At 44.5% G+C, this 576,716-nt stretch overlaps 10 protein-coding genes, 1 non-coding gene and 2 pseudogenes across 19 annotated transcripts; 9 read left to right on the top strand and 4 right to left on the bottom strand.

The window, feature by feature from the left end:
• The first annotated feature begins 46,113 nt into the window (after positions 1-46,113).
• On the top strand, positions 46,114-46,376 carry LOC121157805 (annotated as a pseudogene).
• A 71,082-nt stretch (positions 46,377-117,458) lies between these two features.
• On the top strand, positions 117,459-271,316 carry GNAO1 (G protein subunit alpha o1). 2 transcript variants are annotated; one of them, XM_040982685.1, is made up of 9 exons: positions 117,459-117,579; positions 117,799-117,841; positions 204,599-204,740; positions 246,426-246,586; positions 252,039-252,167; positions 253,836-253,965; positions 266,718-266,871; positions 269,907-270,122; positions 270,980-271,316. In XM_040982685.1, the coding sequence occupies exons 1-8, from the start codon at positions 117,462-117,464 to the stop codon at positions 270,092-270,094; spliced, it is 1,065 nt and encodes a 354-aa protein (XP_040838619.1). In that variant the 5' UTR covers positions 117,459-117,461; the 3' UTR covers positions 270,095-270,122; positions 270,980-271,316. The 2 variants fall into 2 exon arrangements, with proteins under 2 accessions (XP_040838619.1, XP_040838618.1); XM_040982684.1 differs by lacking the exons at positions 266,718-266,871; positions 269,907-270,122; positions 270,980-271,316 and adding exons at positions 257,824-257,977; positions 259,823-260,252.
• LOC121158138 lies at positions 166,724-166,858 on the top strand. The gene has a single exon (XR_005884155.1). It is a non-coding gene; the product is annotated as a small nucleolar RNA SNORA16B/SNORA16A family (small nucleolar RNA).
• A 2,627-nt stretch (positions 271,317-273,943) lies between the features above and the next one.
• Positions 273,944-314,911, bottom strand: AMFR (autocrine motility factor receptor). 2 transcript variants are annotated; one of them, XM_040982682.1, is made up of 14 exons: positions 314,443-314,911; positions 307,047-307,139; positions 300,732-300,896; positions 299,622-299,774; positions 297,003-297,043; positions 296,694-296,826; positions 293,260-293,393; positions 292,349-292,459; positions 287,357-287,547; positions 285,031-285,134; positions 281,452-281,586; positions 279,177-279,260; positions 276,001-276,185; positions 273,944-275,294 (listed from the first exon to the last, which is right to left on the bottom strand). In XM_040982682.1, the coding sequence occupies exons 1-14, from the start codon at positions 314,695-314,697 to the stop codon at positions 275,147-275,149; spliced, it is 1,932 nt and encodes a 643-aa protein (XP_040838616.1). In that variant the 5' UTR covers positions 314,698-314,911; the 3' UTR covers positions 273,944-275,146. The 2 variants fall into 2 exon arrangements, with proteins under 2 accessions (XP_040838616.1, XP_040838617.1); XM_040982683.1 differs by having other exon boundaries at positions 314,447-314,469.
• A 7,445-nt stretch (positions 314,912-322,356) lies between these two features.
• NUDT21 (nudix hydrolase 21) lies at positions 322,357-335,850 on the bottom strand. The gene is made up of 7 exons (XM_040982681.1): positions 335,573-335,850; positions 332,303-332,503; positions 331,083-331,146; positions 327,108-327,197; positions 324,937-325,012; positions 324,186-324,300; positions 322,357-322,678 (listed from the first exon to the last, which is right to left on the bottom strand). Exons 1-7 carry the CDS (start codon positions 335,686-335,688, stop codon positions 322,657-322,659), a joined length of 684 nt encoding a protein of 227 aa, XP_040838615.1. The 5' UTR covers positions 335,689-335,850; the 3' UTR covers positions 322,357-322,656.
• Positions 335,851-336,063: 213 nt separating this feature from the next.
• OGFOD1 (2-oxoglutarate and iron dependent oxygenase domain containing 1) lies at positions 336,064-359,791 on the top strand. Of its 3 annotated transcripts, XM_040982677.1 has the most exons (13): positions 336,064-336,256; positions 338,070-338,215; positions 341,720-341,766; positions 345,496-345,596; positions 349,488-349,604; positions 350,124-350,215; positions 350,465-350,593; positions 350,885-350,998; positions 353,287-353,366; positions 354,013-354,329; positions 357,907-358,029; positions 358,550-358,608; positions 359,436-359,791. In XM_040982677.1, exons 1-13 carry the CDS (start codon positions 336,103-336,105, stop codon positions 359,595-359,597), a joined length of 1,641 nt encoding a protein of 546 aa, XP_040838611.1. In that variant the 5' UTR covers positions 336,064-336,102; the 3' UTR covers positions 359,598-359,791. The 3 variants fall into 3 exon arrangements, with proteins under 3 accessions (XP_040838611.1, XP_040838613.1, XP_040838612.1); XM_040982679.1 differs by lacking the exon at positions 350,465-350,593; XM_040982678.1 differs by lacking the exon at positions 350,885-350,998.
• Positions 359,792-365,087: 5,296 nt separating this feature from the next.
• Positions 365,088-387,397, bottom strand: BBS2 (Bardet-Biedl syndrome 2). The gene is made up of 17 exons (XM_040982676.1): positions 387,169-387,397; positions 383,590-383,817; positions 381,784-381,909; positions 381,458-381,520; positions 380,634-380,711; positions 376,159-376,263; positions 375,991-376,077; positions 373,136-373,271; positions 371,820-371,959; positions 370,856-371,000; positions 370,600-370,771; positions 369,860-369,989; positions 368,630-368,761; positions 368,052-368,189; positions 366,980-367,092; positions 365,978-366,126; positions 365,088-365,324 (listed from the first exon to the last, which is right to left on the bottom strand). Exons 1-17 carry the CDS (start codon positions 387,283-387,285, stop codon positions 365,218-365,220), a joined length of 2,166 nt encoding a protein of 721 aa, XP_040838610.1. The 5' UTR covers positions 387,286-387,397; the 3' UTR covers positions 365,088-365,217.
• Positions 387,398-412,822: 25,425 nt separating this feature from the next.
• LOC121157749 (metallothionein-4) lies at positions 412,823-418,432 on the top strand. 2 transcript variants are annotated; one of them, XR_005884101.1, is made up of 3 exons: positions 412,823-412,834; positions 413,905-413,908; positions 418,181-418,269. XR_005884101.1 is itself a non-coding variant. In XM_040982120.1 (3 exons), the coding sequence occupies exons 1-3, from the start codon at positions 416,568-416,570 to the stop codon at positions 418,270-418,272; spliced, it is 189 nt and encodes a 62-aa protein (XP_040838054.1). In that variant the 3' UTR covers positions 418,273-418,432. The 2 variants fall into 2 exon arrangements, 1 of the variants encoding a protein (XP_040838054.1); XM_040982120.1 differs by lacking the exons at positions 412,823-412,834; positions 413,905-413,908 and adding exons at positions 416,568-416,598; positions 417,641-417,706 and having other exon boundaries at positions 418,181-418,432.
• Positions 418,433-444,767: 26,335 nt separating this feature from the next.
• Positions 444,768-445,606, top strand: LOC121157747 (metallothionein-2-like). Of its 3 annotated transcripts, none has more exons than XM_040982119.1 (3): positions 444,768-444,900; positions 445,124-445,195; positions 445,385-445,606. In XM_040982119.1, exons 1-3 carry the CDS (start codon positions 444,879-444,881, stop codon positions 445,474-445,476), a joined length of 186 nt encoding a protein of 61 aa, XP_040838053.1. In that variant the 5' UTR covers positions 444,768-444,878; the 3' UTR covers positions 445,477-445,606. The 3 variants fall into 3 exon arrangements, with proteins under 3 accessions (XP_040838053.1, XP_040838052.1, XP_040838051.1); XM_040982118.1 differs by having other exon boundaries at positions 444,768-444,910; positions 445,134-445,195; XM_040982117.1 differs by having other exon boundaries at positions 444,768-444,914; positions 445,135-445,195.
• Positions 445,607-457,325: 11,719 nt separating this feature from the next.
• On the top strand, positions 457,326-458,720 carry LOC121158069 (metallothionein-2-like). 2 transcript variants are annotated; one of them, XM_040982674.1, is made up of 3 exons: positions 457,326-457,775; positions 458,168-458,251; positions 458,458-458,720. In XM_040982674.1, the coding sequence occupies exons 1-3, from the start codon at positions 457,748-457,750 to the stop codon at positions 458,547-458,549; spliced, it is 204 nt and encodes a 67-aa protein (XP_040838608.1). In that variant the 5' UTR covers positions 457,326-457,747; the 3' UTR covers positions 458,550-458,720. The 2 variants fall into 2 exon arrangements, with proteins under 2 accessions (XP_040838608.1, XP_040838607.1); XM_040982673.1 differs by having other exon boundaries at positions 457,603-457,775; positions 458,186-458,251.
• A 3,865-nt stretch (positions 458,721-462,585) lies between these two features.
• Positions 462,586-463,931, top strand: LOC121158070 (metallothionein-2). The gene is made up of 3 exons (XM_040982675.1): positions 462,586-462,720; positions 463,026-463,091; positions 463,759-463,931. Exons 1-3 carry the CDS (start codon positions 462,693-462,695, stop codon positions 463,848-463,850), a joined length of 186 nt encoding a protein of 61 aa, XP_040838609.1. The 5' UTR covers positions 462,586-462,692; the 3' UTR covers positions 463,851-463,931.
• Positions 463,932-484,816: 20,885 nt separating this feature from the next.
• NUP93 (nucleoporin 93) lies at positions 484,817-576,308 on the top strand. Its single transcript, XM_040982671.1, has 22 exons — positions 484,817-484,882; positions 496,409-496,601; positions 502,714-502,831; positions 543,395-543,457; positions 547,831-547,959; positions 557,492-557,566; positions 560,375-560,464; positions 561,953-562,092; positions 563,819-563,951; positions 565,633-565,790; positions 567,000-567,165; positions 567,422-567,515; positions 568,225-568,416; positions 569,089-569,215; positions 569,332-569,404; positions 569,675-569,719; positions 571,110-571,226; positions 571,898-572,016; positions 572,863-572,980; positions 573,730-573,813; positions 575,120-575,248; positions 576,043-576,308. Exons 2-22 carry the CDS (start codon positions 496,423-496,425, stop codon positions 576,151-576,153), a joined length of 2,460 nt encoding a protein of 819 aa, XP_040838605.1. The 5' UTR covers positions 484,817-484,882; positions 496,409-496,422; the 3' UTR covers positions 576,154-576,308.
• Positions 501,110-501,313, bottom strand: LOC121158068 (annotated as a pseudogene).
• Positions 576,309-576,716: the final 408 nt, after the last annotated feature.

The following is a 576,716-nucleotide window of genomic DNA, read 5'->3' as shown; positions in this document are numbered from 1 at the left end:
CCCTGGTTAAGGCCAGATTTCTAGATGCTACCTGATTTCAATTGTAGGGAAATGCCTTCACATCCTAAAAGCTACTGAGTTTCAGCAAAATAGGAATTACTGCCTCTTAGATGAGACCTATGTTAGCGGACAAATGGGATGTGGCCCTACCAGAAAGGGGAAGTTCCACAGGAGACTCTTGAATGTGCTTTTTTTTTGGTCTTCATTCCCTAACAGCTATAAGCAATAAACTTGATCACTTAAAATGGACTTGAGATCCAAGTTGGCTTTCAGCCTGCCCTTCAACAGTCCAACAGTCATCCATGGCAAGAAAGCATCCTGCCAATGTCCTTTCTCCATCTTCACATATTGAATTGAACATCTGAGCCCAAGAGTTCACCATGTCTTCTCCATTTCCGATCACAGGGTTCAAATGTCCTGTTTCTTGATAATGTATTTTGAAATCTGTTTTCTTTCTTCTCCAAGGGAATTGTGTAAAATGTCCATTTCCTCAAATCAAAGCAGTTCTAAAAGAATTAGCCCATTTGTTGATTTATTAAAAATAACAGTATAATAAGTGAAAAGATGGTTTAGACTCTGCAGGAGGCAATTAATTCTTCACAAGATTTTAATTTACAAAGCACAGAATCCTGTGTGACAGAGCAATAATGTGCTTCTGCATTTTGCAACTGAAACAATAAAAGCTACCTTGTCACCCAAAAGAACCACACAATCATACTCTTTGTTGCTAGAGGTTTGATCATTTCTTTGGTGGCTATTCTAAGTATGCCTGGGTGTAGCCAGGAATACTGAATAGTCAAATCCAGTGGCTCTACCTGATGCTTGTTAAATGGAAAGAACCAGAGATGCCAGGTTTTTCCATCTGAGTTCTATACAAAGACTGTCACCAAACATCAAAAGAGCAGGTTCTAGTCCTAGCTCTGCTGCTGCCTCTGCTGGGACCAGAGCCAGGTACTTTCTCTTCCAGCTATGAATTTCTTCATTTGTAAAATTACACCTTTGGCTTAAAATTAGATTGCTCTTGAAACCAAGCTAGGAGCCACGTGGTGAGGGATTTTTTAATGATTGATTGATTCATTCATGCCCCAAATGCCCACAACATTTGGTTCATTTGCTCTCCCATGTGGGTAGCAGAACCCAGGTGCTGGGGCCATCATTATCTGTCTTCTCAAGCACATCAGAACGCTTCTCAGAAAGCTGGATCAGAACTGGAATAGCCACCAATGGAACTGGTGCTCTGATGTGGGGCACTGGAGTCACAAGCACTAGCTTACCTTGCTCCCCCTGTGAGTTCTTCTTAAAGTCAAATATAGTCATTCTTAAGAACCATCCTTTACCTTGAGGCCATGTCTTTTCTGACATCATAGATAATGCTGAAACTTCACTTTAAAATTTTTTATAGTACTGTAAATAAGTGATAAAGTCTATTTTGTTTTTATTATTTTTATTGGCAAAATAAAAGTTGGAAATAAAACAGTAATTCCAGTTTTCAAAATATATTTTGAAGTATACTACTCTACAAAATTTAAAGGAGTAGAAACTACTGGGATGAATGACTTCTAAGCTCCCTTTGTGCTCACATTCTCACTGTGTCTGATTATCTACCAATGTTAAGTCCATCACCACCCTTACTAAGAAAAAAACAGTAATCCATTATCAATTTATCAGATGTCTTCAGCTAAAACTGCTCCTAGATTCACATGGCAGCTTTCATTGAATATGGAATCCTCAGCCAAACCAAATAAATACAACTGGATTCTAACAACATCTCCCAAGTGTGGGCACTTTTAACACTTTCCAGGTAGCAAATAAAATATGCAACAAAGAAGGACACCAACTGTCTTTGATATCCACATGCATGTCTGTGTGACACAATTACTTTAAGGAACTTTTATTCATTAAGATTCCTATGTTATAATCATATAAACTTTAGGTCCCAAGGAGTTGCTACCCCCAAAGCTTCCCAGATAAGACTATAAATCAGTCTACTATTGGTAAGCCTCTGACTGGTACTTAAGACATCACAAGTAGCTGTTGCACTTCCCAAGCTGAGGATCTCAGGAAGGCTCACTGCTTTTTCCTGACACAAGACTCACATCTGAAATGTCAAATTGCAGGAGTTAATCATTTCTGCATAGCATCCTCCGCTGAAATATTGGCCAGAATATCACGCAACTTCTGTCATCTGAGGCATCACTGAATTTGTGGAATTGGAGGAGTGGTGGGTGGGTAATACTGAAAGAAGGAAGGAAAACAGTGCCAGAATTGTCTGAGCACTCCTTTTCCCTGTCTAGCCCTGGATAATCACCTATTTTGATCTGCTTTTCAGGAGTGGTAACCATGACCTAGACCATCCACACACCACTCATGGACCTCCAAGTCCCAGGCCACTGGCCATGAAAGTTCCAAGTGGTATCTCAGTGATGTCATTCATATTAGACCTACTGCTCTGTCTACCTAGAAGTAAAATGTTCAGTAAAGCTTCAGTTGTCCTACAAATCACATTTTTATCACCACAAGCTTCTCTTTAAGTTGCTTAAAACTTTATTTGCCATGTTCCTAAGCAAAGCCCACAGGAGTTGGAAATCTTCATTAAATTACATTCAGCATCTAAAAGCTTTTGCATGAATGAAGCAGTTGAGATAAGATCTAAGATACAACGGATTAGAGATAAATGAAAGTAAAGAATTGCATCCAGAGCACATTTGTGTTTATGCTTTCAAATTCCACGAACTCTGCATGAAAGCAGCTAGGGCTACACTAACACTATGAAAGGAATTACTATACCCAAAAGGCCTCCAACCCAAAGCAATAGACCAATAGGTCTTCCCTTTTTTGCCCAACTTCTTGGCCTGAATTAGGGCATGGTCATTTAGAGAAGGGAGTAATAGACTGGAGGACAGTAAACTCACTTTTGAGATGATTAGTATAGAACACATTCACTCATTCTAAAAATTGATATAGCAAGAATATTTATTGAGCCTTATTTCATAAAAGTAACTATTTCAATGACTTTAAATGTATCAATTCATTTACTCCTCAAAAGAATCCTTTAAGATAGGTGCCATAACTTTCTTAATTAATCTAATTAATTTGAGAGACTGAAAAGGTTAGGGGAAACAATGTGCTCCCATTTACTGGAAACCAAATGAACCAGGTATTCACAGCAGCCCCAGATTGAACCAGAGTGAGCAGGAAACTCAATCCAGGGCTCCCATGTGAGTGGCAGGGACCCAACTGCTTGAACCAATCCTGTTGCCTCCCAAAGTCTGTTTTACCAAGAAGCTGGATTCAGAAGCCTGGACTGGATACAAAACACAGGCATTCTGATATGGGACATGGGAGTTTTTAATCAGTATCTCAACTTCAAGGCTAAACATCTACCTCTATTAAATATTTAATTAAGGATGTATGTAAAAGAGTGACGCAGAGAGAGAGTGCGTGTCAGAGAGATCTTCCATTCCCTAGTTCATTCCACAAGTGCATACAATAGCCAGGACTTGGGAAAATCAAAGCTGGGAGCCAGGAACTCCACCTAGGTCTCTCACATGGACAACAAGAACCCAAGCACTTTGAACATCTGCTGCCTTACAGGTGTATTAACAGGAAGCTGAATTAGAAGCAGAGCAGCCAGGAACTTAATCAGCCCTCTGATATGGAATGCAGGCAACTCAAGTGGCATCTTAACATGCTTATGTATAATATTCATTCATTAGCTACATTTTAGAGAGAGAGAGAGAGAGAGAGAGAGAGAGAGAGACAAAGAGGAAGGAAGGAAGGAAGGAAGGAAGGAAGGAAGAAAGAAAGAAAGGAAGAAAGGAACTGTGACATAGTTGGCTAAGGTACTTGCACACAAGCACAAACCTATCAGCCTGCAAAACTAGACAGTAGGGCCCCAAGAACACATGTCCCATTCTGAGCGAGACAGTTGGGAATAAAATAGGGAACAGAAGTCAGAGTTTCAGGATAGGGAAGAGTTAGATTTAAGTCTAGGACAGAGGAAGAATAGTGGTAAAAGGTGAATCCCCCTGGCCTTGAATATGTCTTTTCCTCTCTCCATCTGTAAGATATGAGGATGCTCTAAGCATTTGCTGAGAAAGTCTTAGCTTAAAAAGAATAATAAACATAGAACAGTGGACTAAGCTATGGAACACAGTGGGTGGAGTTTCTGTAAACAAGATGAAGATTTAAAGAAGAGAAGCAATCCCTAAAAAGCACAGAAATATTTGTTCTGTCCTCCGTAATCTAGAGACTCACACAAAGTATTTTCTCCATAATCTAGGGGTCGTGTGCATAATCCACAAGAGAGGGCCCAGAGGAAAACAGAGATATGACTCTCCCCAGTGAATCTTCCTTTAAACTATGAACCCACTATCCAGATAAAATAAAAACATAAAAATAACAAAGAGACATCTGGAAGCTCAAGACAAGGATTTTGCTGGCCGTTTCAGTTGTACATGTTCCAAACAGCCAACAGCATCAAATATTCATCCCCATCTAAAAGCAACTCTGCCAAGGCATCAGAAAAGTGTATTTGATAAATACCTAAACATCTGCATAGTAGCCTTTCCTGAAGTATGAGAGCCAGAGAGAGCAGTGCCAGAGCTCAAAGTGACAGTATAACTAGCTCAAGCAGATGAAAGGACAAAGATGACCAAAAAACATTCACCCCACCAGGTCTGCCACCAAGTGGGGTGAGTTGGTACGAGGAGAACCTTGGCAATGAGTCTCTTATTTACAACAACTGCCTTGATTCAAAACAAAATATGTTGGTCTCTCTATCTTGCTCCAAGGTCAGAAATGAACTTCTTGTTCCATCTTTATCCCAGTCAAAAGACCTGATTCTAGGCCACTCTTCTGGGCTTGGCAAAGAACAGCCAACACCCTTTGCACTTCTGTAGATTAACTTGGATCTGTTCCCATGACAGTAATCAGTGTAGGACTCAATGCTCTTGGCTGAGCATTCTCTACAGCTCCCAGTGACACTACCACAATGTCCTCCCTCTCTTCCCTTTTCTCACCCTCTTTCTTTCTTGCTTTCTTTCTCTTTCTCTTTGTTTCTCCCTTGCTTCCTTCATTTCCACTCTCCCACAGAGCTATGATGTATTTCTTTAAAACAAATCTATCTGAAATAGTCTGGCATTCTTCACAAAGGCAAGCATAGTGCTGACTCAAGAATTCCACTCCTAAGTATATGTATACCCAAGGAACTGAAAATATATGTCCACATTAAAATGTGCATATGAATATTCATAGAAGCATTATTCCACTACAGCAGCAAAGTGCCTGGGTTCAAATTCCAGCTCCATTTTGAATTCCGGCATTTTTCTAATGTCCTATGGTTAGCAGATGATGACTAAAGTACTTGGGTCCCTGCCACCTATGTAGAAGAACTGGATTAGTTTGAGTTACTAGCTTCTACTTGGCTAAGCACTGGTCTTTATTGGGACTTAAGGAATGAACCAATGAACAGAATATTTTCTCTCTCTTCCTCTCTCTCTGATCCAAATAACCAAATAAAAATTTTTAAAAAACCAAAAACCCATGTTGAGTTATATATTTTATATAGATACATCATATTATATATGAATCACATCTCAATAAAGCTAATTTAAAGAGAGTGTTTACTTAATTGTGTGATGTTGTCAGACTAAGCCTGCTATAACAGGTTTATGGGTTTAGCAGCTCAGAAGTTCAAGAGCATATGGCAGGCCCGGCGCGGTGGCGCAAGTGGTTGAGGTCCTCTCCTTACACGCCCGGGATCCCATATGGGCGCCGATTCTATCCCGGCAGCCCTGCTTCCCTTCCAGCTCCCTGCCTGTGGCCCAGGAAGGAGGCAGTCGAGGGCGGCCCAAAGCTTTGGGACCCTGCACCCACATGGGAGACCCGGAAGAGTCTCCTGGCTTCAGATCGGCATAGTATCGGCTGTTGCGCTCACTTGGGGAGTGAATCATCGGACGGAAGATCTTCCTCTCTGTCTCTCCTCTCTGTATATCTGCCTTTCCAATAAAACATAATAAAAATAAATCTTTAAAAAAAAAAGAGCATATGGCAAGGACGTTTGTGTCTTATCATCACATGATGAAAGGAGGAAGGATAGGATAGGATAGGATAGGATACGATAGGATAGGATAGGATAGGATAGGTAGGATAGGATAGGAAAAGAAAGACCAATTCAAACAAAATTTATTCTAACAGTTTTGGAGGTCAGAAGTCCAAAGCACACAATTGCTAGGACTGTTTCTTTCTGCAACTTTCAGGGGAGAATCTATTGCTTGCATTTGGTATCTTCCAGAGGTCGCCCATCTTTCTTGGCTGATCGTGGCCTAATCCAATCTCTGCTTCCAAGATAATCCCATCATCTCAAGAGCCTTAATTTAATTACATTTGCAAAGTACCTTGCTATGTAATGTTCACAGGTTTGGGAGATTATGACATGGATACTTTCAGAGGTCATATTCAACCTGCTATATTCATCTTTATCATCATTGGTCTGTAGAGGGATAAAGCAAGTTTCCCCAGGAATGATACTTTGAAAAAGACCATGTGAATAGAATCTCATAGGGAAGAGAGAAAGAAAAGCATACCATTGATCAGTGAGGATTAAAATACTCAATTAGATTTATAGTTAAGCATCACTTATGAGTTCACATATGAGTGCGGGTCTTTTCTATGGAAACTAATTTCTCCGATGCCTGATCTCTATTTCTCAAAGTTTATATTGTATAATAGATAGAAACATATACGTCAGTAAAGCTGAGAATATACTACTTAGTGCTTTCTGCTTGGAAAAGTTGCTCAGCATGAGCTGTGATCAGGAAAACCTTATTTAAATAGGGGTTATTTAGTTTTCTCATTCAAGTGAGAGAAGAGGAGGGCTAAGCAGGAAGAAGATTCAGAAGATAAAGAAAGCTCATCAAAGGCAATTCAGTGGAAATCCTACACAGGGAATTACAGTAGAGCTGTGGGATTGAACGTGGAGAGAGACTGGAAGGGTGAGCATTAGAATCCCAGTAAAATTGTAGTAGGGTAACAACTAAAAACGAATGGCCATTTGAAAGAATGATAGGTTAGAAAAAAGTTAGGGTTGGAATTTTATTTTGTTTTAGAGGAAAGAAATATCATACAAGCAATTGATTGAAGAACTGTTGTTATTTATAAACTGAAACTTGCAAAAGTTTCTGATTTGTTCTCGGGATAAGGAAGGTGGCTAAGAATACTGCTCCAGGGTTAGTCCTGAGACCACCCCTCCACCACTCATCTGTCCCCCAATGAATGAAAGAAGATTGTATCCTGGGCTCGGCGCGGTGGCGCAAGTGGTTAAGGTCCTCGCCTTGCACGCCCGGGATCCCATATGGGCACCGGTTCTAATCCCGGCAGCCCCGCTTCCCTTCCAGCTCCTTGCCTGTGGCCCGAGAAAGCAGTCGAGGACGGCCCAAGGGAGACCCGGAAGAAGCTTCTGGCTCCTGGTTTCATATCGGCTCAGCTATGGTCATTGGGGCCACTTGGGGAATGAACCAGTGGATGGAAGATCTTTCTCTCCATCTCCCCTTGTCTCTGTAATTTTGACTTTCCAATAAAAATTTTAAAAGTAAGTCTTGGAAAAAAAAGAAGAAGATAATGCTGTCAATAGCATAAAGATTGAACAAGAGGAAATATATGTTGGAAAAAGTAGTTTGGATATGGTTATAAAGATTATCTTTTACTTATAATGGGGTTCCATCTCTCCCCACTCCACAAATCACAAGTTGACAGTGTCCTAATCAAACAACCTAGCTTAACACCACAGCATACTAGAGTTCTTCCTTGTGACTGAAAAGCTGACTTGGAGCTACAGCTTACTGCCCCTGCCAAACATCAAAAAAGAGTAACAGATTGAGTGCCAGTACCCAGGAAAAGCTATTCATTTTACAATTTCTATTCAATGTGTTGCTATCACCCTTCATCAAGTCAAAAGAAAAATCATGGTAAGTTGAGAACTATCTATAATTTATTCAGGCAGTGAAAAGATCAAGGACAAAAGCAGCTGAAAACAAAGATGTCTTAACTGTTCTTCCATTGAGAGCACTTTGAGTCTGAAAAATAACTCAATGAAAACTCATCAATGGACATTGCTTGATGATTTGATTCAGCTGTGTTGAGTTATCAATTTCTAACATTTCTCCATCAGATTGCAAGAGTGTTTATCTTCTACCTTTAATCCAAGGCAGAATGATTTTTGCTAGAAAAAGAATCTAATGAATAATTATGGGCCCCAGGGTAGTCACACAGCAAGAATCATAATATAGAGTCTAAGGGCATGACTCAATTCATTTGTTTCTTCCTTGATAGCCTTCCCACACAAATATCAAGCCCCTTTATTATTTACAGTCTTAGTCATGCTATAGCACTAATTATATTGTTCTTCTAAACTGTGTCTTCACTGTTCTGTGCCTACAGTCTCATCAGGTAACTGGGATTTCTCAATTACACTCACTCCAGATTGGTTGGATACATTGTGTAAACGTAATAAAAATTATGAGAATTTTGCACGTAGGTTTTTTCTAATTATTCTTCCTGTATCATAAAGTCAAATGTAATTTACTAATTTCTCCTAAGAGACAATTATTGGGAAGTAGGTTTAGTAGCCAAAGTGCAGTGTCATGAGAAACAGTAACAACATACCACTGAAATTCTCCCCAGAGAATGCAGTCAGGCTGCTATAGTGTCTCAAACCAGTTGTTTAATTCACTAACTACTCTTCAGTTGTGTGATAGAAGAGATACTTAAAAATAAAAGACGGATGCCCTCTTAATTTCTTACACTTTTGTAAATGTGTTGAGATACAGTTTTCATCTCAGAAAGAATAGAAACTTCAGAGACGGGCTCAAATCCTAACCACACCATTTGCATTATCTGTCAGATACTGAAGCCACTGAAAATCATTAGTGAGCATGCAAAACGGTTATAATGACAATTTTCATTTCCCCACGGTTCTTTGGATCAAATAAGATTAAGCAGATATAAACATTTAATAAATAATATTATGCATAGACACATTATAAATGGCTTCCAGAAAATCTATGAACTTTAATTCCCAATTTATCCTTTAAATCCAATCATACTGACTGTTGTCAAGAAAAAGTCTTCTTAACATAGTCAATCCACTCTAGACTGACTGCAGCATGCATTCATCCTTTGTTGGTAGATGAAGAAAGTCCTATACATACTATTTTTTCCTTATTTTTTTGTATTGGGAATCAGGGCATTGACCTGATTCCTTTCTCTCTCTCTCTCCCCCGCCCCCTCTCTTTTTTCTTTCAGACAAAACTTTAAAATGTTTTACAATGAAAAGGTACCCGAGACATATCCCATATAGGCATCTTTATTCACTATCCTTTAGTGCCTACTAAGTACCAAGCAATTGCTACACCATAAGAAAAAGCAATTAACCCAATCAAGTTGTTTCCTCAAAGGTACTTATAGCCTTATACATGCAACAGACATGTGAACAAAATATTAAAACATTGAATGATAAGCACTATGCAGATTTGTATGATAGGACATGATGAAAAGGAATGATAGATGGAATATAGCTACTCCTATAGAAGATGAAAACACCAATAACTTGGACAGTGATACTTTAAAGTAATGAATTTCCTGTCATTGAGATATTCAAGTATCAACTGCCCAGTCATTGAACAAACAAAATGCAAAGAGAACAGAAGCCTTCAGTGGATGAATTTGATAAATCTTAAGACCATTCCACCTCCAGATCAATGTATCTTTTTAAATTAATAAATTAATTAACTTTCATCTTATTTGAAAGGCAGTAAGAGATAAAAACAAAGCCAAGAGATCTTCTATCCACTGACTGATTCATTGTCCTAAATGTCTGCAACAGCCAGGGCTATACCAGGCAGAAGACAGGATCCAGGAACTCAATATAGGTCTCTTATGTGGGTAGCAGGAAACTATACTTGAGCCATCATCTGTTACTCCTTAGGGTGCACATAATCAGGAAGTTGGGTTGGAAACAGAGGATCCAGGACTTGTACCAGGCACTTCACCTTGACTGCCGATATATTCATCTCTACAACACCTCTTGTGCCATGTATCCTAGTACGACATCTCTTGCAAGAACAGATCCGGTGTTTCACACGCCCACAACTTGATAATCACAAAATAGGGTGTTGCAGTGAGATACTGGTGACACCTTAAAGATTGAATGACTGGCTTATACGATAATGAGCCCAAAAATGGATAATAATATTGTTCACTAAAGGGATTAAGAGTATTGATCTGCTTTATCAGGTCTGTTGGAAGAGTTACCTGACAATTATAAATAACTTCACAATGAAGGAGAAAAAAAAAGGTAGCACATTTGAAAGTCATATTGTCCTCTTTAGGATGGCTTTCCCTACTGGGATATAAGTGGTTACCTTAACACCATGGCCACTAACACAAGCTTGGGGCCCAGCACAATGGCTCAGTATCTAAATCCTCATCATGTATACACCAGGATCCCATATAGGCACCAATTTGTTCTGGCTGCTCTGCTTCCCTTCCAGCTCCCTGTTTGTGGCCTGGAAATGCAGTTGAGGATGGCCCAAAGCCTTGGGAACCTGCTGCTGCATGGGAGACCCACAAGGAGCCCTTGGTTACTGGCTTTGGATCAGCTCAGCTCTGGCCATTGCAGCTACTTGGGGTATGAACCAGCACACAGAAATCTTACTCTTTGTATCTCCTTCTCTCCAATAAAAATAAACAAATCATTAAAAAAAGAAAAGCTACCTGATAGCTTCTTTCATTTGTGTACACACTGTGCATTCTATTCTTTAATTCAACCATAAGGTAAAGACTTGTTTTCTTTTAAGAAAGGAAAGATGCAGTAAGAAAGCATTTGACGTTTAGCTTCCTGATGAGAAGCAGGAACAGGGTAAAAATATTGGGATGGTTTTAGGAACTCCAACTAGGGGCAACACTCTTGTCTGTGACCACAAAATTCTTGGCTGGAAGATTCATCCTTAGAACAATCAGAAATGGCCTGGAGCGGCTCCATCAGGTGAGGGCTATAGAGAGGCCACTGATGTAGGAATTCTGAACTGTAGTTCTCCTTAGCTTTTTCTCATCAACTACCACAGTCAGTGCATAGGAGAAGGATCCTCTAAGTGGTTTCCAGAGTGTCATTACTATGGTCACATTGGTTTCAGAATAGGTATTTTAAAAAGCTGATTGACCAATGTTCTGGTGTGTTTATGTGTACATCACGTGCTTACTCACAAGCAAGGAGTTTTTGATTTGTTTTTGCCAGGGCTTTGAGCTGAAACATTGATGAATGAATGAAATGATCTACTCAGGGGCACAATTTGAGTGTAGCAGAACCAAGATGGTCCTAGATATTTTACACCAAGCCCAGAGCTTCTACTGCTCTACCATCCTGTCCTGCATAGCCACACTTCAGTCCAATCACAAACCCTGAAGAAAATTTTTTTGTCTATGGCTTTTTTCCCTTTGTTTTCTGAAATCTAACCAGCTAGGTTAAATAAGCCCTTGGCAAAAGCCAACCATTCAAGACAGGTTCCTATGCAGGGGGTTCTACTGACTGCTAGGAACAACTCACTATCCCAGATACCCTAAGGATGTCAGAGGGGACCCCCTAGAACCCTTCAGCTCAGAAAAGTGGTGGCATTCACCTTGGTATATTAAAGGCTTTCATTTCCTCCTCAGTTTCTCCATTTCTTCCTTCTCAAAGGCAATTTTATAGAAAAAGATTTAAAACTGCCAGGAAATTGAAATAAGATTACCTGGTTATTGATTCAAATTCTGGCACATCTGACTCACAGCAGTCTCACTTGTTACTGCCACCAATTCTGTGGGCTAAGGACAAATTCCAAGGAATTATGTTGTAACCAAGAAAACTCAAGAATTCCTCCTGCCTCCACATTCACCCCATGCAGAAAAAATGTATTATTTTCATTCCAGGAGAGGGCTCAATGTCATTTAATTGTGATTTCAGTAGGTTTCTACCCATTCTAAGATTTTGTTTAAACTATTATTTTTTTTCTTCTTTTTCCCCTGTAACTTAACATGAGATAACAAAAATCTCTGAATAGCCACAGAATGCCAAGAGCATGATTTATCCAGCAATTTGACAGATAAACACAGTAACAGTAGCCTCGCAAGTACTGTTATTTGGGATAAGATAGGAAATGTGTCACAGCAAAGAAATCCTATATTTTGTGTCATCTTCTGCATAGAGAAAGAATCAGGTTCTTTTGTAAGAAAAAAAGATGTTAAAAAGACAAAAAGGTAATAGTAATATTAGTCTGCTTGTGTACTAAAAAGTTTGGAATATAAGCATATGGATCTGAGTCTACTCAGTGTTTAGACTTCCTTTAGCAAATTCTTTATACTAGATTTTCATGGAAACTGAAGACTGCTAAGGAGCCAGAGAATCTCAGTATTTTCCTGGCAGATGTGCCCATTTCAGATTTCTCTGCTTTTAGTGATGTCATGTTTTTAGACACTAAAATGAAAAGCAATAAGAATCCATGCTCTGTTTTCTCCAAACTATTGCTAAGGTCAATGATGAGAGCCACCATTTATTGAGCTCTTGCTGTGTTTCAAGATATGTACTATTTTATATGTCTTATCTCACTTAACTCTCCAAGTAGCCCTGTGAGTTTGATATCTGCAACAATCAAGATATAGACTACAAAATGGAAACAACTTTAGGTCTTTTGAATAGAAAGAATTGAATACCAAGAATTAGTTACAGTTGTGAAAGAACTGAGAGATCAATCAGGAGACTGTGACACAACCCAAAGAGTAACAAAAATAGAAAATACTAGTAATCATGGGGTTGTAGAGACAATCAGAGGATATGTTTCCAGTGCCTAAAAGTTGCAGCCAACTGCTAGAATTACAATGAGAAATGTTTTTGGGAGCTGAGACTATAGAAATCTAGTGAGCACTGAAGCCACTGTGGGGACTGTAGTCCGCACACCACAAAAAGCAAAGACAAAGAGAGTGGAATGTCCTATCTTCTCTGCTTCCTCCATATTTTTTGTGAAGGCCTCCTATTAGTTGAACCTGCTTGGAGCTCAGAGGACAAAGAATCCTAGGAAATAAGTTTTACTATGATACAGAGGAGAACAGAGAACATATAAGCATGAACTTCAAAGAAAACCATCAGCATTACTTTCATGAAAGAGAAAACTAAGGCACAGAAAGAATTTTCTTAAAACAAACACCATTATGTTAAATGTTCATGCTATTAGCCACTTTAGAATATCATTCCTGGGCCCGGCGCGGTGGCGCAAGTGGTTAAAGGTCCTCGCCTCGCACGCCCGAGATCCCATATGGGCGCCGGTTCTAATCCCGGCAGCCCCGCTTCCCTTCCAGCTCCCTGCCTGTGGCCCGGGAAAGCAGTCGAGGACGGCCCAAAGCTTTGGGACCCTGCACCCGCGTGGGAGACCCGGAAGAGGCTCCTGGCTTCGGATCGGCATAGTATCGGCCCGTTGCGCTCACTTGGGGAGTGAATCATCGGAAGGAAGATCTTCCTCTCTGTCTCTCCTCTCTGTATATCCACCTTTCCAATGAAAAAATAATAAAAATAAATCTTTAAAAAAAAAAAAAAGAATATCATTCCTACGTATACCCTTTACCAAATGAAGGTCAGTTGATGACAAAAACATTTAGTTGAAGACGGGCGATCTGTCCAACTGAAATTTGTACATTTAAAGGAGCCTATACATATAGGCTATATACAAATTACACATAAATGTATAGTCACTCATGCCTTTAGTCATAAAGCTAGAGAAAGGACTATTTAGTTAATAACAATGTGGACCTAGGATTAGTGGGAGGCAAGACTGATATCAATACTTATCTTTTTCATATTTGCTGGAGAACTAGACTATGATTCCAGTGAGTTCGAGTGTCACAAACAAGTGATGGGAACATAGAGGTAAAAATTCCCAATTCTTCCTTAATGTTTCATCATGTGCCACCACCAAACTTATAAGAGGAATATGTCAGGGGAATGGTAGAAGTTTATCTTTTATTTTATCTTTTCTTTAAATTGGAGAAAAAAGATCATTTAGGTGATGGAAAATCTTGACAAACCTAGAGAATTGCTTTATCTGATAACCAGAGTAGATCCCACTTATAGGTGTGTTAGTCTGCTTTTACCATAACTAATATGCTCTGGAGAAATAACTTACTAAGGAAGGAAGTTGATTTGAATAACAGTTTTGGAGACAAACACTGGGTACAACCCCATTGGCTAACCACTAATGAGGGTGATGAACGATGGAATACATACAGAGGGAGGACCACATGTGAGTCAGGAAGCAGAGAGAAAAGGTCAACTTTCATGAAATCTCTGTTATGAGAACCGCCTACCAAGAACACATCCTTGTGGTCTAAAGAACTCCCCAAAGACCTACTTCCTGGATAACTCAATTAATCAAGCCTTTATCCTTACTCTATCAACCATTTAACATTCATCAATTAACACTGGACTTGGGAGACCAAAACTTTAACTCATGGTCTCTTGGGGAATATTTGAATTAATATCCAAAATTTAATAGCACTTCAGGAGAGTTCACTTAAAAAGCAAGAAATTTCAGAGCAAAAATTTTCAAGACTGACAATTAAGGAGAATTTTGGAATATATCATTCTATCTGTTTCCCTTTAATTTTATGTTCTATGTGTACACTCAGTCCTATTTACCTTAGTAGAAAGATCCTGAGAACATGTGGATGTTCTTCCTTCCTAAAGGCTCTTAAGTGACTTCCCTGTTAATAACAATGAAGACAGATATTCTTCTCCCACTGAAACCCTGAGAACACCCATCCAAGGAAAATGGTTTACGCTTCTTAAAGTCAAGGGATGGTTCTGACCAGCACCTGAACTTCAGCCCAAAATACAACTGACTTATGGGAAACTGGTGGGAATATAATCAGTGCATATTCTCTTACATCCCCCAGAAAACCCCCTACCAATATTTCTAGAACTACTAAAATTTTAAATAGCTTCACCATTGAAAGCAATACATATTTAACGACCAGCAAATCTTATCATCTACTTTCTCATCATTGATAAAAGACAAAATATATTTGAGGGATGAAGAGTAGTTTCTGATATATCCAGATTCTTGACAAAGGCAACAAAAGGGAGAAATCCCACATTGTATGATTTCCTTGAGTTTCCTCCAGAGTGGGTCCAGCTGAATGGAGTTTTAGAGTTTAAAAAAACAAATGCAGAATTATGAATAAAAGTTGGGTAAGAAAATACTTATTTATTTTCAGAATGATCTAACATTATGAAATAAAAAGCTGATAGATACCAAACCATTTAAAAACCTAAAATGTAATATTTTTGTTAATTAAATGCCTGACCTATAAAACTCTTAAAATGCTTCATAATATCTTTCCCTATATTTTTCACACTTTTCAATCATTGCCTCATAGAAAAATAGGTGTTGATACTTTCACGGAAATAAAAAGATAATTTATCTTTTTCTCTTACAAAAGTTGGTCAGCTAAATTTTGAATAGTTCAGAGAAACTTTCTAGTTTTGCAATTCACTTTTATACTAATGGGTCAATTTTTAGGACTGGTAAAATATGGATAAAGAGTCTTCTACCTATGAGCTAAGCTTTCAGGCATTTCAGGTTTATTCATGATACAACTAATCAAACATACTTTTTTTAAACCTTTTTAAAATACTATTATTTTGCTAATCTTTACATAGTTGAATAGGTCACAAAGGGTTAGAGCTACAGGAAAGTGGTTAAGACCATTGTTTCCATACTCTGTCTCTTTTTTTTCTGTATTTGAGGTAAAGGAGGAGATGAAGGGAGAAGCCCCACCCAGATTCCCACCGATCCCAGGGTACCTGAAATGGGGCATGCTCTGAGGGCACTGCTCAAATGGTTTTATTAGTTCAACAGTTCTGAATTGCTGCCATTCCAAGCATTATAAAATCTCTCCAGAATCCACCGGCTGACATAGTCCACCTTAGAGTCTCTATTTGCCCAGATTTTCACTGCCAACCAATGGCTGGGGTAGATGATCAATTTTAACTACACTTTAAAAAAGAGCAGGTACTCATCATTTGTTGGTGTCCTTATTTCTGTTACAAGTCACTTGGCCCAGTTACTGCAACATAATGAGATTAAGAAATGATGAATGCCAACTGAATACACTCTCTAATCCAAACTAAGGCATCCCAACTCAACTTCCCCTTAGATATTCCCTAAAGATCCCCATAGCCACTACAAAGCCACTTAAGACAATGGGACAATAACAGAGGAATAATAAGAGTAGCCAGTCTTTTGATGGCTCCCTGTCCTCCTCCATACCCAACCAAGCACAGCTATGGTATGGAGACAGTGCGTACCTTGAGCACTATGCATGGTGGTGGTGGTGGCTAGTCTCCCAGATTGCCAGCTAACTCCCTTTTCCCAGGCCCAAAATTATTCTTATAGCAGGTCCTTGGATTAAAGATAGAAATGCCCTCATACTATTAAGATAAAAATATGTCAAGCTGTTCTCCAGGCAACAGCATTTGAGGTAAAAGTAGGTTTTAAGATGGCCTAACTGGACAAGCCACTCTACCACCTTACAATCGCCCTTGCAAATCTTGCTGTTTACTGTGAATGTCTGGACCTCTCCCTTCTGGAGCCACCACACCAAGCACTGAGGTCCTACTCCACCCATCTACAATAACCACAGAGAACCCAACATGGTCCAGAACTCACCCACAAAAGCCATTCCTCCCTCTGATCTCTGAAGGATCTCTGGTTTTTATTTCTTTTTTTAAAAGTAATTACTTTTACATCAATTCATAGTTATACATGTCTTCGTTTCCCCCTTTTGTTGCTGTATTTGCCCTACACTGATGTTCCATAAGCATTTCCTGAGTAAGTGAATAAATATTTGGAGGCCCAGGAAGGGTGCTGAAATGTTGAGGGTGCCTAATGATGTTGTGTGTGATTTAGTGTAGTAGAGGCCTTAATAGGAAGAAGGAGAGGGTCCCTGCGCAAACCATGACATCTAGCAACACCTATAATCCTCCTGGTATTGCAAGCAATGGAGAAACAACTCAAATTGCCTTAAACATGAAGGGAATTGCTGGGTTTCAGGGCATGGAAAATACTGAAGTGGCTCACAGAAACTGAAACTTCAAGACAGGAAGTGAGAAACACTGAGGGTCCAGAAAATGACGTTCCTTTTCCCTCTTCTCCTCCCTCTCCTCCCCTCCCCATACCTGAATCATAAATGTATTCTCACATTACACCTCTCACTTCCTCCCTTTCTTCCTCCTCCTGTTCTCTTCTCTCCCCCTCTCACTCTCTCTCTCTCTGTCCCCTTCTCTCTCTCCTTTTCTCCACCCTCCCTCTCCCCATCTCATTTTTACCATGTCTTTAACAGTATTACCATTTCCATCAGCAGTATTTTCTGAAAATTTTTTCTCTCAGAAAAAAAAAAATACCTTGCAACTCCACATACAACTCTTGATACTTCAGATTTCCATATCCAATCAGGAAGTTCCATGGGAGATTCACATGTTGCTCTGGATCTGTATGTCTACCTAGAACAAGTTCCTGTTTCCAAAGGTCTAACACCATGCTCTGCCCATCTGTGTGAAGGAGGCCAGGCACCATGGTTGACAGCTACACCAAGGCCACGTGGAAGCAAAAAACACAGACATTTTCAACACCCACAAAGAGAGCCCTGGGAAAGAGCTCTCAGAAGGGATAGAAGAAAGGACTTGGAAATAACTTCTGGTAGGGTAATGATGCAATACCAGACACATTTTTTTTTTTCAGACAGTCAAAGAAGGGCTCTGAAAAAAAAGGTTCTGAACTTTGTCTCCTAGGACATTTTGTCTGAAATGCTCTTGACCCAGCAGCTACTTTGAACTCTTACTTCTGACAGTCAAACTCTCATCTGAAAGTTGAACTTCAAACGGCAACTCCACTTTTTCATAACAGTCTTGGATTAGTCTCTGAGAATTTCAGGGATATGTAAAAGGTTCCACCTGTTTTTGCCTGTCATGTGCCACTTGATTAGTAATCAAAGTAGCTGATTTGGAGTACTGGTTCAGTTTCTCATTTAGAAACTGGATATGCTGAAAGTACCAGTACTGTCTTCTTGGCAGGACAGGAGAGGAGAGTATTTCTTCTGAAAATCATGTGAGGGAATGTGCAAAAAGGTAAATTGCAGGCTATAAAGTGCCACCTACACTTAATTTACTATTTCTAAGTTACTAACCAACCTTTCCTTCAGTCTTTTTATTTTACTCTAACTAAACTTGTTTCATCAGCTTCTTCGGCCCCTCTTCTGGGCACACTCATTATGGCATAGTAGTTAAACCACTGGTTGGGAAGCTCACACCACAACTTCACCCTCAATTCCAACTTTTTCATACTGTGTATCCTGGAAAGCATCAGGTGATGGCTAAAGTGTCTGAGTCTCTGTCACCCATGCAAGGGACCCAGATTGGGTCCTAACTTGTGGCTTTTGGCTCCTGATTTTGCCTGGTCCAGTCCCAGCCACTGTGAGCATTTAGGAAGTAACCCAGGAAATAGGTCTTTCTGTCTCTCTTTTTTTTCTTTCTCACTCTGACTCAGATAAATAAATTTTGAAGACTATTTTAAAGTGAATGAATGGAAAAAGGCAGGAAGAAAAGGAGGAAGGAGGAAAGGAGAGAGGGAGGGAAGGAAAAGGAACAAGAAAATTATTTTTTCTGGTCATTTACTTAAATTAAAATTGATGTGCACATGTGGTCTGCCATGAAACCCTTTTTTGCATGAATTGGGTAATCTATAGATTGGTATCCTAGGTATCATTCTGCAGGAAAGACTTAGACCTTCTCCCATATTTCCCATTCAGTTCAACACTATTCTCTACTATTTCTGCAATACCCTCAATATGAATTCTCTCTGGTTCAATGATCTGGTGATTAACTATTATCTCTTGTTGGACCAATGGAGGAATTGCTGTCAGATGCTTCAACTGGAATAAAAAGATCTCTTTAGCCAGATCTTTGGCAATTTGTTTATGCTCTGTCTTATCCTCTCCCAACTTTGAGAACAGGTCGGTATCTCCAGTTACAGAGCTTTCCTGTGGTTCTTGGCTCACCCCTTCTCAGCTTTCCCTTCTACTAAAGCTCTCAACTTTCTACTTTCTGAAGATTTGGGGGTCTGATGTCATTTTTTTCTCAATTTTCCTTTATCATGTAGCTTTATGTCTTTGTCACCATTTTAGGGGGATTTGGAAAAGAGAGCAGAGATTACAGGGCATACTTAACCTGGTATGTTTTTTATGTATCTTTCATCTTCAAATTTCTTGTTTTAGCTAAAAGAATGATAAAAATATGTCATCTGCTTTTTATTGGTACTTAATGGGAACTTAAATCCAACTTAGTGTTGGTGCAATATGACCTGACAGCAAGGAAATAGCTATCTGGAGTCATGGCTGTCAGCCAGGGACCTGAAATGTCAATTCCCATACAAAACAAAGATTTAACCTGAAACTATATAGTTCACCTATAGTATAATAAGGAAGGCAAGAAAGCCAAAATCTAAAATGACCATCTTCAGATGGAATCTGCCATCTCCCTCAGGCAGCCTGCATAGGCTGAGGAAATAGAGAAATGAATATCTCACATCTCTACCTTGTGTACACACCTGACAATCTGCTTAAAATGCTCCTCACAATTGCTCCCCAAAGGTACTGGCCTAACTGCAGTGAGACAGAAGTCCCTTTTTAAATTTATTATTTTAACACATCCTTTTGAGGCAGTCATGTGTCTTCTGAATGGCTATACAGATTGTCTGCTTTGAAACACACACTCTTGCAGAGTGACCTGACACTCTGCTCTCTACACACCTTGTAGAAATTAAAAATGGTTAGGAATGATTTTTTTAGATGGAGAGAATAACTTAAGTCGAGACAGACAGAAGAGAACCCTGATATATTTCCTTGATGCAAAAGCAGAATACAAGTATCTTTCTAACGTAATGCGAATCTATGTACATTTAAAGTACTTATTTCCTGAAAGTAAGAGGAAGACTATTTCCATGGTACTTTTTTTCTTCTAACAACATCAAAACTCTTTTCTTTACTTTTCATTTCACAAAAGATAGCAAAGTACAAGATACAAATGTCTCGGTTTGTCCTGTGCCACAAGCCCATGGTAGCTGAGCTGTTATTTAAAGACATGAAAATGTGGATCCCTGGATAGACTTGAGTTGAGTACACTTCAAGAGCTAGGGCCAAAAAAAGATGGAAGATTTCATGCAAAGCTCTGTGGTGGCAGAACCAACCACATGTGTTCCTGCAGTCCTCCTGAGTTTCCTTCTGATGCTGGAGATTAAGATATGAAAGATGGCCTTTCTTAATTCTTTGTGGCATTCAAGATGTCTCAGTGAGGATGTAGTGGGTCCTCCAGCACAAAACTCTGGATTTTCCTGGGACTTTAAATAGGTGCTGTGTGCTGACAAATCCAGAGCCAAAGATCGGTACATCAACTCTGTGAAGGAGCTCAAAGGACAACTGAACAGACTTTCTGCCATGGATATGGTGACATGGCGATTTTCACAGTCTTGAAAGGCAAAGAAAAGATAATGCTTCATTGTTTTAAAGATAATGAAATGGTCATAGGAAACAATAAAGGCCTGTATACGCATTCCATCATCCAGCATGTTGGACTGCATAGTTTAATATATGCATGTTATATGTCCAGAATTCATCAGCAAAACCATTGGAAATTTGTCCTGAAAAAAGTATGATCTGTGCTCCACACAACAACAGCCCACCCACAGATTTTCAAACCTCCGTCTTGAATACAGAGGAGTTTTATAAACACAGACCATTTATAAACCCAGTATACTTCATGTAGGTGTCATTAGATATCTAAATAGGGTCAATCACTTAGCCTAGTGGTTAAGATACAAGTAAGCATGCAAGTAAATATCACATTAAAGTGTCTGGGTACAATTTCTGGCTCTAGCTCCAACTCCTGACTCCAGCTTTGTGTTAATGTAGAACCTTGAAGGCAGTGTTAGTGGCTCAAATAATTGATTCCTGCAATCCACATTGGAAATTTGGATTAAATTTCTGGCTCCCAGCTTTGGCCTCAGCTACTTCAAGCATTTGAACAGTGAGCCAGCATAAAGGAGCACTCTCACTCACTCATGCTCTCACTCATGTCTCTCATTTATAAATAAATCAATAAATACTCATATTTACACTGAGAGTGTATTATACAACAGATCTAAGTCTGAAACGCACTAAGACATATGAATTTGGGCATTCCAAAAGAAGTCATGCACAATTCAACTTTTGTTCTTCTTCATTATAATCAATCTCTAGCAATGCTCTCTGTGATATTCGATTTTCTTTCCCCATTTTTGTTTTTGTGAGGACAAAAGGATTTGAAAATAAGTATTTGAAATGATCTACATTTAGCCCGCTCTCCTGAAAGTAGAAATTTCTTTATTTCTCGTTTCAAATTCTCTATTATAAATATAGTTATATATAATTATATATAGTTGCCTTTCATAGTCAAACATAATGATACATTCCAAAAGGAATGAAAACGATTAATAATAATAATCTCTCAATGATTCCATTAAGCCTTTATATCACTTCGACCAGTCTTACTTAGTGTTTGATGATCTCTCCTAGTAAAAGTCCCAAATTCTGCTTAGCTTTGATTTCCTAAATCTGTACCTCATAGCCACATGCTGAAGTACTTTACAATTAAAACTGATAAGAACTCACTTCCTTAATCACTAGTTGCATATTGTTCAGAGCAGTTTTAATATACTATCTCATTTAATTCTCTTTAGATCACTTAGAGGTAGATACAGTAATATCCTCATTTTACAGATGAAGAAACTGAAACACAAGGGATTCGTTCACTTGCCTCAAGTTATGTAACTATGAAGGATTATAAACCAAGTAATCTATCTCTAGCAGCTACAGACTGAGATCCCACACTCTACTACACCATAAGACTATGAGTAATCCAATGAGCATGAGCAGTCTGCTCGGTTAAGCAGGAAATAAAGTAATGAATAGCTCTTCAATTTACTCACAAACTTTTCTTCAAGGTATAGGATGTCTTAGTTCACTGGAGCTTGTCTAACACATAGAGGGTTTGGGCTCAAAAACAACAAAATTTATTTCTCACAGTTAAGAAGGTTGGGAAATCCAAAAACCTAGATTCAGCCTGTGATGTGGGCCTACTCCCTAGAGAAAGTAGAGTCCTGCAGGTACCAACGGCCTCTTCTTTGTACTTGTCTCCCACTGGGACACTTACATTCTGTGCCCACAGCTGAGAGGGTAGTCCTCGTCATCTCTGAGTTGTATCAAAGTTTGTCTCAATAGTTTAAGGATGTACTTGATCAATTGTTTCATTGTATTCAATAATAATTCCTATGTTTTGCTGAGATGGTTGATAAATACTAGTCTCCTCACAGATAGTCACTTGTTCACATACTTTGCGTGATCTGAGCACAATTTCTCATTTTCTCAAAATAGACAGGCTGAGAATTTTCCAAATTTTTAAGTTCTGCTTTTCTTTGGATTAACATTTCCATCTTGAAATCATATATCTCTTCCCACATTTAACCATAAATAGGCAGAAGTCAGGCTTCTCCTTCAAAATTTTGCTTAGAAATTTCTTCATACAAATACCCAGTTTTCATTGGTCACAATTTGCACAAAGCATTAATAAATGAACATAATTCAGCTAAGTTCTGTGCCACTTATACCAAGCATATCCTTTCTTCCACTGTCCCTCCTGTCCATGTGAGACATTACAGAACGGCCTTTATCATCTCTCACCATATTTCTACCACCATTCTGTTTAGATCACTTTTGTATTTTCTTAAGAATTGAGTTTTTGGGCCCAGTGGCGTGGCCTAGCGGCTAAAGTCCTCACCTTGAACGCGCCGGGATCCCATATGGGCGCTGGTTCTAATCCCGGCAGCTCCACTTCCCACCCAGCTCCCGGCTTGTGGCCTGGGAAAGCAGTCGAGGACGGCCCAAAGCCTTGGGACCCTGCACCCACGTGGGAGACCCTGAAGAAGTTCCTGGATCCTGGCTTTGGACCGGCATAGCATTGGCTGTTGCGCTCTCTTGGGGAGTGAATCATTGGATGGAAGATCTTCCTCTCTGTCTCTCGTCCTCTCTGTATATCCGACTTTCCAATAAATAAATAAATCTTTAAAAAAAAAAAAAAAGAATCGAGTTTTTCCCCCTAAAACTTTCCCTTTTCCTTCTGATCCTTTACTGAAACCAAATGTAAAGGCTGCATCCAAGAAGTGTAGGCTTTTTCTAGCATACATTGAATAATTCTCAGCTCTACTCCTTACCCAATTCTAAATCTTCTACCACATTTTTAGGTATTTTGTAACCCCACCCCTGATAACCATTTTTATCTTGATGTTTTCAGGCTACTCTAAAAAAATTCCCTAAGTTAGGTGGCTTACAAATCACACAAATTTTCTGAAACCTAAGAACTCCAGTATCAAGATGTTGGCAGATCTGGTATCTGATGAGAAAACCTGCCTCCTGGCTCATTAATGATATTTTCTCATTTTGTTCTCATAATAGTGAAAAGAACAGTTCTCTCATGTTTCAAGTTTTTAAGGGCTCTATTCCTACTCATGAGAAATCTGCCATCATGACCTACTGACTTCCATGAAGTTCCACCTCCAGATGCAATCATTGAACATTAGGATTAATCAAACAAATTTCAGAGGGATACATTCAGTTCACAGCATACACGCATAGACTCAGGGAAAAAAGCACCAAAGCTTACTAGGTTCTTTCCCCCCATAGTGGTACTCTGATACTAGCCGTGCCAATAGCTTAGTACATCTTCACTTGGCATTCAGGTAAAATGTTTCTCTGGGTCACCTACACCCTTTTTGCATGTACAGTGCTTCCCACTCTTTCATTCCTACCTATTGCCCTTTGAAATTTGATTTGCACGTTGGATACTACGTTCTCAGCTGTGTGAATTTTGACAATCATTGCTTCTCTCTTCTCTCCCCACCACAATCCTCACATTCTCAGCCAGTCCACATGTCCTTGTGCTAATTGCCCTTTCCAAAGTTAACATTTCTAAATGGCAAGATAAGTTCAGAGTCATTTCAAAGAAAAATATACACCCTTGAGACATATCATGAAAATTTGGGTTTTTTTTTAAATCCATCTCCTCCTTAGCCGCCTATGGAAATGGTGAGCTCAACTGACGTCCTGTTGATTATTTTTCCCGGGGGAAGCCAATTTCAGTTCAGTTCCCACTGTTTCATAATATAAGAGCTCAACTTACATACTTCCAAGCAGAGAGATGGGCACTCAGTTTTGTTTTCTTCTTCCTTTAAGCAAAAGCTTCGATCTCAGTTTCAGGCTTAAACAGACTTAATACCAGTAAGCCCCATAAGCTCTGGCATGCCATAAATAGTCCTTTTCATCAGAAGCTGCAAATCACAATTCAACTGCAAAAACCAGAGCTATGTGAATAGCTGCTGCCCAAAGCGCTGAGCATGCTGCCTTGCATTTAGAAGCATTTAATAAAGATTTGTTGATGGACTGATTGATCTTGGTCTTCCAATGGAGGTATAGCCTGAATTTCTTAGATTTTTGTTAAGGGATTTGAACTAAGATATAGTTCAACACCCTATCACTCACCCCTGACATCCCAAAATCCCTTGGGTCCAGAATCTCAATGCCTACTTATAATGCATTGAATTCCAAAGCCTATATGGTGAGTGGAGGGCAGAAAAGACAGGAAAATCAATAAAACCCCCTAAACCATCAAGATCATGGAAATATGATAAATGAGGTCCTCACAGGTACCTAGAAGAACGAAGAAAACTTGAGAAGTGGAGTTTGAAGGTGGGACAGATCATAAAAATACACATATAATTCTATTAGGATAATTGAAAGCTTTGTGGTCAAGGATCCTTAACTCACCACTTGCAAACCCTTAGTGTCTTTGAGCCATGGTTTACTTACTAATCCAATCTGTAAACTCCATGAACATTAAAGAAACATACGTTATCCCTGGAGATGTCATCTAGAATGTAGAAAGGATCACTAATGTTTGAAACAATTAGCTTAGTAAAACAGTGGAAGAAATCAGGATATTCTTTTAACTTTATGAAAACCAGTAGCCCAGGGATATGAATTATGTTAAATCAGCTAACCAAAATATTCAATTAAATGGAATATTATATTCCCCAAACATGCCAAAGAGACTGCAGCTAACAGTAAAAATGAAAGTGCTGAAGAGAACTGAAACAAAGTAGGGAGACCAAGTGGTTAGCCCAGTGGTTGAGACACTCATGTCCCACACTGGAATACCTGGGTTTGCTTCCTGGTTCCTACTAATGCATACCCTAGAGGCAGAAGTGATTTTTTACATAAGTATGTTCTTCCTATCCAAGTGAACCACACTAATTGCAGCCCCAGCTAGCTCCCAGCCTCAGTCCAATAAGTCCCTATCATTGTGAGCACCTGGAGAATGACTTAGTAGAATGTTCTGTCTCTCTCTCACTCTCTCTCTCTCTAAATCTGCCCTTCAAATGAAAATAAGATAAATCTCAAAAAAATTTAATAAATAAAGAGAGTGAATTGAGACATTCATGCAGATTATAGGGTTTATTGTGGAGGTTTGTGTTGAGGTTCCCTCTGGGTTTCGGATCTAGATGAGCATTGGTGCTCATACCCCACACAGACATTTGGAAAGGGTGATGAGCCGTGAGGAGTCAGAGGCATGAAGATTCATGAACATTATGTTTACTCTAGTAGACTATTAGCTCCCCCGGACTGCAGACTCCTTTTACTCAAAATTATATTCTCAGGAACTAGTTCAATATATTACAGACAGAAAATGCTTTGTTACTCTTTGTTAATTAAATGGACAACTTGATGACTAAAATTCTTTTTTAATTTTAGACATGGGCAGTTTGAGATGCTTTAAAACATAGTAGAGAAGATGCTAGGCAAAAAGCTAGTTATAAGGAAGCAGCTCAGGGTAAAGAGGTGATGGAGCCTCCTGATCTATCATAACCAAAGGAGAATAACTAAATGAAGATTAACAAGTCCTGGATTCAGTCATTGAAGATTCCAGCACATAAAGGCAAGGCAATGGAAACTGCTCAAAGAAAAAAAAAAAAAAAGCAATCAAAGTCAGAGGAATGTTTCAAGAAGGAGAGAGAGGTCATTGGTGTCAATCACAAGCAAGATGAGAACTGAAGAATGTCCTTTGGGCTTAGCAACACTGAGGTCATCAGTGACCTTTGTGGGAGCTGTTTTTGTGGAGTGGTGGGTGGAAGCCAGATTGGAGGAGGTGGTGAGTGGGAGGTGATGAAATAACAACAAGGAGTAGAAACAAGTCCTAGGAAAAGATTAGTGGTGAAGAAGAGGAGATAATGTGGGGTAGGCACTGAACAAAGTCAGGAATGTTCTAGGCATACATGAGACATGACAACATCCTGAACAACTGGAATGGCAATTCTTGTGAACCCACCACAACATCTTCTAATGAATAGACACTCCAGGCTACTACCAGACATCAGGATATCAGGAAAGGAGTTGATTTCATTGGATGATGAGTTCAATTTTTTTTTTAAAGATTTATTTTTATTATTTTTTCATTGGAAAGGTGGATATACAGAGAGGAGAGACAGAGAGGAAGATCTTCCGTCCGATGATTCACTCCCCAAGTGAGCGCAACGGGCCGATACTATGCCGATCCGAAGCCAGGAGCCTCTTCTGGGTCTCCCACGTGGGTGCAGGGTCCCAAGGCTTTGGGCCGTCCTCGACTGCTTTCCCAGGCCACAGGCAGGGAGCTGGAAGGGAAGCGGGGCTGCCGGGATTAGAACCGGCGCCCATATGGGATCCCGGGCGTGCAAGGCGAGGACCTTTAACCACTTGCGCCACTGCACCGGGCCCATGAGTTCAATTTTTTTGGAGATATTTACTTTTAGAGGTGTGTGGAACAGATACAGAGAAATGTCTATATAAAGTAGTTGGAAATATAGATTTGGAACAATGCCATCAAACTAGAGCAATGGTTCAAATCCACCTTGCCATGTGTTTTCAGATGGCTAGTTTATAAGCCAAGAATGATTTTTACATTTTTAAGTTGTTGAATAAATTATAAACAAGAAGGGCCCAGCATGATGGCCCAATTGGCTAATCCTCCTCCAGGCAAGAACCATCATCCCATAAGGACATCAGTTTATGTCCCAGCTGCCCCACTTCCTGTCCAGTTCCCTGTTTGTGGCCTGGAAAAGCAGTGGAGGATGGACCAAAGCCTTGGGACCCTGCATCCGAGTAGGAGACCTGGAAGAAGCTCCTGGCCCCTGGCTTCAGATCAGCTTAGTTCTAGCTATTGTGGCCCCTGGGGTGTGAATCAGCAGATAGAACATCTTCCTCTCTGTATATCTGACTTTCCAGTAAAAATAAATACACTTTTAAAAAGAGTCTAATATTATATAAGAAGTAGCATATCTTTAGAAAATGGACTTAGTGGTCAAAGACATATATTACAATCCCTAAAACAATCACATGCTGAGGAAAAAAAGAAATAAAATTAAATGGTGATCAAAATTTAAAATAAATATAATTCATTTAAAAGTGAAAAATAATAGAATAAAAATATTCAATGATTTGAAGGAAAAGCACGCAAATAGAGAAAAAAAATTTAAAACTATTGAGATAAATAGCTTTATATTTAACAATTTCAATAATTATATTTCATGTAAATGGACTAAACATGGGAATAATATAGAAATTATCAGGACCTTTAAGAAATGAATTTTATAAATAAAAACAGAGTTTAAAGGCAAAGGTATGTAGAAATGATGCATCAGACAAATGCTGTAGATAACAGAGCTGCATTTCCATCAAAAAGTGTAGACTTCTAGGCAGCGGATATTACTGGAGTTACAGGGAGACATTTTGTAACAATAAAGCAGTCACTTTAGCAAAGAAAAAAAGTTATAACAAGTCTAAATAGGTATTCTCCTAATAGCAAAATTTTAAAATACATGAAATAAAAATTGACAGAGATGAAAGGAGAAACAGACAAATCTAAATTATAGTTGGAGTTTCGACACTCTTACAATAATTTAGAGGACAAGTAGACAGAAAATCAATAAAAATTTAGGTGGCTTTGAAATCGCTGTCAACTAACTTGAGTTAAATGGCCTTCACTCACCAGGTACAAAACATACATTCTTTTCACGTACATAAGAAACATTGAATAAGATAGACCAGCAATATGCTAGGCTAAATCTAGAAACCAAAACTATCAGGTTTCTAGGTGAAAACTTTAAAGAAAAACATTAACAATCTTGAAGTAGTTAGCAGCTTTATAGACAGAATTAAAAAGATGCTAATCATAAAAATAATTTAAATTAATAAATTGGATTGAAACATTAAAATTTGAGGGGCTGGGTTAAGACTTAACAGCCAAGACCTACATCTCATATCAGAGCACTTGGTTTCATATCTGGCTCCACTCCTCATTCCAGGTTCCAGTTAATGCAGACCCTAATGGATTTCTGCATTGGGAGACCTGGAACCAATGCATGGAAGCATTCTATCTCTTTTATCTCTCCCTCTTCCTCTCTAAAATAAGTAACTTTTATAAGTTATCAAAAAATTCCTCCTCTTCAAACACATAATTAAGAAACTAAAATGGCAAATCTGTGAGAAATATGTAAATATATGTATCTATCTAGTTATCATAGCTAGACTTGTAAGTCTTATAAGACAGGGCCTAAAAACAGAAAAACAACTAACAATAAGTCAATAGTTAGACAGACAAACAAAGGGCAGTCATTATGGTCTAGAGAGTTAAGAGGCATTCCATATGTGAGTGCTAACTTGAATCCTGGGTCTCCTGCTTCTAATATAGCATTTGGCAGGTGCATCTAGGAAGGCAGTTGAGCCTAGTACTTGGGTTCCTGCCACCCACATCAGAGGCTTTCATGGTTCTGGGCTCTTAGGTTTGATCTGACTCCATTTCAACTGCTGTAGGTATTTGGCAAATGAACCAGCAAATAAATAAAGTAACTTCAAGAAAAGGAAGGCAATAAGAAAAGTTAAATAAGTAAAGTTTCTGACACATTTTAGAAAATACATGTATGGTAAATACACATATGAAAACCTGTTCAACATCTTTAATCACTGAGGAAATTGAAATTAAAATCATAATGAGATATCACTGTCTAACCAGTAAAATTTAGAAGATAGAAGTAGGAAATGTTGGCGAGAATGTGGAGTAACTTTCCTACATCACAGGAGAGAGTGTAAAATGGAATAATCATTTTGAAAATTCAAGTTTCCATCTGAAACAAGGCTAAATATAAAATGACACTTCAAAGAGTTCACAAAAATTGAAATAAAAATAAATTTATATTGGTTCAAAAATGTTTAATTCATGGATATAATTTTTTTACAATATTCATTTTCTGTGGTCTTTCAGAGATCTCCATGTGTACTGATTTCAAAGAACTTCATGCCAAAATATGCTTATCTTTTAATCCTATTTTTTCCATGAATTTTTGAGGTACCCTTGCTCATTTATTATACAACCTAGAAATTTCTCTCCTATGTACTGACCCACAAATAATGAAAATACGTTTATAGAAGTCTGCATGTAAATATTTATAACTTTCATTTGTAACAGCCAACTTGGAAGTAATCCAAAGCCTATTGACAAGTGAATATATAAACAGTTGGGTATATCTATATAATGGGTTACTATTATCAACAAAAATAATAAACTATTGATCTGCAAAATATGGAGGAATCACTGAAACTATGCTGAACAAAAGGAACTTAGGCATCAGTCAGAGTACACGCGTGTTATTATCGGCTCCGTGCACCAAGTCCATCGCTGCAGGACAGCGACATGAGGCTCAGATTCAGAGGTCCATAACCTTACTTCAAAGCCTGGCTCTGTTGGCAGAAATAAAAAAAAATAAATAAAGACCCTTAGCTTCCTCACTTGTACATAGTAATAATTCTGAACTTGTAAGTTTATGGAGTGGATTACATGTGAAGTAAGTAAAGCATCTAGCACATGACAGATATAAATGGCAGATTCTATAATTAGTTCTAAGATTCATCAGATTCCTGGGCCTACTACTTATAGGTACTTCAAAAATTTCTTAGAAAATGAGATGAAAAGATAAGAATATTTTTTAGCAGAACTAATTATGCATATGCAATTTTTCATAAATTTTTCATAAATTTGAAGACCCCCTGGATCTCAATTTTTTACTAAAAAAACTGATCTTTTTTTCCATTTTCTCATTCCTCTTGGGTTTCAAGGTGAAGTTATGGCAATATTAGATAAGTGAAAAGAAAAAAAAATGAACATAAACACATAGGCATGTTAGTCATCAAACAAGCATCAATACGTATAAACATGATTTATATGATGCTATGTGTGGGCCACAGAAAGACAAAGTGAATCATTTTCACTAAATAACAATGGATCAGGGGTCCAATTATGGAAATTTTGACCAAGAGGCCCACAACTTGAAACTTCTCCATTGGGAAAAGGATGTCTTTTTAATTTGTAAATTGACAGGGAGTAGCCTATTTAGTGCAACATCTCTGTCATGAAGTGTCTTCCCTTGATGAAGGTGTCTGTGGCTCTCAGTAGTGATTCCTGGGAGACCACTGCTCTGCTCCAGAATCCCATCTCCAGCTAGAGGTATAGGTTCACACTAACTTCATACAGTTGCTCCTGCGTAAGGAAGATTATTTGCTCTCTGTAATGAAAGAGAGAGCATGCATTGAACATCTACTGTTTATTTGGCACAAGCATTCACTTATTCAACTCAGTGATTATTGAATTCCAGTAAGCAGTGGGTAATATATCAGGAAAGCATCAGCAGATGCCAGGGACACATGTTAGGGAGAGAGATGAGCAAGCAGATATTCACACTAAATATAGTGGGATTAAGGCAGAGTAAGTCCCTAACCCAGCCTTAGCAGAGATAAATTGCAAGGAATATTCCAGAAGCAGTGAGATCTAAGTGGAACACTAAAGTACCACTGACAAGTAAGTCAACAAGGTGAAGAGAAGGGGTGGAGACGGGGAAGAGGGCGATGGTACAGGACATGGGACATTCCAATTCAAAGGGCAAGCGCTGAAGTTTAGCATTAAGACAGAGAATACTTCATCACTGGTTTCTGAGCATGGACCCTTAAGGTTCTACAGGATCAAAAAAATCTTGGAAATGTAGCTGCTCAGGGATCTTTTGGGCTTCACTTTGCCCCCATCTTGTTCTAAACAGGTGATGCTGCTTTATGCCTGAGTTCCAGAGATGGGGTTAAATAACTGCATTTAGTCCCAGGCTTTCATTTGCTTATTTTAGTAGCACCTGGGAGAACACAGAGAGGCAAGGGAAGAGTGACGTGGATTCATCTTGCAGTCTCCTGCAGGAAATCAGTGACGCCAGCCAGCTGCTCCAGGCCCCTGCTGAGCTGCTTCTCCTCATCCCTCTCAGGGGAGGGCCAGCCTGCTGTGGCTGCCAGCTCTGGAAGACAAAGGGGACAAAGCTCTTGGCCAGCAGTGTGCTGACCTCCACCATATCCCCTCCTGAAGCACAGCGCTGCCTAGGGGGAAAGGGGACAGGAGAGGAATCTGTGGTGGAGGAAGTGTCTGGCAATCCTCTTTTCTCTAGAAATGGGATTGGAAAAGGGGTAATCGTCTAAATGGGCAGCCCTGATGAGTGGATAAGCATAACTCCCACTTTTATTATGGTGATGAGGTTGACTGAGTGAAGCCAGTGAGCAAGCCTAATCCCTTTCAGAGCTCCTGGATATAGCTATGCAGCCAGCAATCACCCCGCCCCTCCACAGGACTGCATTAGTCTGATGGGAAGAGGCCCTGAGCTCCAGACAGACTGCATTTCATAATGGCATTTAAAAGCAAGGATCCCAGGTCAGGCCAGACCCCACCAGGCCCAGGGCACTGCTGCCCAAACTCCCTCTTCACTTGCACTTTTTGTCTTACCTCCCCTCAAGCACTGCTGGACATAAGAAATTCAAATGCAAAGCCATTGTGTCAGGTAAGCTAAAAAAGATGTCCTGAAACCTTAGATTAAACTGGCTCAAGGAAATATGGTATCTTGGGAAAATCTGAATTCTAACCCCGTCAGTTGCATTATCTCTTGGGATCTCCTCATCTTCACCTGTATTAAATGGTTTTTAAGATCCAGGACTTTCCAACTCAACCAGATTTTCGATCCTTACTGATCAATTCCTTTGTGCTTAAATGATGATTTATCTTTAACCACCCTAATGAAATTATAATCCTCTACCTTATGAATGAACAGTCAATGGAAGACGTTGTACGTGTTAAAAGAGGTAGGGAAGGTATATACAAGAATACATATGGGGTGTAGAAAGAGAGGTAGGAAACAATGCCATCTGGAACTCAGCCTTTGGGTCAAAAATGGATGAGGTACAGGAAAATGGAATGCAGATTATAGAAGCTGGTTCTGCTTGATGAGATTCAGGCATGATTTTAAAAAAAAAAAAAAACCACTGTTGAGTATATTCACTGGGATCCTGATTGAGGTTTTGCCTTTATCCGTTCATTCATTTACTCAATCACTGATTAGCCAGGAGATCAGGAGATAGTGAAGTGCTGTACAATGCAGGCTAGATTTGGATTCAGTGCCAGCATTTACCAGTCTTATAATATAGAAAAAGGCATGTCACCATTCTGAGCCAGCAAAATGAGGGCTAGAGTCTGATGTGCACACTTCACAGACCAGGTTGGCACTGTGAAAAACTTCAGTGGGTTCCAGGCCCATAGAAGTCTACTTAAACTATTCTAGCCAAAACTGGGTAACACACAACTTGCACAGCAATAGCAGAGTCCTGCTAGTAATTACAACATGTCAAATTCAGGCCCAGATTAGAACATCGGGACCAGAAAGTCCACCCTAAACATAGTTCCCACAACACATCCCTGCTCATATACCAAGTCGCATCAGCTTAGAGCAGTAGATCTCAACACCACCCCATGGGCTGAATGTTTGTGTCTCCCCTGAATTCACAAGCTGAAATATCATCCCCAATGGTATGGTGTTTGCAAGTGGAGCCTTAGGTTATAATTTAGGTCATTAAGGGTGGAGCACTCACAAATGAGATTAGGGCCCTTAGAAGAACAGATTTTTGAGAGCTTGCTTCTTTTCCACTGCATGAGGATATGATAAGGGTTGGCCTACAACAGGGAAGAGGGGTCTCACTAGAACTTGGCCATCCTGGCCCTGCCTTTTGCCGCCATAATTGCAACAAATATGTGATTGTGGTTCTCTCAGTCACAGCCCAACTGGACTAAGACTCCTCCTACCTTCTATGGGCCAAACCTGAAGAGGGAAAAAATATAAGACCCAAGGATTTGTGACTCCACCATATTGTTCACTACTCCACCAACTCCAAAATCCCTTTCATTCTTCCCTTGTATATTGATTCAGCTCAAGCAAACTGAAAATGTTTAGATGCAACAGGAACTGTACTGGGCACTGAAAATTCAATAGAACAAAAACTCAAGGGGCAAATCCTAGCTGAGAAAACAGACATCAATGAAATAATTATAAAAATAAATATGGGTGTGATGTGTATTTAAACAAACCATGGTATCTGATAAGGACATGTACTGTTGAGGTACACACTATAGAAGGGTTGAAGCAGTCTTGGAGACCAGGAGGGCTGCTCTAAGAAATATTTGAGCTGATAATGTGAAAAATAAAATGGATGAATAGGCAACAGGGTTACCTAGTAGTGACCACAGAAGAGACAATTCCAGGGCTGGCATGGTAGCCCAGTGGCTAAAGTCTTCACCTCACATGTGCTGGGATCCCATATGGGCGCTGGTTCTAATTCCGGCACTCTGCTTCCCATCCAGCTCCCTGCTTGTGGCATGGCAAAGTAGTTCAGGACAGCCCCAAATCTTGGGATCCTGCACCCACATGAGAAACCTGGAAAAGTATCCTGGCTCTGGATTGGCTCAGCTCCAGCCATTATGGCAACTTGCGGAGTGAATCAGCAAACAAAAGATCTTCCTTTCTGTCTCTCCTCCTCTCCATATATGTTACTTTCCAATAAAAAGAAATAAATCTTAAAAAAAAAAAAGAAGAAGAGACAATTCCAGGCTCAGATATTTTGGGAATGGAACCTCTGCAGGGAGAGCCTGGAGCTATAAGCAAGCCAGTGCCACTCAAGACAGAGGCTGGGCTTTGGGTCATGATGGAGCTAGAGAAGTCATGTGGAACATTGGCAGCTGAGTTGAAGATCTGAATCTTTACCATAAGAAAAATGAGAAGGGATTAAGGGGGTTTTGCAGGAAAAGTAGGTAGTCTTGGGAGAATGTGAGATGATCAGATTTGCACTTTGAAAGTTATAGTGCCAGCTGCTATAAGCAGAAGGAGTTGGGTCTCAGAGTAGATGTTGGGACCAACTGAGGAGGGAATTTGATCCAATCCAAGTATACAAATGTGAACATACACTAAGACTAGGAGCTGAGAGTAGGCTGCCAGAATCAATGCTCATCCAGAAAGTGCCCACTTGGTCCCGACAGCATGGCCTAGCAGCTAAAGTCCTCACCTTGAATGCCCCGGGATCCCATATGGGCGCCGGTTCTAATCCCGGCAGCTCCACTTCCCATCCAGCTCCCTGCTTGTGGCCTGGGAAAACAGTCGAGAATGGCCCAATGCTTTGGGACCCTGTACCCGTGCGGAAAATCTGGAAGAGGTTCCTGGTTACCGGCTTTGGATTGGCGCAGTACCGGCCATTGCGTTCACTTGGGGAGTGAATCATGGGATGGAAGATCTTCCTCTCTGTCTCTTCTCCTCTCTGTATATCTGACTTTGTAATGAAAACAAAATAAATCTTAAAAAAAATAGAAAGTGCACACTCACAAAGCCCATGAACAATAATATGGGACAAGAGAACTACTGAGTATCTCTGTGCTGCCATTAAATCCCAAATAAGGTCTATTCTTCAGCATTTGCAGCCTGCCTCAAGACATATGTGCATGTATTATGTCCAATGTATTTATTGTTACAATGGAATCATTTAATTAACAGGTTGAGAAAGTACAGTAGTTAAGGTTGTCGGTAAAAGTCAAAGAGAAAAGCCAAGTGGCGAGGCTGAAACTTAAACCCAGGTATTTCAAGATCCAGTGCTTGACCTCCTTGCAGTAGCCTCAGCTTGGTCCCTTTTCCACCTATTCAAGCTTGCCAGCCCTGAGTCCTTTCCAAGAAAAGACAAAGCTTCTCAACAAACAGTAATGGCATTGATTATCCTGAGTCAGAGACAGGGGATTCTGAATAATATTTTTAAAATACTTGCTCAGTAGCACCCAACCCCTCACTCCTACCAACCCTAATCCCAAGAAAGAAAAGTACAGTAGGTATTGCATTAACACGAAGAGGTAAAGAATTCCCTGTGGATTTTTGCAATCTCATTTCCTTAGCTTGTCAAATGCCAGAAGAAATCCAGTCTGGCTGCACTGTTAGCTTGACTGTATCTTATTTTTGTAGTGTTTTGAGATTGCAACAGCCTCTTTTTTTCAACTGGGCAAGAACATATCACCTTTTAGCATCCTGGTGTATCACTCAAAAGGTTTTCCTTTTCTCCTTGGACTTCATAATACCCTATTCTCTTCTGTTATCAGAAGTCATGTTCTTTCTCCAAAGAGCATAAAATTTATTTTTAACACCATGCTTCAAGACATACGATCAAGTTTTTAATGGAAGATTTTACAGGATGTCAGGCAAAGCATAAAATACAAACTTACAGTTTACAGTTTTTACATTTATAATTCATATTTTCTTTACCCTTTTGCAACTAAGGAAGTTTGGATGAAAGGGGGTTTGTCTCTTTTTCTCAAGGACCCATATTTACTGCAGAGTTTCTCCACACCTCAGTTCACACATCTCTTATACCATAATTATTCCCATGGTAACCACTCATTACATCACAAACACAATGTGATAACAGAAGAAATCAGAGCTCCTGAGATCCCTATTTGACGTAAATGTCCCATATGTTAGGGGATCCAAGGCAGGAAACAAAGGACCATGTCTTGAGATTTTGGCAGAAAAACACTCTCGAAATCTACTCTTGTATTTTGGTGTCTATTGGATTTTGAAGCTTCTTACAACCCAGAAATCTGCAAATATGATGAAAGGTGCATGAAATTCTAAGATGGTACTATAGTACCTTTACCAAAATGTTAACTAATGGAAACAATAGATTCTAGCCTAAAGACATGGATCTCACAAGTATTTTTGAGGGTCAAAACATGTGCTCTTGAAACAGTTCCATAATTTTACATAAAACAATGTGTTCCTGGAAAGTCTCTTCCAATTTTCTTACCCTAAATAAATGATTTGCTCAAAGCCTTAAGTCACAGTTCACAACTATTACTAATATGAACAGCAGCCTAAAGAGTGCACATACATTACTTTATTGTAAGACAGAGGTACAACAGACACTTTTCATGGGCATTTTTCTCTGCAAATGGCGCCAGCTTTGGAACTTAAAATTCTATCCCAAAACTACTGCAATTCAGCATGGCTCTTAAAATATGGATTTCAAGTTGAAGACATCAAAGTAAATTATTTACTTAAACCACTGAAGTTTATCCCCCTCTGTTTTCTTTCACAAGATGCTATTGTAAATTCAGGCTGCTTTAATCTTTGTGATTGGAAAAAATAAATAAATAAATAAAACAGCAGCTCAAAGACAAACTGAATTCACAATCTGGGAGCTAGAAGAGAAGTAAACATTACCCAGAGAATACATCATTTTAATTACTGGTCTGAGATTTTTAATTTACATGTCTTTTAATTAGCTACAGAAGGGTGCACCTATTATTCTCTGAATACAAAATTTAAAAAGCAAACAGAAAATGGGGGAGGAAAGGCTTATTTAAGAGCCTATAAGGATTAATCTTTGCATTCTTCTCATTTTTCCCTGAGTTTATGGATAAAATTTGTAATGAAGAATTTAATCTTAGAGAAATACTATTTCTGATTTATAAACATAAACTGCTTCTGACCATTATAACAAACAGAATTTCAGAGGCATACTGCTTTACTACAGGGCTCTCCAGGATTCTGCATTAAGCAACATAAGTGTGTCTCCTTCTGAATCACAGAAAATCAAATGGCATGAATATAGTTGCTGAGGAAATGAGTGTGTGAGAGAGTAAGTGACAACTTCAGGGCTCTCTTCACTCATCTGCCTTTTGATGTCCTTAAATTTTTATTTGCATTTTAAAAGCATGTTTATTGCCTTCTTGTCCATCTTGCCCCATCAATTTCTGCCAGCAGAAAAAAAGATGAGCAAAATTAATTTTAATTGACTTTAATTTCAAATATGTGTCACACCAGATTTCAGGAAATAGAATCCTCACAGCAATTGTTGCAGAAGTTTCTAGAAGCCTTGCAATTTTTATAACTAGAGAAAGATGCCTGGTTAACTGATTTTCCAATAACTCCACAATAATACCCAGGGATAAAACACTTTTCATCATGAATGAAGAATCTTTTCATCAAGACTCAACCTCCTTACTTCAACCCCATCAGTTAGTCAACAGCTCATGCAAGTCTAATCGAGTTTCTACAATAAACAAAGAGATATACTGAATCCTTTGGAGATAAAAAAAAGAAAAGGTTAAATACTTCGTTTTTAAGGAATTTGTTAAGGAATTAGAAGACCTCTTCAGACAGATATCAATCATAATTTTTAGTCAATAGGGACTTTGAAAGTTAAAAGGAACAGGTAACCATTTCTGAATGGGGGGATCATTAAGGCTCTATAGAAATGATAGTAGCAAATTTGGGGAATTGAGCAAGAATCACTTAAGAGGAATAGTACAGGCAATGACCCAGAGCCAGAAGCCTGGGAAATATTTAGTGTAATGAACAGAAGTCTGGCTTTCTTAAGAATCGGCTGCAGCCAGGGTACAGAACAGAAATTTGATCTTGTAGGCTAAATCTATATAAGGGGTCTTCAAGAAGTTCATGAGATGTATACATTATATATAAAAAAAAACTATCCATAGATGAAAATTATTTTGCACAAAAATAAACATCTTTTTATTTCATTTTCCATGAATTTTCTGAATTGCCCTCTTATGATAAACCTATGATCACAGAATCCGAATAGGAGTCAGGAGAAGGAAAGCAACAGCAAAGATCTGTAACAAGAGTTTAAAAGGAGTTCACCACAGTCTAATATAGAGATAATATCATTCAGTTTCTCTGGCAAGAGCCAAGAAAGAAAAAGGAAAGGTCAATTATTAGACCACTAGGGCTGTGAGAACCTTTTCAACTTTGCACTTTGGGCCTGGAATAAGTTTAGTATGTTCCACAAATGTAGTAGCTTTCATTCCACAGCATTACTACTATGCTTCTGATACTTCTACCAACCATAACACACAAATATTAGAATGAACCAGCTGCTGCTTCTGGGGGTGTCCACAACCCTATTTCAATATATTATGTTAGGAGACACGTGTCAATCTCTAAATCCTCAGCTCTTCAGCAGAACTTAGGACATCTGACAAGGTCTTCCATCTCCAAAATAGTGACGGGAAGAGCTCTGGATCAAAAATTTAAAAAGTTGTCAAGAGAGCTAATCCTAGTCTGAATGTTAGTTTGAGGACCTCAATGAGTCTTCTTTTCTCTGAGTCCCAACTGCATTTGTAAAATGAGGAGACTGAACAAAATATTAGCCTTCATATCAAATGTCTGTCCAGATTCAAGTAGCTTGTAGTAGTGAGACTTTGGACCAGATCCTGTGTCTCTTGACTTACACAATACTGGGTGACATGAGCAGGAGATGCTAAAATGACAGCTAACATTCACTGAGTTGCTAGTGCATGCCAAAGTGCTATTTCTAATGTCTACCCTATATCTAATTAGCCCTCCTATCTGTAATCTGAGTTAGGTAAAATTTTCAAATAATGTACAGAGAGGAAACAAATACGGAATGATGAAATCATTTACCCATCACCATAGAATTAGTACATGTAGAGCCAGAATTGTAAGTCAGTCTATCTTGATTGTTACTTTCCACACTACAGAGCAGAGTAAGAAGAAAGAGTTAAGTGACAAAGGGACATGCAAGCTTAAAATAGAAAATATGGCAACCTTCCAGTGTGAATTCACAATGGAAATATATAAGCTTTCAGAAGAAATATTTGATCATCTGTGCTTGCCTACACACCTCCCCATTTTTCTCCCCACGTACGACCACATGAACAATCCATGGGGTATCATTTAAGATCCAGTAGTCTTAAATGTGGTCTGAATCAAGAATGGACAATGACTACATAGAAAATCAGGAGTCAGTGGCATCCTGGCTGACTCCTCTAGCTCATAACACAAGGAAAACCAAAACCACCACAGATTATTTTTACTACAGAATAAAACCCAAGAGGAGTCATCCTCTTGAACTCTCAAGGGAGCCACACTGACATCATTTCTTGGCATATACACAGGCTTACCTAGTAGAACACAACTTAGATTCACAGTTTTGCTAAGACATTATTTTAACGCATTAAATAAATGCAGCAAAATATCTTTAAGAAACTTATACCACATGACCTCTATACTTTATTTAAAAATCTATACTTCCATTCTAAAATTATTTTCACTATTTTTGAGTAGATTTTCCTATTTCTTTTTCTTTTTTTTAAGATTTATTTTTATTATTTTTTTTTATTAGAAAGGTGGATATACAGAGAGGAGAGACAGAGAGGAAGATCTTCCGTCCGATGATTCACTCCCCAAGTGAACGCAACGGCCGATGCTATGCTGATCCAAAGCCAGGAGCCTCTTCTGGGTCTCCCACGCGGGTGCAGGGTCCCAAAGCCTTGGGCCGTCCTCCACTGCTTTCCCAGGCCACAGGCAGGGAGCTGGAAGGGAAGCAGGGCTGCCGGGATAGAACCGGCGCCCATATGGGATCCCGGGCGTGCAAGGCGAGCACCTTAACCACTTGCGCCACTGCGCCGGGCCCAGATTTTCCTATTTCTAATAAAAAGGTTTTTGTGTGGTGAAAAGAACCATGGATAAAAATTGGTAACTTGTTTCTAGTCTAGCAGAGTCACCAACTGGCCACTTGACCTTGGGTGGTCACTTGATGAGTCAAAGCCTTGGTTCCATTCCACATCTATAGAGAGTGAATTCCTCTGTGAATCATTCAAGTACTATAATCTCTTGCATCATGAGTTTCGCTAGGTGGATCTGAACAAAACTTTGATTCATGGAGACTTAATCCAAATAAGAAATAAGAAGTGATGAATGCTCTTCTAAAAGAGGATTTAAGCTCTCATCAAAAACAAACAAACAAACAAAAAAACTGTACCTCTGTCTGGTTCTGGAAGGTTAGCTTGACACTAACTTGCTGCCAGGCTTGGGGGGCTACTCAATCTATCCACACAGCAGGGAGAGTGAAGCCTCCTTCCCTGGGGGGCTGTTTGCATGAAGCAAAGCACTGCAATCTTCAGTGACCTCCCTGGAGGGAAGGTTTGCCTCCTTCCCAGGGATAACTTCAGCAGCACAGAATGTAGTGTAGTATATAAAGAGTTGGACAGAAAAGTTTGATAGAACAGATATGGGCCTTTTTGGGTTAGGGACAGGAGCCTCCTCATTAAATTTTGTGATTCTGCCCCAAAAGGCTATGAATTTCCCCCCATAATTCAGAAAAAAATCTCTATCTATATCTATCTTATATATCTATCTATATATCTATATCTATATCTATATCTATATCTATATCTATATCTATATCTATATCTATATACAGTTGCAATCTTGATGCATAAATATACCTGGATGGTGTTTTCTCCCATACCCTTCCAGCCCTCTTGAAGCCTCTTGGATTCTTCTGATGCTGGTCTATGAGATCAAATTAGCTTTATTCAGAGTTTAATATTTCCATTGCATGGTGTCACACTTAACGACTTTAAAAGTAACTTTGCATCCCCTGTTGCCTAAGAATGGGCTATTTTATTTACTAGTGCACTTTCCCTAGATACAAAAACAGAGGATGAAGGGTCACCATTCAGTGCCCAAACTACCATCAGGTAATAAGGGAATCCAGTTCTTAACTAATAACATGCAAAGTTTATAAGGGCAGGTATTCTACAGTCATTATGTAGATCCAGCAACTAGAACAAATCCTGGCATACTGTAAATGCTCAAGGAAGATTAATGCAATAGATGGTCAGATAAATAAACTTTGACTCCAAAATTACAGGATTCTCTATCATTCTTTTGTCTGTATCAGTTGAATTCTGATTCTCATCAATCACTATGTAATAAAATGTCTTGTTCTCATCCCTTTCCCACATTTACCTGGTTCCATGGAACTGAATACAAATAGACTGGCTGCTTTATTTCCTGGTAAGATTATTTTTATTTTCAAGTTTATTTTTGAGTTGACAAATAAAAGGATATATATATATATATATGTATATATATATATATATTAGGTAAACAGGTTGTTATGAAATATGCAGACACTATAGAATTGTTAGAGCAAATTTAACGTAAGTTACTTCACAACATTCCATTTTATGTGGTTAGAATGCATAAAATTTACTGCTAGTCATTTTCAAGAGGACAATTTCTAGTTAACTAGTTTGATAAGATCAATTTTAAAATAACAGTAATTGTTGTCACTTGTTGAATGCTTGCTTACACTGATCACTATGCTAAGTACTTGAAAGTATCATCTCTTTTCTTCCATAAAACAATCCAAGGTGGTTATATTATTATTCCCATTTAAAATATGAGGAAATTGGGGCCCAGCATGGTAACCTAGTGGGTAATGACTTTACCTTGCATGCACCAGCATCCCATATGGCTGCAGATTTGTGTTCTAGTTGCTCTACTTCCCATTCAACTCTCTGCTTCTGGCCTGGTAAAGCAGTGGAGGATGGCCCAAAGCCTTGGGACCCTGTACCTGCGTGGAGACCTGGAAGAAGCCACTGGCTCCTGGCTTCAGATCTGCTCAGCTGTGGCCATTGTGACCACCTGGGGACTGAATCAACAGATAGAAGATCTTTCTGTCTCTCCTCTCTGTAAACCTTGCCAACAAAAAATAAATAATTGATTTTTTTTTTTTAAAAAGAGGAAACTGTGGCAGAGAAGCAATGTATTTTGTCCAAAGACGCCTACCTGGCTCATGGTTAGGCTGAGCTTCCAACTCAGGCAGTGCAGCAATGAGGTAATAGCTTTGGACTTTAGGCCTACTGAGCATTCACAGCAGATTTTGCAACTAGAGGAAAGGGTGCTTGGGTCTGTGGCCTTTAGAATCAGATGGAGAATTTTATGCTCCATCAACTACTGTGAGGACATGCTGGTTTCTTGTGTCACATTTTGTCTGAATCTGTCTGAAGAGTGTTCTTTAAAATGAAAGGATTATAAATAACGGCATTACGTGTACTCAAGGCCATGTGCCAATTTAGACGTGTAGGGAGAGATAACTCAGCCCAATTAGATAGTTACATATGTTTTCATCATTACAATGGCTACTAAAACCTACAAAGCTTGGCATACAATGGATGCTCAATAACTGCTTGCTAAATCAATGAGTAATTTATTGATAAATTGGTGAATTCATGACTTACTAGAAAAATTCGAGTTAAAACCATGTTTTTTACTAGATTATAAGAAGTCATTATCTTTCTAAAGCATATAGCTTCTGTAGTTACCACATGCCTGGCACTGGACTGGCAACTACAGAGGATACAGGGAAATTCTATTAGAGGCTCTACAATCAAGAACTAGAGCTGAAGTGAGAAAGTAAAGACCTGAAACAACCACATAAAATATAATCTGACTTTAAAGAACATTTAACACTCACTATCCTGTGTCTTACAATAATTAAATGTGTCCTTCTAGACTTTTTTGTACACATTTAAAATTATCTGATCTAGGTAAAATTGTCATGTTATTTTAAGGAAAGAAACATGAAGCACATGAAAGTTAAGAAATTTCTCCACACAAAATAAGTGTTGTACCAGGATTCAAAGCCAGTCACTATGCATGGTTTGTGTTCAGTTGTTAATAACAAGTTTTTAGAAGTAGACAACATAAAATATGGTTAAGCACTGCAAGTTTTGAGTTTAGAAATACACAAGGAGAAGATGCAAAGTGCATTCCAGGTTAAAAAGGTAGTATTATCTACAATTCTACAGAAGTAAAAACAAAATAAATGAAGAGAACAGCTCTATGTTAATAAAAGAAAAAGGGAAGTAAAAGGATATAAGAAGAATGACTTAAGTGGGAGAGTCCTCCGAAAAAATGGGTTGTCTTGAGGAAGCTGGAAGAACCCAGGCTCAAATTTCTTTCTTAAAAACAGGTTTTCGCATACAATTCTGCTTTCTAAATCAAAAAATAAGAGAAATGACAAGTACTTAACCATCAGAAAATCCAAAGATGAGTTCTTATCAAAGATAATATACTCCAAGTAAAAGTTTTGCTATTAAATATTGCTATAAAATAATAATATCACTAGGCGAGAGAAATATAAGTGGGATGAGGAATCTTTGTAGAAATGAACACAGAGGGCCCGGCATGGTGGCTCAAGTGGTAAAGGTCCTCTCCCTGCCTGTGGCCCGGGAAAGCAGTCGAGGACGGCCCAAGGCTTTTGGACCCTGCACCTGCGTGGGAGACCCGGAAGAGTCTCCTGGCTTTGGATCGGCATAGCATCTGCCGTTGGGGAGTGAATCTGCCGTTGGGGAGTGAATCATCAAATGGAAGATCTTCCTATCTGCCTCTCCTCTTGTATATCCGCCTTTCCAATAAAAAAATAATAAAATAAATCTTTTTTTAAAAAAGAAATGAACACAGAAACACATTTAAGACATCTTTATTAATGCAGTGACAGAAGGAAGGAGAAATTATAGTGATGTTTTGACAAACTTACTCAGCCAGGTGCTGTAACATTTATATGTAAATTTCAGTTAAAGGTCCTACAAGGACTTAGATATGTCTTCTCAACAGCAATAAAAGACAGTCTATCAAGACTTGGTTTTGATTGGACAGTGTATACTTTATTAACCAATGGCAACTGTTCTCCTGTTCTTCTGTATAAATTGCAAATGAGATAAATTAGAACAGGATCAAAGACAAGCATTTGAACTGAGCAGCATCTTTGAAGATGATTTGGTTGTATTGATATCAACCAAAAAGCTTTAAAATATGACAAAATAGATAGAAAGCAAGTGTATCCCTTTAAGAAACATATTTTCTGAGACCTATATAGATCTGAGGAAAAACATTTGGGATTATGAAAAATAGTTAGCAAGAGATTACACACATTACTGCATGCCACTTGTTTGAAATACCATTTATAATTTTGGCTAAAATCAGGCCTCTCTGTGTCTTGGCCACCCAACATAAAAGACTGACTGTGAACTTTACTGAGGACTTACCAACATATCAGCTGATGAAGATTTTTAATAATCATCCAACTTCCACATCAGACATTCTGAAATTTTCTGCAAGAGCCCACAGAAAACAAAAACCTTTGTTTTCATTTAGATTTCTCCTTTGACCTGCTCCAGCAAAGTTTCCTCTTTCTAAGGGCTTTTGATACATATGTGGCTCACAAGGATAGCAAGAAGTAGTCAATCTATGACAGGAAGGGGGGAAAATATGACACCTTTGCAGACTCTCACCAGATGCTCACTATACTGAGGGCTTAAGAGAACTAAGAGATTGTTGTTGCTGTGGAAACCATGCATGACTAAACGAACAACAAAATAAATAGTCCCTAACAGGTTTCAGAACTGTCGCCAGGAGACAACACTTCCTGTTACTGGGAAATGTGTACCCCACTGGATGTAGCTCTCATGCTAAGAAAAATAGCACTGAAAGCAGCAAACAGAATAATCCTTATGTACTTGATAAGCAAAATTGTCCAACCAAAGGACAGGGGTCATGTTTTTCCGCCTCTTTGCTGAAGTTAAAACAGGCACTTTTCAAATTCCCAGGTCATTCTGTGGCATGCTATTTAATTTTATCCTGCTATTGCTTGTCTTGAGCTTTTGCTTTAAGCAGATAAGACTTAGGAGATGAAGAGGGAAAGCAGAATGAAATACAAAAAAAGAAAAATGTAAAATTATCCATAGTACACAAATGAATCCTTCCCAGCCTTGAAGAAGGCACAACATGTTAGTCAAGTACATTAGCATGTTACCAACTGAAGTGGCTATTCAAATAATAAAGTATATCATTACCCAAAAACAAGAGGCAAACATATGCTTTAAAAAAGTATTCAGAAGTTTTGAGAGTTCCACATGAAAATAAAACTGTCTTGTCAATGGTTTTGATGTGACTCCCCAAATTTGCATACTGGAAATTTAATCCCTAGTGCAATAGTGATTGTGAGCCTTCTTAGAGGGCTCAGCCCTCAGAAAGAGAAACATTACTTGGAAATAGGTTAGTTTCTGTGAAAACAGATTTATGGTGAAAGGGACTCCTTTTCTCTCTGGGCCTTTCACACATGTTCTCCTGCCCTTCCTTCTTCCACCAGCAGATGACACAGCAAGAGAGTTCTTGGCAGATTCTGGCACCTCATGCTACCTTTCCAGCCTCCAGAAATGTAAGAAATAAATCTCTCTCTCTTTCCTTTCTCTCTCCTCTCTTTTTCTTCTCTCTTTGTTTTCGTCTCTCTCTCTCTCTCTCTCTTAATTAGCCTCTCTATGATGTTCTGTTATACCAACGTAAAACCATTTAAAATACTCTCTCCATCCACATCTCGTAAAGATATCCTATTCATATAACCCTGTAATGGTTTTGGAGAGTGAGAGGGAATTGTTAACTGCAGCTGTGGTAACACCAGTGACAGAGAAGATCAGGCTAGTTGGCCAACGAGTAGTAGCCACATATTCTACAAGTTATGCACCATGTAGTTAACAGGAATCCCTCTACCATCACTAACTGAGTTCCAGCTAGTCCCTGACCTGCCATGGCAGCAGCCTCGGGAGAAGCACAGGTGTGTGTTTCCTTTGGTTCTTCTGACTTGAAGATGGCTGCACAGTCAGCACAGAAAGTTTTACTATAAAGCATCACTAAGATGCCAGTAAATGACTGCTTTCCTAATATGTTGAAGAACAAACAATCCTTGCCAGTAAATAGTCAGGTTTGATGCAACAACAATAGAAGCTAGCCTGTGCCAGAAACAGAAGACTGGCCCAGCAGATGGACAGCAAACCCTCTGTCCAAGCAGCATTTAAAGTTAAGCAGAGCTTAAAGCAGTGCTTGGGTAAGAGTAACATTCAGGCACAGTAAGGCTAATCCCTAGCAGCCCTGGCCAGGGAAGCAACCAGAGGACAAGGCCTGACCATAACTCAGAAAAGCCAGTTCAGAGGAAGACTATATAGGAACATGCTATAAGGACCCTACCTAGGGGAAAGCAAGTTGTTGCATTGAGGTGGATGAGCCATAGTTCCCCAAATGGGCTTAATAAGAGGTGGTGGGGCACAGCGTGGTGAACTAGTGGCTAAAAGTCCTCACCTTGCATGTGCCAGAGTCCCTTATGGGTGTCAGTTCATGTCCTGGCTGCTCCACTTCCCATCTAGCGCCCTGCTTGTGGCCTGGGAAAGCAGATGAAAATGGCCCAAAGCCTTGAAACCCTGCGTCTGCATGGGAGAGCAAGAGGAAGTTTGTGGTTCATGGCCCCTGGCTTCGGAGCTGCTCAGTTCAGCCTGTTGTGGCCGCTTGGGAGTGAACCAGCGGATAGAGGATCTTTCCATCTCTCCTTCTCTCTATGGAATTGACTTTCCAGTAGAAATAAATAAATCTTACCCAAGAAAGGGGTGGGGGAGAAGAAGAGGTAGTAGCCAAGGTTTGGGACCTACTGGAAGAAGGGGCCTAAGGCATGGAGTTACAGATTGCAGTAGAATTAGTGGCAGAGATCAGGGTATTATAGTTAGAGAAGAGGGGATTTTGGAGGCAGAAACAGAGGCTATGGAACAGGGGGAGTGTCCTTATACACAGTTATTGAACAAGGAGCAGCCAGACAACTAGTTAGATACGCACGCACTGAAACCCAAAGGACACCTGGATGCTGAGTTGGATATCCTCCTGATGCATACAGATCCCAAGCCCAGGGACTGAAGCCTACTCTCCATCCTGTGAGAGACTCCTGCTAAAAGTCACATCTGTAAATAACTCTGAGATAACAGTTGAAAAGAAACCAAACTTCATGCATTTTATATGTATGGTTTTAAGAGCATAATATTTCCCACTATGTTTTTTATTCCTCCTACAATCCCCTACCCACTCTCTTCCTTTCCTTCTTTTTATTTTAATTTTACGATGACATTGTTTTGATTTGGCTTATAATCTCAAGGTTAGTCCTTCACTAAATAAAGAATTTACAAATAGTAAATAGAAAATTCACTATTTCTCAAGAGTATAAACAAGGGCTGTAAATAACAATCAAATCTCCAAATGTCAATCTTGTTCATATACATTACGTTTTTTGGTACTCTCTATATTAGTTACCACAAATCATGGTGCTGATTACATGTATGTAATCATTTGATGAAAGCTCATCATGCAGTATATAATTTTCTGAATGCACATTTTACTTTAGTAAGATGTTTTAAACCTCTTGTTTCTGTACTGCCGAGCTGAGATGAATTATAAAAATTGTTACAAAGACAACATATTTATCCCTATAAATACAAAAGTCAAAAGAGGTTTTGGATAACATTCATATTTTAAGTGCAGCAAATAAATAAAAGGTGTGGATGGTAGCTCTTGTGTGACCACTAACTAGCAGATGAATTTGTGCTTCTGTAGGCCTGAGTTTTCTCTCTTAATTAAAAAGGGTTGGTGAGTTACAGTCCCATGTCTTTTCTAGCTTCACTATTATATATTAGGTAAAAAGTCAAATGAAAAATGAGGATCTTTTGATGAATGTTGCTACAGAGTAACTTGCCACTTCCTGATTTATCTTTTTGTGTAACAAGAACTTAATGTAAGAAAAAGGCTAGCTAAAATGAGCAAAAAACCTGATTGAGTGATGGCCCTGACTCATGAGTAAGCCCTGTTAACCGCAAGAAAGCCTCAATCTAGTCACATAATTCTGGAGTCTCAGAAAAAGGAGAAATTATTGACTATTTCCCTCATTAAAGTCTGAAATCAGTAAGACTGAAATTAACCTCTTCCTGCTAAAACAACTGTCTAGAGTTTTTAACAGAATTAAGTTGTGTCAAAAGGCACATTTATTGAGCTCCTGCTGAATACAAAGCTTCCCAATAATTCCTGGGGTAAAAATGGCAATAAAAGCAGACAAGATGCTACGCTACTGGCCTCACAGGCTCTGGAGAAGAGGTAATACAGACAAATAAACAAGCAATGCAGAGGAGTATTACAAATAGAGAAATGGAAGGTGTAATAGGAGCAAACACAGGAAAGGCACATAATCCATTAGGAAAGATTTTGGAGCAAGTAATGCCTAAATAATGACCAGGAGGTCATTATTTTCACATGCCAGGAGGCAGTGAAATTTAGAAAATGTTCTAGTGAGACTACTGAGCTGTGACTCTCAAAGCTACTACTTAACAGCAGTGTGAGCCTGAGTAAGGCTCTTAAACCTATTAAGTCTCAGTCTTTTTATCTGTGAAATGAGATTAAAAACAACCAATGGGTTGTTAGAAAAATTCAATGGAAGAATCCATGCAAGTCCTACTTAGCACAGCACCTAACCACTGCTACTGTCATCACAGACAGTGAGGCAGAGGTGAGGAAAACAGGCAGTATTCCAGACAGAAAGCCCTTGTATAGTTCAGCCCAGAACAGACAGAGAATATGGCTTGAACATATTTTAGTGCACCTGGAAGGCAGGAGAGTAGGGGGTGGTGTACAGAGGTTAGGGTGGAAGGTCAGAACCAGAGGGCAAAACGGTCTCCATACTGTGTCAAGAGGTTTGCAGTTTATCATCCTGTAGAAATGATTCTGCACCTACTAGCTAGTGTCCTCTATAGGGGATAGGTCCCATCAGAATTCAGTAACTCTCTAACCTGCTAGGATTCCCTTTTTGTTGAATTCAAGGTGCTGGATACTCGAATAATTACAGCTAAATCAGTAGAGCCATTACCAAAATAATGTTATTCAACCTAGGAGACCAAGTTCAGAAAATTAACACAGTGTATCTTTTCAAGAGCCCTGAGTTACAATATCCACCAGGCCTCTCCTGAATCATTAAATTTGCTCTATTAGATATAGATAATTCCAGACAACTAGCCTTACTCTGGCCAGATTTTTTTTTATAGAAAGCAGATCTATTTTCTATCAAGGAAAAGCAAATGTAAACCAGAGGAATCATCCTTATGCCAAGAGACCTACTGTCTCTTTAAATCTGATCTCTAAGGGGGAACATTAATTAAGAATAAACCAAGGCTTAGTGAGATGAGTAAGTATTGGTATGAAGTCCATAAGGACTAAATGTAACCACTGACACAATTCAGCATTCATAAATAATGTTGAAGCACAAGTAAACAAGGCATCTCCATTGAATACAACTCTAAGTGCTTCTGGGTAGTTTATTGCCAAGGCTGCATAAACCATTCATAGCAAGAGTGTGCAGGAAAATGGCAGATGCAGTGTTAAGTGTATTTGGACTAGAGTAATCTAATCTTTCTTCTAAAAGAACGAACTACCAGTTAGAATTAGATAAAGACCCCTGGAGTTGTGTTGTAGTCCCTGTTAGGCTAACAGAAATAAAAGTTGTAGTATCATTACATAGGACACTGCAAGCAGAAAAGGAAGCAACCACCATTCTTCAGCCCTCTCAACCACATCCACTCCTGAAATGTTGTGTAGTTCTTTGCTGCACACAAAGAAATAGAAAGCAGAACCTGCTGGCTCTTTCACACACATGCTGCTTGCCCGCCAGACCCATTATAGTATTTCAGACACAGCATTAAGACTTAAACATCAGCAAAAAACACCAGTTTATCCTTTCATTTAAGATGTGTTTATTGCAAGCCAGCTAAATCCAAGGCACCATCCTAATAACTGGGAGCAATATCAAGAAGAATGAGATGGGTACACTGGGCACAAAGTAATAAAAGCCACATTGGGGAGCAGATTATATGTTATGGGATCATCCTGCACGTTTTAAAGATGTTACTGTTAATAAATCAAATATAAGATATACTTACTAATCTCATTCATTTAGAGACTTAATGTGTATTGTAATGATCATTGTGCCTTACTAACTGACAGTTTCATTGACACCCAGAACCAGCAGCTGATATTGATCAGCAGGTCACAGTGGCAACAGGAAGATGGGAAGTTTCTAACTAGAGATGCACTATGGAGCTTTTTTTTTTTTAAACAATAATAGACTTTAAGATGATAAACTTTTTTCTAATAGAGAAAGGTAGAAGGGAAAGTTCACTTGGCTTCTGAATGAGGTTTGTCATCGTTTTTACTACCTTTGTCCAAATGGTACTTGAGTTATGCCGCAGCTGTTACAAAGTACAAAAGCTATGCCCTAAAAGGAATAAAACTGAGACTCATTCTTAGGATGAAATCGTTGACATCCCCAACTCCTCCCAAGTCAGCTTAGAAAACCCACTATTTTAATGCCAGTAACACTGTCCTATTTCTTATTCAACTATAGAAGGTACACATTGGATTTATTTAGGAAATCAATTCTACTTACAGGATCTACCAACCCTCAACACTCAAGTTCAAATTGGAAGTCAGTAGTACATTTGAATGGCTTAAGAAACAAATATCTTTATGAGTGTAAAATTTCATGCCCTCTAAGCTTGATGTACTCCAAGGAAACCAAGTATAAAAAATAAATTACTTGTCTTAAGATACACGTATTCAGGAGGGGGAAGTTGGGAGGGAGATATATTTATTTGAAAAGCAGAGCTATACAGAAAGAAAGAAACAGAGAGAGACACAAAATCTTCCACCTGGTGGTTCACTCCCGAGGTAGTTGCAATTGTTGGGCCAGGCAGAAGCCAGCAACTGAACCCTAAAACCTCTTTAATTAATACAAAAAAGAAATGAGCTTGCTCCATTCTCCAACACTGCCTCTGTTATTTTCTTTTGGCTCTGTATATGCTGGCAATGGAGGGGCTTATTTATTCAGGAGTCTTTCATTTAATATAATGAGTTTAACAGAGACTCGAGTTTCTATATAATAAAATCATATTTCATGATGGGATAAACTTCTTTAAATCAAACATTTACAGAAAGTAAATTACAGAAATTTCAATTATGTGAAACTATTTAAATTATCAGCAATTAAGTGAATGGTGTAGTATCTATCTACTACTAAATGTACCAAAGTATATTGCAAGATGCTGTCTCAATATCAAAAACAGCTTAAAATATAACCCCTATTTTCTACTTTTCATATAGTTGGGAAGGTTATTAAATGTAAGAATGAAATATTAGAGCAGTACCAAGTTGTTTGCTAAATCCAGAGCACTTAGTGGATGGAAAAGAGTGAGTATAAATCTTGGACTTCATTTCAGAAGATTTGAAGTCATTGGAAAGCTACCATGGCTTCAGGAATTTCTACATTTTTGTTAAAATCACTTTGCAAGATAGGCTAGACTACAAAGAGTTTCAGTGGAAGTGTTACGTTTTGGTATTTTCAATTTATACTATGTGTACTTTAATTATAATATGATTTTTCTTAAATACTCACAAACTCTCCCAGCTAAGCCTTGAAGAAGATTGTTTTAAAAGAATGATTCTATTAATTCAGGAATGTTTATTTTCTTCAAATCAAATTTCAAAGGTTTTATTTCAAGAGTTCTTGAGTTGAATATTACCTTCTCTGTATCCTCTGAAATCTATAGCAGGAGCTACAGAGTTACAAATATATTCTGTGCCTAATAAATTGATAAAGATATTCTGGAAAACCAAGATTCCACTTTCTAGATGTCTCAGCAAACAACTGAACTTGTAACTGTAATTCCAACAAAATAGATATCCTAACTGTTAACCAAAGCAACTCCCAAACCTGAGTCTTGAAATGTCATACTTTAGGATTCTCAATTTTATTTTTCTCTGTCTATAAATATACAAGGTCCAGAAAGTGGCAACACTTAGAAAAGACATTAATTTTGAAGCTGACCATTCGAATTCACGCTGCAGAGGAAAAAAAGGAACATTTTGAGAATCACAAGGGAGATGCCTGTTGTTACTGCTTTAAATCAGTTTGAGCACACACTGCATGTTTAGTAAGTTCTTTGCTTGGTTTGTGATATTTTTTATAAGTAAACATAAAACTATAATCTTAAATGCACTATGAGAATCCAATAATTGTTTATAATTTATAATCGAGAGTCAGTTGTATCTCACAGCAATGAGTCTGAAAGCTGCACTGAGGATTACACACTACACACATTCACAATGTTAATGGGTGAAGGACTTCCCTTACTAAAGCAACAGAGCACCTGTGGTCATTTCTAAAGTGTATCCATGTCTTTTTTTATCCTTCTGGAGTTCCCATAAATATAAACCAAGACGACCAGGTTTAGAAAGCACAAGATCAATTCTTTCGTTGCTAACTTTAAAATTATATTGTACCCAAACTATCTAGCATCACACTCACACATACAAATTACAACATCATAGTAAAAATTCCTAAGTCTAATTACTATGCCCATATGAAGATCATAATGCACCCTGTACTTGATTATTCAAAGACTAATTTTCTAGGCCAGACACTTAAGCTTGTCTCTATTCTGTTGATTTACCGTTATTTGGTTATTTTAAGGTTCACTGCTCTTTCATACTCAGGAAAAAGAAATTAAAGAAGAGGAAACTCAACTCAGCAAAATTTAACTTTTCACATGCTCCACAAAAAATTATGGGATAGTGACTGGTATTGTGGAGCAAAAAGTTAAGCTGTCACTTGTAACAGTGGCATCCATAACCTAATCATTCATGTGACAGACCAGCATGGAGTTCCTTGCTCTTGGTTTTGTCCTGGCTCAGATCTGGCTGTTGCAACCATTTGGGAGTAAAACTGCACATAGCAGGAAGATCCCTCACTCTCTCACTCTCGCTCTTGTTCTTGCTCCTGTGATAGATTAATCAAATTTACGTAAAATAAGATTAATCAGAATTACATAAAATAAAATTTGACTTGATTTTTGACCTTTCTATCACTTCATTTTATTGACTTTGTCCCTCCATTCTTTCCTTGGCCTTTCTTCCCTTTTTCCTTGCTCCTGTCAACAGTAATTATACTTGTTTCCTAAATCATAGTTTTTTCACTTGATCTTAGCCAAAAGGCTGAGAGGCAATATAACAGTTCTTTTATTTTTTCCTCTTAAGTGGAATTCTCATGATATCCAGACCTTTCCAAGCACACTTTTAACTCCACTGGCTTTGCCAAATTAGACTGCCCCCAGAACTATATGCTAATACACTCCCCCATCATATATTAAGGTGTAAACTTGCAGTCCTACTGTCCTTTACCTCCTACCTAAAATCTTGCTGCTTTAGTACGAAAGTAGATATTTAAGATGATCCATTTCACATCCATATATCTCATCCCTAAGCCAGTATTTGCTATGATCCTTTGCAAATGACAAAATCCATGCCATTACAACACAAATCAAAACATTACTTTCTTCTGCCCTGTCTTCCTTTCCGTTGGTTGTTCACCAATGTCAAAACAGTATCGTGAGGCTTTGTGTGATAGCTCAATGGCTAAATCCTCACCTTGCAACCACCAGGATCTCATGAGTGCCAGTTCATGTCCCAGATGTTCCACTACCCATCCAGCTCCCTACTTATGGCCTGGAAAGCAGTGAAGAAAGCTCAAGGGCTTGGGACGCTGCACTCACTTAGAAGCAGCAGCTCCTGGCTCCTGACTTTGGATTGGCTCAGCTCTGCTCTGGCCATTGGGGCCATGTGGGAAGTGAACTAGCGGACAGAAGATCTTTTTCTCTATCTCTCCTTCCCTCCATAAATCTGATCTTAGTTTCCAATAAATATAAGTAAATCTTTAAAAAAAAAAGTTTCCTACAGATCAAGCTGGAAAATATCCAATCAAAATAATCAGACCAGCAGGGAGGAAGGTCCCAGGGAAGAACATGTCCATGCACAATATCCCCTAAACTCATGGGATTCATCATCCATTAAACAAGGAAAGCAAAATCTTTACAAGCTTGCAATCTTCTATCCAACATTAGAAGCCATGAGTTCCCAGACACAGCCCCTAGGAGAAGCATATTGACCAATTGCTTCCTTCCCTCTCTAACAAAGACTAAAAGATGTTCGACGGTTCTGGGATGAGTGAAGAGCAGAATAATTTCAGTTACAGCTCAAAGGTTTACATTTTATTATAGTATAGTTTTTTCTAGTCTGAGTTGTGTGATGTAATGTATTATATTATTTAATGATCCACATACTACAAATATGTGTTTATTCCTCAGTATCCACAGGGGATCAGTTCCAGGATCCCCTGTGAATATCAAAGTTTACAGATTCCTTAAGTACATTATATAAAATAGCATAAAATTGCACATAACTTACACACATTAAACTGTGTAATTTACATCATCCTTTGGTTGCTTATATTTGATACAATGTAGATGCTAAGTAAATAGCTGTACTCAATTGTTTAGAGAATAACAAGAAAGTCTCTTTTCAGTGCAGATAATATTTTTAAGATTTATTTTTATTGAAAGTCAAATTTACAGAAAGAAGAAGAGACAGAGAAAAAGATCTTCCATTTGCTGACTCACTCTCCAAGTGGCTGCAAAGGTCAGCGCTGATTTGATCCAAAGCTAGCAGCCAGGCACTTCTTTCAGGTCTCCCATGTAGGTGCAGGGTCCCAAAGCCCTGGTTTATCCTTCACTGCTTTCCCAGACCACAAACAATGAACTGGATGGGAAGTGGAGCAGCCAGGATACGAACCAGCACCGATATGGGATGCTGGTGCATGCAAAAGTGAGGACTTTAGCCACTAGGCTACCACGCCAGGCCCATGTAGATAATTTTTTTTTCAAATGTTTTGAACATGGAATTGGTTAAATCTACAAATGTGGAACCCGCAGATAAGAGAAATGACGGCTTATATCTATATCTAATAGATATGAAGTATTTTACAGCAACCCTGAAACTGATACTGCTAATATTTCTCGCATACAAGGAACAGGTTCAACCTGCCAGGAAACTGCAGAGCTAATTTCAAATGCAGTCAGCCTGACTCCATTCTCTAAGCTCATTCTACTGCACTATTTAATCATCTTAATTCCAGGATTTTTGCCTATTTTCTCATCTCATATCCTTATTTTTCTGATTCTGTTATGAGTCATTCTAAAGGGAAGCCCCATCTGTGTTCAGTGTCTCATTCCTGAGTAATTGATCAGCTTCCCATTGAAGACCTCTAATTCCACCTAGGCCCTACTATAGAGATTGTAGCTCCTGCCACCCAGGATTCTCCAACCTAGCCAGCATTCCCATTAACAAAACTCCTTTCCAGGTCACTTTTTGTAGATTATCATGTAAGAGCAAAGGGAGAGAAATTCAAAAATAAAAACTATAGAATCATAAATGGTTTAGGGGGAAGCTGGATCATTAAGAAATAGAAGCACAATGGCTCAACTGGCTAATCCTTCCTTTGCGAGCACTGGGAAACCATATGGGCGCCATCCCATGTCCCACTTGCTCCACTTCCCATCCAGCCCCCTGCTTATGGCCTGAGAAACCAGCAGAAGGTAACCCAAAGCCTTTACACCCTGCATCTGTAGGGGAGACCAGGAAGAAGCTCCTGGCTCCTGGCACTGTATCTGCTCAGCTCCAGCCATTTGAGTCATTTGAGAGTGAACTAGAAAAATATTTTATGATTTATTTATTTTTATTGGAAAGTCAGATATACAGAGAGGAGGAGAAACAGAAAGAAAGATCTTCCGTCTGCTGATTCACACCCCAAGTGCCTAATGGCCAGAGCTGAACCAATCCAAAGCAGGAGCCAGGAGCTTCTTCCAGGTTTCCCCTCAGGTGCAGGGTCCCAAAGCTTTGAGCCATTTTCAACTGCTTTCCCAGGCAACAGGCAGGGAGCTGGATGGAAATCGGAGACACCAGAGTTAGAACCTTAGAACCTGTGCCCAAAAGAAGAACAGTAAACTTCCTTCGGGACTAGGGAGAGGAGCTTTCCCTGGTCCTTGCCTGGTTCCGACTTTGGAATGACCATCAGGTTCGCTCCAGAAACCCCTCAAAACAAACAAACAAACAAACAAACAAACAAAAATCTAGAACAGAGAACAACGAGGAAGACTTGGAATCAGACAGGAAACAGTCAGTGGGGATGCACTTATAACTCACTGGGTGGGACACAAAGATCAGTTACTCCTCACTAGGGTATTGAAGATTTCTCTGCACACCCCTCCTAAAACTGTTCACCTAAACAGTTGACATATGCCTTGTTAGAGTTAGAGAGTTAGACTACCCGAAAAGCAGTCAGGTTCAGCAAAATCATGCTTCAACGCTATAAACTGCTAAATACTAAAATTAAAATAGACATGAGACAGCTGAGTAGTAATCTATAGCCATTTTAAGGTGTATATAAACTAATAAGTGAAATGTCAATGTAGAAGTCACAGGATGTGGTTCAGAACTTGCATTCTTTTTTTTTCTCTCTCTCTCTTGACATATTGGCTACTCAATACCATGTCAACTAATTCCATAACGTTATAAATTGTTACTGATGTAATATCGGGGCTTTTAATTGATTGGGATGATACTCTGCCGGCTCTGCCTTCAGACCAGAGATGACCTCCCCAAGAAACCGTTGAATTTACCTGGACAATAAGATGCTGGACTCTATGCTTGGTATACACTTGCAATGAAAGAATCTTGACTGAATTTGAAATGTTACAGCAACAAGGTGGAGGAATCCACCATGGGGGACAGGTTGGGGGAGGGGGAAATCCCAGTGCCTATAAACCTGTGTCACATAATACAATGTAATCAATAATAATAATAAAAAAAAGGAACCTGTGGGCCCGGCGCAGTGGCGCAAGTGGCTAAGTCCTCGCCTAGCACGCCCGGGATCCCATATGGGCGCCGGTTCTAATCCCGGCAGCCCCGCTTCCCTTCCAGCTCCCTGCCTGTGGCCTGGGAAAGCAGTCGAGGACGGACCAAAGCTTTGGGACCCTGCACCCGCGTGGGAGACCCGGAAGAGGCTCCTGGCTTCGGATCGGCATAGTATCGGCCCGTTGCGCTCACTTGGGGAGTGAATCATCGGACGGAAGATCTTCCTCTCTGTCTCTCCTCTCTGTATATCCGCCTTTCCAATGAAAAAATAATAAAAATAAATCTTAAAAAAAAAAAAAAAAAAAAAAAAAGGAACCTGTGCCCATATGCGATCCCAGCACATGCAAGGCGAGGACTTCAGCCACTAGGCTACTAGTACCGGCGCCCATATTGGATCCCAGTGTGCTCAAGGTGGGGTTTTTAGCCGCTAGGCCACCATGCCGGGCCCGCAGGGTCTTTTTATCTGTCTCTCCTCTCTGTACGTATACCTTTTCAATAAAAATAAATAAATCATTTTTAAAAAGAAAAGGAAATAAAGAAATAGAAGCAAGGGTTAAGATAAGCAGAAGGATGAGATGGCAATAACAAGAGGCTATGGTATAGTAACTACAGTGAAAATTGATACAGTAATTAAATTAAGCAAAATAAAATGTTAAATGTATTCCACAATGAAACAGGTAGATTTGCACACATGGAAGTATAATCCATGTCTAATCTTGGACAGAATGATTCAAAATCAACTTTCTCAATTGACTGGCATATTAAACTCAATCCCAAGAAGAATATCAACAAATTTTCCATAGAGCTAGAGAAGCTGAAACCAAATTTTAAGTACAAAAACAAATAAGAGAGAATAGACAAAAATATTGAAATGAAGAAATAATAAAGCCGGAGCGATGAGGCCTATGACTTGCTATTTACCCCATAGGCTAGATAAAAGTTTCAATGTGATTCAAAACCCAGTTGCAGGCATCAATTCAATGCTTGGGACAGTAGGCTATACCTCCATTTACAGTATCAGCATCCCAAATAGACACTGATTCAAGTCCCAGCTGCTCCGCTTCCAATCCAGATCTCTGCTTATGGCCTGGGAATGTGGTGGGCTCCTGCACCCACATGGAAGACTCAGAGAAAGCTTCTGGCTCCTGGCTTTGGGTCAGCCTAGCTCCAGCCCTTGCAGCCATTTGTGGAATGAGGCAGCAAATGGAAGATCTCTTTTGCTGTGCCTCACTCCCTCTGTAACTCCACATTTTAGGTAAAAATAAAATAAACATTTTTGTTACAAATTTGTAATGAAGGATCAATAAATTTTAATATAAAATGGAAAAGCAAGTGTGTATGAGGAAACAAAAAATATCTGAAGCAAAATTTAAGATTTTAACAAACCATGAGAATATATTACAATACATACCAGGGACAAGGGGTTAATTATCTCTAACATATAAAAGATTTTAAACATGAAGAGACCAAAAGCTCAAATGGATAACAGTAACAGAGAGACAAAACCAACACACACACACACACAGCATCTAACGTGTCCCTTAAACCTATGAAGAACAGTCAATCCCACTCACAATGAAAGGAGCACAATTTAAAACACTAAGATGTCATTTCTCATTTATTTGGAAAATTTGAGAGATGGTGACATATTATCTTGGCAAGACTGAAGAAATAAATGCATTGCTTATGCAAAGATATACTTACAGAATTCCTCTGCAGGAGAAATTGGCCATATCTAACAAGTCACATAAGCACACATCTTTTAACTCAGCAATATCACATTCAGAAATCTAACCTGAACATATACCTTTAGGAATATAAAAAACACACTTTCAAGATTATTCATTGAAGTATTATAATTTATTGAAGGCATTCCATATGCACATACATAAGAGAATAATTGAATAAGCACTCCTACACAGTGGCATTGTGCCTTCCTGCAGTATACTACTCTTTATACTACTCTTTATCAAGTAACAAAGAAATACAATAAATTACATGCCTGCTCATTTGTGCAAAAGACAGACAAAATAGTAACTAATCAGCATAGTCACTTCCTAGTTGTCAGTGATAAACAGGGTGGGTACTCATGAGAAAAGTAGTAAGAAGTAGTAAGAAGTCAGGAAACAACATTTCTCTGGATACACTTTTTTCCATAGCTCTGGTGCTTAAAAACACAGTAAAGTTGTATGGTAATATTCTGTTTGTAGATGATAATAAACTGGTTTCCCATTGTCAGGGAAAGTAGTTACCAATCAGCAATGGAGTAAGGTCATAGCAAATCCTATAGTGTCAAACTGGAAGCAACGGTATCACTAATCCATAGATTTATACACGCACAACACACATACAAATGGAAAGAAACAATTTTTCCATTTTGAATATAAATTCATTAGAAAGGGAGGGAGAGAGAGAAAAGAAAGTCTAACAGTGGTTCGTTTCCCCAAAGCATGTACCAGCTGGTCTACCATGGGCCAGGCCAAAGTTGGAAGCCAGAAACACAATCCAGGTCTCCCATGTGGGTGGAAGGGACCCAATTATTTGAACTATCACCACTGTCTCCCAGGGTGTGCATCATAAACAAGAATCTGGAGTCAGGAGCCAGAGCCAGGATTTGAACCCGGGTACTCTGATGTAGGACCCAGGTATCTTACCAGCACTTAACTTCAAGCTAACCATTCACCTTCAGACTTTTTTAAAAGTACATACATAATAAATATATATGAAATTTTTAGTTCTATCCACTGAAGACAGCTAAAAAAAAAAAAAAAACAACCCTGACAATTAGTAGCAGTCAGAATACCTAGAATCCAGTTCCTGAATTCTAACATTCTCTAACTAAAGGGACCAGGGTACTTTGGAGAAATAGTTGGATCTGGAGTTAACACAGGAAAAGTACAAGACGGGCAGGGAACATCTTGTAATTCAGAAAGTGTTTAAAACAATGAAGGACCTGTTGAAAAGGCACAGAAGCCAATTTGAAGGTGCTCTCCATAGCTAAAGTTCCTTGCAGTCAAAGCTGATAATCTGATTAAAAGGAAACAATAATAATAATGAATTGGAATGTATAGAACATAGTAAATATCTATAAGTCCACATTTATCTAAATAAGTAAATATAGAATAAGCCAGCCATTGAAAGATAAATATTGTATAATATTTCTGTTATGAACACCAAATTCATATAGTGAGAAAACAGCATGACAGTTGCCAGAGACTGAGGGGATGGAGACAGGGAAAGTTAATGTTTACTGGGATATTTGCATCTTCTCAAAGTATCTCTTCCAAACTTAGTATCAAGACAGAAATTATAACTTTTACTGAAGAAATGTGGCAACACTTAGATATGTGATCAAAGTTACTAACACCAAGAGTAAGGCACATTGACACACAGACACTGCCACAATGGATGACCTAAAATGAATCATGAAAAAACATTTTTAAAAATATAGGCAACATCCTAAAAAATAACTGGTCTATTTATTTTCAGAAAGATGAAGATACGTGCAGTCAACAAATCAATAAATAAATGTTTATCCTGAAGGAAATTAAAAAGACTCAGCAACTAAACGTAACACGTATTTCAGAATTAGATCAGTTCTTTATAAAGGACATGACTGGAATAATTAGGAAACTGTAATGGGATCTGAGGATTACATAGTGGGACTACACTGATGTCAATTTCCTGATTCAGGAGAACCTCTTGAGCAGGAATTACACACTTAGGTATTCTGAGGTAACAGAGTATCAGATCAACAACTTATTCTCAAATTGGAGAAAGTATTACACGTATCTAGCACAAAGAAATTTTACATAATTTCAAAGTTTAAATACTGTAATTACTTTATTATTTTAATAAGATGTAACAATTATTAAAAACATAAAGGCCTTTCAAGATAAAGGGCCAGAAAATGTGAGAAAGGGAGAAGCTCAACACAGATGGCCTGTAATTTTATAAGCAGAGACCAGAGGAAGGGACGCAGAAGCACCATCAGCAAAAATAATGGCTGAGAATGGAGGAGAATTTTCCAGGCTGATGAGTGAAGAAAGACATGAGCTCTTAGACTGAATGTTTACACCAACTGCTGAGAGAGGAAAGCAAAAATAAATCCACATCTAAGCATACCATCGTGAAAATTCAGAAGAGCAGGGATAAGGAGAAAATCCTAAATGCTACCAGGAAAGAAGACAGATTACCTACAAAGAAGCAGTCATTAGACTGAAAGCAGGCTTCTCATCACTGAATTGATGCCAGCAGCCAGTGGGGAAATAGCTTCCAAGTGATAAGGGAAAATAATGAGAATTGTACATGGAGCAAAATTTGTGTTTCTCCTACTGCAGTCGGTCATAAAAGGATATATGTCAGCAAAGAGAAAAATAAATGCAAATCTAGGAAGTAGGAGCCTAATTAGCAATGAACTTAACAAAATACATTTGTAAACCTATTTAAGTATCAGTTGTTACTAAAAAATAACCGTGCCTTTCTGAATGAATAAAGCTAAATTTTATATAACAATAAAGTAGCAAATTGAAGAAGAAATCTCTTGTTCCAAATGAGAACAGAGAATCTGGGAAGCAATAGACTTTAAATAAATAAAAAGCATAGTAGATATGAGAATAATGTAAATGAATTATGAAAAATAGATAATCAAAGATTAAAGGGAAAATAACAATGGAACTTATGAAAGATTTAGAACTGAATAACAATGAAAACACTTGTTTCTCAAAGTGCTCTTTCAAAACTTACAAGATCTGGCAATATAAACCCTGGTCCTTCCCTTCACCTGTATCCTTCAAAACATTCACTTGGAAACAAGGTTAAAAGAAAGATTTCCTTCATGTCTATCTTAAAAATATTGCAGGGATAATGGAGTAGCTTTTTATTCTTCCTATTTCATTATTATATAGGTCACTTGTCAGGGTCCTGACTCATTCCAGAGCCTTTAATGCACTTGTCCACTTTCCTCAGGACTCTAGTTTAATCTCTTGCTCCCCAGTAAAGGGTCCATTAAAAGCCAAGTTCGAACAATAAAAACAACATGGGGATCTGAGGCATCCCCCTACTTTCTTTTAAGTATATAATCTATTTTAGTACTTTTTTAAAAAAGAAAATACTCCACTCAGCACTTTGTTTTGGGAGGATTTTTGGAGATATCTATCTAACACTGTGTCCAAATCAAAATGTTATCCTTAGGCAAATTATTTTACATATATCTTAGCTTCTTCCTCCATATAGGTAAGATGATAATCTACCTTTTAAAAGAATTGTTGAAAATTAATGAGATACTGCCTACAAAAACCCTGGGAATAGTAACTACCAAATAAGTGCTGACTATTAGAATTAGCAATTGTAGTGGGAATTTGATGCCAATACAGAGAGAACAAAAACTCAATATTACAGAGCAATTTCATCTGAAACTGTAAATGGGAAATGCCTAAATTAAAGAAAAGTTAGACAAATAAAATTCAGTAGGGTGTAAAGGACTGTCAAATAGCCAGTTAAGTTTATCCCAGGATGTCAGCATATTTTCATATAAAAAAGAAAAGAAAGACAGATCAATCAATGTATCTGACAATACTAAAAGATTAAAGAAAGATTATACAAGGTCTTCCTAATAGATGCAGCAAAAGCGATAAACTTTAATTTTCATTTATCATACCTACTCTTAGCAAAGCAGGAGGTGAAGACAACATTCTTATCAAACAGCACAAGTATGAAACACCAATCACAAGCATCAGAAATAAAGATGAATATTTAGAAGTGCACTGAAACAAAGCAAACAAAAAACAGAAAGGAAGTCTTTTCTTACCAAGAATACTGAAAATAACACAGGTGTTCCTATGCCAGTGCTTATAATGAAAACATATTGAGAGATGCATATGCACTTTAGATTGGTCTAAATGCACAGTTTTAAAAAGTAAAATGTATTGCACCTGGAGCAGTAGCCTAGCGGCGACAGTCCTCACCTCGCACACGTCAGGATCCAAGATGGGCATCGGTTCTAATCCCAATAGCCCAGTTTCCCACCCTGCTCCCTGCTTGTGGCCTGGGAAAGCAGTCAAGGACAGTCCAAAGCCTTGGAATCCTGCACCCACATGGGAAACCCTGAAGAATTTCCTAGCTCCTGGCTCAGCTCTGGCCATTGTGATCATTTGGGGAGTGAATCAAAGAATGGAAGATCTTCCTCTTTATCTCTCCTCCTGTCAGTATATCTGACTTTCCAATAAAAATACAATAAACCTTTCTTTAAATAGTTAAATGTATTAGGAGAAATTAGTTTTAATAGTATATTTTATCTAGCCTAGTATATACAAATTATTATTTCCATGTATAATCAATACTGAAACTATTCATGTGATACTATTTTACATAAAATCATCAAAATCTGGGTGTATTTTACATTTACATCAGAACTCAAACTAAGTCCATTTCAGGTGCTCAATAGACTAATAAAAAGTTCTAAGATTCATATGTAATCACACTTTCCATTAGGTTAGTAAAAATTCACAAGTCTTCAAATTCCATGTATAGGTAACAAAATGGAAGGCTTTTAAACACTGAGAATAGAAGCACCCTACCATTTGGAGAATAGTATCCAATTGATTTGAAATGTGGATAACATTAATTTCTTTTTTTAAAAGATTTATTTTATTTAATAAATAAATCTGTAATCCTATATTTACAGCAGCACAATCTACAATAGCAAAGACATGGAAACAATCCAGATACCTGTCCAAAGAGGAGTGGTTAAAGAAACAGTGGTACATCTACTCCATGGAATATTAATCAGCTATTAAAAAGAATGAAATTTTATCATTTGCCACTAGATAGTTCCAATCAGAGACCAATATTCTCAGTAAAATAAGTCAATCCAAAAAGATAAATACCATATATTCTCTCTAATATAAGGGAACCATCATACAAATTGTAAGTTCCATAACCCGTTTCATATTGTTTTTTTTTATTTTGTCTTGTTTTTTGCTGCATCCCATGTGTTTTGATGTTTTTACTTTCATTTTTATTTCTTCCAAATACTTTATTTTCTCTTTTCAAGTTCAACACTGGCTCATGGATCGCAATGGTAACATCATTTACCCAAGAGGCTTTTGTGCTTACTTTTTTCACCCATGTGTTGGTTATTCAGTGGCTTTTTTTTTTTTACTCCGTTGTGCTGTAACTTTTTTTTAAACTTCATACCTGTTGTTAACTTTGTTTTGTGGCTTCTCACTTAAAGGAATGTATAGTGATGGAGTAATAGAGACTGCCATATCCAGATGTGAAGATACAATGCAACATGAATCCATACTTCCAAATCAAAGATGGACTCCCAATGGAACTGTTGGACATGCCTAGACATTGGGATGCTGGACTGTCTGACATTGTCTATACCAACAAATTCAGGGCACATTTAAACAACAAACTGATGGAATTATGACTCTTCATGAAGGATTATACTATTGTAATAATATGAGGTAAATCAATCAGGGGTGGAAATTTAGCGGGGTGGAGAATCTCAGACCCTATGGAACTGCGCCATAAAATTTTTAAAAAATAGAATGATATATATAATATAACAACATTTATAAAGATTTTACAAAATATATAAAAACAATCCTACATATGTTTTAAGCACATTCTGTATCCCGAAAAATATACAAAATTAACTGGATGGTTAAACGGCAAAACTATGCCTCTAGGACATAATTAAGGAGAAATGAAAATGATAAAAGAAAGGAATCCAAGCTTTAACAGCAAAGCATTACTCTTGATCTTAAAAAAAAAAGATCCTAAATTACACATAACAAATGTCATTTGAAAATTATGCTGTTAGGCCAGGTACAGTAGCCTGGCAGCTAAAGTCCTTGCCTTAAACACCCAGGGTTCCCTTATGAGTGGCAATTCATGCCCAGGTTATCCCACTTCCCCTCCAGCTCAGCTCACTGTAGTCTGGGAAAGCAGTTAAGGACAGCCCAAAGCCTTGGGACCCTGCACCTGCATGGGAGACCAGCTCAGCTCTGGCCGTTGCGGCCACTTGGGGAGTGAATCAGAAGATGGAAGATCTTTCTCTGTCTCTCCTTCTATCTGTAGATCTGATTCAATAAAAACAAATAAATCTTTTAAAAGGAGCACTGTATCAAGTCCTAGATGCTCCACTTCTGATCCAGCTTCCTGTGAATGTGCCTGGGGAAGCAGCAGAAGATGGCCCAATCACTTTAGCCCTTAAACTCATGTGGAAGATCTGGAAGCATGTGGTTCCTGGTTTCAATCTGGCCCAGCCCTGGCCTTTGTACCTATTTGGAGAGTAAAACAGTAGATGGAAGATCTGTGTGTGTGTGTGTGTGTGTGTGCGTGTGTGTGTGTGTGTGTGTGTGTGTAGTAAATCTGCCTATCAAAAAAATAGAATATTTTAAATATAAATATGAAAATTACAATAAAACCAAGAGACAATGAAAGGAAAGGGATTTTGATCATTTTGTGCTGTTGTGTTTTGATCCAAATTAAGATCACAATGTGTTTTCAATTTTGGAGTGCTAATTATGTTTGCCAATTGTGAGTCTTGCTTAATTAACTAGTCATGCAAATTTAACTTGAACAATTTTTGCACATCTAAATCATTACTATAGCAATTAAAAAGTCGATTTGATTAGCTCATTTCACAGTATAGAGCACAGCATACTATTATCAATTCCCTTTTACAATCTCATATTTGGGTACTGTTCAGAGAAAAACATATTTTGCATGTTTGGGGAAAAATTAAAAGTAAAAACAGGTAACAAGAACGGTAGTCAACCAGTAGGAAATAAACCCACAGTTATTGGCACCATAAAAATCAGTAAACACACATTGGAAATTGTAATAACACAAGTTCAGGGAGTGCTCCCAGGGGTGGAGAATATACCAGGAACATGAGTCTTTTGGTAAATTACAGTGTGGAGAAAACAATCATCAGAGATTTATGCGTCTTAGACCCAAAGGAGCCCAACTTGTCCCTGTCTGAAAGAGCAACCCTGACGCTAATAATCACTAACAAATACTGTGGTCAGAGAACTTGTGCAAAATGTAGCTCTCCCCAAAGGCCATTTCGTACTTTAACAAGCCCACTGTCAGAACACTGTATATTATTAGGCTGAAGCTTCCTCTTAATTACTAAATAAGGGTGATTCCTTTATGAACCACCTGTGGATGCTATAGCACATGTTTCTGTAAAGCAAAAAAAAAATTGATCCATAGAATTTAATATGTTTCCGTAACTCTACAATGCCAATGAGTAGAAAATTTAAGTATAAATACAGGATTTTAGTTTCCAGTTCAGAGGTATATGCCAACCAATCTTCCCATCCATTCACCTCATCACCAACTCTCCAGGCAAGATGATAACAAACAGTTAACAGATTATTGTAAACCCCTGGTGTTTTTAAGACACCACCAACTATTCAGAGAATAAGATGCTATTCCTCATCCCAAAAGCTTATAGCTTACACAGCTGGTTTGTCTAAAAGGTCACTAGCATCTCTAATAGAATCCAATTGTGGAATATTAAATAATATTTTATCTAAGAAGTGGATTCTTACTGGTGGATGAAAAACTGCTGAATGCTATCAGGTACTTTCTATATTTATGGAAAAGCAGAGACTCATGGGAAATACAAAGTCATGAGAATAAGAAATTAAGAAAGTGAAAAATGAGAGTTTTTTAATTAATTTTTTTAAGACTTATTTTATTTTTATTGGAAAGGCGGATATACAGAGAGAAGAGACAGGGAGGAAGATCTTCCATCCAATGATTCACTCCCCAGGCAGCCGCAACGGCTGGAGCTGAGCCAATCCGAAGCCAAGAGCCTCTTCTGGGTCTCCCACGCAGGTGCAGGGTCCCAAAGCTTTGGGTCGTCCTCGACTGCATTCCCAGGCCACAGACAGGGAGCTGGATGAAAAGCAGGGCTGCCGGGACTAGAACCGGCGCTCATATGGGATCCCGGCGTGTGCAAGGTGAGGACTTTGACCACTGTGCCATCATGCCAGGCCCAAAATGAGAGTTTCTTAAGGAGTCTCCATTTTCTGAACATTCTAGAGATTAAGGCATAGACTCAAACAAACGTAGCTTTGCTAGTCAGAAATCCTAATGTCTTAGATAATAAAATTTATTCATAAAAGACATCGTTTAGACTACACAGTTCCTTAACATTCTAATCCTTCAGTACCCTGATAAAAGAAAAATTAACTTCAAAAAATTTTCTATAAATTCATTTGCCCCACAAATCCTCAAATGTGGGTATATGCAAACATATGCATTTGCTATCCAATAAATAGCATTTCTCAGCAAAGACCTGTGTTAAAAACCAGATCTCTCCCACCTTCTCAGGGATCTCTGTTTACAATTATACACAAACACATCATTACCTTCAGTTTTCCATCTTTCTGGATTCCTCTCCAGCATAAATGAATAAACTCATGCTTCTGCCTCCAGCATTTTCTCAGGCAATAATGCTCTCTGCTTCTGCCTTCACCATCACTCTCCTAAAGGCAGTGTCTATTCTCACCATCTCCACTTCCTTGCCTTTCATTCACTCCTCAGCCCACTGCAAATCACCCAAGCCTCTGAGTTTGCCAAATCAATCAAGTAAAGACTTCCTGGCCTGTTTTAAAGGATCTCCCTGAATCTCTGGACACTGCTGATACCTGCCTTCTTGAAACTCTGCCCTCTAGATAACTCTTACTGTCCCTCCTCCTCTATCTCTCAACGGCCTCCTATTCCAATATCATCCTAAATATTTAAAGTGCAATGACTCTTCCTTATCTTCCTACATTTCCTTCTATTTTCGTTTCAGTAGATGTGTTCCTCTCAGCCAAAAACCTAGCATTCAAACTAATAAAATGTCATTTCATTTCCACTTTTAAGGTACCTCAACCCCTACTAATTTTATGATTTCATTTACTGCCTAGTCTCCTACTCTCAAATCTACTTTTCAAATTGCAACCAAGAGTGAGATTTCCTAGAAGCAAACCTATTCTAATCACTCATCTGCTTACTGCCCTACTGTAGTTGTCACCCATACTTGTGGATTCCTTTTTTCTTTTGTAAAACAGAGACAGAAAGATGGTCAGAGACCTCCCTTCTGCTGGTTCACTCTTTTTTAAAAAGACATTTATTTTATTTTTATTGGAAAGTCAGATATACAGAGGAGAGATAAAGAGGAACATCTTTTGCCTGTTGATTCACTCACCAAGCGGCCACAACAGCCAGAGCTGTGCAAATCCGAAGCCAGGAGCGAGGAAGCTCTTCTGGGTCTCCCATTCGGGTACAGGATTCCAAGGTTTTGGGCTGTCCTTGACTGTTTTCAGGCCACAAGCAGGCAGCTGGATGGGAAGCAAGGCTGCCGGGATTATAACTGGTGCCCATGGGGCCCGGCATGGTAGCCTAGCAGCTGAAGTCCTCACCTTGAATGTACCGGGATCCCATATGAGCGCCGGTTTTAATCCTGGAGGCCCTGCTTCCCATCCAGCTGCCTGCTTGTGGCCTAGGAAAACAGTCAAAAATGGCCCAGAGCCTTGGGACCCTGCACCTGCATGGGAGATCTGGAACAGGCTCCTGGTTCCTTGACTTCAGATCGGCTCAGCTCAGCCATTGCGGCTGCTTGGGACATCAATCAACGGACAAAGGATCTTCCATTCTGTCTCTCCTCCTCTCTGTATATCCAACTTTCCAATTAAAATAAAAAGTAAATCTTAAAAAAAAAAAAAACAACTGGTGTCCATATGGGATCCCAGTGGGTGCAAGGTGAGGACTTCAGCCACTAGGCTACCATAACAGATCCTGCTGGTTCACTCTTAAAATGTACTTATAACAATGAAGACTTGGCCAAGCAAAAGCTAGGTGCCAGGAACTCCATGTGGGTCACTCACATGGGTTGGCAGGGCCTCAAATACTTGAGTCATCTGCTACCTCCCAGAGTCCACAGTATCAGGCAGCTGCAATCAGGAATAGAGTCACGTCTCAAATCCTGGTATTCTGACACAATATGTAAGCATCACCAGCACCATCTCAACCACTGCACCAAACACCTGCCTCTGAGCTTTGGATTTGTGACTTCTTCCACATTGGGAAGAAAGTTTTGTACAGGTTATAAATTGAGTGGTACAGTATAATGTTAGAACTCAATACGTACTCTCAATGGATAATTGTTGAGAAGAATGAATTCTGACACTGAAGTCCACACCAAAGTGAAGACACTTATAATATATACAAATCTGAAGGTGAGTCATTCCTACATGAGTAGTGGTAGGAATGGAACCCCAGCTACTTGCCCAATTACTTCTATCAACACCTCCAAACCCCCAAGAGAATTATATGATAAAGTCCAAACATTCTAGCAATAGCTACAGACCCTTGATAAGCTGATTTCTGCCTATACTCTGACATGATTTCCAGCTGCAATCCATTTTCACCTTTCACTCAAATCTTGCCAAACTGAATATCCTCACTGCACATCCCATAGCATTGCACACATAGTTCTTTCTGCCTAGAATACTTTTTGCCTTCACAGCAGCAGAGAAAACTCCAATTTATTTCTCAAAGTCAAAGTCTTGGTAATCCCATAAGAGAATGATTCATACTCTGTGCCATAAATATAGCTTATAAATTCATGTATGTTTTTATAAGCCTTATTATACATAGTATTATTTTCTGTCCATAAGTTTACTTCCTCTACTGGACTATGGGAGCAAAAACTCTCTATAATTTATCCTTGTAACACGGGGCCTAGAAGAATGCCTAACACCCAGAAAGTACCCTATTTCTGTGCTTGCATAGTAACTGCAATCCTCTGGAACAAATGATTTCTTAATCTCATGTTCCTCTTAGCATATCCATTTTACATGTCACAGACCATCCCATGTTAAAAATTTGGCAAGCTTATAAGGTCTTTCCCCAGTATGGCTCTTTTGCTGCAGAACAAATTTGGATGTTTGTCAGAAGGCTTTCCCATAATCTCTGCATTGAAAAGGTCTTTCTGTGTTAGGAACTTGCTGGTGCCAAACAAGATGAGAGCTGTTAATGAAGATCTTCCCACATTCATTACATCCATAATGCATTTATCTAGTGTGTATTTTCTGGTGCTCAGCAAAGTTAAAAATACAAATGAAGATTTACCAGCACTGTATGCATTCTTAGGGCCTTTCTGTCTTATCACATAAGCATTCTGGGTAAAAGTATAATGAATGTTCAGAATGTAGGAGTCCCTTCAGTGACAGTTCTGCCCTTATTTTACACCACACTAGAGGAAGTTCACACTGTAGAAGTCTTCTGAGTACAACGAATGCAGGAAAGCCTTTAGCTAAAATTCTAACCTTATTAAGTGCTGTAAGGTTTACATTGGAAAAGGGCCTGAAGAAGGCAGGCAGGAAACCCTCCAGTTGAAGTCTTCACTTGTCAGCACCAGAGTTCACACTGAAGACAATCCTTATGAGTGCAACAAATGCAAAAAAGTTTTCCACTGTTAATCTAATCTTTCTAAGCACCAGAAAAGACATCCTGAAATGCAGCCATCTAAGTACAGGAGACACAAAAATGCCTTCAACCAAAATTCCAGTCTCATTCAGCAACAGAAAGGCCATGCTAGAGAAAGTTCTAGGAATATGGTCAGTGTGGAAAAGAACCTTGCTGGAGCTTTTTGCTTGTTGACGATTGTTGGGGGCACTGACCATTTCCTGCCCTGTGATTGGCCCTTTGCCCTGATTGGTGTGCCTTGGTTCTCTTTAAGTTGATTGGTCAAGTTTGACAGTTAAGCGGGGGGCTTGGCGGGGGAGGGGCTGGAGCGTAACGGATATAACGGTGATAACGGTCAACGGACAACGGTCACGACGGGACGGAGGAGCAGAATAAAAGCGCCTTGGAGACTCTCTCAAGTGTCGGGTGATTTCTTCCGCGGGACGGGAGGACCCCCGATACCTGGTGCCGTGACTCGGATAGAAAGAAGATAACTGGCGCTGTGAATCGATAGAAGTCAGCTGGTGAACGCCAGGAAGGTAAGCTGAGCAGATCGCTCAGGGAGCCGCTTAGAGCGGGGAATTAGTTTACAACTGAGCTTTTTGCTCAGGAAGCCGCAGCAGCGGGGGGCCCATTTAAGCTGAGGTTTCAGGTTACCTCAGGGAGCCGCTGATAGCAGCGGGGACGTGCACGTCAAGTTCGCGGATTAGCGACGAGCCAAGTTCGCAGGGTAGCGACGAGTCGAGTTAGCCAAGTTCGCAGGGTAGCGACGAGTCGAGTTAGTCAAGTTCGCAGGGTAGCGACGAGTCGAGTTAGTCAAGTTCGCGGGTAGCGACGAGTCGAGTTAGTCCAGTTTGCGGGTAGCGACCATTAAAGCTGGGTTTGCCGCCATTCAGGATCGCGGTTTGCCGCCATTCACGATCGTGGTTTGCTGCCATTCACGATCGTGGTTTGCCGCCATTCACGATCGTGGTTTACCGCCATTCACGATCGTGGTTTACCGCCATTCACGATCGCAGTTTACCGCCATTCAGGATTGCGATCTAGCGCCCATTCAAGTTCGCGGTTAACGATCAATTTCTCCATTTGACAATCGGTCAAGTTTGCAAGTTAGCGAAGATCAGCGGTGTTAGAAACATGGGCAATTTAATTTCTTCAACGCAGGAAGAAGCTTCCTTAAAAGGTGGAGATAGCAGTGAAGAATACTCAGACTCAGGCAGTCAGGCGGGGGCCTCTGGTGAGGATATTGATGAACTCGCGCAGAAACTAGAGACCGCTTCAATGCAATCAAAAAGGTCTATCTGGCAGCCGGCTCCCCCTCCGGGAGACCCCCCACTCACGCCAACTGCGCCGCCCTGGCAATGCCAGGAGCGAAAGGGAGATCGAGTATGTGCCCCCTCCCCTCGGGGTACAAGTTCATGGCGCGATTTTGCCGAGGCAGGCCAAGTGTTTCCAGTTACAGAGGATAGAACACAAAATCCCCCAGTTCGTTCCTGGGTCTCAATTGATTTCAAGTTAATTAAAGATTTGAAGACCGCTGTTGATTCCTATGGTGTTCATGCCCCCTTCACCCTCGCGGTGCTGGAACAGATAGCAAGCTCAGCATTGACTCCTGATGATTGGAAAAATTTAGCTAAAGCCACCCTGTCCCCTGGACAGTATTTGGTCTGGCGGTCAGCCTGCCGCGAGTTAGCATTAGACACTGCACGCCGTAATGCCCAAGCAGGCAATCCTGCATGGGACGTAGACGTACTCCTTGGGGAAGGTGCTCGAGCGGGACAGGAAAACCAAATAGATTACCCCGAGCCTGTTTATGCCCAGATAGCCACTATAGGGCGCAATGCTTGGAGGGCCCTTCATAGCAAAGGCGATCTGCGCTTTTCCATATCTAAAGTGATCCAAGGGCCTAATGAGCCCTATGCGGACTTTGTGAGCCGCCTCATGGAGGTTGCATCAAAATTGTTTTCTGATGTAGAACAAGCTATGCCATTAGTGAAGCAATTGGCCTATGAAAATGCTAATAAATGGTGTCGTGAAGCCATACGCCCTTGGAAGCATAAGGACTTGGATACATGGATTAAAATCTGTAGAGATGTGCATGATCAAGTTACAGCTGGAGTTATACAGGCAAGGGAACAGGCTAAAGTGATAATGAATGCTATGAAACAGGAGAAGGGGTTTAAAGGGCGGGATCAGATATGCTTCAGATGCGGTAAACCGGGGCACTTTAAAAGAGACTGCCGCCAAAGAGAGCCCACTCATCTTCCTCCTCAGCCTCGGCTATGCCCGAGATGTAGGAAAGGGAATCACTGGGCTAATGAGTGTCGCTCAGTGCGAGATATTTCTGGCCACCCCCTGGAAGGGAACTTTAAGCCAAAAAACGGGCAGAGGGGCCCAGCATCCCGGGGCCCCCACAGAGCATACGGGGTGCACCAGGAGCAGATAGAACAGACAACCAGGCAATACGCCGAGCCACGCCTGGAAGCGCAGGATTGGACCTCTGTGCCACCTCCCACATGGTATTAACCCCTGAGATGGGCCCACAGGCACTTGGTACTGATTTTCATGGACCACTTCCTAATGGCACAGTGGGATTGGTGTTTGGACGGAGTTCTAAGACCATGCAGGGCCTGATTGTTCACCCAGGAGTAATTGATTCTGATTATACTGGCATTGTCAAAGTTATGGTTTCTTCACCAAAGGGAATAACTGTTATAATTCCAGGAGAGCGTATTGCCCAACTGTTAGTCCTTCCTAGCTGTCATGAGAGTTGGCGGAGTCGCCATGCCACCCGTGGGGACAAAGGCTTTGGATCCTCCGGAGACGCCTTAGTTAATCTATCTGTCTCCCTCAAGGACCGACCATTGGCCACCCTTATGCTACGTGGCACCCCATTCGAAGGCCTTTTGGACACTGGGGCAGATGTCAGCATTATTAGGCAATCAGATTGGCCCAAAAAATGGCCCCTAAAGCAATCTAATCAAACCTTACGAGGCTTAGGAGTGGCTAGCCAACCACAACAGAGTGCATGTGTTATTTCCTGGGTGGACCACGAAGGTCACAAAGGGTCCTTTCAGCCTTATGTTTGTGCCATCCCTGTGACCCTATGGGGCCGGGAAGTCTTAAGTGCTATGGGACTTCGTCTTAGCAATGAGTCCTACCAAACAGGAAGCCAACAAGCATGGAATATCATAGAGAATATGGGTTATTCAGGAAAGGGTCTAGGTAAAGAAGAACAAGGAAGAATAGAACCAATCATGGTTAGACAACACCCAGGAAGGGCAGGGTTGGGTTTTCAGCTGGGGCCACTGCGAAACAACAGCCATTGAAGATTACGTGGATATCGAATGAGCCCATATGGGTGTCGCAGTGGCCCCTAACCTCTGAAAAGTTAATGGCTGCCCAGGAGTTAGTGTTAGAACAATTATCATTGGGACGTATAATGCCTTCAGTATCTCCATGGAACACACCTATCTTTGTTATTAAAAAGAAATCAGGGAAGTGGCGGCTTTTGCATGATCTTCGGGCTATAAATGCCACTATGCAACCTATGGGTGCAGTGCAACCTGGTATGCCTTTAGCCACCGTAGTGCCTAGAGAATGGTATCTTATTGTGATTGATATTAAGGATTGCTTTTTTTCTATACCTCTACATCCACAAGATTCAGAGCGTTTTGCCTTTACTTTGCCTTCTATTAATCATCAAGGCCCAGATCAGAGATACCAATGGGTTGCACTCCCACAAGGTATGATGAATAGTCCTACTATGTGTCAACTATATGTAGCTCAAGCACTGTGCCCTGTAAGACGAAAGTTTTCTCGGCTTTGCATATATCATTATATGGATGACATTCTTGTGGCAGGAAAGCAGAAAGAAGAAGTGCAGGCCGCCTTAGTGTGCTTGAAGCAAGAACTGGCACGGTGGAAATTGCACATTGCCCCTGAGAAGATTCAAGAGGGCCCCAATGTAAAATATCTGGGACTACAGATGACAGCCCGTCAGGTTGCCCCATTACAGGTTAAAATCAGAATGGATGGTTTAAAGACCCTTAACGATTTCCAGCAGGTATTGGGACATATTAATTGGATCAGACCATATCTTCGTATTACCACCAAAGATTTAGAGCCCCTGTTTTCTATACTTCATGGAAACCCCGCATTAGATTCACCCCGAGAGCTTACTTTGGAGGGACGCAAGGCCCTTGAATTGGTCCAGAGTAGACTCCAAGAAGCTCAGGTTGAGCGTTGTGATCCTTCACAACCATTGTCTGTTCTGATTATACCTGAAAGTATTCCTGCTGCGCTGCTATGGCAGGGGGGGCCTTTAGTCTGGATCTATTTACCCATGCAACCCTCCAAAGTGCTTGCCACCTTCCCTGAACTTATGGGCCAAGTGATTCTTAAAGCAGTGGAGAGAGCCCGAGAAGCCTTTGGTGTTTATCCTAGCTTATGTGTTACCCCTTATTCTAGAGAAATAGTTGCCAGTCTATGCCAAACGGTAGATATTTGGGCCATTTTGCTATCCTGCTTTTCTTTGCAATTTGATACGCATTATCCATCCCATCCATGGGTGCAGTTTTGCAAAGAAGTCCCATTGTGCTTTCCCAAGCCCCCAGTGTTATAAGACTGATAATGGACCTGCCTATGCAGCCAAAGCATTTGATAAATTTTGTTCTGAATTTGCAATTAAACACTCTACTGGCATCCCATATAATCCCACAGGCCAGGCTGTGGTAGAGCGTGCCGATGCAACTCTCAAAGCATTATTAATAAAACAAAAAGGGGGAGTAGGAGCCACCCTATATCCCAAAAGTCCTAAACATCAATTGGCTTTAGTTACTTATATTTTTAACTTTTTGATTCTGGATTTGGATGGCCATTCTGCTGCCGAACGCCACACTGTTGGCGCAGGCCCCTGCAAAGATTGGGTGATGTGGAAGGATGTTTTAACAAAACAATGGATGGGCCCGCATCCTGTCTTACGACGGACGCGAGGAGCGGTTTGTGTTTTTCCACAGGATTCTGATGGACCGGTGTGGGTGCCAGAACGTTTGACGCGAGTGATAAGAAAGCCGGAGCAAGATGAACCTGTGGACATGGTGGATGCTGACCAGCCTGATGTTCATTCAGATACCGAGAGGAGACAACCAGAATCTCCAGCTAAAACTGCACCATAAAAGGTGTGCAGCAAATATTGACTCACTGTCTAGGGCCTTGGAAATGGCCCCCAGAATGGACTGCTGTCAAAGTACTGTGACTCCTAGAAGAGTAGCACCTGATCTTGCTGTGACCAATTTATTTCCTACCTGTTCAAATTGTGCCTTTGTGGGGTATAACTATACATATGGTAACCTTGTTCAATCTGTTTCTGCTCAGTCTTGGAATGTCTGGGTACTTTGCACTAATAGGGGTGGGTGTTCAGATATATCAGCTTTTGCATTTATTGATAAGGTAGTGATAAGAAATTGTAATTATAGTAGTAATAGTTCTAGAATATGGGAAGAAAATGTTAAAGTTAATTGCAGTTGTTATGTTATCTATAATGCTATTTATGTATGTGTACAAGCTCCATTTATGTTTATTGTTTCCATGAGTGCTAATGTTACCCTTTTGAATTGCTCTGTAGTTAAGTGAGCCCTTAACCAGTGTTGGAATGGCTCTGGCACTGCGGTGCTGGTATGCATTCCACAACTTATTTCCATCATATGGGGACCTCCTGTGTGCTTAGTCTACCTGGAATGTGTGTCACTCCCTCTATTGTCACCAATGGTTCCCGAGCACTGAATTTGTCCAGAGAATTATCCGCTACGCTATCCCCTAGTGGAAGCTGGTCCATACGACAAAAGTAGAGATTGCCACAGTAAAGCAATGGACAAATTGCATACTAAAGGATCTTTCCTTTGCACACCAATGGGCTGGTATAGTAGCCATGGGCCTTATATCATTCTTTGGGGTCTGTGGATGCTTCATCCTTGAGCACAGCGTCAGCAGCAGTAACAGCAGCTGCTAGTGCAAGCTGTGCTTGCCCTTCACAGCAGATAATCCCTAAAAGTCTGGCTAGGCATGCTGGACCGGTAGCCAGAGACGGGTAAGTATCCGATATGGCTTCACCAACCTAAGACAGGTGCCACGTTCCTAGCCACGTGGTTAGCCCATGATGGGTAAGGGGAGCCTGAACTCGGAACACCTAAGACAGGCACGGTCCCTTGCTTAATAAAACAAGAAGGGGGAGCTGTTGGGGGCACTGACCATTTCCTGCCCTGTGATTGGCCCTTTGCCCTGATTGGTGTGCCTTGGTTCTCTTTAAGTTGATTGGTCAAGTTTGACAGTTAAGCGGGGGGCTTGGCGGGGGAGGGGCTGGAGCGTAACGGATATAACGGTGATAACGGTCAACGGACAACGGTCACGACGGGACGGAGGAGCAGAATAAAAGCGCCTTGGAGACTCTCTCAAGTGTCGGGTGATTTCTTCCGCGGGACGGGAGGACCCCCGATAGACGATAAAAAAAAAAACTCATTCACGCAAACACTTCCATAATAATCTTGTGAAGAAGCTGTTGACCAAAAACTGAACTTCATGTTTCATGATACTCCTGGGGAGTGTTAGATAGATGTGAAGCTTTCAAAAACTACATTACATTTTCTATCCTGTCCAATTCTTTTGTCAGATTATGTTGCCATTTCATCTCTACCAGCTGGTATACATTACAGTGTATGCCTCTCATACTTAAGGAAGTCAGAACCCTGTACTATCTCATATCCTGGAAGGAACTATGAGTGATGGGAACATTTTGGAGTTATCTCATTTCCCATCTTTCCTCTTCTCTCAAATGGCTTAGGCATTGCCCTGACCTAGCTTTCACCATTAAACTATTAACTGAAGTCTACTGAGACCTTCCAGAGATTTCCATTTTTCTTAGTCTTTGTTGAGTTACAAATACCTGCAATGCATTTGTCCAGTTTTCAAATCATCCAACCCTGGAATGTTCTGCCTCCAGAATGTGTGATAATAGTTCTATCTGGGGGACCACATCAGAGCACATAAGGTTAAGCCACAGCTTGTATAGCATTGGCATTCCATTTCTGAGCAATGATTTGAATCTCCGATTGCTCTGCCTCTGATCTAACTCTCTGTTGGTGTTTGATTCCATGATACCCACATGGGAGACCTAGATGAAGTTTTTAGCTCCTGGTTTTGGCCTGCCCCAGCTGCTGTGGCAAGTAAATCAGTAGATGGAAACTTTCTGACTCCTCTCTGTCATCCTGCTTTTCAAATAAAATAAAATAAAGTCTTTAAATTTGGCTAGTTCATCTTCCACCTTTCAAATATATTTAAAAAATTTTTTTTAAAAAATGACTAGCTAGGAGACAGTACAGTGGATCCACAGGTTAATCCTCCAACTGCTCTAACTGTAGGCACCAGCATCTCTCATATGAGTGCTATTTCTAGTACCAGCTGCTCCACTTCTAATCTATCTTCCTGTTTATGGCCTGGGAACGCAGCAGAGAATGGTCCACGACCTTGGGACCCTACAATCACATGGGAGACCTGAATGAAGCTCCTGCCTCCTGGCTTTGGATTGGCTCAGTTCCAGCCATTGCTGCCATTTGGGGGGTGAATCAGTGGCGAAAATATCTTTCTCTCTCTGTTTCTCCTTCTTTCTGTAATTGGCCTTTCAAATAAAAGTAAATAAATCCAGCCCAATGTGGTAGCCTAGTGGCTAAAGTCCTTGACTTCCACACTCATCAGGATCTCACAAGGATGCAATTCATGTCCCAGCTGCTCCACCTCCCTCCCAGCTCCCTTCTTGTGGCTGGGAAAGCAGTGGGGGATGGCCCAAAGCCTTGGGACTCCACATATGTACACGAGACCCAAACTCTCCTGGCTTCTGGCTTTGGATCAGCTCCTCTCTGGACATTGCAGCCACTTGGGGAGTGAACCAGCACATGGAAGATCTTTCTCTATGTCTTCACTCTGTGAATCTGACTTTCCAATGAAAAAAATGTTTTAAGTAAATAAATCTTAAAAAAAAAAAAACAGTAGCTATTCTTCTACTATCTATGCTCAGCATTAGCCTTGTGAATTCATGTTAGTCTTCTAAGATCCAACAGGTTATTATAACTGTCCTAAAAATTTCTACTGAAATAATGTCCTACATCTTTGACTTTACAGCAGGAAATAAGATAGCAAAGACCTATGGGGTCATACTTGTTCAATGTGGCTGAGGGTCAAAGAGACCAAGAACATGGTCTAATATAGGGATGATGAACATTTGGTCCACAGGATATGCAACCTATAAATCATTTTGTCTGATACTGCCAAAGAAACTCAAAATTCAATATGTCTATGCAGACTGGTTTTTTTAAAAGATTTATTATTTTATTATTTTTATTTGAAAGTCAGACACACAGAGAGGAAGAGAGACAGGAATATCTTCCATCCACTGATTCGCTCCTCAAGTGACCACCAACGGTTGGAGTTGCGCCAACCCGAAGCCAGGAGCTCAGAGCCTCTTCTGGGTCCCCCATATGGACACAGGGTCCCAATGCCCTGGGCCATCCTCAACCAATCCCTGCCCCCCACCAAGCCACAAGCAGGGAGCCAGAGGGGAAGCAGGGCCGCTGGGATTAGAACCGGTGCATACAAGGCAAGCACTTTAGCCACTAGGTTACTGTGCCGGGCACCAGACTGGTTTTTAATGTGATAATTTTGTGTGGTGTGTGAATGCTGTTACAGTTATCCAACAGTCCTTGGCAGAAAAAAATTTCCCATCTCTGCAAAAGGAGATGATCCCATCTGTCTTACTAAAGTCAGAAATAAGAGTATTAGATGATGATTAAAGATAAATTTGATGAAAAAAATTAACTCAAACTAGTCAATGAGACTTTTCCTAATTTTAAATTTCCAATTCTCTTCAGCTGGTCTCCAGAATCCGTTTTCTGCATCAATCATTGCTTAAGTTTTCTGTGACTCTAAAGTATGTTTGATCTCAATTGCAAACCAAGAAAATAAAATCCAATGTGTTGGGCTCTTGGTAGATGACTTTTGTCTTCTACTTTTGGAACAGCCTGCAGTTTTGTAGCAGAGAATCCTGTTCTTTTTACATATTACTATAGCAATAATTAATTTACCTATCACTTTTTAAACCAAAAGTATCTAGTACAACTCAGGACTTCTGTACAAACTGACCTAATGTACTTGATGTCCACTAGATGCCATTGTAAAATCTTAAGGTGCTCTCTAAATCATAAGAGACAGAAGAAATTAATCCCTGTGTCTTGTTTCAAATCCAAGTATATGGTTTTTTACTTTAACTTCCTGAAAAAATCATGTTGATCCACACAATGTCTTTGGAGCGTCTTTGTAGAATATTTCTTTATAACATCCGGTCCACCAATCTTGACCTATGATGAGAATCTTGCTCTAAATACAAGTTCTCAAAGCATGGTCTAGGGACCTGTGAAGAATCTAGAAAATTTGGAAGGCATTTTGTAATGTGAAATTGCATCTGTAATTAATATTAAAATATAATTTATCTTTCTATTCTCATTCAAATGCAATTTCTAGGTTTTTTTCAGATGCTATGTGGTATATGATATTGAAACAGTGTGAACGCAAAAGCACATAAGAAAATCTGGTTTTATTCTATTGCCATGTTTTTCACAATTTTTTTTTTGTTTTGGAAAGTACAGTGGGAAAATTTTTCTTAAAATATGTAAACTAGAGTGCTGGCATTGTGGCACATGAGGTGAAGCCACCATATGAAGCTCTGGCAACTCATGGTTGCCAGTTGGAGTCCTGGCTACTCCACTTTCTGTACAGCTCCCTGTTACTGTGCCTAGGAAAGCAGCCAGAGATATCATAAGTGCTTGGGCTCCTGTACTCATGTGAGGGGCCTCTGGCTTCTGGCTTTGGCTTGGTAATTACAGACATTTGGGGAGTGAAGCAGAAGATGCTCTCTCTGTGTCTCTTCCTTACTCTCTCTCTCTCTCTCTCTCTGTAACTCTCTCTGTAACTTACTTAAATAAGTAAGCAAATAAATAAATGCAATGTGAAAATTTGTGATTTATTGTGCTTCCAGAATCTAATGCTCCAATTTGTAAAATTCTAATCAATTATATCTTTAATTCCTTTTCCCCAATCCCTGTAATGCTCCCTTTCTACATCTAGAATGTCAATAAAACACGTGTTTATCTTTCTCAAACTGACATATTCAACATCATTTATGTTTCCCATCCTTGTGATTTTATGCTGCACTTTAGGTACTTCTCTCAAAATTTTTGGTTTGCTAATTCTTTTTAACAATTGAGTCTAATCTACTTCCTTTTATTGCATTCTAAAATTTTATTATTTTATTTTTGTTCGGACTTCTACTTTGTTTTTTGAAATAAGTCATGTCTTGTTTATATTTTTATTTATATCTTACTTCTCCTTACCATTTTCTCTTCTCTTAAAAATATAAAACTCGTTCTCTATTTAATCGCTCATTTATCTGACAATCCAATTACCAGAAGTCATTTTTTTCTGCTTACATTCAAGCATGGGAACATGTTTCTTCCTCTATGATATATCTTTTGATCATGATAGATCTTTTGATCTTTTGAGTGTATGTTCAATATTACCTTATATCCAAAGAAAATTTAGACAGGTTGGATCAAATACATAAGCTTATGGAGAGGATCTGCATTTGCTTGCTAGCTATCCAAGGCCATCCGTGGTTGTATGCAGCAGAATTCCTAACCTCTCAAGGGTGAGCCTCAGGTTACAAGTTCTTTCAAGGCTTGGATGCCCAGCTATACCAGACAATTTGTCTTATTATCTCCTTCAGCTGGCTTTTTTACTACCCCGTCTTATTATGGCAGTTGTAGGACATTGTGCTCCAATATTATGAAACTGTCTTGTTTCGCTTTCACAAATTGTTAGGCTCCAGGTCTTAAGACAGCTGTAAAACATCGAATATCTTGGTTACCTGAAACCACAAATGTGTCATGGCATTTGTAGTTTCAACATCTGCTTCCCCTTTTGGTTTTCAGCTTCTTATTCATTTTTGATTCCTGATTACTTTACTTTTTAAAGCTTAACACTACATATTTGCTAGATACTGTTTAAGATTTTAGGAGTCAGGGCCCAGTGCAATAGCCTAGTATCTAAAGTCCTCACCATGCAACTGCTGAGATCCCATATAGGCACTGGTTCATGTCCTGGCTGCTCCACTTCCCTTCCAGCTCCTTATCTGTGACCTGAGAAAACAGTCAAGGATGGCCCAAAGCCTTAGGATCATGCACTCATGTGGGAGACCCAGAAGAAGCTCCTGGCTCCTGGCTCCTGGCTTTGGATCGGCTCAGCTCCAGCCATTGTGGCTGCTTGGGGAGTGAATCAACAGATGGAAAATCTTCCTCTCTGTATCTCCTTCTCTGTGTATATCTGACTTTCCAATGAACATAAATAAAGTTTTAAAAACAAGTCTTGGGTGTCTTTTGGAGGAGGGCTTTTGTATTATTTAGTTTGTCTTACTGCACGAGAACTCCAATAAACACATTTCTTTTTGCTTAAAGGAATATTACTGGAGGTATTTGAGAATGAGTCGTTCTCTACATCTGTTCTGCAAGTCTTCTCTTCATCACCTGTTTATTATTTCTTACCCATCAATCATTAGTCCAAGTAACTTGGCTGTCCTCCGCTGACTTTACTAGTATTCTTGTTACCTAATGCTCTAAATATAACTTTATAGACTCAAATAGGTAGATTTCTTCTTCACAACTGTTCTGAGAAGGCACAGTTTATAGGGTACATGAAGGAGTTATATTTTAAATGCTATACCACTGCAGAGGGAAATAAAGGCTTGCTGAGAATTAAATGAGAAGCCAGGCCTATTGCTTTGGCTGTGTCACAGCTTGATCAGCAGGAAAGACTGATTTCAACATCTGAGCCAGGACGTAGCTTCTGGCTGGAGCTTGAATTTTCAATGAGCTGCTTAATTCCTAAGGACTAGTAGCTGAGTTAGGCATTTACACAGCTGGGAACATCTTCTGGCATGAGCCTAAAGGTTCTGTTTTGAACTTCTTCATTCCTTCATATGATGAACTCCTGGGAATGGCAGTGCACAGCAAGTAACTTAATTTCCCACTAGATTTAAGTGTACAAATATGACAGAACTCATGTAATTCTACCTAGTCCTTCACACGTTAGAATGCAGCTTTCTTTACTTCATTCCCCTGAAATAGGCTTCATATCAGCGTATGCTGAAAGCTTCACCAGATATCACCCTCAATTTGGACTAAAATTCTCACTATGTTGTGATGTGTACAAGAGCATGAGTTATTTGCTTAAGATATTTTTGTGGCATTTGGTTGCTTGGTACATTTGGGTTTGTTTTGTTTTGTTTTGTTTTGTTGCTTTTGTCTTTGGAAACAAGATCTTTTAGTAAAATGATTACTTCCCTTTTTTGTGTTTTTATTCCCATCAAAGTCCATAAGAGTTGACCTACTTCTTCAGAGGATGCTGACGCTGTAAATAGAAACAGCAATGACAGCCGTTTTTGAGACAATGTCATCTATTGACACCAAAGATTGAACCATTGACCCCCTCAAATATCTTTCATAATGATCTTCACTTTTTCTTGATGCCACAAGTCTACCCACTCTTTTCCCAATCCCCTAACACAAAAACATTTTAGAAACGGTGATCTTTTGGGGGCAGATTCATCATTAAATTCCACAGTCAACGAAATCACTATCCAGTGTGAGAAACTGGAGATGTAAACATAATTTGGATAATAAAAAAGTAGTGGAATTGTAATGACAGAAATGTCCACAGGAGTGATCAGGGTAGGAGAAGAATGCTGGCCTTTAGCAAAACTGAATCAGTATCTGTACATTTGAACTGTGCTTAACTTGCAAAAAGAGACTGTTAGTCGTATTTGTTATTATAATGCGACATCTAAAATGACACATTTATAGGTATGAGGGTTTATTTTGGCTCACAGTTTTGGGAGTTTATAGTCTAAAATTAGATGGGCCACAGGGATTAGGCTGCCTGGTAAGCCTAGGAGATGGTAAATGGAGAAGTGATCACATGGATACCCAGGAAACAATAGAGAGCAGTCAGGTATAATCTAAAGATTCTATAACCAATCTTCTTGTAAGACCTACCCTCCAGGGCCATGCCTCCAATAATCTAAGGATCTCCCGTTTAGATCCACTTCCTAAACACTACAATTAGATTACTTTTCACTCTCAATGCTATTCATTCATGACTAGAGTTTAAACTAGTCATAAACACAAATTTAAACATAAATTATTATGTTTTGTAAAGTTTAAACATAAATTATCCATTTATTGTTAGAGTTTAAATATCTGAATTAGTTTGAGAATAAATGTCCTGTTCAAATCATCCCGTAAAGTAACAAAATTGCAGCAGTCAATGATTTAATTTCCTAAATACGGACAAGGTATAGTGCAACTGGAAATCATAGCAGGGATAGAAAACAAATATGCTTACAAAAGAAGTTTACAATTTCAACTCTATGGACATACTGCTCTAAATCAGCATGAAATTGTTTCTAATTCCAGCACATAACTTCTGGTTGAAAAGATTTAAGACATATCTAAGTTTAAAAGAATGGGAGAATTTCTCCCAGGTTACAAGAGTCCATTCAGAACAGTGAGGCAAAGCAGCCACAGGACAGTTTGAGAAAGCAGTATCTAATCTAGAAGCTGGAAGCCCAGTCATCCTATGAGGTAGAAAATACCACTTAGGGCAGGAAAGAGAAGAGGAGCTGGAACTGTGAGACCTGCCCAGGAAGACAGGCCTTGAAGGGCTGCTCAGACTGTGTCAACTGTCTACCATCCACTAGGGAAACTCCACCCACCACCTCTGCAAAGCAGCAAAGCAATACTCACCTGCCTAAACACTGATGAGAGAAAATTCTCCCATAAAACAGCAAGTCATTCAGTTATCCTGGCTGAAAGAGCTACATAAGGGCATGCTTAAGGAGAAAAGGAAATTGAATCCAGAGGAAAGAATAAAGTATAAAAAACGAGTTGCCATTAGAAACTGGTAAAAATATCAGTTCAGCACAAACAATGATAATGCCGGGACCAGGGCAGTGGCTCAATGGCCTAATCTTGTACCTGCAAGTGTTGGCATCCCATATGGGCGCTGATTCTTGGCTGGCTTCTCCACTTCTGATCCAGCTCCCTGCTAATGGTCTAGGAAAGCAGGGGAGGATGACCCATGTCCTTGGGCCCCTGCACTCGGTGAAACCCAGAAAAAAACTCCTGGCTCCCAACTTCAGATGGGCTTAGCTCTGGCCATTGCTCCTACCTCCGGCTTCCTGCTTTATGCCTGGCTGGGGCTGTTGCAGGAATGTGATGGGGAATGAACAACTGAATGAAATCTCCCTCACTCTCTCTCAGTCTTTGTCTCTCTCTTGCTTGCACGCTTGCTCACTCTCACTCTTGCTCTCTTGCTCTCTCAACCTGTCTCTGCTTCTAAAAATAAACAACAAAAAAGCTAGAAAATTGATGGGAGCTCTAAGAAGTGAAGGAAGAAGAAATGGAGCTTCTGAAAATGAAAAGGATAAAAGCCAATGTGCTCATCAAAGAAAAATGTCAGATAAATACTTCACTAGCTGTACACAATGAGGACAAGCATAACATAAAAGATGAGAGTGCTACTCTGTGGACTGCCTTACATGATACTAAGATAAGAAGTTAAGTCCATTACATAAACATGCTAAACATAAACATAGTAGGATATCTCACTGAAACATCAACTCAGGTTTGAAAGCTGTCCTCATCGCCTGCATGAGAAACAAAAAAAGTCTGCACAGTTTATATACAAAAGGGCACTGAGATGAAATTAGTCTGCATCTAATAAAAAGTAATATGACTTTCTTGAGTTTAACAATTGTACCATTTAAATGTTGTAGCTGAGAGTCAGATGTGTTTCTCATGAAAATATTAATAAATGTGAATCAATAAAACGTTGAAATTTTATGAATAAATTCTAAAGCTGCTAGAAACACATGTATCAGTAGTTGATATCACTAATTTTTTTTCTTATTTATACTTAATTTATTTGACATGCAGAGAGGTAAGAGACAGAAAGAGAGCAAGACAGGCAGAGGAGTAACCATGCACAATGGCTGGAGTTGGAATAATGCTGGGGCCAAAGCCAGGAGCCAGGAATTCAATCCAACTCTCTCACGTGGGTAGCAAAAACACAATTATTCGAGCTATCACTGTTATTTCCAAGAGTCTTGGTGAAAAACTGAAGTCAGGAGACAAAGCCAAAAATTAAACCCAACTGCTCTAGTGTGGGATGTCAATGCTTAAGTACTGAACAACATTCTAGCTGCCACTAGTGTCCCAAGGTACCAAATATTATTATGCAAACTTTCACAAAGTGTCCATATAGAAACAGGAAAATTTCCCAAGCTTTAAAGAATATAGCATCCTCAAAAACTTACTGTCAATTCCTATTCATTGTTGTTTTTCAGCCCTAACAGCTTAACAGAATGCTGACTATGGCATAACCTCACAGGTTTGACCATATAAAAAAAAAAATCTCAACTTCCCAAATTTCTTTCAAGATTAGATGAGAAGCAAATGAGAGAAGCTTTGAACTAAGTGAAGTTCTTCAGGTGCAGATTGGAGTACTTTGCTTTGTTGTTGTGCTTTGCTAGATTAAACTTTTTTTTTTTTTCAGGAAAACAAACAGGAATTTAGTAGTTTTTAAAATTTCATTTTTAACAATTGGATACATTTGGCATTCAAAAGTCCTTAGGACATCTTACCACAATGAACTGGAGAGAAAACATAAAATCATCCTGAAACTGCATTTGGTCTGTTTAGTGAAGACCTAAGTTATATTACTGTAGCTGTTCATGATTTTGCTATGTGTTAGTTACTTTATTCTTTTAATCTTTATGTATCCCTAAAGATAAGCATTATTGACATTTTTTCTTAACAGCCTTCCAAGTACAAAAATATAAAATGATCTTGAGATTTATGGTATTTAAATAATGCTACCAAGAAGTTTTATAGAGAAACTCTGGAATAGATTAAACTTTTAGTTTAAAAAATTTTTTTAACTTTTATTGGAAAGTCAGATACATAGAGAGGAGAAGAAACAAAGAGGGAGACGTTCTGTCCATTGATTCACTTCCCAAGCTGCTGCAACAGCCAGAGCTGAGCCAAACTGAAGCCAGAAGCCAGGAGCCTCTTCCGAGTCTCCCATGCGGGCATAGGGTCCCAAGGCTTTGGGCTGTCCTTGGCTGCTTTCCTAGGCCAAGAGCAGGGAGCTGGATGGGAAGCGGGGCTGCCAGAATTAGAACCGAAACCCGTATGGATTCCTGGCACATGCAAAGTGAGGACTTTAACCACTAGGCTACTGCGCTGGGCAAACATTTAGTTGTAATTTTAATTTATTGTTTCATTTAGTTAAAAGGCTAAGGGTGGGGAAGAGAAAGAGATAAAGACAGAAAGAGATCTCCTGGCTCCTGGCTCACTCCCCAAATGCCCACAGCAGCAAGTACTGGGCCACACCAAGTAAGGGGCTGAGAAGTCAATCTAAGTCTTCCATATGAGTGGCAGGGACTCCAGCCATCATCTGTTGCTCATTAGCAGGAAGTGGGAATTGACAGCAAAGCTATGACTTGAACCCAAGTACTCCAGTGTGGGATGCAGATGTCTTAAGCAGTGCCTTAATGTGCTGTGTCAAACACCCATCTCTGAGCTCTTAAGTATACATACTCATTTGTTTCTAAACAAAGTCATCTTCCAGGCACATTACAGTTTTGGGTTGGATAAAAAGTGTTATTCAAAATGCCAGATACATAAAAATTCAGGTTACATTCTACCCACCAAAGACAGACATTTTAGCTGGTTTTCTCTCGGGTATCTTCATATTTCTAAACAAAGTGTTTAAACTGCTATATCTTGATTCACTGAATCTGAACACTAACAATTAACTTCCTAAAACATTTTGGTAAGTGAAAATTTACCTCATGTACATTCATCTTCCTCCCCTATTCTTCCAGCTTAAAAATATCTTATATTTCTTTTTTAATTAAAGTAATTTCAGGGTTTATATTGAGTGGACTTCTCAATATCATGCACTAATGAATTAACTGGCTGGCTACAATTATTTCTCCTTTTTAAAAAAATCAATAACTATTCCTCTTTGCAGTATGCTGGGATTTTTGTTGTCTCCAAAGCTAGGCCTTTCCATCTGTAATAGCAATTCAGTTCAACTGTATGTACAGTAAAACCAATCAGAAAATCATTTTTCTCCAGGAACCCTCCCTGCTTCCTTTCCAGTCTGAACTAATTGTTCTCCAGATCTCATGTAAAGCTGTCATTCTAGGGGTTTCCTTCCATATGATTTTGTCAATTCTCTTCTTGTGTCTTCCGCTTCTTAAATCCCATACCCACTTTTTGTCAGGTTAGTCCCTCACTGAGTTGGAGAGTATTCTCTCATGTAGTTTCTTGAGACAAATGGATGAGAAAAGAAGTTAGGGATTTCAACATTCAAAATGTACATTTTTACTTAACCCCCTTGTTATTAGGTTCCTCACTTTCTGACTTTCTTCCTTGATTTTTAACTTCTGATGTTCATAATAAGCTATAAAATAAAATTTGTTTCAGAAAAAGTAACTGTTAAAAGTTTATTTTATTTGTAAGAGTTAGGATATGTTGTAGAAAACAGAAAATCACAAAACTTGGCATATTCAGAATAAGGGGCTTTTACTAAAAGTCACATAGTAAGGAGGATGTTATTTATGATGTAAAGTATTTCCCAGTACACAGGGCAAAAGTTAAAGTCCTATCCAAGCTAGGAGAACTCATGTAGGGAAAAATATATAGCAAGACAGTAGAGACACAGTAAGAGTCTACCTCCTACTTACCATCTTAGGAGGTGATAGTAATTCACAGACACGGCTTAGAAACAGGGAGGGTATGCTTGTGCTCCGCTTCTCAGAGCATAGCCCCAGAAGCTGCCAGACAACAGAGGGTCAAGACAAACAGGGCTGAGATGACAGTGGGTCTGAAGAGAACTGTTAATCAGAATAAAAGGGCATCCCACAGCAGGGATGTCACTGCATTATACTAATGACTGGGGAATCTCGAGCATACCCAGCAGATGGTAATACATAACACCAAAAGAAGGAGGCCAGTTTAATGCTTCACTACAACCAGGGTCAGAATACAAGAACCAGGCACTCCATCCCAGTGACCCAAACCACTAGAAACCACCAAGGAACTTACATCATCCCAAGGACTCAGGGAGACAGCATGAGAGGACAGATGGAAAGTTTTTCTTCCTTAGAATCTGATTTCATTTGTATGCAATAATTTTAATCCAGAAGCAACTGTGCTATCACAGATTGAGAGTTACAATGCAGAAATTGTGCTAATGTTGAAACTGAATTCGTAGAAACAGGATAACATTTCTGTATATTCATCTTGCAGTGTATAAATCACAAACTGCTAACTAGTACTAGGGTTTGGTTTAGGGTTCAGCAAAATGACATGCTTCATTTACATCTGTGTCTCTAGTTCACAGTCTTAGGACATGTTTTTTTTTCTAACAGCTCTCTGCCTCTGAGCATGGGACTTCTAAGTTATTCCATGAAAGATGGAATGCAGTGATGGGACTGCACCCTCTTGCACTTCCCCTTCCAAGTTTTCCAATTCCTTCAATGTTCAACTCAAACTAAATCTGCTCTTTGAAATCCTCCCCACATACTCACCTTCCATGAGATTCAAAACTGTTTACTATTTGTTCTACAGTTTTCCACTTTGTATATATTGCCTTAATCTCTGTATTCCCGAGTTTAATAAAATAATAATAGACAGCAATCAAGCTGCATGGAAATCTGTTTGTTCAGAAACATTATGACCTTAGTATCTTACCCTCTTTAACCCTCCACCTGATAGTAAAAAAAATGCTTCAAAATGGAAAATTTAACTACACCTTTACTAATCTTAACACTTTTCAATGATTCCCTATTATTTACAAAACAAAGTCAAAATGACTGATGATAACATATAAGTCCCTCATAATCTGAGCCTTGTCTGCTATTTTACTATATCTCTAGCCTTCACTGATTACTTTACCCCACAATAGTCAGCATTTCAGTCTAAATAAACTATTGGGAATTTCTAAATACCCTGTGACCTCTATGTGCCCCGTGTTTCTGCACGTGTTTTATTATCAGTGAGGATACCATTACAGAAGACTCTAATTCATACTGGCTAATACAACAATGGAAATTTTAATAACATCATGTAACAGGAATGTGAAAAGCAAGGTGAGTTATCCAACAACTCAAAAATATTATCAAGAGCCCAAGGTATTTTTTAATCCCATTACATTTCCATCTTAGAAAATGTGCCATCTTCAGGTTGGCTGGTAGTCATAAGATTACTATGGTAGTTTTAAGTATCCCTTTTAAGCATAGCAATATTTTTTGCAGAAGGATGGGATATAGGACTTCCATATTTTCCTCTGAAGGCCCTGTAACATGTCTTGGAACTGCCCAGAAGATTTTTCTCATATTTTATTGTCATAATTTGTTCATATGCCTACTCTTAAGATAATCAAACAACGGGAATAGGTTACCATAGCTGGCTTAAACCAATCAGTACCTTCACTAAAAGGTAGGAATAGGAGTACTCTCCCTTGAGGAATCTAAGGGAGATAATATCTGAAAAAAAATCTCAGCTTTGCCAAAATAAGGTAATGAATGCAGCATCTGCCACACTACTACTGTCTACTGAGCAAACTCATTCTCACCCGTAAGTCTCAACTCAGAACACTTCTTCCAGGAAGTCTTCTCTGATATTAAGTAGGATTGAATGTGTCTTCCTTTGAGCCCCCACAATGCCAAGTTCATACTTCTACCATAACACACACACACACTCACACACACACACACAATTCTTCTACTCTTAGAAAAAGAGAAACCTTGAAAGAAATGTGTTATGTTCTATCAGTTTTTGAGTTTTAATTTTGTCGAAAGAGAGAAAGAACAAGGAAAGAAAGAAGGTGGAAAGGAAATGAAGGAGGGAGAGAGGAAAGAACTCCTTTAGCCTATACATTTGCAAAGCAGGCATTTTAAACAGTAGGGATATGTGGTTAGTACAGCAGTTATGATGCCACTTACATCAATATTCCATATAAGAATATCTGGCTTGGACACCCAGCTCTACCCCTAATTCCAGCCTAGGAATTCATACTCTGGGAAGCAAAAAATAATGGACCAAATACTTGAGCCCCTGCCTCCTCTAAAGGAGGCTCAGATTGAATTTCTGGCTCATGGCTTTCGTCCAACCTTAACTGATGTGGGCATCTGAGAAATAAACTAACACAGCAGCCACCAACATACACCTCACCTTTTACTTTTTAAATAACATCTTCTTACCCTTCACACACATTTCCAAGAATGATGTTTGTACGAGTATAATTATTCAAACAGTATGTTGATAGCTCACCTCAAGCTAAAAAAAGAAAAGACAGATTGCTGAATATATTAACCAGCCAGCCCAGTTACGTCTTGGTTTCCACTAAGAGACTGTGTAAAAGAAATTGCCAATAGCATCTCTTAAATTCTCAATTAACAGAACTCTATGGAGCTTTTCTACGACTGTCCAGAACCTTAGATCTGTGCTCTCTCTTTTAGCGACTTTTTCCAGACACTTTTGTCTCTCTGCCTCAATCTCATCAGTATTCTAGGCTTCGTTTCAGATCTGTCCTTCTGAGGTCTGCCTCCCTCCTCTTCCTAACACTTCTTTGTTGCTAAAAATAGGTGATGTCCCTTCGGAGCACAACCACTTGGCAAATCAGTTGGCTTTTATGCGTGTAGCTTTATATCAGTCTCTGAAACTGGGGAAAGGCTAGATTAAATAAAGGAAGAATCTCACCACCATCTCCTTCTTTCCATACACCACTACATTCCTCAAAGGAGTTCACAAAAGCCATGTAAAAATAGCAGAACCATATCCATCAAAAATGCACAAGCCAAAGGATACAAAATGAGAATTCTGCAGAATGCAAAATGTAAACAAAAAGAAACCTCAGAGGGCCACCACGAAAGATTTTGAGGAAGCAGTTAATTAAAGGACCAAGCCAAACCCAACAATCGGGAGCAGTTAGTGGTGATTTAACAAATACACCTCTCCAAGGAAAACTACAGCTTATAACATGGCCAATTTCCTTTAGATTATAATGAAGATTTTTCATGGACTTCTCTTATTTAGAGTGTGTATTATATGATCCTGTGAGCTGGGGTTCTGCCTGGACTAAATTTTTTGTATGTCCTGTAAAACTCTGCAATACTAATTCTTTAAAAAAAAAAAAGTCTCAATCTATTACCTAAATTTTCTTTTCATTCATTGAATAGTCAAATGTTTTTGAAGTGCTCTGTTTCCCTGCAAGTGAAAATTTTCTGTTAAGTACAATATCCAATCTTCCTTATAATGGGTTGCATAACTGCATGAGTATCAAGGCATGAACATGTTTGCATAATGTTATCACATATTTACCCACAATTCTGTATCTACATACTTGAAAATTAATATAGCACATATGAAACTATGAAACTCATCTCAGGAGTTGAATAGTCCTAATTTGTTCAAAGGAAAGTAGCAAAACTGCAGCATAAACTAAAATTACTAACAAGTCTAAATTTAAAGGCACTTCACCCTATTGTGACCAGTTAAATCTTATTAATCTACTGACAATTGTGTCAACTGGCTTGCAACTGCTATCTTCTGATTCATCTATCCTCACCTGAAAAATCATGGTATTTTCTGATTATTCTCTAGAGTTATGTCAAATTTCCTGCTTGTCATTTAATATTTCATATATATCTTTTGGGTCATGGTTTTCATTCCCTAATTTGTAGGACTCTAGTTAGCTGTCAAAAAAGATGCTTTAGGTGTATGAATAGCTCAGTGAATTATTTGAGCATGGACAAAGGGAGAGTGGGAACAGAATTTGAAGTGTTCTTTGTATAGATTGATATTATCACAGAATCACAGAATATAAAGAATATATCAATAGCTCAATGATATTATTGCTACTGGCTTATCTAGTTATTATAATATTTCCAGTGATGGGAACCTGAGAATCATCCTTAAGCATCCAGGTCATATATGTATCCATGGAGTTACTGCCATTCAAATATTCATCATAAACGCATTAGAACAGTTAATCCATAGTGACTAAACAATGAATCACTGACTCCTTTGAGAATCAAATGAAAATGATGGACCCTCTTCACAGAAAATTGCACATGCAAAAAATTATTTTTCTTAAAATTTCAGACAGCTCACGAAGTCTTCTGAAATCCCTCTAATTATGGACTTCCTGATAAAGAATTCTCATTACTCCATTGTACTAAGTAGAGAAATGGGAGAAATAAGCCATGGTTTCCTTCTTTAAGGAACTAACTTTCTAATGCAAATGCTTATGGAACAGTTAGTAGTAATATGACAGCATATGGCTAAAATAATCATATCCTGGTGGACAAGGAATTCTATTTTGGATTCTACATAGGGTAGAAGCCGTGGCATATAGTGACCATGTACTCACACTCTATAATGGAAACGACAGCCTTTAGTAGCGCTCTCTGAAGCATCACCTGATGGCGCACCACTAGGGGAGCAAAGGAAAGTGCTGGTCATGGTCTGGTACAAGATACTCAAGAAGTGCTTTGGATAAGCAAATCGCCTAATAAAATGCCTCCCTGATCCTCCAGAGAAGAAAGTAGAAAGAAACAGTAACATTATTTCATTACCTTTCAGGCTTCTTTAAGAATAGCATTCCAATCTATCACCTCATCACTTAATACAAAAAAGTCAAGGTATTTCTAAATCCAAACTAAAATTATGAGGAACTGCTGTTGGGGCACAATGATTTGAGCCTGCTTGCAATGCTGACATCCAATATTAGAGTGCAAATCTGAGACCTGATTGTTCTGCACTTCTAATCCAACTTCCTGCTAGTGAGCTAGGAAGGCAGTAAATGATAGTCCACGTGCTTGTGCCCTGGCACACATGTGGGAGACTTGGATGGAGCTCCTGGGTGCTTGCTGCAGTGGCCCCAGACCTGGCTAGTACAGCTATTTGAAGGAGTGAATTAGAAGAGGGAAAATTAAGATCGCATTTGATCTATATCTGCTTCTCTGTAATTCTGCCTTTCCAGCAATATATATATATACATACACATAATACACACACACATATATATACACATACATGTATATGTTTTTAAAAAGCATTCATGGTTATATGAACCAAACTATAATAGAATCCAGAAGGCTCTAAGTTCATATCTTAAGAGGAAGCACTATCATTGCTTAATAATGATATCTGCTAACAGAGTAATTAAACAACTTTAAGAAGTGATTAATTTTATTTGAAATACAGATGTTATCAGTTTCCTTTTTTTATTAAAAGATTGGAAAGGCAGACATACAAGGAGAAGGAGATACAGAGAGAAAAACCTTCTGTCCGAAGGTCCACTTCCCAAGTGGCTGCAATGGCTTGAGCTAAATTAATCTGAAACCAGAAGCCAGGAACTTCTTCTGGATCTCTCATATGGGTGCAGGATTCCAAGCTCTTCGGCCATCCTCTGCTTTCCCAGGCCACAAGCAGCAAGTTGGATGGGAAGTGGAGCAGCCAGGACTTAAACTAACCCCCATGTAGGATTCTGGTGCATGCAAGGTGAGGATTTAGCCACTAGGCTATTACACCAGGCCCTGCTACATGTTTCTTTTACAAAGATCTCCTTGGAGGTTTGGGAAGGGAACATCATCAAAAAGGCAATAGGAAATACAGCTAGCTCAAAATCATTTCTATTTGCTCTGTTAAACTGCTCTAATAAAACAATGTGTATTCTGTGGTTTTTTTTTCTTCTTTTTGGTTTTATTTATTTATTTATTTATTTATTTATTTATTTATTTATATTCTTATTTTATGATTCAGTTTCATATGCTCTGGGATTTTCCTTCCCTCCTCCCAAAGTCCCCTTCTACAAAGTGAGTCCCCCTATAATATTACAGTAGAACTGTCTTATATAAATAGTCATAAGTTCATCATTCTGCTATTTAAGTGTATCCTGACATTGTAGGTATGAAATGATGGCAGAGAGCCCAGCATCCTATTTTCAAGATATATTTAACAGTTTCATTGGGAGTCCATCTTTAATTTGGAAGTAGAGATGCACACTGCACTGTATAGTCACATCTGGTTATGACAGTCTCTATTACACAGTTACTATACATCCTGTTAAATGAAAAACTATTAAAACAAAATCAAACAGAGAAAGACAAATAGAAAATTTACAAAGCTGTGAAGTTAAATAACATGGGACTGAATGACCAATGTGTCACTAAAGAAATGAAAAAGAAAATCAAAAACCTTCTTGAAGCCTTTTTCTCTAGTACTACTTCTTATCTTTTTTTACCCATATTTCTTGAAAATTGGTGTTGGCGAGAGAGAGGAAAACAGAAACAGAGAGAGAGATCTTCCATCTGCTGGCTCACTCTCTAAATGGCCAAAATGGGCTTGTCTGAAGCTGGAAGCCAGGAGCTTCTTCCAGATCTTCCCCATGAGTACAGGGCTCCCAAGGCCTTGGTCATACTCTGCTATTTTCCCAGGCCATTAACAAGAAGCTAGATTGGAAGTGGAGCAGCCAAGACTCAAACTAGCAACCACATGAGATTCCAATGTTGCAGGCAGATTTGCTGTGCCACCATTCTGGGATAACAGTGAATGAATTCAGGTCCCAGATCTATTAGCCAATGATCTTACTAAAACCTCTTGGTCAATGTGAGCCTCAATCGTGTCACCAGTAAAATAGAAGCAATAAAATTTTCTTTGTTGTTCTCTATAGTTTAAACGAGGTCTGTATAAGATTATATACATGAAGATAACCTCTTAAAGTTCTCCAACAGTGTTAAAGCAATGTAGCTTCATTCAGAATAGATGTGCATCGGCAATGCTTCAGTCTACCTACATTTCTGTGTTATCAGAGTTTAGAAGTTAAATTGGAGTAGTGAGTGAAGGAGTCAAAACCACCACCATACGTCTAGTCACCCCTCAGTATCTGAAAGTGATATGTTCCAGAAGATTGGTTCCCTTGCTCCCTGACTGCACCTCCAACCATGGTACTAAAACCCACAGATGCTCGGATTCCTTATGTAAAATAGTGTAGTATTTGCATATAGTCTATAGATTTTGAGCACTGACTATATTTCTCCTATATTTCTGCTGCATCTCAGCCCAGCACTGTAGCAATCCTAACCAGATAAACAGCATGTTAGCTGTCCCTAATTTCATAAACATTCAAAACTATTTTGAGGAAAGGTGAGACACAATTAATTAGCTGTTCCAAAATCTAAGGGCAAAGTGAAAACGGCAACTGAACTCAGAGACTACAGGATTCTCAATTTCACATGTTATTCAATAGCCAATTGACAGCTGCATACTAGAATGTAACTGCATCCTTATATGACTTATGACAGAGTTGATAACCTAACTTGATAAGGGAGAAAATGGTCTTAATTTCTTAAATTAGCATATGTAGAGTCAGGCGAGTTCAGAGAAACAGCAATTCAGTAGCATAATCCTGAACAGATGGCTACTCTCTACATGCTATCCCTGAAGGGGATTTTTTTTTCAAGGTAAATAGAAACAAATGTTTCATTGCACTGTGTGTACCACAATACGGATCTCACAAGCATTTTCCAGCATTAATGAGAAATTTATTAATTATGTCTTGATAACAAGGACAAAAACAGTCTTATGAGTTAGTTTAAGGAATTCACCAACATTCCTAATTTCAAATATTCTTCATGTATTTAGTTACGTTTAAGATACTTGACATTTAAATCTACACACTGTATGTCCACTACCTCCACTTTATTTTGAACAATATTCACCCGCAAAGGTAGAATGTCTCTAAAATGTTCCTTAACATCCATAAGAAACAAGTGGGTTTATGAATATACTGTTCTTTGGATGACTCAGTTATTCAACAAACATATTTTAGAGATCAATACTGCTAAAACAACAAGAAAAATGACTTTCTTTTTGTTGCCTTTTTATTTTAAGAAATTTAAAAATACACAGAAAGATGCAAAGATATTCTCCATGGGTAGCAAAAGGGTAGAAACTCAATCCAGGTCTCTCACACGGGTGGGAGGAGACAGATTCCCAAATACTTGAATTGTCACTACTGCCTCCCAGGATCTCCATTAACAGAAGTTGGAATCAGAATCCAGGATATCAAATTCAAGCATAATAAGGGAGGTGCATATTTTAACCTCTAAGTCAAATGCTCATTTCACAGCAGTGGTTTCCTAAAAACAATTTTAGAGTCATTATTATTAATTTAATTATTTTGTCCATCTACATTTATTTTAACAAACTATAAATGAAGGATAACTATTTGAACATAACCTTTTCAGAGCCATTAAGTAACATTGGTACTTCCTCCAATTACATTCCTAATTTGTTTATTGTCTTCATGAATAATAAAACTCCTCTGAATTACCACAATAAAATCATCAACATCTCAACCAACAACTTTTGATTTCACTCTTAAGTGACACAGTTTTATCAGGTCGTATTCTAACTGAAGTGATTATTATGTCAATACTATCAATAATAATATTTGCATGAATAAATTATAATGTATTTTCACAATTTATATAATTTTGTAATTTAATGTAAAAATTATGAGTTTCAAAATTAAAAGTACTTATAATAAAACAGCTTTATCAGCAGGAATGTAATAATGTAGCTAGATATTTCACTTTTTAGAATACACATTAGAAGTGGGTATTTAATTCAGTACTTAAGATGCTGCTTAGGGGGGACCAGTGCAGTACCTTAACAGGTTAATTCTCTGCCTTTAGCACTAGCATCCTCTATGGGCACAAGTTCTAGTTCCATCTGCTCCATTTCTGATGCAGCTCCCTGCTTATGGACTGGGAAAGCAGCAAAGAATGCATCAAGTCCTTTGGCCTCTGCCGTCACGTGGGAGACCTGGAAGAAGCTCCTAGCCTCAGCTCAGCTCAGCTCTGGTCCTAGGGGCCTTTTGGGGAGAGAATTAGCAGATGGAATATCTCTATATAAATCTGCCCTTTCAATAAAATTAAATAAGTCTTTTTTTAAAAAAAAGAGAGATGCTGCTTGGGATGCTTACATCCCATGTCAGTTCCTGGTTCAAATCTCGGCCCTGTTTCCAGCCAATAGGCACTAAAAGGTAGTCAGTGACAGCTCAGATACATAGGTCCTTTCTACCCACACTGGAGACTGCAGTTCCAGGCTCCTGGCTTCAGCTTGGCCCAGTCCCAGCTGTGACAGACATTTGAGTGTAATCAGCAAAAAGGAAGTCTCTCTCTCTCTCTCTCTCTCTCTCTCTCTCTCTCTCTCTCTCTCTTTCTCTCAATATGTGCTCAGACTTTCAACTGAAAAACAATAAAGAATTAAATTTTAAAACTTTATAAGAATGGTATATGGTCAAGGAGAAGATTTAAAACAACTATGAAGGAAGTAAACAATAAATAAGTAAAGAAATAAAGCCAGATATCCTTCTGTGGACCAAGGACAATACCATATGCACTCTTTGAATAACACAATTAATTGAGGATTTATGGGAGACTGGCATACATTCGAAAAAGAGAAGATATTCTAGTAAAACAATGTGAGTAAAATATATTTGGCTACTAATTTTATCAGTAAAGATTACAGTCATGAAAAGAAACATGACAAATATACAGCATTAAGTTTCTTCAATAGATTGGGCACTCAAAAAGTAATCAAATCATATTTTAAAATATGGATACAGTACAGTTATTTTATTTTCCTTAGTGTAAACCCTAACAAAGTTCAGGAGAAGTAAGGCAAAGATACATGAAATATGCTCCACATATACAGAAGTTTAAAAACTAGCAGATGGGTTTTGTGACACAGTAGGCTAAGCCATTACTTGGGATACCCAAATCCTGTATCAGAGTCACTGGTTCAAGTCCCAGCTACTCCAACTCCTATCCAGTTACCTACTAATATGCCTGAAAAGCAAATGATGACGGCTCAAATGCTTGAGTCCATGACACCCATGTGAGACCCAGGTGTTGTTCCTGGTTCCTTGCTTTGGCCTGGTCCAGCCTAAGTGGTTGTGGTCATCTGGGGAATAAACCAATGATGGAAACTGGGTCTTTCTGTCTCCCTCTACCTCTGTCACTCTGGTTTTGAAATAAGCACATGTTTATATGTATTAGATCAAGCCACAGAAGAAATTTTAAAGATTAGAAACAAATGTGCAAATTAAGAAATTTAAAATGTAATTGCCAAAGGAAACTAAGAAGAATAATAATAATGAGCTCACTTTAAGATTTAATCCCATCCTGATTGTCAAATAAATGATATGCTGTCTAAGGAGAAGTAGCGCATTCTGTCTTGACCTAGTGAAGGTTTCTACAAAGCTCCACAGGGCAAAACCACCTCTGTAGTTTTTCTATGTTCTAAAGCTCTGAATCTGCTTCTTAAGAAACACACTAAATGCCAAATTGTGCATCTATAGTATATGCTTTATTGGAAATATAAATGCATGTGGCTTTCTACCAAAAACCTCAGCTGAATTAAGAGTCTCTGGGGTTTTCCTTCAGCAAAGGATTATGAGCTCCTTTTTATTTAGAATTTTTTCACTGGTGTTCCTGAGGAATCTTGAGCTGGATAATTTCCTGTTATTGGAATGTCACCTGTTCTGGTATCAGGGTAATGCCGGCCTCATAGAATGAGTAGTAAGGTAGTCTTCACCCGCTTTTGTAGAAGAATTTATGGTCCATGATATTATTTATTTAAAAGTTTAGAAGAATTTCCAAGGAAGACAATGAAATAGTGCAGGCCTGCTATTTTCTGCATGGGAAAATGCTTTTAACTTCAAATTTGATTTCTTTAATAAATATAGGATCTTTTATCAAATTTTTTCCTACAGTAAGTATTGGTAGTTAGAGTCTTTCAAAATGAATTTGTTCAATTCACATAATATTCTCTCAGTTATCCTTATTAATAAAAGCATATTCCACAGCAAAATTACTTCCTTCATTCTTGATATTGGCAAGTTGTGTTTTACCTCTTTTTCCTAATCAGTTTGGTTAATTGACCAACCATATTCATGCTCTTAAAAAAGCCAGCTTTGGTGCTCAGCACAGTAGCCTAGTAGCTAACATCCTCGCCCTATACACACTGGGATCCCATGTGGGCACCAGTTTGTGTCCTGGCTACTCCACTTCCCCTTGAGCCCCCTGCTTGTGGCCTGGAAAAGCAGATGAGGATGGCACAAATCTTTGGGAGGGATCAAGTGGAAGATCCAGAAGAAGTTCCTGGCTCCTGACTTCAAATTTGAATCAGATCAGCTCTGGCCATTGCGGCCACTTGGGGAGTGAACTAGCAGACAGAAAATGTTTCTGTCTCTCTTTCTCTCTGTAAATCTGACTTTCCAATTAAATAAATACATAAATCTTCAAAAAGCCAGCTTTTATTTGTTAAAGAGCAAATTTTTTTACTGTTTTCCTATTTTGTATTTCACTTATATCTATCCTGATATATTAGTAAACAAACTTTTTTATGATTTGAAATTTTAAAATATAACAGTGCATTTTATGGTCAACATGTGCTTGAAAACAATTTGCATTATGCTTCTGCAAGAAAACTGACAAATGTCATTATGGTAGTCTTGTTGATAATTGTTTTTAACATTTATACATATATACTTTTTTTCAAGATGGGAAGTAAGATTATATCCTTAAGATATAATTTAGTGACTCATACCATATAGGATTTATCACAAAATGTTACTGCCCAGTACATGTTTTGCACACAATTCATTAAGAATACGACATTCACATATGCAATTAAGAATTTGCAAATGTACAAAATTGTGGATAAAAACATTTATATATTTACTGTTTCCCTATTTACTTAACTTAGCTTTCACTGAGAAAGGATTATGAAAAGCCCAGTCATTAATTACACACTTAACCTTTAGTTCCTCTCAGCTTTGATTTCATGCATTTTTGAGGCTTAGCTACTGATACATAATTCTTATAAGCTATTTATTTTTTAAAGAATTTATTCCCTTACCATTATGAAAAAAAAGATCTCTTTTGCCCTAGTGATATTCTTTGCTCTGAAATCTACATGTTCTGATATTAACCACTCCAGATTTCTTTGGATCAGTGTTTGTGCAGTTTATCTTTTACTAATCCATTTTACTTCTAAACTTCGATATATTTCAAGTGTGTTTCATTTTACATATATATATACACACATATATATTTGAAAGGCAGAGTGACAGCAAAAAGAGAGATTGAGAGATCTAGTATCCATTGGTTCACTTCCAAATGACCACAATGGCTAGTGCTGGGATAGGCCGAAACCAGGAGCCTGAGACTACATCTGGGTCTCCATGCAGGTAGCAGTGACGCAACCACTCAGACCACCTTCTCCTGCTTTCCCAGGTGCATCATGGAGAAGCAGAAAGGCAAGAACTCCACTTGACACTTCACTAAGGTTTACCACCATCCCAGAAGGCAGCTTAACGCACTTCTCCACAGAGATGGTCTATTTTTATTTACAACTTTATTTTAGCTATGCTTGCTATACAGTATAGAATTAGGTCCAGATTTATTTAGCCCAATCTGATAATCTTTGAATTTTATTTGGAGTGTTTTTCTCTGTATATTAAAGATGATTACTAGTAAGATTAAAGCTAGCATTTTCTACTTATTTTCTACTCATTTTCTTTTTGTCCCAATTATTCTCTAACTTTTCTTTTTCTACCCTATTAAAATGTGGCAGTCTTTCTGGATTCTTTTTTAAAATTTCCATTTCAGATCCTTTGTTTACTATCTCTATATCTTGCCGTACTATTTTAGTAGTAGCTTTAAGGTTTATAGTATATATCTTCAGTTTACCACATTTAATTTCTAATGAGACTAAATTACTTTACTTAGAAATGTCTTAAATTACATGCTCCCATTTCTTCTTAGCTATCCTTTCTTCACATATTTTAATAATATACATGCTACAAAATCCACAATACAGCATTCTTATTTGGATTCAGACGGTCAACTCTCTTTTTAAAAGATTTAACTGATAAGAAAAAAAATCCAACATATTTCTCCATGGAGTGTTTTTCACATACATATATGTGGTGTTGAAATATACTTATACATATATTTCTGGTGTTCTTTACTCCTTTCTGTGGGTGATTTTTGGCAATTGGCGCCATTTTCCGTCTAAAGGGTTTCCCTTTGGAATCTCTAATAGCATAGGTTTGCCACTGATAAATACTTCCAGCTTTTATATTTCTGAGAAAATGATTTTACCTCAAATTTTTAAAGATATTTTCTCCAAGTACAGAATTCTAAGTTGGCAATTTCTTTTTCACACACAAAAAAAAAAGATTTAATCTTTATTTTCTGAATAATAACGTATCTATTTTCTGAATGGCTTTAATTTTTTTTATCACAAAATACCTGAGACAAGCTAGTTATGAAGAAGACGGTTTATTTAGCTCACAATTTTTGGAAGTTATCAGTCCAAACATCACTGAGGACCATTATGCTGTCTGCCACACCAGTTTGGTACTACAGCATTGGAGGCCATTATTCTGATGCATCCTCCTCCTTCCTCATTCTAGGCAACTGCTAATCTACTATGTATTTCTACATAAATTGAATTATATGATATCTTGTCTTTTTTTTTAATGTCATAATGATTTCAAAATCCTCCATGTCAGAGTAGGTTATCAGCATTTCATCCCTTTTTGTGATTGCAACATACCCCCATTTTATTTATCAAATCATTAACTGATAAATGTTTTTGAGCTATTTCCACTTTTAGCTATATGCTACCATGGAATAATTCTACTATGAAGATTGAAGTTTTAGAGTTCACATTTTTCATGTGCACATTTCATTTTTCTGGGGCATAGAACTGGGAGTGGAATCATAGGGTTGTTAAGGTATAAATAACTTATTTGAGCAGATACTGAACTCTCTCTAATAAAGTGTTAGAAGTGCTTTATAGTCTCCGGTCATACCACCCTGAATGCGCCCGGTCTCATCTCACCCCGGAAGCTAAGCAGGGTCGGGCCTGGTTAGCACTTGGATGGGAGATTTGCTTTCTATTCCCACCAGCAATAGATGAGAGACTCATCCTTCTCCGCATCCATTAACACCTAATGCCTATAATCTTTATTACAGCACTTCCAATAAATTTAAATGGATGTCTCGCTGTGTTGTGGATTTGAATTTCTCTAAAGACGTTGAGCATATTTTCACGACCTTCAATAGGTCATTTGTATCTTCTTCGAGAAATCGTCCATTCAGATCTTTCCTCCATTTAAAATTTGGTTGTGTTTTTACTATTCAATTATAAGAGTCCTTTACATACTCTGGATATATTATTTACAAATTCCTGAACAGATACATTATTTACAAATTCCTCTCTCACCTAAGGGTTGTCTGCTTACTTTCTTGATGGTGCCCGTAGTAAACATAAAAGTTTTTAATTTTCATGAAATCTAACACTTACTTTCATTTTGTTATTTTATCTAAAAACCTATTTCCAGAATATTAGAAGTATTTATTACTAAGCTTTTTATAAGAGCTTTGTAGTTTTCTAACATCCATGACTATGACACATTTTGATATAATTTGTCTTCAGTGTGATTTTCAACCTCAAACTATTTCTTCCTCTATTTTGTTTTTTTGGCACTTTGACAAAAATATAAAAACCTACTTCTTTATTCTGTTCGTTAATCTGTATGTCTCTACATACCTATTTGTGACAGTTATAAACTCTCTTAATCATAGTAGTTTTGTTGTACATTTCAAATTCAGTAAGTATAGGTCTTGCAGCTTTTATCTTTTTCAGGATTGTTTCAACTGTTCTGGATTTCATGCTTTTCCCCCACGAATTTTAGGAACAACTTCAAAATTTCTTTTGCTTTAATAAGAGAGGGCCCAGCACCATGGCCTAGTGGCTAAAGTCCTCGCCTTAAACGCGCTAGGATTCCATATGGGCGCCGGTTCTAACCCCTGCAGCTCCAATTCCCACCCAGCTCCTTGCTTGTGGCCTGGGAAAGCAGTTGAGGACGGTTCAAAGCCTTTGAACCCTGCACCCCCGTGGGAGACCTGGAAGAGCTCCTGGCCCCTGACTTCAGATTGGTGCAGCACTGGTCATTGCACTCACTTGGAGAGTGAATCATCAGACAGAAGATCCTCCTCTCTCTGTATATCTGACTTTGTAATGAAAATAAAAATGAATCTTTAAAAAATAAATAGATAAAATAAAAAAGAAAGAGAAAAAGAGACCCAAAGCCTTGGTACCCTACACCCATGTGGGAGACCTAGAAGAAGCTCCTGGCTCCTGGCTTCAGTTTGGTGTAGCTCCGGCCATTACAACCACTTGGGGAGTGAATAATCAGATGCAAGATCTTCCTCTCTGTCTTTCCTCTTCTCTGTATATCTAACTTTCCAATAAAATAAATGAATCTTTTTTAAAAAGGAATATATTGTGTTGGGCCTGGTGCAATAGCCTAGTGGCTGAATCCTTATCTTGCATGTACCGAGGTCCCATATGGGTGCTGGTTCTAATCCTGATGACTCCACTTCCCATCCAGCTCCCTGCCTGTGGCCCGGGAAAGCAGTCGAGGACGACCCAAAGCTTTGGGACCCTGCATCTGAGTGGGAGACCTGGAAGAAGCTCCTGGTTTCAGATCGGCTTAGCTTTGGTCATTGCAAACACTTGGGGAGTGAATCATCAGACTGAAGATCTTCCTCTCTTTCCTCCTCTCTGTAAATCTACCTTTCCAATATAAATAAATCTTTTAAAAATGCATACATTGTGAAATGGCTACATTGAACTAGATGAATGGATGTTTCCAAGCATAATTGGAGGATGGAGTGAGAACACTTTAAAATTTTCAAGTATAAAATACATTAAGTAACTACTGTCACCACACTGTATACCAAATCTCTTGTAGAAAAGTGATACTCCAAGATCAAGTGGGATTTATTCCAGGAATGAAGTCAGTTTATTGCCTAAAATAACATGCCATCTTAACAGAAGACAGGACAAAACACTTGATCTTCTCAACTGCTGAAAAAGCATGATTGAATTCTGTCACAGGTTGTTCTGCATCCAAGTCCACTTGGCCATAGTACACTCCTTTTATACGTTGCCATATTCGGTTTGTAGAAAATGTAGAGGACTTTTTCCAAATATACGCAAACAGGATATTTCTTTGAAGATTTCTTGTGATATCCTTGGTTTGGGGATTAGTTTTATACCAGTGTCAGGGATTAAATCAGAAATTGTTTCTCTCTGTTTTCTCACTTTCAGAAAGAATGGTGTTGATTATTTCACTCATATTTTATTGTAGTAAAATACACACAAAATTTATCTTCTTAATTATTTTAGCATTTAGTTTAGTGTTCACAATGTTGAACGATCATCATCATCCATTTCCTAACTCTGGTCATCTAGTCATTGTTTTATTGTGATAGAAAAATAAATTCTATTCCCGAACTCCTGGTAACCACCATCCCACATTCTGTCTTCAGAATTGAGACCACTCTGAATACTCCATGTAAGTGGAATTACATAATGTTTGCACCTTAGTGATTGGCTTGTTTTCCTTAGTATTATGTCTTCAAGGTTCATTCACACACATAATGTGTCAGAGGCAGAGAGACAGAGAAAGAGAGAATATTCCATCTACTGATTGATTCCCTAAATGGCCACAATGACCAGGACTGGGCAGGAACTTGGAGCTCCTTCAGGGCTCCCACTTGGGTACACAGCCCAAGGACCTGAGGCATCATCTGTTGCTTTCCCAGGCACATTAACAGGGAGCTAGATTGGGAATGGCGAGGACTCAAACCAGCTCCTTAATGGGATATTAGCCCACAAGTGAACGGTTAGCTTGCTATGCCACGGTGTCAGCCCCTTTTATGTCTTCTTGAGTCAGCTTTAGTAGTTTCTGCATTTCCTTTAATCATCTAAATTGGTGGCATTCAGAGTATTTACTTATACTTTTGAAAATTTTTCTAAGGTTGATAATTATATTTTCTCTTTCATTGTTGATGTTAACAATATGAATCCTTAGGGCCCAGGGCAGTAGCCTAGTGGCTAAAGTCCTTGCCTTGCATGGGCCGGGATCCCCTACGGGTGCCAGGTCTAAACCTGGCGGCCCAACTTTCCATCCAGCTCCCTGCTTGTGGCCTGGGAAAGCAGTTGAGGATGGTTCAAAGCCTTCGAAACCTGCACCCCCGTGGGAGACCCGGATGAAGCTACTGGCTCCTGGGTTCAGATCGGCGCAGCTCCAGCTGTTGTGGCTGCTTACAGAGTGAATCAATGGATGGAAGATTTTTCTCTCTGTCTCTCCTCTCTGTATATCTGACTTTGCAATAAAAATAAATAAATCTTAAAAAAAAATATGAATCCTTTTTATAAGGGTTTACTTATTTATTTGAAAGACAGGGAGAGAAGAGATAAAAAGAGAGATACTGCATCCATTGGTTCACTCCTCAGATGGCTGTAACAACCAGCTCTCCCAAGAAGGTGGCAAAGGCAAAATACGTAAGTCATTTTCCACTACTTTTCTCAGCCCATTAGCACTGAGCTAGATCAGAAGTAGAGTAACCAGGACTCCAACTAGCACCTAGAGCATAGCGCAAGCTTCCCAGGCAGTGGTTTTACCCACTGTGCCTGCTACAACACTAGCTCCAATAATCTGAAACCCTCTTTTTTTGGTCAATTCAGCTAAAATGTTTTCAATTTTGTTGATCTTTTCAAAGAACCAAGTTTAAGTTTCAATGATATTTTTTGTTGGTTTCTTATTCTTTATTTCTTCTCTATTCATGTTCATTTTCTGGATTTACATTTAGTTTGTTCTCTTCAAGTTTCTGCCAGAAGAAACTTGAAGAGAACAAACTAACACTAAAAAACACTTCAAAACGTTTTTCTTTTGAAATATACATATTTATGGATATAAATTTCTCTGACTAGGGTTAGCCTGCCTAGTGAGCTAAGTGGAAACAGCTAGAAAATTATTATTCAAACCAACTTACCATTCCCTATCTGAATTCTTTTTTAAAAGTAAGTCTAAAGATGCTGTCACAGCAGTTGTCATGGTTTTACTCAGTAATTACAATGATGGCAGCTAGATGTGAAACAGATTCCTAACCCAGCAGCTTCCGAAGGGAAGCAGAGGGCAGTTGCATTCCAGAGCGAGTTGTCATCCACAAGAAACTCTGGAATGTCAGTTTGTCCCTCGAAGGTAAATAACCCAGGAATTCTCTATGTAATTATGCTTTTCTTTAAAATGACAGTTTATAGGTCCAATGTTATGGCCTAGTGGGTGAAGCCACCACCTGCAGCACCAGCATCCTATATGGGCACTATTCAATTCCTGGGTGTTCCAACTTCAGTCCAGCTTTCTGCTAATGTGCCTGGGAAAGCAACTCAGGACAGCCCAAATGCTTGGGCCCCTGTACGCCATAGGAAACCCTGAGGAAACTCCTGGCTCCTGACTCTGGCTTGGCCCAGCCTCACCTATTACTGGAAAGTGAAGCAGCAGATAGTAAGTTAATCAATCTCTCTCTCTCTCTCTCTGTAACTGTATTTCAAATAAATTAATCCAGGAAAAAAGAAAAATTTTTTCCAGTGAGAGAAAAGTTTTAAATTTCTAAATGTACATTCAAGACCCAGACTAGAGATGTGAAGCAAATATGTTTCTTTGGTGTTAAGCTTCCCTGATTAGAGTCACGGTATCCGTTCTAACATAAGCTATACCCATAACACACCTTGTAGACTTTTTAAAAGCTTAATTCTAATTCACCATTTGATAAACCAAGTCTAACTCAGTTCCTTCATGCTAACAGCACATGTCCCTAAGACTGCAGAAATATTATGTTGAATTCCTTTATTCCCTCAGTGACACCCTTTTAGCAAAAAGTCAGGGAGGAATTAGTAATAACAAAGAATCCAAGGAACCTGTTACAATCAACGGCCGAGAAAGTCAGAAGGCCACACTGAATAGACCTAGCAGAGGTTGCAGAGACAAGCCAAACCTTGTCAAGTCCATCTGCCCCTTTAGTCATTCACCACTAGCTGGCTAACTCTTGGATCTATGTAACTCCCTTGGCTATCCTTTCATAACTCCCAAGGGTGTTCCCAAACTCATCCCAGTAACCCACAGAAATTCTCTCAAAATCAATTGGGTGTCAAGTCCGAGCCACTACGTGCCTGAAGTGCTGAAAGGAACACCAGGCAATCTGTAAAAACGTTTCAATATAGACTTTAAAAAGAAACCTAGTACTTCTAGGTGTGCTGTCACTTCTAAGTTGGAAAATCAAAGACAAGCAACACTCATTTCAAAATATTGGCTTGTCATGCTTACGAAGGTGTTATATCTAAAGTACATGTCGTAGTATGAAGGATTTCTTCTTGATGTAAAGGAAAGAAAAAGGGAACCCATCTGACAGCAGTCAGATGCTACCAGATTCAAGAACTGAATCATAGATTTGTAACAGGTTCTTGCTTTGCCTTCTGCTGAGGCTCTTATCATTTAACTTCCCCTCCTTTTAGTGTTCCCTATATTATTTCTCATGTCCTTCATCTACTCATTGCAAATTTAAATTTAGGGATGTAGAACATAGAGGGTTCCTAAAATTCAACTCCTTAATTAAGAAAACTGAGGTCTGGACAGTGAATCAAACCGTCAAAAGATATCTGAATAAAAACTAAAACGTCCCTCTTTAGTTCAGTGTTCTTTTGATTCTTGAAATTATTTCTTTAATTAAAAAAAACTCTTTATTATTTGTCCAAACCCTAGTGAGACTGAAGTTTATCAATATTTGCCTTTAATGGCTATATGTAATCTACTCCTAATTTCTGGTTACTACCTTTTTTTTTTTTAAGATTTATTTATTTTATTGCAAAGGAGGAGAGACAGAGATAAAGATCTTCCGTCCGATGATTCACTCCCCAAGTGGCTGCAATGGCCAGAGCTAAGCTGATCCAAAGCCAGGAGCCAAGAGTTTCTTTCAAGTCTCCCACTCAGGTGCAGGTTCCCAAGGCTTTGGGCGGTCCTTGACTGCCTCCCCAGGTCACAAGCAGGGAGCTGGATGGGAAGTGGGACTGCTGGGACGAGAACTTGGACCTATACGGGATTCTGGCATGTGCAAGGTGAGGACTTCAGTCACCAGGCTACTGTACCAGGCCCACTGGTTACTACTTTTATGGAAGAGGGGGTGCAATGAAATATGGGGAGAATGCTGGAAAATATATACTATAAAATAATGTATTTTTTTAGAGCTAGGAATAATTTATTGGGATAGATATATTGCCATTAGAAATTTCATGGTTAAAAGTCATTTCTGATTATCAATATTGTCCTACTAAAGGGTAGAAAGATTACTGGGTAAAATAGAAACACTGAAATATGAACAACAGGCATATGGTTCAGTTTAAATTACAATCTGCTTGGGATACATGCATGTTGTGGGCTCAGGAGTTGATTAGTGCTTGGTTGGGATGGGCAGGAATAGGAAGTGGGCTTGTAGCTAAAAACACCTAGACTAATTGGACTCATCTGTATCCAATTTCCTGGCTAAATTAGGACAAGGTGGGGAGGAGAGTATATGAGGGGAGGTGAAGGAGCAATAAAACAAGACTTCGCAGAGACTTTGCAGAGACTTCTACCATTATTGGTCTCCTGTTGGTGCTTCATCCCCAGACTGGCTCTGCTGGTCAGAGAACATGCACCTCATTATCAGAGGGCGTGGATTTGAGTCTTAGTTTCATGTCCAATTCCAGTTTCCTGTTAGTGAGAACCCTAGGTGACAGCAGGTGATGGCCAAATACTTGGGTTCCTGTTTCCATGTGCTAGACAGACTTTCAGGCTCTTCACTTAGGCCTGGCCCAGCCCAAAATTTTGCAGGTATTTGGATAGTAAATCAACAGTTGGAGGATCTCTCTCTGTGCGCTCATCTCTATCTTTCCAGCAAATAAAAATATATTTTAAAAAAAGAAAACTTTTTAAAAAGAGTCACATTGTTGACCTTTGGAGCTATTTAAAACAGCAGGTTAGATAACAATATTTGAAACTTGATCCTAGGAAAGTAGCATATGAGAGGCAGATAACTTCTTTGAATTCAAAAAATTGGGGTCATCATCTTAATTATATAACTTAGAAGCTGTCTGATCTTGGATAAATCATGTAAATAAAAATAGGAATACTGGCAATTTGAAAGAATTTGAAATTTGAGATACAGATTGCAGTTCAAATAATGTATGAGAGATTGTTTTCAAAGTATGCACCATGATGGCAGGGACCATGTGTGTTATATTCAACAATATATTCCCACTCCCTAATACAGTCTTTGGTGCATGGTAAACATGTAATAAATATTCATTAAATTCATGTATTAAATGAAGATAAAATAGAAAAACATTCTTATTATTTTTATTATATTTTTGCTGGGGAAATGTTTATGGAAGGATAAATCCAAGTATATGAGTAGAGGTAGGATGTAAAAAGAAAGAAAAAATGGCTGGTATCACTCTATTCCTTGAACAGAAGGGGCAGTGGTAGAATCAAAGAAAGATGATCAAAGTAACCAATCCCCAAACTGCTCCTTTTTCTTTCGCCCTCCTCCTCCAGCTCAAAGTTGATGTTGTATTAGAAGACTGTATTTGGGCATCTACCTCATTAATCTGAGTCACCATTAAACTATTACATTCAGTATTTTTATAGACATCTGTATATGCCTCTCTTGGGTCATCAGGAATAATGCTGTTTTTCATTTATATAATTTAACTAATCCAAAGTCCTTTTTTCTCCTTCTTTTAGCCCTTTTCATAAAGGCTACTGTGGCCTGAGGAAAAGACAGTGGACTAAAGAGACCACTTAAGAGAAATATCATTGCTGTTCTTTTCTTTTCACTTCAAGTTCTGAACTATTCCAGCTAAAAATCCTATGGGATAGATGTCTGGTTGAAAATGTGTCTTTCTTCAAATTGTCATTTTTTTTTCAATTTTGTTGATGTATTCCATCACACACATAAGAATTTCATAAGGATGCTTTTCTTTGACACAGAAGTCAGGGTTTTGTAGGCCTTTGGAGAACAGATAACACACATAAACATCAGCTCAACTAAAGAACCATGTTAGCCCACTGGAACACTAAGTTCTTGGTTCTGGGCAGGCTTTGGGAACACTCTAAACCACGTGTGAATTAAAGAATGCAGATGGGTCACAAAATTAAATCTGTCCAGTCTGGCCAAACAACCTCAATTCACTTCTAAATCTGAAATAATTAATAGTCTCCCCTTACCTCTCAACACATGTGTTACAGCCAATTCAAACTATTTTCAACTAGATTCAAATAAAATTCACCTAATTTTCTTTCTCTCAAAAACAGGAACAAGTAAAAAATAGTTCTTGCAATAAAGAGCAATGAGGTAACACTTTGGACCTTGAAGCTTTCAAAAGACTAATGAGATAATGTCTAAAATGTATTTGAGCTGCATGTGTGGAAGGCTCTATGTAGATAAAAATTTGATAAATGATGCAAGAACCCATCATATCAGACAATCTCCTGTCTGTTTGAGGACATAATAAGGTTTAAATAAATACCTTACAAATATGGACTTGCTAATCTTATCTGTCAATGCCAGTCCAGGTCATTTGAAAAGTGCTTTTACTCTCATCATAACAAATAAGAATCTGTGTTTTTGCAAATTTTCCAAGAGAATTCCAACAGCAGACCATGACTGCTAGGTAACATCTTCATATTAAGCCAAGCTTCCAACTTCAATTTCAGCTCAATATGAGCCTTACTATCAGCATGAAAGCACTAGCCCTGACCCTGCCAACTCTATGCAAGCCAAATGCATAGAGATCCTAACATCTTTTTAAATCAACTCAGATTTATTTTATTTATGCAAAAGGCAGAGTTATAGAAAAAGGGGAAGAGATAGAGACCTTCCATCTATTGGTTCACTCCCCAGATGGTTGCAGCCATTAGGGCTGGGTCAGGCTAAAACCAGAAGCCACGAAATTTATCTTGGTCTCCCATGTGGGTGCAGGGACCCATCTTCCATTGATTTTCCAAGCACTTTAGCTGGATTGGAAAAAGAGTAGCCAGGATTCAAACTAGTCGCAATATGGGATGCCACCATTGGCAGGTGGAGGTTTGACCCATCATATCACAATACCATGCTGGTCTCTTATTTATTTATTTATTTAGAAACATGGAGACAGAGGAAGTTGCTATTCATTAGTTCACTCAATGCCTTTATAGGATCTGGTCACTCTGACTAGGTATCTCACATGGATGGCACATCCACAAATATTTGACCAGCATCCAGACTCCATGTCAGACTACAGATTCAGAAATTCTAGAGATGGGACCCCAAAATTTGCATTTTAAAATTCTAATGCATAATAATGTTGAAGACCCACAGCTTTTACAAGTCTAAAAGATATGCCCAAAGTTTCTACCAGGGAAATGCTTGACTAGAAAGCTTGTTTTCAGGTACACACACACACACACACACACACACACACACACACACACACACACACAAAACCACAAATTGATCAGCATCTTCCTTCATTAACGTCAGATACTTGTAGTTATCAAAAAAAGAAGTAATATTTTACATAAGCCTATTTTCCAATTACATTTCCCACTAAATTTTAGTACTATCAATTCTGTAAGTTGTGAACTATGAATTCTATAACAGAAATATTATAAAATCAACATTTACAGGCATCTACTATTCTCCCTAAAATTGTCATTTAGTTTAGCTTCATGTAGCTCATAAACCATATTATTTCAACCTATTTTCATTCCATGACAGCAGTTATTAGAGATAATATCTTTTATTTTTTTTCTTTGACAGAAACACACACACACACACACACACACACACACACACACACACACATACGCAACAGTAAAAAGAGAGCAGGGTTCAGGAACATGTGCGGTATTTGCATTGTGAGAAAGTAAGCTACCAATAGAACCAATTGGCATAGATAGACCTTTTACAAGACCAACAGTTTGGATATAGAAAAATCACCTGCAAGAATAGCTATCAACACAAACTTCATGGGTCTGACTTGGCAGAAATAAGATGGATAATGGGTTGGCTTTATGGCATATCAGGTTAAGGCAACACTTGAAATGCCCTGCTCTTACCAGAAGACCTGGGACTGTGATCCAGCTTCCTGCTAGAATATCTGACAACAGCAGGTAACGGTCCAAGTACTTGGGTTCCTACCACTCACACAGGAGCCCTGGATGGAATTTTTGGCTCTTGACTACAGGCTGGTCCATTCCCAGTTGTTGTGGGACAACTCTCTCTTTTATCATTCTACCTTTCAAATAAATAAATGAGAAAAAAGCTGCATTTTAAACAAGCATCCCAACTGATTTAATGCATGGCTTTAAGAAAATGTTCTGGGAGTTTTAAGAATTTAAGATTCTAAGCTCTTACATCTAAACCTCCCTTCAAGTTTAACAATGATATATTCAACCGTACATATTGTCAATATATGCACATTTGGGGTCAGTGCTCAATTTGATAATCCTCTGCCTGCAACTGCCAGCATTCCATGTGGGCGCTGGGTCATTCCCTGCGGTTCCATTCCCATTCAGCACCCTGCGTATGGTCCGCAAAAGCAGTAAAGGATGGTCCAAAGCGTTGGGACCCTACACTCACGTGGGAGATCCAGGGAAGGCTCCTGCCTCCTGGTTCCTTGCTTCAGCTGTTGCAGTTGAAGCTCTGGCTGTTGCAGCCATTTGAAGAGTGAATAAATGGATGGAAGATATTTCTCTTTATCTCCTTCTCCCTGTATATCTGCCTTTTCAATGAAAAGAAATAAATCTTTAAATACATATATATCTATTTTTAATTAAAGAAACCATGTAAGGGAACAAATAGGGAAATTAATTTCACTTAATCAGAACCCACATTCTAATTTGTCAGAACTGGGAGCTGTGTTTCATCATGAATTACTGTCCTCCAGAAATGTAGTACAGAAGCAATTAAATGTAGGCCTTACCGTTGTTCCTTTTAGAGAGTATACAAAACGTTCTAATTGCCTACTTTTGAAATTGTAGCAAAGAGGACAGCTAAGGATGGGGTGAGAGTAACTCTCTGGTCTACAGTAAGAATCAGAAAAAAATATAATTTTGAGGATTATATGACAGAAAATCAAATACAATCTGTCCTTGGTCCATTCTCTCTACTCCTGAGGTTCGGACTGCCATTGCTTCATTCCCACAAGAACTAACTGTGGACACATTAAACACTTGTGTTTTCTAACTATTAATACTTCACACAAAACTGAACTAGTCTCATTCCTACTTCCTTTAGGGAAACCAGAATAAGACTGAGATCTAGGAGTGTAAGCCTTCTCGTGAGTCTGAAAAGCATACTTGTTCTCATAGAGTATGCAAATCTGTCAAAGGAGTACTTGCTGACTCCTGAGGTCTCTGTGACCTTAAAGCAAGTTCCAGATCTAAGCTATTCAGCGCTTCGGAGACTCATCTTGCTCAGCTGTGAAATGGGTACCCTGGTTGATCTGCATTCATCATCCAGGCTCTCCCCACTCAGCCATGCCTCCCACACCACAGCAGAGAACTCCAGTTTATGTAGCAGGATCACATGAGCTCATTTTTGTAAAAGTGCTCACTAAGCTGAAAAGCGCTGTACAAATGAAGCGGATTATTATTAGTCTTTTATGAAACACAACTTATAATGATGCAAAATGATCCAGAAAAAGAAAACAGGGTAGACAAACCTGAAATACAACATCTATAACACCTGGTAGGTGCTTACTAAGTCAGAGTAAGTAGAGAAATATACAAATGACAGGTTTGTGTTTCAACCATTCAGGGTCTAAGACCAAGGATTAAATATACCTAAACCACGCAAATCAGAATGCGCCCCAAGAGCCTAGGCTCTTAAAATAATTTAATATGAAAGTACTCTATGGCTTCATTTAAAACATAAACTGTGACCCACCAGCTGTAAGAAAATATTTTAATTCTTACCTCCTCAGTATTCCAAATACAATCTTAACAGATAGCAGGAGCTGGGTGAGGTTGCTCAGCTTTCCCCCCTGCATCCGATAGATTTGAATAATTGTCCTAGCAACCTGTACAAGAAATAATAAAAACCTATAGAATGCTGGGGAGTTAAGCATTATATGCTTGGGTTTTGAAAGGCTGATTCTGACAGACTCCTTGATTTGAAGGCAAACCAGATTTATCCCCTAAACCAACATCCTCTCTCAAACACACACACAAACACAGAGGAAGAAGGGAACTAGAAGGGTGGTACGGAAGTGGTTATGAAACTTTATGAAACAATTCCTTATGAGAGTCCTACGCCAGTTTCCTAGAATATGTAAAATATGGTTCAACTTTAAATGTTCAAATTACAGTGCATACATGTTTTTGACACAGTTATTTCCAGAACGAGGCAAATGGGGAAATAACTACATTTTATAATTTTTCTAGGGAAAATTACTCTCTTCTGGGTGGGCCTAAACGGCCTGACTTTTTTTTCCCCATGCAAATATTTTTATGCTGGGTAACATTTCCAAAACAGGAGTGGTTGATTTTTTTTCTTTTGTTGAAATGAAACAAACAAGTTTGCTTTCAGAGCCACAGAAATGCCCAACTGTTAGAAAGAAAACTGTTTTTCACTGGCTGCTTGCCGCTCCCATCCCCATGCAATCTTGTCTCTTGGCCCTCGTCTCTAGGAGGCCCCTGGGGCTGTCTGGTGGAACTGATTGTAAAACTATTTTGTGCAGAAAAAAAAAAACAAAACCTATTTCCGCAAACTCTGAGACCACCCAGAACATGCCAGCTCTTTGGCAAAAGTCTACCGATTTCCTCAGTATTTGGTCAGCCATATACTGAGTAACTGACCCGCGGGTCTCAGGGTCTTTGAGACAGGGAGAAAAAAAAATCTTCTAAAAGATGGAAAAAAATATTCTCTCTTCAAAACTCTACTCAGAATTAACTTTTTTTTTTTAATTTGGGGAGGGATAAGACACAAGAATCCAAAGTCCTCATCCAAGCTAAATTGTCCAACATTGCCAACACGTTGGAAAAATTAGGGAAGCATTTTGCTAGCAGCTCGGGTACCGAAGCTCCCCTGGAAGGGAGTGGCCCTCCCGCGCACACCGAGCCTGGCCCAAAGCCCAGGCGACACAGCCCTGGCCTTGTTTCTGCCTCAGCCTGCGGGGTTCCTCTTCTCACAATGTTCTCTCTCACCTGCTAGATACTCAATAAACGTGGATTCAAGGAGTAAAAACCGCAAGTCAGCCTCGGGACCCCACAGAGGCCAATCATGGGGTACACGGGTTTATTCGTGTCTTATCGCCTCACCTCTGCTGAAATAACTTGGCCTCGGCCGTTTCGGTCCCTAACTACTGAAGACAAGATGGAGAGCAAACCCGAGAGGGAAGACAGGTCGCGCCAGACGCAAACCGGGATCGGGATGGGGGGCCCACCTGACAGCCTCGCCCACACTCGGGCTCTCACTGAGCAGAAGGCCGGCGCAGCCGCCGCGCGGGGCCGGAGCCGGAGCGGGATGGGGCGCCACCGCGCGCAGCCCGCCGGCCCCAGGCCGCGCCCTCGCCGGGCCCGCCCGCGCCCACCCTGAGGGAGCCGCGAGCCCGACCCACGCTGGGGGAAGGGGAGGCCGCGCCACGCGCACGAGCGCGCCTGCGCGCCGCCGCCAGCTGAGGCGAGGCCCCGGGCGCGCGCCTCCCGTGGCCTCCCGGCCTCCGCCCCTCCCGCCCCCCCGGGTACCGGCGCGCGGCCCTGCTGACGTCAGCGGGCGGCTGGCGGAGCCGGGTGCGCAAGGCCGCCGGCGCACTCGCCGTTGCGCTCGCCCCCTCCCCCGCTCGGGCTCGCGCGCGCGTTCTCTCGCTCCTGCTCTCCCTTCATTTCCCCCCTCCCTCCCTGCCTTTCCTCTCTCTCTCTCTCTCTCTCAACCTCTCCCTCGAGCTCCCGACTGGCCGCGGCTCCCTCGCGCTCTCCCCCCTCTCCGGTAGGCTCCACCGAGCGATGCGAGCGCTGGAAGACAGCGACATCTTCTCCCGCTAGAGACTTGCCCCCCGCCCGGCCCCTGCCCAGCCCTGCCCAGCGCGCGGGGACCGGCGAAGTCGCCTCGGACGCACCGACGGCTGAGGACCGGCGATGCACATGCACTAGCAGCACCCCCTAACTCACTCCCTCCACATCCCGCGCCGCCGACACCGCCGCCTCCGCCAGACGCCTCCTCCGATAGCCGCGGCAGAAGGACCCACCCTGCCCCCCACCCCACCCTCCGCGGGTTCCAGCTGTGAATCCAGCTTTGACTCTTATTTTTTGGGGAGGGGGGTCGTGCACTAAGCCTCCGTGCCTGCACCCAGCGCCTCTTCTCCCGGTTCCGGAACCCGAGACCTTGGCCACCCTCATCTGGACACCCCACCACCACCACCACCACCACCACCACCACCGCCAGACCCACGCCAGGTGCCGCGAGTCTCGGCTGCCGGGATCTGGTTAGCAGCCTTTTTTTGGGGGGGGTGCTGGTTTCCTGACATTTTTGTTTCCAGCCCCCAGGAAAGAATACCGTGATTTTTTTCCCCCTTTGAGCCCAGGCTCTGCTCTCTGGGGGGGTGGGGGGCGCTCCAAGCAGGGGAGCCGTGCCAGCCGAGTCGAGCGGGCTGTGGCAGGGAAGGGGCCACCATGGGATGTACTCTGAGCGCAGAGGAGAGAGCCGCCCTCGAGCGGAGCAAGGCGATTGAGAAAAACCTCAAAGAGGATGGCATCAGCGCTGCCAAAGACGTGAAATTACTCCTGCTGGGTAAGAACCGAGGTTGCCACCCCCCGTCCCCTGACCCTGGCCACTCCACACCCCCTGCCACCAGCCCCCTGCTCCACCTTGCTCTGGCAGCCCTAGTCCCTGAGTTGGCCCCACCTTATGCACGGGGTTGCCCAGCCTTCGCATGCTTTCCTCGCCCCCTCCCCAAGTGCCTCCAAGCTGACACTCACCAGTGTCCCCCCCCAATCTGTGTCCCAACAGGGGCTGGAGAATCGGGGAAAAGCACCATTGTGAAGCAGATGAAGTAAGTCTCTGTGGTGTTGCCATTTGTACTTTTATTAAGAATAATTTTTAAAGATCGTTTTTATGACCTCATGCACTCCACATTGCACCCCAGGCCTGTTTTTTAATTCGTACACACACACACACACACCAGCACTTGACAGCCCTCCCCCTCTCTTACGTTGGTTCTGGGTCCTCCACCCCAACTCCTTGGGTGGGTGTTGGGGGGGAAGGGGAGCGCCTGTAGTTGTATGAATGACAGTGTCCGCCATATTGATCAGAACATCACACTGTTGGCATGATTAGCATCATTACTCCCGCCGGTGGCGTGTTCCGTGTGTCTGGCTGTCTCCATTCCCTCCTCCTCCTTTCATGCCCCTGCCCTGGAGATCCAGAATCTCGCTTCTCCCTGCTCTTTGCCCTGCATTGATTTTGAACTTGGAGGGGACCCAGCCCTAGACTGTGTGCAGGATAAAGTGTCTGCTGTTCATGGGTTTTTGGTGCTGAATTGGAGGTTGTGGTTTCTACTCCCCACCCACCCACCCAAAAAGCAGCCAGGGTTAGGGATGGGCCCCTAAGTGATGTGACTGGCATAGATGCATCCTGGCATAGGTGGGAGACTGGCTGTGGGACTAAAATGCTTGCCTCTTGCTGCCTGGGCCCCGTCTCTCCCCTCTTCCTTCCCTGCCTCTCCACGTTTGCTGCCCTGACTGGGGCAGCTTTCCTCCCCTGTGGCCCTTATCTGTGTATTTATTTACACTCTGCATAGGCCTGTCTTACATGTATTCTACCCATGATGCAGTTTTAAGGCCCCACTTGCTGCCACCACCCTCTGCCTTAGGTATCAATTTCCCCTTCTAATTAGCTGGGGGTGGATTTGAGTGATGGTTGAAAATTAAAGCAAAATGGGATATTCCTTCCCTTCCACACTTTCTCAATAAGGAGCCTCGCCCCTCCTTCCCACTGGCAGGCTCGCATCTTGCCCCATGCACGTAGCAGTACCTGGTGTGCTAACTGGCAGCTCTGCTTGGGGAGGGGATGGCCAGCAGGAAAGGGGTACCAGGCCTCCTGACCTGGCTGCTTCCGTTTGGCCTGATAGTTCTGGGTGGAGGAGTTCGTTAAGACCGTTTAGTGAGGATTCCACGTCGCTTTGCTGTGACACCTTCATGCACACACAGCTCCTAATTAGGGGTTGCTGTGCAGTAAACAAAAATGATTATTTTTCAACTTGACAAGATAGCCGAAGTAATTGCATCCCGTAGGAAAACAATAGAAAATAAAAACCCCTTTCGTGGGAAGGTGGGTGGGAAACGGAGTGTTCTGTTTGGGAACCAAGAAGCAAGAAATCTTGCATGTGTAACAGGCATGACAAGCGGGTTCCAGGCGGCGCCATGATGGTAGGGAGTAGTGGCTAGGAGGCAGCACCCCCCCATATGCTTCACATGTTCGTGTTTTGTTCGAAGGCTCCCTGGGGCTTTCTGTGCAGAGGCCCCCACGGCTTGCCGCACCCTTCTGAGCCACCGGTAATTTGGCCTGGGGCTTCTCCCGGAGCTCCTGCAGCCCTAATGGATGGGGAGGCGGAGCCTTGGGAATTGCTTTTTGCAACAAGGTGCATGTTGCATCTGCCTGGAGCCCTTGCGGTCGGTAAATGGAAGCCGAAGCACCCACTTTCTCCCAAGGGAAGATGTCTCCAAAGTTCAGAAGTCAGTAATCTGTAATAGCGTGGGGTTGGAGCCTGGTAGAAGCCCCAGCCACCCGAGCGGGGTGAGGTTTCAGGCGTTGCGAGTGGTGGACAGCGCCCAGCGGAGACCGGAAAAGTCGATGGGGCTCAATTCGGTCACATTCGGCTTAGCTCGGTGTGGTTGGGCACCTGGCTCGGAGGGACTCGGCAGTGTTCGGAGCCTAATCGGGGCTCTGACGGAGAGAGCCGAGTGGCTTTGGAAGAGACGAAGGCACTCGGAAATCCTTGCTGGAGCAGAGCAATGGAGGAAGGAGGGGGGACTGGCTAGAGTCGGCCAAAGCAACTCCTTCCTTACCTGCTTTTCCTTGAACATGCCCCATAAATTAGGTTGATTTAATAAGAAGTTTAAAAATATATGCTGAGTCCCCCCAAGGGTGCCTTGCCTTTTTTATTCAAAGAGAGCTGAGCTCTCTGAGGAGATAGGTGTGCCACTTTAGAACAAAAAATTCTAATTCTGTGCTGGGGCAGAAAAGTCTTAAATTAAGGCTGTATGTAGATTTGTCTGGAAAATCCTATGTCTTCGTATTTTGTTTCATTGTGTGTTAAGAGTGGGGGTAGGGAATGAAGTGTTGGTGTTTGAGACAGTTAAGTAAGGAATTGGAATATTTCTTTTGCACTAATCCCTGTACCAACTCTCACAGGACACCTTTTGGAAGTAAAATGTCTGGCAAAACAGATTGTATAAGTAAAACAATTAGTATTTTTTAAAGGGGTAACATATCATCCTACCTTAGGGAGTAGGCTTAGTTTGCTGAAGCAGGGGGGGTCAATCAGTTTTCTGACCCGTGGAAGTTTTACCGCAAGGGACCCTGGCATACTTGTTGTCCTGACACATTCATGAATGGCAGCCTTCCTTGTGAACCCTCCAGCTTGGCTTAAAATAAATCAGACCAGGGCATTGTGCCAGGCTGGATGCAGGACTTGTTTTATTAACCACAAAAAGTGGAATTGATGTCACAGTATCATAGTGACAAATTCTTTGGAGTTCTCCCTCGCAGGCAAGATCACCACTTGACTGAGAGACACTTGGAATCAGAATTATACTGTGGGTGAGGCCTAACCCCAAAATCTAGGAGGCACTTAGAGAAAGCAGTTTCAGACTTCCTGTGCTGTGCAATCAGTAACTCATCTATTGGGTCATGTGTGTGAGTCAATAAGAATGCTTGCAGATCTCAGCTGGACAGATGAAATTAGAAGGGTAGAGTCCTCCATGAACCGTGTCCTGTGAGAACCCGGTGGTTTCCCAGTGGGAGGTGAGGTTTCGTTCCCAGCTCTGCCTATTGGGCTGAGAAGAACATATGAACATTCAGACATGACTAGTTGCCTTGAATTCAGTGTTTCCAGAAGAGCAAAGAGCGTTCCGTTCAGCCTGTGTTTTCCTCAATGTTGTGGTGTGCTGGCTGGAAGGAATAGCCTCCATATATGCCTGTGGTGACTGAAAGGAAAAGAAGGCCTGGCTGGCAGATGCTGCTAGGATAAAGTGCTGGTACCCTCGTCAGCAGGGGAATCTTGCAGAGACCTTTGAAGTTGTTCTGTTCCTTACTTGCTGGAAGAGCAAAGTTGCTCGTGTTTAAAGGATGTCCCAGAAAATTTGAAAATGGTCATTTTCAAAGCCTGAATCCTAGTACCCGTGTTAAGACTTTCATTTAGACGTGGCTTCCTCGGTTTGTGAATGGGACTGTGAACTCGTATTTCTGGGCATCATGTCAGACAATCCAAAGCGTTTCAGTACTGAGAAATAAGCAGCGGTAATTGAGACAGTGCAAATATAATTTTCCACATACTGTGAGTAATCAGGAACTCCTTTTTTGGGGGTGGGTACCTGGCATTTTAAATAATTTTTGGTGGGAGATGTGACTTCATCTATTTTATAGCCTCATCATTTTGCAGTCAATCAGTGTGACTCTTAGTTATTGAAACTAATCAAAAAGTTTAAAGGAAGTGTCAATTTTGTTAATTACTATATCCTTACAAAGAAATCTCTTAAAGAATTGTATTTTATGAGGCATAGAATAAACAGAACATTTAAGTGGTTTCCCAGTTCTGAACAAATAGTGTCAGCTGCTTTGACTGCACCTAATAAAAATGTAGAATGAACTATGGGGTTGCTGTGGGCATCAGTTTGGCCTTATTTGATTTTTTAAAGTCTTTTGTAATGTCAAAGTCAGGTTGTTTCTCTCTGGAGCTTACTCAGATTTTTTTTTTTTTTTTTTGGTGGGGAGGAGTGAGAATTCAAAGGTGGTAATGAGGTGTGTCTTGCTAGATGGTAGGCTTTACATAAATGGACACACAATGTAGAGGACATTGGTTGTGCATTTACTTCCAAGCTATGTGTTCAGTGCTATTTTAAAATAACATTTCAGCAGTTTCCCAATGAACATATCAGTTTTCATACAGAATTTTCCAGGCCTCATAAGTGGGATGTATTTCTGAAGTAAGACCCCACTATTTCAGAGAGGGCAATCTTAAAAAGTCTCTTGGCTGTCCAAAAACAATAAAATAATGCATTATTATAAATAATAAAATGACATGAAATAAAATTTTATATGTATGTATATGTATATATATGGTAGTTTCTTCCTCCAAGCTGGCTCTGACCTTGTAATTAGGGCAATAACAGTTTGGTCTGAGTTTAGGACAAGTCTTAACTCTTCTAGCACAGTGCTGTTCAGCACCTTCCAGGTAGCTCTAGTGTTAATGAAAAGACAACTGGCAACTTGCTCAGAGCCATATAAAATGGCATGTTGCTCCGACATGCCCCTTGGGTCTCATGTTAAGATTCTCTTGAGAGCTGCTCTGCTAGATTTGTGAACTTGTTTCTGCCATCACCTCGTCCTGTAGCTGCTTTGCCTCCCTCTCTTCTGCCTGTCTCCATGTTTATTCAAATGGATGCACCTTGCTCACTGGAGACTGCGTGAGCGTGAACTGAATGTCAGATCACGTAGCACATGAGTTCTCTTCTGCTAATGGATGGAGCTCTCTCCCTCCTAACTGTTCACTGAGCTGAAAACACCAGCAGACATTCCTGCCAGAAGGGCAGCAAATAGTAGCCCACCCCATCTTTTTAGGAACTAGGTGTGGAATTCTTGAGCATTAATTACTCGTTCATTTCTGAGTTGAAACCTATATACCTTGCCACCAGTTAGATCCATGAATGAAGTTGCATGTGAGTTGACATGGCTGGAAAAGAATCCAGAACTTCCCTCTGTCTGGGGCTGGGTCACATTTGTAGCACTCATTGTCCAAGTGCCATCTTGAAGCCAGCCAGATTGTATTGTCTTCTTAGCATGCCACATCTGCCCAAGATAAGACAAAATTACTCATGTTTTTCAACTGTACATTACCCTAGCTTTGTTAACACTGGAGATTTAATATGATTCAAATAAGGTCCTATTTTTCTGACATGTGCTCAATCCCTTGAATGCAGGGAGTTGATTTCTTGTCTCCCAGTATTTTCAACTCGTTTCTAATGAAATCAGACCTTATTACCAGAGCACCTCGATCAGAAAGACAACAAACAGGCTGGCAGAGGGAAGGATTTCAGACTGGGATAAAGCATTTTTGGAAACAGTTAACAAAATTGATACTAGCAAAAAAAAAAACATTTTTCATTTTGAGAAACAGAAAAGTGTGTGTGTAAATGCATGTACTACAAGGGTTTAAAAACAGTAGGTGATGGAGCCTAGTGGTTAAGGTACCACTTGGGACTCCATTGGGAGTGGCTAGGTTTGAGCCCCCGCCTCACTGCTGATGCCTGCTGATTCCTGCTTCCTGCTGATATAAATTCTGTGAACAACAATGACTCAAGTCCTTGGGTCCTACCACCCACATGGGAAACCCAGATTTGGTTCCCAGCTCCTGGCTTCAGATTGATCCAGCATTACATATTGCAAACATTGGGGGCCCCAAAGATAAAAGATTTTACTTTTTCTTGCTTTCTCTTGCAAAGGAAAAAAACAAAAACAAAAAGCAAAGTGCGTGCCATGAGCAGGGCACTCCACTGTTACTGATTGCATCACATGAAAAGCTTGAAGGTGCCCAAATGAATTCCATTCTAAGAATTGGCTCAGATTTGAATCACATTTTTATTTATTTTTTCTCTTTTATTCACACACAATTTAGTATAAAGGAAAGTGTTAAAGAAATTAGTTGTTAATATGGGGAAGGGGAGGAAGGAGCAGTGACCTGTTAACTGATTTGGAAGAAACAGGTAGTTTCTTATTTAGAGAAGCAGCTCAGTGTACTTCTCTTCAGTTGAGAGTGGTTAAGAGTGTGGGCTCTGCAACCAGGCTGCCTCTGGATGTAGAACTTAGACAAGTTACTTAAGTTTGGTGCCTCCATTTCCCTCCTTATAAAATAACAAACATATCTCCCCAGTAGGGGTATTGTGAGCATGAAATGAGTTTGCCAGATGAAATGCACATTATAACAGTGTCTGAAATGTGGAAATCATTATACCAGTGTTAGCTCTAGTCTTTAATTCCTTTGAATGATTAGAGGGTATTCCCTTCTTGTGTAGAGTTCACTTGTTAAGTATGGAGTACTTAGCCACGCTGAGAGCCATGAAAGGGTGGGGGAATAGCTCCGCGGCTCATGTTCATGACTTTTCTTCCCCTTGTCTGCTGTGCAGCACCAGTTACGTAACAAACTGTGTTGTCATAACTGATGTGACATTTTTGATGGCGTCGCTGCTTCAACCCAAGGGGCTTGGGTGATGTTACAAAGACAAAGAGCACTGAGCTAGGAGTGCAGACCAGTAACTCTGCCTCTGACTTTGTTAAGGGCTCAGTTTTCTGAAATAATTAGAACATCGGTAATCAAGACTCCTTTTGTAAGCTGAAAGGTCAATGGAATTGGGAATCCCCTCTGTTTTTTGGGTGAACTTATAAATATAAAAGCACCTATGGTGATTCCATCTCGTGGAGGATTTGAGATTTCCCTGAAGGTTCTGTGAAGACCAAGGTAATTGCAGCAGATCCACCACAACCACTAAACTTTGTCAACCAAGAAAGTTGTAGTTCTGAGAGCATTTTGAGAAAACACATTAAGCCAAACTTTTTAAGCAGGCCTGGTTCTCAAGTGAATAAGGAGGAATTGAAAGTATCTGTCAGAAACAGAACATTTCTGGGAAGAGAGAGCCAAGGACATGTTAGAGAGAGAAGTGGTTTGTCTGTAGCTTTCAGGATACTCAGAAGTGGAGAGAGTACTGGCCCCGACCAGGCATGACTGCAGATTAAGGGCCTTGTCCAGGGTAAAGGTTCTAAGGTCCTGGAGTTTGGGAGATTGGCAGACTGGTAAAAAGGGAAGGAGCAGGGCATTTGTGTTTTAATTTTTACATACTGCCTGACTTGACTTTGGGCAGATCGTTTAGCCCTTCTGGTCCTCAGTTTGTCTCTTAAACAAGATACAGACTTTCACTTTAAAATGTCTTGTTCCTACTCAGAGTTTTCAGTTCTAAGATACAGTAAATGCAAAGAGAAACCTAGAAGCTAGAAATGCAGTAGGGGAATAATGGGAGTATTTACCACCCACAGGTTTTAAATGCTGAGCCATCTCTAGTTCTAATTTTCTTTACAAAGAAAAGGAGAAACATGCTTTTCATAGCACCATTTAAAGTTTAAGTAAAATAAAATTCTGCAAGTCTAATAGTCAGTGCCCTGAATTTGTCCTTTTACTCCCTTAGTTTGTCAGCCATCTTAGAAGCAAATGCTATGCCAGAAAAGGAAGAGGAAGATCATGCATAAGAATTAGACTTCATGGCCAAGAGTTTCTCTCAAATTCCCGGCCTATGTGTTAGCCAACAGCTAGTTTTTCTGTAAAACTTTGCCGGAGGGAGTAGTGTCACCATGCTTTAAAAGTGACTCTCTGTCACCTTCTCCATTTTATCCCCTGGACTCTGAAATTACTAAACATGTTACACCTTGTAAATTATTAGATGCTTATATGGCTTTGTCCCTTTCTAGCCTGGTGCCTCTTCTGCCTAAAGCAGAGATGTGGTGACATTTTTGTTCATAGTATAGCCCGAGTCCAATGTCAAGTGTAAAGGAGGTGCTTAATAAATATTAGTTAAAAGATAAACAAAATACACCAGGAATGCACCTACTCTTCTACGTAAGTCAAAAACCATTGAAAACTTTGGATGACCATGGAATGTGATTGTCATTTTTCATCTGTAGTCAATATCTTCATTTGTTTTTTCACATTAACTTGTGAGGAAATAAAGTTATTAGTTCCATCTTCCAACTGAGGAAGAGAGCTTCAGAGAAGTCAGATAGGAAGTTCGTTCTGTGATCCAGGCAAAGAAAGATCAAGAACAAAATTAAAGCAGTAGGAATGTGGATGGGTAAAGGAGACAGATGGAAGGGCTGTTTGGGCACTGGGATAATAGAACTTTAGTGATGATTAGTAGAAGAGGATTTGAGGAAGAGATGAGTTTTTGAAATTAGCCAGAAGTTGATTCATACTTCCTTGTTTTGGCCACCAGTGGGGTGGTATCCCCTGAAATGAAACAATGCAAGAGGTAGAAAGCGGACATGGGAAGGAAAATAATGGCTTCGTTTGGTCATGTTCATGATTCTTGTGGCTCATTCTAGTGAAGATCCCCAGTAGTTGGTTAGTTCTGTGCATCAGGAGATAGGACATACCTGGGGAGAAGAGTCCATTTGGAATTCCGTGATGCTTGTGAATAGTAAGAGCTGTGGAAGTGGGTGCCCTCCCCAGGCTGAGTGAGAAGGGAAGGGAAGGCAGAGGATGCACTCCTACCTGCCACCCCCCACCCTGCCCCAAGACAGTGGCCACAGAAAGTGAGAAAAATTTGGGAAGAAAAAGCTGTGATGAAAACTGAAAAGCAGTAACTTGAGAGATGGAAAAGAAGACTCCTTATGAAGGACTATACTATTGTAGCAATGTGGGGAGACTCTGTCGTGGGTTAGGAATTTGGGGGTGAGGGGCAGAAATCTCATTCTCTACAAAATTGTACCATAAAATTCAAAATAAAAAGTTAACAAATGGAAAAAAAGAAGACCCAAGGCAGAGTAATGTCATGAAAGGGAACAGAAGAATTTCAAGAAGTGGGTAGTTGAGTCAGATAGTGCAATACTCAGGGAAGACAGAGATATGGGTGTCCAATGAGTCTGGCAAGTTATTGATGACCTGGGCAGGAGTTGCTTCAATGGCACAGGGGTGAAAACCAGTCACAAAGAGAACTAAGTCATGCCCAGGATTGAGGAAGTATGTGGAGCCCAAAAATAGAGATTCATACCAAACCCTGACCCTCAAAGAATACAAGGTTGTAGAAGGAAGGGGAGGGAGGTGGGAGAAAAACATGGGGCCGAGTATTTAGCTAACATGGAGGGGCTTGTGTCACTGAGAGGCTGTCAAGAGCAAGCCTTGAGGAGGGAAAAGTAGAATCCCTCAAGGAGGGAGAGCTTGTTCTTGACATGAGTGTGCCTCTACTTCCCCAAGACTGACAGAAGGGCAGTAAGGGCAGGGAGTACACAGAGAAATACAGGGTTGAGGCAGAGGGAAAAGGAAGTTGAAGAAATTCCTGTCTTAGCCTTTTTTTTCTCTCTTTCTGAAGTGAAAAGAATAATTTAAAAGAATTTTTTTTGTTTATTTGCTAGAATACTAATACCTGGCATTCAAGCCACTCATTTATTGATCCAATACTGCAATAGCACTTAATGTGTGTTACACACTGTTTTAGGTGCTTGGAGGTTCAGTGGCAAACTAACCTATTCCCGTGGGTATCAGGCATTAACCTCATAACAAAATAGTTGAACACAGTATTTGCAGACTGCTAACATTTTCCTGGAGTTACACCTTTGGGGGAGGCCTTATACTGATTAGGGAAAGATTCACTTCCTTTTTCAGAGACTTGAATAAGTTGGAGGAGACAAACTAGGGTCATAATTGTACCCAAGAGATCATCGGAATTTAATTTGTATAGGGGCTTAGGATTACTCTGGGAGGAAGCAAGGTGTGAGAATTCAGAGTTCAGTGGATACCTGTGCTTTTATTCTGTCCAGCTTCACTCATTCCAGGCTCTTCCAGTGAGGCCATCTGTCACTGCCACACAACCCCCCAATCCCACCCTGCCCCGAAGCCAGGATATAGAAGGGGTACTTGACTCAAGTCTGGCTATTCACAAGATCACATTCTCCTGGCTACAGTGATTGGCCTGGGATTAGGTATGTGACTAAAGGCAGTCCAGTCATGGTGTCTCTTGGAATTTCATAGTCGAAAGAAGCTAACCTAACATGAGGGAGACTGAGCCTTTGAGAGTTTGAGGTACAGGGGAAAGGATGGTAAGAGGAGTGAAAGAAGCAGAGAAGAAGCCCAGAAGATATCTGATGAATACTGTTGGACTCTTTGACAGTTACATGAACCAATAAATCCCTCGTTTTGCACGAACTAATTTGAACTGAGATTTTGTTCCTCACAACCAAAATCATCTTGGAAAAAAAAATTGGTAAGACCATGCAGAAAGAACAAATATTTGTATTTTGAACTAATGCACAAAAGCAGAATTCAGACATACAGGAAATTCCTGGGGTAATGGACAGCCTCAGGTAACTGAAGAGTTGAAAGTATGTAGGAATATGAAGAGAAGGAACTGGAAAGGGAGAGCGGGGTTGAATTGTAGCGTCCCTGGTAATTTTACTGAGGAATATGAACTTTGAACACGGTATGATACCATGTTTGGGGATTCTGATGAAAGAAGACCAAAGGTGAAAGCTGAGAGATTTTTGTAATCTGAATTGGGACATTGGTAGGAAAATCAATGAGGAATTGGATGAGACCTAGTGTCTAGTTAAACATGAGGAGAAGAGAGTAGATGAGCTAAGTCCTGCCCGTTTGAAGTTGAGTGACAGAGTTTAGTCATGCCAAGAAATTAGGAAGAGGTTCAGGGAGAGAGGTAACAAAAGGAACATGGCAGATCACATCACAAGCATGTATTTCAGATCTTGACAGGATGGCTTTCTGGAAAGTGTTTATTTACAGTTTTTCTGGATGATCTGGTGTTTAGAAGGGAATTTGGGGCTAAAAGGATAATTGCGCTCAGCTGCCATGTGTGGTAGAACCAGGAGAGTGGATATGATGCCCATTGGGTAGGAGTACAGATGGACAGGAAGGGGGAAGGACTGGAGAAGGAGCCCACTGTTGGGATCTGCAGGTAGCTCCAACTGGCAGCAGGAAACTCAGAGCATCCTGCTACATTGGGAAACCCTAGGAGGAAACATGCTGTGAGTAGTCCTAGGTGACCAAAAAGTTTTTATTTCGTGGCATTTCCAATTTAGATAAGGACTAGGAAGATTTGCATTTGGTGATTGAAGTCATTATTGACCTTTGTAAGAGCAGTGTCTGTGGAGAGAGGTATAATAGCCAAACTGAAGAAAATCTTACGATACAATTAAGACTGGGCTGGGAGTCCCTAAATGTTCTGGTGACTCTGGTCAGGTTCCTTAAAATTAGGGAACTAGACTGAGAGATCTTTAAACTTCTGCTTAACTCTTGAGATCATAATTTAAGTCTTGCTGTCCAACACAGCAGATGTTCTTGTGGCAAAGGAATTTCACTCCTTCTACTGTAGCCACCCACAATTCACATGGCAAATTATAACAAAACTAAGCTTCCAGAACTCTAGTGCTAACTGATAAAGAAAACTAGGACATAAGCCTAAGGAATTGTGGACACTAGTGTGTGTTGCATACATGTGTTCTCCCCAGTGGAAGTCGGAACCCTGCAAAAATAGGAATATACCCTATAATACTGAGGGTTGGAGGCCAGCACTGTGTGCTTTACTTCTGTGGAAAGAGGGCACTGACAAAGGTTCTAGAATTCAAAGACAAAACAACCGCTAAGTGCCCCCTCTGGATGCATGATTATGGAAAAAGGAAGCTTTGTGAGTCTGAGCTACCTGTGTGAAAGCAGCAGCCAAGACAAGCAAAGAAGGGCTGAGGTGGGGGGCAGGTCCCTATGCCATAGCACATGGATAAACCTGAGAGCACCAGTGGACGAGGGCACTCTGTGGTCCCCTCTGTGTGTGGGGGGATGGGAGGTGGAAATGGGAAGGTAGAATGCCAGTGGAGGGAACCTGGTTTGGAATGGCAGCAACTTCTACCCTTTTATTTCTTGTGTGCTATATAGGATCTGTTTGGTCCTTGAATCTTGCCTTAATATTTCTATTACATGAACTTCCCCATTCCCTAACCTCTATGACTTTTGTCTATTCATGCTCCAGATACCAATGGAAGATCAGCCATTTAGGAATAGATCTCTTAATAAGATAGACAAGCTTCCTGCCTGCAAAGACTTTACACTTTTAGAGCAGAGTTAGTAAACAAAGCAGTGTGAACAGGAAGACTTCAGATAGTGGTGAATGTTCTGAAGGATGGAATCAGCATTCAGGAATGGAAAGTGGCTGGGGAGATGAGGAAGTCAGAAGGCAGCAGGTCATGAAAGATCTGAGGAAGAGGGAACAGCAGATACAAAGGTCCTGAGGCCAAAACAGCCAGCAGGCCACTGAGACTGGACCTTAAGGATGGGAAAACTGATAGGAATGAGGCTAAAGAAGCAGACAGGGGCCATGATATTATGAATAACATGGAAGTTGAAGCATGATAGCTTGACTTACCTTCTGTATTCTAAAGATCTTCCTGCATTCTGGAAAGGGCAAAACTACAAGAACAGAAATGATAGCCCTGGTTTCCAGGGGTTGGGGAAGAAGGATGGGGAGAGGGATTAACTACAAAGTGGTGCAAGGGAATTTTGATGGGTGATGAAAATATTCTCCCTCTTAATTGTGGCACTTACACAACTGTGTATGTTTATTAGAACTCATTAAACTGTAATCCTAGGAAAAAAGGTGAATTTTACTCTGAGTAAATTATACCTTAATAAAGCTGACTCATAAAATATGCATTTTTAAATCAAAAAAGAATTGCAGTTTGCCTTAGTAGAATCCTTCTGGCTGCTGTATAGGAGGTGGGTGACAGAGCGTAAGCGTGGAAGCAGAGGCCCATGGCACAGTCGAAGCAGTGTGTCTACACAGTGCCGCTCTTTCAGTGTGGTCTGCATTGCATGCTGCTCCTTGAATGTCCTTCAGTCAGCTTGTTGATGCCTAGTTTTTCTGTTTTCTTAGCTTTCTTTTACACCTGACTTGAAAACTTCATGTGAATAGAAACCATCTGTTTCTTTTGTGAGGCTCCACGGGGCTCCATGGGAGACACCTGTTATGTATTATTTTCCTTACATTTGATTAGTGTGTTAAGTATACAAGCAGCTTCTATATTCATTATCACCCTGGAGCCTTACAAAAGTCTTTTGTTGGGAACATTACCTTGCCCACATTTTATAGACGAAGAAACAGCTAGAAAGTCAGTATAGCAGCATGGAGAGATATGAACCTTGGAGACACTGACTTTGCGCTGTAGTGGCTCTCACTGTGATTTGGGAAATGTACTCACTCTCCTGAACCTCAGTTTCCTCATCATTCACAAGAGACTAAAAAATTAACTCAGTACAGACACACTGAAGATTGGATGAGGTGGTTGAACTTCGTTAAGTGACAGCTCTTACCATTTTGACTCTCAGAGGAAGATGATGTGGCCCCTGCGTAATTGCTCTAGCTCAGTTTTTTTAGTGTTGTCTCTCTTCCAGCACACCTCTCAATGCTTGTTATCTTGCTTGCTGCCAATTGATTGGTCCAGGGATAACTACTTTTTTCCCACTGCACATGTTTAAATACTGTTTATTATTCCACAAATATTTATTGAACACTGACCTTGTGCTCAACACTGCGTAGACACAGGATGTAATAGTGAGTCAAAATAGACATGAATAAGCACTGGAGCCAGATGAAAGGAGGATGCTGCTGGGGCCGGGGAGGCTTCTTAGAGGAGGTTGTATTGAAACTAATATTTTTTTTTAAGAAGCGTTTTTTTGTTGCAACGTAGGTTAGTACACTAGTCTTACATACTTTTAAAAAAAAAATTAAAACAGCAAGCACTCTAGAAGCCATTACTAATTTAAAAGGACATTGCGGGCCCAGCATAGTAGCCTGGCAGCTAAACTCCTTACTTTGGACAAACTGGGATCCCATATGGGCACCAGTTGTAATACTGGCAGTCCCACATCCCATCCAGCTCCCTGCTTGTGGCCTGGGAAAGCAGTCGAGGATGGCCCGAAGCTTTGGGACCCTGCACCTGCGTGGGAGACCCAGAAGAAGTTCCTGGCTCCTGGCTTCAGATCAGTGCAGCTCCAGCCGTTGCTGCTGCTTGGGGAGTGAATCATTGAACAGATGATCTTCCTCTGTCTCTCCTCCTCTCTGTAAACCTGACTTTCCAATAAAAATTAAAAAAAAAAAATTTAAGAAAAGACATTGCTAGCAGCCAAAAATGTCTCTAAATATCTATTCTTGATCACATCTCAACTTCCTCCTCACTTCCCACCCCATTAACTCCCATGGTGTGTCCTTATTTTTCTGTGGGCTTTACTACTTATGCATGTAGCCTCTAACCATATACTCGTGTTTTGCCTAAAATCATTCCATTATAGATCATAGGTCTTGTATCTTCCCTTCTACATTGGGTTTATAATATTCATCCAAGTTGTAATACATAGCTGTAGTTTATTTTCATGATCATGTAGTATTTGCTGGTGCTCATTTTATGAATTTTCTCTACAGCATTCATAAAATCTTGATATTTGATTTAACAAATCCCCCTCACCTCAGTCATCCTCTTAAAAGTGTTTTAGACGGTCTCAGCTCTTTGTGCTTATGTGCAAATATTAGAATCAGGGTTTTAACTTTTTGTTTGTTTCTATATTTGTATTTTAATTATTTGAAAAATTGAGAAGTGAGTAATGTCTTCCATCTGCTGATTCTCTCCCACAGATGCCTGCCACAACTGGGCTGGGCTAGCCCCAAGTCAGGAACTCAGTATGAGTCTCCTCTTGAGGGTGGTACAGATAGGCCCAAGTACTTGAATGTTACCTGCTTCCTCCTGGGGGTGGATTAGCACCCAGCACAGCTGGAACTCAAACCTCAGCATTCCAATATGAGATGCAGGTGGCACAAGTGGCATACTAACCATTGAGCCAACTGCCTGCCCTTGAAATCAGTTTTTGTGACATACATATGTGCACATACATACATTCCCAGTAAGATTTTGATCAGTCTTCCAGTCTGAGTAGACAGATCTTTATTTATTTTTTTGAATTAATTAATTTATTTCAAAGGCAGAATTAGAGACAGACGGGCAGATCTTCTTTCAATCGTTTCACTTCCCACTTATATCAGATGGCTGGTTTTGGACCAGACCAAAACCAGGAACCCAGAACTCCACCCAGGTCTCCCATACGGGTGACAAGGGTCCAAGTCCTTGAGCCATCTTTTGCTGTCTTCTTAGGCATATTAGCAGGGAGCTGGACGAGAAGTAGAACAGCTGGAATTCAAACCAATGCTCAAACATGGGATGCCAACACTCCAATTAGGATGCCAGTGTCACAAGCTGTGTCTTAACTCACTTGATCTCAATGCCAGCTTCAAAACTGGGATCTTTCAATCTTGACTCTTCCTTGGCCCAAGCGTTTGTTTGGGCCCCTCCCCCACATGGGAGACCCAGAGACAGTTGCTGGCTCCAGATTTCAGATTGGTATGTGAACCAATGGATGGAAGATCTCTCTCTGTAACTTTTTCAAAAAAAACTTTTGAATTTTTTTAAAAAGCCCTTTTGTAGAAAAAAAAATCTTTAAGCTTCCTTGTTGATGAGCATGTTATATTTCACTAAATTACCATAATTTCTCTTAAAAAAAATATATATATACCTCCTACAGGAATCTTTTTGCTAATTTATGGTAAGATTTGCTTTTATAGTTGCTTTCTTGTAATGAGAAGTTTTAGGGTCTCTGTAGAATTGAAAGGAGGGTGTGGAGATTTCCGAAATACCCTTTGCTCCCAAACATGCTCAACTTTCACCATCTTCAGCCTCTCTCAGCAGCAGCATAATTACCCGAAGTAGGCGGCTTGCTTTAGGGTTCACTGGGGCGTTCATTCTGAGTTTGAACAAATGTATAATGACATGCATCTGCCACTACAGTATCATATTGAGTATTTTCATTGCCCGAAACTTTCCCTGTGCCATACTTGTTCATACCTCTACATGAATCTGCTGCTTTTGACTATCCCCATAGCTTTTCCTTTTCCATTATGTCTTACAGTTAGAATCATTAAGCACATGGCCTTTTTAGATAGTCTCTCTCTTAGTAACACACATTGTAGGTTCCTCCTTACCTTTTCAAAGCTTGACATGCAGTTTCTCTTATTGTTGAGTATTCCATTGTCCTTACTGTAGCTTTTATACATTCACCTCCTGAAGGGCATCTTGGTTGCTTCCAGGTTTTAGTAATGATGAAGAAAGCTGCTGTAAACATTCATGTGCAGATTTTCTATGTGCACATAAGGTTTCAGCTCTCCAGGAGAAAAAAAAGTTTGCTTTCTAGATTGTATGGTAACAATATGTTTAAATTTTTAAGAAAACAACAAGCTGGCTTCCAAAGTGGCTGTTAGCATTTAGCATCCCACCTGCAACGAATGGGTGTTCCTGTTAGTGCACATCCCCACCAGCATCTGGGGTCGTCAGTGTTGTGGATCTCGGTCATTCTGATAGACGTGTGGTGGTATCTCATTGTTGCTCACTTGTATTTACCTGATGCCATCTGATGTAAAGCAGCTTCTCCTGTGGTTATTCACCACCTGTATTATCTCCCTTAGTTGTTTCTAAAGACTTTTGAACCACTTTTGAATCTGGTTGTTTGTGTTTTATTGTTGAGTTTTGTGAGTCCTTTGTACGTTTTGGTTAATAGTCCTCTCCATTATCGGGTGCATCTTCTGCAAAATATTTTCTTCTACTCTCATGGCTTTTCTTCTTATACTCTTTTTTTTTTTTTTTGCTTTTTAAATTGTATTTTGTATCTGTTGTTAGTATATAGAAATATTATTGTTTTGTGTGCAGATTTTTTTTTTTAGTTGTCAGCCTTGATTGTTGGTTGTATAGATTGTATTAGTTAATTTGTAGATTTCAAGCCTCAATAAGGGGAGCCCATAGCAGAAGAATGATTGTGTTCCTATTTCTCCTGAATTTCAAAATGGAAATATTCAGGAACGGTTGGAGGAAGCCAGGTGGGGAGAAAGAAATAACATTCATTGAACACTTGTTATTTAAGATGCTTAAGACATGTGATCCGCTTAACTCTCATTAGCAACAGATTACTGATACTCCTCTATTCTAAATGAAAAAAAAAAGCGAGATTCAGAGAGGTTATTAAAGAGAGACTTGTCCAGTGTCATACTTTGGCTCATCAGTGAAAGAGCATCCTAGGGTTGGAGAAGTCCTGTTGCTCTGTCAAGCATATACACGCCTTCTGCATTCAGAATTAGACACCTGCAGAACTCCTGGGCATCCATCCTTGATCATGCTGTCTCCCGGGGCCCCAGCCCTGTGCTGTCTTGAGGAAAATTGTACTAGCATCTCCAGACTCATTCAGGCCTGGATACTGTCAGTTCTGGGGTGTCTACTTAGAGTTCCTGTCTCCCTCTTTTTACCCTCAATTACCCTTTAGAATATTTTCCTCCCAGTGAAGGAAATAAGTTCACAACTTGTTGGGTTCTAGGAACCAAATTAGGAGCTGCCTTTGGAATGTTGCTTCAGTTCTGACTTGAAGCTGTAGTTGGGGTTTTATGACCCTGCTTTATTATACAGTGGCTTGGGGAGAATTTATGATGGCTATCCTCCTCAAACCCCCCCCCCCCCGCGTTGCTGGCCTGTGCTGCCAGCGCTCAGGGGGGAGGTTGCTGCTGCTGGCTGCTTGTTTGTGAACACGGCCCAGCAGTGCTCTATTCAGCCTGACAGCTTCCTACTCTGGAACACACAGCTCTTCACGGGGTGACTAAATTATGCAACTCCAGAGTTCGACAATGAGGAGGAATAGGGGAAAGAAAGGGACACAATGCAGTTTTCAGTCTGGCTCTGAAATGGGAGGAAGGTCTTTACCAACTGAGAAAAGCCAGGAAGTCCTGTCGCTGGAGTGCTTGGTGAGAGTGGACTTGACTGTTTAAGAATGTAAATGTTTCTTCAGATTCTGTTTATCAATGCATGGAGCATTTTAGCAACTAGGAGGGATATTTACAAAAGAAAGCAGTCACGGGCTGTTACTGAAAGTAATCATCTGCCATATAGGATGTGCAGCCTTTGTCCTGATGGCCTAAGTATCATTGTTTTACTATTGCTTGTGCTGAAGACTGGCACCCCTAATGGCAATGGATCATCAGGTTATTTGTCATCCTCTCCACGACCCCAAATGATCCTGATCCTGGAACACAGCCAACTCTGCTTATATATACTTTCTGAAACTTTCCTGTCCCCTCACTTGCTGTCATCTCTAGTGTCTTGCTGTTTTCACCTTCCCTCTCTGCAAGTATTATTCCCCTCCTCTCCCTCTGCTCTGCATCTGCAATGACCCAGAAAATTAAACGGCCAGGTTTGTCACAGCAGTGTGTAGCCCAAGGATAAATAAGATACAAGTGAAGACCTGAGGAACTCCTCTGGAAGTAGAGGGCACATGCACTAGTGCCCAGACTTCTCTGTGTTTCTTTCTGCTTACGACATGGGATTAAGTATTTTTAAAAATGAACTGAGGCCTGAGAAGTGCTATATAAATGTGATTGGTGGTAACAAGTACTGCTGCTCAGGGTTCCTCACTGTCTTTCCTGACTCCTGGCAGGATTTCAGCTCACAGTAATGCCAGTAGCTTCCAGATAAAGTTGATGTACTGTCAGTTGGTACAAAAGATGCTGAACTGGCTCTAGCAGCAGCAAGGCTGGTAAGAGAGATCTCTAGAGCACAGATACCTTGTGGCCCTTTCTATACAGTGACCTGGGCACATACAGCATGACTCTAACTGATAGCCACAGACATCCACAGCAGAGCTACCAAGCAGCAGACACTGTAGATGTCTCCGCTCCCCATGGGAGAATAAAGGCACACACCTAAGCCAAGTTGGACTCAATTGCTACTTTTGGTCAGGATCCATACTAGCAGTTGCTCCAGGGAAGAAAAGATATTCAGATGTTTGTAACCCTCACATGGAAGCATCTGAAACCATGTGGCCAGGGGCGGGGGCAGCGCAATGGCTTAATTGGTTAATCCTCTGGTTTGCAGTGCCTGCATCACATGTGGGTGCCGGTTCATGTCTCAGCTGCTCCACTTCCCATCCAGCTCCTTGCTTATGACCTGGTGAAGCAGTGAGGAATGGCCTGAAGTCTTGGGACCTTGCATCCACAAAGAGAGACCTGGAAGAAGGTCCTGGTTTTGAATTAACCTGCTTTCAGATTAAACCAGCTTCGGCTGTTGCAGCCATTTGGGGAGTGAATCAGCAAATGGGAGATCTTTGTCTCTCCTCTGTAAATTTGCCTTGGTATATCTTAAAAAGAAGGAAGAAAGGAAAGAAAGACAGACAGACCACATGGTTGAAAAGGTTTCCACCAATATTATTTACTTACTTTTTCCCTCAACATATGTTTATTGAACTCTTGCTGTTTATTGAGTTCTGTCTTATGTGTTTGGAAGTGAGCAAAAAGTAAGATCTCTGTCTGCATGGAGAATTCTCATATTTTGATGTTGGCCAGAGCAGTTTAAAAGAAAACATACACTCACACACAAGTAAAATATGTAACATTTCACATGATGGTAGATGCCACAGAGAAAAACAAACCAAGGAATGGGGGCAGGAATGAGGAGAGGATATTGCAGTTTTTAAAAGTGATCAGTGAAAAGATGAAATGGAAAAAGGATTTGGTAGCAGTGAGGGAGTCAGTCATGTGAATGTGGGGTAGGGAGGGGGGAGGAAGAATGTTCTAGGCTAGGAGTTAGAAATTTACCTGCTTTGTGTGGGAGGAACACAAGAGCTATGTGTGGCATGAATTAGCAGATGAGCTGGAAAAGGTAGTACCCATTAGGTCAGTGGTTATTTGGCATCATCAAGAAAGCACTATTAAAGACTTGCCTATGCCTTTGTCCTGAGAGCCCTTGTGGCTGGGTTACTTCTCCTCATAGCCAGTTGCTTGGGGCGGATATCTAGCGTGTGTGTACATTTGTACTCACGGTGGAGAATCGTTGAAGGGAAGGATCCCTTCCATGAATAGAGTTGGCTCATTCTGGCATAAAGTAGGCAGGATTGGCTAGTTACATGTGGTCAGTGTGCAGAAGATAAGCGCTAGAGAGTGTTGGGCTCTCTGTCCTGTCGCTCTTGCAGTGAAGGAGGTTCTTGTTGCTGGTTTCCCTTTGGCTCTGACTCTGCCATATCACTATTACCAGACTGGGTCCTGGGGCTTGTACAGAGACAAGGAACTGGCTTCCAGACCTCATTCAGCATTGTTGACCCAGGAGTGGCAAGCTTGGGATCAAGGTGTAGATCCTTGGGAGACAGAGCCACAAGGTAGTGTTCCTTAAGTGTAGCCCAAAAGTTGAAATGGTACGTATGAACACTTCAGTGAATATGCTTATTCTCATGTATTTTAGGACACAAAAAGGTCCCTATTGTGGGAAAAACCACGATTTTACAGATAATTACTGCTTACAATGAAATTACAGGACATTATTTTAAAAGGCAATAAAAATTATGCAGGTGGTACCAGCATGTTTGGGTAGGTAAGTGTTAGCTTCAAGTCCAGCCTCTACATGGAAGCAGTAATTTCTGACTGGAGATTCCTGCCTTCCCTGTAATGAAAAGAGTGTCATAAAAGAGCATGGTGCAGACACAGGAGCCATTTCTGTGTCTTAGCCCTAGATCCATGAGCTGTCATCATAATTCCCACTTCTTCCTAGTACTTGCCTACTGGGTATGTTTGTCCCCTTGCTTGTACCTACTCTGAACACCCTCCCTGCCAGTTGCTGCTTGGACTTTCCTGAGTCCAGACTCAGGGAATACCATCTCTGCTGTTTTCCAGAAATGCTATTTCTGCCCCTCAGCTACTTCACATGGTTTCTTTTTTACCTTCTGTATTGGTGCTACAACTCTCGTACTCTGAGGGCATAAGCATTAGCTCAGCCTGCCACATTGATCCTGAGCTATCTTCTGCTCTACTGAATGCAATGTCCCTGGCATCTACCCACACACCTGCCTCCATAACTGCTAGATGCCAAGGCGTGCTTCCTGTCCCGCTTCATCTGTAGATCTGGCTTCCAAGAGCCGGGTCAATTTTCATCAACTCCATGGGCTTTCCTCTGGGCACTTGCCCACTCTGATGTCTGCACTACCCCCGTTAGAGTTTTAGAGTTTTACATATGCTGTCACAGTCCCGCAGAGACAATCATTTTGTCCATGGGTGTTGTAGATACCTAGTATGAACGTATGCACTGTTGCCGTAACAGGATGGTCTTGCTCCCTGTGAGCCTAGCAGAGAGTTCTTAGCAACTATGTGTAGAGAAACAGTTTCAGCATAATGGTGAGGTGTGCCAGAGCTGGTGTCAGCCTTGCCTGCTTTGCATCCTGGCTGTGCTGCCTTTTGCTTTGACTTTCCAGTCTTAGCATATGTGCTGACAGAGTGAACATGCTTTGTGACTTTTGTGACCTAGGAAGGTTATGAAAGTATGAAAGTGTGTAGCCCAGTACTAGGAACATAAGAATTAATGTTTATGAGTGTTATTACTTGCCAATTGGCAAACATTGACATGTATAGGATTTGTTTTCTCATCTAGGATATAACTTCCTGTGGAGGGAATTCCAATTTGTATTCTTTTTCTACCATGTTAGCCAAATAGATCCATGGTGCACAGTGAGTATTCACGGTAAATTAACATCATAAATAGAGCAGCCCTTTTACACTGCTGTGAGTTTTCTCATAAATTGGCTAGTAGACATAGAAGTTTTTGCAAGCTGATATAAACTTCGGCATATATACTTGATATTTCCTATTTGTGTGTTTGGGTCCCCAGTGGGTTGAGCTTATCAAACCATAGCTCTTTATTGAATACATGCTGCACGTAAGGAGAGGACAGGATATACTCTCTCTCTTTGTCTCTCTCCATCCATCTCCTTTTCTCATAGCCTGCACTTGTATCTCTGCTCCATTTCCCTGCAGATCTTAGGGGGTTTTGACTGATTCCAACAAATGCTGGAGCCAGGTCTAAACAATAAAAGAATTTATGGTGAGGTTGTTATGTCAAACTGGCTCTTCGTTTTGCTTATTTCTACTGCCCAAGGCAACAACTCTTACACAAAGACTACCTTGATGTAAGCAGTGGTTAGACAGGTCATACTCATGCAAAACCCATTGAACTTTGCACACTTAACATTTATATGTTTTCGTGTATGTAAATTATATCTCAGTATTTTTAAAAAGTAATAGCTGTGCTTTTTGTTAAGCAAAGAAGGCCCAGAAGAATATAATTCTATAAGAAGTAGAAGGGGAACTTTATAGAGAGATATTTGGAGCCTCAACCAGCCTGGTTTTCCATATTTAACTACTGGTCTTTGGCCATCTGTGAACCTTCTTCCTCCTTCATGTTTTCACTTGTGAATGAAGACTTGGGAAGAGATGTCCTGAACTCCCCGACATATGAGTTCATAGCCACAACCTGTTTTTAAGCACAAACCAGCCTGCCATAATGAAGCACAGAGGTGTAGGCCCTATCTGTTACCTCAGGGTTTTTCCCCCCCTCTGAACCAATGATGAGGCCTGCCTTATCAGCATCTCGGTGTATGGTTGCTAAGAATATCAAATGAGATAATGGACAGGAAAGTTTTACAGAGTCATAAAATATAAGCTGTCAACAAAGTGTACCTGCAGTCCCAGCTTAATTCTACTCGTATCTGAGAGGCACGAGGCTTGGAGGGACAGTAAAGCCTGTAAATTCAGTGTGCAGCTCCAGAGGCAGATTGTCTGGGTTCATTCATCCTGACCCTGCCACTCACTTGTTGGATGGCCTTGGCCAGCTGTTTATCACTTGGTGCCTCAGTTTTCTCTTTGTAAAGTGGCAATAATGATGCCACTTATCCCATAGAACTGTACTAAGGATTAGATAAGTTAAATCCAGGTAAAGCACTTGACTCAGGACTCAGTTATGTAGCTAAGATTACCTTGGGCAAGACTCTGCTGGCTTGAGAGAGTGTATCTTTATTAAGCAGAAAGAGAAGAAAACAGAACAAATCCCATTTGAGTATAACTGTTAATGTTCTAGCTATATTCTCCATTACTTTTGGGTTTTGGGGTTGATTTTTTTTTCTTTTGCTAAATTCTGTTCTGAAATCTTTCATCTTTTGAGTTTGCCTAATAAATAAAGGCCCCCTGTGACATGTCCTTGCCTTCAGGAGTTTTGCTGCAACATCAGTTGTGAGCTCTCTGATTTACAATTCAGCAAAAAAAAAAAAGTGACAGACTGGGTATTCTTGTTCAATTCAAGGTGATTGCTGCATAGTCGTTTTTAACAGGACATCAGATTTAGCTAAATGTTTGCAGTGAGGTAGTATGCATATTAAATTCAGGATGCTGGCTATGTGTGCAGATTGCGCCTCTGCATCTTTCTATTGTGAGTCATGATTCTAAAAAATCACAGAGCTGACAAGTGCCTTCTGTACTGCTGAGAGGGGGCAAGAGACCCTTGTCATTAGCCAAGTGTTGATTCTGACTTCATCTAGCTTTATTGATAAAAAAAAAAGAAGTATACATTTATTAGAGAAACAGAGACACAGAGAGCTACCATGCACTGGTTCACCCTTTAAATACCCCTATTTCCCTCCACCTGAGACCAAAGCTGGGAGCCAGAAACTCAGTCCAGATCTCTCTCATGGATTCTAGGAGTCCAGTGACTTGAGCCCTCACTGCTGCCTCCCAGGGTCTGTGTTAGCAGGAAGTGGAAACAGGAACCAGAATCAGGTAGGAAACCCAGGTGCTCCAGGGTGGGGTTTGGGTGTCTTACCCATTAAGCCAAACTCACACCCCTCATCTTCTGAATATTTGTGAAACTTTGGGCTGCACTTGGGGGATAGATAGAAGTGGTAAAGGGCTTTTAGCAAGTGTTCTAGATGTGCTAAGATTATTTATCATCAGACCTTGCACTATGAAGTCAGTTGTCTAAGTTTACCTTCTTCAACTAGAGCCAAATGTGATCCCAAGAGCTTTCTTCGCAGCCTATGTGGTTCTGTTCCAGGGTTACCTTTCCCATTGTCCTAAATGTGAATGACACCCCCTAAGAATCTTATTCCTGAATGGCTTAAAACTAAATAGGCACAGGGGCAGGTGTTTGCACAGCATAACTCTTTCTAGGAGTTAGACACTGCTTGGGACACTCAAAACCTTTATTGGAGTACCTTGGTTTGAGTGCTGGCTCAGCATCTGATTCCAGCCTCCTGCTAATTCCTGCCTTGAGAAGCAGCTAATGATAGCCCAAACACTTGGGTCTCTGACATCAGTGTGAAAGACCCAGATGATTTTTGGCTCCTGGCTTCAGACTAGCTGACCCCTGTTTTGGTCATTTTGTGAGTCAGTGCGTAGAAGATATCTCTCTCTTTCTACCTTTCAAATGAATAAGTAGAAAGAAATGTGTAAAACTTAAATAGTAAGTGTAAGATATATATATGAATTGACAGTAATATGTGATAAAGTTCCATTAAGGACAGAAAGCATGTCATGTATATATTTGTACAAGGAAAAAGGCATTTTTCCACATGGAGGCAGAGAAAATACCAGACCACTCATCATCTACAGTCAGTTCTGTTGGGCTTTGCATTTTGATCCAAACACCCAAGTCTGTTTTTCTGATATTCTAGAAGTTGCCAAAAATAATTATGAAGTTGTGCCAGCCCTAAGTGGGTTAGGACATTCTCTGAAATGTCTCATAATGTGAACCTTTTTTATATTCTCCTTGCTCGTTAAGCACCATGCCCATGTGGCTCATACCTTCCTTACAAAGAATTGACTCACATCTGGATCTGAAATGTTTTTCTTGGTAGATGAGGACAGCCCCACTCCTAGTCTTGCTTTTCCCTGAGGAGTATGAGTTATAGGGAGGAAGCCCCTGAGCAGACAGTGTCACTGGAGAAAGCAAGAGTAGAGCATTAACATTGCTGTAGTAGGCTTGTCGAGAGAGATTTTCAGCAGATAACTCTCCCAAAAGAGATGATGAAACCTGGTAAACTGGGTGTCCTATCACAACATCTATCATAATATCTGGTTCTGTGCAGCAGTTCTTGAGAGAGCATTTTCTTTGCTTCCCTGAGATCTAGATAGCAACTTTCTGACTTCCTACTTCCCAATTCCCTCAGACCCAGTTCCCTCAGACAGGCTCAAGATTCTGCGTAAGCTGTCTTCTGCATCTCTCTCTCAAGTAATTTGCTAGTTGTCTTGCCTCTGACTATGGCTGAACCACATGGACACTCCTTCAATTTCTGTAATATCTCTTATTCATTTCCAAGCCTTTATCCATGCTGTACCTTAGTAACTGGGACCCTTTTAACCCTGCTTTTTGACTGGGCAAATTTTACTTATAGTCTAGGCCTCAGTGCAGGTGTCATTTCTCTCTGAATCCGTAGAGTGCTTGTTCAGTTGTACATTGAACCAACTGAACCGACTGACCTTTGCTTTACACTACTCCTTCTGTTATCTTTTAATTTGGAGTATGCACCCATAGTTTGTAAAATGTGAAAGACACCACTTTGAAGGAGTGTGCTCTGTTGGAGTAGTTCCTGCCTCTGCCTTCTCAGCTACAACTCTGAGCTGATCCATTACAGAGAGACTCTGAACCGAGGGATGACCATCTACATAAATGACTCAGTTGTTGATGGAGAAGCTGCTGCGCTTGATTGAGTGTGCTAGTGCCTGACTACAGTGCATCCCATTGGGTACTGGATTGAAAAACACTGAGCTAGGTCTCCTATTGTTAGCCTTCCTATTCTCTTACCTTCCTGGAGCTTCAGAGGCCTTTGGGCAGTGAATACTACTTATCCCTCCCTCTCATGCAAGACTGTAGCTCAGAGAGAAAGTTCTGTGTGGTTAAGAGGTATGCCAAGCTTGGAAAGCTCAGGCTCCACATCATATCCATTCTTGCATACACTTTGTTGTGACAGAAGGCTTCCTTAGTGTTCCTTGGTTTAATCAGATCATCATGATTGTAGGCCTTTCAGAAAACCTGAGCTCTTTAAACAGATTATTTGTAGTAGATATTAGGAGATACATCATTTTCCTGGCCTACGTCCCATTCCCCAATAAAGTCAAAGATATTCAAAAAGGAGATGTGGCTTTTCCTGGGCTACTCAGAGGTCAAGGCTTGAATTCCTATCTCTTGATCATTGTTCACTGACATGCTTTGCTTTCTGTGTGGCTTGTGGATGGCTCTGACCCCACCCCCATTCTCTGGAAGAAATTTTTTAAATTTCTGTTTATCTTCATCTAGTCGAATGGCAGAATGACACATAGTCAGAGATAGTCAGAAATCTTCTTTCCAATGGCTCACCCAATTCCCATCAACAGCCAGGACTGCACCAGACTAAAGCCAGGACCTCGTTCCACATCCTTCACATGAGTGGCAGGGACCCAAGTACTGTAGTCATCATGTACTGCCTTTCAGGATGCATTAACAGAAAATTGTATTGAAAGGAATATGCAGAAGTATGCAAGATCCCAGGCAGTACTTAACCAATTGCACCACAAGGCTTGCCCCTGGGAGAACTCTGCAACATTCATCCCACAAGCTAGTCCTAATGACACAAGTCTCTGGAGATCTGGAGATGTGTGCTAGGTATATTCTTTCCTAGAGCAGTAGATTCCCACCTTGTAGCTCCTGACAGTAGGGTAAGAATCTGGTTCCTTGGACTCTCCAGGGTCTGAAAACTTTAGTTCCTAGAGCTAGAGAAAGCTCTTGTCAATCCAATGTCTAAGAAAACAGATAAAAATGAGGAGACATCAACCTGCTGCTGAGGAGCAGAAGGAGAGAGTAGTAGTCCAAACCCACATGTGCAAGGGCAGCAGGTAAAGACAGTTACTAATAAAGCTCCTTCATACCAGGTGTTTTTGTGAAGTCTTCCTCAGTTCCTTGGACAGCTGTATAGATAGGTGTCTTTGACCTCTTTTTGTAGACCAAAGAGGTTGCAGGTAGACATGGGACAGGGACTCAAGTCTGTGAGTCCTGACTAGGGACCATCTCACTTCCTCCATGTGCTTCCTCCTGCTCTTAAAAAGATCACTTTGGAAGATGCTTTGAAAAATCATTTACCAAGAGCCTAATATGGCCAGGTTCCATGAGAACTTGCAGACTTCAGAGCAGAATAACTTGTGGCCTTTCCTGCTGTGACCACTCACAGCCTTCTGGAGAAGCTTAAGGCCTAAACCTGAAGATCTTGATGTCTTTTGGGTCTCAAATCCTTTTGAAAAACTGACAGAAGCTATGAAGAATTTCTTTATTAAAAAAAATACTGCTGTATTTTTTTCATTTGAAAAAGCAAATATTTTCATGTAGCTATTGCTGTGATTTGAATGTTCATGTTCCCTCTAAATTTCGTGTGGGGACTTAATCCCCAATGCAGCTGTATTAGGACGTGGGGCCTTTTGGGGTGATTTAGACCACGAGGACTCACCCTCAGGGATGGGATTAGTGCTTTTAATAAAATGGTTTGAAGGGCAAGTTCATCCCTTCTGTCCCTTTTTACCCTTCTGCCTTCTGCTATGGAAGGATGCAGGAAGAAGGCTCACACTCAAATAGCAGGACCTGACTCTTGGACTTCTCAACCTCCACAACTGAGAGAATATCAGCCTCTGTACATCACAAAAATCTCTGCCATTGTCCATACCTGTAATGTCAGGATATACTTAAATAGCAGAATGATAGACTTCTGTTTATGAAGTTCTACACTATTGTAATAATGTAAGGAAAATCAATGCAGATGGGAGGGGATTTGGGAAGGGGAGAGAAGAAATCCCAGGGCCTATGGAAATATATCATAAAATAATAAAATAAATAAATATTTTTTAAAAAGAAATAGAATTAACACCCTTACAAAGGGGCCACAGAAAACTGACACAGACCCTTATGCTTCCCACCGTTTACCATGGGAGGGGATGACCACACCAAGGCACAATCTTGGAGCAGATATGAAGTCTTCACCACAGACCCACTAGCTGGTGGCTTGACCATGAACCTCCTAACCTCCGGAACTAAAAAAAATATGTTTCTGTTATTTATAAATTAACTAGTTTCAGGTATTATTGTTGTACTGGTACAAATATGCCATTTACTCCATATCTATGCCCGCACACACATACATATATAATAAAATCGTGATTACTTTCACATAACAATGAATGTCATCTAGGCTGGTTTGATTGTTAAGTTTTCATTTCTGTAGTCACCTGTATTTTCCGGCTTTTAAAAAGAAACTGGAGCATTTTCAAAAAAAAAAGTATCTAGTTTCAGATATTTTGTAATGGCAACACAAATAGACAAAGGCACATTTGCAGTCTGGGGATCTGCCACAAGTGTTGATGGATTGCAGGTTAAGAAACCTTGAAAAAGAAGCGACTACACAGCCTTGTTATTTGAGAGCAGTCTGGGTGTGATTTTTGTGGTCATTGTCATCACTGTTTCAGCAGTCAAAGTTATTTGTGGGGAAGAGACGCAGGCAGAGATGGTGTGGCCAGAGCTAGCCATGGTGCTTAGAGAAAAGGTAGATAGAGATGGCCCAAATCACGGATGGCAAGGGGCCAGGTGGAATGTTTTGGGAAATGCAGGTGAAGAGCTGGGAATGAAGCACAGAAGTTTTGCAATGGGATTGAACAGAGAGCTCAACTTCAAAATGAACAGAAGCTTTACAAAGCCTTTATAAGGTCTTCCTAAATGATTCTGACAGTTAAGAGTGGCATGCCCCTGAGAGTCTATGATTATCTCGCAGGAGAGATCTTTATGGGAGCCTTATTAAGAACAGAGCATGTCAGTGGGAGGGAGGGAGGGAGGGAGTAGCAGTACGTTTACAGCTCTGGAGGGCAAATGAGGCAGCCTCCTTGATTTGCAAAGTTTTTTGTATTCCTTTGTCATTGTTTCTGCAGCAGACCCAGGAGGTTGGTAGAGAACCTTTTCCCACTGCCAACCCTGCTCCCTATAAACTTTAGGTGATTAGTGGCTGCCTGCCCAAAGGTATCCTTAAAATACAAACCTGGATAGATGCAGAGTTTGCCTTTCTACAACCAAGGTGATGCTGTCTTTTAGATCAGAATACCCCCCGCCCTAGACTCTGGAGCCCTCTAATCCATGTGGCAAGTTGCCTCCTCTGCACATAGAAGCCATGTACTAGTCATGTGTGCTCACCGAGTGCAGGAAATTCACTCAACCTCACTGACTGCCTTGATCTCACCTGGAAGCACAAGTTTCCACTTCAGATGTTGGAGAAAAGAAATGCAGAAGTGGAATGGGCCAAGGAGAAATGGGATTGAACAGAGAGATCCTCAGAATACGTTGAGTCCAATCCATTCACCTCACACATGGTGTAAGAACTGCCGAGGAAGGTGATACCAACATATCTCAGGTATTGATGTGGCAGGAGCATATTATCTCATGACATAACCCTGCATGTCCGTGTTCCTTCACCAAACTCTACGTATAGTATGGGCACTGGATCCCCAGTGCCCAGCTCTGAGATCTTCTAACTGTGCATCTCTGTTAGTTTCATAACTATTCCAAAGTGTCACCAATTTTGTGATTTAAATCACACAAATTTGTAACCATACAGTGGTTTTTTTGTTTGTTTATCATACCATTCTGCCGTAAGTCATAGGACAGATCTCACAAAACTAAAGCCAAGGTGTCTGTAGGCAGCTTTCCTTTCTGGAGTTTCTCACGGAGAAAGATACTTCTTGTTCTGTGATATCATTGGCAGGATTCAATTCTTGTGGTTTCAGGAGTCCCGCATTGCTCCTTGACTATGAGGGCTGTTTCAGAGGTAGCATTGTTCCTTGGCTTTCAGCTCCTTCCCTCCATCTTAAAAGCTAGTAGGAGTGAATCAATCCCTTCTCAGTTTCGCTTTTCTGATCCTTCTCTTGTTCTTCTCTCTTCTGTTTGCCCCAGCTAGGAAAGGGTTCCTACTTTTAAGGACTCATGTGATTAATTGGAGTCTACTGGGATAATCCAGGATAATCTCCTCATCGCATAACTGTAATGACATCAACATCCCTTTTGTCATTTAAGGTTCCAGAGATTAGGGTATAGAACTATTATTCTGTTCATCACAATGACCTAGAGAAATTGCTTGACTTCTGTGTTTTGGGAAGTGGGGAAGGTGATGGTGATCATCAGTGGTTTGTGAAGATTGAATCTGAAGCCCCCTGGTATTGCTCCTGGCACACTGGTAAAAACTTCATTGCTGTTAGCCCAAGCCTATTCTATGGTTGAAGAAACTGAGACTTAGAGATGTCAATTAGCTTGCCCAAGGAACAAAATTCAAAACTTAGGATTACATGTTATTCACCTCTTTCATCCTCCATAGTACCTATTACTGTGCCTGACCCAGAAAAGATGTCTAATGAATTAATGTTTCTTGAGAAGCAGAAAAGCTTGTGTGAGCACCATTATATCCAAAGAATGTCAGAAGTGGAAGGACTCTTAGAGGTCGCCAGTTTAAGCTTCTCATACTTGGGAATTGGTTTAATGGGAAGGGACCATCCTTGGGTGCTAGATAATGGCAGAGCCACAAAATGTAGCCAGTGCTTTCCTGGCCAGCATGTCTTTCTTTACGCCAGGCTGTATTCACTGGGATCTGTTGACTTTGTGCTTAAATCAAACGAGAGACCAGTCCAGTGGGAGAGATATTGACTGGCCCTGCCTCAGGTGCAGTCTTGATGAAAGGAGCTGACACAAATGAAAACCCCTTCCGCTTCATCCTCGGGGCAGCCTATGCAAGGCCTATCTGTAGATGCTTCTCAGGGTTCTGGAGATTTCATGGAGTAGTTCCCCATCCAGGTGTCTGCTGTCCTTTCATACCCGCATTAATCTCCTTCTGCTTTGACAGGAGACTGCATAGCATAGTCAGGGGACTTACTGCTTTATAGGATTTAGGACCAGTCATTCCCTGTCTGTAACCCATCTGGACACCATCAGGCTCCAAAATGATGATACTGGGTTTCATATCCCTTTCAGAGGGCTGATTTGACAGCGTGCATATCAGCCTTGGGGACACAGATGTGCTCTTACCCCAAGCATTCCCTGGCTCTGCTGAAGCTGAACACAGCTTGGCCACCAGTGAGATCCTTCTGGGCAGCTGGTAGTGTCCCCATCTCCATGGGAGCCAGCTAAGGCAGGCCAAGGGTGGTGCTCAGTTCTCTGGCCCCTGAAGCTGTGCCAGGCCACCCCTGACATAAGACAGCCACAGGAAAAGCCATTATGTCTCTGTAGAACAGGATGTGGCATTTATGCTGTTTCATTGGAACTAGGGCTTGTTGTTGTATCTTTTTGCTTGTAAAAGATTGAGTAAAATCTGAGCCAGCTTTTGGCAAGAAATGCCAAGTGTCATGATGCTGGAGCACTGGGCAGTTCTTGGAGGAATGGAATGTAAAGGTGATATCTAAAAGGGGAACTAGTATGTGTTCCTACTGAGTACCAGCCCCAGAATTTGGCACTTCTCTGCACTGCATACTTTGATTCATGCTAATCCCCAGAGGCAAATATGATTTGCTCAGTTTCACAGATGAGGAAATGAATGTTGGGAAATGTGACTGTCTCTGGTTACCCAGAGAGTGTTAGCAGGAATTATTTAGGCTCTAGTCAGTTAGGTCTGAGCTTAGTTCAGTTGCCCAGTCAACATCCAGGTATGCGTACCTGTCTGATGGGGTTGAAATCATCTTCTGCCTTCTAATGATAGCATAATAACGATAGCCCTGTTTGTCAGTAGAACAGTCAGTACTTCTTGCTCATGTGTCCTGTGTTCCTAGGTACCCCCTCAAAAATCTTTCATTCCACTTTTATGAAGACAAATAAATACTTTAACAACTAAATTGGGATCATTTAAATCGGAATCATTGCACACACTGAATAAGTGGGATAAATGAATAAATGGGACCATTGCACGCACTGAATACCATGAAGATAAAAAAAAAAATAAGGGAATGTGATGATGAGGAGCTGAGGAGCTGCTCAGACTAAGATGGTCAGGTGATCTGAAAGCAGAGTCCATTGAGGAGAAAGGAGCAGCCACATGAAGAAATATCTGGGCAAAGAACTTTTCTAGTGGGTGGAACAAGAATACAGAGTAGTGAGCTTGGAATGGTCTGGAGCCAGGAAGGCTGAAACACTGACTCATGGGAAGGGCCTCTAAGAACTTTTCCTCAGTGTATGAGCAGTTATTGGAAGGCATTAATTAGGAGACAGAAATGACTTTATCTACACTTTTAAAATTCACTCAGGTTGCTAAGTATAAGAAGAGCAAAGGAAGGGCAAGAAAGAAAGTAGAGAGATAAGAAATAAAATCATGATGTCTTTTAGCTGGGTGAGATACAGTGGTAACTGGCACCAGGTTTATGGTGGTGGACTCTGAGGAATGGTTGGAATCAGGCCACATGTGGAAGTTGAAGTCAGCAGGACCTAGTCATGATTAGGACAGTGGGAAGTTCTTGTTGGTAGTTTCTGTAGTGCCGTATTCCCACCATAGCTGATTTTAAGGAAATAATCGGACCAGTAAACATGCACACCATTGGCTGTCATGAGCCAGTCCCAGCATATCACTGGGGACAGGCTGTGGAAGGTAATGGAAGGATTGAAGGGTTTTCGAAGGTCTTTGGTCTGAGTATCATTGATGTCATCCATTGAGGTAGAGAAGACTAGAGGTGGGAGAAAGAGAATAGGAAAGTGGTGGGATAAAATGATTCTGTTCCAGCCATGTTCATTTTAGGTTGCAAAGTAGAGACTTATTCCCGAGTTCTGGGCATGTGTATATTCTCTCCATAAATGCTAATCCTTCCAGTAACTGAGTTTAATGGTTTCTTCTCCACTTACAGAACAATAAATGAGGATGAAAGGAGCTAAGGGATGTGATGAAAGTTAGACAGCCTGTAAGTGACAGAGCAGTGCTTGAAACTGGGTTTTATGCCGACCTTGAGCATGAGTGTTGTACTCCCTGCCGAAGTCTCATATCCTCAACTCTGCAGTACATTTTGGAGATTTTTCCAAGTGGACATTTTAGAAATGAATCTTTAGGAAAAAGAACCTACAAAACAGTTGCTCAAAGACCATAATCCTTGTGTAGGCTTTTTTCCCCTATCTTATTTTGGAGATGGAGGGAGGCAACAGACAGTTTTTGTTTGTTTCTTTTTGTTTTATTGTCTTGTGTAACATGTTGGGAAGGAAGAAAGGAAAGAAGAGAAAGAAAGGGGGAAGGAAAGTAACTGTGGAGAAAAACCTATAGTCCAGCAGCCACTCCCAGTCTTGTTTCTTTGCTGTCTGACTTCCTACCTACATTGCAAACGTTACTTGCTTGGCCAGGGGAGACATTGCACTGGTACTTGCTTTGCAGACTTTGTAGTCTCTGCAGGCTGGTTCTTGGCTTGCTGCTTTCACCTAAGGAAAGCCATGGATCATGGCTCCTACCATTGCCTCCAGGCCTGAGTCTCCTTCTGCTCCCTTCCTGACCAGCACCAGTTGCCAAAGGCATCCCTCTATATCAGAGGTAAAAAACTGTGGTCTTTCTTCCCCAGTCAGTACTGAAACACTCCCACTTCTTTCCCTGGTTGGATTATGTTGCTATGATGTAGCTTGAGGCATTGCTCTTCTCTTTCTACACCTTTTTGGTCTTCTTTCTGGTGATATGAATCAGTTTATGGTGTGCATAAGCATCACCTGGTAATGTGGAGCTGGGTGAAAGGCTGCTGTAAGGGAGTCTGAGATGAGCACACAGCCCACTGTGGTAGATCAGTCTGGCTCCCTTGCACCGAGAGGCCTCCATCTCTGCCTGGGCAGTGCTGGCCTTCGTTGCCTGAAATGGTTTAGCAGGATTGACAGGAATGTCTCACCCAGAGCTGGCATGACCAGGTGGCCTGGGCACTGCTCCAGGGCTGCTGGTACTGTCCAGAGCCAGGGAGGGAGGCCAGCCTGCCTCCGTCTGGACAGTTCATGTGTTCCAAATGCAGCCAGCAAGGAAGGTTCCCCAGGCCTAGAGTACACTGGGCTCGGTAGAGACAGATGTTTCCCTTCATGTACCTCTTCAGTAAAAGCTGTTTAAACTTATGCTCCCATACACACATATATACACATATATATCTTAGACTAAACATATTAAAATATATAAGACAGAAAAACATCAAAGTGATATTAGAGTAAATTCTTGTAGCAAGAAATGTAATTTTTATTTCTCCCTCTGTGTATTATGGTACTATAACCCCGGCTGCCCAGTGCCACTGCCTCCCCACCTTGAACCTGCTGATCTAGAGTTCCAGTACAGGAGAGAGCAGCAGAAGTAGAGAACTTGTTTCAAGTCACGGATCTGCTAACGCATTTGTGGTATGCTATGGGTACATCTCCTCACCTCACTAGCGCATTTCCTCTGGGTCAGCATAAATATTGTTAGGTCTGAAAACTGATCCTATGCAAACTAGAAACCTACTGGTATAGCCCTCTCATATCATAAAAAAATGATTCTTGTGATTAGTCACCCACTTACATTACATAATTTTTAAAGAGATAGTTATTTTTATTGGAAAGGTAGATTTATAAAGAGAGAGATCTTCCATCCAGTAGTCCACTCCTCATTTGGCTACGATGGCTGAAGCTGAGCTGATCTGAGCCAGGAGCTAGGAGCCTCCTCCAGGTCTGCCATGTAGGGACAGGGTCCCAAGGATTTGGGTCATCCCCCACTGCTTTCTCAGGCCATCAGCAGAGCTGGATTGGAACTGGAGCAGCTGAGACACAAACTGGCACCCATCTGGGATGCCAGCACTTGCAGGCAAAGGATTAGCCATTGCACCAGCCCCATACATAATATTGAAAAAAAAACTTTGAATAAACCACTACCCCCATTTTCCCTCAGGGACAGATTCTTCCTTGTGTGAACATCGTGTGCCCATCACCCATCTAGACAATATGCAGAGGCTAGTGGAGACTGGCTCAAGGCCTGACCCGTGCTCTGCAGTGGGATCTTGTGCCTGTTATTCCTGTGCAAACACAGCTTCCTAAAAGGAGACAAGGTGTTCACTTCCAAGCCCTGACCATCTGTTGTTTCTGGGTAATGACCGCACCTGGATGACTGGGGCCTTCAGCAAACAGTGTACTGACAAGTCCTCTGATAAGGGGTTACCTCTCAGGCAGATGTCACAGAACAGTACTGCCCTCAACTTCAATCAAAGTGTGCAAAGAGAGGGGGGCCCAGAGAACATGAAATATCCCCAAAGCTCTGGGAACAACCTTTACGGTCCTGTGTGGTGCATGAAATGAACCACTGGGACTCAGCCTGTAAGACTGGCGCCAGATGGCTGAGGGAGGGCCTCTTTTCAGGTTAATTCCTCAGTGACTGAGTCTTCAAGCAAACTCTCTAAAGTAGGGATAAACACTCTAGAATTTCCATTGACTCTCTCTCTCTCTCTCTTTTAAGATTTATATTTATTTGTATTGGAAAGGGAGATATACAGAGAGGAGGAAAGAGGGGAAGATTTTCCGTCGGATGATTCACTCCCCAAGCAGCCACAGCAGCTGGAGCTGAGCCAGTTTTTCTTCAGCTAGGAGCCAAGAGCCAGGAGCTTCTCCCACGCAGGTGCAGGGTCCCAAAGCTTTGGGCCATCCTCAACTGCATTCCCAGGCCACAGGCAAGGAGCTGAATAGGAAGCAGGACTCCCAGGATTAGAACCGGCGCCCATATGGGATCCCAGCATGTGCAAAGTGAGGACTTCAGCCATCAGGCTTCCATGCCAGGCTCCTGCATTGACTCTTAGATCGTTTCTTTATTGTTTGTGTCCTGGTTTGCCTTTTCCTCAAAACAGTCCCTGAATGTCAAGGTCAACTGTCAGCCCTTACCTTTTGCAGTTGGAGGCTAAGGCCTAGAGACAGAAAGAGAGATCCCACCACGTTGTAATCTGCTGGTCTGCAACTTCACTGCCCTGGGTTTTGCATTGGATGCTCTAGATGACTGTGTCAGGAAACAGCTGCGGCTTTCTTAGGTTATACTTCACTTATTTTTTCTTATCTGCTTAATCAGCTGGTCCTGCAGGCATCTCATACATACGTCAGGACCTAAAGGAGCGAAGATGTACAAATCAAAAACCAGCACAACACCATGTCCATGGCAGCGTGGCTTATTCCCTTTGTGAAAGACCTGGTTGGCGTATGTTCAGACCTATCCCCAGCCCTCTCTGGGGTCAGGGCAGGCCCTAGCTGACAGTTCTGCAATCTGAGTGGGAATCTTTGAGAGCCATTTGAAGGTAGGCTCAGAACAGACTCATTCTTATCCACAGTAAAGGATTTCTTCATTCAGATCTCTGCCCAAATGTTGAGGGGCCTTTTCCACCATGCACTGTTGAAAAGAGTCTAAAGTAACACCTTGCTGTCCCCATATTCCGTGTAATTCCTCTCTATTTAGCTCTTCCTCTATTGTATTTCCTGGTTCATTTTCTGTTTTCCTTTTCTAGAGTATTCATTCCCTCAGAGCTAAGTCTATTTGTATCCCAAATAACTGGCATGTTCTCTGTGAGCAAGGATTAGACAGGTAATGGGATTTTAGGGAAAAGCTAGAAAATCTCTGGGTCAAGAAAGTCAGCACTTCTTTCTGAACCACTTAATTAAATAGGCATGCACACTGTGTTTGAGTATAGAACTGCTTCGTGGCTCCTCTATGAGTCTAAGATGTTCAATTCTCCGGTAATCCAACCTGTGTTTTGCAAGGTTCCTCTGCTGCTTTGAGGCTCAGCGTGCTCCATGTCCAGCAGGACAAGGTCCTTGGTAAGCCTGGTCCCACGAGAAGGTGTGTCTCAGTTGCAGTGTCGTCCCCATAGCTACCCGCCTATACTTTCCAAGCTGGTTGGCATATCAGAGAGAGAGAGTGTGGGAGTTGGAAGCTCCCTCCCCCAACCTTCTGGTCCATTCCCACCGATTGCAGATGGACAAGAGAGAACTGATGCTGAAAGAGAGCAAAGAACCTACTTAGGAACACACAGCAAGATATTGGTAGAGAGCTGCTTATTAAATTTTCCTTTTTGGTTGCTGAACTTCTAATGTTCTCTCTCTTCTATAGCCTTTATTACTTAAAAAGAGAAAGAGAAGAATAAAAAGTAAAATAAAACAAAGCAAAAAAGATCCCACCTACTAACTAAGCAAGGTCCTCTTCATGATTGTTCTAATATGGCTGAACTTCTGAAGCCTCCTAGTGTTGACATCTTTGTTGGGAAAGTCTGCGTATCTTCAGCAATGTTCCCAGAAAGGAAAACAGTGTTTCTGGCTAGAGAGAGTGACTGTGAAGAGTCATGTAGTTCCCAGGTTCATAGTCCTTGGAATTCTGGTTTTGTGACCTTCTAACATGTATTTCATACCTTGTCCCCAAAATGCTGTAAGATCAGGTAAGTGGAGACAATCTTACGTAGTGTATTCTGGAGATTGTTGGAGAGATAATAGTGGACTGTAGCACAGTAAAGGCTCTGAGAAGTTGTGTGATTAAGAAAAGCCCCAGCTGCTCTTTTTGTGTAATTAAGAGTTTCCCTCACTTGTTTAATCTCAGCACTTTGTTTTCATTGGCATTCAACAGAGATAGTCTTCCTCCCACCACACACCAGCCAGGGCTGGGGGGCATAGAGGGATCCCTGCTTTTACTTCTATTTTGTGTAACCCTGGCTTGTCTTTAATACTAAAATATAGTGAAACACAATATGACCTCCAGGCCTCTTTAGAAGGGGTGGGGAGGAGCTGCCGTCCACCTAGCCTTTTACATCTCCCCCTTTGTGTCCTTGTGATTCCATTCTTTTATTGTTCTGTGAAAACCCACAGGCACTTTCCATTCCATAAGTACAGCAAAACACGTTCTCTACACAAACAGCTTTCAAGGCAGGCCAAAAAGAATTCACCATTAGGAAATCACATCTGTGCTGCTCACATAGCTTGCGAGGCTGTGTCTTTGCCCTGAGCAGAGTTGAATCCTGCCATCACCAGAAAGCATTCTTTAATCTGCTAGGTCTTCTCACCTATAAAATGGGGTTGCTCACAGTACCTGACTGTGGTGGTTCTGGGGATTACTTGAGATCTGTGTTTAGTGGTTAGAATAATGTCCAGTACGAGCACTTTCCAGTTACTGTTGTCATCATACAAAATGAGAGGTCTATATAGGAAGCACTACTGTTTATTCTAACCCTGCTTCCAATATCTAGAAAAGTGACCATCATAGCGTGATGCTTAGGAATGTTTGGTTGAATGTATGAGGGAGTGACAAAACAAATGGTATGTGAGTGTCTCTGTATAGAGAACAAGGCACAGAAGAGTCAACTTCCAATAGTAAGCACCAGTTTCAAAGTAAGCTGTTTCCAAAGACTTTTGCTTTCTCTTCTCTGCCCTTGTGTGTCTAAAGGAGAAGCTGGTACCAAGGAACATGTGGTTACAGTGTGAAATTCCAGAATGGAGCATGAGGCAGTTTTCTGGAAGGTGACAATACCATCTGAACATCCCGGGCGCTATGACTCCAAGGCGTGTATATTTTCTATTCCTGGTTAACACATACAAATCTTGTGTCTGCCTCAGCCAACAGCAGCCGGCATGAACAGCATTTATTTGTGGCGTCTCACATGAAAGAATCTGCATATCAGGTTGTTTCTAAAGGAGAAATAGTCTTAGCTGTCTTGGAGGGACCAAGAGCCCCTAGGTCATTGTAGTCTTCATCTCCCCCAAAGGCTGTGCTCTCCCTCTTCTGTGGGCTGGCACCCCAGAATGGCATGCAAACCTTTACCCTGCTGATGTTGACTTTCCCCTCTCATGAGGAAACATAACCAAGGCACTGAACCAAAATAAGCAAACCAGTTCTGGGCTTATCCAGCTCTGCCGAGAAGTGTGACACTGATTTGCTCCCAGCTTTTCTTTACCTTCAGTATCCTAAGCTCCCCTATACTGGGAGGCTGTCTGCCCCTTTCTGTGACAGTGGATTCACTTAAAACTCACACCTACATTGCTTATGTTCCTAAAGGAGCCACAGGTTAGTAAGAATCTGTTATGTTGAAGGAGTGTGAGTAGCCCTAGGGGTCTAGTCCTCCTGATCTGGGGAGGTCTTGCGGGGCAAATCCTCCTTCCCAAGGAAGGTCTGCCTGTTTCACCACTTATGGCTGAATAATCCAGTAGCAGCTAGTCTAGGGAGTGGCAGAGACCTGAGTTAGAATGTGTGCAACCAGCCATGCTCGTGGAGCTGGCCTGTGGTCCATTATGTCCTTAGCTTGCGGATGCTCATGGTTGATGTTTAAGTATATTTCAGACTGATTTCTGGGGAAGGGGCAAACAAAAATACTCCAGGCTTGGAGCTGAATACTCTTTCAGGAAATGTAGCTGGAAGGGGAGTTTGGCTGTGATTCAGTAGAGGCCTGCAGCTCGTCAAGCTCTCCCATGCACCCCCAGTAGCCATTTGGGGATATCTCGTTGAAAACTTGGTGGAATCCATGAACTGTTTCAAAGCTGACCCAGCTTTTCAGTCTCTGGATGTTTCCCCCAGTCCCTGGGTAGCTTATTACTGGTATCAGGAAATCTTGTATAAAAGTATGGGAATTCGTGAGGGAATGTGCTTCAGAATGAGACCTGCCCACTATTCCTTTCTCCTTGTACCCTTCTTCCAGTGACTACCCTTGGCATGCAGGAGGCTCTTTCCAACTCAAAGACTGCTAAAAAGGATACGTTCCAGCCAAAAAAGGTTGAGGAAACCAGTGTGTCTGTCTCTTGTTGGTCATTTGTCTGGATCAGAGAGCTTATTTCACTTGGTGGTAGACAGTGCATGGCCATCTGCAGGTACACTGTGCCTAGCTAGTTAATGTTTGACCACCAGTTTCCTGTGAAAATGTTATTCCTGTCTCACATGACAGCTCCTCCAATTGTTTCAGTATTTTGCCCCAAAACACCTGACCAGATAAAAATGCTTAGCAATAGTTCATAATTGCAAGAGGAGGAAGGGTATAAAGTTCATGTTCCCTGGGGAACTAAAGATTGAGAGAAATTATTTCTTCTAGCATTTGGTGCCCACAGAAAGACTTTAGGATTTCCCTCTGTTTGCAGGTGGTGTACTCCACTGAGATCATCAAGAAACTCAATATAGGATTAGAACCCAGCTTATTTATAGATGAGGAAGCTGATATGTACAGATACAAGGAGATAGGTGGAGTTAGAGGAACTGAAAGTAACTGAACACTAGACCATCCAAGAAACTGGTCACCACTCCTCATCCTCTGCTCAACTATCATTTCCCTTTGGCTCCTGACAGTTTCCCAGCCAACTCTCCTCAGAAAACTCAGTGATCACACTAGCCTAAAACTGAACTCTAGGACCTGGCGCAATGGCACAATGGCGCAATGCTTAAATCCTTGCCTTGCACACATGGGGATCCCATATGAGCACCAGTTTATGTCCTGGCTGCTTGACTTCCTATCCAACTCTGCGTATGGCACTGGGAAAGCAGTTCAAGATGGCCCAAAGCCTTAAGACCCTGCACATGGGAGACCCAGAAGAAACTTCTGGCTCTTCGCTTCTGATTGGCTCAGCTTTGGCCATTGCAGCCATTTGGGGAGTGAACCAATGGGTGGAAGAGACTGTAGCCTCTGCCATTGAAGCCTGGGACTAAGAGAGTAATGAAGCCACTTGCCTGCTGGATTAAGAAACATGACGGGAGCCTGGTGTGGTCACCTAGTGGCTAGAAAGTCCTTGCCTTACATGCATCAGGATCCCATCTCCAGGTCATGTCCCAGCTGTTCCACTTCCTTTCCACCTCCCTGCTTGTGGCCTGGGAAAGCAGTTGAGGATGGCCCAAAGCCTTGGGACCCTGCTCCTGAATAGGGAGACCCCGGAAGAGGTTCTTGTATCCTGATTTCGGATTGGCTGGGCTCTGGCCATTGCAACCACTTGGGGAGTGAACAAGCAGATTGAAGATCTTTGTCTCTCCTTCTCTCTGTAAATAAAATTAAAAAGAAATAAATCTTTAAAAAAGAAAAGAAACATGCCAGAAGATAAGACATTTATCTTACTTGCTTGAGATGTGTGTTTCTCATGGCTCTGTTTAGAATCAGAAAGGAAATGGAGTGGAGAAAGTTGGCAAAATAGGACATTTTATATATATGACCTGAATCTTTATCATTTGAAACTACCACAAAGGAGCCAAAGCTCTGCTGTGTTCACCTGAGACTCTTGGACATGGGGAAGCTAGGCATCAGTAGCAGGGGAATTCTTTGTCAGACTGTTTCCTCCTGGGTTCAGGCTGTCATATATGGTTTTATCTTTTAAGTAAAAAAGAAACAGTATTCTTTCATCATTGCTTTTCAGATCTTCCCTGAAGCTGGTGAACGGGTTGACTTTTCTTAGCAAATCCATATCAGTCTACTTTAGGGAAAAGAAATGAGGAGCTTGGGCAATTCTGTATGTAGATTAAATTGAAGAATCAGATTTAAAGGGTGACTTTCAAACTAGGATTTGCAAAATAAGATGTGTTGGAGAAAATACCCAGTCACTAGTCACCTTGCAGACAAACCTGACTCCCAGTCCAATGCTCTGTTTCACTGAACATCTTGCTACTTCTCTTCTGGAGTGACCTTTCCATGCTGGTCTGCAGCTTACCACAGAATACTGGCCTTGTGACAGTAGTTTCATATCAGCAATTTTGTTCTCAAACACATTGGTCATAGTTTGAAGGACATTTGGTCATTCTACAGAGTGAGACCCACCAATAGAGAAGTGTTACCACCATTAACTATTTTCAGAATCAAAGTGTAATATGAAAAAGGCAGTCCAGAAGTACCTTAACTGATGACAGTGTGCTGGACTATGTGGGTTTGTGCACTTTGATATTTCTATATGAGTTTAGGTAAGAGCACTGAGTTGATCTGTGCCTAAGTTATCTTGTCTACAATATAGGAATAATAGCAGGACCTGATTCATAACATTGTTGTGAAAGCTAAGTGGAGTACTGTACATAGAACACCTAACATATTCCTTGGCATTACAGTAAGCACTCAGTATTTTTCATCATAATCTTATTTTTTGTATTTAAAGCAACATATCTTACAGTTGTAGATTCTATCAGCCAAATTAAATTAATATGGCACCAGGAATTAGAAGAATCAAAGGAGTGAAGAGGGATGGCAGGTGTTGTGGGGTTTGTGTGGTCACGCAGGAGAGATGTAATAAGTACCTACATGTGCAAGAAATGAGCTGCTCATGGGGGTGAATAAGACAGCAGTGCTCTTATTTCATTTTATTAGTCCCTACCCTCTTGCAAGGAATACAAGCATGAAATGGGCAATTATTAGTATGGAGTATATAGAGTGTATTAGTATGTAGATATCTTGTGTCTGAGGAAATAGGAGAGAATGTACATTTTGTTAGTCACCTCACCATTCAATGAGCAGAACACAGCTATCTCCTTGGAAATCAGTCTGTTTAAATTTAACTCTAGGGGTAAAAACACAGCCGTTCCATTTCCAAACTGGAATTCTCCCCCCATGTGTTTTTGGGAAGCACAGATGCCTTGGCGTTTTCCCTCTAACAATAACAGAGATTGTTCACAATTATGAATGGTTTTGGTTGACTTCAGCTCCAACAAAAACCATGAATCATTTCATAACTTCTGAAATTGTAAAGAAATAACAAACACTCTGGCTGTAGAAAAAAATGGACGCATTATGAAGCACAAAATCATCTGAATTAAAATGTGAATTTTTTTGTTTGTTTGTTTAGCAGCTGCACATTGCAAGGGCAGCTGGCATTGGATAAAAAAGCCACGTTAGTGTATAGGTAGCTGAAGTATCACTTGTACAGTCTTGTTTGTGGAATCCAAAACTGGCCACCAGAAACCTCCTTTCCCCATTGATCTCAAAGCTTTGGGACCAAAAACTTTGTTCTATACATTTTACTGTATCGTAAAGAAGTAAAGGCAAAATTAATATATGGGCTGAGGCCCATGTGACAATGAGTGTCCTGCATGAATCCCATCACAGGCACCACAGACCCCTCTCTAGGAACCCTTCTTTTCAGCAGAAACTTTGGATCCTCTGGAAATCGGGCCACAGTCCTTCTAAAGGACTAACAGGGCCAGGCTCCCCGCACTTCTGTGACTGCCTCTGAGGTACCAGCAGAGCCTGGGATATGAACAAAGCTCCTTCTTGTGTCTCTAAATCTAGAAAAGTGCATTCCTCCAGGAAGGCTGTAAGTACACAGATATCTTGATTGCATTCTAACCTTTTCCACAGAGGCTCAGCCACGTTTGATGCTTCTGGACTGAATAGAGCAGGGGGACAAGCACATGACCACAGTCTGTGACCCTTCTTTCATGTAACAGTATAGCCATACAAGTTGTTGAAAAGACTCATTCGGTAAACAAGCTCAAGGAGCTTCCACTCCTGATGTTTCCACACCCGAGTATAAGGAACACATCAATAGACTCAGGCCAATTAGCAAGTTATACCATTCCCAAACACAGGTTTTTAGGGTTTCTTTTTTTAAATACAATGAATGCTTACTCATTAGATAATTAGGATACAAAGATTTTTTAATGGAAGAAAATAAACAGTGGGTCCCAGCACAATGGCTCAGTGGTTAAATCCTAGCCTTGTGTCTGTCAGGATCCCATAAGGGCACTGATTCATGTCCCAGTTGCTCCACTTCTCTTCCAGCTCCCTGCTTGTTGCATGGGAAACAGTGGAAGATGCCTCCAAAGTCTTGGGATCCTGCATCCACGTGGGAGACCTAGAAGAAGCTCCTGGCTTCGAATCAGCTCAAGTCTGGCCATTGCGACCAGTTGGGGAGTGAACCAGCAGATGAAAGATCTTTTTTTCTGCCTCTCCTTCTCTCTGTAAATCTGCCTTTCTAATAAAAATAAATAAATCTTTTAAAAAAGAAACACAAGCTACGTTCCCATTAATCAAAGAAAATGATGGTTAGTTTTCATGTATTTTCAGACCCTTTCTACTATATCATGTTTATGTGATTTTAAAGAAAAACTAATATCAAACTGAACGCATAATGTTGTGGCCCCACCTGATACTTGGAATATGCTCTAAACATTTCCCACATCAACAAATACAATTGCATGCCACTCACTTAGTATGCCCTGCAGACATCTGGGTGGATCTCATGAAAGGTTCTTTTTTTCCCCCCTTGTGTTTCTCTCTCTCTCCCTGCCATTAGAGACAGAGAATAGAGAACACACTTTACCACTGCATCACAGACTCACATCCTAGGCAATTTGCAAAGTTTATATTGGCCTGTTCCCAGATACTGCCTTAGACCCTGCCTGCTTTGAGCTGTAATTATCAGTCTGCCCAGCCTATCAGCTAATGCATTGCTGAGGTAGAGACTGGCTCTGTAAAATCTGCAGCCAGCTTCGACACCATGGAAACAGTGGGAAATTGCCTTAGTGCCACTCAGGAGCACTAAGTGGGTTGTCACAACAGAGAAAAAGAACTTGTGTTTTTCTAGAACTTTGATAATAAAGTGCTTTAATTACAAAAAAAAAAAAATAAATAAAAGAGCAGGTCAGCACATCTGTTCCTATCCTAGACTTCCTGCATTTTGTGGGGAAAGCGTCCAGGAACAAAGATGGTTCTAGGAACTCCCTGGACAGTTCCTGTTACCAGTTGCTAAGCCCACAGGAACCAGTAGGACACCACCAGAAAGGATATGTTTCCATTTTGAAACCCACATGCAGTGGTGCTGAGTATCATTTTCTTCATCATTTAATGAAGAATCATTTTAAAGATGAGTTCTTGAATGCTAATTATTCTGGAGGAAACTGTTAACAATTTCCTGTATCTAGAGCAGATTTCCAAATGCAGCAATCATTGCATGTAATCCAGCAGCTGGATCCTTGTAGGCATTGTTTGTTATCACCAGAGCCTTCCACCAGCCTTTTCCAAGGTGGATGAATAGGTCTGCCATTTACTAACTAAAGGTAGGAGCAGATAATACACAGCATCTCCTAGGTTGGACAACTGAACAAAGACTGTGGCAGTGTAAGGGATCATTGTATCTTCCTGTCTTCACAAAAGCCTCTTAGGTGAAGCTTTTGACCCAAAGAACAACTTCTACTTGCCTCCTGTGGCCACACGAGATGAATGGGTAAGTGGGCTGGAAAGTGAAGCAGCTGAAGCAGGAGGCCTCTTACAACTTCGAGAAATGCAAGGCAGGGACCCAGCTAGCTCCCAGTGTAATTCTACAGTGGAGATGGGACCTCTTCCTTAAGTATTAAAAGCCACAACAGAAGCCTCAGGGATGTGTCCTCAGTGAGTACAGAGTTCAAGAGTGGCCAGGGGAAGACTGGTGTAGCTGTCGTTCCCTGGTATCTCTGTCTGGTAATGGAAGTCATTTTGATGCCTTTGCAGAATCAAACTCAGTATGACAAACTCTTAATTTGGTACCTCTTCTGATTCTTTGTTTCCCTTGTCAAAGGTGAAAGAGGCAGATTATGAACATCAGTGCCTTCACAACTCCAGAGGGTAATGACTTTTCAGCACCTCCCTAAAATTATCTTTTTATTATTATTATTATTGCAAAGTTAGATATGCAGAGAGGAAGAGAGACAGGAAGATCTTCCGTCCAGTGATTCCCTCCCCAAGCAACCACAATGTCTAGAGCTGCACTGACCAAAGCCAGGAGCCTGGAGCCTCTTCCTTGTCTCTCACTCGGGTACAGAGTCCCAAAACTTTGGTCTGTCCTTGACAACTTTCCCAGGCCACAAGCAAGTAGCTAGATGGGAAGCAAGGCTGCTGGGATTAGTACCAGAGCTCATATGAGATTCCGGCACATGCAAGGTGAGGATTTTAGCTACTAGGCTGCGGTGCTGGGCCTGGTCAATTGATTCTTTTTTTTTTTTTTTTTAATTGGAAAGGCAGAGAGGAGGAGAGACAGAGAAGATCTTTCATATGATGGTTCACTCCCCAAGCAGCCCCAAAGCTGGAGCTGAACCAATCAGGAGCTAGGAGCTTCTTCCTGGTCTACCTCACAGGTGCAGGGTCCCAAGGCTTTGGGCCATCCTCAACTGCCTTCCCAGGCCACAAGCAAGGAACTGGATTGGAAATGGGGCAGCTGGGATTAGAACCAGCGCCCATATGGGATCCTGGCACGTTCAAGGTGAGGACTTTAACTGCTGTCACACTGGACCCCAGTCAATTGATTCTTAATGAGAATGCCAGGACCATTTGTTGAGGAAACAGTGGTCTTTTCTGCAATTGCTCTGGACCAGCTTGATTACTACCAGTTAAGGAGTGAAGTTGTACCCTTAGCTTACATCTTTCATCAAAATCAACTCAAAATAGGGCTGACTGTTGGGCTCAGTGGTTCAGATGCTGCTTGAGATACCTGCATTCTTTTTGGAGAGCCTGGGCTTGAGTCAGCTTCCAGCACCAGCTTCCTGCCAGTATGTATCTAGGGAGGCAGCAGGTGATGATTCAAATACTTGGATCCCTGTCAGCTACATGGGAGAACTACACTGACTGACTGTCTCCTGGTTTGGGCCTAGCATAGACCTGGTTATTGAAGAGTAAACCTTTTTGAGAAGGTTTAGAAGTGACTTTGGTGATGGCTGCACATCTGGGAGTGCTGTAAAAGGTTTGTGGAAGCATGGAATTAATATATTAGTTCGTTTTGGAGAAAAATACTTGAAATTCATGCATATAATGGTCTCCAAAAACATTCATGGAAATGCATGTGAAGAGAGAATACATGGATTTCAAAACATTTTTTTATCAAAATAAACTTACCTTTCAGTTAAGTTTTTATGAACTTTCTGAAGAATTTTTCTGGCTCTGAATGTGGTTTAAAAAAAACTGTTTAATTGCATTTTTTTAAACTTTAAATTATTTGAAAAGCAGAGAGAAAGAAAAAACTTTCATTTGCTGATTTGCTCTCAGAGTGCCTACTACAGCCTTAGGCTGGCCCAGGCAAAATGGGAGCCTAGAACCCAGTTCTATGAATTTTATACTTTAAATAGTGAGTTTTAGGATATGTGAATTATACTTTAATAAGGCTGTTTGATATTTGTTGAGTACCAGGTACAATGCTGGGCAGTTTGCCTGTTTAACTTGTCACCCAATGAGGTAAACCCTATTATATGACTATCCCCATTTTGTATAAGGAAGTGGAGGCAGAGTTGCCTACATAATTCTATTTGCTTTTGGCATACAGGGAAGTTAGACAGAATTAAGAGTTCTGTCTGTAGTAAAATAACTAGTGCACAGCATAGACAAAATTAAAGTCTGACTCCGGGCTATAGGCAAAGGAAAGGGTCCTATTCTTGGGCGGGCATAATCTGCTTAAATGGGTATAGATGAAACAGAAATCAGACTGAGAGACACTGTTTGCATGGCCAGCCATTGTTCTGTGAGACTCTGGTCAAAGCACAGCAGTATACCTGGGCTTTGTTTCCTCTTTCAAGCTGTGTCTTCTGGCAAAATGTCAGAGTGCCTAGCACTGGGTTTTTGTGCAGGAGCCTAATGCTGTTTGTTATCAGGCCTTGCATACTTGCAACACCATGGAGCATCTTGCTGTTGACTGAAACTCCATCCAACCCAGCAGTAACCCTGGTTACCTCAGCTAATGAAAAGCTTTCATAACGAGCTCCATCCTGACTGTCCTTAGTCTGAAGAAGATATTGGATGCCGTGTTGCTTGAGTTGTGGCATGTGGTGGCACAACTCAACTCTGCTGGGCCACTGTTTGAGGAAGGCTAACTTCAGGCCAGTGGCTTCCTCTGCTCTGTCAGACTGTGATTCTCCAAGGTCATTCGACCCTGCAGGACTTGCCTTCCCTCAAATTCTTTCGCTTCCTCTAGTTACTCCAGCACCAGCTTAGGAGGGGCTTTCTTTCTTGCCCAGAAATTGCCCAAGCCCTGGTGGGCAGTCAGTGGGAAAGCACCCACGCTTTCTAGAAAAGGGACAAGGCCATCAGTCTTTCTCTCAAAAGCTCGGAAGTGAACCATATTGAAAATAATCAGGGCACACATGGCACTGATGGCGCTTGGTTTCTCTGGGACTGGTTTTCCAAGTATTGTTTTATTAAAATGCTTTCCATTAAGTAAAGTAGTACCTTTAGGATCAGCCTACACTGGGATCTTGGACAGCAGAACCAAGAAAGAGCCCAAACAACATTCATGTATTTTATAGACAAGCCACCCCATTGGTTTGTTTATGCTCCATTGACCACAATTGGTCTTGGGAAGTATAGACTCCTGTAGGCTGTTACAGCCAAGCTGATCATTGGAATCACTTATCTGCTAGTAGCTATCGAGTGAGAGAACCACTTTTACTGTACGTATCCAGTAAACTCTCTGCATGGATTTGCCTTGAAATTCCAACCTTAAGATTCCATTTGAGGGTCCAGTATGGTGACCTAACAGCTAAAGTCCTCACCTTGCACACACCAGGATCCTATTTGGGTACCAGCTTATGTACTGGCTGCTTCACTTCCCATTCTCCTCCCTGCTTGTGACCTGGAAAGGCAGTGGAAGATGCCCCAAAGCCATGGGACCCGTCACCCACATGGGAGACATGGAGGTGGCTCCTAGTTCCTGGCTTCAGATTGACTCCGCTCAGCTGTTGGAGCTACTTGGGAATGAACCAGTGGGTGGAGGATCTTTCTGTCTCTCGTTCTCTCTATACATCTGCTATTCCAACAAAAAAAAATCTTTGGAAAGAAAGAGAAAGATTCCATTTGATTCAGCATGGCTAGCGTAGCACACAAGTCTTTTTAAAAATTTATTAATATAAAAAACCTTTCATACATATCATAGGTACAGTTCCAAGGAGACAACTACCCTGCCAGTCTCGTCTTAACCCTGTGTTCATCAATTTTGCAAAAACATAATTTTAATCCACTGATATTAATAGGCTTAATTCACCAACAATCATGAGATTCAATAAGTAGTAGAAGAGTTTATAGCCCTGACCTGTTAAAGAATGGTGATGCCCTAGAGCAGTCAAAAAAAAGTTTCCAGTGGCCCATATCGAAGCTGCAGCTGCTTCCACGTAGCAGCTGTGGTCAAAAAGGAGCCCAGAGTGACAGTTTTCGTTGACGGTCACTGTTCTGTTTGCTATAACTGATCTGCAACATTTCAGGAAAAGACACATCCCAGTCCCTGCAGGGCCTGGTACTGCCACAGCCCCAGAAATAAGGGAGCAGATAGAGATATTTAAGAAGGTAAAAGTTTTGTAAGTATGCGCACCAGTCATCCTAATGCAGAGACAGAAGATGTTTGGACCAGGTGGAAGGCTAGGGCCCCTAGATGGAAAGAAACATCACAGGGGTGCTGGACCTGAAAGGTTTTCTGGAGGAAGTGGCATTTGAGCCTGAGGAACAGATGAGATTTGGGAACTGATATGGTGTACTTTTCTCTGTGGAAACATTGCTCACTAAGAACAAAAAACATAGCAAAAGATATACGAAGTCTAGAGTTTTGAACTTTTTAATAATCGTTTTGTAAATTGAAAGGAAGGAAGACTTCAGGGCATTTTAAAGAGAGACTAATGGAAAGTTTGCATTTTTTTTGCCACTTCTCATTTTTCTGTTTCTTAATTTTTCATTAACAGTGAAAATAGGTCATAAACACAGTTCTAAGAATATAATGATCTTCCCTTCATCCCCATCCCTCCCTCCCTTTCTTTATTTTTAGATAACATAGATAACATATAAATGTATATATGTGTATGTACATATGTGTGTCTGTATATATATATATATATATACATATGTGTGTATGTATATATGTCAGGTTTAATTCTCCACCAAATAAAGAATTGAACAGATAAAAAAAGATTCTAGTTTAGCAGGAATATCTAATTACAGTGGTAAGGACTGTAAGTATTAATCAAATGGAAAGATGACTATTTCACAGTAAACTTTAATCACAGATCATTGAAACTATAGTAATGTTAATATTCTTAAGCACTGGCTTGACAAGGTATGAAAAAAGTAGACAAAAAAATTTTTCTAGCAATACCAATACACACAGGCATTTCTTTTTGCTTTTTGATTTTTTTTTCTGTTAATTTTAGCTAAAACACAAGGGCAGATTTGCAGTATTTATTTTTCTGTGTCCAGCTTATTTGACTCAACATGATGTCCTACATTTACATACGTTTTGAGACATATGATGGAATTTCATTTTTATAGCTGAATTATATTCCATTGTATGTGTGTATACACATACACGTATATCACCTTTTTTTACTCATTTATCCATTTATGGATACCTCCATTAATTCTATGTTTTGGCTGTATGAACCACACTATTATAAACTTGGTGGTACAGCTAGCTCTTTGATAGTGTGTTCGTATCTTTTGTGTATATGGCCAAAAGTAAGATTATTGGGTTAAATGCCATTTCTGCTTTGAATCTTTGAAGAAATCTCCATGCGATCTTCCATGGTGACTGCACTAATTTACATCCCTCCAGCAGTGTGTGTTTCCCCTTCTCCACATCCTCCCCAGCATTTGTTCTTTCTGTCTTGATTTTAGCCCTTCTGACTGAGTGGAGGAGGTATCTGTGCGGTTTTCATTTTCATTTCACTGGTGCCTAGTGATGTTGAGTATTTTTTTTCGTAATTTTTTGGGGTCTTCGTATTTCTCTTGAGAATGGTCTGTTGATATCCTTTAGCCATTTCTAACTGGATTGGTTGGCTTTTTGCTGTTGAGTTTCTTAAATTGCTGATATATTCTGGATAGTCTCTGTCCTATAGATAGCAAACAAATATTTTTTCCTATCCTATTGGATGCTCTTGACTCTATTGATTGTTGCCTTTGCTGCATAGAAGCTTCTGTTTGTTTTAGTTCTGCTTTTGTTGCTTGTGGCTTTGGAGATCTTATCCAAGAAGTTGTCACCTACATCAAGGTCTTGGAGGTATTTCCTCTAAGTAATCTAACAGCTTTATAGTCTTCAGTCTTAAATTTAGATCTTTTATCCATCTTGAGTTGGTTTTCTTTTATATAAGACAAAAGGTATGAATCTTATTTCATTAATCTACATACATACGTCCAATTTTACTAATATACCATTTGTTGAAGAGATTATCTTTACTTCATTGTATGGTCTGAACATTTTTGTCAAAAATCCGCTGTTTTTACCTGGATTAATTTCTGGGTTGCCTATTCTGTTCCATTGATCTATACGTCTGTTTTTATGCCAGCACTAGGCTGTTTTAATTACTGTGTCTTTGTTGACTTTGTGTATAGTTGACTTTGAAGCCTGGCATTGTAATGTCTCCAGGTTGCTTGCTTTTTCTCTCTCTCTACTCCCTTGCCCACCTCCTCAGGATCACTTTGGCTGTTCTGGGTCTTTTTGTGACTCTTAGAGTTGTTTTCTTCTTTTTTTCTAATATTTTTTGTTTTCATTTGAAAGGTAGACTTTACAAAGAGAGAGGAGTAAAGGTCTTCCATTCATTGGTTCGCTGCTCAAATGGGCTCAACAGCCAAAGCTGAGCTGATCCAAAGTTGGCAGCCAGGAGCTTCTTTCCATGTCTCACACAGGGGTGCAGGATCCCAAAGACTTTTTGCCATCCTTCACTGCCTTTCCAGCTAATGAGCAGAGAGCCAGATTGGAAGTGGAGCAGCTGGGATATGAACTTGTGCCAATATGGGATGCTGGTACCACCAGTGAAAGAATCAGCCTACTACACCACTGCACTGGCCCCAGATTGATTTTTTTCTAATTCTGTAAAGAATATCATTGGTATTTTGATATGGATTGCATTAAATGTATCGATTGTTTTAGGTAGTATAGATATTTTAATGATATTGATTCATCCCATCCAGAAGCAAGGAATATCTTTCCATTTTTGGTGTGTGCCCTTGCTGATTTCTTTGATCAATGTTTTGTAATTTTTGTTGCAGAGAGCTTTCACTTCTTTGGTTAAATTTATTACTAAATATTTGATTTTGCATGTGTAACTATTATGAATGGGATTTTTTTTTAATTTCTCTTTCAGCAAGTTCATCATCGGCATTATTAAAAAGCTGCTGTTTTTTGGTATGTTTATTTTGTAATCTGCAGTTTCACTGAATGAATTTATCAGCTCCAGCAGCTTTTCGGTGGAATGTTCAAAATTTTCTGCATGCAACATTGTATCATCTGCAAAAATGAATATTTTGAGGGGGAGGTTTATAATTTAGATTGGATGTCTTGGGTACAAGGTAGCAAGATTCAAATTTAGGTCCAACCATAGCAATTGTCCTGCCTACTGTCACCGAGCTCTCTGTAGGACTCTGGGTAAACCAAGTGAATGCCGGTTCCTCACAGCACGCCTGCCTTTGGGTGACTAGTACAGGCTGCAGGCTTGTCTGCTTGGCTGGTGGGAAAGTTTAGCTGGGTCTTGCAGAGACAACTCTGACACTCAAGCCCCTCCCTTCCATCCAACTGCTCAGGGCTTGGAAGGCCCTCTTGAATCAGTCATGATGCTTTCTTCACATTTAGACATGCCAGCTGTAATCACAAAAGGTATCCATGAGGAAACCTTTTCTGCAGGATGTTTGCGTTCATGGTAACACATCCAGGTGACAATCTGGAACATCAGGCCACAGCAACAGGATCCTGTTACAGTTACCTACCATCACCCATACCTGGAGAATATTTCTAGAGGCTCAAGGTACTCAAGTTTTGTATTTTCCAGCTAAATACAGCTCAAGAAGACTTCCCAGTTGGGTACTGAGAAGCTAGTCAGTGTGTTCATGAACCAAAGGTTCTCTTCCTCCTTTGGACTTCTTTTAAGGAAAAGTTCACAGCACCACTCTCTCTCTCCAGCACCTGCCATTTCTGTGTTCCCCCGCATTCTCCCTCCACACCTAGTAATCAGAACTTAGAAATCTCCTGCTTTCAGTTCTCCCCAGTCTGCCCCTTCTGTCTTCCCTACAACTCTCCTCTACAGCAGGCTTCTTATCTCTCTTGTTATCACATCATTCTCTTCAAAATGATTGTTTTTCAAGAGTCTCTGCTTAATTTGTTTGTTGACTAAAGGAATTCATAAAGCAGGCCTTTTATTATGTAACAATAATTATTAAAGTTTAAAAGAAATAAAATTTGCACATGTAAAAGAATTTTACATGTGCAACAAAAATAAGGCATTAAGAACAACATGCCCCCTTTGCCTAGTTAAGTATCCCCTGTGGCCCTCCACCAGAGAAACAGCCTCTTTAATTGCCCATCTTTGTTTTTCTCTTGCTAGTCCAACCCATCATCCACATGCCTGTGAAGGCATCTCTGCCCAGCTCAGCTCCCCTCCATTGCAATTGCTCCCTCCTTGACTAAGTGCAGATTGACAGCAGAGCCTGCAGGCTAGAGGTGGCCAACCCTGGCAGATTGTGCCCTCTGTCTGTTGTCTTACTGCCTTGAGTGCTTAGTTTCCCTTACCTGGAATAACCCCACCCACTTGTCCCATGTCTCTGCCTGTCACACCCACCCTTCCTGCTAGGCCAGAAAGTATCATCCTTTTTTTGAAGCTGCTCCTGATTTTTCCAGGCCTCTATGCTCCCTTCTCTGAGTCTCTTCAAAATATTACTGGTTTTCCTTTTGTCTTATAGCACATCCAGCCTCTTTCTGCCTTTTATTGGAGTAATTTACATTCACAGATCTTATATATTGTACAGATGCTTAATGAATAATTTGGGTTAGAATGAGTAGTCCTCCTGTAGTACCCAAGTCCTGTCTTCTTCCCTGAAATCTGGTGAAATCAGGTTTACATCCTTTCCTTATGGAGTCTCGGGCCTCTTCGGCTTGAGTGCTTTGATGAATGATACTGACTTGAGTGAGTATTTGCAAATGGTCTGCCCAGGACAGAAGATTGGACTCAATGCTTTTTGAGGCAAACTGTTGTTTGACATGCATCACTTCCTAGTAAATAATCCCACATCATGATACTTGGGATTGCAAATGAGGTATCATGTGAAGGAAAAGCAATTATGACCTTGGGTATGGTTTTTTTGTACTTACCCATTGAGGATCACAGCTCTCAGAGAGCCTTTTGTAAAGATTTGAAGCTTCTCTGTGGGCATCTTTAGGGATTAGAGGTTCTGAGAGACAATTTGCCTACCCAAGCTCAATTGTCAGAGCCTTTGATTAAAAGGCTGAGACAGGTGAGGGACTAAACCAACTGGGTCAAAGCAACCACTGGCATGTGTATAATCTAGGGCTAGGAATAGGCTCGTTTGGGGAGCTGTGAGAGTACACCCTTGCTGGGTTGGGGTTCCCATGGGAGAGTGTGGGGACAGAGTGGGGGCTGCGTTCTGATCTAGATATGGCTGCAATCTCCCTTGACACAAGTGTGGACTGGGTGCACCTAACCAGGCTAGATGCCAGCACCATCTGGTGCTCTGGAGAACCTGGGTAGATGTAGGAGGGACTAGGCTAAGTCTCTGACCCTACTGAGCCATGTGTGAGCAGTGTCTGGGTGTGGACAAGTCTTGGCTGGGCTGAAACATCCAACAGTAACAACTGGGATGGGTTGAAGGCCAGCAAGAAGGGCTGGCCCATGGAACCACCAGTACGTGTAAGATCTGTCTTCTTGATTCTCACTGACACGGATTGGCTTCCATTTCCACTCCTAGAAGAAGCTCCTGGCTCCCAGCTTCAGATCAGCTCAGCTCTGGTCACTGCCACCATTTGAGGAGTCAATCAGTGAATGCAAGACCTCTCACTCTTTTTCCTTCGCTATAAAAATATGCCTTTCAAATAAAAATAAATATAAATCTTTAAGAAAAAAAATTAACTCTGAATCTGATACGTATCTCACATGTTTTGTTTTAGCATCCCTTCATGTCTTTTAGTCATTGGCTAGCATAGATGTATCATTTAATCCTCTTAATATCCCTGTAAAGGAAGCTGAGTGGGAGATATTCTACTTATAGATGAGGAAAATGAGAGTCACAGAAATTAAATGATTTATGCAGGACTAGCCATAGGGAACTTGGCAGGTCTGGCCTCTAAACCCAGGACTTCTCCCAAGTGTCCTTGCCTTACTTTGCCAGTAAGACTGCCCACTACATTTATAACTCACTGTGAGTCTGCATGTGTATTTGATGGAAGAAGTTCTTAAAACTGTATAAATGAAGTCAGATTGAAGAGTCAGTTCAAGGAGTTGCCTCCACTTGACTGCTTACAACATATAAATAATAAGGTACAAAGCAGCATTAAGCTCAGTGATGTATATTAATAACAGTTGATTAACTTCTAAAGAACAGCAAAGTATTTTCTCCTCTGCTGAAATGGATCCTAGGAAGAGGGATTGTAGTGTCGAACCAAAGGTTAGGAAGTAAGAATTGGATTTTCCTCATAGCCTGCTTTGTAAACCAAAGCTTGCCTGTACAGGGAATGTCCCCCCATTCACCGCAGCCTTACTCTCCCTTTGCCAACACCCAAACCTTTATCAGAGAATAGTCCTGCCAATCATCTGATGAAATTTAATCATCTGCAAAGGTTGGGCTATTAAGCTTTTTCCCATTGAAGTCATACCTATTGCCAGATCCCATCTTCCTCTCATCATGAGCTCCAACTCCAGTTGATCGGCCAGCCTGCCATTTTTCCTGATAAACAGGTGGCTGCCGAGTGGACTTTGAAGCAGCCCTGTCAGGTTGCTGAACATTTTAAGTGCCTTTTTTGGAGCCCTGGCAGAACTAAAGGCTGCTGGCCAGGGGCACCAGCTGCCTTCTCTAGTCCTTTGAATCCCTGTCTTGATGTGGACAACAAACTAGACTTGTCCACTACGGGAACTGTAGAAGGAGCAATGGACAGAAATGATAAGAAATGTTAAGAAACCACTCTCCCACCCTTAAAGTAGGGGCACACCAAAAAGTGTACAGGTAATTCTACATCAAATGAGCTGCTGATGCCAGAAACTTTCCCATCATTCACTGAGAATGTATATCAAGAAATGTGCATTTGTCATTCACTGAGGACATATATACAGGTGCACCATAAATTGAAGTACTAAACTATATCTCCCTTTTATTGTTTTGCACAGTCACAGCAGTCATAGTAAAGGTGGGGCAGCCTCTGTGAATCCAGGTCTCCTGATTATAAGTTGCTAAAAATGGCCCCATAGGTGCCAGACTGCTGGACAGGACCCTCTGAGGCAGAATAAGATCAGTGAGGACTATGTGGCACTGGCTGGCCTCGGCAGCACCAACCCAGAAGGGAGTCCAGAAGAGGTGGGTACTCTGGGACCTTGGTGAGAACACAAGCTTCTGAGTCAATCAAAAATTCAGCACTGCCACCTGCTACCCAGGTGACCTCAAGCCAGTGAGTTCATCTCTCAGTCTTCATCATCTCTCATGTGATGGTGCCTTCCTCAGAAGTTTGTAATGATGCGGAGAGATGGTGTCTATAAGCCACTGAGTAGGTCACCTGGCACAGTGACTACTCAGTACATTCATATATTTAAGCTGTTCCCTTCTTCCATCCTGAATCAGGGGTTTGATCACCTGCCCCATTACCCTGTGTCTCAGGAGAATTGCCTTGGATATCAATTCTCTCTGAGGATCCATAGCCTCACTGAATTATAACCAAGAACAGCTCATTCCCAAACCTTCTTGAGATGGGTTCACTGATATCTTCCACATCCTCTCCTAACCTCAGCCCACTCCAACTATCCTGTCACACGGACAGTTGAGTAGGCCGTGTCCTCAGGAAACAGAGACATGACGCTCTGCTGCTGGGGCATATTCTGTCTTGCCATTCCACAGCTCTTGGGGTCAAACGAGAGATAGAGTCCATGTCACCCTGAGGAGGTGCCATTGCTGGAGCCAGCCTCTAAGACTGTAGTTAAAGTTGGGGCTGTTGCACTCACACACTTGCCTCCTGCCAGTAGTTCTGCTATCACACTGCCCTCGCCTAACCTCTGGGTGACTAAGCAGATAGCAGTAGCAGCAGCCATCCCTGAAGCCAAGTGTTTGAGCAGGGAACAGTCACATCCCTCTCTAAGCCCGTATCTAGCAAGATTCAGGTTCCAGTCAGCTCTCCCAGAAAGTCTCTCTAGAAGACCCTGGATTGGTGCCATGACCCATCATCCCTGTCTTACCACTTTGTTTTATCCAAAAGATTAGCAGGGAGGAAGCTTGGGGTATACAGGAAGACTACCTGGGTAGAGCCCCAGCACGGCTGCTAGCTGGACTGTGACCTTGAGCAAGTCACATCCTTCCCAGACTTGTGCCTTTTTGTCTGAAAGATTGGGTACACAAGCAATGCTTAGTTGCTTGACAAGCTTCTAAAGCAAACTGGAGGTGAATTTGAGATATAAAAACATTCTTTATAGCCCAGTGGGCTGGCAATGGCTACTCTTTCTATTCATTTGATGTTAGAGGTAAAGGAAGACAGTATCTCTGGATAGCCCTGTATTTTCAAGCCTGAGCTGGATACCGCCCTGCTAGACCTGCCTTCCGGGTTCAGCTCCCAGCCCATCTAGGATCTATGCAGACACAGGAGGTCAAGATCTCACCTCGGTGGATACATGCGTCTGTATCTTGTAGAAGCAAAGTGGAGATATGTAGGTGGTTGTGTGACATGAAAAGAATAATAGATTCGAGCTTACGCTTCCCCAGGCTGGGGGTGGGAGTAGAATGCCACCTCTTTGCAGTTGAACTTCCAATGCAAACACGAAACAATTTCGCTAAAGGGTAGGGCAAGAGGAAACAGTTCAGTTTTTGGAAATAAGTATAATCCATAATAAAGGCAACAGAACCAGTACGTAATGTTCTACTCTAGCAAAGTGATCCATGTTGATATGGGGATACATGTTAACAATTCTGAAACCAAAATGCATGTAAGATGTAACTGAAGAGGTGATAAGCTTTTGAGAGAAGAAAGTTTTTCAGCTTGTGCATAAAAAATGAGACAATCATTACTGCTTTGATTTTCAGCCACACCCTATCCAGTAAAAATATAGAATTACATATATAAATCTACAGTTTTTAGCAATTGCATGGGAAATTATGGCACAGAGGATTAAGCAGCCACTTACAATATCCATATCTTCTATTGCCAAGTGCATAGCTGAAGTCCCAGCTACTGCAGGCTTCTGATTCAGCTTCCTGTTATTATGCCAGGCAGGTACATAATGATCCAAGTGGTTGGGTTCCTGCCACTCATATGGGAAACCCAGATGGAATTCCAGGCTCCTGGTTTCCACCTGGCCTAGCTCAGGCTGTTGTACCCATCTGAGGGGTCAACCTGAAGAAAGATCTCTCTCTCTCCCTTTTCCTCTCTCATTCTGCCTTTCAAATAACAAGGAAAAAATATGTTTATTAATTTCAATGGTGTTTTAAGAGGATGTACCTGAAATATTACCATTTCCACATAATCAATAACATTTTCTCAATGATTATAGGAAAAAATAAAATGAAACAATTTCTTGAAATTCAAAATCAACTTTTATTAAATGCGAGTATTTGAGGGAAGTGGATACTTTTATTAATAACATTCAGTGTTCCCATTCAAGAACATGTCTTTTTTTTAATTATGATATTATTAACTCCAATAAAATGGTTTTTTGTATAGCACATCTTTTAAATATATGTGAATTTTGATGTAAAGTTTGATGATTTTCTGCAAGGGGTTCCTGCTTGGGAACTCAGGGAACGTGTCAACACACAATGCATGAACAGCACTGTACTCTCTCTCTCATTACCCTAACTTGAGAAACCAGTAGCCTGGCTTCCAAAACTACAGGTTATTTTGGCCTGTGCTTGTTGTCAGTAGACTCATACCCTATTTACTCATATGCTTGTCTTTCAATGTTCATGTTTGCCCATGCTGTTGGATATAGTTGTGGTTGTCTCTTCTTGTTATATAGTATTACTTTGTGTGAATAGAATGAATCCTCAGTTCTATTCATTCCTTCCTCCAAGGAATTGGTGGGAATTTAATGGCTTTTTGTTTTAGGTTATTATTAATAGCATTGCTAGGAACATTCTTATCCATAGCTTTTGATAAACGTATGCTCACATTTTTCTTGGATATGTGCCTAGGAATGGAACTGATAGGCAGTAAGGTGTTTATAATTTTCTTCTTAGTACTGTAATTTGTATATAATTTGTTCTAACATATTTATATTTTTTCTTACTGGTAGGATTTTTTTTAAGATTTTTTTTAATTAAAAAGGCAGATATACAGAGAGAAGGAGAGACAGAGAGAAAGATCTTCCATCCACTGCCTCACTCCCCAAATTGCTGCAATGGCTGGATCTGAGCCAGTCTGAACCCAGGAGCCAGGACCTTCTTCCTGATCTCCCACATGGATGCAGGGTCCCAAGGCTCTACTGCTTTCGCAGGTCATAAGAAGTATGGGAAGTGGAGCAGCCAGGACATGATCCAACTCACATATAGGATCCCAGTGTGTGCAAGGCAAGGATTTAGTCATTAAGCCATCGTGCTGGGCCCAGGAAATTTTCATCTTCAAATTCAGTAAATTCAAATTGATTTAATCTTTATATATATGTACAACTTGATATTTAGAAATATGTATTCCTTATGGTATGGCTAAATGAGCCCATTAACGTACCGATTTTAAATTTTTTACTGCTGGGAGCATGAGGGGGAAGATATTGACATTTACATATTTACTTTTACTTACTAATTGCGATTAACTTTTTTGATAAACATTTCTGAAAGATTTATTTATTTTTATTGCAAAGTCAGATATACAGAGAGGAGAGACAGAGAGGAAGATCTTCTGTCCAATGATTCATTCCCCAAGTGACTGCAATGGCTGGAACGGAGCCCATCCAAAGCCAGCAGCCAGGAGCTTTTTCTGGTTCTCCCACGTAGGTGCAGGGTCCTAAGGCTTCGACTGCCTTCACAGGCCACAAGTAGAGAGCTGGATGGGAAGTGGGGCCTGCCGGGGTTTGAACCAGCGCCCATATGGGATCCTGGTATGTGCAAGGTGAGACTTAAGCCACCAAGCCACTGCTCAGGGCCCTGATAAACATTTTTTTAAAAAAAAGATTTATTTATTTATTGGAAAGTCAGATATACAGAGAGGAGGAGAGACAGAGAGGAAGATCTTCCGTCTGATGATTCACTCCCCAAATGAGCGCAACGGTGCTGTGTCGATCCAAAGCCAGGATCCAGGAACTTCTTCAGGGTATCCCACACGGGTGCAGGGTCCCAAGGCTTTGGGCCGTCCTTGACTGCTTTCCCGGGCCACAAGCAGGGAGCTGGATGGGAAGTGGAACTGCTGAGATTAGAACCGGCGCCCATATGGGATCCTAGCATGTTCAAGGTGAGGACTTTAGCCGCTGGGCCACGTTGCCGGGCCCTGATAAACATTTTTTAAGTAAAGTCTCAGTCTTAGGTTTTCTGTATATTCCAAATACCATCAAATATTATTTATTTTTATACCATTGACACCATTTTTTGCTTTACTACATTTGTTTTAGATCATGATTGTAACAGTGATGAATGGTGCTTACTCTCATTCTTATCTAGGTTTAGATTTTAATTGAAATAATTTCAAAATGTCACTATATATAGTAAATTGCTATAGGCAAATTTTGATAGACTTTTATTATGTATGGATAATAAGCGTCTTAGATTGAATAGGTAGAATGATCTGAGTTTTACCCAGTACCTTTTTAGTACCTGTTGATGTGATGTGGCTTTCATACCTCACTTTGGGCCAGCTCACATTCCTGCTGTGAGCTAGTGTAGTCACTCATGAACAGGCTTGCCATAACATGTTCTCTTCTTTTGATACTTGACTAGATTCCATTTGATTATTTATTTAAAAGACGTGAGAGTATACTCTCATCCATTGGCCAGCTCCCCAGATGTCCACAACAGCTGGAGCTGGTTCAGGGCCAAGCTGAGACTGAAGCCAGAAGCTGGAAATCAAATCTAGTTCTGCTACATGGGTGGCAAGAGCCCAACTCCTTGAGTCATCATCGCTGTCTCCCAGGATCTGCATTAGCGGAAAGCTGAAGCCAGAGCCAAAGCCAGAGCCAGGAATTGAACCCAGGCTCCTCCATATGGGATTTGGGCATCCTAATGGCTAGGCTAAATGCCTGCCCCCATAAGTTGAAAACATAATTTTCCTATCAATTTTAATAACTGAAAATGATTTTATACGTACTTCAGCACACGTAGTTTCCTCTGCTTTCTGCTTTGATTGTAGTAATAGAAGTTATAGTAGCTTTATAGAATTGGTTGGAAAAGTGTGACCAAGAATCATAGAAATAATGGGAGAAATTCCCACCACTTAAAAGTTAGTTTGGTGCAGCAATTAAGACAGCACTCGGGCCCAAATTGAGTGCCATGCCTGGCTTCAACCTTGCCCAGCTCCAGTTGTTACAGGCAACTGGATGATGAAATAGCAAGTCTCTCTCTCTCTCCCTTTTCCTCCTCCCTCTCATTCTCTCTCTGCCTTCAAATAAATAGAAATATTTTTTAAGTTAAAATGCACTCTTGTCCGGCACCCTGGCCTAGTGGCTAAAGTCCTCACCTTGAATGCACCAGGATCCCATATGGGCGCCAGTTCTAATCCCTAGCAGCTCCACTTCCCATCCAGCTCCCTGCTTGTGGCCTGGGAAAACAGTCAACGATGGCCCAAAGCCTTGGGACCCTGCACCCATGTGGGATACCCTGAAGAAGTTCCTGGATCCTGGCTTTGGATCGGCATAGCACCAGTCATTGTGCTCATTTGGGGAGTGAATCATCGGACGGAAGATCTTCCTCTCTGTCTCTCCTCCTCTCTGTATATCTGACTTTCCAATAAAATAAATAAATCTTTTTAAAAAATGCACTCAGTATTTCTGGTTTTCCCAGCATTTTCAACTGTAGATGTTCAATCTGTTTTATACATTTTTTCTATTCTAACTTGAATGTCCAGATACTTATTATATGGAATAGCTTTTGGTAATTTTTGTTTGGCTTTGGAATTATCAGGTTTTAAGTTTGTGGCCTAGGACTGCATGTGATGTTCTTTTATGATTTTAGATATTTCATCTGCAGCCATGGTTAGGTCCTGTTTCTTTTGTATGATCTTTTAATGATTGCTTTTTCTCTTAATTAGCTTTATTAATGTTTGTTTTCCTTTTCTTTTTTTGCAATTATTTATACTTTCTACTCACCTAATTTTAATATTAAATTCAGCCTTTAATTTTATTAATTTACAATCATAGATTATTTTGGTTTACTCCTTTTGTAATTTCTTTTTGAATGCTAGATTTCCTTATTTTTTAGATATCTTCTTTAATGATAGAGGCTTTTCATTTTCTGTGAGCAAACTCATTAGCATAAAATGCCATCTAATTATAGATTGTTTTATAATTTTTCCCTGGATTTTCTCTTTAATCATGGACTCATGTAAGAGTGAGTTTCTTAATTTCTTAGTATTTTTCTTGTTATCTTTCTAAATTTCTAATTTTATTGATTTTGATCAAGGTTGTGTCTTTCCTTTAGAAAATGTATTTTTTCTGTGACTCAATACATGGTCAGTGCTTATAAATGATCCTGGTCGCAAAAAATAAAACGTTCTCTATTCAAGTAATATAATGCCCTATATATCATATATACAATATACATATATGTAACACAAATATTTATATATGTAATTATTTGGATTGTTATATATGTAGCCGTATAGTTGTGTAATATATTGCTATATGTAGGTATATATATAGCAATTCAAATAATTATTATTCATCTCTATTAATTAAATTTTGTCTGCAATGCCTATCGTTATCTGGGAGCAGCTTTTAACGCAGCAGTTGAAATATTGCTTGGAACACTTGTATCCCATATTGGAGTACCTGGGTTTGAGTCTTGCCTCTGCTTCCCATCCAGCCTCCTACAGGCACACACAGGAGAAAGGGTGGGGCGGAGGGAGGACCAGGATGGCTCAATGTACTTGAGTTCCTCTCACCCATGTAGGCTCCTGACTTCAGCCTCACCCAGGTGTTGCAGACATTTGATGAACCAGTGATACCTGTTTCTGAACCGAAAGACCTGTTACTCTCTTTGTCCCTGCCTGTTTTTACCTTTTACATAAAGTGAAAATAAATAACATATTTTTAAACACTTTAAAGGTAAATTCTTTTCTGATGTAGAAATCTGAAATGTCATACTAAAATTTTGTTTATTCCATCTCTCATAATATATGGTTTATGTAATTTGACACTTCTTGAGTTTGTGTTTGCTTGGCATTTGTTTGACTTTACTTTTTTTTTTTTTAGCATTTCTGTATACTTTTATTTAATTACTTTCCATACAAACATCATGTAACTGGGATTTGATTTTTCATTTTCTAACCCAATATGACATCTTCTGCTTTTAGGGATCAATTTAGTCCATTAACTGATACTTCATTTTATTCCTTCTGTTTTACAGGATATTTATAATATTGTTCCATCACTATTTCTTTCACACTGTTTGTGCTGGCTTGATGTAATCATGCTGCATTTTGTTTCTTCCTGATGTTAATTTTTTTTCTTCCTGATGTGAACTTGAAAGTACTCTGCTTTTCCATTTCATTAAAGGTTACATTCTTTCCTCATTAGTTCATAATCAAATACATATTGCTCTCTTGAGTAACTATTTCTCCTTCTAACATTCTTAGTTTTCTCTGTACTTCAGTGGCATGAAAGCTTTAAAATGACTACTATCCTGTGCTTAAGCTGAGACCTTGGAACACATTTGCTCCTTCCCTCCCTCTTCAGATTCCTTGATTTTGTAAGGATAATTTAATATTTTTAGTCTATAGTTGCCATTTCTCATAAAGTGTGTCCCTTTTGTCTGCTGAGTCCTGATTTAGCTGTTTCAGTCCTAGGGTGTCTACCGTCTTCCATGTAGACTTAGAATGGAAAGAGCAGATGTGTAAGCAAGTTCCCTTACTCATTGTGGTTTCCCAGCTTGTTCCTTTGCCCCGTGTTGATATTGCTCTGCTGGTACATTCATTGCTTTTTCTTTTAAGCATTTTCCACAGGTGAGCTGTAGCGGTGGTGAACTCTAATGGCAAAAAGGCCAAGATCTTTTTGCCCTGAAAAATGATAGACAAGCCACACGGGGACATGTCTATGAATGGTGTTCACTTCCTTTTCTACTTGTAGTATTTGAAATGGGAACTCCAATGGCAGTGTAATTTATTTTTGTCCCTGTTAAGTCATGCACTCTCTGTGTAGACGCCTGTAAGCTTTTGTGTTCATCCTCAAGTTGAGGGATTGTACCAAGCAAACCTATGTGTATGACTTTTCTTGTCATCCTTTTGGGGACTTTGTGAGCATTTTCAGTCTGCAAACTCAGGCCTTTCTCAGCTCAGGAGAATTTTCTCCAGCTTTTTATTTAATTATTGGATGTCCTCCATCAGTTCTTCTTATTGTAGAAGTCTTATTTTCAAGTCAGATCTTTTATCTCTCTTTTTATAAATTCCTTTATCTGTTATCTGTCTCCTTATAACTTCTTTTTTTTTTAAGGTTTTTTAAAAATTTTTTATTGTAAAGTCAGATTTACAGAGAGAAGGAGAGACAGATTTTCCATCTGCTGGTTTATTTCCCAAGTGGCTGCAGTGGCTGGTGTTGAGCTGATCTGAAGCCAGAAGTCAGGAGCTTCTTCCAGGTCTCCCACACAGGTGTGGGGTCCCAAGGCTTTGGACTGTTATCTACCACTTTCCAAGCCTCAGGCAGGAAGCCGGATGGGAAGTGGAGCAGCTGGGATATGAACCGACTCCCATATGGGATCTCTGCATGCAAGGCGAGGACTTTAGCCATTAGGCTACCATGCCAGTCTCTCCTCTCTTTATAACTTCTAACTCTAGAATAAATACAAAATTTTACTTTGTGCTTGAAGTTTTTCTGCTTGCTCTTCCAGCCCACTAATCTACATCACTACAGGGACTTACCTTCTATAGCTGACCAGACATTTCTCTTAATATGTAGGAATTGTTTCATGTCTGTCCTAAATTGCTCGAGAGCTCATGTGATTTCTGCTTGAGTTGTCATTTGTCTCCTACAGCAACTGTCCTTCACCAGGTATGTGCACTATTTCCCCCAGAGGTTTTTGTTCTGCTGGAACTTTGCACAGGTTGTGAGTGTTCTTTATTCTTTGTTGATACCTGTGAGTGGCTGCCCAGTCAGAACAACAACATTCCATAACCAGTGAGGGTGAAACTGCCCTTACACTCTGAGCCAGTAGTGTTGAGGTAGGTGAACCATCAGTCTACTTTGGGGCCTTCTGGAGGAATCTTTATTCTCTGGCTCTTCCATTCTTCTTCTTAGAGGCAGCTAGCAGTAACCCACATTTATCAGCTGTTTCTTGACCACCTGCATTCCAGGGAGATCTGGGCCAGTCATGCTCAACTAGTCTCTGTCTATCCTTCCTTTGTCCACAAACTGGCCCAACATCTTCAGCATTTACATGCCTTTCTTGGCCAGGCATTCAATCTGTGCTCCACAGATCTCTAAAGCTGGTCAGTGCAAGAGAGATATATACACCTGCCTCATCAATTCTCCGACTCAAGTCGGACAGTTTAGTAGTGATAATCTCTTTGAGATTGCCATGTTTTCAGAATCCTTGTTAATCCTGTTGCTAATGAATCAGTTGAGGCTGGAAGACTCTGTCCCTCTCCAAATAGGTTGCATCTGTGGCTGGTACCCAGGAACTGCTAATATCATGCTTCTCTCCCCAGCTCTGGCTACATTTTGTCTACTTAAATCAGATTAGACATTGCATTAGATTCCAGAATCACATATTCCAAGGATCTTAAATTGTGAGGAAATACCACCGAAGACACCCAAGGTGATTTTCAGTGATGCAAGGGCACAGTGTTCAATTGACTCCCAGAGTTGGGGGTGCCTTTTTCAATTCTCTTTCAGTTGTTTATACTATCACAAATAAAAAGATATGTTGTTACTGTCTTTGACATCTCTTTAACACTTAAACTTTCAGCAGAGGAAGAGAGCAAGTATCTTGCTGAGAGTCTGATAGGCAGTAGCCTTTGCTGTGGTGGGAAAGGTTGACAGGAGACTGGGTCTGGAGGGAATATCTGTAGTCATTGAGGAACTGATTGATTTTGCAATGTCCAGGGCCTATCTGGATAGAGATATTGAGTTAGCTGTCTGATCGCCTGGGCACCCCAGTGTTTAAAGGTAAGATTCCTCCCTCATTGCCTACCCATGTAGAGGGGAGTTTTCCCACAATCTGGTTTAGTGCCTTCTCCTTGGCTAGTTCAAGAGATTTGCTTCCCATCACTCCTGGGCCACGTCTCAGCAGCCAAGGCCACAGGATTGCCATTAGTGTTCCATGTATCTAAAAAAGCAGCACTTAATTGCAAATATGGACTGTGGCCAAACTCACAGCTGTGCAGAACCTTCTATTGGCCCCACAATTTGCAGAATCCTTGGGCTATGTAGTGTCTTCAGCAAGACTATCTAGAAAGGCAGAATCAAATTATCTTTTGTAAAAGTTGGGGCATGTTTCACACTGAAGGTTCCAGATTCACAGCCACTTCCTGTATTTATTAGGAAGACAGAAAATTTTAACATTGGGTTAGCACTGTTCCTTCTCACCAACATGCTCGAAATATTTGTTCTACAAGAAACATGTGGCTAATGCCACTAGCTGGCTCTGTGGAGGAGCCATAGTGCCTACAGGGCCAGCAGTCATCAGACTGAGGGCTGTGGTTCATTGGGCCTATGGCTCACTGGATAGCACTGGTCTTGTCCACAGCAGTCAGCCAGACTCAGATTTTATTCACAAAGGCAGGTCAGTGTGTCCAGCTTTTTAGGAGAAACCAGAAGTCAGTATCCATAAAATGTATCCTGATTTATAAATGTTTGCTTTAAAGGAAAAAAAAAAAAAACTACTGTGAGCCAAACAAAATACATATCCACAGTGCAGGCTGCCTTGATGCCTTGAGTCCTCTGTTCCATGATAGCCCACTTGTACCTCCCCCATTACTATAAAACAGAGCCACTTTGAGGGCTGTGGGTGGGAGTGGGGCAGCTGCTTCAATCACTGGGTCTGCCACTAACGAGACTTGAGATACTCCCTAAGCCTCAGTTTCCTTACATGTAAGATAACTATTACTTATTCCTGAAGTTCACTGAGAGGACAAAATGAAAATAGCTGACATGTGTTCAGTTGTACCATATGAACGCTTGGAAAGCCTGTGGTGGAGTGTCATGCATTTGTCATTTTTACGGTTCATGGCACACCACCTCATCAGAACGCCCCTCACTGTGGGTCCACAGCACTGGGAGCAGCACAACCAGGCCGCAGTGGCTGCACTCAGCTACCTTGTGTTGGTTAGTGAACATGATGACAGTGGAATTATTCCTGAGATCCAGGGAGCCGGGTACTCCAGTCACTTCTCTAATGGCAGTTTCAGAGGCAGGCCTAACTGCTATCCCACACACCGGCCCAGTAGTCCTGTGTAGCTTCTGGGCGGCTCCTGCGGGTCAGAGCCACAGAGTGCTGGGCATGCTGTGACTCGTGGTTGAAGAATCCAGCAGAGAGCTGTGCAAGAATGAAATTAGGCAGAGGAGCTTAAGCATCTAGACCCCCGGATGGCACTGCTTGTTGAATGTGGGCATTGCAGTGCTTCGTCCTTACACATTGCCGTGGGAGTGTTGCATCATCAGGTTGTATAAACCATTCCAGTTAGAGGCTGTACCTTCCACTGAAGGGGTTTTGGGCAAATGAGAAACTTCTTGAGAACCCTGTTTATGCCATACTCGATGCTGGGAAATTGTGTGTATTCTCTACTCACTCTTATCAGCCTTTCCAGTCTCTAACCATCCCTGCTCCATTCCATCCTGCTCATCAGGAAGCTTTGAACATGAAGTTCAGTGCCTACAGAAGTATCTTAGGCCAGCTTTCTAGCAGGCCTGGCCATGATGATAATCAGCACATGTGTGCTTGATAGATCTGCTCCACAATCTTCATGTATCCACCCAGCATCGCTCTGCCTGGCCCTATGCAGTGTGGGGCAGACAGTGCTTTCACAGAGGGGGAGGGTTAAGCCATGAAACTGAGAAAGTATCTAATTAACGAGCCAGTGTGGCAGTAAAAATCTGATTTCTGGGCTCCTTTCATAATGTGGATTTTTTAAAAAATCTCTTTCCTCTTTTTTCCGATTGGTCAGAAATCCCATCCCTTACCAGATCGGTCTTCCCCTGAATGTGCTTTGTGGTCATCAGTAGCCCTTGGAAATTGCAGTCTGCAGAATGATTAGGAATTGGTCTATTTCAAAGATTTATTTATATTTGTTTGAAAAACAAAGAGGAAAGCATGAAGGAAGGGAGGGAAGAAAGAGAGAAAGAGAGTGAGCAAGAGTGATCTTTCATGCACTGGTATACTTCCCAACTAACCCAAAGGCCAGAGCTAGGCCAGGCCAAAGCCAAGAGTCTGATCTCCCATATGACAGGCACAAACCATGTTGCTTTCCCAGGATCATTATTAGCAAGAAACTTTTAACACGTTACAAGTGATGCTGGTCCCCAGGAACCAGCTCTCAGTACTCAGGTCTGGCCAGTCAATGTGGATTGGAGAGAGTCTGACAGAATGGACCAATTCTTGCGATGGCAGAGTGAGAGGCCTGTCCTCCTCAGCCTGCTTATCTTCTGCATGCACACCATTCCAGGCTTGAATCACATCCCCAATCCCTCAGCTGCTGAACAGGAGCCTGCCTCTCAGCAGAGGCTCAGCAGCTGTGAGGGATGAGGCACCACCTGAATACTGGCCTCACACATGGGCAGTGAAGCCGTCAGACTCCCCCCCGTGTGGCCCCAAAGGCGTGTCATGCTCCCTGCACGTCTGATACATTGGTAGCCAGAGTACATGCTCTTGGCCTTGAGAGCCAGAACACACAGCCACACCTGAACATCCCTGGAGAGGAGAATTGATGCGGAAGCCCACAAAGTGATTTCTGTGGACTCTTACAAGGAGGGTTATGACCACATTGTCGTGGTTATTAATGAGGAGGTTCCATCTGCTTCAGAAATGCTGGGATGGGAAACCCAGGAGGCCACGGCAGGACTATTTAAATCCACCACACAGAAACTGGCATCCTCTCTGTGCCACATCTACCACCGGGGAAGGAAGCCTGGCTGGGTTGGGTTTCACTGTGTTTCTGTGACCGTATTTCTCTTGGTCTCGAAAGACATACCCTTACCTAGAATTCTTTATGTGCTTTTTAAAGGCCCAGCCAAGAGAACCAGGAGATTGTAGCTCATGGTGGGCCTGACCCAGTGCAGGTGCTGGCATGGCCACTGGCCAGTGCTGTTTGGTTTGAAGAGAAATCTTGGTTTCCCTGAGGAGCCCCTGTTTAAGGTGATCAGTGCCTTTTGCCTTGAATTCTCCCAACAGGGAATTGATAATGGCACTTTGTTTTTGGCGCTTTGTTTCAGAGCAAGCAGTCATCTAAAAGGCTCTGTCATCTGGGTTAGTGCCTGGGAGGCTCAGTGGCAAATCACAGAGCTGTCCCCTGCATGCCTGCCAAGAGCCTGAGCAGGCAGTGGGGTCTTCTTTTCTTGATCCTTCATCTCTGCAAGTTAGAGGTAGTGTTTTGATATCCTTTCCTGGCCAATCATGTGGTAAGATGAAGAAAAACAATCATTTGAAAACAACAACAACAAAAAAAAAGGAGGAGAAAAAAAACCAAGAAGCTGTGCAAAGCATTTCCATACTATACTGACCTTGGTCTATAATCTAGAAGAAAAACAAAGTGAAGTTCCTGATGTTTGGGGGGATTGGTGAAGTGTGGGGAGACAGTAGTATTTGATGAGCAAGTGGTTCCTGAAAGGCCGGTAAGAGAAAAGATATGGGTGGACCACTGTCAGGTGATGCTGTCCTGTGGAGTTGCAGCCCTCAGAGCCCTCAGAACTTGTGCAGTAACTAGGCACACCCTTTCTATCAGCAAGTCTGTGTGGCTAGCCCAGTGCCCTGCTGCCTTGCTTCCCAGCAGAATGCCAAGGGCTATGTTGTTTTACTGCACCCACCAAGACTCCTAGTTGCCGAGAATAGAAACCTACCCCAGAGCAACTGATGTGCATCAGCCTGGATATGACTGGTGAATCTCCAAGTATTTCAGGAGTGTACTAACTGACCAGGTGTCAGCCAGTGGAGCTGTCATCCATGGAACTCAAAGAGTTGGGGGAGTTCCTAGGAAAAGGAATGTTGAGATTTTGTCTCTAAAGGAAGGGAGTATAGAAGCCAGGTTGACGAAAACAAGAGTTCTCCACTATAGCCCTCATTTGCCACTTAGAAAGCCCATCCTCACTCAGAGGCTTGTTCTGCAATGAATCACCAACACACTCCCAGTGAGTAGTGAGGGGGCCAAGAAGGACCCCGGGAGGAGCCTCCCACACACTGTCAGAGTCCCACCTGGTCCACCTGCATGGCATAACCCTTGGGACAGATTGGTTCAACATCAAGGAAGATGCCTTAGGGGACGTGGGTTGCTGAACCTTCTGCTAAAGACAGAAACCTCTCGGGTGTTATCTTTCTCTTTCCTGGGTTCATGAGAATGTTATCTGGAAGCTAATGAGCAGACATATTGTAGACAGGAAGGCTTTTTCCCAGAGACTGAATAAGATGAGCAAAGTTCTACAGGCTCACTGTGTAATTTCTATAAAATATAATAAAAAGGTTATACAAAGTGGCCCCCAATGTATAATAGTACTTACATACTTAACTTAACCTGTTAATAATAATCCTTGTGTCGGTGGAAGATGAAAGGACAATGTAGCAGCTGTCTAAACAAGGCAAATGGGAAATCAGAACTATTACTTAGATCAAGCAGTAAAATCGACATTGAGCCAAACTCGCCTTTACTGTGTTTGACAAAAACCCCTATCTTTACATAAGGCATTGTAAAATGGCTCAGAAGCTAACAAACTCACTGTCATGTCTTCACAATATAACCAGTGAATTTAACAGTTGCATTTCTAAGAACAGATGGAGATTTTCCAAGAAGTCAGATGGAAAGGATGACATTGGCAAGTGACCTGTCCTGATCCTGAGAAGCGCTCTGAGAACCAAGATGGTAGGGAGGGCTAAGTGGGGTTGAACCCATGCCAGTAAGGGCGGGACTAGTTCCCATTAATTTCACGAAGAAAAGGGCCGCAGACTCTGGACCTGAAGCATGAAGATGGGATTAACAGCCAGGAATGCCAGGTGACAGGCAGTGAGGAGAGACACGTTCACCCTAGGCTAACTGGTCAGGTGCAGGACCAAGACTAGACCCCAGCTGACGAATAAGCTGCCACAATAACTGTCAGTAAGCACAGGCAAGAGGAAGAGCAGAGGTTGGAACCTTCTCCTGAGGCATTGTGTGTGAGATCATCACTATAACACCAAGAATATCCTAAACATCTGCCTGTTTCATTCATTGATTGGTGATCAACCTTATGCCAGGCTCTGCTCAGGGCACTGAACCAAATGAACCAGATAGACCATGTCCCTGTCCTCATGGAACACCTATGATAGGTGGGGAACCAAATGAATATGGACACCAAATGGTAATTATGTTATGAAGGAAAATAAAGGAGGATTAAAAACTGACCACCTTAACCAAAGGGTCTGGAGAGGTGCAGGCCTCTGTGCATACCACATCTGTCTTTGGTTCACCAGAGCCCCTTGGACTGTTTTCCCTGCAAGTCTCCATGTTTTGTTAGCTGTTCTATCCCAGAAGGCTGCATTTAGCAAAAACATAAACATGAACATGACCATGGAGCTTAGTCAGCTTAAGAAATGTGGCAGCAATAGAGAGTTGATACAACCTAACCCCAAAGCTGTCCTTCATGAGGCAGGGTACTACATACAGGAAGTCCCAATGACTCATCCAAACTTAAGCCAGCTGGTCAGGAACAGCACCAATACTAGACCCCAGCTGGCGAATAAGCTGCCACAACTGCCAGTAAGCACAGGTGAGGCAAAGAGCAGACATTGGAACCTGATGGTGGGTGGGTCAGAAGGCTGGAAGAGGCAGAGACAGCAGCTTGGAAAGCTGCCTTGAAGGTTTTCCTCTCACGTCAAAGTGGAGCTCAGGCGATGGCCTATGTTGCTGACCCAAGAAGGACTGCTTCTGCCCTGTTCATCTGAAGTTGCAATGCTGATGAGTGATCAGAGCAAAGCAACTTGGGTCTGCTGCCTCCAAGCATAGTATCTGCAATCCAAGACTAGCACCTAGGATTCTGGCCATCAGAATGGGGGAGGAAGTGGAGCTCCAGAGGGTACTAGTAGCTCAGTATGTGATGTGCTGTAGGAGGAAAGCTAGCATGTGAACACCTCACTCTCACCCCAGCACCAGAAGACTCGGGAAAGGACAGGGTCCGTGTTGTTTTTCAGATAACGTCAGCAAAGGCTCTGCACTGGAATCACAAGTGCCAGCCTTGCCCCTGGCTCTTTCTGGTGACAGTTGGCAGCTGACATGTTTGCTTCTGGCCAAAGTTACTTCTTATTAAAGATGGCATCTTTATAATGGATTTCTGCAAGTCACTGTCAACAGAACATAACCCCACACATCATGTTTTGTACTAATCATTTCCTTGAGAGATTTATTTGCTTGTTACTGTCATTATATATTCTATTCTCTATTAATCTAGTACTAAAATATCTATTCTATATAAATCTAGTACTAAAATATCAGTTTTTAAACAGTATCATTACTAAGCAATCTTGTTTTCCTAAGATTTATTTATTTTTTTGGAAAGTCAGATGTACAGAGAGGAGGAGAGACAGAGAAGATCTTCCATCCGATGATTCACTGCCCAAGTGGCTGCAACAGCCTGAGCTGCGCCGAGCCAAAGCCAGGAGCCAGGAACTTCTTTCCAGGTCTCCCATGTGGGTGCAGGGTCCCAAGGCTTTGGGCCATCTTCGACTGCTTTCACAGACCACAAGCAGGGAGCTGGATGGGAAGTGAAGCTGCTGGGGTTAGAACCAGCGCCCATATGGGATCCTAGCATGTTCAAGGTGAGGACTTTAACCACTAAGCCACCGTGCTAGGCGTTAAGGTGCCGGAGTCCAGCTCCAGCTGAGTTTGGAACTCGTGAAGGGTGCGTGGATGAGGCGTAAAGGAAGAAAGAAAGAGACGGACCACTAGGACTTCATGATCATAATGGACAACGCACAAAAGCTGTCCACTTTATTTATACAAAATCAGTCAAACTCTGGCCCAGACTTTTTACATCATGGTCAAGTGGGTGTTTCTAAAGATAACTCTGCCATGGTATTACCTAGAAGTTCCTGCTGCCAGTACCTAGAAGTTCCAGCTACAATTCTTATCCTACAATTCAATCTTGTATCACAAAGAAAAGGAGAACTTAAAGATCAAGGAAAGAATGAAAGCCTAAATATAGGTCCCTGGATTAGCATAGGTTCAATGGGGACAGCCAAGACAGTAGGAATGATAAAGGACCCTTTTTGCAAGATATTGACCTCCAAGCTCAGGCTGAGCAAAAGGTTAACCTCTCAGTAGCAAATGCCAGGATGGATTAGAATTCTTTCGCAGGGTGGTCCGGTGTCCATGCAAAAGAAGGTGGAGCTGCATTCAGGTGGTTGTAGAGACATCCACCGGGCGGGCCCTGCCGAACAGCGGGAAATTCCTTTGCGGCCCTGACTGCAATGGAACACTCTTCACCCCCTCATGTCCCCCACATCTACTGCACGGACCCCAACATTAAGGGATCTTGTTTTAAAGTAATTTTGCGTTAGCCATACAACTGCACCCTTAAGTAAACCCAGGTGGATTTTAAATTGTATGTCTTCATGTATTCTTACCAGATAAGCAAGGGATTCCATTTGTCTCCATGCACCTCTAATGACCTTACACTGTAAGGCCCACGAATCACCCAGCCTCTGTCTTGGCATATCCAGATTGTGTAACATTCTGCCTTCTTTAGGAGAAGCAGTAGAACCATGGTCAACATCCCAGCTCTGTCTCCCAACAGCTGAATGTGGAGCTGGGAGGAGCTTCTGGAACAATCCAGAGAGCCACTGACAGAGGCTTGGCTGAGTGACTCTTGGCCTACACAGATGATATGATACTAGCAGGCAGTGAAGACTCTCAAGTGATAAGGAGTCATGCTGATGACTTCTTGTTGAAGTCTTTTCTGGCCAGGCCTGATTGAGTTTGGGGTCCCTCTTCTACGGCTCTTGAAACCAGAATTGGCCGCATGGATTGTATTCACTACTCTACACCCAGTGCCTAGAGTGCAGGAAGATTTAAGAAGCACTTTTTAAGGTGAACATCAGCTTAGTGTTAAAAAAAAAAAAAGACTCTACAGTGTAATTTCATTTTAAAACAAACAGTATGCATGCAAACTCCCAGGTAAAAGGACTGAGATAAACGGTCAGTGCGTCCCCCAGGCTGTGCAGTGCAGCTGGGATCTTTCTTTAATTTTACTAAGCTGTGTGGGTTGCAGTCCCGAAGTGTTCTGAGAACAGGCCTCTCAGGCAGTCTGGAGAAGTTAGAGAAGGCTGCCTCTCCAAACTGATCCGCGTTTAGAGCAGAACCACTGATGGAAGTCAGCGTGGTTTGGGGAGATGCCACAGATGGACATTTTTATTTTAATAGGAGAACATTTATTTCATTGTGTAGCATTAGGTAGTACCCTACTGTCCTCTCTGACCTCATCCCCTCAATCTCCCTTTCACTCCATTGTAGTCTTTTCAATTTCTCACTATTCCTCGAATACCTGCATGCCCCAGCACATTGGCACTGAGCTGTTCTTCCTGTCCGAAATGTTCTTCCTCATATCCTTGCAACTTCTGCTCGTCATTCAGGCTTAACCTTCACAGAGTACCTCCTGGCTCCTTAATCTACCTGCCCCCCTCACTTCAGCTGCCTGTGTTGTATTTATTGCTCTATAATGCTTATATGTTTGTTCATTTTATTGTGTCTTTCCTTATTAAACTGTGTGTATTTGGAAGGCAGGGGATGTGTCTCTCTGGTTCACCACTGTCTCCTAGTTACTGTGGGAACTGTGCCTGGTGCATAGTAGTCTGTTGGATGAGCAGAGGAGGAAGCCTCTGGGGGGAGGGTTGGAGAGACATTACCTGTCGGTAATCCTGGAAAGCACCCAGGTCAGCCAAGTTCTGCCAGTCAAGGAATCATCCTGAGTACCTAGAGAAGAACAGAGTTTCCAACCTTTCTTCAGGGGCCTTCAGACTGCAGTGCCTCTATACCCTTGGAATTCTGGGAAATCTTAAACTAAGGACCCAAAATAGTTGCTTTGAAAAACACACACACCTCACCTCTGCCCAGCCATTGATTCAAAATGTAATTACTCTCTGGGTCCCAGCACTTCTTTGGTTGGATGTAGACATTGCTGCACTGGGTAGGAAGGGCACCCATGGCTTGGGATATAGTGGGACAAAGTGGTTTGTACCACTTTGGCACTGATACAGCTATGAATTAAAAATACTACTAGCAACTGGCATTTATTGGGCCCAACTGCATATCAGGCCCTTCCAGCCGTGTCAATGGTCCTGTGAGGCACAAAATCATGCTTATTTTATACAGGAGAGATATGGACCTGAAATGATTGAGATCTTGCCCATAGTCCACGGTTAGTGAATTGGAGAGTCAGGGTGTGTCCAGCTGTGCACTTTGTGCCTAATACATATTTGTGAAATGAATGAATAAATGAATGGTGTCCTCTAGGGCATTTGGGAATTCCTAGAAATTCTTCCCATTCATCTGTCACATTTCTTTACTCACACACTATATCCCTAGACCACTGTTGATCCCTCTTGCTCTGCTAGGTCCTTACCCTTGGTGGAATCCACCAAGTCAGGGAACCAAATCAGGGAACCACATCTCCTCTGCACATCAAACCCCATTGGCCACAAGACGTGTTTTAAGTGAAGGGACAATATAAGAACAGAGGCAGCAGGGGCCCCAGTGGGGAGAAGAGGAGGGAAAGAGTTGTAGACAGGGCACTGTGCACCCTCCTCCTTGGGAGCCTCTCCTCTGCTGTGCCCACTTAAAGGCTGGTCTGTTTCCTTCCTGTGCCCTGACTTTTCCCCCCACTGAACCAGCACACTATTTCCCTCTTCTTGAAATTGAGTGGAAACCCACTCAAGAGGCAACATCAGCTGTTTGCCAGGGAGCAGCCCCCTGACTGGGGTATCTGGCTTCCATTTGAACCTGCCAGCATTTGTTTAACAGGCCTTTCTCCCTCGCACCCTGTTGGGAGCTGTACAAGATAGAAAAGCCCCCAGGAGTGGCTCTCCAGAGCACCCCTTTTGCAAGTGGCCTTCAGCAGCCTGGAGCTCACCCCTTTCTTGTCTGTTCAGGCAGCTCCTGTTCTATTTTCACTGCTGTTATCTGACAAGTTGACTCTACCGTATACATGTCCCTTTTGTATAATCCCTCAGATTGTATTTTTGCTCTTATCGCCATTAAAGTGTAAATGACCTTTTTTATAAAAAAAAAAAATTCTTTATTCAATTTCTGTCTTCCTTACTAGATGTAAGTTTCATAAAGGCAGGGATTTATCTTTTGGTCACTCTCCCCTCTATTGTTTGAGACAGTACCTGGTACATAATAGGTACCCACATAAGAGAAATACATTAGGGAATGAATGAAAATTACCCACCACCACCAGGAAAGCTCCAAGCTATTGAGATCTAAAGCTTTTAAGACATGCCCTTAAAGGTATTTGTTTCTTCTGTGCTATGTATTAGATGTTTTTCTCCCCTGTTATTATCACTTCTCATACCTCAGAGGGACACTAAGGGAGATAAGAGAGCTGGGAAAGGTCTCTGGAGATTCTCTCCTTGCTCTGCCACAAATGATGGTTCTGTAGTTATATCTCTTCTCTCTAAATCACGGTTTCATACCTGGCCTGGAGTGAGGGAGAAGGAGGAGTCATGGTTTCATAGTCTCAGCATTGGTTTGGCAATTCAGCAGTCTCACCAATAATTGCATGCACCTATTTGATGTACAGTCCTAAGGATGGTGACATGCGATCTCATGGTCATAAGTTTACTCCCATGGCTCCAGCATTTGCTTCCCCACACAACCACAGGCAGGAAGCCAGGAAGTGCCTTGTGGATAGGAAGGAAGCAGCTGTTTGGGGACGGGGGAGTACTAAGGAAGAGGAATGGGAGAGCTGTCCTCAAGGGCCTTTCTCTGCACCCAGAAGAATAACTTTCCCAGAGGCTTTGCTAGTCACATCCCCTTCAGTCCAACTGGCTTAGGTTGGGTGGTAGCTAACACAGATAACAGAACACAAATGACCTTCAACTAGCCTTTGACAAATACCACTTTGTTGTTAAGATTCATGTTCACACCACTAGTTTCTCACACAGTGTAGACTGAGAACCCCCAAAGGACGGGCTCATTGACTTCAAATTCTAGGAAGACCTTAATGTTTAGCTGAACCCAAATGAGGCCAGTTAGGAGAGTTCTGAGTGTAACTTTACCTCTGTTCGCTTTAGCCTTCTCTCCTGGTCAAAATGTCCCCATGTTGTCGTGAAGTATCTGTCTTCCACTTAAGTGATTAGTTACTCTTTAATAAAACAAATACACATTTTTAAAAATTGAATATATATATAGATAAGAAAGTGAAAAAAATCAGAGTACTAGCATTCAGAAATGATTAGCAGTTATTTTGTAGTGCATGCTCCCATATCATTTTCTGTCTTACCTCTCTTCCCAACACACAGCCTCCAACCCACACTTACATATGCAGAATCACACATACGTTCTTTTGTAAAAAAAAAAAAAAAAATGGCTGCAGATGTCATATTACACTGTAACTAGCATTTTCATTTTACATTCCTGCCCAGGTCTAATGTTCTTACAGGTTTTAAGGAGCCCTTAATTGCTGGCATGTGGCTCATAAACTTGCTGGCATCCTACTGGTTACTGGCATCTTTCTGTTCACTGGCTGACTAGAAGTGTTTGCTGTGAGATAGACTGGTACATCTTCACGTCCTCTTTGAGGCAGGGGTGAGAGGTAGAGAGGGCAGACTCCATTGCCACATCCCCATTGCTGCTCAGGTCTTCCTGATGAATGGAAACCATTGTCAGGTCATAAGAGCTGAGCACTGAGGCTTGACTAACCCAGCCAGCCATTGTGTGTGGCTCTCTGTGTCCAGAAACACACTTGGTATTGTTGGTTGAGGTAGCCTTGAGTCAAGAAATTCAGCTTGTCAATCTGTGAGGTTCTCCAAGATGATCACTTGGCAAATGAGCAGATTCTGTGCTCCAGTCCTAAGAGTGCCCCCTCTGCCATCCCACTGTGCCTTGCAAACTCTTTTGCCCTGGCAGGCAGTGATTCTCCCGGTCTCTCTGCCCTGTGGGTCTGCTCCACATGCATTTCGTCAGAAGGACCGACCCAAGCCACCTCTCACCACCTCCTGTATGCAATGTAACACTAATAATGATCATAATAGTATCACTGATAGAGTCCTGTCCATGCCAGCACTCTTATCAATGTACACTCACTCTCATGCTCCCAAGCACAACCCAGTGCATAGCTGCTGGCACCATGTCCCCTCTAGGGGATGGGGGAGGAACCCAACACACCAAGCAATCAAGGAAACCTGCCAGTCACGCAGCTGGAGTGTGGCTCCAGATCATTGATGGTAGATGGAGGATGTAGAGTGTTCCCAAAGCAGGGTAAAGGGTGCTAAGAAGGGGAAGCAGAAAAGGGGCATTTAACACAGCACAGAGAGGGGGTAGAAAAGTAACACATCCAGCAGCTTGGGCCCTGTGAGCTCCAGGACCTCCAGAAATCAGGGAAACTATATGACACTATCTCAGAGGGTCTGTGATTCAGAGAAAGAGAATGATTGTTGGGCAAGATGATCCTCAAAGGTCCCTTCCAGCTCCACAGCCTGTGGTTCTGTGACCATATAAGGCAGCTGTGCCCGGAGAGTCTCAGTGCAGCTAAGTACAGAATCCACCCCTGTGGAAGTGGGGCAGCAGGGGAAAGGACATGAGGGAAGGGGCCTGAGTCCAGCCCCCGGCAGGATCCTCAGAACAGCAGCAAGAGGAATGGACTGTTGGGGAGGGTTGCCTCCGAGGCTGCCTCTGCCCAGAAACCACAGACCTGCTCAGGCAGCTGCCCTCCCTCCCTCCCTCTCTCTCCCCATTTCTGCTTGAAATCTCCTCTCCCCGCAGCGTTGCCAGGTTTCCAGAGTCCAGCTGGTGGCTTCCTTCCAAAGTCGAATGCTCAAGCTGCAGAGTCAGACCCTGCCTATTGCTGCTCCCCATGGCCCAGCTGATTTGGTGACCTGGAACACACCTCAGAGTCCCTGAGTTGTAGGTGTGCACCAGTGCAAAACCCAGTGTGACCTCTCTTTGCTGCCCTGCTTTGAAGAGATACCCTGACCCACGTGCACACACACCCCTGTCTGCTTCTTCTGTTCACGTCTCCACAGAGAGGGACAAATTGGGTGCATCTGTATACTCTTGGCTGTTGTAGTTCTGTGCCTCTTTCTCTGAGCACTGTCGAGAGAAGGGGCACCAGAAGTGGTGAAGATGGGGTGCCAAGGACTAAGAGCTGGTGGTAAACACACACAAAAAAGTAACGCAACAAGCCCAGTGGGAGATGATTTCTGACTGTCATTGCTATATAGGTAGAAACAGTGTTTCCATCACAACCCTTGATCTTGACTGACAGAAACCCAAGTCAAATTAACTTAGGCAAAAACAAGAGGAAATTTTTTGCTCTTGTCACTCAGAAGTGGAGGGGTAGAGTTGAATTCAGGCATGGTCAAGTTCAGGGGCTCATGTGACGTCTCTGAGGCTGGATTCTGCACTTGGCCAACTCAACCATGCAGATGAACAGTTCATCTGGAGCTGGTGCAGGTTGAGGTGCCATTGGCTGAGGTGTCTCATAGACTAGTTCCTGCTTTCATGTCCTGGTGTCACATCCAGTACAGACCCAGTTCAGTCACATGGGACTGAAGTCACCTGCACTCCATCGCCAAACCCAATCCAGAGGCCTCCTTTCTTTGCCCCACCCTCCAAATAGTTTCTGTTACTGTCTCTTCAAATCCATGAATCTGTTAATTTCATCCAATAAAGTTTTTATTTCAAATACTGTATTTTCATATCTATGTATTCAATTTTGTTCTTCATTCATTGCTTCAGTTTCTTTCATTATCTTCATGGTTTCTTTAACTTCTTAAAAACATTTAAAGTGGCTCTTTTAAAATCCTTATGTACTAATTCCATTATCGCCATCATTTCTGAGTCTGCTTCTATTAACTTACATTTCTCCCACATGACATACATATCCCTGCTTCTTTGCATAGGTAGGGATATTTTTATTGGATATGCAGTTTCACCCTGCTCTGCCAAAGGCTCACAAAAACCCTGTGCCAATGCAGCTCTTTCCCTGCCATTTTCTCCTCTCTGGGATTCTGCCCTTGGAATTCCAGCTGCCTTTCTGGCCTCTGATCTTTATCTCTGGCTGCAGCTCAGTGAGGTGGCTGTGTTCTGCTCTGGCTCTCCTTCCTGTTCTGTTGTCTGATAAACAGCTCAAGGCAGAAAGCCCAGGCAATCACTGGACTTGCCTCCTTGCTCCTCTTCTCTCAGGGGCTGGGACTGGAGCAGGCTAAAACCAGAATCCTGCTGCCTGCACTATCTGTGCCCCAACGTTTGAAAACACCTGTTTCAGACATTTTATTTACTTTTCTAGTCACTTATGGAGGGAACTAGCAGTTCCCTCTGAGATCTCTCTGCAGTTGGGTGCCAATGATCTAGATTCTTTACCTCCTCTAAGAAGAGAGTTTTACACAAGTAGAATTAGGGCTTTCAGAAGTCAATGGGAAATTAATAGGGTCTTTTTGCTCTGCTTAGAAACTATTGTATTATTGAATACAGAGAAGATCAAGATGAAGACCCTCAACCCAGCACCAGTCGGAGTTTTATAACAGATATTATGCATGTCCATCAACTGTTGATACCAAATGAATGTGGTATTTATATGAGATGAAATATTATTCAGTGATAAAAAGGAATATGCTGCTGAGACACATTGCAAGAATTAGTCTTGAAAACATTCTGCTAACTGGAATAATTCAGTCATAGAATAATACATAGAAATATAGTCTGCTTGTATGTGCTCTCCAGAATAGACCAGTTTGTAGAAGCAGGATGTAAATTAGTGGTTGCTTGTTGTTGGTGTTAAGAGAAGGAAGTGACTGCTAACGAGTATGAGTTCCTTTCAGGAAAATAAAAAATGTTCTAAAATTAGATTGTAGTAGGAGAATCAAGATTGCAGAATAGGGTAAGGACACGTTTAAATGGACGGAGAAACATTTAATCAGGATGAAGCAGAAAGGAAAACTATAGGAAAGAGGAGAGGACAAAACAACAGCAGAGGGGTTACCTGGAGACTGACAGACATAGGAAAGCAGTGAAAACAGTGGTACGGTATAGCAGTGACTAATATTCCAGCAGCATTCAGCTAACTGCGATCTCAACTCCACCAGCAACCGGAACTCCACCAGCAAGTAGATGGGAAGGGACTTTCACTGGGAGCTTTGGAGATGAACCCAGACAAAAGAACTGTCCATCCTGTTTGTTTGATTTGACCAGGAGCAGAGACAGAGCAGCAGATCACAGACGGGCAGGGCAAGAACAGGGTGGGTTTCACAGCCCAGTCTGTCCCCTACAGCCGAATTGGGCGCCATTTTGCTTACGGAGGCAAAGGCAAGGCAAAGGACTGAGCATACGCTGAGCTGGGAGTGGAGTGAACTCATTTCTGACTCAGTGAACTGCAGCAACGTGGCATTCTACAGGTTCCACCCAAGACAGGTCTGGGTAGCCTTCAGACCTGATGGCCAACAGATCAAAAACTGTAGTAGTGGAACATCAGGTGCCATTTCTACACTGTTGTAGAAGTTTAGGACTTCAGGGGACAACAGTGAACCGCGCATGTGCTGATCTTGCGAGAACTCATTGAATTCAGTCTATTGCACCGGTCCCACAGGAAAATAATACCGATGGTGGCATCATATGGATGACAATTGGTCCGTGTGGCACCCAGACCTAACAGCCAACAGGTTCCAGCAAGATCAGCACCACCAACAACCTAGCTATATAGGATACCTGGTGTCTCCCTAATCCTGGTACCTGCTCCAACCAGAAGAGGGAAAAAGGTTGCAGAGACAACAGTGAAACCTCAGCGTGATATCATAGAAGGTGGAGAGTGGTAGGCCAGGAGTGGGGCTACAGAGACCATGGTAGAAATCTAACATAAGAATCCAGACCTGGAACTTGCTGGAGAGAGTGTCACAATTGACTGCAAGCCGAGCTGTGTACCAACTGCAGTAAGAAAATTGAACTGTAGACCTGTGGGTGACACAGCTTAGAAACCTGCTCCAAGGAGAAGAATCTGAAAATTGAAAGTACAATGATCAAGAACAAAAGAAGAGACAGAGACACAATGAGTATTACTGAAGACTCCCTTGCAAAAGAGCAAAACCCTATGCCAACCTCAGAGTTAACTGAGAAAGACATTGAGAAAATGGGGGACACAGAATTCAGAAAACTCATTGTAAAGCTTCTGATGAACAATGAGAAGCACATACATGAGTTTAAAGAATTTAAGAAATATGTTACACAAGAAATAGCAGCAATAAAGCAAATCAAGGCTAATATAGCAGAAATTAAGAACACAGTAGAGCAAATGAAAAGTACAGTGGAGAATCTCCAAAATAGATTGAGGCAAGCAGAAGAATCTCAGAATTGAAAGATATTTCCTGTCACCAGGGGAAAGCAAACAAAAAGCTGTAAACAGAGCTGTATCAGGCCAGAAAAGTATTCAAGAATTGAAAGGCACTATTAAAAGGCCAAATATAAGAGTTATGGGAGTCCCAGAAGGTGTAGAAAGAGAAACTGGTATTACAAATATATTTAATGAAATAATAATGGAAAATTTCCCTAATCTAGAGAAAGAATTGGGAAACAAAATCCAGGAAGGGCATAGAACTCCCAACAGGCTTAATCAAAAGCAATCTTCACCAAGACACATGATCATCAAGCTCTCTTCAGTTGAACATAAGGAAAAAATCCTTAAATGTTCACGTGGAAAAAAATCAAATGACATCTAAAGAAATGCCAACTAAACTCACAGGAGACATCTCAAAGGAAATTCTACAGGCCAGAAGAGAATGGAGTGACATATTCCAGATTCTAAAAGAAAGGAAATTATCGGCCCAGGATAACATACCCAGCAAAGCTTTCTTTTGTCTTTGAAAATGAAATAAAATTCTTCCACAGTAAAGAAAAGTTAAAAGAATTTGTCTCTTCCAAACCTGCCCTACAAGTGATACTTCAAGATGTTCTTTTGACAGAGAAGAGGAATAGCACCCAACAAAACCAAAGGCAAATGTGAAGAACATCCCAGTAAAATGACAACAGAAGACTAAATCAATGAACAATTCATTGCTAAAATAACAGGACCAAATTACCACCCATACATTTTAACCCTGAATGTAAGTGGTTTAAGCTCAATCAAACATTATAGATTAGTAGACTGGATTAAAAAGCAAAATCCATCTATTTGCTGTCTAGAAGAGACACATTTCACCAACAAAAATCAACAGAAACTATATCATGGATTTTGATTTTTTTTTCTTGTTAGTTTCATCTCTTCATAACACTTTTTTCCGATTAAATTCTTGAATGACTCACAGATCATACAGTAGCATCATTTTCTTCAAGAAGATTCTTGATTCTCTTTTTCATTTCTTCAGTGACACACTAGTCATTCAGTAGCATGTTATTTAACTTCATGGTGTTAATTTCTTTTTTCTTCCTGTTGTTGATTTTTTTTCTGGCCTTTCATTTAAGGGGATATATAGTAGCTGTGTAATGGAGACTGTCATCTCTAGTAACATGTCATTTAACTTCATGGCATTGTAAATTTCTATTTTTCTTCCTATTGTTGATTTTGTATTGTGACTTTTCATTTAAGGGGATATACAGTAACTAAGAAATGGAGACTAACATATCCAGATGTGAGGATACGCTATAGTATGCATCTCTGCTTCCAGACAAAGATGGACTTGCAATGAAACTGTGTGCTATATCTTGACAATAGGATGCTGGACTTTTGCCACTGTCCATGTCCACAAGGATGGACATATGACTGTATATGAAGAACTACACTATAGTAATGATATGGGGAACTGAAAGGGAAAAGGATAAGGAAAATCCCAGGAGCCTATGGAACTGTGTCATAAAATGATAATAATAATAAATAAATAAAAGATTTTTAAAAATTAGATTGTAGTGCCCAACCTTGTGACTATACTAGTATACATTGAATTGTGTACTTTGAATTAAATAGATTAAGACAGGCATTTGGCACAGCTGTTAAGTCACTGGATAACATAACCACATCCATATCAGAACCGTTGGGTTCTAGCCTGGGTCTGCTTCCCAGCTTTCTGCTAATGCATACCCGGGAGGGTAGCAAGTATTGGCTTCAGTACTTGGATCCCTGTCACTAATGTAGGAGACCTGGATTGGGTTGCTGGATCCTGATTTCAGTGAGACCCAGCCCCAGGTATTGTAGGTATCTGAGGAGTAAACAAGTGAATAGAAGATGTGTCTTCTCTTTTCTCTATGTGTCTCTTTTCATTTGAAATAAAATGAAAGTTTAAAATGCTAAAAAAAAATTGATAAATTATGTGGTTTGTGAATTACATCCTTTAAAAAAGATTTATTTATTTGAAAGGGTTGCAGAGAAGGGGGCTGGGTGTGACAGAAGGAGAGAGAGGCCTTCCTTCCACTGGATCCCTTCCCAGATGGCAGCAATGTCCAGAGCTGGACCAAGCTGCTAGAGGTGGGCTAGGCTAAAGCCAGGAGTCAGGATTATCATTAAGGTCTCCCATGTGGATATCAGGGATACAAGTAAGCCATCTCCCGCTGCTTTTCCCAGGACTCAAATTGGTGCCCACATGGAGTGCCAACACCATAGGTAGCAACTTTACACACTATGCCATAATACTAGCTCCTATAAATTACGGCTTAATAATCTGGGGGGTTTTTTTTTCAGTAATTGTTTGCAAATTTTTCCTGTGTTAATGGTAAGTGTCATATTGAGTGAGGCTGTGATACTGTGAAGTGAGGCGCCAGCTATCATATTGGCACATGTTCATGTTGCAAGTAGTATCCTATCTTAGACTTTAAAAATCTGACCATAGAAGAGTTAACATATTTTTCTGTAGGATAACTCATGTTGGAGGATATTCTTAAAAGGTATTTGCTCTTTTGTGATTATTTTAATTATAAGAGGATTCTTGCACAGTTTTGGTGTGATCCCCTTTCTAGCTTTTCCTCCTGTCCCCAGATCCTTTTTGGCAGTGAAGGTGTATTGAGTAGCCTCTAGAACTGTGGTATCACTGCTCAGATCACCAAATATGGATACCACAGTAACTGCATCCTAGCCAAGATTGGAAGAACAGGCAAACTCCTTCTGTTTGCTTTTCTGTTGTCAAAGATGACGATGGTTATTTGTTCTTGTTAAGTGAATCATCCTGTCTTCATTAAAAGCACTGTGAGCCTTCTGTGAAAGCAGGATGCATTATTCTTTTGTAGATGCCTCACTTCAACAGAATACCTCTGGGAGTATGTAGTTGGCCCTCCATAGTCACAGGTTCCACACTCTTGGATTCAGCCAATGGCAGATTAAAAATACTCAAAACAGCAGTGGCAGCTGGGGGAGTGTTTAATGTAATGGCTAAGCCCTAGTTAGGATTCCTGGAATAGAGTCCCAACACTGCTCTCGATGCCAGCTTCCTGCTAATGTGCGTGTACTCTGGGAGGCAGGAGATGATGGCTCAAGTATTTGGAGCTGTGTCACTCACATGGGAGACCTACATTGAATTCCCAGCTCCTAACTTAATGGCTCAACTTCATCTATACTTCTCTGCCTCTCAAATGTTTTTCTGTTTGTTTTTTAATTAAAACTTTGTAGGGCCTGGCATGGTAGCCTCATGGCCAAAGTTCTCACTTTGCATGTGCCAGGATACCATATGGGTGCCAGTTTGTATCCTGGCTGATCCACTTCCCGTCCAGCTTCCTGATTGTGGTCTGGGAAAGCATTGGAGGACAGTCCAAAGACTTGAGATCCTGCACGCATGTGGGAAACCCAGAAATAGCTCCTGGCTCCTGGCTTCAGATGGGCTCAGCCCTAGCCTTTTTGGCCACTTGGGAATTGAAGCAGCAGATTGAAGATCTTTCTCTCTATCTCCTTCTCTCTGTAGATCTGACTTTCCAATAAAAATAATTTTTGAAAAAACTTTTTAAAATATCTCAGAAACAATAGTCCATGCTAAAACAAATGTTTTCCCATGCCATCATTCCCTAAATAATACAGTCTAACAGCTATTTAGATAAGATTTACATTGTTTTAGGTTTTATAAGTAACTTACAGTTGAGAAAATATGTGGTAGCTACATGTGAATACTCTACCATTTTATAAAAGGAACTTCATCATGCATGAATTTTGGTAATTGAGGGATCCTGGAAACAGTCCCCTGTCAATACTGAAGGACATCTCTGCCAAGATTCTAAGTGTGGCTCATAATACCAAAAGTTAACATTTGTTGAATGCTGCCTATAAGTCCCTCCTGTTATAAGTGCCTTCAGTTATTATCAATACCTTATTGACTGGTAATTCTTTCACTGTGTGTAGGGAACATGGAAAGGCCACATTTATTTTTCCCAATATTAATTTTCAGGAATTTGGAGATTTTTTTTCTAGAATCTTATGGCTTTAGTGACTCAATAAGCCATCGTCCCCCTGGGTCCTTGCCCTCTTCCCACCAGGCCAGAGGGTGGCCCAGGAACTGCACAAAAGGCTGATGCTCTTTATGTTGGGAAAAGACAGTGCACTCACTGGGTATGTATGGTTTGTCTCCAGGATCATCCATGAAGATGGCTTCTCTGGGGAAGACGTGAAACAGTACAAGCCTGTTGTCTACAGCAACACCATCCAGTCTCTGGCGGCCATCGTCCGGGCCATGGACACTTTGGGCATCGAATATGGTGACAAGGAGAGAAAGGTAGGCCCCTGACTTCTGAAAACACGGTGAAGACAGGACTTAGGTTACTCTATTTGTATGTGCTCTCCAGAACAGCCTCCTGCTTACGATGCCTTAAAGCATTGGAAGAGCCTATGCTGTCCACAGAAGGCATGCAGTGGCAATTGCCAGCTTAACCCCTGATTCCAATCCACGGGGCAAATTGAGGGCCTTCCACAGCCGATTTATCACTACTAGCAACAGCCAAAGGATTCCAGAGTTTATTGTGCAGATGAGAAAAAAGTTGATTCAACGTTGAGACTGCCACACTACTGTTTAAGGACCTGCCCTTGGACAATTAAACAGGAGAAAAAAATTAACTGAACTAAACAAGCCCTGGCTGGCTTCCACCTCCCTCCATAGTACTTTCCTGGCCTTGCTGGGGAGGGGGCAGGTGTTAGACTGACTGCCTTTCCTGCTTTACACCCAGGGCTGTGTTTAGTCTCCTGGGAAAGTCTGAGGCCTTCATGGGCAATCCTTCCTACCAAAAATCAGGGTTCCAGAACAGGGGCTGTTTGCCATTGAGTTTCAACATGTCCACTAAGTGGTGAATGAGATAAGTATACAAAAGCTTCTTATTTGCAAATGTTTGCATTAACTCCAAGACTGAACTATATACAGATACACTGGAAAAGCTAAATAAAAGGAGAGAGGGAGAGAAGAAAACAGTCTCAGAGAATTACATCCAGCCGTGTCTCTTTGTTCCTGGGTGGGTCCTGTGGATCCTGAGGTGTGGAGACGGGGCTGCAAGTAGAGCCCTCGGGTTCCCAGGCCCTGTTTTGGAGCCTTTGGATGAGCAGCATTAATCTCTGGCTATCATGCCACTCACCTGGACATCATACACACATTTCTTTGCTAAACCTCAGCTGCCTCACAGGGGAAAACCATCCTGGCCTTCTCAGGTCTGATAAGGCATCTGTGACCAATAGCGTTAAATATAAAATTTAATATTTTATGCACAGAGTGCTAATTCCATGGGAGAAATTAGTCCCAGGTCAGGCATTGGTTCCTGCAAATACTGAGTAATTTGGTGACTGAGAGCATGTCCAAGGCTAGCCTGGAGTGAGAAAGCCACTTGCTGCCATGGAACCCTAGCACCTGTTGCTCCTTCAAGGGGCCACATTGGAAGCTGGCTCTAGAGAGGAAGCACTTGCCCATGACTTTGGCTTTGGCTTTGGTCATGGAGCTAGAGCCTCTAGAAAGAGGAAAGGGAACAGAAGGACACAGTTTTTCAGTCCTGTTTCCATGAAACATTTTCTAAGGACTTACCTTATGCCAGGCATTGTACAAGGTGTTGTGAGCATGGGAATGGGCATGGCAGAAAAGCCAGACAACTCCAGAAAGCCCTTCAGATCATCAGAATTAACCTGTTTCATGGTAATGTCAGTACTAGAAATAAAATGTGTGTCTTTTGATGAGTATCTTTTCATTGAAAAGATCTGTGCTAAACTTTTTACAAGTGTTTATTCATTTTAATTAGCACATGTATTCTTAAAACCTGGAGCAGGTAGCACCTGACCTAGTCTTCACATGTTGTGCAAACCATGGGCCTTTGGATGTCTCTGGTTGCCATTAGTCAAGGAGGCAGCTGGGTACCTTGTATTCTGTCAACCGGATGATCAGTGCTACAGAGCACACCCACGCTGACAGGGCTCAGCATTCTCCAGGAGTGTGTGTTCACTACCACTACAAGGCTAACTCTTCCTTGCCCATGATCTTCAGTCCTATGTATAACCCAGGAAAATCACTGTGACATTGGAGGACTATTCTCTTTCCATTCTGGAAACAAACATGGACTGTTCCCATGGAATTTCTTTTTCCATTTTTTTTAATCCTGAGTAGAGACATGATTGCTTGGGAATTACTAGGATTGTGATTCTCAAGGACTATAGCATGGTCCCCCTGGGGAATAAAGGCCCTTCTCTCCTTTTCCTCTCTGGGCTTTCTCTATCACTCTGCTCTCTAGTAGCGGGGAGGGGGAAGGTTCCAGTGAAAGGAATCTGAGAACAATGTTGAAACTTCTGGGAGAACCCAGTGGCCACAACAGTGTCCAAGCCCACATTTAATCTCATAGATGGCACCATGATAGCCACCTGGGAAGCACAGGCTTATCGAGGCATGATCTTCCTGCCTGGCAAAGACCTCACAAGTGTTCTTTCTCATACCTACAAGCAGCAGGAATCAGTGTGAGCAAGCAGCTGGACTTGGTGGGAGTGGACTTGCATTCTGTAGAGCTGGGCTGAAGACAGTAGTAATCAATTTTCTCTTGATGGGTGGACACACAAGGCTTGGAAGCACTGCAATGCCTGATGGAATCAGGAGGCAACTCAGAGCCCAGTTCCTTCCCTTTCCTCATTCTCAGGAAGTTTCCTCCACCAGGGTGCAGGCAGCAAACAAGGCAACCAGAAGTTGACTGCACAGTCGCAGTGGGTCAGAGCTGGAAGGAAAATGAAACAGGAAAGTTAAAAGAGGCTAATTTAGGGACAAGGAGACACAGCTTCTCGGATTTGGGTAGCCATGGAAAGGTGATGGGATAGAAAGTTCCAAACAAGCATGGAGGCCCTGAGAAGTAAATCTGGCACATGTATAGAAAGAAGGCAAAGCTCTATTTGGCCTAAGCCGCCCACAGCCTGTCAGTTACAGACACCAGATACCCTGACCCCAGGTCAAGGGATCTACATTCTTTCATGTCCTGGAGCCCCATGGGCTCCCCACATAAAGGATCTGCCGTTTGGATGTTGGGAGAGCTGCCCTTTGTGATACCGACCCAGGAAGTTAATGTCACGGCATTGTGGATTAATGAAGGAAGAGACTGAAAAAGGGAAAGGAGGTTAGGAAGCCACAGCAACAGACCACACATAAGATGGGAGTGTCCACATCAACAGGCCAGAAAAAAAAAGGCAGTAGAGAGGCATGAAGGGACCTGGTGATTAACTGGTTGTTGAGGCAAAAGGATAAGGATCAAGAAATTAAAACTCCAGATTTTTGCCTGGAGGGATGGAACAAGGTGAAACGTCAAGCAGACAGACTGGAGGTGGGGCTGGTCAGGCCTGATGCATTTCCAGGTAGGAGTGGGCAGCAAGTATATGAATTCAGCAAACTAAAACTCCAGGAAGCAGTGGTTCCAGGATGACAGTGGCTTTTAGTTTGTATGTGTCATGGCCAGTTTTAAAACAGTTTACGTTGTAATTTAATAAACAGTTTTTTTAAATTTATTTATTTGAAAGGCAGAGCAGCAGGAAGAAACAGAGATCTTCTGTCTACCCATTCAGTCCCCAAATGGCCGCAGTGGCTGGGATTAGGCCAGACCAAAACCAGAAGCCAGGAACTCTATCCAAGCCTCCTACATGGGTGATCAGGGCTCAAATACTTGAGCCATCTTCTGCTACTTTGCCAGGCACAGTTCAGTGAGGCTGGTTCAGAAAGTGGAGCAGCAAGGACTTGAACCAGCACTCTGATATGAGATTCCAGTATCACAAGTAGTAGCTTAACGTACTATGCCACAACAACTCCTTGTGCAGGGGTGCTATTGTTTTCCCCGTTTTATAGTGGGGGAAAAAAATGACCAATTGACTTTCCCAGGTTCATTGCAGTATAAAATACACATGTGTTGGTATGGATAGGTGACCTAGTAAAACCTGTGGCTTAGGTCCCACAGTATAATCAGGCAAAATAAATCCTCAAAGAAATCCTGTTCTTTTTGTTAAGTCTGTAAGAATATGTAAAGGTATGCCAATAACAACTCTGTCTTTCTCAAAGATCCTTTCCTGCTCTCCCTGTTGCTCCTGGCCGGAAGCTGCTGGCTCCCCACATTCTCCCGAGACCCTGTTTGCCACCCCTAGCCTGCAAGGATCTCTTGCTCTTGCACCTCCCAGGACTCAGACTCCTTTTCCTTCTCTTCTGCTCTGCCTCTCCCTCTTCCTCTCTCCAGCCTTCCTTGCTTTCTGCCTTCATCTCTCCTTTTTCCCCTTCATATTTTCTTCCTTCTCCCCTTCTCATTCCCTTTTCCCTCCCACCTCCATCATGTGTGAATTGTCATAGTCTCTTAAGTTTTACTCTGTCTTCTGTTGGTAGCCCTGGGCCCGCATTTGCCTGTAAAATAATGATAATCCTAATAGCGTCCTCATTTTTATGCTGTGAAAATGAGATAATAAATTTGAAGTGTGTGGGATAGTGCTTATACCTAACAAGTTCCCAACACATGGTCCCTATTGTTCTTGTTTAATTAAACTTATTGCTGTTATTGAGAAAGTATTGTTGAATTATCCTGATGGCAATCTAGTAAGAAATGGGCAAAGTTTTAACTTCATTTTTCAGATTAGAAATAGAACGAGGCTTGTACTTTACTGCCTGAGGTCATGGGCCTAAGGACCACCTGGAACTTCTGCCTGTTGCATTCTGTTTCACAAAGGGGCTTCATTAGAGACTGCCTCCTCCTGCTGACTTCCCCTACACACACACACACACACACACACACACACACACACACACACACACACACACACACACACACACACACACACACACAGCAGTTCTTTGGGGATGCAGAATCACATTTCATACTTAGTTTCCAGAATGTCATTGGATCCCCACTGGTAAAAGAAATATGGCATTTGAGTCACACAGTGGAACTGAGAACACTATTTTTTTTTCATCATGGAAATATTGTGGTACCATCTCCACAGTGCTGTTCACCTTGTGGTTTTCATGAATTCTAAAGCAGACACAAACAAGAATGCTATCTGGTTTGCATTTGTCTATGTTCCATTAGCCTCGAGGTATTTCAGTGGTGGATGTCAGATTTGAGAGGCAGGACCTCGTCCGCCCATACCCTACACCTGAGGCCAAGATAAGGCATGTACACTTATTGTATATGCCAACCCACTCTGTCTAGTCCCAACCCTATCCCTGCCATGACCTTTTGCCTGCCTACGTTAATAGAGCTAGAAATTCCTCCATTCACAGCACCTCATACTATTGCTCCATTTTGTCGATGGAATACCATAGGCCCCCTTTGGTCCAAGAGACTTATTCAAGAAGTATGTGGCAGACTCCGGACTAGAACTTTAGTTTTTAATTCACTCCTAAATCTCTGGATGTCAGTTATCTTTCCGTTTCACCTGATAGTCTCAATTAAGCCAGCCAACTTAGAGTCTCATGACTTTTTTTTTTCATTTGATGCATCCATGAATTCTCACTTCCTGGGGAACTGTGCACATAGTAGCTAAAGATGGTTACAAGGAGAGCCTCCCTTGAATAAGAAAGTGAACTGCTAGCTTTGCCCAAAAGTACCTGCCAACTTTGACACTCCAGTTCTCCAGGACAGTGCAGCCAGGTCATCTCGCTCTGTGTTGTCAGGTTCCAAAGCCTCTGCTTTGTGGAGAGGCATCCCTGATTTATGCCTTGCTGTCAGGAGCCCCAGACCTGCCTATTGGTACTTTGTTCCAGGATGGCAACACCAGTGACTCTGGCTGGCTCTCAGAGAACTGACATCTTCAAGATGGAAAAGGACGGGAAGGGACTCAAGTCTCAGGTTCTTGAGCTGTCTTTCAGATTCTTCCTCTTTGGGTCTTGGGTTTCATCAGGTGAAATTGGCTCTTCCCCTGCACTGTACCCCAACGTTCTCAAGTCCCACTCCCAGCTGCTTTCAGTCCTGTTTTTGCATGATTGTCCTACTTCTTATTCAGGCTGGAAGTTGGGGACAACAAATCAGTCTTGTTCTTCGGAGAGTTGTCCACATCAGCATGCACAGTGCCTGGCAGGATCAGTGAACCAGTGAGGCTGCATATGATGCCATTCAAGGTGCTAGGGAAAACCTGTGAACAGGACGGACATGGTCTCTGCATAGAAGGGCTGCATCTATGGAAGAAGGAGTGAAAGAGGCAGAATGTACTTCTTTTCGTGCTTTCTTCTTCAGTAACCTGAGCCAGGGTGGGTGGATTTGTCCCTTGCGTAAACCTACTCATTCTTGCATTCATGCATTCATCTCAGACCCTGAATGGTGCAGGCCAAGGGAACAGTCATGCCAGCAAACTGGATTTTTCGTTTTCATGAAAGTGCATGGTGGAAGCCTTGGGAAGCACATGAGGCAGTAGTGAGGGCATAGGCTTTGAGGGCTGAGCTTGCCCAACTCCAATTCTAGCTCCTGTGTTTCCTGTGTGAGACACTGGATGGTCCTTGTGTCTTGTATTCCTCAATTACACAATCAGGTGATGATGAAGAAATAATAACAGTAACCTACCTCAATATATTGCTGAAGGATAAATGACTCAAGAGGAGCAAGCCCTCAAAGCAGTGCTTAGCACAGAGTAGATAGCCAGTATTAAATCCTTGATGAGCCCTGAAGGAAAGGATACCTGTCTTAATTTTAAAGCATTGATTGGATATTTTGTAGACAGAGGGAGTCATGATTTAAAATAGTGGTGCACTACCTAGAAACCTGTAACACTTCTCAATTTTAAAATCATTGTCTATAGTAAACAACTCCCTTTCTGGGGGAAAAAAAACAGAGGTGCACATGAGGGCCTGGGAGCATACACAGGAAGAGCCTGTTTCGAGTTCTAACCTGTTGTTAGCTGACTATCATAGAGGAATGACGGGATGGCTGGAACAGTCCTAAACAAGCCCACTTCTCCCATGGTTGGCATTGCATGAAGATGTTTTAATGAAGGGAAGATAGAGTTCTTATCAGCTGAGATTTGGAGTTCTGAAGGAAGGCCAATGTGGCAGCCTGGAGGTCAGGACCCTCAGTGGCAGAATGTGAGGTGAGGCAGGGGCCAGCCAATGAGAAGAGCTTGTCCAAGCGGAAGGAATTTTGCCTTTGTAACTAACCCAACAGGGAGCTTCGGCAGGTTCTAGGCAAGGCCAAGGCATAGCTTGCTTTGGAGAGGCTCACCATGGTTATATGGAGAATGGATGGATGGACAGCATGAGTGGCAACAAGGAAAGGTGCTGAGAGGCTGTTGCAGGTGTGTAGAAAGCGAACTGGGTCTTGCTCTGGGCCTAAATGCTCTCCAGCTGACACAGAACCCCTGTGCTGTGTCACCCTGCTGAGCCATGGACTCCTTTGGGCACACTGCCTGGCAGAGCATGCAGAACCCTGCAGATGTCTTTCTGTTGGAGGAACAAATAACACAGTTCACCACCCATATCCACTGCACATGGACCCCAAACCTGAGCACAATGGCAGCCCTGGCCTACCTGCCATGGGCATCCTTGGGGGAAGCCTTTTCCAGAGTCTGTGGGTCCAAAGTGCCTCCCCCCCGCAACTCCATCCCTGGCCTCTAAAAGAGGGATAAATCTATACTTACCAGTTAACTATGGGCTGGGAGTGCTTGCAATGCTACATGCTCTACTGAACACAGCATGAACATTTCACTACCACTGGCACCCAAAGGCCCTTTCTGGCCAAGAGAGTAAGCTTGCATCACCCACAAGCGTTGACAGGTGCCAGTGCTCACTTTTTCCTCCCAAATCAGCACTGCGCAGCTGATGGCTTTGTGAGAAGTTGTGGATTAGGAGCAATTGCACAGCCAAACTCACTTCCCCCATGTCTCTGGTCTAAGGTCCCCAGGGCACAGTCCTGAAATAGCTCACTGCTGAATTAGGTCCAGATTCTTCCAGCTCAGTGGGGGCTCTGCCGCTTCTTTCCCAGCCCTCTGTCTTTCTTTTCCCTTCTCCCTCTGCACTTCCTACAGCAGATCCTGTCTGTACCTGAGGCCACAACCAACTGGTTCGTCTTATTGACAACTGGTCAAAGTGAGGAAGATTTGCTCCCCAGGCAGCTCTCTGGGCACAGTCCTTCTGAGACTGGAACCACATCGGGATCTACAGTGTTATTTTCAGAATTTGAGTTTGTGGGCCTACAGAGGGAGACCACAACTCCTGGACGCTTCTCTCCCAAAAGTCCGGGAGTGAGAGTGGGGTACTGTTCTCTGCAGCAGGAATCCTGCCATGGCAGAAACCAAGCTGTGTCTTCTCCAGAAGACCCTCAGGTCATCCCTGAGGGGAAGCTGTGGGGTTGGTGGGCCTAAAGCACTGGCCCAGGAGTCAGGCAGGCCCAAGAGCAAAAGCTGGTCCCCTCTGCTTTTAGCTATGGGACCTCAGGCCAGTTCCTTAATTTTCCCAAACCTCTATATCTCTCCTCTGTAAAACAGAAACATCACTATACATCAGCCAGCACATGAGCTCACCTACTGTTAAAGACCCCACCAAATGATGGTGGATCACTGAGCAGCCCAGAGGAGACACAGGGTGTGGCCCTCTGCCTTGTTGCTTTGTCCCACTCGGGATCTCCAGCACAGGTCCATGAGGCTGCTGCAGCTTCCCTTTCTAGTCAGTAGCAAAGGGAGAGGGAACCAGGGAAATGTCCTCCAGTAGGTGGGCAGGGAGACACAACTGGCTTGTAGAAAGTCGTGAACGTTGAGCTGAGGGGCAACAGTCTCCGTGGTGTAAATTATGAGGTGTCTGAGCTGTAGGAAGTGCTGGGAGCAAAGTATTGTCCCTTGGGGATAGTGTGGCCAGTGGAAGTCTCTCTGGAACTGGTCGCATCAGAATCATTTTGCTTCAGATGTGCTGTTATCCGAGGCCTCAGAATCCCCTTACCCCAGCCACCGGGGAGCTAGCCTCACTCTGCAGAGCAGGAATCTCTCCTTGCCTGGGTCCACAGGGTGGACCTACATCTCTTTCTGGGACAGCATTCACAAAGATCCTTTCTTTTGGTACACTCCTCACCTTGCTGGCCACCCAGTTCTCCTGACACAGCCCTTCATTGTGTATCTGCCTGCCTCCCAGTTTGTGGCAGCCCCATGGAGCCCAATCACACAAGCTGTCTGCAAGAGCGCTTTGCTGCAGCAGACAGCTTTGGGCCAGGATCTGCTAGTCCCAGGTTCCTCACAGGTTAGGAGCAGGAGACGACCAAGCAAGCTCTTGTCTTCTTGAAGAAATTTGGGAGCCATAGTTCACAAGACAGTCTCAGGGGCCCTCCAAGCCTACAGCCAGGAAGCCTGTTGACACGTGTCTTGTCCTGGTGCCTCCCACACTTTTCCCCTCATCATCCTGTTGGCTTATATAACCATTCTCTTGGGGGCATGTTGCCCTCACCCATCTCCTTCCTTTCATTGAGGAGACACTGAGATACTGGCCCAAGACTGTGCCTCCAAGCAGCTGTAGTGGGATGAGAACCAGGCCTCCTTTTTCTAGGCTAGAAATTCTCCCACATGTTCCCCTCTTCCTTGTCCCTGTAGGTAGTAAAGCCACATTCCCAATTCCCAGTAGTTTTGTAAGTCTGCCTTCTCTGCCCACCCCAATCCCTGTGCCATGTACTCCTTCACACCTGCTGCACCCACATAGTAACTCCTGTCTACTCTTGCCATCACTGCCCCTACCATATTCAAGCCTTAGGGGATGGGTCAGCATGTGCCTGAGAATGAAGCACCCAGGCTTGGGCCAGTGACCTCCTTTGCCAACCAATACCAAGAGGAGCTCGAGGTTATAGCTCTAAGACACCTCCACATGCACTCAGCTTGCCTCCAGGAGTGGCAGCCATGGGTACCGATTGTCTCACAGCACATCCTTGAATGCCACATCCTAGTTTCTTGCCACAACCATAACTGATGTATAAGTTCTATTATTATCATGCTTCTGCAGCAGAGAATGCTGCCATTGGGAGGGTACCAGCCCCAAGTTATACCATTAGTAAGCAGTAGCATAGCCTGCTTCAGACCCAGCTTTTCCATCTGGAAAATCATTGGTAACCCCAATCTGGGACCAGGCACTGAGCCGTGCACATAGTCGATAACCAGCGAGTACTGAGGAACCAGGAAGAGGCCGTCATGAACCTGCATCAGAATCACTCTGACGTCAGCCACACCACCAGCTGGCCAGTCATGCCATGGTTACCCCAGGCTTCAGGCAGATGAAGCATAGAAGCCGGCAGCAGTGAATGCCCGTCTGCTCCCCACAAGCTGTCTCTGCCACCTTGCTTGCTCTTGGGGCCTGGCCAGCTTCCAGGGTGAGAGGGTGGTAAGACTGCTCCAAGTGTTCCCATTTGGGCCGGATGGTAGCCCAGACAGAACACATCCATGGGCTCGAGGTCTTTGAAGCATCCAGGCTGTGGGGAGGGGAGGGTTAGGCCCAGCTCTGTGAGAGCAGGGGAGAGAGCTTGCAGCTTCACAGCCCTCATCATCCAAGGGTGAGAGTAGCCACTGTGGGGTCCTCCTTCCTCCAAGGTGGCTTTCTGGCATCTGGCAGGCAGGACAGGAGCCCAGGTAGATTGAGGACCCCGGGAAGGGGCTGGGGTCTTTGTCAGCAAACCGGAGGCATGCCAGGCCTAAGCTTCAGTGGTGGCATGGAGCATACTGACCCTTCACAGGAGAACCAGACTCCTGGCCCTCCCTGCCCGTGCTGACCGCGTGCCCTCCGGGTCTCACTCTCCTCAGCCAGGGAACCTAGAGAAGATCTAAGATCTCCCATTCCCCTTTCCACCCCCACTTCAGTTCTATAAATTCTAAAAAGTTCTAAAAATTCCTGTGACAGAACTTAATTGCTAAGTTTAGGTGATTGCCATGCACAAGACTCTTCCTTTATATCCTGAAGAGAAAGAAAGCTCAGAGTGTCATAGGAGGGAGACACGTGCTTGCAGTTGAAGATTGACTTTCTCCCAAGGAGGGAGTTGAGGTTCTGACAGCTGCCAGATCTTAGCAGCAAAAGCAACCCTGCAGGAGAGGGAGCCTTTTGTGCACCCCTAACCCTGCAGCTTGGGACCAAGGCTTAGGTGAGCAATTGAAGATACGGGGTGCGGTCTGTGTCCAGTGGAAACACCTTTGTGGACCAGCATACACAGGCTGCTGAGCCATGAGGGTGAAGCCACTAAATCAGGCAGAAAAACACTGTCAAGTGCGACCATTGCTGCATCTGTGTCAAGGGTAACCATGTCTCGAGGATGCAAGAGGAGATGAATGGCTCGACAAAGCTGTCATTTGTGGTCTGATCAGCTTGAAAGGCTCCAGGGTGGCAAGAGAGGGAGGGTGAATTTCAAGAGCTGCAGCTCTGCAAGACTGAGATGGCAGAGCAGACGGAGCAGGCTTAGAGTGGGGGTGCAAAGGCCAGGCAGCCCTTTGGGCAGCTGGGCGAGGGTACTGTCAGAAATATTTTGCACATGTTTTGCTGACTGGCCCATGGTCCAAACCCAGAGCACATGGGCAAGTGTCCTATGGCACCATCAGGGCACCAGAGGCTCAGAGCAGTGTGGGAGCTGCTGTTGTGCCCCTCTGTCTTGGTCATCTCTCCCCTGTTGCCACTCCTACCCCCAAAATCTGCACTGCACGCAGCCGCCAAGTGAGCTTTTAAAAATGCTTAGCTAATCCACTGTTTAAAAGCCCTCAGTGGCATCCTTTGCTCCCAGGATAAAGCACTGCCTTATCTCCTGCAGCTGCTGCCACAGGCTGTGCTGCTGATTCTCTTTAAATGCTGCAACCTCCTGGCCTCAAAACCTCCAAGTGAGCTCTCTCTCTGCAGGGGCCATTCTTCACCTCCTGCAGACCAAGGCTCTGCTGTCACCTCCTCTGGCAGCCTTTACTGGCTCCCCACACAGGCTGGACCTTCTAGTCCTGACCCTTCAGAATCCTGGGAGCTCTTTTGGGGCCTGCGCACACAAAGAGTGAGAGAGAGAGAGAGAGAGAGAGTGTGTGTGTAGAGAGAGAGAATATCTGATTAATGGATATCTGATTAGAGGATAGGGCCAGGCCATACTTGATCCCTGTTGGAATCCCCTACCAGCACCCAGCACAGGGCCTGGCCTGATGTGGGTGGCTATTCTATTAGAGCTGTTTTGAAAGTTGGGTTACTGCCCATGAGATGCTGGGTGGTGATGGAGTTCCAGGGTCATGGTTTTAGCCTGCCCAGCCCTCTTTTTCCAGTCTTCAATTAAATAAATGAATCTTAAAATAAGAGAAAAGAAAAAGGAAAAGAAAAGAAACTGACGGCTCTGACAGGCTGCTTTGAGAAGTCATATTCCAAACTCATCCTGATTCTTAACAATCTGAATTTTACCCATTTTCCTGCTCTGATTGGGCAGGGAATCACAAAGGAAATAGAAAACAGCAGGTTAAGTATGCAAACCTCTTAGTTGAAGACCAGTTCTCCCCCTGACAAGCTGTCTGACTATAGGCAAGTCACTTGAATTCTCAGAGCCTCGGTTTGCTTATTTATTAACAACTGTGACAGCTACTCCACAGCTGGGATGTCCAGAGCTCAGGCAACATGGTGGAAGCGAAAGGCTTTTGTACTGGGCCCAAGGCTTGTGCAGAGCAAAGAGTTCCTACCTACAGGGTGCTTACTGCAGAGCTGTAGAATTCGCAAAGGCCTATGCTTGTGCCAGTTATCAAGGGCCAAACTCGGAAGTGCATCACAAAGACTGCATTATTCCCTTCCCACTGCCCCTGCCTTTAACCTTTACTTAGTTACTTATTTATTTATAATGGAAAGGCACATCTACAGAGAGGAGAAACAGAAAGTTCGTCCATCTGCCTGTTCACTCCCCAAGTGGCCACAATGGCCAAAGCTGAGCTGATCCAAAGCCATGAGCCAGGAGCTTCTTTTGGGTCTTTCATGCAGATGCAAGGTCCCAAGGCTTTGGGCTGTCCTCAACTGCTTTCCCAGGCCACGGGAAATATGAATAGGAGCATCACCACCTGCCCAAGCACCACACAGGAGAGAAGGAACAGGTCATGCCTGAGACACACGTGACAAGCAGTGCCCACTGAAAGCTGATGGTGCGTCTTCCCAAGACTGTGTCCTTCCTAAGGCAGGGCACAGTCAGGCACTCCAGAAAAAACCCATCCCTGTTAACAGTCACTCTTCCTTCTCCCACCCTCAGACCCTGGTAATTACCAGTTTGTTTTTAGTCTCTATGGATTCGTCTGTCTGGACATTTCATAAAAGTGGAATCATGTAATGTGTGATCTCTAATGCCTGGCTTCTATCACATAGTGTAACATTTTCAGTGTTTGTCCAAGTTGTAGCAGAATAGCATTCCATGGTGTGGATCTACCAGATACTGTCCATCCATTCTTCAGCTGATGGACAGTCTAGGTTGCTTCCACTTTGGGGCTGCTATGAATAATGCTGCTGTGAGCATTCAGGAAGAAGTTTCTGAGTGGACTCATGTTCGTTCCTCTTGGGTGAAAAACTAGGAGCCGAACAGATGGGTTATATGGTGATTCTATGTTTAACTTCCTGAGGCACCGTCAAACTGTTTTTCTGAAGTGGCTGCGCCATTTTGCACTCCCATCTTTAATGTATGAAGATCCCAGTTTCTCTGAATTTGCTTGTTATTCTCCATTGCTTTTATTATAGCCATCTAGTGGGTGTGAAATGGAAATTTAGTATGGTTTTAATTTGCATTTCCCTATTGACTAATGATGTTGAGCATCTTTTTATGTTTTTAGCCATTTGTACATCTTCTTTGGAGAAATGTCTGTTCAAAACTTTTTGCCTAATTTTTAATTGGATCATTTTTCTCATTGTTGAGTTGTTTGAGTTTCTCATATATATTCTGGATACAAGTTCCTCATCAGAGATAAGATTTGCAAGTATTTCCTCCTGTTCTGTAGGTTGTCTTCCCACTGTTTTGTTGGAGTCTTCTTTGATGTCTGTGCCTGCTCTGCCCTTGCACCCTAACCTAGGCTCCCTCTTTTCTGAGCCTGTTCATGTATCTGTCTGTTCAGGCTACCGTAATGAAGTATCTGGTCGTTTGCAAAGGGCAGAAGTGTGATGGAGGTAGGGATGCCAGGGACCAGATCACAAGCAGAGTTGGTACTTCTTCAGGCTGTACTTTTTGCTCCACCCATGGTACCTGTTAATGCACATCCCTTATGGGACAAAAGGGGCAGATGATCTCCCATTCTTGAGCATCCGCTGTGCCTTTACTAGCCCCATTGTGTTTCCAGAACAATCTCAAAAGATATCGTATCTTTCTAATCTGTGAATATGTTGGAACCAGAACTTGGGTTTGGAATTTAAAATGGAGCCAACCAGTGTGTCTGACCACACAGAGCATACATGACTCAATGGATCATAAGTTTACCTCTGCTGCCCTATTTGTTAAGTGTTGATTACAATTGTTAGAGAATGTGTTAGTACATTCTTATGTATAAGCCCCAGCATGGTAACAATGGAGGTTCCTGAGCACTATGGAAAATGTGCAGACTCATCTATTCTACCAAACATCCCTGGAATCTCTGCTGGTTTACTCTCCAAATGGCCCCAGCAGTCAGGGCTGAGCCAGGCTGAAGTCAGTAGCCAGGAACTCTATCCAGATCTCCAGTGTAGGTAGCAGGGGCCAAGCACTTGGATTATCATCCATTGTCTTCCCAGGCACGTTAACAGGAAATGGAGCAGCTAGGACTCAAATCAGGCACTCCACTGAATGCCTGTGATGCAAGCAACAGCTTTAACACCATGTGCCACAAACTGGCCCTGTTTCTACTTTTAGAGTTGTATACCGTTTTTTACTATGTTTTTAAAAATCGCAAATACCTCCATTTTGAGCATTGGGAATCTCTTTCTGTGTATTTCTGTTTGCCTGTGAGATATCTTCATCTGAAGGTAGGGAAGTGGCATTGAAGATGGAACTTATGGACACTGGAATCAGACAGTCCTGGGTCCTAGTCCCAGCTCCATGGCTCACAAGTGGGCAGGAGCCTCACCTCTGCTGAGTCTTGCTTTCCTGGGTTCTTGTGAAGATCAAATGAGATGATGATCCTTAAGCCTTCTCAGCCCGGAGGCCCAGCACCCAGCAAGGGTACACAAAAGCCAAGCTGTCCCTGATAGCAGCCTTGTTGCTAAGACCCACGAGCTCCCCAAGCCCACCCCATGCAAAACCAGGCCATACAAGCAGACTCCTTCTGCCTGCTTTCTTTAGCTGGAAAACACCACCCTTTCAGTGATGCGAACTGAAACCCTGGGCTCCTCTCTCCCCTCCCATGTCCCCAGCATTGTTTGAGGATGTCTCTTAAATCAGCCCCTGCTGCTGTCTGCTCAGACCACTGCCCTGGTCTGGCAACCTTGCCTTCCCTCTAGTGCTTCTGGAATAACTCCTTACCAAATTCTTCCCTTTCCCTTTCCCTTGTCTCCTTGATTTCCACCCTGCATGCCACTGCCACAACTGCCAAAGCCTTCCTTTTCGAATCAGAAACACAGGGCTCCTGGGGTGGGTGTTTGGGGGAGACCACTTTGTAAGGACAAGGCTCTGCTGTCACTGGCTTCTCGCTGGTTATAAATAACAGGCTCTATTCTTAGCCAACCAGCAGTTCATTCTCCTCCCCTACCTTCCAGAGCCTCCATTAGGGACCTTGGCTGTCCTTACTGGAGACAAGCTATTCCCTGGCCTTTGGCAGGACCCATTCCTTTGATACGTGATCAGAAAATTGAATTACAAAACCAATTACTGATTTCCTGAGCTTTAGGAGGGGAGAAATGAAAGTTTCATTAAGTTTGAATTCCTGTCTGGCTGATTGCCAATCAGGGCCAAATGGGCTTGTGGGAAATTTTTGTGGTTGATTTTGGTTTTTGTTTTGTGGCAGCACTCTCAGGGCAGAGGGGGGCACACTGGTTTTGTGCAATGGGTTTTTTTACTGCTCTTCCTTGCTGAATGCCTGTTCCGTTTGTGATGCACAGAGATGTAAATCCCCCAAAGACCCGTTGCCTAAGCAACCGGCTCCAGAATTGAGCTCAGCTAAACAAAGTCCTCCAGCTTTGAAGGGAGAAGCGTTTGTTTCCCATTCGGGGCTGAGCTGTAGCAGCCTCCACAAGGCTGCATTCAAGGACACCCGCGTGAACGGGGCTGCAGCAGTGGCTCCCTGGTCTCCTTGGAGTATCTTCAGCAGAGTGCCTTGGCTCCGACTGCCCCTAGTGCCTACCCAGCAGGACACACAGATGCTGAGGTCAAGGATCAAGACTCCTGGAGGTGCCACTGCCCAGCTGATCACCTCTGCCTGGAACTGCACAGCTGGCTTTCAACCTGTGACAACCTGTGGGGCCCCACAGCAAGGGTCCAACGCAGGTGAAGATTGAAGCGCAGCACTTTGTCTCTAGCAGAACACCTTGTTTTTTCTGTTACTTCTTTTTTTTTAATTCTTTATTTTATGGCTCAGTTTAATAGGCGTTGGCGTTTCCTGTTCCTCCTCCCCCCTCCCCATTGTTCTCTTCTCCAGTCTTTCACTAGGTGTCTTCCGAGTGCCCTCAGAAGTCCATCATACTGCCTGCCATTGAGGTGTCTTCCGACAATGTAGGGACTTATCTGTTGTCTCACTGTGAGACCATCCTTGTATTGCAAGTACGGGGATATACTTCTCTCTGTTTCTGCGTATGAACATATTTATTCCTGCTGCGCTTCCATTATACCTTCCCTTAGGTACAATCCCCCTCGGGTTGAGAGGGAAAAAAGAAGGAAAAAATAAGTAAAATGAAAGAGTGAGCCTTCATCTCCTTGGTGTTGTCAAACTTGTAGCAGGGGTATCGATGTGACACTAGAGTGGCGCAGAAGAGTGTCTAATATCTTCCTGTAGACATTAATGCTAGCATATGACCCATGTGGTTCAAATGGGAGTACAGTACAGATTAGATCATTGTTACCCCCTGGGTAGTAGTAATAACAGTGATAAGAGGGATATTAACAATCTAAGGTGATCATATACAATCCATCTCTCATTAATTATTGATTCATAGGTTACATCACAGTATATTATTGTGTGTAGTACAGACAGTTTGGAGGTGTGATAATATACAATTTACAGCCACTATGCTTAGATTTGACATCATATTGTCTTATATTAAAGCAAAAATATGATATCTGACCTTTTGGGATTGGCTCATTTCCCTTAGCAGAATAGTTTCCACTTGGGCCCATTTGGCCATGAAGTAATGTATTTTGCTTTTTTAATACCCGAGGAGTATTCCATAGAGTAGATGAACCATAGTTTCCTTATCCAGTCTTCTGTTGATGGACATTTCGGTTGCTTCCATGTTTTTGCAATTATTGATTGTACTGCTATGAACATAGGGGTGCATGTTGCTTTCTTGTGTAACAGGTGTTTTGGATATATTCCTAGAAGGGGTATTGCTGGGTCATATGATATGCAGATTTTCAGTTGTCTGAGTGTTCTCCATACTAATTTCCACAGAGGCTGCACCAGCCTGCAATCTCACAGGCAGTGGAGTAAGGTTCCCTTTTCCCGTATCCTCACCAGCAAGTGTTGTTGGTGGTTTTCTGTATGTGAGCCATTCTTACTAGGGTTAGGTGGTACCTCAGTGATGTTTTTATTTGGGTTTCCCTTATTGCCAGGGAGCTGGAGCATTTTTTCATATGCCCGGTAGCCAATTGGATTTGTTCCTTTGCAAATTTTTCTGTTACTTCTGAGGAACTCAACAGAGCCTCTCATGGGCACATGCCAGAGAGCCCAAAGCCTAAGTTGGTTTCAGGAACCAAAGTTGGGTTCCCAAGAATAAAGTGAGAGGAGGATCAATGGAAGCTGTACCATCCTAGTACTCTATCAGGTGCATATCAACTGTGACAGTGGGGCCCCATTCAAAATGTCTCCCCCATGTGCATAATTTTCCAGGTGGAATACTAAATTTGGCTTTCAAGTCTCTAGGAATCCTGGTCAAAGTGCTAATAGTCCCAATGAGGACTAGCTACCAGCAATGGGGAAAACAGCCTTGGCTGAGTAGGGCACGGGTATCCTTGTATCCAGGGGCAGTCGGATAAATGCCACCTCCCTCCCAGCTCCCAAGTCCAAATGTGACCTTCACGTGTCTCACATCTGTGTGGTGCTTCTTACCTCACCAAGCAGCCACATGTCCCCATCTGCACACAGACTCACTGGCCCACAGCACCAGCTTTAACTTGGTTAGAAAGGATAAGGTCGAGGTCCAAGGCCTTACCCAGCTTCACACAGCTGGTGAATACAGATTGTGCACTTGGACTCAGGATTTGAGTCCAAGCTCAGGCAGCTTCCTGTATGCACACAGCCCCGAGAGGCATGATGTCAGGGACACGGTGCACCTGTCTTGTTTGTGTTGTTTGTTGTTTGTTTGTTTGTTTTGCAAGGTGAGAATTTTTAGTAAGGTTTGAATTTGGGTGAGGTTTTTTTTTTTCCTCTCTTTTCTGTTTTTGATGAAACTGTTAACAGCTTCCCGGTGGAGTTGTAATTAGGAAATTCTGGGTTAGTCAGCTAGACAGAATTGAAAATAACTAGGCAGTGCTGGATGGAGTGCTTTTTCCATCCTTGGAAATTTGGGTTTTGCCAAATTGGGTGGGAGGGAGTTGTGAAGATGGGAAAGAGATCTGTGGCTGGGCTAGGCTGGGCTGGGCTGGGCTAGGCTGGGCTGGGCTGGGCTGGAACAGTGTATTCCTTCCTTTGTGTAGGATGAAGTAATGAGAGAAGAGTTGTCTTTGTGCGGGATGCTTTTTCCAGTGTGTAGACAGAAAGCAGTGGAGGAAAGGTAGGGCAAAGACAGGTAAAAGATACACCTGAGCCATGACGGATCCAGTTTTAGTAGGAAGGAGATTGAAGCACCACACTGCAGCAGGGTTCCTCAGACTGGCATTTGCTGTGCCTTCCATGGTCACCTCCCTTCCAGCTTGCACCTCCTTAGCAGTGACAGGTACCCCCCATAAAATGAGCACATAAATAGACCAGGCCCCAGACACTGGTGTTCCTGCTATTACTCTAGCTGACAGGCTTCATTTTCATAGTGATTTGTGAATTTTAATGTAAGTACAAAATATGAGCATGTAGAGAATCTAGCTCCTGATTACCCAAATGCCAGAATAAGGCCAAAGTCAAGATTTGCTTTTCAGAGAGTGAGTTAAGAAACTGAAACACATAAAGGCAGAAGTGTGACAGTGTTTGAAAATAGGAAAGGCCCGCATAGTGGAAAAGTTGGCCTTATTTGTACGAGCTAAGGACGAGGCTACCCTTGTCTCACAAACAAGGAAACTGGGGTTCAGAAAGGCTCAGTGAACATTCTGCTCACTCCAAGTGAGGCCCTCAGCCCTGGGGATCAGGTTAGCTAGAGAACCCAAACTCCACCAAAGAAAGAGGGCAGGCGGCCTTGGGGCCTGCTCCCTCTGATGTGCTGTGTCTGATTCTCATAAATAAAAGCCTTTTGTGCTTTTATTTATGGGCCTGGTGTGACGCTGCATGTGACTGGCAGAGCTGATTGCCAACAGTGCACAGTGCCCCTTGTCCCTGCCCTATGGCTCCACCCAGCTCCAAAGGGGCTTCCTCTCTGCTCTGTCCTTCCTTCCCTGGTCTCTCCAAGCCCTCCCTCTCTCTCTCTCTCTCTCTTTCTCTCTCTCTCTCTCATTCTAACTCTTCCCCCACCCCCCACCCTCTTATCTCTGAATTCTTTTTCAAGTGCACTGTGGACTCACTGTGGACTCACCGTATCAGATACCTTACTGAATGGTTCCTGACCACCTCAGAGTTGGACACACACTTCTGGTTATTTGTGACCGAGATTTAAGAACATTATTAAATTTGCATGGGGAGCTCACCAAGTAGCTGCATCCACACAAGAAAGAGATTGAGGAAAAGGCATCTTCAGCAGAATAGAAGTAGTTGCACAAACAACTTGGCCCAGTCTCTGATTCCGCTGGACGAAATCAGCACTATTTACCTGGAGACATAGCAGGCACCACTGGCCCAGAAAATCAGAACCAATCTTGTTCCTTAGAATCCACCTCAGTACCTGCATCTTAGCTGTCAGGCTGCTAATCTGGGGTTCTGGGACCAGAAACAAAACACCTCCAGAAACAAAAGAGAGAGAGAGAGTGTGTGTGTGTGTGTGTGTGTGTGTGTGTGTGTGTGTGTGTGTGTGTTGTGCATATTTGTTAGGCATGTGTAGTTGGATTTGCAGTTCCTGTGTGCATGGCTGTTCACCTTCTCCGCGAAAGAAAACTCTTCGATCCCATCTCCACAGAATTTTCTCTTAACACTGAAAGGTTTATATGAGCTACCTGCTGTATGCCAGTCACAGTGTTAACACTTATCCAAGGCTTCTGAGGCAAGGAATTACCACAGAATGTAGAGTTTAGAAAGAAACAAGTAAATAATAAAAGCACCAGACAGTGATGGTACAGAGCATGGAATTTAAATAATGAGGTAGAAGACTACTCCAAACTGAAGTGATCACCCAACCCCAACTCTCTCATGGCCCTCTACGTGCTGTAGGAACAGCTAGCATCTCCTGACTGCTCCTAGCACATCAGGTCCTGGCGGCTCCATAGGCGTTTCTGTAATCTTCATGACACCTGAGAAGCTGGGACTGTTTGACAGACCCAAAAGCCAACGTATGGCAATATCACACAAACGGGCAGTCAGGACCACCTCCAGATGCCTTCCTGAGTAAAATTCTTCCCTTGCCACACCTGATTTTTTTCTGTTATAAGATGACTTTGACTCTTATTCTAAAAAACAAATCCAGATATTTTTTAAATATAAAATTATATACAAATAAATGTGAAAATAAGGCTCAGCTGCCCATTTGGTCCAGGGCCCTGGCTGATGGAGCTGCTGGCATGTCAGTGGTGGGATGTGAGTTTTCTTGGTCCCCTTGTGAAAAGTGCTGGTCAAGTCACCACTAAGAGGGATTTTGTGTTAAACTCATTTCACAAATTACAGTTTGCTTGTTTCCCAATGGCTGACCAAGGTCCCAGTAAACATCAGTTTTGGTTGCAGAAACTAGACCCTTACCACTGCTGGTTCCCTGACTGGAGGGTCTTGCCAGCTCCCTTTTTACTGAGGGGCCACAACTCACCTCTGTGTGTCCAGTGCAAGACCATGGTTCCTCAGATGCCTGAGAACTCTGATATGGGCTTGAGTGGCCATATTGACTTCAGACCAGCTGGTATCGACAGTGGACACTGATGAACAGTAGAAAAAGAAGGTAGTCATGATGGTCAAGAAAATGTAACTTGGGCTTCTTTTAGCACTGACTGGTTGAAGAGTCATGATCCTTTGTTGTTTCAAGCCCTTACTCCACCCCACCGTTATGTTAAGAGACCATGTGATACACCTCAGCAGGAACCACCACCTTGGCTGAGATCAAAGATCTTCTAGAAGCTCAGAGGGAGGAAGAACAGACTTAGGGGTCAGAAGGACCCAGGCTCAACTATCTAGCTCAAGCTTGCAACTCTGCGCCTGCAGAACTAGGTTTTCTCTGCCTAGCTCTCAGTCCATTATCCAGAGGATGGAAAAGTTAACAGAGATAGGGCTTTCTATGTTGACTGTATGCGAGGATGGGGGAATGTCTGGCCCTTGGACCACATAGGGCCTATGAAACCATTTGGTCTGGCCCTGCCAAGGTAACCACAGTTGGGATTTAAAATTCAATGAATCTGCAGCAGTTTGATTTTTTAGTTGATAATTTTATCTGACCAGTGAATAATGTTATAAATAATCTAATTGGCCCTTGGCAGAATAAAGGTTCCCCACACCCTGCTTGAAGCACTTATCACGGAAGCTGGTCATGTTTTTCATTATTATGAGATGCGTGTATGTGAAGGGAGATTGAGATTTTTACTCTTTGGTTATGTGCTTCCTTGTTGTTTGGGTGAGTTATTTTTAGCCATTCACACCCCCAACTTGTTCTTGTTTCACTATGCTTTTCTTCTGAGGGGAACACAGCTGGGCTATTCTGCTTGCTTGAAGGGTTCAGCCATAAAATGCGCAGTGGCCTTTGTGTTGAATTCTTACTACGAGTCACTTGGTATGCTGAGCCCTTGATTGCAGTCACTCATCTAAATCACCTAGGTGTTCCATGAGGTACATGCTGTTACCACCCCCATTGTACGGAGATAGGTACCAAAATATCCAGAGGCCAGTTGGCCTGGCTCCAAAACCCAGTTCCAGCTGCTCACAATGTTGCCATGGGTTGGGGAGGAGTAGGCCAAGAGTCCCAGTCCCTTAGGGCTACTGGCCAGTCATCCAGTCTCACCGCACTGGGGAGCAGTCTGATCTTCCCCACTGATATCCTTTCCCCACCTGCCGGTGGCTAGTGTCCAGGCACCGCAGTGCCAGCCCAGAAGGCTGAGATTCCCTAGGCCCTGAAAACTTGGTGGTTCCCTGGGTGACTGCCACCACTAGCTGCCTCTTCTGCTGCCCTGTCCTTGTTTGACAGCCTGCCCAAGCTTGTCCCAATCTCCTTGCTTGAAACAACCCTCCAGGCCACACGTGACCCGGAACCCTGGAGCTAGCCACAACTCTCTGCCTCTCAGTCACAGCCTGTGGCATGAGGGAACATAGGCAGCATCATCTCTGTAGGCCCCCACGTTCTCCAAACCGTCATCTATGATATTGTGGCCTGTTTGATTGGAGTTGCTCTTGCAGCTCGTACACAGCAGCCAACACAAACTTTACAACAGTGTCAAGTCCTTCCCCAACTTGAACACCTTCCATCACTTCCCACCTCACTTGGAATAGAAGGCGAGCTCCCTGTGGCAATGTGCCTGCTGCTGCCCAGAAGATACTCCAAGACAGCCAGCCCCAATCCCACCCTCCTGGCTGTCAATACCCGTGGCTGTGACTGGTGATCCTCACCATGTGTGTGCGTTCCCCTCCCAGCCTTGCATCCTCAGCTTTGTATTTATGACTTGCCCTCATAGTTCCCTTTTCTTACATGTTCAGATTATTAAAAACAGCTGCTTTATAATTGATTGAATGAATCATGGAAAACATTTTTTTTCTGTCTATAAATAATTCCACCTAAAACTTTCTGGGAAGATAAAATGCTGTGACAAGCAGGCAGCACACATTCAGCGCATGGTGTCTTTCTCCTCCACTGGGGCTTCCAGACATTTGAGCCATCTCTTGAGGTACCCAGGGGCTAAACCAGAACCTCCAGGGTGGGTCCAGGCAGAGACAGGGAAAAGGGCCTAAAGAGTCTTGAGCAGCCTCTTCTGGCTAATCCTGCCCACTTTACTCCAGTTTCTACTACTTGTCCATGGCAGTCCTTTTACTGTCTAGAAAAAGAGATATATTAGCTGCATTGATCATGTGTTAGCTTTTTAGGGTACTGGCTTTCATGTCCTTCACCCACACTAAGAGGAGATTGGGCTCTCACCAGCACTGAGGGCAGAGGAGCCCATGTAGACACAAGGATACAATCTAGATTTTCTGTCAAGATAATAAAGCAAACAGCTCGATTCCTGCAGGCAGCCCTTTGCCATGACTCTGTTTCAAAGCTTCGCTGCCCACCCATCTGGAGCTGGCTAGGGGTGGTGACCTAGGAGGCTGTACCCGTGTAGTCATGTCAGTCGTCAACTGATAGGCAGGTGTCAGGGAGCATGACCCACCTGCCTTGAAACACAGCCATCACTGGCTTCTCTTTCCCACTGCTTGGGAGACCACAGGGACAGGTGGAGTTGGCAGGCAGGCATCATATTACGTCTCCCCCAGGGCAGTTCAGCTCCTCTATGGCTGCTCTGCTCCATAACAGGACTCTCCTGGATTTTCTGGTGAGCTGAGCAGAGACCTTGGGAACAGCCCTCTTCTATTTCCTAACCCCACCTTCAGTTTACTGTGGGGCTGCCAGGCCTACCCAGGACCAGAATATGGAACTTGGGACCCATCTCAGCTTGTGCCTTAGAAACCAAGCACCTTGCTAAACCAACCAAAGAATCGGCAAAGTAGATGAGGGCCTTGCTCCCATAGAGCTCACTGTCCCTCAGAAGAGAAATAATCCTCAAGGACACAAACCTGTCTCATTGCACATTTTGATAAATGCTGTTAAGGAAAGCAGTGCCCAGTAGGGTGAGAATAGGACAATAGGGGTCTGCTTTAGATGAGGGTAGAAGGCTATCAGAAAAAGCCTTCTCTTGGGGATCACTGGAAAACCAAGACAGGGCAAGCTCCAGAGCCAGAGAGCAACTCCCGCCAGCTGCTCAGGCCTGAGGTGTCTGTGGGCCCACTGATGGGCCTCCAGTCACCCCTTCCACCTCACGCTGATGATAAAAATAACTACAAGGAGGGAAATGTCCTAGAGAAATTACCTTGAAATTCAGAAAACATAAAGCCAGGCGCCATCTAATTAAGATGACATTTTAAAAGGAAGGGTGGGGGAGGTGGCATTTTCAATTGCAAGCTGATCCAGCAGCCTCTCTAGTTTGGGTTCCCAGCAAAAATTCCAATTGGAACAGAAAACCTGAACTTCAAAGGCACTGCCCACCTCCGGCCAGGCACTGGGAGTAAAAAGAGCAGCATGGGGCCTCCAAGCACAATGAGGCTGGCACAGCTCTGCAAAGGCTGGGCCACAGGGGGCCGGGCCCTGGCATCTGCTGTGCCTTTAAGGGTATCAGTGGAACCGCTTCTGGGAGGACAGCTAATTGAGGCATTGGCCTTGTCCTTGGAGACTGAGCCTCAGTCCAGTTAGGCATCTTGGAGATACTCATTTGGCAGAGCTCTGGCCTGGGATGGTCGCAGGCATTCCCCCAAACTGTAGAAGTGGGCCTGGCCACCACCTTCTTAGGGAGGAGTTCTGCGCTCTGCAGGTGGAGAAAGCTTATGCCCTCCTTCCCTGAATCCTAGCAGAGGCACCTGCAGTCCCTTTTCATCTTGGAATGCAAGTGAGTGGGGCTCTGAGTTGGTATGGAGGATAGCTGGCTGACCCGAAGAGATACCTAGGGCTCAAGATGCTGCTATACTGCTCTCTGGATAACGTAGGACAGACAGTCCCAGCACGGAACAGGATCTGCCCTTGGAGCCCAGTCATATTTCTCTAACCCTAAGCCCTAGCATGGCAGACTGTACTGCTAATATTATGTATACTCCTGACAATGATCTGTGTTTACACAGGTGTAGGTGCACATGGAAGTGTGCCACAGTCCCTGGAACACATCCCCTGGTAGCCTGGGTTCCCATGCAGCCCTGGGAGGAGAGTATGGTGTGGAAACTATCACTCAACAGCTGAGGAGACTAAATCACAAAGCTGAAATGACTGCCCAAAGCTTTAAAGGCAAAATCCCATCATTTTTCACAAAGCTGATAACCTTACTGCTGCCTGCTTGGACTTCTGCTCACCCAGTTCAGCCACACAGGTGTCTTCCCTTTCCTGCTCTCTGCCCATCCTCTTCTCCACTCAGCACTCAGCAGAGGTCTATTTCCCACTCCTCCATGGGATGAAGCAGCACAAGGAGATGGTGAGAAGATGTGGGTTGACATGGAATGAATTGTAGGAGGTGGTGAGAGAGGTAGCTTTGGTTTCTTGGCAAGCAGTGGGGAGCCATGAAGTTTCTTTGTGGCATGGCTGAAGCTCTGTTTACAGGTCAAGGCCAATCAATTGACTTGGAACCCTTGCCATTATCGAAGTATTGGGTGGCCCTGGAAAATGAGAGGAAGGGACAGAGTTCAGACCCTTCCAGGAGCAAATGACTGGAGGAACTGTAAAGAATAGAGCAAGCCTTGGGATCCCCAGCAAGTGTGATGAGAAGCACAGACCTGCCATTGCAAAGGGACTGGGGTCTCCAGAGGGTGGCATGGGCATTCCTAGGGGCATGCAAGTGACCAGTGCTTTCTACAGACCAGCATCTTTTTGCAAATAGTTATGTTTTCATGTTTCATATTGAAAAATTGGTACACATACCTCTGATTTTTGCAAATAGTATTGCTTAGAATAAGCTGATTTTTTTTTTCAAATGAGTCATTTTTTAAAAATATTAAATCAACAGGAGCAGTGCTGTGCTGACAATGCATAAGACTGGAGAGATGGGAAGGAATGCCAGGAGGGAAGGATCTAACTGGGAACACAGAGTTGAATCTAAGGAGCCAGTGACCAAGAGGTCGAGTGGGGGTTGGGAGGTTGGATTTTGTCACTCCGAGACCCCTTTGCACAGAGAGGGGTCAGAGCTGACCCAGGGAAAAGGTGTCCTGAGAAACAAGCACAAGTTTGAGGACTGAGACTTTGGGAAAGTTGGCAGCTCAGTGTGAAGAAGGCAGGGATCTGAAAAGGGAGATGGCAGCAGACTAAAGTGAACCAGAAGAGAGGGCCTCTGTGCAGGAAGTAGTGCCCATGGGACCGGGCACCCAGAGCATAGAGGAGGAGCGAGCTGTCATGGAGAGCACTGTGAAAGCCTGGCGGTGTTGGCAGAGGAAACAGGATTAAAGCAGGGAGAAGATGGTGGCTTGAGACATATACAGGAGCAGCAGAAGGGCTTGGGATGAGAAGACCAGAAGTCAAGTTGGCCGTGAAGGGAAGGAGTTTCCACCAGAAGGTTTTGCTAACGTTTACTTGGTCGCTGGGCTTGGGAGACCTTTGAAGCTTACTGGACTAGGTTTCTGTGCCTCCCCACAGACCCATAAGGCAACATGACATGAAACCTCCCTCACAGGCCAGAGCTGCTGTATCCCCAGTATCACATTGTAAGCAGTTTGGGGTGATCTCACAGTAAAGATGAGGCTCGCTTTGGCTGTTAGGGGCAGGGAAATGATAGGGAATGAACTCACTGATGCCAGCCCCATAAAAATGCCACCCGCTTCTTGGGGGCTAGAATCACCAATGCATGAAATGTTGACCTGAACCTAGATGGGGGAACCAAGGAGGGAAGTGAAGCTGTAAGAAAACAGTCAGGGCCTCCTCTAGTCTTCGTGCAGCCTGTTGTCAAGCACATTCACAGTCAGAATTGTTCACAAGCTTCCCAGGCCCAAAGTCCAGGTACTGCTGCTGGGAGGAAGTGAAGTGGGCTGTGCCCAGCCCTGCCACCCAGGGGCCAGACATGCTCTGGTCTGGGGCCTGGGTTGTCTGGCTGCTAGAATACTGCTCCCACCTGGGGAGGGAGCGCAATTTTAGCTGGTATGGTAGGTGAGTGGGTTGATTTCTGTCTCTTTAATTACATTTACCATAGTATAAAAGTTACTATTGTAATGGATATTCATAAAAGATAAGAACTAACATATCAAACATCCTTTTACAGCTATTGTTGATACTAAACTGCCTTTTGCTTGAAATAAGTTTAGACAGGGGAAAAAATGTCTCATGAAATGAACAACTTATAGTACAGGTTATGCATAGCAAACAGCAAAATCCAGCAGTCATTTATGGAGCACTTAACTATGCTGATATCAAGATGTGTGGATATAGTGAACAAATTTACTCCAGTGGAATGGACTTGAGTAACTGAAGCTTAAGGCCTCTATTGCCCTTTCATGGGGGAGAGGAGATAGGATAGCGCAAATCCTTTGAGAATCTAGAAAGCATGCCTCTCTGCCCTTTGCCACATCACACTCTTATTGAAAGAATAGTCTGTCTTCATTAAAGCAACAAAAGAGGGTCACCAATGATAAACCTTAATCTAGGGCTAAACAGAGGCCAGATGTCACGTAGGGAACAGAAACCAGAAGAGGAAGGATGTTGGCAGGATGTGAGTAAGGCTACCATGAGCTGCTATAACAAATATGCCCAAAATGTTTCATGATCCAAACACATGGATTGTGTGCATCTAATATTCTAGGGCAGGAGTTCTTGGGTGGGTGACTATTCCACATAATGACTCATGAACCACCTCCTTTCATTGCATGGCGCCACCACACCCTTAGACTTTGTCATCATCTGAAATTAGGGGACATGGGTACTTCTATCTTAAGAGCTGGGCACTTTCCCATCCACAAACCATGGACTTGAGCTCCAGCTTGTTGCTGTGGCTTGCAGAAGAGCTCTTAGCTGAGGAATCATGCAAGGGGCTGAAATCCTAGCCGCCTCCCCCTTGCTAAGCCATATGTCTTGCAGAAAGGTGTTGTATGAGCTGACTTCCATTCTAGCTGTGGGTGAGGGCAAGGATGGGGACTTTGAAAGGGGCAGAAAAGCATGGGAGGAAAGTAAGAAGAAAGAGACAAGGGGAAAGCAAAAACTGCCTTGCAGGGGAATGAAATGGAGTCAAGGTAGTGCTGGTGACCCGTCTGGTTGTCCTGGAGTTTCTGGGAGTCAATGCCAGGCTGAAACAAGGCATGAACACAGGCAAGCATTCACACGTGTGCACGTGCGCACAACACACACACACACACACACACACACACACACACACACACACACACACACACAGAGTGGTTCCATTGCTGGCCTGTCTCTGGTAGAGCCCTCTTCATCTCTTCCCCAGCAGAGAGCAGAACTGGTACTTCCCATTCCTTTCTCCACCTTTCTCCACTTATGCAATTTCAGTGTGTCATGATGGTGAGGATGGCAGAGGCAAGGTAGGGACAAGAAGTCGTGAACCCTGACCCTGTGCCTAAGAGGAAGCTGTCAAGACAATAGCACCCGACCTGGAGCAGTTCCTATCCATTTGGCCCTAAAAGGGACTCAGACCCTGCAGGGGACAGCCCCCTTCCACACTCCCCACTGACAGAGCAGGGTTGACAAGATCTTAGAGGGTTTGCTCAGTACTGTGGTCCTCTGTTTATCGTGTTCCTCTCATGGCCAGACACTAGGAATGAAGGGAGCTGGCATCCAGCACTGGCTCCCCTATACCCTCCTGCTCCTGCACCACCCATGGTGTCCCAAAGGGCCCCTCTCTGCCTGGCCCATCTGCTGCACAGCCATGTAGCCCATTCTGCCTCTCCCACATGGTGGTTGACAAGAGTATTTGTCTCTCTTGTTTTTCACACCTGTTGCCATCTCACCTGCTGCATGTAAACATGCTGGCATCAACACACCAACTCTGACTCCCCTGGGTGGGCACCAGCAAGGTCCTCTGGGAGCTCTGCACCCTTAGCAGCAGGGCTGAGAGCAGATGATGGCAGCAAGATGATGACAGCCTGGGTGCCAACCATTCCAGACCCTACCTACCAGGAAACAGAGGACTGGTGGGTTCCTCCAGTGCAGCTACACCCCTGGCTCGCTGAAGGTCTAGTAACACCTTCTCCTTTACCCTAGCCTGAAGAGGAGTTGGTGAAAGCTCACAGGAGAATCAGGGTTGCTCTGGAGTCGGCCAGCTGGAGGTCAAATCCTGACTCTCCTACCAAGGGGCTGAGTAACCTTGGGCAAATCTTGTAACCCATCAGAACTCTGGTGTGTCTGATTATGAAGTGAGGAAATTGATGGTGATTGTGAACACTTAGTGAAATCAGCCTGTGATAAATGGTCATTAAATATTAGTTGCTGTTGTTACCACTTAAAAACTTCTTTGCCGATGTGTGTGTGTGTGTGTGTGTGTGTGTGTGTGTGTGTGTGTGTGTGTGTGTGTAGACAACCTCAAGGCTCAGAGCAAACCCAGAAGAAGCCACAGTTAAGTATGCTAGTCTTCTGAGCTGCATGACCAAGTCCTCCCTGATTCCTGAACCTAGAAATCCCTCCTTCATGCCAACCCAGAGCCTTCCCACCACCACTAACCATTGGTAAGAACTTGTAATTCCTGATTTTCTAAGAAGCATTGGCTTCAGCTTTAAGCCTCACCTCTTAGTCCCTGAGATCGCCTCTCAGTCACACCTGTGTTGGTGGAGGCCTTCCCCAAATGGCCCTGCCATCCTGGCTGCAGACCTTGAGAGGCCTCAGTGGGCAGCAGCATGCAGTGCCATGGGTTCACCAGGTCAGGGCCTGAGTCCCTGCCCACTTTCACCCCATCTGAGGACCTGACAGAGAAAGCCTTGAGCTGACGCTAGTGCATCCTCAATATGTCTGAGCTTCTCCTTGTTAAGGAGCCTTCCACGGGCCATTGGATCCAGCTAGAATCATGAAATAGTGTTCTGTTTCCATTGGAGCCATTCTCATGGGTGTCTTTTATGTAAAATATTTTAAACTGACTTTTCATTTGCCATGGGGCTATGAACTTTATAGAGTACAAAGATGTGTGTAAGAAAAATAATAAGTATTAGCAGCTAATGCAGAACTTGAGCAGAAGCTGTGAAGGATTAGGGAAATGATATTTGTGGGATAAATGATCTGATCTAGCAGTTCTCAAACTTGGCAGGTTATACTCCTGAAAGTCATCATGGGCCCCAATAAATATTCTCTTTATGTAGTTTATATCTGTCCAGTTTTATTGCATTGGAAATTAAAACTACAAATTAAATTTGAAATTTATTGACTTAAAAATAACCATAGTAAGTCCATTATACATTAATATAAATAAAGTTTTTATTAAAATTTATTAAAATTTACTGTAATTTTAAAAAAAAGCTTTGGTTCATCTACTCCATGGAATACTACGCAGCTATTAAAAAAAACAAAATGCAGTTCTTTGTGGCTAAATGGGCACAACTGGAAACTATAATGCTAAGGGAAATGAGTGAATCCCAAAAGATTAGATACCACGTTTGCCTTGATTTAACCTGTAATTTTTTGTTTGGTTGTTTGTTATTTTTTGAACCTGTCATTGATACTGTCTCAACCCAGATGTTTCGAAGAATGGAACTCGCATTATTCTTAACATATTGTTTACCCATTACTATGTCAATTAATTCCATAATGTTGTATATTGAAACTGAGGCCTTGTTGGGGCTTTTAACCGACCGGATCTTTACTCTGTTAGACCTATCTTCAGACCATAGAAGGTCTCCCCAGGAGGCCACTGAACTTATCTGGACAATAAGACGCTGAACTTTATGCTAGGCATGTGTTTTCAAGCAATGAATCTCAACTGAACTTGAACTATGGTTATGCAGCAAGGTGGAGGAATCCACCATGGGGGGAGGGGTATGGGGAGGGGTGGGGGGAATCCCCAGCGCCTATAAAACTGTACTACATAATACAGTGTAAGCAACAATAAAAAAAAAAAAAAAAAAAAAAAAGAAATTTATTGACTTAAAAATAACCATAGTAAGTCCATTATACATTAATATAAATAAAGTTTTTATTAAAATTTACTGTAATTTAAAAAAAAAAGTTTTAGTAAGAAGAATGTCACTTTGTAAATCACCTAACAGAAAAAGATGTTTTGATTTTCCTATGTATTTCTGCATTTATTCTGCTGTGATGTGATGTGTTGTTTTGGTCAAAGCAAAACTTGGCCCAACATAAGTAAGCAATTGAAACAGTAATAAGTATTTTAGTGGCTTCTCCAGGTAGTTATTCTTTGAAACCCACCCAAGCTGAGCCAGTGATAGTCCTCTGAAAGATACTTGTCATGTGGAATCTGAAACTTTCATCAGTGCCCTTGCCTATTCTTTTTACACTGAAACCCATTGGTCTGTCTTGCACTTATATGGTCTCTTATGCTTGCTTCTGTAACACCGTTGGGCCCTTTGGGAAATATTGGTTCACTAAATTATGCAGATCTCTCCAATGTTTGCGCATTTGATCATATAGTATCAAAAACTCATGCTTCTTAATACAGAAAAGTTTTTAGGTACTAGGGAGCTGTCTAATGTATGATGCTAAATACATGTGTTCCAAAATTCTCCTTGTTCACTTGAAAGCTGGGGTTTGATTGTTTTTAGTGACATATAATTTGTTTTGCCTAAAGTGATGAGTATACTGGATTCATTTTTGAGAAAATGGCTGCCAAGGACCTGAGTCTGAATCCCCGCTGTTTTTCTTTTAGGTGTTCTTTCAAGTAAATGTGGTATCCCATGGAAAACAGGGATGAATTTTGCTGCTGACTCATTTTTTACAGATTTCTGAGAAGGAAAGAGAAAGAGAGGGATCTTTCATCCACTGGTTTGCTGCCCAAATGGCCCAAAAGAAACAGGGCTGGGCCAAGCCAAAGCCAGGAGCTTCTTCCAGGACTCCCACATGGATGCAAGGCCCAAGCACCCATCTTGGACTGTCTTCCACTGCTTTTGTAGGCACAGTAGCAGGGATTTGGATCAGAAGTGCAGCAGCTGGAACTCAAAAGGGCACCCATATGGGATGCAGGCATTGCAGACAGCAGCTTAATGCACTGTACCACAGTGCTGGCCTGACTCAGTCTTATAGAAAGTGTCTCTCCTCAGAGAGCCACCATCAGTTTGGATAACCAGCGTTTTATGCATGTGTTTTTTTGCTTTTTCATCACACCAAATGCACAGACATGCACTCAAGGGTAGAGATTTTTTTAAACTCGTAATTTTAACTGTTTCAGCAAGAACACTGTTAAGTAAAGCTGGTGTTTGTTTTACGGTGAATGCATTACTGTAAAAAATATAATGGCAACTACTACAGTTGAGTGTGTCACATTACTTTCTGTCATGGGAACTGCCCAGCTTTTATCTTTCACTTTGGCACCATCAGTACAAATATTAATAATGTTTAAAAGGCAAGGAACCATCTGATATTGTCATAAAGACAGTATGGGTCCCAAGGACTCCTCTGAAAGGGCCTCAGAGACCACCCCCCAGGGGGCTGCAGACCACTCTAGGATAACTACTGATCTAGCCTTGCCCTTGCCTCCTGGCCCCGCCTGGTACAATTGGAAATCCAGAGACCCAGGGTCCCAGAGCCCATCAGAGGCAGGTCTCCTGGAAGCACAGTGACACACAGAACCAGTGCCCTATCACTGGTAAATGGTGTCCCAGTGCAGGGGGGAGGCCATTTAATGAGCCTGGAGAGACCCCCCACTCAACCAAACCTGTCATCTCCAGCACTGCCTGTCTCCAGGCCCCACTGTGTGTGTAGCATTCCCACATGCATCTTTTCTCTTCCATAATTGTGTTGCTGGCATCTCCTGGCCAAGGCAGCACTAATTAAACTATTCACCATCGTCGCTGTGCGTTCTGCAGAGATGAAGTTGGCCATTACCACTTTTCTTCCCTTCTGACTGCTCTGTGTGGGTAATTTCATTCTGCCCTTGTTCGTTTCTGGGAAATTTAGCCCATCCAATTTTAGTCCTTTTCTCCCATCTTAGAACATCGAGCTCAGGAGAAAGGAGGCGGGGGAGTGGGGAGGGCACCATGAATTTGGAAATTTCTGTCCCGTTCACCTTAAGGCTTACTGGTGATGACACAATGCCTGCCTGGTAGCTCAGCTGTCCATAGTACCCCATCTAGAAGACAACCCAGGGTATGATTGGTCAACCCCTGCCCACCAAGGAAAGTGGGATGCTAAGAAGGGAGATTGTTTCAAGGGAAGTGATACTAAGCTTGGACACATAGCATCCCCACTTCATATTTGGAAATTTGAGATTGATGAGAAGCCTGAGGGCCAGAGACAGTGTAATGTTACTGACAGAAATGGGTACGTGCCCCCTGTCACACACACAAACTGCCTCTCCTGCCTGTGCTGTCGTCAAACAGGGCCCCACATCTCCTCACAGCCCCCCTGCCTATTCTACTCCGATGCTCCCAGGGCTGGGGCTGTGGACTGACAGAGCCCCCAGGCCTATAGGACACAGCCAAGCGTCCTGGCAAGCAGAGGAAAGGAGCACACGCCCCAGCTCCATCCTCAGCGGGGTCAGCATTGGGCCTCTCCATGGAGAAAGATTTCCACAGCATCAGAGCTGGCCCACAGTGAGACGTTAAGCCACCTCGCAGGAAGCAGTGCACAAGCCATAACCAAGAGGAAGATGTGTGGGAGCCGGCTGCCTACCTGCCTTAGTATCTAGGACCATCTGTGGTTTAACACCGAAGGCTGTGGGTGTCTGAGCCCGATGTTATCCTCAGGTCCCATGGGTGGCTGCATGGGCATTGGTGCCCTCTCAGATCTGCTGCTGCATGGCAAGGCTCTGGGCTTTGCCTTGAGTCTCTGCCCATCCAGTTCAATTCACTCCTTGCCTTCTCAAGTATTCCAGGGAAAACCAGTGACTGTTCTGTGCCTTGGCTTTAGCCAACCCATGGCTAGCTGCATCTCAGTCATCACCCCCCAGCTCCTCTTCCACACAACCCATTTCTCTTGAGTGCTACACCTTGTGCTGGAGTGTCCTCCCAGGGGGAGCTGCCCATGACTTCATAGTTGGCAAGTGATGTGGCTGAGGGCCTCCTGGGCCAGCCTGGGCAGAGCAGGTCCAGGTCCTGCTGCCTGTTCCATTCCTGATATCCAGCCCCAGAACTGTGCCCTGAGAGACCCTCTGTGCTGAAGGGCATTTACCAATCTGGCTTTGGTCTTTCTTTTAAACGATTGTTTTTTTTTTTCTAATTAAGCACTGTATGTATTTATGGGATGCTTTGTGTTTTGTCAGTGCTGTATACATTGATACTGGTCACCACAGGATGAACAATACTGTCTTCACAAGCATTTATCATCCCTTAGGGGTGAAAGCATTGGAAGTCCTCTTACAGCTTTTTAGAAAAACATACCAAACACTATGTTATGGTTACCTGCAGTCACCCTAGAGCCAAGCCCTACCTTGTTTCTCTACATCTTAGTACCTGATAGTGACCCTTTGCCCCTCCTCTTCCCCCTCCTCTGGGGCACACCATTCTACTCCCCACTTTTCAATTCAGAATTGATTTAGATTCCTCATATGAATGAGATCCTTGGAGTACTTGTCTACCTGTGCCTATCTTATGTCAAATGTAACGACCTCCAATTCCATTCATATTGTTAACACGTGTCAGCATTTCATCCTTTTTATGACTGAGTGGTATTCCACTATGTATGAGGGCCACCTTGTCTTTGTGCACTCATCAGTGAATGGATACTGAAGTTGCTCCCATTTCTTGGCTATGGTGAAAACCACTACAGTGAACAGGAATGCAGGTGTCGCTTCCATGCCGTTGATTTCATTTCCTTTGGGCATATACCCAGTCGTGCCATTGCTGGATCCTAGCTAGGACAGTTCTATTCTTATGGTTTTCTTTTTTAAGATTTATATTTTTAATTTGAAAAGCAGAGTGACAGGGAGGGAAGCAGGGATATAAATATTACAATGATGAACTTACTGCCTAAATGCCCACAGCAGCCAGGGGTAGGTGAGGCCAGAGGTCTCCCATGTGGGTGTTGGAAACACAAGCACTTAAGCCAACATCTGCTCCCCATAGGTGCGCCAGCAGACAGCTGAGCTAGGGCAGAAGCAAGGCTCATCTCAGGTGATTGCCTCAAAGTCCCAGGGGGTGGCACCACTCAGTAGGCCGCAACACCTGCCACTGTTTGCCATTCTGAGGCAGCTCCCCACTGTGTTCCACAGCAGCCATACTGATGTATTTCCCCACCAGCAAGGGGCAACTGTTTTCTCTCTGCATCTTCACCAGTGCTTGTTGCTTTTGGCTTGGCTTCTGTGTGACCTGCGCCCATGGCAAGAGGCCACACCAACTGCGCAGCCGACAGACTCTGGGTGAAAAGTCCAAGGCAGCAGCAGCAGCCAGACCCCAGAGGACTTGGGCTGCAGCACCTCCCAACCCCAGTTATTGAAACTCCATCATGGGCTGACTTGTCAGGAATGAGCCTTTGGAGGCAATCAGAAGATGTGGGGGCTCTGGCGCTGAGCAGGACATGACCCTTGAGAGAGCCCAAGTGAAAGAAAGCCTTCCCCACCTCTTCAGGGCAACCTGTGCCCAAGGCAGCAGAGGTTCTCAGAGGGGCACAGGTCAGATGCTGCAGGAGCCCAAGAAGCTTGAATTCCTTTGCCTTCTGACTCCAACTGGAAACCTCAGAAAATCCATGGGGCCCTGACAAAGGTGGGACATCCTTTTGGCCTTGACATGGGGGAGCACCAGCTGGCAGGCTGCAGGGGATTCAGGCAGTGTGCTCCCCCCACCAAGCCAAGTAGGGGAAACCTTGAAGGCCAAGCCCAAGTCCCTGCCTGGCATCTGCCACCCGGTGGTAGACAAATGAGCAGGTGAGGGAAGGGATGAGGAGGTAGATGAGAGCAGGAGTGGGTGGTGGCCTGGATAAGCTAAACGCATGCATCACAAAGGGGTGGGTGCTCTGGGAGAGGCTGGGGGTGGCTGGCGGATAAAGGAGGCCATGGCACGCGGAGGCACCAGAGAAGATGGTGCATGTCCCACCTGGGGACCACAGGCATGTGTCAGTGCTGTCTGCAGAATGGGACATGGATTTGAAAGGAAGGAGGTGGGCAGATTGTCATTTCAACTGGAGAAGGCAGGCTGGATAGAAATAGTGCCAAAGTCACAGTTGGGCCGTAGGAGTTTCCTGGGGAACCAGGAAAGTCCTCTCCCCTGAAGCAAAACAGTAGACCCACGAGGTGCCATACCTACACTGGAGACCCTGTGACTGATGGCAGGCTTGACAGCGGGGGGAGGTGAGTGGAGCACAGGCCTCACTGAGACCCCAGCAGAGCCCCAAGCATGCCTGGGCCCCAGCCGTTAAGTGTCTGCACCACTCCTGCTCTTGCCACAGCCAACAACATGTCACACACATCTAAGATACTCCCTGAGTCAATGATTGGTGCCACTTTCACATAGGGAGTCATCTGCCAGCCCGGGGCCAGGAAAGCAGACTCTTCCCCAAGGTGTGAGCAGGTGGATCTCTTTTCCTGCCACTGCTCCTAGTATTCTGAGTTCAACTGCAGAAAAAAAGGTGGCTTCCTGAGTGCGCTAGAGCTCGTGACCAGTGTCCTCAGAGGTTCAGGCCTCTGCAGGATGTATGTACTCGGCAGTTACTAAGTGCCCAGATGGGCCCACTGCTGGAGATGCAGGGCCCAGACTGGGCCTCCAGCAGGCCCTTCACTGGGCTTTCCCTTTGGGGGGCTTCTAGGAATTGGAGAGGTAACCTAAGGAAGACAACGATGGGGACAGGGGTCTGGCTCAGTCCTTCCTAGCCTCTGGCTCAAAGTATGCAGGCCCACACTCCCATTGGCCTGTGCACTCCTGCCCCCTGGTGGATGCAGGGACAACAGCGGCATACAAAGCAGGGTGGGGCCGATCAAGCTTTTCTCCCAGCACCTGGAAAGCTTGTGTGCATGTGTGTGCATCCGTGTGTGTATGTGTGTGTGTGTGTGTGTGTACCAGTTCACCCTTCACTTAGCCCAGAAGATTAGATGGAGGCAAATTCTGAAGGATGCAAAGCAGCTCTTCAGTGGGAAGGGGTTATTATGATAATTACTGTGATTATTGTTATCAAAACTACGTGCTTGCCTTGGGAGTCAGCTGTTGTTTGCATCTGAGGCACTTCATCTTTGCTTATAATCACAGACGTTTGCAGAGCTCATCCGCGTTGCGGAGCTGTGTCACCACCTCAGCCCATTTGATCAGCACAAACAGCCTTGTGCCAGGAGCTCATGGGAGGACAGAGGCTGGGGAAGGTGAAGTGGTCTATCATGGGCATACAGCTGAACAGGTGCAGAGCCAGGATCTGACCCTGGGGCTCTAATGGAAAATCCCCATTGGTTTCCCCACTCAGCCTTTGCATCTAATCCGTTGAAAAGACAAGTCTAGGCCTTTTGTTACAGTGGAACACTACTTGGCCACTGATGTTTACTGAGAAGTCTGTGCTGCCATGAGAAGGCAGCAGTCTCAAAGACTAAACATGCCACTGAACCTCCCGTCTTGACCCAGCAGACACATCTAGGCACTGCTAGGTCCCAGCTGAATCTGGCATAGCCATGGAAAACATTGTGCTCTTTTCCACTGGCTTAGATGAACTGATGCTGACTTCTTTGGCCACCATCCTCCAGGATGTCCCACAGCATGGACTGGCATCAGCTTCAGCTCTGAAATACCAATGTTGCAGATGTTGGTACAGGAAACCTGTCTGCAACCAGGCAGGTGGCACCACATGGCCATGGCAGCCTACACCCCTCATTGCATTGGTGCCAGTGCTAGAGCCAGGGACTGGCCTGCTGCCTGGAGACATCTCTCTGGCTGCTAGCAGGCTGTCCCATCACTGGTCATCTGGCTCTTGTGCTGCTTTCCCCACACATTCTCAGTGTGTGGATATGCTGGTCCCTGCAGCATATCCTTGTGGCAGGAGGGCCCTGCTGGCTGCCAGTTCAGAGGCATCACCCTACCCAATCCCAGGCTGCCCTATGCCTCCCTTCTGGGGGTGGTGCTCCTTATGTCACAGCCAGTACCCTGCAGACATTGGAGCTGACCCCTAGGTCCTGTTTCTGTATTACCCACTTCTCTGTCCACCCCTTCCTCCTGTTGCTTGAGGCTCTTCAGAGTCCTGGGACTCCCCTCGAGTATCTCGCCTAAAGTCACTATGGGCCATTTGTGTGTTAACATTATGAGAAAGATATCACTTAGCCAGAAAGGCTGTGTTGCCTACAACACAAATTAGTGCTTCTTTCCCACCCTCAATGCAGGAAGAATCCTTTGACAATCTTGAAAAAGCACAACCTCTCCCAGTCTCCTGATCTTAAACCCATAAACATAGCATCTCACCTGCTGTTGACATTGACAAGTACATGGTCCTGCCTCTAATCTTCACAAAGATGGAGGCAGGGTGCACCTGTTTACTGGCTGGTCCCCAGCACAGCCCACCCTGGGGTGTCATGCCTGTATTCAGGGCTCTATTTGCTCATGACAGCTCTATGATGAAAATGACCATGAATTAGCAGGTGAGGACCCTGAGCTTCAGAAAGGTTGAGGCCCTTGCTCCAGTTGGGATCCTGGATTGGAGACCAGATCCAAGCAACTCAGTCTGTGATCTAAAACCCCCAGAAAGGCTGCAGGACTTACAGCTTACCATGCAGAACCCTTCACACAGGCACACTGCAGGCTACACAAGAATACGTAGCCCTTGGATGATCCATGGAGGTTGTGGCTTTGTTGTCCTGAAAGAGAAGGGGAGAACAGATGCCAGCAGCCTCTGGCCTGGCAGGAAACAGGGCGGAGGCAGCAGCACCCTGGGCTTGGGAGGCAGCAGGGCTGGCACAGTCAGGCAGGGTTCCTGGGGCTGGGAAGCTTGGCACCTGATGATGCCCAGGCCCATGAGCTAGGAAAGCTAGGAAAGCAAACAGGAAGGGGAGGGGCGCTGGCACACAGAACCCTATGCCACCCCCACCGCAGCACCCAGCAGTGAGGAGATAAAGCAGGTACAGGCTGTGCACTGGAGCATCCAGTGCCCCCCAACGTGGAACACAGCAATTCCAGGTCACTCCTGGAGGAGCAGCTTTGCTGTTGGGTCTACAGTTTGTGAATCCTACCTTAGAAGGGTCATCCCCGCCCCCTGAAACGTAGAGTGTAATGTGGCTCTGAAGTACTCAAATGGGAGTATATTTCTCACACCCCAGGAGCAGTCTGGCCTCCCTTCCAACAGGAGCTGTGAGTGTGGAACCCCAGGAGGGTGTTTGGGAAACTCTGGCCAGATGTTGGAGCCGGGACAGGAGCAGAGTGGATCAGGGTGGGCTACAACGCCCTGACCCAGAGGCCTCACTCTATTTCTAGCCCCAGGTGTAGCCTTCCCCCCACTCAGGCCCCTCCCCCTTCCCCCCCCCCACCTGCCCGAGTCATCACTGCCTGCCTGAGGCACCCAAAGCCCAGGGCCAGGGCTGTTCTTCGGGTTACTGCCACCGCAGGACGTGCACCCAGCCTAGTCTTGAGCCTCCACTGTCAGCGGGGTAACTTGGCTGGGCATTTAAGGCACTGTCCCTGAGAACTGGAACTAAGTTAGCACTGTGCATGTGGCCTGCCACCCTCCAGGACAGTGGCAACTTCGGTCATCCCTGGTAAACAGGAGGCACTGCTGTCAGAACTTTCCGACTAGCATTCTGTAGCGAACAGCTTCTAGCCCCCACACCTTTCACATAGAAGCTACTGCTGGCCACTCACCTACCAGAGGCTGATTTCACACCCTTCGTGGTGTTCAGCACCTGCCAGGAGCTGCTTAGTCTGCCACTCCTCAGCCTTCATTGGAGGGTCAGGGGTGGAAAGGACTTGGGGTAGGCTAATCATCCAGTAATAATTATTGCACCCCCAGAGCATGAAATAAAATACCATAGTTTCAGGGGTCTGTGAGGCCAGGGAGGTGGTGAGCCTGCTGCTCCCCAGCCACAGCCCTTTGGTCAGATATGGCTTGCACCAGAGGTGCAGCAGACAGGGACTGCTCTCAGCATGCATGACTCTGCCCACAGAGGCTGGCCGTGCAGTCAGAGGCGGGTGTCTGGGATGCCAGCTCTGCCACTCTCACCCATCACCTTCACTGAATACCCTCCCTCCTGCGGCACTATTTCCCCACCTATCAAGTGCAGATGATGCACTCGACATGACCCGTCGATACAACAGTCACTTCGTCAGAGATCCTGGCTGGGCTCAGCTTTATACCATGTACCCCATCTCCAGTTCCTGAGGGGAACAGGAGTGACTGGGCAGATTTACAGTGACAGTGGAAGTCCAGGGGACATGGGAAGCACACAGGGCCACTTTAGGGATACCTTGCTACCCCCCCCCCAACCATTCCATGGGTCAAAGCAAGACCTGTGACCCTCCTCCAGGTCCAGGGGGCAGAACTCTCCTCTGCCTCCAAGGCCAGACCTACAAGGATTCAGAGAGGGCAGAGGGATTGGGCATGCTGCTGCAGCTGCCAGCTGCCTTCTGAGGCAGTCATGAAGGTAACTCTTAGAGTGCTGTGTGTGTGTGGCAGCAATGGCAGCTTTGTGACTTCCCAGGACCCGAGTGAGTCTCCAGAAGACCACTGCAGGTCAGTGGGTTCACTTGTGATCTCTGGAAATGAGTGGTCCCCATGTGGAGCCCGAGTGAGGGGAAGGGAAAAGAAACCTGTAAATTATACAGCACTTTTTGTGTGCCCCAGGGCCTTCAGTGACTGTATATGTGTGTGCGCTCTGTGCCCTCGGGACTCCCACTGCACCCTCTTCTTACCCACTCCAGCCCTGCCCTTCCTTAACCAAGATGTAGCTTCTCCAGCCCCCAGAGAACAGCAGGTCACAGGTCACTGTTGATAAAATAAAGTTTTAGCTTTGGTGGCCTACAATCTTGAGGTTGAATATATCTTTTAAAGGCTTGGAATAAAGGATATCCTGGCACCATGTAGCCATTATTACTGTTCTAAAAGGTAGAGCAACAGAGAGAGAGAGAGATCCTCCATCCACTGACACACTCCTCAAATGCCCCCAATAGCCAGAGCTGAACCAGGGAGAAGTTAGGAGCCAGCAACCCAGTCTGGATCTCCCACATAGGTGACAGGGGTGCAACAAGTTACATCATCATCTGCCTCATCTCAGGGTGCACATTAGCAGGAGGCCGGCCGGGAAGCAGAGGCCGACCTCAAGCCAGGCACTGCCATTATGTATGCAGGTATCTCAAGTGGCAGATTAACCTGATAACACCAAACACCAGCCCTTTGACATTGACAGTTGACCTGAGGAATTTTCACCATGTACACTAACATGGCAGCCACCCCTGCCAGTCTCCCTATCCTATGGTATCGCTCCGCTGTGACCCTCACTCTCTGTTACCTGGAGTTTTCAAATAATCAAAAGCCTCCTCTTTCCCCCTGATGTAGACCAGAACCAGGAATTTTGCTTCACCTTGGGTTAAAAAGTAGAGGAAATGAAAATTCTAGCCAAGGACATTTTAAATTTCCCTCAAATGGAAATAGCATGCAGAACCTGAGTTAGCCATGCAGGTAAATGTCAAACCATGGTGGCTGAGCGGGAGAGTGGAGGTGCAAGCCAGTCGGTCTTGGTTCCTGCTTATATAGACCCCCAGATTCGGTGGGGCATGGTCCAAGGCCACTGCACTGTTGTGAGACCAGAGAGGACCTGGGTATTCTCCAGAGCTGGCTTCCACACTGGCGGGGGCTTTGTCACAAACCCAGCCCCTAGTCCCAGCCACATGGAGCCCTTGGCTGGCCAGGGCTCACCTGTCACCACCCAGACCTCCAAGCATTCTCTCTCTCTCCTCATAGGCCGATGCCAAGATGGTGTGCGACGTGGTGAGTCGGATGGAAGACACCGAGCCCTTCTCTGCAGAACTGCTCTCCGCCATGATGCGACTCTGGGGCGACTCAGGGATCCAGGAGTGCTTCAACCGGTCTCGGGAATATCAGCTCAATGATTCTGCCAAATAGTGAGTGTGCTGGACCAGGAGAACCTGGGGAACAGAGAGAGGTTGGGTGCTGGGGCATCAGGAGACTAAGAGGCCAGCCAAGGCCACACCTGCTGGGAGGCATTTTTTCCACAGGTGCTGGTGTCAGAGGAAGGAGAAAGGCTGAGAGTGAGGCCAGGGAAGGCAGAGGAGAAAAGGGACAAGGGACAGGCAAACAGGAGAGGGCCCAGACCTGGACAGAGCCGAGTGCAGCAGCATGGTTTGTTGTTGTCGTTGCTTTTGCTAGAGACCTTCTGGCTCCATAAACACAATCGGGAGCTACACAGGCAGAAAATTACTTAAATGCTGCTATTTTGCTTTATTTTAGAGGAAATCATAAGGCTTTCCATTTCTCTATGTTTAACATTGAAAATGAGGAAAGTAGAGAAATGGGAAGTGGGAAAAGCCAGTGCAGTGAGAAGGGGCAGAAAGGGCACCAGCAAGGAACATGCTGCAGGCTCCAGGACACTGGGGTCACCTGCCTCTCCTGACCTTCATCATGTAGATGGTTTCCTTCAAGGATGTCTTCCCTGGATTCTTGGCCTTGAGACTAAAGAGCCCTGGGAAGATGGATGTGCCAGGAGTGGGGATGCAGGGTTGGCACCTTAGCTTTCCTGAACCAGCCCACTTTGGCAGTGTGGGTCCCAGAGGCCTTCTGTGGAAGTGGTCAGCTAGCACCCGCCCCCCGCCCCAGCTCAAGCCCACTCTCAGAGGATAGATACATGTTCCCTATTCACACCATCACATCTCAGTCCAGCCATTCTGTCCCCGGGGCCATTGTCCTCAGGTGGAGACCTTTTTTAATGTAATGACTAGGCTGGTCATTCTGGCTGGCTACTCAGTATCTTACAATGCTCAGGGTCATCCTCACAACAAAAAGTTCTCCTGGCCAAACCACTGATAGTTTGGGGAGTAATACACCCAAATCTGCACTGTGCCAACATGGCAGAGTCTAAGGTCATTGAACACGACAGTACTCCCTGCCAGACAGGCAGACCTTTGCAGTGGCCACAGTGGTGGCCAAAAAACCCAGACTAGAAGCAGGCCAGGAGCGCTTTCCCACTTCTACACACCTGGCTTGTCAAGGCCCAAGTAAGGCCTGGGAACCTCAGCTGGTGGCCACCCAGGGCCCCCCAACCCCCTAGGAATATATTGGAGGGATGAGGCCAGAGGCTTTATGGGGCAGCTCCCTGCATGTCCTTCTATTACAAGCCCACACCAAGCCAGGAGGGAATGACTTCTGGCTGGCTGGTTTTCTAACCAAGACCACTGGATGGTGGCCGGGCTGGCTGCTCCCTCCTTCCTTCCCTGTCTGCCAGGCCCAAGTCCTAAGCCTCCTTCCCCACAGCCAGCAGGAGCCGCAGGGTCCCTCAGAGCCAGCTGGCCTGAGTCTGTATTCTGGTGACTCATCAAATGGCATTCTCCACTTAAGGTTTGACCTATTTCATTCATCATAAAATGCATCTGTTGCCAAAAAGAAAAAGTTAATAGCAAAAAGTATAAAACAAAAAGTGGTCTCCTGCCCTTCCAAGTCCTGTCCCCTCCTACTGGAACTGCTCCCTCTGACTTGTCCCAGTGGTGTCCAGAGTCAGGGACGCTACAGCTGTGCAGAGTGCTCCCAGCCCCTGAGGAGTCCAGCTCAGCTGCAGGCCTGCCACCCCTCTTCCTCTCCCCGCCCCACTCCCCGCTAGCCCTTCCATCGCTCTGCCCTTTCCGGCTACCTCTCCCCCTCCAACCCTCACACCCATTCTCCCTTTCTGCCTCCCCTCCGCGCTTCTCCTCCTCCTTTTCCCTTCCGCCCCAACTCCCTTCCCGCCAGCCTTCACTCCCATTCTCACTCTCCACCTCCCCTTCCACCCTTCTCATCTCCCTCCCTTTCCACGCCTCTCCTCCTCCTCTTCCACCGCCAGCCCTTCTACCCCTTTCCCCTCCACCTCTTTTTTCACCCCTCTTTCCCTCCTCCTTCACCTTTACCCTTCCCCCCTCTCCTCCTCCTCCAGCTCGTTGCTGATTGCAGGATTATTTTTAGTTCTGGTTACCATAACTTTCAGTAAAGGAACTTGAGCTGGTGTTTGTCAACTCTCCACCAAGGAAGCCGAGGAAATGTACCAACTTATCTCATCTCAGCTCCCTTCCATTTGCTGCACTGCCCAGGTTTAGGCAGGCTTACTCTGGCTTTCCACAGTTAGGTCTTCAGTGTCCAGCCTCCAAGAGAGGGGTCCATGGTAAGAAAGTGGGGATGCCCCAACAGCCAGGGCCAGAAAAAACATTTTTCTAAGACTTACTGATGTATGTGAATGGTGTAAGGAAAGAATGAAGAGAACCAGAGAGAGAGGAGAGTCATGTCCCAGAGGGCTGCAATAGCCAAGGCTTGGCCAGAACTTCATCCAGTCCCCTGCATGGCCAGCAGGCACTTCAACACTTAGACTGTGGTCCACCACTTTCCCAGACATCAACATGGAGAAGGGTCAGAACTGAAGGAGTTATAACATGGAATGCTAGTACCGCAGCAGCAGTCCAATTTGCTGCCTACAGTGCTGGCTCTGTCCGGAGGGTCTTAAATACAGTCCAGTGCTGGGATAGAAGGGAGATGGTGGGCCCGATGCGGTAAGCTGAGGTGCTCACCTTAGATGCGTCGGGATTCCATATGGGCACTGGTCTTAGTCATGGTCACCCCGCTTCCCATCCAGTCCCTGCTTGTGGCCTGGGAAAGCAGTCGAGGATGGCCCAAAGCCTTGGGATCCTGCACCCACGTGGGAAACCTGGAGGAAATTCCTGGCTCCTGGCTTCAGATCGGTGTAGCTCTGGCTGTTGCAGTCATTTGGGGAATGAATCAGCAGGCAGGATCTTCCTCTCTGTATATCTGACTTTGCAATAAAAATAAATCTTTTTTTTTAAAGGAGGTAGGTAGTGCCTGGCAATGCTGTCACATCACACACTTGCGGGGGCACTGTGTACCTCGTAAAGCCCACTCACCTTCGTCCCAATGCTGGGCCTTGCTAGGTGAGAGACCAGGGCTCAGAGGAGAGGGGGACAAGGCCTGGTCTAGCTGGGGTGCAGACTGCCTCTCGGTGCACCTGAGGCCTCAGTAAATGTGACCAGCTCGTGCTCCCGTAATAACCAGACCCAGGGATGCAGAGCAGAGTCCATCAGGGGCTGTACAGGGCAATTTCATGATTTTCCTGAGTCCAGCTTCCCGCTGAATTGTTCTTGCTTACTAGCCACACTTCTCCCCTCGCCCTGTCTGCTGCACCTCTCTGGACAGACTCCTCCTCCTCCTCTTCTTGTAGACCCCTAGCCAGTTGTACATCTCTGCCTCTTGTGTGTGCCTGCTCAGGCTCTAGGCCTTCTGCCTTACACTTTCCTGCCTAGCCTCAGCCTTTGCACCTGATACCGTCTCAGAGTGCCCACTGTTCCTGCCCATTTCCCCCAGGGGCCCAAGCTGTAGCTCTCACATTGCCTGTACCAGCCCTACACTCCCTCCTGTCCTGACTTCAATCTGCTCGTTTGGACATCTGAATTCACCCAAAACACCATATGCCGGTGGAATACCTGCTTCCTACCCTCCCCTTCATTCTAGCCCTGGAAGTGTGCTTACCTCTCCTCTTCCTCTCATTTCTCACCTCCAAGCTCCCTTTGCAAAGACCTGCATCATTGTCACCACTTCCCATTCCCTCCGCAGCTGCCACCGTGTCTGCTGCCATCCCCTCCCTCATGCAGGCTGGCAGCTGCCTCCTCGCTGAACCATCTCTGCCAGACAGCCTCCCTTGCGCTCCCACATCAGCCTAGTCCTTGCAATAACCTCAAGGGCCTGCGCCCACCCCTGATGCCTGCCATCTTCACCTCTGCCACCTGACTCCAGCTCAGCCAGGTCTCACCCCTGCCTGCCCCACCACATGTGCTTCCTGCCTCCCCATTCCCCAGCCTGGCCGCCCTTCAACCTGCCAGCCAGCTGCTCCTCCACTCCTGGCATGGCTCCCTCTACTGGGCCACTCACCATTCACCGCTGTCTGCCTCTCCATAGGCATCTGAGAAACCTTCTTTAAATGTTCTGTATTAGACAACAGGCCCTGGCGCAGTCATCCAGTTCTTTCCTCTGCCACGCTGTCATGCCTCCTCCCTGTTCATGTCACATGCATGCACATAGGCACAGGCCCTCCCACTGTAGGGTAGGTAGGCCCTGGGAAGGTAGGAGCCATATGGGGCTTGGTCTTCCCCATTGTCCCATCCCCAGCCTCCAGAGAAGTAGGGATCCAACTTTGCCACCTGGAGTACTTCATATAGCTCTTAATCTTGGCTCCCTGTCCGTGGCTATCTCCCTTTGTGAGGCTTGGCCAGCATGGTGTGAGACCAGATCTGAACTCCTTATCTGAAGGAGATTTGTCCAGTTGAAGTAGGAGGGGCAAGAGCAGTGACTGCCCAGGCCTGATGCTCAGCTGGAGATGACAGCAAGGTCATCCTCTCAAGGACCAGCGTAGCAGAGGCTGAGAGCGAAGCTTGCCCAGGCACTCACAGCCTAGTGGGAAGACGGTGGGGCAGCTGCAACTCACACGGCTATTCTGCAGCACCACCACAGAGGGCATGGCCAGGCTCATGAGAGTCTCAGGGGAACAGCCTGATTCCTAAGACCTGAGTCCTAACGAGCCCCTCATAGCATATCCCATGGGAAGGTGCACAGGCCCTCCGTAGACAGGAAATACGAAAATAGCCAGGGACGTTGGGGGCAGCTGGCCAGCGTGCAGCACTGAGCACAGGCCGCCCCTCCTGAAGAACCATCCCTACTTCCTAGTTATAAAAACAGTATATTTGCCTCGAGGAAACAAAGGGTAGAACCCAAGTCACACAGCTTACCTGTCACCTGTTCTGAGAGGCAGAGTGACAGAGAACTTCCACCCACTGGTTCACTCTCCAAATGCCCACCGCAGCTGGGGCGGACTCAGGCCAGGGCTAAGAGCCGGAAACTCGGTCCAGCAGATCTCCTGTGTGAGCAGCAGGTGTCCAGCTGATTGCCATGACCTGCTGCCTGGATGAACAGGAAGCTGGACCAGGGAGCAGAGTTGGGACACAAGCCCAGGCATGCTGGTATCTTTACTGCCATGCCAGATGCCCACCCCTTAGATTTTTTCAAATGAGAAAGTGTTGAGGCAGTATAGTTATAAACATGGTGGTCTTACTTGAAATTGACCTTGTCCAGTGTGCCTGAAACTGAGAGCATGGGGTCTAATTCTGAGATATTTTGAGAATGAGAAGTCAGGATCATACCATCCTCTTCATCAGTCACCCCTACCTTCTTGCATCACCATCACCACCACTGACCTGCAGTCAGCCCACAAGGGGCCCTGACTTAAGACAGGACTCAGGCAGTAGCTCACCTAGCAAACCCTAAGCCATCTTGCTGCTGGGCTCATAGTCCATTTTGTGTTGCCATCCCCAGCTACTTGGACAGCCTGGACCGGATTGGGGCCGCCGACTACCAGCCCACCGAGCAGGACATCCTCCGAACCAGGGTCAAAACCACTGGCATCGTGGAGACCCACTTCACGTTCAAGAACCTCCACTTCAGGTGAGGCCCAGGGAGGCGGCCGAGAGAGGGGCAGCCCCAGCCTAGGAGCGCCTGCCTTTGGAGCTGGCACACCAGAAGGGGCAGTTAGGAACCAGCACACCTATTTGGGTGCTTGTTTCAGGGCCTTTACTGAGGGTGTGAGTAGCAGAAAGGATCTGGACAGAGAAGGAGAGGAGGTAGCCCCTGGCGTGGGCAGTGGCTGGGGAGGAAGGGCAGACGGGTCACCCAAGGGGCCCTTTGTGGGGAGAGCTGGACACACCACAGCAATATCTGTGAGACCTCGGTGACCCATAGGCTTGGAACTGGAAGGGGCATAGGGACAGCTGACCATGTACTCCTGGTCAGGAGCAAGGCTTTCCCTGGACACAGCTGGACCCCGAACTCTTAAGTTCCTCAACAGGAGTGTGTGCTGCAGGCCCCAGACCCTCCTTTTAGGTCCCCAGTTGGGGTAACCCTCATGCCCCTATGTTACTTTCCAGGTTTTTTTCCTGGCTGTAAGTGGAGCAGAAAGAAAGAAAGGCCGAGAGAGAAGGGAAGAGCAAGGGCCTTACATAGGCAGATAGGCACAAAGCCCCCGCCCCCTGCCCTGCCTGGAATGGCTGGAGACCAGGACTCCTGCCAGCCCCTGCCCTCTCCTGTGCAGCTTAAAGAGCTGAGGCTCCGAGCTCTGGGCTCCATGCACACTGGCCACAGGAGCCCCAGCTAAGGAACACAGCCATGGACCAGTGGCCTGTGTGGTACCTCCCTTGCCTTCCCAGGCTCCCCAGTCTGTCCTGCTCAAAAGTACAGAAGGAGGGAACCAAGTTCTACCCTGCCCAACTGGCACATTTTCTAGAGGGTGCCAGGGGCTAATACTCCTTTACCCCTGGCAGGCAGGATTCCCGGAGGTGATGGTAGGACCAGATCCAGGCCTGTTTCCTTGCTCTAAGCCAGTGTGTTCTCTGCTGACCTCCTGTCCACACAGGGCCAGGGGCTTGCCCGCTGGCACCGTGCTGTACCAGCAGGCTCTCCAGGGTCCGCAAGTGGCAGGGCCCCTGCCCCAGGGGCTTAGAGTGTGTGCGTCTGACCTGTATTTCCAGCTCATAAGTCCCGCCTGCCCGCAGTCTCTTCCCCAAGCTCTGGGAGGTGGAGTCTGGAAGGAGGAGCCCAGGCTTCCATCTGCTTGAGAGGGTGCAGCAGAGCAGAGGCGAGCACTGGCCTGGTCAGCACGCAGGGCTGGCTCTGCCCAGGTTCCACCACGCTGACCCTCACTGCGAGCTTGGGCACATCCCTAGCCTCTCAGTGTCTCCCTTTCCCATCCTCATGGTGTGTGCGCAGAAGGGCAGAGTGTGAACCTGTCCTGGAAGGTGGATTTCTGAGACGTGTTTCCCAGGGGCCAGCCGAGGTGTACCCCCTCAGTAGCTTTGTTCATCTGCCAGGACAGGTCTTGCAGTCACAACATGTGAGTGTAGGCTGGTCTTGGGAGAGACCCCCAGGAGAGTGAGGGCTGTCCCCAGGCCAGGATGGATACAGAGAGTCCACCAATCAGCACTTGGAGCCCAGTCCCTCAGGAAGCATACAGCACGTGTCCCCCTCATCCTCCCCTCAGAGTGTACTCCCAACTTCACTGCCAGGCTTCCCCATTGCCCCTGCCCCTGCCACCCACCACTGTCCCTTTCTTCCCGGCAGGCTGTTTGACGTCGGGGGCCAGCGGTCTGAACGCAAGAAGTGGATCCACTGCTTTGAGGACGTCACGGCCATCATCTTCTGCGTCGCGCTCAGCGGCTACGACCAGGTGCTCCACGAAGATGAAACCACGGTGAGTGGCCCAGGCCCACTGAACACAGGGCAGCAAGAATGTGCCGGCAGCCCATCCCAAGGCCATACTGAGAAAACTAGCCACAGCCCGGGCCCACCCCACAGGTGCTCAGACTTTAGTTGCCCACAGTGGCTCTGGAGTCTGGAGAGCTACAGTGAGTGGGGGTCACCATGGGCAGGCCATGCCTGCTTGTTCTTTGAACTACATTGCCAGGACAAGCACCTGATGGTACCATTGCAGCAAAGTGGGTTAAGAGTTAATGTTGACCACCAGCACCTCTATAGAACTTGAGTCTTGGGCAGTAGGCACTCTTGTGTAAGCTGAGTAGCCACAGGAGCCAGAGCACAGTGAAGCCAATGGCAGGGTACAACTCATGTGGCCATCACAGTGTTGACCCCCCTCACAGGACACTAGCCAGAGCTGGTGGGCTGTGAGGGGTGGCGGCAAAAGTGTAACCTGAGTAACAGACTTGGCTCTGGGCCCCTTTTGGGGTCTCAGACCAGGCTCCACCTGCCATGTAGGCACCATGTTCACCCTGGGGCATCTCACCAGGCTTAATGAGCAAGGGATTTGGAGAGAGAGGCTGGCCCCCATGTGAGGCTCACCCCAGTTCTGCCACTTGCTAGCCAGCTGCCATGTGTAGGAAGCCCCCTTTTTGCTTTTGCCATGATCACCTGTGCAGGGGAGGTAATGGTAGTCTCACCTGTGTGTGTGCGTGCGTGCACGTGCGTGTGTGTGTGTGTTGAGGGAAGCAGCGGCACTGTTGGCAGTAGAAGAGGTAACACACCTGGCACTTGGAACTGTTTCTGGCAAAGTAGCGCCGTTGGTAATGGTTTTGTCGCCGGTAGTTGCTTGAATGGATCACTGAGCAGCCCCAATCTGGGCCGCACCACACAAAGCCGGGGCTACCCAGTGGTGCTGGAGTGAGGAGAGTGTACATCCTCAGGGACCACGCCCTGGCATCTGGCTTCTCCTTCCTTCCGGAGCATGCCGAGACCCTCTGGCCCACAGCATCTCAGGGTCAGCACTGAGGGTGTGAGCTGGAGCCTGCCACCATGCTGGGTGTTGCAGGCCTCTCTTGTCTCTCTGACTCTCAGTGTCCTCATCGGTCCTGGCCCTGCTGTTCCCACGGGGTTGCCGCCAAGATGGGATGGGCTTTGGTGTGGGTGTGAGCCGCCGTGTGTAGTACCGTGGTGAGGCAGAGCTGCCGTCTCGCAGGGCTACACAGTGATGAGGCATGTGGCAGATGGGGGCCTGGCCACCAGCCAGGTGGGTGATTCGGACCTGCACCATGTGCTGGCATGCCCCGAGTGGAGTTCCAGCCGCCGTTATTCTCAGCGTCTGCTGCTGGCAGTGGTGTCAGAGACACCAGCTTACCCCTTGCCCATGACCAGGGCAGAGTGGGGGACTGCTAAGGATTGGACACTGGGGTCCCAGCAGTGCGCAGTGACCGACCTCTCAGCACGTCGTTCTGCTCAGTGGGTTGACTGTGTAGATGGAAACCCTGCTCACCGACCCCTCAGCTGCCCTGGGATCTCAGCAGGTGATGCTGCCTTCAGCCTGGGCTTCAGAGACAGTGGAGGAGCTGCAGGGGTAGGACTGAGATGCCCTGCTCGCTGGAGCACTGCCTCTCCTCTGGGCCAAGCCTGCCTGTCAGGTGCACAAATAACTTAAACCTCCATGCTGTCCCGTCAGTCATTAGACTGGGCTGCTACTTGGCTCTGGAACATTGTATAGACACAAAGGAACATCTGGGTAGGGTCTCTGGGGAATGTGGGGGCAGAAAGAGGGGCCAGATTTAATCCTGTAGCAGCCTTCTCCATCTGCCCTTCCTCTCCAGGCCAGCCACCACCTGCACACTGAGCAGTGCCTCTATTCTGAGGCATTTCCACTCTGGTTTCCTCTGCATTTTCCTCTGCTTACCACTGCCACCCTCACCTCCTTCCTCCCTCCTTCCACAAGGGCTTGGTATAAGGAGGGTCGCGGAAGTAAAAGCATGTGATCAGCTCTTCCTGGGTCCCACCCGCCTCAAAGCTGGCTTCCATAGACCCTCCAGGGAGGGGAACTGGGTTACAACTTGACCACAGCCCACAGAAGTGACGCATTGCTGTGGTAGCAACAAGAGCCATGCCATCACGGTAGAACCAAGCAATACCTGTGTCCAGGGCTCATGTGTGCAGTCGGGCAGCTCAGGGCTGAGACACGGCTGGTCCAGGGTCTCGCACCAATCACCCCGAGACACTGTCCCATAGTGTCTGCTTCCCCTCCAGTTGAGTAATCACGAACAGTTGCCTCCCTTTCCCTCCTCCTCCTCTGTAACAGCAATGAGAACAGACCATCCCTGCAGGTGGTCAAGAGGACCTCAGAACTGACAGCCACAAGAGGTCCTGCCCATAGGCATCTGCTACTCCTCCTCTCTGTGCTGGAGCTGCAGGACAGGTTACAGGACCAGGAAGCTATGCCCAGGGCGACCAGCAATAGGCATCAGTGACCCAGCCCTTCAGCTTCCCTCATCCCATCAGCTCTGTACTTCCCTCTCTGCTCTGGGAAGGAGTTGGGATTGCTCACTGCCAAAGTGCAGGGAGGCAGCTCCCTCCTGGAGCTTGGCCAGGAGGGCCCCAGGGCTAGTGGCTGCTGCCTACTGGACCCCAGCCACCCTGCCTGCCACACCCTGGGAGCCCAAGACCTCATCCAGTCCTCGTACCGGCTCTCAGCACCCCCAGCTGGGCCTCAGGCGGCCACAACTTGACCACCACTATCGCCATCACCGCCTACGTGGGCCTAACCTTGCCAAACCAAGGCCTGAGGCATGAGCAGATGGGGAGAGACCCTCCGAGCCCAGCAGGTACGGAAGCACCTCCTTCCAGCAGAATTCACCACCTTCGAGTTGAAAGCAGCTGCTTCTCAGGGCATGCTGGGTGACTTTGCTGTGACTGCTGGCCCACCCAGCCCCACCCCTACAGTCCTCCCAAGCCCTGGAGCTGGGTCCATACTGTCTGCCCAGGGTCTTCCCTCTCTGGCCACATAGTCCTTGGTCCCAGGATGGCCTTGGCCTCTGTGAGCCAGCACAGGCCCCCCTCTGCCTGGGAAGACCTGGGCTTCCTGGCCCGAGATGGCTTGAACCCATTTCTCAGGGTTTCTTCCCTCTCTTTGTCTCGGCTCATGATCTGCCTCTGTTTTAATCTGGCTGTAGTCCCTCTTGGGCTTCTTCTGGCCCCTGTACTAAGAAATCAGCCTTGACAACTAGTGTCCCCCAAGCCTGAGCCTGAGAGTGGCCCTGCCATCCAACCAATTCACCCAGCTATACCAAGGCCACAGCAAGATCACCCCCGAGATGCTGTCCCCCCAGTGTCTGCTTCCAACTCTAGATTAATTCGAGGATCTTTTGGGTCCTTGGTTAATGTTTCTCAACTGAATGTGTGTTCCCTCCCAACCTCGCTGGCAAAACCAAATGATACCCCGGTAGAGAAATCTGCATGACCTGCGATTCTGCATAGACATGTCGATGGTGGTCTCAGCCCTGCCCTCTGCATGCATGGTGCATGCCCCCTCCCGGAACTGGAGCCTCTTCAGTGACCTCACCGTCCTGTCCCTGGGGCAGCTGTCTTTGGAAGGGGCTGGAAGAGGGCAGCAACGCAGTGACCCACCTGGCCCTGCTCCCCCCACCCTGCCTGCATATGTGATGAAGCAGGGACCACGTCCTGTCTGTCCTTGTGGGTCCTTCTGTCTCCATCCCTGGTGGTGTGTTCGGCCACCTTGATGGACCTTCCCTGCTTGTTCTGCTGTGTCCTTGGCATCCGTGGGGGGTCAGAGCCCTGCGTGCCACCGCCCCTCACTCGCCTCTCCGCTCTGTTGCAGAACCGCATGCACGAATCTCTGAAGCTTTTTGACAGCATCTGCAACAACAAGTGGTTCACAGACACGTCCATCATCTTGTTCCTGAACAAGAAAGACATATTTGAGGAGAAGATCAAGAAGTCCCCGCTAACCATCTGCTTTCCCGAGTACACAGGTAGAGCCCGTGCCCGGGGACAGCCCCTCCTGGCCACAGGACTCGCCAACGGAGCAGGCAGGCAGTCTTTCCAAGAATCCAGCTCAAAAAAGGGCTCACCATGCTGCCCTGGAATATGCTAGAGTGAGAGGCCAGGAGTGGCACGGGGGGCTTCCTGGCCGAGGTCACAGCTCCACTGCTCACAAGCTCTGTGACCACCACAGCCTCCCAAAGCTGAGCCCAGACCTCTGCAAACTTGAGATTGCCTATAAAGTAGGGCACCAAGACTATGGAGGGGTGATGAGCCCAGCCTCAACCCCAGCCCTGCCGCCCAGCAGTAGCTGTGAAGGTGTTATGACCTTACCTTGTTACTAGCTTACTCCACTGTTAGCCCTTAACTATTGCCATTGTGATCATGATAGGCCTGCAGGGTCAAATGACCTGTTGGTGGTGGCAGAGCCTCAAACACAGCAGGACTCCGTTCATTGCCCAGACTGGCGAGGCCAAGAACACAGCTCCACCAATGCTGCCATGCATTTACCTGACTGAGAGGCCGGTGGGTGGCCAAGAGGGAGCCATCCTGGATGCATGACAGCAGGCTTACAGCAGGGAAAGTCCCAAGTGATCACAAAGTCTTCGCAGAAGGCCAGGGCCTGACCACAGGTGTGTGGAAGGAGGGGTAGGGTATTCTCAGCCTGGTCGGCCTGTGAGCCCAGACTGCACAAAGTTGGGTGACTGTGGGTCACCAGGAGAGCTCTAGCTCCGTCTTCCCCAAGGTGGATTTGAGGCCAACTACCTTAGCGCTTCCATTCCTGCTCCCTTCCCCAAGAGGAACTGGTTGTCCCATGAGGCCAGCACTCCAGGATGAGCCAGCCTCCTCTGCAGCCATAATTGGCAGTCTGGGGATGCCACTCTGTCTGACCTGGCTTGTGGCCTGAAGGGCACAAGCAGGCAGAGTGGGGCAATCATCAGGGTTGCTCAGGAAAAGAGGGAACCTCCAACAGAGGGAGCCTGCCATGCCAAGCCTGTGGCCCCCTTACCTCCAGCCCTCTGGTTAGTCTTGGCGGCCTGCTCCAACCACACCCTCAGGCTCTGTGCTGAGCATCCTACTCCAGTGCCCCCACTTGCCCCCCTCTTTGGTGATCCGTGCGGCCCTGCCCACCCTGAGCCCACCCAGTGGAAGATGTGGGGGCTTCAGTGCAAAGTCAGGGACCTGTATGGTTTCACTCCCAGACACCCGTCTCCCTGGGTGTCATGTAGGAACAGACCCTAGTGGTACACGGGCAGCAGGTGAGTGAGCCATGAGTCTTAGAGTGCATGTGACAAGAGCAAAGGAACCAGGGGGTGAGAAGCGTGGAGGAGCCGAGGCCCTCCCTGAAGTCAGGCAGACCACAGATCCATGATCCCACCTGGCCCCACAGTGGGATAATGCCTGGCAGACATCATGGGAGGTGATGTGTGCCAGCTCTGCAGCTCATAGATTGGCAAGGGACCTGTGTGAGCACATGCTGGTGAACATCTCTGCACATGGAGTGTGGCAAGATGGGAGTCTGCAGCTGCAGTAGGCAGGCCTGCATAGAAGCAGAAGACAAGCATTTCATGAGGTTAACACAGACAAGGCGCCAAAAGGCCTGAGACCTTGCTTCTTTCACGATGTCTATGCTGGACCCGCCCATGGGCTGCATTATCCTGGCCACTGCTGCTGGCACTCAGTTCTCAGGTTTCCCCATCAGCTGTGTCCTTCCTGGTTGTCCAGCAGAGGCCCCGAGTGTCTGGTCCCCAACCCAGGGCCTGGCAGACACTCTAGCCAGGCCCCGCAGGTGCCTCACCTCACCTTACCCCCTCCCTACCTGTTTGCCCCCACAGGCCCCAGCGCCTTCACAGAAGCCGTGGCTTACATCCAGGCCCAGTACAAGAGCAAGAACAAGTCAGCTCACAAGGAGATCTACACCCACGTCACCTGCGCCACGGACACCAACAACATCCAGTTTGTCTTTGATGCCGTGACGGACGTCATCATCGCCAAAAACCTGCGGGGCTGCGGACTCTACTGAGCCGCAGCCATCCCACCCAGCCCATCACCTGGCCCCTCCCCGGACCCGTCCTCTGTCACCTCTCAGACCACTCTGTGCACTGGAGGAAAAAGGCCCCAGAGGCCCCCACTGGGGGAGGGGGCTGCCCTGACCTCTGCTCTCCAGCAGCATTGCGTTGTGTGGTAACAAGAGCTGGGCCAGGTGCAAGGAGCCTCACACCTCAGGCAGGGTACCTATGCGCAGGCTCCAGCCTCTGCTCCGTCTCAGTAGGGGCGAGGGGCGGGAGGCTGCTCTTGGGCCCAGGGTGGACCTTTCCTTGCGCTCGATGACTCACACCTGCAGAGCTGGGTTCTCTTCCTGCTGTCTGGGCTTCTGCAGGTAGCCGGGACGGCCCTGCGGCAGGTGCTGGTAGGTGGGAGGCAGGTGGTAGGCGCCGTCTCTCAAAGCCGTCTCCTTGTTCTGTGGTCAAGGGCAGCTCTACCATCCAAAGCCGGGTGGGGCTAGGACAACCTACTGGGGTCTTCAGTTGCCCTCGAAGGGCACAGGCCTTAGGAATGCCTCCCCCCCCCCCGCCGCCAACCCTCGCTCTTGGACCTTCTGCAGTTCCCCAACCCCAACACTTCCCAGGCCTGGAAACACTTCTCAGACAGCCTCAGTGCAAAGGCAGGTGGCAGGAGAGGTCAAGCAGCACACCTGGACAGAAGCTGGGGAGGGGAGCGAGGGTGAGGCCAAACCTGTGTGCTGCATGGCAGTGTCTGGGAGAAACCCACCTTTCTTCAGTCATCCAGGGGTACTTTTCCTTTCCCATTTGCCAACTCAGAACTGCAGGGGCAGACAGAGGCCTTTGGCCTGGGCTTCTATAGTGTCCCCAGGAAGGGGTGGACCAGGCCCCTATGACCAGTGTGCCTGTTCCACCCCAGCTTGGAGTGAGGAAATGAAGAAGCCCCAGGAGCAACTGGTAGGAAGTGACCAGTGATCTGAGGTATGAGTTGGGTGGGGCTGCTCCAACTGGTACCCCACCCCACTCAGGGTGTCCTATGAACTCTTGGAGTGGACTTCACCATGCAGGTCTCTTGGCAGAAGGAAACAGAATGGCTTCCTTGGTGACTCTTGTTGGTTCCCATAGGCCTAGTACTCTAAGTGGCCAGGGAGACCTGGGGCAGGGATGGTGGGTACCTCCCTGGCCTGCCTGGCAGACAGGCTTTGGAAGCTACCCCATGAGCCCAGGTCTGCTTGCATTCGTTTCAACGCCGTCGTGTTACAGATCTCTCACCAGATGCCAGGACATGGCTGAGGGGAACCCCCAAGTGTGGTCAGTTTTGCCTCAAGCTTGGCCACAAGCAGCAACCCCAGATTCCAATGACAGGGGTGCTGCCCAAGCCTCCGCCTCCAAAGCCATCATCCTTGAGGTGGAAAGCATTAGTCCTGCAGCCTAGGGCTCACCCTCCACCTTGGCCAGAGCACAGGACTGGAGGCAGCCTGAAGGTAGCCCTTCCTGTCCTATAGCATTGGGAGGTGTCAAGGCAGGGTCTTCCTGGCGCCTCTTCTTGCTCTGTTTCTTGTGCTGCTCTTATGATGTACAGGGGACTCCTGTACATCATGTTCCCCCCTCCACATCCTGTACCATAGCACTGTACCATAGCTTGGGGGCATGGGTGATCAGGTGAACGGCTGAGGGTGACTGAGTTCTGGCTCCGTCGAGGATGTATGTGGCCGGGATGGGAGTGGGCAGGGGAGATGCTATAAGGGACCAGATGTGGTTGGACATCTCATCTAGAAGCCTTGTGTGAGTCTCCAGGGGACCAAAGGCAGCTTTGCCAAATCCGTGAAAACTGCACTGCCACACAGCTGCCTGTGGACCAGTGCGTGCCTTGCACCGACTGCCAGAACCCATACTGATGAAGAACTCACAGGACCTCTGGCCCAGCTGGAGGGGCAGAGTACCAGGAACCCAGCAAGGGCCTCTGTGAGAACCCTACCCAAGGAGTCTGCCTAGCCCAAGCAGAAAGCACAATCCCAGCCCCTCATCAGCAGCCTTGGCATTGTGGCCCTGGGAACACCTTCCACGGAAACTTTCACGGCCCACTGTCCCACTGTCCCTTCTCCCCAGCTGGCCATAGTAGAGCTCAAGAGCCTGTAGTGGTGGTGGGCAGAGCCCATTCAGAAGACTGGAGAGGCAGCCCTGCCACCCAACCCCCTTCCTGCATGCAGGCTCCCACCACTGTTAGAAACTGGGACCACCCTGCCCTGCAAGTGCTGCCCTGGGCATCAGGTGCCTCCTCTACCCCATAACCAGATGGCCTGTGGATTTCAAAGTCACCCAGGCCCTTCCTATCTACCCTCCAGAGCCCTGCAGCAGAGGCATGGCACCCGCCCCCACCCAGCAGCTGACTCTGAGCTTGCCCTTATCTCTAGCCTGTGTCCTGCCCACCTGTTGCTCCTCAGCCCTCTTGGCGGGTAAGCCCAACACAGCCCGGGAGGGTGGTCTAACAAGCCCTGTGGGACCCTCTGCTCTTCCCTGGGCTTTCAGGCACAGCTTGGCAGGTCTCAGGACTCAAGACCTGGGCACAGGCCTGAACCAAAGGCAAGCAACTTGCAGGGAGCCCCCACTCCCCATGTAAGGCCAGGGCCCACAGAAAGTGGGGTCCTAGCAGCCTGGGACACAGGGCCTGGGCATGAACTGCTGCTGGAAGGCGAATGGCAGAGCCGCCACCGCTTCAGCAAGAAGAGTCCTGAACCACACAAACTCCAGTCCAGCCAGGGAAGGAGGTCCCAGCCAGGCTTTTGGCAGGGAAGGGACAGCTTGTTTAAGGCAGAAAGAATCTCCAGTCTGCAGCTTCAGACCCTGTCAGCCAGAGAGAGAGGAGCTGTCCCCAGAAGGGAAGCACTCGCCCCCAGGCCCAGCAGCAGCAGCAGCCTACATATACCCTGGCCAGCAGCCCCAGCCCACTCCTCATGGCCTCTGCTGCCCTCCCACCTTCCGCTCTTGGTCTGCTCTACACCTGCTGCTTCTGACGTGCCCCACGCCATTCCCACTCACCTGCGGCCTCTCTGCCCTCCTGCCTGAGCATGGGCACAGGTGGGCTTGGGTAACCCACTCCCTCCTCTTAGATGCAGTGGCCTCACCTCCCAAACCCTGCTGCTGCCACCCACCTTGTATTAACTCATTTTGTAAGAGAGTGACTTGTTGGTTTAATAAATCTCTAGTAATTGTAATAATTTATTGGCTACCATAATGTGTTTATTAGTCACCTACTATTAATAAAAAGTACCAGCCGTTTCTAGCGTGAGTGTGATGTGTTGTGTCAGTGCCAAAGGAGACTGCGCCATGGGGCATGCTCATGACCTGCACTCATGGGCAGCCTGGAGGATGAGCACCATCTTGCAGGCAAAGCCGCCATCCTAGCTCTCAGGCTTGGAGAGGCAGGAGGCAGATCTGTCCCCCAGCACAATTGATGCTGGCCTTGACGTACTCCGGGCAATGCACTGGCACCACCATCCCAGCAGCCTGAGCAGATGGCAGATGGGGGAGACAATCCAGGGGGGTTCCCTGTGGCTCTGTGGGAAGGCAACAGTGACAGAGTGACTGGCTGTAGGCTGGCTGTGACCCCCGCCTTCTTTTCAATGCTAACTCCGCCGTCTTGGATGTTCTTTGCTGCCTGTTTCCTCCTGGGGGGCTTGGTTGGGGGACAGCTGTAGTCTCAAATCAGGCAGTGAGTCCCGATCTGTGCAGTGTGCTAGGAGGCAAACCTCGGGGGCATGGAAGAGGTCTGGGGGCCTGGGCTCACGGTCCCCACCCCACATACACACATTTCACAGCAGCTCCTTCCTCGCATCCCTCCCTAAGTCTCCAGGGATCACTGCCCGCCCCGAGGCCCTAGCCCTGGAAAAGCAGCTCTGACAATTTGTCCTCTGCTCCCCTGGCCTCCTTCTGTGCTCTGTGCTGTGCCCGTGACCACAGACCCATTGATGTGTGTGCCTAGACAGTGAGCTCACGGAGAGCAGAAGCCAGGCTCTCCTGCGATTCTTGCAGGAAACAGGAGTGTGTGTGAGGAGGGTTCACCCATGATGTGCCCAGGCTACATGTTCTACCACATGTGCCAGTGCCTGCACCATAGCAGTGCTGGACCCAGGTGCAGTGAAACCTGGAGCTTTCTGGCTGGACATTCTAGCTCCTTGTTGAGCAGCTGTGGGATGCAGTGCCTCTGTTGTACCAGGAGCCTTTTCCCCATTGACTCCTTGCGGTCTCAGTGTCTCACTGCCAGCCAGCCCCCACTAGGTAGTCCAGTGAGCCCATGCCCCCCCAAGCCTGTTCTTGTGCGTCTCTGACAGTGTGGCCTAGGACAGACAGTTCTTGGGTGGGAGATTGCAAAGGGCCAGGAAGAGTTTCTGAGGGCTTGAGAAGGAAGTCTGCTGGTTGAGGGCAGTAGTTCCAGGAAGGAGATGATGTGAGTTTGCTAAAGTCATTGGATGGAATTGAAGGCCACCATTGGCCATGGATGGCAGGGGTACAGCAGGACCATTCCCGTGGTCTGCATTCCCTTCACCGTCCCTTCTACCAGCTTCCTGCAGCTAATAAGCAGGAGGGGCCAGGGCCCAGAATAGAGGATGCACAAAAATCCAAAACAGACCAAAAAAGGGAAGTAAACACACAAATTATCCCACAAACAAAGGAAGTAATAGAGACCAGAGTACCAGGAATCAAAATCAAAAGAATGCATCTCCGATATGGGATAAAAGTAGACAAAAAAGTATTAGACCTTTTACCATCGCCTGTACCAGTAGTATCACGATCCATGTAAAGAGCAGGAAATTGGAGTCATTTCTTTTGCATCTCTAATCTTAATTGATTCTTCTCTCATGCTGTTCTTTACTGGTATGGCTAGATGTTCGTTTTGCTTGTCTTAAAAAATGGCCCTTGTGTGTTGCAAGTAGTAGTTTTTTAACTTCAATTCCATTTATTTTTGTGGTAATTGCTATCATTTCATGCTTCCTGCTCATTTCCTTTTTAATAAGTCCTTGAGAGGCATTATTAGATCATCTATTTGAGACATCTCAAATGTTTGTAAGTACCTGATGTTATAAGTATCCGTTTCAATACTGTTTGGCTACATCTCATGAGTTTTGATATTTTGTTTTTGTTGTCTTCTTCAGTGCCACGTGGGTCATGCAGTAGCATCATTTTCTTCAGGAAGGTTTTTTATTTTCTTTTTCATCACTTTAGTGACACGTTGTTCATTCTGTAACATGTCATTTAACTTGATGTTGCTGTAAATTTACTATTCTTCCTATTGTGGGTTTTGTTTTCTGGCTTTTTACTTAAGGGATGTTTAGTAAAAGTGTAACAGAGACTGTCATGTCCAGAGGTGAGGATACAATGCAATGTGCATCTCCACGCCTGAATCAAGGATGGACTCCTGTAACAATGAGATACTAGACTCTGTCATTATCCATACCTGTAATGTCAGGATACCGTTAACTAGCGGAACGATGGACTTACGACTGTTCATAAAGGACTACACTTTGTAATAATAAAAGGGCAACCAGGGGGGGAGGGTGGGAGGGTGGGCAGAGGGAAATCCCAGAGCCTAACAAACTGCATCATAAAATAAAAATAGAAGCCACACAGCACCTTCAGCCATCCCTGGCACCTGATTGGGGTTTTTTGAAAGGCCACAGGTTGCTGACATGGCCTGCAGAAACCTATTGCCTTTGTTCTAGAGCTGGCCCAGAGCCAGGCACAAGTTTCTGCATCTTGGGGTCCTTTTGGGATCACTTCAGTGTTCTTCAAAAGACAGTGACACAGAGAGGTAGAGAACTGGGCTCAGCGCTGGCCCAGAGCTATCTCAGTAGCCACTGGTGGTCACCTTACCATCTTCCTTTGGACAGAAGGAAAGGCTGTAGCACTCATGGCAACATTTCCCCTGGCTCCTGCTAGCTGAGCAAGATGAGTTTATCTCCCAGGAAGTGAGTCCCAAGAGCACACACACTGACGCTTCTCTTCCCTATTTACTCGTTTCTGTCTGCTTCCACTGAGTTACCACCAGGCTGGGGATTCAGACAAGTTCCCAAGGCTTGGGCAGGGCTCTTAGGGAAAATAAGTGGCCACTACTTCTCTCACTTGCTCTGGCAGCTAGTTCCCAGAGGCGACCACCCCTCTGCATAGCCAGGAATAGGTGACAAGTTAATGCGTTGCCTCCTATCCTCTCCCCCGAGAGTAGCACAGATCAGTCAGGACCTGGTGTGGCTTCCCTCAGACCACTCCCAGATGAAGCTCCCCACTCCGCACCTTGGGCCCAGGTGACAGGAAGACCCCAAACCCAGCTCAGCTTTGCAGCTCCAGCACCACCACTACCATGCATGGAGGCACATGTACACAAACGCGTGCGTGCACACCTCACACACAGGAGGAGCCCTCTCACGGCCAGTTATTCTGCCCCAGGGGGCCAGGCTCTGTTCCCTGCTTGGTCTCAGCCATGGACCCTGAGGTGTTCTGAGATGCTATGTGGCAGCTCTCCCTGACCCCCACCCGCCGTGCTCAGCCATCAGCCTCTGGAGGAGCCTGGGGCTGGGGCCCAGGAGCCACCCCTGCAGGAGCTGCTGACTGCTGAATAGCCTGGTCCTTGCTGTCTCACACCTAACTCTCTCTTTCTCTTTCCCGGTCTCTGTGTCTCTCCCCTGACCTACTGTCTGTCTTGCTCTCCCTCCCTCCGTGCCTGGGGCTACAGAACCGCATGCACGAGTCTCTTATGCTCTTCGACTCCATCTGCAACAACAAGTTCTTCATCGATACCTCCATCATTCTCTTCCTCAACAAGAAAGATCTCTTTGGAGAGAAGATTAAGAAGTCACCTTTGACCATCTGCTTTCCTGAGTACACAGGTGGGTGTCACGGTAGCCCGATGCTGCAGGAGGCCCCACCCCTGACAGGGACCATGGTCTCCTCCAGAGGGCGCAAACAGGAACCCCATGGCCTGTGGGCTCAGGGACCTGGCTGCTCATCCGCCACTGCCTGGGCCAACACAGGAGCCCTTCCTGGGAGCCAGCCCTTAGCATGGTGGGCAGGAGCGCCCCACCAGAGCCATTGACCTCAGAGTGGTGAGGGCAGGGATCATGGGCAGGACAGGATCACAGGAGTCCCCTTCCTTTTTCTTCAAACAGCGCCCTGACCCAGCAGGGAGCCTCCCCTCACCCCTCCCACAGCTGCTGCTGAAACGCACTTTGCGTGCAATTAGAAATGTGGCGACAAGGCCCACAAGTGGGGCCTGGGCTGCATTTGAGCCTGCACCTGCTTGCTCTACCACTTTGCTTGCCTCTGTGTGCAGACAGCTCAGGCCTGGCCCAGCAGCCTATTCCTGCCCGTAACCTATACCAGCACCACCATTCTGCCTGTTCCTCCCTCCACCAGTCCCATCCTGCATGCCCTCTCTCTGCATGCCCCTTGGCTGTTTCCCCAGATCAAACCACTCCTATCTACTGCAAGCCTCTTCTATCCTCACCTCCCTCCCTTCTGTCTTTGTTGGGGGCTCTTCTCTGATCCAGCCAGGAGGGAAGGTGGCCACTGTGTGACAAGCTGTGGAAGGCCACAGCCCTATTCCTCTGGGGCCTTGAGAGCTCTTGGGAGCACCTGGGACAGGGGTCCCTTTGTGTGCTGAGAAGAGGGCCAGCACCTTGCAGTGGAGGGGTGAGTCCTGCACTGCCTACAGGTGAAGGCACAGGTGGGTTCATCCCGGAGCACATCACTGACAGCCCTGGAGTAGCACAATGGCACAGCGTCAGGTCCCAGGGCCACACATGTTCCCAGGGCCAACCAGAAGGCAACCAAAGTGCAGAACAGGTGGCCACAGGCCCCCCTACCCTTCTCTGCTGCTGGGAAGAGTCACGTGAAGAAACTCCTTCACTGGCTTAGCTCCAAGCCAGACTCTGTCCTGCTGCATCGTGCTGCCCATGTCCCGGTGCAGAGAGAATGTGGGGCCTCAACCCATCTGGTGATTCAACAGCAGGAGCCAGGTCCTCAGTAGGCACTACAACAGCCTCTGGAGCCAGACCTCCAGCAGCTTGGGCAAGAAGCCTTGTTTCTGGAGAGGTGGGTGCTCAGTCCCTGTCATTTGTGTTCATCAGAGAGTAGAGACTTCAGAAGGGGGACTGACCATGGAGCAGGTACAGAGGAGCACAGGTGGACAGCACAGGCCCACTGACCTATCCCATGGCTGAGGAAGGCCCTAGCTGTGGGCAGTGCCCAGCTGCAACCCATGCCCACTGACCATTCCCAGTCCCAGCAGGGCCCTCCCAATCCCCACCCCCAAGCACTGTGGTGACAGGAAGGGGCCAAGCAACCTCGCTCATGGGGGCCCACCCCCAGGGTCCTGCCTCAGCAGTGTAGCCCTGAACTTGAGTTGGGATGTGACCCGAGGAGGTGCCCTCTTCATGCTGCACAGAGTGGGCCTTAGACTCCCAGGGACAGTCTGTCTGAATCAGGCCATCTCAGCTCCCTGGGGCCTTTAGAGGGTCCGGGTTAACATAAATTGTATGTAGTCACCCTTGTAGTGGTCCATCGGGTGCAGGCCTGTGGAGATCGCAGAGCAAGTAGAAGGGGAGGGACTGAGTAAGGGAGCATGTGTGTCGCCACGGGGCTGGGCTGGGCTGGGGAAGGACCCTGCAGGCACGTTGTACCATGTTGTCTTCTATTTCAGCTCTCTGGACAGGAAGCTCCTGGATAGGATCTGCCTCAACCACTGTCCCATCTCTGACAGCCTAGCCAATGGCCTGTCCTCCCCTCCCCCAAGGAATGCCACACCCCTCTCCTTAGCCCTCACACTGGCTCCTCATTGGCCTGGAGGCCAGTACCTCAGTCGCCCTATCTGGAGAGGAAAGGGGCTTCATGGTGCAGGCGCGTTCCAGCAGCCCAAACCGGGACCTTTCATGGGGCCACATGAGCAGAGGAAGGGATGGCCCAACACATCAAGAGTCACATCATCTCAGGTTCTGGCAGTGCAGAGGAAATGGGGTGCCTTCCAGGTGTTGGGCCATCCTGCACTTCGGTGTGTGGGGGTTATAGCTGATGGCAGCACTGCCCTGACATCTGTCCCACCCAACCGCAGCCAGAATCAGGGGAGACTGCGAGCCTCAAGGAACTGGCAGGGGCCATGGGAGGCCTGGTTGGTGTCACACACACTGATAGCCCCATCAACATTCCACATCCTGGCCCTTCACCCAAATAGAAAGGCCCCTGACCTCACCAAGTGACCTCTGGCTGAGGGAACAGGTGCTCACTGGGCCCTGGGACACCTGACAGGGTTGCCACCAGCCAGAATCCCCATGAGGTCTTTGTTTCTTAGAACCAGCAGGATCAGTTTAGACCACAGGGAGGTGCCTCGGCCTGCTCATCCAGAAACCAGGGGCCAAGTCTGGCTGGAGCCTTCCCTAGGCTCTTGGGAAAGTGCAATGGAAAAGCAGAGGGAAAGAAAAATCAAAGCTCAGACAAATGGCTAAGACTTCTACAATTCTTTTTTTGTTTGCTTATTTGAAAGCTAGAGTGACAGAAAGATCTTTGATTTGCTGGTTCACACCCAGATAGCCGCAACAGCCAGGGGCACCACTTGGGGCTCCCATGTGGGTGCAGGGGCCTAGGCCATTAGTAATGAGCTGGATCTGAAGTGGGAGCAGCCTGAACACATACTTGCACCCATATAAGAAGCCAGCATCACAGGTGGAGGCCTAACATGCTATACCACAACACGCCCCCCCCTTTTCCACTTAAAATGTGGCTCCGCCCTGGAGAAGGAATGTCCAGCAATTCACGCCTTCCTCCTGACTGTTCCCTACACTGTCCACCACCTACTTGTCAGCCCTGGGTCCTCAGCCCCAGGTGCCTGCAGCGCTCACAGGACGTGTCCCACTCCTCTGTCTCGTTGCAGGCCCCAATACCTATGAAGATGCAGCTGCCTACATCCAAGCACAATTTGAAAGCAAAAACCGCTCACCCAACAAGGAAATCTACTGTCACATGACTTGTGCCACAGACACGAATAACATCCAGGTTGTATTCGACGCCGTCACCGACATCATCATTGCCAACAACCTCCGGGGCTGCGGCTTGTACTGACCTCTTGTCCTGTATAGCAACCTATTTGGTAATGATCCCAGCAATCACAGAACCGCTTGCGTGCACACACACACGCCCCCCCACTCACAGATGCAAGTTGGTTAATAAGCATTGCAGAGGCGTAACCACACACCCACACACTCATTCACACAATCCCTGTTAAACAGCTTCTCAATTTGTACTAGAAAGAACGCGGACAGGACTGACCACCCTCCCGCAGCACCCGGAGCTTCTCCCTGGGACACCCACTCCCTCACCGTGATGGGGCCTAGACTAGGAGGCCGTCCTTGAGACAGACATGCTCCGGGGTCTAGCCCCTAGCACCCCTTCCAGGGAGCAGGGCGAGGACAGGGACAGGCTGGCCTTGGCTGCCTGGCTCTTGGTGCACTCCCAGTTCTGTGTCGCTCCCATGCATACTCCACAACCCCTTTCAGAAATGGCCGATGTCCTCAGCCCCTGTGCCCTGTGTCCCCAAGCAGCAGAAAGGTTCCAGGACACACTCCCTCTCTCTTTCTCTTGGGGAGTGGCGCTGGTTGATGATCTAGATGATTTAGAAGAAGCCTGTGCTGCAATCCACCCACTGTCTCCTGAGTTTTCTTTATTCTCGTGATGGAGGCCAGACCGGACAACAGGGAGGCGTGGGTTTTCCCCTCCTGAGGTGGCAGGGGGAGGCAGCGCCACCCTCCCAGGGCATGTGGGCAGGAGGGAAGGGCCAGCCCCAGGATCCCAGAGCTGGGGCACCCCAAGGGGCCTGGGCACGGGTGCTGCCCTGTGCTCACCCTGCCCTCGCTCAGCCACAGGGAGAGTGCGGTTCGGTGTTTTGGTTGGTTGGTCGGTTTGCACACGGACAACGGTCAGACGGCCCCCTTGTCTCTCTCTCTGCAGACTGCTTCCCGGACTCTGTGCTGTTGACGTTGATCTCCTGGTAGCATGACCTTTTGGCCTTTGTAAGACACACAGCCTTTCTGTATCAAGCCCCCCGTCTCACCCCGACCCCAGAGTGACTGACGGCTGTGTATTTCTGTAGAATGCTGTAGAATCTGGTTTTAGTTGAGTCTTTACATTTAGAATTTGAAAGGAAAAACAAACAAAAGTAACACTTATCATGTGCTTTGTAGCATAAAAAAAAGGAAAATATTACCATTTCATGCATATTTCCTTTTTTTCCTTTTGAAATCCACATGCGCATCTGCACCCACACCTGTCCCTTCCCGCGTCAAGGCAGGGCCCACAGTGCACCTGCAGAGTGGTCCCTGGGGCCGGCCAGGTTCAGGCCACAGGCCTCGTCGCTGCCTGGCAGGAATCCGGCTTGGCTGGCGGCTGGCGGCTCCAACCCCACGCTTCCTGCAGGTTTGTAGAGAAAAAGCACAGCTCTCACTGGCCAGTAGCTGCCAAAAAAAAAAAATCTCACGTGAAGGGCAGCCCTCCACCCCAGCCTTCCCATGCCCCCTCTACAAACGCCCTTGGCGACTTTGTTCCCGTGTTTCTGTCCTGCTGAGCACCATGCCCCACCTGTGCCGCGGTCCGGTTTTCCTTTGCCGCTTCAGACTTTGCCCCCCCCCAGTCACAGCCCTCCCCCACAACTCTTCCCCGCACCCTCCCCCCACGAGCTTCTCCTTCCTTTCAGTGACCTGCGTTTGCTCTTTCTCATGTGGGGATGTTTGTGTTGCAGTTAAAAAGAACAAGAAGATAATTTTTAAATATCACCAAATGGGGGAAAAATTAAAAAAAAAAAAAGATGGAATGTAGTGTTTACATTAAAGCCACCATTTTCATGAGCAGTCCCTATGTCATTTCTACTGACTCGGACCCAGCCCGCATACCTGTCCATGGGTTCACTTTTCAGACTTCATATTTGCTGAAGACCAGTCACAGCCATTTCAAATAAAGAGGAGGCAAGAAGATACAATACACACACACACACACACACACAATTAAAAATACAGGAAAAAAAAAACTTGAAAAAAAGAAAAAAAAAAAGAGAAAAAACAGCCCACGGGTCTTTCTAAGCCTTTCTATTCCCAATCGGTGAGGTTTCTGTGCTATCTTCCACACTGCCAGTCTACTTCTCTGACAATGGAAATCCCTGTGTCGCTCAATAAAGAGAATGTTTGTCTGTAAGCCTCCGTCTCCCCTCTGCCTTCACAGCCTGGTCTCTGGGTGGCAGCACCCACAGGAGGCGGGAGGGGTGTGCACCTGCTGAGAGCTGCGAATCCTCCCGCTGCCTGCTGCTCAGGGCCAGGCAGAAGGGGACGGGGGAGGGCAGGGAAGGGCAGGACAGGGCTAGAGTCCTTGTCTGCTGCCAGTGGGCTTCTTCCAACTCCTCCTCACCCTTGGCTGATCTGGTTTGAGGTTTGGGGAGCTGGGAGTGGGGGGATAGCCTAACCCCAATCTGCTAGTATAGAATGCCACTGCTACCAGAACCAGGAGCTCCAGCGTTGAAGATGGGTGATCCCCACAGTGGGTGTTCTCTGCCTGAGCCCTTGGGCATCCGGGGGTGGGGTCAGAGGCACTCCTTGGTCAGTGCTGCACTAGGAAAGCAAAGCTTTAGAAACGGGACCTGGGCAAGCAAGGTGTCAGGAGTAAGTACTCCAGGGGATGAAGCAGACACCATTCTGGTTTTCACTGCTGAAGGCCAAGTTCCAGCAGCTTTTTGAGTGTGGAGCACAGGGGTCTGAAGGGCACCAGCTCTCCAGGCCACGCCTCTCCCCATGCCACTCCCACCAGCGGCCTCATTCCGGGCAGAAGGAGGCAAACCTGCACTACAGCTGTCACCTGACTTCCAACACTGGTGCTGGAGGACAGAGCCCAAAGAGGAAGACCAGGAACCTTGTCTCTGGATATACACAGCCCTTCCAAATTCCCTGCAAAGGAGCCAAACTGGGCTCTCACCAACCCTCTGGTGAGTTTTGTAGATAAAACCAACATGCTGCTTTGCCGCCTTATCTTTCTTCAACCATGAAGGGGAAAGGCCAAATGAGAACAAGCAGAGTGGGGCACAGTGCTCCAGACCCCAACATGAGCCAGCTCTCCCCACCTCCGGAGTGATAACGACTCCATTTCACATACACACTCTGGGACTCCTCTCCCACAGCAGCCCCAGTGGGAAACCGAGAGGGATGCAGCACTCCACCCATACAAACCAGCACCCATAAGAGCCTCAAAATTCTTAGAAACAGAACTACAACCCACACTACAAGGACACACACAAAGGGAGTACAAGGGCAGGGAACCCACCCCCTCCACCAACTGCCTCTGCCCTCAGCCCATGCCAGCTGCATCTCAGTGCTGCAAGCAGGAGCCTGGGAGACTTCAGGGCAGACTCCCTGGTCACTGTAAGCCCCATAAAACATCCTTCCCCCACCCCAGCACTGCCACGGCGTGGTGCTTCATGGTTCCCACACCCTCTAACAGCTTCCCTTCTACAACTTCATCAGCGGCAGAATGTGCGATTAGTGGCGTCCATCCCTAACGGGTGTGCCACACACAGAACAACAGAATCCGAGAAAGCAAAGTGGTCACTTCTCCCCACTTACCTTTTGAAAGATACTTTAAAAATTGAAATACTAGCATGAGGGGAAGAAAAACCCAGCTCTGCTTTCCTCTAATCAGATACCAGGAAAATCCAACCCCCCAACTCCAAAGACCCCTAGCCAAAGTGGTCCTTACAAAATCAGATTCAGTGTTGACCACCGTGAAAGCAGCTACCTCTCTCCCAGCCACACACAACACACCAGAAGAGTTTGCCTTTTATTATTATTATTCTTTTACAATGAAAACAAACAGCTATGCTCTCAGCAAAAAAAAAAATCTTAAAAATCAAAGAGATATACTAACAGCATTTCAAGGTAAGGCTTTTGAAAGATTTATTGAAATAAATTACGCCTGCCTAAATATTTGTCTACCATCCTTTTCTCAATTGTCAACATTCTAAAAACTTTGTTATGTAAAATACATTTAACTTTGCCAATCGTTTTAGATAATACTGGATTCTTCCCATAAGGACTACCATAGAACTATGCTTTCAAACATTAAAAAATCCAATGGGACATAAAACTGAACTATGTAACCTATGATTGTGTGTTTCAAATCCGAGAACTGCCATGAGGAAATTAAAGATTCAAGACCCGGGTCTGCTCCAAGGTGTGTGGATTCAACTTTTCACCTTTCTAGGTCTCACTAAACAACTGGAAAGAAGTTACTAGAATCAAGGGCTCTGGAGAAGAAAGGAATCCTTAGTTCTTCAGGAAAGCCCTCCTAAATGCACCCCCATAGCCAGGCCCATGCCTTCTCCAAACACCAAACTCATAGGCTTTGGCATTGCCCAGTGTGCTTGATCGAAGCTTGCTGTGTCCCCCTGTCCCATGTTCAGAGTGACACGGGATGCGGAGGGCAGAGGGACACAGGTCCACTTAGGACTTGCGGGAGCACCAGAGTTAACGGAAATAAAGCCAGCCGGGAACCGGGGCTCAGCAAGTCCCGATGTGGTGGGACAGAAGAAAGTCACCTTCTCACACTCTGGAGACCAGGGCCTGCCCCTCCTCCGCTCCAGGCAGCCAACCCGGGAGTTTCCCAAAATGACCTGCGAGCTCCAGGGGCCAGGAGCCCAGGGCCAGGCCTCCTCACTGTGACAGCTGCTGACTGTGATGCCAAGCCGGCTCATGCTGTGCGTTTCCCTGCTGCTCCTGCAGCCTGCCCACAACAGGCGGCTTCCTGCCCAATGGGGAGCAAAGGACGACGAAGGCCCATATGGCAGGCAGGGGGTTGATCACTTCCTCCTGACCTTTCCCCACCCCCAAGAAGTCCAGTCAACGCCAGAAGACATCGTGCCTACAGTTACAATGTGCAGTGTTTTTAAGGGGCAGAGAAATGTCACATAGAAAGTATTACAAAGAAGGATTAAATCTGTCAGCTGTCCAAACACTAGTAAGACCACATGCTTTGTACAGCGGCAATGCAGTCGGGCCCATGGCGACGGGCGGCACTGGGCAGGCCTCTTCCGGTCGGGCACAGGCTCAGAAGGCGGTGGCCGAGGATGGCATGGCGGCAGCGCTAGGAGGGCTGCTGCTTCTGGAGCCTTCGCTCGGCGGCAGCAGCCAGCATCCTCCGCCGCAGGGCCACGGGGTCAGAGGACGGGACTTCAGGGGCCAGAAAGCTCTCTGCAGCTGTGTCCTCTTCAGAGCTTTTGTTTAGGAAGCGCCTACAAAACAAACACAGTCACAAGAAAGACGGGCCCTGGTGCACAGGCAGGCTGCCTCGGCTGCAGCTGCCGACAAGGCCACGGAGCCCTGAAGAGGGGACCATGTCTCTGCATGGGTGGCAAATCCCTCTGCTATCCAGCCCACCCTGCCAACACCATCAGGACACAGAGCCAACCTGAGTGAACCCCACTGGCACTGGCCCCCAGCACTGAAAGAAACCTCCTTACAACTTCTCATAGACTGCCGTGCCCGCTGCAGTGGTGGCCCAGATGGGAGGGCTGCACTCACAATCATGTTTAGTCACTAGGCAAGAAGGGTGCCTTGGGACCTGGACATCAGGCCCAGGCCAGTGCTGACTCCTAGGCCTCAGCTTCTTCTGCTACAGGTCTTCCAAATGGGTCGAATAATGCAGACCCGTAAGAGTGGTTCTAAGCATTAAAATGCAGGACACAGTGGATACTGGGACACAGACGGCTGTCCATGCTGGTGTCTGAAGTCGTCCACAGGGACATCTGGCTGCCCAGCCCAGCACACATGTAGTCAGACTAAGCTTTGCCAGAGCAATGAAATCAGAGATGTCAGGAGGCAGGTAACAACTGTCCCATGTTTTATCTGTTCCACCAGAAGTGGGTCTAGAGGCTAGCAACCCTCAGCACCTGGGGTTTGTATTGGCCTGTGCCGACCAGGGCTGCAAAAGCCACTTACTTCCGAGCCTGCTGGAGGAGGTCGTCCTTGCGCTGCACTAACATGCGCTGTCTCTCGTCGGCTGACTTGGAGAAGCGGCTCCCACGAGCCTCAAAGTCCTCTGCCTCGCCGGGCTCTGTGTCGGCCTCACTGATGTCCAACGTCTCTTCCAGATGAGGACCAAGGTCCAGGGGCACTCGTTCTGTCTGGACATGACAGAGACAAGGAAGTAACTGTGAGCACAGGCCCTCCCTCAGCAGAGTCTGCTCCGGCCCGGGCCTCCATCCCTGCCAGGCTGGCCTGTGTGTGCGGGGGGGCCGCTGCTGGGCAGGCAGGCCTCAGCCTGTGTGCGGGTTTAAGCAGAGGGGGGCAGGAGCTCCCCAAGGACAGGCTGCTCCCATGAGAGGTGTTCAATGTTGGTGCAACAGAAAAATCTTTAATAGTCTAAATAATACAAGCATTTCCAAAATCATACAATTTCTTAAAAGACAAAATTAACCACTAATCTGGGCATTTTGATTCTATAAATTGCCCAAAGATTTTTAAAATATGGTTGGATATTAGCATGTCACAACTTTTTCATTTTTCTATTTTTATTTATTTTAAAGGCAGACAGACAAAATAAAGAGATTTCTCCATCTACTGGTTCACTCCCCAAATGCATGTAACAGCTGGAACGTGGCCAGGCAGAAGCTAGAAACCCAGAACTCAGTCTGATCTCTTACATAGGTAGCAGGGACCAAATCACTTGAGCTAGCACCTGCTGCCTCCCAGGGAACTCATTAGCTGGAAGCTGCAGTCAAAGTGAGCAGGACTCAAACTCAGGCAGTCTGGTATTGGATATGGGTATCCTAAGATTTTCCATTTGCTGGTTCACTCCTCTAAAAGGTTTCAATGGTGGTGGCTGTGCTGTGCCAGGCCAAAGACGGGGGGCCTGGAACTCCATCAGGGTCTCTTATGTAGGTCTGTGAGTAACAGGGGCCCAAGCCATCCTCTGCTGTCTTCCCAGGCATATTAGCAGGAAACTGGATCAGAAATGGAGTAGCTGGGACTCGAACTGGTACTCATATGGGATGCCAGCATTGCAGGTGATGGCTAAAGCCAAATGCATTGCAATACCAGCTCCACCAAGAGGGAAGCTTAACTGTTGTGCCAAATTTCCACCCCAGAGCTTCATCTGTATCTCTCAAGCGTGTGCAGGGCCCCAAACACTCGGGCAATCTTCCATTCCTTTCCCAGGCGCATTAGCAGAGAGCTGGATAAGAGGTGGAACAGCCAGGACATGTGACCCAGTGCCTATGTGGGATGCTGACATCACTGCACAAATCTCCACCTCACTGGACTCTGAAAGCAGGGTCAAGTCGGTAAAAGCTAAGAATTTAAAAAAACAGACTAGATGGGCCCAGCACAGTACTCTAGCAGCTAAAGTCTTTGCCTTGCACACACCGGGATCCCATATGGGCGCTGGTTCTAATTCCGGTGGCTCTCGCTTCCCATCTAGCTTCCTGTTTGTGGTCTCGTAAAGTAGTCAAAGACGGCCCAAAGCCTTGGGACCCTGCACCTGTGTGGGAAACCCAGAAGGGGCTCCGGGCTCCTGGCTCCTGGCTTCGGACTGGCTCAGCTCTGGCTGTTGTGGCCACTTGGGGAGAGAATCATCGGATGGGAGATCTTCCTCACTGTCTCTCTTCTCTGTATATTTGACTTTGCAATAAAAACAAAATAAATCTTTTTTTTAAAAGACCAGACTATGGGGCCCGGCGCGGTGGCGCAAGTGGTTAAGGTCCTCGCCTTGCACGCCCGGGATCCCATATGGGGGCCGGTTCTAATCCCGGCAGCCCCGCTTCCCTTCCAGCTCCCTGCCTGTGGCCTGGGAAAGCAATTGAGGACGGCCCAAAGCTTTGGGACCCTGCACCCGCGTGAGAGACCCGGAAGAGACTCCTGGCTTCGGATTGGCATAGCATCAACCGTTGCGCTCACTTGGGGAGTGAATCATTGGACAGAAGATCTTCCTTTCTGTCTCTCCTCTCTGTATATCCGCCTTTCCAATGAAAAAATAATAAAAATAAAATAAATCTTTAAAAAAAAAAAAAAAAAGACCAGACTATGTATTTCCTTGTATACGTTAAGATACACGATGCTTTCTTGGTTTTGGCTCAGGCTCTGGAGGTCAAGATTATATCAAGGTACCCCCAGGCCCTTAAGCCCCACCCCTAGGAGCATATCGGTGACAGCCAGCTCAACAAGTTGCCTTCCTCTAGGCTGGCTGAGAAGCAGGCAGTTTCGCTGGTGTGTGAGGTTGTCTGTCACCCACTGCCACCTTTGTGCCTTCAGCCATGCCCTGGAGGCTCTACAGAAAGAGCCTGTGGAGTTAGAACTGTATTCTCTAAAGCCTATGAACACAGGGCCAGGGGCCTGTGCACACCAGGCAATCCAGAAAACAGATTCCAACTTCATACCAGAGGGCCAGGCTCTGACAGCAGCATGCACCATGCGGGTGGCCTGCAGGAGGAAACCGGTCTAAGGCTGACAAATAACTTCACCCAGAAGGACCTCTAGGAGGAGGGCACAGTGGGCATGCGCAGCCAGCCCAGGGTGCCCTTGCCAGGTTTGCATGGGTCCATTCTCCCTGTCAGTCCTGGGCCCAGCTACTTCCAGCTCACAGTGGCAGGACTGGCCTAGGGCAGCATAAGCCCTTTCTATCCAGGACATGACAGCAGTCACCAGGCAGTGGGTTACAGGCTACATCATGACAGAGCTTCATTTTTTAACCTTTAAGGACACAGGAAAAGGTCATTGGGCACAGTAAGTTAAACCACCACTTGAGGAATCTGCATCACAAATCAAAGTGGCGTGGATTCAAGCTGGCTCCACTTCCTACTCCAACATCCTGTTAATGAATACCTGGAGAGGCACCAGGTAATGCCTGGGTCCCTACCACCCACATGGGAGACCCTGATGGGAGTCCAGGCTCCTAGCTCTGGCCAGATTCAGCCCTGGCAGTTGGAAGCACTTAGGGAAGATGCCAGCAGATCAGAACTCAAATAAGTAAAAATGTGAAAAAAAAAACAAAAACCAACCAGCTTTGGAGATGAACCTAGCACCTGGTTTTCTGTACTCTTGTCACATGTCCCACACATGTAAGGACCACACGCCTCCTCCACAGCCCAGGTGCTCTCTCCCTGGTGTGTGGCTCTCACCTGAGTGGAAACTTCGCCCTCGTCCAGGTCACTGTTTGGTCTCTCCACAGGACTGGTCAATGCAGGCCGCATGCTGTCCGACCGCTGAAAGAGACACAGGATGACCAAGCAGTCAGTTGCGGGCGGGGGATCCCCCAAGTACAAGGTAAGCTGCAGTGCCTTGCACACATGACAACTTCCCTAGGGCATCAAAGAAATCAAACTACTATGAAGGCTAACAGCAGAAAGAGCCCGCAGCTGGACAGAGAGCCTCAGCAGCAGCAGTAACTAGCAGGAGTGATTCACACCACGGACAGTAATGTCAACAGCCATGCACCCTGCCCGACACTCAGCTCTAGGGCTGGCACCAAGAACTACGCCTCATCTTCCTGATACCCTATCCACTAGGCTTTGTGCTCGCTCCCATTTTCGGCAATGTTACAGAAGCTCTGGGTAGCAGTCTGTGCCCCTTTCATTCTTACCCCTCTATCCCCCCGCTGCCTAATTCCTCTACTCTGCCTGAGGACTTTGATCACATGAAGTAACTATCACCTCCAGGGGCAGCCCATGGCCCTTCTCTGGGGAGGGACAATAAGGCTGACACTGGAGCCAGGTGGTAGCCTGACAGATGCAGCTTAAGTCATCCATGGTGGCAATGTGCCCACCAATACCCATCTCCAGCTTCTCCATCTTCAGCCCCCTCCTGCTGACAAACCCTTCTGTCAATCAGGTCAGATTGCTCAGACCAAGGAATCACATTTCCTGTTTTAGCCCACTGGAATTCAAAGCCCTGTTCATTCTCTCTTCAGAGTCTCACATGTTTGAGTCCTATGAATAGACTTCCATATACTTTTGCATACTAAAATCAAATATTTGGTAGATTATTGTTGATCATATAAAAATTCCTTGGTCCTGCCAGAAAATTATCTATGCTAACATCACTTGTATTCATCAAAGAAGTGGGGAGGGCTGGCATTTGGTTTACAGTTAAGACACCACTGGGATGCCCACCTCACAGACCAGCATGCCTGGACCTGAGCCCTGGCCACGCCCCTGCTCCAGCTTCTGGCTACCATGCACCCTGGCAGGCAGAGGAGACCAAGGCTTCAAACCCCTGCCTCTCATGCGGATTCCTAGACTTAGATCCGGGCTCCCAGGCTTGGCCAATCCCAAGTCCTGATGGCATAGGGGGAGTGAAGTCATGGGTGCAAGGTCTTTCACTCACTGCCTCTCAAATAAATACATTTTTAGAAAGTAAAAAGGTTATATAACAGATCAGGAGATCTTTTAGAAGAAAGTGAAAGACTTTTAGAGGAAAGTCAAAAATGGCACATGTGAACTGTGACTAATGGAATATCACACCAGCGTGCAAAGCCAACCAGGGCCAGACGGCATCATTTCCTATCACAAGGGCCCTGCAGATGGCAGCCCTGCTGTCAAATTCATTCTTCCTCCCATTTCTGCAAATAAAGTTTTATTGGAACAGTTTTGTTCACGGATTCACATACCAGGCGATCTCAAAAAAGTTAAGGAAAACGTGCATTATAAAAAAGCTACATGGGTCCGGCACGATAGCACAGTGGTTAAAGTCCTCGCCTTGCACACACCAGGATCCCATATGGGTGCCGGTTCTAATCTCAGCTTGTGGCCTGGGAAAGCAGTTGAGGACGGCCCAAATCCTTGGGACCTAGCACCTGCATGGGAGACCCGGAAGAGCTCCTGGCTTCGGATTGGCTCAGCTGCAGCCATTGTGGTCACTTGGGGAGTAAACCATTGGACGGAAGATCTTCTTCTCTGTTTCTCCTCCTCTCTGTATATCTGACTTTCCAACAAAAATAAATAAATCTTTAAAAAAAAAGCTACAAACACATTTCAAATTTTTTTCCATCCAAGCAAACTGATCTTTTAATTTTATTTTTCCATGAATTTTCTGAAGTGCCTATGTGTTAGCCACGTTTGTCTGAGTTGCAACAGAGACAATGATCTGAAAAACCTAAACTATTTACTATCCACCTTGTCATAGAAGAAGATTGCCAACCCCTGTGCAGCAGCTGATGCTGAGCTCCTAGACTGGCCAGGGCAGGCCGATCTGAGGATTACAGCTGAACAAAAAGTCAGTCAAATACCTCTGTCCCCATCTTTAGTGGAGTCTCATTTATAATGTAGGGACAGTTTACGGAGTTGATTTGTATCATATCACGAGTGAGATCTGTTTAGTAACTAGGAAAGTTAGTCCGCAGTATGCCTCCTCTGTGCAGATGGAATCCACCTGCCAAGCTTACAACCCCAGCTTCACCTGGGTCGGAAAAGGGACTTGAATCCGTCCTTCTAGAATGTTGTCTGTTGTTATTTCAACAGAGCGTGTCAGCTGGAGGTCCTGCAGCACCAGGTGATACGGAACCTGGGGAAACATCTCTTGGATCTGATGAGCCTGCAGGAACATCAAACACAAAGGGCAAGCCGTCACTCCCAGCAGGTGCTCACTGAGGCCCACGCGCACGGCAGACCCGTCCAGTGACTGGGATGCTGTGCCGTGACAGCAGCTGAGGACACCCCCTCTGCTCTGCAGATCCCCTTCCAATCATCTTTCCAGGATGCCCAACAGACAGCTGGGGACAGCATCAATCTCACAGTCAACTTAACACAGAGAGCCAGTGGCAGGCCAAACGGGGTCAAGCAGAACACTTCCATCTTGAAAAGTGGATATATAAATTCGTTTTCCTTAAAGACAGAATTCCTAAAAGGAACAAATTTGATACACACACGAGAAAACTCAAGTACATTATGTTAAATGAAAGAAGCTGCACTCAAAAATCTCACTGCATGATTCCATCTGCATGACATCATCTGGTACAGGCAAAACCGGAAGGACAAAAAACTGGTAAGTGTCTACCAGGGGCTAGGGCTGAGGGGAAGGAAGTAATGTCCCAGGGGCCCCACGGAACTTAGGAGAAAGGGGAGTGCAGCTTCTCTATACCTTCATCATGGCAAGGGGTACACATGTGTCTGTGTGGAACTAGATATGAAAGAGAGTACTTTTTTTTTTTAATTGTACATAAATTACATCACAATTTGAAGGGGGAGGGGAGACAATAAAGAATACAGATTACTGGGGCTGGCACTGTGGCACAGCAAACTGATCTTCCACCTGCAGCACTGGCGTCCCATATGCGCATTGGTTCATGTCCCAATTGCTCCACTTTCAATCTAGCTCCCTGCTTGTAGCCTGGGAAAACAGCAGAGGATGGCACAAAGCCTTGGGACCCTGTACCCACATGGGAGACTCAGAAGAGGCTCCTGGCTCCTGGCTCAAGATCTGCTCAGCTCTGGCCGCTGTAGTCATTTGGGGAGTGAGCCAATGGATGGAAATTTCCCTTTCTCTCTCTCTAACCCTGACTTTAAAAATCTAAACAAACAAACAAACAAAATATCCTCTCCACTGTTTCTCGAATGATGCCCAAGATGCATTTCATGAGCCCAAAGTTTTTCTACCAAAAATTCCAGCAAGTTAAATAATAGATCTTAAAAAACAACAACAAACCAACCCACATGGTTCCATTACATTAACCATCACAGTACAGGAGGAAGAGTCTGCCAGAGAACTGGAAACACTCAACTCCCAGGCCCAGAAGGGTCATCCGCCTACTATATCTGATGCTTAGGGGGTAGGTGACCACCTGCAGAGTTTCATAGCTGCCCTGCCCCCCAGACCTCCAGAGAACCTGCCCTGAGCCGGATGCCCTCTAAGGCCATCCTGTCACCACCATGCTGCTTTTACGTTCCACTGATCACAGGAAAAGTAGGAGCTGTAACTTCTGTTGTGGCTGCCTTTTTTACGCTGGCCAAAAGCCAGTAGATTTTACCATTGCAACTGTCTTTGAGGGCATGGTGTATTAACTTAAAGTACATTGTGGTGAGAGATGTATCAGCTGCACCATGGAAAGCCTGTACCCAACTCAATAGCAGCTGCCTTCTTCCTCCAGTCCTGCTCCACCAGTATTCTGGTTTCCTAGGTCAGGCACCTCCTATCCGGAATCTAACAGTATCCGTTAGTGGGACTGGCTTATCTCATGTGAAACAGCATCCTAAAGGTTTACCATACCTGAGCCTATGATAGGGCTCCTTCTTTAAGACTGCATAACATTCCACTGTTCTGTGCTCACCATGTTGTCTGTACCCATTCATCTCTGCTTGCTTTACCTTCATGGCTAAGAGTCATTGCCCACTTTGTAAACCAAGTCACAAAATATGAGTCTGCAGCTCCATCCACCTGTGCCCACCAACAGCAACCCCGCTCCTGCTACAGCTCCAGCCCCATCCTCCACTCAAAGACTTCCTTCTTTTTGTCAACTTTTCTATTTATTCCAAACCACTGGACCCTGTGTCTTCAGAGACCACTACCATTCATATTCCAAAGAAGCTTCCGACTGCAGGGGAAGGCCCAGGTTGCGACTGGCAAACGGGTGAAGGTGCAGAGCTGACAGCTCCAGGCAGTGGAAACTCACTCCCAGTGGCCCAGGAGCTATACCAGGTCCCTGCAATGAACACTCAGGCTTCCAGCGGGGAAGGAGAAAAAGGAACCATTTAAAATTTCCAGATCTCTCTGCTCTGCTTAACAAGGGTCAGCCCCCAGGTAAAACCAGCTAACCAGAGTCTAACCTTCCACCATGTTGTCCACCTACTTGGACTGGGCAAGGGAAACAGCCTGCCCCAGCCAACTCTAGCCGTCTAGCAGGGAGACGCCTGCCCTCATGCCTCACCAGAGAGCCCGAGGAGTACTGAGACACGGGCAGTCCAGCAAGCCTGCAGCCTAGTCCCAGGTCTGGGGGCTCCTGCCTACTGGTGACCTGAGCGGCTATGTACAGTAAATACATTCAAATTCAGTAAAGAACAAATGAATTAATGAATGACCTCTGAATTATCAGCTAGAGACCCCAGTCCAAGTAGATTAAGGCAGCTTATATTTCTAGACTCCTGTGCTTATTGCTAACAATAAACTGCAGATTTCAAAAGTAGTGAAACAAGCTTCTCCACCATTGTAAAAAGCACACATCTTGGGCTAAGTATGGTAGCCTAGCAGCTGAAGTCCTCGCCTTGAATGCACTGGGATTTCATATGGGCACCAGTTCATATTCTGGTAACCCCACTTCCCATTCAGCTCCCTGCCTGTGGCCTGGGAAAGCAGTTGAGAATGGCCCAAAGACATGGGACCGTGCACCTGCATGGGAGACCCGGAAGAAGCTCCTGGCTCCTGGCTTCAGATCGGCTCAGCTCTGGCCATTTCAGTCACTTGGGGAGTGAATCACTGAATGGAAGATCTTCCTCTTTGTATATATAACTTTCCAATAGAAAAAATAAATAAATCTTAAAAAAAAAAAAAAGCACACATCTTTGGACAAAATATCTGAACAATATCCTTGAGTCAACAATATGCCTCAACATCTCAATATACGTAAGCACACACACTCAAACACAATTCCTTATTTCTGAGTAGTTAGTGAGGACAGGGAATCAAAACCTCAACTGGTAAGCCTCATGTCATTTTAAATAAGAAACACTTGGTTCACTCCAGTCAATCATTGTCCCCAAAATATTCTGGGCAAACTCCAGGAGCGTCTCAAGGTGGGCTGCAGCAGAGAACGAGCCTTGGGGTGCTCACAGGTGAGCTGATCTGCCACAGAGGGAAAATGAAGCTGCCTTCCAAATGGCTTCAAAACTTAAAGCACGGGAATTTACATGACCACAGTGACCTTTAAATATCTTGCTATCCTGCCAGGAAGAGTAAAATCAACAAGGTTCACACACACTAAACCTGTCTGCAGCCTTTCACTCCCTCCCCAGCACCAGCCGTCTTAGAGCGGTCGGTGGGCCTTACCATGGCGTTCAGCTGGGAGTTGCTTGCCTGCGCGATGCCAAGAATGTTGGTGGTGTGCATCACTTCGACTGAGAAGCTCGGCAGCCAGCTCGCAATCCGGGACCCTAAAACAGAGGCGACGCCAGCACACATTTTAGAGACCAGACACTGCCCCCGCGTCATCTAGTGCCAGCCCTCCGTAACAGTGGCAGGCATATGGAGGACGGACTTCCTGCAAGACCGTGGGTGCCAAGTGTCTCCCGTGGGTTAGTGGTCTCCCCACAGGGTCCTGCCTGTTTTTATTTTCTTCTCTTCAGAAATGTGGCCCTCATTACCATGGTCCCTGATCACACCAGATAACTGGGTGACTTACACAAGGTCAAGCTTAATTATGATGTGCAGCCATTTTGTCACCTGTCTTCCTCTTCCCAAGGGCTCCTGACTTACCCTCCAATCCCCTCTCCACAGAACAGAAGGAAGAGGTCTCCATGCCTCCAATGACAGGTGAGTTTCTGTTTCTCTCATTCAAACTAAACAGAAACTACTACTCATTTCCACAACTACTTTTATGATGTATTTTCTCCTTAATAATCTAACTTAAAGATCTTGGTCTGGGGCCCGGCGCGGTGGCGCAAGTGGTTAAAGGTCCTCACCTTGCACGCCCGGGATCCCATATGGGCGCCGGTTCTAATCCCGGCAGCCCTGCTTCCCTTCCAGCTCCCTGCCTGTGGCCTGGGAAAGCAGTCGAGGATGGCCCAAAGCTTTGGGAACCTGCACCCACGTGGGAGACCCGGAAGAGGCTCCTGGCTTTGGATCGGCATAGTATCGGCCCGTTGTGCTCACTTGGGGAGTGAATCATCGGACGGAAGATCTTCCTCTCTGTCTCTCCTCTCTGTATATCCGCCTTTCCAATGAAAAAATAATAAAAATAAATCTTTAAAAAAAAGAAAAAAAAAAAAAGATCTTGGTCTGGGGGCAGATAAAATGGCTGAATCGATTCAGCCAGCAGTTGGCACATCCACTTCCCATTCTAGAGTGCCTGGTTGGAGTCCTGGCTCTTCCACTTCTGACCCAGCTTCCTGTTAGAGCATCCCAAAAGCACAAGATTGCAGCTCAGGTGCCTGGGGTCCTGACAGGCATGCAGGAGCTCTAGAAGTTACAGGTACCTGGCTTCAGCTTGGCATATCGGGAGTGAACCAACAAATGGAAGATCTCTCTCTTTTTCCCTGTCACTGTTTTTCAAGTAAAAAAAAAATCTTGGTTTAATGATCCAAAATCATTTTCAAGGTGTTCAACAGCACTGATTTTCAGAATGAAGGCACCCAGAAAGCTGGCTGCTGATGCTCTTCTCCCAAGCAAGGCGGAGCACAGACCACAGCCGAGTACCAGTTGCAGATGGCTCCTGCACATCTGCCCACAACAGAGGCTTGTGGCCATCGCAAGGCCTAGCCAACCGAAATGTGCCCATTATAAGAAAATGGATGTTTCATATACTTAACTGGGAGAAAAAAAGTTGATTTTGAATTTTTAATAATGATACGTTCTAAAGTAACACACTGTATAACAGGCATCTGCTTTTAAGATCTGCTACTAAATGTCAGAGGGCCTTAATTAACAGCCAGAAAGCCAGTGCTCTGGGGTGCTCTCAGGGATGTCTCCCGCCAGCTACTACTCCCACAGCACCCCATCTTCAGAAATGCCAACCTGAACAGCACTCTTCCCAACAGAATTGTGGGAATACTGTTTCACAGGAGTAATCAGAATCAAGAACTCAGGAATTCCAGTAGTACTGGAATGGACGAAAATCAGCAGCTCAAAGTAATTAATGTCCAGAAGGATACTGGTCCCTGATGGAATGTCTGTTGCCTTAGAATTTTAAATATGTATTCTATTACAATTTCTTTCAACAATACTTGGGGGCAGAACACTTCTATTTTATGGAAAAAGCAACAGGCTTCTCTCTCAGATTCTGCATCTGGTACTCACTAGAAGGCTATTCAATGATGCTTTTTCTATATGCTCAATACCACACGAGTGCAGTAAATTACTACCCAAGGTTAATTATTTTACTAACTGAGCATGCTCCTTGAGGAGATATCGACTCCCACTCCACTTACACAGACCCAAATGTCCGTAACAAAATGTCTCACATAGAATAATCCCTCTGTTCCTCCTATCTGCCTCCCTACCTACTCAGGCATCTCCCCATCCATCCTGAATACTTCCAATTAAATTGAAATATAATATTAAACTGGTGTGGACAAGATATTTATAATGAACAAAACTGCATCCCCTTTTGAAGAGAAAGCCCCTTGAGTACAGTTCTGGAAGTAAAACCCAAACTAACCATCGAAGTGGAAGAAGTGATTGTGCTGGTTTAAGCGAGGTCTGCCTTCAGCTGCTGCTACAGGCACCAAATTCTCATCCAGGTTCTCGCCTTGCTGGTCTTCCCTGACACGACTGTTGTCAGCGATGTTGAGAGACATTCTGCATGTTGGACAGGAGGTGTCTTGTTCTAGCCAGGAACGGAGACAGGAACTATCAAAAAGTCCAAAATGAAACACATGAGCATTCTCAGTGGTTCCACAGCACAGTTTGTGCCAATTCACCCAAAATACTCTGCACATAGCAAATGTGCTCCAATTTTACTTTGTCTACTCCCCATGAAGTTCAAGTGCTGAGAAACACTTGTAGACCTTACTTCTTTGCTGTACCTGAGTGAATACTCAGATACTTCCAGCATGCTCTGCTAGAACATTCTTCATCATCTGTAGCTATCTACCAAGCTCCTGGGAATGACCTCTTTGAAAAAGCATAGCCCGCCATTTTTATTCCCAACTTTATTTGGCTTAAGAGTCCACATGGCTGAATCTTCTGACAGCCTGTCCTTTCCTATCTTTGAGCCCTCTGCTCCAATGCTCTTCTCTTTAGGCCGCCTTAACTGACTTGTGATATGATGTTAACCTTGCTTTCATGTTCAAAACTTTGACTTCAAAGATTTTATGTGCTCACTAGAGCTCCTCTCCTAACTCACTTTTCTACAACCATCCATATAATTCTCTCTCTCTCCCTCCCTCTCCTTCCTTCCCTCTCTTTCTCTCAAGATTTATTTATCTGGTGCAATGATTCTCTACTGGCTTATCCTCCACCTCCAAGGGCTGGCACCCCATGTGGCCACTGGTTTGTGTCCTTGCTGCTCCACTTCCCATTCAGCTCCCTGCTTGTGGCCTAGGAAAGCAGAGGAGCAGGGCCCAAGATCTTGGGATCTTGCACCCATGTGGGAGACTTGCAATAAGCTCCTAGCTCTTGGTTTTGGATCAGCTCAGCTCCAGTAGTCACATCCTCTTGGGGAGTAAACCAGCAGACAGGGGATCTCTATCTCTTTCTTTCTATAAATCTTGCATATATGTGATGCCAGTGCTGTGAGTAGAGGCTTAGCTTGCTAAGTCACCATTCTCGCTACTATGCACCCACTTTTTTCAACAAGCATGCTGCCCTATGTCTTTTGTTTGTAAATGATACTTCAGGTAACAACTTGCCCAGAAGCCAGGATGAAGCTACTTTTTCCTATCTCTGTATCTGAAGAGTAGGACAATCGTTCCAAAATCACATAATTGTGTGTGTGTGTGTGACCAAGTCTATCACATTTTGAAATGTTAAACTACCTGTAATCCCTGTTTCTGGTCATCTGGTTGACTAAAGTACTGCATTTTTTGAAAGTCTACTTTCCCTTATGGAACACCCTTCTATCACAGCACTACAAATCTACACGCTCCTGGCCCTCTAACAATGCTATGCTGACAATGACACACTTTTTCATAAACAAATCCAATTTTATTTCAAGACAGCAGATAACAGCAGCTGAAACTCAAACACGAGTTCAATCAGAGATATTTGTCTATATATGTAAAAAAGCTAGACAACTGAAAAAGCAAACTTCAGAGAAAATATTTTTTCCTCACAATTTTAATGCTATTTATTTGGAGAACTACTGCTGCTCTACATGACTCCTGAGTGCAACTGAAGATTCACTGGCCCCTGTGAAAGGTGTCACTATGGCAACAACTGGCCAGTGAGCACCTGCTGCCAGACAGCCAGCAGACCAGCTTCGCCCACACATTCAGATGAATCTGCCTCCATTACCCTCACGCAGTGCTACTCCCACTCTAGTACCAAAGTTACAAAGTAAAACAAACCAAGACAATGCCCGAACAATGAGGTTCTCCCTCAATCCATGGCAGACAGCAGTTGCAAAAAAAGAAAAACACTGGGAAATTAGAAAATACTGAGACAAAAGAAAGCCAAAACAAATATAATCAAAAGTTTTGAGGCACGGGGAAATCGATGCTCAGAACCAGCCTCATAGCTAAAAATGCTAAGAAAAGAAAAGAAAAGAAAAGAAAAGAAAAGAAAAGAAAAGAAAAGAAAAGAAAAGAAAAGAAAAGAAAAGAAAAAAAAGGAAAAGAAAAGAGAAGAAAAGAAAAGAAGAGAAAGCACTCAAACTAACCAGACAGAGCTAACAGGTTTGTGTTCTGAGAAGTAACAGTCAGAACTGTTGGGGCTGAGGGCCAGGGGAGACCAGGATGAGGAACTTCTGCAGAAGGGGTTCAGCATTTCAGTTAGGGAAGGTAACAAGTCTTGGACACGCAGGGAGGTCAAGGTTGCACAACCACAAGGATATGATCTTATTTCATGCCACTGACCTATAAACTTCAACTGGGCCAGCAGTGTGGCACAGTGGGTAAAGCTGCCACTGTCTGCAATGCTGGCATTCCACAGAGGCACTGATTCATGTCCCAGTATTCCACTTTGGATCCAGCTACCTGCTAATGAGCCCCCACTGCCTCCGCGCCTGGCTCCTGGCTTCAGCCTGGCCCAGCCCCAGCCACTATGGCCATCTGAGGAATGACTCAGCAGGTGAAGACTTCTCTGTGCAGGTGTGTATATGTCCCTCTTTCTGTGGTTCTTTCAAATAAATCTTTTGAAAAAGAGTGGTAAATTTTATGATATATCTTTTATCCCCAAAAAATTATTCCTGAGAATTATCACTCAGGAACCTAACAAAACCTATCACATCAGACACACTGTACACCTGCTGGAATGCCTGCAGGAAAGGGTGGATTAGTACTCTTCTTGTGACACCAGCACCCTCTTTCTGAATGCAGGTTCAAGTCCCAGCTATTCTACTTCAGATCCAGCTTTTGCTAATGTGCCTGGGAAGGCAGCAGGTAACTTCAAGTGCTTGAGCCCCTACCACCTTTGTGGAAGACTCAGATGGCATTCCAGGCTCTGAATTCGCCTGGTCCACTCTTTTGGAGAGCAAACCAGAGGAAAGCAGACCTTTTAGTGTGTTTCTCTCTCTGTTACTCTGCCTTTTTCAAAATAAACAAATACACAAATAAATAAATCCTTAGGGGAGAAGGGCTGGTTTGGCAGTGCTGTGGCATAGCACATAAAGCCACTGCCTGCAATGTCAGCATCCCATGTGGGTGACAGTTTGAGTCCCAACTATTCCACTTCAGATCCAGCTCCCTGCTAATGTAACTGGGAGAGTAGTAGAAGTTGGCTCAAGTCTTTGGGCCCCTGAACTCACATGAGACTCTGAAGAAGCTCCTGGCTTCAAGCTGGCCCAGCTCCAACTGCAGCCAGTTTGAGAGTGAACCAGTAGATGGAAGCTTGCTCACGCTTGCTCTCTAAACTCTGCTTTTCAAATAAGCAGATTTATTAAAAATTAAAAAGAGGAAATCACAAGTATTTGTGAGAATGTGAAGTAACCTGGAGCTCTCACCAGCGCCGCCGAGGGTGGGTTCAGCAGCGTGGCTGCTGAGGGCAGGACGTGGCCCCTCAGAGGCCTCCCCCACAGCCGCCCTAGGAGCCGGCAACTCCACGCCCAGGCAGTCATAAGGTAAAGATGCAGCAGAGAGCTGCTGACATCCCATTCACAGCAGCGTTATTCTCAACAGTCAAAAGGTGCAAACAACCCAAGGTCCAATCAGTGCAGGTTGTGCTTACTGAACAATCATTCACCTTCTACCATGAAAAGAAATGAAGTAGGATATGCATGACAATGGATAACCTCAAAACCAGCATGCTAAGTCTAAGAAGTCAGTTACAGAAGGGTACACACATATCATTTGATAGCTTTTACATGAATTGCCCACATGGACAAATCCACAGAAACAGAAAGGTGACTGGAGGCTGCTGGGTAAGAGGGAAGCGAACAAGAGTGATTACTCAGTGAGTGTGAGGTGGACTATGGGATGATGAAATGCAAAGCTTTAAAAACAAAGGAGTAGTGGCTGCGTTAACACTGAACATAATACGCTCAAAAGTACACTTTAAATAAATGTATGTTGTTTCAATTCCACCTCAACAACAAATCAAACCATAAAATATAATCATATGCTTGAAAATATTTTTTTCTGAGTTAAAACACACTCATTCTTCCTAACTAGCCTCCAAGCTCCTCAGACATAAGTTCTTTGAGAATCTGGGTAAATTCTCTGCCTTCCCAACCTCCACAAACAGCACCACTATATATGCACTTGCATGAGCTGAGAACCCTGAAGAATTCCTGGCCCCTCTTATTCTCTACTTGCCTCAGCCCATATTCCACACTGTGCTCACCTTCCTAGGTGTGTCCACTTCTTTCCAACTCCACTTCATCCTGTTGTTCAAGTTACTCTCAGAATACCACTGAACTGCAGGGATGGTTACTAACTGGCTCCCCTTATATCTTCAAGCTGCCAATCACATCAGCTGGTCCCCACTTTACCCCTTCTTTGGCCTCTGCACCCTGCCTGCTTCTACCTCAGCGCTACCTCTCTCACACGGTGAACATCCCAGTGTCTCTCTCTCTCATATACATGAGACCAACAGCAGAGTCGGTGTTAGAATTCTCGATAACAGTCTGGTCCTCTGCACGCTTTCTTGGGCCTGCTTGAGCCCCCATGGCAGCCCACTTCTCGGAGAAGTGTCTACATGCTGCTGGAGGGCAGGTGTAAAACGCAACACTGCAGATATTCTCTCCTTAGCCAGGGAATGAGGTGTCTGAGAACAAGATTTCCTCAAAATGCTTTCTTTTCAATTTTACAAGCATATTTAAATGCAGAAGAAATAGGAAGAGAGCAAACATGCGTAGAACTTAAGATGGCCAATTGCAGGTGGGCAGCCCTGCAGCACAGGGAAGACCCCGAGGGACAGGGAGGACTCCCCAGGCCGGCAGTTTCAGCAGCAAGGCCAGCCTGAGGCACCAGCCCCGCTCTGCACACAGCTACAAAAGCACCCGCATGCCCTGAACACACCCCTGGTCCCACGCGGTCCTTCAAGAGGCTCCTACTTGTGGAAAAGATGACCACAGGGCAGTTTTCTGGCAGCCTGCATGGAGTCCCAGCAGATGGCACAATCATCATTGTTGACAGCCAGTTCCTCGGGAGTTGCAACTGCAAACCTGTAAGAAACAAAACACGTCCAGCGGCAATCTCCATCTATGCCCAGGCGCAACACACACACTTGACCTAGAGAAGCAGTAATGTGTCACAGACATTGTGCTCAGTGAAACAAATGCTGATAATCAAAACAAACAAACAAACAAACCTAATTTTTCTTTACAGTTCATTAAAGAGCAAGTGAGAAACTCAACATACACTGAAAACAGCTTTGCCTTAAGCACAGCTCCTGTTAGTATCAACTTCAGCGAACGTTTCTGGGGAATCAGGAACAGCACGCCACGAGCCAAATGTACACCCTCAGGGTTGGTCTGTCCTCAGCTGGCAAGTGGGAGCCCCCTTCAGAGCTGCCTGGCTCAGGTTTCACTGCACATGTGCAGGTGTGTATAAACATAATGAAAAGAATACTTGGGACCCGCTTTCAAAAAGTACACAGAGCACAGGCTCCAGAAAGCTTCCCTTTGAAAACAGCACTGATAATACAGACCAACTACTAAGCACCAAGTACCCACCCCGCAGTTCTAAATCCAGGTTATTGTCTCACAAGAGCTTCCCTGTAGGTTCCTGAAGTTCTGTTACCACCTCTGTTTCAGAGACGATGTAACTTGGACACAGGAAATTAACCCACTGCTCTAAATCACACAGCAACGAAGTGGACAGCCATACCCCGTCTGACTCCAGAAGCAATACCCTTCATTGTTGTGGTAACAGTTCACCAAAGTCAATCCTGACGTGGCCTGGGATTTGCTACTGCTAGAGAGCTAAAGAAGTCCCCTGGGTGCCACCCCACGCGTTTACTGACCTGGCTTCCATGTTCCCAACGACCCTCAGGTAGTTCTTGTGCCGACGAATTCGACGCTGAACCTCATGAAACAGGTAACGCAGCTGCATAAAGATGACCAGGCTGGCCATGGACAACCAGATGTTACCAAATAACTTAAACAGGGAAAAAAGGAAAGAAAATACACAACAAAAGTGAATGTGAGTTTGTCAATAATAACAAAATGGTATGAACAGCACCTCTTATGTGTTGGTAAAAATGAACTGGAACCATCTTTTAGAAATCATTTTTAAGCAACTTTTCCACAGAAATCAATTTGGAGGTCAGCGTTAAGGTATAGTGTAGACTGAGCTGCTTGTGATGCTGGAATCCAATACGACTGCTAATTGGAGACCTGGCTGCTCTACTTCTGATCCAGCTGCTTGGCAACGTGCCTGGGAAAACAATGGAAGACCACATGGGCCCGTGCCACACACACGGGAGGCCTGGACAGCATTCCTGGCTGCTGCCTGTGATCTAGACTAGCCTTCAGTATGGTAGCCACTTTGGGAGTGAACCAGTAGATGGAGCTCTGTCTGTTTTTCTCTCTATATATCTTTCAAAAAAAAAAATTTAAAGTAGTAATTTAAAAGCTTTATGCAAAACTATGTCCATCAACACAACTAGTTAAAAATGGAAGTAGATTCCCTAGTGGAGGAACAATTAGGTGGTGAACTACTGTAATGCATCATATAGTCATTAACTGTATTTACTAAGAGAAATAAAATATACAAATATAAAAATACATTTTTATATTTATAATTTATATAGTTATATTATAAAATATTATTTTTTAACCATATCTTTATTACAAGTATATGTTGAAACAACTGGGCCCGGCGTGATGGCAGAGTGGTTAAGGTCATTGCCTTGCATGTACCAGGATCCCACATGGGTGCCAGTTCTGATCCCAGCAGCCCCACTTCCCACCCAGCTCCCTGCTTGTGGCCTGGGAAAGCAGTCGAGGACGGCCCAAAGCCATGGGACCCTGCACCCGTGTGGTAGACCTGGAAGAGTTCCTGGCTCCTGGCTTCGGATTGGCATAGTACTGGCCATTGAGCTCACTTGGGGAGTAAACCACTGGACGGAAGATCTTCCTCTCTGTCTTTCCTCCTCTCTGTATATCCACCTTTTCAATAAAAATAAATAAATCTTAAAAAAAAAACAATTATATATGTTCCTACATATATAGGTCTACTATCTGAAAATAATATAAAGATTTATTTATATATTTATTTACTTATTTGTTTGAAAGGCAGTGTTACAAAGAAAGAGAGGTCTTTAATCCACTGGATCACCTTTCAAATGGCTACACCGACTGTAACTGGGCTGGTCTGAAGCCAGCAACCAGAAGCTTATTCCAGGTCTCCACTATGGGTGCAGGGGCCCAAGAACATGGGCCCACCGCTTTTCCTGGTGCAGCAGCCGGGACTCAAGCCAGTACCCATGGAGGATGTCAGCACCACAGGAGGCAGCTTCACCTACTCCACTATATCTCTGGGCCTGAAAATAACATTTGTTAAGTTAAAAAAAAAAAAAAGGCAGAATATAACTACCTTAAAACTATGTAGGAGATGGTACCATATGGCGTAGCAGGTAAAACCACCACTTGTGACACCATCATCCCATATGGGCACTGGTTCATGTTCCAGCTACTCCACTTCCTATCCAGCCCCCTCTTGAGGCCTGGAAAAGCAGTGGAGGGCAGCCCAAAGCCTTGGGATTCTACAGCCATATGGGAGACCTGAAAAAAGCTCCTGGTTCCTGGCTTCAGATTAGCTAGCTCAGCTCTGGCAGTTTCAGCCATTTGAGCAGTGAACCAACAGATCGAAGATCTTTTCCTATCTCTCTGTAAATCTGCCTTTCCAATAAAAATAAATAAATCTTTAAAAAATTACTTAAAAGTACAAAACAGCAAATAAGTAAAATCTAAATACGCCATTATGGGGTTTGGTTAATGAAATCATTTTATATGTATACAGAGATATCTTTAGCCTGAAGGTATTAAAATTAGAAGAATTATTGCTAGCACAGGAAAATGTTCATAATACATTAGTTAAAGAAAATTAGATTGGGCCCGGCGCGGTGGCGCAAGTGGTTAAGTCCTCGCCTTGCACGCCCGGGATCCCATATGGGCGCCGGTTCTAATCCCGGCAGCCCCGCTTCCCTTCCAGCTCCCTGCCTGTGGCCCCGGAAAGCAGTCGAGGACGGCCCAAGGCTTTGGGACCCTGCACCCGTGTGGGAGACCCAGAAGAGGCTCCTGGCTTCGGATCGGCATAGTATCGGCCCGTTGCGCTCACTTGGGGAGTGAATCATCGGACGGAAGATCTTCCTCTCTGTCTCTCCTCTCTGTATATCCGCCTTTCCAATAAAAAATAATAAAAATAAATCTTTAAAAAAAAAAAAAAAAAGAAAATTAGATTATATATCTCAAATACATCTCATTATGAATGCATGTGTCTGATCCACAGAGGCAGGAAATACAAACTGCTCCTGGCTCCGGGCATCCCCCCCTCTTGGGGGTGGTAGGAAGAGTTGCATGCTTTTCTGTAAGTATGTTTTCAAAGTGACTAACAAATCCTGAAAATGTGGTATGTCTAATGCAAGTTTTTAAATGCTATTTTATAAACATGTATTTTCATTTTTCTTTGAAAGGCACATAAAGAAAGAACTCGTACACCCACTGGCTCACCAAGCAGAATCTGGAGCCCAGAATTCAGTCTGGGTCTCTCTCATGGGTGGCATGGGCCCAACCACCTCCGCCATAACCTGCTGCCATTAGGCATGAACGAGCATGAAGCCGGAAGAGTCAACAGAGCCTGGAGTCAACCCCAGGCGCTGCAACGCAGGATGGAGACGCACAAGCACTGGCCTAACTACTGTACCAATGCCCACCCCCGAAGAGTATCTTCACAGGCTAATAACTAAACTGCTAACCAACTATGTGGATTCTGACCATTTTAAAAGCACTAGTCAATGAAGTAGATTTTCAACAACACAATTTCTCACATACCAAAGTAAAATATAAACAGCAAAAGCCGCAGGAATTAAGTGTAAGGATTCTGGTTTTAATTACAAAGACAGAAATTCTATGAATCCAGGAAGTAGATGACAACATAAATTCCCAGTCCTACCTAAAAATATAGCAGCAGAAGCCCTGAGAACAATGGGGCATGGCGTCCCTTCATTTCATGCACTAGGATTACCTGCTGATTTGGTCCTCAGAGTTGACCAAGACTCCCAGGGGATAAACACCTCCTGAGCTGGGCAACAGCCAAGGCAGCCCTGCCACGCTGCACACAGCGAGTGCAAATGGAGAGAGGGCAAGGCTGCACTCACTCTTTCTCATGCACCAAGCAGGGGCTCTGCCTCGGGACATCCCTGGCCTCCGTGAGTGCTTGGCCTGAGAAACATACCAGCATGTGAATGTGGTGCATGAGGTCCAGGGACACGAGTGTTAGCTCCATGACAAAATCCGTGTAGTAGACATACGTTCCCTTTCCTTCCCAGGTCCCCTCGTGGTTGAGGTCCCAGAGGTGAATAACATATCTGCAACACAGATGCCAAACACGGGAGCGAAGAATCATTAACAATTTACTCTTACGACAGGATTTGGCTGAAGTGTGTTATATAGTTCACTCATATTTTTACATATTTCATACCTTAGTTTTATAAACATTTGTTTGACCAGACCTCAATTAATATTCTCCCAGATTTCTACTCACCGTAAAATCACATGAGCGGTCCTCACTGTCACAAGAAGGGACTGCAAAAGACAAATACTCAGTTCACTTAAGAAGTAGACTGTTCAAGTTCACAAATCATTTTATGTCTTCTGCTTCATACTTCCATGGAATAATTTCATAAGCCACAAGCCCAGCTTATATTGAGCCTTTTGCTATCAAATAGATGAAGATCAATTCCACCTGCCCATCATCAAGGGACGCCTTCTACTATTCTGAGGTTCATCCTAGTAGTCTGAAAATCATTTCTATTTCATATGGCATTAGCCCACCAAAAACAATTATCGAGAAAGGTATCTGACTATTTAGTCATAATATACCCAAAATATAGTTCTGGGGAGTGCGCCTTGGTGCAAGAGTGAAGTCAGCACTTGGGATGTCTGCCTCCCATGTGGGAAGGCCTGCTTCACCATGGCTTCTCTGCTTCTCATCTAGTTGCCTGTTACTGTGTCCCCTTGGAGGCAGCAGTGACAGCTCAAGTGTTTGCATCCCTGCCACCCACACAGGAAACCCAGATCAAGTTTCAGACTCGTGGCCCAGCCTGCATATGGTGACCAACTCAGTAGAGGGAAAATGTCTTTCAAACAAAATTAAAAAATTAAAAATATATGCATATGGACTGGGTTGAGGTACTACTGTCCTAGATTAGGGTACTTTCTTTCTTCCTGATACTCTGGTCTCCCTGTCCACCAGAAAACAATGAAGATCTTTAAAAAATCATTTTAAAACATTTTAACAAGCTTTTTAGAAGAAACAAATTATATTCTAGAAATCAATATTAAGAAAAACTTTCAAGCCTGGTGTGGTAACCCAGAGGCTAAAATCCTCGCCTTGAGCGCACAGGATCCCACTTGGGTTCTGATCCCAGCTACCCTGCTTCCCACCCAGCTCCCTGCTTGTGGCCTGGGAAAGCAGTCAAGGACAGCCCAAAGCCTTGGGACCCTGCACCCACACAGGAGACCCAGAAGAATCTCGTGGTTTTGGATTGGCTCAGCTCTAGCCGTTATGGCTGTTTGGGAAGTGAATCAGCCGACAGAAGATCTTCCTATCTGTCTCTCCTCCTCCTCTGTATAACTGACTTTGCAATAAAAATTTTAAGATCTTAAAAAAAACAAAGAGTATGTAACACAGTATGACCTATAGGTAAAATTTGGTTTTTTATGTATAATTTTTCTAAAGGTTGGCAAAATATTAATTGAAAATTAAATGAGAATCAAAAGTAAACACGTGATTATAAGTATATAAAAGAATACAAAGAAAACAAATTAATATGCCAATATAAAGTTTTAAGCCAATTATTTCAAGAGAAACTATATTTGTTTACCTTGTATATGCAGAAACTATTAGGCAAAAATTGGAAATATTTTTATAAGTACTTAAACTTTCTAATTTTACTCAAACTGTGTTGTATTCTGAAATGAAGACTAGACTACAAATGAATTTTAATCCTGTTCTGAAGAGTCCCCAATTAGTGGTTCTAACAGCTTGTTTTGATAATAACAAATTAGCTTCGGTATACCTAACACAGGACACCTACCTCCTCCGGGTGGGATGCGTTCCAAGATTCCCCTTGCAGGCCGAAGCGGGGACTGCACCAGACCCTAGGGATAGCTCACTTTTTCACTGTGACAGTGCTGTCTGATCATCCAGTGACTACTAAGTAACCATCAGGCCAGTAGCCCAGATAATGTGGATATGATAATCCAGGGGAAGACCCATGTCCTGGGCAAGATTAGGCAAGATGGGGCAGAACGGAATGTAGGGTCAAAGGAGGTGAGAGATTTCATCACGCTCCTAAGGATGGCCAAAACTTAACTTACAAATGCCTGAAATTTTCCATTTCATATTTTCAGACTGTGGGTCACTAAAACTAGGAAAAGTGACACTTCAACTAAGAGAAGATCATGGCATTTCATTGTTGAAGTTAATAATAGCAATTATGTATAAAATAAAATTAGTTTACCTATAGCCTGAGGAAAAAGCAAATATAGCGACCAAACTTCAGGGTACATAAAAACATTGATTTCCAATTTCCATAAAAACTAGTATTTTCAGGAAGGCTTAATTAAAACAGCAAAAACTTTTTTTTTAAAGTTTAAAATTCCATATGTAGCTCAAATATTTTCTCTCCAAAACAATGTTTTCCTTGATACACGGACTAGCTACCTGCCATCCATGACACCTGAAGAACGCCTCTCCCAGCTTGGAGCGGGAGGATGTGCCCCGTGCCTCTTGCCCTCTGCAGTCTCTTGCAGTTCTCATTGCTCTCCACGCCTCAACATCCCATTATGAAGCAGAATTACAAAAGGAGCAAATACAGGTAAAATGTTAAGATGACCTCTGGCATAAAGTGAGAACTGCATAAATGTTGGGAAAAATCATAATTTTTTTTTATTAAGTTTGTAGCAACGATATCTTAAAAGCATTTAGTATTACTACCTAGTTTTATTTATTTATTTATTTAAAACAAATTTTAAACTTCCTTGTTAAAAGGAAAGATCAAATAACTACTCATCACTTCCCAGGTGAAAACAACATGTCCATTGCACCTTAGCTTCTTTGAAAACACACAGAGCACAGATGCTGTGTCCAGCCCCTTACCTCTGCAGCCATGAAGGCCAAGGTGTGCATCCCATGGGTATAGCCAGTGATGCAGCAGACGACAGCCAGCCCACAACAGGAAAGCAGCATAGCAATCAGCAGAGACAGGACTCGGCCATGGCTACTCATTGGTGTTGTGGGAGAAAAGGAAAGCTGAAACAAACAAAATAGGAAAGCAGTTCACTCTTCTTGGTAGTATTAAACTTCAATGAGAACTCCAGGTCAATTGCAGCATCTATGCTGTGAGTACAGAAAACCATCCCATTACTGTATGACCAAACATCTTCAGTGACCTAGATATGTGTTGGCCTTCATATTTAAAGATCTAAATATAACAATATACACCATATGTTTCACATCATATTCATATGGACCCTACTCCACTGCGATTATAAGCCTAGAAGCAAACTTTCAATGTATACAACTCTAACAATCAACAGGACTCAGGAAAGTGCTGTGTTTTGTGTCTAACAGGATTAGACCAACTGAAACGTCACCAGGTACACACTGACTGCCATTACATCTTACGCTGACATCATGTTAGAAGAAGCAACAGCCTGTAAAGAAGGCCTGGAGCCATCAGTCCTGAGGTAGTTTGTAAAGATGAAAAACCAGTTTGGGAGGTCAGAAGTTCGGTTGTGCTCAGTGATGGGAGTTCAACTGCAAAGGGAATGAAGCTTTTGAGGATAAGATGAATTCCCATGAAGGTGAATGACTGTCAGGTCCATGAAGACTGGGTGAAGTGGGGAACTACAGCCTGGAGTGGGTTTAATGGAGGGGCAGAGCCATGGGGGTTCATTTACCTGTGCCCCAGAAGACTGGTGCAGAAGCACTGATGAGGCAAGTACTGCTCTGGTGTAAAGCCAAGAGGAAGATGTAAGTGAACCGAACCATGTGGCTCTGATGGAACACAAATGATTGGGACCAAGCATCCTTGGAAAACATTGATTCTACATCCCCCCACTGCCGTAGAAACCTTCACAGGCAACAGGGAACAGTTGCCTGATCCAGGAGTCTTTCCCTTGGGCCATGGTGCTATGACTTCTGCACATCACACACTACAAACCTGCCACAGCATGACTAAAGCAAACAGCCTGACTAGAAACTCACATATTCAAATCGGTCCTTGCAGAGCTGAACCATCAGATGCAGAAATACAAGTCCAGCAAACCAGAGGCACCACATGACCACTTCTTCCACTGTCTGGACATTCAGCACACCAAAGATGAAAATGAACTTGTAGAAAATAAAATTCCAAAACTTGTCCTTGAGGTGCTAAAAAGAAAAATGTTCATAAAGGTGAATACCATCAACTAAACTCATTAAAGAAAGTTAATGTTACAACAATTAGCTTCTATGGAAGAAATATTCTCTTTTGCTTTCCAACACTGATGCAGAGGAAAACAGGAAAGGAAGAAACCCTCTGAAGACAAAGGTGAGACATTCAAACAGAAATCTGATTCCTAGTTCTAGATCAACTATGGGATTTTACCCATTAAAAGGGCACTGATGTTAGTGTGTGATACATTATATATTAGCAAATAAAAATACCTCATACTTAATGCAGTAAGAATGGCAAAATCTATCATTTTTAATATTTCTGTTCTTTGGATTCTTAAACAGTAGAAAAGATTATACTCTAATTTTGCAAAGTATTCTTGAGATTTAAAAAAGACCATTTGCAAGCCCATAAAAATGATGCCTTAACATTTGTATGCATTTTTGCTTGCCTTCTTTGTAATCCATACATTTTTGTACATTTTCTGTTAGAAACTTGCCTCTGTCAATGAATATTGTCTGAGTACACCAACACACCACTGTAATGGTTACCGGGACATGGAAACCTATTCACTGGTCACTATTCAGAAAGAACTGTAATGAATATCTTTGCATGCATTTCTATTACTTCAGCATTATCAAATCAAAGCTCATAAATGCTTTTATGGCTTCCAGTAGGCAATAAGTACTTGGTCATTTAAGCATTGCTCACTGTACTCTTTCCCTAAACTGAGGAATTTCTGTTTTAAAATCTTCACTACCCTGGGAATGGGGCAACAAGCAGTTTTACCTTCCCCAGATACTAAAATACTGTATTATTAAGATATATGTGGCGATGGGACAAAACCAGGTAAAGTGTAAGAATGGAAGCATGACTTCTTTTTTAAATATTTATTTGAGAGATTTACAGAAAGATGAAGAGGCAGAGAGAGAGAGAGATCTTCCAGATATCTGTTGGACTGCTCCCCAGGAAGCAACAGTGGGTATTACCGGGCCAGCCTGAAGCCAGGAGCTTCATATGGGTCTCCTATGTGGGTGCCTGGGGCCCAAACAATTGGACTATTTTGTGTTGCTTTTCCTGAGACATTAGCAGGAAGCTGGATCAGAATTGGGACAGCTGGGACATGAACTGTTGCCCATATGGGAAGCTGGCATCTCAAAGGGTAGCATTACCCATTACACCACAGTGCCAGTACCTCGAAGCATTTCTAAGTACAGTTTTATATACATTTTGAATCTGGTTAATATTTTAAAATTTCAAAAAGTAAAATTAAAACAAACAGCAAACCCTAAAAATATGAAATAAAATTGGAGGAAGCATTTAGCCTAGCAGTTGAGATAGTAGTTGGGACATCCGCACTCCACACTGGTGTCCCTGAGTGCAAGTACCCAGCTCCCACTCCAAATGCCAGTTACTTGCTAGTCTGCAGTGCTGGAGGTAGCAGGTGACACCCAGATAATTCATGCACGAGACCTGAGTTCCTGGCCCCTGGCTCCAGTCTGACCCAGCCCTGGCTGTTGCTGGGATCTCTCTCTCTCTCTATTTCTATCTCTCTCAAACAAACAAAATAAACACATAAATTAAAATTTTAAATGATGTCTTAAATTAAAAAAAAAAAAAACTGGGGCAAGGTTCTGGCATAGCAATGGATATCACACCCCAAGTAAGAATGCCTACTTAGAGTTCCAGCTCGGCTTCTGATTCCAGCTTCCTATCAATGTTCACCTTGGGCGGTAGCAGGTGATGTCTGAAGCAGTTGGGTCCCTGCCACCCACAGGGAAAACCCAAGACTGAATCCCAGGCTCCTGACCCCAGCCTGGCCCAGTCCCAGTTACTGTGGGCATCTGAAGAATGAACCAGTCCATGGCAGATCTCCAAACAAGTGAATAAATACATTTTTTTTAAACCACTGAGTTAACAAGTAATTTAGACTAAACATACAGTAGATTTATAACACAGCAAGTTAAACTTTTATTTTGAGGTTATACGTACTTGATTGTATATTTTTTATGTAGAAAACAAAATAAACTGGAAAGGAAAATCAGAGTTATTTCCTAACTCTGAATACTGACATGTCAGTAGTAACGATTGCACAGAGCTAATGCAGATCTTGGCTTCTGAACACTCCTCAGTGAAATCAGCTAGGAATCCTGGTGAATGTCTGTTCTTAGACCTGGGCAGGGACGGCACAAGGTGAACCCAGAACATTTTGTTCCACAGCTTTGAATCTTCTATCACCTAACTGCCGTATGATTTTGAAAAGTCAGGTAACGTTCCAGTGTTTGGGTATTCCCATCTTTAAGAAGGGTTATAACACAAGCATGCATCCCACAGAAGTTAGGGGCGGTTAAATAAGCTAATACAAGTAAAGCGCTTAGACAAGTGCCAGAGTAGATATCAAGTGCTTAAAGAATTAAAAAAAAATTCTAAAACTCCACTTAAGGTTTTAATATTTGCTCTATTATTTGCTGCATTTCAGATATTCATTGTCTTTGCCTCTAGCATTACTCTATTTCCTGACCTTATAGAGCAAACATGCCAGTGCTAAACAAATGGTTCTTTAAAGATTTTATTTTTATTAGAAAGCCAGATATGGGCCCAGCAACATGGCCTAGCAGCTAAAGTCCTTGCCTTGAACATGCCAGGATTCCAAATGGGCGCCGGTTCTAATCCCAGCAGCTCCACTTCCCATCCAGCTCCCTGCCCGTGGCCTGGGAAAGCAGTCGAGGACGGCCCAAAGCCTTGGGACCCTGCACCCGCATGGGAGACCTGGAAGAAGTTCCTGGCTCCTGGCTTTGGATCAGCACAGCACCAGCCGTTGCAGTCACTTGGGGAGTGAATCATCGGATGGAAGATCTTCCTCTCTGTCTCTCCTCCTCTCTGTATATGTGACTTTGCAATAAAAATAAATAAATCTTTTTTTAAAAAAAAGCCAAATATACAGAGAGGAGGAGGAGACAGAGAGGAAGATCTTCCATCCAATGAATCATTCCATAAGTAGTCACAATGGTTGGAGCTACATCAATCTGAAACCAGGAGCCAGGAGCCTCTTCTAGGAATCCCATGTGGGTGCAGAGTCCCAAGGCTTTGGGTCATCCTCAACTGCTTTTCCAGGCTACAAGTAGGGAGCTGGATGGGAAGCAGGGCCACTGGATTAGAACCTATGCCCATATGGGGTCCCGGTATATGCAAGGTGAGGACTTTAGCTTCTGGGCTACCATGCTGGGCCCCCAAAATGGTTCTTAACAAATGCTTCTTGTAACATGAATCATAATGCAAGCCAGTAGACAATATAAAAAAAATATGATCTATACCCAGAAAAACCAAAGTAGGGTTGAATAAAAAATAAGCCCATTATGCTCACCCTTAAATAAAGTAAAAACCTCTGAAATACCCCCAAGATTATGCTTTCTGTTCATTTCAAGTGATATCTAAAATTTTTGGGAAAACAAGAAGTACACTGATTGAGTGCTGGATGCACCCATGAATAATTAAATACCTTTGGGCTGATCAATTCCTGGCCCACAAATCAAAATTTTGAAAAGAAAATTTTAGAATTTTAAGAAGTAATAAAAAGAGTTTTGGGGCAGACATGTGGTCCAGCAGTTACCACACCATCAGGGCCTCCAGCTTCAGAGCACAGCACCTCGGCTCCAGTTTTGACTCTGGCTCCCAATTTCAGCTTCCCCCTACTGTATACATGGCAAAGTAGAAGACGGGAGCTCAAGCGACTGGGTCTCCATCACCAGGCAGGAGACCTGCACTGGACATCCCAGCTCCTGGCTTCAACCTGACCCAGCCAAGGGCTGCTGCAAGCAGCTGAGGAGTAAACCAGCAGACAGAAGCTCTTTTTCTCTGTCTCTGCCTTTCACTTGAGAGAGAGAAAAAAAAGAGCTTTCATATCTGCAGAAGAACGCCCTGTTCTACTGAACCCATCTGGTAGACCTCTGACGTTAATACTTTGGAAAAGTGCTGAATATTTACTTATCAAAAATCTCTGGGAAAACAAAATATTTCTGCTTATGACAAGGACTCGACCACAGAGTGACCACATTCCAGCTCAAAATGAGACAAGGGCTTGAGCTGATTTTATAAATGAGTATTTGAGTTGAAAAGGGTAAATAAGAAAAGCCTAGAACACTTTTTTGAAAACACAGAGAAGTTCCTGTTGTACTTTTAACGTGATAGAATTTAGTGTCTTACTATTGGGTTGAGATAAGAGTAAAATACAGATTTGTTCTTACGTTTCATTAACACACAATGTTTTGTGGTTTTGAAGGCCAGTTCTAAATTCTTATTTTAAAACACACCACTCTACACTCTATCCACCAAAATCCCTGGGGAACTTCCAATCCATACAATGTACTTATGGCATAATTCTTTATTGAAGAATCCTCTACCCTATGGACATTCTGAGAGTCCTGCTCAAATGCCAGACAATCTCCCCTGAAACAAAGGAAAGAAACCTAATTTTTAACTTAAACAATATTATCAATATACTCTTCCACAGGGAAAAACTACCTCAATAAATAAATAAATTCCCTTAGGAAGGATTCCATATTTGGTTGTGAAATTCACAATCCTTCAAACTACAACAAATCCCTGACTCTTCCACAAGAGGCCCAGTAGTTAAACATCCAGGCTCAGTAGTTAAAGTCCTGACCTGGAACACACATCCTCTCCATCAGAGTGCCAGGGTCTAAGTCCCTTGTGGACCAGCAGGCCCTACAACCACCAAGGGGATGAGGCAACAATGCTCCTCAGCAAGGACCACCAGAGAAGGTCTGGTTGCGCATGCTCATTTATTGCAAAGCAAACACGATCTGATATAGCCCAAGAAAAGGGGAAGGCAGAAGGGCATCTCCCAACAACCCTCCCACCTGGCAACAGCACTGTAACTGGCTCAAAGGCAGCTCTATCTCTTTGGATCCTCCAATCATGCTGTAGGTCATGTCCATCACGTGTGGCTGGCAGGTATGCTGCAGGCCATGTACACTACATATAGCTGGCAGGTAATGTGGGGCAGCACCAACTTCTCAGAGTTGCTTATCAAGAAAGTCCTAGCACAGCTCATCCAAGCAAGGAGAAGGGAGCCTAGGGTGTAGCCCACTGCTTTTGCCTATATGGCCAGTGATTGTGTCAAGTTGAGGTCTTGGTGTGCCAAGATCATTGCCAGAGGACTCTCCCAGGGACACGGTGTGCTATGCTCTTATGACCTGTCACACAGGCCAAGCAGGCAAAGATCCAGGGGTGATCTCTCACAATTCCCAACTCTGCTTTCAACTCCAGTTTCCTGCAAAGCAGCTCTGCAAGGCAGCAGTGAAGGCTCAAGGAGCTAAGTCCCTGCCACCCACATGAGGGCCTGGACTTAAGTTCCAAGACTTGGCTTAGTCCAGCTCCAGCTGCTGTGGCCATTTTGACACTGAATAGGGGATATTAGTGTTTGTGCGTGTTTCTCAAATAAATAAATTAAAAAAAAATTTTTTTAATTCATGGGGAAAGCTGGCATTGCACTATAACAAGTTAAGCTGCCAACTGCAATTTCAGCATACCACACTGCAGGACCTTAACTCACTTACAAGGCAGCAGGTAATAATGGTCCAAGATCCTGGGCCTCTGCTAACTGTGTGGGAGAACGGATGAAGCTCCCAGCCCCTGGCTCAGTCAAGCCCAGACATGGCTTCCCAGGCAATTTGGAAGTGAAACAGAGGGTGGAAGCTCTCTTTCCTGTTACTCTGCCTTTCAAATAAATTAAGTAATTTGTTTTAAAAGTCATGGGGGAGAAACAGCCATAAAGAACAATATTGAAGGCAGCTTAGCTACAGTAAATATGGACTGTAGATCAAAGTATTTCATCAACACTAAAAATCTGATTTTGTTCCCTGCTCTGTAGTTACATAGGAAAATGTTCTTGCTCTTAAGAAATACAATAATATGGAAGTATTTCGGGGGAAGGCTTATGATACCTATAACTTATGATATATACAGCTTACGTATGTATACACACATACATACAGAAAATATTAGATCAAATGGGTCAAAACATAAACAATCGGTGAGTCTGGATTCATGCAGATTTTCTCTAAGTTTGAAATTAAAACAGAAATTTTTCTTAATAATCTGATCACAAGAACCTCTGAACTTACCTGTCTCTCACTCACTCGAAGAGGGCCAAACACAATACACTGGATAAGCTTAGCCACCAACATCAAAACACAGCAAGCGGTATTCACCAGCACCTGCACAGACAGCAAAGAAAGGAAGTTTATTTTCTCACACAGAAATTAAAAACAGCTCTAAAACTTTCTTAATAGGAATTCAGCCATCATTTCTAATGAATAAGACTTTCAGCCAGTGAAAGATAAGCAACATTAGAGGGGCACACTTATGTTGGTAGTGGCAAGCTGGCATGAGGGATGGGGAGGAGAGGCACCAGTTTACCAGTCAATTCACAGTTCTTTGCCCCATGCATGTCCTCTAGAAGACCCCAACTGGTTAATCTTAACTGAACTGTACATAAACTGTGCACTGATGTGTAAAATTGTATATGCCTTGGAAACTTGGGTTCTTTCCAAGTACATCACTGCCTACATTAAGTGTCTGGACATCCTGGGGCCAGTACTTGGGGCAGCAAGTTAGACTGCTGCCTATGATGTTGGCATCCCATTTGGACACTGGTGTGAGTCCCAGCTGCTCCCCTTCTGATTTGGCTCCTGCTAACATGCCTGAGAAAGCAGCAGAAGATGGTCTGAATACCTGGGCCTCTGCCACCTATGTGGCAGACCAGGATGGAGTTCCAGGCTCCTGGCTTCAGCCTAGCCCAGCCCTGACCATTGTGGTCAGTTGGGGACCAATCCAGAGAATGCAAGACATTTCTCTGTAACTCTGCCTTACAAACAAATATTCAAAAAAAAAAAAAAAAAAAAGATTCCAACAGTCTTATTCCAACAATCCTGAAGAAATTTGTTTTAGGAACTGAAGTTATCACGAGTAGCACAAGCCGGCAACCAAACATCCTACCCTGCCAGCACATAGGGAGCAGAGGTACAGGTGGAGGGGTGCAGGTCCTCAACACCTCACAAGATCTTGAAGAACTGATCATTCACATTTTCTCTCTCCCTCCCTCTCTCTCCCTCTCTCTCTCTATATATATACAAACACACACATACATGCTTAGATATATATGCTTATAATATGTATTTTAAGGTTTAAATTATCGAACATTAAGTGCATATCTATATATATATATATATTGCCAAGGGGCAATCTACCAATCAAACAATAAATGGTCTCCATGCTTGGTGTCAACTTTGAAGCACAGGTTCTGAGGCATGAGATGGGAGATCAGGGAAAACAAGAAAAACAACAAAGTCCCAGGAAGAGCTGAGAAACAAAAAAGTAACCCTGGAACACCAAGGCAAAACCAAGACTTTAACAGCTGGTGAGAAAACTTGTCTTTTCAACTACTTAACAGATCAATCTTCTCACAGCTAAAAACAAATGTTAACACAAAATGGAAGAGAAGGTTGTTTCTGACCAAGAGGTTTGCATGGATTACCACATTACTGATGCGGAAATGAGTTTAAAAACTCTGAGTGCCTTGGGCCCGGCACCGTGGCCTAGCAGCTAAAGTCCTTGCCTTGAACATGCCAGGATCTCATATGGGCGCCGGTTCTAATCCCAGCAGCTCCACTTCCCATCCAGCTCCCTGCTTGTGGCCTGTGAAAGCAGTCAAAGATGGTCTAAAGCCTTGGGATCCTTCACCCACATGGGAGACCTGGAAGAAGTTCCTGGCTCCTGGTTCCTGGCTCCTGGGTCCGGATCGGCACAGCACTGGCCTTTGCGTTCACTTGGGGAGTGAATCACCAGACAAAAGATCTTCCTCTCTGTCTCCTCCTCCTCTCTGTATATCTGGCTTTGTAATAAAAATGGATAAATTAAAAAAAAAAAAAAACTCTGAGTGCCTCAAAAAAGCCAAAAGGACCTTGACATACAACAGTCAAGAGGACTTTCATTAAGAGCAAATGAAATCCAACTCAATGTCAAGGTTACATCAAGCTCTGATTCACACAGGAAGGACACCAACTCGTCACAAGCTATTCCTTCCTTACTTTTAAAAGCAAACAGTTTTTTAAAAAGAAGGGTAACCAACAATAATTCAAGAAAGTAAGCCCACTAAGATTTCTTTACGTCCCCCTTACATCATCCACCCTTTCGGTAGAACATGTGAGGCCAGTCCTAAGTCAACACAGATGACACTGTTTAGTTCTATTCCGCTTGCCTAATGGGGTAAGGAAGCACATATCAAGTTTTTTAAGATTGAAACCAAGAAAGTTCTACTGGAAAAAGAAATCATTTTGGTCTTTCAAGCTTTCAAACAACTGAAGAAAAAAAACCTACCCTAATTAGCTAAAACATCCTATACCCCTAATGTGTGGCTCCCTAGGTAACAGCTTTATTCAACATATTCCACATATCTGAGACTTTTAATCTTTAAGATCATGAGATAAGTATCAAAAACACTCACCTTCTTTGCACTCTACATCTGCCAATCACGTCAGTCGTGCTAATTAAATGTCATAAGACAAAACCACAACTCCTCCATGCCACATCCCCCAGCCAAACAGGACGTTTTAAATCAACCAAATATCCCTCGGCTTACTGAAGACATAAATTCTAAAGAGAACTCTTCCTGCCTTTGCATGTAGGCAAATCAATTTTAAAAATATACGCAACACATTTAGCATTTGCCCAAGGCGTATGGGAGGTTAGAAAAACAAGGGGGATTTGGACCTTGAACTCAAAGACCTTCCAGAACCTTTAAGATACAAAGCTTGTAAGTGAGCCAACAGAAACCCAGGCAGGCTGCTAAGTGGGTGACTACAAGGACATAAAATTCAGAATCACTCAAACATATCCAAACATCATTCTCACAAACCATGGGTCAGAAAACAATAACCATATGTTATTTACAAGTTCTTCGTTAAAGTTCTTTACAGAAGATTTGAAGTTCTAAAATAAGACACTAAAGCTCATACCTTTAATTTCCCTCCCAAAAAGTGAAAGCCTCTCCTAATCTCACCACCCACAAACATTTTCTATCTTAACATACAGAGAAGACTCAGCACTTAGCATGGCCAAGGACAAACAGGCTGGATACCACAAACACTGACAACAGAAAGGACATTATCATATTAAGAAAAAAAAAAAGACAGAAAGAAAGAAAGAAAAGTGAAAATCTTCTGAACTTTATATAAAAGCAAAGCTACAATGGGCTGGAAATAATTAAAACATGCATCACTGTCAACAAAGCACATTTTTAAAAACTATATTTAAAATGTATTTTAAGAAAATATACAATATTGTGCCTTCCCAATAACCATGCAATAAACCTCCTTATCTCAGTTGACAAAAGCTTAAAACATTTCAAATACTTAATAAACACACAATCTAAACCTTCCTCATTCAAATGCAAATCCAGGGGAAGGCATTTGGCATAGTAATTAAGGCACAAACTGGACATCTACATCCTGTATCACAATGACTGGGTTCAAGTCCAACAGCCTGCTAACGTGCACCTGGGAATCAGCAAAGGATGGCTCAAGTGTTCCAGGTCCCTGTCATACACTTGGGAGATAACTACTGGGTTCCCAGCTCCTGGCTCCAACGGGGCCCACACTTGGATGCTACAGGGCATCTGTGCATGAAGATTAGAAGTCTCTTTTGAACAAGCTACAACTTTTAAAGATAATAGAAATAAACCCCAAAGCAGATTCCTCTTAGTACCAGCAATATTCTTCCAACACTTTGGCCCAGACATTTACATCCGCAGAGCTGTGGGACAAACCTCACCTTCAACCATCCTATCAAAGCACTCTCCTGACAAGCCTACACTGAGCCATCACTTTATCCACTGAGAAAACAGTGAATGTGCTACCTTCATTTTGCCTGCTCTATACAAGGGTTCACTGGAGCACTGTGTCTAGTAGCAGGAAAGCAGAAAACAAATGTCCATCAGGGACACTTTTTTGAATAAACTATAACAAATCTATTCAGGGGAATACAAATGACATCTGTAGAACCAACTCAGCAGTTTCACAGAACACTTAAATAACTGAAAAATCAAGACCAATTCAAGGTACCTTTAAAGGGCAAGTTCTTAGCTTAGGCGTTCAATGCCTGTGTATTAGTCTGTGGGTTAGTAGGATTAATAGGATTCATACTAATGCACACCCTGGGAGGCAGTAATGGACTCAAGTAACTGGGTTCCTGCCACTGGTGTGGGAGACTCAGATTGAATTCCCTGCTCCTGGCTTCAGCCCCACCTCGAGGCCACTGCAGCCATATGGGGAGCGAACTAATGATGGCAGCAGGCGTGCTCTCAAATAGCAAGGTGCAGAACTGGGATTATTAGCCTCTGCTGTGTAAAATAGGAAGAGTGCAGAGAAGTAAACATCTGTATAGCATGTAAGATGCAAACCGTGCCAGTGATCACTCTGTGTATGCCCTCTACTTAACACCAGCACTAATTACTAGAAACTGGTAAAGTTCATTTCTGGTGGAGGTGGGTGAGAACCAGGGAGGAGGGGCAATGGGCTTTTCAATAGCCATCATTTTGGACTTGGACTTTTATACCCTGAAAATGCATCACCTTCCCTTTCTTTCTCTTAAAGATTCATTTTTATTTAAAATGCAGATTTACAGAGAGATCCTCCAACTGCTGGTTCATACCCCCAACTTGCCACAACAGCCAGAGCTGAACCAGTCTGAAGCCAGGAGCCTGGAGCTTCTTCTGGGGTCTCCCACGTAGGTGGCAGGGGACCAAACACTCAGTCATCTTCCACTGCTTTCCCAGGCAGTCGACAGGAAGTGGAGCAACTGGGACTCAAACTGGCACCCATCTGGGAAGGGGCCTAACCTAGTACACTGCTGTGCTGGCTCCTATGCATTATCTTTTAGATTAATTTTTTCCTTGAAATTTAGAATCTACTAATATGACCAGTTCTGAAATCCCACATTATTTTTCTCACCATCTGATGAAAGACAGATGAGTCAACAAGCCAAAGCTGGACAACCTTAGTCACAGGCAATGTTAGCACGGGGTCAGTACCTGGAGGGCCTCTTCCTCCACTTCTTTGTCACCTCTGGTCTTCCCTTCACCGTTTCGCACTCTCTCCCTCTTAAATCAGAAGAGTCCAAGGATTTGTAAAATCACTACCCAGTCTCGGGTCAGCTCTCTAGATGCCTGCCACTGTCTCCCTCCCACCTGACTGCACTTCACTCACCTGGGATACTGTTCACTGCCCGAGGCTCTTTCCATCTTCCCATGCTGGACCCAATCCAAAATGTCACCTTCCTTTGGGGGCTCCGGGAGACCGAATTTCTTTCCTCCTCCAAACGGTTTTGTTTATATATTTATCATCACTTGTCAAGCTGCACGTTCACCATAGCATTTTGAGAGTAGGGGCAACCTGTCTTTTGTAGCTATGCCCTCCGGAGTGCCCAAAAGAGCACTTCTGAAAGGTTCTGGAATTGAATTTATTCCCATATTATTCTACCTTGTGCGTCACACAAATGAGTTTTAGAGGTGGCACTATTGTAAACAAGAGCTAGTAGGATTTGCAAACCGGCAGAGGAATCACTTTTTGTTTTGTCTCCCTGGGCCTTGGCTGTATCATGAGCAGGGCTCCAGAGCAACCTTGTTGACAAAGGTCCCCAACAAGCTCCCTCTATGGCGTTATCTGCCAGGCCACACTGGGGAGTGTGCCTACCACCGCACTGTTCCGGCACAGGCAGCGAGTGGCACAGCACTCCTAGGGCACACAGGGAGGGCCTAAGAAGGCAAGGAAGCACAGACAATTGGAAGCCCCGTGGAGAGACAATAACCTTGGCATTGGCAATAAGAGACTTTTGGGTTGCGGGGTGTGGAGGGAGGGTTCATTCAATAATATTTGTGTTTTTTACATAAATACAACGGTGGTTCCCTCCCAAAAGCCTGTTTATATCTTAGACTTAGGAAAAAAAAATTACACCAAAAGACTACATTATCATCTTCACATCTGGCTAAAGCACCTTTCACACCACTCAGTGTGTGAAACATGCAAAAACAGATGCGAGTTCTCTTCAGAACTTCACCTTTCCCTGCCTTCTATTAAGCTCTACATCAGGGCATAATCTACAGCCCCCAGAGTTCATAAATCCCATCGCTTCCTGATGAAGCACGGTGGGAATAATTATAACAAATGAGTTCCATATCACCCTACAAATCTGGAATATTAATGACTTAAGTCATTTCCAGCCTTCTCTTCAACCTAAATGAGAAATCCGAAGAAGCAAACAAGACCCAAGACACCACAGTCAACCCAAGGAACAGGCTACATCCTGGAGCAACTTTTCTTGTTACTGCGAGAGTCTACAAGAAGGCACAAAACACAGAGGCTGAGGTAAAAGCAAAAACAAAAACAACCGCGGGTCAAAACAATCCTTTCTTGAATGAAACCAGCATTTACACCTTGGAAATGCTGCTTAATCTTGAAGGGGAGCAGGCAAGTGGAAGTCTTGTTTTAAAATGGATCCCTCACCCCGCCCCCCACCAAAAAAAAAAAAAAACTGAGAAATTCAGAGTGAAAATGACCCGTTTCTGCCCCTTCCCTACGTAATGTTTTTGCTGCGTTCAGACATCAAAGGGAAAGGTCATGAATCATCAGGTAAAAGCAGCAGGAAAGCGAGCACGGGCTGTCTGGGTTTTGTTGCATTAAACAGTGCCCAAAGAGGACAAACACTGAACGGTTAAAAAAGAAAGAAGAAAAAGTTATGCAGACTGCTTCTCTCCCTACAGAAATGGCCACACACAACCCATTCAAATGCCCCCGCACTCGGCACGCTCTTTTCCATCCTTGCTGGCTACTACTAGCACCACACTTGGAGAAAAGCACTTCAACTTCCCCGCACGTCCCAGCACGCGGGGAAGCGCGTGTCGGCCTCCCGCCTTCCCTAGAACCTGCCCTTCCAGGGCCTCCCGGGCCCCACAGAAATCCCGATCTCACTCCTCACGCTTTCCTTCCACGGCCCCTGCCCCCCTGCCCTGCTCCCTCCCCAGGTCCCTGGGAACGCCACCATCTCGACGCCACACCTCCGTTTCCTGGGCCCCCTTCCTCGGACCACCGCCCCAAACTCGGCCTTGGGGGGTGTGTGTGTGTGTGTGTGTGTGTGTGTGTGTGTGTGTGTGTGTGTGTGTGTGTGTGTGTCTGTGTGTGTGTGTGTGTGTGTGTGTGTGTGTGTGTGTGTGTGTGTGTGTGTAGGGGGGGGGAGACGATCTCCTTCCCATCCACGGAGCCCCAAACCTCATCCCTCTCCTTCCACGGCCCGGCCCCGCCCCCATCCCTACACCCAGGCCCACGCTGGCCGGTCCCGGAAAAGAGAGGACCCCTGGGTGCCGTCACGCCCCCACCCCCACGAATAATGGGTGATATGGTGGCCCCCGTCCCTGCACGCCCCACTCCGGGTAGCTCCTGCCCCGCGGGCCCGGGCCGCCTCGCTCACCCACACGAAGAGACTGTCGGAGAGTAGGTACTGGGCCACGTCGCGGGCCCCGGGTCCCTCGGCGAGCGGCCCCTCAGGCGCGGGCGCCCCCGGCTGCAGCGAGGCCGTTAGCGGCTCCTGCTCGCTGGGCCCGGCCTCGGGCTGGCTGAGGGCGCGGTAGGCGCTGACGATGGTGCCGAGCAGGGCCAGGCCGCTGAGGCCCGTGTAGGTGCGGAGGCTGGGCCAGGGGAAGCGCTCGAGGAAGAGCAGCGGCATGGCGGCAGCGGCGGCCTCCAGACCTCAAGCCTCCCCGCGCTGCGGCCTGGAGCCTGCGGCGGCCTCGCAAACGGCGCCCACGGGTTCTGGCGTTGCTACCGCCGCCGCCGCCGCTGCTGTAGCCGCCGCGCCGGGCCGGGCCGGACCGCTCCTGGCTGCTCGCGCCGCTCCGCCCCGCGTCGCTCCCGCTGCTGCCCCTGCCGGCGCGGAAGAGCCTCGGCGGGCTCGGGGCGGGCCGCCAGCGGGACGGGCGTGGTGGCGCGGCCTTGGTCCCCCGCCTCCAGTGGTCGCGGCCGCCGCCTCCTGGGGGTAGGCCCGGCTTCTGGCCCCGGAGATTTGGTACCCAACTCAGCCCGGCCTGAGAAGACGCAGAGGGCACCCGTTCCAGCCCCAGCCGTGGCATGGCTCAGGCCGCCAGCAGTGACACGAGGTCGTGACCAGGCCTTAGTGCGCTCGGGACCCGCCACTTGCCCTGAACACCACTATGGGCCCATCAGCCTTCCTGGTGTCCCAAAGGGGACAAGGTGTTCAGGGAATAAAAGGCTTCCCCCCTCCCCTCCCAGAAGTACTGTTAAACACGCTTAAGTATCTGCTATTTACTAGTAGCTCCAAGAGGATGCTAAAAACTGAACTTGATTTAGCAGAAAATGTGCAAGATGAGGCCACTTTGAGAAAACCTCTTGTCACTCCCTCAAAGTGGCCATCTGACCAAGAGACTGCACGCCTATATAGCTAGAACCCAAGAGAAACCAAAACGTGTGTCCACCAAAGCTTGTATACAAATGTTAATAAGCAGCCTCATTCACAGTAATTCAAATGTGGGAAGCCTAAACATTCCTCCAAGGATGAGTAGATACACGTGACAAATCCACACAGGAGGATATTATTCAGCATTGAAAATGAAGGCTTAATACAGGCTACAATACGCATGTTGAAAGCATGCTAAATCAAAGCAGCAACACAGAAGTTCACATTGTGATTTTATTCATAGAAAATGTCCAAAATAAGAAAATCAATTAATAGACACAAAAGTATACTATCAGTTGCTTCCAGATAGGAGATGATAGCCAAATGGTAATCATTTCCTTTTTTTAAAAAGATTTTATTTTTCATTACAAAGTCAGATATACAGAGAGGAGGAGACAGAGAAGATCTTCTGTCCAAGTGATTGCAACGGCCGGTGCTGCGCCAATCCGAAGCCTGGATCCAGGAACTTCTTCCAGGTCTCCCATGTGGATGCAGAGTCCCAAGGCTTTGGGCCATCCTCGACTGCTTTCCCAGGCCACAAGTAGGGAGCGGGGTGGGAAGTGGTGCTGCTGGGATTAGAACCGGTGCCCACATGGGCTCCCGGAGCATTCAAGGTGAGGACTTTCCATGGTGCCATTTCCTTTTAAAATGACTGTTTTATAATTGTAATGGTAGGAGCCCAGCATGGTGGCCTAGTGGCTAAAGTCCTCACCTTGCACATGTCAGCATCCCATATGGGCACCCCGCTTCCCATGCAGCTCCCTGCCTGTGGCCTGGGAAAGTGGTCGGTCAGGACGGCCCAAAGCTTTGGAACCCTGCACCCACACGGGAGACCTGGAGGAAGTTCCTGGTTTCGGATTGGCACAGCAACGGTCATTGCAGTCACTTGGGGAGTGAATCAGTGGACAGAAGATTTTCCTCTCTGTCTTTCCTCCTCTGTATATCTGACTTTGCAGTAAAAATAAATATTTTTAAAAAATAATTGTAATGATAGGCCAACTCTGAAAATAGACTAAAAATCATTATATACTTTGAAAAGGTGATATATGACTTGTATTTCAATATGGCTGTTTACCACCACCCGCCCACCAAACAAATCTTTAAGAAGTTAGTGCTGAGGGCCAGCACTGTGGCACAGAAAAGCTGCCGACTGTGACTCAGCATCCCGAATGAATAGCAATGAGTCCCATTGCTTCAACTTCTGATCCAGCCCCCTAATGTGCCTGAGAAAGCAGCAGATGGTCCAAGTGCTTGGGTCCCTAGACCCACTTGGAAGACCTAGAGGCAGCGCCTTGCTTCAGCCTGGCCCTGTCCTGACCATTGTGGCCATTTGGGGAGTGACCCAGCAGATGAAAACCCTCCATTTCTCCCTTCTAACTCTGTCTACCAAGTGTGGGGGGGGGGGAACCCACTCATGTGAGAGCAGGGAGCCGGTGCTCCGTTAACTTTATCTTCCCAGTTCCCCAGGGGACTGAGTTATGTTTTATGGTTTTCTCATGCATCTATTGTCATATATGTATTTTTAAAACACTTTTAAATATTACTACCCACTTTGGAATTTCAACCTTGCCCTAGGGTCTCCAAGACACAAACTGCTCTGCAGGGGTGCAGGGAGTATACTTTTGTTGCTGATGCTTTTTAACCCACAATCTACTCTCAGCTCAGTTTTCTGCTAAATTGTATTGGTAGAATAAAGGGAAGTTTTATTTGGAAAAACGTAAGGCTGGTAATTTCCAGGGAAGGATTCTACTATCTTACCCCCACCGTTTTTACACACCATACTAGCAATTCATATTCAATTCAAGCCACAATAGTTAAATGATAGAGTCCTCAAAAAGCTCCTATGACGTTTAGATTAAGAAAAAACACTACTCACCAGTTTCAAACTTTCTAGCACCAACAAACATCTTAGTCCCATTTCCCACAAATGTTTTAAGTATCCTCTCATTACACAAATTTGCCCTTCACCGTAAAAAGCCTATTCAATATTTGCCCTTACCGATCAGTGTTTAGAAATTTGCACTTGTCAAAAATAAACAAATTAGGGCCCGGCGCGGTGGCGCAAGTGGTTAAGTCCTCGCCTTGCACGCCCGGGATCCCATATGGGCGCCGGTTCTAGTCCCGGCAGCCCGGCTTCCCTTCCAGCTCCCTGCTTGTGGCCTGGGAAAGCAGTCGAGGACGGCCCAAAAAGCTTTGGGAACCTGCACCCGCGTGGGAGACCCGGAAGAGGCTCCTGGCTTCGGATCGGCATAGTATCGGCCCGTTGCGCTCACTTGGGGAGTGAATCTTCGGATGGAAGATCTTCCTCTCTGTCTCTCCTCTCTGTATATCCGCCTTTCCAATGAAAAAATAATAAAAATAAATCTTTAAAAAAAAAAAAATAAAATAAACAAATTAACTATATAAGGTTATTTTTAAATCTGCAGTTTAAAACAATTTAAAGCTTTGTGTCTGGGCACTTTGCTAGAATAGATTTCTCCTATCATAACTTCCCCACTCCAAGATAACTTTGAGTGTCCTTCTTGAGGATTTTTTTGTGGCAGTTCAGCCTTCTGAAGTCTTAGCCAACACATCCCATTTTTCATAACTGTAACTGACTGTGGGAGTGCCGGGGAGAAAGAGCACAGAGAAGACACAAATACATAAACATTGAGTTTGTCCAAAATGCTGGACAGAGACCTAGAGACTGTCAGATGAGTCTCCAGCTGCGAGAGGGTAGTCCTGCTTGGACAAGAAAATGTCAGAGACCATGATGAAAGCTAGTCGGCCTCCCCACACTGCACATCATTCCCATGATGACTGAATTGCTTTGTGGCAAGGTGAATGACTTGGCTTGATTGACAAGAAATGTTTCATTTCCGACAAACCAGTTATAGCTACTAAATCCAGCAGGTGGGAATGCTAGGGTTGAGGGTAGGGGATGGATAACCAACTTTTCCAAGTTTATATAGGATGAAACTAAGTTACTGTATATTTGCAAGTTTTAGGTTTTTCCTTTATACATCTTGCAGTTTTTGATACCTCCTATACAGCACAGAGGCAGTAAAATTTTCAGAAACTCCTTCCAAAATCTTTATCAGACTTGACACTTTTATTCAGATACAGTGGTTGCAAAAACTTTGACTCTATCACATACACATTCCTGCATTTTGAACAAGCTCCAGTTAAGATGCTGATACCACATTGCATAGCATCACATAAGCAGGAAGCATGGCATGAGTCAGAGAAAACTGACTTTCAGTTAAGCTTGAGGGGAAGAAAACCAGAAAAATCAACACTGGAAAGTGAAGTCTCCAAAGGTATGAATGACATATATCAATGAGGGACAAGTTCTAAATTCCAGTCTTCAGGTTCCAACTCCAGGATCTCTACACATGGCACGAAACACAGCCAACACAGCACAGGGGAAGAGTGCAAGGGGAACGCAGTGTGTGCGGCCTGGACCATCAGTCCCAAGTTACTGTGACGAGCTCTCACCCCAGTGGAACTCCACCACAGACACTGAGAAAACAGTCAGTCAGGATTTCTCCTGGCAGACCAGCGCCCCAAACATACTCATTCTGGTTTAAATATTTTTATTGAAATGACAAATAGAACAGTAACCATTTTAAGCAAATTTTACTTTACAAATATAAAAATATAACCAAGACTTCGATTTATTTGATGCATTTCCTGTACTTTGAATATTGGAGGTTTCAAATCCAATCTACAAAGGATGCTCATACTCTGCTATGGACACGGTAACCCAAAATTTAAGTTTTTAAATACATTGACCTTTTCCTCAACAGAAAAACATACCTCTATTGTTACCAAACAGCCCATCATTAAAATACACGATGGCCTAAACTAGTTTAATCTAGACTTACCTATGTACTAGTTTTTCACAGCACAAGCTTAACAAACATGAGCTATTGCTAAGACATGTTTCATGGCTCAAGTCAAAATGTAGTACTATGTTTCTCATAAACACAGGCAGACTGCTTGAAAGGATAGATGATGTAGAACAAGGGGAATTAAATCTGGGAGATCAAAATCCTATGCCACAGAAACTGACTTGCACGGCAGTCAAATGCTTGGGGAAGGAATTCTACCTAGAGGCTGTTAGATTTGAGTGAATGTACCCAACCACATACCCGAAGCCGCAGGACTCCAGTCCTGGCCCCTGGTCCCGATTCCAATTCCAGATTCTTACTGAAGCAGACACAGGGAGTTGGTAATGGAAAAATAACCGGGCCCTGCCATTCACATGAGACAGGATTTGGCCCTGCAGTCTATCCCTTCCTGACCTACGTGGCATTTGAGGAATGACTCAGCAGATTGGTGTTCTATCTCTTGGCCTCTCTGCCTTTCAAGGAAAAAAAAAAAGTTCATGGAATTAAAAAATGAATTTCTACATATATAGTATAAATATACATATAACCACCACTAAGCTTTCTTTGGTAGTGCAACACAGAAAACTGCAAACTCCCTAAAGCAGTCTTAGCAATCAGCACATGCTGTTCCAAAACATCATCAACTAGTAAAACCATTAAGTTTTAGGAACTCAGTATGGAAAGTAAGCACTTCCATCTGAAGCCACTGAACAGGTACTTGAGAAGGGGAAGTGTAAGCTGCCTGCATGCTAGCCTGCTGAATTGGAAGGACCTCTACCTTTCACTTCCAATTACACATGAAAGAGAAAAAAAGATAGCTAATTTGGTTCCGTTTTGTCGAAACATAATGTTAACTTAATGGGATCCTTGAATATCCAAAATAATTAAATGCTAATTACACAGTAAATCCATGAAACAATGAAAAGTCTTTTAAGGAATTCTCATGTCTGTTTACCTACTTAAAAAAAAAACCCACAAACATCTGTTCCACCTCTGTGCGGCGGATTTTTTTTTTCCAAAAAGGTATCTCTATCCTAAATATGAATTATAAAAATGTAGTGAAACTCTTCAGCTTCTCTCAATTTATTCAGCATTTCCCAATGCCATTTAGTAGCTTTACACTGAATGTGCACTAGCTCGAGTTAGTCAGGTGAAGATGGCAAATCCTGTAGCTATATATGAGAGGGCTTCCATTGTCTGACAAACCTGGCATGCAGTAGGTACTCAAAAATAAGTCTTCTTTCACTTATCCTTTTTAAGGATAACTGGAATGCACAACTAAACACTATTGGATCTTTTAGTGACAAGAATATACAATCAAAAGGGCTTAGTGTGAAACACGGCCCTTGTGCTCTCTTTCATTGTTGTTAAGAACATAGCTATTCCTAATCCTCCTTGTTCTGGTAGTTCCATCAGGAAACCTAAAACACAGTACTAGGATCCACTTGGAACTGACAAGACTAAAAAGTTTTAAAATGTTATTAATTTGACATTCAAAACTAGCCTTCTTACACCCCAGTATTAAAGCTTCAGTCAGCCTCACTCAAAGTTTTCTCACCTAGGCCCTATGTATGGATGAATGACTCAACAACTTATATTGGGAAGAAGTGACCATGGAAGAATTTCTAGGACGAAGCTTAAATTACAAAGGACAAGAGTGGCCTTGGATCAGATGACTGAAACACTACTATTACTGACAGCACTTTATAAATCACAGCAAAGCAATCCCGCCTCTCTCTACCCTCCCCAAAGTCCAAAAGATTAACATCCATGATCGCCATAGCTTATCACTGTGATAGCAGTAGCAACCACAGAAATTGGCTGCATCAACTTGCCCCCACCTGGGCCTTCCCCAACCTGAAGGATTAAGGTAATCAGAGCTTACCAGTAAAATATTCTAAATTAGAAACATGCTCATGTAAACCAGGGGGGTAGATCGTTAGCCCTTGGAAAGAAGACTACACTAGTAGTCTTTTCCAAGAAAATCACTGGTCATTTTTGGTTGCGGAGATTGGTATTCAGTTCTACCACATGAGTACACAATCACGTGAAGGTCTGACATGACCCCAACTACACAAACCTGACTAACATAAATGCCATTGCTCAGCCACTCTGCCTAATTTTCTCAAGTATAAGTAGGGTGGAATATAAAAGGGGTCTTCAAAAATTCCGTGTATATTATGACAATACTATGCACAGATCTCCAAAAGTTATTGTAAAGTAACCTTGTTTTAATCTCACTTTTCCATGAAACCTGAAATAGCCACATAACTATGACATCACCTGATAATGAGAACAGTTCTGTGTGAACAGTACCACAAAAATTTAATAAGTTCTTTTCCATGAAAAGCTTAACTATACCAATTTGGTTTTAGCCTTGCACAAGTTATTTTAAGTATTACATCACAGTCAAATCAGCAATAAGGCATAAACTTTAACCTTTAAGCAACAGCACAAACAGCAAACTCTCTTAAGGTTCTATTTATTCTCCCAAATTTGATCCTAATTTGCAGTGTTTTAAAAAGATGGTTTACTTCTCTTAGGCTTACAAAAATCTGTTCTCTCTACTGTCCCTAAACACAGCACACTCGGAGCATTTCTCTTGTAATTCTGAGAACAATGAAAAGACACATAATCACACAGCAACATAAAGACCCCATCATAAAACTAAATGAGAGACAGATGAGTCACTTTTAACACCAATTCCTATGACTCTGAGGACCTAGCCAATAGTAGCGGTCTCTCATTTTTTTAAGGTCTGTTGCTTATGAACTAAGGCCTGGACGCTTATAAGATGTATTCATTAGGTATAATATCAAGAATTCCCTGTAACACACGTTAGTGTAAAGTGTAGTGCAAGTGTTGGATCGAATGCAATCAAAGTCAGTTCCCCAGATAATGGCAAATACGACCTGGTCTTGGAACAGGTACCCAAGTACCCCAAGGTAAAGGTCCTACAAACTTAACCACCTGAAACTTGCCACTGTGTCTTAACATTCCCCAGCCACTGCAGAGGACAAAAAACAATCCTCACCTGTAATATTTTTAGAATTTTAATGAGAAATTAAAAAAAAAATACAAATAGACGTTCATTTGCTTTAATGTTGTACAAAAAAAGAAAACTGAATAGAACCGAAAGTCAATAAGCATTATTACTTCTGTTACATCACTACCTGGTTCTTCATATTAACTTTACTATTCAAATAATAGGAAGTTAAGAGACAACTTAGGGGATGGGAAAAGCATAAAACCAAAAACCTCTTCTATCACATTTATTCTTCTACACCGTGTCCAGCTGTGCTCACAGAGACGGCTTCTTCCACTTTTCCACTGTGGTAATTCAGTTGTATATAAAATTGAACCTAAATTTAAAACAGAAAAAAAAAATATACAAAACAGTGATTTGCATTGTTTCCACCTAAGGTAAGGAAAAATGTCCCTTGGCAAGCAAATATTTTCTGCATTGAGACATGCATTTCTCTCAGTCTCACCTTCTGCAATAAATAATAGTGCTGAATACAATAAATATAAAAAATAAAATTATCATTTTAATTATCCACTAACAAGTCCCTTAAAGGCAGAAAAAAATTTCACATTCAATTCTGATTACTTAGAACAGTTACTACAGCTGACAGATAAGAGTTTTAGTAGATGAATAATATGACCTATTCTTCACATACCATATTCCACTTATAACCTGCTAGATCAAAGTAGAGAAGCAGAAAAGTCTGACTAGTGAGGCAGTAAGATGAACCTCATATTCAACAGGTTTTCACAGAAGGCCAAAATCATTACTGGAAAGGTTTTTAAACCAGGATTTACTTAGTATTTAGCAGGTGTGTGGCATGGTCCTAAGTACCTTATATGCATTATTTTACTCCCAATTATGAACGAATTACCATCCTATTTACAGATAAACAAACAACATATATAAGTTTGTCCAAGGCCCATACTGCCAGCAGAATATTGAAAATAAGATTCAAATCCAAACACTGATTCTAGAAATTCATTCTTTATCACTGCATTAAACTATAATTCTTATCCATGCTTGGTTCTAAAAATAGCAACCAGTAAGATTGAGGCTTTAAGAAAATGTGTTTCTGGGGCCAGAATTGTGCCCTAATGCATAGAGCCACTGCCTGAACAGCAGCATCCCCTATCGGCCCCATCAGAGTTCCAGCGACTCTACTTCCAATTCAGTTTACTGCTAACACACCCAAGAAAGCAGTGGCTAAAGTGCCGGGGTCCTTGGCCCCAACCGGAGACCTGAAAGCAGTTCTGGGCTCCTGATTTGGGCCTGGCATGGTTCCAGCTGTCAAGGCTATTTAAGGAGTGAATCAGCAGATCTCTCTCTCTCTCTTCCTTATAAATAAAAAATAAAATTTCAGAAATGTATTTCTCATTATTCTCTCTGCCCAAACATTCAAATTCCATGTAAAACTCCAAAACTTAATCCCCGATACCCTCAATTTAGGTTCAAATTTTTTACGTAAAGAGCTTCAATTCTCTATATTTTGAGATAGACATCTGCTGTCAATTGTTGTTGACTAATTTTATCATCTCTGCTCTAAATACAAACTTCAAGCTTAACTGTATAGAACAACATATTTGGAGAAGAGTAATCACACAAATAACACAAAGTCAAGCTGAGTCCTGTGGTCTGCAGACACTGTTAAATCAGTCACATTTGATCTATGACTTGCACATGACCAAAGAGTCTTAGTTTCCTTAAGCACCAAAATTCACAAATTATTATTATTTTTTTATTTAGTTTTATTTTATTTGGGCAAATTATTCCTTCTTTCAAGTGGCTTGAAATAGTATGAATCAGACAGCTTTTACAATCACAAAATATTCAACTTTCCATACCTGCTCAACAGTTGAGGAAGACTAGAAATGATGGGTCCATATCCTGGTGCATTGTCATATAATTCAAACAAAGGTGCAGCTACCAGCTTGTAATTTTTAGGGACTGCAAACAAGGCTAAAATAAACAAAATAGTGTTCATTCTCTAATTTCCCAATCACTTGCATCTCAGTTTAAACTAATCACAAGTTTGATCTACCAAAAAGTTCAAAGGAAAAAGATATTTCTCCTTAACATTTTTTGATTGTCTATCAAGCTAGTATTGAGAGCGATATATGAAACTCATCAGTTAACTGGTCATTTAATTAACTGATGTCAGTTAATTAACTGATCAATGTTATTAACAAACCCCTAGTACCTTCTGGGTGCTGGTCCTGGAAAAAAGAGGGAAAAACAGCCTTGGTTTTATAATTTGTATTTCATTATAAAATTATTTAAGAAATGGAATAAGGACCTGTGAAAAAAACACATCAGTCCTAAACACAACAGGAGAAAACCAGTTTCTTAAATTTTTCACTTGCAACACATGAAAATACTAGCAGCTACAAAAATCGAAAAACATGGCATTTTAAGTACTGATTCGATTTCTTTTTCCTTCACACCTGTACTGACACATCTAAGAGAAAGTAAGCAATTCTAAGTAGACATTAAACATGCTTCGTTTTTACAATAAATACAAAAATTCAAGAAACTTGGTAAAAGCACAGAGGTATCCTTGAAATCACTCTACAAGTAATTTCAGAAAACACCTACCTTTCTCTTGAAGTTGAACCAGAAACAACTTCTTATGCTCCTTAGGCTTTGTAATATGTGCAGGAATATATGGATACTAAAATAACAAGTGGGAATAATTAGTTTTCAAGACTTGCCATCCCTTATCTCTCCATGCCCTTCATAATCAATGTCTCCCATTTAGACAGTAAGCTCAACTCTAAACCATTCTGAAACTGAATTCCTCATACCCCAATACAATTTTATTTTAACATACGACCCACAGCTTTATTCATTTCTTTCTATGCTTACTTCCCAATACAGCATAAAATGCTAGGAGTATACTTACTACTTTCTAGTCTTCGCAGACACAAGCACTAAATATAAATGCTTTCACTCACATAAAGTAACAAATGGTAGACTAGTTAACAATTCAAGACAATGGCAGGGGACAAGCCTGGGCATTGACACCAGTCACTAGGCCTAGCAATTAAAGTCTCTACTCCCAAATCACAGCAGAATGACTCAGTTTGTTCAACATCTCCTGGCTCCTGACTTGAGCTCCCTGCTAATGCAGAGGCAGCAAGGGTAACTCATGCAACTGAGTTCCTGCCATCTGTATGGAAGACCTGGTTTGAGTTCCTGGCCTCAGACAGTCTCTGGCCCAGCTGTTTTGGGGCATTTTTCTGCTTCTCAAATAAAAAATTAATTTAATGCAGTTGCAGGATTATAGCCTGTGATGTTTACATCACTACGAAGTCTGAATTTCATCAGTGTTTTGAGTAGATTATGGCTGTTTACTTTTAAACACATTAATAAGCTAAAAACTCTATAATCCTGCTGGGTATAGAGCCTGTGAGATGGCTGACACGATGCCCTCTGCTCCTTCCTCCAACAGCTCTCCCTTCACCCCACCCCGTGTTTAAAGAGCATTAGACCAGCAAGCAGAGAACAACAAAAATCTCTATAGAGATTTTTAACAGATTCCGATGTGTATGTTGGGAAACTCTCCTACATAACCCTACAATACATTGAGGAATTTGCTTTTCTCCTTGAATTTAACTTTAAGGACAAGGGAATTTTCAAATGTTGTAAACAGATGTAAGCAGAGAGGTGGGTACTGAGACAGGCTAGTATCTTTCCAAAGATGACAGCTAAGTGGGAGGCCAGGATTCAACTGCATCTGATCTATCTTTCATGATTAAAAACTTGTAGCATTTTCTACTTTGTTACTCAGCAGTACCAAATCAGTATTCAAATTAGGGTACAGAAAGTTGAGACAGCTGTCTCGGGTTCTAGGGGTCCCCTTCACTGTCCTAAAAACCTGCTACACTTGGCACAGTATGAGCAGTGGCCTGAGAAGCACAGGATAAAGGAGAATTGTGTTTCAAGGCAAGTTCCCAAATAGGACCAAACCAAAGCAGTAGCAACATCCTAATTTTCTTCTACATGAGCCCACCCATTCCTTTTTTTTAAGCCTTTCTTCTCATCTTCCACTTTCAGCTGACTATAGTATACAATAATCTGAGATATGAAAATGATGTAGCAGCAGTAAAAATTATAACATCTTAAGATTTTAAAATGAAAGCAAAAACAGAAAGCCCACTGTCTGTAGTGTAGCACCCCATAAGGGCGTGCATGGGTCTAAGTCCCAGGTACCCTACTTCCAATAGAGTTCCCTGCTTACGCACTGGAAAAACAGCAGAAGATGCCTCAAGCACTCAAACCCCTACACCCATGTGGGAGACCCAGAAGCAGCTCTTACATTCTGCCTTCACACCGGCTCAGCACGAGCCATGGGGAGCAAACCAGGAGATGGCAAATCTCACTGTTACTACCTCTCAAATAAATAAATAAATAAACCTTTCAAAAGAATACAATGAAACTGGAAATAACTGGTAGTGAATGAGAGAAGAGGAAATAGGGCAGTGAAGAAAGGGTTAACAAATAAGCTTGACCACATGTTGATGCTGCTATTAAAGGCAGACACTTAATGGGACTCATTTAACACTGTTATCTCTACTTATATTTACATATTTTAAAATATTTCTTTGAAAGAAAACAAAATGTTTGATTTGCTGAAGTTTGATCTAAATTAAGGGAGACAAGGAAATTTAAAGTCCAATTCTACTTTGGTAATTTTTTTTTTTAGCAGCCACAATTGTCAGTTCTTTACTTCCCCAAATGCCTAGCGCATACAAGTGAACACTGACCTGTGGTGGTTCAAAATTTGGTCTCCACCAGTTACCAATGCAATCATCAATGACCCAGTCTTGCAGGACTCCATCTTGACGGCCTAGTATCTGTTCAAAAGAAATGATACAGCCAGTAAGCCACTAACAGGCATCTCTTTAAAGAACACAATATTCTTGGCAGCACTCCTAGAGAAATAAGCTAATATGCCTGCCTGTCTTACCCTGTTTATCATCACCTAAGGCAGTCTCTCCAAGACACACAATATTCTTTCAAAACTGGTACTCTGGCATTAACATAGCTATATAGAATCAAAAACCCTGTTGGTATGCTCCGGCTATACACAGAACTCAAAGTTGATCAGCTACCTACATCAGCCAATAGCACACAACAGTTTTTCTGGAATCAACTACAGCAGTGAAAGCTATCTACCCATTATGAAAATTTTAAAACTAGGCATTTTTGGGCCAGCGCAAAGGCTCAATCAGCTAATCCTCTAGCTGTGAGTGTTAGCACCCTCTATTGGGCACCTGTTCTAATCCCAGCTGCTTCACTTCCCATCCAGCTCCCTGTTTGTGGCCTGGGAAGGCGGCTGGTGATGGCCCAAAGCCTTGGGACCCTGCACCACGTGCAAGACCCCAAAGAAGCTTCTGGCTCCTAAGCTTCGGATTGGCTCAGCTCCAGCCACTGCAGCCATTTGGGGAGTGAACCAATGGATTGAAGATCTTTCTGTCTCTAAATTTGCCTTTCCAATTAAAAAAGGAAAAAAAAAAAGGAAAGCTTAATATTTGTTAGTGTATACAACAGTATACACTTATTTTAATTGAGGTTATACTCTACAAATTTAAACTGGTCAAAAATGGTTCAAGGTTCATAATGAAAAATGCAGCCCTTGCCTTGTGTCCCTTGTCCATTCCTGCTGGCTATCATGTTCAAAACTCCTGCTTCTCTCATTGATATTGCCTCTGTTTTTAACAAGCCATTTTAGAATAAGTTTAAATTTACAGGAGCAAGATGGATAAAGATTCCTTCTCCACCCTAGCTGGCTTTCCTGACTGTTAACATCCTTATGTTGGTTCGGCATGTGTCACAATGAATGAGCCTACATGGACACATGACCGTAACCAAAGCTCATGCTTGTACTCTGGTACTTCTCAGTCCCAGGCTCATTAAGACACTACCTGACATTGAATCACCATCTCTCCAGAAGCTCCCCTAGTCTGTGTTTCTCAGACTTGGCAGATCTTTTGAAGATCTGGACAGTTTTGAGGAACTCTGGTCAGGTATGCCACAGAATTTTCTCAATTCACTTGTGGATTTGACTTTGCCGGCATATGTAAAATGCCATTCTTATCATATCCTATCAAACTTGGTTACCTGCCTGGAATCATTGTCAACATAAAGTTATACTTTTAAGACATTCTTTCACAATCATTTAATTGCTTTTCATTTTTAACACTAAGAAAATTGAATTACTGTGTCCTCTACTGTACATGAAAATTTAGGCCTTAAAACTATCTACCATTCACACTTTTTCCTCTTCATCCTCTCATTATGAGCACTTGATTAAGTCAATATTAGGTAGTTGACTGCTAGGCCGATCTAGGTAAACAGATCACTGCTGGCACAGCTATCTTTCCTTTACAGTTCATTTACTGTCACTAAATTCAGTTCTACATTCTCCAAGGGATTCATCTGTTTTCAATTCAAATATATGTTAATCAGTTTCAGGTTTTTCTTTCTTAGGCATTTTTCTACTCTCCTGCATCACAGCTAGAGTCCTGGGGCTCCCTTTGGTCTCTTTCCTACTTTGTTAGATCCTGTCTAAAAAATATCTTTAAAAGATTTGTTTACTTATTTGAAAGGCAGAAGAGAAAGAGATTTTCTATCCACTTGTTCACTCTCTAGATGGGATGCCATTACCAAAGCCAGGAGTTTCCGCCTGCATTCTCCTGAAGGTGGCAGGGGCCCAAGTACTTGAACCATCCTCTGTTTTCCCAGGTGCATTAGCAGGGAGCTGCATGGAAACTTGAGCAGCTGGGATTTGAATTGGAACCCAAATAGGATACTGAGGTCGCAGGTAGCAGCTTTACCCACTATGCCACGATGCTGGTCCAAATCCTCTCTAAAATTCTTAATCATTTTATCTTCTTTCTTAGTTTATTTTTGGTGGCAAACAGCTGAGAACAGGAACATTTTACAGGCATGTTACATTTTTTTGAAACTACAAGTCTGGAAATAACTGTAATCACAGATTTATAGTTGAATTAGACAGCAAAGTCTATGATGAAAATCATACTCTGTTAGAAGGTAAGCTTCCTAGTCTGTTGGCTGCCAGGTTACTTACAGTTTGTTTTCCTTATTTAACCTGTCTTCTGCTTAGTCACCCCTTTACACTTTAAAAGCTCTAAGGATTTTCCATTTATCACACTGATCTAAGATTTCATGACATACATTTGAATGGATCTTTAGATATTCACTATAAAAGGCATGCAAGCTGACATTTTTAATCACAAAACAACTCCTTTGGATTCTGAGGATGTCCTTAAATCATGTTTTGCTAAATATTCCTTTTTCCTCTGTTTATCTATAGTTTAGATTGACCCCTCTAGAATGCTCCATTAATTTAATCTTATTATACTTTCTGATAGAGCGAAATTCTGTACTTTTAAAAGATTATTTATTCATTTGAAAAGCAGATGACAGAGGAAATAGAGGCAGTGTTGGCTTACTTCCCAAATGGCCAAAGTGGCCAGGGCTGTGCCAGACTGAAGCTAAGAGCTTGTAGTCTCCTACAAGGATGACAGAGACCAAGTACTGGGGCCAACTTGCACTGCCTTCCCAAGCACATTAGCAGGAAGCTGAATCCTAAGCGCAGGGGGTAGAGAGCGATATTTCCCATTCACTGGTTCATTTCCTAGAGGAAAAGGGGGGCCAGGGGAAGGGAGAGGGAGATGGAGGAGAGAAAGCGGTGAAGGAGGGGAGAGGGAGCTATCTTCTATTCACTGGTCCACTCCCCACCCCCCAGAGCTAGCCAGATGGAAGCCAGCAGTCTGGAACTCCAATCTGTGTCTCCTGTAGTTTTGCCCAGGCCTAAAGCAGAGACCTGGACTGCAAGTCCAAAGCCAGGACTTGAAATCAACGCGAAGCTAGCCCCTCATTCAAATCTTCTTTAAAGATATCCATTTTGTTGCTGTTTTGGTGAGGCTTTAAAAACTAGTGGAGATAAACAAGTTCAACCTAAACCATATAACTGGAGTGCAACGACAGCACATTTAGGAGTTATAATGTATTTTAAAAGACAAACCAATAGGTCAACAAAGGAGTCACAGATGACTTTGGTTTTGTTTTTCTATGTTTGCCCAGATTTTCACATGAATTGTATACTGGTTTTGTAATGGATGAGAGGTTATATGCTAAAAAAAAAATTCTCACAGTGAAAACAATCTATAACTTTCAAACCACCAGTGCCTATGCATTTGGCCCAAATCTTCAGAAACAGACATTAGAATGACTTTTAAAAGAGGGACAATTTGGAGAAAGTCTTAATACATGCAAAAATGGAAACAGGTACATAACAAGATTCTTCTGTTAAATTCCACAGAAGTCTAATCTGGAACAAAACCACCTAGATTCAAACCTCCAGCTCTTTGACACACTAGCTTCATCATGTCCCAGTTTCCTTATCTGTGAATGTGATTAATAAACCTACTTCCTTTGATGTTCTGATGTCACTGACTGAATATAAAGCATTTAAAACTGTGTCCAGTGCAACAAACTTATTTAAAACACTGTTATATTAACATCTAAGTCTTTAAAAACGCTAAGGTTAACCTATACACTAAACCTACAGAAAATAAACATTGTATTAACACTCATATTTAAGTTGTGTTTATTAAAAGTACTAAAATCTATTTCTTTTAAAAGCCATAGATAGCCAAATTAAGTAGGTGGTATTCAGATGGACCAAAGAACTGTAGTAAATAGAAAAATACCTCTGTCATTAAGCGTTTTAGTCCTTCAACTTCATCTTCTCCTGGATTAAGTTCACCACCAGGCCTGTATAAAAGCCAAAAATTTCAGCTTTCAACTTAATACAGTTAGGAGATAACAGAACACATGAAAATTCTATCAAGTAAAACATATTTCAGTGTCATATTAAGACAGTCAAGATGAATGTCAAAGGGAGGGTAAATACACTGCAGAGTTGGGAACGTTGATTCACCAAACAGTAAGCAAACTCTAGTTTTAAACAAGCAAAACACATAACATAGGAAAAGCATGAGAGTAACTGCTGACATCAGCTCATCCCATTCTCTCCAGCTGGAAACTGATGATAACGGAGATAGAAGTGTGTAGAGTACTGGCCCACCTGCTGCAGGCCCAAAGAAAGGGCCTGTCAAGAATTTCAGTCTCAACTTTTGAGACCTTGTTGGTATAATGCAGTCAAACAGCTGTGGGCTGAAAGACTTACATACTGAAAGACTTAAGAGCTCAAATGGCAAAACTAAACTGTTACCTACAAATTACAAGGAAATGAAACATTCACTCTAAGAAAGAATACCAACTGCTCTAGTAATACTACAGTTACATCTAGAAATTAAGCCTAGACTGAGCCTGGCATGAATCCCTGCCTTGCATCTGCCAGAATCCCATACAGGTGCTGGTTCATGTTCCAGCTGCTCAACTTCCCATCCAGCTAACTGTGGCCTGGGAAAGCGGTCAAGTACAGCCCAAAGCCTTGGGACCCTGCACCCGTGTGGGAGACCTGCAAGAAACCTTTGGTTCCTGGCTTCGGATCAGCTTAGCTCTGGCCATCACGGCTACTTGGGCAGTGAACCAGCGAATGGAAGATCTTTCCTCTCTGTAAAGCTGACTTTCTAATAAGAAGAAATAAATCTTAAAAGAAAGGCAGATTAAAAAAAAAAAAAGACAGGTAGACAGAAAGAAATTGAGCTTAGACTAACCTATTCCAAGGGGTTGCACCAAACACAAGCATTCACATCAACAGTTCACAGCAACAGGCAGGGTTTTAGTTAGGAAGATAAAAGCACTGCACTGGAGAGAAATCACTCATAATTTTTATTCTAAACCTTGAAATAAGGAGCAATACTTATTGAAATAAATGAATAAGAACTAAAATTAAATCCCAAAGCTGCATGAAACAGCAATCATATTAACAGCCGTCTTCCTGTCATTGTCCAACAACACTTACAATTTGAAGAAAGTTGTTCCCAGCTGCAGCAGTAACACGTGCGGTAGTCGGTGCTCATGTACAATCAGAACCCCTTCCACAGTCCTCCTCATTCCAATCTTGTCGAATTCTTCCCTCATGCGCTGAAATCTGGCTGCGACAGAACTGTCCTTCTCATAGAGAGGCTCTTTGGTACCAAAAGTGTAATTGGTAAGCGGGTAACTGCGATCAAAGACAGATATCTAACATGAGAAGTGAAGACCACCCAATAGATACCAGGCACACACCAAGAAATCCCCGTCCAAAGTGTAGAGAAGGGCTTGGCACGGTAGCCTAGTGGCTGAGGTCCTCACCCTGCATACACAGGGATCCCATGTGGGTACCAGCTGCTCCACTTCCCATATAGCTCCTGGCTTGTGGCCTGGGAAAGCAGTCGAGAAAGGCCCAAAGCCTTGGGACATCTATGTTAACCTGACTTTCCCATGAAAAAGTATATATACCCAAAAGTATAGGGAAGGTGTTTGGGCACACAAGGAATTATCCCAAGTAACACAGAGAGCACTGAGACGTAGGAGATCAAACTCCTGCTTCTGAACTATTAGGGCACAGCTAACAATCGAGCTGGTACCTGAGCACAGACAGCAGTAGCCTGGAGGCCGGTTGATGTTTAGGGAAGTGGTTATCTAGATATCAGCCATCCTCTAGTCTTCAATCACAAATGCTATACTGACATTACTGAACCAACTGTCTCCTTCAGCATCCCTGACCACTAATACAATCACACATTATTCATGGATGTTAACGCTTCTTGTTTTCCCCTATAGGCTGAGTCACCCAACCCAGTGATATTTCCCATCTATTTTGTTTCTCCCAGTAGATCAGCCTAAGATGTTCCTACCACAGCCTTTTCCTTGCCTTATCAATTCTGTTGCTCTTTTATCTTGCTGTGAATCTACTGTTAGCTTTCAGCTTTTACTCTATTCAGTACCCTCATTCTTCGCTTCTACTCATCCAAATCTTGCTTAGGAAAAAATAAAACTCTTCTTTAAAACAGTTTTTTAAATCCCATATTTATATTGTAGCACACTTGCCAATTTAAACTCCATGATGTTGAGCCTTTGTTTATAAACCTTGGAGTAATAACACTACGGCCACATTTGCCCACCTTCAAGGTATCTATCAAAAGCCCTTGACATTAGTAGTCTACCGCAACATACCTAATCCACTCAGCTATTCTTGAAAAGCAGACTATTGAAAGTTGTCAAAACTCAAAAGAACTTTTGGGGCTGGCACCATGATCGATCAGGTAAAGCTGCTGCCTGTGCTGGCATCGTATAGGAGCATAGGTTCGAGTCCCAGCTATCCTACTTCGACTCAGCTCTGTTAATGCACCTAGAAAAGCAGTGGAAAATGGCCTGAGTGCTTGTGCCTCTGCACCCACGTGAGAGACCCAGAAGCTCCTGGATTCAGACCAGCCCAGCTCTGCCACTGAGGCCAGGTGGGGAAAGAACTAGCAGATGGGAGATCAATCTCTTGTTTCTCTTTCAACCAAATAAACAGACATTAAAAACAAAGAACCTGGTCCAGCAGCCCCAGGAATGAACCTAACCCAGCTGTCATTAGCAGCAGCAAGTACCTCACACAGCTTACCTGCCAAGAAACCTGGAGGAACATTCACATTTAGTTCTCACGACTAGAGAACCCTAAGGATAGCCGGACCATCGCTCGACTGCCACAGGCAGCTTCCACAGCAGTAAGGAGAGGCTACCAAGATGAAGTGTTTGAATCTTCGGCTGTGAAATCAGTCTATCACCCCAGACACACACCTTATTCTCATGACACTGTGACTTTCCTAAAGCTCTGACTTCCTCATGTTTATATACTGAGTATTCTGCACAGCAGCCGGTGGACAGTAGGCATCCCTGGAGGATTTCCTAACTGAAACAGGGAACTTGCTTTCTAATGCCTCATTATTCACCCAGTTCTTGACAATCATCATCTCTAATTCAGTCTTTTTTATAGGAGGAAAAAAAGTATGGTAAATTAAGTCACAACTTAAAGACTAAAACATCTTGATGAAAGCCTAATCAGCTCACCAAGTTAATTCTATGTAATGGCTTGATGCAAACTGATTCAGTAATCAAGGCAAATTCAGAAAAACTGCAGAGTCTCAGTTCAGATCATGACTAAAAACAATCTAGAAGCTGTGCCTCTGCACTCCCTTAAAGGAGAACATGGCTTTTCAATGTCATGCCATCTTACAAAGGTTTCTGTAACAGTGGAATGAAATTAAGACACTAGCCTGGCATTCACGGCATAGTAGCAAAGACAAACTTGCATGAACACAACTACCAACTAATCCCAGATTCTACAAACCCAACATTTCTACTATCTACGTTTTCAAGCCAGCTCCTGTTTTGCCAAATAAAACAATCCAACTATTGCATTTCAAGATGGTTGCAGATTTTGGAGGGAAAGATTCAGTTACTTGAATATAAAACAGAGAAACCTTTACAGTGTCTTTCTTAAAACATGGATCTTGGCACATCCTTGTGCCTCAAAAACACACGCTCAGAAACTACTTTTATAAAGCACGCTGGCAATTTCTTGATCAAGATTCCAAACGCCAAGAACCTACTACTGTGTGACTGCTTTTAAACCACTTAAAAATAAAGCATAGTTCACGAGGAGTTAGTTCTCTGGAGACGGCAATTTCAATTCTCTTCGTTGTCTGAATTCCCACACCTGCACCCACTGTTCCAAGCTGCTGCCCACGTTGGCGACATGGGAATGCCCAGGGCAGGTAAGCCAGCTCTGGATAGATGACTACAGTGGGATGCGTGCACACACTGGAATACCACACAGCATCTAAAAAGTCAGAGCTAGATCTCCAAGTCTAAAGGTCCAAGTGCAACCTGCAAAAACGGGATACTACGCATACCATCCATTTCAAAGAAAAACACACCCAGCCATCTCCTTAAAGTCTAGTGATGCAAAAAGCATTTTTGAGAAAGCACATTTTGAACTGTCACTTCTGGAGAGATGAGGAAAAGAAATCCTTGCAAACTCGGATGTTGCCCGATAAACTGACCACAGGAAGATTGGAAACAAGATTTCTTTGCGGAAACGCAAAACGCTCTTAGAAGCAAAGGGCTAACCCCCTTGGCATGCCAAAGGCCAGGGGAGGACCCGTGCAAGGATCGCAGGTGAGGGGCGCGCCGGAAGCAGAGCGAGCAGCACTCCCGACGGGAAGGCAGCGGAGGCCGCGTGCGAGCACCGCGCTGCACTTACAGGTTGATGGTGCGCTCCAGGGTGAGGGGCTTGGTCTGCTGGATGTACTTGTTGCCGAACTGGTTGACCCCTCGGGGCCAGCCGGTCTGCGAGCGATTGGGCGGTACCACAGACATGCTAGCGACCTCTGGCACGGATGGTGAGCAGAAGCGGGGAAGCCAAAGGGTGCTGTTGGGGTTTTTAATCCCCCTGGTGCGGGAAGCGGTTATCTGAGACCCGCTCAGTAGCCGCCGCCCGCCATTAACATGAGAGTAAAAAAGGAGGTGGACGTACGCCGGAAGCGAATCCGCAGCCGCTGGCGGCAGGAAGTTGAAAGGCTGGAGCCTGCAGCCACTGGACCAGTGGCTGATGAGATTGCCGCAATATAGCGTTCCTCCATTGGTAAATTAATTATAGGCCCCGCCCCCATAGCTTGAGCGTTTTCCATTGGATAGCGCTGGAGAACATAGGACTGGAGGCATTCTGGGAATTGTAGTCGCTGTGGTGGGAGAAGTAGGTGCGTGATCAGTGTGGCCTGAGATTGTGCAGAGATGAATGGGAAACGTCCCGCAGAGGCCGGGCCGTGCCGCGGAGGGAAAAGGGGCAAGAAGGAAGTTATTGCGGAGTTTTCTGAAGCTGTCACGGAGGAAACCTTGAAGAAGCAGGTGGCTGAAGCGTGGACTAGCAGGACGCCGTTCAGCCACGGTAATCGGGGGCTCTGATGGCTGCGCCGGCGCGCGGGGGTCTGGAACGCAGTCCTGGGCAACCCCGCCGCACGCGGAAAGGGGAGGACGGTGGGCACCTGCGACCCTCCTACCTCGCTGCTGCTCCCTTCCATCCCGCATTCAGTGTGGATCTAGAAACCCAAGAAGAGAAGGAAGTGTAGGCCGGAGAGCTTTGGGAAGTAGAGGGACCACGAGTTGGTAGCTGAATTCGGGAGGCAGCGATTAGAGGGAATTGGCCTCCTCTCCCTTGCATGTGCGTCGCAGGGCAGTGGATTTAACTTTCTGACACCTCAGAGACCGTCGTGCTTAACGTCGGAAAGATGCCGAATGGGATTCATAAGCTGAGGAGTGTGGGTCACTCCCCGCCAGGGTGATGCTCCCTGGTCCCAGGATGCCCTCCTCAGAGCTGCAGAAGGAGCAGGTGCCTGAGCTTAACTCAGTTTGACGTGGTTGGCCACCTGACCTGGGAAAGTAAATGTGGGTATGCTGGAAGATTAGAATCTCAACGTCGGATGTCACCTTCTAGCATGTCCTATGGTTCGTTTGGAAGTTTGCGTGGTTTTTATTTCCTGTTTGTTATTTAAAACAGGTTAGAGTTCATATGATATTACGATATTTTACGCGCAGCTAATTCCCGCAACCTGGTTCTTTACTGTGAGCCAAAAACACTAGACGCTTCGAGGTATCTTAGGTTTATTCCAGTGAGGGTGTTGGAGAGGCGAGGGGGGGGGGAAGAGTAAGATGAGTGGGTGAGAGGGGCCGGAAGGAAAAGAGACCGAGCCGCACCTGGGGGCCTTTTTGTCTGCAAGGTGTGGGGGGCGGGGATTGGGAAGGATTTAGGGCAGGGCCCAGGCGGATTGGTGCCTGAGACTGTCACAGGTGATTGCCTAAGAATGATTGGTAAGTGGGCAGAGTTGGGGAAGGGGCTGGAAGATTGGGGGTGGGATTCTCAGGTGAAATGGCCCATAGGTGGACAGCTGGACTGGCGCGAATTTCGTGAGCCGTGAGGAAGAGGAAATGGCGTAGGGTCCAGGGTAGGATAGTCGAAGAACTCCTTACATTTCCTTTGTGAAGTGCTTGAGAAGAGAAGGGAATCCTCCGGCGTGTGCTGGATCAAGGTAGCTGAGTGTTTCGTGCAAGCCCTGAACACTGATTGCGTCTCAGTTTCCTCCTCTGGAGGATGGGCATATTGCCTGAAAGGATTAAATGAAAGAATGCTTATACAGCCCTTACTGTATGTGCTAGGTGGTAGTGGTGAATATGGGGCCGTTCATACTCCTGGCCAACAGAGGCACTGGGTGAAATGTTGCGATAGAAATTAAAAAAAAAAAACAAACAGAGGACCTTATGCCTTAACTGATTGGGGGCTGAGGAGGAGGGGGACTGAAAAAAAAAAAGCAAAGTCCTCCTGTGTAGGGACTGACTGGAGGAAGGATAAAGTAGGGTAGGAGAGAAGTCGCCAGCCGGTGTTGCTGCTCTTACTCTTGGGGCAGGTGAATGAGACATCCAAGCCATGTTCAATTCAGTACATAACCATTGAAACAGTGCAAGAGCAGACTCCTTAGTTGCCTAGCATCGCCCGTACTTATTTTAAGGACTGGTATTTTAATCGTGCATTCTATTCTTTTAAAAATGGCAGAGTGGATTAAGAAAAGCAGAGCATATCTCCCCCTGTATCTTAGAAATTTTCAGTTATGTTTCTCAAATTCATGGCCATTGTCTTTCATTCTCTCTCTACTATGTCAAAAACACAAAGAGGAACAAAGCCATAGGTGATGTTTTCCTTCCGACAGAGGCTGTTGTCATGGATATGGAGCCCTTTCTGCACTGTGTGATCCCGAACTTCATCCGAAGCCAGGACTTCCTGGACAGCCTGCAGAAGGAACTTTTGAACTTGGACTTCCACGAGAAATATAATGATTTATATAAATTCCAGCAGGTATTTCCTTTCACTTAGCTCTTCCACCGCAGAAAACTCACTATCTTTTAATCTTCAGGTACCTTTAAGACTTAAAAGTTCTAGATTTTGCCTTAGAAGGGCATCATGTCGGCATTTTGAAGACATTTCTTCATATCACATAAATGTACTGAGTATAAACTATGTGTTACATGCAGTGATGAATATATATGGGAGGCTTTGGCAGTTCTTTTCCTGTAAGACTTTAAAATAAAGTCGATCATGGTAATTGCAGAAATAGCCAAGACCTACATGAAGTTAATTAATAAGTACTTCATAAGCAAAGGGATAAGGTGTGCTTTGATGAGCTGTTTGCTGCACAGAGGCATACATTGAATGATAACCATTTTAGCAATTTTTTAAAAAGATTTATTTATTTTTATTAGAAAGGCAGATATAGATAAAAGGAGATACAGAAATAAAGATCTTCCTTCCACTGGTTCGCTACCCAAGTGGCCACAACAGACAGAGCAGAGCTGATCTGAAGCCTCTTCCGGGTCTCCCATGCAGATGCAGAGTCCCAAGGCTTTGGGCTGTACTTGGCTGCTTTCCCAGGCCACAGTCAGGGAGCTGGATGGGAAGAGGGACTGCTGGGACATGAACCGGCGCCCATATCGGATCCTAGCATGTGCAAGGCGAGGACTTTAAGCACTAGGCTACCATGCCAGGCCCTAAGCAAATTTTTTCAAGGTTTATCATTTATTCTAAAAGTAAAACATCAGAGGATAACGACCTTGGCTTTAGCCTGGTCCAGACCTGGCTGTTGGGAACACTTGGAGAGTGAACCAGCAGATGGAAGATCTGTCTTTCTCTCTTGTTCTGCCTTTCAAATGCATAAGTAAATCCTAAAAGAAAAAAAAGGATAGTGGAAGATGTTCACATATTGAAGAATGAATTTATAATGTGGTATATCCATACAATGAAATACTACTGAGCCATTAAAAAAAGAATGCAATTAAGCTGTTGTAGTAGTGTGGATGGAGTGTGACAGCATGCTGATTAAAAGAATGTAGGCACAGGGGTGCTGTTGTGGCATGGAGGTAAAGCCAGCATCCCATAGGGGCATTGTCTGTGCTCCCATTGTTCCACTGATGATCCAGCTCCCTGCTTATGGCTTGGGAAAATTGGTGGAGGAGGACTGCTCAAGTGTTTGAGCCCCCGCTACCTACCTGGAAGACCAGATGAGGCTTCTGGCTTCGCCCAACCCTTCTCATTGTGCCCATCTGGCGGTTGAACTTGTAGATTTAAGATGTTTCTCTGTCTCTGTAATTATCTCCCTTTTTTTTAAAGAGAGAAAGTGCCGGAGTCCGGCTCCAGCTGAGCTTGGGACTCACCAAAGATGCATAGAATAGGCGTAGAGAAAATATATGGACCACTACAATTCCAGGATCATAATGGAAAGTGTGAAAGAGCTGTCCCCTTTATTTATACAGAAGTAGTCACAAGCTCTGGAATTTGCATGGTCAAGTGGGTGTATCCAAGAATAGTTTTACCATTTGTTTCACCTAATGACTCAATAGAAGTTCCGACTACAATTCTTATTCTACAACTCAATCTCATATCACAAAGAAAAGGGGAACCTAAAGATCAAGGAAAGAATGAAACCCTAAACACAGATCCCTTCTTTAGCATAAGGTCCATGGGGACAGCCAAGACAGCGTGAATAATAAAAGGTCCTTTGGCAAAACATTATTGACATTAAGCTCCAAGCTCACATTGATAGTAAAAAGCCAACAATAGCAAACAATGTCTGAATGGATTAGAATTCTTCCTCAGGGTGGAGCTGCATTCATGGGTCTTTAGAAACATCCTCGGGCCCTGCCATGCAGGGGGAATTTCCTTGCGGCCCTGCCTGCAGTGGAACAATACTCTTCACACCGAATCTCATGATTCACTCCCCAAGTGGCTGCAACATCTGGAGCTGAGCTTAGCCAAAGGCAGCAGGAGCCCGGAGCCTCTTCCGGATCTCCCATGCGGGTACAGGATCCCAAGATTTTGTGTGGTCCTCAACTGCTGTCCCCAGCCACAAGCAGGGAGCTGGATGGGAAGTGGAGCTGCCGGGAGTAGAACAGAACCCATATGAGCTCTCAGGCGTGCACGGCAAGGACTTTAGCTGCTAGGCTACCAAACTGACCCGTGTGTGTGTAATTCTAACTTTCAAATCAAAAGATCTTTTTTAAAAAAAGCTAGATACAAAAGTTTATATGTTGTGTGATTCCAGACTATTCCAGAGTTAGCAAAGAAATCTTAGAGGCAGGAAGTAGATGAGTGCTGCTAAGAGATGGGGGATACAGGATTTCTTTTGAGATGAGAAAAGGTTCTTGAATGGAGAGTGTTGGTGGTTGCCCAACATTATCTGTACTAAAATCCACTGGATTATACACTTTCAGATGGTTAAAATAGTAAATTTTCTATAATGTATATTTTATTTCAATAAACATGGAGATGGAATCATGTTTCACCTTTAAATTCTAATAAATCTTCATTTCTTTGAGTGAAAACCAATGTACTGAAGAACTTAGGTGTTTTCTGCCTTTTGTAATTCCTGCCTTAATGGCTTGGCTGGGGGCCGTGTGAGCTCCAGGCCTGATAGTCTATGTGACTAGGCAGACCACTCCTCAGGAAGGAGGTACCTGGTGTTTGATAAGATTCACCACCCTATAGTTCATTGATTTGTACGTTTTGAAAGTTGCTTGCTTCAAACCCACCAATAGAAGCCTGCTAAATCATAACTGTATAATTAATAGCCTGAAATGTATAAGAACAGCTGGGTTGTTCACCCTGGCTCGGGCTCACTCTCTCCCCTTGCTGCAGACTCAGATGCGGCTGCCCCTCCCCCAGCCCAGCCCTAGGTGGCTGGGAGACCTAGGCTAACCTGAATAAACCACCTTTATGCCTTAGCACCGACTTCAGACTTGATGATTATGTGGGAATTTCAAAATCCGGCACAACAGTACTTCAAATACGACTGGGTGCCGGGTTACCTGAGGCCTCATTTTCCCGGTTAGGGTTAGGCTGACAGCCCCGGCTCTCTGCTAGTTAGTCCCCTGTAGTGTCTTGACTAGGCCAGGCAGGTGCTATCCTTAGGGCCTGAAGGCTCTTCACCTGGCTCGTTGACACCTTGGCACACTGCCCAGCCTCCTTCAGGCCTCTCTGAAGGCCACGAGATTGCAAATCCCATTCGGCTGTCCCAGTGGCTTTTTTACAATATGCTAATCACCTTCTGTATGCTGTTAAATTTTTTTTTCAGTTTATTGCCTATTTCGTTAAGTAAACCTAAGTATGTCTTGGATGAATATGGCACAGAGAAGCTGCGTAATGTGGCCGAGTCACAGAGCTTCCATATGGAGGAGGCCTGGCTCAAGCTTAGGCGGGTTAGTTTGGGGACATATAGACAGTGGCACAACGCTGTGTAGCCAAACGCTCACTAAGTACTCTCTTCCATTTCTCTACAAAAGAATTTTTTTTCTTTTTTTCATGGTGAAGTCTGATGATTTGAAGAAGAGAAAAGAGCCTCATATCTCTGCTTTAAGGTAAAGATATCATACTTATTGGGTGCCTAACATCTGCTAAAAGAGCGGCAACTGTCTTAGCTGCTGTACCTGTAAACTGTGAGTGCTGTTTTCCCATTCTATAGAGGAGGAAGCAGACTCGGAGAAAGCTGTTTGTTTCACTTAACTAACATTGAGGGAGCTGAGATTCGAACCCAAGTCTGCCTCCTAGGCCAAAGCTCTCAATGGTAAAATATTCAGCTTGGTTAGTAATCAAAAAAACGCAGATTTACAACTCAGGATTCCATTCTTACGTTAATACGTAAGATTGGCCAATATTTGAAACAACTGTATGTTGACAGAAGTGCAGATATCTTGAAGGTAGTAAAGAAAGTTCATGGAAAATTGGAATTAAAAGATAAATTTAGGGGTTGGCATTGTGGCATGAGCCGGTAAAGCTACCATCTGCAATACTGATGCCCCAATTGGGTGCTGATTCCTGTCCTGGCTGCTCCCCTTCCCATTCAACTTCCTGCTGTCAGCTTAGGAAAAGCAGTGGAAGATGGCTTGAGTGTTTTAGTCTCTGCCACCTATCTAGAAGAACAGATGGCCTTGGCCTGGCCCATCCCAGGCCAGTGCAGCCGTCTGGGGAGTACACCACATGGAAGATCTCCTGTCCTCTGACTTTCAAATAAATAAACAAATCTTTTTTTTTTTTTAAGATAAATAAATGATCTTTAAAAGTGTGCATGTTTTAGTGTAGAATTTTGAGAAAATAATCAAGGATGTGCTTAAAGATTCAATATACAATTGTTACAATGTAGTATGTAGTGATGAAGGATTACGTATAGGATATTTCTTATCCAAATGCTTGGGTATTTCAATTATATCTTTATACTAGAATTATTTTTTTAAAGATTTATTTTATTTTTATTGGAAAGTCAGATATACAGAGTGGAGGAGAGACAGAGAGGAAGATCTTCCATCCATTGATTCACTCCCCCAGTGGCTACAACAGCCAGAGCTGAGCCAATCTGAAGCCTGGAGCTCAGAACCTCTTTTAGGTCTCCCATGTTGATGCTGGGTCCCAACGCTTTGGGCCATCCTCGACTGCCTTCCCAGGCCACGAGCAGGGAGATGGATGAGAAGCAGGGCCGCCGGGATTAGAACCAGCACCCCTATGGGATCCTGGCGTGTGCAAGGCTAGGACTTTAGCTACTAGGATATTGTGCCGGGCCCTGTACTAGAATTATTACAGAACATACTCATAATTCGTGGGAAGAATTGCTGTAGAACCTTCAAATATGGTTTCCCTAGCCCAGTGCGCAGTAAGCCAATTCCTAACATGGGCTAGTAGAAGCATTACTGTCGAGGTCAGAGCAAGCCAGTGCACAATTCCCAGGCTCCCGAGGAGGGAGCAGCAAAGCTTCTGACAGATGAAGTTAGGGTCGCAGGCGCCTGGTTGGGCTGCAGCACTCAATATCCCTCCTTTGATTGGTCAGCTATATCCCGTCCTGTGGGGAGTTAATGGTGACAGTAGGCTCCAGTCAGGTGATAATTACTTGTTGCTCAGGACCTGTGGTTGACACCCCTCTAGACAAGTGTTATCTAAGGGAGACGAGTGAGCTCATGAGTCTCATGACCTGTGAACTCATGCGTGCTATCCGGGGACTCCTGCAGGGCCTGCTGCACGCCTCTTACCAGGGAGTGAGTGGTAGGAAGAGGTTCAATTCCAATCGTAAAAGCAGGGCAAGGAAACGGTAAGGGGGGAGGCTAAGACCAGCCAGTGTCTAGCTCTGCGCCAAAGGCACTTTATAGGGGCTTGAATTTTAGGATGGTTCAAAAGATGTGAAGTATATTTATGTGTATAATTTGAAGTAGCATAGTTTCAGAATGTTTTTAATTCATCATAATTAATGATTTCAAAGTTGATTGACTGAGCGTCTTGCAAATTATATTACAGATTGCTACATGGAGAGCCAATTAAACTGTTAAATGGAATTGTTCACTATCTTTATTGCTCTCCTATTAACATCAGAGTGTCTGGGAAAGAGCTAACTATTGTGCAGTTAGTTTAACGCTCACAATTATTGCAGTATAAAGTTAATTGAAGTCTACAACAGTGCTGCCCTCGTGTTCAGTGCGTGGTGGTGTTAGTGTTTGTGATACTGTGATTTGTGATAATAAATATATTTGGTCTTAGTCTCTGTTCCTAACCCTGCTTTTCCTAAAAGCTGAAATCGATGGAAGTGAATAGGTCCTCTCTCGTTATCCATAAATAACATCACGCCTGCACTTAGGTCCCTGAAATGATGTGAAAAGCCCCAAGGCATAAGGAGGATACTGGTTATCGTACTAGCAGTGTTAGATGGTTAGAACTTTCAGTCTCAACCACTGAAGCCTCCTGGAGGAAATAGCGGCTGATGATTGGTTAATAGTTCAATCCATGATGTCTGTATATTAAAGGCTCTGACACAACATCTAAGCACCTGTAGGTTCTAGAAGGTAGTATGAATACAGCTGACATGGAAGTTCCATACCCACACCTCCCCCCAATGCCTTGCCAAAGTTTGTTTTCCGTGTGGCTATCCCCTGAATTGCATCCTTATCCAATAAACTGGTAATCTACTAAGTACATTATCTAACAAATGAGCAGATCAGGGGCAGGTATTATGGGAACCTCTAATTTGTAGCCAGTCACATGTCTAAAGTGGGAGGAGCAGTCCTATAGGACTAAGCCCTAACCTGTGCAAGCCCTGGTAGGCGGTGTGAAAAATGAATGGAATTGTGGAACATCCAGTTAGTGCTTATCAAGCAAGAGCAACAAACTCTACAAACATTAGCAGAAGATTTATTCAGGGAAAAAATACTAGTGACCCAGGCCTACACAACACAAGTCCAATAACTGAATGACTTTTTGGAAGTGTGCAGAAGTGGTTGATTAAATTCTAGTCAAAATTTCTGTTCAGTGATGTTAAACATTCATTGGCACAGTGAACATATATTGGCTGAACCCAGAAAGGCAGGCTCTGGGTCAGGGGGAACAGGTTTCTTGCAGATAGGAGATGATTATTTTTAGAGCGTGATGATGACTAAACACATTAAGAAGCAAGGCATGCTGGGAAGAAGACTAATTAATTTTAAAAGGAGCATTTCTGGGAAAAGATAAGCAGAGTGCAGGTGAAGGGTAAAGAATTGCGCAAGGTTGCTCCAGATGGCCGGGCTGAGGCAGAGCCAGTGTGCACATCACCTGAAGATTAACAGCTCTGCGCTCTGACGCTCCTCGGAGCTCTGTGGGTGTTGCTCTTGAATGCTTCTCAGGCTTATACGGGAACAGTTTGTCCTTATGTCAAAGAATTCAGTGGGTAGGAGGAAACATACGCAATATTGAAAATGAACTGGGTGAAGAAAAGCAGTTGAACTTTCCATCCTGTTGCTGAAGAGCGTGTCTGAACATCAATCATTTGGAGTGGAACACTGATGCGGTAGACCGTTAGAACAAAGGGCAAACTGCCGACACCAGAGGGCACATGTGGAATTTAAGGGCAGGAAAGCACTGAGAAAGTGAAGCGCTCAGCAGGACTGAACTAGGAGATGTGCACATGTGTCCCTCTGGGAACATAAGTCTTAAACCCTGTAAGTTTAAACTGAGAACATCTGTCAAGATGTCCTGGATGAAATCTAAGAGTGAATCAATCTCCTGAATTAACTGTAAGCTGCAAGAACGAATAGCTGTGGCATCGTGCCAGAATCTTTTGTTTCCGTTTCTAGGAAGCTCATGTTTGAAGATTTCCGAGCCTGGCTTTCAGATGTCTCTCAGATTGACCTGGAACCAACCATTGACATGTCCTGTGCTAAATACGAATTCACCGGTAAGGAAGATGAGGCTTAGGTATCTTGGGCTTAGAGGCCTCATGGCATCACTGGTGGAGAGATGACACCAAAATGCCAAATACCAGCCTGCGTGGCCCTGTGGGATATCGGGATCTCCCTGATAAGGACCTAACTTCCATACAAGTACTGAATATACCTGGCAGGGTGAAAGGTTCTATTTGTGGGTGTGGTGAGAACTGTTGACAAGTTGCTCATAATACAACTGCGTACCAGCTTTAGACATAATAGCAAGAAATTCAGAAGTGATAAGAAAAATTATAGTCTTGGGTTTGCTAAGGAAGAAGCATATTCCTTAACACTATTTTCCCATTTCTTTTTTGTTCTGAAAGTACTAAGTGAAGACATTTTCTTAAAGGGGAGAAAAACCAATGTAAGAGAAGCTGACAGTGTGAGCCCTCGAGGTCGCCTTCTCCTCCCTGCCCCCTTCCTCCTCGGAGGTGTCCTCTGTCACCAGTGTGGGTGCCTTTTTGCAGTTCTCTTGCAGAGTGCATAAATATCATTTAAAAAACAAGTGAAGGTATTTTTTTTTTAATTTTATAAAACATTTTCAAAGATTTATTTATTTTTATTTGAAAGCCAGATTTACACGGAGAGATTTTTCCATCTGCTCTTTCACTCTCCAAAATGGCTGCAATGTCCAGAGCTGGGCTGAGCTGTGCTGAGCTGTGCTGGTCTGAAACCAGGAGCATTTTCTGTGTCTTCCATATGGCTGCAGGGGCCTAAGGACCTAGTCATCTTCCACTGCTTTCCCAAGTGACCAATAAGAAGCTGGATGGGAAATGGAGTAGCCAAGACATGAACCTGCACTCACATGGGATGCTAGCACTGCAGAGGGAGGATTAATTTGCTATGCTACCATGCTGGCCCCTGTGAAATAAAATTTTGATTTGGGTTTCCTGTCATAGAACAATCTTGGAGAAGTGTAACCTGGTGTACATTTTTTTTTAAGATTTATTTATTTTTATTAGAAATGCAGATTTACAGAAAGCAGATCTTCCATCTGCTGGCTCACTCCCCAAGTAGCCACAATGCCCAGAGCTAAGCTGATCCGAAGCCAGGAGCTAGAAGCTTCTTCTGGGTCTCCCACACAAGTGCAGGGTCCCAAGGCCTTGGGTCATCCTCAACTGCCTTCGCAGGCCACAGGCAGGGACCTGGAAAGAAAGCGGAGCAGCCGACACATGAACTGGTTCCCATATGGGATCCTGGTGCATACAAGGCAAGGACTTTAGCCACTCGGCTACTGCACTGGGCCTGGTACTGATTTTTATACAGTATTACTTTGTGATACATATGAAAAAGTTATAGCATATGCATTTATCCATCTAGATTTTTTTTTCTTTTCAATTTGAAGCAATTTCAAGCTTACAGAAAGGTATCAAGAGAGTCTAAATAATTTATTTCCTATTTTTACCTGAAATTAACTTGTCATGCTTTTTGATGATCCCCAAATACTTGAGTAATTCCTGTAACAATGACATCTTACATGATGGCAGTGAACCATCAAAATCAGAAAATCGCATCCGTGGGCTGCATTCAAATTTCACTATTTAGTCCTTACAGTAAAAGGATCTGGTTTATTAAATTTATTTATTATTACTTGTCAGCCACCTCAGTTTATAGCAGTTCTTCAGTCTTTCCCAACCTTTCATGATCTTGCTACTTCTGAAGGATTTATAAATAATATGTAAAATCTTTCTTCAGTTTGAGTATGTCCAGTGACTCCTCTTTGTTAGGTCAGACAGTGCAATTCTTTTCGGGAATAATTACAAAATGAATGCAGTGTTCTTTTCTGTTTCTTTTCCCCCCATCATTTAATATATATGTTTTGAAGAGTTATTTTATGTAAATATGCATTTCCCACCAAATTTTGATTCACTTGTTTTATTATCCAGTAACATTTTTTGCTAAATGATTACTACAAAAATTGGCAAATGAGATTTTATGATTTTCTAATGTAAAGAAAATCTTCCTTTTCTGCATTACACATTCATTTATTTCTATTTACATTAATTTGGGGGTTACTATTTATGAAATTGGCTATTATCAGCTGTACCATTGTACTTAATCTTAGCCAAAAGACTGAGATGTGATAGTTATTGCCATTACACTGACATTCATATTGTTACCAGTTTGATCAAGGAAAGCCCCCTCAAACTGAGTTCTGTCTGTTTTTGCGATATCCCCATTGTTCTCATTTCTAGTTTTTTTCTTGCAAAACAAGATTTCCAAGGTTTATATTTATATTTTCCATGTCCAATTCCTCTGATGACCTGGACTGGGCCATTATTCCAAAGAATCCTGATCATTCGTTTGTGGAAAATAAATGATAGCTTAAAAATAGTGATATCTATCAGAGTTCTGGTTCAAATCCCAGCTACTTTTCGTCCAGTCCAGCTCCCTGCTTGGGGAAAGCAGGGAATGGGGGCTCGAATATTCATCATGCAATTTGTGGCTTTAGTTTGGCCCAACCCTGGCTCTTACAGCGGAGTGACACAGCAGCTGGAAGATACTGTGTGCCTCTGTCAGTTTGCCTTTTGGATAAGTAATAATTCTTATTGTTTTTTTAAGGTTTATTTATTTTCATTGAAAAGTTAGATAGAGAGGAGGAAAGACAGAGAGGAAGATCTTCTGTCCACTAACTCGCTCTCCAGGTGGCCACAACAGCCGGAGCTGAGCCAGGACACAAATTGGCACCCATATGGGATCCCGGTATGTACAAGGCAAGGACTTTAGCCACTAGGTTATTGCACCAGGCCCAAATAACAATTCTAATAAAAAGAACTTTTTTCATGATTTGTGGCCTGGACTCTAGATACCTTTGCTATTAGAGGTTTACTGCTCCTGTAGCTTTTGAATGAAAAGAAATACCAGACATTTATTTGTATGCATTTACTTACCCATGTGGGTGCACACATACATTTAATACTTGCACATATTTTTGTATCTGTATATGTATATAGATTCAGAAAACCAGCTTCACATTGATTCCTGCAGTGCCAGGTGACCACCAGAGTTCATTAAATTTCCTCCTTTATTGTAATTGTAATTCTCTTCCTCAACAGTGCAAAGACCTGACTACCATTATCATATGTATGTAGTTTTTTAAATATCTGCTTTATTTATTTGAAAGGCATTCTTTAGGATAGCCAAGAAAAAGAACCAGCTAACAAATAGGAGATGGAGGTGAATTCATAATCCAAGCAACAGAATAGTGGTACAGGCATTTAAAGTCATGTCAAGGGAGCAAGCACTTAGTTTAGCAGGTCAGAGGCCTGCTTTCCCCCTCAGAGTGCCTGCCTGTGATTCCTGACTTCCACTTCCTGCCACCCATGTGGAAGCCCTAGGTTGTGCCTCTGACTCCAGCCCTAGCCCAGTCCTATCTGTCGTGGGCACTTGGGGAATTCATTTGTATTGGAAAGTCAGATATACAGAGAGGAGAGACAGAGAGGAAGATCTTCCATCCGATGATTCTCTCCCCAAGCAACCGCAACGACCAAAGCTGAACCAATCTGAAGCCAGGTACCTGGAGCCTCTCCTGGGTCTCCCGTGTGAGTGCAGGGTCCCAAGGCTTTGGGCCATCCTTGACTGCTTTCCCAGGCCACCAGCAGGGAGCTGGATGGGAAGAGGGGCCGCTGGGATTAGAATCGGCGCCCATATGGGATCCTAGTGTGTGCAAGGAGAGGACTTAAGTCGCTAGGCTACCACACTGAGCACAGAAGTTTCTTTAATTTTTTTGTGCAAATATTTTGTGTGCTGTTTGGGCCTGACACTTTACCATGGCTGTCAGATGAACTAATAATAAATGCAGAGGTCAGTGGCAGCAGCTTGTTGCCTGAGCAGGTCTCTAAGGGGTGATTTAACCGTTGCAGATGCCCTGCTGTGCCATGACGACGAGCTGGAGGGGCGCCGGATCGCCTTCATTCTGTACCTCGTCCCTTCCTGGGACAGGAGTTTTGGGGGCACCCTGGATCTGTACGACACTGATGGTAAGACACAGTTATGTTCATCACCACTGGTGACCCTTTCTGAATTAAAAAAAAGTCGCTTCTTCAACACCATTCTCATAGACAATATCTGTACTCCTCTGAGGAAATGGCAGCCATTTGTACTTAGTTCCTGCCTTAGTTGTCATTAATGCCAGTTGTACTTAAAATAATCATTATTCTAAGAATGAGAGTCAATTGGAGGTGGGTTTCTGCTTTGGAGCGCTGGCCAGGGAAAGGAGGAACACATACACACCTGCCAGGACCCTGTCGGAGCTGTGTTTACTGACGGACTCCAGCAGTTATCAGGACACTGAACACCCCTGCAGCCCCCATCAGTAATAGATGGATGGTCTAAAGAACAGATGCCACCTCGTGGAACTAGTGCGTGGGCAAGAAAAGCAGATGGAAGAGGGTGGATTTTTAGGGTATGTGTTGGCACCTTCAGAAACTGCAGACTGATCACGAGGGAAGTGAGCGGCCTGAAAGTGATGATAATGGCTGTTTTCTCTCCTGGTACAGAACACTTTCAGCCGAAACAGATTGTCAAGTCTCTTATCCCTTCATGGAACAAACTGATTTTCTTTGAAGTGTCTCCGGTGTCCTTTCATCAGGTAAAGATCGTAAGCTACAAACATATGGAGCGCTAACGATCATGCTTTACGGTCACCCGTGGTCCAAATCTGATCCATCTCCTGTAGGACTTCTTTTACACCTAACATGAAGGAGCCTGAAAAGAATGTGCATTGATTGGTCAACTCCCTCACTGTTCTGTCCGTTGATTGGTCAGCTCCCTCCCCACTCTGTGTTGATTGGTTGGCTCCCTCCCTACTCTGTTGACGTGCCACTGGTCTTACCCGCAGGTGTCTGAAGTTCTCTCTGAAGAGAAGTCCCGTCTGTCTATAAGCGGCTGGTTTCACGGTGCTTCGCTAACCAGGCCCCCCATCTACTTTGAACCCCCCATTCCTCGGAACCCTCACATCCCAAAAGATGTAAGCATAAATTATTTAGAGTCTTTGTCCTAAGAGCTGTAGCACATTATTTCCTCCCCTTATTTTAAAAGTTAGTAATTCCTAGTAGTGAAACGACTTCGAGCTTGCCCTCCCCAACTCCTTGGAGAGATGCTACAGTGTCTCTCTCCGGCAGTTTTACAGTATTTTATGTTTATAGGAAAAACTTAAGAGAGTGAAGATTTTCATGTATCTTGCTAGTCTGAAATGATAGAAGAACAAAAGCCATAGGAATTGTTAATTCATCTTTTAAATCTCCTCATTCTTTGCAAGCATGAGATTTTGTATGATTGGATCAATCCTACTTATCTGGACATGGAGTACCAAGCTCAGATTCAAGAGGAATTTGAAGAAAGTTCTGAAATTCTCCTGAAGGAATTTCTTAAGGTAGGCCACCTTTCCTATTCTGAACATTTTGTTTGGCAGGCCTACATCCTGACTGCCTGAAAGGCATCACCAGGAGTTTTTTGTTTTCATTTTGAAAATATAGAAATGATGATAGCTAACTTTTGTTTTCCGTTATTTTGGTAATAAGAGGTAAAAGTCTCTTGGATATTCCATTAGTCTTCAGAGGCTTGATAATGCACACACATACACAAGTTTCCATCCTAAGAGGCAGTCTTGCATTCTGTTCACTTGATGAGTATGGTGATTATTTAACAACATTGTTATTAATTTGTCTTCATTTTATTTGAAAAGTACAAAGGTAAAGATCTTCCATCTGGTGGTCCATTCTGCAAATAACTTTAACAGCCAGGTCTGAGCCGGGCCAAAGGCAGGAGCCCAGAACTCAGTTCCCGTGTGCTACAATGATGGCAGGGGCCCACACTCGAGCCAACATCTGCTGCCTCCCAGGGTGTGCATTAGCAGGAAGGCAGACGGGAATTGGGGCAGCCATGCACTCCAATATGACATGTTGGCATGCAAAGCAGCTTGTTAGCCATTACACTGAATATCCACCCCTTACTTCTCTTTTAATGTTGATTTACAAGGCAGAGTGATAGAAATCTTCTGTCTACCAGCCCAATTCCCAACTGCCTACAGCAGCTATACCGATAGGCCAGGCTATAGCCAAAGGTTCTCAACTTCATCTGGGTCTACTGCTTGGGAAGCAGGGCTTCAAGCAGAGGAGCCAGTCTGCTGCCTCACCTGTGCCCTGGCAGGAAGCTGGACCCAAAGAATTGTAACTCAAAGCAGCACTCTCAGGATAGTGCCACTCAGCCACCACTCTTGCCCCATCACTGCTTTTAATGATGGACCATTAATGAATATTGAAAGATGTATTTTTATGAAAAAGGCAGAGTTATAGAGAAAAGGAGAAAGAGAAAGATCTTCCACCTGCTAGTTCACTCCAGTGATAGCCACAGTGGCTGGAGCTGAGCTCATCTGAAGCCAAGAACAACTTTTGGTTCTCTCAAGTGAATGTAGGGGTCCAACTACTATGAGTCATCCTCCACTGCTTTCCTAGGCCATAAGCAGGAAGGTAAATCAGAAGTGGAGCAGCTGGGACTCTAGCCATCACCCATATGGGATGCCAGCACCACAGGCAGAGGTTTAGCTCACTGTGCCACAGCGCTGGCCCCAGAAAACCTATATTGATGTCTTAGAGTGCCTGTGGCCTTCCAAACTGAGCCAGTCACTAAATCTAGCCTCCATTACGCTGGGATAAGACTTGCCTTGCCTTCCTTGCGGAGTTGTTCTGTGAGCTGAATGAAGCAACACATGCTGAGGATGCAGCCAGGTAGTCATAGTCCTAAGAGCCATGAAAAAAAGGATGGGGAAATCTACATTTTATCTCACTGTCTTGGAATTTTTGTAGCTGATATTAGTATATTATAGAACTTAGGAAGTATTGTGGTGAGTTGGTTTAATCCTCATTGATTGAGATTCAATCATACTGCAGGCAAGATGTGCAGCTGATGGGATGCCTTAGGAAACTGCACTGAACAAATAAACATAAAACCTCTTAGGAAAAATTTTTCAGCATGTTTACCAGCTTCTTGTATTTGACTTTTTAAGTTTAGAATGCTTATTAAATAAAGAATCATCCAAAGAGTATTTTAATGTATTCATTTGAGAAGCAGAGAGTGGGAGAGAGAAAGATGCTCACAATAGCCAGAATCAAAAACAGTCCGGTCTCCCACCAGGGCGGCAGGAGCAATAGTGCCTGAGCCGTCACCACTGCCTCCAGGGTCTGTATGAGCAGGAAGCCAGAGTCAAGATGTAGAACCAAAACTCAAAACCAGGAAGTCGGTGGTACTAGGCTAGATAGCCACTCCTCAGAATCTATATTGTTGGGGCTGGTGCTATAGTGTAGTAAGTTAAGCCTCTGCTTGCACTGCCAGTATCCCATACGGGACTCCTATTGAGCTCCACCTCCACTTCCAGCCCAACTCCTTGCTAAAGTGCCTGGAAAAGCGGCAGAGGATAACCCAAGTGGTTGGGCCCCTGCACCCATGTGGGGGACCTAGAGGAAGTTCCTGCCTTCAGATTGGTTGGCCCAGTTTTGGCTATTGTGGCCACTGGGGGAGTGAACTGCAATTCTATATTTCAACCAAAAATTAAATAAATCTTTCTGTTTAAATGACTTGAATTATTATATAAGCTGTTATATCTGCCAAGCAAATATGAGACCTTAGGCTTACTAATTGCCTCTTTATTTGCCCATTTTCCAGCCTGAGAAATTTGCAAAGGTCTGTGAGGCCTTGGAGAAAGCAGATGTGGAATGGAACACCCGCAGTCCTCCTAACAAAAGGTAGAATCTATCATCCCAGACATTGGATTCAGCATTCAGCACCTACTTTTTTGTCTCTTAGACTCATCTCCAATATTAGGACACTTGCACTGAGGAAGTTTGGTTCCCAGGGACACCAGGAAGCAGGCCCTAACAAAGTCTTCCTCTGTAGTAACGTAACACTTCTGTGAGATATGCCAAGATCTCAGGGGGAAAATGCAAAACTAACGATCAGCAAATTTGTTTTGTTTAAATATTTATGTATGTATGTATTTATTTATTTACTTATCTGAGAGGCAGAATTACAGAGAAAGAGGGAAAGATAGAGAGATATCTTCCAAGTACTGGTTCACTCCCTAATTGACAGCAATCTCCGGTGCTGGACCAGATTGAAGCTGGATGCCTAGAACTTCATCCAGATCTCTCATGACGTCAGAGGCCCAAGCTCTCAGGCTGTCTTCCACTTCTTTCCAAGCACAGTAAGAGGAAGCTGAATGGGAAGTGCAACAGCCAGTACTTGAACCAGTGCTGATACAGGATGCCACCATGACAGGTGGCAGGTCAACACACTGCGCCACAGCGCCAGCCCCCCAGTGCTGAGCTTTTCTTTCCTGCATAATTTTACATTTGCGGCTTGGATGAGCAGATGGCCATTGCTGTCTTTCAGGTTTTACGAGAAGGCTGAGGAAAGCACACTGCCTGACATCCTGAAGGAGTGCATGGAGTTATTTCGCTCCGAGGCAATGTTCTTGCTGCTCTCCAACTTCACAGGCCTGAAGCTTCATTTCCTGGCCCCTTCAGAGGACAGTGAGACTGAGGACAAAAAAGAGGGAGAAGCAGCCTCAACTGCAGAGAACACGGAAGAGGGGGCCAGCCAGAGTTCCTCCGAGCCCCGGCTTCCTGAGGTGACCATCACCAGCAGCAGCCAGCAGAGCGATGGAGGAGAAGTGGAGTCAGAGTCTGAGGAAAAAGAAGCGAAGAAAGGTATGCTGTTGTTTGGATGCCTCCTGGACCGTTCAGCACTCGGTTAAACATTCATTTGACAAAAATGTCTTTGGTGTCTACTGGGCTGAGCTGGGAAACAAATCAGACAAGAAGAGGAGTACAAGGAGTGCAGTGTCTACACAAGCGATGCCAAGTGCTGTGCAGAATGCTGAGCAGGGTGATGTGAGGAAGGGCTGCATGGTCTGGAATAGCCCCTTCCAGGAGCCGTCGTTCCAGCAGATGTCTGAGTGACAAGGAAGAACAGCTAGTACACCTTGTTAGGCTAAGAGTAGCACAGATGATAGAGAAAACTGTGGCTAGCCCTGGCTAAAATTAGTCAAACACATAAGACTATAAAGGAGAGAAAAGGTTAACAGCTTATTTCTGCTAAGTACTAATAACAGCCTACGAAAATTGCCGAAATTTGGAGAACAGAAGGAAATGAGTATAAGTAAAGGCAGTGATGATCTCAGTAAAATGGAAGAGAAAACTCAGGACATTAAGGGGACGAACTTTTGTGAAAATGTTGGTACCATTAACTGAGCAGCTACAAATGCAGGTTAGCTGTCTCAGCACTCGCTGTGAAATCGGGAACCCTGTTACTCTGTTCCTGGTTTCAGTTTTGCCAGCTTCCACTTATGCTCAAGGATCTCTAGAAAAACCCTGTGCATGAGGAGACCAAAGACAAGGGCTGGGTTCCTGTGGGAGCAAAGGCAGTGGTGTCAGATGCTGATCAGAAGCAACGTAACTTATTCATGGAGACATTTAGGAAAACCCAAGGGTTAGCATTGTGGCAACAATGAGTTAAACTGCTACCTGTGTTGCTGGCATCCCATATATGTGCCAATGCAATCCCAGCTATTCCACCTCTTATCCAGCTCCCTGCAAACACACCTGGAAAGCAGCAGAGGATGGCCCGAGTCTGTGGGCCTCTGCACTCATGTGGGAGACCTAGAAGAAGCTCTTGGCTTCAGCCTGGCTCAGCCTTGGTCATTGCAGCCACTTGGGGATTGCACTAGTGGAGGGAAGAGCTCTCTTTCTCTGTCACTCTGCCTTTCAAATACATAATATTTAAAAAAAAAAATCCAACTCTTTCTCTATGCCATTCCATGCACAAATCAGCCTTTCTTTGAAAGATTGATTCTCCTTGATAATTGATAATGACTCAATGTCCACCTCTTAATGGAATCAGTGAAAATCAGTAGGCTTTTAAAAGATCTGTCCACTTCTATTTCTTTTTGGTTTCTGTTTTACAAGAACCTGCAACTTAGAAAAAAATCTGGGCCTTACTCTTCCAAGCATACAGTATATGTAAGATCCTAGACCATAGCAGAGTAAAGAACACAAAACTGGGTAAGAGGGCCCAGCATGGTAGCCCAGTGGCTAAATTCTCACCTTGTACATGGCAGGATCTCATGGGTGCCAGTTTGTGTCCCAGCTGCTCATCTTCCCATCCAGCTCCCTGCTTGTGGCCTGGGAAAGCAGTTGAGGACGCCCAAAAGCCTTGGGACCCAGCATCCATGTGGAGCTCCTGAGCAATGGCTCAGTTCCGGCCATTGCAGCCACTTGGGAGTGAACCATCAGGCAGAGGATCTTTCTCTCTGTCTCTCCTCTCTGTAAATCTGCATTTCCAATAAAAATAAATAAATCTTTAGAAAACAAAAAATATAACTGGGTAATAATAGTCACAGTCTATTATTATCATAGTCATTATTTCAAGGAAAAGCTATAAAACTTTTTATTGTAGTAAAAGTTACAAAATGACTAAGCAAATAATACTGGTGTTATATGTTGGCCTAGCTAGGGTATATCTAGTGAGATAACCAGACATGCCACAAACCTGGAAACTTTTTTTTTTTTTAAGATTTATTTTTATTATTTTTTTATTGGAAAGGTGGATATACAGAGAAGAGAGACAGAGAGGAAGATCTTCCGTCCGATGATTCACTCCCCGAGTGAGCACGACGGCCGATGCTATGCCGATCTGAAGCCAGGAGCCTCTTCCAGGTCTCCCACGTGGGTGGAGGGTCCCAAAGCTTTGGGCCGTCCTCGACTGCTTTCCCAGGCCACAGGCAGGGAGCTGGAAGGGAAGCGGGGCTGCTGGGATAGAACCGGCACCCTTATGAGATCCCGGGCGTGCAAGGCGAGGACCTTAACCACTGTGCCACCGCGCCGGGCCCACAAACCTGGAAATTTTAAGGTTGTTTTTCATTAATAAAAGTAACACGTTCAATTTCAGAATATTTAGAAAACGAAAGACAGGAATCATTTTCCACAGGTAGCTGCCATTAACATTTGTGACCCCTCTGGGCTTCTTCATACGTAGCATGCACAAGTCTATGTATGTGATTTATAATAAATAGACTTTTTTTAAAGTTAATTATTTGAAAGATAAAGGGAGAGGCAGAGTGGGATCTTCCATCCATTAGTTCACTCCCAAATTGCCACGCTGACCACAGCCTTGGTGGGCCAGGCTGGAGCCAGGAGCTTTTTCCAGGTCCATAGGTACAGGGGCACAAGCACTTAGGCCATCCTCTGCTGCCTTCCCTGGCACATTAGAAGGAAGCTGCATCACAAGTGAAGTGGCCAGGACTCAAAAGGCCACCCCCATGGGATACTGGTGTTGCAAGTAGCAACTTTATCTGCTATACCACAGTGCTGACCCATATATCCACATTTGTAGTGAGATTTTTAAATACATTGTTTTGTAACGCTTTTTCCCCCTTGCTTACTGTTTCACAGTAAATGTAGCAGATCTGCACAACCCTCACAGGAAACCCTTGCCTCCCCTAATCAAAAGTCTTATTTATGTGTCTGCTTTCCAACATTGTACTTGTAGCGCTTTAAGGATCTATTTTGCAGTGAAGAGCTTTGAAAGCCTACAGTGTATTTAACGACTGCAAGGTATTTCATAAACAGCCTTCACCAGGCTCTCTGTGTAAAGCGGTTTTCTTACTGTCAGCAGTTCCTTAGACTAGTTCCTTAAAAGTGCTACATCCAACACCACTCAGAATTTTAAGGAAATTGTTAAATTGCTTTCCCATAAAAAATGGTAGTTTTTAGATATAGTTTTGGTACATGATGCTTTCTTCCTGGCAACCTATTCACTGTGTTTTCTTAGTTTTCTTGTTCTGTAGGTGAAAGTGGCATTTGCTTCATCTGGTTAATGTACATGGTTGTACATTTCCCCCTCTGTGTTGGTTCTTTGGTTTTCTTTCATGAATTGTTGGTCTGACCTATGCATATTTATTTGGGATTTTTCTCCTTTTCTTTCCTCATTGTTAAAAATGTTGTGCTTCTAGATATAAACCTGTCCTTTGATGGCAGTGGTTTGCTGTGAATCTTATTGAGCCTGATTTTAGTTATCAGATCTGTCTTTGTTATAGAGGCAGTGACATGCTAACAATTTTCTTCTTTACCCTGAGATTAGATGTTTTAAAAATTCAGTTTTAACTTATTAACATGTTTTGGCAACTGAAACTATACTGTTTAAAATTTATGATGTAAAATTAGAGAAGTGAAAACTACTCTCTAACAGAAATTGTCAGACCAATACATCTTTTCTGATCTTTCTTAGACTCAGGTGTTCCCACATGTCAAGGGGAGCTGAGGCATTGGAAGACTGGTCACTACACTTTAATCCATGACAACAGCAAGACTGAATTCGCCCTGGACTTACTTTTTTACTGTGGTTGTGAAGGTAAAAGGGGAAAAGGAAAGCAGAGGGACAGTCTGCCGAGTGCCCCCTCGAGCTGACCAGATGCAGAAGTAATGCGCATTGGCTGGGGTCTTAGATCACAAGGATCTCAGACCTGGAAGGGTAGAGGTCATGACTTTGTCCTCCAGCTCTGAAAACTTATCTCTAACTAAGAAATGGAGGAATGGACCCTACCAGTTCCCCTCCTATTCCTCTCAGATCTCCAGCTTTTGTGTATCTGCTCTTTCGGGGTACATTTAATTCTCTCCCATAATTTTCCCATTCAAAGTCAGTTGGGTATGCATGCATTCTAGGGTAGCTGTCTTAGGAAATAAGGCGTTTAGGAAGAAGGAAATCCATAAGCTTCATGATAAATGTAAGTTCACAGATGAGATTGGTGAGTGCTGAGCTCCCAGGTGGCTCACTTGTAAGCAGCATGGGATCTGTGGTTTAAGCAGTGGTGTTAAATCCACACAGCATCTGAATGCTGACCATTTCTGTATGCTGTTTGTTTCCCTGTAAGGCTGGGAGCCAGAATTTGGTGGCTTTACTTCCTACATTGCCAAAGGTGAAGATGAAGAGGTAAGTTAGTTTTTGCTTGTTGTTCTTTAACATTTATTTATTTATTTATTTACTTACTTATTTACTTATTTATTTATTTGAAAGGCAAGGTCACAGAAAGAGGGAAGAGAGGTTTTCTACCTGATGGTTCTCACCCTAAATGCTGCAAAAGCTGGAACTGGGCCAGGCCTAAGCAAGGAGCCAGGAACTTCTGCGTCTCCTACAAGGGTACAGGAGCCTAAGCACCTGGGCCATCCTCCACTGCATTCCCAGGCAAATTGGCAGCAGGCTGAATTAGAAGTGAAGTGGTTAGGACATGAACCAGTGCTCAAGGGAGATGCTGGCGCTGCGGGCAATGGATCAAGTAGCTAAGGCACAGCAGTTGGCCCAGTTGGTTACTTTTGGCAGCAATTTCTCCTATCGGTTCTTTCATCCTCCAGAAACCAGATTTTGTGACCTCTGTCAGTGTCTTCAGCTGATCAATCCATGTTGGTCAGTTGACGGTGGTTCCAGGTTATGCCAGAAAACACTTACAGATAAAACAGTAAGCATTTATTTGATCTTACTGAGAAATGCTTAATTAGGGGCCATGTGGTATATCCCACAAATCTTTCAGTGTATTAAAAAGTAAGTGCATTAAAGAAAATCCGTCTGAGGACTTGCTGGAATGGGGTCACTGGAAAATGTCTTGACACCCAGAACAAAAGTGCTTCTAGTGAGGGATTCCGCAGAGGACCCCACCCCCGGCTTCAGTTCTTGATCTGGAAGCTATCTGTTCCCTGGTGAATGATAGATGAGTTGAAATGAATTGTCGTGTTCTCATGCATCATGTTGCTTGCCTGTTTCAGCTGCTAACGGTGAATCCAGAAAACAATTCTTTGGCACTGGTCTACAGAGATAGAGAGACTCTGAAATTTGTCAAGCATATTAACCACCGAAGCCTAGAACAAAAGAAAACCTTCCCAAACAGAACAGGTTTCTGGGACTTTGCATTCGTCTATTATGAATGACAGGACTAGACAAAACCGACACATGCTGAGAAGTCTGGAAGAGCCAGGCCTGGAGCTACAGCGGCATGGTGATCTGTCCAGCAGCATTCTGCACACTGCTTATCCGTCCATAGGATTCATGTCAATCATCTTCAATCAGGACCTGAACCGTGGACTTACCTCGATTTAAAGAAAAAAAAGAAAAAAGTGTGTTTTTCTAACATTGTGTTCTTTATTTTCTGGTATCAACTTCCCAGGTGTTTGGATTTTTTTTTAAACTGCAGGGCTGTGTGTGTGTGTGTGTGTGTGTGTGTGTGTGTGTGTGTGTGTGTGTGTGTGTGTGTGTGTGTGTGTGTGTGTGTGTTAGGATACACATAAAATTCAGCGCATGGCTCAGTGGTGTTAAGTACATTCACTGTTGCCCAGCTGTCACTATCATCCATATTTGGAACTTGTCCATCTTCCTAACTGGAACTCCCTACACTCTTCTAACCCTCCTTGTAATCACTGCACTATTTCTGTTAACTTGACTTCATATTCTTCATAATTAGAATCCTAGTCTGCATCTTTTTGTGAATGGCTTGTTTCACTTGGTATAAGGTCTTCAAGGTTTGTCTCTATACGCCATAGTTGTTGTTTTTTTCTTCATCAGTGACTACAGATTCTATTCATAATTCTGGTAGCATTAACATAGAAACCTGTTTATGCTGGGTCTTAGGGTTCAGACACAGTTGGAGTCATTCCACACCCCCCAATGCCTGTGGCCATGTTCTGCCATAGCCCTCACAGACTTGGATGACAGGTAATATTGTTCCCTTGGACAGATCTGGCCTAAATCCACATGGCCCCAAGACAAAAGGTTTCAGTTGGTACAGAAGACAGGCTGTTGTTAGCCAGGTGTCATCGCAAGTGCCCACTGAGTGCATGCTGAAGTTGTGGCTTTTGTATCAATAATTCCTGCCTCAAGAGGGGCTTTCATTCTCCTAAATAATGTAGGTTCAACTACACTAGTAGTTGCCTTTTTTAGCCACCCCCCCAAAAAAATCAAAGGATAAAAAGGCCACATCCCAGTGCCAAGAGGCAGTCCATTTTGCTGCACTTTTTCTCTGAACTCCTAAGTTATATGCTGAATGTGGGGCTGGGTGGAGGGATATTCTTATTCCATCCCTGCACTGTCTCCTGTTTCTTTTTACATTTTTTTTTTATTGGAGAGTCAGATATACAGAGAGGAGGAGAGATAGAGAAGTTCTTTGATGATTCACTCCGCAAGTGGCCACAATAGCCGGTGCTGAGCAGATCTGACGCCAGGAGCTTCTTCCAGGCCTCCCAAGCAGGTGCAGGGTCCCAAGGCTTTGGGCCATCCTTGACTGCTTTCTCAGGCCACAAGCAGGGACCTGGATGGGAAGCGGGGCCTCTGGGACATGTACCAGTGCCTATATGGGATCCCAGGTTTGCAAGGTGAGGACTTTAGCCGCTAGGCTACTATGCGGGACCCCTCTTTTTACATTTTTTGAGCTACTGCAGTAGCCTTTAGTGTGGGTTCACTAATGAATTAGAAAAACATTGGGCCTTTCAATCTTTTGACCACTCTTTAATCTCAGAAAACTTCGTACCAGCTTTTTCCCCCGAGGTTTACGTTTAAACAGTTCCTTTCCATCTTTTAAATTGATAATCAAAAAAAAAAAATGTGTCAGCTACTTAAATGACAATTTAAAAACACAGTGTCACTGCCTGCTTGCCTCCATGCTCGCACTCCAGGTCTGGGGCTTCCAGGAGCCTGGAAAGGTTTATAATGCAGTGTGGGAGGCACAGCCGTACTTGGTGGCCACGACACTGATTGGCTCCTCACACTTCCTCTTGGATGTGTCTACCCTCTTGATGAACTTGAGAGCTGGTCTGTCCTTGGAAACGCTGCGCAGCTCCATGCTCAGCACTCTTAAAGGACATAGCCACACACCTCCCAGATCTTGTCCCAAATGGACTCGGTACTCTTGGTGAGGCACCTGTTGCAGCAACTGAAGCCTGGAGTTTCTTCTGGGTCTCCCAGCACAGGGGTCCAAGCGCGTGGATTATCTGCTGCTGCTTTCCCAGACACATTAGCAAGGAGCTGGATGGGGAAAGGAGCAGCTGGGACCCAAAACAAGTATCCATATGGAATGCTGGTGCTGCAGGCAGCCACTTAGCATACTATGCCACAGTGCCAATCCTAAATCTCCAGTTCTTACAACTCCCTTTGGTAAGAAAAGTCTTTCACCCCCAAAGAGAATTAGCATTATATCTTTTTGAGGTTATACAAACAATACACAGGATTATACAGACACAACATGATTACTGTGAGGAAGACAAACATAAAAGGAAAAAGTGACAGTCAACCAAAGTCCTAACATCTGTGACAACCACTGAAGCTTTGTCACACCTGAGCAGAACTGAACCAACTTTTTCACAACAGCAGTTAATGTTGCCATACATCCTCTGGCAAGATTCCGGGAGGCCAGAATGAAGCAGCAGTCATGTAGTTTCCACGTGGTCACCTCCGTGGCCTGCAGCTGCTCCTCTCACTAGCTCTTGAGCTCCCCTGATGCAAGGGCTCAGTGTCTGCCGCAGGCCCACAGCACCAGGGTTGGAGATGAGCCCTGAAACAGGTTCCAGCACATCCTGGGGCTCCAGCATGGCGTCCTTCTTCCTGCCTCCCTATAGGCTTCATGCTGTGCCATGGGACCTGCCACTTCCTGAAGCCGCCTAAGGTGAAATCCCTGTTTATATGAACTAGTCTGGAAATTAGGAAGCTGACCTATGAGCAAAGTGTTTGAAAAAAGTCCCAGTTAAGTATGTGGAAAATGAAGCCTACACAGTAGACTTGCTTTGAACCCATAGCTCAAGGACTGCCTGTGTGGGTGGATGTTTGGCCCAGTGGTAAGATGGCCACATGGCACGCCCACAGCCCACGGCACAGTGCTCTCTGTTCCAGCCCCAGCTTCCTGCACACATGGGAAGCAGGAGGTGATGGCTCAAGTACTGGGAGTTCCTTCCACACAGGTGGGAGACCCAGATTAAGCTGCTGGTTGCTGCCGCCCACAGCTATAATGAGCATTTGGGAATGAATTAGCAGAGAGAAAATCTCAATCTCACTTCATTTAAAATAGAAAAAAAAAAGAAGCTCCACTGCATGTGATTTCCTTCTCGGACAACACTGTAGACATGAAGGTTTGGGTTGCCTCCCTTAGACCTGGATTTCTCTGGCAAGCAGCTTCTGACTGCAGTGGTTTTTCAGTTGCATTACATACTTACCACTGCAGGGTCTGTGCTAGAGAACAACTAGCAATGGGACGCCAGGGGGCGCCTGACCAGCCTTCAGGGAATGCCACATCCCTGCAACAGCAGAGCCCTCAGAGAAGGAGGGCAGTCCGTCAACTGAGCGCTGGAGACGCTCCAAGTGGCCTCATTTTTAGGAAAAGCAGAGCTCTGCACCACACACATCAAAGATGGCTCAGGAACTAGAGCACCGCACGTGGGCAGGGCCAGACGGGAAAGGTGCAGGATGTGACACCAGACAGCAATGGTGTCTCTTTGTATTGTAGTTTCAAACAGAAATCACAAACAGTTCTGTGACCACAGCACTCCACGGCCTAACTCTTAAGATGTAACAATGCTGAGAATCACTTCTGCAAAGCACTCCTAGGGTTGCATAATGGTTTTCATGTTCCTAGTTCTTTGCTTTCTGAAGCTCCTGCCAGGCGGACAGGCCAGAGAATTCCATGGAGATCAAGAGATGCTTTCCAACCTCGAGGCACTGGGACAGCACTGCGGGCGAGGATGCTGACGAAGACACAGGCCCCGTTCCTGCTGAACAGATTACGGCTTATAAAAACACAGGCTGTAATGAGGGTTAAGGAGTGACGTGGAGAGGAGTTCTGATGAGAAAATGTTTGAGCAAATTCTTACTGTACTGAAGGGACAAACGTGAGAAATAATACAAACTGTACCCCTTGGCAACTGAGTTTTTAAAGGCAATCTCACAAAATGACTATAAATCTCCCCAATTTGCAGAATTTGCAACATCTATTTTTAAATGAAGGCAGAGTGATTCACTTAGCTTCAGTAAATTTTCAGCAGTAAATTAATACAAGATTGGCTGTAGCTTCAAGGTGGCACTTGAAGGCCCGGTGTGATGGATCAATTGGCTAGTCCTAGTTTGGCTAATCCAAAACTTTAATACCTAAGGAATATTAAAAATAATACAGGAAATGTAAGTTTATCAGTTGCAAATACAAAACAAAGGTGTTACAGAATACATTGTCATGAAAATGCAGACTGCACAGAGCTCACAATTCAGATAAAGGAGAGGGGACTCCTAAGTGGCTAAAGGGAGGCATCTGGAGAATTCCTCCCACTTCAAGAGGAGGCTCCCTCATCCCCAGCTGCTTGAGGCTAGCAGCGTCACAGTCCTAAAGCAGCCCTCCAATCCACCCCAGGGAAGAGACTGCTGGCGGCTGGCACAAGTAGCAGCTTCCTTCCCGGGTACACAGCGAGAGCACATACCTGGGCCTCCCCTGCACATGTTGTGTGGTACCCAGCGAAAGCTGAGCAAGGCAAGTAGACTGCTTCCAGAATGTAGCTCTTAAAGAGAGCCCGGTACAGCAGCCTAGTGGCTAAAGTCCTTGCCTTGCATGTACCAGTATCACTTATGGGCACCGGGACTGTGGTTCATATCCTAGCTGCTCCACTTTCCATCCAGCTCCTGCCTTGTGGCCTGGGAAAGCAGTCAAGGATGGCCCAAAGCCTTGGGACCCCGCACCTACATGGCAGCCCTGGAAGAGCTCCTGGTTCCTGGCTTCGGTTCGGCTCAGCTCCAGCCATTGTGGTCACCAGTGAATGGAGGAGCTTTCTGTCTCTCCTCTGTAAATCTGAGTTTCCAATACAAATAAATAAATCTTTAAAAAAAAGAAAAAGGAGGAGATTGCTTTCCTTGAGCTTCTTTAAAAAACTTGGGCTGAGAAAGGCAAGTATTCCTTACGTAAAAAAGGAACAGTCATGAATTTATAACAGTAACTAACATTACCCCAACTTATGAGTTCTCACTCTAAACTGACTTTTCCTTAATATAAATTTGCTGCTTAGGCTTACTTTTGTGTGATTAAAAAGAAGGCACACAAACAGGATATCCTCATTTTTGTTCTCCACAAATGGTTTTTTGCAATTAATATAGCAGTGATTTTACAAATCATCAACACAAAGTTTAACACCTTTAAATTTTAATGAAAAGGTATATGATCAAGTTAAAAATTACAAATTTAATTTGCTTCAAGGAAAAAAAAGATGTGTGTGCATATATATATACATATATATTTATATGTGTGTATGTGTGTGTATATATAATATATATATATTATACAAAAATTAGGCTGCAAAGCCCTAACATTTCAAATGTATTTCTTTCCTCCACACAAAGCTGGATTTAGGTAACAACAGTACTATTAATTTAAAAATAGTAAGTGAACACATTGTTCATGAGTAATGTTTTGTCCACTTTGTACAACTCCCTGAAGCCGTTTCCATTGCTAGCACCCTCGGTTCGCCAGGGTGTGATCCCCGTAAACCTGCCTGATGTTTTGGGAAGACCCTTTGTTCCCTCTTCTCTCTCCTAGGAGGAGGCCGTCCCCACCCGCATGATTCTGAATAGTGTGTTGATGTTGTTGCTTCGAATTGCATCCCGACAAGCAGTGATCACCTGGTTCTTTGGTTTTCCAACTGCAGGAAAAGAAATTTCAAATCAGCTTGATCCAATGATTTTTTTAAAAAACCAAAATTATAAACTGGATTAAGTATGCAAATTTAGTTGCATTTTAATTAACTTATCTTACTGCTCCCCTAAAAAAGACAACTTGGTAATGTAATTTATCACACAACAACCTCAAACCTAGAAACCAAAAGTAAGGTACCTGGGAGAGGATTAATGCACATATCTACTCAGGAAAAAACAGTTCTAACGGAAGTGAAGGAATGGCCCCTTCCACACAACAGCAGAAACTGGGAGATGCATTTTCAACTCTGTTACTGCTTCCTTTGGTATAGTCTATTGTTCCGTTTCTAAATTTCTAAGTGGGATACTAAGTAATTTTCCATCTAGCTTTTTCCTATCAGGAGCCTTGGTTCTATACCCATCCTTTGCAGGTCAATTACTTGGTTTTCTTTAGAGGACAATGGCAAGATCTACAGAAAGGACTTTTGAGTCTGGAGACAGAAGGCAAACAGCGCTCTCTGAGCTGACCGGAGCTGGGCCAGCTCCAGAGTGCGCAAGGAGTGCGGCATCAGGCCCTCACAGAGAACTGTTGCTGACCATCATCTTCAACGAGTCCCACCCAAAAATTACAGACAAATCACATGCTACAAAGGAAACTTACCTCGCAGACGACCTGCTCTTTGAATTGCCTGATTTACTGCTTTAAGGTTTCCTAAGAGTTCCGTGTGGTTGTTACAGCGGATTTTATATTCATTTAGCAAGTCTTTGTTAAGGTCATAGAGCTCCATATAGCGACTCTTCATTGTTTTCCTGCATCAATTAGCCACAATTTAATATCACTGTATCTAAGTACGGCAGACTTAAATTTGAAAATTTCTTTAGCATGTAAATAAAATATAATACCATTCTTAACTATATTTTCATAAAAATAATTGCTGAAATTTACTTTCAAAATATTGAAAAGTTTCTACTAAAATATTCTATTTCTTTCAAATACACCAGGACAAACAGCCTGCCTTGGTGATTAACTTATATCTTCTTTGCCCCCTATGCTAGAAGTATGGAAAAGGGAGCAAAATGACAGAGTATCTTTTACTTTTCAGCTTAACATTCATGAGAAGAAAGTGACTTATTCTTAAGAAAACACATTCTTAAAATGGATTCAACTTCATATTTCATCAAGGTTTTAAAAATGAAGGCATAAACTAAAACCATAATGAGATTTCTGTATACATCAATGAAAGAAACTGTAAACAGCAGATGCTGCCTAAGATGTGACCGGAACTTACACTGCTGATGACAAAACAAAGCAGTCCAGCTACTTCGGAGAAGGATCTGGCAGCCTGTTGTATTTCATACCACATCCTTTCATTGCACAGCTAATACTGGTTTGGATTGCTTCCATATTGGGATTCTTTTAAACAATGCCTTTATTCATATTTTCGGGGACAAATCCTGGTTTGCGTGTGTACTAATTTCTTGAAGCCAAATTTGCTTACCTGGAGAATAAATACTGGGCCATAGAGTTTACACATTTCCAACTTTACTTGATAATCCAAAGTTATTTCCTAAAGTCACTGCAGCAATTTATTTCTTCCTGAGACTGGCTGGTCCACATTACTGACATTTTGAATCTTGCACCTGTCCCAACCATGGTACTCACATGTCCCTCATCAGACGAGCATCCTCAGCGCGGACCAGCAGGCTCCGGATCACATTGGAATGATCAGCCATGTCGGCGCTAAGCTTCTGATGCACAGAATGATATTCATCCACCTGGAGACCACCAACAGTCCGGAAGGAAAAAGGCCTCAGAGACACAGGGGAAAGCAGCGAAGGCAGTGCCTACCACATCCAGGCCCTTTTTTCTTTCCTCCCCTGTTCACATCCAGTATCCTAGCTACTTCCCCAGCTGAACTGCTGTCAGGTGCTGCTCCGACCCCCGTGACCACACTCCCTGTAGTTGCTTCCCACCCCCCATGCCTTTGCATCTGAAGCCCAGGCAGCCTGCACATCAGCTACTTTAGGGGACTTCCAGGGGGTGTTTTATACCTCAGAGCCATTCACAAGCTTTTTTTTTCTTTGCTATTTCAAATTTCAGTTTTTGGAAAGTGTTAGATGAAGAACAAAAGTGGGTACAACAGATAAAATGAAGGGCTAGCAGAGGAAAATCTTAATATGACCATTAAAAAAAATTTCCCTAAACCAAAGAAAATAGGTTCTTCTAACCCATTAACTTTTTTCTTTTTAAAGATTTTTATTTATTTTTATTGGAAAGGCAGGTATACAGAGAGGAGCAGAGACAGAGAAAGATCTTCCATCCACTGATTCACTCCCAAAGTGGCTGCAACGGCCAGAGCTGAACCAATCCAAAACCAGAAGCCTCTTCTGGGTGCACGGTCCCGAGGCTTTGGGCCATCCTTGACCCCTTTCCCAGGTCACAATCACGGAGCTGGATGGGAAGCAGGGCTGCTTGGATTAGAACTGATGCCCATATGGGATCCTGGTGCGTGCAAGGTGAGGACTTTGGCTGCTAGGCTTCTGCACGGGGCCCTAACCCATTAACTTTTATAGAATACATCTCTGAACTAGTAAATTCTCCAATACTAGTTTGATTACCTACAACAATAATTAAAATATGACCATCATTTCTCTGCAGTCTCATCCATCTAGGGGAAATATTCCAAACATTAGACTACCACGTCCTCACAGGGACGTCCACTGGGCACTCTCACCTTAACCAGCACCTTTCGTAATTCCTCAAAGTAGACAGGAAAGTCCGCTTCCACTTGAAGATCTTCAATAGCAAAGAATGATGCCATTGACTGGATGACATCACCAGCCAAGTCAATATCATCAGTTTTTACAGTGGTCTACCCAGGAAAGAACAGAGAAATTGAGCATCCTCAGATACCACACAAATTTAGATGAACCAATACTGTGATGCCCCCATATTCAACACAATTACTGACCATACGCTCATATGCAGTCTAATGTTTATAGCCCTCCAGGAAATTATAAACATATTATTTATCATATCCTGTAGCTGAATATAAGTTCAACCCCTCAGTCTTACAAAAACTTCATTCAGTACAGAGGTTTTTGGTTATTTCTGTAGTCCCAATTTTTTCCAAATCATACAAGGAAGCAGGAAGGAGGAGTGACGGGAACAGAGAATCATGGTTCTAGGTTGTGTCCCGAGTCTCCTATGGTAACACTAACAGACTGAGTTGAAACATTGGATGCTATGACTTGGAGAGTTGTGTCACCACACTATGGAATGAACGGTCAACACCATGACATAACAAATTACCTCTCCACTTGGTTTCATTTTTATATACAGCTGGCCACTATTCCGCAAGGAGGTGAAACACACTTGAAATGGAGCATTCTGAATGGCAGCATCTTCTGGTAACAGAAAGTTCTGGTTGAGCCACATGACAACCTTGAAAATGAATAGAATGATGAGAACTTCGCTTTCCTGGGGGCATTGTCTTCTTTCTAGTTTTACTGGATGGTTAAACACATGAATTATATTTATTTCACCCCACAGTCACCAAGAGAACACTGGTCTTACCACTCTCTTTCCCTCTGTGTTACCTCCTCCCAAGTAACACTGTTATCACAGCTGTCCCCGCAGCAGGCAGAATGTTACGGTGTTTTCTATTTGGATGGACTTATTTGCGATGTATAAATGATTCAGATTTGATGCTAATTCTGTTTACTCGACAGCTCTTCTGTGGGAGTATTCTGGGACAATGTAGGCTGCTTCACCTATTCCATTCCTCAAAAAGATGTTTTCATGAAGTATCCACGCACACATACTAGACACAAAGGTGCATCCACACAGGAAGCTGTAGTGCTAACAACAGCAATGCATGACAGTGGACTGCAGCACAGGTTCTCTACGTAAGAATGCCTGCTCTTGTTTCTGGTTTACAGGCCAGCAACCTACATGACTGAAAAGCCTTAACAAGAATTCTGAAGCTCCGTCAAGATTAAACTCCACTGGCAGTGATCCCTCGGACTTTATGAGGTACTGTCACATCAATCACATAATCCTCGGGCTCCCCTATGAGGCAGGTAATACTATCCTCACCTTCAGGTAAGGAAACTGGGGCTCAAACTGGTGAAGGAATTCGCTAAGGTCACTAAGAATTTACTCAGTAAAGTAGCCCTGAACCCCCAAACAGCTACCAACTCCCAGTCACATTCTCTTTACATCTTGCTATAGATTCCTCTTGCTAGGCAAAGCCAGGACAACCATACTGTGACCACAACAAAAGGAAAGGAGGCATTAAAACCTGGTAAGAACTTGCCTGAACTAAAGACTGCAAATAAACAATGTGTGTATTTTTGAAAGTGAGAGAAGGTATCTCGGCAACATTTTTATTACAGATTAGAAGCCAACTCCAAGGTTGTAACTCGTTCATATTATATTTACCAACGTTAGGACATTCATGTAATTTGCCCCACTGTATGAAATGACATCTAAAGGATTGTGAAGTGCTAAATTATTGAACAAAAACGGCAAGCCGCTCACCCTGTGTGCCCGTTCTGCAATGATGAAGTTCACATAACTGCTGGGCTCACCGGCAGGATCTGGGCTGCTCAGCGCATACATGGAGAATCGTGGGAGCTGTCTTGTCAATTCAAATACGTGGAACTGGGTGCTATGGCAACCAATGGGACACAAGAGAGTTGGGTTGAATGGAATGCTATTTCAAAGTGAAAGATCAGAAAATAAAGTTTCTATTAAACCATTAGCTGCTATGTAAGGGTTTTGCTGAGCACAATACTCCCAAAACACTTGAGGGTTGGGTAGCTACAGTAATGGGATCTGCAATCTACAGATAACACACATCTACACAGATACACATGTACCAAGGGTTTAAAAAACATGACAAAATGCATGAGGATTTTAACTTTGACAAATCTAACACCTGCTCTTCATTAGCCAAGGTGAAGAATATAGAACAAAAGCACAGCCTGACTTTTATATTCTTAGTAGTCTGTGAATTAACAAATCATCAATTAATCTTGTGTGATTATGATGACATTTGGATAAAAATAGGAAATAACCATCTTAATCCTATGTCCTGCTTTTCTCTGTTACCCTCCCTGCCCTCTTCTCTTTGAACACTTTAAATGTCGGAATTAAATGGTAACGGGAAACTTCACTGGTGCACAGAACCATCAGATGGCTTCTCTGGCCTCTCGGAGGCCATGCACAGTGGAAGATCTGTGTGGCATGGAATTGAGCTGTGGCTTGTAAGGTGTCACCTGCTTCGATAACCCACAAAGGTTTTCAAGTGCAGATCCACAGGAACATCTTTAGGAGGGGTTATTGGGACACGAATGCAACTGGCGAGGTTGTGAATGCTGGGGTGTACCACATGGCTTTCACCAATAAAGATCCCCTCTGCAAAAATCAGTACTGCCCGGATGATGGTATCTGTGGGGAAAAGTGGAAACAGCTGTCTGAGGACTACTCCAACAGGGTGTGTGTGCCCAGAGATGCCAGCTGTACGTGCCTCACCATTGGACGTGGAAACGCACAGTTCTATGTGAGCAGCTTGACTCTCACTCCCCAGCTTGACTGAGAGGGCAGTATGGAGCTTGGTATTGGCAGGGATTACGCCCCAATGTCCATCGGCCTCATTCAGTGGGCTGCTCGATTCAGCCTGCAAAACACCCACATATACTTTCAGCTCAGTCACCAAAATAGCTGTAAAACAGCAGGTTCCCCAACAACGGGGAGAATTCAAAGAACTTACCTCCTCAGTGCTTCCCTGCTCTCTCCAGCCCGGTGGGAAACACCCTTGCCCTTTTCCATGGGCACTGGACCCCTTTTCCAGCCCACTGGACCCCTGAAGCTTTCTTATGTTGAGTTGTGTTGTTCTTCCCAAATAATGAAATTGTATTTGGGAGGACAAATTCAAACACTAACATGTATGACAGGACAAATTCAAGTCTCCTTCCTTGGCTTGTCTTCTAGCCACTTCGGTCTTCACATATAAATTTTTCTTGTCAATTATTGCATTATTTGTTTTGGAGATCAAAGGGCCTCTATTCATACTGTCCTTGCTTTCCATTCATTTCTCAGTCCATCAGCCAAGCCTCGCCTATCAACCACAGTACGTGTTCTCCATTCTTCCGAGCTACTTAATAGTCCCTGACACATGCTCCCTAGCACTAAAGAGTACTTAAGTTTACTTTCAGCTGTTAACCACTACTGATGAGTGGTGCAGCAAAGGTCCTTGAATGCTCTTGCAAACATTTACGCAGCTCAGCAGTCTGGAAGTAATATTTCTAGACCAAAGGTATGCACATGCTCTCTTCATTCTAACAATCATTGAAAGGCCAAAGCCACTACACTCCACAGTGAGTGAGCAGGAGCAAGCCCACACCCTGGCCCATACTGACCCTCATTCTCCAACCACACTTGCTAACGTACTGGTCAGCCCCACACTGACCCACTGCCCCTTCCTTTCAGCCCCCACCTTGGCATTTTCCTCATAGTTCCGAAGTTCCAGCAGCAAATGCTGCTTTTTCTGACTCAGCTCCCGGATCAGGTCCTGCTCCACACTGGTATCCATAAGGTGTCCCCTCATCTCAGCTGTGCCTGGCAGGTAGCCTCGGACTGAAAAGGAAAAACACTCATTAGACTGAGGGATGCCCAAGTACAGCCTGATCTACTTTTAGATCATCAACTTACCTGCTCTGAAAATCTAAAAACTAGGGAAGGTATTTGGCCAGGAATTACAATGCCAGTAACCCATCCAAGGTGCTGGGTTTGAGTCCCAGCTCCACTCAAAATCCCAGCATCCTGCTAATGCAAACTCTAAGAAATGGGAGGTGCTGGCTCAAGTAGTTGGATTTCTGCTACCCACAAGGGAAAACATGGGTTAAGTTGCTAGCTCCCAGCTTCGATGTGTTTTAGCCCTGGACATTGTAGATTTGGCAGAGTGAACAAGAGTATGACTGTTCTCTCTCTGACACTCAAATAAGTTAATATAACTTTTTTTTAAGATTTATTTTTATTTATTTTTTTATTTTTTATTGGAAAGGCGGATATACAGAGAGGAGAGACAGAGAGGAAGATCTTCCGTCCGATGATTCACTCCCCAAGTGAGTGCAATGGCTGATGCTATGCCGATCTGAAGCCAGGAGCCTCTTCCAGGTCTCCCACGCGGGTGCAGGGTCCCAAAGCTTTGGGCCGTCCTCGACTGCCTTCCCAGGCCACAGGCAGGGAACTGGATGGGAAGCAGGGCCGCCGGGATTAGAACCGGCACCCATATGGGATCCCGGGCGTGCAAGGCGAGGACCTTAACCACTGTGCCACTGCGCCGGGCCCAGTTAATATAACTTTTAAATAAAACCTGAAACCTAAAGGGGCAGGTATGGTGGCATAGAGAACTAATCCTCCACCTGCAGTGCTGCTATCCCATGTGGGCACCAATTCAATTGCCAGCAGTTTCACTGCCAATCTTCTGCCTGCTGATGGCCTGGGAAAGCAGCAGACACTGGCCCAAGTCCTTGGATTCCTGCAGCCACATGGGAGATCTGGTTCCTGGCTTCAGATAGGCAAAACTTTGGCCTTGCAACCATTTGGATAAACTAGTGGATGAAGGATCTCTCTCTGTCTTTCTCTCTCTCTCTGTGTAATGTAATTCTGACTTTAAAGTAACATAAATAAACCTTTAAAAGAAAAATCTAAACCTAGATTCTTAACATCAATTATTCATAGTGGAATTTCCTCCCATTTTGACACAATCAAATTGACATTTTGACTTTCTGAGTGATTTTACTTCCTTACTTTCCCCATCCACTGAGCAGCAGATCAGCTGCACGTGGCCATCCATGCGGTAATCTCCCTCTACCACACCAGCAATGGCTGATGGAAAGTTGTCTTTAAAGATAACTTCTCCCGTTCGGTCACTTCGAGCATCGACCTACAAAGAAAACAAGAATTTTAAAAAGCTTTTTTATTCCATAATTCTTTTCAGAACCAAAAAATGTTGCAATAAAAATCCGCTTTAGAAGTCACTTCATCTCACAGCTTTCAAGAATACTCCATGAAACCCTGTGACTTCCACGAGAGCTTCTCACGGCCACCAGGGAACTGCAAAGGACACCAACTGGCACACTTTGTCCTTGCACACTGCAGCTGGTCTTACATACTGGTTTTCACACAATGTTTCATGTAGCATAATGCAAAAGGGCAGGAGCTCCACAGCCAAGCTGCTCAGTTTGGATTCCAGCTCTGATGCCCACTACTTATGGATTTTGGGCGAGCTCCTTAGCCACACTGTGCTTGGGTTTTTCATTTAGAAAACAACAGACAGAGCACAGGGTAAATAAAGGTACCGCACCTCACAGAGTTGTAATGAAGCCCAAAGGAGTTAACGCAAGTATGCACTTAGAACAGAGCCTAGCACAGGAGGGACAATATCTGTTAGCTCTATATAAAAATGTAGGTCTTTATTTTATATAATTGTATAAAACAAATCATTTCATCCTGAGCAGGATTACAATTCCGGACTTTTGATGGCTTTTGTTCCCACCCTGATTGTTAGCTGCTGTAATAATTTTTTCCAAAACAATTGTGCTTAAGAGAAGTGACCCTCACAGTTCCCCTCCTCTTGGATCCCATTCCTGGCAGTTGCAGCGGGCGAGTTCAGACTTAAATAAATCTTGCTTTGCTCACTACTTTCTCCATATGGAAATTCTTTCACATGAGACAAGGACTGAGATAGTCTCCTTTGCAGAATTTTAACCATAACAAACTGATTTCACTTCTTTCTTGTTAAGCCCACACTGCATTTCCATAATATTTAGCAAGCCAGAGGGCTCATCTGCTAATGAGGCAGCAGGAATACAGGTTATTGCTTTTATAGACTCTTCTCTTTGGCGTATTCAATATGGAGGTCTGCCCAAAAGGAGAGTATAACCTTCCACGTCAATCAATGACCTTGTGAAGATGAAGCTAACTGGCTTGTCCGGCTTGGGATTTTCACACCTACACCCATGGAGCTGTGTATTTTCCTCTTTTAGTGTATTTCTGGTAAGGTAGGTAGTTTTACCACTTACATAATCATTGTGAATAAATAATAGAAATTACTTAAAATTTTAAAAGCATCCAGGTCCAGAGTTATATGTCGGGTTAACTTCTGACGATTTCTCAAGTCTAATAATTTTCTAATTCTTGAGACAATCATAAGGATTTATATTTCCCCCAGAATTTCATCCAGTGCTACAGTCTGGATGTTTGTTTTCCCCCAAAATTTCGGTACAGACATCAAATCCCCAAGATGATAGTATTAAGAGGTGGAACCTGTGGGAGGGATGTGATTCAGCGAGGAGGGCAGAGCCTTCCTTTTAGACTCTGTCCCTCTTGTACCTTGGGCTCTAAGTGAGGTTGTAAGAAGGCTAAAAGGTTCTGGGTAAAGGTAAGAAAAACCAAAGCAGGAAAGACAGGAATCAGCTAATCCACTTCAGGAAACCCAACACCCACAGATAAAAAAGCTGGGGCAGGACTTGGGGTGGTAGCCTAGTGGCTAAAGTCCTCGCCCTGCATTTGTCAGGATCCCATGTGGGCACTGATTCATGTTACAGTTGTTCCACTCCCCATCCAGCTCCCTGCTTGTGGCCTGGGAAAGCAGTCAAGGACAGCCCAGAGCCTTGGGACCCTGCACTTGTGTGGGAGACCCAGAAGAAGCAGCTGGCTCCTGGCTTCAGATCAGCCCCTTGGGGAATGAACCAGTGGACAAGAAGGTCTTTGTCTCTGTACTCCTTCTATCTGCCTTTCCAACAAAAATAATAAATAAATCTTTCAAAAAAAAAAAAAAAAGCTGGGGCAAATAGCCTCCGTGGAGTTCGGGCAGTTCCTTAAGGCAGTTTCTAACAAAACAATCCTGACTTGCCAAATGACTAGAAAACTCTGATTTGAAGTTACAAACAGAAAGAGCACAAGAGGATTTTATTTTGAAGCTACAGCTGGGAAAGCAATATGCCCACTAATTCCCAGCTTTCAGTTAGTTTTTTTTTTTAAAGATTAATTTTATTTTTATATACAGAAGGGAGGAGAAACAGAGAGGAAGTTCTTCTGTCTGATGATTCACTCCCCAAGTAACTGCAATGGCCGGAGCTGAGCCAATCTGAAGCCAGGAGCCAGGAACCTCTTCCAGAACTCCCATGTGCGTGCAGGATCCCAAGGCTTTTGGCTGTCCTCGACTGCTTTCCCAGGCCACAAGCAGGGAGCTGGATGGGAAGCGGGCTGCTGGGATTAGAACCAGCATCCATATGGGATCCTGGCTCATGCAAGGGGAGGACTTTAACCTCTAGGCTACTGCACCAGGCCCCTTTCGGTCAGTTTAAAAGATCTATTAGAAAGGAGCTATTCACACTTTCATTATTACATTATTAAAATTCCTTTTATTTCTGGACTATGCTTATAATCAACCTTCTTAATGCATTTTCATTCCTTCAAGGAAGAGCTGTAGCAAAGATCTCCCTGTAAATTTTCCGAAAGGATCCTGAGTCACTCTGTAGAGCCTGAAACCATAGCAGGAAAACAAGTTCAGAGAGACTACGAGGTTAAGTGCGGAAACACAGCCGAGGGACTCGGGTATGTCTTCTGGACTGCGCCTCAACTCTGCTGTTTAAACTCACCTTTCCATTGGACCAACCAGTTATCAGCTCACATACCCCATCAGAGTTCAGGTCAAAAGCATGGATGCTCATGGCATGATTTTTAGACTGAAAAAGAATTCCAATAATTAGTATTAAGTCTCTCAATAGTCTAAAGCACCATAGTGTCAGAGGCTGAATGATACCAACTTTTATTCTCCAGTACCGGGCTGTTTTATCATAAACACCAACTGTGCCATTGGAAAGGGCATAACCAAATCGACTGCCATACATGGGGCATAGAGAGGTGATGATCTGAAAAAAAAAAAAAAAAACACACAACTTTCCATTAACACTTGATCTAATGATCTAATGTAAATTTAATTTAATGATCTAATGTAAAGGATAGTTTTATAAAACTGCATATAGTTTTATATGCTAAAAGCAGTTTTACATTAGATTTAAAAGGGCCAGTAAAATATGCTACAAGTGGTTTAAAATTAGATGTAAGGGGTGAGCAGTGTGGTGCAAGAGGTTAAACCACTGTTAATAATGCCAACATCCCATATCAGAGTGACAGTTCCAGTCCTGGCTGCTCCACTTCCAATCACCTCCATGTCAGTGCTCCTGGGAAGACAATGGAATATAGCACAAGCAACGGAAGCCCCTGCTAGCTACGTGGAAGACGTGGATGCATTCCTGGGATCCTAGCTTTGGCCTGGACCAGCCCCAACCCTGTAGTCAACAATACAAAATACTCTGTTTCTCCCTCCTTTTCACTTACTCTTTCAAATAAAATTTTTCTAAAAATTAGATTTAAATGTGATTCTAGTCCTTTAGAGGGGAATGCATTCCTTTTCTCTATAATCCATGGCATCTATTTTAATATTGGATAATCAGGTTTAAATGAGCTCGCAGAGCCTGGTGATTTAGGTCAGGATTATTTGGCAAGTTTCAGCAAATTCTTTTTTTAAAAGGAAAACAAGGTGTTAAGAAGGAAATAAGCTAAGTGCATAAGACTCAGAAAATGTACAACAGGGCCTGGCACAGTAGCCTAGCAGCTAAAGTCCTCACCTTGCAAGTGCCAGTTCTAATCCCAGCAGCCCCACTTTCCATCCAGCTCCCTGCTTGTGGCCTGGGAAAGCAGTCAAGCATGGCCCAAAGCCTTGGGATCCTGTACCCATGGGGGAGACCCGGAAGAGGCTCCTGACTCCTGGCTTTGGACCTGCTAGCTCGGAGCCATTGCAGCTGCTTGGGGAGTGAATCAACGGATGGAAAATCTTCCCGTCTCTCCTCCTCTCTGCATATCTGACTTTCCAATAAACATTTTTTAAAAATAAATCTTTTAAAAAAAGAAAATGTACAACAGATGTTACGTGCAAAACATTTTAAGGACTGATCTGGCCTTTGTGGCCACTTGGGGAGTGAACCAATGGATGGAAGATCTTTCTCTCTGTCTCTCCTCCTCTCTGTAAATCTGACTTAAATAAACACTTAAATATATATACACTAAACAAAAATTATCCTTTGATATTAAAACAAAAGTTTAATAATAATTATGGCCCTGAAGATCTACTTTCTAATTCTGACTCTAATATAAAGAAATGTTAAGCTAGAGCTTTTCCACAAAAATCACCCACCTCATTTAACACTGAATACAAGGTGCTATGTAGGATTCCAGAATTGTTTAGTCGAAGGTACTTTTGGCAACACTTAAAGCTGTTCAACTGCCAAATAATCATTGATATTGCTGATCTAGGAAAGAGACCTGAGCTGAGAGCAACACCAAACTAAGGCGACAGGAAAATTCTGCAAAAAAATAATTTTACAAAACCTGTTTTTTCAAAAATTTAGCTACAGATTCCCCATTCCACTAATGCTGCCTTGGTCCACTGTTTCTTTCCCTTTCTTTTTGGTGGGCTCTAGATAGTCAACAAATCCCCTCAAGGCCCTAGCTCTGCTGCACATTCTCTACTCATCCTCCAGGATTTAGGAAAAAACAGGTTTCAAAAATTTGTCTTTTGGAGCTGGCAGTGTGGTACAGCGAATTAAGGTGATATCTGCAGTGCCAGCATCCCATATGGACCAGGGCACAAGCTAGCTGCTCCACTGCTGATCCAGCTCCCTGCTAATACGCAGGCAAAGCAACAGAAATGGCCCAAGTGCTTGGATTCCTGTAACCACGTGGGAGACCTTTAAGAAGCTCATGGCTTCAGACTGGCCCAACCCTGGCCACTGCTGTCATTTGGAGAGCATCCCAGCAGACAAAAGATCTCTTTCTCACTCTGTGTGTGCGTGTGTGTGCATGCGCCTCTCTCTGTAATTCTACCTTTCAAATAAATAAATTACATAAATGTATGTACACACACACACACACATTTACATCCAGTACTGACAATAAGCAAAAGTCCAGCAAAATCTGAGTAGGTCATACTAAACGGGAAAAGATGTACTACAAATTAGAATGAAAGAGATATATTTTTCTCTCTTTCTATCTGTAAATGTGCCTTTCCAATGTAAACAAATTATATATATATATATGCCCATTTGGGTGCCAGTTCTAATTCCGGCAACCCTGCTTCCCATCCAGCTCCCTGCTTGTGGCCTGGGAAAGCAGTCGAGGATGGTCCAAAGCCTTGAGACTGCATCCGTGTGGGAGACCCAGAGGAGCTCCTGGCTTTTGGCTTCAGATCAGCGCAGCACTGGCCACTGCAGTCACTTGGGGAGTTAATCATCAGGTGGAAAATATTTCTCTCTGTCTCTCCTCCTCTACATATATATCAGAGTTTGCAATAAAAATAAATAAATCCTTTAAAAATGTATTTAATAAAATAATAAAGAAAAATTTCCCTAATCTGGAGAAGGGACTGGGAAACAGCACCCGGGAGAGGCACATAACCCCCAAAAGGGTTGAACAAAAGTGATCTTCGCCATAGCAAATGATAATCAAGCTCTTTTCAATCTAACATAAGGAAAAGATCCTTAAATGTGCTCATGAAAAAAAACCAAGTGACATATAGAGAAATGGCAATCAGAATCTAAGCTGATCTCTCACAGGAAACTACACGCCAGAAGAGAATGAAGTGACTTACTTATTTATTCCAATTCTAAAAGCAAAAAATTGTTGACCCAGGCCCAGAAAAACTTATCTTCTTCTTTGAAAATGAAATAAAATTCTTCCACAGTAAAGTTAAAAAGAATATGTCTCTCCCAAACCTGCTCTACAAATGATACGCAAAGATGTTCTGTTGACAGAGAAAAGGAATAGCAGCCACCAAAACCAAAGGCAAATGTGAAGGACATCCCAGTAAAATAATAACAGTAGACTAAATCAATTAGCAACCCATCGCTAAAATAACAGGACCAAATCACCACCCATTCATATTAATCCTAAATGTAAATGAATTAAACTCATCAATGAAATGTCACAGATTAGTAGACTGGATTAAAAAAACAAAATCCATCCATTTGTTGCCTACAGGAGATACATCTCACCAACAAAGATCAACAGAAACTATATCTCATGGATTTTGATGTTTTTTGGTTTTTTGTTTCATCTTTTCAAAACACTTTCTCATTAAACTTTTCACTGACTCACTGAGCATACACCAGCATCATTTTCTTCAAGAAGATTCTTGACTTTCATTTCTTCAGTGACACATTCATCATTCAGTAGCATGTTATTCACCTTCATGTCATTTTTAACTCCTTTTTTTATCTTCCTGCTGTTGATTTTGTTTTGTGGCTTTTCATTTAAAGAGATGTACAGTAACTGTGTACTGGATATGGAGACTAGACTATCATATCCAGTAGCATGTTATTTAACTTCACGGCATTGTAAATTTCTACTTTTCTTCCTGTTGTTGATTTTGTATTGTGGTTTTTCATTTTAGGGGGTGTATAGTAGCTGTGTAATAGAGACTATCATAACCAGATATGAGGATACAATGCAGTATGCATCTCTACTTCCAGATCATAGATGGACTCCCAATGAAACTGTTAACTATGTCTTGACAACAGAATGCTGGACACTCTGCCACTGTCTATGTCCACAATGGTGGACGTATGACTGTCTATGAAGAACTATACTTTAGTAATGATATAGGGGAACTCAGTGGAGGGGGAAGGGTCTTGGGAAGGGAGTAAGGGAAATCCCAGTGCCTATGGAACTGTATCATAAAATGATAATTTAAAAAAAAAAAAAAAAAGAGCTGGAGAGCCAGAAACACAGAGAACTCACCTCTGCTGATTCACTTCTGAAATACCTATAAGAGTCCGGACTAGGTCAGGCCACAGCTGGGAGAAGAGAACTCAATCCTAGTTTTCTACATTGAGTGGCAGGGGCCAATGGCCTGAGCCATCCCCTGCTGCTCCCCACACTGCACATCAAGCTGGGATCAGCAGGGAGTGGAGCTGGGACTGAATGAAGCCCAGGCACTACAACATGAAACACTGGCATCTCGAATGAGCATCTCAACCATGAGGTCAAAAAAACCCAGCCTTCAAAAAAAAACCTTAACAGGATTTTAAATATTTTTTTCCTCTGTAACATATGGCATCATGTAACTCCTCCAGTTTTAATCCTACAACCATTTGGGTTGTCAGAAGATGTCCCGGTACTGTCACTTAACATGGCTGATCTACCTCACCCAAGGTTACCATCATTCTGAAGCAGTACTTCTTACCTCTGTTTCTGTCATTTCTGCCACAATCTCATCTTCCTTAAAAACACGGATATCAAAATCCTCAGAACCAACAAGAAGCTGAGGAGTCAAGATAAAGATAAGTCACATTGAGTTTAGGGAGTGAATGCAGGAAAATTTCACAGGTCAAACTTCAATTTATATAGGGCTGCTGTCATCCGAGAGTTGCAACCCGGCAGCAGTCAGCTGCTCAGGCAGGTTCTTTCTGGTGGGAGGGTCAACAGGCCCAGTGAGTGAAGAGGAAATGGCTAAGACACTAGAGTTCACCTGTCCTGTGGTATGCACATCTTGCCAGAACCCAGTCTTCCACTGAAAATGCTTCTCAGTACAGCAATTTCCTCTGCCTACAGATCCAAACACCTCAGCCCAGGATCCAAGGCCAAGAGAGAGGGAAATCAATGTTCAACACAACCAACTCCTACAGTCAACCATTAGAATAATTTCAAAGGCTAGGAGCCAATCTCTAAACCCATAAGATTTCTGAATAAGTTAGCCAAAACTGAAAACTATTTATGCAGATGGCTTCAACACCCCAGAGGCAGTGCATACGACAACTGAACACATCTGAGTTCCCATCAGCTATTCTGCCTCCTTCTTCTGTCTTTGAAACCTCATGGCCTTGAGTTCTGTTTCAAACACAAATGAGACCTTGCTCAAAGAGTGGAGAATGACAATCAAGGTCAGTTAAATTATCACCCAGGCACCAGAGCACCAAAATGAGTCATGGCGCACGAATTTCTCTCCATACTGTCACTGTCATAGAAAAATTCATTAAGCTAAACATACCAGAGATATTTTCTCCATACCTCTTTTTTCCCATCACCATCAAAGTCACACAGGGCCAAGGAATGAACATTATCTCCGGTAACCTGAAAATAAAACCAAAAATCATTAACATGCCATCTTTTTTCACTTCATCCGCATCCATCAGCTTCATGAGCAGGATTTAACAAAACACCAATAGATGTTATTCAAATTACTCATATTCCTTCTTAGTGTAAAAACTGCATCACTCTTTCATATTTTATTATTCACCACAGTCAGTGATTAAAGAATAAAAAAAGCAATCCTCAAGAACAGTACAAAACACAAATGCTTAAGAATACCAAAAAGAACGTTTTCTTCTCCTTACCGTCCAGAAGAGATCATTTCCTTCATAATCAAAACCCTGAAGAGCGCAATTTCCACCAATAATTGCAAGAGGAGAGGAAATATCTCCCAATGTCCCCAGTACAATTGCATTTGCCCCATCTGTTACCTAGAAGAAAAAACACACACAATCTCACAAATAAGAACATTTGGCACACACTGGAGGTAAAGCATATGCACTTTTATTTGTACACATAAATTCCTCTACCATCACTTGTGCAAAGTCACATGGTCTCCCGCGATGCAGCCCAAGCTGTCTACTGAAACCACTGCAGGGAGGAGCACACACTGGGGAAGCTTGCAGCTGCTACTCCCACTAGGCTGTTGTGATAGTCCCTGGCTCTTCAGGCCTGCCAGCGCTCCAGAGGACCAACTCTTCAGAGAATCAAGATGTGACTCAAACACCCCGACCCTGAGGTTTATAGAAACCATTCTAGACAGAACGGCTTTTAATACTATTAACCAGTTCTCTTACTGAAATTCCTTTTCATGTAAAAGTTATCTTAAAAAAGAATTATAAGGAATAATAGAAACACTCAGTAAAAACCCCACTGTGCTGGGCCCAACACTCAGGTCTTACTCAGAATTAACAAATATCTCAGACTTCTTAAAAACACTACATGAGCATTTTTAAAAGTTTTTTTTAAAATAAACATTTTAAAAATAATTTCTTTTACTAATATTTTAAAGGCAGAGTCACAGACAGAGAAGGAAAGAGAAAGAGAGATCTTCCATCTCCTGTTGTAGGCATTTGGAGGAAGAACCAGCCTCTGGAGTATCTCTCTCTCTCTTCTGTCATTCTGCTGGATGGAAAGTGGGGCTGCTGGGATTAGAACTGGTGCCCACATGGGATTCTGGCACATGCAAGGTGAGGACTTTAGCTGCTAGACTACTGTGCCAGGCTCTTAAATTTTTTAAAAAAGGTTATTTACTTTTATATGCAAGGCAGAATGACAGAAGATTAAAATGACAAAATCTTCATTCTATTTAACCACAATCTAAAAGTTGTATGAATAAATCAAAATACTGTCTGATCTCTTTGAAGTGTTTAAAATAAAGTAGACATTGATGAGATAGTGAGAATTTTATACTTATAAAGGATTATACTTAGGACCAATGCAGTGGCTGAATAAGCTAATCCTACACCCTGCAGTGCCGGCATCCCATATGGGCACTGGCTACTCCACTTCTGATCCAGCTCCCTGCTTATGGCCTGAGCAAGCAGCGGTATATGGTCCAAGTCCTTGGGATCCTGCATACAAGTGGGAGACCCAGATGAAGCTCCAGGCTCTTAGCTTCAGAACAGCTCAGTACTGGCTGTTGTACCCATTTGGGGAGTGAACCAGCAGATGCAATGGATGAAAGAGCTCTCTCTCTCCTCTCTCCTTTTCTGTAAATTGGCCTTCCAAATAAAATAAATGCATCTTAAAAAAAAAAAAAAGAACACCACAGATTATGGGCCTCACATGTTAGCCTAGCAGCTAGATCCTCGCTTTGCATGTGCCAGGATCCCATAGGGGTGCCAGTTTGAGTTCTGACTGTTCCACTTCTCTTCCAGCTACCTGCTTGGTCTGGGAAAGTAATAGAGTATGCTCAAAAGTCTTGGGACCCAGCACCCACATGGGAGACTTAGAAGAAGATCCTGGCTCCTGGCTTCAGATAGGCTCCACTCTGGCCATTGAAGCCATTTGGGGAGTGAACCAACGGATGGACGATTTTTCTGTCTCTCCTCTCTGTAAATCCGACTTTCCATTAAAAATAAACATTAAAAAAAAAAGATTGTACTTGCCTCTCTGTAGAACAAATCTGAATTATTATAGACATCGTAAGCCAAAAGGTTATTCTGCGTCCCCACTAAAAGAGTATCGTAGCCAAGCTCAGGGTTCAAGACTCCCGCAGTCAGGCAGCTCACAGCCTGGTTAATGTTGAGAAGAGAAACATCCGACTCCAGAGGGCTCTGGAAAACCCTGGACGCACTCAAATGCTGGCTCCGAGTATGAGGATTATGAATAAACACCTACAATGAAAAGAGTTATAAGCCCTTCAAAATGTAAAATTGGCATCCTACTTGACCGACAACAACGAAAAGAACTTGATCATTACCGAGAAGTCACTTTAGTCACCTACAAAACTCTAAACATTCAGGATACAGTTCTAGGTGTGGCCAACTTTCAGCTATTATGAGTGAAAGAAAACCAGTGATTTTTAGCCTTGTAGGGAACAAGGTGATGAGTAAGACCTAGATGTCTGCTACCAGAGCAATGTATATGCTACCCAGCAGCAGGATGTGCAAGTGCTTTTACAAACCAGACTACTGTGAGTTGTAGGAAGCCAACTCCAATGGGACTGCTACATACCAAGATTATACCTAGATTACAAAATAAACACTTCCTTTAGTGTCTTTCATCCAAGCACCTCACAAATTCCCTTTTTTGTTTCTTGCTCCCACCTCCAAATTTACTTCTTAACCTTTCTAAAAGTCTGGTAGTTAGTAAATCTGCTTACAAACTTAAAAGGGTCACACAAATTAAGTTTCTTGAAGGTGTTTTTTAAGTCTATGCTAACAATATGGGAGATTAAGTAATTAGTCCAAAGATAATGCATTCAGCAGTATCAGTCTTCATAAATAAAATCATTTGACTGCTTGCATAAATCACTTGACTTCCTTGGGTTTCCTCAACGAAAATGCCTGGACCAGCAAATACATTGTCAAGGAGCTGACACTGCTCTCAAGCTGGCCAATGGTCTGGGATGAGGGTGGGAGGGAAGATCTTAATATTACAGCCACTGCACCAGCACTCAGCCCCGAGACCTTGATTTGTACACTAGGTGTAATGGGAAGCCATTGAGAATTTTGGTTGTTGTACTTGGAGTAGCTGTGGCTGGTATGTGGAGGCTACACTGCAGCAGGAGGCAGGTGGGAGAGTGTAGGAGGGAAAGGAGGGAGAGGAGGCTGGAAGCCTACACTCTCCCACCTGCCTCCTGCTGCAGTGTAGCTTCCCATTACACCTAGTGTACAAATCAAGGTCTCGGGGCTGAGTGCTGGTGCAGTGGCTAAGGCACCTCTTGGGACACTTCTAGCCCTTACTGAAGTGCCTGGTTTCGAGTCCTGGCTCCTTTCTCAAGTCCAGCCTCCTGCTGCTGTGCATCCTGGGAAGGCAGTAGGTGATGGCTCAAGCACACAGGTCTGGGCCACCCGTGTGGGAGATCTGGATTGAGTTCCCAGCTTCTGTCTTCAGGCTGGCCCCTGTTCTGGCTATTGTACACAGCTGGGGAGAGAACTAGAAGATTTTATTCCCATCTTTCAAATAAAATAAATAAGTAATGTAAGAACAAAACTCTAGCATTGTGGTGCCAATTAAGCTGAAGCAGGCAGTGCTGAACGATCCACTTCCACTTAAGCTCCCTGCTATTGCACCTGGGAGAGCAGTGGAAGATGACCCAAGTGTTTGGGCCCTTGACACATCCACGTGGAAGGCTGGAAAGAAGCTACTGACTTCAGGCGTTGGTCCGGCCCAGGCCTGGTCATGGTGACCATATGGGGAACGAACCAGCAGATGGAAGGCCTCTCTACCCGTCTCTCCTTCTCTAACTGCCCTTCAAATAAATGAATACATTTTAAAAAACCCATACAATTAATAGCCATAAACATAGTTTACTGCAATCCAAATGCATCCCCAACCACAGCCTTGGCCTTTAATAAAACAACAAAAACCTCTAACCCTCCAAGGTCTGTCCCATGGCTTATAGGACCCTATATGACTGGGTCCTTGGCTGTCTCCTGACCTCACTTCTTTCCACCCCGGTAGCCTCTTTGGGGACCAGGAACACATCACGCCTGCCTCCAGTTCAAGGCCTTCACACTTGCTGATTCTTTAACTTGCCAGGCACTTAGCTCACGTATCTGCAGAGCTTGTTTCATTTCCTTGAGACCGCCAATGAAATGTTTCCATAGGCCTGAGTGATCATCCTAAAACAGCAGTTCTCATTACCTTACTTTGTCTTTTAATTGCCTGGTTCCCCCTCTCAAATGTAAGTGCCAAGAGAGTAAACCTCGTCTGTCACCTGCAGTAATACTCCTGTGGCACTAAGAACAGTATCCAGCAAAGAGTAAGCTCTCAAACTAGGGGCTGAGCTCTGGGCATGTTCAGCTAATTTATATTGCTGCTGTGAGCCAACAGCAGAACCAACGTGAATTTGTTTTGGCACTTGTGTGTCTCCTAAAAATACTAACATCATCACATGCCAGGCCTGGTGCTAAGCACTATACTTCTAAACAAAAATGAATCATGTCTTTTTTTTTTTTTTTTTGCTTAAGCATTCCAAGACACAGCCTACGAAATAATATACAACACAGGTGGACGTTTTTGGAAAGTATAAATCACTGCCCAAATGCTAACTTGTGAAGCCCTTTGTGGGGTCAGAGAATAGACACTCTCACCTCCTTCCCATCACTTTCTGAGGCCTCAGCCACTGCTTTAAATCTCTCTGAACTGTTTCTCACTAGGAAAGTGGGGAAAGGGAGGGTGGGTCATAAAAAGAAGCAACAGCAAACAACTGGTGAGCGCCTCTTATACAGCAAGCACTTGACTTGGATTCACTCACTTAATCCTCCTCCTGGGTTAAGTACAATTATTAAGCACCTTGGCCAAGGTCATGAAATTACTAGAACTAGGGTTAGGACCCACACCTGTGCTATGCTAGTGCCAATGCATTCTAACCTGGCTGCTAGGATAACAAACATAATAATGCTTTACAGGGCAAGCCGAGACTACGCCAGGTGTCACTGTACTCCACATCATTTAGACACACCTCCATCACTACACGGGACCTTGATGTGACTTCTCTGCTCTCCTAGAATACAAGATCTCTGAAAGTCCAGACCCAACCTTATTCTGACCATTCTAGCAAAAAGCAGGTGTTGGGCAGTAGTCGGGTGAAGGCTTGCTAATCACATATTCTCTCTGTAACCCTCACACTTCGCAGGTACTAAGCAACTAATAAGCATCCCGTGCATGAATTATGGGGGGTTGGGAGTGGGGGAGGCCTGAATGCACATGGACAATGCCTCCAACGGCCACGTGAGAGCAGACAGAATTCCAAGTGATAGGCCCGGTTCAAATCTGGAATCTGTTACTATGGCTAAGCCTGGTCCAGCTTCTAAACTGTAAGCTCCTTATCCGTCCAGTGACGCCTCACGGCTGGACATCGTCGGCAACTCCAAAGGCCGTTCCTGCAGGACCCCGTTCCTCTCGGCTGGACCGAATCCGGCGGTTGCCAGGCAACCCGGGCTGAGGGCGGGACCGGAGCGAGAAGCATGGAGTGCGGACGACTGGGGCCCAGGCTCGGTGCAGGTGGGAGCGGTTACCTTGCCCGCTTGGGTGGCGGCCGCCAGACACGGGTGAATCCCGTCGTAGCGCCCTATGGCCACCATGCGGGGGCTGATTTTGTGGCGCAGTTTCAGGGTGAACACGGGCAGCAGCATGATGGCGGCGGCTCAAGGAACCACAGCTGACTCCCGAAGCCGCCGCGGCGGAGCTGGCGTCACCCGCTCCACTGCAGGGCGCCGGGACAAACCCCGCCCGGCCCCGGTGCCGTCCGACGGGCCGCGCCGACGCAGCTGGTCTCAGTCCCGCCGGCTTTTCTGCGGCTGCGCGGACACGCCCAGCTCTACGTCTGCGTGGTCCGCGCTGTCCCGTCTGGGGCTGCGTGGACCCCGCCCAGCTCCTTTTGCGGCTGCGTGATCGAGCTTCCGTGAGCTGGCCTGAATCAAGTTGTTTTTTTCTGGGTAATGTGTTGTTGGACACCCCAGTCTTCCCAGGGATTCCCAAGTTGAACACCTTTGAGCTCCACATACCGGCTGCCTCAGTTCAAAGGGAGATGAATTCAAATACCCATCCTCTACTGAGGCGGGACAAATGCTTTAGGATGTGACATTTAAGTAAATTCAGGGCCCCTGTCAAATTCCGTGAAAATGCAACAGGCAAAATTAAAAAGTGGCCTTTCAACAGGTGTTTTTTGAGGACCTTTGTATATCAAGCCCTGTTCTAAACAATAGAGATACATAACCGGAAGGAAACGGCAAACTGACCTAGTGGGAGGAAGAGAGGGACAAGCAGCAAACCAGAAAGTGGCGTTAAAGGACTCTGGTGGCTCTGGCTGCCTTTTGGAAACGGACATTCAAGAATGGATCGTGTGAGGAACAGGAAATGCCACTGGCGAGTAAAAAGGAGCAACCTGGGTGGAATAAACCAGAGTGTCATGGAAGCCGAGTGAAGAGAAGATTGTCAAGGTGGGAAAGGTAGCCACAGGCATGTCAGGGGATGGGTTCTGGGAAGACTCGCCTGCTCTGCAGAGAATGTCCCTGTCAGCTTTGTGTCAGCTCTAGGGCCTGGGCATAGAGGGATAGAGAAGGGTTGGAAGCACTGGGTGGTAGGTGAGCTCATCGGCCTCGACAGCAAGCAGACCTGAGTGCAGGTTCCTCCTCCACCTGCCACTGCCAGAGCCCTGGACTCTTTATGTGATCCTGTGGTCCCGTACGTGGAGTACCTTCTGGGTCCCTCTGCTGTTACACTTGACTCTCACAGCCACCCTAAGGAGAGACAGTGTCATGTTCCCCATTTTACAGTAGAGAACCCTGAGTCACAAGAGGTTCCATGGCATGATTGCACAGCCATGGACCTGAACTTCCTGAGGCATCAGAGCCCTGATGGGAGAAAACAGAAAGGAAAAGCATGCTTCTGAGAGTGGTGTTGGGAATGCTGGATGTGCTTAGAGCAATGCCTGGCACATAGAAAGGGCTGGAGCAAGTGGCTATTACCTCTATAGGAAGAGCTGCCTTTGTTAGTGTCATTGTCGTAGTAACTTTGGAATCATCCTTTCTAATGTTTAAAAACTTTTTTGTTTTTGTTTTTAAAGATTCATTTTATTTTTATTGGAAAGTCAGATATACAGAGAAGAAGAGAGAGAGGAAGGTCTTCCTTCTGATGATTCGCTCCTCGAGTGATCACAATGGCTGGTGCTGCGCCAATCCGAAGCCAGGAGCCAGGAACCTCCTCCAGGTCTTCCATGTAGGTGCAGGGTCCCAAGGCTTTGGACCATCTTCAACTGCTTTCCCAGGCCACAAGCAGGAAGCTGGATTGGAAGCAGGGTCGCCGGGATTAGAACCAGCACCCATATGGGATCTCAGCATATTCAGGGAGAGGATCTTAGCCTCTAGGCTACTGCGCCGGGTCTAAAGACTTGTTTTATTTTTATTTGAAAGGCAGAGTTAGAGAGAACAAAGAGAAGGACAAACAGCAAGGTCTTCTATCTGCTGTTTCATTCCCAGAATTACTGCAATGGCTGGAGCTGGGCCAATCCAAAGCCAGGAGCTTCTTCAGGTCTCCTACGTGGATTCAGAGGTCCAGGGACTTGAACCGTCCTCACTACTTTCTCAAGCCATAACCAAGGATCAGGATCAGGAGTGGAGCAGCCAGGACTCAAACCAGCACCCAAATGGGATGCCATTGTCTCAGGTATTGGCCCTTTTTGTCTATTTTTTTTCTTTCCCTATTGTCTATTTTTAAGGGGATAGTATTATTCTGTTTCTTTCCAGTTCTGGGAAAAGGAAGCCAATATAACTAATCAAATTATGATGGAGACTGATCAGGATCAAAAGTTGAGTTCCTGATTTGCCAGGAAGGGGAGAAAATTGGGTCTACCTTGAAATGACCAAATAACCCCACTAGAGGGTGTACAGGTGTAAAACTTGGTGTACCTCAGAACCGGGATTCAAAGCCTGGAGGAGGCAGTGTGGGGTGCTCCCAAGTTGCAAGGCTCACGGGGGAGGAGTGGCCAGGGCAGAGGGCCAGCTGGAAAAGAATTTTGCCTCTTTCTTTATGACTACTGTAGACTTTGCTGACTTTTAGAGAAAATTGTTTTATTGTTACAATAATAATTTTAAAGAACTTTGCAGTAAAGTAGATTGAGAGTTGGAGTATCCAGTAAATTATTTCTAGGTTCCAAATCTATAACTTTTTCCCAGGCCCATTGCCTCAGAATCTGCTCATAAAGGATTGCAATCTTAGGTTCGTTAAGGACAGTGGTCTAAGGACTCTCCATCGATTCCTGAAAGGCGAGGGGCCCAGAGACCAGTGGAATGAATCAGACCACCCAGGACCTGGCTTTGGAAAAAAGTGGTGTCCTTGCTTCTTTCCTTTAGGAGCAACCCTCTAGGCATCCCACCATTCAGCCTCCCTTTTTAGAACTCCTAGCTGCTCAACTCTGTGATGTGTCCATTGTAGGGTGAGACTGTCCACTTGGTGTCTTCTATCCCATTTCACATGTGTGAGAAATAAGCAAATGAGAATAATCTGCTCTAGGTCATTTAGCATTGTGTCACATAGGAAAGTGAAAACAGCCTTCTTATAGTCGATAGACAGAAGAGTCAAAGGATCAACTACACCATTCCCCACCCTCAGAGACCCATCTGCACCAGGGATGCCTAGCATCCCAGAAAAGGGATAGAGGGTTGATGACTTCAGTCTCTTGTGGTTGCCACCAATATGCTTGTCCAAATTCTCTGCACTCTGGGATCATAACTATCCAGAAGGGCCACACATCCCAGCAATTGAGGTCCCAGGTCCTTCAAAGTATCATGAATCCCTCCTGTCAGGACTGCTGCCACCAGCCCTATTCCCCTAAGTGAAGCCAGGGTGCACAATGTTCCTTAGGTGTGTCTGGCTTAGGACTGTGCATGGTATCAGGAAGAGAAGCTGGAAGTTAGACTCCTGAGAAATGTTAAAATTGAATCATTGTGAATTCAACTTTGTCCATTGTCGGGGCTGATCGAACAGACAACAAGATACTCAATGGAGAAATGATTTTATTAATCTACACTGCAGCCATCATCCGCACTTTCAGGATGACGCACTTTGTCCAAGAAAACACAGCCTTTTATACCCTGAAAGAACCCAGATGTCGTACAAAGCTTTTATTAATCCCTATCTTATGTGAAGCTAGCAATTCTTAGAACAGGGAGAAGACATTAACACAGAGTCTTGGTATGCTTTGATTCATTATTTGTAGCTCATGGACACAAAGAGGAAAAGATAGTATTGAGGCCAGAGACGCTCTCTTCTGTTATTTTTAACCAGAGGGAGGCACAAAGGAGAGATAGCACCAGGAAATTCAGTCTGCCACTCAGTGTTCTGAGGTTAGTCACAAGCCCAGGAGTTCCTGGCCTGCAGATTGCTCTCTTATCCACTGATGCACTCAGCTCTTTCAGTCCCCATAGGTTAAGGAACTCTATGTAGGCTCCCTACTGGCATTCCTGATTGTTGTCCATTTGCCTCTCCAGATCCACTTTCTCCTTCCTCCATTCTAGTCTGTGCCTCAGAAGGCTGATCTGCAGGGCTCCTTGCACTGCCAGGTAGTCAAAGAATGGGAGGAGAAGTTCAAATATTGATCTCTCCCATGGCTGTACTCCACCGTCCGGCAGCCCAGCTTCTATCAGGAGGTTCTGCAACCTCTCCACAGCTTCCCCTGGGCCCCGGTAACAGCATTGTCTTCTCTCATTCCTTCAATCCTGGAATGACAATCACTGCTGCCTCTCTGGGTTCACATTAGCAGGAAACTAGAATCAGGAGCAGAGCTGGGACACAAACTCAAGCATTAACCGCAAGACCAAATACCTGCCCCTGCTACAATGCTGTGTCACCACATGACAGAACTGTTGCTTGGTGAAATATCCTCTGCCTCCTAACATCATGTGAGCATTGCCAACATTTGCTAGCACATAGTGGGTGCTCTTTAAATATTTTGTGAAGGAGTGATTGCCTGCTCAAGTAAATCAATAGTTGCATGTTGAATAACTTGTTTAGCAGGACTAGTGAAGCCACCTTACAATTCTCTTCTGCAGGAGAGTTCTGCCAATATTTCAAGCCTGACTCCTATCTGTCAATCAAATGGCAGCTCAACCCTTCTCTCCTTGTGGAGACCCACTCTGAACCCCTGTCTTTCTTCCAGTCCACCTGCATTATCAATCCCAGCCTGTTGGTTTGGCCTATATAACTTCTCCCCATTGAAAAATACAACATAGACTATATGGTTTTGCACTAGTAAACATTAAGAAATAGTGCATCTTTTTTGCTCTTTTGCTTGCTTGTTTGTTTGAACACCATTGACCAGCTCCATAGTAAATGGCATGACACCTGCAAACTCATGTTTAAGAGTCTGGGCAATGTGGATGATCCAGAAACCACCAGAATGAAGAAAGGGACCCATAAAAGAGTGGTTGCCATTTGCACATATTTGAGGATCAATAGTTAATTTTCCAGAAGCAGTAATATTATGCATCACATGGATATCCAGTGAATTAACTTTAAAGACTCCTGCAAAAGGACAAGAAAAATGGACTTATCAGAATTTCAATCTGATCATAGCTTTGCTGACTTAGTTTTAATTACTATTGATTCATTTTTGTTAGTTTTCCTCATTTTCTTTGACATTAGCATGAGCTTTTGATTTTGAAACATTTACCTAACCCAAATTATGATTTCTTTTTAACTTGCAAATCCACACTTCTTAATCTATTTGGTCTGATCTGTGAGAAACGCCTTCTACTTTCATCTCCACCTGCCAAGCCCATGATATTACATGACATTGATGGAAAGGTGTGACCAGAGAGATGCTGACAATGACAAGTTAGTTCACCAGGACAAGAAGGAACTCAAGAGTCTTCCAGAGGTTATGAAATTGGAGGAGGCTGCCGCAGGATGCAATGTCCCCAACACACAAGGAGCAGAGGAGCTGGCTTTTGGCCCATCCCATCCCTGGACCCAGCCCAAAGTCAGGAGCTGGATTCTGTTCCAGTTTCCAAGGGGTGTGCTGGACCTATCCCTGGGTGTGGCCAACATCAGATACTTGCTGAGGCTTGACTCAGCTTTAAGAGCTCCCGGTTTGGGCGGGAAGTCAACTTGGGCACCTGCTCTGGAAAGTTTCAGTGATTAGACACTGGTCTGAACTCCTGTAGCAAAAGGCACTGTGGATCTGAGCACTGTATTTATTTCCAGGGGACCCAGAAGGTTAAAGGAAACTCCAAATGGCATTTCTACATTTAGGGCATTTCCAGTTAGGAAGGGAAATCATCCATCTAGGCTTCTGCCCAAAACGAGTCACCAGGTGTAAACACTTCCTGTGACTGCTTGGCTCCCAGTTCAGGTGGAGGCCATTACATTTAGACAAACTTCTTAGAAATCTCTTAACTTGGCAGCTATTTATCAGTATCTTTGAAGAAACAGATCAATTTCATTCTCTTCCCACCTGCCCTTCAAGGCTCCTTTATGCCAAACACTCTCAGTGACCCCTGAAGAGCTCCCAAGGGGATGAGCTCTCTAGTGTGACTACCAATATGAGCGTGCTTTAAAAAAAAAAAAAAATATATATATATATATATGAAAATCAGATATACAGAGAAGAAGAGAGACAAAGAGGAATATCTTCTATCTGTTATTCACTCAAGTGCCCGCAACAGCTGGAGTTGAGCCAAAATGAAAACAGGAACCTGGAGCCTCTTCCGCGTCTCCCATGTGGGTGCAGTGTTCCAAGGCTTTGGGCTGTCCTTGACTGCTTTCCCAGGCCATGAGCAGAGGGCTGGATGGGAAGTGGGGCCACCAGGACATTAACCAGTGCACTGGGGGATCCAGGCACATGCAAAGCAAGGACTTTAGCCACTAGGCTACCATGCCAGGCCCTGAGCATGTTTTACCAGTCCTTCCTCCTTAAGGGGACTGTACTGGAAGGAATAGGACTCTAAAGCAGATGTGGACACCTACACAGAGAGAGAAAGAAAAAGAGAGAGACAGAGAGAAAGAACTCTTTTTCCTCCAGCTGCTTCAGGCTTTCCAGGTATAAGGTAGAAATGACCACAGCTGTGTTCCATATAGACCAAGGGCCTGGAGCAGCCATAGAACTTACCAGTCAAAGATGGAAAGGGAAAAAGTTCCAGTGCTCTATTCTGAAATACAGACAAGAGCCAATGGGCATAAGTGCCTAGGCCAGAGTAGTTCTCATGGGCCAGAGACAGGTTCACTGTCTAGCATTCAGAGTGTGCAGAAACCAAGTGAAGAACAGGACCTGGGAAGCCAAGGTGAGGTGAGGAGTCCACAGCGAAGCCTGTGACCATCCACCAGAAAGGAATGTCGGAGTCCTCACCCCCAGGCCTCAGAGCTAGTTTGAAATAGTGTCTTTGCAGAGATCATCAAGTGTTAAAAATTCAGTAGGACATTATAATAGGATTCAGAATCCAGGATGACTGGCATCCTTAAAAGAGGGGGAAATGTGGATGCAGACACACACACACATAGGATGAGAGCAGGGAGCTGGCCTTGTTTCTACAAGCTGAGGAGTGCCCAAATTGCCAGCACACTACCGGCAGCTGAGGAAGAAGCATGGAACAGATTCTTTCTCATAGCCCTCAGAAGGAACTAGCCCTGCCAACCCTTTGATCTTATACTTGTCACCTCCAGTCCTGGAAGAGAATAAACTTCTGTGGTTTAAGCCACGCTGTTTCTGGGACTTTGATATGCTACAATACCCCTAGGCCTGGAAGCACAAGGAAAGGAACCTTTGTCAGGAGCCCAGAAAGCGGGACAGCTGGCTGGAGCTGTATTCACAGAGGTGACCATGCAAGGAGAGAGAGAGACAGGCAATAAAATAAAGACTTTGGTCTCACTCTTCTCTCACCCTCTAGAGGCCGGCAGGTGAGAGGAGTGGGTCATGCAAATAGAGAATATGCACCTACCAGGAGAGGAATGTTGGCCACATGTCTGTTATTATCTTCATGTGGAATTCTTGGCTGACAAAGCAGAAAGAGAACTCAGGAACACTGGACCCTGGGGAAACTGAGTCCCCAAAACAGCAGGACAATTCAGGCAATGATATACAAGACTAATATTCAAGGGTAGGCATTTGGCACAACAAATAATGCACACTTGGCACACCTGGGTTCCAGTCCTGGCTCTGCTTTCCATTCTAGTTTCCTTCTAGTGTACACCTTGACAAGGCAGCAGTGATAGCTCAAGTAGGTGGGTCCCTTCCAACCAGGTGTGGGACCCAGATTGAGTTTTAGGCTCCTGGCTTCAGGGCCTGGCACAAGTGTGGCTGTTGCAAGAACTTGGGGTTGAACCAGTAGATGGAAAATCTTTCTGTGTGACTCTGTTTATCTGTTTCAAATAAAGTGGGAGAAAAAGACTAGCATTCAGCAGATGTTTGCAACAGCTAGGGCTGGGTCAGGACAAAGCTAAGGAGCCAGAAACAAAAACCAGGTCTCCCATGCCGAGGATGGGAACCCAACCACTGGAACCATCACCATCACACTCTAGATTCTGCATTAGCAGGAAGCTGGAGTTGGGAGACAGACTCAAGTACTCTGATAAAGAATACAGCTTGTTCAGCACTAAGCTGACTACCTGCCCCAGGGATGAAGTTCTGATACATGCGAGAACATGGGTGAACCTTGGAGATATTATGGATACAAGATAAAAACTGTATGGCTCCGCTTACCTGAAATACCTAGAGTAGTCAAATTCATAAAGACAGAAAGTAGATGATAAGTTACCAATATGTATGGAAGGCCAGGAATAGGAAACTATTGCTTCATGGGCATAGAGTTTCTATTTGGTTTGATGAATAAATTCTGGAAAATATGGTGATGTTTGCACACTTCTGTGGCTTCATGACATTGAATTGGGTACTTCAATATAAGTAAAACAATGAGTTTTGTGTTGTATATTTTAACACAATAAGAAAGCATATTTTCTACTAAAAAAAAAAAAAAAAAAAAGCATTTACAACTAAAGGAAATCACCCATGGGATCCACATTGTAGTGTGGATTGAGCTGATGCCTGTGCTTTCCTAGGCATCCTTTGTGATACTGGTTCCAGTCCTGGCTGCTCCACTTCCCATCCAACTCCCTACTAAAATGCCTAGGAAAGCAGCAGAGGATGGCCCAAGAGTTTGGGCCCCTGAAACCCATGAGGATTGGACCTAGAGGGAGCTCCTGGCTCCTGACTTTGACCTGGTCCAGCCCTGGCTCTTCCCCCTGGATTTTGTGTACATCTGTATTAGCCTAACAGTCACATGGTTATATTTTGCTTTCTTTCATTTACTGTGACTTGAAAAGCATCCTCATTTTTAAAAACTTTTTCCAATTTTTATTAGTATATTTTTTATAATCTTTACATAGTTAATTAGGGTAAAAAAGTTCAAGGGCTACAGGAAAGTGGATGAGACTATTATTTCCACGTTGTCTACTTCATATGTCTGAGGTAAAGGGGAATTTTAAGGGAGAAGCCCCATCCAATTTCCCACCCATCCCAAGTCCCTGATGTGGGGCATGCTCCGAGGGTCTTGCTCAAGTGGTTTTAATAGTTCACCAGTTATAAATTGCTGCCAATCTCGCCACTCCGAGCACGGTGTGGTCGTTGAAGAATCCACTGATTGGCATAGTCCATCTTAGAGTCTCCATTTGCCCTGTTTTTCGCTGCCAACATATGGCTGAGGTGGTTGATTGATTTGTTCTGTCCTCTGTCTTTTCATGGTTAGCATCCTCACTTTTTAAGGTTACATAGTAGCATTGCTGCACAAATCCTATTAACCAGCTCAACTGATGTTTGATGATGACAACATTTGCCTTTTACTAGGGAATAATGTCTTTAACTCCAAAAAATGAATCAGGAGTGAGAGAATTTTTAAAACCTGCCAAGCCTATGCATATATGCACGGACAGGGGATGACTCAATGGAAGAAGCCAGTCTTTTCAGCTTCCTAGAAGTGCTGAGGGTACCTCAAAGGAAATGATCATTGAAACTGGTGCCTGTGCCTGTCAGCAAGCTCAAGGCTGAGGCTGAGGCCGAGGCTGCAGCTTGTGGGTTTTAAAAGCGGGAGGTACGAGACTAGGGACACTGTGCAGGCCACCGGCTGGCTGCAACTTCATCCTCCCTGCTGGGTCTGGAAGGGTTGTCTCTCTCGTAGGACACCTGCTATGGGTCAGGGACCTGTTTGCATTAGCTCATTTATTTCTCAAATCAATATGCTATATACAACTAGCCCATTTTACAGATGAGGAAAGAGGGCATGGAAAAAGAGAGCGACTTGCCCAGGAATCCCCAGCTCTCTGATCAGTAGTAGGCTGGACCCCAGGCTGCTCAAACTTTGGCCTGTGTCCTACTTTCCCTGATCCTGGGCACTTGCAGACTCTCACCTCCCACACCTGACATCCGAACCTGGATGCTTGGAGTAACAAGCTCCTTGAATGATGATGCTGGAATGTACTGCCTTGCTACACGGAGATGTTCACAAAGCCTTGCCTGATTTTCCAACTCTAAAGAGATATCCCCTCATCAGCTACACTGGCTGCTTCCGGAGGTTGGGGGTTGGTAAGGAGCCTCCTAAGGGATTCTGGGAAGCAGCAGATTGTCATCTAAAACAACTTGGGGGATTGGAGATAGCCCCACATGACTCACCATGTCCTGAACCGCCCCCCAGGAACTCACAAAAATATCCACGACAGGAGACATGCAATGCTGGCAGTCATTGCTTGAAAGCCAGGTGCATTGCTGAGTGAGGGGGGAGAGAGGAAGACTTCCTTGCTTCCTCTGTTATGTTCCCTGTGAATTTTTAGTCTTATAATTACATTATTTGGAAGTAAAATGAGAAGTAGTTACTGTTAACAAGACAGATGATAATGATATATGGTTGGGAAGAGGGACAAGTTTCATCCAAGCTCATTTTCATGTTTAAAGTAACACAAGTGTGTCTCCCACTAGTGGATTTTGGTTTTTTGCCTTTCTTGGTCACTTTTCTTCTTTTTTTCATCATTTTCCTCTTAAAAAAAGTAGTGCAAGCATTTGGTAAAAGTAATCCAAAACCTAAAAAAAACAAAAGTTCCTACTGTGGTAAGCCTCCCTCCTGGCTGAATGGTCTGCACATCCCCAGTCCTCCAGCAGCCACCTCCTCCACCTGATTCTTGGGTCTCTTGGCAGCTGTGTGCTGCTCATAGACACGTGTGCATGCCAGGCTTGCCTTTTCCCACTCTGCCCTCACACCCCTACAAACAGAGGTGTCCTGATCCACACCAGTCTGCACCACTCTGCTTTCCTGCCTCCTGTTTTTAAGGACTGCCTACAATTCCACTGCACTGAGCTCTCAGAAAACAATGGGTTCGTTTCCATTGTCATGGACATCTGAGTCTGCTCCAGCCTTGTGCAAAGCAGATTGCCACGATGGACACTGGCTTCCTCGTGTACCATGTGAATCATTTCTCATTAGGGAGGTTGCTGTATGACAGCTGTGCTGGTTTTGCTCCGGGCTGAGCCCACCAGCTTCCCCAGCCTCTCCAGACAATTGTCTTCTCTCTAACGGCTCCTGCCAATCACACAGGTGTTTGGAGCCCTCTTCAGCTGCAGTTTTGCATATGCAATCCTACAATGTGAAGGGTAGACGAGTATCTTAGCGTCTACTCTAAAGTTCTTTTTTGCTATTGGTATGTGGGCACGCTCTTCCTGAACTTACCTGAAGAATCTAAGTTTCTCACCACAGAGCCAGCCCTCTCTTGGGGGGAAACCTATAGTGTTCATCCCAATCTGGTCCTTTCCTGAACCTTTCTGAGTACTGGAAGAAAAGGCTCAGTCTGCCCTGGTGCACTCAGACCACACTGTGTGTCTCACCATATGCACTGACTCACACCTCCTGTTGAGTTTTCTAGCAATAAACCCAAGGCTGATCGTTTATCACAGGTGCTTGGGTGTGTGATTTCCATGACCCAGGCTCAGAGGTTGCTACCTGCGGCTTGCTCACACTGAGAAACAGAGGTCTTGGCCAGCAAGCCAGATGTTCCCCCACCCTCAGCAGAACTTCTTAGTCACTCCACATTTGTTTTCTCCTCGCATCTTTCAAAGCTCACATGAGAACAGAATGCAGCATTCAAGAGAGGCCCTGAAAGGCCCTTTCACTCCACCCCCATTCCAAGAACAAGTTCAACGTTGTCTGAAAAAGAGTTAGATCTAAGCTGGCAGCTTAAAATCCCCGGAAGATTGGCCCCAGGCTGAAGAGGCATCATGGGCGGCCCCCAACTATTACTAGGCAGAGGAAGTGCAGAGCTTGCTCCTCGCCTCAGCTCTGTGCAAATGTTGACCCAGATCAGAGCAGAGAGCAATTTCCAAGATAGAGATCTTTTCCCTCCCCACATCTGCGAGGAGTGCTTCACTGACAGGGAGCTTTTCTCCCTATGGATGTGAACAGAGTCAGGTCATCTCCATACTGTCGGCCACAACCTTGACACTCCCCGACAGACAGACCAAAGTTTATATCCTTGCTCTGGCTCCTCCTGACTGGGTGACCTTGGGAAATGACCTTTTAGAGCTGGTGTACTTATCCCCCAAGGTAGACTTAACACTAGTTCCTACCTTGAAGATGAGGTACTGGTGTCTTAGGTTTCAGAGAAGCTCCAAAATTGACTAGATGATGACAGAAGACAGAATTAGACTTTGCCTCCGTAAGTGCAGAATCCCGTTACAAAATGAAGTTACTTTGGCCCAAGACTCATTTGTTCTTTGTGCTTCTATATGAAATGCTTTGGGTGCTTTCTGCCTGTTGGACTGGACCACAGCTTGTAGAACACCCTGCCAGTAACCATTAATTCCAGGAAGTGATAAAGGCAGATGCAGGTGGCACCATGACCAGCGTTTCAGGAATAACTTCTGTAAATAGCTGCCATGTCCTGCTTCTCATGATTGTGAAATCCATCCACCCAATAGAAACTTGTGTATCCTTCAGCTCAGGGTCACCCTCCGAAGGAAAGAAGAGCTGACCCCAGCTGACTGATCTGTCTACCTATTCCCGCAATACACTTTGCCATGGGTTGGATGCAACATAAGATGAGACCAAAGAAGTAATTGCAGGGCTCTGAAAAAAATACAGTCAACGTTTAATATTTCCTTTTCTTTCTTTTTAAAATTATTTATTTTATTTATTTGACAGGCCAAGTAGCAGATAGATCGAGGCAGAGAGGCAGGAGATTTTTCATCTGCTAGTTCACTCTTCAAATAGCTACAACAGCAGGATCTGGGCTGGGCTAAAGCTAGGATCTTGGAACACCATCCAGTTGCAGGGGTCCAAGTACTTGAGCTATCTTCTGCTGGTTTCCCAGTTGCCTTAGCAGAGAGCTGGATCAAAAGCAGAGCAGCTGGGACTTGAACCTGTGTTCCCATATGAGACACAGGTGTTACAGGTGGCAGCCTAATTTGCAATACCCCAACATTGCCCTCTTCCCTCCAACATTTCCTCTTTGTTTTGAAAAAGAAGAGAAGGAGATGAAGAAAAAAAAAGTCCTTGCTGTGGTTCCAGAGATTCTGTGGGATTTGGCTGCTATCTACTCCCTAACTACCAGTCTGCCACATTACCTCGGGCCCCAGCCAATGTGGACCTCTCCCAGTCTGTGCACACTCAGTAACTCCCTCGCCTCCTCTGCCTCCAGCGGAAGCTCCCTCTTCCTGGGATGTTCTCCCACCCTCTCTCCTGCCTAGCTGACTCCTCAGTGCCCAGCTTGAAGATTCAGCATCTCCTTCGCTGGCACAGGAGGCTGACTGCTACTGATGCCTGGCTGGCTCACCTGTGAGTTCTGTCCTGTCATTCATGCAAATGGGAAATACAGACTCCTTGTCTTGTCCTTGTTGAGCCACAAACTGTACACAGTGCTGTTTTTTGGAGTTGGCCCTGTGACCAACCCACAGAGGGCCTCCCTGTGTGTCCAGCTGGGCAGAGGGACAGACAGGAGGAAGGGTGACACAGGCTGGTGAGGGAAGGTGTGGCTTCCCCCTGCATTCGCCTGCATTCGCCTGCATTCCCACAGTTGAGGACGGGCCCTAGTTCATACCCTCAGGGCTCCTAGTTAGGGGACCAGACTTTAAGGAATCAGCCCTTTGACATCTCCTCCCTGCTTCACTGGGCACTACAGCTCTTGTGCTTTCGGATGCTTCAAACTCATCTTCAAACCCTTATTACCCAGCTCATTGTAGCCCCTGGCAACTGCCAAACTTGGCCTTAACATTTCAAGTGGCAAATTAGGAAACTGAGCCCCACGGTTTAAAGCTTGTGGGATCAACGCACAGCAAGAGCTGAGAGCTGAGAATACTGCTCTCCTTCTGTGCCGAGTTCTTGATACTCCTGGGGATTGGCTCTGCTCAGGGGGCACTAAGGGGAGGCACCCTGGCCAGAACATGTGTTGCCAGGATCTCAGAGGTCATTTTTTTTTAAAGCTTGATTAATTTGAAAGAGGGGGAGATAAATCTTTTATCTGATGTTTCATTTCCCCAAATGGCAGCAATAACCAGGGCTGGGCCAGGCCAAATTCAGAGGTTAGGAACTGCACCAGGGTCTCCCACAAGGGTGTAGGGGGGCAGATACTTTGGTCATCTTCTGTTTTTTTTTTTTTTTTCCCCAGTGCATTAGCTGGGAGCTGGATCGAAGTAAAATAGCAAGGGCATGAACTAGTACCCTTTTAGGATGCTGGCACTGCAGATCATAACCTAACCTACTACACCACAAAGCTGGACCCCAGTTTCTCTTGTTTTTTAACTGAAGTTTTAGGATAGATGTCTATACTTGGGAGTTCTCTTGAACAACAAAAAGCCTGGCAACACTGCACAAGTAGACTGTGTGAGCTTGGCTAGCAGGAGGTCTTTGATCGCTGACCTGGCTCACTTCACTCATCTGTGAAGCTCTCGAGTCTCCAGGCAACTGTTCCCAGCTCCTGAAAGCACCTCTCTTCTCTTAGTTGTCAACTTCTCTGTTTATCAGAAAAGCAAGGGGCTGGGTTGTGGCTTAACAAAAAAAGCTACCACCTGAGACGCCGGCCTCCTATATGTGTGCCACTTCATGCTCTAGCTGCTCCACATCCAACCCAGCTCCCTGCTAATGTCCTGGAAAGAGCAGTGGCCCAAGTGGGTGACCCAGATGAAGTTTCCTGGCTCCTGATTTCATACTGGCCTACCTATGGCTTTTGCAGCTATCTGGGAGTGAACCAGTGGATAAAAAATGATCTCTTTATAATTCTGGCTTTCAAATGAATGAATGAATGAATAAATAAATAAATAAATAAATCCCAAGTTCTTTCTAGCCACAGGACCCTTGCCTATGCTGTTCTCCCCTGGGTAAGACACTCTTCCCTTCTCAAGATTTAGCTGGAGGGCCTGGCTCAATGGCTCAGTTGACTAGTTCTTCATCTCCAGTGCTGGGATCCCATATGGGCACCAGTTTATGTCTTGGCTGCTCCATTTCCCATCCAGCTCCCTGCCTGTGGCCTGGAAAGCGGAGGAGGATGACCCAAAACCTTGGGAACCTGTACCTGTATGGGAGATCTGGAAGAAGCTTCTGGCTTCAGATCAGCTCGGCTCCAGCCATTGTAGCAATCTGGGGAGTGAACCATCTGATGGAAGCTTCCTCTCTGTCTCTCCTTCTCTCTGTAATCTGCTTTTCCAATAAAAATAAATAAATCTTTTTTTAAAAAAAGGAATACAAAAAGATTCAGCTGGAGGGGTTGCTTCCTCAGCCTGGATTAGGCTACCCATTCTACAGCCTCAGTTGCCCTCCATGTGACACAGGGCAGTTTGCTGTGGTTGGGACATTGTCTCCTCCCTCTCCTGTAAAGTATGAACTCCAGGAGGACAAGGCTTTGCTTCATTATGCTGATGGTTGCACCTACAGCACACAGCCTGCAGGCTGGTTCATTTTAGGAGCCTTTCTTGCTTGCTTTCTTGCTTTTTTATCCCTCTGAGAACTTGAACCATCTTCTGCTGCTTTCCCAGCTCATAAGCAGGGAGCTGGATGGGAAGTGGAGCAGCTAGGACAGGAAGCGGTGCCCATATGGAAAGCTGGTACTGCAGGTGGAGGTTCAGTCTGCTACATTGCTGTGTCTGCCATAGGGGTTTGGCCAGTTGCCCAGCCTTCTTAGGGGTTTCACTGAGGTCCACATGTGTGGGCGCACAGGTCTTCCCCTTTCCTAGCAACCCATGGATGAAAGGAGGACAGAAACACGTAAGCTGTTTGTATTCACACCTAGGTGTCTGCAGCTGCAGGTGACTGCAGTGATCAAGGGCTGCAGGGCTCCCCTTCCACATGGAGAAAAGGGGTGTGGCTCCACATAAATCTGTAAATTCCCAAAGTAGATTCTGGCCACCCAACTTAACTCTTAGAAGAAGAAAATGTCTTCCTTGGTTTTTCAAAGTGAGCGTTCTGGCTGAGCAAATTAAGTCACCGCCCACAACGCCAGCATTCCAGTCCTGGCTGTTTGCTGATCCAGCTCCCTATCCATGTGTCTGGGAATACAGGGGAGGATGACCGAAGTGCTTGGACTCCTACCACCCACATAGGAGACTCAGATGCAGTTTCAGGCTCCTGTCTTTGGGCTGGTCCAACTCTAGCCATTGTGACCATTTTGAGAGTGAACCAACAGTTGGAAAATCTTGTTCTTTCTCTCCTCCTCTTCCTTCTCCCTTATAACTCTGACATTCAAAAAAAAATTTTTTTTTCCAGAAAATATAAACAAGGTTAAAGAGTCTTCAAGTTCCTAAGTGACAGATCTGAGGCTGGTAACAGGAAACAGATTTGAGACTCACGTACAGTAGTGTGATCAGTGTTTGACTGATATACTCAGTGAACATGTGATGGCACAAGTGTCATAGGAAGTGACTTTCTTCACCATGGGGAAACTGTACATAACTTTCCTTAGCTTCTCCAAAGAACTTATGAGCCAAAACGGATGAAAAGCTTCTCTGAGAGTGGCTGGTGTTGTAGTGCAATGGGTTAAACCATTGCTTGCAACTCCAGCATCCCAGGTCAGAGCACTGGTTTGAGCTCCATTTGCTCCATTTCCAATCCACAATCCCTGCTACTGTGCCTGCAAACGCAATGGAGAATGGCTAAGGGCTCAGTTCTCTGACACTTTCCTGACCTAGCCCAGACCTGGCTGTTGGGTCCACTTGGGGAATGAAACAACAGATGGAAGTGCTGTCTCTCTTTGTCTCTTCTCTCTCTTGTCCTGACTTTCAAATCAATCAATCTTTAAAATTAAAGAAATTTTAAAAATTATAGAAACAACTTTGATCAACATTTAAAAATGAAAATAACCCTTCTCCACCACCACTACCCCACAAACCCCAGATTTATTATTTTTTCACAAAATCAGAAGAGCCAGGAATATGTATTTCCAGACCCCAGTATTTAGCTCAAGTCTAGTTTCCCACAGTCCCTACCACTCCCTTTCACCTCCCATTACCTACACCAATCTTCTGTATTGACTTCCTAGGCCCTGACTGCACCCAAACTTGAGACCCTTACGCAACATCCCACCCCCTCCCGAAATCCACCGGCTCAAGAGATGGCTGACTCTAAGGTGATTCCCACATTGATTCATGGAGCCATCCAACCTGACTGAGCTGGGAACTAGTGTACTTCGGGCCCACCATTTCCAGAGCTTCCTGCTTCCTGTCTGCTGACATCTGAGAACTATCTTGTAACTTCAGAACTGAGGCCAAAGACTTCAAAGCCAAACAAGATCCAAGTTTAGTTGGCATGAATCCTCTCTGGCCTTGACCTGTTTTCTCCTGCCAGGCAAGCCTCTCCGCCTCTGCTCACTTCCTATTAAAATTAACAAGCATTGAAGGCAAGCATCAAAGGCAACACTATGCCTTTAATATTCTAGGCAGGTTCGGGCTATGATCACAACCCCTCCCCCTCTCCTCTTCCAACTGAACATGGCAAAATGGTTTAGATGGGAGTGCCAGTCAGGACTTCGGCTGTGCTCATCCGTTTGATAAATACACCAGGGAAAATTTCGGCTCCAGCAGCACATCCCTTCAGCAATTTTCTTCAAAGTGTCCTGCCAAGCCTGGTCAATTATTCTTCACAAGGCACCCCGGGAGGGGTGTGTTATTATTTCCATTTTATTGACAGGGAAACTGAGGTCAAGTGGCTTGCCCAAAGCCAAAGAGAGTGCGAGTACAGGCGCAAGAGAGACATGGCATCAAGGAAGCAGCATAAATTTAAGTCTACCTGGGACTTCTTCAACCCTGTGGCTGGCCCAGGAGTTCTAGCACATTCAGGTTTCCATGCCCAGCAAGGGTTGTTGGTTCTCACGTTGGACTTCCAGATCCAACCAATATAAAGACATGAGGTCAGTAACCCCATAGGCATTGGGGGAGAGCACGCTGTGTCTTCTGCCTCTTTACACTACAGGAAGTGATTGCAGGCCATCATTAGCCTCCTTCTTCATAAGCGTCCAACTGTGGGCCTGGGTGTGTTCTCCCTGCAGGGGATGATCTAATTGTTCCCAGAAAACCTTCTACTCCAACTGCAGAAATTGACAAATCACCACATCACCATGGATCTAGGGTGTTAGAGGAATCCCTGGTGGATGGGTGAGGGTTCTCCACAGACCTAGGATTTCTCAACTGGAGGAATCACCAGACAGCTGTTGAAGCTGCTGAACCCCACGCAAGGGCTGTAGTGCCTGAGCTGCTAAGTGCACTCTTCCCGCCAGTCCCTGCAGTAGGGGCACCATCCAAAAGGCAACAATGGACCATTAACAGTGAATTGAGGTTTCTCTCTAAGATAGCTTTGACCCTGATGCCTTTGATACAACATGATTTGGAGGAAGTGGTCCCTCTGGACATTTCAGTCAGGCATCCCCCCTCTTAGGGGAAGAGCAGGAAGAGCTCTGGGAGAGGGAGACCTAAGCTTCATCCATAGACCCTACTGTGTATGAGAGAAACTGTGGCTTGGGGCAGGAAAGTAAACTGGTGGGTGAGTGAGGCACAGGAGCCAGGGTGGAGGAAGTACCCTGAAAGCAAGAGAAAGGAAAATGCAAGAGAAAAGAACAAGGAAAGAAAAAGAGAGGAGGAGGAGCAGAGGGGGAAAGAGAAAGGGAAGGCTGGAGAGCAGAGACAAGGCATAACTCAGTTCATTTCACAATCCAAGCTCATGGTTCCATGTCTTCTCTGAGACATCCAGAGAAGAAACTATTAGAACCATGTACCTCAGCTGTACTTCCAGACCACCTTGAGTGACCTTCCTGGGTATACACCAGGATCCTTTCTTAGTCTCCTGAGGTCATCATTGTTGAGCATCTTAAACTAAGAAATCATTCAAAATCAGGGACGTGGAAAAGCAGACACACAGTACATCTGGGAAAATGATAGAAAATGGCCCCACCTGGTACAATGGCTCAGTGACTAAATCTTAACCTTAAATATACTGGGAGTGTGTCCTAGCTGCTCCACTTCCATCTAGCCCCTGCTTGTGGCCTGGGAGAGCAGTTGAACATGGCCCAAAACCTTGGGACCCTGCACCCTGATGTGGGAGACCTGGAAGAATCTCCTGGCTCCTGGCTTCATATTGGCTCAGCTCCAGCTGTTGTGGCCACATAGGGAGTAAACCAGCAAACAGAAGATCTTTCTGGAGACAGAGAAAGATCTTTCTCTTTATAAATCTGCCTTTCCTAAACCTAGGAAGAAGGAAAGGAGGAGGATAGATAGATGGATAGACAGACAGACAGACATTCAGACAAATAGTGCTATTTTCTGGTGAGCTATCAGAGGAAGCAGCAAGTTGAGAGGACACTGGACCACTGATAGAGGACATAGATGGCCTCTCAGTGATAATTAGAGAAATACAAATCAACAACCAAGGACATGCCATTTCATTCCTGTCCAATCCACAAGGTGACTCTAGAATTCAACACATAGTTTAGTTGGAAAAAAAATTATGTTTTTAATCTGAGTGTTGACAGGACATGGAGAAATGGGTACTTGAGGTCATCGCTCATGGGAGCATAAACCTCCACCGTGAGCAAATTGGGAATAGTTAGGAAGGTAGAATAGGCATGTCCTTCAAACCAGCAAGCCCACTTCTCAAGAAACCCCTTGGAGAAACTCCAACATACAACAACAACAGAAGTATATATTTGCGTGGTGATTCATTGCAGCAGATGTATCCCAGTGAAGCTGCAGGGAGATCTAAAAATGCCCATCAATAGGGAAAAACATGACTGTGAAACAATCATAAAGCAGAATACCACCAGGCAGTTAATGTCAGGGACACATTTCAAAATGCTGAGCAGAAACATCTAAGAAGCTGTAGGGAATGATGTCATTCATACATGGTTTATAAGCCTGTAAAAGAAGGCCAGGTAATCATTTTATAGTGACACACAGATGCAGTAAAAGTGGGTAACACGCGTGAGCCAGAGAAACCCTTAATTCAGGAAACTGGCTCCCTGGTTGGGTGGTGGGGTAGGAACAAGATCTGGGAAGATGCCATCGGGGTGCAACTCCCTTTGATGGTCCTGTTCCAAAGCTTAAATTGTTGCAACTCTGTGTTAATGATCAGTCTTGATGGAAGATTCCATACTGAATTCTCTGTTTTAAAAATAGTTGAGGGCAATACACAATAGCCTAGTGGCTAAAATCCTTGCCTTGTATGCGCTGGGATCCCATGTGGGTGCCAGTTTGTGTTCTAGCTGCTCCACTTCCCATCTAGCTCCCTGCTTGTGGCCTGGAACACTGCACCCACATGGGAGACCTGGAAGAAGTTCCTGGCTCCTGGCTTCGGTACGGCTCAGCTCCAGCCATTGTGGAGACTTGGGGAGTGAACCAGTGGATGAAAGGTCGTTCTGTCTCTCCTTCCCTCTGTAAATCTGACTTTCCAATAAAATAAATCTTTTAAAAATAGTTGAAAATTAAAAAAAAAAAAAGGAACAACACTGGACCATCTGCTCTGTGCACCCATAGGTGCCTCTGCCACAGGTTCCTATGTTGTTGGGCAAGTGCTTTAACCTTGCTAGGCAGAGCTTGCATTCAGCAGTTTTCCACCATGCTCTGGCCTGTAGGACTACTCAGTCCCACCTCTTCCCCATAAATATGCAGTGTGAGTGTGTATGGGGGGGAGGAAGTAGGGCACATACAGGATAAAGCAGATTTCCAAAAAAGGAATTACTAGTTAAATAGGAGGAGTAAGGGACAGCTGGGACCTAAGAGCTCACCTGCTGCAGCCCCTAACACCAACTTCCATAAACTCCCAAGGTTCTGGGCATGTACAATTTAAAAACCTGTACTGCAGTTCCAACATTCCCCCAAGGACCCCCAGCATTACCTGCCCAGGCAGAAATGAAGGACCATGACCGATATGGCCTAGGCAGGGATTCGCTGTTGAGGTCCTTCAAGTGCCATCTTGCCCTCAGGATCCCTTCAAGAATACCAGTTTGCCCCTTTCCTGACAGGTCCCTCACCCCTGCCGAAAGGTGGGCTCCTGAGGACTGAAGTGCTATGTCAGAATCTGTGGTCCCACCAGAGTGCTAGCCTGCACCTGGCCCCAGACAGGCCCTAGGGACATTGGCTTACCAACTGCTGAGAGAAGGGGTGAGGGGAGAGAAGGACAGGCATGTTCACCTTGTTTTTGCCAGGCCCTCATCTAGGCCACCTGCCAAGCTGGACCAGCCACTTGGCTGCTGGGGGCCATGAGTGAGGGTAATTGAGGGTTTGGCTTCACTACTGCTTCCTTGGGGCCGTGTGCAAAGCAGAGAGTTTCACCTGCCCAGTGGGTACTGAATTACAGCTGGGGAGCTGAGTCCCATGTAATTAAGCAGCAGCCACGAGCCCTGGAGAGTCTGCAAAGCTGGCTGGGTGCACAGGTGGTTGGACACTGAGCAAGGCAGTGCCTAATTAGCATTGGCCTGATTTTGACACTTTTTGAAACTCGGCAGTGCTGTGTGCCACCTCATCCCAGTGGGCTACACACTGGCTGTGGGGGCACCAGAGGAACAGGGGTATGTGTGTGTGTGTGTTTCTGTGGACTAGAGGGACAGATGTGTGTGTGTGTGTACTAGGGGGACAGGTGTGTGTGTGGACTAGGGGGACAGATGTGTGTGTGTCTGTGGACTAGAGGGACAGGTGTGTGTGTGTATGTCTGTGGACTAGAGGGACAGGTGTGTGTGTGTGTATCTGTGGATTGGGGACAGATGTGTGTGTGTGGACTAGGGGGACAGGTAAGGGTGTGTGTGTGTGTGTATGTGTGGACTAGGGGGACAGGTAGGAATGTGTGTGTGTGTGGACTAGGGGGACAGATGTGTGTGTGTTTCTGTGGACTAGAGGGACAGGTGTGTGTGTGTTTGTCTGTATCCATGTGTGTGTCCTGGCAGCCCCACTTCCCATCCAGCTCTCTCTATCTATGGCCTGGAAAAGCGGTAGAGGATGGGCCAAAGCCTTGGGACCCTGCATCCATGTGGGAGACCTGGCTCCTGGCTCCTGGTTCCTGGTTCCTGGTTCCTGGCTTCAGATCAGCTCAGCTCTGGCCATTGCATCCACTTGGGGAATGAATCAGAGGACAGCCACTTGAGGAATGAATCTCTGTCTCTCTTCCTCTCTGTAAACCTGACTTTCCAATAAAAATAAATAAATCTTTTAAAAAAGAGTGTGTTATGAAAAAGCAATGAAAGGGTTTCAAAATCGATGGCACCAAAATGAACTATTTTTTTACCGAAAAAAAAAAGTTTTTCTATCTTATTTAAAAGACAGAAAGACACAAAAGGAAACAGACAGAGAACAAGCATATAATTACTAGTTCACTCTCTAAATGCCCAGACAACCAGCACTGGGCCAGGTCAAAGCCAGGAGTCAAGAACTCAAAGCCGATCTCCAAGGTGGGTGGCAGGGACTCAGATGTGTGAGCTATCACCTGTCGCCTCCCAGGGAGTGCATTAGCAGAGAGCTGCATCAGCAGCAGAGCTGGTACTTGAATGAAGACACTTCAGTGTGGGGTGCAGATGTCCCAAGCAGGACTTACCTTTGCATCAGACACTTGCCCCTAAACTTGTTTTTTAGTTCATCTTCCATGAGCTTTTTGCAGCATTGTTGTACATATTTTGGTTGAGGGGTGAAACCTCTCTTGAACTATTCTGAGAACTGTTAGACCAGCCTGGCTTGTGTGACTTTTTCAGTCTCTGAGTCTCTTTTTCTTCCCCTCAGGATCTCTCTCTTTCTCTCTCCTCTTACACATGCACACATAAAATCTAAACACATACACAGATACATAAAACCGCAAATCAGCATCACCCAGCACATTTACACTAAAACAGGATTCCATAAACACACAGACACACAGGCCCAAGTAGGAATGTACACAACACACATACACAGAGAGATGCAACAAACACATACAGCCTTCTCCAGGTACCCACATGGCTCTGCCTTCCCCATACACACATACACGTGTGTGCACACACAAGAAGCATATACAAACACTGTGAGTTACCTTCACCAATGGAACAGATATCTAGGAAAAAGAAGATATTTAAAGGAAAGGTGAAACATCTTATATGTCAAAATGAACAGCACCTCTTGCTAAGGGTGAACTTATTAAAGATCATATGGTCAGAACTGGGATGGCTAGGAGGCATATTAGCACAGCAGGAAAGGAGTATGTGGTGTGTGGGAGCGGAGGGGGCACTGCCCTTGCTTCTCTCGTCTGCCTTCCACCTCTGTCTCCCAGCTCCTGCAGAGTGTCCCGGATGGCTAGCATCACATGCTGGGACCAGATCTGTGACCAAAGAAGTGTCTATTCTTTATGTTCTTCATGGCTTCCTGCTTTCCCCTCAAGCTCCCAGTCTGATGCCTGTTCTTCCCACCTCAGCCATCTCCCTTTAAAGGATGACAAAGGGGGAGGCAGGTGCATGGCACAGTGGCCAGGATGGCAGCATCCCAGCTCAGTGTCTGACTTTGAGTCCTGACTCCATTTCCATGTCCAGATTCTCAACTCTCTGCTTCTGCCCGCCCCCAGCCCTGGCCATGGCAGACATCTGGGAACTGAACTGGTAATAGGATGACAGTAATAGGATGGCCCTGTGTCTGTTTCTGTTTCTCTCTATCCCTCTTTTTTTTTTTTTAAGATTTATTTATTTTTATTGGAAAGGCAGATATACAGAGAGGAGGAGAGACAGAGAGGAAGATCTTCTGTCCGATGATTCACTGCCCAAGTAACCACAACAGCCGGTGCTATGCCAATCCAAAGCCAGGAGCCAAGAACTTCTTCAGGGTCTGCCACATGGGTGCAGAGTCCCAAGGCATTGGGCCATCCTTGACTGCTTTCCCAGGCCACAAGCAGGGAGCTGGATGAGAAGTGGAGCTGCCAGGATAAGAACTGGCGCCCATATGGGATCCCGGCATGTTCAAGGCGAGGACTTTAGCCGCTTGGCCACACCCCCAAGCTCTCTATCCCTCTTGAATAAGCAAATAAATAAGACAGTGTCTAGAGTGGCATCATGACTTAACAAAGCACTGAGGTAAACACCAGACTTGTCTGGCCCCATATCAAGTTGCTTGGCTACTCAACCATGTAAGGCCTCAATAACAACCGCTTTTAAACCCTGAGTTATCATCTCTTGCTTATTGAGCACCTGGTGTGTCAGTGCCGAATCTTCATTCTCTCTTCATTTTAAGCACAACTCTACGGGCAGACCTATTTGGCAGGTGAAATTCACAGATGTTAGAGAGCTTGTTTGAGGTTGTACAGCAAACAGGGAGGGTAACCCCGATGCAAAACAAGCCTAAGGACCACAGCCCACAGCCATCCCAATGCTCTCTCTTGCTAGGGTGTGAAAGGCTGATTAGACACGTGCAGCCAGCACAGGAAAGACTGGACCCTGGCTCCAGCTCAGATGTTAATCGCTGATTACACCTCAGTGAGATACTACTGCAGCACTTCACATTTATCGGATGGGCAACATTTCAAAATCAGAAACCAGAAGCATCAGAGGAGAATTGGGGAGTCTCATCAATTGCTAGAAGGCATGTAAATTGGCATAGGATCATTGGGAAGCAATTGCCTTCATGGTCTAAGCCACCTCCTTCTAAGAATGAATAAACTCAGTGCGCTTGTCTTCAGGATATGAATGGAGATGCTTCCTACAGCCTTTGTGTAACAGAAAACCTCGAACACAATCCACAGGTCAGACAGCATAGGGTGGGTGAGCAACAGGTGACATTCTTGTATCCATGCAATGTGACGTCCTGGGGGAGCCACACACCAATATGGAGAGATCTCAAAACATGGGGTTGCTGTTGTCACATAGCTGGTTAAACCATTGACTATCACGCTAGCATCCCATATGCACACGGATTTCTGGCTGCTCTGCTTCCAATTAAGTTCCCTGCCAGTGTGTCTGGAAAAGCAGTAGATGATGATCTACATGCTTGGGGCCACAACACCCACCTGGGTTTGAGACCTGGATGAAGCTCCTGGCTCCTTGCTTCAGCCTGACCCAACTCTAGCCATTGCAGCCATTTAGGGAGTTAGCCAATGGATGGAAAAGCTCTGCTTCTGCCTCTCCACCCCCCCTCTCTATAACTCTCCCTTTTAAATAAATAAATAAACACATCTTTGAAAAAAAAAACAACACAAGATTTGGGGTAAGCAACAACAGGAGAATAACACATCATGGTGTCACTTACTTGCTTTTTAAGAAACACACAAAGCAAAGCACATAACACTGTGTGCCTGCACACACAGAGAGCAGGCATCTGGCACAACAGGCAGGACGCTGCTTGGAACATCTGCATTCTATATCCGAGTGTCAGGGTTTGAATCCCGGCCTGCTTCTTGATTCCAGCCCCTTCTCATGTGGACCCTGGGAAGCAGCAGAAGATTGCCCACATTCCTGGGTCCCTGACACCCATGTGGGAGAACTGGATGGAGTTCTAGCCTCTTGACTTTGGCTTGGCCAAGCCCTGGCTGTTGCAGCCATTTGCGGAGTGATCTAGCAGATGAAAGACCTCTGTGTCGCTGCCTTTCAAATACAATGAAGTAAATGAACTTTAAAGTGTGAAAAAAGGAGTGGAGTGGATATGCACGGACTTGGCTTCCTTAGGGAAACAAAGGGTAGAGTCTGGACAGGGATGTAAAAGGGAACGGAATGTCTTAATTTATCAAGATGACCACCTGCAATGTGCCTGATATTTTTCCAGATCCTGAGCACACAGCAGGGAGCAAAGCAGAACCAAATCTGCTCACATTTTGGAGAAGAAATCAAGTTGGACAAACAAAACATTCAGTGTGGTTGGTGGTAATATATGCCAAGGAGGAAAGGCAGACAAAAAGGTATGTGGGAGTCCTCAAGGGAGGAGAGAGAAACTGCTGAGCAACATCTCAGGAAAGATCATTTAGAGACACGCAAAGGCCCTGGCGCTGAAATACACCTGCCTGGTGAGTGCGTGTGGTACAGAGGCAGGGAAGCTGGGGTGGAGTGAGGCTGGAGAGAGCAGAAGAGACAAAAGCAGAAAGGTAACAGGGGCTAACCTGGGGTGAACACAAGCTTTGTTGTTTACTCAATGAGACAGAAGCTTCTAAAAGTTCTGGAGAAGAACAGTAGCAGGAAGTAACTCTTATTTTATTGGATCACTCTGAGTGTTACGTGGCCCACAGAGGGTAGTGGGCAGGGAAAGAGGACATAGAGAGATGTAGCGACAGCGTTGGAGTTCACAGCGAGGCCCAGGCTAGGAGTCACTGGTCCAGGTGGTGTTTAAAGCCAGGAGCCTGTTAATTTTTTTTATTTCTCATAATTACAAGAGCTGAAGCTAATATGACAATGTTGACACCTGTCAATTCCGGGTGATAAGTAGAGTGGTGTTTCGAATACTATTCTTTGTATTTTATAGTATGCTTGAACATTTTTTTCTAATAAAAATTAATTAAGAAACAGTTTACAAAAGTTCCAAGCTGTTTAACAATTCAGTTGTGAGTGCCTCAGATCTAAAGCGTGTGGCAAGTTCAAGTGCCCCAGCCACTGGCCTGAGCTCCATGACCAGAACTTGGCCCCATCTCTCTGGGAACCTGCTTCCTCATCTGGCCAGCAAGCAGCTGACCTGTGGCTTCTCAGGGCTCTTCCTGATGTGGCCATCCAGGGCTCCTGTGTGCTCTGATTTTTGTCCCCAATGTGTTGTGACCCAGAAATAATCCCATACCTCTTCTGTAAGGTGAAGTCACTTTTGCTTCCAAACAGATGTCAACTGCAGCAAGAAGAGTCATGGGGGAAAATGGCCCCTCAGTCCCTGGGTCCTGAGATCCAGAAGAAATGAGGCTAAACTTGAGGCTGCAACACAGCAAGTCATTTTCTGCAGGTGATGCCGGCATCCCATATGGGTGTTGGTTCTAGTTCCAGCTGCTTCGGCGCCCATCCGGCTCCTTGCTTATGCCCTGGGAAAGAAGTGGAGGAAAGTACAAGTCCTTGGGACCCAGAAAAACCTCTTGGCTGTTGTGGTCACTTCGGGAGTAACTGAGCTGATGGAAGATCTCTTTCTGTCTCTCCCTCTCTCTATAAAAATGGCTTTCAAATAAAAAGAAACATCTTTTAAAAATAATAATAAATAAGCAAATCTTAGGGGAAAAAAAAGAAAATTGGACTAAACTTACAGCCCCAACTATGAAACCCTGTCCAATCCCCCATCTTTGCTGTTGAATGAACCCTGCCTAAGATCTCAGGATCAATTGATCTAAGGACCTGAAAACTACAATGGGGGACTTTTGGGGAGAGGGTAGTGGCTGAACTCAGTTGCATTAGGCCCAGGTTGTAATCAACACATGAATAACTATCATGTGGAATAGCAAACCAGTCACATTGGATTCTGAATCAAATGCTGGATGGATATACATTCTCTCACTTAACCCTCATAGCAACCACATGGCAGACTCATGGTTTGCCTGACCCAGGTCTTGCTGATGGGGAAGCTGAGATTCAGAGAGGGCAAGCACCATCCCAGGCCCTGCAGCTGCAGGTGAGCAGAGCTGGGGTCAGGACCCAGAGCATGTGACCCCAGCTCACCAGCTCTCCAAGTCTCTTCTACAGGAGTCAAAGGAAACCACCAAATGGCACAATGCTGGTTGAGCCATTTGTTCATTTATTGAGTACCTACTGTGTGCCTGGCCACAGAGAAGTGGAGATGACTACATGGACAGCCTCTACTTTTGAGAAGCCTGTGATTTGGAGACGTAGATTAATCAGCCAGCGTAGGCCCCAGCATGCTTCTGGGAAGTGGCAAATGTCCTATATAGAGAAGTGGGGATCCCATGAGCAGTTGGAGAATCAGGGAAAGGGACATTTCTCTGTGATCATTGCATGGTTAAACTCCCATTTCTAGGCCATGAGTTCTAGAAATTTCTTTCTAGAAACTGCTAGGACGTGCAGGCCCAGCAAGATGAAACTGGTCTCTGAGAGTAGCCACTCCCGGTCTTTTTCACCACGTGCTCTGTATTCATTCACTGTGGCTCCTGGTACCCAGCTCTTGGAAGTGATGAAGGAATGGATGCCTCCTGTCCAGTTGTAAACGCCCTTCAGGCAGGGAGCATCTTTACATTACAACATTATATGCCCCAATCCCTCCGTGGAGCTTGCTATGGTGCCCTTCTGATAACCATGGAGCTGGAGTTCTTTCACATGAGGGGCCCCATGGGTCAGGCTGAGGCCTAGGTGGTCCTGATGGATGCATGGTGAGATTCATGCTAAGCCCAGAGTTAGAAGGCACTGCCCCACTGGCCATGCCCGATCTCACTTTTTGCCTTAATGAATGGCAACAGCATTTTTCAGCAGAGCGCCTCAGGGTGGCTACATGCAGAGGACTCATGCTTTTGTCCATTCATTACTTATTCATTCATTTGCTTGCTCACATACTCACATCACTCATCTGATGCTTGCCTGCCTTCCTTCCAAACCCAGCAGACACCTTGCAGAACACTGGGCAATTATCCAAGCGCTTCAGACACTGGTCTTTCCCCTGAGAGCTCCCAGATTGGGGCAAGGGAAGTATGAAAACACGAAGAATCACCCAGCACAAAAAGTGGCAAACATCATGAGAAATGTACCAACCCAGAGAGGGAGCCCAAAGACAATTTCCTAGAGGAAGTGTCAACAGCAACAGCAGCTCCAGGCTTTCTATGGCAGGAGTGGGAGTAAAGATGGCAGCTTTGGATGGGGAGCACTGTGAGGGTGGGTCTAAAGTTGCATCACGGAACACTTTGCTAAGGCTGAGTAGCAATCCACTGCCTACATCAGAGCATGGGGTTGGTATGGAGACTGAGGGTGACTGTCTCCCAAGACTTCTCCTCATGTGGTGTAGAAATGGGTGCATACCTCTGATTTTCTAACTTCTCATCTTGGGGAAAAGTGCTAGTAGGGGAGGTTCTTGGTAGTAGAAGCCCATGGTAAGGGCTTTTGCCATCTACCAGGGGAAAGGGAAAGAGGGTCTGGCCCCAGGCTGGTGCAAGCCCTACGCAGGAGGAGGATGCAGAAACGGCAGATGGGTAGTATGCCATTTACCTGGAGACTGATTGGACACAGCTGCCCATCTGAGCATAGTGAATGGCATTTGAGCCTGAACCTGGCTCTCTGGCACCTGGGCAAGTGGGGAGATGGGATGGGAGCAGCCACCTGTGCCCTTTGTGAAAAGCACCTCAATGACTGTATGGCCTGGCCTCTCTGCCCTCTTTCTGCCAGCTCTCCCCAACCCCCAGCCTGCAGCGTCTGGCTGGGCCGTGTGCAGGGCGTCTGGCCCCAGGGAGAGGTGGGGTGAGCCGCAGTTCACACCTACATGGCTATAAATAGGGAGCCTCCAGCAGCTGCTGCTCAGCCTCCCTGCCCCAGCCAAGACAACACCAGAGCCACTTGCTCACTTCCTTGCACTTGGACCATGGACCCTGGAGAATGCACCTGCATGTCTGGTAAGTAAGCAGTTTCCTGGAATTTTCAACTTGGCAGCAGCTTCCTGCAGGTAACCTGCAGGACGCGGATCAAAGTTTTTGCTTTGTTGGTATTGACATCCAAGCTCAGAGAATCTGATAACTTTGGTCTGGCCTCAGGCCCCTGGGGGCAGCCAGCAGGGTGGGCAGCAAAGTAGTACTCCGAATCTGGCTAGCGTTTGGGTCCATCTATGCTGCTCACTCACTAACACTTTATTTCTGTTCCTCAGTGTCCTCAGCTTTGAAGTCTCAGGGCTGCTGTGAAGCTGCTAATTTCCACCTGCAGAAGGCAGGGGAGTTGTTAGAGGTGCATGGGCACTCTTGTACCCTGCAATTTGAAACTGCTTAATTCCAGGGAAGGATGTTGACCGGAGGGACAGAGGACAGGTTCTCAGCCATCCCAGACCCTCCCAGCCTTAGGAAGTGGTAGTGAGAAGTCTCACAAGCCTCCTTCATTTGCAAACTTGTGTTTGCAAATGAGACAAATGCTCCCTATGTTTTGAAACTTACAATGATAGGACAGCTTTTGTTTTGTTTTGTTTTTAATAAGGTGTAGACAGATAGTCTGTGTGATAAGAAACCAAGCTGTGGCTCTCCCTTTGGGCTTGTGTGTGCCCTTGCCCTTCTGCATTCTCATTCTTGGTGTGCATCTTACCTTGTGAAGGTGAGGAGGGGTCTCCAAGGCTCTATAGCTGCCAGGGAGACCGTGAACCTGCCCCACCGCTCCTGGTGCTGATTGGCCATCACAGACATCTGGGTTGTTTTAGAAAATACTGACTCCTTTTCCCCATCCAGTCTTGTGAATCAAACTATGCATCAAGGGTTGGGTACAGAATCTGCATGTGGCTGTTTTCCAGCCAATAGTGATGCAGTCGTGCCAGGTTCCAATAGGCCTGGGATGCTTGCCACTGCAGCCATGCAGTCCAGGAACTATGTGGCTGGGACAGTCCACACTAGTCTGTGTGTTCCCCACACCTTCTCTGTCCTGTCCTCATGTTTGGGATGGCTCTGTTCTCTCTTCCAGGAGGAATCTGCATCTGTGGAGACAACTGCAAATGCACAACTTGTAGCTGTAAAACATGTCGGAAAAGTGAGTACAGTGACGGGGCACCGCTGGCCAGAAGAGAGATCTGATGCCCCAGCTTCTGCCCACCAGCCAAGGTGGCATGAGCTCCAGAGGCTGTTGAATTTTTGGAAAGAGCCCAGCAAAGACTGGGAACAGAGCTCCTCAGGGTTGCATTCCCCTGGGGCTGTGGGTATGCTTTTGTGGTTTGGAACTGGGAAGGGAAGTTCTGGCCTCCCCAATAGACCTGGAACCCTGGACTGGAGTCAGGAACCCTGAGTTCTAGTCTTTGATCTGCCACTGTCCAGTAACCTTAATAAATCCCTTCTCTCCTTGGGCTTCTAATGCACCCTGGAGGTCCCCTGGACTGCCTGCCAGCTCCTACATCACTGGACTTCCCAGGCCAGATTCTCTACTAAAATCTCAGGCCTACACTCTTGCTAAGTGGTGGTGGTAGGGGCAATGGTAAGCGCTGATGTGTCTGCTTCCTGACCCTTCCAGGCTGCTGTCCCTGCTGCCCGCCAGGCTGTGCCAAGTGTGCCCGGGGATGCATCTGCAAAGGGGGCTCCGACAAGTGCAGCTGCTGTGCCTGAGATGCCTCCACTGTGCTGGGAGAGAGGCCTGCAAACCATCTGTACAGTGTGCAAAAGTTGAAAATTGGAGTGATTGTACCATAGGTTGTACTTTTTATATATTTGCCCCCAAGTGGTGTTGGTGACAGTCATATGAAGTGTTTGCCACAATAAAGTTTTCACTGGTGATTGTGTGGAGCCTCAGAGCATTGTTTTACCCTAATGCAGGAGGACACAGAGGCGCTGATTCTGTCGCAGATCCTGTAGCTGCCCAACCAAGCCCCTCCTGCTTTTGGCTTCATCCCACAGGACCCTGAGAAGGTGTGCCCAAGGCTTTCTCCTGTTGCAAGAGCAAGCCTAACCCATGTGTCAGGCTGGCCAGGAGGACTGGGGATTTAACACCCCTAGGAAGAGTGCTTGGCCTGTGGTAAATGGGAATTGGAGGATAAATATCCCCACATCTTCACCCCTTAATGGGGGCAAGTCAGAGACCTCTTGTCCTTTCTCTCCTAAAAGTATGCAGCAGCAGCACCTGCAGCAGGTGCAACCTTTTTAACAAGCTCAGACTAGTGGAGATGGCACTATGACATAGTGGGTAAAGCCATAGCTGGTAGTGCTGGCATCTCATATGGGTGATAGTTCAAGTCGCAGCTCTCCCACTCCTGATCTAGCTCCCTTCTAATGCACCTGGGAAAGCAGTGAGGGATGGCCCAAGTCCTTGGGCCCCTGCATCCATGTGGGAAACCTGGAAGAAGTGCTTGGCTCCTGGTTTTGGATAGGTTCAGCTCCAGCCATTGCAGCCACTTGAGGAGTGAGCCAGGTGATGGAAAATGTCTTTTTTTTCTCTCCCTAGCTCTATATTTCAAATAAAAATAAAATAAATCTTTTTTTAAAAGCTCAGACTGACTTCCTCCCATCTCTGCGTCCCTTTCCTAACTTCTCACCAGTGCTTTCTTGGAACCCCATTTTAAAAACTAGATGTACAGGTCTACTTTGTGGTAACCCAATCTTTGCCAGGTTTTCCTGGTATGATGTTGGTCCAGAATGCCTCCTTGTGCAAATGCAGCTATCTGCTCCATAGGAGCTCTGAATCAGAAAGGAGCAGAGCCTGGGTGAATCCAAGGAAAATCCCTAAGACTAAGGCATGGATGGATGTTAGCTGCTCCAGTTTGGGCCAGTTATTTGGGCCAACTTTCTGGACTAGGTGACCAGGGAAGCCAGGAACCAAGACAGAGAATCTGGCAGAGGTACAAACAGGTCCTGAGTAGACTATTATGGAACAACTTCCTTGATGGATGCGGACAAGGTCTAAGTCCCTGGAGCTGCACCGGGGGAGGGCAGGTCCCTGCCTCTTGCTCAGACCCCGGCACTCATCAGAGCAGAAGACACACCCAAGCTCTGAGAAGGTGCTCACTGTTGCAGCCAGCGGCCGGAGCCTGCGGCAGGGGCCTGAACAGCCTGCTTCCTCTGGTGTTTCGTTGTCGAGTAATCTTCAGGTACAGGCGTGGGAAGTCACAGGGAAGCTCCATGCTGTCCCGCAGGGCTGGGCTTGGCTGGCAAAAGGAGAAGCAGGATTAACTGCATACACTTTCAAAATCCACACTGTCACTGTCCCTGTTTTGGAAGTCAGGGGTGTCCCTGGGGAGGTTTTTACTTTCCCTCCACAAATTATACGTTAGACTCAGCATCATCGGGCAAAGGAAAGCGCTTTGGCCTTTTGAGTCAGACCCTCCACATTTCCCTGGCTGTGTGACCAGGTCATTTAACTGCTGGAGGTGAAGCTTTCTCATCTGTGAGATGTAGGAAGAAGCTATAGCTCTGCTTCTTCCATGTAAGTAGTAGGCACCCCAAACAACTTCATTGAATATGCACCAAGCAATGTGCTAAGCAGTTTATGAACATTTCCCCCACGGAATCTGCACTGTCAGGGCTACTTTATAGTCAGACAGCCAGGGCTCAGCTCAGGGTCTGTAATGTAAATCATCCTCCTCCCTGCCAGTGAACAGTCCACAGGAACATGTCCACCTGTAACTCATACCCATCCCTGCCCATGTCCCACTTCTCATGCTTTGTAAACCTGGGAGCCAAGAGCCCAATGTCCCAGAACTTGCCCTTCCTGAATGAGGACCCTGAAAACAGTCTATAATTGCTAGGCCTGAGGACAGCCAAGAGCAGCCGTGTTCAGCATGGGGGAAGTGTGGGAGGAATCGGACACAGCAATTCCAGTGTCTCCAGAGGGCGGCACCAGCCAGGGTAGGCAGAGAAGGGGATGAACTACAACTAGTGTTCCATGTTTGCTGATGTTGGAGCTAGGCCTGCACCATCACCCTAAAAAGCTAGGTATACTCCAAAGCCACCTGCTGTGAAGAACCATGCTGAGTTTAAAATAGGACTTAAAACCTGGATGCACCAGCTGACGGGGATAATGACAGCTTGAGTTCTGAACATTTCAGTACCAGGAAGCACTCAGTTGATCATCCTTCTTGATTTGACAATTGAACTCAAGCTCCACAGGCCCGTAAGGGGCTACCCTGTGACCTTGGAGAGGGACTCCACTTGTACCCATTCCTGTATCCCTTGGTTGTTTGATCAGTGGAGGATAGGGCTGCCCCTGACTCCTGACTTTACAGATAAAGAAGCTGAAGTTGTCTTGATCAGAATCATGTAGCTTCTAAAATATAGGTCTGGGGCTTGATTTCTGGTCTGCCTGTAACAGAGCTAATCCTTTTCCTTTTTTTTTTTTAAGCTTAAAAAAGTTATAGAGAGGAGACAGAGAATGGCCTTCCACCCATTGGTTCTCTCCCGAAATGTCTGGTCTGAAGCCAGGAGCTTCTTTACGGGTCTCCCACATGGGTGGAGGAACACAAAGTCTTGAGCCATCCTCTGATTGGAAGTAGAACAGCCATGACATGAACTGTCACATTAGAATGCTGACTTCACAGGCAGAGGATTAGCTTGCTGCACCAATGTGCCAGCACTCAGGGGGCTAACTCTTGCCTATGATATTTGCTTGACACCAACAAGAGGAAGGAAGGCATAAACAGCCCCAGGCCCAAAAGCCAATGGATATCATGTTTCAAGAGAGCCCACCTGTCAAAGATATACAAAATATAAATTCATTAAAGAATACTTGGGATCGGGCCCGGCACGGTGGCGCAAGTGGTTAAAGGTCCTTGCCTTGCACGCCCGGGATCCCATATGGGCACCGGTTCTAATCCCGGCAGCCCTGCTTCCCTTCCAGCTCCCTGCCTGTGGCCCGGGAAAGCAGTCGAGGATGGCCCAAAGCTTTGGGACCCTGCACCCGCGTGGGAGACCCGGAAGAGGCTCCTGGCTTCGGACCTGCATAGCATCGGCCGTTGCGCTCACTTGGGGAGTGAATCATCGGACGGAAGATCTTCCTCTCTGTCTCTCCTCTCTATGTCCGCCTTTCCAATGAAAAAATAATAAAAATAAATCTTTAAAAAAAAAAAAAAAAAAGAATACTTGGGATCCCCTGTAGCTCAGGAGCTGGGATTTGTCTGGTTTCGTGATGAAGGAATCCTCAATACCTATTCTTTTTGCCAACCCTGCTCAGGCCCCCAGGGACTCACATATGCCTCCCTTTGCTTCTGTCCTCACAATAAAAAAGGACTGTATTTGAAAACCAAGAGGTGTCACAAAATATCCTGGTGTCAGAGACAGACAATTTTCAAAGTGCAGAAAAGATCTGAGTGGTAGGAATGAAAACACACACACACACACACACACACACACACACACACAAATTAATGGCTAAAGTCCCAAGTGGCTAAATTCCTCGATAGTATCTGCTGGGATCCCATGGGGTGCTGATTTGTGTCCCAACTGCTCCACTTCCCATCCAGCTCCCTGTGTGTGGCCTGAAAAAGCAGTCAAGGATGGCCCAAGGTCTTGGGACTCCACACCTGCAAAGGAGACCTGAAAGAAGTTCCTAGTTTCAGATCGGCTGAGCTCCAGCTGTTGCAGCCACTTGGGGAGTGAATCAGTGGATGGGAGATTTTTCTCTCTGTCTCTTCTTCTCTCTGTAAATCTCACTTTTCAATAAAAACAAATAAGTCTTAAAAAAATACAAACTAACATCAGATCCTATTTTTCAAGAAGCATGAATGCAATAGATCCTCATGGATGCGTCAGCAGCATAATGCAGCTTTTTTTTCCTTTTAATTGTGCTCCAGTTTGTATTTCTAGAAGTTGCACAAGGCAATGGGGAGTATTTTGTAATGTTAAGCAATTGATGTTACTCATATAAATGCACATTATTCTTAAATATGTGTGTGGGTGTGTATGCTATAGATTGAATGTTTGTATGCCCCTTCAATCAGATATATTTTTAAAGATTTAATTATTTTATTTCCAGGGCTCCCACATTGGTGGTAGGGGTTTGAACACATTAACAGGGAGCTGGACCAGCCAGGACAGGAACCAGTGTTCAGATATAGGATGCCAGCATTGTAGGCAGGGGGTTGATTTGCTGCATCACAATGCTGGCCCCCATATTGCATATTTTTTTTAAGCCTAAATTCCCAGTGAGTTGGGGCCTTTGGCAATTAGGTCACCTGGGTGGAGTTCTCAGGAATGGGGTTAGCGACTTTACAAGCAGAGACACCAGAGCTAGCTCTGTCTCTCCCACCGCCATGCAGAGATGCAACTGGAGAACACTCGTCTGCAAATAGGCCTCCCCAGCCAGTACCTGTGGGCGCCTTGCTCACAGACTTGCCAGCCTTCAGGGCTCTAGGAAAAGCATGGCTATTGCTACAGCCACCCAAAGTCTGTTACAGAGGGCTGAACTAAGATGGAAAGACAGGTAGACAGACACTCAGAGACGTTTCTTTTTGTAAGTGTTGAACCGGATGAATGTTGGAATCTAGAACAATGATTCAACTATTTTTGTGAACATGCTTAATACATTGTAAGACGCGAAGCAGCATACCTTCTTTCTTTAATCCTTTTTAACTTTCTATCATGTTTTCTCCTTTAGGATTCCTGCTAATGGTGATCAACTTTCCTGGACCAATCCTCTATATGTCTCCTAAGACTTTCTTACGCAAAGCGTCTGCAAAAACCCTTTAATGTGGATTACACCAAAATAAACTTTTACTTGCTATGATTCCACAAAACTTCAGAAGTATTCTCATATTATTCCTCTCTTTCTTTCTGTCTCTGTTTCTCTGGTTTTCATTCTGAGAAATTCCTCAATCTTTTTGCAATCTGTTGAATTTTTACAAACTTCAGCAAATATACCTTAGCATGTAAGACTTATAACTTTTCTGTATGTCCTTTTATCATAATACTTTGCTTTTATTTTATTAATGGATTCATTTCCCAAACCTCTCTAATGAATTAAAGGCCCTGGTTTTTATGGCTAAGTTTTCTCTGTCTTGGATTACTTCTGTTTCTTTGATGGGAAAGCTGGCTCTGGGATGGCAGGAAGTGGGGGGACTTGTGACTGTGAAGCCTGGCCACGCACAGGGTCAGCACAAGAATGGCCCTCCTCTGTATGTTGGAAATGTAAGCCTGTCTTCCTGGGTTACTCCAGTTCTCCAAAGAAAATCCCACAGCCTCAAGAAAGGAATTAAAATTTAAAATATCCTGCAAAGTTGTTGCAAATATTAACAACAGGAGCCAATATGAAATCCTAGCTCAGACTCCCGGGGCTCACAATAGTGACCCAAGCACATGATTTTCCCTCTCTTTCCTCCTGAACATCCGTTGAGTGAACTGAAGGATGGAGAAAAAAAAAAACTCACAAAGGAGCTCTGTGTGTATGGAGTGAGGGCAGGCCAGAAGGCAAGAATGGCTTGGTCAGGAGCCCTGGAATGGGTCAAATCACATGTGCAGGTAGGTAGGAGCAGACTGCTGAGCTCAACTCAGTGGCAGGGGATTTGGCTGTGTCTGGTTTGGTTTGGTGGGATGAATGCATGTTGTCCCAATGGAACAAGGGACAGACTCCAGGGTTGAGGCTGAGTTGCCACAAGAAGCCACCAGGTAGGGTTCCTGCACCTCCACTAGGCACCTCCATCCACTGGTCAGTCCCCATATGCTTCTAACAACCAAAACAGGGTCAGGCTGAAGCCCGCAGTCTGGAACTCAGTTCTGGTCTCCCACATGGGTGCAGGGATCCAAGTCCTTTAGTTATCACCTATTGTCTCCCAGAGGGTGTGTTAATAATAAATTAGAATGGGGAGCAGAGCTGGGACTTGAACCCTGACACTCCAATATGGAATGTGGGAGTCACCAGTGGTCCCTTAACCTTGACACCAAGTATCAAACACCTACCCCCAGATAGGGATCATTTCCCCCATTCCATATGCATAGAAACTGGGGCTCAGAGAAGATAGGACCTCTTCCTGACCTAAGGCAGGATTAGCCAATGCAGGAGGTTGAAACCATGAAGGAAGACAAAGCTGGAGGAAAAAAAGACAGGGAAGCACAATGGTCAAAAGGGCAAGGAAAGCTCAAACAAAGGAGCTGTCACATAGCTGAGCCACCTGGAACAGGAAAGGAGGCTGGCACACTGTGTTCCTCAGCTGCCTAAGGAACTATCTAGTGGGTGACTCTGGGCGCCCTTGCTTGGGTCATACCTGGATTGGTGTTCCGGGGAAAGCATGGAACCACAGTCACAAGACAGGGAAGGAAGATTCTCACATGGGCTGCAGGGGGTGCCCCAGGTTCAGAGGCAGATGCTGGGGAAGGAATCTGCAGGGCTTGAGGGTCTAATTCCATCCTCAGTTTGGGCTTGGGAGCTGAGAGAACCTAAAGGGGGCCTAAGAGCTTTGAAAAATAGCGACTGGGCTCTTCCAGGGTCAGTGTAAATCACAGCTATTAAACACCTTAACAAATGTCAAACAACCCCTGATGGACAGCACATAAAGTTTCAATAATGATTTGACAATGTACCTCAATATAACTTTCAGTATTCTAAGCAATTAACCACAAATTCAAGGAAAAGGGAAGGGAAGGGAAAAGAAGGGAAAGGAAGGGAGGGGAAGGGATGAAGGCAGAGGAAAGAGAAGGGCAGAGAGAGAGAGAAAGAGAGAGAGAAAGAAAGAAAGAAAGAGAGAGAGAAAGAAAGAAAGAGAGAGAGAAAGAAAGAAAGAGAGAGAGAAAGAGAGAAAGAGAGAAAGAGAGAAAGAGAGAAAGAAAGAAAGAAAGAAAGAAAGAAAGAAAGAAAGAAAGAAAGAAAGAAAGAAAGAAAGAAAGAAAGAAAGAAAGAAAGGAAGGAAGAAAGGAAGAAAGGAAGAAAGAAAGAAAGCGGAGCAAGCTGCTCTCACAGAGGAGTGAGTGCTGCTCCAAGTTGTGGAAGAGTGGAAGCTACACAAAGACTATGAAAATGTTTAAGTCAAACCTCAACTGAAAAGGCGGATTCAGAACCTTAACCAGGAGGGGACAGAAGATAGAACAGGTCAATCAACCACCAAAGCTATATGTTGGCAGCGAAATACTGGATAAGGGGAGACTCTGTGATGGACTATGTTAATCAATGGATTATTTAACAGCCTCATCGTGTCTGGAGTGGCAAGATTGGCAGCAATGCACAACTGGTGAACTACCGGGACCACTTGAGCAAGGATCTCAGAGCATGCCCTACATCCGGGACCTGGGGTGGGTGGGAGACTGGGTTGGGTTTCTCCTCAATATTCCCTTTAGCCCTTGTAGCTTTTCACCCTAATCAACAATGTAAAGATTACCAAAATATAATAAAAAAGTAATAAAATGTTTAAGTCAACTGGGGCCCATTCCCACAACAGGATATGATCCAACTGCTAAAACTGCAAAATCACAGGAAATGGTTTTGGCAAAAATCCTCAACATGAATTAGCCTACAGTTAGTTATATAGAATTTTTTCAGAAAAAAAAGTCACATAGAATATGGAAATGAAATGTACTAAATGTCCTTTTTTTCCCCAGAATTTTCCCCAAATTATTGAAGTAGCATGTTTCAAAAATAAATAGATTCACTGTGAAAAAGGAAACAGGCAGGCCGGCTTTAAATAAAAAATGTTGTATCCTAAGAAGGAAAACAAAAATCTTCAGCATATACCTACGAATGCCACCAAGATATTTATCCCAGCATTATAACGATGAAGATTTAGAAAGGATAAAAATGTCTGAACATAGAGGATTTGTTTAACAGATTATGTGGTGAATCTGTTAGTCTCCAGGTGCCCCTCTGCTGTCGGCCTGTCCTCTCCTATTTTCTGGATTCTGCCCTCTCTGCTTCACCCTGGCTAATGATTCTCCATCTATTTAAATGTGTCCTCACCCTATTCCGCCATCTTGATGTGGTGAATTTGTTGAAATAAAAAAGTGTAAGATTAAAATGTGTATCATGGACAGGTACTCCTAATCTACTGATCAACAAGAGAAAGCAATTTACAACAACTCAGTATAGATTAGAGGCTGCAACCAATTTTGTTTTGAGATGCAGTAAGACCAAGACAGCTCCCAACTGCTTGTTCACTGCCTGAATGCTGGGTGAGGCCAAAGTTGGCAACTGGGAACGCAACCCAGGTCTCCCAAGAGCCCATCACTGTTGCCTTCCATGGAGCAAGAACATGGAGTGAGGAGCTACAACTAGAAATGAATGCAGGCACTCCAACCAGAGACACGGGCACCTTAGCCGCAGTGTTAACTTCTAGCTAAAAATGCACTCCTGGTCATTTTTACATTTGAGAAAATTACACACATGAGGAGGTTTTTCCAAAAGTTCATGGGAAATACAACTTAGCATGAGCATGGACTGACATTTCTTTTGCAGCAAAATAAACCTCTCTTGATTTCAATTTATATGAACATTTTGAAGACTCCTCACACTCAATTTTCACTTTAAAAAAAGTGTACTGCAACAAATAAAGAAGAGGAGAAGAGAAACGATCTAACGGGAAGTTAGACCCAGGCTATTTTCGGTTATATATATATTTATACTATTGAAAACACAGTTGGACAGTGTTATAAAATCACCTATCGAAGACAAGGAAAGGGCAGAGTCTATAAAAAGTATTGAGCCATTTGTTACCTACATAGGCTAGGTGGAAGCTCCCCTCCTCTCCACACCCAACAAATTACATTCCTGGGTGTTCTCGCTTGCTTTCCCATGTTTGAATCCCCAAACATCATTGTCAGGCAGGAAAGGGCAACCTGGACTGTCTGAACTTGACAGAGTCCCAGATGCAAAGTGGTGATAAGGCAGGGATTGCAGGGTGTGTCTTCTCAGATCCAGCTGCATGTCAGCAATCACTATGAGTTATTTAGAGGATAAAGGAAGGCAGTTTCTCAACCTTGCTATTCTTGATGTTGGGGATCAGATAATTCCCTGTTAGGAGGACTTCTATACATACATTATAGGGTACTTGGCAGCACCCTTGGTCTCTACCCATTAGAAGCCTGCAGCATTCCACACCCTACCACCACGATCATACCATATTGTGACAATCAGACATTGCCAAATCTCCCCGGAGGGAAAATTTTGAACTAATCCAGGTTGTGAGAGATGGCTTGGTTGCTAGGTGAAGCTTCCTCAGTGTTATTCTGAGGAGAGGCAATGGTGTCTAAAAAGCTGACGCTAAGGAAGGGAGACAGGGAAAACTCGTATATGTGGAGTGACTGGGACTTAAACTAGCGTTTCAGTGTGAGATGCCAGTATTGCAGGTGGCTATCATGCTGGCCTTGTGAACTCCTTCTTGAAGCAAAGTCAAGAACTTAGGTACTAGCCAGATCTCAATGTCTGGTGCCAAAGAGAATCACCTTTCTCATCATCTGTAAGATCCCACCTTCTAGGGTCTGGGTCATTCAGGAAGATGTCAGAAAACCTAGTTCCCTTCCCCCCAGGGCTTCTCTGGATCTAGTCTAGATAATGCTTCTTCGTGTGGATTAACATATAATAGTGCCCAGGCTATTTGATGCAACTTGCATAATGCCTACTCAACAACAACCCCCCTCGGCCCCCGGGGCTCCTGCATGTGGGCCCCAGACTAAGTGAAGTGATGAGAGTATCTGTAAAGTCCCTTCTCCCAGGCAGAGCCAGGACTGAGTGCAGGGTTCCAGATGAGGACTGGTATCTGGGACTCAGCTGATTCAAGCTCACTCCTTCTCTCACAAATGGGGGAGGCGGGGGTAGGCACTGTGTCTCTCCAGCAGCAGAACCTGGAGCAAGCTCTGCAGTCCAGAGGCCCTGGGGACTTTCTGCCATGCTCCAGCTCCACTGGACCTCCCATTCCACCACAACCCCTGCCTCCACACCGTAGAGTTCCAGCCCCAGCCATGTGCCAAGAACCAAACCTACCTGAAGAGATGATTTTTTAATGCCATCTACCATCGGCTCAACTGGAACCCCTGATTTGCTCAGGGTTAAGCGTTAGGTACCCTAACCCCCTCACCGATAGGAGAAGGTGGGCCATCTCCATCCATCATTTAGGGAGCTTACAGTTCTTAGCGCCAAGGGCAAACTCTAGGAACTAAGATATTGTTGCAGTTCATGGGGGCGAACCTAGCCACTGAAGGGGAGAAAATATCTTTTCCCCCAGTCCTCAGAAGCTCACAATCAGAATAGACTTCTGTGACAAAAGGCAGATTAACAGGCTAACCCTCCTTGGGTCCTTTAGACTCTGCGCTGAGGTGCCTGGCCAGAGCAGAGCCTGTAGCCGGGGTGGATGTTAGCATTTGGCGCATCAGCCTGGTGAGAGCAGCATTGCCCTGACCACTGTCCTTTCGAATCACCTGTGCAATTTTAGTTATAATCACATGTCAGCCAGCCTATGATTACCCTGAAATCTATTTTAAGAGGAAATTATGTATTATTATTGTAGGAAGAGACACTGAATCATTCACCAGAAATGAGAGATGATTGTGGAAATAAATACAGAGAACATAAAGCTAAGAAAATAAAGCTGTGGCTCACTGAGGCTCCCTTCTCTGCCTTTTCTCCGATTCCTCTGCCACCTCTGTTTTCAAAAGGGGAGCTGGGCCAGCATAGAACCTTGGAGCTCCCAGACCAGTGCCCCAGCTCTAATCACCTGCCCTGTGGACACAGCTAATCACACAACATTCAGCCTACTAAGAAACTCAGATCTCCTCAAGAAATGACATTTTTCCCCCAAATCAGCACATTTTCAAACCCTTTTTGTTTATCCCGCCTTCTAGAATCTTGGCCAGTTGTTCAGTTCCAGACTAGTGCATTGAGAAATTCTTTGAGAACAATGCAGCAGTTTTTATCTGGCACTGGACTGATTTCAATCAGACCATGGGACTTGCTTTTTCTGAGATCAAGTGGGCCCTTTCCAGCCCCTATTTGATGTGACCCTGTGCGATCCCTTCCCAACAGTCCCCCTCGGCCCCCGGGGCTCCTGCATGTGGGCCCCAGAATAAGCGAAGTGATGAGAGTGTCTACGAACTCCCTTTTCCCAGGCAGAGCCAGGACTGAGTGCAGGGTTCCAGATGAGGACTGGTGTCTGTGACTCAGCTGATTCAAGCTCGCTCCTACAGTCCTGTATCAGCTGGGGATCAATGCATTTCACGAAGCACAGAGCTGAGACTAACAGTGAGGCTGCCACTCCCAGCAGAGTCCCGCCCAACCTCCCCACTTGTAAAGAGGGGGAGCCCACAGGCTCTGAGTGCTTCCCAGGTGCACGCCCTTTGAAATACACGGACACTTCAATGACTGAACAGCTGTTATTCCTATTTTACTCTTAAGCAACTCAAGGCACAGAAAGTTCAAGTAATTTGAATCCCATGAGCCCAGTGAGATGTGAGAGTCATTTGTTCATTCAATAACTGCATCCTGAATGTTTCCACTGTTAGTGGCTTGGAATGCCTGGGTGTGCACGATGGTCCCTGCTCTGCAGTGCTTCTGTTCTAACAGGAGGAGACAGGCAACACACAAACATGACAAACAAGTGTCCTGAATTTGGTAGAAGGTGTTAAATGGCATTTTTTTTTAACAAAGGAAAGATACAGCAAGGTGAAAGAAGGGCATCAGGAGCGCTGGGGTGTGAAGGTGTGGGCTGGAGAAGCTCGGGTGAGAAGAGCACACACAGTATGCAAAATCTTCAGGCTGGGAGATTCACTAAGGGGAGCAGGGAGTGGGGTGGGGGTCAAGGAGTGTGGGGGGACTCCCTGGAATGACACACCCACCAAAAACATTTCTCCAAGGTCCTGGAGGTTGAGACCGAGGGACAGGGGTGTCTGACAGGCCACATGACCTTCAGGGCTAGGGTGTTTCAGAGAGCTGGTATGGTTTTGAGATCCCCCAAAGTCCTGGCCACCCCTGGGGGAGGGGGTGGCTGCCATCCTGCTCCAGAGCCTTAAGTCCATGGAAATCTGAGAGCCGAGGGGCAGTGCAGGGGAAACAGCCTGGCTAGCAACCCTGAGAGGTAAGACCTTGGCCAGCTAACATTTTGGAAGACAGAAGTTTCCAATCAATATTTTATAGTATGAAGGTACTGTGGAGGCACGGGTCCCAGGGCATTTGGTGGAGTTCCTTAAAATAAAGAGAATGTGAACTCACCAGCCTCACTCAGAGATGCAGATCACTTACCCGGGGAAACCTCTTGGGCCATAGGAAATTCATCCTATCAGACAAAATATGACAGCTACAGACACACCTTCTTGGATTGCAGTCCATATTGCAGTAGGCAGCCTCTGGCTGTGCTGCCTGCCTCTGTCTTGCTAGAAGAGATAGCCACTACAGGTGAATGCCTGCCTTACCATACTTGTCAGCCTTTTTTTTCCCCCCAAGATTTATTTGTTTTTGGAAAGTCAGATTTACAGAGAGAATGAGAAACAGAAAGATCCTCCATCCACAGGTTCACTCCTCAAGTGGCTGCAATGACTGGAATTGAGCCAATCTGAAGCCAGGAGCCAAGAGCCTCCTCCAGGTCTCCCATGCAGGTGCAGGGTCCCAAGACTTGGGCCATCCTCCATTGCTCTCCTAGGCCACCAGCAGAAAACTGGATGGAGAGTGGAGCAGTCAGGACATGAATTGGCACCTGCATGGGATCCCGGCATGTGTGAGGCAAGGACCCCAGCCACTAAGCTATGGCCCCGTCCCTGCACCTATCAGCTCTTACCTGACCTGCTTGCCTACCGTGTCCTTGCAGTGTGTTTTATATCTAGTTCTGTTCTTATCAAGTTTCTGGTGAATTCTTTCACCACTCACAACTCAGGCTTGTGACTAGTACTGCAAAAAGTTAAATGGAGTTCAAAGATAGGCATATTATTCATGAATTTGCATAACAACTTGTAACTTTGCATAACTTATAATACATCATTTTATTTTGGAGTGAGACAGAGATCTTTCATCTGCTGGTTCACTCCCCCAAATGCCTGCAACAATCCCCAAGCCAGGAGGCCAGCATTCAATCTGGATCTCCCACATGGATGGCAAGGTACCCTTGAAGTTGAGCATCACCTGCTGCCTTCCAGGGTGCAGGTATCAGGACGATGGAATGGTTAGCACAGCCAGGATTCAAACCCCAGGCCCCGGGCAGGCAGGCTGATACACTCACAAGCACAATGTAGCCAATACAGCAAATGCCCCGGCCCTTCATGAACTCCTCTCAGACCTCCCTCTTCTGGCACAAGTTTAGTGCAGAGCCTGAGCTGCAGTTGTGCACAGGCGCAGGTGGTAGAGAAAGCCCTCTGTGTGGGCTCCTGCACCTTCTCTCAAGGAACCACATGTTCGGGGCTCAGTAGGTCCACTGTCTCAGGAGCAGCCCCAGGACCACCTCCAAAGAGAGGGGCTGAGGCTCCCAAGGGATTGTCTCTTAGAAGGCAAGAGTAGTTGGAGTGAGCGAGGTGTTCAAAACCGTTTGGACCGACTTGTGGAAGAACTTCCATTCTGGGGGCAAAGGGATGTCCCAACCAAACACCAGGTCCTAGCTGTTAAGATTCGCCGACCACTAGTGAAATAACACAGCAGCTGAGTATGGAAAAGAATGTAAAAAGGCCGTTATTCAGGGACCTCCGTTCTAGGGCCTTTCCCCCTCGCAACGAGAAGCAGAGAGGAAGAGGGGAGCTGTGGGAACGAAAAGGCGAGCAAGGGGGCACGCAGGAGGTTTTTAAACCCCTTCCTGATACGGAAGCCCCAATGGGTCCTGCTCCAGTTCTTACTAGGCAAAGGATGACAGCCTGTGTTGATCAATAAGTGGACCTGTTTCTCACCAGGTCCACCAGGGGTTTGCTGCCCTGGTGAACTGTGGGGTTGGACGCAAACTGTGCGGTTCTCTCGTAACTGTGGCATCCATCACTAACGTCCCTGACCCCTTTGATCTCTGTGAGCATATGGCTGCAGTGCCACCATGATCACCCCTTCCCTGTGTCTATAGCCCACGTGCCTCAAGTGTTTCCTTTGCTGCTCTGAGTCCCAGGGGTCAGGCCAAAAGGGAGTAGGGGACCCTGAAACTGGCAGCCAGGACACTAACTACTCTGTGGCCTGTCACTTTCAGAGCCTATGCCCTGGTGCAGCGTCTAGCCATCTAGCTCTCTATCCAAGTTTCCCTGCGTGTCTGGCTCCATGGCTGCCCACCTGCTCCCTGCCCAGGGCCTCGCTTGGTAAGTTTCCACTTGCTTTGTGCTCCCATAACTGACTCTTTGTCTAACAAAACCTCTGTGCCTGCCTCCCTTTATGGGTCATCCTCAAACTCAGCTGCACACAGCCCCTTCTGTAAGAGCATTGGCAAGCAGCAGATTTCATAAGGATGCAAAAGGAGGGAAGGGATGGCACTTGCCCCCCAACCCCGCCAGCCCTGCTCCCTTCTCTCCCGCAACCCCTCTGTCCCAAGGACCCTGTGTCTGCTCAGCTACAAGCTACCTGCCCGTGCCCATGGGATGCGATCTCAGAACTTGGGTAACAATTTGGGGAGGTGGGGCCCTGGCTCCAGCAGAAGACACAGCACTTTTTTTTTTTTTTTAGAAAAAAAGATGTTTTATTTTATTTTTATTGGAAAGGCAGATATACAGAAAGAAGGAGAAAGATCTTCTGTCTGATGGTTCACAAGTGGCTGAAACATCTGAAGCCAGGAGTCAGGAGCTTTTTCTGGGTCGCTCACATGGGTACAGGGTCCCAAAGCTTTGGCCAACTTCCACTGCTTTCCCAGGCCATAGACAGGGAGCTGGACAGGAAGCGGAGCAGCTGGGATGCAAACTGGCACCCATGTGGAGCCCCACCGCATGCAAGGTGCGGTTTTAGCCACTAGGTATCATGGCAGGCCCTAAAGGCAGAGCACTTTTAAGAGCAGTCTAAAATTCCTTTTGGTTCATCTCACATCCATATCCCTCTACAAGCACTTACTAACCTCATTTCATCTAGGATGACCTTTTTTTTTTTTAAGATTTATTTATGGGCCCAGTGTGGTGGCCTGGCAGATAAAGTCCTCAACTTGAATGCACCAGGATCCCATATGGGTGCTGGTTGTAATCCCGGCAGGCCCGCTTCCCATTCAGCTCCCTGCTTGTGGCCTGGGAAAGCAGTCAAGGACAGCCCAAAGCTTTGAGACCGTGCACCCGTGTGGAAGACCCTGAAGAAGTTCCTGGATCCTGGCTTCAGATCGGTATAACATCAGCCATTGCGCTCACTTGGGGAGTGAATCATTGAACAGAAGATCTTCCTCTCTGTCTATCCTCCTCTCTGTATATCTTACTTTCCAATTAAAAAAAAAAACAAATATATATATATAGTTGGAAAGTCAGATCAGATATATAGAGAGGAGGAGAGACAGAGAGAAGATGTTCCATTTGCTGGCTCCTCCCCAAGCGGTTATGGTGGCTGGAGCTGTGATGATCCGAGGCCAGGAGCCCAGAGCCTCTTCTGGATCTCCCAGGGGTACAGGGCCCCAAGGCTTTGGGCTCCACTATTTTCCCACGCCACAAGCAGGGAGCTGTAAGGGAAGTGGGGCTGCCAGGATTAGAACCGGCACCCATATGGGATCCCAGCACATGCCAGGCAGGGACTTTAACCATTAGGCTACTGTGCTGGGCCTGAGGATACCTTGAATACACACACAAAAAAATGTCTGTCACCTCCTTAATTTTAAGTGGCTCCTTCCTGGAAGTGCAATGGGCTTGGCGAGGCAACAGGGCAAGAACCTCCCCAGCCCCCAGCTCCAAGTTCTAGACCCAACTCTGCTCGTTCTGGATCCCAGGCAGTGCGAGGCTCCAAGTTGCGCGTTCTTGCAGCTCCTATTTGCTCGGCATCTTATTTGGACGATGGATCTGATGCATGAGCCCCGAGAATTACGGAACACAAAGGCACGGCGAAGGGCTGAGAAGGATGCAAAGCTCTCAGCCTCCAGCTCTCGCACAGACGCTGCGAGGGCACGTTTCCGGCGGTCCCCTTGGCTGCGCGCGCAAGCGGCGGCGGCGGGTGGGGACACAGCTGCCGCAGTGCGCAGGGCGGGCGCCCAGCGGGCTTGGCATGCGCCCCCGCCTGGGGCTATAAAAGTCTCGCCACCTGCTGCCCCCGCCAAGCAGTGCATCCAGTTGCCTGGAGAAGCGTGCTCGTCTCTCCTGCAGCGGCTGAGGGCTCGACATGGACCCTGAGACCTGCCCCTGCCCTTCTGGTGAGCCCCAGCCCCGCTCCGACGGTGGGCGCGCCCATTTCCTCGCTCCCAACCCCTGGGCCAGAACCTTCGCTCAAGGACACTTGGGGGAGGGGTCCGTTATTTCCCGTTTTTTAGCTTCCTGAGGGATCCGCATGCCCAGGTAGTGGAGAGCAGCCCACCTCCTCCCGGTAGGCACGCTACCTCCCTTCCCCAACCCCGACCCCCCACATTGGCCCTTCCTGTGGTGTCGCCCACGTAGGTGGTTCCTGCACCTGCGAAGACTCCTGCAAATGCCAGGGATGCAAATGCACATCCTGCAAGAAGAGTAAGTGTGGGGTCACCCTCCTCCACCCCCATCCCCACCCCAACCCCCCACCCGCCGCCCGGCTGCTCTTGGAGCCACGTCTAACTCTGAGGGACCCCTTAGAACTCCTTTTCCCTTGCGCAGACACTAAAATGCAGATGCCCAGACTGACACAGCAGGCATGGAGAGATGGTCCTGGAAATTGTCCGAAGAGTCCAGGGGTCAGCTGGGATTGAGAGCTGCTCCCCTGGTCTTATCCCACTCCTTAAAACCTCCAACATGGATGGACCTAGGGAGCCCTCTGGGTGAGGCTGGGAGTCAGTTCTGGGTTTCTGGCTCTTGGTGCCTCAGTAGGCCTTATGGATTTCCTGCCCTAAATCTCCCCAGCTGGCAGCCCTGTCACCTGCTAGGGGGGCAGAGAAGGAAAAGAATGCTCCCTTCTTCCTTTGCCTGTCTAGACACATCTCCCAGGAAGATCCTTGGCCTCCTTGCAAGTTTCTCCTTCAAGGCCATTGCTTTTTCCTGCAGGTCTAGCACTCTCTTAGCCTGGGCTCACCATCCGCAGGGGTTCACTGACAGTCACCCTCAAGGGGCTGTGGGCTAGGGACTGGGTATGCCTCTCCCCACAATAACCCAGTGTGCAGCTTGTTGCACCACAGATACTGAGTCAAACCCGGTGTTAGGGGCGGCCACCGGCCCTGGCAGAACCAGGATGACTGCCCCAGCCAATCTGTGCCTCCCTCTTCCCTTCCCCTTTGGTGGGGACAGATTGGGGGAGGGACAACAGTTGGAGCACCTCCCCTTGTATCTGCAGGCTGCTGTTCCTGCTGCCCGGCTGAGTGTGAGAAATGCGCCAAGGACTGTGTGTGCAAAGGTGGAGAGGGGGCTGAGGCCGAGAAGTGCAACTGCTGCCAGTGAGGACAAGCACCTGGCATGGAGTATGTGTAAATAATGCCCGTGCCATCTCTGTGGGGGGGCATACCTGTGTGTCCCCTTTAGGGAAAGGCCACTTTCCCTGCTGGCCACTGGCAAGTGACAATAAATCCCATGAGTTACATGAGCCAAGGATTGGTCTTTTTTATTATTTTTATTTTGAAATGCAAAAAGAAAGAGAGAGGGAGAACACTATCCAAATACCCTATAGTAGCAGAAGCTGGAGCTCAGTCCAGGTCTCCCACGTGGGTAGCAGGACCCAAGCCCTGGAGGCATCACCTGGTGCCTTGCAGCATCAACATGGCAGGCAGCTGCAATGGGAAGCAGACCTGGGATTCGAACCCTGGTTCTCTGATATGGAATATGGATGTCCTGAGCTGTGTCTTAACTGCTGTACCCAACACCCACGCTCTTCTCTAGTTAGGAAGGGGAAGGATGTGGAGGGTGGCATAGTCTGCTCTAAGTGAAAGGGATGTGAAATCCTGAGACTTGGCTGCTGGTTGGAGTGGAGTCCTGGGGACACAGACACTCTCCTGCTGGCAGAAAGCACCTGACCCTCCTGCTAAGTCAAGTTCAACTCTGGATAAAAAAGGAGGCCAGAGCCATCTGGGGTTTTCCCCCACCCACAATGTGATGTCTGATATTTTCTAACTGTTCCTATAAAACTGCTGCTTTTGGGGAGCCACTGGAGGAGAGTGGAGGGGGCCCAGGGTATGTCTTGGCTGACAGCCAGCTGCGTTTCCAAGGCCACGTCCCTGAACCGCCTGTCTTCCCATAGCAGCTTGCTCAGTCTCTTTTCACATCTCATTTGGCCCTTTCTCTTTATTCTAGAGGAGAACAGGATAATAAGAGTCTTTATCCGCCGTGGTTGTGGCCCAATTCTTGATGAAAGCGAGCTCCCGGATCTACCTGGGGCAGTGGAGAAAGGAGAAATAGAATCCCGGGAGACGGCTGGTTCCCAGTAAGAGAATACAAGACCGGAAACATGTCAGTCTCCAGCCAAGTTAGTTCTCAGGACATTCAAAAGCACATCACAAATTCTTTTCTTTCTTTCTTTCTTTTTTTTAATCTAACAAACAGGGTTTAGAAAAGGGAGTGTGAAGAGAGCCAAACCAGCTTTGAAACGGAAAACAAAAGGAGCCTAGTCTAACCTACCAGCATTACTTGATCCAAAACTCTGGGCAGGAGTAGAAACTCAGAAATGTGACGGTTGGGCAAAGAGGAGACGCCAAAACCAGGCCGTGTGCAGCTTAGAGATGATCAGATCATTAAAAAAACCCAACAAGTACATTTCAATGGATTGACACACTGAAGAGAAGTAGTCAAGCTAGAAAGGCATTTGAAAGATGGAAAATAGGAAAATGCATGCTGCTTCAAGGTGGAAATGACCTTTTAAAAGCGGTTGGTGAATTTGAGATGACTTTGTGTTAAGTCCTTAATGAAGCTTACTTCCTACCGGAAGAATGGTAGAATTGTTCTACCCATTTTACAGAGAAGTGGGGATTAGGGGGAGGATTTGCATGAGGTCACATAGCTAGCATGTAGTAGAGGCAGAATTTGAGCATAAGCTCTGTGGCTCAAGGCTAGGCTCTTAACCATGAGAGTCTGATCATCTCTGGTTTGCCTTGTGCCACAAAAGACCTTCAAAGATAGCCTTGTAACCATTAGAAAGGAATGAAAAAAGAAATGCTGGTGAGGATGTGGAGAAATGTGGGCATTGCTGGTGGGGATGCAGAGTGGTGCAGCTGCTATGGACAACGATATATTGGTTCCTCAAAAACTGAAATACAACCCAGCAATTCCACATCTGTGGGATACCCAAAAGAATTGAAAGCAAAGAGGAAATTTGTATATTCAAGTTCAAAGCAGCATATACAATAAGCAAACAAAGGGACCAACCCAAGTCTCCACTGACAAATGAATGAATATGTAAAATGTGGCATCTCCATACAATGGAATATTAGCCTACCTTTAAAAGGAAGAACACGTTGATATGCAACGGTACGGGTAAACCTGGAGAATACCATGCTAACAGAAATAAGCCAGTCCCAGAGAGACAATTGCTGTCAGATTCTCCTTATACAACCTACCTAGACTAGTCATATTTACAGAGATAGAAATTTAGAATGGAATTTGCCAGGGCCAGGCCAGAGTTGTTAAATGGGAAGAGAGTTTCCAGTTTGCAAAATGAAAAGAGTTCTAGAGACAAGCTGCCCAACAATCTGAGTGCACTTAACATCACTGAAGTGCACAGCTAAAATGGCCAAGATGGAATTGATGATGAGGCACTAAGTGATGCGAGTGACAAGTTCTGAGGTCCTGCTGCATTAAAGGGTGATCATGGATATTAGTTTGCTGTCTCATCTATTAAAAAAAAAACTGATGATGTATTTTGAACATCTTCAAAAAAAAAGAAATGTTAGAGGCCAGTGTGATAGCGTAATGGTTAAGGTCCTTACCTTGAACGTACCAGGATCCCATATGGGCGTCAGTTCTGATCCCGGCAGCACTACTTCCCATCCAGCTCTCTGCTTGTGGCCTGAGAGAGCAGTGGAGGATGGCCCAAAGCCTTGGGACCCTGCAACTGCATGGAAAGAGGTTCCTGGCTCCTGGCTCCGGATTGGCACAGCACCTGCTGTTGCGGCCACTTAGGGAGTGAATCATTGGACGGAACATCTTCCTCTCTGTTTCTCCTCCTCTCTGTACATCTGCCTTTCCAATAAAATAAATAAAACTTAAAAAAAAAAGAAAGAAATGTTAAATGTTTGAGACAACAGATGTGTTTACCTTGATTGGCCCCTACAAGGTGTACATGCATCAAAACATCACATGGTACCCCATAAATTTGTATAATGTTTATGTGTTAAATTTTTGTTAAAGATGGCAAATTTTTATGTGTCTTTTTACAATTTAGAAAAGAAAGCTAAATAACAACTGAAAATAATTACTGAATGCATCTGCTATGGACTGAATTGTGTCCTGCTAGGTTGAAGCTTGGATGTGATTCCGAGATGAGACCTGGAGTGAGTTCATTAAAATTACATGGGCTGATAAAGGTGGGTTCAGATAGGATGAGGTTCCCTTTCTTGGAAGAAGAAACACTGGGGAGGTCACCCTGCTTCCTTATGCACCCAAAGGAGAAGCTTAACCTATTAAGCCACAATGTCCCAAAATCGTGGATTTTTTTTAAAATTAAGAGTCAGGGGAAGAGTAGTCAGTTGGCACAGCACCTTGGGGCATTCTAGCAGCAATTTTTCTGATTTAAAACACATGTTCCTTGGGGATCTGATGTGATGATGGCTCAATTGGTTAATCCTCCTTGTCCAACCACTGGGATCCCAAATAGGCACCAGTTTATGTCCTAGCTGCTCCATTTCCCATCCCGCTTCCTACTTATGTCCTGGGAAAGTAGTGGAGAGTGGCCCAAGGCCTTAAGCCCCTGCACCCATGTGGGAGACCTAGAAGAGGCTCCTGGCTTTGAATCAGCTCAGCTCTGGCCATTGCAGCCTTTCAGGGAGTGAGCCAGTGGTAGATATTTCTGTAATTCTAGCTTTCAGATAAAAATAGATAAATAGATCTTTAGAAAGAAATACATGTCCCTTCAACCCAGGAAGTTCAACGTGCCACTGTTTGTATCAGTGCACGACTTGGAACAAGCTGAATATCCTCAGCAGGAGAATAGTTTTAACATAATGATTATAATGAGCACTTCTCAGTGACTGAGATTACACTGTGGGAACTGCAAAATGGAAAGACCTTGGCGACTCCTCACGAAGTGAACAAAATCCAGGACACAGAGTGTAAAGCCAACTATGTAAACAAGGATGTCACCCCCTGTAGACCTGAACACAAACATAGAGAAGGGCAGTTGTCCTTCTCTTTACCCATGTCAAGGTTCTCTGATTTCTGCTGCACTGATGCTTTCCAAGTGAGCTCTGCCACTTACCTTGACTTCACTTAGCAGTCCACCTTGGAGCTCTTTCTACATTGCGAGATAGAGAGCTGACCACTGTGACCAGCACATTATGAAATAGTTAAGCATCGTTCACTGTATCATCCTTTTACAAACATGAATGGATGCTTCAGTGGCACCCATGCTTATTCTTTCTTCTTGCATTTTAGTTGAAAACCAAAGAAACAGACACAGAGAGACAGAGGTCTTCCGTCTACCACTTACTCCCCAAATGACTGCTCCAGCCATAGCTTAGCCAGGCCATAGCCAGGGGTGGAAGGGCAACCTGGGATTTCTTCCATGCACATGCTGTCACTGAGTTTCCTGAGCTGCACCCTGGGATATGTCATCACGGGAGCCCAGGAAAAGAGGTCTCCCCACTGCCCTCCACCGGTCTCAGGTTCTTCCTGTTGTGCCTTGTGAGGTTTTAAGACCCACTTCTTTCACTAAACCCAGGTGTTCACCTGGCATTTTTGAAATTAATTTATTTTATCTGGAAAGGCAGATTTCCAGAGAGAAGAAGCAACAGAGAGAAAGATATTCCATCTGATAGTTCACTCCCCAATGGCCACAATGGCTAGAAATGAGCTAATTGGAAACCAGGAGCTGGGAGTTTCCTCTCGGTCTCCCACATGGGTGCTGGGTCCCAAGGCTCTGAGCCATCCTCTGCTGCTTTCCCAGTCCATAAGCACGGAGCTGGAAGGAGAGTGGAGCAACAGGAATATGAACCGGCTCCCATATGGAATGCCATCACTTGCAGGTAGAGGATTAGCCAGTTGAGTTATCGTGTTGGCCTCCTCCCCTTGCATTAAAAAAAAAAAAGTTTTGAAAGTTATTTTCTGATTTGAAAGGCAAAATAACACACACACACACACACACACACATACAGAGAGAGAGAGAGATAGAAAGAAAAAGAGGGAGGGAGAGAATCTTTCATCTACCAGTTCACTTCCATCTGCAGGTTTCACGTTGCAAATGGCCACAATGGCCAGGGTTGGGTCAGGAACTTCATCCTGGTTTCCATTAAATGGCAGAGGTCCAAATACTGTGTCATCACCCCCTGCCTTCCCAGGCACATTAGCAAGAGGGTGGTCCATTCTCTAAATGTCTACAATGACTGGGCTGCACTGAAGCTACGAAAGCAATCCAAGTTTCTCACATGGGTGGCAGAAGCACAAACACTTGTGCCATCACTCCATCACCCAGGATCTGTATTAGCAGGAAATTGGAATCAGGAGCTAGAGCTGGGAACTATACCCACATAGCGTGATAAGGGACCCAAACATGAATACCAGTGTCTTAATTGCTAGGCTAAACTGCTGTCCTTCTGCTTTTGTTTCGCAAATAGTTCTCAAAGTCTCTGGATGACTAATGATATTCTTTTTTTTTTTTAATCAAGATGTAATTTATGGGCCCAGCATGATAACGTAGTGGTTAAAGTCCTTGGCTTGCATGCCCGGGATTCCATATGGGCGCCGGTTCTAATCCCAGCAGCTCCACTTCCCATCCAGCTCCCTGCTTGTGGCCTGGAACCTGAATCTTCTTCTGGGTCTCCCATGTGGGTGATGGGAACCCAAATATGTCTGCCATCATTTGTGCACAGGATGGTGGATCAGAAGCACAGTGACTAGGGACTTGAACCAGGCACTCCATGTGAAATGACAGGAGACGTGGGTGTCTGGAGGTGCAGTGTAATCACTGTGCCACATGCCCACCCCGTTCGCACTCTTCTGTTGGCTCTCTCTGACCTTGGCTGCTCCCGTGCTCACTAGCAAAGTGTGAGATCCTGTGTTGGGGAGGCCGCCAGCTCATGAGAAATCGAAGCCTCAATGCAATCACCCACAAGGATTTAAATTCTATCAACAGCCACACGAGGGAGCCTGGAAGCTGATTATGTCCCGTAATTAGTCATGCAACAATGGTAATGGCACATAAAATGCAAGTGGAGTCGGTAGAAGAAAGAACTGGGATTGGACAGAAGGCACCTGTGGTGGGGACTGAATGTCACAGGTTCCTCTGGGGAGGTTGGAACCTGGCTGCTTCCTCTACCCATATCTGTTGTTGGCATCTACCAGCCTTGGTGTCTAATCACAGGGTTACAGGAATTGTCTCCTCAGGGAGTCTTCTCCAATTGTGATAAGCTCCAAAGGCAAAAACAGCTATTCTTAAAAAAAAAAAAAAAAAAAATGGAGGATGGAGCAGAGCGTTGTGATGTAACATTAAACCACCGCCTGAGATGCTGGCATCCCATATGAGTGAATGTCCAAGACTTGGGCCTGAGCTGTGGTTCAGCAAGTTAAGCTGTTGCTTGCGATGGTAGGAGCCCAGGATCTGGTTCTGGCTACTCTGCCACAGACCCAGCTCCTTGCTAATGCACCTTGCAAGGCAGCAGAAGCTGGCCCAAGTATATGGATCTTAGCCACCCTGTGGGAGACCTAGGTGGAGCTCTTGGCTTCTGACTTTGAGCTTGTCCAGAATCAGCCATTGAAGCCAGTCCAAGAGTCAAACAGCAAATGAAAGATGCATCTCTCTCTCTCTCTCTGAGACTCTGCCTTTCAAATCAGTCAATCACTCAATCAATCATGCTAAGAAATTAAAATATTTTTAAAAAGAAACCATGAGTTCAGCACCTGCAGTGGCGCATATGCACACAATACCCACACAAAACCTTCCCACTGCCCCTAGAGCTCTCAGTCTACTTCACTGCCAGACACAAGGGGATTCCTGAGCTCTGGACTCTAAATCCAGAGAATGCTTCCACATGACCCTTGGATTCTGGTGCATTCTGGCCATTTGATGGATGAAGAAACTGGGGCTCAGAGAAGCCTGGGCACTAAGCTGACCACCCTGAGGACATTCAGCAAGTGAATGCTAGAGTAACCACTAGAACTTAACCCTTGCAACTGCTCGCCTCCTGCCCCACATGGTGCATAGTTCACTGGAGTGAACCCAGAGGTCCCAGTAGAACATTATTATTATTATTATTATTATTTCAATTTGTAACCAGCCTGAATACAGGTTGACGGTAGGGAGCAGGGGGAGCAGTATGAGAAATCTGGCACATTAATGCATTGGATAAATATTTGTGAAGTGCTGACTGTAATAACTTTGCTGTGGAGACACAAGTGGTAGGTGAAAGGGGAGGGTGATCACTGCAGAAAGGGGAGGGGCCCAAGAATCATACCAGTTCATGTCTATTACAGCCTGGGGAGTTCTGGGAAGGCTTAGCACGGAATGCTTACTAGAATGTTCTGTGGGCATCCCCTGAAGTCAGGCTTTCAGGAGGAGGCAGCACTAGAGCTAAACTAGAAAGATGTTTCCACAGGGACTTACAGGAAGTGCTAGAAGGACAGGCTGTCCTGCTGCACTCCTTCCCCCATGAGCTCCGTACTGCCAGGAAATTTCCAATGAGCATATCCTGAATCCTGGGATGACACACTGGGCATTCCCAGGATGAGCTAAGAGCATTACAAACAGCGTGGAGACAAGATGTACCTTCCTCCACGGGACCTCTGAGCTCTTCCCCTCACCATCCTGTGGGCTTGTCCCTTCCAGGTGTTCCAAGACAGTACCGCTTCCTTGGCCAGCTCCTTCTTCCTGAGCTAGAACACACTTGTCACTGCCTCCTGCCTGACCAGCACCTTCTCCCCGTGGCTCCCAGGCTCCAGACTGGGTCTACTCCTCTCTGTGCACCTGAGGCGGAACTCACCTGTCATCCATCCTGCATTTCCTTTCCCTGTTCACCAGAGGAGCAGTCCCCACACATGCGAGCTCAAGTCTCCTGAGCTCTTTTCTCCCTGCCTGGTGATGTCTATCTGTGAAGGGCCTTCACCATCTGCAGGGGCCTCTAAGTTTAATCTCTCACTTGCTCTGTGACTTTGGGTAAGTGAATAGAGCTCTCTGAGCTCTATTCCCGCTCTTTTAAAATAAGAATAATGGGGGCTGGCATTGTGGTACAGAGAGTAAAGCCATCACTTGACACCAACAGCCCTCGTCAGAGCACCAGTTCAAGTCCCAACTGTTTCACTTCTGATCCAGCCCTCTGCTAATGTACCTGGGAAAGCAGCAGATAATGGCATGCCTCCCACCCAAGCAGGAGACCCTGATGGAATTCCAGGCTCCTGTCTTGGCCTGGGCCAGCCCTAGCCGTATTGGCCATTTGAGGAATAAATCTGTTGATGGCAGATATATGTCTCTCCTTCTTTTTCTCTGTCATTTTGCATTTAAGTATTTTTTTTAAAAAGACATTGTCCTTTATGAAAATTAATGAAGATTAATGGATAGCCCTTGCCTATTGTTTATAGGATTAAATAGATCTGGTACATAAGATGCTTATTACAGTGTATATTGGATACAAGCAATGAATGTGTTATTAATACATATGAAGGCTGTATCAATAAACAGTGGACTATCATTAACTACCCATGGTTTAATATCATGTCACTCAATAAAGCCTTGATGGTATAGCAGGTTTGCTATAACCTGGCCACAATTCCAAAAGATTTTTCATGCTAGCTAGGTCCCTAAGAGTCCTTTCAGCCTTTAAACACTGGAGTTCAGATACAGGTCACCCAGCTGGGGAGCTGGGTGCTGGGCCAGGGTAGGGAACACGGTGCACCCAGCCTTGTTGGTGCGCGGGAGATGATCTAGCATACGGGGACAGCCAGTGTGCACTTCCTTTTGCACTCAGCCAAGTGTGCGCATGGCGTGAACCGCGGGTGACTGATTCACTGTGCGGACCAGCGCAGGCACTTTTTTGCACTCCTCCAGCTCTTTGACTGTGAAAAAGCCGCCAGCGGCAAGCTGCTCTCCACCACGCCTACCTGGGCTCTAGACAACCACGGCTTGCAGCTTCCCCCGCCTGTGACCACAGTGCAGACAAGCCATGGATCCCAACTGCTCCTGTGACACCACTGGTAAAGAGGTCCTGGGACGCTGCTGGATGCTGGTGAAGACGTTAGAGCCAGAAAAGCCATTTCTGACCTCTCTCTAGTCATCACTTCCCCTAGCATTTGGTGTTATCTATTTTGCGTTACTTCAAGGGTCCTTTGGCCAGTAAGAAGTCCTGAGTTAAAGGCTTGCTCAAGTTCTCACGACTTGGTTGGCCACACTCACCTCCACCTTTTCTCTTTGCACGTGACTCTTGCTCCTGTGCCCATTCTTGCACATGCAAGAAGTGCAAATGCACCTTCTGCAAGAATAGTAAGTGGGACCATCTAATCTCTCCCATCCCCACCCTATCCCGTACCTAGGAGGATTTGATTGGCTGGAGGTGCCCAGTGCTGGTGGAAGTTGGCACCTCCAAAGTGATGGCTATGTGTGGGAGTGGGCACATCTTTATTCCCTTTCTCTCTAGTGCTCAATTTAGCCATTTTCCCTTTCCTTCCACAGGCTGCTGCTCCTGCTGCCCTGTGGGCTGTGCCAAGTGTGCCCAGGGCTGCATTTGCAAAGGGGCATTGGACAAGTGCAACTGCTGTGCCTGATGTGGGCAGAGCCCGGCTTCCTGATGTAAACAGAGCCACGCAGACAAGTCACAACCCACAGTCCTGACACATTTGCCATATTCCTTTTGGTTCAAAAATATGTGAAAGATAATAAAAATCATTAGCGTTATTCTGACTCTGGTTTCCTCTGTATGTCTTGGGGAAATAAAGGCCTTGATACTTGCTGGGGGCTGTGGTAGGAGTTGGGCTTTCAGAGACTTTGGCTGAGGACTGCAGTGCCAGCTTCTAAGGAACTAAATGTCTCCAGATCACCTAATTTAGTTTGTCTCCTCTACAAAGCAGGACTGCAAGGTCACATCTTAGGTGGGCAGAGGTGGAATGCAGGGGGCGGGATGGGAACAGATACAAGATTACTGTTGTTCTAATATTAAAAGCTAATAGTACAGAAACTTTTTTAAATGTTTATTTATTTGAAAGGCAGAAGTACAGCAACAGATTACTACAATGATTGGGATGGGGCCAGACTGAAGCCAACAGCCAGAAACTTCATCCAGGTCTCCTACATGGATACAGGACCGAAGGACCTGGGCCCACCAGCTTTCACACGTGTATTATCAGGGAGCTTAATGTAAAGTGGAGTGGTTGGGACTGAATCACACTCCTGTCTGGTCCATTTCCCCAGTAGAAGCTAGCGGCTGGTTTACCCAAGGCTACCAACAATAAAAGTTACCCTGCTTGGTGTTGAATTTTGAGGAGTTCTCCCCAAGGTCAAGTTGAAATCTGTTCCTTTTTCAAAATCCATTCACTTGCTGTCTCAAAATAGCCCAGGCACCAGGGATTTGGAGGGGATTGCCCAGGATTTTCCCAGGAGAATGAAGTGTCCATGTGGTTGTTGGTTTCAGATGAAAGACTTACCTGTCTGTTCATTCAAGGCTGATGGTGGATTCTATAGTGCACAAGGTGCAGTGTGTTCATAAGGAAGAAGGGGAGCCCTGGGTGCCTTATAATTAAAGGCACTGCTTAAGGTGCCCCTGGCTATTTACTGGGGAGTTTTTATTTGATGTTCAATCAAAGAAGACAAGTTTCTTGGCCCAGAGGTCAGGATCATCCTTCCTCTCTAGTTCTCTGTCTTCTTGGCAGCTTCAGCAGACACCTGTGCCAAGTGCATGGGTTGGCATCAGGCAACCCTAGAACCCCCCTTGAAAAGATGATGTCACAACACTGGACAATGTTGAAACTTTTTGGCTTAGTGAGTGAGTGAGTGTGCAGAGAATGGATAAATCATTTCTTCCTCCAGAGTGGTTAACCACATGCCCAAGGCCACACAGCCTCGTAGAGTCTGAACCCCTGCCACAGCTGGACTCCAACCCCAACCTCAGCTGACAGATGATGATGTCACTCAACCCTGTTTATCAGTTCAGAGGTGGAAATGTCTTTAAAATACTCCTAGCACTGCAGTGGCTCTAAGGCTGGCCACAGACTGAAAGAAATCATTATCTGTAACCTTTTCCCTGTTGAAGAAGGAAGCTGAGTAGTTGCACTCAGACCCCAGGAAAGTGCAGCTAAATCGACCGGAAGAGCCGGTGATGGGGGAAGCCAGGAGCCAGGGCTGAATTCTGCAACTAGGCAAGACAGGCTCGGGAGGGACGTGCTGGACGGAATTGGAGACAGGGCGACCAGGAAGCCGAGTGTGTATGGTGCAGACACACGGTGCACTGCTCAGAGTCCCAAAGAGCATTGTGTGCCCACAAGGAGCGCCCCCTCACCCTAGGAGCACTCAGCACACAGGTTGCACACAGCCTGGCTAGGGACCCCTGGGCAGCGCTGCAGGATACACTGCTAGGAGCAGGAAGGGCCTTTGCCCTGGGGCCCCTCCCATGGACTGTAAAGGGAGCAAGCGCCTTGTGGGATCTCAGTCTGCTTCCCCCAGCCTGGCTGCCTCTTGGCCTTTCACCCTTGGGGTTCACCTTCTTTGAAATGGACCCCAAATGCACCTGTACCACAGGTAAGGGACTGGTTTTCTGAACCTGGGGCTCTGCATTTTTCTGCTGCAGGGCAACCACCTGCAGGTGCAGAGGAACCAGCACTGTTACATCTACCACTGAGTCACTACACTTCTCCTCCTTAGCAACGCCCCTCATCAACCTGCAATGGTTCCCACTTCAAGAAAAGGGAAGAAGAGGAAAGCTCCATCATCCTGCTCAGCCCCAGCACCTGTGGCAATCCGAATTTCCTTAGCTGGATGGGAAGATGCTGTCACTGCAGCTTCTGAGCCCAAGACATAAGTTCCCAGGTCAGGACCACCCTCCATGAGCTGGGGCCTTCCTCCACAGCAGGCATGAGCTTCTGAGCAGGTGAGTAGACGAGACGAGTCCAGGCCACACCTTCCTGTATCTTGTGTAGGACAGGAGACCCAGGACGGGGCCTGCTCAGCCATTGGGGGTGAGAGAGCTTGCTCTTCCTTGCAGGTGGCTCCTGTACCTGTACTGGTGGCTGCACATGCAAGCAGTACAAATGAACCTCCTGCAAGCTAGGTGAGTGTGTCACCCTCTCTGGAGAATTGCTGGGGAGTGAGCCTTTCTGGCCTCGGAGTCCATGCTGGAGTTCAGAGCTTGCCCAGGTGTCGGCACTCCCAGTTCCCCCTCTCTACCCAACTCCTTTTTCGTTTTTATTAAATCCATTGCAAGCATAAACATTGGTCAATAACATAAATTACAGAGATAATGAAACCGAAAAAAAAAAACACCCTATAAAACTCATTTTCAAAGACTCAGTGGCGAAGTCTCAATAGATAGTTGAAGAAACAGAAAACTGAAGTTTTAAGGACTCCGCCTATGTTCATCAATGTCTTTGTCACAAATTCCTAATATCTGGTAGCCCAGGGAGTAGAGCCATCCACATGGGTGACCTAGATTATGTACCTGGTTCCTGACTTTGGTCTAGTCTGGGACAGATCTGGCTTTTGTAGGCATGTGAGCAATGAACCAGCAGATGCCAACACTGTTTTGCTTTTTAAACAAACAAACAAATAACTTTAACGATGAGTGTCCTGACACAAACGTCAGGACCATTCTTTTTTTTTTTTTTTCAATGATTGATCTATTTTTATTTGAAAGCAGATTTTATTTATTTATTTATTTATTTATTTTAGAGAGAGAGGAGGAGAGGCAGAGAGGGAGGTCTTCCATCCACTGGTTTACTCCGCAATGAACCCAATGGCCAGAGCTGAGCTGATCCAGAGTTGGTAGTCAGTCGCTTCTTCCAGATGTCCCATGGATAGGGGCCCAAGGACTTGAACCATCATCCTCTGCTTTCTCAGACCATAAGCAGGGAACTGGACAGGAAGTAGAGTGGCTGAGACAGGAACCAATGCTCATATTAGATGCCAATGCTAGCAGGCAGAGAAATAGCTTGCAATGCCATCGTGCCAGCCCCAGGACCACGCAAACACTCTGGGATTCCCAGTGTTGACAAGTAACTTTATAAATTCGTCAGGAGGCCCTGGCCCACAAACCACTTTGTGATCTGGGAAAGTCACTCGACCTTTGAGCCTCCATGTCCTCAAGTGTAGAAAGAATATATTTCAATGTAGGTATTTTTTTTAAAGATTTATTTATTTTTGGGCCCGGCACGGTGGCGCAATGGTTAAGGTCCTCGCCTTGCACGTCCGGGATCCCATATGGGCGCCGGTTCTATCCCGGCAGCCCCGCTTCCCTTCCAGCTCCCTGCCTGTGGCCCGGGAAAGCAGTCGAGGATGGCCCAAAGTTTTGGGAACCTGCACCCGTGTGGGAGACCCGGAAGAGGCTCCTGGCTTTGGACCTGCATAGCATCGGCCGATGCGCTCACTTGGGGAGTGAATCATCAGACAGAAGATCTTCCTCTCTGTCTCTCCTCTCTGTATATCCGCCTTTCCAATAAGAAAATAATAAAAATAAATCTTAAAAAAAAAGATTTATTTATTTTTATTGGAAAGACAGATATACAGACAGGAGGAGAGACAGAGAGGAAGATCTTCTGTCCAATGGTTGACTCCTCAAGTGAGCGCAATGGCTGAAGCTTAGCCGATCCGAAGCCAGGATCCAGGAGCTCTTCCTGGTCTCCCACACGGGTGCAGGGTCCTAAGGCTTTGGGCCATCCTTGACTGCTTTCCCAGGCCACAAGCAGGGAGCTGGAAGGGAAGCAGGGCCGCTGGGATTAGAACCGACACCCATACAGGATCCTGGCTCATGCAAGGCGAGGACTTTAACCGTTATGCTATCGTGCTGGGTCCCAATGTAGGTATTAAATGTGAGACTCACCAGGCCCTTGTTTAGGAAACAGGAACAATTAGGACTTTCTTGGATACCACTGACTCTCTCAGATGATGGATCCTAGAAATCGCACAGACTGCTGGGGAAAGGCGGATAGATTTGGAAGCGTTACTGTGGGTGAGTGGGGCTGGGCATGCTATTACAACCCAGCCAATCCAGTATCAGGAGAAGTGTGAGTGTCCTATGTGAGATAAGAGATTGTCCAGCATTGATATGGATGCAAAACCTCCTGTGTCATTAATCTCACCATCTGGCAAGGGAGAGTTACGGGCCTCAAGAATGTGCCAGCAACTATGCAGGCGCTGCAGATTCAGTGCTATCTTCTAGAGCAGCTGAGCCACGTGCCCAGGGGCACCCAGCTCAGAAGGAGAGCTCTGAATGGACTTATGCCACAGCTGGCCTCTCGCTCTGACCACAAGCAGACAAGATGACGATCTTATGGATGCTAAACTCTGCCTACTTCTGTTCAGTGTTGGAAGGGCCCTCTGAGATGGGCTGATTTTGCTCTTGGCTGCAGGAATAGGAAACACAAGTCTAGGGGTCTCAGAGCTATGCACAGGAAGCTGAGCGCCAACCCAGTCTTCCTTGGTGCTGCCTCTGTGTAACCTGGAGACAGAGGCGGTGGGTTGAGGGCATGATATGGTTGTCAGCTTGCATGAGTGAAATCCTACCCATGCCAATTAGAATCATGTATTAGAGTCTCTCTGAGGCTCACTCTCTTCATCTGTAAAAGGGGTATGATCATGGCAGCAGCACGCAGTGGTTGGATGCCCTGGAGGAACGTGGCATTGGGTATGGTCAGTGGTGAGAGCTCTGTGATATTAGCTGCTGCTTCTGCATAGCCTAGGGAACATTTATTCACACACAGAGGAAGCAGCTGGGCTTGCTGTGCTTGGCTCTGCAGCACATGTCCTTCCTGTCTATTCCATGACCACGGCACTTGTGGTCCAAGAAAGACACTCACCCATCCCCATATCTGGGATCCCTGCTTAGATACGTGAAGCTGTGAACAAGATCCTGTGCCTTGTATCAGAGTATTGCGTTAAGTAGCAAGTGTAGGGCCCAGCGCGGTGGCACGTAAGTGGTTAAGGTCCTCGCCTTGCACGCTCGGGATCCCATATGGGCACCGGCTCTATCCCGGCAGCCCCGCTTCCCTTCCAGCTCCCTGCCTGTGGCCCGGGAAAGCAGTCGAGGACGGCCCAAAGCTTTGGGAACCTGCACCTGCGTGGGAGACCCGGAAGAGGCTCCTGGCTTTGGATCGGCATAGCATCGGCCATTGCGCTTACTTGGGGAGTGAATCATCGCAGGGAAGATCTTCCTCTCTGTCTCTCCTCTCTGCATATCCGCATTTCCAAAAATAATAATAATAATAATAATAAATCTTTAAAACAAAAACAAGTGTATCTGATGCGGAAAGGCCTCTGTATTAGCACGTTTGTATGAAAAGTAAACTGTACAATCACTGAGATCGCACATCCCTCTGCTGCCAGACTTGGGACAAGCAATCCGATACATTTGCTTGTGTGTATCTTTTCCTGTCACTTCCAGATGGCTTTTGTCACTGATGCTGGTCACACAGGGGCCTTACCCTCGCTTAAAGATGCCCAGCAGTGGAGCCTCGGCCCACAGGTGATAAAAGCAGGCCCTGTTCTGATCCCTGTGTCACCTCCCAGCTCTTGCACATGTAGCCAGTTACTAAATTCCTTGTGGGGTCCTTGTTGGGTTAGCAAAAGGACTGTTCATGAAGGACCACCCATTGTAATACTACAGGGGAAGTCAATGGGGAGGGGGAACCTGGAGAGGGGAACCGGAAATCCCAGAGCCTATGCAACTGTATCATAAAACAATAATAAAAAAATAATTTTTAAAAAGTTAAAAAATAGATTAAAAAAAAAGCAGACTGCTAAGAGTGGCCAGAAAATAAAAACAAAAGCCAAGACACGGCGCTTCCCTTTTGGTTCCTGTGAGGGTCAAAAGAATGGCAATGTTCCGTGAGAGCCTGCCTGCGGCTCAGCTCTGTCCACTGGTGAGCCATCAGGGCTGCCATCCAGCCGTGAGATGAGCTGGCTGGGATGCGGGGAGACCCCGCGAGAACTTAATGTTCCCACTCCTGCTTCAGCGTGGAGAAAGGACGGGACACAGCGGCGCTCCCGGGCCGGAAAGGAACAAAGCCGCGGAGCTGAGGAGGGGCACCGGGATAGGCAGGTGGGAGGAGGCAAAAGTCACCACAGCGGTCGACCTTCCCGCTTTGCTCCCGGCTTGCTCAGATCCCGGAACGAGAGCACTAGGTTGAGTTTGCTCAAGGTCACCGGGAAAGGCAAAGCCAAGGACAGCAGGGGTTGGGGGCTTCCGGGCCGGGTTCTCGTAAAGCTCGGGTAGCCAGCAACCTGGCCAGATTTTGGAAGGGGTGACAGAGGGACGCCGCAGACGGGCCGGGCGCACAGTCCCGCCCCTCGGGCTGGTGCCACCGCTGGCCGGGGCGGGGTGCCTGGAGCTGCGCGCAATGCTCTGCGCTCGGTTCCCTGCGCGCTGCGCGCAAACCCCGGCGCCGGGTGCAGGTCCCGGCCGGGGCGGGGCGGGGCCTTTGCAGCCGGCCTCCCACCCGCAGCAGCATCCTGCCCGCGCTTCTGACTCCCCAACGCACATCTCAGCGTTTTTTTTTTTACCTCTTGGTTTCGATTCCTGACTCACTCTGCTCGAAAAGGGCCCTAGCTGCTTCCTGTGCCATTAGTAAGGGACGTCGTATTTCTGTTTCTTATGGTGCCCCGTTTCCCCACCTCCAGACACACAGTGCTAGAAGTGGAGATGGATGGCCTTGTGAGTTGTGACTGAAGCGGACTCCCCTAGTGCTTTTCCTCTTGCCCCGAGGCTCCGTCACCCCGGAGTACGATTCTCCCATTCATGGGAAGCCATTAGACCACCCAGGATCTCCATGTTCTCACGGCGAGTGCTAATGGCAGAGAAACGGCTCAGCGCCATGCTCTTCCTCCAGGCCCCTGGTAGATGTTGGGAGACATGTGAGGAACTCGGAATGAAGTTCCCCGTCTGTTTGGATTCTACACAGAGCTGTAGTCAAGGGGCCAGCTTTTATTCCAACGCCTTGCACTTTGGTAAGATACGGTGTGTTACAATTTTAGGTAGACAACAAACTTTGGAAATGTATGATCTGTTTTTGTACTTGTGAAAATTTCAGGAAAGTTAAAAAAGAACAACCTAACACAAAATGTAGGATTGCAATCACTACATACTTGTTTTAGGGTATACATTGCAAAGAAATACGCGGGGGGTGGGGGGGTGGGGGGGTAGTCCTTGGCTTCCACATGGAGACCCAGATGAAACTCCTGGTTCCTGGTTTCAGATTGACTCAGCTCTGGCCATTGTAGCCATTTGTGGAGTGACTCAGCAGGTGGAAGCTCTCTGTCTCTCCTCTCTCTCTGTAAATCTGCCTTTCAAATAAAAACAAACTAATCTTAACACACACACACACACACCACACACAAAGAGTGTATAGACCTGTGCCAGTGTGTGGATCTCATCCACGGACCAGCACTCGTCCCCAGATCCTCAAGGAACCATCAGTCTGGGTTTCAGGTCACACACAATGTTGGAGAGGTGTGGTTAGTCATCTGGCTATGAATCTTTGGAAGTTCCTCCCCAGGCTAGGCCATCATCAGCTCCTCCTTCAAATTTCAGCCCCTGGGCCCAGCGTGATGGCACAAGTGGTTAAAGTCCTCACCTTGCATGCCGGGATCCCACATGGGTGCCGGTTCTAATCCTGGCGGCTCCACTTCCCATCCAGCTCCCTGCCTGTGGCCTGGGAAAGCAGTCCAGGACGGCCCAAGCTTTGGGACCCTGCACCCTCCTTGGAGACCTGGAAGAGGCTCCTGGCTTCAGATCGGCATAGCATCGGCCATTGCGCTCACTTGGGGAGTGAATCATCGCAGGGAAGATCTTCCTCTCTGTCTCTCCTCTCTGTATATCCACCTTTCCAATAAAAAAAAAAAAAAAAAAATTTCAGCCCCTGTGGTGCTTCAAGCCAGCAGTGACTAGGAATTTGAAAGGAGTTACCCAGGATTTCTGTGCAAGAGGAAGTCTTGATAAAAATCGGTTCCAGCTGAAGTGCTATGCCTTGTTTCTTTCTTCTTCTTCTTCTTCTTTTTTTTTTTATTTTTAAGATTTTTTTTTTTTATTGGAAAGGCAGATATACAGAGAGGAAAGGCAGAGAGGAAGATCTTCCATCCTATGGTTCACTCCCCAAGTGGCTGCATGGGCTGGAGCTGAGCCAATCCAAAGCCAGGAGCCACCTCAGGGTCTCCCATGAGGGTGCAGGGTCCCAAAGTCTTGGGCTGTCCTCGACTGCATTCCCAGGCCACAGGCAGGGAGCTGGATGGGAAGCGGGGCTGCCGGGATTAGAACTGGTGACTATATGGGATCCCGGTGCATTCAAGGCAAGGACCTTTACTGCTATGCTATCACGCCGGGCCCATGCAGCACCTGATGCACTATGGAGAGTGTGACAGGTCTGCCAGGAAGCAGCCCCGGGGCCTGGTAGTTAGTGATAGCAGGTAGTTTCTCAGGTTGTGTATTCGAGGAATTGATAATTGATGTTCAAAGAAGACAGTGAGGCTCATGACCCAGCGATCAAGGCCCTGTCTGCCTGCTGGTTCCCTGTGTTGAAGAAGAGAGTTCCATAACACAGCCAGTACCAAGGTCACACAGCCCGTACCAAGGTCACGCAGCCCTAGTTCACAGCCCAATTCATCGCTTCATGGCAGTGTGATGAAGACTGCTCCCTCAACCTCTCTGAGCTTTCATTTCCTCATTTATACAGAGGAGATTATTTCTCTACGTTCACAGGTAGATGTAGTAAGTGACCCAACTCGTGATTAGGGCTTAAAATCCGTGGTGATTGTGACCATTTTCTGGTCAAGTTCTGTTAGTTCCCAGCAAGCCCCTTGGCAAAGCCCCTCTGGTGGGAAGCACTGTTGTGAATTAGACATTGGGGCTGGGATCAGAACGCTGCCAACCACACCCCGTAACCTAAGGCACGGCCCCAGCATTCGGACTAATAATCAGCTTTCCTCACAACTTCCTGTCACTTGACTGTCACAAGAGGCAGTGAGACGGTGAAGGTGCATGGGATATTGAGACGGCATTATTTCCCAGAGGAGTTAAGCAACCTTCTGTGGTCACACAGCTAGAAGTGAAAGTAAGAATGAGCTCAGCTACAGCTGAGCCCGTGCCCTGGCCTCAGAGGGTAGATGCTGATGTCATTGGATGCCCACCCGTGCTTCTCCCAGTTCAGACCAGTTGTGTCCTTGGCAGGAGATAGCACGTGGAAGCACAAAGGAGTTCAGAACTCTGCTGAGAAGACGGCTGGCTGGCTCAGTGACTTTCCCACAGCTACCACTGTGCCCAGATGTGTCAAGGACTTTCACATGACAAGGGGCCATGGGGTGCAGAGGAGGGCATGACACTGCAGTCAGCTTGTGAGAACAAATCTTAGCAGTGTCATATCTGGGTGACAGAAAACTCCCTGGTCCAGTCTCCCTAGAAAAGGATAATGATAACAGAACCTTCCTTAAAGGGCTAGGTGCATTATTGCATGTAATAAGTTGAGAATGATTCCTGGCAAGTGACAAGAGATTATATACCTTTAAAATATTTATTTACTATTTGCAAGAGATCTTCCAATCACTGGTTCATTCTCCAAATAGCCAGAGTGAGTGAATCCAGTCCAGGCCAAAGCCAAGAACTGGAAACTCCACCTGGGTCTCCCACAGGAGTGGCAAGAAGGCAAGCACTCAACCATCTTTCGCTACTTCCCACATGTATGTTCAGGGAGCTGCATTAGAAGTGGAGCAGCCAGGACTCAAACTGGGGCTCATATGAGATGGGAGCTCTATTGCTTAAGACATCATGTCTACCCCCCTGGCCCCAAGAGATCCATTTTGATATTATTGTATTGTCTTTTTTTTTTCATAGTATAGGAGATGTTTGCATTTCAGAGAAATAGACCAAACTTGGTGTGCTACTGAATATCTGATGTCCCTGTCATCAACTACATGAGTGTGTGGCCTGTAGCCCAGAAAGGACCTTCCACCACTGGGACCCACTGGGCTGGATGGCACAGGAGCAAGCGAGCTGGGGCGTGTTCCTCCTGGCAGATATGGAAGGTTGCCTGCCCTTTCTCTTACAACAGGCACAGGATGTTACAGCGGAGATGCTGCCCAGGACACCTGCATCGGAGTGCCTGGGTTCAAGTCCCGGCTCTACTCCAGTCACTCACATGGGAAAGCCCCAGAGAGTTCAAGGCTCCTGACTTCTGCCTGGCATGTCCCTGGCTGGTATGAGTATGTGGGGCATGAACAGGTGCCTAGAAGATCTCTTTCTGTGTATCTGTCTCCATCTCTCTCTCACACTGCCTTTCAAATTAATAATAATAATAATAATAATAATAATAATAATAATAGTAGGCCCAGTGCAATGGCTCAATGGCTAAATCCTTACCTTGCATGCCTGGGATCCCATATGGGTGCCAGTTCATGTCCTAGCTGCTCCATTTCCCATCCAGCTCCCTGCTTGTGTCCTGAGAAAGCAGTAGAGGATGACCCAAAGTCTTGAGACCCTATACCCATGTGGGAGACCTGGGAGAAGCTCCTGGCTCCTGGTGGCAGGTTAGCTCAGCTTCACTCCACTTGGGGAATGAATCGGTGGATAGAAGATCCTTCTCTCTCTCTCCTTTTCTATGTAAATCTGCCTTTCCAACAAAAAACAAGTCTTTTAAAAATATATATTAACAAACACATAAATTAACAAAGTAACCCTTGTGGTCAATTTTTTTAAACCCACACTATTATTTTATCTAACATTAAAAAAAAAGTTTGTTTCCATGTACAAAGAAAGCAATCTCTTTTCCAGCTCTGGGAGTGAGAATCCATCTACATTCTGGACATAGCTGCTCCTGGAAGCAAGTGGAGCCCAAACAGCTCTCCCTTTCCTGGAAAGCTGGCAAGTTCAGAGGCAGCAGGAGTTTGTGACCCAGCCTAGTTGCTTCAACTCCTTGTTTCATACATGTCCAATCAGTAAGAGATCGTAGTTGGCAGTGCTCTTTGTGGTTGTGGTGTGGGGGCTGCAAAAATGGAAAATGATTAAACAGGGCATGGTATAGGCTAATGAACTGTAATGGCATTCATTTGAAAGGGAGAAATCTTAAATCCGTTGGTTCAGTACCCAGTTCGCCATACGGATGGGGGCTGCCAAGGCAAGAGCAGGGAACTCTTTTAGGGTATCCCATAAACTAGGGCCGGCCTCTGCTGTTCTCAGAGAGCTGATGGAAAGAAAAAAAGCTGGACGCCAGTGTGTGATCCCTGAGACACCAGAGTTACACGCGGTGTCCTAAGCCGCGGTGCGCAGGAGAAACGTGGCCAAAGAACAAAGGTGAGGACGGGGAGAGTCCCGGGGGAGGCGGCGGTCCTCTGCACACAACACCCTCACTCTGCTCTCAGCTCGCGCCCGTGCCGGGACGTGAGCACAAGTCAGGCGTTGCCCACGGATTCCGGGAACCCGCGCAGCTGACATCACTCAGCCAGGACTGGAAGAGGGGGGTCAGGGAGCGTGGTAGATACTGGGTTCCCGGAGCGCCAGATGGCAGTCCGCAGTGTGGAAATTAGGAAAAGGCGGCAGAAACGGCAACATTTTGCCCAGCGCGAGCTCTCAGCCACTGCCGCGGGCCTCCAAGGAACAGCCCCCGCGAAGGGCACGGCGTGACGCTAGGGGAACCCTGCACTCGGCCCGCGGAGTGCGCACAGCCCAGGCCAGGGCGTGGGGCGGTGCGCCGCAGCAGGGGCGGGTGCAAGGACCAGGGCGGGACCTTTGCGCTCGGTGCTTTCTCCCGGCTTTAAAGTGAGTTGGCTGCCCGCTAAGTCACAACTGGCCTTCCAACCGCCTGGGTGACTTTCGCCTTTCGCTCTGCATCTCCAGCTTCACCTGAACTCGAAATGGACCCCAACTGCTCCTGCGCCACCAGTAAGCCACGCGGAATTTCAAGACCTAGGGCTCTCCATTTCTCATCCGGACAAAAGATTTCTGGGGGTGGGAAGAGTTCTGTATGAAGTGGGCCGCCCCTTTGCTTTGCAGTGTTGATACTTTCAGTCGTGTCAAATCAATTGACTTCAGCATCTTTTAGAACATTTTCAGCTTGGCGATGCTTCCCATTTCAAGAGTGGGAGGATTTAAGCTGAAAACCTCCCCAGCTCAGGAGGTCAGAACTCCTTGGGCTAGGAGGTGACAGAGTCATTGCCTAGCAAGTTAGCCTTCCTGTCCCCAGTGAGGCAGAACTTGCAACCTGGCTGCGGTGCCCTGAGCAGAGCACAGAGCGCTCATTAGGCGACTACGTCGCGTTTGTTGTTCATCCCCAGTCTCTCTCACCCCTGCAGGTGACTCCTGCACCTGTGCCGGCTCCTGCACATGCAGGGAATGCAAATGCGCCTCCTGCAAGAAGAGTGAGTGTGGGGCTTTCCCTGGACTTCTGGGAGGGGGGACTGCATGGACGGGAGTGGGCGGCGGGGGGTGAGGGTGGGGAGACTTGTAAACATGAACAAATACTCCTGCTTGGTAAAAAGTAGAGCTTGTGCCAGGCCTGCTGTTTGGGCGGGCAGGTGCCTATTCAATCAGCTCTGACCTCTCCTGCTCTCCTATCTTTTCCCAGGCTGCTGCTCCTGCTGCCCTGTGGGCTGTGCCAAGTGTGCCCAGGGCTGCATCTGCACAGGGGCATCGGACAAGTGCAACTGCTGTGCCTGATGTGGGCAGAGCCTGGCCCCTGATGTACATAGAGCCATGCGGACAAACCTTGAGTACTCACCCCCTCTTCCCCTCCTCTCCCCATGGCCACACAAGCCGACCCCTTTGCTACATTCCTTGTTGTATGAAGTATGTGGGTGTTGACATAAAGAATAAAGGCTGTTGACTTTATTCTGACTCTGGATGCTTTTGTGTGCTTTGGGGAATAAGACATTGGGTTGGAGAATTGATTTAGCGGTGCAGAGCCCTGGATGGAGGGCTCTGGATGGAGACAGTGGTTCACAACACTTCAGGCCCCCAGGGGTCCTCTCTGAGCTTCTGGCTCCTTGGGCCTGACGGGGGCGAGTGGGGACTGCTCCTCTCTTCTCATGTCAAGGGAAGACAGCACAGAAATGGTGCAATCCCTTATTTTGATTTTCTGACTTTCCTACCCAAACTCAACCCCTCATCCAATTTTGGGTTTGAAAGAGAGGGCAGCACGTGGAGTCCCACTCCCCGCTTGCTGAGTCCTGCCTGGGGCTTCGCAAATGCCCTGGTAAAGGAACCAATTTACTTCCTCTCATGGCAAACCTAAATCTTGGCAAATAAAATGACCCTAATTATGGGGAGAATGAAACCAGAACAGCCTCCTTTTTTGTTTGTGGTTTAGATTCAGCAGGAAAATTTTTGGAAAATGGAGGAATCACAGGAAAATTAGAGCTGCCATCTGGGGACATCTGTTTATAAAGCATGCACACTGGGGGCAGGGCAGAGGCCACCATCGTGTGTGGACTTCACACCTTGGGCAGTGCTGGCCCAGATGTCCCTGGCAGTAGAGCCTGTCCAGTTGCCACTGACTGGATGGTTCCCTGCTGTGCCGTGGCTCTGTACCTGCTGGATCCAATCGGCCTCTTTCAAGTGCCAGCCCCTGGCTATTTCCAACCAGCAAAGTGGTGTGGTGTCTGCAAGGGCCGCCTGGCTTTTCCTGGCAAGATGAAGAAGACATTGGCACCACATGAAGGACTTGCTTTGGGCCCCTGCCAGAGGGGTGGTGGATTCTGCAGTTGAAAGGGCATGGTACTCATTAGCAGTGATGCCCGGTGCCTTCTAATTAGTGCCAACAGTTAGTGCCCCTGGCTGTTGGTTAGGATTTACTATTTGATGTATAGGCAAGAGGAGGACGAATCTCTTGGCCTCAAGTCAGGACTACACTTGCTCTGCAGCTCCTTGGGTGAAGGAGGGAAGCCCACACCAAGCACACAGGTTGCTGTCCAGCAGCCATGATGCACAGCCCAGTTCACCCCATACTGGCTGTGTGGCCTGGGCAAGTCAAGCGACCTCTCTGCGTGTCCTTGCCTTGCTTGTAGAAAGAGAGAGAGAGAGAGAGAAATAAACAGAGGCACTGATGATCGTTCTGTTGGAGAGAGAATCCTGATCTCTTGCAAAAAAAAAAGGGACAAATACTCATACACAGATGAAGCAGCTTGGCCTGCGTGCTTGGCTCTGCAGCACATGTCCTTCCTGCCTACCCCATGACCATGTCACCTGTGGTCCAAGAGACACTCTTCTTTAGTCTCCTCCAGAGTAAGAGGGGCAGGTTAGCAGGGCCTGGCTTGGGAGCAAGACCAGGTGCTGAACTCCAAGTGGTGTGTCTTGCAAGTAGTGTGATCTAACATATTAGCTATTATTTTATTATCTTTCTAACACAGAGGACACCTTCCTGGCTCTCTCTACATAGCCATGCTTGGTGTGCCTCTCTGTGTGTCCTCCACTGGCCTCATCTACCACACAAGTACATGATCTGTGGCCCATGGAAGTTCTCCATTATCCTACATGGAGGGTCTAGGCCTAGAGGCTAGGATGTTTGCATTCCACACCGGGGTACCTGGGTTCCTGGGGCTGTGTTAGCACACATTCTGGAGAACAGTGGGGATAACTCAAGCAGTGGGATTCCTGCCACCCCGAGGGGAACCAAGGCTGAGCTCCTGGTTCCTAGCTTCAGTCTAGTAGCCATTGCAGAAACAACACAACGTCATTCCTGCTACCACCTGTGCTGTTACATCACTTAACACTTTCCCTTGAAACTGCCATATTCCTTTAAATGTATTTCTACGAAAAGCAACCCTTGACCAATATTGAAAGTGAGAATGCATTCCCCTTTCAAATATGCAGTTACTTCAAAACATTTGTGGAAGACGGAATTAAAAGCTATGCCTAGGGGTGAGCATTTGGTAGGGCTTTAGGCTACCTGTCTCCTACTTCAAAGTGCTTGGTTCGAGTCTCTACTCTGCCCTGAATTCCAGTTCCTGCCCACGCACATCCTGGGAAGCTGTGGGTGAAGACTCAAGTGCTTGGGTCCCTGCCACCCCTGTGGGAGACCTAAACTGAGTTCCTACCTCCTGGCTTCAGCCTGGCCCAGCCCCAGCCGTTGCATGCATTTGAGAAATGAATTAGTGGATGAGACCATCTCCAGTTTTTGTCTAGGTAATATAAATAAATATTTTTTAAAGTTGTGTTTCCTTTGGTGCCAAGAATTTTTTTAAAATCTTAACATAGTTTTTTTTTTTTAATAATATGCATTTTTCATGAGCTTTCAGAAAACCCTTTTTATGCTTTCAGAAACCCTTCTAACTTTTTCTGCATCAAACTAACTGGCCTTATTATTCCCTTTCACCATGGATTTTTGGCATACCCTTGTAGCCACAAAATTTAATATACAAGTCAGCACCCCCCCCATAGCTCTTTTGTTTCTTCCCCCCAAGATTGAGCTGAATGTTGATTTGGCCTTAAAGATTTCAAGCAGCAGAGAGGTGCTGAAGTTTTCTCATTGGCCTTCTGTCCTTGCAGAGCCCACCAGAGACGTATCCGAACACTTCCTAGCCCTGTGACTCTGGGCTAGTAACTGACACTCCTCAAGCTGTAGCTTTGCCTTCAGTAAAAGAGGCTTATAAACACATAAATGGGGGTGGGGTGACAGCATGGTGGCTCAACAGGCTAAACCTCCTGTAAGTGCCAGCGCCCCATACAGGCTCCACTTTGTGTTCTGGCTGCTCCATTTCCCATCCAGCTCTCTGCTAATAGCTTGGAAAAGCAGTGGAGGATGGCTCAAGTCCTTGGGACTCTGCACCCACACCGGAGACTTGGAAGAAGCTCCTAGTTTCTGGTTCCTGATCAGCTCAGCTCCGGTCACTGTGGCCTTTTGGGAAGTGAACCAGCAGTTGGAAGATTTTTCTCTCTCTTTCTCTGTGTAAAATCTGCCTTCCAAATAAAAATAAATAAGTCTTTTTTAAAAAAGAAAAAGCATAAGCTGCATGGCTGGGAAGGTTCACAGAAAGAAAATGAATAAACCTCCTGACACTATGTATATGCTATGCAACAGCTAGGAATCAAGGTTAGCAATCACCTTTCTTGCTTTTTAATAGAATATAGGATCTGCGTATTATGTAAGGACAAAACTCTAAAAACTATCCTTCCCCTGGAGTAGCAAGGCTGGCTAGGCTGCGGGGAGCCCCTGGAGAATCTGGAAAGAAGAACCCTGGAAAGGAGGACCTGGACAAATACACCTACGCCACATTTCAAGCTTAGGGAATGGGTGGGAGAGAGGGCAAACCGTGGATCTGATTTCCTGCTTTGTAAGAAATAGAGCCAAGGACTGAGGAGGGGACAGGACAGACAATGCAAGGGAGGCAGAGGTCACGCACACGGCCGGACCTTTGCACACAACTCCCTCGCTGCGCTCCACCACCAGCACCCCAGCCCGGGACGAGAACAGAAGGTCTCCGGGCTTGCACACGGACTCCAGGAAAGGCGAAGCGTCGGCCACCGTGCCAGCGGGCGGGAATCGGGGAGGGGATGGGAAGGCCGCAGTACAGTCCAGGCGCGCTGGGCGCAGAGCCGCAAAAGCCACAGACCTTGCCCCCGCGGTGCGTAATGCGCTGCGCTCCGGGAATCGTGCGCCCGGCACGCACGGTGAGCTCGGCACCACCAGAGGGCCGTGCGCCGGAGCCGGGGCGGGTGCAAGGGCTGGGGCGGAGTTTTTGCGCCCGGGCTCCCTCCCGCGGCAGTTAAAACGAGCTGGCGTTGCCGTGACTCCAGCGCTCCTTCCAGAATCCCATTTGGAGTCTTCGCTTCTCGCCTGAAACCTTGGACCTCGCTTCGCTCGAGATGGACCCCAATTGCTCCTGCTCCTCAGGTGAGGGACGCTGGCTGTGGGCTTCGGGCGCTCATTCTCCCAGCTCTGACAGTCCCGGGTTAAAGGAGTTACGTTTAGATGCTGAAGTGGACTCCCTGCAGCCGCACGCTTCTTGGGGCCTCCCAGAGGCCTGGGATGTCATTCAGTCCGATCTGGAGGAACTCTGGGTGGCTGGGAAGCAGTCCTTGTCCCTGGTTCCAGTATTACCGAATGAACTGGAACCTGGCCCCGTCCTCGTGGGATCCTTGCCCAAACTCTGGGACCCTGCTTGTGTTGCTCATCCCCAGTCTCTCTCACCCTTACAGGTGACTCCTGCACCTGTGCCGGCTCCTGCACGTGCAGGGAATGCAAATGCGCCTCCTGCAAGAAGAGTGAGTGTGGGGCTTTCCCTGGGAAACTGGGTTGGGGTAGGGAGTAAGGGGCAAGGCTGGGGAAGGGGTCCAGGGCTGAGGAGGCAGGAACTCAGCTGCCCGTCATCCCGATTTGGGATTGGCACCTGGAAGGCTGTGGAGATGGGTGTGTCCCAACTGCTTACTATAGAATGGGGAACCGAGGCCCAGAGGGGTTGTTAATGGTCGCCAGGGGCCGAAGGTGCACCTTGGTCCCCTGTGTCCTGAGAGAGGCTTCCCTGGAGCATTTGGATGCACTTGACCCTGAGCAACACGTGGAGCTCCGGGGGGCTTCCCTGGACCTCCCAGAGCTCGCACTGCCCTGGGGTGGACCCTTTGGCAAATGTTGAGGGGCTTCTCAGATCACTAACTGGTTTATTTGGCATCTCCACAAGTCCCAGACACCCTGTTGCCCCCTCTTCAGGCTTTGGTTGTCTCTTGGGCTCAAGCAGAGCTGTGTGGCATTGTGATTGTGTGACCACCAGCCCAAGGAGCCCCACACCTACCCCGCTGCTTCTGACCAGACATGCCTTCTAGGACTCAGCGGTCTGCGGGGCTGAGGGCTGAGATTGTGCCAGGCCTGCTGTTGGGGCGGGCAGGTGCCTGTTCAATCAGCTCTGACCTCTCCTGCTCTTCTATCTTTTCCCAGGCTGCTGCTCCTGCTGCCCTGTGGGCTGTGCCAAGTGTGCCCAGGGCTGCATCTGCAAAGGGGCATCGGACAAGTGCAACTGCTGTGCCTGATGCGGGCAGAGCCCGGCTCCCTGATGTACCCATTGCTTTTTCTATGAAAGATGTGAATGACAATAAACCCTTTCAGACTTGTTTTGGCCTCATGTGCTTGTTGGTGTATGGGAACAGGAGACTTGGTTCTAGCTGGGGTGTAGGGGAACTCGGGCTGAGGGAGGTTGCAGGGCAGAGGGGTGGGGGTCCTACAGCCTAGTTCACCCTTGGCTGTCCTTTGTGAGCTGTGGTGGAGAGGGTTTCTCTGCCTGTTTCTAGAAGCAGCTGGCAGTGCTGACAGTGTCTGAGTGCATTTGCCTGCTGTCTACGGTGCACCAAGTTTACACAGACAGGGATGTGGTTCTCTGGGAATTTTCAGGGTGCGGGACAGATGATCATGGGGCAGGGATGACGATGCCACTTGGAATGCCCATGTCCTGCATTGCAGAGCCTGATTTACGTCCCAGCTCCTTGCTTCTCATTCAGCTTCCTGCCAACGTGCACCCTGGCAGGCAGCAGCTGATGGCTGAAGTAGGCAGGATCCTGTCACCAAAATGGGAGACCAGGAATGACTTCTGAGCTCTTGGCTTCTGCTTGGCCCAGGCCTGGCAGTTGAGAGCATTTGGAAAAACAGAACCCATGGACAGAAGTTGTTTTTGGAATGCCTCTGTGCCTTTTATATATATATGAAATTTGGTAAGAAAGGAAATGATGGCTATAGCTGAGGAGTCTATGGGGGGACTGAAGTTATTCATTGTAATGGTGACTAGGGCCTGGTGCAGTAGCCTAGCAGCTTAAGTCCTCATCTTGCATGCACTGGGATCCCATAAGGATGCTGGTATGTGTTTCAGTGGCCCCATTTCCCATCCAACTCACGGTTGTGGCCTGGGAAAGCAGTAGAGGATGGCCCACAGTCTTGCACCCATGTGGGAGACCCAGAAGAAGCTCCTGGCTGCTGGCTTCAGATTGGCTCAGCTCCAGCCATTATAACCACTTGGGGAGTGCATCAGCGGATGGAAGATTTTCCTCTCTGTATATCTGACTTTCCAATAAAAAATAATTTTTAAAAGATTTATTTTTATTTTAAGGCAGATATACAGAGGATGAGCGACAGAAAGGAGGATCTTCAGTCCAATGGTTCACTCCCCAAGTGGCCACATCAGCCGGAGCTGAGCCAATCTAAGCCAGGAGCCAGGAGCTTCTTCAGGTCTCCCATGTGGGTGCAGGGTCCCAAGGCTTTGGGTGGTCCTTGACTGCTTTCCCAGACCACAAGCAGGGAGCTGAATGGGGAGTTGGACTGCTGGGATTAGAACCAGCACCCATATGGGATCCTGACGCGTTTAAAGCGAGGACTGTAACTGCTGTGCTATTGCGCCAGGCCCCAATATTTTTTTTTTTTTTAATAAAGATGACTGTATGCCTGGAAGTCTGGCCCCTCCAGAGACTCGCCTGCACCCTCTTATGAGAACACTCTGCTTTGTGAAACACCAAGAAGCAAACAGGAGATAGACAGTTCCCGGGAGTATGGAAGATTTCCGGGACAGACAGCTGCCGTTGAAGCATTCTGTACACGACTGTCTGCACGGAAGGGATAAGGCTAGAAGCCTGTGCTTCTACAGTGTCCATCTTCACTACCTGCTTTCTGCTTTGTGTCACGTACATACTTACTATAAAACTCTCCACTTATTTTGTTTGGAGTGCTTCTTTAAATGCAAACCTTAGAGCCATGTTCCTCACAGCCTGGGCAAGGCCCCATGCGTGGGCAAGCAGTGATCCTGTGGAGTGGGGAGCAGCACCCATTTCCCTTGCAGGGTGGAGAGTGGGGACCACGTCCTGACTTGGGAACCTCCCAGCCAGCCGCTCAGCTGAGTCTTTGGGTAGGACAGGGGGCAGTTAAAAACACGCGCAGGCCAGCATCTCTGTTCTTCCCTCCCAGCGCCCACTCAGTTTCCTAGGTCTAACGTGGGCCCCAGGTGACACTGGGGATGGCTCCCAGTGAGACTCAGTGGGAATCCTCAGGGGAAAAGAAATGGCCTCTGTTGTGTCTTTTCTACTTCCCAGGGTGGGCAGTATTTCCGCCCCAGCTGGTCCCTAGAGCAACTTGCTGATGTGTGGCCACTGTACCAGTGGTTGAGGGGGCCCAGGAGGTGCCCAGTTCTTGTGTGGCTGTGAAAGGAGAGCTGTGCAGTTTGAGCCCTCGAGGTATGCCCTCATAGCGACCAACCCAGGCTCGGAGGACAGGCCCAGATCCATGTGAGGCCTCACAGTGGGGAGATTTCATCCCAGCGTCTGGCCCGGACCTCTTGGGCATGGGATGGGTGTGACATGGGCACTGTCCCCTTTGCTTCTGACTTGGTCCCCAGCCACTGCTCTTCCATAGCTCCATGCTGGGCAGATGCAGCTGCCACACGTCTCAGGGCAGCAGCCCATGTCCAGTAGACCTGGTGAGCAGGATCGTCCACGTTGCAGCTTCTTCTAAAAAAGTTATTTTATTGTTTTATGATACGGTTTTATAGGCTCTGGGATTTCCCTCCCCCATCTCTAAGTCCCCATTCCCCTGATGGTTTCCCCTATATTGTTACAACAGTATAGTCCTTCATAAACAGTCCTAAGTCCATCATTCTGCTATTTAAGTGTATCCTGACATCGTCTAACTCGCACCTTCTGATTTGCTAAGCCATGTGCAAGGTGGCATCTCCTTGCTCCCATCACCCCTCACTGCCGCCCATGCCCCTGGGGTGGGTGGGGTGTGATCCTCATGGGATGACTGTTGGAAGGATTAACTCATAAATTTTAACACAGTCTGATGTGGCATGCCTTGTTTCCTTGCACAGGTATGCGTGCCAACTACCCTGTGGTGAAACGGCCTGGCAAAGCAATTCAGAGTGTCGGCTCTGGGGCCAGGCTGCCTGGTGGGAACCACAGCTCCACAGCTCAGGCAAGGGATGTGGCTTCTCCGTGACTCATCCGACAGGTCTGGCCAGTCATGTGCCCAGCCCCTTGGCTTGCTGTGAGGTTGAGTGTATCTAGCACTGGCCAGGGGAACACCCCGAGGGCTTGCTAAGTACTGCCTCCCTCTGGGCCAGGGCTGGTGTTTGCCCATCAGTCAGTGAGCCCACCAACACTCTGCACTTCCTTCGGTGGGCACTTACAGGACAGCCCACTGGGCACAGAGAGCAGGAGAATCCACAAATAAAACCCAAGACCTTGGAGGGGGAGCCCAGGCACATGCTTGAAGAGTTTGTGGAGTGATTCTTTTGCCACTCCCAATGCAGCTGGATGCTAGTGGGAGTAGCGGGGAGACCCAGGCCTGGCTCTCCAGGAATCCAGGAGACTGCAGCCAGGACCTTTCAGCTACCACCCAGCCTGGCAAGGCAGGAGCAGGGGGTGCACATTCTGTGACCAGCTCTCCTCCCTCTCTCATCTCCCGCCAGGGCTGAACTCCATGGGATGCTGTTCTTCCAGCTTTCACTCACTCCCTCTCCCCACAGGCAGGTGGGTATCCATGTGACACCAAACTGACATGCAGGGTGGGACAGTGTTAAAGGATGTCATTACAGGCGTGGGCACTGCCCAAGTCTCTGGGTACTCTCCCTGCCAAGATCAGACCTGTGGATCCTGCACCCCAACTCGGAGGCAGCCCCTCGGCTCCTGTGTCCTTGCTAAGATCACTTCTTCAGCCTCTGCCTGCTCACCTTCTTACAATGAGCCTTTGCTTGATGTTCTGGCAGGCAGTGAGGGTCTGCATTACAGACTTACCTTTGGCAGGAGACAGGGATGGGGCTTGGTGGCTCTCCCACAAGATCACCAGGCCAGCCTCTTGGCCAAGTTTGATCTCAGTAGACACGCCCCTTCCCCACCATGCAGGACCTGGGTTTCAGACTCTGAGGGCAAAACCGGACCAGGGGGTTGGAAGTCACCCCTGCCGCAGGCCATGTTCCTGCTTGCTTGGTCTTGTGAGCTTGCCCAGCAGGAGCATCAGTCCAGGCAGATGGGTGCTTCCTGCCCTTGGGGCATGTTACTCTCTGCTCTGGGAAAACTGACTTTGCTGGCAGGAATTCAAGTGCATGCCAAGGGCAGAGGCAGCTCTTTGGAGTCCTTGAGGCTCCACAGGGCTGGGTTCCCCGTACAGACCAAACCAAAGAGAACAACACAAAGCAGAGTCCCCCAGGCTGACCTTGAGGAACCGAGACCACAGGTGTGGGACTCTTGGTGCCCTCCCCCACCACAACCCACAGCCCAACCCCTCCAGACAGAATCAGAACATCTGGAGATCTGGGAAGGCAGTCTTACTTGAGCAATTCTCAGATCACAGGGAGCCATGGAAGGTTAAGGGGCAAGGGGAGCACAAGGTTGGGGTTCTAAGCTGCTTTCACTGTGCAGGGTCTGTGACCAAGACCCATTGTCCTCTATGAATAAGACCATCTTTGTCCTCCTGGGGTCTTCAGCCCATTGCAAGAGGGTCAAGGGTGTCCCTTCCAGCACCCCTACCGCTGCCAAGTCCCTGGGTCCGTGCGTTCCTCCAGGATGACTGCCCCAGCCCCAGGTTGGTCTCCCCACATCTATTCTTGCCCCAGCAGCATCTTCTCAGCCCACAACCTGAGGATTGCTTGACTCAAACCTTCACCCTGGTCTCCACCTGTGAGTCAGTGTCCTCCCCGGGCACCTACGGCTCTACACACTGGGGAACTGTTGTCACAGCATTGACTTCCTTCCTTCCCTCCTTCCTTCCTTCCTTCCTTCCTTCCTTCCTTCCTTCCTTCCTTCCTTCCTTCCTTCCTTTCTCTCTCTCTCTTTTTCCTAAGATTTACTTATTTTTATTGGAAAGTCAGATTTACAGAGAAAAGGAGAGACAGATCTTCTCATCCATTGGTTCATTCCCCAAATGGCCGCAATGGTCAGAGCTAAGCCATTCTGAATCCAGGATTTTCTTCCAGGTCTCCCATGCAGGTGCAGGGACCCAAGGCTTTTAGCCATTCTCCACTGCTTTCCCAGGTCACAAACAGGGAGCTGAATAGGAAGTGGAGCAGCCAGGACATGAACCAGCACTCCTATGGAATCCCAGTGGATGCAAGGTGGGGATTTAGCCACTAGGCTATCACAATGAGCCCACATTGAATTTCTTGTCCACAGATTCAGGTCCTAAGAGAAATGCCTGTCCATGTATTTGCCTTCTGCTCAAGTTCACAGCAGCTCATGTTCTGATCAGGCAGCCTCAGTTCTTGCTTGCAATCCATTGCACCTGCTTGTGGTGTTGCTGTGGGAACCCATCAAGTGTGTGACAGCTTTGTTAAACTTTCCTTGGCGAGCGTGAGGATTGCTGGCCATGTGTGCTGTAGGACCTTGCCCTGTGGGACGCTGTCAGTGTTGTTCTTCAGGAGTAGCCCAGGGCATGGGTTTCTGAGAGGAAGCGAGTCCTCCTCACGCAGGGTACACAGCCCACCATGACTGGCTGGGAGGCATGCTGCTTGACCCTCCGGTCACTTGGTGCACTTGAGGACAGGCGTGTCAGGAATGGCTCAGGGCGGAGCGGCTAGAGTCCTTTCCATCTTCCCTGTGTGTCCCATGCTGCATCTCTATAAGGATAGGTCCCTGCATGTTTGTTTTCTATGCTGGGCAGTCATCCAATACGCCTTCATGTGGTTGCCGGAGCTATTCCAGCTTTGGGTCCTGCGTCCTCTTTCCCTTGGCTCAGGATGCCACTTGGTCATACCTCTGCCACCAAGGAAGGTTTTTTCTATCTATGTATCTTAGCACTTCAATTTCTGTCTGTCGCTGCTCAATGCTCTATAGGCCGCTTGTGTTCTTAATGCCTCACAGTCAATCTTCATGCACACTTGATTTCTCCCTCTGAGTTACCTTTTAAAGCAGTCAAGCTTACCAGTTTTATTATATAATCAGATCTTCGTGGGATTTTTTTAAACTGTTTTGCTCTTCCAGAGTCTAGAAGATATTTGAATCACTGAAACAAGCTAACCTCTATTTTCTAAGTTTTTTTTTTTTAAGATTTGTTTCATTTTTAGTGGCAAGAAAGATTTACAGAGAAGAGACAGAAAAAAAGATTCTCCATCCATTGGTTCACCCCCCCCCAAATGGCTGCAGTGCCCTGAGCTGAGCAGATCCAGCGCCAGGAGCCAGGAGCCTCCTCCAGATCTCCTACGTGGGTGCAGGGTGCTAAGACTTTGGGATATACTCCACTGCTTTTTCAGCCACAAGCAGGGAACTGGCTGGGAAGTGGAGCACCTGGGACCAGCTCTTTTGAGGGAAGGATTAGCTAATTGAGCCATCATAATGGGCCCTAATGTTAAATTCATCATCCCCCTGAATGGAATATTATTATTATTGTTATTGCTATGAATTTGAGAAGCACAGAGAAAGAGTGACAGAGACAGATCTCTAACTTGATGAGATGGCACCTGGGCCATCTTCCACTGCCTTCCTGGGCCCGTCAGCAGGAAGCTGGATTGGAAGCAGAGCAGCTGGGACTTGAATTGGTGCCTGACTTGTATCCTGGTGTTAACAGCTTAGCCCAACCCATGGACATTTGGAGACAGATAATTCTTTGCTGTAGGACACCTGTGCATTGTGAACCTTTAACAGCATTCTTGGCAACAAGCAGCTACGTGCCAGGGCACATCCCCGTGTGACAACCCAGGCTGTCTCCAGATGCATTTCCAAATACCTCTTTAGGAAGCAGCATGACTTCCAGGTGAGAATGGGTTGTGTTCATTATTTGATGTATCATGTAAGTGCTTACTTTTTAAAAAGGATTTGTTTATTTGAAAGTCAGAATTGCACAGAAAGAGGAAGAGTCAGAGAGAGAAAGGCTTTCCACATGCTGGGTCATTCCCTCGATGGCTGCAATGGCTGGGGCTGGGCTGACGCTTCTTCTGGGTCTTGCATGTTTGTACCAGGGCCCAGCACTTGGGTCATGCATGTTCTGCTGCTTTCCCAGGCTTCCAAGCAGAGATACTGGCTTGCAAGTGGAGTAGCCTGGTCTCCAACCAGCACCATGAGACGTCGGAAAAGATGAGGGCCAAAGGTGGTAACTTTAAACGCTGCACTGAGACGCTGGTCCTGTGAATATTGTCTTAAGTGTAAGATCCAATTCTCCTAAACATGCGTTCACCGGGAATTCTAAGAATCCTCCCAGGACCCAGGGCTCAAATCTACTGGAGGTGAGCACTGCTAAATGGGGATGATTTTGCTTGCTGAACATTGCTGCCATCTGGTGGTACTTTGGTGTCATTGCAAGCGGAGAGAACGTTCCCAGTCATTACACAGCACATCAAAACAAGGTTTCTAAAGTCTGAGCGCCTCGCGACAGGTGCGCTGACCGCTGCTTGGGAAAGCAGTGTGGAATTAGCAAGAGCTAATCCAAGCAGTGACATTCACTCTGCTATACCTTTTCTGTTGCTAAAGGCCTTATCTGGAATGCATGTCAAAGGCATTGAATTTTTACGATAATTTTTTTTTTATATAGAATTTAGTAGTAGGCTTAAGGAATTCATAGTATTCTCGGAGATAAATTGGTGACTTATATGAAAGCAGCATTTTTTAAATCTGTCGCATCACAAGAATCAAACAAAAGCCTAAAAGTGGAACCTCCCAGTGGCCTGTGGGAGCAAAACTTTGTGGGAAACTATTGTAAGGAGTGGCCAGTCTGTCTCCATGGTGATTGTGAGCTGGTTGACCTTGAGGAGAATAAGTTTCTTGGCTGCAGCCAGCCCCTTGTCCATCTGGGCTGAGATGAAGTGGCTATTAAGAGGCTGAGAACTGAGCAGAAGTCAGGGGCCACAGCTGTTGGTAGCGTGACCACTATGTGATAATGACAAGGGCTCGGGGTTGGGAGATCACCTGGGCACATGCAGGCAGAAGGTCGGACCAAAGCCAGGAGCCAGAAACTCCCTCCAGGTCTCTCACATGGGTGATATGGACCCAAGCACTTGAGCCACTACCTGATGCCTCCCTAGATGCACATTGGCAGGAAACTGGATTAGAAACTAAGCCAGGGCTCCATCCTACAGGGGTTGGTGTCACAAGCAGCAATTGGCCACTGCAACACTCACTCTCACAGGCAGATTGTGCACGTGTTTTTTAAAGATTTATTTATTTTTATTGGAAAGGCAGATATACAGAGAGGAAGAGAGACAGAGAGGAAGATCTTCCATCCACTGGTTCACTCCCCAAGTGGCTACAATGGCCGGAGCTGTGCTGATCCGAAGCCAGGAGCCAGGAGTTTTTCCTGGGTATTTCATGTGGTTGCAGGGTTGCAAGACTTCGGGCCATCCTCGACTGCTTTCCCAGGTCATAAGCAGGAAGCTGGATGGGAAGTGGGGCCGGCAGGACATGAACTGGCACCTGTATGGGATCCTGGTGTGCGCAAGGACTTTAGCTACCAGGCTACCACACCAAGCCCACAGATTGTATTTTTAACGAAAAGATTCTTCGTGCAGACATTGAATGTCAGCAGGTCAGGCAGGGCCAAACTGCACATTGAAGATCTGTCTGTCTGGGCCAGTGCTGTGGCTGCTTGCAAGGCCAGTGCCCCATGCAGGTGCCAGTTTGACCCCTGGTCACTCCATTTGTGATCCCCTCACTTGTGGTTGTGCCTGGGAAAGTGGCAGATGATGGTCCAAGTGCTTGAGCCCCACCTGCCAGAGGAGAGATCTGGATAGAGACCGAGGCTCCTGACTTTGGCCTGGCTTACCTGCTATGTGGCCATTTTGGAAATGAACCAGCGAAAAAAGATCTACCTCTCCCTGTCACCCTGCCTCTTAAATACAGAAAATACATTTTAAAAATCTCTTTGGGAATAGGATATCCTTTGAAGGAAATCATGCAAAAGCCATTATTATATGGTTATGGTAAAAGATGCTTTGTAATTACAGTTTTTAAAAAAAGTGCCATGGACCTGGTACAGTAGCCTAGTGGCTAAAGTCCTTGGCTTGCAAGTGCCAGGATCCCATATGGACACCGGTTTATGTTCCAGCTGCTCCACTTTTGTTACAACTCCCTGCTTGTGGCCTGGGAAAGCCATAGAGGATGGCCTAAAGTCTTGGGACCCTGCAGCCATGTGGGAGACCAAGAGGAGGTTCTGGGATCCTGGCTTTGGATTGGCTCAGCTCTGGCCATTGCAGACACTTGAGGAGTGAAACAGTAGATGGAAGATCTCTCTCTCTCTCTCTCCTGCTCTCTGTAAATCTGACTTTCCAATTAAAATAAATAAATAAATAAAAATTAAAGTGCCATCTCTTCGCCTTGGTTCATTAGGCACTATAACGATCTTACATCTTGGTTGTCTAGACCAGGGGAACTTCAGTGAGTCCAGGAGGAGACCAGAGTAGCCAATGACACGCATGCAGTCACTGTTCTGGAGTTCAGGTTAGTGACCCTGGGGTCTAGGCACCAAGAAATCGCTCCTGTGGATCCCCAAAACCAAGACTTCTGCCAAGGATGGCTCTGGGGGCTGAGGTGCTGATGGCCAATCCCCAAGGGCCCTTTGCATGTAGCATCCAGAGCCTGCATCAAGTCCTGGCCTCTGCCACTCAATGGACATGTCACTGGGGCCGGTCGCTTATTTGGTTATATGTCAGAGCCTACAGAAGTGCCTGGTGCATAGCAGGTGCATAGCCAGTGCCCAGCAGAGAAGGGTGAGTGGAAAGCAAGCAGAGTGGGCAATGCACTACTGGGGACATTGGACATGGCAGAGGGGACCAGGAGACCACCGGGACTCGCAGAGTGGCTAGGGTCAGGGAAAGAGTGGTGCACGTGGAGGACTTGGAACACAATGAGTTCCACCAACAGTTATGATGCCCAGGAGCTGAGACCAGGGTCAAGGTGAAGGGGAGGGAGCAGAGGGAGATTGTGAGCAGCACCAGGGCCAGGGGACAGAGGCCCAGCAGAAGGGCCTGTCACGGAAAGGTTCATGGCCAAAAACAAGACAAGGACCCATCCTCATGGAGAACTGAAGCAGTCTGTACCTTGATGGGTGTCTTATCTGAGGCTCAGAGAACAGCCTGGTCCTGGTGGAGATCCTGCAGCTAGGAAGCCCTGCATGGGGCCTGGGGTGAGGGGCAGAGTTGGGGCGTGTAGACCTCAGCAGTATTGATATCTCAGCAGTTTTTTTTTTTTCCTTTATTTGTCCCTCCTCCTTCACCCAGCGTTGAGAGCTGACGTCATCATCGCTACTGGCAGAAAACTTTGTAAATTATAGAGAAGAACTAAGAAAAAAAATCTCACCACCCAGAGATGTATGTAGTCTACCTTGGGCATTATTGTTGAATTATGCATCATGTATGAATGTTTGCTTGTTATAAAAGATGAAAATGGCCCAGTGAGGTCTCTGTCTTTCTCAGGCAGTCAGCTCCTCCCTTCAGGGTGGCCTCTCCAGTGCCCATCCCATCAAGGTGACAAACATCAGGACAGATCATTCTCTGTGTCCCAGGAGAGGCACAGATCTCCCCCCCAAGAGTTGGAATTCTGTAAATTTCATGTTGTGTTTGCATTCCGCTGCCTCATAGATGAATACTTCTTCTTGCATCACTGACTACGGAAATTAGGACATAACACGTGCTCATGATTGTAACCCTTTCTTTGAGTTCCATGGTTCCCACCAAAAAACCTGCCTCTGTGAGGACCAAATGAGCTAACACCCGTTGTAAACAATGTCCGTTCCCAGGAGTGATACAAATGAATGTCTGGCTAAGCTGTCGCCTGAGGCTTTGACATCCCAAAGGGTGCAGTTTCAAGTCCCATAGCTCCACTTCCCATCTGGCTCCCTGCTAGTGAGCCTGGGAAAGCAGTGGAGGCTGGCGCAAGAGCTTGGTCTCCATGTAAGAGACCTAGATGAAGTTCCAAGCTCCTGGCTTCAGCTTGGCCCAGCCCCGGCCATTATAGCCATTTGAGGAGGCAGAACTTAACCTGCTATGCCATGATACTTGCTCCGTTCATCCCGTCTTAAAAGCCATTCCTGCAAAGAGACATTTAGGCTGTGGCCCCGTTTCCTTTCTCACATGGACTTCCTGACACAGAAGCAGAATGTTGCATTCAGGGCAATGCACATTTCAGGCTGTGAAAGAAATTTTAAAAATTACTTATTTTTATTGGGAAGACAGATTTACAGAGAGAAGGCAAGAGAGAAAAAGATCTTGCATCCTCTGGCTTACTCTGCAAGTGGCCACAAAGGCCAGAACTGAGCTGATCCGAAGTCAGGAGCCAGGAGGTTCTTTTAGGTTTCCCACGTGGCTGTAGGGCCCAAGGCTTTGAGCCATCCTCTACTGCTTTCCCAGGCCATAAGCAGGGAGTTGGATGGGAAGTGGAGCAGCTGGGAGATGAACCGGTGCCTATATGGGATCCTGGCACTTGCAAGCTGAGGATTTCATCATTGTGCCATCATGCCAGGCCCTCAAGTTCTGAAATTTTAAAATCCAAACACAGACTTACTATGGTGTGGATTGGGTTACAGATTTTTGTTCTACTCTTTGATTTAATAATGTAATGTAAGTCCTTTCTTTTTGAAAAAAATCTTTATTTGAAAGTTACAGAGAGGGAGAGACAGCAAGAGAGAGATATAGATCATCCGTCTGCTGGTTCTCTTCTCAGATGGATTCAATGGCCAAGACTAGGCCTGGCTGAAGCCAGGAGCCTGGTACTCCATCTGAACTTTCCACATGGGTGGCCCATTGGCCTCTTCCACTTCCCAGGAACATTAGCAGGGAGCAGGCTAGGAAATGGAGCAGCTGGGACATGAACCTGTACCCATATGGGATGTTGGCACTGCAGCTGGCAACTTTTCTCAGTATGCCACCTTTCCCATCCACTTTTTAACACACATTTTGTTCTGCAAAATTTCAAACATACAAAAGTAGTGGGGTGTACTCCTGGAGCTTCAGCAAATGTCACCATTTGGCCATGCCGTGCTTGGCTCTGCTCAAGATGGTGTGAGACGCAGCGTTCGTGTGCTTCTCTGTGGTTACCCAAGAGGGTGCCCCTGGTGGGGAAATGGAGCTTCTCTGCCTTCCCCCGCTGATAAGGGCATCTTGGCTCTAGCATGGAAGGGAGACTGTGTCCTGCAGCTCTGCTTGCACTCTACTCGCAGCTGAGCCCAGGTGCCCCCTCTCCCAGCTCAGCGTGGCAGGGACAGGTCTTCCATCCAGTTTCTCAGGTGCACGGCCAGAGGCAGTGCTTCTTGAAGATGGGAGGGAAGCAGAACACGGAAAAGAAGAGAAAACTTGGGGCCAAACTTGGATCTCTGTGTGTCTGGCTGGGAGGCAGGAGGTGGGCTTTGGTTCCACCTGCTCAACCGGGGATACTCATGCCGTTTCTGATGTCTCTTTTATTCATTGCACACATCCAGTGCTTATTCCACAGAGGGCGTTCCCTTAAATGAACATCATCAATTTCAGAAAAAATAAAATGCAACAGTCTTCCTTACCTGTGGTTTTGTTTCCTGCAGTTTCAGTTACCTGTAGTCTACCAAAGACTGAAAATATTAAATGAAAACTTCTAAAAATAAAAACATTCATTAAATAATTTTAATTGTAGTATATTATAATTGTTCTCTTTATTGTTGATCACACAGTGTGCCTACTTTACAAATTAAGCTTTCAAAGATTGACAAGTGGCAGTTGTACATATTTATGGTACACAATGCCATGGTCGAACCAGGGCGACTGGCACATCTACCCTGCAGACAGACACCATTGCTTTGTGTTGGGACCTTCAAATTCCTCTCCATAGCTATTTTGAAGTATCCATTTGGGGCAGGAGTTTGGTTTCACAAACAAGATGCCATAGGGACCTCTGCCTGCCATGTCAGAGCACCCGGGTTTAGGTGCCAGCTCTGCCTCCTGTTAACACCCACCCAGGATCCCTGCGCTCAATGGGGCAAGCTGATATGAGTGTCCAACTCCTGTCTTTGGGTGTCATAGGCATTCAAGAATGACTAACAGATGGGAACATTCCTTCTCAACTTCCCTCTCAATTAAATGAATCAAAATTATAAAAACCATTCAAGCAGAGGTTGACAACCATAGCTATCCATTGTGCTATAGAACATGGGAAGTTACTCCTCCTGTCCGACCACACGCTTGTGTCCTCCTAACCATCTTTTGTCCCTGCTACTTCCCTGACACACCCATCCTTCCCAGGGTTCTGGTAACTGCTATCCTATTCTCTACTTCCTTGAGAGCAATCTTAGCTTCCATGTGTAAGAGAGAACAGATGGTGTTTGTCTTGCTGTGCTTGACTTATTCCATTTAACATAATGTCCTCCATTTCCATCCATGTTGCTGCAGAAGACAGAATGTCAATTTTTTTTAAGAAGGTGAACTTCAGCATAGACACGTATATATAAGAACAAACATGGTACACGGTTTGCCTGGGGTACCCATGGAGGGTGGGTTCCAGGACCTCCAATCTACCCCAAGGATAACAAAATTCTAGGTTACACAGGTCTCTTACATAAAAGAGTCCAGAATTTGCATATGGCCAATGCACAGCCTTCCATGTCCTTTGGTCACCTGTAGATTACCCTCGATGCCCAAAACCATATATATGCACACCATGTAAGTAAATTATTACTACTTAGCTGAGGGAGTGATGACAAGGAACAGCAAACCTGCATGTATTCAGGGCAGAAGTAATTCTTGTGTGTTTTTTTCCTTAATATTTTTGGTCTGTGATTGACTGAGGATATGGAACCTGTGGGGCTGACTTTATGGGGTTGGGGTTCTCCATGGTGTCAGGCATCCTCTTAGGGGACCACTGCTCTAAGAAGTTTTCAGTAAGGTAGATGGAAAAGAACCAAACACCAAAACAAGGAGGGTTGTTGTCCTGGTGCTTGACACGCCACTCTCTGGGTTTGATGTTTGTCTCTCTACACTCCTTGGCCTGTGAACCTCCAAAACCACAACCCACAAGCAAACCCTTCTTCATAACTGGTTTCTCTCAGTGTTTCAGTTACAGTGGTGAAAAGCAGTGAAGGGGGACTCCCCCCCCCCCCCAAGCCACTGTTTCCCATACTTGGTCACCAGTTTTTTTTCTCCTAGGTTTGCAGAGAAGCACTGAGGCCACCAGTGGGAACAGCAGTAAATGTGTTTGTTTCCTACTTTCACTCTTTGGGATCCTTTTGTTAGCTTTTTTTTTTTCTCCTTGAAACTCCAGCTGCAAATACATTTAATAATCCACCAGAGCAGAGCCCTGGACAGATGGGCCTTGAAACAGATGGCTGCGCTGAAAGGCAGCGAATGGAAATGGAGGGTAATTTGAACCAATAAAGAAGACAAGGTTTCTGCAAAAACCAAAAACCAGATCGCATCTCCCACCCCCCACCCTGGGTTCCTCTGGCATTTTGTTTTTTGTTTGTTTTTTATTTTTTTCAAATCTACAGATGAGTGTTTCTGGGTGTAGATCCAACTTTTTTTTTAAAAAAAAAAAACATCTGGAATGTTGAAAAGGAAGCGAGAGAAACCCTGGAGCCTTGTCAATCACATATCCACTTTTCTTTTGGCAAATGCAGCCTCAGTGACAAATTGCCCAATTTGACATAAACAAAGTTGATGGATGTCAGGGAAGCTGTTTTTAAACAGCCACAACGGAGAGATGTGTGGAATGGTGTCTTCCCACTCCATAGTCAGTATGTTTAATAACAAATAAAACAACCAGATGTTTCAAAAACCTACCACCTTCGCAATGTCATCTGATAGTCAGCTGCTGCTGATTAATGAGCACGGGACTCATTCCAATCTCAATTCAGAAAGTTGGCGGTAAACTCCAACGAAGGATTTGCTCAGACAGCTCCCTCCCAGGGTTCATGAAGGACCCTCCTAGGGTTCGTGAAGGACTACCAATCCACTGGGGCCTTTTTGACTGGGGAATACAGATCTCAATTTTGGAAGACTTGTGCAGGCTCCCATCTGCCACTGTCTCCCCAGGTGATCCTGGAGAAGTCACCTAATCCTTTCGCAGTTTAGGTTCCCTGCAAGGTGCACCGTAATAAACCTTTGTTTGTCTTCTTCTACATGGCTGCAATGTTCAATTAGGATCATATTTATTTTTGTTGATTTGATAGGGAAGGGAGAGAGAGAGAGAATTCATTTTTTGGTTCACTCCCCAAATGCTTGTAATAGCCAGGGTTGGGACCGGGTAAAGCCAGGAAGTTGGAACTCAAACCGGGCCATAACCTGCTATGTCTTAAGAGGGTTTACTCACTTATTTGAGAAAGAGAGAGAGAGAGTGTCCCGGTTAATCAGGAGCCAGGAGCTTTTTCTGGGTCTCCAACACGTACACAGGGGCCCAAGGACTTGAATCATCCTCCATTGCTTTCCAAGGCCATGAGCCAGAAGTTGGATTGGAAGTGAAGCAGCTGGGACTAGAATTGGCATCTATATGGGATTCTGGCACCACAGGTAGCAGCTTCTCCTGTTATGCTACAACACTGGCCCCTACTTTTCAGCTCATTGAGAAGTAATTTCATTTAGTGCACAAATTTTAATGTATAGCTTAATAGATTTTTACTTATGGGTACACCTGTGCTGCCATGCAGCTCAAAATCCAAATATTGCTGGTATCCTAAAACGTTCACAGAGCCTTTTCCTGGGCTACATATATTAACTCTGTTTCCTTTTTTTTTTTTTTTAAGTCTGAGTTACAAAGAGAAATGGAGAGACACAGAAGCAAGAGAGAGAGGAGATCTTCTATCCATTCGTGTACTCCTCACATGGTCACAATTGCCAGGACTGGGCAATTGGCTCAAACCAGGAGCCAGGAGTTTCTTCTTGGTCTCCCAAATGGGTGGCAGGGGCCTAGCCATTTGAGCCATCCTTGGCTGCTTTTCCTTGGCCATTAGAAGGGAGCTGGATCACACGTGGAGCAGCCAGGACATGAACAGTGCCCATAGGGGATGCTGGCATTGCAGGCCATGCCAGGTCGTTTTGACTGTTTTGAGCTTGATATAAATAGACTCCTATAGCAGCTCTGGATTCCTATGGTTTATGCTATCCACAAGTACTGATGCGATAGTCAGTGGTCCCTTTCCTTTTATTGCTGAGTAGTATTCAGTTGTGTGTCTATATCACAGCTCACGTATCCATTTTCCTGAGCTCTTTCCCAGTTTGGGGTTATTATGAATACATTTGTTATGAAGAATTTTATTCAAACGCTTTTCTATAAACATGTTTTTATTTCTCTTGGGTAGATACACAGGAGTAGAATGACTGGGTCTTAGGTGTACTTACAACTTTCTCAGGATTGCCTGCTTTCTGGGTCTGCTGTCATGTGACACTGGCATCTCATTGTTTTGTGTCTCAGCTGCTCTACCTCCCACCCAGCTCATGCTAATGTGCCTGGGTAGGCAGTGGCATATGGCCCATGGAACCCTGCCACTCATATGGTAGAGATCTTGAGCTGACGCTCATATGAGATGCTGGTGTTGCAGGTGGTGGCTTAACCCACTGCAATACAACACGGGCTCCCAGCAAGAGTGTCTTTATCAGGGATACTGAAGTAGCCTGAGGATTGTGGTCTATCTCATGGTGTAGCAGCTATCTTCCTTCATTGATCAAAAATATCGTTACCTCCCCAAGAAGGAGCCCACCCTGAGGATGTCATAGCAGACAGATGGAAAGGCCTAAATACCCGATGACCTGCTAACCCAGCCAACCGGAGGCTTACCTTACTGCGAGCCTTCTGATGAGGTGCCTTTTCCACGGCCCTGTTGCTGAGGCCTGCTGCTATCGGCTATGTGCAGCTCAAGTTCCCTGATGGATACCCGCCTTCACTGAGCTGTGACAAGCACTTGGCATTCCCTACACTGGCAGACCCACCCCCTTGCCATGAGCCAGCGCTTCAGCAAAGTTCTAGTTGCCAACCTTGAAAATGTCAAGTCACCTTTTGTGTGATTGAAATGAACCCCATCTGAAGGGCAAAGTTACAGGCTTCCCTTTTAAGCTTTTAGTGACTTCTGAAGAATATTGCTGATCACAAAGCTTTATGTAATTTGCTGCCACCCACTAAGACGCCACCCCTGCCAGCCGCAGCCCAAGATAGGGGGGCGATCCGTGGAGCTGGATCCTGTCTGTTATGTAAGAATTATGGCTTCCTTTCCTTCTACGTGCCACATGCTGGCCTGTTGGTGGTGGTGAGGGTATACAGAAGAAAAAACAAGGCTTCAGGCTGTCAGCAAGGGGGGAGGGGAAGGGACATAGATTCTGGGCCGGGGATGTTTTTATATTTCTGCACTTTGTTATGGTGTCATGAATAATAGATGGGTGATAAAGTGCACATAATCTTAAATGTACGGCTCAATGAATTTTTAAAAATGAATCCACCCATATGCTCAGCGTCCAGCTTAAGAAGCAGAGCCCTGACAGATCTCAGAAAGTTCCTGCCTTGTCTTCACCACCGTCCCATCCCCACTTTCATATAACTGGGATTCTGACATCTGTCACCGTTGATTAGTTTTGCCTGAGTTGGACTCTATATAGATGTAACCATACTTTTGTATCCGGCTCCTTTTATTTGACATTCTGTCTATGAACGTTGTTTGTGGGTGTAACTCCTTCTTTTCGCTGCTCCCATGTTTTGTCACAGGGTCACAGCATAATTTGTTAACTATCTATTTTGATATCTTCTGTTAGCAGACTATGGGGTTTTTTTCCACTTTCAGATTGGTACAAGAAATGGCATTTAGAACATTGTTGTCCACTGTTTTTGATTAAGATATGCACACATCTGTGCCACAAAGGGATACATTCATGAATGGATGGACAGAAAGAATTTCTGGGTTATGGAGTTCATGAGTTCATGAGGTTTTAATATATTTTGTTCATTTCCTAAGAGGCTGTTCCTATTTACAACCCTTCAGCAATGTATGATAGTCCCACAATATTTTGAACATTGGGAGTTGTCACCTTTTAAACATAGCTATTTACTTGACATCATGAGTTATTGATAGCATGAAAATCAAGATGCGAAGAGTGGTCATTTGGCCCAGCTGTTTGTGATGTCTGCATCCCCTACTGGGATGTCTAGGCTTATGTCCTGGTTCTGTTTCTAGCTCCTGGGTCCAGCTCCTGCTGATGCATACCTTGAAATGTAACAGTTCATGGCTCGTGTGCATGGCTCTCTGCTCCCCACATGGGAATCCTGAATTGGATTTTCTGCCTGCCTCCAACTTTTGTGGACATTTACAGAGGGAATCAGAGGTTGGGAGTTTTCTCTGTCTCACTTTCTCCCTCTGTCAAAGAAATGAATTGATTTGAAATGTTAATTTTATTTGTTTTGAAAAGAAGAGAGAGAGAAAGGTCTTCCACCTGTTGGTTTATCCCCCAAATGGCTACAATAGCCATAACTGGGCCAATCTGATGCCAGGAGCCAGGAGCTTATACCAAGTCTCCTATGTAGGTGCAGGAGCCCAAGTTCTTAAGCCATTCTTCAGTGCTTTCTCAGATCCATTCACAGGGAGTTGGATCAGAAATAGAGCAACTAGAACTCAAACCAGCACCCATATGGACAATGGCACTGCAGGTGGTGGCACATACAGGCAGAAGGCGTGACTATAGTTTGTTGGTCCTGCGCTATTTTTTTTTTTTTTGAAAGTTAGATATACAGAGAGGAGGAGGAGAGACAGAGAGGAAGATCTTCTGTCCTATGGTTCACTCCCCAAGCAGCCACAATGGTTGGAGCTGAGCCAAACTGAAGGAGCCAGGAGCTTCTTCCAGGTCTCCCCCGTGGGTGCAGGGTCCCAAGGCTCTGGGCCTTTCTTAACTGCTTTCCCAGGCCACAAGCAGGGAGCTGGATGGGAAGCACAGGGCTGCCAGGATTAGAACTGGCGACTAAATGTGATCCCAGCATGTGCAAGGCGAGAACTTTAACCACTACTTTATCACGCCAGCCCCCCTGCGTTACTTTTATAGCAGACAGACACATGGAAGGAGAGATCAGAGGAGGAAAAAGAGGAAGCAATGGAGGGGAGAGAGAGAGAAAGAGGGAAGGAGGAGACAGATACAAGGAAGGAAGGGAGTGAGGGAGGAAGGGAGGGAGGGAGGAAAGGAAAGGAAGGAGGGAGGTACACAGATGAATGAATGGTGGATGGGAAGGAGGGAGAGAGGGGGCAAAGGAGGGAGGGAGGAAGAAGAGAAGGAAAATGGCCGGATGGATAAAAGAGGGATGCTGTTCCGGTGCACTCCATATCTTTCACAGGGACAAAGTGCCAACTCAGACATAGTAAGTGACTTGTCTAGGGTTCAGCAACTAGTTAAAAGTAAAGAGTTTTTTTGTTATCAAGGTTTCTTGAGAGCTTGTCTGCAAGGAGAAGGAAAAGTGGAATGCTATCTAATTTTGTCTGTGCTGAAAATATATGAAGAGAGCAAGAAGAAAATTTATCAAGCTGGGACAGTGCTGCTCCTAGGAGAAGGAACTGTAAGTGAGCCCCTTGGGGCAGGAGAATAGCAGGCTAATTCTCTGCCTACAACACAGGGACCCCATATGGACACCAATTGGAGTCCTGGGCTGTTCTACTTCCAACCCAGCTCCCTGCTAATGAGCCTGGGAAAACAACGAAGGAAGGCTCAAATGCTTAGGCCCCTGCAGCTGCACGGAAGACCTGGAGGAAGCTCCTGGTTCCTGGCTTTAAACCTGCCCAGCTCCAGCTCTTGGAGCCATTTGGGGGAGAGCCAGTAGACAGAAGATCTCTAGTTCTTTCTCTGTCTCTCCTCTGTCTGTGGCTCTGACGTTAAAATAAAAGTAGATACATATTTGAAGATAAATAAGGAAATTTAAAAATGAATCTTTAAAAATTAGGGTATTTCTGCAACATTTTTGAAATGAAATGGCCTGTGTAACTCCTATCAACAGAAAAACACTGGAAAGTGGTTTCCTAACTTTATTTCTTTTTTTTTAAAAAAGATTGATTTTTATTAACAAGGCAGATTTAGAGAGAGAAGGAGAGACAGAAAGATCTTCCACCTGCTGGTTCACTCTCCAAGTGACTATAACAGCCAGAGCTGAGCTGATCTGAAGCCAGGAGCCAGGAGCTTCTTCCAGGTCTCCTTTGCAGGTTTAGGGTCCCAAGGCTTTGGGCTGTCCTTGACTGCTTTTCTAGGCCACAAGCAGGGAGTTGGAAGGGAAGTGGAACAGTTGGGATATGAACTGGCAGCTATTTGGGATTTCAATGTGTTTGCAAGGTGAGCATTTAGCCTCTGGCTCACTGCACTGGGCTCCTAATTTTATTTCTTTTACACAAGAGTTGCAACAGACATTATATTCCCAATAGTTGCCGAGGTATAGACGCCAAAGAATTTCCTTTGAGGATTCTGAACTCGCTTCCCACCCTACTCCTTGAACTGTCTTCTTGCTCAAATAACTCAAAGATACATATTTCTCTCTCCTGATGAAAAGGGTTTACATCAACCCAGGCTGGGCTAGTCTGAAGTCAGGGGCTCCATGCAGGTCTCCCACGTGGATGGTAGGTTGCCAAGAACTTGGATCATCTTCCATGGTCTTTCCCAGCCATTAGCTGGGAGCTGGATGGGAAGTGGAGCATCCGGTACTTGAACCAGCAATCTGAGATGGGAAGCCGGGAATTGCAGGCGGTGGCTTAACCACCCGCACCACGACGCTGGTTCTAACTTTGAACTTTCTTAAGCAGGCATTTTAAGAGACACGGGGTCATTGTCTCTCCCGCCATCACTCTACTCTGTGCTCCTAGCCCTCCTTACACCCTGCCGTGATGGATGACGCTTTGTTTCCCCCACCAGCCTTGTTTGCATCGCACAGGGAATCGCTTCCCAGCACAGGGAATCGCCATCTCCCTGCAGAGGAGACTGTCCATGCAGGAAGCTGGAGTGACAACTCGGCTGCAGGCCCTGCCCCCGGCCCCGCCCGTGTCCTTGTTCGTCTCCAAAGCTGTCAATAAAGTTCATTTGGCCGCGCGCTGAGGCTGCTGGGAGCGGCCCGGCTCAGCCAATCGGGCGGCGCGGGCGAGCGGCGCGAGAAGCGGTGGCCGCGTTCTCGAACCGGGGCCGAAGCCGGGGACTCCGCTGCGGTGGCGGGTGAGTGCTTGTCGGGTCGCGTCCTTCCGGCCCGGGCTTTGTGCTTGAGCCCCGGCCTGGGCAGCTGGACGGAGTCCGGTCTGCACGCCGGAACCGTCGGCCGGCGCCTTCCGTCCTGCCCCTCATGGCGGCCGGCGCACCTCGCCTCGGGAAGCCCCGGGCAGGTGCAGCGCTCCAGCCTCGCATCTCCCCTCCGCGTGGGTCCCGAGCCGTGGGCCCTGATGGCCGTTCCTCCACCGGGGCTCGGCACGCCACCCCGAGTCATGCCCAAGGTCGGGTGAGCGTCCTGGCAGCTCCTCGCCGGCCTGCTTGCCCCTTGTGGACCGGGTCTTTGGGGCTGGGAGAGACGACCCCGTGAGCTTCTGCAGAGCTTGGCTGGGTTCTTGTGTTGGCATCCACGGGAATGCTAAGGATTGCAGCTGGGAGTGGCTCACCTTTCTCGGGTCTCGCTGCGGCCTCCCTGGAAACGGGATGCTCCACTACTAAAATTGCAAGTTTTGGCTCCTCTGAGTCCTTGGTTAGCGTTTGGGCAACCCCTTGCTGGAGCTGTTGGTCCGGGTTTGCCCTTCCACTTAGGGAAGGTTGTTTGGGACGAGATGCCTTGCAGTGTCAACAATGGTTCTTTCTCATGTTGTGCCAGGGGAGGCCCAGGCATCCTGCAGCATCTGAGGTTTTGCTTCTGCTCTTTGCCAGCCTTACTATTTTCTCCATTGTGCATTGGTGACATTCTCACTTTTCACTCATCGTAGCTTCAAACATCTACATATTAGGCGAACAGATCCGGTATTTCTGTCTCCAGCCTGGGCCTCTCTGACCTCCATCCTGCTGCCTTCTGTCTGTTTCCACTGAGAGGGGTACAGGACTCTAGAGAGCTCTCCTCTGCTTCTTGGCCCATACTCCTCCTGCCATGTCTTTTTCTGTCTGTCCTTTGAGTCATCCATGATGGCTTTTTCTTTAAAGTTTTTATTTATATTCGTTTTATTGGAAGTCAGGGAGAAAGAGACAGACAGGCCTTCTGGTTCAGTTCCTGAATGCCTGCACCTGCCAGGGCTGGGCCAGGCTGAAGCCAGAACCCCAGAACTTAGTTCAGACCTTCCATGTTGGTGGCAGCCCTCCCAAATATTGAGCTGTCACCTGCTGTCTCGTCGGGTGCACAGTGGCAGGGCACAGGCTCCAGGATGTGGACCAAGCCATCCCAAGTGGAATCTTGACCACTGTGCCAAGTACTTGCCAGCCACCCCGTTTTTCCACATCCACTCCTTGTCACTCTGGACCAAGTCACCACCTCCTCCCACCTTGAAAGAGCTTCCCCTTTCTTCTGCCTGCCCTCTGTTTTTAGTATGACAGCTAGAGGGATTTTTTAAAAAATGTTTTTATTTTTATTTGAAAGGCAGATTTACAGAGGGAAAGAGAGAGATTGCTCTCCCATCCACTGGCTCACTCCTCAAATGGCTGCAATAGGCAGAGCTGGTTTGAAACTGGGAGGCAGGAACTTCTTCAAGTTCTTCCTCATGGCTTCTGGGACCGTAGGACTTGAGCCGTCCTCCATGCGTTCCCAGGTGCATCAGCAGGGAGTTGGATTGGAAGTGCAGCAGCCAGTACTTCAGGTGGAGATTTAACCCACCACAACATGACAGTGGCCTAGAAGAGTCCTTTTGCAACACAGATCAACATAGCATATCACTGCTGTGCTTCTGACAGGCTTCTCGCAGTAAGGCGTAGAGCTGCACCTACCTGTGTATCGTTGCTTTCCTATGTGCTGTGGCTTCGGGGCCCTGTGAGCCGGTGGATCTGTGTACAGCTTGCTCACACGTGCACGTCTTTCCTAGGAGTTTCCCAGGGCAGCTTTCCCCACAGACTTCCTGCATTGCTGTAGCTGTTCCTAGTGCTTAGATTGTGCTCATCCGTCTGGTGTATTTGCCTTCCCCTCTTTTCTGTGAGTGGGGAGACTTTTCTCCGCTTTGTCCCTTGATGTCTTTCCAGCACTTTGGCGCACAGTAGTCGTTCTGTAAATAGGGAGTAAATGAGCGTGGCTGCTTCTATTGGAATCTTGGGATGCAGTGCTGAGTAAGTCAGACATGCTCTTCCTGTGCTGATGTTTGTGGAGGATACACAGATAAGTGGTGTGGTGTCAGGGTTATTTTTAAAGGAGCACAGGTATAGTTGAAGATAGGCTGATAGAAATGAGAGAGCAAGTGCCAGGAACATTTGAGGACCTCCCTGGCAATGGAATAGCAGGTGCAGTGGGAGATGTGAGCCTGAGTGCTGGAGCCTGAAGTGGGTGGTAAGGCAGAGGGAAAAATAGCTGTGCCAAGGATGGGGAGGGGTCGAAGCAAAGGTTAGGACATGAAAGGACCCAAGGTGTCTTCCAGGAATGGGTCACTTTCTTCTGTAAAGAGATGTTTGGTCAGAGCTGAGCACCTGTGGACCTAATCCTACATGACTTTCCTGCTCGAGAGGGAGATGTACATGGGAAGAAATAACCACAGCTGTTTCTCTAGGAAATGGCACAGCAGGTTCACGTTAGTGTGGGAGCAAGTTGTGAATATGGCACTCCCCATGTGACAGGCTGGGTGTGGGGATGGTTATGTGCGCCTGGCCTGTGCAGCTGGCATGCAGGAAGGAAACGGCATGAGGTATCCTAAGGAACAGAGAATTGCTGGGGTAGATTTGGGGGAACGTGGTAAGGGATAAAGATGCTAAGAGGAGTGGTATGCTATTAGTTATCATTTTAATTCTACAATAAAATACTTAAAGCAAGTCATTTATGAAAGAATGAAGTTTATTTTGGCTTACAATTTTTTTTTAATAAAGATTTATTTTATTTTTATTGGAAAGGCAGATATACAGAGAGGAGAGACAGAGAGGAATATCTTCCATCCGATGATTCACTCCCCAAGTGAGTGCAACGGCCGATGGCTATGCCGATCCGAAGCCAGGAGCCTCTTCTGGGTCTCCCACGCGGGTGCAGGGTCCCAAAGCTTTGGGCCGTCCTCGACTGCTTTCCTGGGCCACAAGCAGGGAGCTGGATGGGAAGCAGGGGCCTCCGGGATTAGAACCGGTGCCCATATGGGATCCTGGGCGTGCAAGGCGAGGACCTTAACCACTGCGCCATCGCGCTGGGCCCCACAATTGAAAATTGATCAGCCTCATCGGTCTGACATCCAGGGATGGTGTTCTTACTGGCAGAGTTTTAAAGATTTATTTTTGTTGGAAAGGCAGATGAGATTTACAGAGAGAAGGAGAGACAGAGGAAAAGGTGTTTCATCTGCTGGTTTACTCCCCAAATGGCCGCAGTAGCCAGAGCTGAGCCAATCCAAAGCCAGCAGCTTCTTCCAGGTCTCCCAGGTAGGTGCAGGGTCCCAAGGCTTTGGCCCATCTTCTATTGATTTCCCAAGTCACAAGCAGGGAGCTGGATGGGAAGTGGAGCAGTCAGGACATGAACTGGTGCCTTTATGGGATCCTGGTGTTTGCAAGGTGAGAATTGAGTCATTGAGCCCTATGGCCAGACCCAGGAGAACCACTTCTAAGGGCATGCCCCCAGTGACCTAAGATCTCGCCTCTAATCACTGTAGTTGGATTAAATTTCTGTTCTCTGTGTCCCATTACCTTATGATTTTGAGGCTTGGAGTCTTACATGAGTTTGGAAGTCATACTCCATTCATACCATAGCTGGTGGCAGTGACTGGTGGCCACCTAGGATAGCCGTGTCAAAGCATGATCACTTTGTTCTGGGGGACATGGAGGGCATTCCTGGTGGGCTTCAGACCTGATGGCGGGTATTGATATGAAGGAGACTGAAAAAAGGAAAATGTGATAGAGTGGACAGTGGCATGTTCTGAGAAGCTTCTTCAGATGGGAGACCTAGGAGCAGAAACCCAAAGGAAGCAAGGGAATGAGTCATTTAGGGAAAAAGGGTCCTGCAGATGCTGTGGAATCATGGGATGCCAAAGCCCTGAGGCAGCGGTGTTTTTAGCATATTGTGGCTGAAGCAGGAGATCCTGGGCACGAGTAGTTGCAAAAGGGGACTGAGCGTGCAGGCTTCACAGCACAAGGCCGGGGACTTTGGGTTTCAGTCTGTGAAGTTACGAGGACTGTTGATGGGTTGAACCAAACCTTCTTTCTTTCTTTCTTTTTTTTTTTTTTTTTTTGATTTATTTATTTTTATTGCAAGGAGGCAAATTTACAAAGAGAGACAGAGAAAGATCTTCCATCTGCTGGTTTACTCCCCAAAAGGGCACAAATGCCAGAGCCGAGCCGATCCAAAGCCAGAAGCCTATTCTGGATCTCCTACAAGGGAGCAGGGTCCCGAGGACATGGTCCGTCTTCCGTTGCTTTCCCAGGCCACAAGCAGGGAGCTGGGTCGAAAGTGGAGCAGCTGGGACATGAATCTGTATCTCTATGGGATGCTGGTGCTTGAAGGTGGAGAATAACCCAGTGAGCCAACACACCAGCTTGAGCCTTTTCTTTTTTAAGTTTTATTTTATTTATTTGAAAGGCAAAATATCAGAGAGGGAGAGACACAGAGCAAGAGGTCTTCTATCCACACTCACTTCCTAAATGGCCACAATGCCAGTGCTGGGTCTCCTGTGGGTGACAGTGAAACAGTGAATGGAAGACCTCTTTCTGTCTCTTTTCCTCTCAGTGAACTCTGCCTTTCAAATAAAAATGAACGATTTTTTTTTAAATTAGCAAGTTATTGGAATCATGTAAAGCAATTATTTCCCACATGTTCTCATGGAAGCAAATTTGACAAGTGTGTAACTTGTAAAGTAGGTGCAGCTGTTTGCCTTAATGGTTGAGACACTGGGAAACCCTCCGCATGTTGGAGCGTCTGGAACAAGTCCTGAGTTTGTTTCCAGTTTCATCTTCCTGCGGATGGGCACCCTGGAAAGGGAGCAGGTGACGGCACGAGTACCTGGCTCTCTGCTACCGCGTGGGAGAGCTGGATTGGGTGTCGGGCTCCAGGTTGGCCTGGTTCAACCTGGCTATTGTGGGCATTTAGGAAGTGAACCAGCAGTTGGCCAGTCTTTTCCCATCTATCTCTTTGTCTTTCAAGTAAAATAGAAAAATGAAAAGCAGAAGTCTCCCACCGGAGAGCTCTGCTCTGCAGAGGTACTGCTGTTAAGTTTCTTGCTATGTTTGCATTATGTTTCTTGCCATTCCTATGAAGACTATCTGTGAGCAAATCCTAAGTGTATAGGTCAGTGGATTTCTGTATGTTTATTCACTCCGGTAGCCACCATCCATTTTGAGATACACACTGTTTCTAATACCCTGGTGTCTTAGCTCAGGTTACTGTTATGTACCATGACTTGGGCTGCTTAAACAACAGAAACTCATTTGTCATGGTTTTGGAGGCTGGTGAGCGGGGGCCCATGTTCCAGCTGACCTCTCTGCAGGCTGACCTGTGGTTCTGCTGGCAGTGGGTGTCCAGGCATGTGCACAGAGCGTTGTCCTACTCCCACCTGCTGGCCCACCCACAGCAGGCTGACCGGCAGCTCCTATAAAGTTCCTTTTGTGGGTCATTTATCTTTGTAGATCTTTGCTCATTGGAGGTGAAATAACCTAACTAATTTTTATGTGCTTGGGATGTTGACAGCATTCCTGTTAACACTGAGTCATCTAGAACAGTCTCCTCCTAAATCACCCTGGTCTTTATCTTCTGTCTGGGTTAATTTATTTTAGTTCTTTATTTTCTCTAGAACTCTACCTTCTGAGTAATATTGAGGTCTGATTCTTTTATTTAGTCTCCCAGGACTGTATGATTTACTTAACAACAAATTTGTTATTCCCTTGCTTCCAAAGGCATCTGAATCAATAGTACCTGTCAACTTGTGATTTTCCTTTTGGTAGTGGTTGTAATTGACAGCTGATGGATACAGTAAGAAGTGAAATGAAATTGTCATCTAATATATATTAGATGTCGTGTAACTCAAAGGAAGAGAGGAGAGCAGAATCAGTATTTAACTTTTGATGCCTCAAGTGAAGTTTTTCTCGTTAATCGTTGGTATTGAATATTGAATACCTTTTTTGCATTTGATTCCTGTTGTAATCTGATTAATAGGATTTGAGGGCAGGATTTTATTTTGAGGTTAAATGTTAAATTTCTTTTGAATTATATCATTGTGGAAATTTGGATTTATAAATAAGAACATATTTGATAGTGTACCATATACTGTACATTTTAAAATTCTGTCTTCCAGAAGTTCTTTCTGCTTCAAAGTTGTGGTTGAGTAAGTTATAAATTTATTTAATTTGAAAGGCATGCATGCATAAACACTTGGTGACATATAGGGATTTTCTATCCACCATTCATGCCTGTGAACTTCTAATAACAGGCTGAAGCCAAGAGCTAGGAACTCAGTCCGAGTCCCTTTGTGGTTGCTAGGGGCCCAAGGAACAGGTACTAATTCTCTGACTAAGCTTCCAGAAGAATATAGTCCAGAAAGTTAGAGTCTTCAGAGCCTCAGTGCTGCAGCCCAGCTCAGCTTGACCTGCCCCCAGAACTGGCCCTTAACATATGCCAAAGGTCCCTCCGCCTTGTCCAGCCTGACCTATCCCCAGCTCTGGTTCTCATGTTTACCAGCAGTAACTGGCAAGAGAGTGCCCACAGTTCCCTCTGCCAGGCCTGCTCCCAACCCTGGATCTTATGCCTGCCAGGGGGTGCTGCAGTCCAGCCTGACTCACACCCAGTCCTGGCACTTGCCAGCTAGTGCTTCAGCCTAGCCTGGCAGGCCCTCACCCATCTGGCTCTGGTGTGTACCAGTGGGTGCGGCAGCCTACCCCAGCCTGGGCAGCCCTCAGTCTGGTCCACACCCAGTCCCAGCTCTTAGACTCAGCAGTGGAAGCAGCAGCTCAGCAAGAGAGTCCCCAAAGTTCCCCTACAAGGCCTGCTCCCAGCCCTGTGTCTTGTGCTTGCCCGTGGGTGCTATGGCCTAGTCTGAGATGGCCCACTCCCAATCTTGGCATTTCCCAATAGATGCTACAGGCTTGCTCAGCCCAACCTGCCCCCAACTCTTGCTGGTGCATGTAGCAGTTTAGCTCAGCCTGGCCCATACCCAGTCCTCATGTGAACTGGCAGGTGTTGCAGTACAATCTGGCCTGGCTTGTACTCTATCCTGGTTCTCATTCATGTCAGTATGTGCTGTGAACTGACCCTACCTGGCCCGCCTCCAGACCTGGATCACACGTTAGTCATTGGGTGCTGCAGCCCTGCATATTCTGGCCTGCTCTGAGCCCTGGCTCTTGAGCTTTATCAATGGTAGCTATGGCCTAGGAGGGGAGTTCCTGAAGTTCCCCTATCAGGCCCACTTTTAACAATGGATCTCATGTGCACTGTGATTACTGCTGCCCAGACTGACATGACTGGCTCCCAGTCCTTCCACTTACCAACCAGTGGATACTGTGGCTAGCCTGAATGGCCCACACCTATCTGGTTCTCATCAATGGGTGCTATAGCCTAGCCCTGTCCTGCCTACCCCCAGACCCAGCTCTCATGTGAACCAGTGGGTGCCATGGTCTAACCTGGCCTGTCCCACACCCATTCTGGCTCTTGATCTCCAGGGGGTGCTTGATCACAATAGCTGGGTCTATCAGCTATTGTGTGCCCTAGACCCAGTCTACACAATAGCTGATAGATGCTGAAGTCTTGCCTATCCTGGTCTGCACATAGCTCTGGCTTTCACATTTGCCAATGGGAGCTGTAGCTCAGCAGGGGAGTTCCCAGAGTTTCCTGAGCAGGCCCATATCCAGCCCAAGGTCTTGTATGTGTTGGTAGGTGCTTTGGCTCAGCCTGGCATAGCCCACTTGGCAGTCTCAGCTCTCACTGACTGGTGTTGCAGCTTTGCCCAGCTTGGCGTGGCCCATACCCTGTCCTGGCTCTCGTGTTTGCCAGCAGGTGCTGTGTCCTGACCTAGTCAAATTTGTCCCTAGACCCAGCCCAGACAAATTCTGGCAAGTGCTATATAGTCTTGCCTGGGTTGATCTGCCCCCAGCCCTGCTCTTGTGCTCCCCAGCAGGAGCTGTGGCCAAATAAGGGAGTTCTGTGATTTCTCTACCAGGCCTACTCCCAGCCTTGCATGTTAGGCACGCCAGCTAGTGCAACAGCTCTGCTTGCACTGCTCTCAGTCCCGTCCTTTGCATGTGCTGAGTGAGTGTTTCAGCCTGGCCCTGCTCAGCCTCCTCTGAGCCCCGGCTCCCTTGAGTGTCAGGTGAGTTCTGTGGTCCAGCCTGGCTTGGCCAGGTACCACCCCCAGCTCTCCGTATAATTCGGTGGGTGCTGCAATCCTGCAGAGCTGAGACCACAATTTCCCTGCAGAATCTGCCCCCAGATCTGATTCTGTTGTATTCTGGTGGGTACTGCAGCCTAACCCAGCCAGGCATGCTCCCCAGTTGCAGCTTTTGCTTGTGCCAGCAGGCAGCAGGTGGTACTGTTTAGCCCAGCCAAGGTCTCCTACAGGGGCGGGTGCCTTGGCCTGATCCAGACATGCCCTCTGGTTCCCCTCCCCCAACCACTGTGTTTCAGCCAACCATCCTGTCTCAGCTCCCTCGCCTACCTTTGAGTGCAGTGGCCCAGTCCATGGAAGACCCCAGAAGTCATTCCTCTCCTGTCAAGTGTGCTCCTATCTGTTTCCACTCCAATATGTCCCAAGACCCCCTTCCCTGGACAGTCTGCAGCCCCCCGAACCTGCGGGCCAGGGTGGCATGTCCTGTCCTGATGTTCCTTGTCTTCCCCAGACTAAGCAACTATGCTGGTATATTTGACATTAAGCAGGCCCAGAATACCTGCCAGCTACTGGCTGCTTTTCTACCATCAGTGTAACTCTTGCCCAGGTACAAGGCAACCTAGGGAGTTACCTACAGGTGAGGTAGAAAAAGTTTTTAACATATCAGTTCTTTGGATTAGAATGATGTTCACCTGACAATTTAGATGTTTCTTCTGAAAGGCCAGTTGGTTTTGTCTGGGTATGTAGAGGGAAAGCTCTAGTCTGGACCAAGCATGATCTGAATTCCTGCCATTTTTGTTGTCATAACTGTATGCTGCAGACCCTCAGAAATGTTGTGTATTAATTGGTAACTGAAAGGGAATGTTGGACCTTTTCTTGCCAGTGGGTGCTGATTTGTCAGGGGATTGCACAAGCCTCTGAGAAGGACAGACTCAGAAGAAAGAATAAAATTCTTTCTGTCGTACACCTGCTGTGTGCAGGTGCTGTTCCAAGTACTTGGGATATACCAGTGAGCATAATGAGTAACTCACAGTCTAGTAGAGGTGACAGACGCTTAGAGAGGTGGAAGAGTGCTGAGGTTTCTAACCGTTGGTGAGGCTGGCCTCAAAGACAAGGTTGATGTAAAGCAGAGAATCAGCTATGAGCATGTCTAGGAATTTCTTCTGGCTCTGTCGTCCCCATTGCCTGAACAGCCTGATTGTATTGGGACAAACCGTTATAGTGATTTTCTGGTAACTTTAGGTTAACAGTTACCGTACACACACATTTTGGGGAAGATTAAAGTTAGCTTGGGACTTCATAAGGAATGCCAAAGTGGTTTCTTTCATGTTTACTCCAGCTTAGCTGTTTTTGTTTTAACCTTGTGCCCTTCCCTTTGAAGTTAATGTCCTTTAGCGCTCATTTTAGAAAGTCCCTGTTCTTCTGCTGTAGGTTTATGGCAGTGCTGGTGCCCTTTTAACATTAACCTGTGCTTCACAGCTTAGGTGTAATTATATATTATACTAACATTATAACTGCAATTCTAGGCCAGTGGATTTTGCAGGTGCATTTGGAGCTTGGGTTTAAAACAAAGACATAACCAACCAAAGCTACTGCTTAAAGAATTTTGTTCTTCTTCAAACAAAGAATTTTGTTCTTAACCTTTTGGTGTTGGAAATATTTTTAATGGTGGTAATACTTTAAATCTTCCGTTGGTCTAAATAGCAGTGGAAGTTCAACCACATTCTCTTGATCAAGATCCTTATGTAAGGATGGTCCAGTCTGTATAAAATTCATAAATGCATACAATCTTAAATGTCAGTACTTTTCCTAGGGCTGCTTTTGAGCTCTTATTGGAAAACAGGCGATTTTACTGACTTAACTGATACATGGTACAAGAGCCAGCTGCTATTGCTACACATTTAATTGTTGGTGGCAATGAAAAAGTAGTATAGTAACAATAAGACTGTTGTCCTGATTATATATGTGTGTGTATGTGTATATACACATACATACATACATTTTAAAAAATATTTATATTTATTTTTATTGAAAAGGCAGATACACGGAGACAGAGAGAAAGATCTTCCGTCCAACAGTTCACTCCCCAAGCAGCCGCAGCAGCTAAATCAGCCAATCCAAAGCCAGGAGCTTCCTCTGGCTCTCCAAAGTGGGTGCAGGTTCCCAGGGCTTTGGCCTGTCCTCTACTGCTTTCCCAGGCCACAGGCCGGATGCTGGATGGGAAGTGTGATCCCGGTGTGTTCAAGGCAAGCACTTTGGCTGCTATGCTATTGCACTGGGCACATACATGTACATATATACCTTTACGGAGATTCGGAGTAACTTCTTACGCCAAGGAATGTATGAAAAAAAGCTTGTTTGTGTGTGTGTGTGTGTGTGTGTGTGTGTGTGTGTTAATGAAGGAACAGTAGCATGAGAGTAACACAGGAGATGGGGTTGATGAGATGACCCATGTTCGCTTGGTCTCTGCCTGCCTAAGGCTCAGCAGAATATTCTCTGCACGTCATAGATTCTGTGGACTGGCATGGTTCTCTGTCTACCTGGGAGCCTCAAGGAGTTGCCATGAGGATCCTATGAGAGGAGGCCTTATATAGGTGCCTGGTGATTGGTCTTTAAGTTCCCTGGACCTTGCCCCAATGGCTTCCATCCTTTTGTTTTTCTTTTTAAAGATTTATTTATTGTTATTGCAAAGTCAGGTATACAGAGAGGAAGATCTTTTGTCCAATGATTCACTACCCAAGTGGCCACAACAGGTACAGCTGAGCTGATCTGAAACTAGGAACCAGGAGCCTCTTCCAGGTCTCCCACATGGGTGCAGGATCCCAAGGCCTTGAGCCATCCTCAATTGCTTTCCCAGGCCACAAGCAGGGAGCTGGATGGGAAGCAGGGCTGCCAGGATGAGAACTGGTGCCCAAATGGGATCCTGACATGTGCAAGGTGAGGCCAGCTGTTAGCTGCCAGCTGTTGTGCTGGGCCCACTTCGATCCTTTTGTCTGTTTTGCATCCATGGAAGGCAGTAGGCATTCTATTCTGTGGCTTCATGTTTTTCAGTTTGTTCAGTGGCAGAAATCAATCTTGTGACTGTCAATATGTGTAAAAATGATCAGTTTTTTTCATGGTCTGACTCATTTTCTCTGTTGGGCCTGTTCTTGGGCCATGTTCAGGAACAAATTCTGCTTGTTGATGAGCTGTCTCCTTGTCTGGTAATAAGAAGTCTGGGTGTACCGTTAAGCTTGTGACAGATTCAGGTGGTGTTTAAAGGCTTGACTTGGGTCTCATTTTTGTCTCCCCGCTCCAGGACCTGCATCTCTGATGGATACCGAGGGATTCGGGGAGCTCCTGCAGCAAGCTGAACAGCTTGCTGCTGAGACAGAGGGCATCTCAGAGCTTCCCCATGTGGAACGGAACTTACAGGAGATTCAGCAGGCAGGCGAGCGCCTGCGTTCCCGCACCCTCACACGTACATCCCAGGAGACAGCAGATGTCAAGGCGTGAGTACTGGTGGGGAGGCATGCTGGCACTGGGTGATTTGGGGGCAGGGTCTGTTTTCTCTTTTCTGCCTGAATTCCAGTCACATGCCAGATTCCTGGGCACTGAGGGCAGTCCTGGAAGCAGGTCAGCAGCCTTACCTTGTCTTTCTGCCTTTCTGGCTTTCCAACTCCTGTTTGCCTGACCAAGCTATGAGCCCATATCCTAGGCAGAGAGAGCCTTATCTTGCAGAAATCCTGCGTGGGTTCCCCTGTAGGTTAGTGGACGAACCACACAGATAAGTGCCACCTTCCAAGCCAGCGAACTTTCAAGCGAGGTGCAAGTTTTTAAGAGCTCTTGAAAGAAACTGATAAGTGGTCAGGGATGAGAAACCATCTCAGTGAGGAGTGAGTCTATCTGCTTATTGTCAGGGACCCAAGGGACCACCTCTAATAGGCCTTGGTAATCCAGGGCCTCCTTGCTGAGTGCAGAGCAGGAAGGAGCGTGAGCCCCGAGAGAGAGCTGCTGAGGGGAAGTGCTAACTCTAGGGGCTGACAGCTGCAGCTGCCACACAGTGTAGGACAGGCTGCTGATTCCACAACGTGTGTTTGGCATCCCCACTGTGCCAGGCCTGGACCGTCTCTGGGGCTATAACCATGTATTAGACTTTGTCCTTGCCCTCCAGGAACATAAAACCTAGGGGATGGGATGCAATTAAAAAAAATACCGCTTTCCGTAAGAAATGTGATTTGCTGTTTTTTTCTGTGTATCGGAAACTTGGTTATGCTTAAGATTTTGCCTGTTCCTCACCACCAACGTTAGAATTCTGCTCTCGTGTTACAGCTGGGCAACAAAGGCTCAGAGAGCACACACTTGCATCTGTTGAATCACATACCTGGTGAGAGGTGAGCTGGTATTTGAATTCAGTGAGGCTGACTGTAGTTCCAAAGGCAGACCTAGGAAAATGGGAGGGGGGCATCTGTTTATGTCTTTGGGGCTGGAAAGTCATTGAGTTTCTAGGCAGGAGATATGGAAAATTGTTATTCATTGCTGGTAACATGGTGGCATTGTTAAAGTACTTAATAAATGACACATTACTGAACATAAGGGCTATGTTCTTTTTTTCCAGTTACATTTAAGAGTTGAATGTTTTGGTTCAGCTGTCTAATCAGTAAGGATGTTGTAGGAATTCTTGTAGGCCTCCCAAAGTGCTATGTTTTAAAAATACGTGTCAGTTTGATTCTGTTAGTGTTAGTAAATGCAAGGCGGAAGAGGCTTGGCAGGAGTTTTCTTTTTGAACCACCTAGTTTTGCATCTAAGTGCAGACAACTGTTCCCCACACTGTTTGCCAGCACCCTGGCCAGCCCACAAACGGTTGTGCTAACTTTGGGCTCCCTGCCCCTGGCTGCCTGTGGTGCCCCCTGGTTTCTAGCATGCAGGGTCTGTGTATGCAGGGATGTGCAGAATGGAGCAAAAGACCCGTGATACCGGCTGAGTTGCTATAGTTATAATTTAATTGCATCAGCTTTGCAGCCTATTAAGAGCCAAAAAGAAAATATTTTCTTGGTAATAAGTATCAGTCATGCTCTTTTTCTTGTAAATTTCCATTCTTCCTCATCTCTTTCTACCTTAAATTCACTATTTTAGGCAGGAGAAGGTTGAACATTGAAAGAATGGGCATAGGGTGAAACAGGCTCTTAAAAAGAAACCAAAGGCTGCTGACTGTGTTTTTCCATCTTCTTGATAGGTAGAGACAGAAAGTGTGATGTGAGTATTTTAATATTCATGTTGAAGGTAGAAGAGAGAAGTGAACACCCAAAAATTTCTTACATAAAATAAGTCTTAAAAGAAAATTCCATCTGTAAAATTTTAGAGATTTCTGACTTCCGATTAAATTGTTTTGTGCTAAATTTATGTTGTGCTGGATTTTGTTTTAGGGAATGGATTTGATAGCCTTTTTAATGTGTGTTTGATCTTTTTAAGTTAATAATTTTTTTTTACAAGTTTGATTTGTTTATGTGTTTGAAAGAGTTATGGAGAGACAGAGAAAGACAGAGAGATCTTCATCTGCTGATTTCACTCCCCAGGTGGCTAGGGCTAGGCCAGACTTCATCCAGGTCTCACGTGTGGATACCAGGGGCCCATATACTTGGGCCATCTACTACTGTTTTTTCCAGCTTTATTAGCAGGGAGCTAGATTGAAAGTGGAGCAGCTGGGACATGACCTGGAATGCCGTGCTGCAGTGGTGGCTGTACAGTTATACCGCAATACTGGTCTCCATTCAATTTTTTTTTTAAACGTGAAGAAAAGTACTCATCATATATGTAAGGTTATAAATCAGGAGTTTTCAGATCATGGCCCATGAAACATATTCAGCCTTGTCAAAGTATTATTGACAAATAGCTTTGCTTAATTTTTATGTATGGCACTTAAGGCAGATGAAAGGCATCCCAAGCTCATGCCTACCTCTTAGAAGAAATATAGGCATTAATATTCTTGAGCTTAGGTTTGCTAAGACCTTCTTAGATTGACACCCAAAGCACTAGTGAGAGAATTCATTTGAACCTCATCAAGGTGAAAATTTGTGTTTTAAAAAACATTATCCAGAATTTAAGGGCCAGGTGTTTGGCACAGCAGTTAAAATGGGCCTTTGGATGCCTGCATACCAAGTAAGAATTCCTGGATTTAGGTCCTGGCTCCTACTACTGTGAGCCCTGAGAGGTAACAGGTAATGACTTAAATAGTTGGGTTCCTGTCATCCTATGGCAGGAAACCTGGACTGAATTCCAAGCTTAACCCTGGCTGTTGAGGACATTTGGGGACTAAATTAGCAGGTAGAAGATCCAATCTCTCTCTTTCTTTCTCTCTCCCCCGCCTCTCACATAAATTAAAATTTAAAAAGAAAATGAATAACTCTTGGATAAGGAAAATACTGGTAAATTATATATCTGCTAAGAAACTTGCATTCAGAATTCCTAACAATTCTTAGAACTCAGCAGTAATAAGATAAATAACCTGCTTAGAAATTGATGAAAACATCTTTGTGCAATAATCAGATAAGAAGGTATTCAACATCATTAGCTTTCAGAGAAAAAGATCTTCAGTATATTTTTCAATTTATACTTTTTTTAAAGATTTATTTTTATTTTTTATTGGAAAGGTAGATATGCAGAGAAGGAAATACAGAGAGAAAGATCTTTCATCTGCTGGTTCACTCCCCAAGTGGCAACAAAGGCCAGAGCTGAGCCAATTTGAAGCCAGGATACAGGATCTTTTTCCGGGTCTCCCATGTGGGTGCAAGGGTCCCCAGGCTTTTGGCTCTCCTCGACTGCTTTCTCAGGCCACAGGCAGGGAGCTGGATGGGAAGTGGAGCAGCTGGGACATGAACAGGCACCTGTATGAGATCCCGGCACATGTAAGGCGAGAACTTTAGCTACTACATGCCAGGCTCACAAAAATCTTTGAAACTTTTATTTTCTGGTAAGAAAAAAAGAAGAAAGTATGTAACCCCACTTATGTTCCAGGACCTCCAATAGATATGTAAAAATACAGATAGTACCAAACCCTAAATATGCTATTTTTTTCCCATATGCATGTATAGCTGTGATGGAGTTTAAGTTATAAATAGGTATAGGTTAATAACAGCGATTAATAGCAAAATAGACCAATTCTAACAATGTGCTATAATAAAAGTTTAGTATTGGGTCCGGCGCGGTGGCACAGTGGTTAAGGTCCTCGCCTTGCATGCCCGGGATCCCATATGGGCGCCGGTTCTAATCCCGGAGGCCCCCGCTTGCCATCCAGCTCCCTGCTTGTGGCCTAGGAAAGCAGTCGAGGACGGCCCAAAGCTTTGGGACCCAGAAGAGGCTCCTGGCTTCGGATCGGCATAGCATCGGCCGTTGCGCTCACTTGGGGAGTGAATCATCGGATGGAAGATCTTCCTCTCTGTCTCTCCTCTCTGCATATCCGCCTTTCCAATAAAAATAAAATAAATCTTTAAAAAAAAATAAAAGTTTAGTATTTATGAATTGTTTCTGTAATTTTCTGTTTAATATTTTTAAATATATTGGATAATTGATAACACAAGAAACAAAAGTGCAAGTGAGGTGGGGCTGCTAAATTACCTAAGATTTGTTTTAGTCATAAGTGATGAGACATGCAGACAAGGAAGTGACTATCATGAGGGAATTTTTACTTAGATTACCTAAATATGAGGAGATGTTGGCATATCCTACAGGGCCAGCGCTGGCATCAATCAGAAGACAGAGGGATTGAGGGTATTCTCTGTGAGATGAACATGAAATAATCTTGTCATAACAGTTAACAAAGGTGTTATTAAGGTCTAGTTGAGTTGGATTGGAAGTGGAGCAGCTGGGACATGAACCAGCACCTGCATGGGATGCCGCATGCTGCAGGAGAGGGACTACCCTGTTGAGCCATTGCACTGGCTCCAGCAATTACTTTTTTTTTTTAAGTTCTTTATTTTATATATAAAGAGCTGTCATGATTTTCCAAAGTGTCGATGTCTTGCAGCATCCATTCAAGGAACATGACTTAATCCAACTTTATAAAGCTGATATTCTTGGCATACTGGTAGAAACACTGGCGGCACATGTTCAGGCCTTATTTCCAGATCATACTGTGCTGGTTCGAGCATACTCGGTGAGAGTGGGAACCCTGGCTGAATTTCCACGGGTGACTCCAGTAGAACTGCTGGTGACCCATCCTGTCCTCATGAGAGTGAAGAGAGGAAAGCGGCAGTTACTTTTTAAAAAAATATTTACTTTTTTTTATTTGGATGGCAGAGTTATAGTTAGGGAGAGATAGAGAAAAGGAGACCTTCCATCTGCTGATTCATTCCTCACATGGCTGTGATAGCCAGGGCTGGGGCAGGCCAACTTCAGCAGCCCAAAACTCCGTCCTGTACTCCCAAGTACTTGGGCCAGGTGCATCAGCAGGGAGGCTGGATCAGATGTCAAGTAACTGGGACTTCATTGCCCATGTGGGATTCCAGCAGGGCATGTGGCAACTTAACTCTGCACCACAGTGCCAACCCCTACAATTTGCTCTTGATTGACAGGAAATGCACAAAATAGATGAATGCGTTTAATGACATCATAAATATTTAGTTAATAAAACCTTTTCTCTAGGAACCTCCATCTTGGCTGCTTTGAGTAAAGTTCATGGGTCAGTAGCCTTAATAGCAGCATCAACTGAGCTTTGTAGAAATGGAGCATCTGAGGCTGCATTCCAGACCCTGTAGAGTCAGAATTAGCATTTAAACAAGCTTCTGGGGATGCTGCATAGGCACATTGAAAGTTTGAGTAGCACTATTCTACAGGACACTGCAGAATCTTTAGTAACAACAACAGAAATGATGGGGAAAAAGAAGATGGAGGAACAACCTAAAGCTATGGACTAAAACATCTTTAGGAAGATTCTAAGTTGTTCACAAGTAAAGACCTTTTTCTGGGTCCTACTCAGACATGTATTTAAAAAACATGAAATAATTGGGATCATCTTGATATATTTTTAAATAATCTAGGTTGAGGGCTGGAATTGTGGTATGGAAGGTTATGGCATGCAGTGAGGGGATCTCATATTGGAGCACTGGCTACTCTGCTTCTGATTTAAGGGTTTTTTGTTTGCTTTTTAATTTATTTTTTGTCTGTAATACTTTAAATAGCGGAGTCCCCGCTAGAATAGTTACAACAACAACAAAGCAAAATCTGTCTTTACAGAAACTGCAAGTGTGACATGGTTGAGAGTTTATGACCAACCTATAAATAGATGACCTGGTTGCCACTTCTTGCTCTTTGTGCCTTAGTTCTCCCATCTGTGAAATGGAGCTGAGTAATAGCATCTGCCTCCTAGCTCTCTGTGGAGTGTTGGCAACAGTCTAGCCTGTGGAATCATTGCTGTTTTATCCTAGACAAGACTCCCGCTCCAGTTAAGGCATGATCAGAACTTGCATTTCTCCCACTTCAAATGCGGTGCTGTGTTTGTTGCCATATAAAAGTGGGCCACAAAGAAGTTTCAAATAAAAAATACTGACTAACATTTTATGAAGCATATGAGAATTCCTAATCCTGCTCTTTCCCTCTCTTGTCTCCCTACTCTTCATTCCCATATAGGTCAGTTCTTCTTGGGTCCCGGGGTCTGGACATATCCCACATCTCGCAGCGGTTGGAGAGTCTGAGTGCAGCCACGACCTTTGAGCCCCTTGAACCTGTAAAGGACACGGACATTCAGGTAAGGCTGCCAGCACAAGTAGACCCCTGGGCAGGGGCCCTGGCTCTTCGCTGACCAGCTGATTTAAGAATCCCAGTTTTCCTAGTTAATTTTCATTTTCCTCATTAATTTTCAAATTTCTCAGATATTAAGAGAGGGAGACCGAGCTAGAGAAGTGTAGTAGAGGAAAATTAGGTGATTTTCATGGTGCTCTGCACGGCTGTGCTTCAGAAAGCCTTCCAACCTGATCATTTTAGATGATTGTCGTCATGAGAACAGGTTTCTCTTTCTTTCTTGGGCTTAATCCAAGGCACAGAAACACTAGTTTAAGTTTCTCTTGCTTTCTTACTAGATGACAGATCATTTTACTATTCAGCTTCCACATTTTTTTCCTGCATCTTGCACTGGTTGGCAGAGAGTTAGGGAAAGCCAAGGATATCACTTACTGAAGCCTACTCAGTGATTTTCTGGAAGTATTTGGCTGCGTTAGTAGCATGAGAAAATGGTCTAATAGGCACTCTATTTAACCAAACATATTGCCAGCAACCCAGCACCGATTTAATCTAATCACAAGCTGCTAGAAAGTTGTTAAGCTAAAACTTGTATCTATTTAAGTTTCAAGCAGTTAGAATATTGCATTTGTGTTGGAATAAAGGGAGAGTGGCAGGGCCTGATTTTTATTATTGTTTTATTTTCAGAATGAAAGGATAGAGTTCTTGCAGAGGCGAATCCTGTTGGAAATGGCCAGTAGTTATCTTGTTATTTGGATTCAGTTTGGATTAATACTTTACCTAATACCCTTCCCAGGAAATTGCTAGGGGCCATCTAATTGGCTACATTTCTACTGCATTTATTCCAGTTCCGAAAATGAAAACAGTGCACTTTGAATTAAAAATTGAATAACTGTAGATACACGTATCTTTTCCCACCATTGGTATAGCCTAAAAATATGCCATGTATTAGATTTTTTTCTATCTGTGTTTGCCAAATCATATTTGCTGTCATCTAAGAGTTGTGTTTTCATTTCCATGTAATTTTCAATGGCATGTCTTCTTAACTTTTTTCTTGATGAAGTTTCAAGCACCTCTTCCATTCCAAGTGCTTCATACTTTATAAACAAATACTTAGAAGAGAGATGATATGGAGAACGTGTGACAGCTCCAGTTAAGTTGAATAATTACCATATATTTTGGGAGCAGGTTTAATAGTGTGAAAACAAATGGCACTGGTGAAAGGTGTTTGGGTACTTTTAATATTGAAAATGGTGAAGAATATTATCTGAAAAACCAATAGTTCTTTAAATTTTCTTTGGGATTTTTGGAAGAATCTGTGATTGGAATACTTGGCCACGTTAGTAATGTACTTCCTGCTCTTCTATTGATATGATATTCCATTTATTACCTGTATTGGTTGGTGAGTTTATAAATGTATTGATTCATAATGCTTATTCCTTTTTTTTTTTTTTAAGATGTATTTATTTTTACTGGAAAGTGAGAGACAGAGAAGAGGAAAGACAGGAAGATCTTCTGTCTGATGATTCACTCCCCACGTGGCTGTAACGGCCAGAGATGAGCTGATATGAAGCCAGGAGCCTCTTCCACATCTCCCGTGCAGGTGCAGGGTCCCAAGGCCTTGGGCCATCCTCTATTGCTTTCTCAGGCCACAGTCAGGGAGCTGGGTGGGACATGAACAGCTTCCCATATGGGATCCCCGTGTGTGCAAGGCAAGGACTTTAGCCACTAGGCTATCACGCTGGGCCCTTCTCATTCCTTCTTAATTTCTAGTTAATGAAAAACACCCTCCTTTAAATGGCTTTCTAGCAATGCAGAAAGTTGGCTAAAAGTTGCTATGTTGCAGAAACATGGCTAAAAGTTTTAGATCTGTATGGAAAATTTTGAACTCTGAGGCTGATGATGTTTCCATTTCAAAATTTTACCTATTACTTGGAGTGTTCCAGAATAGTTTCAAAAATGCGAAGTGGCCAAGCTAAGATAGGTTTTTGTTAATTGGGAGTTGATCATCTGGATGTGAAGCATAAGCAAGGGTTTGACTTATTTTGAAATAAGTCCTTTTTTGACTTCATCTTCTTACAAGCAGAGAAATCAAGGGGAAAATTTAGCTTTGGTCTACAAGCTTTGGCCCAGTCTAAGCTGATTGCAGTTTACTAATAAAGATTGGAGGTTTTAAACTGCATTGTGTGACTCAGTTGACCTATTCCTAAACTTCTGTATGCATGTAGTGTTATGTCTTTACCTGACTTGTTTAGTAGCCAGGTTGAGTCAGGCTGGGGCTGGCCTTGTGGCGCAGTGGGTTAAGCTGTGGCCTGTGATATCAGCATCTCACACTGCACCATTTTGAGTCCTGTTTGTTCTACTTCTGATCCAGCTCCCTGCTAATGTCTCTGGGAAAGCAGTGAATAATAACCCCATTGTTGGACTCCTGCAACCCATGTGGGAGACCTGGACGGAGTTGGATGCTCCTGACTCTGTCCTGGTTCACCACTGGCTGCTTGAAGCTGTTTGGGGAGTGAGCCAGTGAATGGAAGATCTCTTTCTCTGTCTTTTCCTCTCTCTGTCTATATAACACTACCTTTATAAAGTAAGCACTTAAAAAAAAGTAGAACCAAAGCATTTCTCTCCATTAATATGGGGTGCCTTCATTTAATTCTCCTCAGAATGTATTTGATAAATTTGTACATTTTCAGTTATTTGTAGAAAATCCAGAGATACTATTTGGTGTTCCCTAATCCTACCACCATCTGTTTAGATAGTTTTGTAGAGTTAGAATTTATATACTATAAATCTGATGGGCGTTTTTTTGTATATGAGCTTTTATTTTTCAGCCAGTGCACTTTTTTGAGGTAGTATGTGTGCGAATACCACGTGCCAAATATCAGAGTGAAATTATTATGTCAATTTATAAGAACCTTAAAGTACTGTACATAAAAGGAGCTGCTGGTGCATCCTTTGATAGATGCTGTCCAGGATATTGTACTGTCCAATGTTTGCATTACCTATGAGCTTGAAAAGGCATTTTCCCATGTATGGATTGTCTCTTGCAGTTGGAGGACATTGATTATATTTCCTTCTGTTTGTAATGGAGCTTGAAGTTAATCTGAATTTTTGTTGTTGCTGTTTGTTATTCATCATAATCAATGATGTTGGCAATATGTTGAGAATGCCTTTTAAAGAAATTGCTGTGCCCAGCAACAGTAATAGGTTTTAAATATGGATGAAACTAGTAACAATCTTTTAATGTTTATTGATTTTATTTTTTGGAAATGGTCATAAAGAAGGCCTACAACTTTATGTAATAGAGATGTAGAGCCATAACCTGACGGGACATGCTGCTCAAGTGACTGCACTGATGTGCTGTGAGTGATTGTGGTCCTCTCACAGATGCACTTGCTTGCTTCTGTCTTTGGAGAGAAATATGACTGAGGCAGATTGTACCGTTTTATTGTGATCTGAACAGGCCTCATGTACCATGGATGAAATGTGTTATGTAACAATGAAGTGCACATTTACATAGCTTTGTTATATTTTGGGCTTTTTCACTAGATTGCATGTATTTTCAAGAAAGCTGTGCAGAAATAGCCTGAGTAGGCCATAAAAATGGGAGTTGCAGTTTCCCAGCATCAGACCGTAGTTATTCCAAATGGCATTAGACCAAAGCAGTGTTACTGCTAAACTTACTACATTGTATTCCTAAATAATACCATAACAACTTGCTGCAAATTTGATTGCCTAAACAGAAGTTCTTTTGTTGTTCTGGAGTCCAGAACTGTGGAATACAAGTGTTGGCAGCACCTATTCTTTTTATACTTACAGGGGAGAGTCCTTCCTCTTCCAGCTTTTGGTGGCTTTTAACGTTTCTTGACTGTGGCAGGATAATTCCAGTCTCTTCCATTTTCACAGGTTTTTCCTTGTGAGTGTCAAATCTGCCTTTCCCTTCTCATGTAAGGATAATGGATTTAAGGCCCATCCTAATTCTAGGTGATCTCATCTGGAGATCCTTTAGTTTAATATCATTTGGAAAGACCTTATTTTCAAATAAGTACCAGGTTCAGGGTTAACATCGTGGCTCAATGGATTACACCACTGCCTGCTTCCCATGTGGGTGCTTATTCATATCTCAGCTACTCTACTTTTGATCCAGCTCCTTTCCAATGTATCTAAAAGCTGCAAAAGATGGTCCAAGTCCTTGGGCCTCTACCACCCATGTGGGAGAACCGGATAAAGTTTCAGGCTTCTGACTTGGCCTGGCCCATTCCTGGCCATTTCAGCCATTTGGGCAGTAAACCAGAAGCTGACAAGTCTTCTGTCTCTCTCTATCTCTTCTGTAACTCTGCTTTTCAAATAAATAAAATAAACCCTTGAAACAACAACAACAAAACAAGTACTAGGTGTTAGAACCTGAACATATCTTTTTGGAGGATACATTTCAGCTATGCATTTATGGTGCCAGGATCATTTAAAGATTGAGTGTGAATAATGAAACATCTTTAAATCAAGCTCCATTTCAAGAGCCATATGGGATATGGAGTATTGGGCTGAAGTATCTACAGCCAGATCTTCCAGTGGCTGCAAGCCACAAACAAGTGTTTGATGTTGTCCTCAACATTTTCTTTCAGGCCTTTAGGAAATGGAAAATTAAACTGACTCCCCATGTCTGATACCAGAGTTCTGTAGTAGTTATTTTCTCTTCCAGATTAATATTCTGTAGTGTGGTTGAAAATGTTCCATAGGGCCATTTTTCAACTGGCAATATTCTGCTTTTTAAAAATAGTTTTAAGGTGAAGTGAAGGTTGGCTTGATTACGTTGTCAGAGCTTACTAGAAAAGGAGTTGCCGTGTGCTTGTACACACTGCACTGCAGCCAGTCAGTGTGCCCAACCTTTTCAGTTCTGCTTTCTGCGTCAGGCCTCTGCACACCACTCTCCCTTAACCTAGGGTAGCACTTCTGGCCTTTCCAATCTCTCATTTTTGTTTAAGACAAAAGCTTGCCTTAGATGCTACTTCTTCCCTAGGCTTCTCAAATCTTTTCTCTCCATAGCATCCAAATATAGTATGTCAGCTTTATTGCTTAGGAGGAGACAAAGCTTTTTGAATGTTCTATTACAAAGTAGATAGAAATGTAGATTATGTTGATGGAATTGATTTAGCAGCCAATTCTAATCTGAGGCTAGGTCAGAACCAATGAGACTAGAGCTCCATTTTGGCCTCCTATGAGCATAGCAGAGACCCAAGTATTTGGGCCATTATCTGTTGCTTTCCCAGGCACAAATGATGGCTTAACCACTGTACCACAGTGATAGCCCCTCAGTTTATTTTGCAAATAGTGAGACGAAATTGAATGTTTTTTATAAAGATGAAAATGAGTCAGTGGTGGTGTAACTCCTTATCAGATAAAGTTGCTATTATCTTATTTTGTCTCATGATTTCTATCTTCAGAATTGAAATATTATGAATCTGGGATTGTGGCATAGTGGGCCTACAATGCTGGCATCCCATATTGGTGCCAGTTTGAGTCCTGGCTGCTCCACTTCTAATCCAGCTGTTTGCTGGTGTGCCTGGGAAAGTGCTTGAGTCCCTGCTCTGATATTGGAGACCCAGATGAGTTTCTGGTTTCTGCCTTCTGACAGACCCAGATCTGACCATTGTCAGTTGGGGAATGAACCATTAGATGGAAGAGAAAGAAAGATCATGGAGAATCAAATGCAGAAGTTAAGTTTATTTTAAAAATTGAAATATTAGGGCCTGGCGTGGTGGCCTAGTGGCTAAAGTCCTCGCCTTGAACACTCTGGGATCCCATATGGGTGCCAGTTCTAATTCCAGCAGCTCCACTTCCTATCCACCTCCCTGCTTGTGGCCTGGGAAAGCAATTGAGGACAGCCAAAAGCCTGGGGAACCTGCACCCGTATTGGAGGCCTAGAAGAAGTTCCTGGCTCCTGGCTTTGGATTGGTGCAGCACTGGCCGCTGTGGTCACTTGGGGAGTGAATCATCGGATGGAAGTTCTTTCTCTCTGTCTCTCCTCTTCTCTGTATATTTGATTTTGTGATAAAAAAAAAATTGAAATATTATTACATAATTGTAGATATAAATAACAGTGAACTGGGAAAGTAATTGTGTTGTAATAGTATCTTTGTGGTGCTAGCAAGTTATTGGCTGGGAATAGATTATAGAAATCCTATGATAAGGCCCAGTGCAATAGCCTAGTGGCTAAATCCTTGCCTTGCATCTGCAGGATCCCATTATGGGAGCCAGTGTGTGTCCTGGCTGCTCCACTTCCCACCCAGCTCCCTGCTTGTGGCCTGAGAAAGCAGTAGAGGATGGCCCGAAGCTTTGGACCCTGCATCTGCAGGGAGACCCAGAAGCTCCTGGCTTCAGAGCTCAACTCCAGCTGTTTTGGCTACTTGGGGAGTGAACCAGTAGACAGATGATCTTTATCTTTGTGTTTCTGTCTCTCCTTCACTCTGTAAATCTGTATTTCAATAAAAGTAAATCTTAAAAAAGAAATCCCATCATAGTTTTGGAAACATTACAATGATTAATGTGCCAGTAGCTCTTCAGTAATATTATTGGCAAGTTACTATTATTTTTTAAGTTTTATTTGGTTGAAAGGCAGAGTTACAGAAAAATAGAGGAGAGAGTTCTGGCATCCACTGGTTCCCTTCCCAGTTGGCCATGTGGCCAGGGCTGGGACAGGCCAAAGCCTGGAAACAAGAGACTTCACCTTGGTCTCCCACTTGGGTGTCAGATCCCAAGTTCTTGGGCCATCCTCTGCTGCTCTTCCAGGCACATTAGCAGGGAACTAGATTAGAAATGGAACAGCTGGAACTCAAACCAGAAGCCATATGAGATGCTGGCCCTGCAGATAGTGCCTTAACCCACTCTGGCATATTGTTGTTTGTTATTATTATTGTTATTTTTTAAAAAAAGATTTGGTTATTTTTACTTGAAAGGCAAATTTAGAGAGAGAAGGAAAAATGAAAGAGAGATCTTCCATCCACTGGTTCTCTTCCCAAATGGCTGCAATGGCCAGAGTGAGCTGATCTGAAGCTGGGAGCTTCTTCCAGATCCCTCATGTGGTTGCAGAGTCCCAAGGACTTCAGGCATTCTCTGTTGCTTTCCCAGGTCTTAGGCAGGGAGCTGGATCAGAATTGGAGCAGCCAGCATGGCCATATGGGATTCCAGTACCACAAGTGGGAGGATTAGTGTGTAATACCACCACACTGTCCCCCTATTACTGTTATTTTTTAAAACATCTATTTATTTTGGAAGACAGAGGGACAGAGATTTCACTGATTTCACTTCCCTGAATGCCCACAACAGATAAGGTTCAATTAGGTCAAAACCAAACCCCAGAACTGAATCCAGGCTTTCTATGTTAGTGACAGGGACCAAAATACTTAAGCTGTCACCTGTTATTCTTCTGAGTACTCATTAGCAGGAAGCTGCACTTGGAAGTGGAGTTGGGGCCAGAACTCAGCCACTCCAATATGAGTTATAAATGACCCAAGCAGTGCCTTCATTGCTGTGCAGAATTCTCCACACTGTATTAATGAATACTCCACGAAGTATTAATGTTGAGAAAGAAATGCAGCAAAAATTTCTTTACTTCAGTCAGTTGAGGGGAAAGTGCAATTTAAAAAGTTGACTATCATTTTCATCTTTTTCTAGAAATGAAAACTGCTGAATTTCTGTATTGAGAAGAGGTCTTACCAGAGTTGCTTTAGTAAAATTTCAGGAAAAAATGAAGTTCATTCATAAGATTTGCATCTATTTGCATAGTAATTCTGTGAAATGATATAAGTACGCAAAGCACTCCTGTCTTCCGTCTTCTGATTTTTTTTTTTTTTGAGCAGGCTCTTTTGGACAAAGTGGTGATCTAGCCTAAACTGCGTAATTGTAAATTTTGAGTGGATGGACTGTGCACTCTGAAGGAACAGGACTTTATACCTAAGTATTTTCACTTTGCTTTCTGAATGTTTTCACATGACAAAAGTATAAGAGAACATTCCATGGAATCTAATAATATAAAAGTTAATCTAACAATGTGAAAGTTTAGTTAAGCATTTGTGTTTATTCATCTACTTTATAATATCCTTGCCCCTGAGAGGGTCAGTGAGAAGTTCATGGTAATCTTCTTTGTAAGCCTTTAGAGGACTTTAATGAATATTTGAATTTTGCCCTTTCCCAGCTTGTAACAGCTGTCTCCCCTGGACTTAACATAACCTGTAGCTAATACCCTTGGCTTCGCCAGCAAATGAATCTGATTTTTACCGAATGCAAAGTCTGTGTGTCAGAGAGAATCCCTTCCTTAGAACACCATGTACATTTTAGGCCCAGATTGAGGTGTGGTCGTTGAACTGCTTGTGGAAAACAAACACATCCGCTGTGCCCTATTCTGGTTCAGAAATAGTAGCCAGCTGTGCCAGGCTTTATCTCCCCCGTGAACACAGCAATGCACGTATTACCCCCATTTTTTTCTGCTGATAATCTTTATTTTATTTTTAATATTGATAACATAATTGAAAGGGGACATTGCTTCCTCTTAATGTATTTTCCTTGTCATTAAACCCTGACCCAGAATAATTCTCAGAGCTGGTAAAAAAAAAAAAAGAACAGTAAACCTAACCTGTAAAAAAAAAAAAAAGAAAAGAAAAGAAAATCCCGTCTGCAGAGACAGACAAGCTAATTGCCGTTTTGTTTTGTGTTTATAGTTAGCTGGCCTGATGCTTATTACTGTGGTGAGGGTGGAAGTTATTTAATTTTTCTGCCTGTTTGTGATAAGGGAAAAGGTAGGCATTGTGGTCTGGTGACAAAGTATGCAATTACATTAAAGTATTCTGTGAATGGAATTAAAAATGGTAACTTTGGAGTGAAAATGGGTCTGTGCAAAATGTGAAAAACTACTTTTATGTGAGCCAGAAATATAGGATTTTAGGCCTTTTATTTATCCATTCACGCTTACTCCTGAATGCAAGGCTTTCAGAATGAGCAAGTAAATGGATGCTGAATGCATTTGAGCAAGCAGGAAATGACAGGCTTTTTGTCTTCTCGGAGATTTCTTATATCCTGTAGTGAGCAGGAGAATATCAATTACCAACTTAAAGAAGAAAGAAGTTGGAATGGTTCTGTAACAGTGTTTTGGAACAAGCCCATGGCTAAAATATTTATCTAACATTTTAAATGGAGCACTTCAAATCTTGGCCAGGCTTTGGTGCCTTTGAACTGGAATGAAACCTTCCCCTCCCTTCTGCACTGGCTGTCTCTTGTCTGCCAGTACCTTTGGATGTCAGCACTCTGAGGATAAGGAATATACTTTCTCACCTTCCGGCTGGCATCTTTAAATCGCCTGATTTCAGGAGCCAGAAATGGACATGTGTGTTTATCTGTTAAACTATTTGAAAATGGAGTGGATGTGATTTTCAGGGGTTAAAGCTTGATCGGATATTAAATGCATTGCAGTGAAGCAGTCTAACATTCTCAGTTGGCAGCCCTTGACCTGGGGTACAACTCTGATCTGCTAGCCACAGCACTTTGTAATCTCTTACTTTGGTTTGGGTGTTTTTGATCCAAAGCCTTCCAGGCGTGCAGTCCGATATGGCTCCTTCAGTTGGTAGCTGCAAAGCATGGCTTCCTCTGTTAGAAAACTTTGGGGCCCGCTTAGGAATGTCTCCTCTGCAAAACCACATATGTCAAGAAACTGAGTGAAAGGCTCAGATACTGGAGATTTGTTTGGTGTGAAACAGACCAAGGAACCAGGAGGTAGAGAGGGCAGTATCCTCTACCAACCGCCCCTATGCTTAGAGCTAATATATATATCGTTTGTCTTAAACCCCCCCACCCCCCCGTTTTGGAAATGCTCAGCTTCCATGCTACAGTTCAGATATGAAGAGGCCGAGTGAGTTCCCCAAGCCCGGATTGCTGGCAGCCAAACTGGTCTGCAGGCTTCTGACAGCTGCCGGTCTGCAGCAATCGCAAGATCAGTAGCGGTACACGTTCCACTTTAATTATCTTGGAGGACAGAAGGGCCAGTCCTCTCTTCTCACTGGAGTGGCTGCAAGGGCCGGGTGCCATCCGCAAAATCCTGCCTGTGCCTTTCAGAAACGTAGCCTTTGAAGCACTGCAGCAGAATATGCTATGTGGGGCTGGGCGTGACACAGCTGCCAAGAACTGTTCCCCCAAATTCTTGTCTTACAAAATGTTTTTACAATGAGGACTGGGCTTTTTTGTTTAATTTATAAGACAAAAAGGGGTATTGGGTTAGCAGAATGTAAGTGGGAGCGTAGATTTACTGGCTGATTTTTATCGTTTAGTTTATTTTTTCAAATGTCATGTGCAAAAGAGTTTACTCTTTGCTTTAAAAACAAAGAAAAAACCTCAAAGTGCTGTTGCTATCTTAGGGACAGGTGGGATACTGTAGAAGATTCTGATATGCTTGATTTGCTCATGGTACTAACATACATTGCTGTGGTACTCTCTGGGAACATTCTCTTTTTCTGTTAGATTCTCTGTTAATCATAGTGCATATCAACCTTTCTCAGCAGCTCCAGTCTCTCAGGAAAGCAGGGCCTGCCACTTTCTTTCCATTGAGTAAAATTGGATTCCGATGATGAGGTCCCAAACTGCCCTAGATATCTTAGTGTTGAAGAAATCTGGTAGTGAGTATTATTAATTTCAAAGGTGCATTGACCGAATCAGTGCTCTTCAAACCATTTTCCCACTTCAAATTCAACTCAGACCACATCAACTACATTAAAACTCAAACCACATTAACTACATTAAAAATGAAATTAAAAGGGGCTGGCATTGAGGTATAGGAGATTAGTCTACAGTCTTTGTAGCATCTCAGATGAGCATCATTCAAATCCTGCACACTCCACTTTCGATCCAGCTCCTTGCTTATGTGCCTGAGAAAGCAGCCTTATATCTTAGGCTGACGCCCATGCGGGAGACCCGAATGGAATCTTAGGTTCCTGGTTTCACCTTGTCCCAATTGAGGGCATTATACCCATTTGAAGAGTGTCCCAGTGAGTAGACGGAGAATATTGCCTCAGCCCCAATTACTATTCTTTTCAAATAAACTAAAAAAATTTTTTAAAGAAATGAAATAAAAGACATGCGAAATATAAGCCCTATTTTTTTTAAATTAGGCAAAACATGGTCATAAAATTAACTTACATTGCCGTGAAAATTTCTGAATGTTTATTCTCTGTTCCTACGTGCTAAGGACTAGACAGAATCCGTTTGTAGGTTGGTGGCACTCCTGTAACCATGTTTGAGTAGGACAGTGTTAGATAGTTTTTTTTTTCCCTCTCATTCCTCTTCTCTCCTTTTTGCCCTTTCGTCTATTTCTTGTGTAAATATGTTTTTACTGGTGCAGTGAAACATAGTTGAATAACAAGTTTACATTCCTTTGAACTGTTTTACTCCAGCTAGCATCGGAGAAGCAAAGCTAAGGTTATTAAGCATCTGTGACATCCAGGCACAGCAGACGCTCTCTGCAGGTCTTGGTACAGTCTCCCCAGCAAGCTCCTGTTCTAGACACTTGATGCTGACTCCGTTTCTCAGAGGAATCAGGGCATAGATGTGTCAGACTTGAATTCTCCTTTCTTGCTTTAAACTCATTGCTGTATTCTTAGCTCCCTTGGTTTTTAACATTTTTACACTTGATCTTAGCCAAAAGGCTGAGAAGTGATTGTTGGAACATTTAAAAAATATGTTTGTTTCATTTATCTAAGAGAAAGATAGGGATCTTCCATCCGCTGGTATACTACCCACATGCCTGCAGCATCCAGGGCTGGTCAAGGTGAAACTGAGAGTCAGAAACTTAGTCTGGGTCTCCCATGTGGGTGTCAAGAGATTTGAATCGTCACCTCCTGACTTTTGGGTACACATGAACAAAAGCTACAATTGGGAGCAGGGCCAAAACATGAAGTTGGACTCTGCCCTGTATGGGATGTGCTTGTCCCATGCAGTGTCTTTTTTATTTAAAAGATTTATTTATTTATTTTAGATTTATTTTTTTTTATTGGAAAGTCAGATATACAGAGAAGAGGAGAGACAGAGAGGACAATCTTCCATCGGATGAATCTCCCCAAGTGGCCGCAACAGCTGGAGCTGAGCCAATCCAAACACAGGAGCCAGAAGCTTCCTCCGGGTCTCCCTTGTGGGTGCAGGGTCCCAAGGCTTTTGGCCATCCTCAACTGCTTTCCCAGGCCACAAGCAGGGAGCTGGATGGGAAGTGGGGCTGCTGGGATTAGAACTGGCACCCATATGGGATCCTGGCATGTGCGAAGTGAAGACTTTAGCCACTAGGCTACTGCACTGGGCCCCATGCAGTGCGTTAACCAGTGCACCAAATGTCTGTCTCCCCTAGATCTTTTTTGTTTGTTTGTTTGGTTTTTAAGATTTATTTAGTTTTTATTTGAAAAACAGTTATATAGAGAGATGAATGGGGACGCACGCATGTAAACACACACACAGATCTTCCATCTGCTAGTTTACTGTCCGTATGATTGCAGTGGACCCAGCTGGGCTAGTCTGAAGCCAGGAGCAAGGAGTCTACTGTGTCTCCCTTGTGTATGCAGTGGCTCAAAGTCCCATTCATCTTCTTATACTTTCTCAGGCACACTGGCAGGGAGCTGGATTGGAAGTAGAGTAGCCAGAGTTTGAACTGGCACCCATATGGGATGCTGGTGCTGCAGGCTTAGCCCTAATCTATACCATGGTGCCAGCTCCCTCTCCTAGGTCTTTATTTTCATTTGTAAACTACGATTGCTCCAGTAAAGGAATAAATTTTTCAGGCGCCAACCCAGTGGCATTTCAGGTTAAGCTGCCTGTGAGCCTGCATCCCATTTAGAGCACGGATTAGAAACTTGGCTGTTCCACTTCCAATCCACTTTTCTGTTAATGTACATGAGAAAACAACAGACTGTCCTCAGGTGCTTGGGCCTCTGTACGCATATGACAGACCTAAAAGAAGCTCCAGGCCTGTGCGCCTGGCATAGCTCCAGCCATTGCGGCCATTTGGAAAGCGAACCAAGGGATGAAAGATCTTTCTCAGTTTCTGTGTCTCTCCCTCTCGCTGTAATTCTGCCTTTCAAACAAATAAACATAAAGCAAGGAGAGTGAATTTTCAGAATGTTCTTGGAAGAAGAAGGCTAGTAGAAGCATAAATTAGAATATAATTGATTGCTCATTTAGAGGAAATAGAGAGCCCGCAGTACTGGAGGAAGATGTACCATCTTTAGAATGAGTGTGATAGGCATTGCTCACATTTACATAAGCTTGGTAGCAGCATCATGTGGCTTGAGGGAGAAGCTGCTGTGTACCGTCTAAGCCTGGATACAAATGTCTGCTGGTTTAGGGGAGCGGGGTGAGTTTGCAGGATGGCCAAACCTGCTTCATTTACCTCTAGAAGCTTGGTTTTTTGCCATAGTTTTCTACTTGCTGTCAGTTTAATTTACTGTCTAAAGCTCAGCCTGTTATTTCTCAGGTTGGCTGCCCTATAGGTACACAGGAAAGGATTTTTTGTGAAATCCTGGAACAACTTTTGGATTTGAAATGCCTAGGCTTTGTGTTTGTGCAAATGGCGTGTGTTCAGCTTCTTGCTTGATCATCTTTGTTTGCTTCTGAAGTTGAGCTAGGGTTAGAAGGATGATGCTAGAAGCAATTTAAAGGGCATATCATTTTTACTGTAATAGTGAACTATTGATTGTTGACTTATTTGTAGGTTTAATGCAGACCCATTTCCTTACTTAGCGTCTGACTGGCCATTAAGCTCTGGCAGTGTGCCGGAATGTTGAAATCTTGTATCATATAATATGATTTGCCTGTCTAAGGGTATTATGTGTATTTGGTTTTAAGACATAGACAAAGCCCTTGACTGTGTGTGTGTGTGTGTTCCAGAATCCAGGAAAGCTCTCTCTACAGCAAAAGTACTCACTTCTAGGAAAGAGCATGGAAGTGAATAATTGACATTCAGTGAGGCATTAACACATGACAGCATGCAAATAACTATTCTTCGGACTAATTCTTAAAAACAAGTGTGAGCTAGCGTAACAGAATCGTAAGAGAAGACCACGCAGGGAACCGAGGAGGGGTTGCTGTAGGGGTGTGAGTGTAAGTGATAGTAAGTAGTCCTCAGAATTTGCTTAGTATCACTTTTCTTACATGGAATTAAAATTAGAATCTAGCTAATCTAGAAAGAGCTGGGCTGTGGCTCAGAATGGAGGAAAGGAATCATTGGTTAGGGATTTTTTGTTTTCATTCTCATCTTTCAAAATGTACGCACCTCTTGGCTGAGAGAATGTTACTGTAGAGGGAGTTAGGTGACAAAGAGGCATTAAACCAGAATTTTTTAAGAGCATGAAATCCTGTCATTGCAAGAATAAGGCATGCTTCATTAAGAAAGCTCTTGAAAATGGCTTCCTGGTGTACTTCTTTGGCTGAAAGTTAGACCAGCCACCGTTTGGGGAGTGTTGGACTGTGTTTGCACTGGGTGTTTGAGACTTTGGAACATCTGTTTGAAGTGACAAGGAAAATTGATTAGCAAGAAAGTAAAGAATTAGTATGTGAAATGTGTGTTGGTGTAGATGATAAAAATGGCCCTTATTGGCTCAGAATTGGTCAATTCTTATAAAGATAGGTGTAAGCTTTTCCTTGATTCTGTCATGGAGAAGATTCCTAATGTGAGGAAAGGGCTCTGAGACTGCGGATATCATGAGTAACCATTACATCATTTCATTACCTTCCTCCTACCCCCGGCCCCAGACCATTTGGAAGGTTGCCCATTGAGAAGTTCTGTGACTTTGCCCTAATTTGGAGGATCTAAGGGGAAGTAACAGGCCAGGCATTTTGTGTGTCCTTTGTCTGATACTCTCCAGTGAACCTTGTTTATAACTCTTTTGTTCCTTGCTGTTGCAGCGTTAGAATTGAACATGGTGTGGGCATCATTTTCTGTTACATAATAGTGGAAGAAATTAAGACCAATATGTAAAGATTAATTACTTAAAAATGAAAGTTGGACCTAGATAATTCTTAATCCATGCCCTACATCCTTATTTTTGTCCTTGCTGAGAAAGGCTGGTAGACTCATTGGGTGAATTTCATATTCTCTCACCACTGTTCAGTTTGTTAATGCTTTGTTTCTTCTCAGACCTTTCCTTGTCTTCTCTGAAGTAACATCTCCATTCCTTCCTATGTATGTAAATTGATTGTAGGGCTGTCAGTGCTACTTAGAGTGGTTGGGCCTTATGGCTTCTCTGTGCTGAGTGCTGAAAGCTGCTTTTTCCATCAGAGGTGTCTGGAACGTAAAGTGATGCAGATGTTTGTCACTGCCACTGATACAGTTTGCTGATGCTTCCTTCTGTGAAAAGGGCCTGGACTTCTTGGGATTTGTGACATCAGAATTGATACTGTTAGAGTTGGTCATTGCTGCCAAGTGAATGCCAAGTGGCCAACTGGAGGACATGCCATGTTTTTGGAACTTGGGGTGCCAGAATGTTAGAGTTTAGAGCAAATAAAGTGAAGGTTTCTGGGCTTTGTTCTTGGCACATTTTACCTTTTATTTTACCCTTCATCAACCCTTCCTTCCTTGTTCCCACCTTCCCTCTTTTTCCTTCCTCTCTCCCTTTTTTAGTTTGCCTTTTCTCTCTTTCCCTTCTTTCTTTGCTTTTCTCTGTCACCTGCTGCCTGAGCCCTGGCTGTTATCAGAAGTTGTCATTGCTAAGGGGTGTGCATGACATCATCAGATATACTTGGGCACGACAAAGGCAGGGAAAATTGTTGAGTAGGATTTTATTCCTTTTTCTTTCTTTCTTTCTTTTTTAATTTTTATTGGAAAGGTGGATATACAAAGAGGAGAGACAGAGAGGAAGATCTTCCATCCGATGATTCACTCCCCAAGTGGCCACAATGATTGGAGCTGAGCCAATCCAAAGACAGGAGCCTCTTCTAGGGCTCCCACATGGGTGCAGGGTCCCAAAGCTTTGGGCCATCCTCGACTGCTTTCCCAGGCCACAGGCAGGGAGCTGGAAGGGAAGCGGGGCTGCTGGGATTAGAACCGGTGCCCATATGGGATCCTGGCACGTGCAAGGCGAGGACCTTAACCACTACACCATCACGCCAGGCCCAGATTTTATTCCTTTTTCTGATCACGTGTCTACTGTGAGGCCATGGCTACTAGGACTTCTGCAACTTGTACCCACCAATGCTGTCTCCCATGGATTAGGTACTGCTGGCTGTGAGATTGGGGTGGGCCCAGTGGGGAGCCTGGCTTTTTGGGAGATGGCCTTTGGTGGTCATTGCTAGTGGACCTCTGCACTTCTGCTCACATGCTGTCATTACTGCATTTTCTGTGTTTGCATACCCCAAAGAAATAAAATTTAGCTTATCCATCTAGCTAACGAATGTAGTATTTATATCCAATAGGTGCCCTGAAGAGCATTTCCTTGTTTTGTGACCCTACTGATAGGCCTTGCTGATTTTTAGTGTATGACTGGTTGGTGTAAAGGATCTGTGTGAGTTTTCTGTTATTACAGTAACATAGTAAACTGAGATTTGGAATGAGACAGTTGTAACTTGGTTATTTTTTTTGAGGATTGATTACGTTGGCAAATCCTGGGAAAATGGAAGAAAATGGCCAAGGAAGGAGACATTTGGTATGTTCCTCCTGTCTTGGGATGATGTTGTAGATCAGTCTGTCTGTGGTTGCATGTGGCTCTTGACTGTTGACTGTTGACTGTTGGGCCTGCTGTCTCTTTTGGCAGGTGAGTGGTGCTATGAAATGGGTTTATCTTGAAACAGCAGAGGCCCTGGAGATCCCTGCAGACCTCTAGACACGTAGGTTTTCCACAGTGGAATGGGGCATTGGGGTCAGAACCCATAGATCGCTCTGTATTTTGTATTAGCTTTTGTCTCTGACATTGACAGAAGAAATTTTTTGGCCAGTGGTCTAAAGTGTGGTGCCCAGGCCAGCAGCAGTGGCATCCCTTGGGCACTTGTGACAAATAGAAAGTCTCAGGCCCTACCTCAGGTATACTGAACCCAAATCTAGGGATGGGTCCCTAGCTGCATGTTTTAGTGAGCCCTGTAGTTTGAGATCTACTGGTTTCTAGTATTCCAACTCATACTCAGTTCACTTGGGGATGAACATTGAATTTTCATTAAATAACTGTAGCACCAGCCTGCAAAACAGTTGATCTTATTAATGTTTGAATCCCTAATAAATCTGTAACCTCCTTTTTTAAAAATCTTTGGTGTATTAAGGAGAGAGTGACCAATGAAACCTGTTTTTAAAACTTTGGTATGTTAGGGCCAACATTATGTTGAGGTGGTTAAGCCACTGCTTCCTGTTTATCTTATTTGGCCAATGATTTGAGATCCAGATGTTCCATTTCTTCTACAGTCCCAGGAAAACAAGGAAAATGGCCCAAGTGCTAGGCCCCTACCCTCATATGGGAGGCCTGGGTGAAGTTCCTGGTTCTTGGCTTTGGCCTAGCCCAGTTCCTGGCCGTTGCAACTGTTTGATGTGTGAACCAGCAGATAGAAAATCTCTCTGTCTCTCTTCCTCTGTGTAATTCGGCCTTTCAGATAAATAAATCTTTTTAAAAATCTTGCATATGTTTAAAAACTTAGGAGGTATAATTTATAATATAAATTTAAAATCAGTAATAAAAAATGTTTATAGTTTTTCATCATGAGCTATTGAATGTCATACTGAAATGGTAGCTCAAAATACACTGTCTGACAAAGAATCAAAGCCTGAGGAAAATGAAGAAGAGAGATAGGAAAAGGAAGTGGTGGTAGTGGGGTCTAATAATCCCATCTTGGTTAATCATCATTATCCTCTCTGATTGCTGTGAGCGGATGTACTGTTGCTTCTGCAAACGTTAATAATTCATGGACTGATGATGCCAAAAGGAGGCCTTAAATCTGGTGTCTCAGCAGATTCAATACACCGTCTGCCTTCAGTAGGAGCCAGAAGAGATAAAAAATGGACTTGCTGTTTTTAATTCATTAATCTGATTTCCTCAGACTTTCTCCCCAGCTCCTCTCATTTGCTTTACCTTCACATTTGTTTGTTTCTTTGCAACTGCCCTCCCCCATTAAGTGAGAGCTAGGAATCTTGGTACCACTGTTAATGACATTAGATTGTATTTTTCCTTAACTACTAAGTAACAACAGATGCTGTGGGAGAAAGCAGAAAAACAGAGTAACCATTTCCTTGGAAATGTCTAAATCAGTCTGCATGTTTGAAAAGTATATTAAAATGTACAGTCTGTGTTTTAGAAATCATCTGAAATGGCTTCTCTTTACTTTCAAAAGTGATCCTATTGTAGAGGCAGTTGAGGATAGCCATGGTGTCTTCCTATTGCTCTGGTAGCATTCTTTACTTCACAGATCAGGAAACTGAGGCATGAAGTGCGTGACTAGTGCTTCATTCATTGTCTAGAACCCGGTTGTTTTGGCTCCAACCTCAGGATGCTCTCCATGAGACTCCGTTACTTCTTGAGAGCTGTGTAGGTATTTTACCACACTGAGTGCCAGCAATGTATGTGGTGTCATAGGAACTTGTCATCAGTTAAATTCTAAATGACATTTTGCCCAGAAGCATTTCAGTCAGAAAAAGGTGTTGACAGTCAGAAGTTTAGTAAAGATATCTAGAACTTCTGAATAACAGCCCTCGACAACCTGTTGGATATTAACATATGTTCATATTATGTGTGATATGTTAAGCATCCTAAGTGGTTACAATGTAGTCTTGTCATTATTTTTATTATTATTTTATCATAAGTTTATTTTATTGTAGGGGTGGTAGACAGGAGCAAGGAATGGTTAGAGTTAGCTACTTGTAATGTCGCAGTATGGGCTGCAGGCTGTGAGATGGCAAAATATAGTAGAACTGCAAACATTTTTGTCTCCTCTGGAAGACTTGTTGTTAACAAGTGTGTTAACAGAGATGGGCATTTGATCTAGTGCTGAAGGCTCTGCTTCTGATTGCAACGTCCTGGTCATGTGTACCCCAAGAGGCAACAAATGTTCAAGTCATTGGTTCCTTGTCACCCATGTGGAATTGAATTCTCAGATCCTAGCTTTGGCCAGCCCAAAAGCTAGTGCTGCAGAAACTTGGGGTAGCGACTTGGTGAGGGAGGAGTCCTCTCCTGTGGGCTTGTCTCTTTGTCTTTCCCTCTCCCTCCCTCAAATTTAATAGATATCTTAGAAAGTATGTTAACAAAACTGGACCATTTTTTAAAAAACCATTTCCATCGTGTCCCTGTTGGAAGGCTAGTGGAGAGAACAGATTTTTAAATTTGCTTTTTTGCTTTAGAATTGCAGATTCCTGTGTTGCTGTTTAGTGAAAAGAAGGGCACAGTTATGCATAATGCCATGGTATTTTGTAGGGAGAAGGCTGCTGAGATTGTCCCACCCTGCAGTGTTGGGAGAGGAAAGTCAGAGGCCCCTCTGTCTCATCCATTCATGGAGGACGAGCATCCCACTGGTCAACACAGTGCTTTCGATTTCACAGTGTTGCCTATTTCAGTTAATATGGTTGACTTTTGTTGTTACTTCTCATATAACTTTTGCTTTATTGTCTTTTATAGTTTGTTTTTAAGGTTTGTATCCTTGGATATAGTTATAAATTGGATGCAATTATAAAAAATACTTGTATTATCTCCTGTTACTAAATTTTATTTATCAACTTAAGGAATACCATATTCAATTTCATAGTAGGGATTCATGAGGAATAGAGTCCTGCATAGTTTTCCTACATGGAGAAATTTCTAGGCTGGTATTGAGCACAACAATCAAAATACTGTTTTGTTGGGGTGAATGTTGTGATGCAGCAGGTTAAATCACCGCTTCAGATGCCGACATCCCATATGGGAACGCCCAAGATTGAGTACAGCTTCCTCTACTGATCTAGCTCCTTGCTCATGTGCCTGGGAGAGAGCGGTTGATGGCCCAAAGTCTCAGGTCCCTGCCACCCATGTGGGAGAACTGAATGTGGTTCCTGGGATCAGCCTGGCCTTGCCCTGGCTGTTACGGGCATTGAAGGATTGAACCGTGGGTGGGAATTCATACCGTGGGTGTTCAAATTCATAACTACTTTTCTTGGGAAAACAAATTAAAGGTGGAGATCTACCTTCTGGAATCCTTTTACCAGGCAAATTAAGTTTGCCACCCACCTACAGACCCTACTTCCGCTTGTTTTGCCTTGTAGTCACAGCAAAGCCTTTCTGGGGTGGGTTCTTGAGTTAGGTAAGAGCTTTTTCCCGTTATTCTTGACTAGTTTGAGTAGATAAAGAGAACACAAACCTTAATTTGTTTTCATAGCTACATAAAAACATGCAGAAATCATCCTTTTTTAATTGACTACCTAATCCTAATGATTTAAAACAGTATTCAAGATGAAATACTCACTAAATGAGAAGGCTCCTTTTTCCTTCTCAGCTGATTTGTAAGGATGGGTGAGCTGTCTTTGCCATACCGCTGATTTTGGGCTGGAATCTCATTTTCCCCTGAACGTTTTGGTTTTATACACATAAGAGAAAGAGGCTGACTTTAGAAATTGGAAGCTTAGTCACAAAGAAGGGCTTGGGGCCTCTGCACATTGGCCAAGAACTACCTCAGCATCTGTCCTACTGCCCAAGGTTAGAATTATCTCAGAGAGCTGGAGAGCTTTGAAAGGACAAACAAGCAAAAGTGTGTTTGGGCTTCCTCCAGGTAATTGCCTGCATCCACCTGGGTGGAGCCTAGTGAATGCTAATGAAAATCAATGAAGTGCTTTTGCTGAGTACCCATAATGGGTAGCAAGCACTATGCTAGATACTGACGATAATTAGAATAGTATAAATTCTGGACACGGCCCTTGGGAAGTTCCTTATCTTCTGCCTGGAAAGCCAAGACTGGGTACAACAGAACCAACATGTCTAAGGAAGTTGGAAGTGACAGGCAAAGTTGGACAGGAGTGCCAAGCCATTCTAAATGCCATGGGAATTCAGGCAGTGGGGTAGCAATGATTGAATTCTCTGTTAGTTGGGGGTAAACCACCTGGAATTAGGGGGTCCTGACTATGCCTTGAAAGATGAGAAGATTTTGCTTACAGTAAGTAAAAAAAGATATGAGAATAAGAAATATCAAAGTCAGGGAGATGAGAGTAGAAGTTATATGCTGAGAACTAAGTGTCAGAAAGGAAGATCAGATGTGGAGGGAATGACTGTTCTGCAGTGAATTCAGATGCCAGTATAGATTAAATAACTGCTAAGGTATTATTCAGAGGCAATTGTAATAGTCCAGCGAGGATGAGGAGGAGAAATTGGATAAGAAAAGATGTGAGAAATGTAGGGAATCAAGTAGCTGCTGCACTTGGTGTCTAATAGGCGGAACGATGTTTAGAAATAATCCAAGGCTTGGAGCAAAGAGGACTAGTGCTTTTAGTTGAAGCTGAGAAATTAGGAAGATTGACTACATAAAGAGCTGGCTACATAGAAAGTTGAGGTTTCATTTCAGTTTTGGATGATCTGGCAAGAAACCACCATGGAAATGCCCGTAGATCCTCAGAAATAGGGTAAACAATGCCGTTCAGAAAAGGGCTCCTGACAAACGCTTGCAGAGCCGCTGACCTAAGAGGTGAGAACGTGGCAGCAAGAATGAATGTATGGAAGGAGCGATGTAGAGCATGAGGCAGATGGCAAAGGTTTCATCGAAGAGAGAGGCTCCAGGAGAATGTTGGTGGGAATGGGCTGGGAAAGGGGACAGGGATCCAGCCATGTCTCAGAAAGCAGTGGGGTTCAAGGTTGGGCAGTAATGGTACTGCCTCATATGGCCTCTCATTCTTTATGCTCAAAAGCACTTGGCTACCAGCAAGCAGCATGGCTTGCTTTTCTCAGCAATCTGGTGAGCCTGGCAGGAGATAGAACAGAGACTACTGCAGAGCTTTTGGGATACAGTCCTCCATTTGGTCAGTGTTTCAGAGAATTTCACAGTTACTCACTTGGATACAATTTTTTTACTTGGATATAATTTTACCTGGTCATTAATTTTGGTTCTGCTTGAACCATAGAATCGCAATGACTTCTTTTAATTTTGTGATCTCAGCATTTGAATATGGAAAGCCCACTTTTATCCCTTAAATTAGTAAGTACCAGACCCATGAATTTTCATCCATTTTCTTTTTGCTTTTGTGTTTAGTGCTGAAAGCAGTATAAAACCCCAATATAACTTGGGAATGAATGGCTTCATGTGAAGATAGTGACAAAGCCAGCAAAGAAGCACCTCCTTTGTAAGGTGGCTTCTGTTGAGTGTTTTTCTGCATATTGTGCAATCTCCAGGTCTGAATGCAGTTTGAGCCCCTCACTTGTCAGTCCCTCTGCTGGGAGGCCCAGCGCGTGCACAATGTACTGCAGCTCCAAGCTGCCCTGCTATCTGGCAGCTTTAATTCTAGACTGGGATAAGGAGGAGTCTCAAGTGGTGTAGGATTTACTCTACCATAAGGAAACACTCCACTTATTTCTTGGCCACAATAAAGAAAGAAAATGTCTTAACAGTGACTCAGTGAGGTGACTTTTTTTCTTTTGCTAAGTAAGTAAAGAGGGTTTTCCTGCTCCCCTGTAGTGAACCTCAAAAGTCTTCCCTCAGGAGCAGGCTTGAAATCAATAAAATGGGTCTTTGGGTTCTTTTTTTTTTTTCTTGTCCCTCTATCCCCAGGTGGAGTCCTCTATGCTACATATCCCTTCTGTTCCAATAAGGTATTCATTTGGTCAGAAACAAAGGGGTTTCCTTCTTGTGCTGGTTCAGAGAGAGGTCCCCCAGGATTGTCTTTTGTTCAGTAATTGGAGCATAAGCTGAGCCTGGTTAATTTCAAAGCTATCCCCAGTACATACTTTCCTCTCCCTTCCATCCTGGTGCAGATCGTGAACTTGAGTGGTACCTTGTATTGAGTCTGGAACAAAAAGTTGAATTGTTGAATGTTAGCTATGACTACTGCGACATCTGTTATGGCACTGAATAGCACTGTTGGTGCAGTTAATTTTAAGTTAGAGTAAGAAACAAAACTGGAGAGCTGTTCAGGCTTTACATTGCTTGTTAACACATGCATCTACAAATTATGCATTTGGTGCTATCACAATGAATAAAACAAAGAAAACCGTGCGTTGGTTTTTATGTTAGTAACATAAGTTCTTTCATTGTCAGTCGCTGTTCAGATACCAGTGTGTTTCTATGTTCATGGTTTTTAGTTTGGTTGGGTCTTTTTTTATATGGCAGAGATACAGAGATGTCTAGAGCATCTCAACTCTGGATATTTATTAGCGAGAGTTCTACTGTAAGAAATAGCAGTTGTAGGCATGGTGCAATAGACTAGCAGCTAAAAATCCTCACCTTGCATGTGCTGGGATCCCATGAGTACTGGTTCTAATCCTGACAGCCCCACTTCCCATCTGGCTCCCTGCTTGTTGTCTGTGAAAGTAGTCAAGGATGCCCCAAGGCCTAAAGATCCTACACAGGCGTGGGAGACCCATAAGAAGTTCCTGGCTCCTGGCTTTGGATTGGTTTAGTTGTGTTGCAGCCGCTTAAGGAGTGAATCATTGGACAAAGATCTTTTCTCTCTTGTCTCTCCTTCTCTGTAAATCCGACTTACTAATAAAAATAAATAAATCTTTAAAAAAAGAAATAGCAGTTGGATTTGTTTTAAAGCAACAAAATCCTGTGCCTTGGTTCTATTTCTTAAAAGGTAAAAGTGATGAAGATAGAGGAATAATAATATTAAGTAACCATTCTAGATGCTAAATAGTCAAGTTAATATTTGTAAAAAAAAAAAAGTGAAATTGGCAAATATGTCTTTGAGGCTCAGCGGTATAGATGTTGGTATTACAGCCCACAGACTGCAGTCTCTCAGGGATTGTAGTTTTTGTTTTAGAAGATGCAATGTGTTTTCCCTCAGTTTTTCTTTTGGAATCTGCACCATAACAATGGCCTGCTACCCACCTGGCCTGACATTAATCAGCTGGTACCTGGGTCTTGATACAATTTCATCTTTGATTTTTTTTCCCCCAGCTTTCCTGTAATTGCACAGTTGTTTGCCGCATTGAATTTCCTTTTGTGACAATGAGAAACGCATGTTAGTATTTAATGTAGTCTTTAATTTTCAAATTATACATTAAAGCTTGGAGGGGGAAAAAATTCCTTTCTGAGGAGCACTTTTAAAAATCATTGTAGAATGGGAATATTCATTACTTACACATCATATATTTTCCCCTAAATGTTGTATAAAGAAGTGACAGTTGAGCTGAGAATATGTTAATAAAAGGTCTGCATTTTCTTGTATCACTGACAGTTTCGTTGGCTGTATATTCCTGAAATGCAAATAAACCTCTTTTCTGTTGAAAGCTGTAATTAATCAGAATAGTTATTTTAGACAGTATCAGAATCTTTTAACTACTAAGGGACCAACCCTTTAAGATGGTGAATTCACTGCTGTGTTTGGAGGACAGTCCCGTGGACAAGGGCACAATGATTGAGCTGCTTCTGTATGTTGGATCTGCACGTCTTGTAGACTAAAATGGCAGAATCTGACTGCTGCTGTATAAAATCTTTTAACTACCATATATTTTAGCATTGTGGCATGTGCAAATTCCTGCTGCTCAGTTAAGGGACCAGCTTCACAACTGGTGTCTCAATCTGTGGCCACAGCACTGCATCACAATGCAGCAAATGCATTTTCCACATTAACCAAACATGACAGCTGAAGTGATTATTAGCCATGCAAGATGTCGGAAGTCATCAAAAATTCACATCAAAATAATTGCAGTGGCTTGGGTCGAGGGGAAAAAAAAAGTATCATAGCATTCTTTGCCTACATGTTGTCTCTCCCCCTCTTAAATCTTAACTTGGTACAGTCCGTTAACAATAAAATACCCTTCTGTAACCTATAAACTGTTACTCCCATCAGTTGTGCTTTCACACTGCTGTCTGACTTCTCTCAATGTGCGCAGAGCATCAGGGTTTCCGGGAGCTGCAGTGTGTACCCTTTGATAGGGGACTCTGCGACCTCATTGTCTAGTGGGACTCTTTAGTGCTTCAGTCAAAACAGCACTTGGAAAGGGCTTGTTCTTCTCCCTTTTCTTTTTTCTCTCTTTTCTCCTTTCTCCCCTCCTTTTCCTCCTCCCACCCCCCATCCGGCAATTCCGGCAGTTAGGGGTGGGAAAAACTTGAGCACTGATTCTGACAGAGCTCATCCCACACAGAAGGTATGGAAGAGCTGCAGCGCCCGACAGCACCAACCGGTCTGAAACTCCTTAATTTGAGAGCTGCAGGTAGGATTGCACTGTGTTTTGTAAAGAAATTGTGATTGATGCACCCTGCTCAATGGGGGGAAGCTCTGAAAGACAAAGTCTTGGTTTGTTTAAAAATTTGGTTCAGTTAACTCATTTGATAGAAAAAGTAGTTGATTCTTCTAAGAATTGTTCAGATTTGCATCTTGCCATTCTGATATTTTCCTTTAAAAAACTATTGGGTGGGGCAGAGATATTTGCCTCAAGGCTTAAACAGCTGCTTGTATAGGATTTTTGTAGGCTTAGTCTTTAATTAGCAAGTAGCATGCACTTTCTTCAGAATTTTAAAGAAATACATATTAAGTAGGGAATTTGTATAAAATAGGAAAAAGGAATTCCTTTTCTTTGCTAAACCAGCTTCTTTGAGATTATAGGTGAGTATGTGTGTGTCTGAATGTCTGTGGGAGGGTATCTTACTAAGGAATTCAGGCATTTATATTTGGTAATTAAGGCAAAAGTACTGTTAGAGATATTTGGAATTATATCACATAAAATGTCTTCATATAGAAGAATAAAATAATAATGTGGGTTCTTAAGTGTTTTTAAATGTTGACTATCTAAATTAAGATATTTCCATGTATGTGTTAAATTCAGCCTCAAAATGTGAGATGAGTTCTTAAAGTGTATTTCAGTTTTAGTGTAGACAATGTGATTTTTTAAGTAAAAGGTAAACTTCCTAAGTCGTGGAAGCCTTTTGTAGAGACCGAAAAAAAGATTAATGTTGGGATAAAATGCTCTCCGTTCAGCACTTTAAAACATCTTGTTTGTTTTCTTCCCTTAAAAATAGCCAGCAAAGGTGATGTATTTAGTTTTTCTCTCAAGGAATGTGTGTATACTGTGGGACCTATAGGGTATGGACCTTTTTCTGAAAAGTGGACTTAGAAATGGCTCACCTAGTGAGAGATGTAGTTCTCTTTTGAGGTGTGAGACTTTCTTCACTGTTAACAATAGGAAGGCTGGAGGAGCTGTCAAGTAGGGAATGAAGGAGAGCTGCCCAGGGAGGGGACAATAACCCTGAGGACTGGCTCTCCTCCACACCGTAGGTCTGGATTTACCCAGAACTAAGATGCCTTTAAAACTCTGACCCAGTGCAGCACTGCAAAGAATTGATTTCTGAGATGAGACAATGAACTGTGATTTGCATTTAGTTAAGATGGAGGAAACCTCTAACACTGACCCAGTATGGGAGATGACTCAATTATCTGTGCCTTGGTACAGTTGCAAATTATTTTCCTTTGTCTGAAGTGGGTGGATGCCAGCGCTTCATCAGAGCTCCTTAATTTAATGTATGGAAAATGTCTCAGCCACCATGTTTAACAATTAGCTGTATCATGGTTGAGGTGAACTGGATTCTGAAGGCAGCTGCAAGGCCGTTTTCATTTATGTGAGGTCCTGTGACACAGGAGCTTTGCTGCTGTAAAACTCAGCAGATGAATTTGCACACTGTGCACAAGAGTTCTCTAAGAGGCTGGAGAATGTTCTCAGAAAGAAAATGGAAGCCTTTTGTCTGCAGTGAGTATTTCTTGTACTCATAATAGTGGTCAAAGGTTGAAAATTTGTCTTTGGATGAAAGGGTAAAATATAGACTTTTGAAAGAAAGCTGCAAATATGGAAAGTGTAACACAGGTTCTTGAATTAATTTTTTTATATGTGAGCTAAAAACCAGATATAAATACTTGAATTATGATCATATGAGTGATTTAAGCAAATAACTTCAATTAACTATTCATTAGTAATTTAAGTTACTGAGAAGTATGAATTTGTCACACTAGTCACAGATGGAAATGACACTTGAGAGAAAAAATCTGAATATGCAAATTTGGAGAGTTAGGCTTCTTTTCACTGTCTTTTAAAAACAGTGTTTTCCATTCCTGAGAAGAATTGCTGGATTCTGATGCTTTTGCTGCTGTTTCTTTTTTAAGGGGAGGGGCAGAAGGGAGGACTTCCATGTTAATGGCCTAATAATAACTGATTGTAACACATAAGAAAAAATGTTTTGACAAAATAAAATTTTGTCCTCAAAGATCAGGAGTTTCTGGCTTTCACTCTCACTCATGGGGGTGATTTTTAGTGCCTTCTGCCTAATTATTAGTTGTAACTTCAAAGCTGCTTGTGTAGAACTCTTATTTTGTAATAGTAAGCTTAAAAATCTTGATATTTAAAATTAGTTGGATTTGACTCAGCTTATTTCTTTGTTCCTTTATGCTGATACTAAGAAGCAGCAAGCGGATTTTAAATATTGATTTATATGTTTATTTTACAAAGGCTGAAAAATGTTTGTCTTTTAAATCCTGACAAATTTATATAAGTGTTTTATAGTAAACTATTCCATGAAGAATTCGCTCAAAATGCTTCAGTAGTTTCGAGTTGAATCTTCACAGAATTGAAGTATCTGGGAATACTTCTAACTTGATACCAGATTTATAAAGCCAACTGTTCTTCTCCGTCTTGTTGCACTAGCTGCTGTTCATCCTGGTTACTGAGTACTGATGAATACGCATCTGGGAAGTAGGGAGAGAATGATTTTTTTTTCACATCAGCTTTTTCATTGACATAGGAGGATTCAGTTGCCATAAGCTCTAGTTGGAATCTTACAGAGATTCTGTGTAAGTTGGTGGTACTAATATTAGCTTGCAGCAGAGAGCCTAGATCTTCAGCATAATTTTTAATCTTAGGTGGGGTGGGGGAGCAGGCAGCAACATTCAGTATGTTTAGATACATGGTAGAATGCAAAGGAACTCTTTTTCTGATTTTTGTAAGGGTCGGACCTTGAAATGACAATTTTAAGTCAAGAATTTAGAACTCGATTTTAAAATAACTGCAGCTTTTGCTCACATAAAATATTTGGATGGCATGAGGGGTGTCACAAGGCATTTTCAAGCAAAACTTGGTTGAAGATTCTGGTGTCATTTCCTTTTGCTGGATTTTTAATTCTGTGTGAACTCAGTGCGTTTTTAGGTGTTCTGAGGAAGTAGCCGAGACCCAGTTGGTTCCTATTTCTTTGCTGCACCATGTTCTGCTCAAGTTGGCTGCTGTTCTCCCGTTTCCAGTACTTGCAGGAATTCCTGAATCATTGCTGTCTGGAGACTCTTCAGTTTTCTCATGATGTTTTAGCCTGGTTGGTAGTAAAGAGTCAGGAATTGGGTCTTTTAAAAAATACGTGAATATATGTGTATATATATTCATATCAAACCTTTGATTGTTCTATGGTTAAGGCAGCATGTCAGCTGGCCCGCTAGGAAACATTCTGTGGCACTAAGATGGCAGTGAGGAAGGAGTAAAATGGCGTCGCCATGAACACTGATAAGAGGTGGACTGCATGAGTTATTTCTTTTCAGTCAAATTTGAAGACACCTTTAGTAATACTGCCTTGCTGATTTATAGTTACGTTTTTATTTTTGCAAAACTGAAATTTTTGTGTTTTCCTCAAGACCTAGTTAATACTTACCTGATTGGCTTTGACTGCTGCGTAAAAAAGATTTGAAGACCAACATGGCTAAAATAAAATGTAAATGAATATTTTTTATTATGGTTTCTGAGATTCTTTGCTTTGTTCTTTTGTAGTATGGACTATAGGATGGATTTTTAGAACATGAAACACAGCATTCTGCCCACTCATGTAAAGGTGAAACTAGTTAGCAGCCTTTTGAAAATAGCCGATACTGCTCCTCTGGTTTTCACTCTAGTTTGTGAGCTTTGGTCATTCTGTATATAAAATGTGCATGCTGGCTGCCTTCAAAACAAGTCTTGTATTTTTTTGTGGCTTAAGATATGGATTATTTTGTAATTCCCATGTCTTACGGAGTTAGAATGTCTGGAGCTAACCCTGGAATTTTTGTCATCCCACCAGCATACTAGCAAAGCTTACTCTGCAGTTAAATAACTTTCTCAAGGTCATACATACATCTGGTAAGTGGGCATTTTTACCCTAAATCCAGGCCACCTAACTGCTTATCTGTGGTATAAGGTGTTTCTGTCTTCGTCTGACTTCATTTCTTTCTCTTTGCAGACTTGCCAGTGACTGATGCCTCTAATAGATTGAGCTTTCAGCAGTCTGTCTTTGCTCAGCAGCCTAACTCAGAGATGTTCCTCTGTAGAAATGACTTACTGAACTGTCACTGGCATCTTCTTGGCCTGTGTTGAAGATGATACACACTTACACATCTATCATTCTTTTAGGCAAATATTTAAAAATAAGGTTGTTTCTGCAAATTGAGCTTTTAGGTCTGTCTGGTTTTTTTCAATTGAAAGGCAAAGTGCTTATCTCCCAGGGTGGGCAAGGCAAGGTTGTAACCATTCATCTTCCGGTGAGTGGGGATGGAGCAGGGCATTCTGATGTGTCCTCTCTGCAGAAGAACTCACAGCACAGGGTTGCCCCTTCTCTCCCCGGTAAGAACAGGCTGGCTGAGAGGTTTGAGTTCTCTCAGTTTCAAACAAAACATATTTGAAAGATGGTCTTGCCTTCTTTGTGTGTTGTTGGTATTTGCCATGCCAGCTATGTTTCTTGGTTCACATATCTGAAGTGACAATGGTGAGTGGTGTGTTCTGCAGTATTCCTCCGCTCTGAAAGGCTGAAGTCAAAATGTTTCTAAAATGAATTAAGATTTTAGAGAAAGTCTGAAATCACAGTCATTCCCAGCAAAGGAGTGGCTTGATAAATTTCATTAAAGATGATGTGAACTTATAAAGGGGAAGATCTCTTTAGTGATCTCCAAACATAAATTTAAAAAAAGAGAGAGATGTATTTGTTGGGCAAGAAGAAACTGCAGCAAAACCAAAGCTGCTTTTTCAGTGACAGCCATGATGATGGGCGCTCCGGTCCCATCAGCAGAAGCATTGCTGCATAGTGGGAGGAGCTGCAGGGTAAATGAGTGACACTGTACACCAGCAGGGAGTCAGTATGAGATGTGTTCCCCAGTATTGTCCTAGCCAGGCTCCTGGTGCTTGCTAACTAGGACTCAAGGTATAATCCTGTCAAGTGCTATAGAAACCAGCCTGACCAAAGCCACTCAGCTCACACCTGACCGTCTCTGCAAACCGCCCTCTGCTGTCCCTTTCCCTCAGCCCCACCCAAGTTTTATTTTTCCGAAGGGGAAAGGACATTGGGTCTGACAAAGCTGAGGATGTATGTGTGTGTGTGTGTGTGTGGAGGGGGAGGAGTACACACACTTCAATAACATAGGATCACTCTAGCGGATTCTTGGGCATGATCATGATAGGCCATTATTGATGCCTCCACATTTTATACTGCAATGCAGTTTTCATACCCAAAGTTCTATGGATATGGACTAACACATCTCCACAATAGAAATCAGCTTCTTAAAGTCACATAAAAATATTTTTATGATCCCTTATGTTTTTATCTATCCCCTTAGAATAACTACATGATTAATCCCTTGTTTTTTATGTCTTTATATCTTTGTGTGAGGCGAAGGCTCTGCTGCTTCTTTTGGAGACCAAATGGACTTGGCATACTGTCAGTATTCCAGTTGCAAGCCTAGATTGAAACAGTTTTCTCCTTACACCTCTGGAGTTTAGCTCTAGCAAGTAAGCTGGGCTTTTGTTGGGTAGGTAAGGGAGGAAAGAAAACAAGTATTCAGAGTTGCCCTTGCTTTTTCCTCTGGGCCCACCTCAGCTTAGCTGGCTGCTCTCCTCTCTTGTCTGCTCCAACCTGGAGTGAGAGCATGACCAGCAGGGCCCTACAGCATGGCACATTTGCTGCGTCATGCCCCTCTCGCTAACATGTGTTCTGGCTCACTTTTTCCTGGGAGGGTAAGGTAATGGCACTGAGCAAGTTAGGTTCATCTCCCAGCCCTCTTGTGAATAGCAAAGTGTTAGATTTGAGAGGAAAGGGGCTTCCAACTGAAAAGCATCCCCCCCCCCCCCGCCTTACTCATTTGTGTTTGCTTCCTCTCTGTGGGGAGTCATCAGGGTCTTTCAGTAACTGAGCAGATGAACTGTTTTCCTTTCTTGTCTGGCCTGAAGAGAAGGCTAGCAAACAACAAGAAAGCCCTGGAGTTAAAGGTGTGGAACTGGCGTCAAATGGCCCTCCTAGGGCTGCACACCTTAACCTGGGTTGTCTTCTAGTGCAGGAACGCTTGTGTGCTCAGTAGACCTGTCTCTGCCTGGGTTTGTAATTAGGCAGAGAGGTTTAGACAGAGGTTTAGCACCTGCGTTGTGCTAATGAAGAACTGTGCCGTGTGCCTCTGTACTCGGACTCTCCCAGCACAGGCAGCTTTGCCATCAGGGTCCTGGTGGCTTTTACCTCGTCTTTCTTTACTCAGTGCTGATATTTTGGAATTTGAATTTTATCTTTTTCTTTTTTCCTCACATCCCCCCCTTTCCTTTTCAGGGGAGCAAGGAGACATGTTGTTGACGGATCTGCAAAAGGCAGTTGGTTTAGTTACATTCTGGCTTTCTTAAAAGCCTATGGCTTTCCTTGAAGGAAAAAGGACAACATATCACAGCTGTGTTGGCACACCCTTGATGTGACCAGGCATGCCAGTCAAATGTTGTCTAAAAGGCATATTTTTTGGTGTGGGAGAAGCACTGCCCAGTGCCACGTATTCTTGGGTTTAGAATTTCCTGTACGCATTGAGCTTTCATCAACCTGTGAGAATTATACTGAAAACCTGTTTGAATCATGAGAACCAAGTAATTTATTTTGCCCTAATGGACCCAAATCCAGCACATAATTGTGTGATCTTTTTTTAAAGCTCAGTTGCAGAAAGCCCCTATGAAATGACACCCAGTAGCCTGACAGATGGCCCGGTGCCCACACTGCACCATGTCACTTTGCCAAGGTCTGCCACCTGTGGCTCCAGTGCTTCCTGCAGCGCTGATGGATCTGCTGAACAGGCAAATGGTGGAAATCCACAGCCACTCTCACAGCATCTGCTGCCACCTGCTGAACAAGAGTGGCGAGGTTTTTGCATAAATGTACGGCAAGAAGTCCTACAACGGTATTAAAAATATATCACAATTGGTAGCTCTCATTTCTGCCTTAGCATGCTTTCTACCAGGTTATGTTTGAAGCTGTGTATGAAATCTGTGAGGAGATGATTTAAAGTATTGATTTTATTATTTTAAAAGATATTTACTTTTTATTGGAAAGGCAGATTTACCGAGAGAAAGATCTTCCCATCCACTGGTTTACTCCCCAAATGGCCAAAATGGCCAGAGCTAAGCTGATGCAAAGCTAGGAGTCAGGAGCTTCTTCCAGGTCTCCCATGTGGATGTAGGATCCCAAGGCTTTATGCCATCCTTCATTGCTTTTCCAGGCCACAAGCAGGGAGCTGGATGGAAAGTGGAGCGACCATGGCACAAACTGGAACCCATATTGGATCCTGGCATTTGCAAAGGGAGGATTTTAGCGAATTCAGCCATTGCACCAGGCCCTAGAGTATTGAAATTCTTGTAGAAAACCATTGGTGGGACTTTGTGGAGATTGAAGCTTGGACTTGGTCTTCGGTCTTTGTTCCATATAGGAGAGTCAGTCTCTCCTGGGCATTGTAAACCGACACTGGGATTCTTCTTACTTTATTGGAGTCATCTAATAAAGTAATCAACTATAATATTAAAATTTTTATAGAAGATCCCCAGATCTTGAAAAAAAATTTTTAAAGTTTCTCTGTATATTGTCTAGACTTTTTAGCAGCAAACATCTCTTTGCTCTTGAAGAAGTCCTTGAGGCATCCTCAGCATAGATACCACAAAATGGAGCTCCTAAGAAGTATGTCTGCACCATGCAGCAATCCCCAAGCTCCTCTGAGAATGTCAGGATTTCTGTTGTGCTTCTTTGAAAATAGCATCTTCCTTCATCCTTTCTTGTTTTCTGCATAAGTAGATTTTACCTTTTAAAGAATTTCAACAAAGAAGGTTTTGGAAGATGTCACACATTTAGAAAGTAGGGAAGGATGTTTGAAAAGTTGACTTTTTGATTGCTTATTTTGCCAATCTAAGTGTTAATTATGAGTTATCAGTATTTTTCAACCACATTCACCCTTCTCATTGTCACTGCTCACACTGTATTAATGTTTTGTTTTGGAATGTTTACTACAGGTTTCTGGTTATATGTTGTATTCATTTAGAGCTGATGTAAAAATTTTTGCATGTATTTTTGCATATTTGTCAGATACTCTTAAATGTTCAGCCTACTGTGAGTACTTTTAATTTTGACAAATGGACTGCTGATTGATTTGTTGAAGGGGGATAGACGTGGAGTGAGTGTGTGTTGAGGGACATGTGAAGTAGGGCTCTTGATTGACAAGACCAACTTGGACTGTAACTACTTTATTTATGAATAAAGGACATATATATATATATATATATTCTTCAGTTCAGAATGATTATCATGGTATAACTGACCGCTAATTTAGCATATGTAGGAAACAAAGTCCTGTGAAAGAAGCACTGTAAGCTTTTGGCGGGGGGAGACATCTACTTTCCTACTTAAAGTGGACACTGAAATTTTTCTCACAAAGACTATTTCATTCTATTTTCACTATTAGAAAGCAAAGAAACTAAAAGAATTTGACCATTTGGCAGAAACAAGCATCTTTTTGCTTACTGCCTTCTTTTGCAGTAGGAATTAACTGCCGCTGTGTTCTGTATTGTAGCAAGCACCTGCGTGGTAAAGCAAAAATAAGGCCGTTTCAGGCTGGCGTTGTGACATAGCAGGTAAAGTTGCCACCTGTGACACCAGCATCCCATATAGGCACTCATTCATGTCCCAGTTGTTTTACTTCATATCCAGCTCTCTGCTAGTGGCTTGGAAGGCCCCTCCCACCCACATGGGGGCCTGAAAGAAACTCGTGGATCTTGGTTTTTGCTATGCTACCACACCAGCTCCCTCAACCAGCACATTAAAAAAACTTTGAAATAAAATATAGCAGAGATGCATGCCCCCCTACCCAACTTTTAAACTGTGTTAATGTCAATGACATACTTTAAAGTATGATCCAGTTAAGTGATATTGAGAGAGAATTTAGCATGGGGTTAAAAGTGAGAGCAAGGGCCCAGCGCGATAGTGTAGTGGTTAGAGTCCTCAACTTGAATGCGCTAGGATCCCATATGGTTGCTGGTTCTAATCCTGGCCAACCTGCTTCCCATTCCAGCTCCCTGCCTGTGGCCTGGGAAAGCAATCAAGGACGGCCCAGAGCTTTGGGACCCTACACCCCCATGGGAAGAGGCTCCTGGCTTCGGACTGGCTTAGCTCCAGCCATTGCAGCTGCTTGGGGTGTGAACCATCAGATGGAAGATCTTCCTCTCTTTCTCTCCTCCTCTCTGTATATTGGACTTTCTAAATAAAAATAAATCTTTGAAAAAAAAAAAAGTGAGAGCTAGAACTGTATAATATATCACATTTGCACTTGGCACAAAATAATTGTCATTTAAATGCCAGCTTTTATTAGTACAGAACACGCCTAATCCAAAAATCCAAAATGCTCTAAAGCCCAAACTTTGAGTGCTGACATGATACTGCAAGTGGAGAATTCCACCCCTGACCCTATGTGAGAGGGGGGTCATGCTCAAATGGGGTACACCAAAAATATTGTATAAAATCAACTTTAGGACCTGTAGTATAATGTAATGGGTAGAGCTACTGCATATGGTGCTAGCATCCCATCTGGTAGCCAGTTCAATTCCCAGCTGCTCCACTTTCAATCCAGCTTCCTGCCAATGTACCTGGGAAAGCAGTGGAGGACAGCCCATGTGGGAGATCTTCATGCAGGTTCTGGCTGCCAGCTGCAGCCATTGCAGCCATCTGGGGAGAAAACCAGCAAAAAATTCTCTTTCTCTGTCTAGTTCTTGCCTTTTAGATAAATAAATAAATATTTTTAAAAATAGCTTCAGGTCGTGTATATCAAGTATATATGGAAATATAAATGAACTTTAAATTAGACTTGGATGCCATACCGAAGATAGCTCATTATATATGTGTATGAATTCCAAAATCAGAAACACCTCTGGTGCCAAGCATTTTAGATAAGGGATGTTCAGCCTACACTATATCAACTTTGTCATCATTTAAGGGTACTGTTACCTGATGGAGAAAATAAATGTAAGATATATTTTGCTCCTTTCCCTAGGCTCCATCCTTTTAGAAAAAGAAATTGTTCTTTATCTTCTCAATTTGGAGGTTTATTGCCCCCTAAATATCTCAGAGAATCAGAAATAAAATTCAGTCTTTCCTCTCCTTATTGATTGATAATGCTTGCTCAGGTGAGTTAAATGTCTCTTATAGGATGATCATGTCACCCTATAGGATTTCCAATCATAAGGTGTTGGGTCTTCAGTTGTTTTCTGAGCTGTTATGTGTTGGAGAAAGCTGGACATCAAAACTCATTTGAGGATTCAGAGAGGAGTAGTAGACAGTGGGGCAGTCAGGAGTAGTCATCTTACCTAACAGGCTTATGGAGGGGATGTTCCTGGAGTCTTCTTTATTGAATGGGATGGCCCCAGAAGTTCTCCGAGGGACTATGAGCAATTAGAAAGTGTTGAAAAGATGAGAAGGTCCCCGTGATGGAAGCTGAGGGTCACAGGCACTGGCATTTCTGAGTGGGAAGGGAGCTCTTGGGCCTTCACACCCCAGGGAGGGTGAGGGGTTGGTTTCAGTGTCTCTGGGAGCCCTACCCACCCCTCTCAGGAGACTTGCGTTTTCTAACCAGCTCTGAAAGTATCTCCTTAAGGTGACGACATCAGAGGTGCCTCACAGGAGGAGGAGTTCGAAGGAAAAGAAGCATGCACTCAGAGAAAGGACAGTGGAGGAAGAGATTTGTAGGAAACCCCTGCCTGGCTGTAGTGCTTCTGTTCAGCTTTCCAACTCTCTTGCTCTCTTGGGCTGTTTGTCCTTGGGGTGTGTGCTTTGTGAAAGAACCACCTGCCACTAGGTGGCACACAGATCGCAGAGACTGCTACACATTGCTATTAAGATTCTTTTCAGAAGATAAGCTACCAATATGTTTTTTAAATAAAAGGAATGTAATCTATTTTAATGTTCCATTTTAAAAAAAGGAACAAAGGATGAAAATTAAAATTCAAACTCTGAATGTTTTAATTTGAAAATCTGGCTTTTGAGGTACAACAGTTAATGGTCTTCAAAAATATGTGGCTGGTATTTAAAATTTTACTTTCATATACAAATATGTCATTTTTCAAAAGCAGCTTTAAATATTTTCAAGATTTGTTGTTGTTGAAATATAGAGTTACAGAGTGAGAGAGAGAGAAGAGACAGAAAAACATATTTCCTATATATTGATTCATTCCCTAAATGGCCACAGTTCGCCCAGGACAGGGCCAGACTGAAGCCAGGCGCCAGGAACTTCATCGGGTCTCGCATGAGGGTAACAGTGCCTGAAGTACTTGGATAGTCCTCTGCTGCCTTCCCAGGCTCGTTAGCAGGGAGTTGGATCAGAAGTGGAGCAGCTGGGACTTGAGGTAATGCTCATAGGATTCTAGGATTCCAGGACACAGTTTAACCCACCACACTGTAGCTCTGGTCCTAATAATGAAATATTCTGAAGATTGGAATAATATGCACTAAAATGATCATGTCTTTTTTTTCTTAGCCACTACTTGGAATTATATCTCTTAGAAATTTCAAACTATGTATCTTGTAAAATATTATAATGTTATTTAAAATGTGGCAGATTATTGTTTTGCCATTGTGTTTTTATTGTATGTGTGAGAGAAATATGTGGAAGTGGGGGCAGTTGGAACAGTGGGATATGCTATCATTGACAGGGAAGTGTAGAGGAAGCCTAGAGTAGGAGTGGGTGGGACTTAGGTGAGTCCTTGTTAGGACCATCATTACTGCTACTCTCTTATGTCTTGGTTAGATGATAGTCTTCCATAACAGCAGCCACAGGGTATACACATCACAGACCGTACCTGTTCGTTAAGGAGCATCAGCTGGTAACAGCAGTTGTATAGCTTTGTTTAGAAATTGTTAAAGCCTTTCATTTTAGCCATTGAAGATCTCTTGTGAAAAGGAATTCATACTGCTTATTGACTTGATATCATCATTTGCCATGAAGAGTACAAACAAGGCCACCAAAACTGGTGCTGCCATCTCATGTCTGCTCTCCTGTGACAGCTAGAGTGGGAGTGCAGTGACTAGCTGCACCTTCCAAATGGACCACATGTGTTCCTGGCTTCATGTGCTCCAGATTATTTGAGGTCACACATTATTAGGCAAGTAACCGGCACCTTTCCACACCCTCAACCTAAGTATCAGTGTAGACGTTTGGAGCAGTCTTCATGTTGTGCCCTCAGAGCTGCCTCATACCATCTCAGAGTTGGCTTTGCAAGAATCTTCAGGTGGGCGCTGTGGACTTGTGACCCTTGTTTCTGATCATTCCAGTGCACTGCCCAGGTGGGAATGGGACAGCAGGTTTGGGGGATCACAGCCTAGCATGTAAAGGATCTGGGGCATCTTCTATGAATATTATCAGTACTTTTATTTAAATTTATATCCTAAGTACTATCCTACCCCACTACTTTTTTTTAAGAACTGCCAATCTCATGGCTAAGATTGAACATGTATTCTAAAATACTACAGTTGCTAAAATAAAAGTAACCTAAACAAATCATAAGTTTCAAATATCATTTAGCTTGTTATTTTTAAAACTTTTACTTAAGTCTATTTTGTATTTCCCCAAATTGTTTTTAACACATACAGAGTTCTGAAAATAAAACAGAAAAACAGATCAATTAAGAAATATCAGTGCACTGCTAACAGAGTTCCACATTGTGTTGCAGTGTGTTAAGCTGCCTCTGTGACTGGCATTCCATTTAGCAGTGCTAGTTGAAGTCTCAGCTATTCCACTTCCAGCCCAGGCTCCTGATGTTGGCCCTGGGAAGGCAACTGAAAAGGCCCAAGTACTTGGGCTCCTGCCACCCATGTGGGAGACCCAGATTGAGCTTCTGGCTTCAAGCTGGGGACGGCTGTGTCTGTTGTGATCATTTGGGAGTGAACCAACAGATGGAAGGTTGATTGATTTCTCCCTGTCTCTTTCATTCTGCCTTCCAAATAAGTAAATCTTTAAAAACGCACTAGCCATGTGTTCAATGTGCCTTGCATTACAGATTATAGGTGCGTCTAATGTATATTCTTCCATATTATCACTAATATGCATTAGTTGTCAATCATCTTCCTTGTTCCTGCTCTACCATTTCCCAACTGTGAAAAAAAAGTTTCACCTTTGTGCGACGGGCAAGGTTTTGGCATGAAAGCCCACTCCTTCTGTAAATGTGACTTTTGGTGTAGTGTCTCTCTATATATACCCACCCCCATGCCACCCCTGACCTCAACTCAAGCAGATAAGGGCAAGGAACAGCAAACAACAAGGGGGTCACCCTGGCTGCTTTTTTTCTTCATTGTTTCTGACAGGTATAAATTGAACCTAGAATTCTAACAACAGAGCCATGTATATCAAGCATTGGGCAAAGAGCCTGATTGTCTCATTACATATGAGTAAGCTGAGGTTTAGAAAGTTTAAATGACTTGTCTAAAGGAAATGGAGACACCAGACTTTGAAACAGTTGAAATTGTTGAATTCCAAGACTCCCCTCTCAGCCATCATGTCACGGTGAAGTTGTATTTTGCAGGTGTTTAATCTGTACATGATAAACTAGTCTTGAAGACAGTCTCTTCTTCGTTGCTCCTGTCTTAAATAAGTGGTGGATGTTGTCAGTCCTGAAATAGAATGAAATACCTTAACTCTAGAAGAAATGTGTAGATAATTATTTTAGACTTTCCCACTTATTGACAGACAAGTGGAAAACATTTGAACATTCTGTTCGGAAGAAATGGAAGAATTAATTGAGTGGCTAGCACCGTGGCTCAACAGGCTAATCTTCCCCTTCAAGCACCAACAGCCCATATAGGCACTGACTTGTGTCCTGGCTTCTCCACTTCCCATTCAGCTACCTGCTTATGACCTGGGAAAGTAGCAGAGGATGACCCAAAGCCTTGGGATCCTACACTTGTGTGGGAGAGACTTGGAAGAAGCTCCTGGCTCCTGGCTTCAGATCAGCTCAGCTTCGGCCATTGCAGCCATTTGCAGAGTGACCCAACAAATGGAAGATCTCTATTTCTCTGTTGCTTTTTTTTTGTTTTGTTTGTTTAATCGGAAAGGCAGATTTGCGGAGAGGAGAGACAGAAAGCTTTTCTCCATCTGCTAGTTCACACTGCAAATGGCTGCAATGGCCAAAGCAGAGCTGAATCGAAGCCAGGAGCTTCTTCATGATCTCCATGTGGATGCAAGATTCCAAGGCCACAGGTGTGTAGCTGGACGGGGAAGTGGATTAGCAGGAACACAGTCCAGTTCTCATGTGGGATCCCAGTGGTTGAGGTGGAGGGTTATCCAATTAAGCCATAGTGCTGGGCACTCTTTCTGTTATTTATTTATTTATTTATTTAAGATGTGTTTATTTGATTGAGAGATGGCAGTTTTCCATCAGCTGGGCTCACGCCGTCAATGGCCACAACACCAGAGCTAGGAGAGCCCAAGTCAGGAGGCCAGAACCCCAGATGTATCTCACATGTGGGTGGCAGGTGTCCAGTGCTGCCTTCTTAGGCACATTGTCAGGCAACTGGGTCAGAAGCAGAACAAATAGGACTTGACCCAGTGACCGTAGGGTATGCTGGTGTCTCAAGCAGCAGCTTAATTTCACTGCTCCCAGATCTCTCTCACAGATCACTGCTCCCAGAAGATCTCTCTCTTACACACATAGATACTCCCTCTCTCTTACCTTTTCTTTTTGTCACTCTGTATTTAAAAAAAATAATAATAACTTCTTTAAAAAAAGTATTTTTGGGCCACCATTGTGGTACAGTAGTTTAAGCTAGCATCCCAAATGGACACTGATTTGAGTCCTGCTCCACTTGTTATGTGTATTTTTGCTAATGTACCTGGGAAGGCAGTGGAGGATAACTCAAGGTAGGATGCCTGGATGAAACTCCATGCTTCTAGCTTTGGCCTGGCCCAGCCCCAGCTGTTGTGGCCATTTAGGGAATGAACCAGCAGATGAAAGATCTTCCTCTCTTTGCTCTCCCCCTGAAACTCTGCCTTTCAAATAAACTGATATTTTATAACAACACCTATTTTGGTGTTTTAATTTGAGTGATTTTTGTGAGCATGGAGGTGAGTAGGGTAGCTGATATCTTAGTAGCAATTTTTTATTCCACAGTATACTTCTGATTATTTAACTAAGCATTTTTCCTCCTTGCCTAGGGCTTCCTGAAGAACGAGAAGGACAATGCCCTGTTGTCTGCCATCGAAGAATCCCGAAAGAGGGTAAGAAAAGAACCAAAGTGTAGATGTTTGTAATTCTGAGGACAGCAGCATGTAAGTTCTGGAAGTTGGAGTGTGTGTCCCAGGGCAGCTCTTTCTTGGGTAGAGTAGTTAGGTGAGAAGTCAACTAACTCTCTTCTGAGGAAAAAGCCGTGCTTGTATTTCTAACATGTATATAGTGACTTCAGTGCATCTGGTTTATTGGCTCCACAGTTATTAATCTTAACGTGGAAGGACCAGAAAATTCTTTGGTTTCAGTGTTATAGTATGAACAGTGTTTTGTTTTACTTTCTATTTAATCAGCTGTTCCAAAAAACAATTATGATCATTGATAATGTCTCTCAACTTCCTTTCATCAAATAGTATGACTGTACTACCTGATCTGTTACAATTTCTCAGAGCTCTTTAAACAAACAAAAATCTTAACCCAGAGCTTGAAAAGATGGCGAAGAAGTCACTCCGAACATCCATTTTATGTGTAGAAGAGGTTTTTTTTGTGGGTGTGTCGTTTTTGCTGTAGACGTTCCTGCAATAGCTGCATGCTCTTTACTACTACGCTCACTCCACTTGCTTCTGACGTGGGATCCTATCCAGATATCCTGCGGAGTAAGAGGTTTTCAGGCCAGTGCAGTCCTTGGGAAAGGAGGAGCAAGGTTAGCTGTCAAGGAGAGTTGATTATAAGTGCAGCTTTTCTGAAGAAGGATTCTGGCAGGACCCATTCCTGTTTACTAGTCATAGTTCTGCCTAGAGGCAGAGTGAGGGAGTGAAAGAAAGCCCATTTTGTCATTTACTTATTGAACCCTTATATCAAGTGAAATATATAGTTTTTTAAAAATAATTAAGTGGAAGGCATTGATGAATCTCAGTAGGACTGATGTGAGACAGGGCAATAGAGGGGCATGCCAATTCTACTTTGTAAGTAAATGTTCCAGAGTGATCATTTGCGTGACTGATGTGTTTTATTATCAGAATAAAGGTCCCTAAAATTTCATTAATTGCAGTATTGGCAATAGTACCTAGTCTTAGAAAGAGAAAAATTCCCTTGATTCACATTTGAATGGGCTTTTTCCTCACATACACCAACATTGACTTTTTCTACTGCAAAGGACCAATGAAATTAGGATCATCAAATGCCACCAAATCTTATTAATCCATTTACCCTGCAGAGTGTGTTTCTGGAATTGGCAATCTCTGAACATTGTGCCATACTGAGACTAAATGTGCAGCCTGCCAAAACATTTAGGTGACATACCACAGTGCAAAATATGTGCATATGTGTTTGGGAGGGAGAACTTCCGGTCCTGGATCTGGCCAAGAAGTAGACCTTGGACCTGTCTGGACACCAGAAGACTACTGCGTAAGCAAAATCATTTTAAAATAATGATTTGGAAATCTGCAGCTTCCTGGCATTTTTTTTAATGGCAATTTCATGTTTGAGTAACTTGCCAGTGTCCTACTGAAATGCCAAGAAAACAAGCTACAGGCCCACAAGTCTTTTCCCATTTGGTGCATCCCAGCAAAAACAGAACAACAGTTATCAGAACATATGCAGTGTTTCTAAAAGCCAGCAACAGCTCAGTAACAGTTAGGAAAGTCAAAGCATATTGCCCTCTTCCCTTTATAGAAATGGAGTTCCCGTGCTTTCCACCTGTTCTTAATTCAGCTGCCCAGTTCTCTCTGTGCCTTCTTTACTGTGTTCAAAGGAAAATATTTTCCATGCATAACATGATCTTGAAAGATTCAGACTTACTGTATGAAGATTTTTCCATAGGTTTGTCATTTTTCTGTTTGTTTGGTTGGTTGGTTTGCTTTAGTTCTCTGCACACCCATCTGTATATCCCCCTTTTTCTTTGAGTTTCTTTCCTTCTTGTTCCTACTGGTCCTTACCTTTGCCTTCGCTTGATTTTTTTCTCATTAGCTCCCCTGCATAGCACTTTTTACCCCTAATCCAATGGTTCAGACCTTCATGACAGTGGAATAGGCTGGAACAGAGCAGATGGGGGGCTCATCTTCCCTGATTAGGCCACAAATTGAAATTCCATTATCTTTAATGTAATTAGGATAAGCAGAGGAAAGGGAGTGCAGTGTGGTCAAAAAATTAGAATTTTAATGTTGGGCCGTTTATTTTTATTTGAGGTGCCTTATCACAGTAATGATGAATGGAATCACAGTGCTGTTCATTCAGGTTGTTAGGCTGTTTCTGAGTGGCCTGGCATACTTTCCAGAGATCTGAGGATTTGAGCCCAGAAAGCTGCCAGTGTTCAGAGTCCTTCCAAGTACTAAGCAGGAGTTCCTGGCACACAAGTGGGAAGCCTTAATTAACGGGCGGTTAATTCACACAGTTATCCTTCTGACCCCTACCTAATGCTGAGTCAGCCCCACCTGTGCTCATCAACAATTTCTGGGGTGGCATGCTACCTGGTTTCTTCAGTTGCCCTCAGTGCTGTGTTAATAACCAGGAGAACTAAGAAAATCTCCTGCAACCCTTGTCTGGATTGCTGCTAAGGTCATCGGTGCCTCACTTCCTGTTGTGAGCTCGAGAAGCTGAGTAAGATGCTCACCTTTCCCCATCTTCTCATTTTACTTGCCCCAATCCAGATGCCACATGACCCTTTCTTTTCCCTTGCTGGGAAATGCTTGAGGCACCTCGCTAAGAAGGAAGGAGTTTTGTGGGGAGAATTTGTGGCTCATTAGTATACCTTTCTGGGTGACTTCTGGGGAAATTATCTCTTCTCCAGCCCTTATTATTTTTTTAAAGAGTCGTTTTATTTGTTTATTTTTATGACCAGACTGGCACTGTGGCATCGTGCACTAAGCCTCTGTCTTTGGCACTGACATCCTATTTGGCATTGGTTTGAGTCCTGACTGCTCCACTTCCAATCCAGCTCCCTGCTAATGTGCCTGGGGAAGCAGTTGGAAGTTGGCTCAAGTTGTTGGGCACCTATACTCATGTGAGAGACCCAAAGAAGTTCCTGTATCTTAGCTTAGGACCAGCCCAGCCCTGGCCATTGAGGCCATTTGAGGAGTGAACCAGAGAATGGAAGATTCTCTCTCTCTCTTTCTCTTTCTCCTTCTTTCTATGTAACTCTGCCTTTCCTTTCCAATAAAAATAAATAATTTTTAAGAAAGATTTCTTTCTTTTTTGAAAGGCAGAGTGGCACAGAGAGAGGAGATCTGTATGCTGATTCTCTCTGTAGATGGCCTCAGTGGCCGGGCTGGGATTTCAGCATCACAGGTGGTGCTTAACCCATTGTGCCACAGTGCCAGCCACAACAGGCTTCTATTGTTCCGTCATGCTTCCCTCAAAAATGCCTAGCTTCTGTGTTTAAGTTTATTGATATGAACAACAGACAAAGATTTTTCTCTGAGTACTTTTCAGCTCAGACTCACTAATTGAAATGGTTTGTTTTGGCTGACTGACAGTGAAAAGATCTACCTTTAGAATACCTATTAGAAAAGGATCTGGAGTATGCCAACCTTCTTCCTCATTGCACCTGTGTTTGAGGCTGTCACAGTTTAATAAACACTATTCCAAAAACAGACACCCTGTTTATAGGAAGAGTATATTTGATTTTTTCCTTGGGATAAATTTCCTAAAGCTTATATATATGGATATTACCAATATAAATTATCTGCATTGTCAAAAGCAAAGCAGACATTACTATATTCCCTTGGTTCTGATTAATTAGATGCTAATCTGATTATAAATGAAAAGTGGGCTTAAGCTGATGGAGAAACCTGGTGTGCCAATTAAAGAGTGACAGACTGGGTATGATCATAATTCAGTATCGCCAGGTTAAGCCACTGATTGTAACGCAAGCATCCCACTTGAGTGCTGGCTTGTGTCCCAGCTGCTCTACTTCTGATCTAACTCTATGCTAATACGCTGAGGAAAATGGCAGGAGATGACCCAACTTGCTTTGGCCTGGCCCAACCCCTGGCCCAACCCCATCTGCTAATTTGGAGTAAATTAGCAGATGGAGGATCTCCTTGTCTATTTGTGGCTCTCTCGCTCGCTCTCTGTCTTTCTGTCTGTAATTCTGCCTTTCAAATAAATAAATTTCTAAAAATGGGTAAGATAATAAATTTTATGTTAATTGAATTTTATCATGCCGAACATTTTTTACAATAGTAAATATGGCTGTGTACGTTACTCTGTTTAAAATCTATTTTATCAGAGTTTTAGGATTCATGCAGTAGAATAAGTTGCAAACATTTATTGGTAAAATCTTTACAGGTAATTTCTAGATTGCTTTTGCTCTACTCATCAAGAAATGGTGGATTGGGGAGGACTTGCAATTCTGCTGAGCTTTAAGGAGGACTGTGTTTTTTTGTTTTTCGTTTTGGTTTCTCTTTGCTGCGCTCACCGGGGACAGACCTTTGGCATGGCTGAGGAGTATCATCGAGAGTCAATGCTGGTCGAATGGGAACAAGTGAAACAGCGAATTCTGCACACTCTGCTAGCATCAGGAGAGGATGCCCTTGACTTTACTCAAGAAAGCGAGGTACGAATCCATAAGAATTAGTTCCTAGTAAAAATGCAAAGTCCAGGAATGCTTGTCTACTTGACTGGTGGCATTCTTGACACATTCTTTGGTCATTCTCTCTCCCCCTTGTGAAATAACTTCCTTCACTTGGCTTCCTGAAATTCAGGTTTTTGCCTCAATTCCTTCAGCCTGACTGGGTGATTCTGCCCAGGCTCCTGTGCTGATTTTCTCTGCCTCTCTGATCTCTTGATGCTGCAATGTCTTCAGGCTGTGTTCTGGATTTTTTTTTTTCCCTCTATCACTGCCATACTGATTTCATCTGAGTTTGTGGCTTTAATATTGTCTACATGCCAAGACTCCAGATTTTGTAACATCACACTCCTTTGTCTACTTGCCTTTTTCTTTCTTTCTTTAAAGATTTATTATTTTTGTTGCAAAATCAGATATACAGAGAGAAGGAGAGACAGAGAGGAAGGTCTTCTGTCCACTGACTTATTCCCCAAGTGGCCGCAATGACTAGAGCTAAGCCAGTCCAAAGCCAGGAGCCTCTTCTGGGTCTCCCATACGTGGTGCAGGGTCCCAAAGCTTTGGGCCGTCCTTGATTGCTTTTCTAGGCCACATGTAGGGAACTGGAATGGGAAGCAGGTCAGCCAGGATTAGAACCGATGCCCATATGGGATCCTGGCGCATTCAAGTTGAGGACTCTAGCCACTAGGCCACCTTACTGGACCCTACCTGCCTTCTTTACTATGACTGAATTGTCTCACAGCCATGCCTAGTAAAGATTGTTTGGAACAGAGTCAAAATAGCCACAGGGCCTGGGACAATAGCCTAATGGCTAAATCCTTGCCTTGTTTGTACTGGGGTCCCATGTGGGCACTGGTTTGTGTCCTGGCTATTCCACTTCCCGTTAGCTCCCTGCTTGTGGCCTGTGAGAGCAATGGAGGATGGCCTAAAACCTAGGGACCCTGTACCCACATGGGAAATCCGGAAGACACCCCTGGCTCCTGACTTCAGATTGGCTTGGCTCTGGCCATAGTGACCACTTGGGGAGTGAAACAAAGGGGGGTTCACTCTCTGTTCTCTGTAAATCTGCCTTTCCAATAAAAATAAAGCTTTAAAAATAGGATATATAAAATAAAATAACAATAAACTCCATCCCAGCTCACCTTCTACTGTCACATAACTCCCTATCTTGATAAATGGCAGTTCCAGTTTTTCACTTACTTAGATCAGAAACCTCAGATTTATTTTTGTCTTCTCACCCATTTTATACCCGTCCCGTTAATCCTACCCTTAATATATATCCAGAATCCAACCACTTCACACCACTGTGTGTGTGGTTTGCTAACACTGTGGTCCAAACTACCATCATCTCGTCCTCACGTCAGTGAACTAGTCACCGAACTGGTTTGATCTATTGCTATATATATGAATTATTGTAAACCTTAGTGGCTGAAAATACACATTCCCTTGGCTGAGTATTTCTGGTTCAGGGTCTTCTAACACTGTAATCATTTGTGAGATTCGACTCAGCAGGGATCATTAGCAGTAGTACACGCTCCTTTCTGTTACCTACCGTGTGGGGGAGAGGAGCGTAGAAGGGAATACCACACAGGGCTGTGGAACAGGCGAGGCTACCAACCACAGCAGTCTCCTTGCTTTTTGTCCCTGTGCTCTTTTACAACTTTTTTCTCAACACAGTAGCCAGTATGGCATCACTACGAGATAGATTTGTGCTACTTCTCTGCTCAGAACCCTGTAGTGACACTCATTTCACCAACATTCAAGTTTTGACCATGATCTGTAAGCCTCTCCATTGCTAAGTCTCGTAGACCCCCAAGCTGATCTTAATTCTGCTCTCCCCTTGGCCCTTGCTGCTCCACCTAACAGGCTCCTTGCAATTTCCTGGTGTAAGCCTGGATTGTTTGATCCTTAGGTGCCCCTTTGTTTTCTGTTATTTTTGCCTAGCATACCTTTGCTGCAGTACCTTAAATCACTGTCTCCCTCTTTTCTTCCTTCAGTAACGACCTAGTGCCTTGTCAGTGAAGTCTTGCAAAGCCTTGGTATCTGATATCCAAACCAATCCTTTTGTGTTCAATACTTCCAGTATATTGTTTTCTTGCTGTTTTTCTTGTTTCACAGTTCCTCTTAAGTACTACAGCATACAGTATTTATTTTATGTTTGCGTTGTATGTTGTCTGTTTCTCACAGTGGAATGTTAGCATGCTGAAGGTAAGGATTTTATTGTATCCCTGCAGCTCCAGTACCTCTTAAGAATGTCTTTAAGCATAAGAGGTGCTCAAGAGATATTTGTTGACTCAATCTTAGCTGTGGCTAACCTTGTGCTTACTGAAGTATTAGGGATATGTTGAAGCAGTGAGGATTTAAGATGGATTTGTCATAACTGCCAGTGTTAATTAATAGGTAGTAATGCTAAGTTTCTTTATGTCTACTCAAAGACAGTTTAGCTATATTCTTGTCTTATTCTAGGGTTCTCTTATGCAAGTGTATGAGCCATATATTCCTTTTTTATTATTATTATTGTTGGAAATGCATTTATACACAAAAAAGGAGATATATAGAGGAAGATCTTCCATCTGCTGGTTCACTCCCCTAGTGACTACAACAGCCAGAGCCAAGCCAATCAGAAGCCAGGAGCTAGGAACTTTTCCTGGGTCTCCCATGTGGGTTCAGGGTTCTATAGCTTTGGGCCATCCTCTACTGCTTTCCCAAGCCAGGGAGCTAGATGGGAAGTGGAGCAGCCAGGATATAATCTGGTGCCCGTAAGGGATCCCAGCAGATTCAAGACAAGGATTTAGCCACTAGGTTATTGTGCCAGTTCCAAGCCATATATTCTTATTTCCACTTCTTGCACAAAAGTTATCCTACTACCTGCTGTGTTATGCATCTGTCTTTTTTTTTTTTTTAATGTATCCCCAAAAACCTTTACCATGAGGCATTTTGAGGCTGCCCTTGTCCCAGAGGAGCCACAGCTTGCCACACGTTTATCATCCCTGTGTTAGGGAAGAGACAGCTCTGAGCTTCAAATCCTGACTTCAGCAGTGACTAGTTCAGCCTTATCTAAGTTATTTAACCCTGCAGACCTGCAGTGTCTTCAGTAGTAAAATGGCATTATAGGGCAGACTGGTGATAATGTTAAGCACTTGCCCCATAATAGTCATTCTATTCTGTTGTCTTTTAGAAAGTCATTTTAGGTAATTTGAAGTCATGGGGTATTTAGCCTAGTGGTCATTTGCTAAGCTTCTCATGTCCCATATTGGTATACCTGGTTCAGACTCCTGCCTCCAGCTGTCTGCTAATGCAGACTTTGAAAAACAGCAACAATAGCTTAAGCAGTTGGATTTCTGCCACCCATGTAGAAGACATGGATTGTGTTCCCAGCCCTGGCTTCAGTCTGTCCATCCCTAACAGTTGCAGGCATTTTAGAAGTGAACCAGGAGATAAGGCAACTTTCTCTTACATTCTTCCTTCTCTAATCAATATTTCAAAGAAATTATAATGTCATAGAAATGTTAGTATATATATTTTAGAGGGAAACCATACTGTTCAACATTTTTTAGATAATAATACTGATAATTCTAGAACTGTTGATTCAGGAAGAAACGTATAAGCATACTGGTGAGACCAAGGACTGTTGGCTTCTGGATCATCATTAAAGTTTAAACCAAGAATGGATAGGCTGTCAGTTTGTTTTGCCTGCAAGGTGACTGCACATGTTATGCTTACAAACCACTTTTTTTTGTAATAAACTAGCCCCCAAATAAATATATATCAAAGTTTTTTGTGTTAGAAAATTGTTCATTAAGGATTCTGTCATGTTTTTCTTAGATTCAGATTTTTCCAACTCAGATCGCCTTTGCGAAAGAGAATTAATGCAGAAGAAACCTGGCCAGCAAGCAATGTTTCTTTTTAAATTCTTTATAAAATTGAGCAAATAAGTAGACCAGCTCATTTCATGAACTTCAATTTTTAAAATGGTGTTAATAGGTTTTGTTCTGTATTGGGATTTGGATGTAATTATAAATTACTAATGAGGTATTCTTTCCTGATTTTTCTCCTCTCAAAAATAGACCAGTCTATTTAGTAGACAGTTGACCTTCAGGCGTCTTGGAAGGGAATTACCAGTGCTTTTGCTGTTGTCGTTGTGTCATTAGTGCAGCGGTAGCTTTGCTATAAAATTTGGGAAAGAAAGCAGACAGGTCTCTGCAGGCTTCTACCTCCAGAATTGCCATTTTCTGGAACATTGTGGATTTTGTTTTTGTTTTGAGTTTTTCCATGACGTATAACATGTATCAGAAGAATGCACCAATAGTATATAATGAACAACCACAAGTAGGACACATCTGGAAACAGCATTCCAGCAGTTCCTTAATGCTAGTTTCTGGTCACTGTTGTCCATCAATAATGGTGGAGCCATGGTCTTGTCTTCTGAGAACACAGATCATGTAAATATAGCCATACATGTACTTCTGTTCCTAGCTTCTTTAACATAACGTTCTGTGTATTGTGGCATATAGTTGTTAACCATTGTTTTTTTGTGATATTATTACTGTCGTTTCATCCCTTCTAGTATTGATGGGCAGGTGGGTGATGTCCATTTCTTAGCTTTTATAAATAGTGCTATTGTGATCATTGAGCATTCTTGTATTTGTCTTTTTGTGACCACATTTGCATCTGTTTTGAATACATCTACAGGAGAAGCTGGGGAGCCACTTTAGTAGATACTGTCAGTTTTCTAGAATGATGTATCATGGTACCCTCCCATTAGCATTATGTGATAATTCCATTGCCACATGTAGTGCTTTCTGTTTTCTTTAATTTAACCACTCTAGTCCTATGTAAAACCATGTGTTTTAATAGGTTTTTCCCTATAATTTTCTCCTAAACTATGGGAGGGTGAGAGTATCTCACTGACAGGCTGTATTTGTTCACTTTCTTCACCAGGAGACCACACAGTTTGAGCAAAGATAAGTTTGGGTATTTTTTTAAGCATTGGTTCCTGAGTCCAGGTCTCTAGTTCTGAAATGTTATGCGTTAATGGAATCATGTGTCACTGCAACAAATGGGTTTCCAGGGCCCGGCGTGATAATGTAGTGGTTAAAATTCTCACCTTGCATGCGCCAGGATCCCATATGGGTGCCGGTTCTAATCCCGGCTGCCCCGCTTCCCATCCAGCTCCCTGCTTGTGGCCTAGGAAAGCAGTGGCAGATGGCCCAAAGCCTTTGGACGCTGACCCCGTGTGGGAGACCTGGAAGAGGCTCCTGGCTCCTGGCTCCTCTCTTTGGATTGGCTCAGCTCCAGCTGTTGGCTGCCACTTGGGGAGTGAACCATCAGATGGAAGTTCTTCCTCTCTGTCTCTCCTCCTCTCTGTATATCCACCTTTCCAATAAAAATAAAGAAATATTTTTTAAAAATGGGGTTCCAAGAGTTTACACAGAATGCGTATTATTAAAAAGAAAAAGGTTGCACGGATTTAAAAAAATTTGCACCCAAAGTTTAATTCCATTTTCAGTGAGTTTCTGAAGTTTCCTAGACATTAGTAATTTATTTAACCACTTCACATGAGTTATCTCTTTTTAAGTATTTTCCTTGGGTTACATTGTCTCTAGGAATACTTTAACCTTTCAGTTGGGATGCTCACATCCCAGACCAGAGACCAATGGGTGATACTTTGCTCTAGTTTGTGACTCTAAATTCCTTCTAATGCAACCATAGGAGGCAGTAATGATGAGTTTCTGCAACTCATGTGGAAAACTCATGTGTTCTGCTCTGCCTGGGCTCGGTACCAACCATTGAGGGTATTTGGGTAGTGAACTGAGGGTAGTAGAAGTGAACTGTTGTCTGTCTCTCAGAAACAGCAAAACAAAACTTTGGGCATAAACAGGATAAATAATTAAGTATGATTTAATGTCTGCAGTATCCTTCCTGGATACCTTAGTTTGAGGAATAGTATTATTGGGATCTTAAGAGACAATACTTAGGAAAATAATTCTAGATAATTTTAAATTGACCTTACATTTGCAGGGAAATATTTAAATTTGGATAATTTAATGTAAATAGAGACCCTAAACGTTTCCAAGAGAAAATCAGAAATGGGTAGTTTTTGGTGCCCTCTTCCCCCACAATGAAGTCTTTTAATAACAGAAAAGCAAGAAGATACGGGTAAGGAGAGGGAAAAAAGATAATGTGGAAACGGTGTTCTCACTCACCTTCGTGTAGCCCTTGGCTTTAATCACCTCAATCAACTATGTAAAAATCATCAAAAATAAAATTAGTTAATAATTTTTAAAATAGATGCTGGTAATATCTGTTTCAGACAAGTTTTAGTAAAGGAATTGATGCTTTAGTAGCATATGGTCAGTTTGGGAAATTAATTTCTTTAGCATATTATAGAAGAAAAGTGGTTTAACTTCTAAAGGAAAGTTAGAATTAAGCTACTACTACTGATAGTCATCTGAAAAAAAATTCTGTGCTTTGAAACAAGAAAGGAACTAGTGACACCATAACCTTGTAGCATCTTTCTTGTATCTGTGGTCAGTGTGAGAAAGAATTTCCCAGTGCTATGTGACTTGCATTTGTGGATCCTTGATAAATGTTAGCCAACTTAGATGCAAATTTATATAATCTTCATGCAGCCTAGTGTCTATGTTAGGACTGACCATAGTAATGAGCAGTCCTTTGGTGCATTAGCTGTGAAATGACTCAGCTTAGTGAACCATGGGCTCAATTAGAGAAGCCAAGCTATGGCTTAATAATTATGGATAATAACGGTGCCATTGAACCCTGTAGTGTGTGAACAATTAGTCTCTAATGTTGACGGCTGACAGTACAGTTTTTCATCAATTCCTAGTCGTATGTCTTCTCTACATTTTAACATCTCTCATCGGGGCATGCCTTAAATCCAGTGGTATATCATAGTTTGGTGATTTTTTCTTTCTTTTTCTCCTCTCCCAGCAGTTGATATAATTACATTATATCTTACAAGAGATGGTCTATTAAATTTGGTGAAATATGCTAAAATAGAGACTGACAGCATTTGAATTTGAAAACACCAATCTAATCAATTCCAAGCTGTATATGTGGCTTCCTGACAGTTTCCTAAGGCTGGACCTTAGCCACATGTTGAGGTTTCAGTAGAATTTCAAACAGAACAAATACTGTGTTACTCAACAGGCCCTTCATTTTATCATGAAGTATCATTCATGGTGACTTGGTGATACTGTTCTGTTAGAGGTATATCCATCCACCTGGGGTAACACTTCCCACTGTGCTCTTCCCACCCTTCCTTGCTGAAGCATTAGCTCAGTCAGTGGTGTACATTCTTCCAGCTTCCTTTCAGAGATATACATATATGCACATTGTTATGTGTTTACACATCTCACCAGCCGTAAATGATAGCCTATCATAGATTAGATTCTATAATTTAGCATTATATTTTGTTGTTTTTGGTATTTTTTCTAGCTAGGTCTCTGTTATTTTTTTTGGTAGCTCTAAAAATGTTCCATCATCACCAGGGCCTAAGTATTGTCATTTTGTCTGATCACGCAGTCATTAGCTGGGTTGCATGCAGTTCGAGCTCAGTTCTTCTGGTTCCCATGTAGTGTTTTTTCTCCTGGTTGTTTCAGGACTTTCCAGTACAGATGCTACAACCAGCTCTTGTAAATAAACCACTGTAGTTCGAGTTTGCTTATATAAAGCCAAAACATTTTGCTTGGAAATTAAACTTTGTTTCTTCTGTAGTGTTTTCATACTTTCTTTTTATTCTACGGTTGTTTTGCTGGGAGTGCTGGTTACATTCTTTTCCCCTAACTGAAAGCTGACTTCCTCAAGAAGAGTTTTATGTGTCCTGGATACATTTTGTGCATAGTAGGAGCTTTAATAAAGATCTGCAGCTTCCTTCTGCCCTATTCTGACAACATCTAGCCTGACCCAAAATGAACACTATCTACCCTGAGAAACCTGTTTACCTTTGCTTCCAGTAGCTGTGTCTTTAAGCATCTTCAGGTTCCTGGGAACACTCCCCCTTTCTGCTTTCTGATTTCCTACTCCTTTTTTCGCTGCCATGGCTCAATCAAACCTCAATGCAGAGAAACCCAGAGGTCAGAGGTATTTGGAACATTATTCCCACATAGCATCTTGGTACCCACTTTACTAGCCCTCAGGCAGCCCAGCTGTGGAATTCCAACTGGACATTGGTCAGTCTTCTGTGCAGGAATATGCATGTGCACATCCTGTTGAGGGCTAATTGACTTTCTGTGTGGCAGTAGTGGCTTGGCCAAAGGCAGCTGAAGGAGAAGCACTGTTGAAAACAAGAGCATTAAACAAAATTAATTTAAATGGAAACTTGAAGTCCAAAATCAATGACTTTTAAATGGATAATTTTGAAAATAAGATTTTTAGTACTGAAAAATATTCCTCAAGGCTATTTGTGTAAAGCAGTTGGCTCACAGTCACATCGCTGGTAAGTAGTGGGGCCCAGATTTCTAACCACTGTTCTCTGTTATTTTCTTGTGACAGTCCTTAATGGGGCGTTGTCCTGGCACATGGGATAGAGCACTGGGTAAAGCCACGCCAGACTGGCTTTAAACTGTCTCCACTGCTCTCTTTCCATGTACCTTTAGGTCTTCATCTATAAAATGCACATAACAGTACCAGCCTCACAGTGTTATAGAGTTAATACAGGGGCATTCAGACTACTTGGCACATAGTAAGTGTTTAGTAAGTATAGGTATTTTTACTCTAACCTACCACCTTTTGTTAATTTTTTGTGTCAGGTAGAAATGTGCTCGGTAATGAGCAACAGAAAACTTTAGCTTCAGTGGCTTGAATAGTGGATTGTTTTTCTCACCTAACAGGAAGTGTTAAGAGTATTGTCTCATGATGCCACCCAAAACCCATCCCTTTCCTGTTTTTATGCACTGCCATCCCTAGCACACCCCCACTTCAGCTTTAATGCCAGCTGTAGCAGTAGACACTGCATTTACATCTAAGACACAAAAAACTGGGAAAGTGGAAAGGCTATGCCTGGCTTTAGCAGGAAAAGCAGTTGTTCCAAATGTATCAGTAGAATTGTGTTTTCATCTCATTGGCTAGAGCGAGGGCACTTAGCCATTTCTAGCTGTAGTAGGGGCTGGGAAAAGATTTCCAATGGTGTGTGGCAGACAGCTCATCAAGGCTTTCTGTGAAATTGAAAGCTGGTTGATAATCACCTTAGATAACTTGAGATCTGCCATGGTGAGATTATATGTATCACAGAAATCAGCAGAAGCTAGATATCAGTTCCCTTCCCCAAGAGCTGATTATTAAACATTCACCAACACACCACTGGGTATGTTTAGTTCTGTGTGGCAGACTGAAAGGTGGCAGTGAGTGGAGGTAAGAGTTAAGATGGATAATGATTTGGAAGTCTTCACTACTAGGAATCAGACACCTCATAACTATTAAACACAAAGATGTGCTTATGTGATTTATGTTTCTGCCCATGACTAAATACCTCTCTTAACCATTTGTTAATTGTTCTTAACAGCCGAGTTACATCAGTGATGTGGGACCCCCTGGGCGAAGCTCTCTGGATAGCATCGAGATGGCTTATGCCCGACAGGTGAGCACGCTCCTGACGATTTAATATAGGAAAGTTCTTTGTGAGCCACTGGGGTACAGAAAGAAAACAAAGATTTCTTGTGAAAGTCAAACCATGAAAACAAGTTGAGTTTTTGTTTAGATGACTGGTTAATACTTTACCATTTAGGCTGCTGAAGAATTCTACCAAATAATGAAGTAGAATGGCTTGGGTTTGATTGAAGGAATTGAAATTTGCCCTTTACCCTGACCAAGGCATCTCATTTTTCAGTTTGGGCAACAGTTATTTGTACAGTAAAGCCTTACATAACTGTGTTGCCTACCAAATAGAGTTGTGTATTAACTGAATTTACCTCATAGGTTCGTAGTATCAGATAGCCTTTCTCCCCTTGAGAGGACTGTTTAAAAAAGTTTTTCTGCCTTGGTAAGCATAGTGTACACAGTGCTATTGTGTACACTAATGTCTTAGAGAGGCTTGTTATGTGATGACCTCGCCAGAGTGTGCTTGGTGGAATGAGATGCTTTGTGGGAAACTCAAGTCTTCTTCTGGACTGAAGCTGTCCACAGGACAGCAAGCACTGTATGCATCCTTGAATTTGACTTTGAATAAATTAGTTCCTGCTTACTGTGTGTTTTATTGTAATTTGCCACATTCCTCTGTACAGTATCAAGAAGGGAAACCATTCCTGTTTCTTGAATTGAGAGTGTTGGGCTGAACTGTTATCCTGGGTCATCTTGTATAAGTGGTGTCCAGAGGCATTTTCTCATCTGTTAGCAGCTCCCATGATTCTTCGGGGATAGAAACATCAGTGCCACTTGTGTCTACACTGCACCCTTTTCCGTTTCCTTCCCTCCCAGGTGGAGCAAGGCAGCTGTGGGGGCAAGTGAGAAACAGACCCTGTGCTTTCGATGGACAGCAACATTAACTGAGTTACCCCGTGGGCTGATGCTGTTTTCAGAAGTCCCTAATTTTACTGCTTATTCAGAGAGATTTTCTAGAACTTTAAAAAGTCTCTTTCCTTCATTGCATTGCTCCCACTTCCAACTGAAGCAGCAAAAGCCAGTTCCGTCAGCTTTGCACAGACCACTTTCGCCTCCTTCCAGATGTCTCATGTATTATTACTGACCTTTATTTCACTGTACTTGATTTTTAAATCTCTGTCTCACCCTCCGTGTGCATACATATATCCTTTACATTTTAACCTTCATTGTGGCTGGTTCCCTCTGTTGCCAAAGCCTAGAGTTCAGGCTATTAAACTTAGAAGCTTCTGGAAAGAAAAACAGTTTGTCTTCTGAATGTGCAAAGACTCAACTTCATAAAGCTGACATTTTATAGCACTTTGACACAGGGATGTCAATATCTGTTTACATCGCTGTTCTATGGAGAAGTAATTTTTCTATCTCATATTGAACATGGTACTTTGCAAAGGGGAAGACTCCTAATAAAATTTTCTAAGGGAATAAGTACTCCCTCAGGCCACATCCATTACTTGATCTTGATAACAATCCTGAAAGCCAAAGGGCCTGTTGTCCCAAACTTAAAATAGAGGAAACTGGGATCAACACTGGCATGGTGGTGCCAACATGCTATATGGATGCCTGTTTGCATCCTGGTCGCTCCACTTCTTCAGTTTTTCTTTTCTTTCTTTCTTTCATTTTTTTTTTAAAGATTTATTTATTTTTATTGGAAAGGCAGCTATACAGAGAGGAGGAGAGATAGAGAAAATCCATCCAGTGATTCACTGCCCTAGCAGCCACAATGGGCAGAGCTAAGCCGATCCGAAGCCAGGAACCAGGAGCCTCTTCCGGGTCTCCCATGTGGGTTCAGGATCCCAAGGCTTTGGGCCATCCTCGACTACTTTCCCAGGCCACAGGCAGGGAGCTGGATCGAAAGCAGGGCTGCTGGGATTAGAACCAGCACCCATATGGGATCCAGGCGCATGTAAGGCAAAGACTTCAGCCTCTAGGCTATTGCGTTGGCCTGGTGCTCCACTTCAGATCTAGCTCCCTACATGTGGCCTGGGAAAGCAGCAGAAGATGGCCCAGGTTTTTAGCCCCTGCACCCATGTGAGAGACCCACAGGAAGCTCCTGACTTCAGACTGACTCAGCACTGGCCATTGTGGCTATTTGGTGAGTGAACCAGCAGATGCAAGATTCTCTTCCCTTTCTTTCTCTTTCTCTCTCTCTCCCCCTCTCTCTCCCTCCCTCCCTCCTTCTCTCTGTCTCTCCTTCTGTCTATAACTGCCTTTCAAATGAATAAATAAATCTTTAGAAAAATAAAGTACAGGAAATGCAGGTTGAATTTCCTAATATCACACAGCCTTGTTCAGTTTTTAGTAGAAAAAGAACTTTACATACAGAGTACAATATTCTTGCTAGTTTCTACAATTGTTATTTTAGTTCCCTTAAAATAAAATATAAAGTAACAGTGACTTTCCCATGCCATAACACCCTGCCCAGGAGCAATGGATGTGTGCCTTTTGGTGGGGGAGGGATGTCACCTGACATTGGCTTTTCAGGCCAGAAGCCTTAAGGCCTAGAACCATCTAATTCTTTGGCCAGATTTTTAGCAGATTTTCCTTAGCAGCAACTGGAGCCATTTCTTTTTCCCCCGTCATCCGTCTTGTCTTCCTTGCAGCCCTAAACCGTTCTTCAGATAAAATGGATCCTGGAAGGCTGGACTAGTAGGCCTGGTGTGTTGCCCACAGCATACAAAGCCACAGGAGCTGGACGGAAGCTTCTCCTGCCTGGCTTCAAAACTGTTTCAGGAGGTTTTAAAAGAACTAGGAATGGAAAATTTGCCATTGACTTTGCTTTACATCGTTTCAGATTTATATCTATAATGAGAAGATTGTAAGCGGGAATCTGCAGCCTAACCTTGTGGACCTCTGTGCTTCGGTCACGGAACTGGAGGATAAGGTAGCACACCTAGTTAACCCCGTGGGGTTGCGGGCTTCAGTGTTGGGATTAGTGTGGGCTCCCAGCTTGCTGACTCACTGCAGCGTGCCGTGGTGATCTTGATTAAGATGCTAACTATTCTTCAGAGTTTGTTTGTTGTAATTTAGGAGTGACTTGTGCTGATGATCTTTTAGTGCAAGGTTCGGAAGGCCTGTGCAGGACTAATTAATGGTCACAGTTCTCTGTCTGCTTTGAAGTCCTGTCAGGCTCTGGCTTGCTGTTGAACAGTGTGTGTCCTCAGGCAGAGCTGAAATTTAAAGCTGATTCTCTTCCACTTGCGATCCCCTTGAACTTGATTCATCAGGTGGGCTCTGCACTATTCCTCTCTGATTGCTCCCACCTAATCAAATACTTGTTTTCCTCCATCTGTTCATCCCTAGACACTCCCCTGTAAGTAGCGGGAGAGGATGAAAGAAGTAGGTGAATAGGTGGGTGGGTTGGTAGGTAATCAAGAGGGAGGGAGAGAAGGATTTTGTGGAAGCATGCACCTGTACAGAGATTTTTGTTTGTTTTCAGATTGCATCTGATTTTATTGTGGTTTTTAACAAGATGCAAGGCGGTATTATTACGTCTAAAGAACAAAGAAAGAATTCACTAGTTATCCCATCACCCAGTGATATGTGGCCCAGATAGTCTACAGTTTTGATTTTTGAGAAAGACCACAAAACAGGCCTTTCTCCTTTGCTTTGGAAAAAGTATGAACCTGCTTTTCTCTGATTGTGCTACCTTCTAAGGATTCTTGGCTTCTAGAATATTACCAGTGTGTCAGGGAGTATGCTTTTAAGTAGATATTTACAGCCAGGAGGAGTCGGTGCAGTGGGAGGCAGGAGGAAGGGTCCAGCTGTGTAGGAGCAGGAGGAGCACAAAGGAAAGAATACTGGCTCCTTTCTTTGGAAGAGTGTTTTGGAAGGGAGTGAGTGGGAAGGAAAATGAGATACTACAGTGCTCACAAAATGGGGTAAGAGCCATGGCCCCTAGAAAATCTCCAGAAGGACAAAACCTGCATTATTTAGGTTAAACTCTTATTTTGAGCCTTAAGAAGCTCAAATAACCTTGTAAAGACTGAAAAGCACTTGAGTTTAAACTCCTAGAGCTTTGGACAATTATAAATGAATTCACTCTCTCTTAAGGGATAACCCACTGAGATTCAGTGTTCTTGTTACTTTAATGTAGTTTTAATTATATAGGTGGTTATGTCAGACCTGAAATAGTAATTGATCTGAAAAGTGGCTCAAGAGAGAGACAAGGGTGTTCATCTGGGGATAACAAGTCTGGCAGCTGGCAGAGGCTCAGGCACGTTGCTGCTGAGCTTGAGCCTGGTGTCTCACAGTGCGACCCTTGACTCCCACTCTCCTCCTCCTACCTGCCTTTGAGGTCTGAGTGCCACAAGAAGCCAAATACATTTTAGAGCCCCGCAGTGTTACCACGTGCAGTCTCCTTCATCCGCAGAGCATTTCTGACATGTGGACCATGGTAAAGCAAATGACGGATGTGCTGCTGGCACCAGCAACTGACGCCCTGAAGAGCCGCAGCAGCGTGGAGGTGCGCATGGAGTTTGTCAGGCAGGCCTTGGGCTATCTTGAACAGAGGTAAGACAGCAGTTCGGTAATGGGACTGGCTTTCAAGTCCCCTGCAATCCAGTGTTTTCTCAGTTCATAAGTTGTTCTCATGCTTTGTGCACTGTACCTGGCATAATTTAAACAAGAGTGAAGAAAGCTACGAAACAATCCTCTTTCCAAAAACATGCCACCATGACTATTTCTACAATGATAACAAAATCACAAGTGTAAAATTCTGAAAGTAAATTTCTCTTTTTCCTTCTGTCCCTTTAGCATAAGTGGTAGACTCTAATACCTTAGACCGTAATTCAGTTTCCTAATATAGCACAGCCATTATGTTAGGCTTTCATGTTAACACTCAGCATTTTGCTTCTTTTTTTTTTCTTCATCTTTTTTTAAGATTTATCTTTATTACAAAGTCAGATATAGAGAGAAGGAGAGACAGAGTAGAAGATCTTCCGTTCGATGATTCACTCCCCAAGTGACCACAACGGCTCATGCTGTGCCAATCCAAAGCCAGGAGCCAGGAACCTCTTCCACGTCTCCTGCGTGGGTGCAGGGTCCCAAAGCTTTAGGCCATTCTTAACTGCTTTCCCAGGCCACGAGCAGGGAGCTGGATGGGAAGTGGAGCTGTTGGAATTAGAATCGGCACCCATATGGGATCCCAGGGCATTCAAGGTGAGGACTTTAGCCACTAGGCCACGTTGCCGGGCCCAGCATTTTGCTTTTTATTCTTACTGTTGCTACCACGTTCAAACCTTAGGAAGGCCCCTTTAACCTTACTTGCCCTCTAGTTTCACTCATATAATCCTTCCGAAACAGGGCACTCCCCAGCTGCCAGAGCCTGTGCTTTGTGCTAGGTTTTCTTTGCCCCGCTTCATTAATAGGAATTGGTCACTGAGGGGCTTGTGGCTGTCTGTGACCTTGAGCCCTATTGTCACTTTTGCTAATAGGCCAGTGCAATTCACGCCTGACTTTGGGCACTCCTTCCAGCCCTGAATGGGCCAGCAGGGTTGTCTTGAGTGTGCAGCAGACTCGATTTCAGAGACAAGGTGCCAGGATTACCCCTGCAGGCTGGAGAAGAGAAGGCCAAGTTGAACACACTAAATTACAGCTCTTTGCCCGTGAGCCTCTGCACCTGACAACAGTAGTCTTGGAATATGGATGCCCTTTGTCAACACGATAGTATTTCATTGGGAAGTCATAGATTTCCTTGGATATAACATGTAATTCATACTCACTATAGCAGAGAGTAGGTTTTTATACTACATATTGTATTAATTATATAATAGCTACGTTAAATGACTACTATGAGGCATATTACGCTCAGCTGCTGCTCTTTTGTCAAGAAAAGTCTGAGATTTCAAGTAATTTTTGTCTTTCTCTGACATAGGCCTTATAGAGTTTAGAAAATATTTCATCAGTGTTTGGCTAAATTTTTGTGCTCAAGTTTTGGGTTATATGGCTTTTCTGGCATAAAGAACCTACTATTTGTAGTAGAATCTGTTTGTTACCAGTTAACACAGTCTGAGTCAGAATTTCTTATATAAAAACCATCCAGAATTTTCTTTTTATTGGTTGTAAGTACTGTTTTCTCTTTTGTGTTAGGTTTAAAGTCCAGGCCATGCTCTGCAGATTTCAGAGCCCAACGTCATGGATACATAGATGTGTGCAGAAAATATTGACGTAACTGTTTACAATAAGTGTTTTCAACTCCACCTTCCACCATTGTCTTCTTTTTTTGTTGTTTTTCCAGTTATAAAAACTACACCCTTGTGACTGTCTTTGGAAATTTGCACCAGGCCCAGTTGGGTGGGGTTCCTGGAACTTACCAATTAGTTCGGAGTTTCCTGAACATCAAACTTCCAGCCCCCTTACCAGGGCTTCAGGTACAGGCACCTTTCTCCATGTGGTCGGTTATACCTCTGAGTAGTTGCTCTCAGATTACAGTTTCAGTTAGAATGAGGATATGTGGGGAAACTACAGTGTGGAAGGGAGACCGAGGAGAGCCTGGGAGCAGCTGAGGATAGAAGCTGGGGGCTTCTTAGGCTCATAGCAAGGAGTTCCAGCAAGTGGTGGTGGCTGCTTAGCCCCTAGTGAGGGAGCGGGTAGGTGGAAGTGTCCTCAGGTTGTAGGTGCTTTTCAAGTTGAAGTATCAGGACTTGCTGATGACCTTGGGTGGTGTTGTGAGGGGCAGAATCAGGTATGACTTCTGAAATTTTTGGGGGAAAGCACCTGGGAAATTGGAGTTGAGTATGGCTTTTAGGGTTTGGATCCTCTTCCCAGCCTGTAGTCCAGCTGAGAGGATTATCCTTGTTAATCACCATGCAGTGCGCACTGGAGCTTTATATCAAGGGTATGGGATTGCAAAAGTGTGCGACTGAGATAATTAGATACAGAGGCTAGCTTCATAAAACACTTAGGCGTTTCACTTGCTTTTAAAAAAAAAAAATTGGGGATTTGTTTATCTGAAAGGCAGATATACAGAGAGAGGGTGGGAGACAAATCTTCATTCTGCTGGTTCACTCTCAGGATGGCCGTAGCAACCAGAGCTGGGTCAGTCCGAAGCGAGGAGCTTTGTCCTGGTTTCTCATCTGGATACAAGAATCCAAGGACTTGGGCTATCCTCCACTGCTTTCCCAGGCACATGACCAGGGAGCTGGATTCAAATTGGAGCAGCCTGGACTTGAACCAACACCTTTATAGTGGCTTTACTTACTATGCCACAGCACTGGCCCCCTACTTACTTTCAAAGAATAAGGTTTCAACAGATTATAGTCTTGGAAAAGGATTTTTAGGAAGAGAAAACAACAGAAGCAAAAGCCTGGGGGCTGGAATGAGACTCAGGAGCATGATGAGATTTGGCAGGCTCAGGGCCAGCGGAGGAGGCCTTGAGTGCCTGGCCGAGCACTGTAGAATTTTGCTGAAAGGAGTTTAGGTGATCAAGTGACATGATTGAATCTGGATTTTTAGAAAGAGTGTGCTAAGGAATGTGAGGGAAGGAGCAAGAAAGGGTATCTGAGGTCCACTTTGCTGGAGCAGGGGAAGAAAAGGGTAACCATAGGTCTGGCACACAGGCAAAGTAACCAGAGCAGATCCTGCAAAATGGAACAGAGCTGCCTTCCTGGTGCCTGATAGAAGTGATTGGCTCATCGTGTAGTTAGCATTTTGTAAACTCGAGGGTAATAATGATAGTCGCTTACTGGGCAGTGACATCGTTATCCCTGTGTTGTAGGGTTTGTAGGAGTGCATGTCTGCCAATTACCACAGAAGAATAAATTAACCTGGTCACTGCAGGCCACTGAGATTCCATAGGGAAGCCACAGGGCTGGTTTTGCATCAAGTAGGATACTTAGATCTGAGCCCAGCTGCCATTTACCAGCTTACCTCAGACAAATTACTAACCTGTCGAGTGCTTTGGCTTCTTTATGTAAACAGCTCTTGGCCAGTGGGATTGTGAAGATCAAATGACTTCCTATAAGGAGAGGGGTTTAGCTGGGTGTTGACATATCAGAGGCCATCAGTTTGCTTTTGTTCCTTTCTTTTGAACATATATCTTTCCTCTTTTAGGATGGAGACGTGGAAGGCCATCCTGTGTGGGCTCTGATTTATTACTGCATGCGCTGTGGAGACCTGCTTGCTGCTTCCCAAGTAGTTAATCGAGCCCAGCATCAGCTGGGAGAGTTTAAAACTTGGTTCCAGGAGTACATGAACAGCAAGGACAGAAGGTTCGGGGAATGAGGTGGCACAGCCAGAAGGAGCTGTGTGCGGTTGAATGGGTGGTCTCCCTGGCAGTGTTCTCTTGTGCTTTATATACTCAAAATAGGCTTCTGCCCAAGCGAAACAGTCTGTAAATCAAGTAGAACTCTGTTGGGAATAGTGAGCGAGGACATGAAGAGGCCTGTCCTGCCGCCGATGTGGGGATGTGCTTGTGGCTGTGTTTAGGGATTGTTCAGTGACACTGAAAGGCACTGGTTTGGGGAGTGTGATTTCAGAGCTTGACAGATTTGCTCTGTAAAATGGGACATTTGTGAATACCACTTATAAATACTCAGTGCCTTTCTGGTCAGCCCAGGATGGAAATATATTGTCATATACTTCACAGTTCAAAGGCTGGAATTAGGAATTGATAATCTTGAAATATAATCACTGGATTAATTCCCCACACTCTTTCTCTTAAGTTCTTTTGTGTTGGATTTTTCTCTGGACCTTGGTGTAGTTGGACTGAAGTTCATATTTTAAAAAATTATTTTTATTTGAAAGGCAAATTTACAGAGACATTCTGTCCACTGGTTTACATCCCAAATGGTTGCAATGGTCAGAACTGAGCTGATGGGAAGCCAGAAGCCAGGCACTTTTCCAGGGTCTCCCACATAGGTTCACGGACCCAGGGACTTGAGCCTTGCTCTGCTGCTTTTACAGGCGGGGAACTGGTTAGGAAGTAGAGCAACTGAGACTGAAACCAGCACCCATATGAGATGCTGGCACTGCAATGCAGAGGATTAGCCTGTTGTGCCACTGTGCTGGCCCCTGAAGTCATAGTTTAAACCCTTTTTTTGTTTGTTTTAAGAGTACTTCAAAAAGTTCGTAGAAGATTCAATTAAAAGATGTTTATTTCTGGTGTGAATCTTTTTGTAGCTCATAGATTTTTCATAATACCTCATTTCCATGGGGGCTGCTGGAGGCTAGAGTGTCAGAAGCATTTGTGACCTGCTTCTGCGGGTCTCTAGTTGAAGAAGGCCAGTTGCTAAGATGTGCAGACGATGGTAGTTAAAACTCAGGGTAAGCAGTGGTTCTGAAAGGACGGGGCAGAAACAGCATCTTTTACTGACAATGAAAGGAGGCATCCCAATTTTGTTATATACTTGGAACCTGGTATCTCATGTCCCCTTGAGAGTTTTTTACTGAGTATGTCTATCTATTCCCTGATTCTTCAGGTTGTCCCCAGCCACAGAAAACAAGCTCCGGCTGCATTACCGCAGAGCCCTTAGAAACAATACGGATCCCTACAAACGGGCTGTGTACTGTATCATCGGCAGATGCGACATCACCGACAACCAGAGCGAAGTGGCAGACAAAACTGAGGACTACCTGTGGCTGAAGGCAGGTGCCGCTTTGCCTGCTCAGCAAGCTTTACCTCTTCTCTCTGTTCATCCTCCCCATGCAGACTCTCTGATGATGTGTAACTAGGTAATGGGGCGGTGGGTTTTGTCTCCTGGTCTCATTTTTAATTGTGTTTCCCAGCTAACAGCCATAACCCTCAGCACAGCCACCAGCTCGCAGCATTGGACAGCTGCAACTCTGCACTCTTGGCTCAGGATGTAGTTTGTACTGACATGTGTTTCTTTTGGGGATTTAGTTGAACCAAGTGTGTTTTGATGATGATGGCACCAATTCCCCACAAGACAGGCTCACTCTCTCACAGTTCCAGAAACAGTTGCTGGAAGACTATGGTAAGAACTTAGACACTACTAACTTCTCTTCTCTCCACTTACTTTTCCTCTGGGGAAATCCTTCATCTCTGAGCTGTCTCTCCGTCAGGCCAGATCCAACACAGCTGTGTGTGACCTGTGCAACTTACATGGTCATACACAGTGAACTCATGTCTTAATTTTTGACCCACTGTAGTGGACATTTACAAAAGGGGTGACATAAAGCTGTTGCTTCTTTGTAGATCTTGCCAGTGACTATGTCAGCATAAAGGGAAAAAATTTAATTTTCTCATGCTCATTGTTAAAAAATTCTGGAAAGAAAGGATTCTAACTTGCGGTCAGCAGTTCAGATTTTTGTGACTATAAATGAACTGAAGCTTCTTTCAGATGTTCACTTCTCTCCTGAGTGACTGCTCTCAGGAAACCGGAGATGAGCAGTCCCTTTTAGTCCATTGTAAGTCTTAATCTCTGTCACCCACCTCATGCAAACAGTTTGGGTTTTGCAGCACAACCCTTGGTTGCCAGTCTGTGGAGTGATTTGGAAGGGGTAGAAGAACTAGGTCACATTTCCCTTGGCAGTTTCCTGTGTTTGGAGAGTCCCTTGATTAACTCAGGCTCATGAAAGAGCTTCCTTCCTGCCTAGTGGAACACAGGACTACTGCCTGGGAGTCCAGCGCTTGAGGCAGCATGCTTCTGAGTCTATGTCATCTCTCTCCCCCAACCCCCCCAGGTGAATCCCACTTCACGGTGAACCAGCAGCCTTTCCTCTACTTCCAAGTTCTGTTCCTGACAGCGCAGTTTGAAGCAGCCATTGCCTTCCTCTTCCGCATGGAGCGGTTGCGCTGCCACGCTGTCCACGTGGCACTGGTGCTGTTTGAGCTGAAGTTGCTGTTAAAATCTTCAGGACAGAGCGCTCAGCTCCGTGAGTATTCGTGACTGGATGAGCAGCAGTGTCAACACAGCACCTCCCTCACTGGGGACAGTGGCAGTAGAAGTGTAACCTGTTAGGATCGGGGCAAGCACTAGCAGCCATTTTTGAACATTACAGATAGTTGCACTTTCTCGTGGATTGGTGTTATGCTTGTTGTTGCTCTGCCCACCCCCGCTACTTAGCACCCCCATAATACTCCCTGGGGGCCAGTCAGAGTGCTAGCTTTGTGTCTGGTGGATGATACAGGAGAATCCATCCTTAGAGTCATGTTTCTGGATCCTACTAGGGCTCTGGCCTTAGAGACACTAGAAACTTCAGCCAGCCATCTTCTGTGCATACCAGCGTAGGGTAAGAGGGAAAGAGCGAAAGATGTGGATTAGTATATCTGGATATGTAAAATCATCCAGAGTACATGCTATACTGATCAGTTAGCCATTTTTTCCATTCAAAGACCAGTAGACTAATAATTTCCTACAAAGCACAGTTTTCTGTGCTCTACCCTGAGGAAGAAATCAAGGACAGGATGGTGAAGAAAACTGACTAAAGCTTACCCTGGCAAACGTGATCTAGGCTGCAGGAATAGATGCTGCTAGGTCTGTGGACTTAACCTCTAATTCTTGAAGGACAGTGCAGTTGTGACCCATTCTGTCCCCAATGATGCAGTCAGCCACGAGCCCGGCGACCCACCCTGCATGCGACGCCTGAACTTTGTGCGACTACTCATGCTCTACACACGGAAGTTTGAGTCCACAGACCCCAGGGAAGCCCTCCAGTACTTTTACTTCCTCAGGTAAAGTTTGCTTTTGACCGCTTTCTTCAGCTTGTGTTGATCTCTGCCATTCTGAGAAAGACAGGGAGACACTGCCCGTCCGTACCAGAGACCGAGTTGCCTTTACCCCCATACAGGGACGAGAAAGACAGTCAAGGAGAAAACATGTTTCTGCGCTGTGTGAGTGAGCTGGTGATAGAAAGCCGAGAGGTGAGGCTGGCTGCCCTGTTCTCAGTGCTCATGATCGTAGGAATGCACTACTGCATGTTGGCTTGCCTCTGTGCGATGTGGCCTGGGACCGGCGGGGCGGGGGAAGTGCTTCTTGCTGTCTAGCAGTGAAACCACTCATTTCCGTCTCACGTCCCCAAGTTGGTGTAAGACTTCTCCCATCCCTCCGTTTCTTCTCTTGTAGTCTCCAAAGAATTGTTGATTGTGTTTATATCCTTGCTCAATTGAATGAACTTTCTTTTCCCTCCCTAGTTTGATATGATTCTTGGAAAACTGGAGCATGATGGCAGTCGGAAGGTAAGTGAGTTGTTAGGTAAAGCTTGGCTTGCACTTAGGGCAGAGAACATATTTGGGTTTGAGGATCCAGGAAACTAAAACAACAAAGCTGAATGAAGTTTACTTAATTTAAGAAACAGATTGAAAACTATAGGCCTAGTTGATTACTTTGGTTTTTTGCAACATTTCTCTTTTACTAAAATTTGTAAATGTGATTCCATAGCTTTTGATGTTCAAAAGAAGTCATTAGTTCATGCTTGCCATTTTCCAGACTGAGGACGTTACATTTCTGCCATTTGTGGCTCAGAAAATAAAGAAAACAAAAAGGAAGGAGAGAGGAACAGAGAAAGATTAGAAGAGAAGTTGATCATTGTACCTATTCTTACCAGCTGGAAAAGTCAGAAATGCACTGTTCTCCCTAAGAAGGCTGTTTCTGAGGGCTCAGAACCCGACAATTACCCTGGACCTATAGCTCCTCATAGGAACCTTAGCCGGTTCTCTGAGCTTTGTCATGCTCGTTGGGTGTCATAGGAGGTGGGGGAGAGGTCCTATTTGCACCAGTGCTGGCCGCAGCTCTCCCTGCAGCCTCAAGAAAATCACTTGCCTCTTTGGGTGCTCAATCTACTCACTTGTGAAAATGAACACGCACATTACGCATACCCTGTGGCTCACAAGCTGCTGGCAGCCATGCCGCTGATGACCATGGCCTCTTGGTGGTGACAGTGCCAGGCACCAAGCTGAGCACTTGGCATGTACCTCCTTGTTTAATTGCCACAATAACCCAGACTGGGCCAGGCCTGAGCCCAGGAGCTTCATCCAGGTCACCTATGTGGGTGCAGGGGCCTGAGGATTTGAGCCATCCTTCATTAGCAGGGAGTGGGATACCACTGCTGTAGAGAAAAGCTTAACTAGCTGTGCCACAACACTAGCCTCCTCCCCCGCCACCATGATTTGTTTTTTTAGATGTCCTGATGCCACTTTCTGTGCATGTTTTAATGTCTGCGTTCTTTGGCCATCTCTCAGGGAGAGCAACTCCCAACTCTTATAGATATTTTCTCCAAACCTCAAGATTTTCTCCCTAGTTCTTACCCCTTTGCAAACCTAACAGCACTGATCATTTCAACTACTCTCTGAGGCATTTTTGAACATTCAAAAGCTCAGTGTCCTGTTTCTGACTCCTCTGTCTTCCCAGTGCGCCTGCCCTTTCTGTGTTTCGTTGGTCCCTTCTGTAGTTGTAAGAAGACCTCATACTGTCAGGAAAGCCAGGTCTCATTGATGAACATGCATTGCTCAGGGCAAGCATTTTCAGTTAGAATATGCTGTGGCTTCCAGTTGCTTCTCAGTGCTTAAAATAATAGCCCTGTGCATCCATTTCTCTCTCTTCCTCCCCCTCCATAATTTGTCTTGTCAGCCTGGAGTCATAGATAAGTTTACTAGCGACACAAAGCCCATTATCAACAAAGTTGCTTCCGTGGCAGAAAATAAAGGACTGTTTGAAGAAGCAGCAAAGCTTTATGACCTTGCCAAGGTAAAGCATTCCTTTTCTTTCTTCTGCACTTGATAGATATGACAGCCTTTTGACATTCAGTGCACAAATATTTCAGCAGTGCCATTGCCGTAGCAGTCTGCTAATACTTTCTCCTAGCAGTTAGGTAGTTAATGACCCAGTTGGAGTCAAAGTCCCATTTCACAGAATTATTTTTGCCCATAAAATATTTCTGGCGAGATAAGAGCAGCCTGCTGAGAGGTTGCCCTGCAGGCATGGAAATTATTGTCTGACTCGGCCCGCCGAATAAGCGTCGCCCACACTCTGCTGGTGAAGCTGCAGTAAGAATGCAATCATGCTTCACTTGTAGGCAGTTCTGAGGCACTGAATGGAGCGTGCACAATGACTGCTTGGGATTGTGTGGTTGCATTCATCCCTTTTAGCTGAGGAAAGGAGGCAGAAGACAGCTGTCCATCTTGTGGGTGTTTTGTTGTTGTTTTTTGGGGTTTTTTGTGGCTTGTTTGTTTTAGTGAACATTGTGATTAAGGTCAACGAGATTCTGTGTATGAATGTTAATGGCGCAACCAACTCAGGGGGTATCCTGTGGCATTGCATCTGTGTAACCCTTAGGTCACCCTAGAAAGTTTCCTTGTTTTGTTTTGATTACTCTTTCTTCTCATTGGTTTATTTCTTTGATCTTAAAACTGAAACAGAATGCCGACAAGGTGCTGGAGCTAATGAACAAACTGCTGAGCCCCGTTGTCCCCCAGATCAGCGCCCCGCAGTCCAATAAGGAGAGACTCAAGAACATGGCTCTCTCTATTGCCGAAAGGTAAGCCTGTGGGTGCCATGAGGGTGCCCACCCCTGTGCAGGCTCAGCTTAAGCAGGTAATGGAAGACAGCTCTCTGAAGTGGCTCTTCTAACTTTCCACCCTCTGTCCCCACATCAGAACCTGCCCTTGGTACCGTCAGAAGTCTGTTAATATTTTTACCAAAGAGAATGTTGCATGGAGGTATATCTTCACATTTGAACTGTGCATTTTAGGTTTAATTCCAGACATGACAATGCTGTAAATACTGTCATATACTTTGGCCATCTCAGAGGCATTTAGGAGCAAAGTAGTGACAGATGCATGGGGTTTTCTTTCCTGAGTCAGGGCCTTTATTTCAGAGCCCACTGTCCTCTCCCATAAGCCAAATCAGTTTAATTCCCAGGCCAAGACAATAATGTTACTTTTCTGTTCTTTACAGGTATGCCTAATAAAATGATACTGGGAGGAAGTAGGTCTGGGATCCTTTTGGGGGTGTGATACAGGGGAGCCTGGCATTCTCCACGTAGGAAACACACCCCGGTGATGGCACTAAACATTCTGCTCATCAGGAGCCTCCTCCCCCCCCCCCACTCTGTCTTCCTGGACACAGGGATGGGGATGTCTAGACAGTGGTTGGGCCTAGAGACCCACGTTTCATGAGTAGTACTTGCTGACTGACCTGCGTCAGATCTCCCATCAGTGCCTGGCCATTTCTGAATAAATACTGGCCTGCTCCTGAATTCCCTTCTGGTCAGGGAATCAGATGCATTTTCAGAACTGGGTTACCGGGGAGTTCGTAAGACATCCTTCCCCATATCCATGTCTGCTTGGTTTTTTTTTTTTTTTTTGTTGTTGTTGTTTTTCAGATATAGGGCTCAGGGAATAAGTGCAAATAAATTTGTGGACTCCACTTTCTACCTCCTGTTGGATTTGATCACCTTTTTTGACGAATATCACAGTGGTCATATTGACAGAGCCTTTGATGTAAGTTTCAGGGGGTGTGGGGTGGCAGTGTTTGAAGCTCAAGGTAATGGATGATGCACTTGAAGATTAAATGCTTCATGGAATACATTTAAAATCAAGGAAATGGCACTGCTACATCTGTTAAATGAAGGTCAACTATGATCCTAGGAACTTGGGTTTTCTGTATTGCTTCTTTCTTCTTCTCCTCTCTTAATTTGTTTTTATTGGAAAGGAAGGTTTACAGAGAGGAAAGACAGAAAGATATTCCATCCACCAGTTCACTCCTCCAATGGCTGCTGGCTGGAGCTGAGCCTAATCCAAAGGCAGGAGACTCCTGAGTCTCCCACACAGGTGCAGAGTCCCAGGCCTTTGGGCCATCCTCTACTGCCTTCCCAGGCCACAAGCCAGGAACTGGATGGAAAGTGGAGCAGCCAGGACATGAACTGGCAGCCACCTGGTATCCCAGCATTTGCAAGGTGGATTAGCCAGTCAAGCCGTGTGCCAGGCCCTTTTTTTCTTCTTTCCATTTCTTGCTCCTTTAATCTGGAAATAGGTTTTTCAAATTTGAAATCTTGGTTTTAGAATTATGCTAGAAAATAAGAATAAGAATCAAATTAGTTTAGCAAGTTGGCACCAGCACCTTTCTGTGTACAGAGAGAAAAACATTTTCTGTTAGAAGTACTTTTTGAGCATGCTGTCTACTGTTGTCTGGAAGATGAAATGACGGTGTCAGCTGTGTCAGTTGTAGCACTGTGGTTTGTTTTAAACAGATAATTGATCGCCTGAAGCTGGTTCCCCTGAATCAGGAAAGTGTGGAAGAAAGAGTGGCTGCCTTCAGAAACTTCAGTGATGAAGTGAGTTTTGTTCCTCCTGAGGGAAGGTGTTCATTTCTCCCCACTTCCCTCTAAAACTGTTTAGTCTTACTGAAGCAAGTAACTTGAACAGTTCTAGTTACAGTAGCCGTCAGACTGGGCTTTCCAAGATAGGTCCATGTTGCCACCGCCTAAACCAGGATTGTTCTACTGGGCTGCCTGCTGGTATCACTGGGAGTACTTTGAAAAACTGTTCATGCTCAGGCCGCCCCACCAGATTCGGCAGCTGTGGCCTGAACTGCCCTTGTCATTCATGTGTGCAGTGTGTAAGGTTCTTCTCTTGAACCACATGACAGACCAGTGTAGTTTTCTGTTTCTGTTGGAGGGGAAGAACTAAGGTCCACCATGAGGAGCATTGGCCACAGTGCTATGTGTAGTTTGAAAGGTCTTGTTTCTTTCTTACCAGCCTTCCCTTCATGCCTGCTATGGATTCTCTCTACCCTTGGCTGCTTGTTGTCTTCCCCTAGTCACAGCGTTTGTTGCATCATGGGCTATATTAAAGCAGAGCACCAGGGCCTATGCTTGCAGATGCTTCCAAAATTCTGGCAGTGCTGTGGAGGTCCTTGGAAACAACTTAGTGGGTCTGAGACTGGAGGTGGGAACTGTGAGAGGTAGGGTATATACCCTCACCTACTGAGATGCAAGCCCAAGGTTTGGTTTTGTTTTTATCTATTTGAAAGTCAGAGTGACAGAGAGCGTGAGGCAGAGATTTTCCACTCCCCTGGTTTACTCCCCAAATGGCTACAACAGCTAGAACTAGACCAAATCCAGAAGCCTGGAACCCTGGCTGGGCCTTCCAAGTGGATGTCAGAGACCTAAGCACTTGTTACTGCTTTCCCAGGTGCACTTAGCAGGGAGCTGAATTGGAAGTGGAACAACTGGAACTTGAATCAGCACCCATATGTCTTTCACAAGTAGTAGCTTAACTCCCTGTATCACAACTCTGGCCCCCGCCCAGATTGTTTCTGGCAATCACTCTGCCTGCCAGTCCAAGTCTGAGTGCTGGTCAGACGTCACCAGCGTGCTTTCATCTCGCTGCCCCTGCCTAGGGGCAGAGCAAAGAGGAGGAAGAGTGATGCCGACCTTCAGAGCAGCCTAGGGTTGTGCTCACACTTGATGATTCAGTGCCATCATCTCTTGGCCCCTTCTTGCTGACCATGCAGCTCTCCACTGGCAGCTATGGGGTGGAGTGTGACCAGGCCTGCCAGGAGCAGCTGCCCACCCTCTACCTGTAGTGGGCCCAAGAGTTTGTTTTTATCTCTGACTCCGTGTGTTTCTTTCTGTGCAGATCAGACACAACCTCTCAGAAGTGCTTCTTGCCACGATGAACATCTTGTTCACACAGTTTAAGAGGCTCAAGGGGACCAGTCCCTCCTCAGCATCCAGGCCCCAGAGAGTCATTGAGGACCGCGACTCTGTAAGATCCCAGCGTTCATGGGGGATGTTGCTGAGAGCTCCTTCCTAGGGTGAAATCTGTCACGCTCTTAAGAGACTATACAACCTGACACTGCTCTCTTCCCTTGAGACCTGGCAGCCCTCCTTAGGAAAGTGAACATTAATGGATTGCTGCTCTCTTCTTGCTTAAGGGGAAAAAGGAAGTGCTGTATCTGCAAATACTACCTTTAAGAAAAATCAAACAAAATACTCATTTGTAGTTGATTCCACAAGGATTTCCTGCTCATTTAAAATCACTGTGCAGTTATTTAGTTGAGTCGCTGCATTCATCAAAATCAAAACCCTGAGCTAACACCCCTCTCCCTGCTTCCTCCCCTACCTCTCTCCTTTCTGATCTGTTTCTCTGGAAGATAGGGCAGGGGAGGGTCAAGGAGAAGCCTCTTTTTCAATACTGCCTGCCCCAGATGTGTGGTTAAAATAGAGGTGGGGGCCTGGCGCAGGCTGTTCTGGAGTGTAGGGCTGTGTCAGGAGCTGGACAAATGTGCTATGGTTATACAGCCTGCCTGGCAGATCTGCCTTCTGCTTCAAATTTGTCTGTAGTATGCAGGTTCTGTGGACAAGCTTTGCTAACTGTGCAGACAAACTAAAGGAATGTGACAGTGAAAGGAAGCTCTGTCAACCACCCACCAGGGATCTGTCCCTGACATGGCAGGGCAGGACAGGGCAGGGCAAGGGAGGACCTGGTGGTGGTTCTCAGAGTGTGCCCAGACTCAAAAGTTAACCAGCTGTCTTCTCTTCCTCCTCATTTTCTCTCAGCAACTCCGAAGTCAAGCCCGGGCTCTGATTACCTTTGCTGGGATGATACCCTACCGGACATCTGGGGACACCAATGCAAGGCTGGTGCAGATGGAGGTCCTCATGAATTAGGGTCCTGCCTTGGGGCCTTGGGCATGGTGCTGTCAGTACATCAGGCACATGGGCTCACTGGGCGGGGTTTCTGGCTTTGTTTCCATCACGTTTCGTTTGTTTTGTCTTTTGTACTGTGTATTTTTGTCAATACCAATAAATTTCTTTGATTTGTATTTCTTTTCAACATTCTTTTCTTTTTTATTGCTTCCTTTTTTTTCCCCTTTTTTGCTTTAAAATTTTGTTTAAATTTTAATTTGTGTATTAAGGGGTAATGCCATCACTAGTTTCTTAGGCCAGAGAATGAGAGGCTACATTTAGACAACTGTGATTTGGTTCAGTTGACCTAAATGATTAAAAACATATCCCAAGTGAGCAAGGAAACCAAGCCTTTTGGGGGTTACTTCTGTGTAGATAACACTGTTCCCCAAAGCAGAGTCCATGTTTCATTTTCATGTTTGTGTCTGAGTGTGAAAGCCAACCTCAGCCTTAGGTGATTTCAGATTGATGGGCAATGTAGCACTGTCCTCCCTGTTTTCTGGCATGCTGCCTTGGAGTGTGGTGGTCCAAGACATTCCCCATGT

This window comes from Ochotona curzoniae, unplaced genomic scaffold, assembly GCF_017591425.1.
Source record: "Ochotona curzoniae isolate NIBS_2020 unplaced genomic scaffold, NIBS_Ocur_1.0 contig_3622, whole genome shotgun sequence".
Taxonomy (NCBI): domain Eukaryota; kingdom Metazoa; phylum Chordata; class Mammalia; order Lagomorpha; family Ochotonidae; genus Ochotona; species Ochotona curzoniae.
This window is presented reverse-complemented; position numbering and strand designations above follow the sequence as displayed.

Excerpts from the sequence above, each read along its gene's own strand:
- GNAO1 (XM_040982685.1), top strand. The coding sequence starts at position 117,462 with ATGGGATGTACTCTGAGCGCAGAGGAGAGAGCCGCCCTCGAGCGGAGC. Across the intron at positions 117,842-204,598 it reads ACCATTGTGAAGCAGATGAA|GATCATCCATGAAGATGGCT; the intron begins GTAAGTCTCTGT and ends GTTTGTCTCCAG. Across the intron at positions 252,168-253,835 it reads TTCAAGAACCTCCACTTCAG|GCTGTTTGACGTCGGGGGCC; the intron begins GTGAGGCCCAGG and ends TCTTCCCGGCAG.
- AMFR (XM_040982682.1), bottom strand. The coding sequence starts at position 314,697 with ATGCCGCTGCTCTTCCTCGAGCGCTTCCCCTGGCCCAGCCTCCGCACC. Across the intron at positions 292,460-293,259 it reads GTTGGGAACATGGAAGCCAG|GTTTGCAGTTGCAACTCCCG; the intron begins GTCAGTAAACGC and ends TGTTTCTTACAG. Across the intron at positions 279,261-281,451 it reads AAGTCCCTTTTCCGACCCAG|CGGTCGGACAGCATGCGGCC; the intron begins GTGAAGCTGGGG and ends TGTCTCTTTCAG.
- NUDT21 (XM_040982681.1), bottom strand. The coding sequence starts at position 335,688 with ATGTCTGTGGTACCGCCCAATCGCTCGCAGACCGGCTGGCCCCGAGGG. Across the intron at positions 327,198-331,082 it reads TAAAACGCTTAATGACAGAG|ATACTAGGCCGTCAAGATGG; the intron begins GTATTTTTCTAT and ends TCTTTTGAACAG. Across the intron at positions 324,301-324,936 it reads GGTTCAACTTCAAGAGAAAG|CCTTGTTTGCAGTCCCTAAA; the intron begins GTAGGTGTTTTC and ends TGTTTATTTTAG.
- OGFOD1 (XM_040982677.1), top strand. The coding sequence starts at position 336,103 with ATGAATGGGAAACGTCCCGCAGAGGCCGGGCCGTGCCGCGGAGGGAAA. Across the intron at positions 345,597-349,487 it reads TGCTAAATACGAATTCACCG|ATGCCCTGCTGTGCCATGAC; the intron begins GTAAGGAAGATG and ends TAACCGTTGCAG. Across the intron at positions 350,999-353,286 it reads TCCTGAAGGAATTTCTTAAG|CCTGAGAAATTTGCAAAGGT; the intron begins GTAGGCCACCTT and ends CCCATTTTCCAG.
- BBS2 (XM_040982676.1), bottom strand. The coding sequence starts at position 387,285 with ATGCTGCTGCCCGTGTTCACCCTGAAACTGCGCCACAAAATCAGCCCC. Across the intron at positions 370,772-370,855 it reads GTGCGTTTCCACGTCCAATG|ATACCATCATCCGGGCAGTA; the intron begins GTGAGGCACGTA and ends TTTTCCCCACAG. Across the intron at positions 366,127-366,979 it reads GCTCGTCTGATGAGGGACAT|GAAAACAATGAAGAGTCGCT; the intron begins GTGAGTACCATG and ends TAATTGATGCAG.
- LOC121157749 (XM_040982120.1), top strand. The coding sequence starts at position 416,568 with ATGGACCCTGGAGAATGCACCTGCATGTCTG. Across the intron at positions 416,599-417,640 it reads AGAATGCACCTGCATGTCTG|GAGGAATCTGCATCTGTGGA; the intron begins GTAAGTAAGCAG and ends TCTCTCTTCCAG. Across the intron at positions 417,707-418,180 it reads CTGTAAAACATGTCGGAAAA|GCTGCTGTCCCTGCTGCCCG; the intron begins GTGAGTACAGTG and ends TGACCCTTCCAG.
- LOC121157747 (XM_040982117.1), top strand. The coding sequence starts at position 444,879 with ATGGATCCCAACTGCTCCTGTGACACCACTGGTAAA. Across the intron at positions 444,915-445,134 it reads CCTGTGACACCACTGGTAAA|TCTTGCTCCTGTGCCCATTC; the intron begins GAGGTCCTGGGA and ends TTTGCACGTGAC. Across the intron at positions 445,196-445,384 it reads ATGCACCTTCTGCAAGAATA|GCTGCTGCTCCTGCTGCCCT; the intron begins GTAAGTGGGACC and ends TTCCTTCCACAG.
- LOC121158069 (XM_040982674.1), top strand. The coding sequence starts at position 457,748 with ATGGACCCCAACTGCTCCTGCGCCACCA. Across the intron at positions 457,776-458,167 it reads CAACTGCTCCTGCGCCACCA|TCTCTCTCACCCCTGCAGGT; the intron begins GTAAGCCACGCG and ends GTTCATCCCCAG. Across the intron at positions 458,252-458,457 it reads ATGCGCCTCCTGCAAGAAGA|GCTGCTGCTCCTGCTGCCCT; the intron begins GTGAGTGTGGGG and ends ATCTTTTCCCAG.
- LOC121158070 (XM_040982675.1), top strand. The coding sequence starts at position 462,693 with ATGGACCCCAATTGCTCCTGCTCCTCAG. Across the intron at positions 462,721-463,025 it reads CAATTGCTCCTGCTCCTCAG|GTGACTCCTGCACCTGTGCC; the intron begins GTGAGGGACGCT and ends TCACCCTTACAG. Across the intron at positions 463,092-463,758 it reads ATGCGCCTCCTGCAAGAAGA|GCTGCTGCTCCTGCTGCCCT; the intron begins GTGAGTGTGGGG and ends ATCTTTTCCCAG.
- NUP93 (XM_040982671.1), top strand. The coding sequence starts at position 496,423 with ATGGATACCGAGGGATTCGGGGAGCTCCTGCAGCAAGCTGAACAGCTT. Across the intron at positions 543,458-547,830 it reads TCGAAGAATCCCGAAAGAGG|ACCTTTGGCATGGCTGAGGA; the intron begins GTAAGAAAAGAA and ends CACCGGGGACAG. Across the intron at positions 567,516-568,224 it reads ACAGTTGCTGGAAGACTATG|GTGAATCCCACTTCACGGTG; the intron begins GTAAGAACTTAG and ends CAACCCCCCCAG.